This window comes from Theropithecus gelada, chromosome 14 (genome assembly GCF_003255815.1).
Source record: "Theropithecus gelada isolate Dixy chromosome 14, Tgel_1.0, whole genome shotgun sequence".
Taxonomy (NCBI): Eukaryota; Metazoa; Chordata; class Mammalia; order Primates; family Cercopithecidae; genus Theropithecus; species Theropithecus gelada.
The window spans coordinates 116,305,771-116,761,900 of NC_037682.1; the positions used below are offsets into that span (position 1 = coordinate 116,305,771).

A 456,130-nucleotide genomic window follows, 5' to 3' on the forward strand; every position below is an offset into this window, starting at 1 on the left:
GTTTAAATATGTTGGTTCAGATTTTTATAGTTCTCTTAAGGTGGAAATGAATGGTCCATCTCTGGTCTTGTTCTCTGTATTACTGACCACTGTTTGAGGTGAGCTGTATGGAAGCTCTCTAACATAGCTCACACCCTGCCAAGGAGAAGCCAAAGTGATACCTTTTGATTAAAACAACGTGGTGTTGTACCACATGAGTTATCTTATACAGGCGCCAAGATGAGCCTACTCCTGGTAGAAGTTACCACTCAATTCTTGTCATAGATTCTCCCCATGCTCAGATGACTACAACAATAATTAATGGATGAACTTGTTAAACATGGCCATCTGATGTAATGCAGTATGAATCTTGCAGTGCCTTCTATAAAGTATTTTTGCCAAATAAAATGTTGAAACTAAATACAATCAAGCTTGTCAGTCGTTCTCACTTGGTTTTTGGGAGAAAAGCCCTAATGTTGTAAGGAATCCATTGTATATAATAAATTAACTTCTCTCCTGTTGATCTAGAATGGTACTAGTTATTTATGAACCATCCTTGAGGGAATTAAGAACATAATCACTCAACTATTTTCTGGTTTAGATGATGATAATATGTAACGAGAAAAGCCGTGAGGATTCCATTTATAGGAAATACAAGGAAACAAGTTAGATTATGCCACGAAGAAGCAGAAATCCAGAATATGGGAAGTTCTCTAGGAAAATTAAGCCAATTTGTTTGGCAAGTTAAGGGCTTGAATTTTAAAAATGGGGATGGCTCTAGACAAACGTATAGAGTTAGCAACCACTAAATATAATGTATGGACCTTGTTTGGATCCTGATGTGAAGAAACAGTCTGAAAAAAATAACTTTGAAGCAATTAGAGGAATTTGAATAGAATCTAAGTGATTCATTTTGTTAGGCACGTTGATGGCATTGTGGTTATATACAAGAAATATACAGAGATGGCTTCTGAAGTATATAGGGATGAAATTATGTTTGAGATTATTTTAAAATAATTCAGTAAAATGGGCCAAAAAGATAGATGAAGTAAATGTGGCCACAGCTTGATGATAGTGAATCTAGGTGACAGGTTTGTGGAGTTTCATCATGCTATTCTCTATTTTTGTGTATGTTTGAGTTTTTTAAAGTTATTTACTTCAAAAAACTTAAATCTGAAATAATTTTATTGACTGTATAATTGTCTTCCTTTTCACTCTCCCAAATATTGGGAGATTTGGATGGGAAAGTAGTATCCCTTAGTTCTGGGACTTCTAACATAGTTATTATTAGGTGGTGACTAGAACCTAGAGGCTACAGTGTTTTTTGACCTTTCTATAAGAAAGACTGATTAAATAGAACTGAGGTTTATTCAAGAGACCAGAAGCTCCCTCGCATAGCTCACACCCTAAGTAATTAGATAGGCACATAGCTACCTGGTTTTATAAACTATAACTAGTGAATTCCAAGGCATATAAAAGTTGAGAAATCAGGGATGAAAGACCATGGAGAACATTAATGACAGAAAGAATGAAATGGTAATTTTGTAAAAGCAGTTTTGAAACCTTAGGGTGAGTTGGGGGTAAGAGAGAATATGTGATTCAATTCAGAGATGGTAAAAGTCCTTTGTATTTCTCTCTTCCCTCTGAAGAGAGTCTGTAGAGATTGAAAAATTGCTCTTTGTTGTCAGCTTTTTCTTGCTGTCTTCAAAGGCCCTGTTTCTATGGGATAGTTTGTAGTGGTTAGGATTGTGTTCACAGTTTAAATTCTGGTTTTATCATATATCAGCCATGTGACCTTAAGCCAGTTATTAATATTTAGGTCTAAGCCTCAGTTTTATCATCTGCAAATTGAGAATAGTAATAGTACTTACTTCATAGAGTTGTGGTGAGGATTACATGAGAAAGTAGTTAGCATAGTGCCTGGCACATGGTAAGTACAGGAAGTGTTGGAAACTAATAATCAGAATTAGTATCTTTATTATCATAATTACTACCACTATTACATGTCCTCTGTCCTGCATATCTGAATATTACTACTCATTTCTCATAGTTCTTGCTTAACAATTCAAGAGGGGAGGCCTTCTTCCCTTACATTGGCTACATGTGGAATCCTTGATGTTTCAGATATTTTAGCCAGAATAAGCTAGTTAGACATAGGAACACAGGGACATCCAATTTGGCTTTTTCAGTTATTGCCTAAGAGAGGTTTTCTATGTTCCTAGGTTATGATGACATTAACATTTGATTTGCATTTGGCTATTTGATCTTATTCAGTGCTCCATCCTACACTGAGCCTACTTACCACTAAAACCAGATTTTTGTTTTGAAGGTGGAGGAGCAAAGGAAGAGTTTGCCAAATGGATGGGTGTGCCATTTAGATTGCAAATTAGCATGCCTTCTTTATTGCTAAACCTGATGGTTAGATGATGCCTGTGTTTAAATCCTTCCTGGTTCAAAGCTGTAGGTACCCTCATCTGACAAGTTACACCCATCTTATCACATTGCGAGAATTGAGTTATGGTTCAGCTGGAGGAAGAGGACATGTCTGTCCTTTTTTGCCAGGTGGGCACAGTGTTTTCTCTAATGAGTTCAAAGCATTTGCCATACACATGATCAATACCACTTTTTCTTTCACACATGAAGACGTTACATCCTACACATAAACCTTGACTCTGATATAGCTCTGTCTTTTAGGGCTTAGAGTGTTTTCTCACATGGCTGTAACTCCTTGTTCTTACCTTATAAGTAACTTGGGTCAGGGATGGTAGATAAGGGGGGATCCGAAACAGAGCTAAGACTAAGAGGGGGATAACACAGATACAAGGCAAGGACCAGGACTGAGCTAAGATTAACAATGAAAAACAGAGTTTGAAGTGGAGCAAGATTGGAACTTAAGCCAACACAATAGGAATCAGTAGTTTAGCTAGACATGGGTCTCTGAAAACTGTACAGTGGCTCACGTTGGAAAAATCCATTCATCAAGGAATGTAATCTGACGCAGGTAAACCATGATAGCTGGAGACTGAGTTAATGCTTTGTGAATATGTATTTTTATATGTATTACATTTTCTGAACCCCTGACCTACCTCTTCCGTTTCACTATTAGCAAAATAGAAAGGTAGAGATGAATAGCTGTTAATACAGCTTAGTTTGACTCCAGAAGTAGGATATAATTGGATCCATATCACTACTACCTGGCCCACTGAGGCAGCAGGGATAGGGAATTTATTCAGGTTGTGGTATAGCATGTGGTATATAGTTCTGCTATAGGACACACAGGAAGTGGGTTGTGATGCTTATTTCAAGACACATTGCTTTGGATCCATGAGCCATTTATCCCGGTTACCATTACACGTCATGCTTCTGTGTTTCCCAGGAGCCTTTCTTCAATTGAATAGTGGGGACTGTAAGCCTTGCCAGGTAGGATGATAGATTCACTGGGATTGGTTACAAGTTGGGTATTGCCCCTGCATGAATCACATGGGACTGAGTCCGGCCTCTCCTTGGGGACTCAAGAAGCTGGCTAGGTCCATTACCAGGAGAGTCCCTTAGGATTAACAGGCCTTTTGTTTGCCTGAAATGTTCTTCAAATTCTCAGTCTTAAAATTCTAATAACTCTTAAGGCAAAGTACTAGTACCATCATAACTATTTAGCATAGAAGTTTTCTGAATTATATGATAATGTTTATATATCTTAAAAGATAATTTTCATAAAAAGGTAAAATAATGACTCATACAGATATAAAGGTGAACATGCATTAAATATTTAATTCATGAGGGAAATAAGTAGATGTTTCAACTGGTTCCAAGAAAAAAGGAAAAAAATGCACAAATTTATATAGATAAAGGAATGTTGGATTGAATGTGCAAATGGAGGCAAAACTGATCTTTTTCACATTTATCTACAGTTTGCAGAATTGGTAAACCAAAGAGAACTTTAGGCTAAAATCAGATCACTTTAGAGGAGTGTCCTCTAGTTAATACATTATTTTCCACTGAAACATAAATTTTTTTCTACATCCTCTCCCATTTTGATCAAAATAGTCTCAAAGAAAGACTATGCTTGATCACAAAATAAGGCTAGTCTCATTAGAGTGGATCTCATTATAAGTACGGTAAGCATGTTAATTTACCATAGAAGTCTTCTTCAGTTTACATTGCTGGAAGTTTTCATAAGGAATTTCAGATTTAACTTTTAAAATACTTGTTAACTGGACTGTGTATTTGTTCATAGTGCATCTGTTTTCAACATGATTCGATTGTTAAATTTTGAGGGGGGGGTGTGTGTGTGCGCACGCACCTTAAATTTCATTCTGTGCAGTAGACAAGGACTTGATAAGACAAGAACTTGAAAGAAACTGAAGTGTTTTCTGGCTTTTCTAGAGATATCTGGGCATGTCCATTTCTCTCTAGCTGAAACTCTGTCATCATAAACTAGGAAGTACTTGTTTCAATTCATTACTAAGAAGGGGGAGAAAAGGTTTAGTAATAGTGATCAGAAAATACCAGACACGCTGGACATGGTGGCTGTCACCTGTCATCCCAAGACTGAAGGGGGAGGATCACTTGAGGCCAGGAGTAGAGACCAGCCTGGGCAACATAGTGAGACCCTTATCTCTAAAAAAGCAAAAATAAAAAAAATAAATTAATTGGGCTTGATGGTACATGCCTGTAGTTCCAGCTACCCAGGAGGCTGAGATGAGAGGATCACTTGAGCCCAGGAGTTCGAGGCTGCAGTGAGCTATGGTAGCACCACTACACTCCAGCCTAGGTGGCAGAGAAAGATCCTGTCTCTAAAACAAATTATTTTAATTAAAAAAAAGAAAGAAAATAGAAATTACTAGAGCATGCTTTGGCATACAGTGAACATTTGGATGTTACTTAATTCTGAAGAAAGAAACATTTGGGCTTGAGAATGAGTTTCTAAGAAGGTAGAGTGGATCAGCACTCTTTTCCCAGAAATTTCCATCTTGATCTTGATTCCTGAGTCTTGTAGCCTGTCCTTCATATATTTTACAATAAGGAATGCCAACTGTGTACTAGGAGCCAGGGCTCTCAGGCCAATGTTGAAGAGTTGTAGGGAAATTCTAGGATGAAGCTTTTGCTGGGACAAAGCAGATGGAAGAGTCAAGTTTTTCCAGATCTGGGGCCTACCTGTTGGGGCTGCTGTAGACATCTAGAGGCAGCAAGGATATCTTCAGGCTTTATTGTGTAGTGCTGTTTTGTTTATTCAGACCTTCTTTAATCTGACTAATAAAACTCTTCCCTTGAAAACCTTTCAGTCCTTGCCTGTGAAAAGCATCATAGTTCTTGAAGTCACATGCTTTTGATTTCTAAACCCATTTCCATTTTCATTTGTTCAGCCTGTTCTCCCTGTTTCGTTCCTCTTGCTTCACAATGTTACAATAAGAATACATTCCTAGTTGTAGACCTGAGGAGCAGTGTAAGGCAGGGAGGCGTTCCCACAACTTCCTTGAGCCTATCTTAGGCCTAATGAAGCCTATCATAGGCTTAATTGGTCACAGAAACAGAGGTTAGTCCCACATGATAAGAAGGAATCTGCTCCTACAAATGGAGTGGCCCTTGGGGAGAGCTTCTATCTCATCTTTCCACCAACATCACTGTGTGAACCAGGCATGTCTGTTCTCTGCAAGTTAAATTTGTTTGTCTGAGTAATAGGAAGGAGTATTCTAGAGGTGCCGATGAAGCTGTTCGATAAAAGCGGAGTTACACCTTTAAAAAAATAGCTCAACATCACTGATCACTAAAGAAATGCAAATCAAAACCACAGTGAAATACCATCTCATGCCAGTCCGAATGGCTATTATTAAAATGTCGAAAAACAGATGCTGGCAAGATTGCAGAGAAAAAAGAACCCTTTTACACTGCTGATGGGAGTATGAATTCGTTCAACCATTGTGGAAGACAGTGTGGCAATTCCTCAAAGACCTACAGACAGAAATACCATTTGACCCAGCAATCCCATTACTAGGTATATACCCAAAGGAATATAAATCATTCTGTTATGAAGATATATGCACAGATATGTTCATTGCAGCACTATTCACAGCAGCAAAGGCATGGAATCAACCCAAATGCCCATCAGTGATAGACTGGATAAAGAAAATCTGGTACATATGTGCCATGGAATACTATGCAGCCATAAAAAGGAACAAGATCTTGTCCTTTGCAGGAACATGGATGGAACTGGAGGCCATTATCCTCAGCAAACTAATGCAGGAACAGAAAACCAAACACTGCGTGTTCTCACTTATATGTGGGAGCTGAATGATGAGAACACACAGACACATGGAGAGAACAACACACTGGGGCCTGTCAGAGGCGGGGCAGGGGTGGGGGGTGGCACTGGCAGGGGGCGGAGGGAGAACACCAGGAAGAATAGCTGGGCTTAATCCCTAGGTGAGGGGATGATCTGTACAGCAAACCATCATGGCACATGTTTACCTATGTAACGACCCTGCGCATCCTGCACATGTACCCCTGAGCTTAGAAGTTGAAGGAAAAAAACAAGTATTATAACTTGGAATCTAAGGCACAGTACTGAAATCTGTATTGCTAGTGAGGTACTTGAGTTACTATGGGCAGCTGACCATGCTGCTCCATAGCATGTTCTCCAAAGGAAAGATTTCTACTTAAAAGGTGAATTTCTCCCATCCTGTTTCTGGAATTAGAAAACTGAGAACTACTAAAAGGAAATTAAAGTTGACATAGAGCTTTCTCTTTCAACTTTGTAAGACTTTTATAAACTAAGGATAGATTCACAGGGAGTTATAGAAACAGGTCAGAGAGTTTGTGGTTCCTTTACAGTTTTCCCCAGTGATTACATTTGACATAACCATAGTACAATATGTCTGTGTCTGCTGTTTTATCACATGCATTGATTTGCGTAAACACCAATGCAAACAAAACAGAATTATTCCATCACCACAAAGACCTCCCTTGTGTTACCCCTATAAAGTTACACCCCTCTCAGCCACCACCTTCCTTAACTCCTGTCCATCTCTAATCCCTTTTCCATTTTTATGATTTTGTCATGTTGAGATTGTTATGAAATCATACAGTATGTGACCTTTTGAGATGGATTTTTTTTCACTTGGCATAATGCCATTGTGTCAATAGTTCATTTCTTTTTATTGTTGAGTAGTATTTCATGGTATGAATGTACCACAATTAGTTTAACTTTATTGAGGGGCATATTTGTTATTTCCAGGTTTTTGTTATTATAGATAAAGCTGCTATGGACAATTCATATACAGGTTTTTGTATGGATGGAAATTTTCAGTTATCTGGGATAAATGCCCAGAAGTGCAGTAAATGTATGGTAAGTGTATTTTAGTTTCTTAGAAAAGTGACAGCATGTATTTGGGAAATGTTTTTTATCTCCTCTGCCAGGGGTGGGGGGGTGAAAGTCCAGTTTCCTATTTGGCCTCTGTTAACATCCCTGGTGGAGGGAGGCAGGGCAGGGCACCTCATTACTGCTTGAAAGGGTGGGAGTTCTGGCTCTCCACTAGGCCTCCATTGATATTGCCTTGTATGGGCTCCTTACTGCTCCCCATGTGACCTCCAGTGACACCTTGGTGGTTGGGGTGGGGTGCTCTTTACCATTGGAAGGTGGTGAAAGTCCTGCTTTCCCATTGGAGTTCTCTGATACCAGCCAGGCGGTGGGTGGGGGGGGCACCCCTCATTACAGCCAGGTGCAAGTGGAAGTCTAGGTTCCCCACTGGCCTTTGCTGATAAGGTGGGGTGGGGCTGCAGTGTTTTCTGTGAGGTTTAGTTGGAGCAGGGTGGTTATTGCTAGGCTACCCCTTCCTTGGTCCCGTGGCTAGACAGAGCCAGCATTTCTTAGAGCTTTGGTGTTCTGTCTGTGTCATTGGTGCTTCTGGATTTCCTGGGTTCTTCAGCACCCAGTCTGAGATATATGAAGCCAAAATCAAACCCAGATAACTGACCACCGTGTCTTTCCTTAGATCTCAAGGTCCCTCACTGATCTGTCTTCTCTCAACTTTTCAGAGTTTTCTTATGCTTGCTTTATATATAATGTCCATGGTTTTTAATGGTACTTAGCAAGAAGAATAGAGAGAAGTGTATCTCTTCTGTCTTCATCCGGAACTGGAAGTCTGACAAAGCCCCGTTAAATGGCCATTTCTCCTCTGAAAACATAAATCTGATCCTGTCTTCACCCTTCTAAAGCTGTCTTATAGCACCCAACTCTCTAAAGAATACAGTTCCAACCCCTTATTGTTGACATTGAAGGTTCTTCACTGTCTCACCACATGTAATAAGTCATATCTTCTGCAGCTCCCCACCTTGCACACATACTCACCAGCTACAAAGAATGTCTCATGCACCATTTCTTCAATGTACCGTACTTTTTCATGATTCCTTGTTTTGCACATGCAATTTTCCGGTTCAACCTTTTTCCTCTTCGCTTGGTATGCACTTAGCTATTCTTCAAACCTAGTTCTTATATTGTCTACAGTAAGCCTTCTGAGAGTCTCCCAGAGTTATTTGATCAGTGCCACCATATGAACATTTTCCTCTTTATATAACGTATTTCTTGTTTGAGTTGATCTCTTCTGCCAAGTTGTTTGAAGTGGGATTATCTCTATACATCTCTGTCCCATTTGACTGTAAATTCTTTGGGATTAGGGACTATGTCTGACTTTTTTTTTGAGACGGAGTCTCGCTCTGTTGCCCAGGCTGGAGTGCAGTGGCTCGATCTTGGCTCACTGCAAGCTCCACCCCTCCGGCTTCACGCCACTCTCCTGCCTCAGCCTCCTGAGTAGCTGGGACTACAGGTGCCCACCACCACGCCCAGCTAATTTTCTTTTTTGTATATTTTTTTTTTTAGTAGAGACGGAGTTTCACAGTGTTAGTCAGGATGGTCTCGATCTGTTGACCTGGTGATCCGCCCACCTCGACCTCCCAAAGTCCTGGGATTACAGGCGTGAGCCACTGTGCCCGGCCTGTCTTTTTCATTAACGTATCCTCAGCACATAGCACTGTGCTTGGCACATAGTTGTCACTTAACAAATGCTATTTATTTATTTATTTATTGAGATGGACTCTTGCTGTGTCTCCCAGGCTGGAGTGCAGTGGCACGATCTCAGCTCATTGAAACCTCTGCCTCCTGGGTTCAAGTGACTCGGCTGCCTCAGCCTCCCGAGTAGCTGGGATTACAGGCGCGTGCCAGCACGCCTGGCTAATTTTTGTATTTTCAGAAGAGACGGGGTTTCATCTTGTTGGCCAGGCTGGTTTTGAACTCCTGACCTCAGGTAATCCTCCCACTTGGGCCTCCCAAAGTGCTGGGATTACAGACAACAAATGTTTATTAAGCAAGTAAGTGAATGGTTACTTTCAGATACTAGAACAACTAAAAACTGTCCCCAGCTGTGTGACCAGGCTGAGACTACCTCACTTTTGTCATTACCATATATTCCTTTTAATTTTTCCTCTAAACAAGGTGACTTTGGGAAATTTTAATAATTTAACAATTTCTCCATCCTTCTCTTCTCTTCCTAAAGACTGACTACTGGCTGTCAGGCTGTCTTTGTATATACCTGCTGTCACTACTGGTATCCTAAGGAGGTTGACCATTTGAAAGCAGGGCTGCCCTGTCAGTGGACTGATAGGTCTCCAAAGCCCATTCTTCAGGCCATTATGAACCATCAATCTAGTCTTCAGTACACTGAAGCCCCTACTTTTGGCCAGTTATATAAGGGCTGGAATGTTCTTTGCTAAGCATTCCAGAAGTTTGACTTCTATTGAGAAATAAAATATTTTTTAATACCTTTAGTCACCTTGCTTATCTATCTTTTGACTGTGTTAGCCGGGAAGAATTTAGTAGTAATTCTTAGTGAGATTTCAGCATCCAACATGTTTAAGACAATAACTTCTTTCATTTTTATGACACTCTACTCAAGCCATACACACATCCTTGTCAACCCCAAATTATTCAACATGTATTACCACAAAGCTTACAATAACTCAGTGGGTTAAGTTGTATATATATATACACACATACACAGATACACACACAAGCACACGATATTAAGGATTTTGCAGGTCAAAAATTTATTTTGTTATACCCATTGATCCTTTTTAAGAATTTTGATCCTTTAACCCCTGTATTTTGTTCTCATTTATAACAGTCATTGGTTTCTGTCAGCTGCAGTCAATATCTGACCCTAATACCAATATATTCGCTCCTGCACACGTAATTGCTCCATTTGCCAAACCTACTTAATGTGGCCAGGCACTGTTACACTTTTTATATGCACGAATGTTTGATTCTTACAGCACCCTGTAAGGTAGGTGCTGTTACACACATTTTACAGAGGAGGGAACTGAGGCTTAGTGAAGTAGTAAGTATCTTGACCAGACTTGGTTCTAACTCCAAGCCAATGTTCTTTTTACTGCACCACTCTGCCTCTCAATAAAAGGGCCTAATATGAAATTGAATATTTAAAAGATTGAATAATTACAATTTATCCTAATATCCCAATTCTTACCCCCTTGATCAAGACTCTGGGTCTTGATTGTATTATGAAAAAATATGCTTTTCTCTGTTTAGTAAGACAGAAGTGGAAGGAGGCAAATATGTTCAAAAACTGATGCTTGTGGATGGGATAAAATTTTGGAGTTCTGTTACCTAGTGGCCTATTCTCATGGCATTTGTCCTCATAGACTTAAGCATTTGGATCCTTCTGTCTCTTTGAAAAAAACAGGGAAGACACTTGTTGTTGTGTCTTAAAGGCCATAAAACACCAACTGGCTACCCCAACAGTCCTGTGGGTGGTCATGGAACTTGCTAGCGGTAGGGACTGGTATTTGATGGGTAAAATGGCTTCTTTCTCACCAGTGTCTCATACTGAACCATAGGAAGCATTTTTGACAGTATAAGGCTATCCATATAAGAACTGAGGATCTTTTCCTTTAGCGTTTGATTCAGTAGCTCCTCCCCTCCCTCTTTATTTCCTTCAGATCCTGTCCACATTCTGCAGGGTTTGAGGAGGTGGTTGTGGGAGGGGGACCTGATAATAACAAGAAGGTGAGTCGAGAGTGGTGAGGTTGTGTAGGTGAGTGAGGGCACTCCCTGAGGCACAATATCCCTCTTTGCCACTCCCCCAAGCAGTAGGAAGCAAAGAGATCGGCCAGCTCACCAACAGGAGCGAGCAGGAAAGAGTTCCATCATTGGTAGGAGTGTTCCCACTGCCACCCTGGCCCCTGAACAGGGATACTTGGCTGGAATTCACAGGAAGTAACTGTGACAAGGCAAAGTCTGTTTCAGGACCGGCCCTGCTCCCAGCTACTTGGTGCACTGTGAACAATAGCCATACTACCATGAGGGCATATTCCTAATGCCTTTCTGAGAGTCCAGCCTCAGACAAGCATGGTCTCCTGTGAGGCAGGAACACAGCTTCCTGACAAATGAGCAGGAGTGACCCTTATTCTTGGCTTCTGTCTGTCTGAAATGGAAAGACAGATGTTCCACACTACTGAAGTCTGGACAGCACCTCTGAAGCTCTGGAGATGGTCTCTTCCACTCCTCTGGTGATGTCCACCTACTCCTGAAATGTAGCATCAAGGAACTTCAGCTGCTTGCTTGGCTCAGCTGGATTCCAATTTTATCCTTCCCTTTAGTCCCTCAGAAATAAGCAGCGGAGAAATAATTCCCTTCCTGGGGATATCAGCTCATTCCTCTAGTGTATTTGCCACCCCTTAAAGGAGCACCTTAACCTGGGGTACTTGTGATTATTGACGCTAGAGTGGGTCCATCCTAGATTCTAGGACAGCAGGTGTCTCCTGGGATTGTCCCAGGCAAACCAAGACATAGAGTCACCTTACCTAGCTGGATAATAGCCACCTAACTGACCTGTAAGAGTGAAATGAACATACCCCCAGGCACAGTGAGTGGTCTAATCAGGTTTGATTCAGTGAATCGCCGCTAATGACACTGGTCCTTTGGTGTTTCAAGCCTCTGCACCTTATTTGGGCCTCCTTTCTACTTACTGCCTTTCTTCTTTTCTCTATTCCTTTACCTTTTGTCGTTTGCGTGTTACCGTCTTCATTTCTGCCACTAGACCTATGCCCCTGAGTGCCTGGGATTAACAGAGGCTTTTACAACTCTGCTTACCCTCTTTTTCTTGATTCTAGGGCTGGTACCAGCCAAGCCCATTATTCTGGGTCCTAATCTGTTTGGTGGAGTTGTTACTCCCCTTCTCTGACCTTGCACATAGGGCCTGGGCACTCCTAGGAATTAGGGGCAGGGTGGGGTTAGGGCTGAAACCCATTTGCTCAGACACTCCTGTTTTATGTTCTATTAACTTTATTCCTCAGGGGAATACTTCCCTTTGCAGTCCTTTGTAGTTCACCCTTGGGTTCATATACAAGATCTCACAATTATCAGTGGAAACATACCCTGAAATCTTCAGTTTAGAGGCGGTCACTTTCAGGACCACAGAAGTCTCTGCCTGGTGGCTGCTTGCCTCCAGAAGGCAGAGCAGGAGTGACTGCCACATTGTCATGGCGGGAGCGCGTGAGGGCTAGTGTCTGTGAAGTGGGGGAAGAGTGGGGTCCTGTGGAATATGAGCAGGGCAGGAAGCCCCAGCCTGAACCTGTGCTGTGTTTGGGCCAAATATTGTCGCCCCCCCGCCCCCGCCCACGAAAAAAACTCCTGCGCTCCCAGAAGGTGCTAGTACTGAGATTAGTGTCATGCGGGGCCGCTGAGTGTGACTTCCAGCCCTCCAGCATCTCGTGTCCCACTCGTGTCGGAGCCCACGGCTTTTCAGGACAGGAAGCGCTGCGGGGTAGTGCGGGCAGGCAGGCACGTCACACCGGACAGCGACCAGATTGCTGCTTTCGGTTCCCCGGCGGGCGGTGAGGCAGAAAGCGCAGGGCGGAAAGGGGAGCCCCAGCACTTCAGAGCTGTCGGGCCGTGGCCAGGAAGCAAAGCACCGGAGCGCTGCGATGCCAGCGGCCGGACTAGGGATGACCGGCAGGTTTGCGCTGGACCCAACCCCGAGGGCGGTCAGGCGCAAGGGGGCGGGCGCTGCCGTACTCCGGCCGCGGGGTCAGGGCGGGCCGGCCGGCGGGGCATTTAAACCCCGCTGACGGCCAGTCCCGCCCGGGACACGCGCCCAGCTCCGTAGCCTCCTCCGTCGACTCAGCCTTGGGTACCGGTCGGGCAAAATGCGGTCCTCTCTGGCTCCGGGAGTCTGGTTCTTCCGCGCCTTCTCCAGGGACAGCTGGTGAGCGGGGCAGGGGAGGGAGGCGCACCAGGACCTCCCGGGCTCGGGGCTTGCGGGGGGCCGCGAGGGGCCTCGGAGGCAACCCCCAGATCGGCCCTGGCGTCGCCGCTTGGCCAGGGGTGCTGGCGGGACTTGGTTGCGGGCTCCTCCAGCGGCGCCCACCTCGGAGGTTGATAATCCTCCCTGCCTAACTCCGCCCGCCCTCCCCGAGACCCCGCGACGCTGACTCTATGACACTGGTGAAGAACAGGCTGCCGGGGAGGGTCTCCAGCGTTTCCCGTTTCCATCCTCCCCTCCTAACACACACCCAGGGCGCTTTCAGAGCGCCTTTCTGTACTTGAGCAGCTGGGGAACCTGGGCTCGCAGGCTGGGGAACCGAGACCAGGGGATGGTAGAGGAAAGGGGTGGCCACTGGGGTTTGTGAGTGTCCCTCTTGGTCTCCTTTAGCCTTCGAACGCCAAGGCCAGAACTCAGTGGTCCTGGGAGCTCGTCTCGAGGCCTTTCAGCGCCTGGAAAGGGCACAGCTCTCAGAGCAGAGCAGGGCAGCCCCTCAGCAATGGGTGAGGGGGCTTCACAGTGATTCTCTTCCTGACCGCAGGGACCACATGTTGGGCTGCAAGGTGGGGTGGAGGGTTTTCAGCCACTCTTTCTTAGAGGCAGTCAGCCACTGGAGCAGTCCGTTTGGTCTGCACAGTTTTTAAAATATTGTGTTAGTTACCATTATTTACAAATAAAATTTAACAAAAATAGCTAGATTCCAGACTTCTCTTGAAAAACAGACGATGGGGACCGGGCATGGTGGCTCATCTTTGTAATCCCACCACTTTGGGAGGCCAAGATGGGAGAATTGAAGGAGGCCAGGAGTTTGAGACCAGCCTGGCCAACATCGCCAGACCACCACCACCCCCCCACCCCGGTTCCCCCCTCACACCCCTCCCTGTCTCTATAAGTAAAAAAAGGAAAGAAAAGAAAAATGGATGATGTGGCAATACCGGGCCTAAATTTCCAAATTAAATGAACAGGATTGAGGAGTCCCCTTTAGATACGGCAGATGCTATTAAAATGGCCAATTTGTCCTGGTTTTGAAACAGTCTTTTGTCGGCAACCCTCTCAATCCTGGGCGAAACGAGACAATTGGCTGCCCTACACGGTTTTTAATTGTTGAGAGCTCTCATCAATTCTAGCCTTCTTCACTAATTTAGATTAGCTACCTAGTGTTTTTTGAGTTGGAGACTGTTAAAAGTTATTTTTCAGAAAAAGGTTAAAATTCTGACTCTCACAAAGACATAAAAATGAACCCATGTTAAAGATTTCGGTTCAAAAGAGAATTTAGAGAGGGGGATTGGGGAATTATTGTTTAATGGGTATGGAGTTTCAGTTTGGGAACATGATCAAGTTCAGGAAATGGATGATGGTAATGGTTGAGAGACAATGTGAACATACTTAATGCCACCTAAATGTAGACTGAAAATGGTTAGAATGGCAAAATTTACATTATGTATATTTTACAATTTCAAAAAGAGAATCTAAAGAATATATTCATATATAGGTTAGGAATATTGAGACCAAACTGGTCTTCTACAGGTTGTGAGGGAAGACTACTGAAATAATCTTCACAGGTATATTTTGTGTGACTTCTCAGTTACCTACCACTTCAAAGAATTTTATAATAGCTCAAGGTCAATTAAAAGCTGGAATCTGATAACCTGGAGGACTATCCGCTAGACAAGGCATAGTTTTCCACGGACATACATTGTTTTTCTACAGTCTCTCCTGTTTTGATTTTTTTAAAATTTCCTAGAAAGAGTATTCTTGATCACAAAATAAAGCTGGTCTCATTGAATTTGACTTGATTATGTACATAGGTACTACAAGTGTGTTTTACCCTATAGCCCTTGTTAAGTTAATAAACTTGACTGGAAGTTTTCATAAGGAATCCTAGATTCGATTTTTTAAAGCCTTTAATTATTTATTGTCCTGACATTAGAAGCCGAGTCAAGAAACTGTCTCTACCAGGTTTTACCTACTGTACTGATATATTTGGGCAAATTCCTCTTCTCAGGGTCCCCAAAATATCCTAAAGTTTCTGGGCTAGCCAGGGAGTGACCTTCCTTTTGGCATGTAAACCTGGAAACCCAGTAAGCCCGTTTTCTTGGGAGGGTTTTCTTAGTATTGGCTCCATAGAGTGAACCTCAGTTTTTAAAGGAGGCTGGTTGTATCTGATTAAATAGACATCCTGATCAAATACAACATCCAGGCAAGGTCTTGGTTGAATAACCGATTTTTCTAATTATGTACTGGTTAAAAAAAAAAAAAAAAAAAATCTTACTCAACCCGTGCAAATAACCATATTGCCATGAAAAGCAAGAAGATTCCATGAGAGTTTCTGAATTCTGAGGAGTCAGGTAGGGAGAAAAATATATTTATAAGTGTTTCATTTCAGTTTATGAAAGCAGAATCTACTAAGTTGTTATGGGTTAATATAGCCTAAGAAGAAAGAGAAAGGTCTTCCTTATATGTCCAGAAGATAGAACACTATAACAACATCAACAATATTCTGAACCTAGAAGACAGCCATCCATCACCAGTTCATGCGGTCCAGTGTGATTAATTCTGTTCCGCTGAATCTTGGGTTAGCAATCTCAAAAACTTGTCTGCTCCTTGACTAAAGAGTTCTGGAACTCCTGACTCAGTCCACTAGTACGTTCTTAATGTTGTCTAAGTGGTGCCATCAGAAGCCTATGCCCGAGAGCAATTACTCAGTACAGTGCTTTTCTGAGACAGTTCTCGGTTGTTAAAAACAAAAACTCTGGCCTGCCAGGCCCAGTGGCATGCTTACAGTCCCAGCTACTCCTGAGGCTGAGGTGGGAGGGTCCCTTGAGCCCAATAGTGTGGGACTGTAGTGCACCATGATTATGCCTGTGAATAGCCAGTGCACTCCAGTCTGGGCAACACAACAAGATCCCATCTCTTAAAAAACAAAAACCAAAAACTCCCCCTCTATTCTATAACTGAATACAGAACCCTTAAGAAGCATCAGAGTAAAATAAAAACTATCTGTAGGTGACAGAGACTTAAAAAGTGTTGATTAACTTATTACTGATAATTTTCAAGAATGAATGATCTGATAAGAATTCATGACAAGAATAATGCAACTGACAAGGAAATTTGGTTGCTTCTGTGGTATGCAAAACAAAAAGATGCTAATCCAAACAACAAAAAAATCTAGACAATGTCTAAAAATATAAGGCTAATTTCAAAAAACACAATGAACATGATATTAATTTATAAAAATGAACATGACTTTTACAGAGAAAAAATCTTAGATAAAATTTCTAAGATATAATTTACATAAAATGCCAAGAATATCGACTGAAGATACTCAGTGAGCTTGAGGTAAGTCCTGAACATCTGTATTTTAATAAAACTGCATAGGAAAGGCTGATGTACAACTCCAGTTGAAAACCAGTGGCCTGGAAGATGCTAGATTTAAATTAAAGAAGGAAAGTTGCAGCCCAGTAACTTATTTTATTATTTTATTTTATTTTATTTTTTCGAGACAGAGTCTTGCCCTGTCACCCAGATTGTAGTGCAGTGGCACAATCATAGCTCACTGCAGCCTCAAACTCCTGGGCTCAAGGGATCCTCTTGCCTCAGCCTCCTAAGTAGCTGGGACTACAGGCATGCACCACCACACCCAGCTAAGTTTTTTATTTTTGTAGAGACAGGGTCTGGCTATGTCGCCCAGGCTGGTCTCAAACTCCTGGCCTAAAGCCATCCTCCTACCTTATCTTCCCACCTCATCCTCCCAAAGTGCCAGGATTGCAGGTGTGAGCCACTGTGCCCAGCCTCCAGTAACATTTTAAATAATAATTGAAATTGTGACTAGTAACACATATATACTGTTGTCATCAGGGAAGGCACCATCAGGGTGCTGATAAATAGAAACATGTCATGTACAGAGAGGGCATTGAGAAATCTGCACAACTCTCATATAGCATATAATTTCTCAAATATTTAGATAAATAATAATATTTTACCAATATAGATTTAACCTAGAGAAGGCTGAGCATGTCTTCTGACTTGACAATTATTTCTAAGCAATTGATCGATATTAACATATTAAATAAATCTAATTATTTCTAGCACCTCTCTTTTTAAAAGATGAAAGAACAAATCTTTGTGGTTTTCCAGGAGCCCTCCCTCTTTTTAAATTAAATATTCAAACTCATCAAGATTTTGCCAACTTTGGCAAAATTTTAACGCATTTAATTGCTTATTTTCAGACTTACTGTTTGCATGTAATATAATCTAAGACAAATCAAATTTTCTTTCTACAGACCTACAAATTTATCCATTCAGATTTGAGCTTCACTGTTCTCTTTCTTATTCTGGAACAACCAGTCATTTTTCTTATGTGTAATATTTTTCGTTTTAATAAACAAAAACAGGTTTCAATACGATGTATACAAAGTCATACTTCTCTGCCACTATTGCACCTAGTAGAGTCTCATTCAAGTATATTGGTTATATCTTTTAACCAAAGTAACTAACATTTCAGAGAGAATGGGGAGTGGGGAGGGTGGATCATCATAAACCATCTAGAACACACTAGCATTCTAGAAGGGCTCAGTAATATGCATAACATGACTTTGTCTAGCCTCCAGCACTCTTCACTTTCACACTTCTCAAGGTGTGAATTCAGCTACTGTGTTCCCCAACATCTCTGGGATTTAAGACAGACCTGGGTTGAAATCGTTTCACCACTGTGAGCCTTGAGTTTGCTGAGCCCCAGTTTCCTCATCAGTAAAAGTCAGATGGGTTCTTGAGGATAAATGTGATAATATAAGGAAATATTCTTGACGTCTTGTGGCTGATTGAGGGTACTCAATAGGTATCCTTTTACTTTCTTCCAGATAAGTTTAGGTTTAGATTCCTATCAAACACTAAATGTCACGTAGTTCTTCTGTAGGTCCATTATTATGCTGAGCTCTGAGGCCTGCAAAGACAGTCAAGACAGGGTTCTACCTTCTTGGAACTAAGAATCAAGCCGGAGAGAGGGTGTGTACACATAGTCAGCAATTTTGGAAGGCCCTGCTCTGCTTATTGAGTGCCAAAGGATGACACTTCCCATGTGCCATGTCATTCAGAGGACCAGCAAGGGGAGTGCAGAAGTCGGTTGGGGAGATTTTGAAGAAAACCGACTTGTTGAGCATTTAACACATAAAAGGTTAGATATTATGTGTATACATTGCCTGGCATACAGGAAGCATGGAATACGTGGCGGCTTTTACTATCATTATTAGTGATGATGATGTTATTATTACAGATACATATTAACCCAATTCACTTTTCCTGTGCTAAACAAAATACAGTGCAGGGTGGAGACAAATAAAAATAAAGACTTGTAGTCTGAAAATGAGAAATCAAGTCTCTGTTACATTTAACTGCTTTCACATGTCCCCCATTTAAGAAGTGGAGAAGACAGAACAGGAAGCTGAAAGTGGATTGGCCCTGGGCCTTGGACTCCTCCTCTGTAAAATGAGGGTAATAATAATACCTGTATCACACGAGTGTTTTGAGGTTGAAATGAGGTACTATGTGTAAGGTACTTAGGTCAGTGCCAGGCTGATGTGAAGCACTGAGTAAACACTAATGATTGACTATATTCTATTTGCTTTTCCTACTACTTTGTGCCAGGCATTGTTTATTTGTAATTCTTGTGGAACTGCAAGGTGAATGTTAGCTTCCCTGTGGAACATATGAGTATAATGAGGCACAGAGCAGTTATGTAAGCCTGTCCAGCGCCACACAGCTGATAAATGACTGAGCTGGAGTTGGAATCAAGATTAGTCTGACTCGTAAGCCCATGGTCTTTCCACTGCCTTCCTAATGATAGCGTTGGGTGGGGAAAAGATTACATGGCCATTTGGCCTTGGACAAATCACTTAACATCTCCAATAAGGCTCAATTTCCTTATCTATGAAATGGAAATAATGATGTACCTATATCACAGGGTTTTGGTGAAGTTAAATGAGAAACTGCTTACAGCACTTAGCCCAGTGTCTAGCATACTTGGTATTGGCTAGGTGCTTATGTATTTCTGTGAAGGGAGAGATTCATCTCCATTAGGAGAAGGAAGTCTTTGACTTGGATCTGGAGGTGTTCTGAGCAGAGGTCACAGAGCCGGCAGAGGCATGCAAGTGGAGACATGGCCTGTCCCCTGTCTATGAAGTAGTAACATGTAGCTCCAGCTGGCAGGAACAAAGGGCGCCCCTGGACAGGAGGCTGGGAGTCATATGGCGCCAGGTGTGTGGAGACATCCAAGCAAGAGTCAGAGACGGTGGAGTTTCTGCCCAGGAAGATGTTGCTGTCCTCCTCCTGTTAGGCCTTCCTTGTCAGGATGATGATGAGTGGCTTGTCCATGGCGTTTCAGAGCCACAGAGCACCGGAGGTTCCCCAGCCCGGAGCCTGGCTGGTTCCTGCCTTTTGTGCCAGTGTCTGTGCGGGTGTGTCTGGGAGCGCCTGGCAGCATGGGAAATGACTGCGGCTGGTCCTTATGGGGCTGGGCCCATTTCCTGGGGCCCTCTGAGGGGACAGCCCAGAACGTGCATAAGAAAAGCCTGTGGGAGGAAATACCAGGATGACCACAGCTGGATGAGCAGGAATGGGCAGGAGGGCGAATTGGGCAGGCAGGAAGAGCAGGAGCTGTGAGCTCCCCACACCTCGATCTTCCCCTGTGAGCTGGAAAAGGCCACAGCTGAGCTAGGATGGATGGTTCTGCCCTATGGAGTTAGCTAAGGGCTTTCACTGCCGGTTCCTGGTGCCCACCCTGAGGAGGACGCAGGAGAAAGACATTCAAACGCATACCGAGAGAGAACCTGTGTGCCAGACACTTTCACATCCAGGATATCTCATTTAATCTTTATAACACTCTCGTTCAGCAGGAGTGTATGATCTTATTTAAAGGAAGATCAAACTGAGGCTTAGAGACGTACAACAACTTGCCCAACGTCACGTGAAGTGGCAGAACCAGAAATAAGGACTCAGCCAATTTTGCTTGAAGTCTGAGGTCCGTTTCCTTGTTCTGTGGGCTAGCTCTCTCATATCTTACTTTCCTGCTGACTGCAAAGAGGTGCATGGTAAGGGCAGCAGAAAGGGCTGCTTAAAATGAGCTTTGATGGGAAGAGGCTGCTTGGAATAGGAAATGAGGGCTCCTGGAGAGAACCTGGAGGCTCAGCCCGTGATCCCTACTCTGGCCCCCCAGAAGGGGCATGTGAGCCTGTGGAGGTCCCATCCCCCACCCCTCGTGACAGCAGCTTCTCCCCCAGCTGCTTTTTGGGCTTCCTCTTCCACCCTGCTGTTTCCTCTTTCCCTCCCTACAGTGGACTGGCGTGCACCTCACTGGCCTGGGGTGGGGCTATCTGACTCAGGCCCTGTGGGCTGGTCTAGAAGGTAGCAGCAAGGTTTCGAAATAGTCTGTATGGTTGGCCAAGGCCTTGTTTTTCCAGTCAAGTTTCTGTATCAACTGAGAGCTGGGGTCGGAGTTGACAGTCCCAAAGTAACAGCAGAATTGAGGACAGACACCAGGCGTAGAGTCCCTGAAGCCCAGGACGTCCTATCTGAGTCACTAACAGACACAGACACTAAGTTGGTGTGTGTGGGGGTGGGGCGGCGGGTGGGGGGGCAGTGTCACTACTCTCCTGTTGGCTTTTGGCTCAGGTCTTGTCCCCTGGACCCTTCCTGCTCAGGAGAAGGAAGGCCATCCTCCTACACCTCTAAGCAGGACTGCAGCTCTGCCATCATCAACATGCTTCCATCAGTGCTATTTACACAACCTTTCTTCAGAAGAGACACCAAGTTAAAACCTGTTGGCTGCCTCTTCTGAGCTCCACCAACACTCCCACCCTCCCCGTTATTCCGGCTGCTGATCGGAGCCCCTGCTGCAGCGTGAAGCCTGTCTTCATTCTGCCTGACCATTCAGGGTCCCCTACTCAGCTTTCTTCCCAAAGCAAAACCATCTGTCCTATATTTTCCTCTTTCCTAAAACAGATTATCATCTGAGCCACCAATCTCTTCTCAAACGTCCTGAGTTCCTCGTGGCTCCTGGCCAATGGCTTCTTTCTCTGGGAAGGCTCTCGGGGCAAGCTCTGAGTCAGCTTGATCTCTCTGAGCATGCGCCCACGTCTCAGCTGGAGGAAGGACAGCAAACAGAGGGTTCCCTGAGGGGCTGGCTGCTGCCCTGAGAGAGCTTTGCGCCTCCCAGAGGGAGCCTTGTCCTGTCTTGCATGCTAAAGCCCTGGCTCAGGGCTCTGCCCCTGTGGTATCTGTTCCTGGCTGGCTTTTTCCTAGCAGGATATCTCCCAGTGCTGGTGGAGGGCTTGGCGGGGGGAGGTGGGCACTCTTGCCATTGACCCCAGCCAGGTTCTTACTGTACCCAGCCCTCTATCCTTTTCAGATCTGCTTAGTCTCAGAACAGTCACATCCGAGAAGAGGCCACTGAGTCCATTTTCTCAGGACAAGTGCCAAAGTCACCTGTAGCCACAGCCAGCCCAGCCTGGGACGGGGGAGTGGCTAGGGAGCCACTGGGGAACAGGGGCTGTTTCTGACATCCCGGGAGCAGCATCCCTCTGCTGGGCTGTTCCTTGGTTTTTGCTGTTGCAGTGGTGGTGGCAGTTGGTTTTTGGGGGTTTTGTTTGTTTGTTTCTAATCTGTTGCTGCTTTGGGAGATGCCATTTCTTGATTTTTACCCCAGAAGCATTCCTAGTGCAAAGTCTCAACGAGGTCAATAAAGTTATTATCGGGCTTCTTTGAAAGAGTAGATTGGACTGTCAGCTAATAGTTAAGAGATAGCTAGTCGACCTCTATCTAACTTGGTTATTCAGTAACCAGTATCCGGTGGGAGGAGGTGGGTTCTGAGAAGTGCCACCTCTTGCTAACAAAGTCTTTGAGGGCCATCAGACAGCCACCCCATCTGGAGCAGCCGGGGATCTTCCCCTCCATCCTTTGATCATTGGCCTACTTGCTCAGCCCGGCCCAGCCCCTGGGCTGCCATCCTCCCTGTCACAGCCACCCTGGGGCCAGCTAGGCAAGGCCTGGCTGTTCATATTCTGTGCCCTGCTTCTTTTCTGGGACCTCTTGACTCATGAGGGAAGGACTGGTGACAGGAGAAGTGAAACCTGCGGGTTCTAAATGCAGGAGCGCGTCAGCTGCCTTCCTGAAGCTAATGTGAGCTTGGCAGTCTTGGCCTCCGTCTAGCCTAGCCCTTAGCCTGACCGAAGTTCCCAGTCTCCTGTGGACCATGGCACCTTGATCTTTCTCTTAGAAAGAGAAAGGGGAATGGATAGAGCACCAGACTCGGAGGAGGCCCTGACAATGGGGAATGGATAGAGCACCAGACTCGGAGGAGGCCCAGCTCCAACTATGCCATGCCCAGCGAGTGGTGTGACTTTGAGCTCGTCCCTCCATCCCTCTGGAGGCCAGGAAGGAAGTCCCAGAAGTGGCCAGTGCCAGGCCTAGTGTCACACAACACAGCTGAGGACCCCCTGCACCCCCAAGACTCATGACTCTCCTGCTACCTTGGGTGTGTCAGGTTTTCTACCGGCAGGATCATGGGGGACTCCGGGTGGTGGATTTCAGGGAATTGGGGTCAGAGCTGACAGGGATATCAGGCCACCACCTGGAGGAGGGCAGGGCTGGAATCTTGGAACCTACCAGGTCAGGATGCAAGTGGGGACCCCTGCTGACATTCCTGTCTGCCCAGGGGAGCAGGTGGGAGGGCCCCGGGGCTGGAGTCTCCCCTATGTCCCACTGTAGGCTCCCCAAGAAGCCCTAGAGCCCACCACAGGCAAGGCCAGAGCTCTAGGAGCCAGAGAATCCTTATGTTCATCTAGACCCAGCTATGCACAGTGGGAGGTGGGGTGGAGGGTCCCAGGCTGGCAGCCACATCTCTGCCTTCCAGGTAAATCCAGGGCCTAGAACCTCCACTTCCCAGGAGAGTTTGGTTCAGCCCCTGACCCCACTTGGCTCCTCTAACAGAGCAATGTGGGCCGCCTCCACCCCTCCAGCCCTTCTTCCTCGTCTGAAAATTGGAAGCACACTAGCTGTCATCTAAGCGCTTGCTGGGCATCAGGAGCAATTTCAGACTGGTTAGGTGCATCTCACTAACCCATCAGTAGTTCTGAGAAAGGTGACAGACTCTGCTTTTCCGATGAGTAAAAAGATGTAAGGAATGAAACCAGCTTTTGCCTGATTCCCAAGTCCTTACTCTTTTCTCTTATAGACATCCACCACCTGGGGTCCCCTGTGATGCTGCCATGTGCCTGGGAGTGGCTGGCAGGATGACAAAGGCCCAGGGAACTGGCCTTGAGCCTTAGTGAGGAAGCCTGTCTGCGCTTCCTACCAAAACCTACAGGGCGCAGCCCTGGGTCTTCACCTGGCTTAGGCTGGCTGGGGTTCAGAGCCGCTGACCTGGGAACTCCCGCTCTCTTCAGTGGCTTCCCATCACCTCCACAGATAGCCTAAATGCCACAGCTTGGCATCTGAGGCCCTGCGCCATGCCACCTGAGGCCCCTGCCCTTCCCAGCCACCTCTGCTCCTCGGCTTGACTTAGTTTCACCCTTCAGATATCCCCACCGAGACAGAGTTCCCCAAACAGGTAGTGTCATTTCACACCTCCATGCCTTCGTGCACGCTGCTTCCTCTCCCTGGCAGTCCTCCCTGCCCCAGCTGTGGTTGGCTTGGCCTCGTCCTGCTTGTTTTTGAAGCCTCAACTCCAGGAATCCTTTCCCGACACTGCTCCCTCCTTCTGGCTCGGAGTCTCTCCTCTGTGTCATCTAGGGCTCTCTCTCATAGTGTCATCACACCAGGTCTAACTGTTTCCCAGCTGACCTGTGCGCCCAGGCAGGTGGAGATCCCGCTCATAGATTCTCTTGCTAGTGCTGGATTGTAGCATGGTGCCTGGTGCAGGATGGGCACAGGGATGCATGGGAGAGCAGCCTCGCTTCGGCCAAAGAGAATCAAGATGTTAGAAATGGGCACAGCTCCTCCTACTGAGGTTGGCAGGGACAGGACTCCAGACAAAAGGGCCATGGGGCAAATAAGGAAGAACACCTGGGGCCACAAGCAGCGGAGTCGGGGAGGGCAGGCTGGAGCTGACACAGTGCAGCAGGGGGTGTGGGGTGGGAGGGGAAGGGGTGCTAGCAGCAGGCTGTGCCTCCGGGCCCCCATTGGCTCTGACCAGCCCTGGGAGGGCTCAGCGTGAGTGTGGAGGTGCAGTCTGGCTTCCTAGTCAACACCAGGCTACGTAGCCAGCAAGGGCTTCACTGCCGAGCCTGTGATGAAAGAACAGTCGTAGCTGGGGCCCCGAGGCCCCCAGGGATCTTTCAGACACTGAGAGGATCTGATTTGTCACCATGGTCAGTGGTCAAACATCTTGGCAAAGGCCCTGGCACGTCCATGTGGTCATGAAGGCTGGTCCCACTGACTGGGGGGCCTCAGAGGCAGTATAACCAGGGACCTGGGGACTGGGGGAGAGTCATGCTGTGTTCTCTTGTGGGACAGACAGGGTTGATGCTAGCAGCCATGTGTAACTGATGAGGAAACCAGAGGCAAAAAAAAAGGCTTAGGGATTCCCGGGAGGCTACACAGGCAATTAGTGAGAGGTGCCACGCAAAGCTTCCTGCCTCCCCCTGAACCAGGTGCATCCCAGGCAGGGCTTGGTGGGTGCTATCTGTAGGGCTGCAGGGTTCTTCCATCCATTGCTCTTTACAGAAGGCCAGCTGGACAACCTCTTCAAAGTCTCTCAGAGGATTGCCCTCAGATTCTAGAAGTCCCTGAACTAAGAGTCATGAGCCGTATGGCAATAGGTGGAACCTGGAAAACATTGTTGCTACAAGCTTGCCCATGTCAGTCACTGTGACAGGCACTTGGAGTAGCCCCAGCTTCCCTAGACAACCTGAGTCCCTAGAGGACCTCTCTGACCCACATGTGCACCTTTGGGAACCGGTGGTCAGAGAGGCTGGGGTGTGGAGCCGCCTGGATTCCAGACTACACTGTTGCACCTTCATGCCGGTTGGGATGGAAAGGCACTGACAGCATTTTAGCAGAGCTGTGGAGAGGCAGGAGCAACTTCAGTCTCTCAAGAAGACAGACTGTGGGGACTCAGGTAGGAAGCTCAATCCAGGGGCAAAGTGAGAAGGAGCCTTGTAGCCCAAGCCCATTCAGGCTTCGCGGAAATGCCCCTTTATTTCCCAAGTGGTAGTGGGTATTGCTTCATGCCACATTTGGGGGAAGTGGGTTTGAAGGAGGATTCTTAGGCAGAGGGAGCATCCAGTGTCCCACCCTTGGGCTCTCGGAGCCAGGACAGAAAGAGCTTCAGGAGCCCTCCCACCCTTTTTCCTGACCCTTCTCCATGAAGTCTTCAGTGAGCCCTGGGTCTCGCCTAACTCCTGGCCCCTTCTCCTGGACTGGGGCTCCACTCTGAGGCCTATTTTCCATGCATGTCCTGGCTCCTGGCTGCGGCAAGGAAGCAGACAGTGACTCAGCAGGGCTCTGGGATCCTTCCCCAGGCCTCAGGCTTGGGGAGCAGCCGAGGCGCAGTGGAAATGCTGAGTGCCACCCAACTGGACTGTTCTTTCCATCCTGGGCCAGGGCATGGGATGAGACGTGAGGAGTGGGAGACAGCACATGTGTGTGAGTCACAGATGGAAAGAATGGGCTCTATCCAGTGGGATGGACAGACTGAGACTAAGAAGAAGGCTTGGGTCTGTCACCGGCTGTCGCACTGCCACCTCTTTTCCAACTACCACCTGGCTGAAGGAGGTGCTGTGTCTGCCCTGGTGGAAGCTTCAGAGGAGTGTCGACCTCATTTTAAAAGCTGACACTTCTCCTGACTGACTCAGTCTCCTTCCAACCGCCAATCATTTCAGACATGTGAAAACCACTCGAACTCCCTGCCCCCACCTCTGCTGCACACACGCACACACACAGGCGCCCTGACCTCAGGGAGGCCGAGGAAAAGCAGAGGTGCTGCCAGCTGGTCAGAGCAGGCAGAGGTGCTTCCCGTGGGCTGGGGCTGAGCCAGCTCCAACAGAGGCCTCAGGAGTTGGGACCAGGGAGACAGGTCCCCTGAGTACCCTGGCCTCTGGGCGTTTTTTCCCAGCCTCCCCTTGGCCTCTGCACCAAGAAGGAAAGAGCTGGTGGTGCCCAGGCCCTGGGACTGCCAGAGGGGACACGGGTCGGGGATGCTGGCCCAGAACTTCCAGCCGGGGCTGACTTCCCACTAACACAGATGCCGTCCCTTCCTGCAGGTTTCGAGGCTCCATCCTGTTGCTGACCTTCCTCATTTACACCTGCTATCACATGTCCAGGAAGCCCATCAGTGTCGTCAAAGTGAGGCTGGCTGGCAGCAAGGAGGAGTGCAGAAGCATACTGTCATAACCGTCCTTACCCCTTCCCATGGCCACCGAGGCTCCTTTTGAGTTTATTCCCCAAGACAGTTGTGTGGGTGGCTGTAGATGGAATAAGCGTGCAGGGCCCCTGGGCTGTGTGGATGCTGCTCATGGCTCTGATGTGGCCGCTTTCCCCTGCAGCCAGTTCCTGCAGGAGGAGGTGCCAGTAGGGGGACATGGAATCTGGTTAGGAGGCAGTGTCTCTGGTATGGTTGGGGCAGGTGGTTGCTTGCTCCCCTCTGGGTCAACCCCTGACCTGTGTGTCCCATTGCCTCTCCAGAGCCGTCTGCACCAGAACTGCTCGGAGCAGATCAAACCCATCAATGATACTCACAGTCTCAATGACACCATGTGGTGCAGCTGGGCCCCATTTGGTAAGCACAGGGCAAGGTGCTCTTCCCATTCCCCATTCCCTCTTCCTCGAGAAGAGGCTGTCCAGGGAGGGCTTCCTGCAGGGGCATCCATGCAGTCAGCTTTCTGTTCCTCCCATCTGCTTTCAGACAAGGACAACTACAAGGAGTTACTGGCGGGCGTGGACAACGCCTTCCTCGTCGCCTATGCCATTGGCATGTTCATCAGGTAAGGACAGAGGCTGAGCCTGTGACCAAGAGGAGGATTTAGAGCTGCTGCCTCCCCTTAAGGAACCTGGGGGCAGCTGGGTTGAAGCGAACTCCCACCAGGGAGTGGTGGCTCCCCAATGTGGGAGTGAGATCAGGGATGCTGCACATACAACCCACCCACAGCCATCCTCCGTGCCTTACCACAGTCGCAGGCCTGCTCCTTCGCCTGGTAGACTCCCACTGGTAGCAGCTCTTTTGCCTGGAAAGGTTTTCCTGGATGTTGCCTTTGAGTCTGTTCACTCAGATAGCACAGTTGGTGGGTATGGACTGGGACCCTTTAAGGATGGCCCTGCGTGCACATATAGCTGGGAGAATCCCCATCCTCTGCTGCATCCAAACCAGCGCGGGAAGCATGCTGTTCCTTGCCAGGAAGCCACGATCGATAAGGCTGCAAACTGCCTCCAAAGAGCTCACAGGCTAGTGGGGGCAATGGATGCATCGGCAGCTGGTGCTAAAACTGTGGCCGGCTCCATGACAGACGTAGCCATCGGGTGTTCTGGGAGCTCTGAGGTCGTTACTCAGTCCAAGCTGAGCTAGAGCAGAGGGGTCAGGGAAGGCTTCTTGGAGGAGATGGTGCCTGACCTGATGCAAGGGACTTGGGTGCAGCGGAGCAGATGGAGACCTGAGCAGAAGGAATAGCAGGAGCAAGTAGGGCAAATGTGAAGAAGCAGCATGAGCTACGGGAGGAACTGCGGGCAGGTGTATGGAGGGAGTGACAATGTAGGGAAGGTAGCAGCAGGGCTGAGGGCTGAGGGCTGAGGTCATTTGCACATGAGGTCCATGGGCAGAGATGCATGGAAGGGTTTTCGCCAGGGCGTCCCATCCAGATGGGCATTTCTGAGAGTGATGCTGAGGTGGATGAGACTGGTCACACAGAGGGACCAATTTGACAACAGCCCAAGCTGTTGAGCTTGTGTTACTATAGTGGTGATAGAGGTGGAAAGAGGCGATGTACTGGAGCACTAGCTAAGAGGTAGCCAGGTGAGTCTTGGAGACTGAATGTGAGGGGTGGGGAGGAGGGGCGGGAGTCTGAGGGAGCTCTGAGCCTGGCTTGAGTGGCCAAGGGGTGGCATTCACTCAGATAAGGGTAGCAGGATGATGAAGGCGTCAGGGCAGTTGGCAGGAGGAGGAAGAGGAATTCAGCTTAAGAGCACTAGGTTTCAAATGCCCGAGGGGCATCTGAATAAAGGAGGCACCTGGCTGCCACGGACTGTGAAGCTCTGGGAGACAGATCAGGCCTGAAGATATGCATGTGGAGCTATTTAGCCTATGGGTGGTTGTTACAACCATAAAAGTGATGCAAAAGGCTGCTCCGAGAGGAAGATCCACGACAGGGAGCGGCTGGCCAAGCGAGGAAGATGGGCAGGCTAAAGTCATGGAGCATGGCCAGGTGTCACAGAAGCAGTGGGGGACAGAGGTTGGCCCTGTCACATGGCCACACAGAGGTCATTGGTGGGACCTTGGCCAGAGCCACTTCCTAGTGTGGTGGGGGCAGAAATGTGGTAGGGAGTTGAGGTGGACTCAGAGGAGCTTAATCGCAGATCCAACTTTCTCTTCCCCAGTGGGGTTTTCGGGGAGCGGCTTCCACTCCGTTACTACCTCTCAGCTGGAATGCTGCTCAGTGGCCTTTTCACCTCACTCTTTGGCCTGGGATATTTCTGGAACATCCACGAGCTCTGGTACTTTGTGGTCATCCAGGTATGAGTCACCGTCTTGCACTTGGGCCTGTGTTCCCGTCTCGGGAAGGACCTGGGAGACCGCCGCTCACAGCGGATGGGAGCCTGTGTTCCTGGCTCCCCGTCTGGTGCTGTCTATTACACTGCACTGGGTTCCACCTCCTGGTCCTACTGCCCCCGCATTTATTCACTCAGAGAGTTGGCCTTGAGCACAATGCCATGGTCACTTCTGATGCCCGAGAGGCTTGGTCTCTGCTTGAACAATCTTGAGCGAGAGAAGCCAGCTCATGACACTGGGGAGGTGTGGCATGTGTGTAAGGGAAGGGCAAGGTTTGTAGTGTGGGGTATGGAGGGCTCCTTGGCCATAAAATTGAACCTCCTCAGCCCAGAGTGGTCAGAGCAGGGAGCCAGTTGCTCAGCCCAGGTCTGCTCCCACCCTCCCTCCCCTCTCCCTGCAGGTCTGTAATGGACTCGTCCAGACCACAGGCTGGCCTTCTGTGGTGACCTGCGTTGGCAACTGGTTCGGGAAGGGGAAGTGAGTGTGACAAGGGAGGAGGAGTGGGAAGGATTGGGAGGGCTGGGGGTCCCGAGCTGGTCACTGTGGCCTCTGATGTGATTTCAGAGGGAAGGGTCAGAAAGCGGCCTCTGAGTTGCTGTTCACATGCTTAGCAGTGGCTAAAAGCAGGACTGATTTTCTCATTGATGAGGCTTTAACCCATAGAGCAGGCAACCTTAGTTATGCTTTTTTCTAATAATAGATGAATTTCTATTTTCAACAAAGACAAAAACCTATAAAACTTTTCTCCCCCTTAATTGGCTTGTGTGCAAAACAAAGTTGCTTCGGAGAAGGGATTTTCGACGTTAGCACTACTGACTTTCTGGGCTGTTGGACCCTTGTTTGGGGACTGTCCTACCACTGCAGGCTGTTTAGTAGTAGCCTTCCTGGCATCTGCTCACTGGATGCCGTAGCACACCCCGAGTTGTGACCATCAAAAATCTCTAGCTGTTACCAGATGTCCCTGGTTGATGATGGTGCTTTAGAGTGAGATGGTGGGACAGAAAAGAACGAGGGCCGGGCCCCCATGCCCTCGGTGTGGCTCGAGCTCCCATCGGCACTCACTCAGGCAGCTGGGCAGGGGGAGCGAGACCCCAGGCCCCGCAGCCACCTGCTTGACACCACCCAAGGTCTCCCACTCCTTGCTGACTTGCGGCTTTGGGGCTCAGTCTTTGGTGCCTTGGGGAAGCTGCAGTCGGCCCAGCTTTAGAGCTTGGTTGGGGCCGTTGCTATGAACAATGTGCTTTGCTTTTTACTTTTTCTACCCTCTTCCTTTCTCTCCCTCCCTTCCAGGCGGGGGTTCATCATGGGCATCTGGAATTCCCACACATCTGTGGGCAACATCCTGGGCTCCCTGATCGCCGGCATCTGGGTGAATGGGCAGTGGGGCCTGTCGTTCGTCGTGCCTGGCATCATTACCGCCATCATGGGCATCATCACCTTCCTCTTCCTCATCGAACGTGAGTGGGCCCCTCACTCCCCACAGACCCCACAAGTGAGCCTAGAATGTCTCGATTTCTGGGAGAAGGCAGCTGGATCTACTAGAAAGATTGCTGGTCACAGAGTGGGAGGACCAGCCTTGAGACTTTGGACAATCTCTCAGAGCCTTTATTTTCTCATTTGTAAAATAATAATAGTAATAATAATGTCTATTTTGTAGGATTTCTGCAGGCTTAACTGAGACACCATAGTTAAAATGCCTGGCCCATAGGAGGTGCTTGGCAAGCATTGGTTGAATCTGAGAGGTGTGAGCAAGGAAGGTGGAGTTGAAGGGACATTCTTACAGTGACCAGGCTCTCCACTTGCTGCAGGTGGCCTTGTGCACTAGCCAGGCCAGGTATGAGAGCCACTCTGTAGCTAAGAGTACTAAAGTCCAAGAGGCAGTAGTGACACAGCTGGTTGTTAGGAAAGCCAGGCCTAGAAAGCTGTCTCCTGAGCCCCAGGCCCTGCTCCCTTCTGCTGGGACACACACTGGCCACCTTAGGAGTTGGAGGTGGGGCCAGTTCCTGGAATGGCTTAGACCCAGTGCACGGTGAGGGCCTGGCAATCACCTTGGGATTGGGGGGGTTGGGAAGCTTCTTAGAAGGCGATTTTTTTTTCCCAGACCCAGAAGATGTGGACTGCTCCCCTCCTCAGCACCATGTGAGTGTGAGCCCTCCCAGCCCCATCCCTGCCCTCCAACTCCATCCAGAGCGCTGGACGCAGAGAGGCCTGGGGAGCTAGAGCAGAGAGTTCTGGCCCTCACTGACCTCACAGACCTAGTGCTAGGCACATGGGTTGGCCCTACAGCCTGATGGGTCTGGCAGGTCAGTCCAGCCCCGAGATGAACATGTGCCTCCCCATCCTGGGGGCCAGTGTCTCTTGCCTGGGCTGCACCTTCAGTTGGTGGGAGGCAGCACACAAACGCACCCACATCAGGGCTCGTCTCCTCTGCTCAGGGTGAGCCAGCTGAGAACCAGGACAACCCTGAGGACCCTGGGAACAGTCCCTGCTCTATCAGAGACAGCGGCCTTGAGACTGTGGCCAAAACCTCCAAGGGGCCATGTGAAGAACCTGCTGCCATTGACTTCTTTGGGGCGCTCCGGATCCCAGTAAGAAGTTTGTGGAATGGAGGAAAGAGAGGGGCTTTCCATATTTTTCTGTTGGTGATGAGGAGATGGGGTGCTTGGGTGATCTCTTTTTCTAGAACTTCTTTATAGGGGAGATGTAAGCTGCGCAGCCTGCCTGGGGAGGGCAGTGTGGGAGACTTGTCTCGAAATGACCTTGCACAGTGGTCATGTTGCTTTTATTGGGACTGGATGTGTTGGAGGCTGCCTTGTGTGGCAGGTGATGGAAAGTACTGGGGTGGTGCTGAGCACCCCTCGGGGCCACCACTGAACCCAGAACCTCTGGACCCCTTCCCATGTGCCCCCTGTTGCACTCCCCAGGGCGTGGTCGAGTTCTCTCTATGTCTGCTGTTTGCCAAGCTGGTCAGTTACACCTTCCTCTACTGGCTGCCCCTCTACATCTTCAATGTGGGTAAGTCCAAGAGAAGGGGAATGAAGGGGTCTCTGAGGAGGCCAAGGCCACCTCTGGTGGGAGAGGAAGCCCGTCGTGGTGATACCTGTGATTCCAGTATATAGGCAGAATTCCTGCTGAACCTCTCCTAGAGTGAAAGGAGCTTGATTTAGTTCTTTATTTAAATGAAAGCTAAACCCAGCACGCTACCCCCTAGACCCTGACTCCAGCCACCTTCCCTCCGTTGGAACTGAGCTGGGGATTAGGAACTCAGAGCTCTGTTCTGCAATTCTTGCTGTCTTCTTCTCTAGCCCTTAGTGTAGGAGAAGCCCCCTCCAGGCTGCTTGGCTCATAGGTGGTAGGGTTGGGAGGTGCTAGGAAAGGCCTGCCTGCCGGATCTGTCCTCAGTCCAAGGAAGAGGGCCTGATGAGTGACCCCACTCCTTGTAGCCTGGTGGTGACCATGGTGGTCTCCCAGTGGGACCTCATGGGATTGATGCCCCTATGCCTGGGTCTGCTGGGCTGCACTGGTGTTCTGCCCTGTCTCACGGACCTACTCCCTGCTGCCCCTGCCCAGGGATGTACAGATGAGAAGAGATCACTTGAAAAAGGATGTTTCATGTCCACCTGGCCTGGGTCTCGGCTTTTCCATAGGTCGGGCTACCAAAGAGCAGCCCACCCCGCCCTGCCCAGCCCCCAGGAGCCTCCGAGCTCCACCAGGCTGAGGACCTCTCACCCAGTACTGCTCCCCTCCCTCCCAGCCCTGGGGAGGAACAACAGCGCCTTGCCACACATTGTGCTTGCTCTGAACAGGATACTGTAGGAATTACTCATGGCCAAGTCTCAAGCCGTAGCTTGCCCTGCAGCTCTGTCGGGGCCTCTCTCTGTGACAGTGTGGAGCGCTAGGGCAGCTTCTTGGACACCGTGACTCTTTGTTTTGTGGCCTTGGTGCTGACTTCAGAGTATGAGGCAATCTCGAGGGTGGGGCTACAATCTCGGCTTCTGGACATTCCTTTTTTAAAACATGGAGCCAAGGCCTGTTACCTGAGGCCCCTGTGTCCCTGCAAGTCTCCTTCCTGGCTCTGTGTATGAGCACAGCCTCAGGTAAACGGGAAGAGCGCCTAGTGCTGCTAGGGCTCCAGTGAAGCAGAGAAAGGGCTGGGCTGAGCTCAGGTTGCGTTCCAGGGGAAAGGTGGCCACGGGACAGCAGGCTTGGGGGCCAGATCCCAGGGCTTGCCAGGGAAGGCTTGTTCTGGGAGGTGAAGGTCATCCTGCAGGGGAAGAGGGCAATACAGGACGGGACCAGGAGGGCATCTGTCCAAACTGCTGCACTCTCACCCTGTGGCCCTGGCCAGCCTGCTCCACACGTCCCTAGCTCTTCCTCAGAAAAGGGGGCAGTGGCCTGGATCATGCTCTGCAGGGCTTCTAGCTGTGACGCTCAAGGATGTTTGTCCTGAATCCCAGGTCTGACCACATACCTGTGTTTTCCACAGCTCACTTTAGTGCCAAGGAGGCTGGGGACCTGTCTACACTCTTTGATGTCGGTGGCATCATAGGTGAGGCCCTGCCCTGCTCTGCCAGCAGTCTCCCTTCCCCTCTTTTCTTGTGGGGTGCAGGAAGAAGTGACAGGTCCAATGGGCTATGACCCGGGTAGGTGGCACCAGAGGAAAAATGGCTCCTGGGTTTATTCTCAGTTCTGCTCCTGCCTGGCTGGGTGGGCCTAAGAAAGATGCCCTTTTGTTTGGTCTCCAGTAGTGATGGGCACTAGAGGAAGGGGAGGGCTGCAGACAAAGCAGCTTTGCTGGTTCTTGCTGACAGGCCCAGGCCAGCACTGGGCACAGCTGGGGTGCCAGGTGAGGGGATGGGTGGTCCTGTCTGGGAGGCAGTGTGTGAGTGGGTGTGTGTTCCAGGCGGCATCATGGCAGGGCTCATCTCTGACTACACCAATGGCAGGGCCACCACTTGCTGCGTCATGCTCATCTTGGCTGCCCCCATGGTGCGTATAACCTCGAGGGTAAAGTGCGAATGCATGTGAGCAGGAGCCTGTGTGGGCCTCTGGCCTGTGTGCACGTCCACGTGTTACACACATGGATGTCTCTGTGTACACGTGCACGTGCATCCCTGTGCGCACACGGGGGAGGAGAGGCGAGGGTCAGCAGAGGCACCTTGGAAAAAGAGCCAGACTGCAGACTTTAGAGGGAGATTCATGACTGTTTGGCCTTGGTAGAGAAGGAGACCACCTCCTAAACATTTTGATCAAGGAAAGAAGAGATTGAGGTTGAATCTGAGAGAAGACTGTTGGGAGAAAGGGAGATGATAGAGTACCACGTTTTAGGCCGTCCATCCTGGGACATTTAAAGACCAGAGAAATCTGGGTATGCGAGGGAAAAGGAATAGGATGCCTTCAGGGCAGGAGACGGTTGTTCCAGACCTCAGGGCTCCAGGCCGGCAAAGGGATTCTGGGTGACTCAGCCTCTCCCCTCTCCTCTCTCAGATGTTCCTGTACAACTACATTGGCCAGGACGGGATTACCAGCTCCATAGGTGAGGAGGAGGTTGCAAGTCCTGCCAGGCCATGGGAAAGGCACTGCCTTGGGGGCTCCATGAGGCTGGCCCACGTGGGGGCACTGGCAGGTGGAGGGGCTGGGAGGGCTGAAGGCCAGAGGGTGCTCCTGCCCTGGGGCTGGGGCTGTGAGTGGTGCCTCCTCTCTGACTGGGCTGTCTCTGTGCCGTCCCAGTGATGCTGATCATCTGCGGGGGCCTGGTCAACGGCCCATACGCGCTCATCACCACTGCTGTCTCTGCTGACCTGGTAAGTGGGGCCACCTCCCGAGGGCCAGGAACCACTCTGGGGGCTTGGTCAGGGCCACCATCTCCAGGTCCATTTCCCACTGTCTCCCATCCCGCAGAGGAGAAACCATCAAAGTCCTTCAGAATGTACCATGGGCCCCTCTCCTCTCAAGCCCAAACCCCAGTCACCACCTTCCCTGAGTCAGCCCCTCTCCTGTCCTGGTTCCGCTCCTGCAGCCGCTCGGCTGGGCTTTCCCACTCCACTGTCTCTCTCCAGGGCACTCACAAGAGCCTGAAGGGCAACGCCAAAGCCCTGTCCACAGTCACGGCCATCATCGACGGCACCGGCTCCATAGGTCTGTGACTCTAGCTCTGTTGTGGGCCGGCCCCTGGGCATAGTGCCCTCCAGTGGGCAGGGGAGGTGCAGGTCCCCCTGCTCACGAGGCTGGGCTCTATTCAGGCGCAGCTCTGGGGCCTCTGCTGGCTGGTCTCATCTCCCCCACGGGCTGGAACAACGTCTTCTACATGCTCATCTCTGCTGACGTCCTAGCCTGCTTGGTAAGAGTCCTGGGGTACACAGATAGGTATTGAGGGATGCTCCGTCCTGCGAGGCTGCAACCCTGGAGGTCCAAAGCATTGGCCATTGGGGGTTCTGGGGTAATGAGAGCAGCTGCCCTTTGCTCGGAAGCACTCTCCCTTCCCCTGAGTGACCCCTTGCCAAATGGGAGTGTGTCTCTCCCCCTTCTCCACTGCCAGTCCACGGGTCACCTGGCGCTGGGCACTCAGTGCTCAATGCTAACGGTGCCCTCCCTTCCCTCTGTGCCTTGTGCTCCACAGCTCCTCTGTCGGTTAGTGTACAAAGAGATCTTGGCCTGGAAGGTGTCCCTGAGCAGAGGCAGCGGGTGAGTCCTCCGGGGAGCTGAAGTTGCCCCCCTCTGCCAAACCCACTTCTCATGGGAATCAGCCCAGGGCTCAGTTTCTCCAAACGCAGGCTGAGGCTCCTCCAGCCCAGACCTGAGGAGCACTGAGCCAGTCCCTGGGTGGCCCCGCCCCGCTAACCTGTCCCCTGTTGTCCCCGTGTGTCTCCATAGCTCTAGTGTGGTCCTAACCCACCAGCGATAGTATTTCCCTCAAGTCCCATGACTTTTGTGAGTATTTACTTCGAGTCTGTGACTCAAGCGCCATTTGAATGGGGGCTGCATGCAAATCCTCTGTCCTGCAGTATGACTTTTTCCAACTTTCTCGTTTTTCTCGGGGCCACTTGTAAAGACTCAGCCTCAGCAGAGCATAGTGCGTGGGAAGCGTTTGCCAAGGGGTCTGAGATGCCACAGAGGTTGGCGGCCTCTTCCCTGAGGGACAGTGTTAGAACTTTGGATGTGCCCTCCGGGGACAGAGGAGGCAGAAATAGGGAAACCAGTTTCCCTCTGAGCTGAGACTGAGTTGCAAGTGCCTCCTGAAGTTCAGAAACCAAGGTCATCTGGCCCCTCGGCCTGGGGTATGCAGAAAAACAGCAACTACCAATCAAAGTCTCTGAAACAAACGTGAATCAAGCATGGGTGCTGGCCCGGTGTGCTCTCTGCCTCCTGTCTGGTGGTGGTGGATGTGGTGGTGGCACCAGTAGGTTAGTGGCTGAGGCTGCACAGTGCTGGTGGTCGGATGGTGGGCGGCCCTCTCCCGCTGGGCGTCCTGAGCAGGAGCCTCGTGCTAATAAGGAGGCCGCTAACGAGCTGGCCGGAGCCGTGGACCTGGGCTGGATAGCAAACGTGAGGAGGAACCCCCTGGGTCATGGTAACCAGCACGCATCCGGGGACGCACTTCCACTTAAGGAAGACACCACGCAGGGGAGAGAAAGTGAGAGCAGGAAGACACACGACACAGGAAACACACAGAGCACCTGTCCTGCCCTGCCTGTCCTGGAAGGGCAAAGTTCCTGTGCCTGTGCTCCTTGGAGCCAGGCCTGAGGGTGGGAGGGGAAGAAGAGCAGCGGAAAGCGAGAAGGAGTATTTAGTGAGCAACTGCTCGGTGCCTGGAGTTGTGTCTGGCTTTCGATGTGTGAGCTTGCCTCGCAGCAGCCTCTCATTGGAGGTGAGAGGCAGAGACTCAGAGCTCGGGCACAGCCTAACACTGAACCTGGGCCTGGGGGTTGTTTGCTTTTCTCTGGACTGCCACCGCTGTCCCAGGCTGGTCCTTCTCCACGGGGAGCCTGTGTGTGAGGTGTGCAGTGATTTGTCAGAGCAGACAGAGCACTGGACTTGGGATCCAAAAACCCCTGGACAGTCCCGCTTTCTCCACTCACTGCATGAGACCTTGGTCATAGCATCCAGATTCTCTGAACTACCACATCTTTGTGTATGAACGGGGATGCTTATCCCTGAATACCCGGCAGAATTGACCTGAGGCTGAGATAAGATGGGATATGTGATGTTGCTTTGTAAAGCTGTCAAATGTGGCATGAACATTGTAAGGTTTTAATTTCTTTCTTTCTTTTTTTTTTTTTTTTTTTTTTTTGAGGCAGAGTTTCACTCTTGTTGCCCAGGCTGGAGTGCAGTGGTACAATCTCAGTTCACTGCAACCTCCGCCTCCCAGGTTCAAGTCATTCTCCTTCCTCAGTCTCCCGAGTAGCTGGGACCACAAGGCAAGCGCCACCATGCCCGGCTAATTTTGTATTTTTAGTAGACAGGGTTTCTCCATGTTGGTCAGGCTGGTCTTGAACTCCCGACCTCAGGTGATCTGCCCGCCTCAGCCTCCCAAAGTGCTGAGATTACAGGCGTGAGCCACCGCGCCCGGCCAGGTTTTAAGTATTAATGTGGCTTAATATTTCCTGCCCGAGAGGTCTAATTACAGAGAACTGAGATGAAAGCAATGACGACGGGACCCTGGGACCCTGTCTTTCCTCTCCCCAGTCAGCAGGAGCTTATGAAGTCGTCTCACTTTCTCTTCCGCCCCTCTTTCCTCTTTATGCAGGTATAAAGAAATATGAGGCCCCAGTTGGAAGAGCAGCATGGAAGGCCCCAATTGGGTCCCCAGTGTGCTCCCCATGGGCAAGACGATGAAAACTTCCACAAGTAAGGGGGGCAACCCCTCTTAACTGAACATCAGCCAGCCCAGTCCAGACCCAGGGCTGCCTAAGGACACAGAGATTCTCCATGGGAAGGGGACTGCCAAGCATGAGGAGGTAGAAGATTCAGGGGCCTGAGCTCTGGAAGCTGCAAGCAAAGGGCATGGGACTGGGGCTGAGTTGTGTCTCCATTCTGATAAGGGAAGGATATGCTCAGACTCTTGCTTGTTCAGATTCCAAGACAGAAGGCTTCACAAGGCCAAGGCCTGGAAAATGTGCATCTCTCCTTCCCATGTTAAATTTTAATCTCTGTAATCTGCCTGTATCTGTAGGTGGGCATCTCACTCCGTCAAAGGAGCCCAGCCTCTCTTTGTCCCTCTATCCATGAAACAGTCTTCTCTGTGCATTTCCCCAAGCTGGGCCCTCTTCTACCCTCCATTTAGGCCTGTGGATAGCTCCCTTACCTGCCCATCACTGCTTTCTCCAGGGCCAACACTCGGGCGAGGCAGGGGAGCTGCCTTCAGTACATCATTTGAGGGGGCACTCCCTCTTGGGCACAGGCCGGCCCTGAGTGCCTCCCTTGCCTCACTCTGATCCTGGCCCCGTAATGTCCTCAGTGGAAGGTGACTGGGGGCCAGTGCTGTGGGGAGAGTAGAAAGAGGAGTTGGCATGACTAAAAATACCAGTATGTGTATTAAGTATTTTGAGAATGAAATGCCAAGGAGTGCCTACTGTATGCCAGCTCTGCTCTAGGAATGGAGTAGACAATGGACACAAGAAGGACTCACGCCCTGAGCACAAGTGCCAGCGGTGACAAGACTGGCAAGATGTGAGGGCATGCATGGTTCCTTCAGGCAGTTGCTGCAGGTGTGGTCGCCTGGCGCCATCTGCCGCTCCCTTTTCCACTTTTCTGTATCCTCCTTCCACCCCAAGTCCTGGATCACTCAGTCTTCTGGCTAGCTCTTGGCACCTCCATCTGACCCTGAAGTTGCCCATTGGCACCAATAGATTCCCTTTGACCTGCTGCACCCATGCTCATCCTTGTTGGGGCTTAGCTCAGTAGTGAGCGGGGCTCGCATGGGCTGCTGAAGTGGGGTCCCAGGACCACCAGGGGGGTAGGTTAAAGCTGCTGACAGTGGGCATTCCTGAGGGGGATGCTCAGGACACTGATGATGTATGGGCAAACTGGGAGCTTAGAGCGCCATACAAGATACAAGCCTTGCATTTCCTGGGATGTGGTGGCTGGTGCATTAGCCAGATACACACCCTTCCACGCTGAAGCAGGCTGCACAGGCGCCAGTGGCAACCAACAGGGAAGGCTCCTCCTGCCTGCAGTCACTTCAGCTCTGAGCGTAAGAGTCAGCCAGGGACCTCCAAGTCCTCAGAGCCCACAGGGGCAAGAGCTATACTCTGGCCTTATGTTCAGCATTCACGAAAGCTGCTCTCCGCTGCTCTTTGACATTGAGAATGAAATGAAATTAGTTACTCATTTAATTTAACTTCACATTTGGTCTCAATTAAGCTTAAAATGTTCTTCCTTATAGATGCTCCAATAGCACTTGTAATTAAGGAGCTTAAGGAGAAGCTGTGTTGCTTACATGAGCCACTAGATGGTGACCCAATCCCATCATACAGCCCAAGGTGGGCTGTGGTTCCATCCTGCTTCCCAGAAGAGAGACAGGAGCAGGCGCCTTTTGACTTTTCAGACTTTCAACTTGCTTTCTTCTTCAGAGGGCAGGGGAAGAGGAATGGGTCTCTCGAGGTCTTCTCTTCGCCAGCTGCACTGCTTACTAACTTTAAGCCTGTTTCATCATCAGGAAAATGATGACATTACCTACCTCATAGGATTGGTATGAAGGGAGACAAACATCGTCATCACACTCCTGCCCTTGGAGAACTTGTCTAGTTAGGGGATAAGTAGGAAAATACACGGCGACAGTGGCTCCAGATGAGAGCTACGCTGTTCATTAGTCCAGCCATGCAGGAACAGGGCTGGCAGGAGGGCGATTCCAGGGGCAACAGCAAGCAAGAGTCCTTCTTCCTTATGAAGGCAGAATTCTCAGGACTTGGATGATTCATTTGATAAGGTAGTGAGGGGTAGTGGAAGAGGGAGGAAGTTAACATGAATACTTATCCAACTCCTACGATGTTAGGCCTTAGAGACTGAAAACCAAACAAATGGCATTGGCTCCTACCGGCAGGTAAGTGTAGCACTAGATACATGCAAAAAGCATTGTGGGAGCTCAGGGTCTGGCCTCAGAAATGAGGACTTAGGCTGTGGGTAGGGAGTTGGGAAAAATACCAAATGTTGGCGGAACCCCAGCCCTGAGATCTGCCTGTCTGCACCCATCTCCCAGGTCCCAGGTTGCTGGCCCTGTTTGGGCAGCTCTGTTCACCAGAGGCCTGGTACCTGCCTTCTCCCTGGGTCTCAGCACTCACACGGGGCCAATGCAGGAGCATTACGTTAATTAGTTATTCATTTAATTTAACTTCACATTTGGTCTCAATTAAGCTTAAAATGTACTTCCTTATAGATGTTACAATAGCACTTGTAATTAAAAAGCAATAACTCTCTGCGTTTCTCCCTTAGAGATCCACTGGGAAGCTGGGCGAGTGTGTGTGGGGTGGCTTGGGGAGGAGGAGGAGGCAAGAGGCAAAGAAAAGAAAGGGAAAGAAGCTCTTGGTCAGTCCTAACACCATGAGGCCACAACTAAGACTGAGGCTGGCAGGAGGAACTCAACACGTCCTGGGTGTCTGAGTGGGGGTGGGAGAGTTGCTGTTGGGAATCCTGAGACGTGACAAAGGAGCAGACCTCCTACTGAAAGGTGTGGAGGTAGGGAGGGTGGCCGATGGGGGTGGAAGGAGGCCATGCTTAGAGTTACAGAAGGGGCCCTATATTCTGTGGTAGGTACAATGTGCCCCCACAAGATGTCCACATCCTAATTTCCAGAACCAGTGAATGTTACCTCACATGACAAATGAGATTTTTGCATATGTGATGAAGGCTCTTGAGATGGAAAGACTGATGGGGTGGACCCAGCGGAATCAGGGCTCCGTGTGAATCAGAGGGAGGCAGGAGTGATGGGGATAGGCAGATGCCGCTTTGCTTATCTTGAAGACTGAGGAAGGGTCCACCAGCCAGGGGGACGGGGGTGGCCTCTAGAAGGTGGCAAAGGCAAGGAAAAGGGTTCTCCCGAGTCTCCAAAGCCTTTCCTTTACCCCCTGAAACCCATTTCTGGTTTCTGACCTCTGGAGCGATAAATGTGAATTGTTCGAAACCAGTAAGTCTATGGCAATGTTACAACAGTAATAGGAAATTGATAATATTCCCAGTGTAAAACTGGGGTATGACCAGTTTAAAGGCAGGAAAATAACCACAAGCAAACAAGAGAAATCCCCAAAGCTTAAAACAAGTGAAGGGGCTGGCCTCGTAACAGTTAGGCACAGCGTAAGGGCTACTGTGTGACGACCTCACCCAAGAGTTCTCCGAGGGCAGGACTTGGACTAAATGCACAGACTGTATCGTCCCCAGCATGATGTGATGAAAATGATTAAAAACACACTTTCTCATTCTGTCTGTGGCACTGAGCCTGATTTCGATCCCAGCTCTCATTTCTTTGGTGGCAGGAAACTGAGAAAAGGTCGGGGAAGTGGGGGTTGCAGTGGGGATAGGGACTCAGAATTTTTTTTTTTTTTTTGCATAAACGGTCACCACCAATAATCTGCTAGAGACAGAGGTCAAGTAGAAAACAAAACAAAAATTCCTAGTGTGTGGCTTTGATTCTGCCACTGGCACCTCTGAAAACCAACCCAGTCTCAACCTTCCAGCTGAATGGTGCTTACAAGAGAGGTGGCAGTGTTCTTGAAACTTGAAAACCTAGTCTACTAGCAGCTCAGCTGTTTAGTAGCTCTGAGCAAGGGGAAAACCAAAGTCTAACAGCAGAGACCTGCCAGAAACACGGGGCTAACGCGTGAAGCTCTCTCTGAGGCCTGCGTGCCTGTTCACGCTTTCCCCCAGACTCCTGCACAATTCCTAAGGTTCTGGTTTTTCCACCAGGCTCAGCCGCTTTTCCTTGGTATTTCTATCAAGTGGATTTTCACTGCCTGCCCTTGCCCCTCCTTTTCCTTCGAGTTTATCTTATGGAGCGACGCCCTATAACAGAAAGTAGTCAGGCTCTTAGACTCTAGAGCCAAACTGCCTGACTTCGGATCCTGACTCCTGTTTACCCCTACCACCCTGTGCCTGTTCCCCATCTGTGAAATGGGGATATGAAGAGTACCTACTTCATAGGGCCAATATGAGGAAGACATAGTACTGACAACATACTTAGAAAAATGCCTAGCATATGTTTGCTAAATGTAACAAAAATTGTTATTTTGACATGTGGAACCCTAGACTTATTTCCAAGTATTGGGATGGAAATAGAGATTAAAGGTTGAACTTTATGAACTATAAAATCTCTTCCAATCCTGAGTTCTTATGCTCCTATGAGGATAATCAACACTTTTCCAGATTCGTTTCCATACGGTTCTGATTCTCACATCTGGAAATTCATTTCTATGTAACAGCCAGATATTAAAGGTTTAAGCAAAGGAATGATGATTGAATGTTTGTTATTTCTACTAAAAATGATCATTAGAATCCTTTAATGAAACTTTTACCTTTTTGGGTATGTGTTAGGAAAATGTCAGGTAAAAATAGCTAAGAAACACTATTAACCAATGTAAAAATAAGGAGTTACTTGAAAGCCAAAAGTGATCTTTAAACTATTTGAGAAATGAGATGTCAGGAATCCTGATGTCAAGTTGGAGCCCCACTTCTAATTAACTGTGAAACTTTTTAAATCCCTTGTCCTCTCTGCCTGTTTCTCATCTGTAAAATAATCACAGCAGGTTTCTTTACACATTGAGCAAAAAATAAACCAGAAACACTTCAACTGCAACAACCATGAAATAGAGTTGATACTAAAGTTTCTGTTAAATAACAGAACAAAAAATGGATTGCTTTATGTTAGAATAAAAACATTTAAAAATAAATTGGATGCCCTCTTTCCAGGATGGAGAGAGGAAGACAGTCTAGACACCTCACAGCCTAGTTCTCTGATGGGCTTACTCCACCAGGACTAGTGCTTTACACCCTACAGGCTACATGCTGAATGAACGGCAGGATGCGAGAATGAATGGCTATGTACTCCCTAGTACCTGGACATTGCTATGGTAATTCTGATGCAGTTTTACATTAAATTTACATTGTACACAAAGAATGGTAGCTTTACTTCCATTTTTATAAGTGAAAAATTTAAGGAACTTATCAACAAATTACCCATTGTGATTTCCATTGTGGGGATAGGGTGGTGTCCTGCTAACTCAGCTTTTGTCAGGATACAATTTTAAGAAGCTAAGAAATCACCTATTTTCTTATATCGAAACCGAGATTTACTCTCCCTCTCCACCTTCTAAACAGTGGGGATCACCAGTCTACCACAGGATCCCCTCTGGGTAGGGAAGAGTGGAGGAGGGAACACGCTCTAAGGCCACTGATCACAGAATGGTTCTGAACACTAAGATGACGTCTGTCTGTATTTAAGGAATGACCTCTGAGCCCTGTCTCCAAGAAGGCCACGAGCATACAGGATACCATAACAGACATTGACTCTAGGGTTATCCCATGCCAAACTCTCAGTGAAATTCATTTTGAGCCCTCTCAGCCTTCTACGTCTTATCCCAACCCCGTGGGGATTTTTTGCATAACTGCACTGAGTATGCAGGTAGAAAGAAATCTATCATTCATTTCACCACAGCTGGTAATTACAGACTCCAGGTCTGTAGACGGTAGGTCAAGTCAAGCTGAAATAAACTTTGCACAGAGTATTTCTTTTTTGCCTAAAGCCAATCTTTAACATATAAGCCTGTCACTTACACCAGGCCAAAAAAAAAAAAATAGAAAACAGTAGTATTAAGGATAGAATTTAGTTTCCAACCTTAATATACTTTCCTACATCTAGATAGTCACCCAAAACCTCACAGTTATTATCCATTGATCTAATAGTTGAATAACTTTTGGGGGGAATGAAAAAGGTGGATTCATGGTCAGGAACCTGTAAGAGTTTTCCCAGAGTTACTTTTTTAGCAAGGCTCTCAGAAGAAGGCAACGATTGGCAGCTTGTGTTTGTTAGGAGCCAAGCTTCCACTTGGGCTACAGGGAGACTCACAGAGTAACACAATAGCATGAGGATCCCAGCTTGTCTCACTTCCCTCAAGACTTACGCATTCTTTTTTCTCTCCCTCAACTTGCTTAGAGGATGTTTCTTCTTTTCTTACCTGTGTGCCCTAGGCCAGATTAGGAAACTATTTCCTTTGAAGTTTTCTGTACAAAGCCTTATCTGCAAAGTTTTTACAAACTAAGTAGGATAAAGGAAATGGTTCGATGTAGGGATAACTATACCTGCCCCTCACCAGCCCATGACTCTCAATGGTTACCTGTTCTTTCTTCTTGGAATTTAGAGCTTAGTTGCCTCTGGGGTGGCAGGACTGGGTACCTTCTCTACCCTGAAAACAGGACTGAGGAAAGAAAGGGAAGGAACGTGGCCTTAACCTACCTCAAGCTCTCAGAGTTCCACAGAGCCTAGTGTGTTTTCTTTCCGAGACAAGCCCTGAGGCCTGCCACACCTGGGTTTGCACACTGGCTGTCAGGTGAAGCTTGGGCAAGTCAGTTGATCTCTTTAAGCTTCCGGTTTTTCTGCTTTAAAGTGGGGATGATAAAAATGAGACTTGTAAAAATTAAATAAATTAAACCTCAAAGGAATTAGTGTGCCATGGCATAGAGCACGTACTCCATCAGTGATCTCTTTCCAACTTGTTTTCTTGGTTCTTAATTTTAAGCCAGAAGACTCTTTTTCAAATGGCTCTAGGAAGTCAGGATCAGACTTCCAAAGTGGAACCTGACCAGAGCCCCTCCATTTAATGCAAATTTCATTTGGTCTCGGAGATGAGATAAGTATAAAGTTATATCTAATGTTGAGAATATACCTTCCTCACTAGCTTTGGAGAAAGGGCTACAAAGATGAAAAGAGAAGACACCCCAAAATGGACTCATGGTAATTAAATAAAGCACACAGAGCCCACTACATCATAGAAGAAAAAAACCTACAGATACATGGCAAGACCAAAAAACAACAACAACAACAACAAAACAAAAGAATATTTCCATACCTTTTCTCTAATCCCAAGGAAACCTAAAGATACTTGATTCAAAAAGCCGCGGCCAAGAGTTCAAAGTGAAAGTCAGCCCTTTAGCTATTATTTATTGCTTTATTAGAGCAGAGGGAAGTGACACTCATTGCCTTTATAGAGCCCTGCAGAAATATATGCACAGAGTGGTCAATGACCAACATTTGAGTAAGTCTTCCAAATTATCACATTAAAATAACCTTTCGAATTTGAATGCCTCTCCTTTGCAAACGACCGCAACTTCATAATGAAGAATTTTATATATTATCAAAAAGAACCAGAAGTCCATGTGCTCCTTTCCCCAAAATCCACTCACTAAGGACCTGAGTGAAAATCTACTCTAAGCAGATCACTGTTACTATTTCCCTTTCAAAACAGTTGGAAATCCTAAGGTACGGGTACTGAGAAGATAGCAATATCCTTCTTAAGCTGGTAAGAATCTAGCCCCACAGGGACAATTTGGCAATCCTGTTTCTGGAAGCCAGGACTCAGGAGATTTGTCTTCGTGATGGACGGACACTCCTCCAGTCTTAAGGCAGGAGGGCTGTCAAGGCTCTGAATAGTGCCTTTCTGCTCATCGATGTCATCACAATGAAGGAGAGAACAGGTTTTCGTTTTCGCGAAGAGTGGTCAGTAGGAGCGCAGTGGTTTGGCATAGATGGGCTCCAGAACATGATGGATTAAAACCAAGAAGAGGCTTCCAAGGAAGATGGCGCTAAGAAAAGCCAGCAGGACATAGCGGCCAATGAAAAAGTCATCCACAATCTGGAGAAAGAAAACATCAAAATGAAATTACTACCAGTTAGGCACCCTGGCTGGGTTAATCTGAACTCTGTGATGAGTGGGCCAAGAGTTAGTTCATGAGTGTAACTTCCAGTAACATCCTGCCCTGAGTCTCCTCTGTACGTGGAGAAAAAAGAATCTTTTCCTCAACTCCCTGAGCAGAAGACACAGGTCAAGAAGGGATCAATGAGGTACAGGGAACAAATGGCTCAATTTAGGAGGTTGGTAGACACTTTGAAGTCCCTGGATGAATTATTTTATATTCTGAAATCCATTATCTGAAAGAGTTAATGAGAAGCTTTTGCTGGGTCCTAGAAAGGCTCATTTTTGTTTTTGCTAAAACACATTTTATTACAGAGAATTTTAAACATACATAAAAATGCAATAGTATAATAAACTCCCATGTATCTAAGACCCAACCCCCAAAATCATCAATCCATTGCCATTTCAGGAGTTCATTTTCAAAATGAAAGGTGACTTGACTTTAAAGCTGTCAGCGGAAGAGTCCCTTGCCACAGGGCAGGGAAAATGGTAATTGACCTGAGATACTAAAACACTAAGAGGATAGGTAACTTGCCCCAAAGCAGACAATGGGCTGCCTGGCCTTACACTTGAGGCCCCAAAGATGTTGGTCTTTGCTGACAAAACCCTATAATTGGTGTTGGCGCTACCCACTTGTTCAGTGTCCCCTTCCAGAGCTCCACTCTCCCCAGATCCAAATGGTGGTGCTTAAATTTGGGCAGGAAAAAGCAATGTAATCTACAGACCTAATGGAGCAACACCACCAACCAAGTGGCTGACTGACTTCACAGGTTTGAAATCCCAGTACCTAGGAGAGAATCCAAAACACCTGAAAGGCAATTATGGTAGACAGAATAACGGCCCAAAGATATCCACATCCTAATCCCCAGAAATTGTGAATAAGTTAGATTATATGTTAAAGGAGAATTAAGATTGCCAATCAGTTGCCCTTAAAAAAGGCGGGAATAACCTGGATTATCCAATCCAGGTGGACCCAATGTAATCACAAGGATTCTTCTAAGTTGAATAGGGAGGTGGAAGAGAGGGTCAGAGCAAGAGAGGTGAGGATGGAAGCGTCAGTGAGGTGTGATGTCACTGGCTCTGAAGATAGAGCAAGGGGGCTGTCAGCCAAGGAATACAAGCAGCCTCTAGAAGCTGGAAAGGATAAGGAAGTGGATTATCCAATAGAACCTCCAGAAAGGAATGCTGCCCTGCCAACCCCTTGGTTTTAGCCCAATGAGACTGATTTTGGACTCTAACCTACAGAACTATAAGATAATACACCTGTGTTGTGAGCCATTAGTTCACACGATTTGTTACAGCAGCAATAGAAAACTAACACAGCGGCCATACGCAAAGCACCTCTCAGACCCAAGCCCTGGTGGGATCACTGAGATCCAAAGACACCTCAGCTGCTCCAGAGATTACCCCAACAGTCAACTTACAACAAAGGTCAGTTTGATAAAACAGCTTTAACATAACTTTGACCTTGGCTCCGGTACTGAACAAGTCTCTTGCGGGCCACATGTTTGCTCGTTCGACACGTTTCACTTTTTAATTAGCCAATTAGCAGGCCCTGGGTGCAGAAGGCCCAGGCCATGTATTATTGATACCGCATTGAGCCAGGCTGCTGCAAAGGCCAGCTCTCAAAACCTGAAAATTAGAACTCCAATTCTGTCGGCCATGCTGACAAAAGTATTTTGCTCAAACCCCATTCTTGCCTCCTGGGTCTGAAACTCATATGACAGAGAATAGAGGGATTGATTTCAAAAATGTGTTTGCTCTGTGCCCTTCTCCCAATGTTTATATCTGTAGCATCCAGAAATGTGGCAGCCTATATCACTCTCCCCCTTAAAAGACAAGGAAAGCGACCGGATTCAGTGGCTCACATCTGTAATCCCAGCACTTTGGGAGGCTGAGGCTGAGTGATCTGAGGTCAGTTCGAGACCAGCCTGGCCAACATGGTGAAACCCTATCTCTACTAAAAATAAAAAAATTAGCTGGGTGTGGTGGCACATGCCTATAATCACAGCTACTCAGGAGGCTGAGGCAGGAGAATTGCTTGAGCCCAGCAGACGGAGGTTGCAGTGTGCTGAGATCGTGCCACTGCATTCCAGCCTGGCCAACAGCGAGACTCTCTCTAAAAAAAAAAAAAAAAAAAAAAGGTAAGTGAGGTGGGAATTTGCCCCGGCTCACACACGTGGTACCCAGACCTCCAGAGTATTTTCCAAATACTGACAACAAACTGGCATCAATGGAAATAATTCCTTAATTGCGTGTGGTAAGTACTATTTCCCTTGGAGTTTAATTTCCTTCCTCTTGCCATAGTTAATCCTAGAGTGTCAATTTTAGTTCAAAAGTTACACGTATATTCTTGTATACTGTTGTTGTCTAGTGTCAAAATGCTAACCCATGAGCTCTCTGGGACTGCCCTGGATATTCTGTTAAGTTCTCAACGATGAAGATTTTGAAGACGGACCTCAGCTTGAATCCTTGTTCTGCCTCTTGCTATGTGGCCTTGGGCAAGTTACCTTAACCTCTGACAGACTCAGTGTTCTTACCTACAAAATGGGGATAATAATGGTACCTATGTCATACTACTTAGGGCTGTCCTGAGGTTTAAATGAGACAATGCAAACAAAGCGTTTGGCACAGGACCTGGCACACAGAAATCCCTTAAAGAATTTTAGCTATTTTCATGACTATCACTTAAAACATCAAAATGAAGGTTAAGAGGAAAGCTGTGAGAAGGAGTAATGGGACAGAAGAGGTCAATGCCATTGTCAAGATCCCATGGGTCTGAGACCAGCCAGGCATGGCAATGCCATGGTAAAGAACTCCAGAGAAGGACTCTGAGAGAAATGATAAAAATCCATTTAAAGACGTGGGTGTAGGCCGGGCGCGGTGGCTCAAGCCTGTAATCCCAGCACTTTGGGAGGCCAAGGCGGGTGGATCACAAGGTCAGGAGATCGAGACTATCCTGGCTAACATGGTGAAACCCCGTCTCTACTAAAAATACAAAAAACTAGCCGGGCGCGGTAGCGGGCGCCTGTAGTCCCAGCTACTTGGGAGGCTGAGGCGGGAGAATGGCGTGAACCCGGGGGGCGGAGCTTGCAGTGAGCCGAGATCGCGCCACTGCACTCCAGCCTGGGCGACACAGTGAGACTCCGTCTCAAAAAAAAAAAAAAAAAAAAAAAAAAAAAAAAAAATAAAGACGTGGGTGCTGGCAGGTACGGTCCCAGGCATGAGGACCAAAGAACTCCCAGAAGACTGTTGGGAAAATTCTAGCACATGCAGTTGGAGAAGCATGTCCTCAGCACCCTCAGGGCACCACATCAGTTTCAGTCCAGGATCTGCGGTTAGGAGCCCAGGCTGCCAGGAATGGGAACACTTCCATCTCGGGTGCAGGCCTCTGACTATCCTTATTTCATTTTCTTTTTTTTTCTGTCCGCATGGTACGATGTGGCTTTCCAACAGGCTGTTTTCAACTTGATGCAAACTGGAGATGAGACCAAATCAGGCAAATAACTGCCTGGTGGGGTTAGAGGTGGAATTCAGAGTAAGATTATTTTCCTGAGTGAAGGGGCAGGGAAACTTAAAACTCTCTCTGAACGTTCCCTACCATTGGTTGAACTTTACAATTCTGACATCTTGGGAAACCCGGTGTCAGAGAACATCGAGGGCAGGATGGACATACAGATGAAGAGAAACAAGAGTTACAGCTCAGGAGGCAAAACAAAACCAACAGCTTTACCTTAACTTCCACCTCCGGGGCTGGGAATTCACCAGCTCGTGGGAAAAGCAACAGAACTGATGTGATGATCACAGCACCGAAGAATAAAAAAATGACAGAGAACCTGGGGTCAAAAAGACATATATTAAAAGCACTGTTTACAGTTTTTTCTCTGATCAGTTAGGTCTGGAAAGACTCTTCCTTGGAGCCAATATTCTATGTTTCAGTCCCTTAACAATGTCCAGAGACCTGCTGTCAACAACCTCTTCATCCCAAAGTCCTTCTTCCTAGACAGGTACCAGCTAGGTGCATTCCCGTTTATTCTTGGTAATTCCCAATTCCTAGGAACGGAAATGTGTAGTTTTTATTTTTACTTCTGCCCAAAGTCATAATCGAGAAAAACCAAAGCATCCCCTCTCCACCTCCACTTCTGTTGTTTTTAGAACAGAATACTTTAGAAAATTCTACAACTCTCTGCTTCATACTAACACTATCTTGGTGCAACTCTACAGTTTTTTCAGAGTCGGTTTATGGCCTAACCCTGTTCTGAAGGCAACGCGTGATATAGAAAGCAGGCCCAACTCATCACATGTTGTTTTTTCCTGGGTCCAGGGCTACAGCCTCGGGGACTGGACCAAGCCTCTGCCATAAATCTGAACAATTCATAAACACACACCCGTACGACCTCCAGAAATTCAATCAGCAGTGAAAGCAGAATTTCCTGCCACAGTTAGAACTCAACCACACCACTTCCTTCTCCCATCTCGGCTTCCGAGCATAAATAACACAGTTCGTGCTTATAAAAAGAGGTTAAAATGCAACTCATTCAAACTGCCAGTAATTACAAAACTGATCTCTTAAATTCTAAATGTTTAATGAGCATCAGCGATTTTGCCTCTAATTGCTTTACCTGGGACTCCCAGCTGGAAAGAATGCCTTACCTCGCCGCCCCGGAGGCCCTGGACAGCAGCACACACAGCAGCAGCACTGACACCCACAGCAGGGCTAAGATGAACACGCCCGCACCGACTCCGAGCACCGTGCCAGCCATCCCGCGGGGAGGCAGCGGCGGCCCCCGCCCTGCGCGCCGCACGATCAAGTGTCCTCTGTGCTCCAGCGCCGCCTTCCTGCCACACACTCCCATGAAGGCATTCAGACAAATACAGAAAGCCTAAACTCAGTACAGGGAATTTTCTGATGATCAGTGTGTTAGGAGGATTACTCAGTACAGGTCGTTAATTTTCAGAAATGTCCAGGCCCAGAGTCCCTTAATGGAAACTGGAAATGTAGAAGCCAAAGCCTTTCTCTTTGGCGGGGGCCGAGAGGCTGTTTTCTACTCTGCACTCAGAAGGCCTTTCTGAGGGTTTCCCTTCAAATTCGGTACCTGAGTTCTACTTTGACCTCTTCCCCCAGCCCACGGGAGAAAACGGAACCCTCTCTTGATACAAAACCCTAAGAACTGTTAGAAGACACCGGGGCATGGGAAGGAACTCCAGGGCCAAAGCGGAAGTTGAAGCTCTCAGGTTAAATCCATGGTGTGAGCTTTGACTCACCAGGCAATCGATCACAAGACAGAAAGTTCTCAGTCTATTGTCGAGTTCTTATTCAAGAGGACGAAAACTCTCAGTCCTTAAAGAAGAGGAACAGCCATCACTATATTTGAACATTTATGTGTGCTAAGTGCCATGCAAACATATCTCATTCAATCCCAGCGTGAAGCTTCTGAGAAAGGTATGACTATAGCCATGTTACAGATGGGTGAAATATAAGCGCGATGGGGTACCTATTAGTTTCCTAATTAGCGGCTCAAAATAGAAATTTGTTTTCTCACAGTTCTAGAGGCCAGCAATCCAAAATAAAGGTGTCAGCAGGGCTGTACTCCCTCCAAAGGCTCTAGGACAGGGGTCCCCAACCCCTGGGCCATGGACTGGCACTGGTCCATGGCCTTTTAGGAACTGGGCTGCACAGCAGGAGGTGAGCAGCAGGCAAGCCAGCATTACTGCCTAAGCTTCGCCTCCTGTCATATCAGTGGCGGCATTAGGTTCTCATAGGAGGACGAACCCTATTGTGAACTTCATGTGCAAAGCATCTAGGTTGCAGGTTCCTTAGGAGAATCTAATGCCTGAAGATCTGAGGTGGAACAGTTTCATCCTGAAACCATCGCCCTGCATCCGCCTGTGGAAAAACTGTCTTCCATGGAACCAGTCCCTGGTGCCAAAAAGACTGGGGATGGCTGCTCTTGGGGAGAATCCTTCCCTGCCTCTTCCAACTGCTGGTAGCTCCAGGCACCGTTCATTGGCTTTTAACTCACAACACCAGTCTCTGCCTCCATCTTCCCATGGCATTCTGCTGTGTCTGTCTTCACCTTTTCTGTCTCCTGTAAGGGTACTTGTCATTGGATTTAGGGTCTGTACAAATAATCTAGTATTATCTTGAGATGCTTAACTTAATTAAATCTGCAAAGACCCTTTTGTCAAACGAGGTCACAGTCACAGATTCCAGGGGTGAGGATGTAGACATATATTTTTGGGGAGCACCATTCGACTCACAGCAGAGGAACAGCACACTGCACTACCTCCCCTGATTTTCCTTTTCAGCATCGGAGACAAGTCTTAAGCAAACACACTCCTCTAGGTTGCTGGTTTTCTTTACCCTCATGGCTTAAATACCACGAAAACATTAGCTATGAGAAGTTATAAAGTTATGGGAAAGGAGGGTCTAAGTATGAACTGCTAAAAAAAAATACATTTATTGAATCAACATTTACGATGTGCCTGCCATGTAAAGCACTGCGCTATAAGCTGGGGATGCCAAAGGTGAATAAGGTATCTTCTGACAGAAGCTCAAGGTCTATTGGAGAACACTGTCCTGAAAAGAAGTGTCCGTATTACATTCTGAGTGATGGTAAAAGCGAGGTGCAGTGGGAACGGCAATAGTGAGAGGGGCTTTACAAAGGAAGTACTCCGCACAGGCACGTTTAAGAAAGAATCGGAGTGAGGGGAGATGGGACCTGGGGCCCACCTGCATGCCTAACTTCTCTGGGGAGCAGTCTGCCCCCATTAGGGCCACATGGGCACCATCTCAGTCACTCTAACACGCCCAGGGTTTCCCCATCTCTGGGTCTTTGTACTTGCTGTTTCCAATGCCTGGAACTAACTCTCAACCCGAAGCACGCCTGCTACTATTTGTAGGACTGGCTTTCCTCAGCCTTCTGATTTCTGCTTAAATGTCACTCCTCAGTGAGGTGTTCCCTGAGTGTCTTCTCTAAAGTAACCCTCAAACACTGACTCTCCATCACTCTATTTCCTTCAGAGCACTTTTCACAGAACTAGTTAATATTTTCATTTATTTGTGTACAAGTTTATTTTCTGTCTCTCCAACTAGAATAGTAAACTCCACGAAGGCAGAGACCTGGTATCTTTCTCACTGTGGTAACCCCAGTTCTTAGCACAGAGATTATACATGACAAGTATCTGTGGGAGGAATAAATGACACAGTGCTAACAAGTCCACAAACATCAGGTGAGGGAGTGAAAGGATCATACGGAGTTTTAGAAAGATGACTGTAACCTCTGGTCAATATGCTGGACGGAAGTTAACAAGGTAAGTGCCTCATACAACAGCAAACACAGAAATGTTCAATAAAATGGAACAAGAAGAATTTAGTACACAGCAGAGCTCGAAAACAATAAAGAAAAATAATTAAGTGCTATAAAAAAAATGTAACTCAAGGCCTGAGCTGAGCCTAAAAGTCTATGGGGGTCCTGTTGCCTGACACAGCCCTTCAGGGTGATTCTCTTCAAGGCAGATAAGGTCTCAAGCCCACGATGGCAAAGAACTAGCAATGGGAACAAGGCAGAAAGCTGGGCCCTCACAGGGCTGACCAGTTCTTGAAATAGGGTCTAAAAAATTTGCTACTGACTTAGCTGGAAGAAAGCTGGCTGAGTGCTTCAGGCCACAGGTCAAAAAACAACAGCCCAAGAGAAATCTGATTCCCCACCCCACGTCATATCCATGTGTGAGATTCAGTACTACCAGTGTGATACGGGAATCCCAAATATAAAGATTAACATGAAAACTAGACTAAAAGTGAGAACCCACTGGATCCCAGCAGAGACAAAACTAAACCCACAGGCTGGCATGCAAGACTCCCTCAAGAGTAAGTGTAAAATAAAGATGTTTTCAGACATACAAAGGGTGAAATGTAGTTCATCTCTCATGGATCCTCAGTGGAAGAGCTACTCAGAGACATATTTCAGCAAGAAGGAAAATGAACCAAGAAAGGAGGTATGAGATGTAGGAAGATTGGTGAGAAAAATACTAAGAAATATTGACAGTAAAGATTTCTGTAATGATGACAATTTTTGAGGGCTTAAAAATCAGAAAGAACTAAATATTACTCAACAGTTATATGGTAGATGGAAAAGGATAGTTCAAAGTTAAAGCATTCTACAGTTATTTTGTTTTGGAGGAGGTGTTTGTTTTTTAAGCTAAGTACACAAGTTTAAAAAAAACATAGGTAAACAGCAAGCAACAGAAATAGAAAATATAGCTTCTATACTAGTAAAGTGAAAAAAAAGTAAAGAAAACAGAAAGTGGGGCAAGGGTCAGTGGTAGTGAGGTGGGTGGCAGAACAAAGAATAAGCAAGGAAAATGGAAAATACAAAATAAGATTGTAAAAATGAACCCAAATACAGCAGTAATCGTAGTACAAGGAAACATTATATTTGGCTACTAAAAGAAATTCTCTTAGATTTTTCTTTTTAAAAATAGCTGTGTACAAAAGTTCTACAGAAAGTATAATGAGAGGCTGAAAATAAAGAGATTGAGAAAGACATGCAAAGCAAATATTAACAAGACAAAAACCAGGGAAGGAGGGAATAGGGAGATCGTCAATGAGTATAGAGTTTCAGTTTTGCAAGATGAAAACGTTCTGGAGCTCTGTTTCACAACACCGTGAATATACTTAACACTGCTGATGTGCACTCTTAAAAATGGTTAAGACAGGAAATTTTATGTTTTTTTGGTTTTGTTTTTGTTTTAAGCCACAGTTGAAAAAAAAACAAGCGAAACAAAATAAAAGCTACTGAAGTAATATTAGTACCAAGCAAAATAGATGTAAAGCTCTGAAAAATATTAATAAGAACAGTCACAAAAGGAACAATTCAGTAAAAAGATACAACTTGAAACAAATGTGAACCTAACAACAAAACCTCCAAATATATAAAGCCAAAACTGACAGAAGTACTATAATAAATGGATAAAACCACTAATTTAGTGAGAGATTTTAAATATGTCTCAGAAACTGATAGATCAAGCAGATAAAAAAGAATAAACACTTGAGAAAGAGGATACCTGAATGAGAATAAATATGTAAAAAGGTGCTCAACTTCATTAGCCATCCAGAAATTGCAAATGAAAACCAAATTCAGTAGCTTCATATACCCACCAGAATGGCTAACATGAAATGACAGACAACACCAAGTGTTGACAAAGATGTGGAGTAACTGGAACCTTCATATACGGCTGGCAAGGGCCGTAATTTCTTAACCACTGCTTTGGAGACTATTGGAAGTATCTAATAAAGCTAAATATAAATGCACCCTACACCCAGCTCTTCTATTCTTAGATGTATTCCCAACAGAAATGCACACCTAAGTTCAAAACAAAGATTGCAGCCCTACCTGAAATAGCTAAAACATTAAACAATCCAAATATCTACCAATAGAGTGGATATAGTACTCTACAATCTATTCATTCATACAGTATATAAAGCATTATGTAGTATAAAGCAATGAGAATAGTATAAAGCAATGAGAAAGAACACACTACAACTATACTCAACAATGTGGATGAATTTCACAAATATTGAATGAAAAAAAGCTAGAGGCTAAAGAGTTCATAGTATATGATTCCATTTATATAATGTTCAAAAACAGGTCAAACTAATTTTAGGCGCTAGAGGTCAGGGGTATGGTTGGCTTGTGAAACATAGTGACTGTAGGGGGTTCAGTGAGATGCTGATAAAATTCTGTTTCTTGATCTGAGTTTTGGTCACCTGGCTTTATTCATATGGTGATGTTGTATCTAACCATGCACTTAGGATTTATATACTTTTCTGTATGTGTATTACCCTTCACTAAAATGTTTACTTTACAGAAAGAATATCAAGAGATGTGTCAGCCAAGTGTAGTATATGGACCCTTATTTGGTCCTGATTCAAACAAAGCATTGCAAAAACCTTCTATGAAATGATTGGGGAAATCTGAAGAATATCCAGATAATTGATAGTATTAGGAAATTACTGTTTGTATTTTCAGTGAAAAAACATTATTGAAAAATACGCTATTATTATGTTGTTAAAAGAGTATGATAAAGATATATGCATACACACACGTAGCACATTACAGATAACAGAAAAGGGTTTCTAGGAGCTTTCTATTATCTGAGTGAGAGGAGGTGAAGTAGCTGACATGAAACAAGACTGGTCATGAGCTAGTTGTTGAAGCTGGGTGATGAGTATGTAGATGTTTGCTATCCTGGAATTTTCTATACATCTGAATATATTTGAAACTTTCATAACAAAAAGATGTGGATATGTATATGTATATCTGTATAAATATGACTATAACAAAAGATGAGTAAGATTTGTATAGCTAAAATTATAAAACTTTATTCAAAGACAAAAAAAAAAAAAGAGAGAGAGAGACCTGATTAGAGAAATAAAGCAGACCTGAACAGTAAAGACCTGGGTAGAGAAATAAAGCAGACCTGAACAGAGAAATAACCTGTGTTCCTGGATGGGATGGTTCAATTTAAAAATCTCAATTTTCCTTAACCTATAAATTCAATGCAATTCTAACCAACGTCTAAAAACAATTTTTTGTGGAACTTGAAAACAGATCCTAAATTCATATGGAAGAGCAAAAACCCAAGAATAGCCAAAACAATTTTGAGAACTAGGATGGCAACTTGCCTTTCTTGTTACCAACTGCCGCAAGACACATTAAAAAACCAAAGTAATTAAAACAGTGTGATAGTGGCACAAAGACACATGGCCCAGTGGTATAAAATCAAGAACCCAGAAACAGATCCGTGCATTTGTGAGAACTTCCTATAACCACAGAGCTGGCTTTATGATTCAGTGGGTAAAGAACTTCATAGATAGTGCTGGGACAAATGATTCTCCAATAGGAAAATAATAAAACTAGATCTCTGTATGATATACAGAAGTCGATTTTAAATGGAAAGTAATTCGTAATGAAATAGCATATGTTTAAATATACAAATGTTCAGGCTGACTGCACTAGAATACGTAATGAAGTACAGTAGTCAGATGCTTGCACCTAAACTTAGAATCACCACGAACGCAAAAGCTTCAAATGCAGACTATGCAGGTGTGTTGTTCTGGCAACTCAAATACCACGAGCTGTGCTGCCTTCAGTTATGTGATTTGCTAGAGTGATGAACAACTCTTGTTAAAGTTCCAAACCACAAATAAGTATAATTTTCCTCTGATTTACATTAGAGCTGCATTCCTGGAAATTTTACTATATTACACTGTGCCAAAAAATCCATTATGTTTATACAAAAACTGGAGTTAGGCTCTAGACTCAGATAATTATAAATGAGTATCTTGTGGGATACTCAAAAGTTGCACAGGATACAGGACAATTCTTCGTTGTGAGGACTGTCCCATACATTACAGAACATCCAGTATCCCTCATTCCTGATCTGTAAACCCCAGTAGTGCCTCCAATCAAAGAGTAACAAAATACATCTTCACAAATTCCAAAACACCCTAAAACGGGCAGCAACATCTCTTTGGGGAACCACTGTTCTAGAAAGTTCTTGCATAAAGAGACATGTACAAGGTGTTTATTGCAGCTTTGTTTACAATAGCAAAACATCAGGAAAAAATTTAAATGTCTATCAATCAGGGAACAGATACAATATTATATATTCATAATGAATATTTAAAACGAAATTGATCTGTATGTATTGATGTGAATATATCAAAAAAACAATGTTGAGTGACAAAAACAAGTTGCAAAATGGAACCCACAGTATGATACTACTTGTATTTTTTAAATTAAATACAATTTAAACAGTAATATGTATTGTTTCTGACGTACATATATACAGCAAAAGTATAAAAACATGGGCATAAATGATGTAGGACAATTTCAAAAGACTTTGCCTCTGGAGAGGGAGGCAGGAAAGGGAATGGTGTTGGGAGTGGAAATAAAAGGGATCTGAACTAAATCTGTGATGTTTTATCTCTTTAAAATAAAAAACTTGAACAGGTGTGCCAAAATGTTAATATTTATTAATCTGATTGGTGAAACATAGATATTATACTACCCAATGTACTATTTTCTGTTTTTAAATTTTTTGTGATAATTTTTGATTTTTAAAAAGGTAACGGGCAGCAGAATGCATGTGAATTGGGTGATCAGTTAGGAAACGCGATTCTCCAGATAAGAGAAGAGGGTCTGAACTCCAGTCTTAGCTGTGTCAAGGGAGAAGGTGTTAGAAATGACACAAGTTTCTAGCTTAGTTGTCTGACCTGACGGTACTGCCCTTAAGAAAACAACTATTTAATTTAATTTGTGCTATTCTGGATATTACACAAATAACCTAGAAGACTTGGATCAACTCTAACAGTTAGAATAGAGGGCAAATGGTAGTTGAAGCTGGCTGGCACCATTAGAAATGTTGCCCTTCAATCCCCCTTAGTAGCTTAAGAGTTCATGAGACATTGGTTTACATACAGTATGGCTTTAAAGTAAATAAGATAAATATTCCCAAGCTCTTTTAAGAATGGAGCTCATAATTTTATAAGCAAACTATACATTTTCTTACAAAGCATAGAAAAGAAGAGCTGGGTATGGTATAGAGTGCTGCTATAGGGGAAGAGAGAACATCTAGTCATTTTTATCTTATTTCAATGTGATAATATCTGTGATAATTTCCCATATTAGAATGGCTAAATTATTGTTATTGAGTACAATACAATAAAATATTAAAACGGAAGTGTTTTTATTTACTGTTCATGCCGTCAGTAAACCTTCTTTGAGAAGTGATGGCTTGGCCAACCTGATTTCAAGGGTAAGTCCATTTACTTAATATCTGTGGCATTTAAAGCAGGTAGATTGGAGTGGAAAAAAGTAATTTAAATTTGAACCGTTCAGCAGCTGACAAGAGCAACTACAAGGCCAATGTTTTCCTTCTGTGCTCAATGCTGTGAGGTTTTTCTCTGGAAAGAGTTTGTTCAAAACCTTTTAGATGTGTGTGTTCATTTAATGATTGTTTCTACATACCCTTTCATCCAGCTGTCAGAGAAAATAGGAATAAATTGACTGATCCCTGCACAGGTAACCTAATGGATTAAAAACACAGTACTCATCACCAGGCTGATCATCATGAGTGAGAATACTAACGGCCACTATAAGATGACTTACTACCTAAGACAAATGTGGATTCCTCAGCGGGTAATGTGGCCTAAGTGCTGCTGCTGGTGGGAGATATCTCACCCATCCCCCGATTTTCACACCGACTCAAGCCCTTGAAAGCAACAGAAAACAGTGGGTTACAGGAGTGAAGTGCTCTTCTGGAACAGTTCTTTCCACTTTGCTTTATAGCTGTTTTCCAACCCTTCAAAAATAACTGGGCGGTTACTTTCACACTTTTATGTTTCTACTTTAAACACTTCACTATCTTTTGAATTTTAAAATATTAGAATAACGCCTCTACCTTTGTAATGAGATAAAATGCAAGCCTGGGAAAAAAATCAGTTGCCAAGCTCCCAAAATGCCACCGATGTAGCATCTGCTCTTAACACGTTGATAGAAAAGGAGGATCAGTAAACCTAGGTCTCGTCCTTGCATCTCTCTCCTGGACGGTGTTGTGGGTTGGAACGGCTGCAGAGCCTGGGTCTCTCCGCTCTCTGCACCTCACAGCACTGCAGCCTGGGAACACTCTACTGGAACTCTAAGCTTCTCCCCAACTCTGTTGCAGATTCAAACTGGCGACAGGAAAACGATACCCCCCATGTCTCGTCTTCAGAATGTTCACCTGGCCACCTCCCAGTAGCTGGAGAGGGATTAAGGTCTTGATCATAAGAGATCTGAATCAGGCACTGACACTTCCTTTTCTTAAGAGTATGAAACACAAAACAGCCCTTCCTTCTCTGCCTCACATTAAGTATTTGTTAGCCGGGCCTTGGGGCCAGATCAGCGGTAAGGGCGGTCTGCGAGGTCCGTGCACCGCCGTCCGCCCACGCCTTCTTCCAACCACCTCAGCCCGACCCCCCACTTTTCTCCCTTCTCCGCAGCCGCCCTGCTTTCCTCACCTCTGCCCGCCTCACCTGGATCCCACTGTCCACCCTGGCAGTACTCACACCTCAGATTCCGGCCGGTTCCAGCCCACCGGGCTCCGGTTTACTTAAGGCGAATCACAAGTGGGCTTTCATTCAGGTGATTTAACATTCACTAATCAGCGTCGCTCTCTCAACGCCCAACTTCTTCCTTATTAGCTTACGCCTAGCGCGGCTCCCGGCAACGCCATGCGCGATGGGTTGGCTCGTCACCCTTTGTTACGCCCTCCGATTGGTCGGTGCCTGTCGGCCCTTGGACCGACCTCAGTTCGGTTGGGTAGCAGCGGTCCGAGCTGCACGCCACACCCCCCCATGTCAATCACATCATCTCTCCGTAACTCGTTGGGCCATTGGTCAGTCTAGCCCGAGGGCGGGTTGTTGGGCGGAAGAGAGAGGTTTCTTCCGGCCTCACTCGCTGTCACCATAGAGATTGCGCATCCAGGCAGCGAAGCGGCGGGGCTGGGCAGCTCAGATCTCGAACTCCGGAGAGCTGCACAGTCGTCTAGACATAAGTGCGTTTTCTGGGGTCTGATGAACATCTCACTGCCCAACCCACTGGCTCGAGTGGGGCGCAAGATGTGGGGGACAAGTCAGCTTAGGCCCGGTCATTAGGTGCCCCAACAACCCTCCTGGAGGGAACTGAGGACGAAGCACCAGTTATAATAATGGCACGCTTCATTTATCTTTATCTCGCCTTATTTTATTTGGCATTTAATACTTCCATTAGCCTTGCGAAGCAGACTAAGGCAAGGATCATTCTACCCACGGGACAGACTGGGGAAGCGGTCCTGGGTCCATCAAGTAAACCCTCTGCCGCCAGGCTGCTGGAACTGGAGTTGGCCCACGCTATTGGCAGACTGCTGTTACCTTACTGCCAACTAAAGCTTGCCATGACTTTGCTTTGAGGCTATGGCCTGTTAGACCAAAAGATGCATCAATCAGGACAACCAAAGGAAGTAGGACAGACAGGCTACGTGCTCCACCACTGAATCAAGAAGGGAAAACAAAAATCAATACCAAATTGGAGAGTTGCACCGTTTGAACCTTTGACCCTAAACAAAATTCAGAAATACCATGAAGCAAACTATTCAATCTTAGAGCACTGCATCTCTGATTGAAGGAATTCTCCTGAATCACAGCTTTATGAACCAAAAAGAAGAAGATGCTTGAATTTCATCAACTGCACGTCTCAAATTTATTCTACTTTCAAGGCTTCATTTGCAGTCATATAACGTAACCAATGATTTCTTGTGTGTTTAGCAACTTAACATTACTTGGCCCAGTGAGAAGCTCTGTGGCTAAGAAATCCATTATTTTGATGAATTCATTTCACTGGAATTGAGTGTTGACTGCAGCTATGTTCTGTCAGGAACTGTGAAGATATACCAGAAATGAGATGTGACTCCTGTCTTAATAGCCTGTGGTTTTGTAATGTTAGGTCAACAACACATGAAACAACTAGGAAACACTTTAAAACAAGATATAACAATGGGCCAACCCTATTGTACAATTAATTTCTCCAAAATACAATAATACTTCATATTTGCAGATCATTTTGTAGTTTCCAGAGCAATTCTTCCCTTGTATTATTTGGGGGATATTTTGTTATGGCTGGAATTAGCGTGTATGTCTTTATCATAGAGCTAGAACTAATGCTGGGTCGTAGCATATGAGTAGGAACAGGAAAGGTGGAACAGAATCCGGGGAGAGAAAGTAGTTTGAGCAAAGAGGCCAAGGCAAGAATGAGCACTGAGTATCTGGAGAATAATATGGAGACAAATGATGGAAAGTAATGTGTAGACTAGTTGGTCAGAACTGACTCTGAGACCTTAATATTTTGGAGGAAAGTGGTCAAAAGTTCAAAGTTTGAGATTGGAAAAGTTAACTTTCTTACACTTCTAATGTTCATACTGGCTTCAGTTAAGCTATAAATTAAAAATGGGCTTGGCTCAACAGAACTTGAGTCCTGTCATATGGCTTTTCTCCTTAGGTAGCATGAGCTTCACCATTTGCTTTACCACCTCCACCAACTACCAGTCCCTGCACTCCATCCAGCCACACAGCCATATCGTCTGGTCCATCAGCAGCGCAGCCAAAGTCTATGCAGGCCTCAGGGGCTTGGGCTCCCAAACCTCAGTGTCCTTCTCCATAAGCTTCTGGGGTGGCTGGGGGTCTGGAGACCTGGCTGCAGGGATGGCCAGGGGTCTGGAAGGAATGGGGGACATCCAAAATGAGAAGGATACCATGCAAGGCCTGAATGACTGCCTGGCCTTCCTACCTGGACAGAGTGAGGACTCTGGTGACTAAAAATCAGAGGCTGGTGAGCACAATCTGAGAGTACTTGGAGAAGAAGAGACCCCAGGTCAGAGTCTGGGGGCATTACTACATGACAATCAAGGACTCGAGGGCTCATATCTTTGAAATTCTGTGGACAATGCTTGTGTTGTTCTGCAGATTGACAATGCCCGTCTTGCTGCTGATGACTTTAGAGTCAAGTATAAGACAGAGCTGGCCATGTGCCAGTCTGTGGAGAGCAACGTCCATGGGCTCCACAAGGTCATTGATGACACCAATGTCAGTCGGCTACTGCTGGAGACAGAGATGGAGGCTCTCAAGAAGGAGCTACTCTTCATGAAAAAGAACCAAGAGAAGGAAGTAAAAGGTCTACAAGCCCTGATTGCCAGCTCTGGGTTGACCACGGAGGTAAATGCCCCCCAATCTCAGGACCTCAGCAAGATCATGCAGACCTCCTGGCCCAGTATGATGAGCTGGCTCAGAAGAACTGAGAAGAGCTGGACAAGTACTGGTCCCAGAAGACTGAGGAGCACACCACAGTGGTCACCAGGCAGTCCACCAAAATAGGAGCTGCTGAGATGACATTCATGGAGCTGAGCTGTATAGTTCAGTCCTTAGAGATAAACCTAGACTCAACGAGAAATCTGAAGGCCAGCTTGGAGAACAGCCTGAGGGAGGTGGAGGCCTGCTATGCCATGCATATGGAGCAGCTTAGTGGGGCCCTGCTGCACCTGGATTCAGAGCTGGCACAGGCCCAGGCAGAGGGGCAATGCCAGGCCCAGAAGTATGAGGCCCTGCTGAACATCAAGGTCAAGCTGGAGGCTGAGATTGCCACCTACTGCAGCCTGCTGGAAGATGGGGAGGACTTCAGTTGTAGTGATGCCCTGGACATAGCAGCAACTCTATGCAAACCATCCAAAAGATTGTCCAGGATAGTGGATGGCAAAGTGGTGTCTGAGACTAAAAACACCAAAGTTCTGAGGCGCTGAGCCAGCAGAAGCAGGGTACCCTTTGGGGAGCAGGAAACCAAGAAAAAGTTCAGAAGTCGTTGGATGACAAAAATAAATAAATAAATAAATAAAAGAATGGACATGAATGAGGAGATACTCCAAAGTTTTTTACATCTTCCTGAATGGATATAACATTATTAGGTTTTCTCTCTCTTAAGAGGGGACCCGCCTCCCAAGTACTTCCCAGTTGCACCCCTTAACTAGGAGAGGGGTGTTATTAATAGTTTTCTAATTAAATGATATCATACCCTTTCAATGAGATTGAAAGAAGTGCTGTCATCTTAGTGCTTCATCTTTGCTATCTCAGAATCAAAACTGTGTCCCTCACTCTAAAAAAGACTGGTTATTTGATTATCTAATTTTTCTCTTTTAAAAAATTGTCTTCCCTGGATGGGCATGGTGGCTCATGCCTATAATCGCAGCACTTTGGGAGGCCGAGGCGGGTGGATCACCAGAGGTCAGGTGTTTGAGAGTAGCCTGGCCAACATGGTGAAACCCCATCTCTACTAAAAATACAAAAATTAGCCGGGCGTGGTGGTGCACACCTGTATTCCCAGCTACTGGGGAGGCCAAGGCAGGAGAATCTCTTGAACCCAAGAAGCGGAGGTTGCAGTGAGCCAAGATGGTGCCACTGCACTCTAGCCTGGGCAACAGAGTGAGACTCCATCTCAAAAAAAAAAAGTCTTCCCCATGCCATGTTATACAGCACCGCTACACATTGCTCCACATCTCTACTGTGTATGTATTCTTCATACTATACTTGTAGAATGCCCATAGGTGGCATATATGAATGCAAGCCATGTTCTTAACTTATTTTGTTCTCTCCTAAACAAAAATATCAAAGCAATAATGGCAAAAGCCAGTGTTTCATTTCCTCCTCAAATGTGTACAATCACTCGTTATGCTGCCTAGCAGAGGGTAAGAGTACAAAGAGGCCACTAGCGTTAGCAAGGGCATGGAATGATTTCAAGAGAAGATGTAAAGTTTTCTTGCTCATTTTATAGGTATCAAAACTTTTTCTGCCAGTGAGCCCTGAATTTTTTGTACACAATTTCTTGTGTGATTACGTTAGCATTTCTACAGGTCTGAAAATGTAGCAAAAACTAAAGTAATTGTTGGTTATTGGCTGAGGCTCAAAAACTACTAATTTTGCTAATTGAGAAACCAAGTAAACAAAAATATCCTCAATGGCTATTGTAAGTAGTTGAAGGCAAATTACTGACCTTCCAAGGCCACCCAGAATTACCACCTTGATTTTCAGGATCACAGTATTCATCTGATGTTATAGATCAAGGGTTGGGAAACTATATGGCCTGTGGGCTTACTCTTAGCTTGTACAACCTGCAAGCTAAGAATGATATCTACATTTTTAAATGCTTGAAAAAAAACAAAAGAAGAAAAGCGCTTTGTGATATATGAAAATGATATCAAATTTAAATTTTGATTTCCATAAGTAAAATTGGACTGGAACCCAGGCATACTCATTTGTTTATGTGTTGTTTATGTCTTCTTTTGCTTTATAACAGCAGAATTGAGTAGTTACCACAAAGACTATATGGCCCATAGCCTAAAATATTCACTATTAGGCCCTTTAAGTAAAGGTTTTAATTCTTACTACCTTAGAGATTCCTAATGAATCATGTCTGATAAACTGTTGGAATTGAAACAAACTTCGGAAATCATTTAGTGTTAATTTAAAGATCTCACATTGATAGAGCTATGCTACCTCTTGCTTAAAATCGCATAGTCAGTAGATGGAGGTGGTATTAATACTAGAACCCCAGTTCCCCTGGTCCTGGGTTTTTTCTCCAGACTGCGTCTTTCCTCATGTAGAGTTTATTTTATGATGGGATAGGTGTTAGATAGGCTGGAAGCAAGGAGAATTCATCAAAATTTTTCCAAGTTTTGATCTCATGTCTTATTCACACAACTGCAGTGCAGCATGCATCAATTTATGAATCCTTGGGCCTTCATTATTTATTTCAGCTCATTTGAACTGCCTTCTGTTTTCCATTTTTCTTACTTCTCAGAAAGTATATGGCCATCATAAAGAAACTTTCTCACTTTTATGCTCCTCTCTTTAAAAAAAATGTTTTCTCTTTCTCTTTTCTCTTTCTCCTTCTACAAAGGATTTTGGAGGTGACTGAATTTCTATTCCAGCCTAAAGTTCTTAAAGGAAGTGAGGATGGTTAGAAAAAAAGAGGGCACCTAGCTTTGACGTTGGAATCCATGATGGGCCATATATATGGAGAGGAGAGGGAGTGTCCTAAATTTTGTGTGTAGTGTACATGGGCATATATGGGCTTTTCCAGGGAGAGTATTCATAGGTCACATAAGATTTGTAAAAGAGTCCATGACCCAAATAAGATTTGGAACTATAGATGTAAAGGAGATGTATTTTGAGGAGAAAGCCGCCCAGATGTGTGGTGGTGGAGATCCATCCAGGTTCCCAGGACTGCCAGACCTCACCCAATGTGAGGGGAGAGCTCTCTGCCCAGTTACATCAGCCCACCCAAGTCTTACCTTTTCTGCCACTTATAGAGATGATAAAAATTCATCAAATTCACAGAATGATTGAACTCAGATGGTGATGAAATCTCAGTATAATTCTTTCCAAAGAAGGTTCTGATTCATAGAAACTGCAGAGGAACTAATTTTATGAAAATAGCAAATGGGATTGTTTCATTGAAGCAAGCGGGAGAGCAGGAGCCGATGCCAAGCAGGAAGATGCAAACAACCGCATTGTGCGGAGCTGACAGCTCCAATCTTGCCGCTTATTTATTAAATGTCTTTCCGCTGTAAATTATTAAGCTTGGATTTTTTGAGATGTGGGAGCTGACAGAATAAGACAATAGAACGGAAAGCAAACCTGGAAAGCTTCCTTCAGTTTTAATGCAGTATTGTACTTTCTGAAAAGCCTTTGCCCCGCTCTGGTGTTGGAGAAGGGGGAGGATTCTCTCTTTGGTGGGACTCAGAGATGGATGAGACAAGTAACAGGCTTTTAATTTCTGAATTATTTGCCAGTTCTTACAAAACAGAATGGTTTTCAGAGAAAATTCAACCTTTTGGCTCAAAAACTGAATGCCAGATATTTTGTCTATTCTCTGAAAGGGCTGTTTCAGACGAGGAGCTTGGTTTGCCTTAACATTATGAAGTGCTGAATTACATGTTTTAGGGCACTCTGTGGCCACAGGATTGGGTTCATTTGGCTTATTGGGTAGCTGGGAAGGTGTCTCACTCTGAGAAAGAGTTCTAAGGTCTATTTCTTTTTTTCTCTTTTTCTTTTCTTTTTTTTTTTTTTTTTTTTTTTTGAGATGGAGTCTTGCTGTGTCGTCCAGGCTGGAGTGCAGTGGTGTGATCTCAGCTCACTGCAACCTTTGCCTCCCGGGTTCAAGACATTCTCCTACCTCAGCCTCCCAAGTAGCTGAGATTACAGGCATGCACCACCATGCCTGGCTAATTTTTGAATTTTTAGTAGAGACAGGATCTCACCAAGTTGGCCAGGCTGGTTTCGAACTCCTGACCTCAGGTGATCCCCCACCTCGGCCTCCCAAACTGCTGGGATTACAGGCATGAGCCACTGCACCCGGCCCTAAGGTCTGTTTCTTAAGCTAAAGAGTAGGAAAAGACTGATGGACAGAGAGGGAGTTGAACTCTATGCTGGGCATCATTTGAAAAGCTGGAGTTCTGGTAAATGGGAGAGTAGCTACTTTATGTGAATTTTAGGTTCAATTTTAAGTCCTCTGCTTTCCTGACAGCGTAATGGAGGGCAGTGGGCCATATTTCTTGGCCAGGCACCAGGCAAGTAACAGTATGTGCGTTAGTATGGATGCATAAGAGGAGGGCCCTTCATTCATTGTGTGTCCATTCATTTGACAAATATTTATTGAGTGTTACTGTGTGCTTTGAACTGTTCTGGATAATGGGGAGAAAGAATGAACAAAACCAAGTCCTCCTCTCATGGAACTTATATTCTGGTGGGAGAAGCCAGATAATCAACAAATAAATGTATCAGCTATCTGCTGGTTTTCAGTGCTGTGAAGAAGCAAAGTGAGGAAAAGGAACGAAGAGCGATGAAGGGGCATGGAGGGTGGGAGGGCACCATATTATATAAGGTGGTCAAGGCAAACCTCTCTGATAAGGTGACATCTTAGCAGTGACCTGAAGGAAGTGAGTGAGCTGGCAGCTGTTTGGGGAACAGCTAAGGGTTGAGCAGGCATAAGAGGCCCTGAGACAGGCAGGCACTGGGTGTACTCCAAGAACTGCAAAGTTCAGGGAGGATCTCCATAGAGGGCCTTGTGGGCCACTGAGGGAGCTTGAACTTTCTTCTGAGTAAGATGGGAAGTTGAAGGAGTTTTGTGCAATGGTGTGACAAGATCTGACTTACCAAAAACCAAAAAGAAAATGTAAAGCCCAATAACAGTGAATGCAGTCTATGGTCAGGGGGGCCTAATTCCCATGATACCAAACCCTTGAATGATTCCTCCCTAGTATGTGGAATGGGAAGGCTCATTTCAGTTCTTCTCTGCAGGGTGGGCAGGATTTCTCTTATCTGTAAAATGACATCCTTTCCTGGAGAGTGCCAAGGGTGATGATAATCTGGGGTTAATGTCCCTTTGTTCTATAGAAGAGGAGGAGGATATAAAGCCATCAAACATCAAGAGAGAGAATCTGTCCCCATTGGCCCTGCCCAGCTGCTATGTTTGCCATCTTGGCATCTTTTCTAGGGAGTAGATATCAACTGGCTGGCCAGAGGAGGATTCTGTGAGTTCTGATCCCTTCAGCTCTTGCAAAGGAGATTACCTGTGCTTGAGAGGCAAAATACCAGGCAACAGCTAGGAGGATCTATATTGCAAACTCGGCTGGAGCCTATAGAGAAACATTTGGTCGTGGGGGTTAGAAAACTCATGATACTTTATGGGAAAGTGTAAGAGTCTTAGAAGAACTACGGGGTTTCTGTATCAGCAGATGTCTTGAGGCATCGTTACAGCACATGACAAGACTGAGCCCGCACTTCCTTATGAAGTTTGAAGTTCACTGTGCAGCTGGAAAGTATTCCCGTTCAGGTGGGTTCACAGCAATGACCACTTTCTATCTGTTCTGTCTGACAGAAAGGTATTTCAGAACAAGGTCAAGCTGAAGCTGTGAGCAGTGTGACCACTGTTCTTGAGCTCTGAGTAAGAGGACATGGCCAGACTCAGAACTGAGAGATTTTAAAATATGGGGACGAATCTTATTTGAGCTCTCAGTTGCTCAAACTGAAAAGCTTTTTTACAGATCAGTGCTGTATTCTAGGACTGAAAAACCAAATAATTGGGATGGAAATCTAAGAGCTAAATCAGGATTAGGAATAGAATATTCTCAGAAGCTCACAAATTCCTAGGTGTGGCCCAGCTTGGGAGTGTAGTCTCACAAATATTCCACTTTTTTCCCTTTCTTTTCTTTTTGGGGGGTGCTGGGGGACACTCTCCATAAGGAGGAGAAGAAGCCTTGAAGATTTCAGTTCTGGGACTTTCTGCCCCAGAACCCTGTTTTGCTAACCTCTGTGGCACCATGCCAAACAATTCTCAATGGAAAATATTGACATTATGAGTTTGCTACAAAAACTCAGAGACCTTGAAGGCAGTAGATGTGATTTAAATTAATAAATGATGATACATGGACTCACTGCTTTGATTACATAGCCAGTGAAGCCCCCAGGTTGAGACAGTCAGAGGGCATTAGCCAACATGTAGGCAAGGGACAGGGAGAAGAAAGGAGGGGAGTGACAAAGGGCAGGAGACTTGAGCAATGAAGAGAATGAAGCCAAAGACCCTAAAGAAAAAAGGAAGCCCAGTGTGCAGTCCTTTAAGTGGTACATGGTTGAGAGGGATCGCCATGCCTTCAACTGGTCAAGATTTCCCACACCCTCTATTTCTGAAGGTCATTGCCCACTGGGTAGACTCCAGATTCTGCGTGACCCCTTGGTCATGTTTTGACCTAAGGAATAAAGGCCTGATGCAATTCACTTCAAAAGCTGAGCATTCTCCCATCCATCAGGCAGATTCTAGAAATGGGGGATAGGGAGATAAGACACAGCCCCTTTCTTCACATTGTTCACATTCCACTGTGTGACGCAAACAACAAAAACCAAGAGGGAGCAAATTGAGGGTGCTTCCTAGGTACACAGGAGGAAACTAGAGGGCTTGGGGATGGCTTCCAAGGTGACATTTCTAAGGTGACACAGCCTCTCTGGATGAATGCAGATTAGCCAAAGTGAGCGAGCGGGAAAAGGTTCCAGGCACAATACTGAGTGGCGTGAGAGAGCATGGCAGAACAGGTGCTGGGCAAGCAGTGTGGAATGTGTTTGGTATGGGACATACTGGAGCTGAAAGCAGAGGAGGCAGTAGAGGCAGATGACCAGGAAGGAGGTCATTGGGATCTGGATCACAACAGCTTGAATAACATGGTAAGGAATTTAGACATTATCTTGCAGATTCTGTTGAACCACTAAAAGATTTTACAAAGGAAGGTATTTATGCTTCATAAAACAAAACAAAACAATAAAAAGACTATTTTTCCATGAATCTCTTATCTAGTCTTTGGCCTCTGCTTGAGCATGTTCAAGGTTGGGGAGCTCCCAACCTCCCAAAGCTGCCCACTTCCCTGTTGGATGACCAGAAATTTTAGAAAGTTCTTTCTTACACTGAGCCAAACTCTGTCTCCTCACAATTCCTACTCATCCTGTCTAGTTTTACCATTTGTAGCAACACATAAAAGGCCATTTAAAAACACCTGAAGATGTCTCTCAAACTTTCCCTTAGTTTTCAGTCTTTCAAGTGTCCAGGTTTCCACAGAGCTCCCTCATTCTTTGTCTATTTCGTTGTTTCTAGACTCCTTTACCAGTCTGCTCACAGTTTTCTGGAGGAACTGTGACTTATCAGTGTATCTTTTAGAATCTTGTGCTAGAATGACTCATAATCCTTTAAATCAGCCCTGAAAGGCGTGAAGTGCAGTGATGCTACTAGGATGCTTCTTCTGCACTGGACGCCTATGACCATTAGTGATTCCAATGTCCTTAGATTGTTACTGGTCACATCTCACTGCTTTTAAAGCTTTTGATTAACCAAAACTTCTAACTCTTCTGCACATTAATTGCTGCTGTGTCAAATCTCCACCATACTTGGTATGTGCAATTTATTTTAAAAATTTACATATAGGCCTTTACACTTACTTAAATTTTACCTTGTTTTACCTTGTCAGTTGGAGCTCAACATGTGAGCCAGTTAGATTCATTTTTAAAGTCTCATTTTTCTTTCCTATGATATCAGTATGTCTCCTTTCACATCTGATAAAAATTCTTTGTATGTTTTAATCCAAGTCACTAATAAAAATGTTGCCTTGGATAGAACTTGGTAGCATTGGAGACCTCCTTCCAGTATGAGTATGTGTTCAGGCAGCTTCAATTTTCCTAATGACCCACTGTATAACATTATTCATAATGTTGAAGATTTAGTAAACAGTCTATTGAAATCCTGAGAGATTTATTAAATATTCTGTTTAAATGAAGTTACACTGTATTTGGTATTTCCTCTCATTCACATCAATAAACATATATTGGTTGACCTCCTATCTTCTAGATTCTTTGTTAGGTGTTGTAGAAACAAAAATGACAAAGATACTAGTTTTGTCTTTAAGAGGTGACATCTAGCAGAGGTGACAGACATATATACACCAGATTCAAATTAATATAGGTATAGTTAATGTATGTGTTACCTCTAATTTGCATTAAAGGCATAGATATATATGATAGATATAAATATACAATATAATAGATAATGTAACATCTCATATGTATTACATTATACAGTAGCAGTATAAACAAAGTATATTGAAAACCTAGAGAAAGAGGAGATTAATTCTTCATGGTGAAGAAAGAGAAAGGAGGGCTTCACACACACACACACACACACAAAGTGACATTTGACTGAGCCTTGAAAATACAGAGTTTTTTTAGCCTGGGCATTGTGGCTCATGACTGTAATCCCAGCACTTTGGGAGGTGGTGGATCATTTGAGGTCAAGAGTTCAAGACCAGTCTGGCCAACATAGTGAAACCCTGTCTCTGCTAGAAACACAAAAAAATGAGCCAGGTATGGTGGCATGTTCCTATAATCCTAGCTACTCGGAGGCTGAGGCATGCTAATCGCTTGAACCCAGGAGGCAGAGTTTGCAGTGAGCTGAGATCACGCCACTGCACTCCAGCCTGGGTGATAGAGTGAGACCCTGTCTCAGAAAAAAAAAAAAAAAGGAAAGAAAAGAAAATACATAGGGTTTTCATGAGATAAGTAGAGAATGGAGATAGGAAGAAATTCCAGAGTAGAGAAATAGGAGAAGCAAAGCATGGAGGAATGAATGTCTTCAGTATGGTTCAGAAACAGCAAATATTCTAGTACGAGTTAAGTACCAGGTTCAGGGAAATGTGTGTCAAGAGATGAGAAAGTGTGTGAAGGGTCTTGAATGCTAAGATAAGGAATTTTGACTTTATCCTGTAGGTGAAGGGCTTAGCTAAGTCAGAAGTATTTAAGCAGGAGAGTAAGCAACATGATCAGATTTATCAACTTCACAACTCTATTGCACAAGGAAATAAGTTCAACATAGCAAAACTTATTCTTAGTGAACCCACTTTGGTTCTAGCATGAATTGACCACTAAACATCTGATTAATGAGTACGTCAACCTTTTTTGTGTGTGTTTTGCCCTGCTATTGTGTTTTTCCTGACTTTCACTTTGACCTATTGGCCTCTTGGCTTTATTTTTCCCTTAGGCATCTGGGTTCTGCATTCCCTTGGTTTATTTGTCCGCCCACAGCTTGCTCTGACCTTTATTATTTAACGTGTCCTCTGACTTTGGCTTACCTACAGGATTCAGAGCCACGGCAATTCCTTGACCTCAGTCCTGGACTTGCCTCTGCTTTGGAATTCCCACCTGATTTCAGTTGCCCAATTCTGCTGTGACCTCTGCATTCTGTCCTGCCTTGGCTCTAACCTGGTCTCATCCTTTGTGTTGCTGTCTCTGCCTCAGTTCTTCTAGTCTAGCTCCTTGGCTGCAAGTTGTACACACTGTTTACTCACCTGGGCTCCAGTACTGGCAATAAAATGTAACCTGTCCTTTCTAGAAGCTGTGGTGTGGTTGAAGAGATAGTGCTAACATGCAAGAAAGTATAAGTTCTAACTGATCGCCAAACTGAACTTGCTAACTAAAAGTGTTTTACGAGCTTAGAGAAAGACTGAACTGGGAAATTCAAGACCCTTAGGAGGATTGTTCCTTTCTAGGCAACTTCCTTTCTGAAAGGTTTGGATATCTGGAGCACCGGCATTTCTTCGGAAGGAGAAAGGGAAATGTAAGGCAGGACTTCCTCTGGACTTTCCTATCATTGGCTCCAAAGCTGCCTATCTTTGAGGAGCTACCTTGTCGGTGCCATCTAGTGGCTGCTGCCACCAGAAATCCTACCCGCCTCAAGGAGAGAGCAATTTAACGCCATTTCCAACTTAAGCACCATATCTACAGGGCGTGAAATTAGTTCCAGCAAGCAGCAAATTTGCTGCTAATAAAAATATTTAGCGATTCACTTGTCTTTAAATCAGCAGCAGAATATTCTTTTACTTGCATCAGTGCTTGTTTCTCCCAATTCTAATATTTGATAATCAAGCCTAGACGTGTTTAGCTAAAGCTATGAAACAGCAAGTTCTTCAGCTCTGCAAAAATTTTTTAGTTTCCTGAGCAAAAATTTTTATTTCCTTTTTTCTCTTCATCAGAAATAGGCCTGGGTGTTCCTTGGATCATAGAGATGGAGCACTTCCAGTGATTTGAGAGTCTTAGAAATAAGTTTTCATTCTCTTCTGTCTGCCAACTTTAGCTCCTGCGTCATTACATGTGGAGAATCTGGGATTTTACAGGAAGACATGATCTCTAGCTCATGTTTAGACACTTATTTATTTATTTATTTATTTTTGAGATGGAGTCTTGCACTGTTGCCCAGGCTAGAGTGCAGTGGTGCGATCTTGGCTCACTGCACACTGTTGCCCAGGCTAGAGTGCAGTGGCGCAATCTTGGCTCACTGCAACCTCTGCCTCCCAGGTTCAAATGATTCTCCTGCCTCAGCCTCCCGGGTAGCTGGGACTACAGGCGTGTGCCACCACACCAGGCTATAGACACTTCTTTACTCTGTCTCAGTGCCAAACTCATTTCAGTTCCTTTTCTGTGTCTTTTAGCCTCTACACCGGAGCTAGAGTTCTCTGAATACCACAGAGATATTGTAGAATGCTAAAATTACTTTTCATTAAACTTGACAGATATTTATTGGGCACTTTCCATGTGCATCCATTGTTCTAGGTCCTGTTTGGGGTCAGAAGTGTTCCAAGAAGCCTAGCGTGATAGCCAGATGAGAGACTGACATGGCAGATGACACCTCTTCTCCAGGTCGCTGAAGCAGTGAGTCAGATAGACTTCTGTGTATTTTTCTTCTCCTTAAGGAGCTCATAGAAGGAACAAAGTGCATCAGACATTCTACCCTTCATCACTTCATTAGTCTAAGAGTCTCTGTTTGAGCAGATCACTAGTTCCAAAGTCCAAATAATCTTTTTTTTTTTTTTTTTGAGATTGATTCTCCCTCTGTCGCCCAGGCTGGAGTGCAGTGGCACAATCTTGGCTCACTGCACCTCCCCATCCCGGTTTCAAGTGATTCTCGTGCCTCAGCCTCTGGAGTAGCTAGGATTACAGATGTGTGTCACCACACCCAGCTAATTTTTCTATTTTTAGTAGTGATGGGATTTTGCCATGTTAGCCAGGCTGGTCTTGAACTCCTGGTCTCAGGCAATCCGCCCACCTCAGCCTCCCAAAGTGCTGGGATTACAGGCATAAGCCACCATGCCTGGCCCCAAATAATCTTTAAAAAGAGGATAGTGGTCTCATGGGAACTCTGTCTTTTGCTCCAGAGGAGCTCTGGCTGGATTATCCTTCTTTAGCTCCTGGCAAGAAATCAATTTTGATCATCCTGGCAGGAAATCAGGATACAGGACAGCTTCAGACAGGAGTACCACATCCTTCTCAGAATCAACCAACGTGAGATGCTGAGTGAAAGCTGGTCTCTTGGTTAAGAGAGGGGTGTAGGCAGGGCTGATAACAAGTAGTTGGAATCAAAGACTCAAACTAAACCTGCTAGCTAACACCAGCTTCACTGATGGAGATACCAGAGCAGGTAGGTTGCAGAGAGGGAATGACATTTGACAATGGTCAAGAGACCAACATGGAGGTTCTCATTGGAGCCTCCAAAATGGAGGTTCTCCAACAAGGAGCTACAATGGTTTGGGGATCAGAGCATCTGGGCTCTATTCTTGGCCCTTTCTCTCAAGTTCATAACTCTAATACAGCCCCTTCTCCCCTTTGGCATCAGTTTTCTCATCTATAAGAAGGTATAATAAATTTTACTCCCCATCCCAGGTCCCCTTACTGCAGTATGAGAAGAGTGGGATAGGGCCTATTTTAAAGGGTTGTGAGAGAGTCTCCAGAGGGGGCTGTGATGAACATCTGTATTCCTCATGGAATGGACAGCCCAGGAGGATGGTGCATTTAAGTAAGACAAAGCAAGACTCTTCTGATGGTAAGGGATGTAAGACCAGTAAATTGGACCATGTGCCCTGGATGATATGTAATTCCCCCATAGTGCTCTAGCCTCAAAATCCCAAGTATCTGTTACTCAGTGAGCATCTCCCGAAGCTGCTAATGTCAAAAACCTTGATTTTACTGTAAAGTGATGGAAATCATTAGCTTCAAATTACTGGGGGAATATAAAAAGCGATTTGAGGAATAAACTCTATCAATTACATACTTAAACAAGAACCAGACTCAAGATCAGGAAAAAAATAAATAAATAAAACCAAATACTTTCATAATTAGAATAAAATATGTTCTCCAGTCCTGATCCTGTCTTTCTCTTGTGTCCACATGTAATCAAGAAAGACTTTCCGAGAGTGAATATCCAAGGAAACAGGTAACTTGGTGGATGCAGATTGAACCTAAGGCATCTAAGATGGAGCAGAGCACAAGGCCACTGGGGACCAGGGAACATGAGCCACAGATAAAGGAGCTATGAGAATAATTGGAGAGAAAGGAGGGAACTGGGAGATGAAAGCCCTGGGGACTTCTGTGAGTCCCTGGACCCTAGAGGCAGAGCTGCCAGAGGCTGAAGAGAGGAACGAGGAGACCAGAGCAAGGGTGCCAGCTCTTTCTGCAGGGCAGCCTGGTCCGTTGGCACTCTCCCTGTTGCTTCTCATCTTAATGTCCTTTAGGTCAGTGGTTTGCTTCTCCATTTCCCATTCTAGCAGCTTTACCTTGGCCAGCTACCATACAGACAAGAGATCGCTAGCCTACGGCCCTCTTGCTGTCGGGTGCCAGAGTTGGGTCAGAAGTCATGCAGGTTCTGTGGATGAATTAAGGTCTAATTCCCCTGTGTTTCTCAGGCATTTCTCATGACAGCATGAATCATGGGCCAGTCATCAGGACTCCCAGTCATCAGGATTCCCAGAGTTCTTGCATTGATGCACACGAAAGGTAGTGCCTTAGCAGCACCTCTGCAAAGTCCTGATAAACTCAATCCTAGGAGGTTGATAATTCCAAACCTAGGCTGAGCAGAGCACATAATCAGGGATCAGAAGTCAAAAAGGCCTTTATGGATAAAACGAATAGTGCTCAGAGGCATTCACTTATTCTGCCATCTCAGAAAGGTACATGGGTAATACGTTGGTTCATAAAACAGGCTGGCCATCTGCAGAATTTCTAAGTGGTTAGATTGCTGATCTTCATTAAAACTAGTTGTCTCAGAGGTCATAGGTCGGGTACTGTAGTTAGTTTTTCTTTAAGGAAAGCTTGATCATCTCCCTACTCCTTAGCATCAAGGATATAGATTATTGAAATCAAGACTGGACATTGTGTGTAAAGGGGAGGAGATATGTGCAGTACAAGACTGTCAAAAAAAAAAAAAAAAAAAAAAGCCTCTGCTGGGACACAACACTCCAGAATGGGAAGGTCATTTGAAGACTGTCAAAATGAGAAATAGAAGCAACTTTTAGAGGTCCCTTAAAGGCAGCATGGCATCCTAATAATAATAATACAGGTACTCTTGTCCAACTGCTTCGGTTGGAATCCTGGCTCTACCCCTTACTGGCTGTGTGATTTTACTTTACCTCTCTGTGTTTCTGTTTCTTCATCTGGAAAACTAGAAAAAAAGTTACCTACCTCAAAGGTTAGTTTAAGAAAGTAAATGTAAGATATTAACACCTTTAGTGATTGACCCATGGCAAATATTTGCAAAGCTCCTCAAAATGAACCATACTATTTATATAAGCTCTCTCTCCTTAATGTAACTAAAAAACTAAAAAAAAAAAAAACCAATTAGATTGACTACACATTTATACTATTTAAGCTTGAGGCGCAGGCTATATATCTGCTGGAAACTTCTTCTACCTATTTCTTGTTGACTTTTAGTGAAATTCCCTTAATAATTGTTCATCGAAAGAGCATGGTTTCCCAACCTTGGCACTATTAACATGTTGGGCAGAATAATTCTTTCTTGTGGGGGCTTTTCTGTGTACAGTGATCCCTCCCTTAGCTGCATAGGATATGGTCCAAGACCCCCAGTGGATGCCTGAAGCCACAGACAGTACCAACCAACCCCTATATACATACTATGTTTTTTCAATCTGTTAACTAAGACAGCTACTAAGTGACTAATGGGCCAGCAGCAGATACAGCTAGACACACTGAGAAAAAGGATGATTCATGTCCCTGGCAGGATGGAGTGGGTTGGTGCAAGATTTCATCGTACTGCTCAGAACAGCTGGCAATTTAAAACTTTTGAATTGTTTATTTTTGGAATTTTTCTTTTGTATTTATTTATTTATTTTTTATTATACTTTAAGTTCTAGGGTACATGTGCACAACGTGCAGGTTTGCTACATATGTATACATGTGCCATGTTGCTGTGCTGCACCTGTTAACTCATCATTTACATTAGGTATATCTCCTAATGCTATCCCTCCTCCCTCCCCCACCGCACAATAGGCCCCAGTGTGTGATGTTCTCCACCCTGTGTCCAAGTGTTCTCATTGTTCAATTCCCACCTATGAGTGAGAACATGCGGTATTTGGTTTTCTATCCTTGCAACAGTTTGCTCAGAATGATGGTTTCCAGCTTCATTCATATCCTTACAAAGGACATGAACTCATCCTTTTTTATGGCTGAATAGTATTCCGTGGTGTACATGTGCCACATTTTCTTAATCCAGTCTGTCATTGATGGACATTTGGGTTGGTTCCAAGTCTTTGCTATTGTGAATAGTGCCACAATAAACATACATGTGCATGTGTCTTTATAGTAGCATGATTTATAATCCTTTGGGTATATACCCAGTAATGGGATGACTGGGTCAAATTGTATTTCTAGTTCTAGACCCTTGAGGAATCGCCACACTGTCTTCCACAATGGTTGACCTAGTTTACACTCCCACCAACAGTGTAAAAGTGTTCCTATTTCTCCACATCCTCTCCAGCATCTGTTGTTTCCTGATTTTTTAATGATCGCCATTCTAAATGCTGTGAGATGGTATCTCATTTTGGTTTTGATTTGCATTTCTCTGATGGCCAGTGATGATGAGCATTTTTTCATGTGTCTGTTGGCTGCATAAATGTCTTCTTTTGAGAAGTGTTTGTTCATATCCTTCGCCCACTTTTTGATGGTTTTTTTTTTCTTGTAAATTTGTTTGAGTTCTTTGTAGGTTCTGGATATTAGCCCTTTGTCAGATGAGTAGATTGCAAAAACTTTCTCCCATTCTGTAGGTTGCCTGTTCACTCTGATGGTAGTTTCATTTGCTGTGCAGAAGCTCTTTAGTTTCATTAGATCCCATTTGTCAATTTTGGCTTTGTTGCCATTGCTTTTGGTGTTTTAGACACAAAGTCCTTGCCCATGCCTATGTCCTGAATGGTATTGCTTAGGTTTTCTTCTAGGGTTTTTATGGTTTTAGGTCTAACATTTAAGTCTCTAATCCACCTTGAATTAATTTTCGTATAAGGTGTAAGGAAGGGATCCAGTTTCAGCTTTCTATGTATGGCTAGCCAGTTTTCCCAGCATGATTTATTAAATAGGGAATCCTTTCCCCATTTCTTGTTTTTGTCAGGTTTGTCAAAGATCAGATGGTTATAGATATATGGTATTATTTCTGAGGGCTCTGTTCTGTTCCATTTGTCTATATCTCTGTTTTGGTACCGGTACCATGCTGTTTTGGTTACTGTAGCCTTGTAGTATAGTTTGAAGTCAGGTAGCGTAATGCCTCCAGCTTTGTTCTTTTGGCTTAGGATTGTCTTGGCAATACAGGCTCTTTTTCGATTCCATATGAACTTTAAAGTAGTTTTTTTTCCCAATTCTGTGAAGAAAGTCATTGGTAGCTTAATGGGGATGGCATTGAATCTATAAATTACCTTGGGCAGTATGGCCATTTTCACGATGTTGATTCTTCCTATCCAAGAGCATGAAATGTTCTTCTATTTGTTTGTGCCCTCTTTTATTTCATTGAGCAGTGGTTTGTAGTTCTCCTTGAAGAGGTCCTTCGCACCCCTCGTAAGTTGGATTCCTAGGTATTTTATTCTATTTGAAGCTATTGTGAATGGGAGTTCACTCATGATTTGGCTCTCTGTTTGTCTGTTATTGGTGTATAAGAATGCTTGTGATTTTTGCACATTGATTTTGTATCCTGAGACTTTGTTGAAGTTGCTTATTAGCTTAAGGAGATTTTGGGCTGAGACGATGGGGTTTTCTAAATATACAATCATGTTATCTGCAAACAGGGACAATTTGACTTCCTCTTTTCCTAAATGAATATCCTTTATTTCTTTCTCTTGCCTGATTGCTCTAGCCGGAATTTCCAACACTATGTTGTACAGGAGTGGTGAGAGAGGGCATCCCTGTCTTGTGCCAGTTTTCAAAGGGAATGCTTCCAGTTTTTGCCCATTCAGTATGATATTGGCTGTGGGTTTGTCATAAATAGCTCTTATTATTTTGAGATACGTTCCATCAATACTGAATTTATTGAGAGTTTTTAGTATGAAGGGCTGTTGAATTTTGTCAAAGGCCTTTTCTGTATCTATTGAGATAATCCTGTGGTTTTTGTCTTTGGTTCTGCTTATATGCTGGATTATGTTTATTGATTTGCGTATGTTCAACCAGCCTTGCATCCCAGGGATGAAGCCCACTTGATCATGGTGGATAAGCTTTTTGATGTGCTGCTGGATTTGGTTTGCCAGTATTTTATTGAGGATTTTTGCATCGATGTTCATCAGGGATATTGGTCTAAAATTCTCTTTTTTTGTTGTGTCTCTGCCAGGCTTTGGTATCAGGATGATATTGGCCTCATAAAATGAGTTTGGGAGGATTCCCTCTTTTTCTATTGATTGGAATAGTTTCAGAAGGAATGGTACCAGCTCCTCTTTGTATCTCTGGTAGAATTCGGCTGTGAATCTGTCTGGTCCTGGAATTGTTTTGGTTGGTAGGCTATTAATTATTGCCTCAATTTCAGAGTCTGTTATTTGTCTATTCAGGGATTCAACTTCTTCCTGGTTTAGTCTTGGGAGAGTGTATCTGTCCAGGAATTTATCCATTTCTTCTAGGTTTTCTACTTTATTTGCGTAGAGGTGTTTATAGTACTCTATGATGGTAGTTTGTATTTCTGTGGGGTTGGTGGTGATATCCCCTTTATCATTTTTTATTGCATCTGTTTGATTCTTCTCTCTTTTCTTCTTTATTAGTCTTGCTAGCAGTCTATCAATTTTGTTGATCTTTTCAAAAAATCAGCTCCTGGATTCATTGATCTTTTGGAGGGTTTTTTGTGTCTCTATCTCCTTCAGTTCTGCTCTGATCTTAGTTATTTCTTGCCTTCTGCTAGCTTTTGAACGTGTTTGCTCTTGCTTCTCTAGTTCTTGTAATTGTGATGTTAGGGTGTCAATTTTAGATCTTTCCTGCTTTCTCTTGTGGGCATTTAGTGCTATAAATGTCCCTCTACATACTGCTTTAAATGTGTCCCAGAGATTCTGGTATGTTGTATCTTTGTTCTCATTGGTTTCAAAGAACATCTTTATTTGTGCCTTTATTTTGTTATTTACCCAGTACTCACTCAGGAGCAGGTTGTTCAGTTTCCATGTAGTTGAGAGGTTTTGAGTGAGTTTCTTAATCCCGAGGTCTAGTTTGATTGCACTGTGGGCTGAGAGACAGTTTGTTATAATATCTGTTCTTTTACATTTGCTGAGGAGTGCTTTACTTCCAACTATGTGGTCAACTTTGGAATAAGTGCGATGTGGTGCTGAGAAGAATGTATATTCTGTTGATTTGGGGTGGAGAGTTCTGTAGATGTCTATTAGGTCCGCTTGGTGCAGAGCTGAGTTCAATTCCTGGATATCCTTGTTAAATTTCTGCTCGTTGATCTGTCTAACGTTGACAGTGGGGTGTTAAAGTCTCCCATTATTATTGTATGGGAGTCTAAGTCTCTTTGTAAGTCTCTAAGGACTTGCTTTGTGAATCTGGGTGCTCCTGTATTAGGTGCATATATATTTAGGATAGTTAGCTCTTCTTGTTGTATTGATCCCTTTACCATTATGTAATGGCCTTCTTTGTCTCTTTTGATCTTTGCTGGTTTAAAGTCTGTTTTATCAGAGACTAGGATTGCAACCCCTGCCTTTTTTTGTTTTCTATTTGCTTGGTAGATCTTCCTCCATCCTTTTATTTTGAGCCTATGTGTGTCTCTGCACATGAGATGGGTCTCCTGAATACAGCACACTGATGGGTCTTGACTGTTTATCTAATTTGCCAGTCTGTGTCTTTTAATTGGACCATTTAGCCCATTTACATTTAAGGTTAATATTGTTATGTGTGAATTTGATTCTATCATTATGATGTTAGCTGGTTATTTGCACGTTAGTTGATGCAGTTTCTTCCTATCATTGATGGTCTTTACATTTTGGCATGTTTTTGCAGTGTCTGGTACTGGTTGTTCCTTTCCAAGTTTAGTGCTTCCTCCAGGAGCTCTTGTGGGGCAGGCCTGGTGATGACAAAATCTCTCAGCATTTAATTGTCTGTAAAGGATTTATTTCTCCTTCACTTATGAAACTTAGTTTGGGTGGATAGGAAATTCTGGATTGAAAATTCTTTTAAGAATGTTGAATATTGGCCCCCACTCTCTTCTGGCTTGTAGAGTTTCTGCCGAGAGATCTGCTGTTAGTCTGATGGGCTTCCCTTTGTGGGTAACCCGACCTTTCTCTCTTGCTGCCCTTGACATTTTTTCCTTCATTTCAACTTTGGTGAATCTGACAATTATGTGCCTTGGAGTTGCTCTTCTCGAGGAGTATCTTTGTGGCATTCAAATTTCCTGAATTTGAATGTTGGCCTGCCTTGCTAGGTTGGGGAAGTTCTCCTGGATAATATCCTGAAGAGTGTTTTCCAACTTGGTTCCATTCTCCCTGTCACTTTCAGGTACACCAATCAGACGTAGAGTTGGTCTTTTCACATAGTACCATATTTCTCGGAGGCTTTTTTCATTTCTTTTTACTCTTTCTCCTTTAAACTTCTCTTCCTGCTTCATTTCATTCATTTGATCTTCAGTCACTGATACCCTTTCTTCCAGTTGATCGAATCAGTTACTAAAGCTTGTGCATTTGTCACGTAGTTCTCATGCCATGGTTTTCAGCTCCATCAGGTCATTTAAGGACTTCTCTACATTGGTTATTTTAGTTAGCCATTCGTCTAATCTTTTTCAAGGTTTTTAGCTTCTTTGCAATGGGTTCAAACTTCCTCCTTTAGCTCAGAGAAGTTTGATCGTCTGAAGCCTTCTTCTCTCAGTTCGTCAAAGTCATTCTCTTTCCAGCTTTGTTCTGTTGCTGGCGAGGAGCTGTGTTCCTTTGGAGGGGGAGAGGTGCTCTGATTTTTAGAATTTTCAGCTTTTCTGCTCTGTTTTTTTTCCCCATCTTTGTGGTTTTATCTACCTTTGTCCTTTGATGATGGTGATGTACAGATGGGGTTTTGGTGTGGATGTCCTTTCTGTTTGTTAGTTTTCCTTCTAACAGTCATGACCCTCAGCTGCAGGTCTATTGGAGTTTGCTTGAGGTCCTCTCCAGACCCTGTTTGCCTTCGTATCAGCAGCAAAAGCTGCAGAAGAGTGAATATTGCTGAACAACAAATGTTGCTGCCTGATCGTTCCCCTGGAAGCTTTGTCTCAGAGGGGTACCCGGCCGTGTGAGGTGTCAGTGTGCCCCTTTTGGGGGGTGCCTCCTGGTTAGGCTACTTGAGGGTCAGGGACCCACTGGAGGGGGCAGTCTGTCTGTTCTCAGATCTCAAACTCCAGGCTGGGAGAACAACTACTCTCTTCAAAGCTGTCAGACAGGGACATTTAAATCTGCAGAGGTTTCTGCTGCCTTTTGTTTGGCTATGCCTGTCCCCAGAGGTGGAGTCTACAGAGGCAGGCAGGCCTCCTTGAGCTGTGGTGGGCTCCACCCAGTTCAAGCTTCCAGACTGCTTTGTTTACCTACTTAAGCCTCAGCGATGGTGGGCGCCCCTCCCCCAACCTCGCTGCCACCTTGCAGTTAGATCTCAGACTGCTGTACTAGCAATGAGGGAGGCCCCGTGGGTGCAGGACCCTCCGAGCCAGGCAAAGGATATAATCTCCTGGTGTGTCATTTGCTAAGATCCTTGGAAAAGTGAAGTATTAGGGTGGGAGTGACCTGATTTTCCAGGTACTGTATGTCACAGTTTCCCTAGGCTAGGAAAGGGAATTCCCTTACCCCTTGTGCTTCCTGGGTGAGGTGATGCCTCACCCTGCTTTGGCTCTTGCTCAGTGGGCTGCACGCACTGTTCTACACCCACTGTCCAACAAGCCCTAGTGAGATGAATCCCCTACCTCAGTTGGAAATGAAGAAATCACCCATCTTCTGATCTTCTGTGTTGCTCACGCTGGGAGCTGTAGCCTGGAGCTGTTCCTATTCCGCCATCTTGGAACCGCCCCCCAGAATTTTTCTTTTAATATTTCTGCACCACAGTTGACCATGGGTAACGGAAACCATGGAAAGTAAAACTCACGGGAAGGGAAGGCTACTGTATTCTATATTGTAGGGTGTTTAGCAGAATCCCTGGCCTCTGCTTACCAGATGCCATGTCCCTTCATGACAACCAGACATGTCTCCAGACATTGCCAATCATCTCTGGGGGGCAGGGGGCAAAATCACCCCTGGTTGAGATGCACTATTTTTCATCTTCCTCAAGCTTGCAATCTCACCTTCAGAAACCCACTTTCTGTTGATAATTATGTCTCCTGTTTTCCTTAAAAAGACGTCATCTGATCTAGGTTTTAAAAATATCCCTTTCTTCCATTCAAAATTCTTCCAGATAGTCACTCATCCCTTCCTCTTCTCCTTTAGTCTAGAATTGCCCTCTTTTTTCAAGATGAATCACTGCACGTCCATCTTTCATTAAAGTCCATCCCAGCCGTGCTGGCCTCCCGCTGTCAGTTACAGTGCTTCTCTGCTTCTTAGTCATCTGGCTTTGCTGAGCCTTCACTTCAGTCTAGACACCATTTCCACATTTTTCCCCAAACACCTTTAAGACCTTTAGTTATCTTCATTAAGCTACTAGCCTTTTTTCCCTCCATTTAATCATCATGTTTCTCTGAAAAATAGACATCAGCATCAGCTAGTCTTTGTGGAGCACTTACAATGTGCAGGTGTCATCAGGGAGGTGCGGCTGCTTCAGCCCCCATGGTATCCTGACTTCTGCATTAACTGGCTTTCCACCCTTGCGCAGCACTGTTACTTTCTCAATGATCACCCAACTGCCCAATCCGGCGGCCTTCTCTTGGTCTTCAGTTCTTTACCATCTCTAAAGCTCTTAACACTGTTGACCACCCCTTGGTTGAAACTGTTTCTTCCCTAGGATTTTAATTTATCTGGGATTCAATTTGGTTAGCTGAAAGTTGGAGGATTTAATTTAAGCAAGTGATTTCTAAGACCTCCTTTGGTGCCTGAATCCTATACATTTAAAATCCTCTCGGTTTCTGTTTGCCAGACAGCTGCAATCAGAATACCGTACTTCAGAACCCCAGAGGCTCAGCAGAGGGGCGGGCAGAGGGGCGCCCCCACCACCGGGCACTGCTGAGGTGACCTTTATCTAGATCTTCTGTGCAAGCCTCTTCTTTGCTTTTTTCCCCAACCACTGTTATTATTCAAACACAGGCTGAAAACCACAGAGTGATTTCCTTTGTTTATGTGTGTTTTATGCTTCTCTTTCCCTTGCTGTCCACATAATCACTCCCAAATCCAGCTTCCAGAGTGTATCTCAACTCCACCTTCTGATTTTCATCTCCAGCAGCCGTTATTCAAACCCAGGACTCCTTATTACCCTTTTAAAATTACTGTTTTCTTACAGCATTTAATTCCATATTTTCTAAAAAAATCCTGCTTCTAATTCTTGATTTCCACCCCCCCAACTTTGATATTATCTTTACCTTCTTCCTCTGGAAGATGATAATTTAACTTTCTAACAAATATGACACATACACACACACACACATATATATATACACGCATATAACACATACACATATATACACACACAATGCATACCACACACATATATATGCACATATAAGAAACATACATATATGCATATAACACGCAGTGCATTTCTACACATACAACACATACAAATATATGTATATAACACATATAGACACATATAACATACACAACACATACACATATATACACACATGACACACATATAGACACATGTAATACATACGTATATATAATACATACATATATACTCATACATACATACACATAGCACACACATACATGCATATAATACATACAGATATGCATATAACACATATATACACTTATACATATATACACATCTAATACATACACATATACACATATAATACATGCACATGTACACATATAATACATACATATATATACATAATACATACATATATACACATATAATACAAATATACACATATAACACATACATCTATACACATAAAATGTATACATATATACACATATAACAAATACCATATATATACTTCTCCCTCAATCCTCCTAATTTAGTTACTCTATAATTTTTGGTCAAATTGGTGTTCAGTATTCATAGTATTGTGACTATGGAAATATTGCTTGTAACTAAGTCATGTGGTATACTGTGATGACATTTCCTCTCTTGTATGTTTTCTTTTCTTTCTTTTTTTTTTTAGTTAATACTGGTTCTTTGTTCATTTGCTTAGTTTTATAGGTACCTATCGTTTTGTGCCCCGGACTTTCTAGGAGAACTGTGACTTGTCTCCATTTTGGTCATGCACATCAGATAATTTCTCAGTTCGCCATCAGTTCGGTTCCATCTTATTTTGTCTGTGGCTACGCCACCTGGATCATCGATCCTCTTGCTCCAGTCTAGACTAGTCTTCTCAAGGCCTGTAGCACTCCTCTGCATCAGCGTTTTGGGAATTCCCTTCCTTCCTCTCCTAAGTGAGCCTCTTGTTTCTCGGATCCTGGGACTCTTTTTTCTTAGTTTACTCTCTTATTTTGGAAGCATATCTTCTACAAGTCTTCACAGAAAGGATTCACTGGGGTGAATATTTTTTAGTTCTTGCATTTTTGGAAGTGTCTTTGTTCAACTTTACAGCTGATTAATAATTTGTTAAGGTATAGAAATAGTAGTTAAAAGTTCTTTTCCGTCAGATTTTTAAAAATGTTATTGTTTCATTATTTGTGTATCTAGGCCTGTTTTTAAGAAGTCCAATGCCATTCTGATTCTTATTCTTTAATATGCGACCTTTTTACCTCTCTGGAGTTTTTAGGACTTTCTTCTCTTTTTCTTCCCTTTTCTTCCCTCCTTCCTTCCCCTGTCTTTTGCTCTCCCTTCTTAATGTGTCAGCTTTATTGAGATATAATTCCTATACCATCTAATTCACCCATTTAAAGTGTACAAATGGTTCCTGGTATATTCACAGATTGTGCAACCATCCCGACAATCAATTTTAAAACATTTTATTACCCCCCCAAAGAAACCAACCTCATACCACACCCATTAAGCAGTCAGTCTTCATTTCCCCTCAGTAACCCCCAACTCCAGGCAACCACCAGTCCACATCCCATCTTGATAGATTTGCTTCTTCTAGTCATTTCTTATAACTAGGATCATATAGTATGCACCCTTTTATTACTGGCTTATTTCACTTAGCACAATGTGTCAAGGCTCGTCTATGTCACAGCTTGTCTTGGTACTTCATTCTTTTGTTTTGCCATTAATTAGGTGATGGACATTTGGTTTGTCCCACTTTTTCACCATTATGAATAATGCTTTCATGAATAGATTTTGTTTTAATCCCTGATCTTCTGAAGTTCCACAGTGGCATTCCTTGGTGTCACTTTTCCATTCGTTGAGCTGGGCACTGAACAGTCCCTCTCGGTTTGGGGAACGGTAGCCTTTAGTTCTAAGAAGTGTCCTAATATTGCTTCTTTGATAATTTCTTTCTATCACTTCTCTCTTCTTCCTTTCTAGAACCCCTAAAAGTTGGATTTCAGAACTCCTAGACTGGTTCTCAAATCTTATCCCTCTTACGTTCTTCTTCTTTTTTTTTTTTATTTTCTGGGAGAGCTCCTCAACTCTTTTCCAACTTTTCTATTTAATATTTTATTTTAATATTAAAAAGCTCTTTCTTGTTCTTTGTTCTTTTTCATAGCATCCTTTTGGGGGAACACAGTGTTGTCTCTTGATTCTCCTGAGATTGCAGTTGTTCATTCTATTTTTGAAGTTGTTTTTTTTTCTGAATGGTCTGTTCCATCAAAGTTCTTTTATTTTGACTCCTGTTTTTCATGTTAGAGATTTCCCTCAAATTTTTAGTGATCACTACCTGTTATTAGGATTTAAAAATGATGCCCTAAAGAGCAGACTGGGATTGTGTGTGTGTGTGTGTGTGTGTGTGTGTGTGTGTGCGCACGCACGTGTTTGTATAGGGCTTGGTCTTGGTGACTAGTGGGCCTTACAGTTGAGTGACTGGACAGGGATCAGGCCCTCTAGCCGAGGGCCCTTAAATGTCAATGTTGGTCAGTGTTTTCTCTTGAGTTAGTATGTTTCCCAATAAAGGAGCTCTCCTCTGCCTGAGGAGGTAAGCGTAAGTCTGCCTGCTGGCATCTGGGGAGCCTGGCTAGAAAAGGTAACTATGGGATGTCACAATTCAGTATAAAATCTTCTTAATCCCCTGGTTTCGGAATGATGCCTCACCTCCACTGTCAGCTGCCACATGTCTCTGTGTGTGGATGTCCCTCTAGTTCAGTCTCCCCAGGGAGTCCTGTCATCTGCTGGGGACGGGGGTGGGCGACGGGGAGAAGGCAGTTACCTGACTCCCTGTCTCAAGCCTCACCCAGGTTTTTGGCCTTTGGAGGCACCTGGGGAATTCCAAATCAGATTTGTCAGCCTCTCTCATCAGCTGTTTCTCCTCTCCCATCATCTTGGTCTTTGAAGACTTATGTCTTTCTATTTCACTTATTGTCATTTTGGTTGGGTTTTCTGAGAGTGTACAGATAACAACCAGGAGTCCTCACTGCTTCTGACTGAATTGTCCCTTCAGGCTCAGGCTCAGTTCCTTGAAAGTTGATTCTATTTTGACCCAATCTCTACATTTCTGCCAGATTAGTCTTTCTAAAGCACAGCTGTAATTATATAAATCTTCAGTTGAAATCCTCCACTGCTTCCCCATGTGACAGTAGAATCTTAACATTAGACAAGGCTGTACAGCTTCCTTGTGCCTGCTCACTGCTTGAGGCACGAATCCTCTGTCCATAGTGGCTAGTCGTGGAGCCTCTGCTTGGACATTTCTAGTGAAGAGCTTACTTCCTCACCAGCTCATCCATTCTATTATTGCACAGGTCTGTTTGTTAGAAGGTCCTTTCCTATATGGAACTGAAATACCACTCTTGAAACTTCTAATTATTGACCCAAAATTTGACCTGTGATCTTCAAATTAAAAGTCGACTCTCTCTTCCTCATGATAGCACATTTTACAATTGAATTAATGCTACTGTGTGCTCCCCGGATATTCTCTTCTTCTAGCAAAAAATCCCAAATTCCTTCAGCCATTTTTTATCTGGCATTGCTAATTGGATAATGTCCAAAATAACCACATTCCTACATTTAGGGCCCTCTGTGATATGACTCCAACCTCCTCTTATGACATCATCACTCATCTTCTACTTTTGCCATGCACTCCAGGCAAACGAATTGCCTTTTCTCATCTTTGTTTACATCCTGTTCTTTTCCTGTGATACCCCCCTAATCTCTTCCTGCTAAAATCATTTCCATCAAAAGACAAGGGCTGATGATACATACCAAACTGTTATAGTAGTTATTTAGGGGGATGGAATGGGATGGATGAAGGAGAATACTGATATCTTACTTTATATATTTTTTCAAAAGGCAGTACAAGTGTTGATAATTTTATTTTTTTAGGCCGGTCAATGTATTTCCCAAATACATTAAAATTAACTTTAAAAAATCAACAACAAATGCTAGCTCTCAGTTGTAATTCATTTCAAGAGCTGTAGAGCCCTGGAAGCTTTCTTTGATTCTTCCCTCTGGAGTGAATTTCCTTACTCTGACGCCCAAAGCATCTGAGGAGTGACCTTCTTATTGCTGTCATCACGCTACACTTTTATCATAGGTATCTGTGTGCAAGCCTTACCTGTCTAGCAGGCTGCAGGCTCCTGGAGACTAGAGATTGTCTTACTTATTGTGGAAGCCCCTGCCTTATGTGCTGCAGAGCAGGAGCTCCATACATTTTTGTTGAAAGACTGAATCAGTGAGTTCACATTATAATTTTTTTATGCTCCTTCAAACATGCTCCTCTATATTTCTTTAAATAAGAAGAGAGAGAATTCTGGGCACTCCAGCCTGTGGTGAGCCATTCCCATAGGTCACTTGGCCTCTCTGGAGGCACAGGAATTCTCTCTGCAGCCTCTCTGCTTCAGTGCCTGGGTGTGTGAGCTCACCAAGACTCTCGGAAACGCTGACAAGGGCAAAGGACTCTGGAAGTGGGGTTGGGGGAGTGGAGAGGAGATGGGCTGAGTCAGGGCCCAAGGAAGCAAACATGTCTCCACCACGGAAGAGTATGGAACCCGTGACACCTGAGAGCGAGCAGAGGGGAGAGGCGGGATGCATGGTGGGTGGAAGGCAGGGCCTGATGTCCAGCTTTGTGAGGCAGAACAAGCTGCACCCCAGATGTGAGGAGCCAGTCCCCACAAGTGCCGGAAAGTGCCAGTCCTGCTCGTATGGTGCTGCAGCCAATAGCAAGACCAGGATCTCTGTCTCTGCTGAATCTTGGGCTGTTCCCTGCCTGAGGTGGAGACACGTTCTCTGTCTCTGTCTCTCTTTCTTACACACACACATGTCAACACACACACCACTCTACCCCACCACACATACCCCACACCCTTTTGCTTCCTCCTTCCCTGACTGAGCAGGATGGAACCATCTCTCACAGCTCCTTGCAGCAAGAATAGACTAGGGCCAAAGGAGAACCACCCCCCACCCCTCAATCCCCTGATGCTTGAAGATGTCCCCAGTTACAAGGACAAAAAACATGCGTCCTTGACCATCACTTGTTTCCAAGTCTGTTACTTTGTCACCACTGGCGTGTGGGCAGAAGATTAACTGATGTTGAGCTACAAAGTGAACAAGGGAGGGACAGCTTGCATATGGTCACAGGCAGATGTTATGTTTCCCATCTTTTTATTTTACATTTTGGACTCGGGGGACACATGGTAGAGTTGATTGTACTCCTCATTTGATGGTGTGTTGTCATCATTGTTGATAATTTACTGAATTCTTGTTTTCCCAAGTTCTTATTTTCCCCATCCCGTTTCTGTTCTCCTTTCCCACTAAAGGCTCTCACTCTTGATGATTTAATGTGTCTTTTAGACGGGGCTCTCTGGAATCAAGTTCTGAGATGGGAGTGACAGGCAGATGTACTCATGAGTGCCCTCCAGAGATACACTCGTTGGGAAATAAGGGAGGTCGGATTGCACTGGAGGGGAAGGGGATCCCCCTGTGGTTGCAGCTGAGCTGAGCCTTTCATTGTTTTTGTAAACTGAAGTAAAGGGGGGACTAGTGTTTTATATCTTGGAATCAGCCAGTGACCACGGGCCTTTCCCTAGGAGACGCACAACCTTAGACGAAGCAGCTCCTTGTGGCTGAGCAATTCCCCTGAGGGACACTGCCTCGCGCCTCAGTGCAAATATTCCCAGCAGCCAAGGACTCAGGTGGATGGGCCTGAAGCGGGTCTGCGGGTGAGCACCACCTCATCCACTGTAATGTATGTCCTTCTGATCCACCTTCTTTAAGTTTATTCTTGAGATATGTATATTGCTGCTTTGTGTCTTTAAAAAAGTTACATAATTGGTATCATGCTAGAAATTTATTCTCACTCCCCGTTCTTCCCAAATCTGATTTGGAGCCTCATCCATGTTACTGTACATGGATCTATCACGTTCCTTCATACCACTGCACAGTGTTTCACCGTTTGTGTTTACTGCATTTCACCCTTCCATTCCCCTGGTGAAGAGCACCCAGGTTGCCACCAATACTTTGCTACCACCATCGGCAAGGGATGAACATTTCTGTGCTTCTGTGCCAGTTTCTCTAGGGCATATAAACCCACCACGAGGCAATGCTGGGTCATAGGCTATCTGCATTTCTCCTTCCACTGTGTTCTACCAAACGGTGCTCCTAAATAACTGCTCCAGAGTTCACCTTCATCAGCTGTTCCTGGTGAACATCTTTGCTAGCACTTGGCATTATCAGGCTTTCTAACTTTTACTGATTTGTTAGATGTAAAGTGGGATCTTATTTTTGTTTTGTGTTTTTCATATTACTTGTGAAATTAAGCATCACCTCAAATACTTATTAGGCTTTAAGACTTCCCTTTCTATGAACTACGTAATCACATACTTTGCTCATTCTTCTATTGTTTCCCATCCTTTTTTTTTTCTTTTTTCTTATTTGTTGGGATTCCCTGAACAATTGTTAGTTGCAAATGTCTTCTTCCAGGCATTACCCATCTGTTAACTCTGTCGATGGTGTACTTCACTGAACAGAAGTCCTTAATTTGGGTGTAAAATTCATCCATTTTTCTCTTTATGGTTTTGCTTTTGGATCTTGTTTAAAAAATCTTTTCCTGCTTCAAGGTCACAATATACTGTCATATATTTTCTTCTATTAGTTTATGGGTTTGCCTTTCATATTTAGGTATTGAATCCATATAGGGTTTATTTTCATATCCAGTAATAAGATAGATATTAGAATTTATTTCATCACTTATAAAATACTTCATCTTTTCACCCTTTGATTTATGATGCCAGATTCACCAAATGCCAGATTTTCATGCACACGTAAGTCTATCTGGACTTGCACATTGTACCAGCCCATTTATCTGTTCTGTGCCTACCACACTCTTTCAATAACTCTGTTCTTGTGATATTTCTTAGTGTCTGGTATAGTCTGATTCTCCTTTTTGCTCTTTTTTTTTCAGTTGACTTGTATTCTTCATCACCAATTTTAAATGATTGTCAAATTTATCCCCCCCTCCTCAGTCTACCGGGATTCTTATTGGAATGAATTAAATTTACAGACTATTTTGGGGGAATTGGCATTGTATAAAGTCATCCCATTCATAATTATGAAAGATTCTTTCATTTATTCAGGTTTTCTTTTATGTTCTCTAATGGGGTTTAAAATCTTTCTCTATAAAAAGTGATATATATTTTTTGTTAGACTACTTCTCATATGCTTTACAATTTTGTTGCTATTGTAAATGATATGCTATTTTACATTGAATCTTTAATTTGTCTTTACTTGTAAAAAAGGATTGTATTTCATTCTCTATTGGTAAGATAGTTTGATATTTCATGCACTAGGCTGTAGAATACAAAAATAACCCAATAGTTGAGCAGCCTCTTACCTTTTGATGTCGAAAAACCAACTACTCTGAAATTGCTGCTGCAGTCTGGGAATAACAAGTGTCTGAATTGCCTCCTAAGATGTCACGAATTTATATTTCCATGCTATTTTTTCAAAACATGCTTGCTTGGCACCAATGCACACCCTAGTCCCCTCCACTTCTGCTTCCTCTCCTTCAGAGAACTCAGCCCCTGAAATGTCTGATTGAATTGTGCCTGCCTGCGTTTTACTTAAGTAGGTCCAACCTTGAATGCAAAACTGCTGATTAGAAAGTTGGGCCAGGCCAGAGCCGGAAAAAACTGACAAGTGTCTTCCCCATTAAGTGATATCATTTCTGTCTCGTTTCTCCAACTAACTCAGAAGGGGGTCCTGGGAGGCAAGAGAACAGAGGAAGCAGAGAGGGGGCCTGGACAGAACAGAAAGGCCTATGACCAACACCTTCATGGAGCATGGATGGTCAGACTGCCCAGAAGGGTCTCTGAGCTAAGCCAGGTAGCACTGGGCTAAGTACAGGTTCCTTCCTCTATCCTCTTTCTCCTTCTCCTCCCTGATGTCTTCTTAGGTTAACCATGATGGAACTGACAGCTCTTTCATCTCAGTGAGTTCAAGCATGCAAATCCAAGAACAATATGCCTCAAAGTAGACTGCTTACCATTTATTAAGATGTGATGGAAAAACACTTTTCTTAATGGTTTCTAAATGGTTAAATTTTTGACATAGTTATTCCACACCCATTATCTTGTTTGATCTGGAGATAATGGGTGTGGAATAACTAGTGCAAAACTAATTTTTTTTTTTTTTTTTTTTTTTGAGACAGGGTCTTGCTCTGTCGCCTAAGCTGGAGTGCAGTGGCATGATCTCAGCTCACTGTAAACTTTGCCTTCTGGGTTCAAGTGATTCTCCTGCCTCAGCCTCCCGAGTAGCTGGGACTATAGGTGCCCACCACCACACCTAGCTAATTTTTGTATTTTAGTAGAGATGGGGTTTTGTCATGTTGGCCAAGCTGGTCTCAAACTCCTGGCCGCAAACGATCCATCTGCCTCGGCCTCCCAAAGTGCTGGGATTACAGATGTGAGCCACCGTGACAGGCCTATAATCCCTGTTTTCAAGTTGACACTGAGTAAGTCACAGCCTTGCCCACGCTACCTAGTGAATTATGTGAGGATTAGGTCCCTGAGCACTCGGACCTTCTAGGCTGAGTTCTTCCAGCCTCCCATTGTTTCTCATATTTGATTAATGTTCACACCGTTTTTAAAAAAGGAAGAATATTCCCCCAGATATCTAATATTGACCTACATTATTTATATCATAGTGTAACCTAAAAAGTACAAACCAAAAATAGGTAACTTCCCAGTGTTTGTAGCTGTATTATAACTATGAATTAATTGAATGGGAACAAAATTCTAAAGCAAAAAAAAATTAAGTTAATGATATGAGTCCAAATTGAACCATTACGTAGTTTTCCTGAAATGAAGGCATTGCTGTGGACGGGCCCGTGGCCACGGCTGCTCTGCTGCAGGCCATGACTCCGTGGGCTCGCCATTCTTCCCTGGTCCAACTCCTGCAGAACCTTCATTTCTCTAAAACACTGTGACACCGGTAGGCCTGCACTTGCCACAAACACATCACTGAAGGGGTGAAGCTGCCTCTGTCTTTTGCCCTTTCAAAGTTCATTCCTTCCTAAGGAAAAGGCAATTAGCAATTCTTATTAAACCTGGCTTTCCTTCATGAACCATGGTGGAATTAACCCTTTGCATCATGGGAGAGAATTAATCATTTCTAGATTTGGGGTCGTTTTAAAAAAGTGATCAGATGTTCCTCTTTGGGCAGGGGGTGGAAAGGGGGAAGATAAATACTGAAGAATTCAATTTGGCTGTGTGAAGGCCTCGTCTCTGACAAGTAGTTAATCTATTTGTTGATACTGTGAGAGGAGAGGCTCCAGCAGGGAGAAAATTAAAAAACGCTCAGCGCCAGGTGCTACTCTGATGAATCTCATGCAATTATTTAACAGGACACTGCTTGCTGGGTAGACCTTATTTTATTGTTTTAATTTTAGTTTGTTCTCTGTTATTTGTCATATCATTATAAAAGTTTTCTGAATTAAGAAATCCTTTCAGTCTACCCTTTTTCATTCGGCCACCATTGATTTTTTTGCTTCTGTGTTCATAACTGAGTTTGAAATTAATGTAGGATTATTATTGATTTATGTATTTATTTATTTTCTTTCCGCTTGGAATGTAGCATCTTAGAGGCTGGATTCTGAATAGAATTTGAAAGCGCATCCACTGCAGGAGGAGAGTTTTAGGTCAGGGAAGGATTGTTTGGAGTTGTGTGAACTGAGAAGGACTGGAGAAAAGTGTTAGTTACACTCCTCAGAAGGACTGAGGCAAGCTGCTGTCCCTGGGGAGAAAATTCTTATTGGTTTGGTTTAGGCCTCGCTAGCCTCTGAGACTCCTGTGGATGTAGAAAAAAGGCAGTTTTTCCCTCTGGGGGAGTCGCTCTGATCTTGCCAGATTCTGGTTCCCTCCTAAAGGCACTGGCAGAGATGAAGCTTCGGCCAAGCTCCCCCGTGGCCCAGGGTGCCTGCAAATGACGCTGCTCTCCTAACCCCAGCTACAGCTGGGACACACTGATTGGACCTGGGCATGGGTAAGGCTCCATGGTATGCTGTAAGACTCCGACCTCTGAGGTCCATAAGGGTGCCCTGGCCTCACCCAATTTGTGACATAAGCCTTTTTTTTTTTTTTTTGTGGTCATCACCCCAATCCCTTGGACCCAGGAATAGGGGTGCCAGACAAAATACATGCTAGCCAGTCAAACTTGAATTTCAGATAAATGATGAATGATTTTTAACATGTTAGTGTAGCGTACCCCGAAGATCACAAAAGACAGATGTATGGCTCTGTTCCTCTCCACCCTGCTCTGCACACACACACAGAGCCGGAGGCTTGCCCCCTGCTCCATTTTCCCTTGAAGCCTCTAACCTTCAGCAACCTTGATTCCTTCCTCCTTCAGTCCCCTTGCCTCCAGCTGGGAAGCCAGGCTCCCTGCTGTTCAGCACTGCTGGTGATGCTTACAGGCCAGGGTAAGGGTCCACATGGAGGCCCTGGCCTCAGGCCCCCCGCCACACCCCGCTGCTGATACTTGCAGGCTAGGGGAAGGGTCCATGTGGAGGCCCTGGCCTCAGGCCCCCTGCCCCACTCCAGTTCTTGGCCCCAGCGTTATTCTGTTTGAGGAGCCTGTGGGCTTTGGCCTTAGCTCTTTCCACACTCCACCCCCACCTTCACCCAGACAGCTGTCCCTTGGCCCGCCTGCGCAGCTGCCATGTGGTCTGGAATGGGGAGGGCGCTCCTGGAGAAGAGCCTTTGTGGGCTCTCTGAAAAGCACAGGGTCAGGCAGAGACCCAGCGTGGGTCCCAGTGCTGCAGCTCCTGCTGCAGTTCTGGAGAGCCTGCGTGGCCATTCTTTTGGCCGGTGGCCACTGCTCCTGGATTTCTTCATTCTCCTTCAGAGGTTCCCGTGAAGACCAAGGCATCGGCTCGTTTACCCTCACTGCTGCGTCCCTGCTTTCGCCCTCCTTCCCCGCCTCAGCTACCATCTCCCTTCCTCTATCTGGGACAGGACGTAGGGTTTCCATTCCCTTGAACACATAGGTCATTGGGGTGGAGGGGAAGTCACCAAATTTAATTTAACGAAATCTTCACAACCCACCAGTTTCAGTTTAGTGTGTTCTTAAGGCAACAGAGGAACAGATAGAAGGGAGAAACGAGCGTGTGGAGAGCCATTGTTATTTGGGAAAGAATTCAACCAGTTTTCACTCCCTTCCCCCTCCCTCCTGCTTTGGGCAGAATTCTGCTAGCTATTTTCCAATCCGGTTGTGTGTATAGACACACCACAGCTTCTTTGATCCCCGCCTTTCCTCCTAATAGACAAACTGCTGCCAAAGCTTCCAGCTTCTTTCTCCATGGTGACCAAGCCCCTCATTTCCATTTAATCTCAGCCTCCACCTCCCCTGTACCCCACCCCCTCCTTCATGTGGAGCTGGTTATTTCCTTTCTCTTCTCTCATTTCTCTCCCCTTCCCCCAGTAGTTCACAATCCTCTTCAAAGTTTCAGGGGTAAATATCAATGTGTCATGGTTTCTTCCTTTCTCCCCAGCCTGCCTCTTTCTACTCTCTACCCCTTTTCTCTGGTGGCTCCCAAATCTTTGCTCCTCTTGGCTCTTCAAACACATTCCTCTTAGTTCCCCCTCAAACTCCCTTTCCTGCTCCAGTCTCTGGCCTAAGAGATGTGAAGATGCAGAGGAGGGAGGCAGGAGGAAGGGGCCCTCCATCTCCTCCCTCCTCCTCCGTCTCCGGGCTCTACCTGCACTCGGGTTCACGTGGGAGAAGATGAATCTGCAGCACCAGCCCCTGCCCGTTTCCCACAGCCAGGGTGGCCAAGCCCACAGGGCTCTACGGGACAATCCTCAGCATCTGCTGCTGCTGCTGGAACCTTCTCAGGGTGTCCTTTACTGGCAGGCAGGCTTTACACACAGGTGAGCAGAACTTGCCACCAGTGAGAAAGCTGGCAGTCTCACACCTTGCCTAGTTTGTGAAACCCAACTCATTCCACCAATGTCGCCTCACGGACTGGCTTTGGAAATTCCATTAATAGCTCTCCTCTGGCCTTGAAGCCTTGCTACCCTAATCCATCAATGACCATTTCACAACTGGGGAATGATACCTGTCCATGTACTCACTTTTTATGGTCCGGTCCTTTACAGCCTACACACATTCTTCCCAAAGATCTCTTACTCGATCCTCATGATAATGAAATTCCAACTGTGCAGAGGGAAACTGAAGCTCGCAGAAATTAAATATGTTACCCAAGTATCTGAACAAAGAAGTAATCGGTGGAGCCAGGACAAGAACCCAACTCATCCCATTCCTAGTTCCTTCCGCCTCCCTTCTTCAGGGGTCTGCTGGAAGGAAGTAGGGAAGTGGGAGGCCGCACACTCCGGCACAAGGCAAAGGGGTTAACAGGAGTGCGTTGACGTTTGTCCTTCTGCCAAGTCCCCTCACGTCCAATTTACATTGTTATACAATGCTGATTCGTACCATTCTTGTTAATGTTTCTTTATAGATGTTTTAGTTATGTCTGCCCCATATGTGCATCTGATATTTTTCGTAGCCTCTGAGCTAGCTCCTTGCTGCACGACTACCCTGGGAATCAGAACAGGTTTCCACATGCAGCTCTTTGGTGAGAGTGACTTAGGGCCCCTCGAGGGGCATGAGAAAACGATTTTGATACCGTGAACACTCGGGCAGGTAGAAACCCAACTTATTCCAGCTTTTCCATCTTCCTGCCAGGCCCTAGCCGGGCTTCCCAGCCTCCTCGTTAGCCTCTGTAAGAAATTAAAGCCCCAATAATCAAATCAACCCTTGTAAATTCTCTAAAAGCCGCTCCAGAGCACCAAGGAGCCAGCAAAACCCAGACCCAAATCCATGTCAAATTTCATAGATATAATTTAAGCCGGGATCAAAACCCACACTAACCTAGTAACTAAGGCTGCTCAAAATGCACTTTATAGTCCATCTGCCTCTCTGCTTCAGGGAGTCTGTATTAAATTTATTGCAAAGTAAAACAAATAAACCCAGGCAAAGGCAAGATGGAAATCTGCATACTGTCAGAGAATTAGCAGCCCTCTCGGGTTAGGAAGGCTGCCTCTCAATTTGCATCTCTAAGGAGTTGTGACTGGGCTGGGGGCTGGGATGGCCGGGGCAGGACGGAGACTCGGAGCAGGCCTGCCCCCTGCTGGCTGACTTTAGAACTACAACCCTCTGGCCGCGGGGGTGGGCGCTGCAGGGCTCGCCTCACCAGCTTTTGAAAGAGAATCTGCAGCTGAAATAAATGTTGAAAAGGTGTGGAATTGGAAGAGCAGGTAGTAGAGAGAGGGGAGGAAAGAGCTCTGTGGGGAAGAGATCCTCATTTCTAAACGTAAGGCTTGAGGAAGGAAGGCGGGAACTTGAAGTGGGTGGCTGTAGAAATTCAGAGCTGTCTTTTCAGTTGTAGGAACAAGAGACCGCGGTACATTTCTTGACTCCTCTTCCCCTTCTTTTCCTTCTCCCCCTCCCTTGCCCTCCATAATCACAAAACGCATAAGAAAGACCGCAGTGCAGGCGGCAGGGGTTCTTGCATGGCACTGTTGGCTTTACTGTGTGACCCTTGGAGAGAGCTGTGCCTGAGACCAGCGTGAGGCCTTGCTTGAAGGGTGGTGCTGGCGGGTGGCGCCTGTGTGGCTGGAGAAGGGGTGCTTCCTGAAATTCCGCTTCACCGCAGGCCTGGCCCTGCTCAGTTGGCTCACCTGCGGATAGACAGGGCCTCTGAGGCTCCTTTCAGAGTGAGTATCTGAATTTGATGACTCTGGTCCAAGAGCTCAGGCATCAATCACAGACTTTGCAAGGAAGCTCCAAGGATCCCCTATACTCTCCTAGGATATTCCCATCATACCCTTCAGCACTGGCTCCAGTGGTACCCTTGCTAGGGAGAGGCTTCTCCTGACTTCTTTAGGCAGAGATGGGCTGTCTTCCTTGTACTCCTTTTATAGGTAGGTAGATGGCAGGTAGATAGATAGACAGATAGATGTAGATATATTGATATACTTGTAATCACACTGTAATAATTTATTTATCAACTCCATCTCCTAGAATGCAAAGTCCTTGAGCTCCATGGACAAGGGGAAGGAGTAAGGCCTGGTGAGTGTCATGGCCAATATCAGTATCTACCTGCTCCCCAGTTCCTGCTTTTCCCAGCCAGCGCCTGAAACACAGTATGTGTCAAATAAACGAAAGAATTAATGAATGAAGAGTAAAGTGGCAGGCCGAGCTCACGCCTGTAATCCCAGCACTTTGGGAGGCCAAGGCGGGCAGATCACGAGGTCAGGAGATCAAGACCATCCTGGCTGATGTAGTGACATCTTGTCTCTACTAACAATCAAAATTAGTTGGGCGTGATGGCATGCACCTGTAGTCCCAGCTACTTGGGAGGCTGTGGCAGGAGAATCGCTTGAACCCGGGAAGCTGAGGTTGCAGTGAGCCAAGACTGCACCACTGTACTCCAGCCTGGTGACAGAGCGAGACTCCGTCTAAATAAAAAAATAAATAAATAAAATAAAGTGCCAGAAGATGATGAAGATGTGGCTGCACAGATGACCTAGAAACCTGGCTTTGCCCTTTGGCTTCCTATTGTATCCCTTATTCTTCGATTACCCCCATCATGGTCCTAGCTTGTCTGCCTCCTGAGTGGTCCTCAAACTCTTCTGCTTCTCCTCTTTTCCCTCAAGAGGCAGCCCTGCTAAGTGTGAACAGCAGAGACCATGGCATCAGGAAGACCTCAGTTCTAGTCCTGGCACCCATGCTTAACCTAGCCAGGGGAACCTAGTCAAGCCTTAGTTTCCATCTTTTTGTTTGTTTGTTTGTTTGTTTGTTTTTGGACAGCACAGCATAGTGGTTAAGAGCATAGACACCCAAGCTAGACTGCTCGGGGTTTTTTTGTTTGTTTATTTGTTTGTTTGTTTGTTTTTTTGAGACAAGGTCTCCCTCTGTCACCCAGGCTGGAGTGCCATGGCGCAATCTTGGCTCACTGCAACCTCTACCTTCTGGGTTCAAGTGATTCTCCTGCTTCAGCCTCCCAAGTAGCTGAGACTACAGGCGCCCACCATCACGCCTGGCTAATTTTTTGTATTTTGGTAGAGATGAGCTTTCACCACGTTGCCCAGGATGGTCTCGAACTTCTGAGATCCGGCAGTCTCGGCCTCCCAAAGTGCTGGGATCACAGGCATGCGCCGCCGCACCCAGCCAACTGCCTGGGTTTTAATCCTGCCTCCTCCATTTGTTATCGGAGTGGCCGTGGGCAAGTGACTTTTTAATCTCTCTGTGCTTCAGTTTCCTCATCCATAAACTAAAATTAATAGAATCTACTTCATAGTGTTGTTGTGAGGATTAAAACAGCTCATACACATAAAGCCCCTAAAACAACACCTGGGACATGGTTAGCATTAACTAACGCAATAAACACTAGCAATTATTAATAAAAAGCAAAGGAATTTCACAGAACTGAAGGCAAGCACCAGAAGAGGCAGTCCCAGAAGAGGCTTTGAAAGGAAAGGAGGAAGCTTATGGATGAACAAGCAAAGCATTTCCACAGGGAACACATGCAGTGATGCTGAGGAATGATACAGCCAACTCGGTGGCAAGGAAAAGCTCACGACTTCTTGGAACCTGCAGAGCCCAAGTTGGCATTTTTTTCCAGCAGAATCAGAAGCATCAATGAGGTGAGTCCGAAGTGTTGAAAGGTAGAGCAGCTTGTTGGTCTCTGGGATCTTCAGGGTGTTTGCTTATGAAATGTCACCCATGCTGCCGCCCCCCCGACCTCCTCAGCCTCATTCCACCCCTTCTTCCTCTTATCCTCCGCGATCCATCCATGAAGAAACGTGTTCAGGTCCTCTAATAGAACTTGCTCCTCCTCACTCAGGGTCTCCACATGTGTAGGCGTCCTGCCCTGAGTACTCTTTCCTGTTTGCACCTGTTAATCCTCCCTTCAGGTCTATATTTGAATGGCAGGTTCTCTGGAAAACCTTCCCTCCCGCTGTCGCCTGGGTGGGGCGGCCCTAATCTGTGGTCCCATAACGCTGTGCCCTTCCCTGCTTACCCCTGTATCAGTCAGCTCCAGCTGTGTAGCAAAATACCACAGACTGTGGGGCTTAAACCACAGACATTTATTTTCTCACAGTTCTGGAGGCTGGATGTTCAAGATCAAGGTGCTAGCAAGGTTGGTGTCTGGGGAAGCCTCTCTGTTTGGCTTGTAGGTGGCTGCCTTGTCCCTGTGCCCTCCCATGACCTCTTTGTGCACAGGTTGGGAGAATGAGGAGGAGGGAATCTCTGTTTTTTCTCTTTTTATAAGGACACCAGTCCTATTGGATTAGGGCCCCACCCTTGTGACTTTTTTAACCTTAATTACTTTCTTAAAGACCCTGTCTCTGTGGGGCACAGTGGCTCATACCTGTAATCCTAGCACTTTGGGAGGCCGAGGCAGGCAGATCACCTGAGGTCAGGAGTTCAAGACCAGGCTGGCCAACTTGGTGAAACCCTGTCTCTACTAAAAACACAAAATTAGCCAGGCGTGGTGGCAGGTGCCTGTAATCCCAACTACTCAGGGGGCTGAGACAGGAGAGTCACTTGAACCTGGAAGGTAGAGGTTGCAGTGAGCCGAGATCGCACCTTTGTACTCCAGCCTGGGCAACAAGAGTGAAACTCCATCTAAAAAAAAAAAAAAATAGCACTTCAGGTTTCAACATATGAATTTGGTGGGGGATGCAATTCAATCCATAACACCCCATTAGACAATAAAGTCCATGAGGGTACAACCTTGTCTATGGCTATGTGTTCCCAAGCACTGAGGCTTCACCCTATCGCCTCGTGATTCTCTGATTTCTACAGTACCTGTTCATAGCAAGGGTGCAATAAATATCTGTTGAGTGAATGAATGAATAAGTCAATTACTTGTGATGACAGCAGGAGTTTGGGAAACATAAGAACTCATAATCTAGTTTTAGGTTCTCTTTTTACAGAAGAGGAAACTGAGGCATGAAGATCCTTGCTAGTTCATGGCAGAACAAGAGTTGGCAGTCCGATTCTCTGTCCCTCCTGCTGCTCTGAGTCCATGCTTTTTTCATCTGGACCAAGAGCTGTCAGACAGCTATATAAAACTCCTGGTTTAAAAAAAAAAAAAAAAATTCCTTGTCCAGAGTTTCCTTAGACAAAAAAGTCTTTGGGGTGGCCATGGTGGCTCATGCCTGTAATCCCAGCACTTTGAGAGGCCGAGGCGGGTGGATCACTGAGGTCAGGAGTTCGAGACCAGCCTGGCCAACATGGTGAAACCCCATCTCTACTAAAAATAAAAAAATTTGCCGGGCGTGGTGGCGGGTGCCTGTAATTCCAGCTGCTGGGGATGCTCAGGCAGGAGAATCACTTGAACCCAGGAGGCGGAGGTTGCAGTGAGCCAAGATTGCGCCATTGCACTCCAGCCTGGGTGACAGGCTTAAAAAAAAGAAAGAAAGAAAGAAAGAAAAAAAGTCTTTGGTTTTTCATTGACAAGCAAATGAAACTGTCTCTCTGAGGGTCTCATCTTATTCTAGCAACTTAGTCTGGTAGGACTAAGCAATCTGTTAAGGCACTTGAAATGTGTGTCCTCTTCACCTCTTATTGGAGGCCTGGAATTTGGTCTGGGCGAGGGCAGGGACTTCCTTGCCACAGGCTTTGATTCTGAGCTGACTACCCAGGTGTTCGGCTCTTTAGATTCCTGCCTCTCTGCTAATGGGTTTTCTTAACTGTTTGTCATTTGCTTATGCAAATCTACCTCTTTCTGCATTAAAATGAACCCAATTATAAAGTGAAATTTCACAATTAAACCACTTAGTGAAGGACATTAAGCGACCAGAAGGAATTGATTTGTAAAAACTTCAGCGATAATTACCAAATGTTTCTGAAATGTGACTAAGTTCTAGGTTTTTCTTTAAACAAACACACATACTTGCACATTTTCATATGTGTACTGCACAGACACTTGCACATATTTTCACACACCTGGTTTCCATCTTCTCACTGTGGGACTTGTTCTTGCTCCTTCTCTGGGTCTAAATTTTCCCCAAATAGAGGAAATTCCACCAGCCATCAGATCATGTCTGCAAAGTTCTTGGAAACCTTCCAAAAGAAATGGCCACTGGGCCGAGGAAGCTGGGGTGGGCAGGAAAATAGAAGGCATAGTGGTTTTAATAAAGTCTCTTGGCCACCTTGGTGATTGATTGATATATTTTGGCATTTGCTTCCCTGCTCTGCTGTAATCGATAGCAGTTGTAGGAGGAGCAGGAAAGGGTGGGAAGGTGGGATGGGGGCAGTATTGATTGATCTTTACAGGAAAGAGGCTTGCCTGGTGATTGCAGTGCTGTGGCCACAAGAAACAGGACCTCGTGGTGCCAGGGAAAGTCACTTTCCTTGTACCCCCTCCCTCCCCTGCCAGGCAGGATGGCATGGCGTCCAGAAACTTGGAGATGGATAAGAATACATCGGCATCCACCTAAAAACATTAGCCATGCTGGTGTTTGGGAGAGCTGAAGTCACACTCACCTCTCCGTTCGCACCCTCAATTAGAGCGCAGAAATCACAGTCTCCCAGGCTGCTGCAGGACAGGGTGGAAAGCGTCTTTAAGGGTGAGGAGGTGATGAAATGCTTATGGGTTCCAGGTTACATCTATATCCAGGAATGACTCCAACTCACTTGGCAGCATGCTGCTGCTCAGGCCATATAATGTAGAGGTGACTTCAGCGCAGACTCTGGAGCCAGCTTGCCTGCGTTCAAAGCTGCCCTTCCACTTCCTGTGCCACCTTAGATGGGTTCACTCGCCTTCCTTGTACCTTGATTCTCCCATCAGTAAAATGGAGGTGACAACAGTACCTATTTCCTAGGGTTGCTGTGATAGTGATGAGAGTTAATGCTTGTAAAGGACTTGGAAGGGCCCTGGCAGAAAGGAAATGCTATGTATTAATATATGTTGCTATTATTATCTGATGGTGGCGAATACCCACGCTGGCATCCATGATTTATGGGTGGAAACTTAAAGACACAAGTTTCTCTAATCAAACAGGGTCATCACAGCCTTTGCCTTCTGGTGCTGAGAACAAAAGGCTCAGGACTTCGCATCTGCTAAATAATTCTCTTAGTACATCAGCCTATTAGCTACAGGATTTCTCAACCCTTTTAGATTAATACATTTTCCTCAAAGCTTTCAAAAATAGCAGAGAAACAGGAATAATTTGGATTGGGAATGATAGTTTCAGTGTCCAAGATGTACAACTAAGACAGATATTCATTTATTTAACAAACACCAAACTCCTACGAAGTGCAAGACAGTTTCAACTGATGTGATGGTTTCCATCCGTGAACCTGAACTTAGTGCAGATACATTCAGATGTGTAATCACGACTCTCTGCAATGTCATAAGTAGTTTTCATGTAACTGGAGATCCCTCTGTCAGAGCAACATGCTTGAAATAGAAAATGGTTTAAGAAGCATTTGCCATGTAACATTTTTGTTGAAAACATATTCATCTTTGAAGCATAGTTGTATTTTCTTCTATTGACATGGGTGAATGCTTGGTTTTTAGAAATTCATTTTAGCACATGAAGTGACTTTGGGGCTTATTTTCTTTCTAATCATAGAGCTGGATGCCGTGACTAATGGCAGCTGGCAGATTGGCAAGTGAGTACTGAGGAACCCAGGTTGAGGGGTTCCATGACAGGCTCTGAAGAAGTGAGAACTGGAAGGAGCCCCAGGGATTATTGAGGTCATCCCAGGGTGGTGGAATGGCTTTTCACAGCTGAATTGGAACCCAGACCTCTTGATTCCAAGCATGGTGCTATTTCCCGTGCTGTGAGCCTGTTGTTGATGTCTTCCCAGCTCGGCAGCAGGCCCTTTGCCTTCTTCAAATCGCCTTCTGATCTTAGGTTTCTGTATCAGGCTAAGTTATTATCTGACAATCAGTTCAGGTCCATGAAGATGCTCTGAGTACTTGACTTGGTGCCAAGCATTGTGTTAGGGCCGAGATATAAAAATAAGATGTGGAACCTACCAAGGAGACTGTGATAGATGGTGTTAGTGCGCCCAATTATGTGCTGCCTTGCCCTGTAAAAGGCTTATACTTATCTGTGACGTTACAGAGACTTACAAGTCACATGACCAGGTCTGACGTCAGACCTTTCAGAAGCTTTCTACTCAAAGCCTGAGCAGGAGGTTTCAGGGACGTGTTGTGGTCCCACTGCATTTTCTCTTTTCTATCTTCTAGAAGAGTGGCATGTCCAGAATAGGGCCAGGCCTCTCCAGCTGGGTCCCACAATGAAGAGAAGACATGGAATGCCAGTGCCACAGCCGACGTGTAACATAATGAGAGATAAACCTTTGCATGGTGAGCCACTGAGATTTCATGGTTGTTTATCCTGCAGCATAACCAGCATAAGCTGATGGCCACAGAGAGAATCACACATCAGTTGGAGAGACGGTGTATTTACAACCGAAACACAGGGTGATGGATGCTTTGCTAGATGCGTACACAGAAGATTCAAAAAACAGGTGAAAAGAGGCAATAACTCTCTCTTTGGGAAGGAGGGATCAGGAAAGGCTTTTCTAGAAGAGGAGATGGATTGGAGGTGTTTAAAGGTTGAAGAGATGTCCACCACACTCGGTGATTAGAGCTTGATTTATTGAGGCACTCTAATCACAGAGACCAGCATGCACAGACATGAAATATCACAGCATATTTGAGAATTGGCTGTACCGTCCATAGCTCTAGGCCAGGGTCAGGTTTCTTTATCTTTGTAGTCTACTGGCCTCCAACCACTGCGTTGGGTCCCCAAGGGGTATCGACAGAAACGCGGATAAAGATACATCGTTTATTTTGGTCAGAGCTTTGACCACAAATCCTCGTCTGATCCCACACCCTGAAAAACTGAGCTGAGATGTGTGCAAGCCATGTAGACTCTTTTATAAAAGTTTAATTTTTATTTATCAAAGAATATAGTTTGGAAATCAATAGTGGCCTTGCCTTACCTCTCCACGCTCCCAAGTCCTGCCCCAAGGCAGTCGCCATCAACTCTTACATCTCATTTCTTTTTTGTGTATATCACTGTGTTTCTATATAATATGCTGATATTGTTACTGCTTACTTGACCAATTTTAGGAATTATTTATCGATTTACTGCCATGTAGAGAACTTAATTCTCTCATGGTGTTCTCTCCCAATTCCATCCTTGTTCTTCCCCTCCTCCTACTTCTTCAACATAAACTTACTTTTTTGTTCAATCACTATTTGGTGTTTATATGCTAATGACTATGCAAATATAATTTGCTACCAAGTCAAGTAGCACACTGTGACCTTTGTCCTTTATCGTACAATCTATTGTTTTTCCTGGAATTTACTTTCTGTGCATTCAAGTTCATTTGTTTTATTTTTTCCCCCTATAGTATCCCTCCAAGAATCTTGTGTTTTTCTGTTTCAACCTGGATTAGCTGCATAGGAATGCTGTTTAACTGTCATCCAGAGGCTTCAATTTACTATCATTTTGAATTTTTCCTTTATTGTCTTCCTGTGGTAAATACCCTATTTCCTGAATTCCACGTATTCTGTGTTGCCCTATAGTCTAACTTTATTAAACCCCATCCTCCAATAACTTCCTAAGATAGGGTGCCTAGGAGGTCATTTTCTTGAGTCATTGAATATCTGAAAATATCTCTAGACTACTGTGATATGTGACTGACAATTTATTTGGGTATTGGATTTTAGATTAAAGAACAGTTTCTTTCAGAATGTAAAAGGCATTTCTCTGATATCTTTTAACATCTGAGGTTGCTCTTTTTAAAAGTTTGATGTTTTTATTCTTGTTTCTTTTACCTGTGTTTTAGGAACTTTTAAAATGTTTCATGTTCTAAAATGTCATGATAATGAAGTGGTGGGCATTGGTATATATCTTTTCTATTCTTCGTGCTGGGCTTATTAGGAGACTAATGTCTTTTTTCCCCCTCTCCTATTATCCATCTCGTTACCGTTTTGCTTCACTCTTTGAAAGATTTCTTCAACTTTATCTTCTAAACCTTACATTCAATTTTTGAAAAAATTTTAGTTATATTTTTAATTTCAAAGAGGCTTTTAAAATTAAAAATTTCTCTTTTCATTGTAATCTCTTCTTGTTTTATGAATACAATTTTTCTTATTTTTGAGAGTGTTTTTGAAGCATTACTGCTCTTTTGAAAGTTTCTTTTATTCCTTGCAAGAGCTCTATTGCTCCAGTCCTCCTTTTTTTTTTTTTTTGTTTCAGTTTCCCTTTTCCATGTTTGCAAATTTCTTTAAATATCTGGTGATCCTCTGTTTGTTCATATTTAAGAAAGAGGCACTAAAAGTTGATTTTTGGGAGCTTGGGATGTAACTGGGCAGTTTATTGACCAGTGGGCTTCTTGTAGGTTATTGGGTCACAAGCCAACCTTTTTATTGACATGCCTTCGATACCAGTAACTGCAGTTCCCTCTGGGGCTGTACAACCCTTCCAATCTACTGGCTAAGGTTGGTGGTGTTGGGGAGGTGCTAGGAGGCCGGGGAAAGGATGGAAGGGCACTTGACCTCTTGAGCATGCAGACCTCTCCTTAATTCTTTTCACTTTCCACCATACTTGGTGTTCCCAAATCCAGTATTGTTCTTATTCAGTTTTTTCAAAGAAAAAAGTTCATTTCCTGGAGACAGAGGAGACTGGCTGAGTGGCTGTGTGGGGTGCATGGAGCCCTCTTTTAAAAACTGGCTTCCCACCATCCTCTGCTGTCCAGCCAGGAGCCTGACCCTAGGCCACTGTGCTTGGTGCCTCCACCCCTCAGGGTTCTACAGAGTAGCTCAGCCCCACCACAGGCTCTGGGCTTGTGACTTCTTTCTGTGGAGCCAGTTACCATTCTTCTTTCTTTCTTTTTTTTTTTTTTTTTCCAGAAAAACAAGGGTGGAACTCTCTCGTCCACTGTTTCTATGTTTATTCTTTCCTCTCCCGTTCCTGTTGCCTTTGGTGATGACCTTTGCAGTTTCCAGAGGTTGGGCTGGTGATTCACAGGCTTCTCTGGGATGACAGCCACAATGCCAGAGAAGAAGGTGGGGGGTGACCAGCGCCATTCTGCGTGTTACAGCACTCTGGGCGTTCCTCAGTCCCACTGGTGGGCTCCTCTTCTGTGAGTTGTCCTTTCAGTATTGGTGTTCCTCTGGCTGCAGCCGCATATGGACTCTTGCACCTTTTGCATGAGATGAAGCCTGGGACAGGCCCAAGGTCTGCTCCCTGGCCCCTTTCTCTGAGTGCACGTCCTGTTGTTGGCTCCTGAATTAGACAGGAGGAGGCAGAGCTGGATGGCACCAGCTGCTCAAGGACTCAGGGCTTCACCTCCTTTGGGCCCCACCTGGTGCCTGTCTGGCTTTTGGTTTCCATGATCCCAAACACGAGGGGCTTCCAGTTTGGCCCAATTACACGAGCCTCCTGGGAGGGCAGAGAGGTAGAGAATACCCCTTTTCTTGGTCTGGTTCTGTTCACTGATTCCAAAATTAGTCAGACACTGCTCGTGGTGTTGAAATCATACTTGTGAGCACAGCAGACTGGATCTTACCTTCATGGAAGTTACAATCTAGTTTCAGAAAAGATAATAACAATAAAACAAAAACACTCTACTCCATCATATAGTGGCCTCATTGGGGTCACTCTGCCATCTATGTGTCCGGGCGGTTTTTTTTCTTTTTTTTCTTTTTTTCTTTTTTTTGAGACAGGGTTTTGTCCTGTCTCCCAGGCTGGAGTACAGTAGTATGATCATAGCTCACTGCAACCTCAACCTCACAAGCTCAAGTGATCCTCCTGTCTCAGCCTTTCGAGTAGCTGGGACTACAGATGCACACCACCATGTTTGGTTAATTAAAAAAAAATTCTTTTTTTGATCGAGATGGGGCCTTGCTAAGTTGCCCAGGCTGGTCTTGAACTCCTGGCCTCAATCATTCCTAAAGTGCTGAGATTACAGGCATAAGCCACTGCTCCTGGCCCCATGTGGTTCTTATCCAATTCTTGAGCTCCTTTTTATTAAGACAGGAATGGGAGGAGTAGGGGAAGTCATGGAGGAAGCAGGGAGCTTTTGAGTAGGTGGCCAGAACACACAACACTGTTTCATGCCTCCATGCATTTCCACCTAGACAGACGTTCCAGACGAGATCGGGTGCATTCAGAGTGGGATGGCTGTAGACTGGACGTTCCATTCCTTGTCATCTTGGCAAATTCCATTTGTTCCTCAAAACTGTTCCATAATCCCTTCTTGTGCAGTCTTCCCTAACCCCCTTCCCTCTCAGCATTAACCCCACACTCTCCTGTACTCCTTCCTGACTGTATAATCAGCCGCTTCCTGAGGTAGGCACTGCTCCAGGTGCTGAAGGTCCCCCTTGAGCAGTGTGTGGAGAACAAGCGTGAGCTTTGGGGCCACACCAGTTCAGGTTGAGTCCCAGCTCCCCCACATGCTAGCTTTGGCATAAGCAAATGAATTAACCTCTCTGAGTCTCAATCTTCTCAGCTGTGAAATAAGAATAGTGGAACCTATCATGAACCGCTGTGGTGGTGAAGTGACTGCAAAGCGCCCAGTGACAGCACCTAATTGGCACTTGAATGTTGGTTCCCTTTCTTTTCTCCCTTTAAGGAGTTCCCAGTCTGAAGAGGGGAGAAAAGTAAACAAACCAATAAATACAAGAATTTGTCATAGGTGCTAAAGGTGATAAAGAAACATGAAATAAGCAATCATGAATAACAAGCATGGATTTATGAGTCTGCTGCACTAGACCATGAGAGCCTCAGGAGCAGGGCCACATGATTCTGTTCTTTTCAGCCCTGTGCCCCTAGCACCTGGCACAGCCCCTGGCACATAGTAGCTACTCACTAAATGTCTGAGCAAATGAAATGGGAACGGCTACTGCTTTACCCGATCGCAGTCTGATGGGCAGAGCCTGCCCAGCTGTTCCCACTTCAGAGAAGGGAAAAGTATAATTTATCAGCCAGCTGGGATGAGAATCTTCACTCTTCACTAGAGGCTAATTTTTCCAAACATTCTCACAGTTTGGGACATGAGCACTGCCCCACCCCTCTTGTATTGTTGGAACAAGGTACCAGAGATGAGGGGTGACTCGACTCATCCACTGTCCTCCTGTGAGACCAGCCTTTCTCGGTCTCTCTGAGCACCCAGACATGCAGACCTCCACTGGCTTATCCATCCTATTCAAATGAGTCTGTCTCCCAAGAACCAAACATTTTCTCTCCCTGGCCCTGGCTTGAAATGAAACAACTTAGCCCAGAGACAGTTTTATGGTCCCTCGCCCTCCATTCCTCTTGTCGAGCTGTGCTGGTGAGAGCCCAGCCCAGGCTATGATTTATACAGCTCTCCCAGGCCCCTGTTGGATTCTGAGTCTGGAACAATAAGACAGGGCTATCCATCACCCCTCTGCTCATGTCTCCCTGGACTCATTGGGAAGCAAGGAGGGGTTGGTGGCAGAGAAGACAGCCTCAGGGGTCCTGCCCAGAGAGCATTTGTCACATTGATGGAATGCACAGGGCGGGGGTGGGGTGGGACAGTGGAGGCTTTTTATTTCACCCTAAGCCTGCCCTGTGACAGCCGGGATGGAGTGAGCCTGGGACGGGTGAGAATACACCCGGGGGTGGGGGTGGGTGCAGGAAGAGAATTAGAGCTCAAAAGCTGATCCGCACTGAGGATGCTGCCCCCACGCCTGCTCCAGCTCAGAATGCAGCAACTGCCTGGGTCAACACGAGCTTCCCCACCCTCCCTGTGCAGCATAGTCCCCAGCGTCAGCAGGCATGCCACACAGATAGGTGTTCACTCACTGACTACATCCCCTTTCCCCCTTAATCTGTCACCTGGCCTTGGGATCAGAGTCATTCGGAGAAGTCCTTACGCACTGTGTGACTGTGTGCTTGTGTGTCCCTGTGACTGTGTGGTTGTATGATAATGTGTCAGTGTTTCCATGTGACTTTGTGACTGTGTGATTTGTGACTGTGTGACTGTGTGTCAGTGTTTCTGTGTGAACTTATGACTGTGTGTCTGTGTGATAATGTGTCAGTGTTTTCATGTGACCTTGTGACTGTATGAGTGTGTCTGTGTTCTGTGTGAATGTGTGTCATTCTGTGTCTGTGTTCTGTGTGGATGTGTGTCAGTGTGACTGTGTGTCTGTGTGACCATGTGACCATGTATTAGCGTCTCCATGCGACTTTGTGATTGTGTAATGCTTCTGCATGGCTGTGTGTTTGTGTGACTATGTGTCTGTGTCTCTATGTGACCATGTGTCAGTGTGACTATGTGTCTATGTGATTGTGTGACCATGTGATCATGTATCAGTGTTTCCATGTGAACTTGTGACTGTTTCTGTGTGACTGTGTCAGTGTGATTGTGTCTGTGTTTCTGTGTGAACGTGTGTCAGTATGATTGTGTGACTGCATGCCAGTGTGACTGTGTGTCTATGTGACCATGTATCAACATCTCCATGTGAGCTTGTCACTGTGTAATGTTTCTGTATGACTGCGTGTTTGTGTTTCTATGTGACCATGTGTCAGTGTGACTGTATATCTATGTGATTTTGTGACTGTGTGATCATGTGTCAGTGTTTCCATGTGAACTTGTGACTGTGTTTCTGTGTGATTGTTGGTCTGTGTGACTGCATCTGTGTGTCATTGTGAACATGTGTCAGTGTGACTGTGTGTCAGTGTGACTATGTGATTGTATGACTGTGTGACCATGTGTCAGTGTCTCCATGTGACCTCGTGACTGTGACTATTTCTGTGTGACTGTTTGTGTGACTCTGTGTCTGTTTCTGAATGACCATGTGTCATTGTGACTGGATGTCTGTGTGATTGTTGACTCTGTGATCATGTGTCAGTGTTTCCATGTGAACTTGTGACTGTATTTCTGTGTGAACATGTGTCCGTGTGACTGTGACTGTATTTCTGTGAGACCGTGTATCTATGTGATTGTGCATCTGTGTGACCATGTGTCAGTGTTTCCATGTGAACTCATGACTGTGTTTCTGTGTGAACACGTGTCAGTGTGACTGTGTGTCTATGCCTACCTGTCCATATGTGATGAGTGCATACCATGCGTGTGTTTGCAGCTGTGCACAGGTTCACAGGAGTCCAAGCAACAAGACCTTTCTGAGAGTCAGGCATTTACATTCTTGAGTGGGTGACCCAAGGGAAGCCATGACTTTGGGTTCTGTGAATAATTCAATGCTCTAAGCCTGGGGCTGAAGAGGTGCCACCCAGCCAGGAGGAAGGGAACCGGGACCCTGTACATGATCTTCTGTGCTTTCTGACCTTGCTCACCCAAGGCAGAAAGGAGGTCGTTATGTGGTGATTGTCTGTAAGCAACTTGAAATTGCCAGTCTTTCTAGGAGTCCCCACCCTTTGGTTTGGGGAGCCTGTCCCACGAAAAAAAATTGTGGTGGGGATGGGACCCAGAGCTGTGAGAACAGAGAGTCCGTGTACCCCGACCTGTGCAGAGGGAAGGCTGCGATGCATTGTCTGCCGCTCTGGCAGGGTGCACATACCCTGGAGACAGCGTTTTGGTTGTCAGGAAATTAGAGGCTTTGTTCAAAGCCAAGAAAAAAAAATTGATTCCCAAATCCAGGAGCTGAGGAAGAGAGAATTCCAGGGCTGTGGTGCGGTTGTGTCTTTGTTGTGTCTTTTTCGTTTAGTGCTGCTGAAGCAATAACATGTAATGACCTGAGCGTTGCCGCCTTTCTGCTGCCAGCTGCCTCCAGCGCCTGGGAAGTTGGCTGACCTGAGGAGAAGCCAAGGGTGGCTAATGAGTCATTAAGAGTCTTTATCAAATTAGGATTATAATCCATCTCAACATGCAGAGGAAAATGTTTCAAATTATCTACTTTCTTAATTGCAACTCAAAGATTTGGCAGGAAATTATCATGAGAGATAATGTCTGGAAATTGATGGATTGTGCTGATGTGTGTCTAAGCTTCCCTAACTCTAATAGCTGTAGAACTCATCCACACACACACACGTACATATGCTTACACTGACACTTTGTATACACAAACACCCCTGCTATCCATACGTGTTCAATTTACTGCCCAGGCAGACACATACACACTCGTGCACACACAGATTATGTCTGCATAGCAGGTCAAGAAATTTGCATTTATTAGTTAATTTGAATAGGCTGAGATTGTTACCAGATGCTGAGAGAATGAGAGATTGGGAAGGAGAAGGTAGGATATAAAAGAAACACTTAGTCCTTGCCTTCATGAAGTTCAAAAGCTGCTTGAATTTTAAGACGTATTTGAAATTTAAGAACATGTACAAAGCAACATACAAATGTATACTACTATGGTGGGAATGTGATCACATAAGCTCTGGGGACATAGGACATAGGTGTCTTGAATTAAGTAGTTTCTGGAGTGGTTGAGTTTTGATTTGGGTGTGGACATTACCACTGAGTATTGTGAAAGTAGCCAATGGGAATAAAGGTAGAAAGGGATGTACCAAGTCTGTCAAAAGGACCACACAGGCAAGCAGTGACACAATATATACCCAGAGCCTCTGAAGATGGGTGAGGCTGGAAGACAAACCCTGATTTGTGTTGAGAATCCAAGTGGATTCTTACTTGACTGTTAAATTGGGAGAGATTGGAACTTCACCCTTTCCACGTCCCTCCTACTAGGCCTCAGTTTCTCTGCTGTAAAATATGGATGTGATCTGAAGGCAGAATTAGGCTTTTCCACATCTCTCATGGCCCCCGAAAACCTTTAAGATTTCTGTGAGTTCAGGGATTGTGATTTACTCATCTTCATAGCCCAATGCCTTCTATGTGCCTGGACAGCCTAGATGCTGAATGGGAACCAATGAGCTGGTAAGTTTCTTAGAGGCTATCAGTGTATGCATGCTGAATGAGTGAATCAGTGAATAAAGGAATGGATGAGGGGGGCAAGGGAGTGAAAGTTTATGCTTTATGAAGGAGCAATTCAGAATGGTGGTTTGGAGTGTGGGTTCTGATCGCAGCCTGTCTGAGTTCATGCCTGGCGATAAGTCCCTTCACTTACCTAAGCCTTAGAGGGTGCTGTGGAGACCTGATAAACAATGCATGTTCGGCACTCAGCATGGAGTCTGGCACCCAGCAAATAAGCAACACATATAAGCTATTATTATTGCTGTTGTTTTGTTTTGTTCTTCCTTGCTAAGTAAACCGTGGTCCCTATGCGAGGTAAGCTGGGGGTTTCTTGTTCCCTCATTCAGTCACTCTTCTTCACTGTCCCCTTCTAATGCGATAAGACAGGACCACCTTCTGCAGGACATGTGGCCTTCACCTCTTCCCAGGGTTGTTGGTTGCTCCTCTGAGCCCTGCAGTCTGGCTGCCATGGGGCCCGGCTGCCAGAATGAAGTTGGGAGCCCAGCCATGCAAAATCCTCAGCTCAGGAGGCTTAGAGTTTGGATGCAGCATCAAAGGCAGCAAATGCTGATAGGGTTCCTTCCTGGGGACAGGGCGGAGAGGGTCCACTGGGTGAGCAGAAGGATGCAGATGGTTCTGTGTGAGGCGGTGGTGATGCGAGTGGTGAGAATGGAGATGGGGCTGAAGGAGAGTATGATGGCAGCAGGAGTGACAGTTGTGATGGCTAGGAGGGTGCTGAAAAGGAGACAGGAGACAAGGGGCTCAGGGATGGATCCTTCAGTCCAAATGGGAGAGGTGGTTTTTGTTTGGTGAGAATAACACTTTCAAAACTCTATGTAACCCTGGGCAGGGGTTGGGGGTGGGGAGTTCTTAGCCACCTCTGCAGTCTGACGGAGGCCCTGAATAGCCTAATGATCTCCTTTCATGCTGGTCCTCTGTGGGGTCGGCAGAAGCAGAAGAGATGGAGGAGCTGGAGAGCTGGAGTGATACATGATAAATAATAAAGTTTTCAGCATCCAAACATAGCTTCTACCAGAACAATAACGAAGCCTGGAAGGGAGACTTCAATAAATGGAATGCAAGTCACATAGTAATTTTAAACTTGCTAGTGGCCACACTGAAAAAGTAAAAGAAACAGGTGAAGATATTTTTAACGGCCTATTATATTTTTATTTAACTCCATGTATCCAAAATATTACTATTTTAATATGTAACACATATAAAATAATTCTTAATGAAATGTTTCACATTCTTTTTTATAGATGAAATTTTCTAAATTTATTACACACACAGCACATCACAGTTAGGTCTCGCCACCTTTCAAGCACTCAGGGCCTGCATGTGGCTAGTGGCTGCTGTAGTGGACAGCACAGGTTTAAATCCTTCTCTCTCAAATGTTTTTGGCCAAACTTTTGAGATGGCATTTCCCAGAAATGACTCTTTTTGGAAATCGTCATAACATTCTCTCTTGTCTTCCTAAATATAGTAGAAATATTCTCTCTTCCAATCTCTCTCTTTCTCAGTTCTTTCAAGCTGGCTGTGATCCTTCCCACCCCTTGCTAGAACCTAGAAAGAACTTTGAAATTACTCAGAAATCTTCTTTTTCCTTTCCTGCCACCCACAGATCCTCTTATCTGGAGCTAAGGCCCGGACAGCTCCCACCTGAGAGCTGGTATCTCTGTGTGTGTCTGTGTGTGTGTGTGTGTCTGTGTGTGTGTGCACGTGTGTGTGTGTCTGTGTGTCTTGTGTGTGTCTGTGTGTGTGTGTGTCTGTGTGTGTGTGTGTATGTGCGTGTGGACTTGGGGTGGGGTGGGGAGATGCTTGGGATAAGTAAGGGATGGGGAGGAGACAGTGCTTGAAGAAACTTCCCCAAAGTGCATCAGCACCATAAAGAAGATGGGGTTTTAAAAAGCTTTGGGGATTATATTGCGCCTATATTAGAGGAGCTGGTTAAAGGCATGACCCAATTAATTGCCTATCGTGTGCCCAAAGGACAGGCTGCTGCTTCCCCCTGCTTCAGAGGGTGGGAGTGGGATGAGGGAGCCGAGAGGCTTTCCCAGGGCCAAAATAAATAAATAAATAAATAAATAAATAAATAAATAAAAATTCTGAGATGGGCGAGGGGCCTGAACATCCCAGCTTCCAGCTCACAGCAAAATCCTGGACCCCCACTCCCTTATGGAGGATTTCTAGCATCTGAGTTTTTATACCTCTCAGGTCCCCCCTGTCTGCCCACCCCTTTCTCCAAAGGATGTGCCCTTCCTGCATTATTTCATCAGGAGCAGAGCCTTCTTCACTTGGCCTTGGCTTCCCGCTCCCTGCCACAGCCCCACCTGGATCCAGGGTCAGGAAGGAGGCCTTAGGTAGAGAGAAGCGTCCCCCTGCCCTCATTTCCTTGCTGCCATTATCCATGTTGCAGCCCTCAGGGCCTGTGGCAGCCTTCTCCGTAAACAATATCTCCCTTCCTCAGGCCAATTAAATCAGCACTATAATAAAGGCAAAGGCAAAGGCAAATGCAAAGCACTGGGCAGCCCTGGGTAAAGGGCTATTAAACCTAATGCTGCCATTCATTTATTGAAGAGCCTCCCATGTGCCAGGGACTGTGCTAAGCTCGTTACATTTGTGATTTTATTTAATCCCCATGGTCTCATGAGTTGGATTCTATTATCATCCTCATTTCACAAACACAGAAACTGAGACTTGGCACTCGCCGGTAACGTCCCAGATAGCTGGCCATTTCATTACAGGGTGGAGAGCTGAGCCAGGGCCTGGTGATTCCAGAGCTGGTGTTCTCTTTTGGGGGATCCAAGGATCCTTTGAAGAGAGGTGATATATCTGTGAAAGCTTAAAAGCAGATAGGATTCGGAAGATAGGAAAAGGGGGAATGAAAACCCAGGGCTGAAGGAAGAGCGTGAGCAAGTACAGGAAGGGCCCAGAATCCGGAATGTGTTCTGGGGCCCATGAGCTGGAGCAGGAGTGCTGGGTAGAACGGAAGTTCCCAGACCTCACAACTGCAGTGGCTTTTAAAATACGGGCTCCAAGACCTTTCTCCAGACTGATTTCTCTAGGGGGTGGAACCCGGAACCCTGAATTATAAAGAAGTTCCCCCAGGGGGTTGGGGTGGGGGTTCTGATGCAGCAGGAAGCACTGGAAATCACTAGAAGGTAGAGTTGGAGAGATGTTAGCAGGAATGCAGGAGATTAGCCTGAAAGTGAATGAGGGCCAGATGAGGAGGATGAACTTGAAGGCCATGCTAAGGAGTGTGGCATTCAAGGTTCTTCTTTTTATTATAAGGCCCAGTAACTTTTCAGGTGAAATCCTATAAGCAATGGAAAGCTACTGATGATTTTCAGGGGAAACCAAGGTGTGATCCAACCTTTGTTTTAGGAAGAACATCCTTGTGCAAGTGTACAGGAGGGATTGGAGATACTGGAGGCATTTAGACCATTTAGAAAATAATCAAAATATTCCAGGTGGCTGGTGACAAGTCTGTCAACTAGGACTGGAACGATGATGGAGAAATACGTTTCATTCCGTTCAATCCAACAAGCATTTCTTTAATATGTTTTCTGGATTGTGCACCAGACCAGGTTTTAGGGATCCTAAGATGAAATCAGATATTGTCCCCATCTTCAGGGAACTCACAATCTATCAATATTCATTAAAAATAATTAAGTTGAGAGTGAAGGGAACTGGTAGTTGGGGGTATAATGAACTAAATTGTGCCTGCCACCCAAATTAATATGTTGACACCCTAACCCCCAAGGGTGACTCTATATGAAGACAGGGCCTTTAGGGAGGTTAAGCGAGGTCATAAGGGTAGGCCACAATCCAACAGGACTGTCCTTATAAGATGAGGGAGAGACCACCAGAGCTGTCTCTCTACCTGTGTACACAGAGAAGAGGCCACGCGAGGGCACAGTGAGAAGGCCATCCACAAGCCAGGAGGAGAGGACTCTCCAGAAACAACTCTGCTGTCACCTTGATCTTGACCTTCCAGCCTCCACAACTGTAAGAAAATCAACGTCTCTTGTTGAATCCATCCAGTGTGTGGCATTTTGTTATGGCAGCTTGAGCAAACCAATACAGCCAGGTCTTACATTTTTATTCATAGTGTGACATTGGCAGAATTCAGTTGGGCCGTTGATCACCCACATTGGAAGCTTGGAGGAGACAGCATGGGCTGGTGTGGGCTGCTGATACCACAGATAAAGTGCGGGTAGAGTGAGAAGAGGGCCCAGAACCAAACAGGAACTCCAACATTTAGGAGTGATAACTAGGATTTGTAGAAACTTCTATTTGTTTATAATGTCAGTGTGTTGACGGTTTATACAATACAACATGTACATTCATCTCCATTCTCTTCTTCATCCTCAGAGGGATGATGGGGAAGAAATTGTAGAGTATCTGTAGTGAATTCTTAATTTCTACTCTATCTCTTCTCTACTCATTGACAGAGCCAGAACTGAGATGTGGAACTCAAGGAATTTGACATACTGACAACTCATTTGTTCATTAATTATTTACTAGCTTCTATGTTTTACATATTGGTGCTTTGTCTTCTTCAACAAATGAATGCTTCTTGAGGACAGGAGCCATAACCGGAGCCTCTTTGCTTCTGCTGTTTACTCTTAGTGCTAGCACACAGCAGAGCTTCTGGTGGGTGCAGGGAAAATATTTGCCTTCCGTGATTATAAAAATGATGGTTATATTTTGGATAATCATTTTTTAAGCTCTTGCAAATGACAAAAATAGTCAAAGCAAGATATATTTACTTAAAACTACGATGTGCAGTTTAAAGCACCAAAAAGGTATTAGTGAAAATCATAATATTTAAAGACTCCAAAAATTTTAATAGCTCATGGCAATGGAGCTCCCATATCAGGAAAGTGTTGGGCATTGAACTAGATTTCAGAAAACGAGGGTGTGACAGGTGTAAATCAGTGATGCAAGGCTGTTGCCTGTGGTCCTATTTATGGCTCACTGACACCTCTCTGATGGAGTGAATTCAGCCTGATTCTCCCCTCTGACTCGGCAGGCTGTAGCAACTCACTGGGAGCCATGGGAAAGAGAGAAACCCCTCCCTCCAGAGGTCCTGGGCAGAGACAAATGGATCTCCCCTCCCCCTCCCTTATCTGAAGAGGGCTTCCCTCTGAGAGTTTATGGCAGCCTGACCTCCAGCCTCTGGGTTGGAGAATCTGGCCGCTTCTGTACCACATAAAAAGGGCAAGTGCATTCATTATTATTATATTATTATACAATGTATAATATATAATAGCGATTATGCTGTCAGCAGCCAGAGACTCTGATCAGATCAGAGGCTAGGGTGACATAAATCCACCTAGTGAAGTTTTTGGAGGTTCTGTGTGAAGGTGAGAGGATTCTACTTGGTCTATAATGGGGGCTACCACTGAAGAGTTTCTCCCACAAGCAGCGGTGGAGGGTGGATTTGGGGGTAGTGGGAGGATCTGGACAAACAGTAGTGTGTGTATCTGGGATGTGATGTAAGCAGGATCTCAGCTGCCTCTCCTGAGCCAGGCAACGCTAACAGCTCTCATCCTTGCCCATGACGGAGGCAGGTGAGCAGCGACCCAGAGGCCTGAGAAGAGCTCAGGGTCAGCCTTCGACTTCTTTACTGAAAAGCCGGTGGCTGGGTTTCACTTTCTGCTTTCCCACTTATGTCGGTGTCTTTGTCTGGGCTTCATCCAGGCCCCCTGCCTGGCCTGGGGTCAGAGGATCAATGGCTGCCTGACTGGCTGAAAGGGCTCCTCTATGGGGAGCAAGAAACAACCTTCCAGAGGCAGAAGGGGTTCTCTTGTCCCTTTATGCGGAGGGCCATGTGCTAAGTTGTGGAAGCAAGCATGCGTGCTCTGGTGTGTGGCTCTTAGTAGGACTGTGATCTCTGTTGAGTGAACGGAGGCACTTGTGGGTCTACACATGCCTGCTTTTGTCTTCCACTGTAGACAGCACATCACGAGCCCATTTCCGCCCTGATGTAGATGAAGCCACCCCAGCAGGCCCAGGCTGAAACAGCCCAGCTGGTCTGTCACTTTATATGACTGCACCTCAGCCCCCAGAACTCTGGGAACTCACTGAGTTTCTTGAGGACTTTTTATTAGAATGAAAATAGCAGTGGCTTAGAACAGGCTTGCCTGACATTTGCAAAGAAGTACTATACTGACAAAGCCTCTCCACTCTTTCCTCTCTCCCTCTGCCCCACCTTGAACCAGACATCCCGGGAAGCCCCCAGCAGAAAAAGCTCTTGAGACCAGGAATAACTAACCAGAGTGTCATCTGAACACCTTTTCTGGGGCCAGGGTAATGAGAATTATTCAAATGCAATCATAAAAATGAGGCCAGCCAGGCAGGAAAGGGGGAGGGGGAGTGCTGGTGGAAGGAAGGATTTCTTGCCCGTTTTAAGTTTCATCATTTCTGGGGAGTTCTCTTGGGGTCCACAGAAAATCTCACCTCATCTCAGTCCCCTCAGCACCGGTGATATCTTGGAACTCGGCCCCGGTTGTTCGCTAAGGGGGACTTGGCTTGGGGGAGGGAGGGTGCTCCTGAGTTCCTGGGGGTCCACCGTGCTCCCCATCCGAGGCTCCTCGTGAGTGAAGCCGCTTCTCCAGGCCGCCCGCCTCCCCGCCTCAGGAGCAGGCCCGCGCCCGCCGCCCGAGAGCCTCCAGTAGAGGGAGACACTCCAGCGGCTCCTCCGACTTGGCAGCGGCCGGGCCGGGAGTGGGTGGGGGTGATGGGGGGTGGGGAGAAAGGGGGAGTGGGGAGAGGGGAGGTGTGTGAAGGGGGGGTTCGGGGGGCGGGTCCCTGTGCCGCTGACGTCCCGAGCAGTGCTGGGAAGTATAGGCTGTGTTGTCACGCCGGTGTCAGTCTGATGAAGATTGGCATCAGGTAAGCTGTCATTCATTTCCATGTCAGAGACGCTTTTGCAGGCGGCGGCGGCGGCGCGGCGGCGGCTGCTGCTGCGGGCGGCTGCCTCAGAGCGCGTGTGTTTTATTCCAGTCCCCAAGCCAGAGTATTATTCATTGCGACAGGGCAAGGAGGAGAGAGGGAGAGAGGGAGGCAGCAGGGAGGAGAGAGAGGGAGGCAGCAGGGAGGAGGGAGGCAGGGAGCAGCGAGGGACGGCGGGAGCGTACAGAGAGAAGCTGGGGAAGCGCCGGGAGAGCGCGGAGCGGAGCAGCGTGAGGGGCGGCGAGGCCAGGCACGGAGGCTGCGAGAGCCCCGCGGGCCGCCCGCTTCCCTGCCCGGCCAGCGCTCAGACCCGCTGCCGCCGCCGCCTCGCCGCGCTTGGGCCCGTGGCCGGCCGCGCATTGTCCGCGGGTGCAAGGAGCCTGGCTGCGGACTCGGATCGCCGCGGGCCCAACCCCGTAGCTGGCGGGCGGGGAGCTGTGCGCCGGGAGCGCCAGGGGACCCCAGAATAGGAACAGGCACGCCGGCCGGAGACCGGGTGCCGGAGGCTCCCGGCTGGGCGCTCCGCGGGGCAAGGCTGGGAACCGCGGGCAGGCTCCAGGTTCTCTTTCTCCCGGCTTCGGGCGTCCTTGGGGCCGGCGCTTACTCGGCGCCACCAGCCTAGAGCTGCTTTCCAGCGGCTGGAAGCGGGAGCGGTCCCAGGCTGGGGCCGGGTGACCGGAGGAGTGGAGGAGCCGCGGCCGCAGCCGGCCGGGCCTGGAGAGGCAGGGCGAAGGGGGCTTTGCGGGCGGATCGGTGCAGACAGGGGAACACCGGCGGGGTCCGGGCAGCCAGGATCTGAGGGACTACGCGCAGGGACCCTCACCCAGGGAGGAGCGAGAATGTGTAGGGTCACCGGCTTTCCGTGATTGTTGGGGATCTTTGGTGAGGCGGGCGTAGGGGCCCGCGCGAGGCTTGGGAATCGGGAGCCCTTCTGGCTCGAGAACTAGGGGATGAGTTCGTAAAAGAGGGGACGGAAAGCGCTCGGGAGCGGAGAGCTGAGGGGGATGGGGCAGGGTCCCGAATCTGCCGCGCAAAGTTTGCATTTCTTTCGGGTTAGGTGACGGGGCTTTCCTGGCTCCCGATCCCCAGGAAGAAACGAGCGAAATGGGCCGCCCTTTCCCGGGGCTCTTCACCGGGGAGCCGGGGGTTTCCGCGCGGTGGGTAGACTCTGGTTGGGAACTGAGGGGTAGAGGCTTTGTGGATCGGCCGTGAATTAGGGCTGGGATTTAGGACCAGGCTAGAGTTTGGTTTATAGGATCCAGACTGTTTACGGAATCGGGATTGAAGGGCCGATAAGTAGTTTACACGCCGGCCAGAGCAGAGTGCTGGAGGTCGGAGTTGGGGGCTGGAGAAACGGGTGGCGTTTTTAGGATTCAGTAACAGGATCACAGCTTTTTCTTGTGGTCGAGGCTATTGGAATTTGGGGAGGGTCGCACGCGGGGGTCCTGGACCTCTGCGTGTGAAAAAGTGTTTAGGTAAGCGACGAAAGTAGTTGATCTGAGCCGTGGCAGGGGAGCCCCGAATTTGTGCTGCTTCCCCCCGAAAGTGTTTCTTTAGGAGGAGAGGACTTGGGCCACACAGGACCCGGTCCTAGGAGAGCGATTCCGGGAAGCGGACAGATCGAAGAGACCTTCTGGGCGAAGCGGCAGGGCAGCCTCGCCGGGCTGGAAGTGGATCGGAGGACCCGACCCAGGCGGCTCGGAGTGCTCCAGGAGCCACTTGGGTCTGCGGGGGCAGCGCGGCGGGGCGGGAACGGTGGCCCCCAGGGGCCGCGGCCTGCGATAAAGGCGGGGAGGTGGGGGCAGCGCTAGCAGCGAGGTGCCGCAGTGGGCCGGGAGTCTGGGCTGTGGCCCAGGGTAGGACTGGTTCGAACTCCAGTGCCCTGATTGGAGCCGCTTCCTGTGCTTACCCCCGCCGGGCTGAGAAGCCCACAAACCCGGCCTTTGGTGCGCCCGGGGGAGAAGGAAGCTTGGGGTGCCCTACTGTCATCTCTCCTGTCCTGAGACTTCAGGATATTGGCTTTTCGGGTTTCAAATGCTCTATAACTGGTGGAAGCCAAAAGCTTCGCATTTTAGGCAGATTAGACGATCCTCCCCGCCCCAGATCTGAGAATGATGGTGTTCAAACATAACACGGTCTATTACCCAAAGCCCCTGCCCCTGCCCTCCTGCTCTCTCTGCCGTTCTGGCCTTCTGAGGCCCCAGGACCTTGGTGGAAGCGAGGAGGGAGGGTCCCGTTTCTGGTCTCATAATCTCCCACTCCGGCTGCATCCCCATAGCTTGGGCCTAGCTCTGGGGTGTGGGATGGGAAGGGGTCCCGACCAGGGAGGTAGGTTATTCTCTGGGCATCTAGAGAAAAAGTGTGTGTCGGGGGAGGGGGGGTGCGGGGGGAGGAGGGTATTGAGGGGAGGAAGATTTGAGATTTCCTCCTTTTAATATTAAATCCACCTTCCCAGCCCCCTGCACCCTTGGCAGGGAGAGCCAGACAGCCCTTACAGGACACGGAAGACGCACGACCCACGACCCACGAGTGGCCTCGGCGGCCCGGGGCGCGGCGACTGCCGCCGCGGAGCTCCAAGGCTGTTGTTTTGCAGGCTTGGAATTCGTGAGAGCTCTCTCCCGCTGAGAGCCCGAGGGGGGAGGGGGCTGTGACCCCACGGAGACTCCCTGGTCACCGCCTCCCCTTTGTGAGCGGGAAAGGCATGAAAGCCAAGAGAAAGAGAGGCTGCTCAGAATGAGGGGCAGGGGGTTACTGGAGGGAGATGGGCCCGACCACCGCTCACAGTAAAATGCCTCGTGCGAATTGCACTGAAGTATACCCAACTTGATACTGGCTGTTTTATGATCCTCTCTGGGAGTTTACTGCTCTCTGCTTTAAAGTCTATAGATTGCTTTAAGTTAATGAAAGTGCTGCTTTCAAAAGGGGCTTTTATTGTGCGGCAGTGGCAAATCCAGTACCTCCCCTTTACTCTTCCAAAATGGGTCTGTTTAAAAAGAGGGAGCTTGCTGGAGTTCCCACATGGACACAGCTTGGGGGAGGTTGCCATGTGACAATGGAATTAATAAAAGTTAATGTCCAAGTGATTCTGTAAGACGAGTTTGCTTCTTTTCCAGTCCGGTTTCATCTGTTCATTTTTGTGTTGCCTTTGGGCTGTCACTGAGTCTGCCTTTAAATGTTGCTTGGTGCCTCCTCAGCAGCCTCTCCCAGCATTGCTTTAGGTAGGCCTGACCCTGTTCAATTAAACCCAAACTGGATTTCAGGATTTCAGCCCAGCTGCCAATTCCAACTGCAACTAAAATATTTACTCGGGGCTGGAGGAGGGGCTCGCCTCGCGTTTAGTAAGATAAACGTGTTTAAATGGCTGGGAACCTTGAGAAGGAACAAGGTAGGCTGGTTTTCAGTGCTTTTTGCTTTTTCAATCTGTTTGGCACAAAAGGTGAGATGACAAGGTTTTTGACTAGGTCCTAACACAGAAACTGCAGTGGGCTCAGGCTGTGGCTTTGACCGCATGTCATAACCATTTAAACTGTGGTTAGTTGTTCAAAGCTCAAAGCTTCTCCAAGCTGGGTTTCATTAACTCTACACCAGTTGCCTGGAAGTTCAGTAGCAATAAATTGTATAAACACATTTGAAGTAAGTTAGTGATGAAATAAGGAGAATTACTGTCTTGTGAGTGGAGAATCCTGAATTCATGGAGTTCTAGCTTAACTGGAAACATACCTCCTCTCCCTTGGCCTTGAAGTTTATGGGTGCACCAGAGTGTGTGTTAAATTTCTTTCTGCCATGTCCATCTTCAACCTGGGCTGTAACTCATTAGAGACCAAGGCATGCCTAGAAAGCAAAACGGCTGGATTTTAAAGGGGTCTCTATTAGCCTGGTTTAGGAACCAAACCAGACCGATCGACCTGACTTCCTTACCTTCCGCGAATCCAACGTGCAACGTAAACAGCAGCGGAGCAGGACAAAATTAGATGTCTAAATGTTAGAGTCTTAATAATACTGCGTTGTTAGCATTTGAATTTGTTTTTATTAAAGAAACAACCAATAAAATTTATAGGCTTCCAACATGTTGCAAGACTTCCTTGCTATTTATTTAGTTCCCCCCTCCCTACTTTCTGAAATTCTATCTCTAATCTCAGACTTTTGTTCCCGATTTATTTAATCTGGAGCACATTTTCTAAATTAGTTCGAGGAGGGTGAGAAAGGCTGTTATGAGTTTTCCTTTTTCCTACGCTGTGTGGCACAAGGACTGCGATGCTGTAAGATATATATAAACGTGTGATGCAATTGCTGGAGGTGACGGCATGTGAAGCCAAGTGTCTGGATCAAACAAAACGCAGATCCGAGTATGGAGAGGGTGAAAATGATGCTGCAGAGGAAAAACTGAGGAAGTTCTAATGGAAAATGAAATCATCATGAACCACGTTAGCCTGAGTCTAGCCAACACACCATGCTTTGTATAAAACACTTCACGTGAGATCTGTGACTTATTGAAGATTGAATTATATTGAGAAGCAGAATTTAGAGGGAGGAGCTCCACAGGCTGGGTTCTATCCAGGCAGCATGGCCAGGATTGTTGTGATGGGGATCTGCTAATTTAATTAAATCTAATACCTGATGGGAAAAGGAGGAAGGAGGGAGGGAAGTGGTGGGCAGATAATCAAGGTTGGCAGGTCAGCATGCTGAGCTAGTGTTTAGGCTGAAATTTAGTGGCCTGGTCTCTTTTCACTCTGTTATTGCCTGGGCTGCATGACTCCAGGGGTCATCTAGCTTCTGGGCCTTGGTTTCTTCATCTGTAAAGTAGAATGTATCACACACAGTTCTCACTAGGGTGAGAGGATGGACTCGATCAAGCGCAGGCTGCGCTCTGAGTAAAGAAAATGGGAGACAGAGGCTTCTCAGCAGCAAAGTCACATTCTTCGGTGTGTTTTCTTTCCTCGCCTGGCTCCAGGACCTTCCCCACAACTCTCAGCAGTTCTTAGGCTATAGTAAAGCGGCTGGATTCCTGCCTTGCATTACATCCTAGAATTGGAAAGGCCTGCTGTGATTCCAAAAACCATTTACATTTTACCAAGAGGGGCAATTTTGGCTGAGCTGGGGGATCCAGCCTGCTTCTTCCAAATGGTGTTACCTGGAATAGCTTTCACACATCAGATGAATGCAGAATCTGACTTATCAAAAATGCAGTCCCTTCTCTTTATTCCACTGGGAAGGCAAGACTTGAGCCCTGACTGGTGTGTGTGACATCTGGTTGGCTGCGGCGGGGGGTGGGTACTGGTCTGGAGCTAGCCATGGCCTGAACCTTTCTTAGCAGTCTCTACTGGCAGATCAAAGCAGATTCTGGGCCAGAAAGCCCAAGAAGTTACACCCGGCACTTACACAAAACTGTGTGCGCGCTCATAGACTCCTTCTGTTCCGGTGTCTGATTTGTAAAAGCTAGCTCTGATCCTGGAGACGCGGCTCCGGTGGAATGCTTGTCTTTAATTCTCCCTAGTCTGTGGGGATTCCTTGGGGTAATTTTTCCTCTGCATATCCTTCTCAGCCAGTCACAGGCTCCATTTTGATTGGGGGTGGGAGACAGGGCTGGAGGTTGAGGGAGCAACAGTTGGAGGCACAGTCTTTCTAACTGAACTCCAGCTTTTCCTCCCATCCAGAACCCCCAGGAGAGAGGGAAAAGCAAGCCTGGGACAGCTCAGTCCGTCTCATGTGGTCAAGCAGAGCTTGAGAAGAGCTTGCTGCAAACGTGTTGTCTTCAGGGGGATCTGCTGTTTGGCTTGGATGCCTCACTGCAGGCCCGGCCTGCCTGGGTTTCTAATTACAAGAAGGACGTTTCTGCTAAGACCTATCTCACTAAAAACACATCCCTGCGTGTAATAAGAAACCCTAAACCAGGCAGGATATTTTAAAACTGAAGCAACGAAGATTAGATTAAGTCTCCACCAAACAGCTTCGTTCTTGTATTATTTTTGGCTGGAATGTGGAGAAAAGCAGCTGGCCCTGGGGCCCAGAGCAGACTCTGGAGGGTTCGGATAGGGCTGGGGTGGGTGGCGTAACTGTTAGTTCTCTGCTCAGTAGGAACCTGGCCAATTTGAGTACAGCTCAGTCAAGGCAGTGGGGGTGCCCAGTGGGGGAGGGGGAAGGCTGGGGTGGAGGAGGAGCCAGATCCAGATGGGCCAGAAAGCGGCCACAGAAGCAGCAGGTCACAGGGCACTGAGGCTTGTAAATCCTCCACCTCATTAGGATGTAGTCTTTTGTGTTCAACTTATGCCTCTACTCACACCCCCATCCCAAACCTAGTAAACATGGCTTTTGGAGGAACATTAATAGACAGGATACTTTTCTAGGTGGAGAAAGGGAACAAATAGTTGTTGAAGATTCTTGGAAATAGAACTGAGTAATCTGGCATCATGGGCAGGTGTCCTGCCATGCTGGGGAGGGGCAGCATGGCATTCATCCATTCCCTTTGTTCTTCCATTCAGCAAATATTTATAGAGTGTCTTCTATGTCCCCAGCACAGTCCTAGGCATTGAGGAGACAGCAGCAAAAACAAAGCAAACACATTGCCATAAAGTCTGTCTTCAAGGAGCTTGCTTGTGGTGGGGCAGTGTTGAGTATGGGCTTTATTTAGCATCAGGCAAAACTTCATTTAGAGCCTAGCCCTGCTCTTACCTATCATATGGATCTAGACAAGTTGCTTAACATCTTCGATCCAGTTACCCCATTTGTAAATTGGGAAGTAAAAGCACATAGCTCGTAAGACCGTTGAGAGGGCATCCGTTAAGTCCTAGCACGGTGTCTGGCACAGAGGAGAGGCTCAATCATGGTTTACTCTCCTCTGTCACGTTATTTTGGAGCTGATGATCCAGTTGGAGGATTATCCCTTTCCCTTTCCTTTTGCTTCCTGGCTTGGGCCCTTTCCCGGGTCACTGGTACCTTCAACCAGCGTTGCACAAATAGCCAGTCAATGCTGTGGCCTGGTGCTGCCCGCTGTGCACAGCCCTGGCAGAGGCTGCAGTAGAAAACAGGTATACAGACCCTGAGGACACTTTGCGGATGAGGGGTGTTTGGGGTTAACGGTAGAGGGGGCACATACAACACACAGACATGAGAGATGATGGACAGAGAGGTGACGTGGAAAAAGCCACCAACCAGGTGTTAACCACAGGAGGCAACAGTGGGGCAGGATGTGGAGTGACCAGGACAGAGTGGAGTCACAGGGCAGACTTCTGGGGGGAAGTGGGTCTCTGCAGAGTGTTAGAGGAGGACTGGCTGAGCGGCCGGCCAGCGGGGAAGTGAAACATGAGCCTCCTAGGTCATGGTGCTCTGCGCTGTCCTGGGGACTGCAAAGGAGCAGCCTGGACTAGAAGGAGGAACTCAGCCCCCTCTGCCTATCCCAGGCGGCCAGAAGTGGGCTGTCCCTGCCCCAGGAGCACCAGGTAGGCCTCCTTGTTGGGGTCCAGTTTCCCTTACACACCGAGGGATTTCCGAGCCGGCCTTTCCATGTTGACTTCTCAATGGGTAGAACTTAGACCAGTGAGTTGGTGCATGAGGCAAACAAACTCGCTTCACTCCTTGTTGCAACATGGCTTTCTTACCTAAGATCCCCTTTTTCCCTAAGCAGAGAGAGCAGAGACTCTAAGCCCACATCCAGCCCTCTTCTGTCTCAGGAACAATGAAGCTGATCGATATCAGGGTGATCGGGATGGTGGAGAGAATGGGGTCGGGACTGGTAGTTTAAGGATGGTGGATTCCACTGTGGACTCGGCCGCTGACTGATATGTGACCTTCAACAAGGGACTTACCTTCTCTGTATGTCAGTGTCCTCACTTATCCAATGAGGAGCTTAAACTTGCCCCCAGAGGTCCCTTTCTACTCAAAGTTCCAGGATTCTGGGTTTCCTCCCAACTGGATTGCTTCGTGGCCAGGCAATCATTAAAACCACCGCCACCGCCACAAATCCAAGCAAAGAATCATGATGACATTCAACAGACTGCAGAGGCTTGGCCTCTGTGGTATAGAGTCTTAAGGGCAGTGTGGGGGCTGGGGATTGGTTCTGACCCTTCTGATGGCCTGCCTGGGACAAATGGATGTGTCCTAGCAATAGGGGTTGGCTCCATGAGGCAGCAATTTCAGTCTGAAGACTCACTAGCTTCTTCATAAAAGCAACGTTTACTTTTCTTGTTGAGACAGTGTGGGCCTAGGGGAAGCAATACGGGCTTTGGAGTCAGATTCTGGGTTCTGACCCTGGTTCTACTACAGCTAAGCAGTGTGCATATCACTTAACCTCTCTGAGCCTCCATTTTCTTGGCCTTATAGGTAAGGATAGTAATACTACCAAGCATATTTAAGGCTGCTGTGAAAACTCTAGAAGAAAACATCTGTAAGTGATTGGCACATGGCAAGCTCATGGTGAATAAATATTAGTCTTCTCCCCTAATAAAGTTCATTCTCGTATGCCCTTGTTTGAGCCTCTTAGCCTTGTGAAGCAGGTAAAATGGGCATTGTATCATTTTATAAGTAGGAGAAACTGGGGCTCAGGGAGTGGCTAAAGTGGCAGGTGCAGGAAGTGGGTGCAGATGTGTCTGTTTGTAGTGATGGAACACATCATTTAGGGTAGCCCAGGCCTATCTTCTGCGATGATGGTTCTTCCTTTAGCCTTCTGGAGACAACACAAGCCACTCCTGAGCTCTACCTATTCCTCTTCCGGGATCTTTCATAAAAGAACCAGCTGAACTCATCTCCTCCGTTACTCAAATCTTTGGCAAATGCTGGAAAGAGCTACTGTTGTGGAAACCAAAATCTAGAAGATCTATTTTTTACTTCCACAAAGCCATCAGTCTCAGGTGGGGCTGGGAGGGCCCGCACTAAGAGGTAGAGGTAGATTTAGGAGCAGGGGGTATCTCATGGCTGTGAGTGGGGGCGGTGGAGCTGCAGTGTTGCCTTGGTCTGCCAGCCCAGGTGTAAGCTGAACCCCTGGGTGGAAAGAATTCCCTCAGGGGCTCATGCCCGTGGTCATCAGCTCACAATCCAGACAGATGTCAAGCCCGACAGACACCAAGGGGAGTTTAGCCTGTTAGTGGTAGCATCTGTCTAATTCCTATTAGGTAAGAGGAGGGCACAGTCTCTCTGGGTTCCAGGGTAGCACAATGGGTCTGTGCTGGAGTAGTGGCAAGTGAGCTCCACCCCAGAGCTTCCCCTCATGGTCCTCAGTCCACAGTGCATTGTTAAGGAATGGACGCTCCTTTGTTCCAAGTCCTGTGCTAGGTCTGAATGTGATGTGACCCCCTCCTTCTGAGGAGCTGTCCTGCCTTCCTCCCAGGAGACCTTCCTCTGTGGAGATTGTCAGTTCTATCTCCAGGTCCAGGGCAGGGAGACAGATGCCCAGAGAGTCAAGTATATGCCCCAGGCCCAGGGTCAACAGGTGCTTGCTCTCATTCTCATTTCCTCCCTAGGAATCCACCTGTCAATAGGTGTGGCCTGAACCCACTCTTTAATTAGTGCCCATTACCATGCTGTGGGGAACACTCGGTGGCCTCATCCTCTAGGAGCTACATATTTTTGATGAGGAGACCAAACAAAACGCACGTGAAATTGAGAACAAACTGTGACCTTGACTCATCTCTTAGCTTCTCTGGATTACAGAATCCTCATTTTATACAATAAGCAGGTTACCCTTGACTATCTTCAAGGCCCCTTTCAAGTCTATTCTTCTACAACTGTATGGGCTGTACATGCGAGGTCCATCAGGCACCATGAGTTTGTAGAAGGTGACAGCACACCAGAGAACACTTAGCCCAGCAGTGGGAAGGCCTGTCTACCTCCAGGCAGGTGAGCGGGTGGGAAGATATATTGCAGAGGTAGCTGGCTTCATTTATTTGTCTGCAGGGGCTGGGAGAGTGCTTGTTGAGAGGGACCCTGCGGAGTCCCCCAGCTTCCAAGAGGGTCATGGGGACAGAAATCAGGCAGGAGAGCCCGGCAGAGTGGGAACTCAAGACCGCTGCTCCCCTGTGACCCACACAGTGGTGGTGGAGGGAGCTCCTCTCCCTGCCCCTCTCCCACTCTGCCCCCCACCCACCGGCCCTGGGCGGAAAGAACTGGTTTCATAGTAGGGCAGTGGTCCCCTGGGGCCCTCTTGACTTGTGAGACAGATTCTGGAGGAAAGCCAAGGAGCTCAAAAGGATTCCTCCAGCCTTCCCTGAAGCCTGTTTCCAAGGAACCTGACTTAGTCTCCGGCACTGGCATAGCATCCCTTGAGAAGTCACCTCCATTCATGAGAGCCTCTTAGTGGCAGCAAGATGGAGGACTGCTAACTCCTACTGACTTCCAGATTGTAGGGGAAGCCCCTTTCCAAGCTGGACATCTGGTCTCCTGGAATACTTTTCAAAGTCATTTCCATTGGGTTTGAGGAGAAGGAAGGAAGGGAGGGAGGAAGGAAGGAAGGAGGGAGGGAGGGAGGGAGGAAGGGAGGAAGGAAGGAAGGAGGGAGGGAGGGAGGAAAGAAGGAAGGGAAAGAAGGAAGGAGGGAGGGAGGGAGGAAGGAAGGAAGGAGGGAAGAAAGGAAGGAAGGAAGGAAGGAAGGAAGGAAGGAAGGAAGGAAGGAAGGAAGGAGAGCTTCAATCCCAGGCAGTCCTCCACAGAGCACCATTGGCTGCTGGCAGGGGTGATGGGAACTTCCCAGCATTTCTGCTGCACAGAGTCCTGGTTGTGGTGGCCCTGGCCTGGCTGTGGTGGAACTGGGCTCTGGGGAGAGAGGCTGCCACAGCTAGCTTGCAGGTAAAGGCAGGAGAAGGATGTTCCCTGAGCTCTGTGATTTCTGGGTAGCTGTGCAAGACCTCCAGCATGAAGGCCACAGACGAGTGGAGGCTCCTTTGCTGTGTGGTAGGCTCTGTGCCGGGCCTGTGCTGGGGGCTGTCACCACTGTTTTGTTGAGTCATCGATGTAGACCCAAGAAGAAAAGTGAGGCTCAGAGAAGGTAAGAGAATTTGCCCAAGGTCACCCAGCTATGAGTGAGACAGGCCAGTGTAGAACAAGCAACAGGTATGGGTGTGGGCCTTGATAGAGCCCTCTGCTCACTATGGGACCTTCAGAGCTGGCCTCACTTTCCCCGTCAGTCAGCTGGTGGCAATAACACCTACTGTCAGGGCTGTGGGGAAGATCAAGTGAGTGAATGTCTGTGGATGTGTTATACATGTTGTATAAACGTAAATGACAGCGCCTACACAGTGCCTTGCATGTAATATGTGGGGGAGAAAATTGGGTGGCACAGACTATATGTTTCTTATTAGTTTAAAATAGAGTATACACACAAATTCACACGCCTTCTCGTACTCACTCACAGCGTGATGACAACCATGTTTAGGTGATTCAAAGCTGGCAGGGTGGCTTTCCATGACTTCCTTGTGGCTGTGGCAGGCATGAGTCCCCCTGGGATCCCTGAGCACCCAGTAGTTTTGCCAATTCAAGCTCAGAGTCAGCCAGCTGGGACTGGGGCCTCCTTAGTGCCCGTGGTTGTTCTCAAGTAGGTTTTCCCATCTAATCCAGTGTGGGAGGCTGTCAGGCGCCTGGGGTGAGGTGGGGATTGGTCTCCACCAGGTCCTGTTGGCTTGAAGCAGGCCTTGGTTCCCTTCTTGCTAGTCACATTCACTAGATAGATTTTTACTGAGTGCCTTCTACGTGTCAGACCCTGCGGAGGCGCTAGGGATATGACCATGAACTAGACAGATGGGTTCCTGTCGGGAGGGCTCACAGACCATGGGAGAGGAAGACGTTCAAGTTCTGTGGGTAATTAGTTAAACCACAAGAGCCATCCGGAAGTCCAGGAAGCTGTGAGGGCCTCAACAGGGAGCATGACCTACTGTGGGGGTTCGGGGGGTTTTGGAGGGCATCCTGGAGGAAGGGAGCTTCAAGCTAAGGCATGAAGGGAGACTTCCCGTGAACTAGGTAAGAGCAGACACAGGAACTCTAGTCACCTCGGGCTGGGCTGGCCTGACCTCATGCTGAGTTTTGTCCCTCCTGTGGGGCCCTTCCTAGGGAGAGTGTGGACCAGCCCCTTCTTCCCCAGTGCCTTGTTTTCCATCCCAGGCAAGGGCAGAGCAAGGTGAGAGGAAGACAGTCGGGCACCAGGAGAATGCTGCCAGGGATTCTGCTCTCACCCGAGCTTCCCTGTCGCATCACAGAGCAGGATGCAATTCCCACACCCCCTGTCCCCCTCGTCTGCCATCCTATGCTCCTTGAGGACATGGTTTTCAGGGCGCCTTTAGAAAATTCAGGCATCCCTTCCGCATTCTTCCTACAGCCCCAGTTAGGGCCCTGGTGATACCCTAGGGCTTCCTTGCAATGCTCATGTTCATGGTTTACCTAAGTCTGATTTCTGGAAAGCCCTCATGGGCAGCAGCTGTGATGGGGGGAGAAATGACTCAGCCCATTTTGCTCAGCACCAGCCACAGAGGGACAGTGTCTTCTGAGGACTTGGTGCAGTGACCAGGGCTGTGTCTTCCCTTTGGAAACACTGAGGGAAATTTGTGAATATTTTTGCAGTCTTGTAATTTGGAGGGGGGCAGTGAGGAGAGGCAGCAGAGGGAGGCTAGAGAGAGACTGATGGATTTAAGTGACAAGGGCTATAAATCCACAGTTACATGGATATGAAAAGGAAAGCCAGTGGCCTCCTGCCTAGGGTTCGGGCATCGTCAGAGTTAGCAAAAGGTACCTGCTGTGGGCTCAGGCAGGCAGGGGTTAAAGCCCAGCTTCTGCTGCTTGCTGGCTATGTGATCCTGCACAACTTCTTAACCTGTCTGAGCCTTAGTTTCTTCCATTTTGTGAAATTGGAGTAACAATGTCCCTGTGCAGAGGATTCAGTGAGGTAACAGTAAAGATCCTGCTCCAGTCCTGGCCACGGAAGGTGCTCATATGTGTGAGTTCCTTTCCCGTCACCTCCTTCTCTCTCCCCACCGTGCTGCACGGGACCCAGGTACCCCTTCAGAGGCAGGAGGCAGGAGGACGTGCGAGCAGGAACGCTGTGGGCTGTGGGCCTCTCTGGGGAACACAGCTAGAATGGCTGACTAAAGATCCTGAGCTGGCTGGGACAGCAATGTCAGAGCCTGGGGAGGCTTCACAGAAGCAGGAGAAGCAGTGCTCTGGGTGTCCTGGAAGAACCAGGCAGCACAGGTGGCCTCAAGGAGGGCTGTGAAGCAGAGAATCTTTGTAACTGGGAGTAGGAAGGAAGGGAGGGAGAGAGGGAGGAAATGAACATTTGTGAATTGTCTACTGTGTTTTGACATTGAGCGAGGTACATTAATGCTCATATTTTTTATTTTATAAATTTAGAAGCATAGAATCTTCAAGTCAGAACATTTCAGAACGAGAAAGGATACGTGAAACCATCCATCCATCCATCCATCCATTCCAACCATTGTATTTTATATGTGGGGAAACTGAAGCTCAGAGAGGGACAGTAACTTACCTAAGGTCACACAGGAAATCAGTGGCAGAGTGTTAGAAACTGCCCAGGGCATGTGGTGGCTTACGCCTGTAATCCCAGCACTTTGGGAGGCCGAGTTGGGGGATCACCTCAGGTTGGGAGCAGCCTCACCAACATGGAGAAATCCCGTCTCTACTAAAAATACAAAATTAGCTGGGCGTGGTGGTGCATGCCTGTAATCCCAGCTACTCGGGAGGCTGAGGCAGGAGAATCGCCTTAGGAGGTGAACCAAGAGGTGGAGGATGCAGTGAGCCGAGATCGTGCCACTACACTCCAGCCTGGGCAACAGAGCGAAACTCTGTCTCAAGAAAAAAAGAAAGAAAGAAAGAAAGTAAGAAAGAGAGAGAGAGAAAGGAAGGAAGGAAGGAAGGAAGAAAAAGAAAGAAGAAAGGAAAAGAAAGGAAAGAGAGAAAGAAACTGCCTAGGGCAGGGCAGTTGGGGCAGAGCATAGTCTTTAGAATCAAAGACTGGGCTTAACTACAGAAACACTTGCTATATGACCCAGGAAAACTTGCCTCCTGAGCCTCAGTTCTCTTATCTGTAAGATGGTACAGTAATTCTCAACTCAAGTGGCAGCCAGGACAACGAAAGGAGATAGCCGGTGTAAAGTGCGTGGTGTGGTGTCGGGCTCAGATGGCACAGGTCCTTTGCCTTCAAGCCTTGCCCTCTCCCATGTGTTTCATGGCTCTGGCCACACCTGTAGAACCAACCAATGAACCCTGTGTTTGTCCCACCGTGTGTCCCCTGGGCTCAATGAACAGAAGGCCTGGGGATTTATTCATTCTTTCATTCACTTATTCCTCAAGTATTTATTAGGTATCCTGAGCATGTGCCCAGCATTATCTTGGTGCCAGGGATGGAAAGGTGAGCAAACTCAGGTGGCTTCTATCCTAATAGGGTTCACAGTTAGATGGCAAACAGAGACGTTACTTTTTAAAAAATCACACGAATAAATGTGAGAATATGAGTGACACACGAGCTTTGAGGAGAAGAGCCTAACACTGTGGGAACGTTCTTCAACAGGAAGATTTTATCTGGAGAGAGCAAGGCAGGGCCTCCCTGGGGAGTGATGTTTGAGCTGAGCCTGAAGGGAGATAAGGCAAAACTGAGAAAAGATGGAAGGAAAATCGCGTCCCAGGCAGGGGGAACATAGGGTTGAAGGCCCCCGGCAGGGAGGAAGGGCTGTGCCTGCAAGGGCTGACAGGCAGCCGAGGGGCTGCAGCAGAGGGGCGGGTCAGGTGTGCGTCACTGAGCTGTGCCTCAGAGGAGCTTGCGGGAGAACCCCTGGAGTCTGACTCTGAAGCAGGGCTGCACCTGCAGGGAGAGGTGGGTAAACTGAGTCTGAGATTCTGACATGGAGACCAGGCCAGCATTTGGCTATAGTGCTGGACAGAGAAACAGATGTTTCCAAGCCTCAGTTTTTCTGCCCCTAAATGAACATAATGACAATAAAAATTATAAATAGATTGCAGATCCATGATGGTGGGGGTGGAGGTAAAAATGAACAAATGCATTAGGTATTTTGCCCTCAGCATATATGTGAATGGCATCAAATTCATTGACGTTAAAACTTAGATGATCTGGGTTTGTAATTGAACAAAAGCCAAAGTCCTCCCCGTGGCTGAATCTCCGCCTCCCCAATTCATGTCCTGTCACTGTCCTGCTCACTCCAGGCACACAGGCCTTCTAGACGCCCCTGTTGTAACTGAAACAGCCATGCATGCTCCTGCCTGAGGGCCCCTGCACGTACTGGTCGTTCTGCTGGGAGCACTCTTTCCCTGGATATCTGCATAGCTTGCTTGCTTGCTTTTTCAGGTTTCCCCTCCAATATCATCTTCTCAATGAGGCTTTCCTCATTTCCCATCTAAAATGAAATCCCTTTTGTCCCCTCCCTGGCTCTCCCTTTCCATCTTTATTTTTCTTTAGAGCGATTGTTGGATTCTGTCTCTTTTTTTTCCCCTCTGCTCTAATCTGGAATAGTACTTGGCTGTAGTAAAAGCCCAGGCAATGTTTGTGGAATGAATGAATGAGTGAATGAATGGGGAGAGCTGTTTGTTCGTGAAATGATGTGTCAGGTTCATTCAAAGACGCTTTTACCCTTACTCTGAAATTGACTCATGGAATGTCAGAATTGGAAGGAACTAAGTCATTGGTCTTTGAGCAACTCTCATTTAACAACTGAGTAAACAGAGGCCCAGGGAGGTACTTCAGGGGCTTGTGAAAGGTCACAGAGCTTGGAGCCAGAATGAGAACCAAAGCCTCTGGGATTTACTCCAGGACTCTTCACGAAGCTTTGGCTTTTTTGCATGACACAGCTCCTGGGGAAAAAGGGGGTTTGCTCTGTGGTCTCCAGCTTCCCGGTGTTCTGCTTCTGCGGCCACATGGCCTGAAGGGCTGTAATTTCACTCCAAGATCTCTGGCACTGCTCCTTGGGCCACCATGCGGGATGTTGGTAAAGGCAGCTATTGGCAACTAACAGGCAGACATACTTCTCTCCCAGGAGGTAAAATGAATGTTTTCTGTCAAGGTCAATCTACAGGAAATGATTATTTAGCTTTGACTTGGTGGAGTCTGTGTAAGGTGGAGAATGCAAGAAGTATCAGATTCTAGTCCTGCACTTCAGGAACTTCTAGTTTAGCTAGGGAGACAATGCTTACTAACATCGATACTAACATTCAAATAATGCTAGCAAACATTAGCTAGTGCTTACCACATACCAGGCACTGTTCTGAAAACTTCATGCCTATTCACTTATTCAGTTCTCACTATGACTCTATGGGGATGTTGCCATACCTCTTTCACATTTAAGTAAACTGAGGCACAGAGAGGTTTAGCAACTTGTTCAAAGCCACACGGCCAGTAAGAGGAGAAGCCAGGATTTGAACCCAGGTGGTCTCTCACCAGCACCTATCCTCTTATACATTCAGTTAAATAACAGCACAAGACAAGAATGCGAGATGCATTACGAAGCAGTAGAGTGAGGTCAAGGGAGGAGGTTACACTGCAGGCTGGAGTAGTCTGGGATGGCTTCCTGGGGGAGGTGCTGCCTGAAGGAAGCAGAAGGTTTGGATAGCAGGAGAAAGACTTTGCCCTCCTGGTTTTCCATCCTCAGGTGGAAGGGAACTGTGGTTAGGAGTGTCTGATGAGGGACTTGTGGTAGGGAGGAGTCTCCTCCCTTAATGTATACATTTGGGAGCAACAGACCTGAACAAGATCATTTACCAGCTGCCCAGTGAGGGCTGGGAGCAGGACTTGGCACTGGTCTGGCCTCTCTCTCCCATAGAAATAGTTCCCCATGGGCTTGTGTCATGGGGGCTTTGCCTAGCTTGGTAGAGGAGTCTCTTGGTGAGCCCCTCAGGATCTAGCCTTCTTAAATGTTTGGGAGATTCAGAGAAGATCCTCTAAATGGTCTCCAAAATGCCAAGATGGCTGCTCCTTCTGTAAAATGGGCCAGTAACCCCATGCTATGGGGGTGCAATGAGCATTTCATGGCTTAATGTTTTTAAGGAATCTGGCCCATTTGCCTTCCGTTACAGACTACTTCCTTTCTCTGTCCACCTCCCACAATCCCCAGTTCAGCCCAGACTGGCTACCCTCAGTCTTAGCTTGGAGGTGGGACACAGTGAGGTTTCTTTGATCATGTGACCTGGCTTTTTGGGGCTGCACTAGGGGACAGGCCTAAAGCTGCTCTCCTCAGTGGAGTTACTGATAATGTCCCTCAATTATGTTTGCATTCTAAAACTACATTTGCTTTGTTTTGGAGCCATAAAGCACAAAGAAGTCTCACTCGGAGGTTGGCTAACCATCCCAGTTTGCCCACAATTGTAATGGCTTTCACACTGAAAGTCTGTGTGTGGGGTCCCCCCCGTCTCAGGTAACCTGGGCAGGCAGTTGGTTGCCCTATGAGTCAGGAGAGAGGGAGAGAATGTCGTGGAACTGAAGGCTCATGCACCCACTAAAGGCTGTCCCATTGCCCCCCTATGTGGCTGAATCTCCCAGAGACAGGCAGATAGATGTCTATGGAAGATCTAACTGAAAGGTAAAAGGCTTTGGCTTCAGACGGACCAGAGTTCAAATCTCCCATCGGCTGTGTACCATCACCTTGACTTTGGCCGAATGTCTTAAGTTGAGCCTCAGTGTCCTCATTTGTAAATGTGGGGACTGCAATAACTATGTCATGGTGCTGTTTTGGGACTCGAATGGCCCAAGGCAAATAAAGTACCTGGCATATTACAGATGTTACATACAACAGACTAAGCCATCTGAGCCATTACATTTATTCCCAGTGTTGGGTTTGGATGGGAAGAAATACCCTTTTTCTCTTAGGAAAGCTGGGTTGTGAAACAGGCCTCCCCAGCTCCTCCAAATTCATGGCACCTCGCCCATTTCATAGCACTGTCCTGGCCTGCCAGCAGCTACAGAGAAGGGCCTGGGGAAGGACCCTTGGATTTTTTTGTGGGGAGAGAGGTGAAGATAGGAGAACTGCCATTGTCCCTGCCCTCAAGGCTGGGCTGAGGGCCAGAATCCTGGGGCTTTAAGTGTGTCTTTTTTCCCTTTCCCTGGCTTATTTGACTTTCTGGAAAATAGGAAGGCTCATTACTGTTGGGAATCAATGAAACTTGCAAGAGGGACTGCGGAGAGCCTCTGGTTAAATTTGGCCTTCTCCGATATGAGGACCTTGATGCCCAGGGAGGTGGTAACTCATCCCAAGATCAGCACCCAGGCTTTCCCGGCCCCTAGCCCAGACACCTCCTGGTTCAACAGGCTTGGGAAGTCCTTTCAGCTCCAAGGGACAAGGCACATGGTGGCTGTAGCATGCAGTGAATCCTTTTTCTGAAAGTAGCTTGCCTGCTTTGAGGATTATTGGTGACATATATTAAATCCCTGGCCAGCTACCCTCTGCCACTTCAGCCTACTTGCTGAGCCACCTCTCTCTAATGGAGGGTGAGCTATGCTCATAAGACACTGACTGTTTTTTTAATTAACTTTTTTTAAAAAATTGACTCTTTTAAATGGTCACACTAAACTAAGAAGATAAACACCATTTCTAAAGACATTCTAAAATTCACAAAAAGGTGATTTTTTTCAGAGCGAATATTTTTCTGGATTAGCCACTACAGCTGACCTTGCTGAGCTGAGGGCATCAGCAGATTTCATGTGCTCAATGAATGGAGTGTTCGTGAAGTGCCAGTGTGGGCAGGGAACGCTTGCATCCAGAGTGGGGAACATGAATGGGCTATTACTCTGAGCAAATGTGATCTGTTTCCTGTGGGGGTTTCTTCTGTTGCCTGTGGACCCTCCATTTGCCTCAAATACATTTTCAATTTATTTAGCACCCACTGTGTTCTAGCCACCACGGAGGGAGATAAAAGATGACAAGATTTGGTCTCTACATGAAGGAGCAGACAGTTTGAGTGGGGAGAGAAGCATGGAAACCACGGAAAGTTTAACGATATTGAAGGAGTTACGTCACAATACCCGAGGGCAGTTCCTCACAAGAGATGTTACAGGACAGAGAAGACTCATTCCCAAATGAGCGACACTCATAAGAGTGATGCTCTCAGAGGAAGGACAGAAAGTGGACTGCAAGGATAGGGGAGACTTCTGGAAGAGGTGGATGGTGTGGCAGACCCTTGACACTCATTCCCCTTCAGCAGGCTTGGAATGTGGGGATGACTATCCCCATTTTCACATATGGCAAAGGCCCAAGCCACACAGCTGGTAAGTTGAGATTTGGAATCCAGACCCATCTGCATCCAAACTTTTTCCATTAGAAACTCTGTCTCCCATGAGCCAGGCTTTGAAGGTTGGGTGGGATTGAATAGATAGAGAGAAGGGAGCCATAAACAAGAGTGTGTGTGAGCAAGATAATGAGCAAAGACCCTACTGCGTGGTGGGGCACTGAGTCCACCCGGGTGGAAAGAAGAAAGCAGCCTGCTCTAGGGGAGCATAGCCCGCAGCACTGGAATCCTTGCTGGTTAGAGGCTGGAGCCTCTGGAACCTGCCTGTGCTGATTGCCATTCCCTGCCCTCTGCTCAGAATCTCTTCTCACACCCAGGAGCCTCTGATTGCTTTCCTGGCCTTGTGTTGGAGGCTGGCTAGGCTGGCATCTGTCTCCCAAGAAGACCTAGTAAATCCCCAGTGATAATAGGAATGACAGCAAAACCATCCCGCATCTGTAGAATACTTTTCCATCTACACAGTCTTTACACTTGAAACCAGAAACAAACCGTGAAGAAAGACATCATGATGGGTAGGCAAGGTCCAGGGCTCAAGGAACTTCTGCTCAGACCTCAGAGGACAGGCCAAGGACAAGTGCCCTGGCAGGTTACTCACTGTTTACCATTTCATGTATGGTACCTTGCACATAATAGGTGCTCAATAAACATGCATTGAGTCCCACCCTGTTTGCAGGTACCTGATTCCAGCACCTCTGCAGAAAGCAAGCAGCATCCCTGACCGTTGCCTCCTGGCATTTGTTCATTGTCCTCAGCCCTGCAGCTCTGTGCCCAGTGGCTCCATGCTTCAGCACGAGTCAAGGCTGTTGCAAAGCCTGTGTACATTTACAGTTACTGAGTTTGAGCTTGAAAGAAGTCTGGTTTCATTTGTTTGGTTGGGCTCTCTGAGTTCAATTCATTTTACATAAGAAATTACATAATTAACTACACTCTACCTTTTCTATTGTCCTTTTCTTGGTGGTAAAATACGCATAACATAAAATTTGCCATTTTAACCATTTTCAAGTATGCAATTCAGTGACATTACATTCACACAGTTGTGCAAACTCCACCATATATATTTCCAAAACATTTTATCACTTCAGACAGAAACTCTGTACCTAATAAGCAATAACTCTGCATTCTGCCCTGGTAACCTCTCATCAACTTTCTGTCTCTATGAATTTGACTATTATATATGCTTCCTATAAGCAGAATCATAATATATTTGTCCTTTTGTGTATGGTTGTTTCACTTAGCATAATGTTTTTAAGATTGATCTGTGCCATAACATGTATCAGAATTTCATTCCTCCTTATAGATGAATAATATTCCATTGAATGTAGACGCCACATTTTGTTCATCCATTCATCTGTTGATAGACATGTAGGTTGTTTCCACTTTCTGGCTATTGTAAGCAATGCTGCAAGTATTGCATATCAATACTTACATTGATATGCAAGTATCATTTGAGTACCTGTTTTCAGTTCTTTTGGACATATACCTAGTAGTGGAATCGCTGGATCACATTCTAATTAATTCTAAGTTTAACTTTTTGAGGAACCACCAAACTATTTTCCACAACAGCTGCACCATTTTACATTCCCATCAGCAATGCACAAGAATCTCAGTTTTTTCACATGCTGACCAACATTTGTTATTTTCTGTTTTTTTTTTTTTTTTTTTTTAAATTGTAGCCATTATAGTATCTCATTGTGAAGATAGAATGTGAAGTGGTATCTCATTGTGGTTTTGATTTTCATTTTCCTAATGTTGAATGATGTTGAATGTCTTTTCATTATTAGACATTTGTATATCTTTTTTGGAGCAAGATCTAGTCAAATTCTATGCCCATTTTTAAATTGGGTTGTTTATGTTTTTGTTGTTGTGTTGTAGGACTTCTTTATATATTCTGGATATTAACCCCTTATCAGGGAAAATACGCAAATATTTTCTCCCATTCTGGAGGTTTCTTTTTTACTTCATGATAATATCCTTTGGAACAGGCACAGTGGTTCATGCCTGTAATCCCAGAACTTCGGGAGACTGAGGCGGGCAGATCACTTGAGCCCAGGAGTTTGAGACTAGTCTGGGCAACATGGTGAGACTCTGTCTCCACAAAAAAATAAAAAATTAGCTGGGCATGGTGACATGTGCCTGTAGTCCCAGCTACTCAGGAGGTTGAGGTGGGAGGATAGATTGAGCCCAGGAATTTAAGGCTACAATGAACTGTGATTGCACTACTGCACTCCAGCCTGAGTGGCAGAAAGAGACCTGGTCTCAGCAAACAAACAAAAACAAATAGATATTGTCCTTTGATGCACAAAAGCTTTTAATTTTGATAAAGTCTAATTTATATATTTTTCTTTTGTTGCTTATGCTTTTGGTGACATAGCTAAGAATCACTGTCAAATCCAAGGTCATGAAGATTTATCACTTTTATTTTCTTCTAAGAGTATTGTAGCTTTAACTCTTATATTTAGGTTGTTGATCCATTTTGAGTTATTTTTTGTGTGGGGTGTGAGGTAGGGGTCCAAATTTATTCTTTTGCATATGGAAATCAGTTTTCTCAGCACCATTTATTGAAAAGATTGTTCTTTCCCCATTGAATGGACTTGCCCACCTTGCCGATGATCAATGTGGCCATAGCTGTTTGGCTTTATCTCTGGACTCTTGACTCAATTCCACCAGTCTAGATATCCATCCCCATACCAGTATCATGTTGTTTTGATTACTGTAGATTTACAGTAAAATTTAAAGTTGGGAAGTGTGAGATTTCCAAGTTTGTTCCTCTTTTTCAAGACTATTTTAGCTATTCAAGGCCCCTTGCAATTCCATTTGAAGTTGAGATTAACTTTTCCACTTTTTTCAAGAGACTGTGGAATTCTGATAGGGATTTCTTTGAATCTGCAGATTGTTTGTTAGATGTATTGACATCTAAGCAATATTAAATCTTTCTATCCATGAACATGGTATGTCTTGTCTTTTCTTTAAATCTAATTTCAGCAATGTTTTGTAGTTTTCAGTATACAAGTCTTTCATCATCTTGGTTAAATTTATTTCTAGATTTTAAAAAATATGCTATTTTAAATAGAATTGTATTTTTAATTTTCTCTTCAGCTTGTTCACTGCTGGTATATAGAAACACAAACTGTATACTTTGCTGAATGCTTATTAGTTCTAGTAACTTTCTTGTGGATTCTTTTGGATTTTCTATATACAGGGTCATGTCATCTATGAATAGAAACAGTTTTACTTTTTCCTTTTCAATTTGGATGCCTTTTATTTCTTTTTTCTTTTTTTTCCCTAATTACTCTGGCTAGAACTTCCAGCCAATATTGAACAGCAGGTGAAAGAGGCATCCTGTCTTATTTCTGATATTAGGAGGAAAGCTTTCTTTCTCACCACTGAGTATGATGTTAGCTGTCTACTGCCCTTTTGATGATGGGTCACTCTAGTGGCCTGGACCAGGTGGGAATGGAGGCACCTATCTGATTTATTACCCAACAAATGGGTTTCTCCTGATGGAGAATCATATTTGGAGTCTTGTTCAGAGCAAATACCCACTAATCAGAAAATACCAATTTCATGGGGGCACTAATCACACTGTTAAAATGTCAGCTGAACTGAAGCCCAAACATTTGTTAAGCTCCTACTATGTTGCAGGCACTTTTATTACCTCATTTGATTCTAAAACAGCCCTTGGAGACAAGCTTTTTATTATTACCACCCCCATTTTAGAGGGGAGGAAATGAATGCTAAGAGAGTGAGGTGATTCATACAGCTGGTAAGTGTTCATAGGAAGTTAGGTGTATGTAGCAAGTTTTCTGATTTGTAAATGGACTTGTTTTCTATCCAGTCATTCTTAAGGGGAGAGAGGACTGCATGCCTTTGTGGAGTGAATCAGAACCTCCCTGGGGGTGGGTTGGAGAACTAGGGAAGGCTTTCTCAAAGATACTGCACCGCTCAGCCTGTTCTGATAGATCATGTCTTCTGGAGTCTTTCACTCCCATTAGAAATTCATTGCTGCAAGGATTCACTGTGACTGACAAGAGCTTGCTGCAACTGTCACGAGTGTGCCATGGTAAAAAGCTTGTGAGTCACTGCAAACTATAGCATCTTCTTTCTTTTGTGATGTTGGTGTTAACAGATGAGTCTGAGAGACATGTAGAGTTGATTCTATCAGAAGGTTCCAAGAGGTAACTGTTTCTGAGGATTGGGAACAAATTGTTTGCAGCTCAAGGAGAGCTTCTGGCCCAGCAACTTTTGTCCTATCCCAAACCCCTGTGCTGTTAACTCACTGGTAATCAACACTCTCAGGGAGATTAGCTTTATCAAGTAACTGCAGCCACAGGTACTTGGATAATTCATAGCCAATGGTTAGTTTCTGCCTCAAATTTCTGGGTCACTGGAGCTGTGTAAGATCCTATTCTGGACAGTGATATGAGACCCAGCTAGTGGCCTGTACATTCCTCCTCATGCACCTTTTTTTTTTTTTAAGTGTGAGCATGAGCCCAGAACAGAGTCCCCATGAAAGGATGTGGCACTCTGCAGAAAAGTCCTGAGGTTTTCTGAGTCCTGTGCTGGTGCTAATTCCCAGTGTGGACAGGACACAGCAGGAGTTGCTGGCCGATGGTCTGATTGGAAGACACCTAAGCACAAAAGTCCCAATCAACTTAGGGCAAGGGAAGGCTGAGTTTTTGCTCTCTTGATATTTTGGGGTTGACTTTCCTCTTTCTTTTGTTCTCATCTGCTGCACTATGGTCGGGAAGAGGGATAGAAGGTGAATTAAGTTCCCTGCTTCTTCCATCCAGCTTGGAGCAGGGTTCACTGAGTTTCCTCTACCTGTCTGGCCATTCGGTGCCACATTTATGTTTTCAGCCCACATTGGAGTCATTGGTTCATGATGAGACTTCCTGGGCTGCAGATGGCCCAGGGGATAGGAACAAGCCCACCAAGAGATACTTCTATTGAAATTCTAAGTACATATATATAAACAAACAAAACCAAGGGGAGAGGGGTAACCCAGCCCCATTACCTTAACAATCAGTTCTCTTTAAACTCAGAAGGTCTTTGTTGTCTCAATTCAATTTAACAAATATCTGTGTAATAATTTAGATAAGATGCAGGTCTTCTCTTCGATAAAATAAACATCTGCTTGGCCACTCAACTGGAGCAAACTCCTTCCAGAAACAAATTCCTTTCATCCTTCTTTCTCTGCGCTCTGTGCCACTTTCTTCTGCCATCCTCCCAACTGTCCCTGTCAACTCCAAAATTTTTTCTGTCTTCTAGGTTTGAAATCTTGCAGTCCCTCTTTCCACTCTCTCTCCTTCCTTCCCTGGTCTATATAATACCATACATCCCTGCTTTCCCTGGATGGTTCTGGTTTAAATCTGTTGTCCTAGTATAACTGTTAATAGCTCTCTTTTCTTCTTCTTCTTTTTTTTTTGAGATGGAGTCTTGCTCTGTCGCCAGGCTGGAGTGCAGTAGCGCGAACTCAGCTCGCTGCAACCTCTGCCTCCTGGGTTCAAGTGATTCTCCTGCCTTAGCCTCCCGAGTAGCTGAGGCTACAGGTGCATGCCACCATGCCCAGCTAATTTTTTTTATTTTTAGTAGAGATGAGTTTTCATCATGTTGGCCAGGATGGTTTCTATCTCTTGACCTGGTGATTGTCCCGCCTTTCTTTCCCAAAGTGCTGGGATTATAGGCGTGAGCCACTGCGCCCGGCCTTCTCTTTTCATTCTCAAAAGTGTCAATTTGGGCAATAAATTAAATGGTGAACCAAACTATCACCTATCAGAGGCTGAGGCTGTCCTCCTATCCATGCCCAGCATGTCACTGCCTTCCCAGTGCCACCAGCCTAGCTGAGATGCTGTCACCTCTTGCTGGCTCACTGAGAGTGCCTTTTCTCTGACGTCCATACTTGTGCCACTTCCGATTCATTCTGCAGATCATGGCCTGATTAATTCTCTCAAAATACGGTACTCCGCTGCTCACCCTCTTGGTTCCTTATTGTTTATGGGATACGAATCAAACATCTTAGTCTGGCACTTAAAACCCTTTACAGCCCAGCTTCTGCTTTGGTCTCCCTCTTTCGGTTTCTCAGCATGAAGTCTCATTTCCACTCTAATTGGTTGATACTCTGTCCCCTGACCCTGTTCTGTGATGGCCACCTGTGAACATTTGCTCTCAAAGGTCCACTTACCTGGGCTCTCACTCTGGCTGTTCCCACAGATGCAAATCCATGCCTGCATCCTTCAAGCCCAGCAGGGATTCCCATTTTTTAAATACAGCGCTCTGTGACCAGCCCATCCCTCAGCACTCTCTCCTCCTCTGAACTCCTTGGCCTAGAGCAATTATTGTCTGCACAATTCATTTGGCATCTAATCATGTACTGCCTCATGACTTTTCATATATTGTTTCTTGAACTAGGGCTGGAATTATTTGATGTAATTTCACTTTTTGTTCTCATGTGCCTGTCTCCACAGTGAAACTGCAGGTTCCTTGAGGACAGGAGCTGCATCTTTTTCATCTTTTCATTCCTTATGGCACCAAGTGCCTAGTAGGTATAACATAAATACTTTCCAGAAAATCTTAAGAGGTATTCATTTAGGAATCTTGGGACTGGAAAGACCTTTATAATAATGTAGCTTAAACTCTTATTTTGTAGATAAACAACAACAAAAACATGAAGAGACAAGAAGTCAAAAGACTTGGCCAAAGAGACCCAGCTAATGCAGATGGCAGAGGCAGGATTCAAGCACAGATCTTGTCATTCTAAGTCCAGGACACTCTCCAGTCACCACAGGCTACTGCCTGTGTGTTGATTTTATTTTGTGAGTGGATTGCATTCATTTTCAAAGGTGCGTAGGAACTTAGAAAGCAGAAGAAACCAAAGCGAGCAAGCCAGGAGTGTGGCACAGCCTCAGCAGTGAAAGAATTTTCTTAATTCTTTCAGCAGCCCTGGAAGGGAGGTGTTCACCCATTTTCTGGATGGGGAACCCAGGCCAGGTGGGAGGACTGTCTGCCTTGTCCCCCAAGTCTCAGCCTCCCTGTTTCAGAGGCCACAGGGAGGAAAGGACATCTGGGTGGCACACAGGAAATCATGGCCAGCCAGGTCGAGGGGGCTTGGTTTCACTTGTTTGGGGGAAAGAAATCAAAAGAAGCTGGCAGGGAAACCAGCTGTGAATTCTTTGTGAGCAAGGGACTGTTTGCGCGTGTTTGTCCCAGAGGTGCAAACTTGTGTGGCATAACTCTGAGGCCACAGCCATTAGGTCACCATAATTTCACTCTAAGAGAGTGGTGGGGGTGGCGGGTCAGGGAAGACCACAGTCTCATGATTTGGGGATTGAGCAGTAGACGTCGCAGTGCAGTCACCTGCCAGTGCCTCAGGCAAGCATCTCATCACTAGACTCCACTGTTGGGAAGTTGTGGTGTGGCATGTGTTTTGGGTGGGGTGTGCACTGGGGGTGGCCAGCTCAGGAGGGCTGGACGAGGACATAGGAAATGCCTTTTCAGAGGTGGCTGGGACGTACTTGCCTTGGGTTGTGATGAAACCCGGCTGCAATGGCGTTGAAAAGCGTCACCGGTAATGCTGTTATATATCCCTTTCAACTTTAATAAGGTGTTGCAAAAACTACAAAAATACATATAACTAAAACCACATTTCACCGGAAGCTTGATCTCGAATCCCTTTCTACTGCTCCAGTGTGGTGCTTCGCGCTGTCAATAGAGCTGTTAAAACACAATGGAAAGTGGGTAATTGTGCATTATATGGCTTTTGTTTTCCGTGATGAAATATCGACATCTGAGCAGAGAGAGGGATTATTGTGGCACAGGGCACTGTGAAGAGACGTGAGGGGCAGGCTGGGGACTCGCGGGGGGGGGAGGGCTGAGGGCAGAGGTAGAGGGAGCAGGAATCTGGCTTCTATTCCAGCAGGTCTCTCTGAGTCTCGGTTTTTCTCACCATAAACGTGGGGAAATTCATACATCTCACTGATGTGAAGAGGCTCTGAGTTGATCACCAGGATTGGCAGAAGGCTCCGGGGTCCTGGCAGAGCCGTGCAAAGCCAGGGCAGGGCTGCGCACTCATTCACAGGCGCTGGGGCTGAAGAATGTGTCTGAAGGCAGCCTGGGAAGATAAGGGCAAATTAAGTCAGGAAACAGGCACTGCAATTGTTTCCTGGGGAAAGCTGGGCCAGCGTCCATCCTGTGTCCTGCTGGCGGGAATTCATAAATGATGTCCTTTAACCTGACGCTGGGGGAGCCTGGCAGGAGCTGGGTCTGGGGAAGGTGGAGACCCGCAAAAGTGCCTTCTGCTTAGAGCACACTTGTTCCTCCCACAAGTGATAACAACAATTAAATAATAACAGCTGCCCTTTATTGAGTGTGGGATCGCAGGTGCTTACATACGTTTTCTTAATTCTTTCAGCAGCCCTGGAAGGGAGGTGTTCACCCATTTTCTGGATGGGGAACCCAGGCCAGGTGGGAGGACTGTCTGCCTTGTCCCCCAAGTCTCAGCCTCCCTGTTTCAGAGGCCACAGGGAGGAAAGGACATCTGGGTGGCACACAGGAAATCATGGCCAGCCAGGTCGAGGGGGCTTGGTTTCACTTGTTTGGGGGAAAGAAATCAAAAGAAGCTGGCAGGGAAACCAGCTGTGAATTCTTTGTGAGCAAGGGACTGTTTGCGCGTGGGGAAGACTGCCCTGAGGTGACGTGAAGGCAGTCCTAGGGTCATCTGGGACAGTCCCTTGCCTCCACGCAGGTGAACCACTTGCTAGGTGGGACCCTCAGGGTCACTTCTGTCAGCTGTGCAGCATTGCGGGCTCTGCCATTGAGTTTGAGGGACGACCTGTCTCTCTAGATAGATTACATTTGGTTTGCTCAGAAGGCATTTATAGCTTTATAAAGCTCTTAAATTGGCTCTTTTCCCCCCTCAAAACATTTCTCCAAGCTTACAAGGCCACTTTTAGAATAGCAATTACCAGCTCCAATATCCCCCAGCAAACTCATGCTGTGCTGTTGTATATAAACTGCTTGGGACATTTGTAATGCTGCCACACAGCGTATCTGCGCCGCAGAAAGCCCCCCTCTGCCGAGGAATGCTGCAGAGGCCCTTTCTCGGCTCTAATTTATGGGCCACATAAAACTCTGTGAAGTTGCCCTGCATCTTTCTGAGGCAAAGTTGAGGTTTTTTACTGTTTCAAGCTGCTAATTTTTTCCATTTAAAGCAAGCCTTCTGTCCGTGCCAGTGTGCATGTGTGCATACAAGTTGGCCACTTTAATTTATGTGCCTCTTTCTCTCTGTGTAAGGCTTATAACTTACGAATGTCTGCATGAAATACAGAGTCGCTCTTCCTGTTACAAGAGGCGTGGATGCTTTGTCCTATGTGCGGGATAACCTGCACCCCACCCCGCCTCAAACCCAGGGACAAAGTAGCCTCAGTGCAGAGAGGGGCATTGACCTAGGAACATTGATGGGACTCACCCTGTGAACGAAGGCCCAGTGTCCTCACCAGTAAGAAGAGGGGCTTGATGAGAGGCAGCACAGTGGGGTGCAGGCATAGGAGGTTCAGAGCAGGGGACGAGGATTTAAGGATAGAATGGAGCACATTCCAGAAATGCTGCCTTGGACAAACCATGTAAGCTTTCCAAGCCTCAGTTTCCCCATTTTCCGGATGGGGGTAGGATTATAAATTTCTCACCACAGTGTTGTGAGTACCAAGTGTGCTAATGACTGCAGAGGCCCTTCCTCAACTAAGGCAATATTGAAGGGCTGGTTGGGAGCTATTCCAGGCTCTGAGCTGCCGGCAGGGCCCCATAGGAGGGGCAATGACCAAGAGCAATGTGATGTCTCTCGGCTTTCCAAAGTCAAATCTAGGCGCCTTTGTGTGAGCCCTTCCTCCCTGGTCTCTGCTGAGCCCTGTGTGAAGAGTGGTTGCGTAGCGCAGGGCAGGAGAGCTCTGCACATGCTTCTCCTTTTCCAGCAGGGCCCTCTGGGCTGGAAAGAGCTCTCATCCCTTGCTAAGAGCAGTTGGCATCCACTTCCCCACCCCAGGCCAGCTCCCACTGCAGCCTTTCTTGAGAGCAATAATCCTCTCCTGGTCTTTGCTGATGCTTCTCATCAGAAGATAACACAGCGAGTCTTTTCAGGGTCTCCTGAGAACCTAGAAGATATTGAGCAGGTGCTGGGGGATTCACAGGCAAGGAGGTTTGTAGCTCCTAGTCCCCCACCCCCACCCTGCCTCACAGGAGGGTCCTCACCCTGTGTCCTCACAGCAGGACCCTTACACCTGGGGAACTGGGCCCTCCTGCCCCTGTGTTGGGATCACACTGGCTGACAGAGAGGGGCACTCAGCCTCTCCTGGGGTTTTGGTGAGCCCCTCACTGCAGAGGACCCCAAAGGCCCACTCTTGTTTCAGTGTCCCCGAGGCCTCATCCCTCCTCCTAAACTGCTTGCTGCTGCAGTGCTCCCACTTGGATATTTTGCCATGAATGTAAAATGCCACGAGTTAAAACAGACTCATTCAACACATTTTCAGTGAAGGGAAAGATGCTGCCGTCCATTGAGCACCTACTATATGCCAGGCTGCGGGCAAGGTGCTATGTATACTCCAGCTAATTTAATCCTCACCACAAATCCTCCAGATAACAACTAACCTGCACGCAGCACTTCCAACATGCCAGGCACGACTTTGAGCTCTTTACGTAGGTCCTACGTTCCTGACGCTCTTAGGAGGTGGGCTCTATTGTTATCCTCTTTTGTGTTATAGACGGGAAAACATCTATAATATATATAGCATGGAATGCTTAAGGAACCCATCCAACATCACACAGCCAGTAGCTTGGGAAGATGGGGCTAGCACCCAAGGAGCCTGTTTCCATGTCTGAACTCTTAACCACACCACAAGAAACATGGCTTCTTCAAGGAGGGCATTCATTATTACTGTGTTGTAATTGTACCCCACCTAAACTTACCTTTAGATATAAACACTGATTCTCAGACTAGAAAGAAGCTGAGCCAGAATTTGAACCCAGGCTGGTCTGCTCCAAAGCACCTGATCTTTCCATTATGTCTGTATCCTCTTGCTTACTGGTTCAAGATGTGTTTTTCCTACCCTCAGTTCATAAGCTTTTAAGCAAGTAGGTGATATTATAAAACTAAAAGTTTTTAGGAACATGAGGATGGCTTGGAGCTGGGAGGCCTGAGAAGCAGGAGGAGGGGCGAAGACTTTCAGCAGTTGGCAGTGAGTGGGGAGGTGGGCAGGTCCTGGGGATGGTCGAGGGTCCTGGTTAGGGTCGAGGCCAAAAGAGGAGAGGTTTGAGAGCTGTTCTGAAGAATCAAAAGAACAAGGTGATGGAGTAGGTATTGGAAATCTGGTATAGGGGGAAATCTATACCCTGAAGACTCGGTGAGCTGACATACTACTCATGAAAATGAGAGTGAAGTTCTCGTGGGCCAAGGGTCTCTTTTTCACAACACTGAGTTTGAGAAGCCAGGGAAACGACCAGTGGGGGAGTCCCGTCAGCAGATGGCAATGCCTGATAATTTCTCCAACACTGGTTTTGAATGTCAGGGTTCTTAAAGTGTTTGTGCCATGGCCTCCTTGAGGATCTGATGGAATGATGAATTCTCTCCCAAGGAATACGTACACACACACACACACACACACACACACACATACACACACAAATTCATTGACAATATCCTAGACACAGAAACTCCAGGTTAAGGACGCTGGGTTTACAGCTTCTGGCCGGCCCCCTCCCCCACCATTTAGGTGGCTTCTGGGTCTGCTTGGGAAGCTGGGGAACCAGCATTCTGCATGGCTTGGCTCTGTCTGTAGGCATTGGCCATGGGGATCTGTACCAAGATCCTTAAAGGGGTGACTTTTGCACACAAATCATGGAGCTGGCAACAGTACAGGTGAGATTTCCTTTCGGACCCTGAGCCTGCTGGAGTGTCAGCATGGCCATTTTCCCAGAGCTTGTGTATTCCTGTGGCAGCCGGGAAGGGTCTCTGAGGTCTGTGCATCTTTTCTCTCAGTCACTGACTCTTGCGTGTGCTGACTGTGTCTGGGGCTGGGCTGGACATTTTGCTGGTTTCTCTAGGGCTCCCTGAGGCCTATAGCTTAGGATAGGGCCTGAAACAGGGCCTGAGCCAGGGAAACCCTCTTCCGTTGAGCCCACTTTCTGTCCCTGTACACCACACCCCAAGTGATTGGAAGCCTTTCCATCATGGGGTCTCCCAATATCCCCACCAAGAATCTCCAAGCTGTGTGTTGCTAACCAGGCTTTTATGGGACAAGGGTGGAAGGGCCACTGTCACAGAGAGTGCTGGTATTCAGAGGTGGTGCAGGGGATGAGGAAGATCTGAGAGCCAGTGAAGCCAAACCTGGGTCAAACCCTGCTCCAATTTCACCTGTGACCTTGGGCAAGCTACCTCACCTCTCTGAGCCTGAATATCCTCATCATTAGAACAAAGGCATCGGATTCGATCATGCCCAAGGCGTCATCCTTGTTAATTTTCCATGATTCTAAGTATTGGTAGAGAACCACAGCTTTCCTGTAGTGGCTGCAGGGAATTAAGTGACCCTGATGATTAGCGAAGATAAAAGGGTCCTCTCCCTCCTGAACAGGGGCCCTGGTGCTTTATACTTTGAGAAGAGGCCTTTGTAGCAGTGCCTGGTATGTGGATATGAAGAAGGCACTTCCCTGGGATCACTGGATTTTACTCTACTGGGTGAGAATAGGGTAGCCATAAGTGATGTGGCTACTTAAATTTAAATGAATTAAAATGCACTCTTATTAGAAAGTCAGCTCCTCGGTCTCACTAGCCATATTTCACGGGGTCAGCATCGCTGCAGAGAGTGCTGCTGTTGGAGTTGGCCCCAGCCAGGACCCCTGCTTCTCTGAGGGGACAGAGATCTCGCTTAGTCGGGGCAGGTTGGTGTTTGGAGTAGTTGAGTGATGACTCTCAGGGAGATCTTGGTCCTGTGTAATTCATTGCATCTGAGCCTTAGCCGGGAGGGTCCCATGCTGGGGACCCCATAACAACACAGCTCTGCCTCAGACCCCTTCCCTGCCCCAAAGCAGAGGCAAAAAACAAACAAACAAACAAACAAAAAAAAAACACAGCTGAGGCTCTGACAGGGCTGCCGTAGTGGTTAGTTGGAGAGTCCCCAAGGGGAAGACACACATCCCCCAGGGTCCTGGGTGCAGCTGCCGGTGCAGAACTGGTAGGACTCCTGGAATGGCGTCCTGGTGATCTCAGGGTGGGTCATCTCGGTATCTGCTCCGCTCTGCCCTTCACACAGACGTGCTGCAGCCACCTCTTTGGGCCACAACTGCAGCCAGGGGTTGCAGATTAGAGGCCCTAGGGAAGCTGGTGGTTACTCCCTGCAAACTGCATTAGCAGCATAATCCTTGTCCTTGCAGGACCAATGCGGGGAAGCAGCTGAGCTTTCAGGCAGCCTTCAGGGGCAAGGCCTTGGGTGGAAGAAGCTTGAAAAGGGCTGATGGTCCCTTGTCTGTGTTTCCCAGCGCCACAGTCTGGGGTGGGCCTGGTAGCCCATCCTCTTGGGACTTGCTGGGGCTCTCACATCTACTCACCAGAAAAGAGAGTAGCAGAGAGATGATTTGTGTCAGGAGCCCAGCATGGAATCCTCACATGGAGAAAGTCAAATGTTCCACCATCATTTCTATAGCTGATTTCTTTCCCCTGAAGAAGACGATGAATTCTGTGTCTAGATGGGTTGCTCCTATAAGCTTTTCGGATAGAAAGGCCAGAAGGCAAAGGTAGGGGTAGAGGGCCATACGACATTGCACCCCATCAATCAGTTTCAGCTGTGGGTCCCCTCTTTACCTGAGGGCAAGAGGGACGGCGCATGGGGACAATTTCTCCCTTTGAAACTTGCTTTCAGGCTCTCCTTCCATATCTTCATTCCCCTTCATGGTAGTGAGGTAATTTGAGTGCCTCACTATATTTTCCTTCAGTACAAGTGAATTTGGAAGACAGGTTTTTCACAGGGTAGTAAAATAATCAGTGCAGGCTCATTCTTATGTACACTTCCTTGAGTTTCCGACCTGTGATAACAGGGGCCTCTCTGAGACCATTGGTGGTCCCAACCCTGTAGATCTAGCCTACAGGCCCCTCAGACATTGATGCCCTCCTTATTGCCACCTGCTCCTCCTCTGATTTTTTCTTTTGCAGATTCTACTCCCTCACCTGTCTCCTCATCCCCCTCTTCCTCCTCCTCCTCCTCCTCCTTCTTCTTCTTCTTTTTTTATTTATTTAGTTTTTTTGGAGACGGAGTCTCACTCTTGTTGCCTAGGCTGGAGTGCAGTGGCATAATCTCGGCTCACTGCAACCTCCACCTCCCGGGTTTAAGCGATTCTCCTGTCTCAGCCTCCTGAGTAGCTGGGATTACAGGCATCCGCCACTACGCCTGGCTAATTTTTGCATTTTTAGTAGACACAGGGTTTCGTCATGTTGGCCAGGCTGGTCTCAAACTCCTGGCCTCAAGTGATCTGGCCTCCTCAGCCTCCCAAAGTGCTGGGATTCTGGCGTGAGCCCCCATGCCCAGCCTTCTTCCCTTTTTTTCCTCCTCTTTGGTAGTTGATCTCACCTGTTGCCCCAGCCCAGCCCCAGGTGGCATGTGATTGCGCTTGTGCTCGGCTGACCAGCCCCAGCCCCTCTGAGAGCTCTCCAGGCTCCTAGACTGCTCTGAGTAGGTCAAAGAGCTTCAGTGAGGGGGGAGAACGGCTGCTCCCACCATTGCCCAGGTAGCCTCTTCTCGTGGCAAAACATTCCTCGGTTCTCACCTTCACTCAGGTCCAGGTGCCCCTGCCAGGCCTCTATCCACATTCAGTGCTAATTAAATATATATTATCCATGCAAGAAAAACCAACTCAGGAAGTTAAATCAGTTATTGCAAAAGAAAACAGTTTGGCATATTTTACTGTCCCAGATCAGCAATGTGGGCTCCTGAGCTGCTCAAGATTTCCTGGGTTGGCCGGGCGCTGTGGCTCACACCTGTAATCCCAGTACTTTGGGAGGCCAGGGCTGGTGGATCACTTGAGGTCAGGAGTTTGAGACCAGCCTGGCCAACATGGTAAAACCCTATCTCTACTAAAAATACCAAAAATTTAGCCGGATGTGGTGGCGGGGCGCCTGTAATCCCAGCTACTCAGGAGGCTGAGGCAGGAGAAATCGCTTGAACCCAGGAGGTGGAGGTTGCAGTGAGCTGAGATTGTACCACCTCACTCCAGCCTGGGTGACAGAGCAAGACTCTGTCTCTAAATAAATAAATAAATAAATAAATAAATAAATAAATAAAGACTCACTGGGTCTCTCCTTGCTATGCGTATGAACTGGGCAAGATAGAAGCAACATCCACTCATTGAATGAATCCTGCTTTTGGAGCCAAACCACCTCAGTTCATCACCCATGGCTGAGAAGCTTGGGCAGGTATCTCCTCTCCTCTGTGATTCCACTTTCCCATCTATAGACAGTGACACCAGTGGGCTCTTAGGGCTGTCTGGGCTGAGAGCACCTTGTCTTACCTTCAATGTACAACGTCAGAGCCTGGCCGCTGGCCTTTTCCCCAGATGGTAACCGGGGCAGGGACCAGAGGGTCCCACTGACAAAGCATTTTGTTCTCTATTGTCACAGCCATTAGTCCCATGAAGAAATAAGGCCAAGGGATGAGGAGAGAGTCACTCCCAAGGGTCGGAGGCAGGGGAGGGAGTAGAAAGGACCAGGCCAGCTTGATCTCCTCCCCCTGCACCTTAACTTGTGCCTCCCCAACCTACCCAGTCTCACTGAACAGCAGCAGAATGCACCAAGTTTCTGCAGTCAGAAACCTGGGCCCTGGCTTTGACTTTGACCCTTCCCTCATTTCCTCACAGCCCAGTGGTAGGTTCTGTGAATTCGACCTGTGATGTAAGGTGTGAATCTTGGCCTGACCATGGCTCTCCGTGTCCCGTGCCGCCCCCTGAGCCCAAATCTCTGCCACCGCTTGCCAGGCTCATTGCAGTGCCTCCCGCTGGTTCCCAGCCTCCCCCTGGCCCTCCATCTCTTCTCTACACTGAAGCCACAGCCATCACCCATGCCCGTGTTTCTCCTGCACTGAGGCCACCACAGTCTGCAGTCACATATTTATTTATGTGATGTGGAGTTTAATGTCTGACTTGCCCATGAGACATGCTGCAGGAGATCAAGGGCAGGGTCTGGGTTGATTGTCACTGCATCCCCGGTGCCCTTGATGAGGAACGGTTGAGCAACTGAGTGAATGACCCAGGCTGGGCTCTTGTTTCCTCGCTGTCTCTAGCCTCACTTCCAAAGGGACGCCCCCTCTAGACCATGTGATCTTCATGTGCAGGGGGTCTCTGCCTTTTGTACACTGCACATTGAGGGACTTGGTAAAGCTTTGGTGAATGAATCGTGAGGCTGTGAAGTAGAAGACTTGACCGGGATCCCTAAATGCAGACCACTGTCCTCAGATTCAGCCTGGGGCCACCTGTGCCATCATTGCTCATTTTAGCTCCTTCTCACTTATCTCCCAGGGCCTTGGTTTCCATGAACCCTTTCTGACCTGAGAGCTTAGGCTGGGGCTGAACCCAGACTGCTGCTTGGTTATGGCCATTCTACTCACAGGAGGAAGCGGGGTCTTCCTTTCTGCTTTCTAGCGGGGTTTGGGAGCTAGAGGAGACATGCAGGGGCTCTGTGTGAAGCCCCCTCACTGCTGATGCCTAGAGCCTTTGGCCGGATGAGCTCTTCAGAACCTCTGTGTCCTCTGGAACTATGTCCTTCCCAGATATTGCTTTCTTCCTTGGCAGAAAAAAAAAAAAGCAGCCTCCCTCCAAAGTTCTGGGGTCTCATAGACGACACGGAAAATGTCCACAAGGAATGGCCACAGAAGAGCAGGCCAAGTCCTGCAGAGAGAGTCAAGGCCGGCTGGAGAAGGTGCCTGGCACTGTGTGATTTGCTGCCTGTGTCCCTCTCGGAGCTGGAGTTTCCACCTGTGAAAGGGAGATTGCGCCACCTGTGTGGCTGCCAAGCTAAGGAGTATCTGACAGATTCACGGGAAGCAGGAAGCGTGCCAGCTGGAAAATGGTGATTTTTCATCCGACACCATCAGGAAAGCCCCAGACTTCACCCCCTCCCTCTCTCCTGTTATTAACGGCCATGTGGACCAAATTCCTCAGCCTCACTTCCTTCAAGGTTTTCTTCCAGAGCCTTATCTCAGGCACTCCTGGCTCCTTTTAGTTTCTTTCCTGCTGGGTAGGCATTTCCCCCAAGAGCCCAGCGAGTTTAGCATCAGGCCAGGTTGGGGAAGAATGTGGGCTCAGCTGGGAGGCTGGGGGTCGCGAGCCGCCTTGTGGCTGCTCCGTGGGGTCTGGCGGAGCCCCAGCCTCTGGCTGTGACATACAGCCCCCTTCATGAAGCCAGACAGAATTAAGCCTTTTGTTTCCTGTTTGCTAGGCCGGCTTAAAGAAAACACAGAGGGTCGGTGCGGCTAGGGCTCCCAACAAGACGGCCTTTGTATTCATTTAATTAATCAGTTAGCTGAGGGGAAGGAGAGGGGGAAAGTTCATGTTATAAATACATGTTTTTCTTTGGCTTCCCCTCCTGCAAGAGACACGGCCTGAATGGCATCCCCAAGAGAGCCCCCATCTCGCTGTAGACATGCTGGGGGCCGGGGCCAGCCAGGCTGCAGCTGAGACCCTCCTTGCCCCTTTGCTTGCCCTGCCCCCTGCAACCCTCACCAAGGGGCCTTATCCCTGAAGGCTGTGGGTCCTGGGGGAGTATTAATGCTGATGGGGTGGGTAAGGAGTGGTGGCCACTCCTACAGCCCATTCTTCCTCTTTACCTCTCCCCTCAGACCCCACACCCTCCAGGGATGAGGTGGCTGCACTGCCACATGGTGAAGTGTCTGTCCCCAAAGAGGCCTGGGCAGTTGGCAGGTGTACCGTGGAGACATCCAGGTACAGAGGGAGAAGGGCTGAAGCTGGCACCAAGGTGTCCAGACTGACAGAATGCTGAGCACTGGCAGGGGACACTGAGGGACATCCGGCATCCTCTATCCCACCTTCTGTAGTGCAGGGGGAGGAGCTGTGGAATGTGCTCCTAGGGCTCAGGGGAGGCTGCGGGTGGGGGGGTGAGTGCTCTGGGACAGATAATTTCATCACCCCTTCAGGCTCCACAGAGCATTTTTAAAGCTTTGTTTGATGATATTATTTAAACAATTATTTTTTTCTTCTTAGAGATGGGCAAATTTCCTCACCATTCTCCCGCCTTTCCTCTCTACCCCCAGCTGCCAGGCATTTTTAGAGTTTAAAAACCTTTCATTATGAGGTAAAATATTTGCAGTCCCTGAATGTATGGCCCTCGGAATAGAATTTCACCGTGGTAAATTTTTCCTTATGTGCTCTTCATTTTAATTCTTATTGGAATCTCTGGTATCTGGGGACCATGGTACTAGGCCTTCCGACTATGCAGCTCAGAAATTCCCCAAATCTAACCAAGAGATACAGAGTTCAGGCTGGGACCTCACCTCCGGCCTCTAAATATTTATTTATACGAGATAGGCTAGAGTGCAGTCCAGTGATCACGGCTCACTGCAGCCTCAACCAGCTGGGTCCAAGCAGTCCTCCCGCCTCAGACTCCGAGTAGCTGAGACCACAAGTGCACTCATTTAAAAATTTTTGGTAGAGACAAGGTCTCACTATGTTGGCCAGGCTGGTCTTGAACTCCTGGGCTCAAGCGATCCTCCTGCCTCAGCTTCCCAAGTACGGGGATTACAGGCGTGAGCCACCACGCCTGCCTTTCAATATTTGTTCAACTTGCCTTGTCTGGACATCAGGACAATTACAAGTGGCCCCACTTCCTTCCTGTAGCTCTCCCTTCCTTGGCCCTTCAGGGAAGTCAGCAGAGCCAGGCAATGGGCAGAGCTGTACAGTGTTCTTTGGGGACAGGACTGCAAGGCCTCAGTTTTCTCTCTCCCTCCTTGGAGGACATTCTTCCCCTCTCAGCCACAGAAAGAGGTCCACAGTTTCAAACCACAAACCCAAATGCCCTCTCTTTAGCGGCTTTTGGGAGCAGAGTCGAGCCAGGCTGAGCCCTGGCTAGGGTGGTATTCCACTAGCAAAACAGCAAAATGCCCGGAGTCATGCGTGCCTTGGGTCAGCAAACTGTTCAATTTACCTCACTGCATGGTGCCTGGAGAGTGTGTCCATGTGTGCCCATGTCCCCTGAAGCAATGGGTAAAACTCAGGACTCCAGAATCTGTGTCATCTCTGGGGGACTCTTGTATTAGCTCATTCTTCCCAAGCTTCATTTTCCCAAACCATGCTTCACTTTCGCCATCTGAGTAGAGAGAAGTACAGCCCTCTGTGTTCCTCTGCTCAGAGGGTGGGGCCTGGTACCCTTTGTTTGGGGCTCCTGGAACTGCCTTCCCCAGAGACATATGGAGAGGGGGAAGGCAGGGAGACAGGTTCGACCTAGAGAACAAATTTCCTTCTCAGAGTTGTTTGAATCCCAGAGACACCAGAGCTGGAAGGAATTCCAGTGACCAGCTGAACGGGGTGAGAAGCAAAGGCCTGCTCCTTTCCTGAAAGAGGAAGTATAGTTCATGGCTTGGTGGCAAGTCGGGTAGCAGGGCCTTGGTTTTGGAGTTAAGTCTCCGGAGAGAAGGGGTGATTAAAGCTGTGTTTCTCCGGTGAAACGCCGTCTCTACTAAAAATACAAAAAATTAGCTGGGCGTGGTGGCGGGCACCTGGAGTCCCAGCTACTTGGGAGGCTGAGGCAGGAGAATGGCATGAACCCGGGAGGCGGAGCTTGTGGTGAGCCAAGATCGCGCCACTGCACTCCAGCCTGGGCGACAGAGCGAGACTCTGTCTCAAAAAAAAAAAAAGCTGTTTCTCAAACGTTAAGGTACAATACAAAGGAGCCACCTGGGCACTGTGTTAAGATGCAGATTCTGAATCAGCACGTCTGAGTGGGGCTGAGATTCTGTGTTGAACAGGCTCCTGGTGACATGGATGCCGCTGGTCTCTGGCCACAGTGAGTGGCACATGGTTGGTGGATTTAGCAGTGCTGTGCCTGCTCAGTAAAAAGTCATCAATGTCCTGTGGCTCAAGCTCCCAGTTTAATCCCATTGTCACAGGTTGAACGATGCATCCCAGCTGCCTGGGACTCTTCTGGTTTTATCCATGTGAGTTCTGGGGAAGTCGATGGCTTTAATTCCAGACCTCTCTTCCCAGCCTACCTGCCTTAAAGGAGCTCGCTTATCTTGTAATGGGTCCTTCCCCTGTCACATCACTCCCATTTCAATTGTGAATGGCCACATTCCCGGTCAGAGACACATTCCCAGTCAGAGACATTCTAAGGTTTGCCTTCTATTGTCCTTCTCCCTCTGCTGACTCCTTTTCTCCTGCTATGACCCTCTCTCCCACTCCTCCAGGCCCAGCTGAATCTACCCCTTCCTTACCCTGCTCTGAGCTCCTGGGGTATACCTGTGCTTGGTGCTTAGCAGAGACTGGTGTGATTGGCTCTCAGAGAACACTGTACACATCTTACAAAACTAGACTGTACACTCCCAGAGGACGAGCGCCATGTCTGATCTTCCTTCGTATCCCGGCGGTACCTTCCGCACAGTGGTTCTTGACCCTTGGAAGGTAGGGACTCTTGCTGTTGCTACTCTAGTTCCAGAACTGAGCATCTTGCTGAGCACAGGGCTTGTGTTCCTTACACGTTCATTACATGTTACTCCGAGAAAGGAGTGAGTTAGAAGATGCTCCATACGTATTTGAATCATGGATCCTTTTTGAGGTCTGAGTTCTTGGCATTTATTTTGTATCCATTCTGTGTCTATTCTGCTGATATGCCTGGTACATAGTGGGGCTGGACATTCTTTTTAATGAAAGTGTGTTGTTGGGTGTGGAGTCCCTTCCAGGGAGGACGGTGGGGAGCAGGGGAGAGCTGGTGAAAGGCCAAGTCTGAACCCAGGCCCAGATGGGGTCTTTCCCCACAGCCATGTTCTTCACGCAGCACATTCCTCAGTGTCCAGCAGGCCAGGCAGGCCACTTCTTGATCAGGGAGGACATTTTGGCATTTATGCATACTTTGTGACCTCTGCTTCCGAATTCATAATTGTAACTATGTTTTATTACATCAAGTAAAAATTCATTTCAAAGCCATCAGGTGACTCTCTCACTAGGGGTGGAGCTAGGATAAGCAGAGACTGGGTTACAAGCCTTTCAGCCCAAATATTCTGTCTCTCTAAGTAGCCCCTGTTTTAAAATGTGTTTCCCCCCTTCTCTCTTATGCCACGCCCTGCCCCAGACATACACGGCAGCCTCATCTCAACTTCCCCAGAGTGTGTTAAATTAAATAACTGTACATTTATTGGGGACTTAAGATCTACAAGATACTTAAAAAGATGAAAATACACGTGTAACGTAACCCCTAACTTCCATCTTCAAGGACTTTACCCTCTAAATGGAAAGGCAATTTATGAAAAGAAAAGTAACAATAAAAAGTTAAATAATGAAGATTACAATGCAAGAGACATCACATGATGAAACAGGATTAATTAATCACTGAATGAGTGGCGCAGATTCTATGTGCTGAGGGAATTCTAGGAAGAAAGAGAAGGCTGTGCACTGGGGTGATCTGGGGTGATCTGAAATGACCGGGGCCTTGGTTGGGGTGGGATGGAGCTCAGCTCAGTGCATATTTATGGGACACTCACTGTGTTCCAGGCACTGTGTCATACTCTGCAGGTGCAGAGACAAAGGAGACAGAGTCCCCACCCTCGAGGAGCCTACTCTTTAGTGGGGGCGTGGGGGGAACTGAGAAGGAAACTTTAAGGGCAAGGGGTGTGGGCACCCTGGAGAGGGATAGTCGGCTCAGGCTGATGCTGTTCGGAAGGTTGGCAGGAACCAGTCCTGGTGCCGTCTAACCTGACTTGAGCAGAGAGTAGTTAGGTCAAAATGTAGAGGAGGGGGTATTAAATGAGAGACTACTTTGCAGAAACCTGTGGAGGCATGAACCAGCATGGTGTGTGTGCAAAAAGTAAGCAGATCAGGATTCTGGTTCAAGGAGTGGCAAGAGATGAGCGGGAAAGCAGCCAGGGCCAGGTCACAGAGACCCTCGAATGCCTTGCTAAGGAGTGTAGAGTTCTTATCTAGCCAGTGGGGTCCCCTGAAGAGGCCGCATGAAATAGTGGCTGAGAAGCAGCCAGGTGCCCTGCTTTGCCACTTGTGAGCTGGTGATCTTGAGTGAAAAACGTCATCTCTTGGTGCCTCAATTTCCTAATCTGTTAAGAGGGCGAAATCATAGTACTTACCTCATTGAGGTGTGATGACTGAGTGAGCTAATCAGCATAACAAGTTAACAGCCATCTTGGAGCAAAGACAGCACTCAGTAAACTGCAGCCAGCATTAGCATGAAGGGATTTCAGCTGCGAGTGACTTAGGTTGTGTTTTAGAAGGATCACGTTGGCAGTACAAGATGGCTGGATGAACGTGGGCAAGACCAGGAAGCCAGTGAGAGACCGATTGCAGTACTGCAGGCGAGTGAGTCTGAGGGCCTGGGCGGAGGGGTGGTGCTGTGAGAGAGGGAGGGTCTGGGTTCCAGAACTAGTTAGAAGGAAAAATCTTCAGGTACGGGGGTGGGAGACTGATCTGTATGTGGGAGAGTAAGAGAAAGGAAGGACTCCAGGGAGACTTCCAAGTTTTGACCTCATTCTAGGTGGGTGGTGGTTTCAATAACTGTCACAGGAAACATAAGAGAAAAATAGGTCTTCCGGAAGATAGATTCTTGTCTCTCTCTCTCTTTCCCTTCCTCCCTTCCATCCTCCCTCCTCCCTTCCTTTCCTTCCTTCTTCATTTTTCCTTTTTCTGTCTTCTTTTCATACTGAATTCCAACATCTATGGAACGTGTAGCAGGAGACGTCTAGCAGGAAATTGAATACACACATTCAAGAATATGGCTGGAGATAGAAATGTGAGCGCCACTAGCCCACGACAGGTGAATAAGCTCTCCCAGAGAGCACGTGCAGAGCGGGAGGAGCAGTGGGCAAAAGCAGAATCCAGAGGAACACAGTGTTTAAAACATGATGCGAGAGAAACCCCAAGAGACACAGAGAGGGTAGGAGAGTTAGGAGGAGAATCAGGACAGGGTGGCATTGCTGAACCAAAGGAGTAGAAAGCTTGATGATGAGAATGAGAGTCAGCTGAAACAAGGACCGAATTATCCAGTAAGGGAAAGAGTAAGAGAGTATCCCTCCGTTTGTCGGCATGAAAGCTACTGGCACCTGGGGAGAGAGGTTTTAGTGGCAAGTCAGGGTGGAAGAGATTGGAGAGGGGTATGGGTGGTTGGGAGGTGAGGAAGAGGTGGGAATAAGCATGTCAGGGGCATGGCTGGCTGTGGACCTGGCTGTGCCAAATGACTCTTGAATGGAGGAGGAGGCCTCTGGTTGTCAGCCATCAGTCAGCAAAGCCTACATGTGGTCCTTGGATTGAAACCTGCCAGGGAGACTTAATTTAGTCATCCATTTTTTAAATTCAACAAATATTGATTGCATAACTACTATGGATTTTAAAATGCACTGAATGGAATTCTGTAATGAATGTGTCTAATAGAGGAGATAGGACAAATATAAGTAGCTGTAATGCAAAGATGAAAGGTATCTTAGGCAACATGCTATGAGTTTGGATGAGGAAACATTACTTCTCCCTGGGGTGACCAGGGAATGATTCATGGATGAGAATTGCTTTTGAGCTGGGCTTGAAGGAGGAGTAGAGTTCTAATAGGCATCAGTGGAAAACAGGCATTCCAGCAGACAGAAGGGATATGCAAAGGCCCTGAGGCAGGTAAATTTGGAGTGTAGTCATGGGACCTGAAATACACTAATTTACTGAGAGTGTGGCCACAGCACAGAGGTAGAGTGTAAGTTGAGCCCGGAAAGTTAGATTGGGGCCATGTCTTGGGAGGTTTTCCACGCCAGGTGTAGGAATTTGCTGTTTATTGTAGAGCCCACAAGGAGCCATTGCAAGTTTTTGATGTAAGAAGTAACAAGAAAAGACTTTGCACTAGAAAAATCTTGCTGACACTAATGTATAAGGCAGATCAGAGCAGAGAGGAGTGAGTTAGGAGACAAATGTGATGGTCTGAGAGTGAGAAGTAATGAAGGATTTAGCAAGCATGTTGGTAATGGGACAGGAGAAAGTGAATATGAGAGACACATGTGCAAACTGGGCCAATTAGGGCTTAAAATGTGCCTGTGTGGGAATGTGTGGGGTCTCGGTTGTTTGCAGATTAAGGTGAGAGGTAGAAGAGAGTTTGAATGGTCGTGAGGGATAAATAAGAATTCCCAGATTTGTACAGCTTAGGTGGTTGGAAGAAAAGGGTACCATTAACAGAAATAGTAAAGAATCAAAGATGAGCAGGTTCAGGGAGCGAGAGGGGACGTGTGCTGCTTTCTGTGGACGTGTTGAGTGAAGGAGGCCTGTGACTGAGAAATGGTCACTTCTCGGGTAGATAGAAGTACTTGGCCACCTCAATGGCAGCTGCACTGGAGTTGTGGGGCCAGTATCCGGGTTTCAGGAGAGAACGGGAAGTGGGGAAGTGGCAGCTGTGAGCACTAATCGCTCTTTCACAAGTTTGGTGGTGAAAGGGAAGAGAGAGATGGGAGGGATGTAATTCCAGAGGCCTAAGAAAATAACTAAAAAATTACATAATTCTTTACATCCATATTATGAATTGCAAAGCACTTCAAGTCTCTTGTCTTACTTAGTCTTCACAACATTTAAGGGAGTCAAGGTAGGGAGGCTTTAAATCCACTTTACAGATGAGGAAGCCGAGTCTCTGAAATGGGCAGGGCCAAGAGGTGTCACAGGTGAGATCCTGCGTTCTGGGCCAGGGTTCTTTCCACTTCAGTATAATGCCTGTGGGTCTGGGTACACTTTGTATGTTTGTAAATCAAGGCAGGTAGCCCAAGTAGGAGATTGAAAGTACACATACACATGTGCGCGCACACACACACCTGCACACACACACCTGCACACACACACTCACAATTGATAGGCATCACTGTGGGATGGAGGGTCAGAGACTAGGTGGGGTCAGCCTGGGAAGAAGGAGGGTTCTGCTTTTGGGGTAGTAGGAAAGAAGAGGGAGGTTAAAGAGAGCATGCTGAGGAAGAAGGAAAGAAAATTAGGAAAACAGAAGACACAGAACCAATGGCTACAGAAAACACGAATGAAAAAGTTGAAGAACATTCATAGCAACAGGGTAACACAGTGATAGATGGGGCAGGCTGGAGGGGGAGGAGGAGGACGACAAGCGAGGGCTGCAAGATGTAGATCAGAGCCATCTTTGTTGTGGATAAATAAATAAAGAGGCAAAAGGGCCCCTCTCCCAAGGCCCTGAAAATAGAAACCTCAAAAGCAGGAGGGAGTCGTGCAACCCTCATACCCACCCTGGTGTCGTTCTTCACGCCCACCCTCGGGTCCACTTGGTCTTTGCTGCAGTTCTGGGCTGGTATTGCTCTTATTTTATCCCTGGCCCCAGAAGAAAGACCAGATCAGCACCTGCTCGAGGTCAGAGGTGGCCTGGGACGCGCGCTGACCATCACTGGAGGTGAAGCAAGGCAGCAGCGGTGTGGGGGACTGAGCCCTGCACAGGTCGTGTCTCTGGCAGCAGGAGAATGAAGCTATGCAGTAAGGGTTCTGCCAGCCTTTGGCTGGAGAATAGAAGGACAGCTTCTTGTGCAGAAAGAGGATCCCGCAGAGGTGACCTTTCCCTCTGAATCCTTTGATCTGGGAGTCCTGGAGAGTCCATCCCATGGGCCAGTGGTTCTTAGGAACTCATTGGCAGTCCTGAATTTTGCTCTTTGTGTTGGAGGGAGTCTGGCTAAAACCAAAGCCTCACTGACTGGAATTCCAGGAATCTGCCCCTTCTCTGTTTGGGGATGTCATCTCGCCCTTTAGGGAAGGAGCCCATGCTTTTCTTGCTTTGAGGCCAAAGCCTGCATTCAGGGCACAGGAAGGCAATGATGCCTGGAAGGCTCCTGCTCTTCCCTCTGCCGTAGGCACAAATGTGGATGCAGGTGCAGTGTTGGATGGTGTTTGACGGGGTGCAGCACGGCGAGGCCCTCCCTTCACTGCCTGTGGGGAGATGTGAAGAATGTGCTCCCTCTGAGAAAACCCCGTGGTCTTTGGTTCAGAGTTTTCAGGGTCTCTGGCTATGGCTGCGTTCACTCAGGGAGGTCAAGGGTTTCTGTTCGCCTGGGACTGAGGGGTTTCCTGGAACATAGGAATTTAGTGCTAAAGCCCAGAAAGTTTCAGACACACCAAGACGAGTTGGTCACCCTCACTGTCCCGCCTCCTACTTCTGGGAAAGTGCAGAGTTCAGGATCTTCAAATTCCACTGGGCAGAGTCTGAATTTTCTTCTGGAGTGATGTGTCCTTTACAGGGGTAAAAGGATAAACTGCACTGGGGTGTCCTGTTGTGTAGAAGTGGTTTCAGGATCTGGGTTGAAACCTTCTTTCTGTCACTTTCTACACGTGCAAGTTTGGGTGAGTTACTTTATATTTCTGGGCCTCAGTGTCCTTATCTGCAAAATGTGAATAATAATGTTTATCTTGAAGGAAGGTTGTTGTATGGAATGAATGAGACGATGCTTGTCGGTCAGGTGCCTTGCACAGTGCACAGCACTTGGAGAAAACAGTGAACGTCAGTTCCCCTGATTCCTCCCTCTCCTTCCTTGCACTGGAGTGATTCCCATTCTGCAGCTGGAGAGGGTGAGGCTGGTGAGCAGGGATGGTTTCCTCTGGGTCAAAATGACAGTCGGAAGCAGAGACCCCCAACAGACTTCTCACTCCCAACTGCAGCTTCGTACTTTGGAGTAGGCAGGGGTTTCTCAATCTGGAACATTACCTGGAAGAGAGAGAAGGATGAATTTTTATGTATTCCTTTATTTGTTCAGTCATTCATTCATTCTAGAAATATTTACTGAGTACCTACTATGTATCAGGCGCTGTTCCGGGTGCTGGAAATACAACTGTTGACAACACACGTAAATATTTTTCCGTCATAAATTTTAGATCCTGGTTGGGGACATATAATAAACATCTATATAATATAATGTCAACTAGTAATAATTGCTTTGAAGGGAAAACAAAGCAGGTCTCTGGCAGAGAGCACCTGGGTCCGGGGCATTATTCTACTGGGGTGGTCAGGGAAGGCCTCTCCGAGCTGGGTCCTGGAAGAAAGCGGCCTGGGTCTTCCGGGCCTGCCCTCCTGGCCTAGCTGCAGCTTCCAGCTCAGGCCTAGCTGCCCGGGGTGGAGCCGGCTGCTCAGGAGAGAGCTAGTGGCTGCTTTGGGCTGCAGGGGCAGGTGGGAATGCAGCTGTTTTGATCAGTTGTCCTTCCTTGGTGCTGACTCCTCTGCTGATCTGAGCGTTGGGAATGGGGGCGGAAGCGGAGCTGGAGAATCAGTATTGAGGGTCAGACTGCAGTTGACAGTGATGTAAACAGGCTGCCCTGCCCTACTTGGAGACACACTGCATGTGGGGACAAGTCACAGTGTATTTGGTTTCCTATATGGCTCTATTTCTTTGGCATTGCCTTTTCCTTTAAGAAAAAAAATACACCCCTGTTTGGATTGTATGCTAAATGATTTATGAACATTATTCTTCTCCGTTAGTTCTACCTGTGAGAGCTCCAGCCCTCGCAATCCTTTTCATGTTGATTAAGTACATTTGAAAGCAAGAGGAGACTGTCTGAAATTGCTTCACAATATAGACTCACGGCTTCCCTGGACCCAGGAGGGATTCCTCATCTTCCCTTTGAAAGAGTTCCTTTGCAGCTGGTTAAGCAGGAGATCAGTCTAGAAACATGTAACCAGTCTTATGTGTGCCAAACGCGGTAGACGGGGAGCATTCTTTCTGGAGCTGGTAATGGTGGATTTGAGATCCTGGAAATCTCTGGGCAGGATGTCCTCTAGGATTAATCCTTCTGGTCCTCTCCTCCCCACCCAGGTGTGGTTGTGCCTGACGTTGTACCTGACGTGGCCCTGACAGGTCAACACTGGATGGGAAAATAGGAGGCAATTCTTTTTTTTTTTTTTTAGATGGAGTCTTGCTCTGTTGCCCAGGGTGGAGTGCAGTGGTGCAATCTCGGCTCACTGCAACCTCCACCTCCCGGGTTCAAGCAATTCTAGGAGGGGATTCTTAAAGAGCCTGTCAGAGCTCAGTGTTACCAGGGGACTACACTAAACAGGGAGGGAAGAGAGGAGAGGGAAAAGGAACTTCACAGCTGGGCTTTTTATATCCCTGGGCTGCTAGGTGGTTCCTGTGGAGAGAAGGCAGGATCCATGATCCATAGACCCAGCCCCTAGCTGGAGGTCCTCTTGGCTGGTTCTACAGTTAGGACCAATGGCCTTCCCTAGTTGCTCCCACATCCTTTGTTTATTTGTTTGGTGGAGATCTTGTGGGTAGATGGCAATTAAGGGTCTAGGCTCAGAACTCACTTGGACTTGGCCCAGGTCAACCTGGGAAGTAGACTTCAACAGATTGTGTGTCTACCTCATATGGAGCCTCTTGCCCTGCCATCAGGCCCAGGGCTCCCTTCCCCAGATCTTTGGGTCAGGGATGAAATAGTACAATTTTCCCTGAACTCCTAGCCTCACCACTGAAATTGTGTGAAGTTGCCCTCACTCTCGGCCTCCTTGGCCCACAGGCACTCCTCTGAGATGCCTTCAGCCCCCTGTCTTTTAAATCCAGGCTCTAAAATTTTATTCTCCACCATCTTCAAAATGCTGTCATCCTTTGTGGCGTCGCTTTGTGTCTAAGCCCCAAGTTTCTTCACATCTGTCATCTCTCCCTGCCCTTTGCAGAGAGTGTGGAGCTCGCGTCTGCGTCAGACATTAGACAAGCCTTGGCCTTCATCTTACCTTTGTTGTTTACCTATGGGATGACTTTGGAAAAGTCGCTTTGGATCCCTGACTCTCAGATCCCTCATCTGTTAAATGGGAATAAGACCATTTGAGGAACAGAAAATATGCTGGTTTTGAAAAATGCTTTGTAAGCTGTCAGTGCCACTGCCTCCTCAGGACAGAAGATTTTTGTGGTGGTGGTTGTTGTTTGAGACAGGATCTCTCACTCTGTCAGCCAGGCTGGAGTACAGTGCACAATCAGGGCTCACTGAAGCCTCTGCCCCCTAGGCTCAAATGATCCTCCCACCTCAGCCTCCTGAGTAGCTGGGACTACAGGCACACGCCACCACGCCCGGCTAATTTTTGTAATTTTTGTAGAGACAAGGCTTCCCTATGCTGCCCAGGCTGGTCTTGAACTCTTGGGCTCAAGTGATCTGCCTGCGATGGCCTCCCAAAGTGCTGGGATTACAGGCATGAACCACTGTGCCTGGCCCAAAAGTTAGAAAACACTTAAAATGTGAACATTTCAAATTCTACCACAATTCTGGCTACATGCGATCTGGGAGGAGGGTGAGATGGTGCGCACAGAGGAAAAAGCCCCAAACCACGTGTGTGGAAAGTAAAGACTAGGACTGCCTCTGCCACCCCGACCTCGGTCCTCGCAGGAGGGCCAGGGAGGGGTTTCCAGCACCTACTGCATGCCAGGTGCCCGGCCTGGCCTTTTGGCTCGACTATCTCACTTCCTCACGAAAACCTGGAGAGGATGTTATCTCCATGGGGGCAGATGATAGGACTGAGACCCAAAGAGGTTATGTCACTTGCCCAAGATCACAAAGTTAGCAAATTGTAGCATGGGGAATCAAACCCAGCTCTGCCTAGCCCTAAGGTCCAGGCTGTGCCATCCCATGTCAGGACCCACCTCTTGGAGGCTTCGAGGAGAGCTAGGCTGTCATCTGAGTAGGCTCCATGAGTGGCCACCTCCCAGCCCCACCTGCCCTTGAACCTGAAATTCTACCATTCCCAGTTTATTCCTCAGAGCTCAGCATTTCCTCTTGTGATTCGCTCTTGCTCTCCCCGTCTTTTGAATGCCCTACTCAGAGGGGTTGCTCTGGGGCATGGATTGGTGTTGTCAGCTCCTTTTCCTCCTGGCTGAGAGCGACAGCCGGAGTAAGAGGTCTAAACTGTGTACCTGGGAGGACAGCTGATCCTGAAAAGGGCAAAAAGGAAAGGTTCCTCTACCTAAGACAAATCTTATCCCCTTCTGAGTTTTGCCTGGGCTGGCCCTGCCAAGGTGCAAGTTGAGCCACACCCTGGGGACCAGCCTGTGAGGTCTGCGTCCCGCTGTCAGCACCTCCTAGTTAGCATCTGCACCTTCAATCCGGTAACACAGCCCCTGCCTGAGGGGTGGAGGGGATGGGGTACAACCTCTCTAACTCCTTGCCAACCCTTAGACACAGAGTCCTCCCCTCTCCACCCTCCTTCTCTTTTTCTCTCTCTTCTCTCCCCTCCCCACCTTGATGTGGACAGCTCAGCCCCTCCAAGGCTTCTGTCCACTCTGAGAACCCCTCTCTATCCATAGTGGCTCAAAGGGCCTTTTGAGAGGGGGAGCAGGCAGCCTATGGGCCTGGGAGGAGAGATAAAGGCGTGAGATCCCCCGAGGGCCTGCGGGGTCAGGGGCTGTGTATCTGGTGACTTCTGAATGCAAGCTCCAACAAAGAGAAATCTGTGGTGGGGGAGCCTCCGTGAAGGAAATAAAATCTCCATGAAAACAAACTTTTGTTGGACGCTTTCTCCTCTTGTTTTGGCAGCGTTGCTAGGTCCTGGGAGGGGAAGGCCACGTCTTCCGGAGCAGTTGGGAGGCTCTCGGATTGTCCAAATATCAGCTTGCTGCAAGAAGGCTGTTCTTCCCCGACCAGGAAGACGGGGCTTGGGAGTTAGTGCAGTAATCATTGGTTTTCTAATCAAGGCTAGAATGGCTGAAAGGCTGGGGGCCATTGAGAGGGCTCACGACTGTGAGTTTGGCGAATCAGCACTGTGTATGTTACAGTTCCGTGACTCAGGCTGACCTGAGATCCATTCGTGCCTTACTTTTCTCGCCTGTAAAATGAGCATAACTTGCCTAAGGTCATCCAGCTAGAAAAGCAGGGGCAGGCACAGGATATAAACTGCTATTTCCATGCCGGGGGCAGTGGCTCCCACCGGTAATCCCAGCACTTTGGGAGGCTGAAGCGGGCGGATCACCTGAGGTCAGGAGTTCAAGACCAACCTGACTAACACGGTGAAACGCCGTTTCTACCAAAAATACAAAAATTAGCCGGGTGTAGTGGCGCGCACCTGTCATCCCAGCTACTCGGGAAGCTGAGGCAGGAGAATCACTTGAACCTGGGAGGCAGAGGTTGCAGTGAGCCAAGATCAAGCCGTTGCACTGCAGCCTGGGCAACAGAGCGAGACTCTGTCTCAAAACAAACAAACAAACTAACAAACTAACTAACTAACTACTATTTCCCATTACCCTCTCATAAGTTAAAAGCAGAGACTGGAAGTAAGGCCCCGGCAAGACCGGATGATTAGGTCTTCTTCAGGCCTAGGTGGTCACTTACAGCGCTCAGTCGTTTAGTCTCTGCGTCTGGTTTTGCCAACACGAGAGAAGCCAAGGAATGGGTAAAGAAGGGCCTTGCAGTCCATGCTTGCTGCTGACTTGAATTGGTCAATTTCATTGCTTCTCCAGATTGATTTCAGAACACTAGGTCCTCAAAAGCTTTAAAGAATACAGAAAATGAGGCTTACCCCGGCTGTGGAGATGTTTTTACATTAAACAACAATATCTCTTTTTCACCTTGGGTCAGGTCCCATGAGATTAACTCCTTTTGTCCTGCTCAAGGAGAAAATCCTTAACTACAGCTGTTGTCTACCAGGGCTTAGAGGACTTCAGAGCCATGAGTAGCCAGAGGACTAAGGCAGGGAGAGGCCTGACCTGTGGTTTCGAGTCCGTCTGCTCCTGACAGGCCACAGTGTGACCCTGGGCCCTTCTCTGGGCCCCGTTTGCCTTCCCATAGACAGTGTCAGATGGGGTAAGTTGCTTTTGCCTCCACCCAGCAGGGAGAGGAGAGAGAAACTCAGGGCAGTCCTGGTAGCAGGGCGAGTCCTGGCAGATGCTGAGGGGGCCTGAGAAACCCGGCTGGGGAGGCATCGAGGCTGAGAACCCAGCCTGCCCCTTCTCCCCTCGTTCCCTCCCCACTGCTTTCCCTCTTCTTCAAAAGTGTTGCTCCTATGAGAAGGGGTGTGTGTTTTCCCCTGTGCTCTGGATGTCTGTGAAAACTGAGAGACGCCCAGGCAGAGGCGCCTTTCCCAGAGTTCTCTCTGCCCCAGCGCTCTGGATTGGGGAAGCCCTGTCCAGGGAAGCCCACTGCATTTGTGAAGGTGCTTCCTCCCTCCCTCCTCCCGCCTGCTGTCCCTTCAGCAGTCTAGCCAGGTCAGTCAGGGGCTAGTAACAGAGCTGGTGCCACTGAGGTCACGTGGCTGGCCTGAACAGCCTGCAACAGGGGGGCCTTGTTAAAGGCGTATTAATAGGTGAAGACTCCCACTGTTGACCACACGCGGAGTTCACATGGGGCATGTTCAGGCTCGGTGTGGCCAGGATGTGCATGTGCATGAAAGTAGGCAGGAGGCCAGGCTGGGAAAGGCTCCCCGTCCCCTCAAAACACACACACACACCCACACACACACACAGTCTCTCTCTCTCTCTCTCTCTCTCACACACACACACAAAGTCACACCCAGTCATACACACAGAGTCACACTCACACACATGCAGGAACACCCACCCGTGGAGTCACACACACAGGCATGTGCACACACACCCCTCCAGACAACAGCATGCTGGTGATAGGAGAGAAGCCTTTTCTAGGAGCTTCTCTCTCCACTCTCTCATCCCCTCCTTTCCCACTCCTGGATCTCTCTCCTTCCACGCTCCTCTCTGGTCACCTTATTAGGCTTAATCAGCAGGGATCACAAGTCCTAGATTTGCCAGACCAGCTCTCACTCCATGTAGTTTGCAGGCAACATGCGACAAGGAAAAGAACTCAGGCGGGAGCCCGGTGGGGCTGGGTTCAGATCTTCACGCTTCCACGTAGCCAGGATCATGGCCATGGACATTCACACTAGGCAGTTGTTAACTCCTCTAAGCCTCACTGCAAGGCCAGCTACAAATACTTCCTTGTGGGGTTGTTGTGAGGAATGTGCGTGGAAACAGGTGGAGGCCACCTAGCGCAGGCGGGCACACAGGAAGTGACAGTGCCTAGCGCAGGCGGGCACACAGGAAGTGTCAGTGCACATCGGCTCTCCCTCTGCGTGATTGCCCCATGAATATATTTTTGCTGTGTGGTCCTCATACTGCTGTTTGAGCTGGAAAAGAGACCCACCCTAGGGAAGTGTTTGGGGTCTACTTTGCGTGGACTTTTCCGCATTTACCTAGGGAGGTGGTTTTGAACCTAGGAGGGGGAATAGTATAGCTGTCATTTACTGAGCACTTTCTATGTGAGACAATTACACTAATTTCATCTTCACACTGGCCTCCTGATCCCTCCATCACAAATAAGGAAACTGAATTGCAAAGGGGTTAAGTAATTTGTCAGAATTCATGAGCTAGTAAGTGGCTAGGAACCCAGCTCCTAACCTCAACTTTCTGTTGCACTAGATGATTTGCTGTGGCACTGGGGACCCTGGCATAAGCCCATGCTGAGGCAGATGGCACTGTTTGATCTGGTGATTCAGCAGGTCACCTGCTTCTCCTCTTAGAGCAGGCAGATTTGGATAGGGCCTTTCTTCTAACTGCTCTTTAATGTGATGTGGACTTGGGTGGGAAGGCTTTGGTTCTGAGGAGCTGGATGCAGGAGGCCTGAGGGGGCATCTGTGGGAACAAACAGGATGAGACGGGGGAGCTCCATTCAGGTTTGCAAACCCCGTGAACACCAGCTTGTGCTGGCCCCCGAGCTGGGTACTGAGGATGCAGAAGTGAATAAGACCTTGTCTCTGCCTTCAAGGAACTCATGGGGAAGTGAGTGGGGTGGGTGCTCGGCCCTGTAAAAACATGCATGGACACTGGGGTTTGTGCAGCCGTAGAGAAGACTCTGGGTGCTGCATGGCAGTGAGGGGGCGGGGACAGGAACTTGTTCCGAAGTTTGCTTGTAGGAGGTGATGCCAGAACAGAGTGTCCTGGGAATTAGACAGCAGAAAGAGGAAAAGGGCACTCAGGGCAGGAGGGCCAGGCTGAGCAAAAGCGCAGAGGTGTCAGCAAGGCTGGGTGGTGTAGGCAGGGACAGGGTGAGAGCTAAGTCACTTGGATGATATCTTGCAGGAGATGGGGAGCTAGTGCATATATTTAGATGGGGAGTGGTACTGCCAGGTTTATATTTTAGAATATTGGCCTGAGCAGCAGTGCGCATGGATTAGAGGGGACCAGACCTTTGTAAGAAGAGCAGTCAAGATGTGTATCAGTTAGAAAGCCTTAGACTGTAAGTAGCAGCAAATCCAACCCCAAAAGGCTTAAAGAGTGAGGCATTTCATTTCTTATGTGTTATGAAGTTCAGTACCAGGACTGCTCTAGGGTTGGAGAAATTCAGGGGATCTATGACGTCCACAAGCACCCAGTTTCTTTCTCTGTCATCCTCGGGATGTTAGCTCTGTTTTCCACCTGGTTTTCCTCTGGGTCACAAGATGGTAGTGGCAGTTCCAGGTGTCACACCCATGTCCAGGCTGGCAATCAAAAAGGGTAAAGCACGTCAACTGCAAAATTATAGGGAGCAGTGGAGGCTGCAGCCAGTGGGAGAATGTTGGTTCTCAACCTGTTGGCATTCAAACTAAAAATTTTTAAAGTACCATCAAAAATTATAAGCAGCCTAGGCATGGTGGCTCTCGCCTGTAATCCCAGCACTTAGGAAGGCCAAGGCGGGCAGATCACCTAAGGTCAGGAGATCGAGACCAGCCTGGCTAACATGGCGAAACCCTGTCTTTACTAATAATACAAAAAATTAGCCGGGGGTGGTGGCACGCACCTGTAATTCCAGCTACTTGGTAGGCTGAGGCGGGAGAATCTCTTGAATCTAAGAGGTGGAGGTTGCAGTGAGCCAAGAGGACGCCATTGCATTCCAGCCTGAGCAACAAGAGCGAAACTCTATCTCAAAAAAAAATTATAAGCAAAGTTAAGAGACAATGACAAACTGGGGAAAAATTTTTACAACTCATATCACAGGGCTATTTTCCCTAATATATGAAGAGCTCCCCAAAATTAACAACAACAAAAACACAACCCAATAGAAAAAATAATGGGCAAAGAATGTGAACAGACTATTCACAGAAAAGAAAATATAAATAGCTTTTAACATATGAGACAATGGTCAACCTTGCACATAGTAAGAGAAATGCAAATTAAAACTAACCTGGGATACCATTATTCATTTATCTTTTAAATGGGCAAAAAGCCAAAAAATTTGATATCACATTCTATTGGCAAGGCCCTGGGGAAACACTGTCTTATGGTGTAAATCTGCACAACCCCTTTGAAAGGCCATTTCGAATACCATCAAAATGATAAATCATATGCCTTTGACCCAGCAATTTCATGTTGGGGAAATGATCCTAAAGACATTCTTGTACATACAGGAAATGACATATGTCTAAGTACATTCTTTGTAACATTATTTGTAATAGCAAAAGATTGGAAAGCACCCAATATCCATCAATTGAAGACCAACTTACTAAATTATGGAATTTCCTGACAATGGAATACTATTCATTTAAAAAGAGAAATGAGAAAGTTTTCTTTGTACTGATAAAGATCTCCAAAATATGTGTAAAAAGGTAAAAAAAAAAAAAAAAAAAAACTCACCAAGTTTCATAAAAAGTGTGTCTAAAAAGGGAAAAACAAGAATCTATATTTGTGTTTGCTTGGACAGGTGGGAGACAGGAATGGGAGGGAAACATTTCAGTGTTTACCTTCTTACACTTTTTGATTTTTGAACCATGTTCCATATTACCTTTTTAAAAGCAAAACAAAACACAAAAACACTGTGCAATTCCCACAAAATGTCTGGGGCTGCGTTCTGCCAAGAGCGGCTGATTTCCAACCCCTGGGCTCCGAATTACACAGTGGCAGTGGAGACAGAAGGGATGGATTTCAAAAGTCTTTTTTAGGCGTGGAATCCCCACCGGTGTGGTGTGGGATTGAGGGAGAAGGCAGAGGCAGCATCGGAGATGGCTCCAGACATGGGTACCTGGCGGAAGATGGCACCATTGTGAGATGGGAAGGCCGGAGAGAAGCATGTTGGGGGAGAAGGAAACAATGGCAGGTCACTGGGGCAATCGGCCCAGGGGAATCATTTCACCTCTTGAACCCAGTCTCTGCAGTTCTCCCGTCACACCTTACCTAGGATCCGACCTTGTTCTATTTCCCCATCCATCCATCCATACACAGAAGCAGTATTTCTGACTACAAAAGCAGAGGGGACATTCCTCCAAAGTTTCAAAGGCCAGCATCTGTAGCACTAGGGACAGGGCGGAGACCCAACCAGTGGACACAGCAGCAAAATCCTACATTCGCTGCTGGGTCAGTGAGGCTGCTGGGTCAGTGCGTCCCAGAGAGAGGGCAGGACTTTTTGTTCTGCTCCCATTTCTGTTCTAATTCTAATCCCAGCACTTTGAGAGGCTGAGGCAGGCGAATCACCGCCTGGCCAACATGGTGAAACCCCGACTCTACTAGAAATACAAAACATTAGCTGGATGTAGTGGCGGGCGCCTGTAATCCCAGCTACTTGGGAGGCTGAGGCAGGAGAATTGCTTGAACCTGGGAGGCGGAGGTTGCAGTGACCTGAGATCACGCCACTGCACTCCAGCCTGCGTGACAGAGTGAGACTCTGTCTAAAAAAAAAAAAAAAAAAAAAAAAAATTCTCACCATCTAATTGGCTCCCCAGCTGCTGCTGGAGTGGACTCTGGGGCTGTGAGCCTGGCACTGGGGCATCCCAGGAGACAGTGGACTATGTTCTACTGGGGTTAGTGTCCACCCAGGGGCACCTTGGTACTGATGGCAATGGGAGAGGTGGATGGGAAAGGGAAGCCAGGTGAGGGGAACTCTAGGCAAAATGAGCTTGAGGTGTGTGGCATCCATGTGATAAGTGCAGTGTGTTTGGGGCACATCTACCCTCTTTGGTGAGAACAGCAGTCTGCTAAGCAGCCTACCATGCTCCAGGCCCGTCTGCAGAGTTGGGGGTCAGACTGAAAAGTGGACCTGAGAGCTGACGGCAGCCACGTTGTTTGGTGTTGGAGGCATGTAAGTCAGTATGTGAGATGCTGCCACACTCTTGGTTTAGTTGTAGCTGGAAAGGATTAGAAGACAATTAATAAATCATATAGTGCCCTGAGTTTAAGTAACTTGTTATTATGGGCTGCATATATTTATTACGCTTCACTGAGCAACACTGGCACATTTCCTTCGACTGTCACACAATTTGTATGCAATTTGTTTCAGTAGGGTTTTTTTTTCAAATGCACATATAAATTATTAACCTGCATTCTTCAGGGCAGATTGCTGGAATCCCTCCTCCTCCCCCACCACCCCCTGTGGGTCTCATAAAAACTTCCTGTCCCCAAAAATGACAGTAGTGCCATGACCTACAGCCTACTGCCTGCCCGGCTGGGGAAGGGAAGAAGAACCACTTGCTGTCACCTGGTTGGGCACCTGAGGCAGAGACCTCACACGGTTAGGAAGAAATCGAATGTGTATTTTTGGGTGATTGGCCGGTGCCTGGAGAGGAACTGTTGATGAGAATCATGCCTTTCAAAACTGCAGTGAAAAGAAATCAGGGGGGCAAGCAGAATCGGCCCTTGAACAAAGCTGGGAACCTGTTGACCTGGAAGCCGGAAGCACTTCAGACACTGATGGCCCCAAACTGTTCCAAGTCTGAATGAGGAAGCTGAGCCCACAGAGGGGTGACAGCTGCCTTGGGGCCACGGCGATGGGTCCTTCCTCATCCTGAGCCACACTCCTTGCTCTCTTCCAGTGGGGAATTTTTTCTGGGACTGACACGGAGGCCTTTCCTTCAACCTTTCTCTGAGGTGCCCTGGGGGGGATCTTCTCCACATTTTTTTCAGGCTTGAGGCTATGTTGTCTTTTTGTTTGTCTTGGCAGAGCAGTTTGATGTTTTCATCATGTGATATTTTTAGTTGAACCCCGAATGAGTATAGCCCCTTCTCACAAAAATTTTCACCTAAGTACCTAGGGACTAGGTTAAAGAACAGTCTGACTGTCTTGCCTCTGCTCTTTCCAGATGCCTTTTCTAACATCTGTACAATGTGCATCTGTCAGGCACCTAATGTGTAATAGGTGCTCCTGGTGTGTGTGTGTGTGTGTGTGTGTTGCATCAAAAGGTGTCTCTGCTTTCATCTTGCTTTCTGCACTGTTGGGGTGACCCAGCAACTGGAGGAGTCCATGAGTGTTGAGTGAATGAACGAGCCTAGTCAGGAGTGAATGCAAGCAGCTTCTGAACACACCAGACAACCTACAGGAAGAGCCTGGCAGCCTGGAACCACCAAGAAGGATTCTCATCTGGGATTTTCTAGATGGCTAACGGTTTATTTCAAGTACCCTGAGGATGTTGTAAATATTACGAGTGGACATCCTCCCTGTGTTCTTGAGTAAATTACCTGGAACATGATTGAGCCTCATTTAATGACACATTGGGTTGCCTTTTAGCTTACTCCTTGGCCAACCTTCCATGCCTCAGTTTACCTTTTGGGGAAGCCCACACTCTTCCTCTTTCAGTCCTTTTTTTTTGAGACAGAGTCTCGCTCTGTCATCTAGGCTGGAGTGCAATGGCACAATCTTGGCTCACTGCAACCTCCACCTCTCTGGTTTTAGTGATTCTCCTGCCTCAGCATCCCGAGCAGCTGGGATTACAGGCACCTACCCCATGCCCAGCTAACTTTTTCTATTTTTAATAAAGATGAGTGTTGCCATGTTGGCCAGGCTGGTGTCGAACTCCTGGACTCAAGTGATTCACCTGCCTCGGCCTCCCGAAGTGCTGGGATTACAGGTATGAGACACCATGCCAGGCCCTCTTTTAATACTTCTAATCAGCTGAGGCTCAAGGTACCAGGTAACTTAGTCTGTTAGCAATATGTGTAAGAGCAGAGGAAAGACGCCATCAGCAAGAGCCTGAGACTTTTCTTTTTGAACAAGGTTCATAAACTTGAACGCCAAGATTACGTGGCGTGTACTTTGACTTCCAGAAGATAAACAAAACAAAACAAAACTGCCCTCTTTCCTCCAGTATTTTTATACTATGTTGAATCTAAGAAGCTATTGAATAGCTAAATCACACGCTGGTGAGGAAGGCATTTTTGGGTTAGAAACTATGACATTGCTGCTGGGAGGCTGTGAGTGAAGGCCACAAGGGTTGGTAAAGGCATGGTATCTCCTCGTTGGCTTTCAAGAGGGTCCCACTGAAAGTTCTCTGATTCAGTTATTTGAAGCCACAAGAAGGCAATTTAGTGACAAGAAGGGCCTCTTGTTACTGGCGGTCTCACACATGAGTCTTGACAAGGCAGCGGCTGCTGCGGCCTTACCCACACAGCTTTTCCCCTTTGCCCCTGGACGCTGCTAGCTCTTCAGTTGGTCAGAAACACAGCTGCCTTTGTGTCTTCTACTGACGGGTGTCTCCGGCGGACCTTCCTGCAGCCCAACAGAGGGCTCTTCCAGCAAGTCCTGCCTCAACAGGGCCTTCCCTGGCCCCTCCATGCCTGGGGAGTTGCCCCGGCCAGCCCATCCAGCCTGTGCCACCTGCAAGCTCTGTGGCTGGCAGGTGCCAGGTGGAGACTGTCAGCTGCTCAGGAGAGAGACTGTTCAAGGTAGTTACTGCTAGCGAGGGATCCCATTTTATCTACCTGCCATCAGAGTAATCTGTCCTCTGCTGGAGCCCCTTGGAGGAGCCATGCGCAGGTGAGGCAGACAGATGGCCATGCAGCCAGGGCGACTCTGGGTTGGAGATTGAAGCTGCCGGCCTTGCCCAGGAGGCGGAGGCCTGTGCTGTGAACTCAGGAAATCTCCCGCCCCTCCCGTGTTTATGGTGAAATCGGGCCTCCCTCAGAAAGGCAGTTTTCCTACTCCGTTTGTTCTCAGATTGGTGTTATACCCTGGAGCCAAATTAGTGGCTAAGAACAATTGGAAACAAATGCTCTTTCAGCATCCTGCTGTGATCCTAGATCCAGGTGGGGACACTGGCTGTCTTCTCCACTGAGCCACCCCTCCGCAGAGAATCAGCCGCCCAGAACCATTCAGCACAGCCAAATTCCCTCATAATCAGCCAGCACCGTACACATCTGCCTAACCTCAGTGAAACAAGCTGGAGCCTTGTTAAGTTATTTATGAAACAATATTCAGGACCTCCCCCCGGAGGCGAGTTAGGGAATAATGAATGGGAAGTGCCGTGGTGCCCTTTGGAGAGGCCTGTGGCAGGCCTGCTGGAGTGGGGACCATCTCCCTCCCCCGGGGGCTGGGTGCTGGGTGCTCCCTCCAATGGCTTTCGGTTGGCTGCCTGGACAGCACCTTTTCTGAGATGCCAATGACTGTTAGCTTGGCTTGGATTTGATAGCGAAATTCCTTCTACTTCCTCCAGCACTGGTCTGAGAAAGTGTGGCCTACCCCCGCCATGCCCCCTGTCTGGATGTACCTGCCCCCAAGGGGAGTTAATAGAAGGTTCTGAAACACCTGGTGGGGGGAACCCGCCCTGCAGGACCTACATAGCTGCTGAATCATACTTAACTCCCAAGTCAGCTGGTTGTCTGTCCCGTCATTAGACTGTGGGCTCCTTGAGGGCAGGGAACTGGAATTGTTGTTCATCATTGATCCCCAGCCTAGTGAAGGGTCTGATGCTCAGAAAACCTTTTGTAAATGAATGAAGGGAATTACTGGTGTGGCTTCCAATCCTGGACTTCTCCAAGTAAGTCTCCACCACTCTCTGAACGGTTTCTTCAAATGTGAAATGAGGAGGTCAAGATAGATGATCTCTAAGAGTCTGCCCAGGTCCAACCATCTCACTTCTAGCACTGACTTCTGCACCGAGCTGCCCCCGACTCCAGCTTCCCGACCCACTGCCTCTGGGCTGGCTTACCCCTGGAGGGCACAGCCCATGGTAGCAATGTCCCCTCTGGCCTGGCGACCCTGGCTTAGTCATGATGCAGGACTTCCAGTCTGGGGCTGGCTCTCTGGTGCCAAATACCGTCCTCTGCCTGTGCTGTTTTCCCCTGAGTCAGTCACTTTTCTCAGTCACACGGTTGAAAATTTCCTCCGAAGTAAAGCCGGATGCAAAATGAGGACTTGTTAGCACAAAGAGATGCGTGTGTTCTGCTCTGGGCTGCACCTCCTGGGTAGGTTGTATTTCTTTTTTTTCTCTGAGCTAGACCCTTCTCCACAAGGGGAATTAAAGGCCTCTTCATCTCCAACCAAATGAGGGAAGCCCAGGGATCACCCTGTGGCACTTTCACATCCCTTCCTCGCACTGCCTTTGTTCGGGAAGCAGAGGAGCGGCTTCTCGCCTCCTCCTTTCTGCCTGCTGCAGAATTTCTCTTGCTTCCTGTGAATCAACAACAGCAATATTTACTTGCACAAGACACATAATATTAACTTTTCAAAGTATATGATTATTTCATTTCATTTTTATAATATGTCTGTGTGGCAAGCAAGGCAGGAATAAACATCTGGATTTATTTGACTCCCCAAAGATTTACTGGTGTCTGGTCCAAGATTTCTTGGAATTGTAGAACTTTCTGGCTGAATGTGAACCTAGTGAGTGTCTTCTCCACTGATTTTTAACCTCTCAGGATATGTGGACAGCCTTGAAATCTTGGTAAAATCTGTAAACCTCTCCCCAGAAAAACTTACACACAAATACTATTCTGGATAAAATTTCCAGGGATTTGTGGACCGCTACCACCTTAAGGTTCTTCTTGCTCTGGTACAGCCACTGGGTTGAATAGATGAGGAAGCTCAGGCTCAGAGAGTTAAGGCAATGTGCACAGAGTCGTAACACTATCAGGACAAGCGCTGTCTCCTAGGTCCTGTCTACCCGCTTTCCAACACGCCAAACCATTACTGCTGTATCACATTAGGTGCCCAGATCCTCTCATCTGTTTCTCTTCCTCCTATTCCCCTCTTCTTTTAGATTTCCTGCTTATTGTTTTATTGCTGTGGATATACTTCTAGACGGTACAACTAGGAGTGTAGATACTCTCTTATACTCTTAGTTGGCCCCCTCTCTTACCCTCACGAGGCTTTTTTTTTTTTTTTTCCAAATCCTAAATCATTGCTCATTTTTCCAGCATCAGCTTTCTGGAGTTGCCTTCCCTGTTGGAGGCTGGCCCAGCCATCCCATCCTCAGGAACATAGGCCCTCCTCCCTGGCAGCCTCTCCCCTGACTTCTCTCCATTGGAGCTGGGAGGCTCTGGGTTCCTTGCTCTGTCTGTCAGGCCTTGGCTCCCTTATCTTCTCCTTGGACTGATGAGCTGCTCCTTCCCCTACTCCTAAAGATCTCAGGCTCTTTATTTCTACTATTCTTGATAGAAATTGGGAGACATTAGTGGTGGCATATATACATATTTTTTAATTGTGGTAAAACATACATCATATAAAATTTGCCATCTTAAGCATTTTTAAGCACCCCAATAGCTCTCAATGACACCCTGTACAGGCTGTCCTGGAGTCACCTGGGGGAGGGAGGGAAGGGGTTGCTAGATGGTACATGTCAGTAATGAGCCTTAGTGTTTGGTGACATTAAGTACATTCGCATTGTTGTGCAACCATCACTGCCATCCATCCACAGAACGCGTTTCCTCTTGCAAAACTGCAACTCCGTACTCATTAAGCAACAACTCCCCAGTCCCTCATCATTCACCTGAACCTCTGGAAACCACTAGTCTACTTTTTGCCTCTGAGTTTGACACTCTCGGTACCTCATACAAGTAGAATCATATAGAGTTCATCCATGTTGTAGCATGTGTGAGAATTTCCTTCTTTCTTAAGGCTGAATCATATTCCATTGGATGTAGACACATGCATGCCACACTGTGTCCATTCGTCTGTTGATGGACACTAGGTTGCTCCCACTTTTGGCTGCTGTGAATAAAGCTGCTATGAACAGAAGTGTACAAGTATCTGCTTTAGTGACCACTTTTGTTTCCTTTGGGTATATAGTATGTAAAAAGTGGACGCACATTTTTAAGGTGTCTTAATTATTCTCTGCTGTCCCTTAAGTCAATATTCCTTTTTCTTCACTAACGCCTTTTGAACAATTACTGACCTTACTGGGTCTGTGGCACCTGCCGCAAAAGGCACTTTCTCAGAGAGCCCCGGAGGAGCCACAGATAGCAGAAGAGACTTTCTACCAGGCTTGAAAGGCTCAGGAGGCCCCCTGCTGCCTCCATTGCTGGTCCTGGCTGGAGCTAGGTTGGGTTAGACGAGGGTTAGAACCCAGCTCAGCCATGTATCAGCGGCATGGCATGACCGTGGGTAGCGTACTGCACCTCTCCCCTCCTTTATTTCAAAATCAGTTAAACAAAAAAGATACAATAGCCTTAACATTCTAGAGCAACTCAGTCCTGCACGACCTTCCATGATGACAGAAACATGCTCTGTCTGAGCCGTCCGGTATCACAACCACTAGCCACGTGTGCTATTGAGCACTCGAAATGCGGCGAGTGAGGCTGAAGACTGAATTTACATTTCATTTCGTTTTAATTAGTTAGAATTTGAATTTTAAAAGCCACACGTGGCCATTGGCTACCTGACTGCACCATGCAGCGATAGAGGATGAAAATGGGTGGCAGTCATGCAGTCCATAGAAGGGGCTCAGCAAGCCCAGTGTCTGGCACATAGTAAGCCCTCAATAAACGTTTGCTGTTATTAGGTCTTATGTGTCTTGCTTTCCGGCCCACCACACCTGATGGCTCTCAATGACACCCCACACTGGCTGTCCTGGAGTCACCTGGGGGAGGGAGGGAAGGTGTTGCTGCATGGTGCATGTCAGTAATGAGCCTTGCACTGAATGTTTCTGGTCTGCTACTTTCCCTGGAGGGTCATGTGAGCTGGAGTGGTATGTGGCCTGCTTTGCAAGTGATTAACATGGTGTAAGCAATCTGCATAGAGAGAAAAAACCCTCGGTTGGCATTCCATTATTCTATTAGAGTTTCAGAGCCAGGATTAAGTGGACATGATTTCTTCCTATGGGCCATTAATTTTGTTTTATTGCTGGTCTGATGGCCATTACCCTTTTTTGCCAATGCATTCCCCCATTAGGTTTGTACAATTAACAAAATATGTGCTGTTAGGGCTTTGATAGGAGGAGTGGGATGGAAATAAAGGGAGGGGGTGCAACCGCTACAGAGTTGGGGGTGGGGAAAGTGTCTGCAATGAAGGGAGGCCTTCAGCACCTGCCTTCTGGCCACTGGCATTCCTGGGAAACTGCAGTAAGACCTTTCCCCAGCTCTTCCCCAACTAGGAGTGGAGGAGTTGCCCAGGTGAGAGGAAGGGACACTTGGTGGGTCCATGTGGGAGCAGTGCTGGCATTTCCTGGCCCTCCTCCTCCAGCCTGCAGCTGAGTACGGCACAGCTGAGAACATAATGCGACGCCCCCACCACCCCCACGCTATCACCTTGAACCCGATACTGCTCAGCAGGCAGTGTCAATCAGCCTCTAGGTGTCTGGCCCCGAGACTTCCGGGGCAACACCTGCCTTCTCTCTATGGGGCAAACAGGAGGACATGTGCCCAGTTAAAAGGAGGCCGCTGATACTCTCCGTCATCCAATGATCGACATGTGGAAATGCAGAATTGGCATGGTTAGGCCATACAATTTCTGGAGAAAAGTTAGGAATCCAGATTTCTAAATGTGAAATTTCACAAGGTTTAGATGTTGGCAGAATTTATAAAAACACTGGACAGGCAAGAGTCAACCTTGGGGCTGCTAGTTGGTGACCTCTGCCAGTCAACGAGGAGTCATGGAAGGGTATTAAGGGAGACGTGGACATGATTGAAATTGTGTTTTAGAAAGATTCCCAGGGCAGGGGTGGTAGGGTGGACGGGCAAAAACAGATTGAGGCTGGAGACAAGGAGAGTTGGGTCAATGCCAATGGGATGGGTAGAAGAGCAGTGATTCTTGTGAGGGAGAATTAGCAAGTCTTGGGTCTTGGTGTTTTAGCACCACAGAGGATGTCCATGGGGCTAGGGAGGCTTGCCTGTGAGCAGGCCCACCCTCATGCTCGAGGGTGTACCTCTGCTGAGACCAGGCCACTCTGTGAGCCCACACCACTCAGTGTATGTGAGTCTCTCCATCCCAGGCTTGTAGGGTAAATTGCTTGCTTCTGCCTAGCATAGAAAGGTCATAAGTGTGTCCAGTTCTTTCTCCCATATGGGATAAATATTAAGGTTAACCCACCAGTGCCAACATTCCTAAGAGGACTTCATGTTCATACTTATACTGACAGGTCCAGGCCCAAGAGTTGAGACTTGGCCTGGGCAGGGCCTGAGGAGTGTCACAGAGGGACCCTTTCCAGGTCCTTTGCAACTGGGTGCCCAGCACTGCCTGTGGTCCACGGGGCTGAGGACTAGTGTGGAATTAGCATCCAGGCCCACTGGACTTTGTGGAAAGCTGTGTAGTACCCTCAGTACTGGATACATAAGAGTCTCAGAGCCAAGAAGTTAGCACTAGGTAATTATATCTATTTAATTACGCGGCTATTGTGTCATTTAGAGCCTGCTGGTCAGGGTTCACAGTGCCTGACTGACAACCTCATGGAACAAGTGTAAGCAACTGCAAAGCGTTGTCAGGAGATGAGGGTATAGAGGTGGAACAGAGCAGGGACTCAGTGAGATATGGTGGGAGCTGCAGATATGCTGTTGGAGGGACGAATGGTCCATCAGGTGTTTGCTCCTGGAATGGCCTATCTCAGTCAGATTTTTCCACCCAAGTTTTGTTTCTCTTTTGGAAGCTTGGCTTATAGGCCTACAGAGGGCTTTGCAGAGGACAGGAGCATTCAGAGAGACTCTTGGTGTTCAAGAAGGAGTTGTCACAATTTGGTCCCCATCCCCAAAGTCTGGCTTGGGAAAGAATAGGAAAACGTGTCATGGGCAGCAGGATGAATGCAGAAGTCCTCAGTCTTCTGGATTTGCCTCTTTTTTTCCTATTGAGTTGCAGCCATTTCTTAATTAAGTTATTAATATGTCCTGGGCATTGCACAAAATGCTGTACATGCACCATCTCATTTAAAGGTGCTGCTGTTAGCACGCTTTTAAAGATGAGAAAATTGAGGTTCATAGAAGCTAAGGTTAGGTAAATGATGGGTCTGGCTTGAACCCGAAACTGACTCCAGCATCTTTACTCTTAACCTCAATGATATACCGTGCTAGCAAGAGACTTAGCGCCCTCCCTGAAGGGTTAGTTTGGGCACTCTCAGAGATTGTCAGATGTGGTTTTTTTTTTTTTCAAAGATCTAGTAGTTTAACTCTATCACTTTGCAGATGAGGAAACTGAGGCATACAATGATTAAAGTTCCTTTTCCAAGATCAAACAGTAAGTTAATAACGGAGTCAGGGCATGCACCCGTGTCTGGCTGGCCTCCGGTCTGGTGCTCTCTGTGTCAGACCTATGGCTTTGCTAAACCCCCAGCTCATCTTCCTCTTTACCTGGGTATACTTCATAGATGCCTGCACAGCTATCCTTGAGGATGCAGAGACAAGTTCTATCACGCTACCTCCTATGGGAAGCTTTCTTCTATCCCTCTCCCCACCTCTTTTCCAAATAAGCATGACCATTCAACTCCCTCCTCATTTACCATTTCATAAATTCACTCATATCTATAAATGTGGATTGCCAATCTCATTTATGATTCCATTTTATTTTCACGATGAGTAAGACAAGCCTGAGTTCAAATTCTGGTTGCATTATTGCACAGTTGAAAGGCTTCGCCATGATTATTTGCCTGCGTGGATCACAGACAGCTGGCTTTGGAAGGCCCTAAAACATCAGGCACATGGATGGTTCCCCAACAGGCATCCATGGGGTAGTGCCAGTCCAGGAAGACCTTTTCAGTGGTGCATACTGATGAGTGAAACATAAGTACAGTGTGTAGAGACTGCATGTGCCTACACACACAGGTGTACATGTGCAGAGAGAGAGAAAAATGATGCTGTATTTCTCAAAGGATGGCTCTTTATTGTGAGATTTTGCACTCTTTATTTTGGGGGAGTTGAATTATTTCATGAAATGATGGTGAGAGAAGATGCTATTAATATTTTATCAAAATACAAGTGTGTCAACACTATCAGTCTTCAAATGCTGTTCAACACTTTACTGATGGCTGAAACCCAAATCGGGGAAACATGCTTTGAGCAGCTTCTCACCCAGTGCAGGATTCTCCTCTCAGTGTTGGGAGTTCACTACCTTCCAAGGAAGCCTCGCTCATTTCTGGATGGTTCTCATTGCCAGAGAATTCTTTCCTGTGTTGAACTGCAGATTGGCTTCCGCTAACATCTAAAGTTAGTCCTAATCCTATCCTCTAGAGCAACACAGTCCCCGTCTCACATAGTTTCTTCAAATATTTGGAGGAATACCATGTGGGAGAAGGATTGTATTGCTTTAGTCACTAGAGCAAGGACCAGTGGTTGAAAGGGACAAGGAAGATACATCTCTAGTTTTTTCTCCATTATCTTCTGCCTCATGGCCTCCTAATAAATACTGAAAACAGCCACAACAGGAAAGATAGCTAACATTCAGCGAGTGTTTATTTTGTGTGAGGCAGTGTTCTAAGAACCTTCCAGTATATTAAGTAATTCATCCTCACCGCCACCCTCAGAGGAGGAGTTAGCATTAGCCCTATTTTATAGATGAAAAACAGGCATGGGGGCATTAAGTAATTTGCCCATGGTCAAACCAGAATCGAAACCTGTCCAGTGTGATTCCAGAGCCTATCCTTTGAACCACTAGACTTCTAACCCACAATTTAACCACTAGACATCTTCTCTCTCCTCTCTTTTCTACTTATCATTGTCAAAGTTCTTAAAATATGCTAAAACTACATATAGAACTAATACAAACTGGTAAGTTCAGAGTGGAGGAGATCATTCAACCCTCAGTTGGGTACCATATGGCTATTACTGCAAGCTATGATCACATTTAGTGAGTTTGGCAACAATATCACACCCTGGCTCGTTTTGAGCTTGGATTTAAATAAAATAATCCAAGTTTTTTTTTTTTTTTTTTTTTTTTTTCAAACTGGGTCACCCCATTCTGGTTTTTTTTTTTTTTTTCAATACATGTTTTAAATGTAAGAGTGGGATTTGGTATATATATTCCTGTCAAATCTTTTCTACAAAAGAGTCTGTAAAAAAAAAAAAAGTGGGTTTGCATGTGGATGAAGGATATACTAATTTTATGGTTTAGAGTAATGAGATTATGGGCATTTTTTCTTTATTTTCAAAATTATTTCATTTGTAGTTGTCATGATGTTACTGTGAAAGAAATAAAAGCCAGTAAAGGAAAAATGGACTTTTCACTTTTGGCCTGTTCTTTCAGCTTGCTGAAAGTTTTCTAACAATCTTGAATCTATCCCTCCAGCACAGTAGCTGCTTTTCTCAGCTTTGCATCATGTGCACCTGGAAAGTCTGCCATATCTTCTTTCAAGTCACAGGTGTCTCAGACGGACAGTCCCAGAGGGCAGGGATAGAACATACAGCTCCATGTAATTCAATCTAGAGACTTCATGTGCCAAGTTCATATCATGCTCAGTAGTAATATGTAAGTAGTTTAGAATAATACAAGTTGGAACCCATTGCCAGGCGAGGGTTGGTTCTGAGGTGCTGGTGGTGGCCTCTGGTTGGAATGATAAGAGTCCACCATTCAACATTTCAGCAGATATTTATTGAGAACCCAGCACATCCTGGGCACTCTGCTAGGTTCTGGGGATATAAAGATGCAGAAGACATGGTCCTTTTCCTCAATGGTTTGTAGTCCAGTGGTCTGGTCCTGCCTCTGAGGCATATCCATGAGCTATGAGTCTTGATCATGCAGGTGTAAGGAGACAGCCCCGGAGGAAGTGCCTTTGCCTCAAGGAAGTCATCATGAACAAGAGAGTCAATTTGGTTTCCTCAGCACATCTCACTACACCCCATCCCTGAATCTTCTAACTGAAATTCCACCTTCTTCCAAAAAGGCTTGCTTGTCTTAATTAAAGGGAAAGTACTAAAGAGGGCGGGGACATGTGAGGGTTTACATTATGTCAAGTCCTTGTTGAACAACCTTCCATGTCTCTGTGATCCCACAGGCTAGCCTGCCCTCTATTGCCTGACACTGAAACCTCCGAATGCTCTGGCCCCACCTTGCTGAGCTGGCATTATTCTCTCCTCTAGTGTCTTTCAGGCAGACAAGTCTCTGCATCATCCCAGGACCATCCATGCTCTTCTGCCCCTTGGCCCTTGCTCAGATAGCCCCCTTCTTTGGAATGCCCTCTCCCTCCCTCCCACCAGCCAATTCTTGTCTGTCCGGTCCACCAAGACACCATTCAAATTCCACCTCCTCATGAAAACCCCTTGAGTGCCGCAACTCTTGCAGACTTCGTGTCTCTGTGGAGAGAGAATAGGCATCGCTTCTGTACACTTTAGCACAACTTTGTATACAGTCTGGCCTTATTGGGGGTTCTTTTATGTGGGTGATCTCCCTTCCCCAGCAATGTGGAGGCAGTGCTTTTATAACAGAACCCATAGATTTTATTTGTGCTGCTTCAGCATGTGTGGATCACAGAGCAGACAACTGATAAATATGTGTTGACGATTTTTATTTTTACAAAATTGTTTTACTCCAGAAAGAGAATTAAAAGCAGGCAGACTTTTTTATCTTTCCTGTCCTGCCCCATCATTCTTCTCCATGCACATTTTTCTTCCTGCCCTATTGGACTCTTCACCTTTACTTGCAAGTTCTCATCTGCAGCAAGACTTTCATATTCCTGCAGGAGACAACAGGGTCAGTGTTGTTGTTTGCTTGCCTTTTGCAGCCTTCCCTGTCTAGATTGCAAAGTTTCATAGGAGCCTTTCTGCTCTGTTCCCCTGCATGGGGTATTCCAATAGGTAGGAGGCACCCGTAAATGATTATTACCTTGGTCAGCTCAGGGCACTTGACAACCATGAGCCTTTTCTCTCCTCTGGTAGCCCTATAGGGAAGGGAAATACAAGTCCTAAGAAATGGAGGCACCAAGCAGGTAGAGGAGGGCGTGAACCTCTCACTGCCCTGATTAGGTCTCTAAACAATAATGGTTTTGCACCAGGAGTCCCTTGCTAGGAAGCTTTCTCACTCAGCACTGCGGGCACATGCTGCCAGCCCTGGCCTTTTTCCTGAGCCAAACCCACCTCTGGGTTTACCCCCATCCCCACCCTGGCTTTCACTTCTGCAGCATCTTACACAGTCTATAAAGATGTTTTCTTTCATTGGCAGGTGAAGTCTGGAGCAGGACTTCTGAGGCTTTCTATCCTCCATGCCGCTCACTGGAAAAGGGGCTGTGAACTGTAAGTAACTTTGATTGGCGTTTTCCATGCTGACTCAATAAGGTTAGGGGTTAAAGACCAGCCCTGAACCTGATCTTTAACAGCCATGCATTGTGCAAGAGAAACACTCAACAAAGAGCTAGTCAGAATATAAAATACAGTGGAACTCTAATTAGATTATGTCTGAATGTGACAAAGAGGCCCTGTAATATGACATCCTATTTAATTAGACTATATTGATTGTGCATTAAGGTGGACTCGATGTGTTACATGTGTCATGAGTGCCAGAGAAGGAAGCTGTTGAGTCTGCAAGGCCGACCCAGACCCCAGCCACTATCGCCTGTGGGCTAAGCTTGGGAGGCAGTGAGGGGAGGAAGTGGCAACATCAGTCCTCAAACTGGGCCAAGTTTATAGCCTGCACTTGCTTTTACATCTGGTTATTTCTGGGGAGGCATGAGGGAGGGAAAAGGAAATGCTGCTGACCGCTTCCCTTCCATCAGCCCAGTAAAAGCTTGACCTCTTACTTAGGCTTATTTGCTCATATTGGTTCTCCCCACTTGGCAAAAGTCTACCCACCTGTGGGACCCGGCCTAAGTCCAGCCTCCTCCATGGAGCCTTCCTTGGTAATGCCAGCTGGAAGCGATCTCTTCCCTGTCTGAAATTCCGCAGCATTCACACACGCTGCCCCTGCCTGTGTCCCCTGCGTCCGTCCCCACCTCTGGCTGTCACATTACCATGCCCTCTCCAGCGAGGCCGTGAGCTCCTGGCGGGTAAAGTCCAGGATTCCTACTTCTCAGTCTGCCCACTGCACCCTCAGCCTACTCGCTCTTTAGTAAGGGTTACTTGGATGACTGAGTTGCCCTGGGCGGGCAGTTTCCCCACCCTCCTTATGGGGCTACCTGAGGCTGAGCTGCTGCCGCCACGACTTTGATAGTACATTGGCTTCCAACCAGTCCATGGAATTATAAATGATTAACCGTTATCAGCGCACATCTTCACCTCTGTGTAAAAATAGATTGACTGTAATGAGTATTTGAATAAATCATAAGAATGGCCGCCCTGTGATCGGCTAACATCCTGCCGATGGCTGCCTGGTGAGTGAGCAGGGCGCCGGCCCTCCCGCCTAATGGCCTGCGATTCAGCGCCGGTCGCCTCTGTGATTGACGGGCCTGGGCTCCCAGGGCACCTCCTCTGCAGCCCTGCTGAGGAGCCGTCAGATCTCCAGGCCAGGGTTTAGGGGGAAGGGTACCTTCCTCCATCCTGTTCCAGGAAAGCCTGCCTAGGAGGTAGGGCGGGGGTGGGCGGAGGGGCAGACTAGAAGATAATGACCTTTGTGAGAATCGATGTCTCCTCGCATCGGAGGTTAGAGGGACCTCATAAGTCAAGTATGAGGAGCAAGCTGAGCGTGAACCTTAATGAGCGCTGAGAGCGTGGGGGGAAATAGGCCTGCGCATCCCCCCGATCCCTGAGGGCAGCTGGGCACCTTGGCTCTGGCCACCACACCCAGGAAAGCTCCCTGGCAGGGACACAGTCTTGGGCCTACAGAGAGGAACCAGGAAACACAGGTTTCTTCAGGTCTCAGGGCTCTGAAATGGAAAGATTCAAATGACCTTTCAGGGAGTGGTTTACCAGGGTGGCCTCAGACATGGGGATCCTACCTTTTGGAGTGAAAGGAAGAAGAGCAGAGGGGGAGGCAGGCTCAGGGTGATAGGGACCAGTTGAGGAGGGAAGAGTCTAAAAGTCTGAAGTTTCAGAGACAAGGCCAGTGAAGGCTGGATTTGAGAGGGAAACAGCAAATATTCCAAGTTAATTCCAGTGGTGTCCCATTTCTAGGCTATGTAACAAATCACCCATAACAGAATGGCTTAACATCATTTATTCTGCAGGTCAGGAATTCAGAAAGGGCATGGTGGGGCAGCTTGTTTCTGTGCCATGAGGTGCCACCATGGAATCTCAGTGGGGGCAACTCAAAAGCTAGATGCTGGAATCATCCAAAGGCTTGTTCTGTCATCATTCTGGGCTTTGATGCTAGCTGTTGGCTGAGAGATTGGCTGGACTGTCTTGGCCAGACCCATGTGACAGCTCCATGTAGCCTGAGCTTCCTCACAATATGGCGGCTTGATTCCAAGAGTGAGCATTCAAGAGACAGCAAAAGGCAAGTGGAAGCTGTGTTGCCTTTTATTACCTGCCCTTCGAAGGCAAGCAGCATCACAGCCACTGCATTCTCTCAACTGAGGCAGTTGCAAAGGTTCACCTAGGTTTAAGAGAAGGGAACATAAATACCCCCCCCAACTCCATCTCTCCAAGGAGTATCAACATCACATTGAAAGAACAGCATAAGGAATAGGATGTATCTTGTTGCAGTTGTCTTTAGAGAATACAGTCTACCACAATTAGTACTCATCAAGTTAGTGGTCTGGCATAGCACAGCCTCATCTATTTCCCAGAAAGAATAAAAGGAACCCTTCTTTGGGGGTGATTTGTTCACCCTAGAAAGACAGGCTAAAGAACCCCCTGCCTTAGATAAATTAAACTATCCCTTAATTCACAGAATGTTTGAGTCAAAAGGGCCCGCGGAGGCCAGGCAAGGATTCCTCCTGGGCAGGCCATGCTGATGTTAGCAGGTCCTGCAGCTGGTAGAAACTTCGACCTCAGGGTCCATCTCAGCAAGACTGAGTTGGGTCTGTGACCCACATCTTCAAGTGTCAGGTCTGGAGGAGTCCTAGACTGTGAGCTAGGACTCCACAAGCCTTGAGCCCTTCATTCACATCCAGGGCTCCCTGGACCGCCATCCCCATGGACTTCCAAGCTGGGGTAGGCTTCACACAAAGATTAGGATGTAAGATGCTCTAAGGGGCTGTGCTGTAGCTGGGGAATTCGGGGCAGCCCCTCCTCGCTGACCTCACATCCCCTGCTCTCCTTCCTTACCGTCTGCCACATATTATGTCCTGGGGAGGCTGTGCCCTTCAAGAACTATAGTTTCTTTCCTTTGCCATTTTTCTGACCCAGATGCAGCTAAATCCTGGAAGAGGATCTGAGTGTCCTGGGTGCCTTGTTGTGACTTAAGGGGATAGAAAAAAGCCCAAACTACCAAAGAGGAGAAACAACCAGCCCGTATCCCCAAAGGGCTGAGATCTGAGAATCGCTAACACCGAAGGGGAGGGGGCAGGGACGAGAGGGGTGAGGGGACTTGGTCTTGATAAAAAGTGCTGGAGTTTGGAGGGAGAGTCTTGGATTCTTCCACTTATTGAATACTTACTACATACTAGGCATTATGCTAAGCACTTAACGGTGCGTTCTCTCACTGAACCCTCACACTATGTTATGGGATGCTGTTATTATCTCTATTACAGAAGAGGAGAGGAGGCTTAGAGAACAAGAGGAATACCCTAGGAAGTAACAGAGTTGAAATTCAACTGAGGATTCTCTATACTTGAGACTTATCCTGTTCTCTTGTGTGATACTCAGTTTACTCCTCTGTAAATGGAAATTCTGATGGCATCATCCCCAGTGTTACCTTCATTTCTAAGATTCTAAATGTGCAGATAAGATTTTGGGAACTTGTTTAGATATATCTAAGTGGGCCTACTTTATAGAGTTGAGTCTAGGTGAAAGTACGGAATGGTTTCCTGTTCTGTCCCCTTTTGTGAAACTTAGGTCAGGAAGCTAACATTTAATTTGGGTACGTGAAGGAAACAGATGGAAACAGACATAAAGATCATTTAGATTTTCAAGGCTCCAGCTTGGGAAAGAATGTCGGATTTGAAGTACAAAGATCAGGTTTGAAGCCCAGCCTTAGCACCCCTGTGATCCTGGGCACATCTCTTTGGCCTTTGGCTTCCTCATCGCTGGAATGGAAATGGGGTTGTATATACTTCTCAGGACTGCTGTGAGGACTCACTGCGATCCAGCATGTGCACGTATCTGCAGCCATTCTTGGCATACAATAGGTACTCACTAAGGCTCCAGCCATCACTCACCCGGTAAATAAATAAAAAGTGGGCCGGGCGCGGTGGCTCAAGCCTGTAATCCCAGCACTTTGGGAGGCCGAGGCGGGCGGATCACGAGGTCAGGAGATCGAGACCATCCGGGAAAACGGGGGAACCCCCCCTCCAACAAAAAAACAAAAAAAAAAAAAAAAAAAAACTAGCCGGGCGTGGTGGCGGGCGCCTGTAGTCCCAGCTACTCGGGAGGCTGAGGCGGGAGAATGGCGTGAACCCGGGGGGCGGAGCTTGCAGTGAGCCGAGATCGCGCCACTGCACTCCAGCCTGGGAGACACAGTGAGACTCCGTCTCAAAAAAAAAAAAAAAAAAAAAAAAAAAAAGAATCTTGCCTTTAACTGTACTCTCCATAAAAGTTCACTCATAAACTATTGATATTTTAATAATACACATTAGCATCTTGCCCTTTGACAAATGAATATTGAATGAGCAATAAAGAGGCAAAACACTAGCCAGGTATACTGCTGCAGAGAAGCTGGGATCCTGGCTGGCTGTCCAAGGGAATGCCCCCTTTCCAGAGACCTTGTAACTCACCCCTCACCCCAGTGACCCGTAAGGAAACAGCTCTCAAAAAGAGCTCAGAAACCAGCCGGGCCATTCTGGCCTGAGTAGGATTTGTCTTCATTTTTTCTTTCAGTGGGCTGGAGGGGACTTGAAAGGAGACAGAAAAGGTCATTAAAGAACCACTAAAAGGGTGGATGTTTTACCCCATGTGAAACACTTTGGATCTTCCCATTACCTTTGGGAAAGGTGGAGGCTTCTTCTTCACATACTCTCTTCTCCGTAGATTGCATCTACAGACAGTCAGACCGTGTGCCCACAGGAAATGAGGCAACGAGCGCAAAAACAACAGACTCGATCCACCCCACTCGACCAGATCTTGATGGGAACCTATGCTCGAAGGGTGTGTGCTAAGGTTTAGAAAACAGAATTTCCTGCCTCTTCCAGCTTTGCTCCCAGCTCCGTGGCCCCAGCCTCCAGGTGCTCATGGCCTCCATCTAGGCTGGTAGTCCTTGAGTGTGCAGAGAGCAGTGACAGGGGCTTTTCGCTGGTCCGGCTTAATTGGTGTGATTTAATGGCGTTTCTGGAGGATTCAGATTCAGGCTTTCCAAGCTGCAAATCTGCTTTCTAAATGTGGAATTTTTGTGGAGTGGTAAAAAATAATGGCTGTTCTGTGATTCCTGCCTCCTGAGCTAGGAGATTGCAATTTACATTATGCAAATAGACATTATGCAATCAAGGCACTTTAGCAGGAATCTGGCGGCAGAGAGGCCGATTGATGAGATGCCGAGGTCTGCAGCCCCAACTGGAGGCACCCCAGAAGAGTGAGATGGAGTGGGGAGGGGGTGGACCAGGCAGGGGAGGAGGCAAAGAGTCTGCTCCCCTGGCCCAAGGAGGCCGAGTGGAGCGGGCCCAGCGATGAATGCATCGGGGAGCTGCCAAGGCGACTCTCTCAATTAATGGCTTTGTTTAATCATACCCCCTGTCCAGAAGAGTATTGTCTTACGGATAATTTCGTTTGCCTAACGAGATTTTGCTAATTAAATCTCCTTTCAGTTGGTGTGACTATGCCTGCAGGAGAGGGGGCTATTTGGAGTCTTCTCCATAAACCTTTCTGGAGAGTAGCTGGGAAGGAGGGATGGGAGGCAGGAGAGAGAAGAGATGGAAAGAGAGAGACCCTTTCCTGCTGCAAGCAGGGCACGAGGCTTTGAGCAGAGTTTGGAAGCTGCAGGGTGGCTGCCACCACCCAAATCTCCTTTCTCCATCCACTGAAATGCAGTTCCAAATCCTTGTCCGGCCCGAAAAGGTTTCCCTCTTTTTTCTTTCTCTGTGGTGCGTGTCCCTTCCACCATTACCCATTCTCAGGTTCTTCTCAAATCCTCACAGGGAGAACTGGGAGGCTTATAAGGAGGTTCTGAAGGGCTTCCAAGCGCTGCTCCCAGCATCCCTGGCTGTGGGGGAGTGTTGTGATGGTATAGGATCCCCTCCTCTTGCCTTCACAGTTAGCCAGCCAAGCTGGCTCTTCAGAGAGGAAAAATTGCTCCAAAGCTAGCCATTTCTCCAGGGATAGTTGCATGAATCAAAGAGGAAAATACCTTGTTAGACTCATTTATCAACAGAGCTAGCCAAGGAGAGCCTCCTGTATCCGGAGGAGCCTAGCACTGTGCTTGCAATAGCTGGAGCCTAATTAATGCTGCTGTGATATGCATCCATGCCATCCCCATGCTGGACCACCTCCAGTGGTTCTTTGCTATCCACAGGTTGAAGTTCAGCTTTCTTGGCCTGGCTGACCATGAGCTCCACAGTTCAACCCTGGTCTACTTTTCTAACTTCATCTCTCACCCTGCAGCTGCTCCCCATCCCTGTAAATACAGACACTCAGATGCACAGGCACACTCCTACAGCTGATACCCCAAGTACGCCGGATTGCTCAATCTCCCCTGACGAATACTCTGTGTACTTTTATGCCTCAATGCCTTTGCACATGCTGCTTATCTGGACTGTCCTCAGCCTGGGCAGCCCTTGCTCATCTATCTCCTCTGTGACTTCCTCCTCACAGGCCTTCCCTGCCTCCCCGATCCCTATGCTGCTGCATTCCTTTACCTGTAGACCATCACAAGACTCAAACACAATTATTAGTCTATCTATCCAAGTGAACCATTGAATGCCATTCTTCTTTCAATCCCAATACCTTGAATCGTTCCTGGCCATAACAGGCACCCAACAAGACTGATTAAGAGAAAGGATGGGCCTGGCGCGGTGTCTCACACCTGTAATCCCAGCACTTTGGGAGGCCAAGGCGGGCCCACCACAAGGTCAGGAGTTCGAGACCAGCCTGACCAACGTGGTGAAACCCTGTCTCTACTAAAAATACAAAAATTAGCTAGGCATGGTGGTGCGTGCCTACAATCCCAGTTACTCAGGAGGCTGAGGCAGGAGAATCGCTTGAACCCCGGAGGCGGAGGTTGCAGTGAGCTGAGATTGCGCCACTGCACTCCAGCCTGGGCGACAGAGCGAGACTTCGTCAACAACAACAACAAAGAGAGAGAAAGGATGAAGGATGAATGTATGATTCAAGGTGAAGAGGGTGAAGTGATGGAGAGGCACTCTCCAGTTAAGCCCCCAAGCTCCAGGATGGATGGTGAAGGTGGCAGGGGATGGGGGGGTGGGTGGGGCAGGAGACTGATTTCTCCTGAGACCATGAAGAGGTAGCTGCCCATCCATTCATTACCTTCATTTCACGGGGTAAGGAGGAGCATCTGTGGTTCCCCATCTATGTGGGGGCCCTGTGCTTGGTGTGTCACTGTCTCATTTCGCACATGCTCACATATGAGGTGGGTACTATTTTTGCAGAGGGAACTGAGGCTCACCTGTTGTCATCGGAGGACAAGGCAGTGTTGGTCTGTAACTGGGCCCACTGAGGAACCCCAGGAGCATCTACCTGTAGGGAGGTAAAAGCTCCTATACTTCCCAGTCTCCCGTGTTCATGCCCCTACCCGCTCATCCACCCATCCATCCTTGCTGGAAGCTAAACTGCTCTGGGAGTTTGCCCTACTCTCTCTCCCCAGGACCCCAGGGTTCATACATGTTCTGGGATGCCGGCGTGTACCTGCCTGTGTGTGTGTGCATGTGCTGGGGGCCTGAGTGGTGCACAGGCCCTGCAGGGTGGCCTCTGGTTACTGGTTCTGGACTGCTGCCCAGCTAGTGGGGGGATGTCGGGGGTGGAGGAGTCTGCATTCCATGCTGGGGATGGAGCAGCCCAGGGGAAATGGCTCAGGTCTTCCTGTGCAATGTGGGGCAGGGATAGGGGAGGGCGGGTTGTGTGTGAGTGTGTGAGCGAGGCGGTCTTTCAGGAGAGTGGCTTTGTCTCCTTCTTGGCTTCTGAGTTTTAGTACTCTGCTTGTTGTTCTTTGCTGGGGCACGTCTGTCCATGGCCTATGTCTTCATCTAGGCTTGCAATCATCCTAATGTCCCCATCATGCTCTACTGAGCCTATAGTGTTTCTAGATATACAGTAGGTGGTCAACAAATGCTCGGTGAATGCAATGCATAAGTGAAGGATTGAACAAGTGTGCATTTTGGTGTCAGACAGACTTGGGTTCTGTTATTTACTTAGCTGGGAACTTGGGATTTAATTTTCTCATCTAGAAAGCAAGAATGATAATATTTCCTATTCTTTCTCGAAGGGTTGTTGGTGGAGGATTAAAAGAGATATGTGAAAGTGTTTTATAAACTATAAAGCACTGCACAAATATAAGAGGTTATTACTAGAATGGTTATTACACTCGAAGTGATCACTGTGTTTGAAAATTGGGGATTCTGTTTTCAGGAATGTAAAATCATCTAGGCCTGATTTGAACTCTGGGACTTGTGGAGCAATGGTTATAGGAACTGATTCTAGATTTGGCCAACAGTGGGAGCTTTCAGGGCTTGGAGGCTCAGCCCAGAGGCCCCTGCCCTCTCCCCTTCCTGGTGGACCGTCCCTGGGGTGGGAAGATGAGTCTGGGAAAATGGGCCATCTTCAGTTAAGTCACCTGTCCCCCAAGTGGACCCATGGAAATGGTCTTCCTGAGTCTCTGCCATTGTCTGGACTCCATGCCTCGTTATCTTTTCATATGCTGTTCCCTCTGCCAAAGACACTTTTTGCCCTTTTCTCCACTGGTCTTTTCACCTCTTGTGCCATAGTTGCTGCACTGTTTCCAGGCACCCAGGTTACCAAGTTTACTGCCATGAGGGAATCTATCACAGTGTACCTAGGACTCTTAATGCCTGCCTGCCTTACCAGTGTGCACTGCCAGGGGAGATACTGGGCTTCACTCATCGCTGGAGCCCCAGAGCCAAGTGGATGAACGGATGGAAGGATGAAAGATGAAGGGAAGGGTCGGAGCTTGGTAACTGCACAAAATTGGAGCTTCTGAAGCACCCTGAGCTACAGGGGAAGGCAAGGAAGAAGTTGTTGCAGAGAGATCAGTACTGCCTTGCAAATCACACCCACATTTCTGAGATATTTCCCAACCAACCTCATGCTCCAAATGTCAGCGAGGCTAATCTTCCTCGGGGTCACAGGGTCTGGGGACCCCAGTGCCCTGTAGGTGGGTGCCTGGCCCTAAGCCAGCTGGGCAGTGAGGCCTACATGCTGGAGCTGCGTCCTGAGAATGGAGAGGCATCTGCCTGTTGCCGACCTCTCGAGGCGAGCAGTTCTCACCTGGGGATGCAGACGCTGCCTCCCCTTATCTCCAACCCTTCCAGATCTGTCTCTTGGTGGGGTTGGCCCCAGCTGACAAAGAATCTGCTATAAACCCTCCCAGGTACCTGGCTCCCTCGCCTTCCCCCTGAGTTGGAGGCATCTTGTGTCTTGCCTGTTCTGGGCCTCTCCCCCCATTGCCCTCCCACTCCCAGCCCCAGGCAGCCTCAGCAAAATGCCAGGGGACTGGGAGACTTTTCATTACCAAATGCACTGAACCTATTTGTGAGTGTTTTGCAAAGTGTTTAATCCAAGGTGTTCCCTCAATTAAATTAGTGCAAACATCTGTGTCCCACATCCACCTCCATTTGCATTCTGTGCCATTTATTACAGCGGGAAATTGGAAGGCACCTTAGGAATACTTAGGACCGAATTAGGCTAGGTTGGGGTGGGCATCTGGGGGAGGGCAGGGTGCTTGTGAGACTGGTCTACAAAGTGGATCCTTTGCCAGGCTGGGACTTGGGAGGACCCACTTCCTGGTGCAGGAGACCACACGGTGGGTGGTATCTGGGCTGGAGACCACCTGGTCTCGTGGGGAAGACTGGGTGAATTTAATTAATGCTGCCACTCCCCACCTGGGACCATGTACCTGCAGAGGCAAGAGAAGTTCACCGTTGCTGTTTTATGACTTTAAACCCAATTTTTTAAAAAGTGTATCAAATTAAAGTGACCTATCTGGGACTCTCCCTGGGGGAGCCCTTCCATGCTGAAAGGTATGTGTTTTATCCTGAAACTACTCAGCTTTGGTGGCTAGCTGAGCATGGCTGGCAGCTTCTCTTCCCGTATGCCATGTGATCCCCATGACTGTTAAGTGTTATACTTTAGGAATCCTACTAATATACCAGTCTAGGAGGCATCAGAGAATAGTTTCTGCTGTGTGACAGGCCTGTGCCAAGTGCTTCACATGCACTGTCTGTGGTCACCCTCCACCAGCCCTCTGAGTCATGATGAATTAGGGACTGGAGCTCAGAAAGGCCAAGCAACACATTCATTGTTCCACTGCTAGAAAGCAGAGCCACCGGGATTCAGACCTGGGTCTGCATGATGCCAAAGACTATGTGCTTTCCAGTGCACTTGGAGGTCTCTCTCAAATGAAGCAATTGGACTAGGCTTTGAATCAGGAATGGTGCTGCCTCCCCAAATCCCCTGACCAGCATGCCCTGGCTAGGTTGTACAGTGGCCCTGGTCCTAGCCTGCCCCATTAAGATGGCTTATCCTGGGACTTCTAGGGACCTATGATGGGTAAGCTCAGGCTGCTGCTGACTCACCAGGAGAAGGGGAACCCTGGGTTTTGAGGGATGGGACAGGGAGCAAAAGGAAAAGAAGTTTGAGGAGTGAAGGAGAGGCTCGTAGGCTGCTGAAGGGACCTTAGTGGTTACTGAGTTTCTCAGTACTGAGTGAGGAAACTGAAGTTCAGGCTGGACTGGAACCCAGGACTCTAATGGTGAGTGCTATCTTTCTAGATGTAAAACGTAAAATGAGATTGGAGCAAGAAACTTGGGTGGAAAGGGGATAGGAGGCTACTGTGGACCCCAGACTTCAGGAAGAAGAACCTCACCAATTCCTGGGGTTCTACCTAGAGATGTCCAGGGAACAGGAAGAACAGCCAGGAGGTGTCTTCGTCGTTTTGTGCTCCTGTAACAGAATACCTGAGATGGGGTAATTTATAGTAAACAGGAATTTATTTCTCACGGTTGTGGAGGCTGGGAAGTCCAGGATTAAGGTGCCGGTGTCTGGCAGGGGCCTTCTTGCTCTGTCACAACATGGCAGGAGGCATCACATGGCAGAAGGACAAAAGAGAGGGCCAGAGAGAGACAGCAAGAGGGACTGGGACCCACTCCTGCAATAACAAACCCACTCCCGTGGTAAAGGTGGCACACTCATGACCTAAACACCTCTTAAAGGCGCTGCCTTCTAATATAGTCATAATGGCAATTAAATTTCAACATGAGTTTTGAAAGAGACAAATGTTCAAACCATAGCAGGAATATTCCTGGGACACCCTACTGGTGCTCGTCTCTGCCTTCCCCTTCCCCAGTTTGCCCTGTGGTCTAAGCAAGACCACAGCATCTGGGGGAAGATGGTACAATGGAGGGACATTGAATTTGAGCTCAAATGTCTGCTCTGCCACTTCCTCCCTCTGACCAGCTATGACCATGTCTTAGCCTTAGTTTCTCCATCTATTAAAGAATAATAATGATCTCACCCCACAGGATTGTTGGGAATATTAAGGGAAATGTTAGGCATGCTTGACCGTAGAATAGGACTCAGGACATCACTGAGCATTTTGCTTTTTCTTCCAGAGCTCCTGTCTACCTTCCCCTCTTAGGCCCTGTGCTATGATCCTGGGCATTAGGGAGGCTGTGGAGGTGAGGATGGGCAACCCCTGCTTCAGCTCACCCTCCTCACTTTCCCATTCTCTCTCCTCCCTCTCTCTTCAAAAGACTTTAATAAATGCATCTCAGCGTGTGGCACTGCCTGGGGCTTTGTAAGAATAAATTGCTTATCCCAGTCCTTATTTCCTAGAAATGACAATCTATGATAAAAATGCACGTATTAAGCACTGGATGTGTGTAGTACCCAGTGCTAGGCACAGCAGGGTCAGCCTGAAAGCGACCCCCAGGGCCTCTTGTCTCCTCCCAGACCCCAAAAGTTTCTGCTTTCTTTGGAATTGGCAGATCCCAGAACCATCTGCCTTTCCCGGCAGGATTTTGGGTTTCTGTGCCCCTTTGTGCCTCTCTGCTTATCCACACGAGGTCCTCTCTGCCTAGAATGCCCTCTACACACCGTGTTTACCTGGTTGGAACTCAGTTTCTTGATGAGGAGTGCCTCTGTGACAACATCTGTGCTGGGCTCATCTTCCTTGAGCGCACAGTGCCCACTGAGCATCCTCCTGGGACTCTTCCTCACCCTGGGTTTCTCTTCTGTCTCTACCAGAGGTGCCTAGTTCTAGTGAAGGGCACTAGAGGTCAAAGTATGATGTCCTAGAGCCAGCACAGGCCCTGGGGTCATCTCTTCTGCCTTGCCTGCAGGGCACATCATGCCCAGTCCCTCCACAGCAGAAAAGAATGCTGGGCATTGGAATGCCTTCCCCTCTCGTTAGCCTTTTGCACTCAATAAATGCTTGTTTTGTTGGACAACTTCAGCAGCCTCCTTCACTAGCATGCTTGAAGAGAGGTTGTCAGAGCAGCAGCCTCCCTCTCTAATTTCCAGGGTGTTTAGGCTGAGAGCCCTTCCATGTCTCTGTTACTTGCAATTCTAGTAAGGATTTGCTCTCTCCCCACCCAGCTTCAGGATATGTGATCTCCAGAGGTACGAAGGATAGGCAAAGAAGAATGACCCTTAATGTATTGCCCCTGTATCTTTGCCAAGGACATTTCTTTTTCCCAAAGTCTGTTTTTGCTCTCCACGTGGCCAAATTCTTCCCATCCCCCTAGCTCTTATCCCACCTCTTCCACAAAGTCTTCTTAAGAAGATCCTTCAGGGGAAAGCAATTTCTTCCTCCCAGAGCCCCTGGCCTGAACCTCCTGCCACTGACCATCCCAGGTATGTCTGTGTCTATCCTTTTCCCCTGGGCCATGTCAGTCCAGGGTCCATGGCTGATGCTTCTGTAGTCCTCGCTCAGCCTGGCCTGCTCTTGGCAAGTGCTGAATTTGCAATAGATGTTTCCCAAATGAACAAATGAACAGGACTATTTCTTGTTTGTCTCAGAGGGAGGTGTCTCAGTTTTTCTCTCATCCACTGCTTGGAGCTTTCTTCTCCAGGGTTCTAACGAACCTGAGGGCGATTTGTCACTAGTTACTGGAAACTAGATGCTGTGGCCAGCAAAAGAAAAACAGGTGTTAAATTCTCTGCTTGGTATACTGAGCAGACTGGAATTACTTTTGCACAGCAGCTCTGTCAGGTCCCAGGACACTGATACTCTAAAGGCAAAGCCTCCAAAACAGAGTAAGCAAGATGGGCCATTGGAATAAGAGAAGAAAATCTTGCAACTTTACTTACTTGTATTTTTAAAAAATCTTATTTTACTTAGCTTTCTATTTTTGAAATGTGTTTTATAAGACACATCATATACTGGTAGAGTAGTGTGGCTTATATACAATGTATATATTGTAACATACAATATAGATGTATTATATATAAGATATATATGATATATATGACCTATATTATATACAACACACATACATATATGATGTGTGTTCTTTATAGTACATAGATGTATTATATGTGTTATATATAATACATGTTATATATAATGTGTTATATATAATACATGTTATATATAATACAGTAGTGTGGCTGGTATAAAATGTGTATATTATAACATATAATATAAATGTATTATATATATAACATGTTATATATAACATGTTATATATATAATACATTTATATGTTATATATATTACATTTGTTATATATATACAAATGTATATATTTTATTATAGATTGTCATTTCTAGGAAGTAAGGACTGGGATAAGCAATTTATCCCAGTTATATATATACAAATGTTATATATAATACATTTATATTATAAGTTATAATATATACATTTTATACCAGCCACACTACTGTACCAGTATATGGTGTGTCCTATGTGATGGGTCTCACTATGTTGCCCAGGGTGGACTTGAATTGCCCTCAAGTAATCCTCCATCCATATAACATATATAATATATGTATATATAACATATAACCTACATATTATATATAATATATAACATATACACACATGTTTATATGTGTACATCTTGAGGGTGCATTGTAAATCTTTACTGGTAGAGTTTTGTAAACATCTGGGGATCCCATTCCCCTGGGAATCCCCAGGTCCTAGGACACAGCAGGCATTTGCAAATATGTGTGGCTGAACTCATACTGATTTAAATGGATATTATTGGACACTAATGGATACTACTGGAGAATCTTTTGAAGTTTTAAACTTGGCTTTGATTTGGTCCTCAGTGGTTTATTTCTAAATGGTATACCTAGAGAACCCTGGTGCAGCAAATAAACAAGAATAGTCAGCCCTCTGTATCCATAGGTTCCACATCCATGAATTCAGTCAACAGCAGATGAAAAGTATTTGGAGAAAAGAAAAATGGATGGCTGCATCTGCACTGAGCATGTGCAGACTTGTTTCTCGTCATTATTTCCTAAACAATATAGTATTACAACTATTTACACAGCATTTGCATTGTGTCGGGTATTATGGGTAATCCAGAGATGATTTAAAGTATATGGGAGAATACGTGTAGGTTACATGCAAATACAGCACCGTTTCATATCACGGATTCGAGCGTCCATTGATTTTGGTATCCGAGTGAGATCCTGGAACCAATCCCACACAGATACCAAAAAACAACTGTATGTGCCTACTGTATACCGGGTTCTAAGATAGGAACTGGAGTAATGAAATTAAAATAAAAAATTTTTGGCTGGGCGTGGTGGCTTATGCCTGTAATCCCAGCACTTTGGGAGGCCAAGGTGGGCGGATCACCTCAGGTTGGGAGTTCAAGACCAGCTTGATCAACATGGTGAAACCCATCTCTACTAAAAATACAAAATTAGCCGGGTGTGGTAGCACATGCCTGCAATCCCAGCTACTCAGGAGGCTGTGGCAAGAGAATCACTTGTACTTGGGAGGCAGAGGTTGCGGTGAGCAGAGATCGCGCCATTGCACTCCAGCTTGGGCAACAAGAGCAAAACTCTGTCTCAAAAAAAAAAAAAAAAATTTAGACATGGGAGTCTCACTGTGTTGTCCAGGCTAGGCTTGAACTCCTAGCCTCAAATGACCCTCCCACCTCAGCCTCCCGAGTAGTTGGGACTACAGGTGCATGCCACCATGCCCAACTTGTAGTGATAAATTTGAGGTCCTTCACCTCAAGTTATGTATATTCCTTTTTTTCAAAAACAAACAAAAATGACTAAACAAGAAATTTCTGTAATGTAAATTTTCAAACAGATTTCAAAAAAGAGAACAAACAGTAGATCACGAACTCCGTGTACTCATTACCCAGCTTCAGCAGCTATCAGCCCTTTCTCTTCGGTGGGGGTCTTTGGAAACAAGTCCCAGGCCTCGTATCATCTCCTCTGCAAGAGCTCCGATGCGCACAGCCTTTTAGAGAGAGGCAGACTTCTCAACAAATGCCGTTGTGTTGCAGGAGCTGTGCCCCACTGGCAAGACCTGGGCCTAGCGCTAGTCCGGAGGGATCACTACTCCCTGGGGAAAGTAGAGAGAGGTCAGGAATGATTTTTATATCGAGGGCGTCTAGGCTGAGTCACTAGGCTTAACTTCTAGGCTCCTGTGTTGAAATCTCAGAACTACAGAGGTGACCTGCCAGATAAGGACTGAATATGAGAGGAAGACACACCTATTGGAGGAGACTGCAGGTGTTCACAGAACATAGATGGAGCACTTACAGCTCTCACAGTCCGCCTCCCTTTCCCACAATGGGAAACTGAGACTCAGAAAGCTGAGGCCTCCTCCCCACAGTTGCACAACTGGAGATCGGCAGGGCGGAATGGGGCTGGGCCCAGGTTCCTCCCTCTGCCTCCCCTCAGCATAGGGGGGAACCCCGTCCGTGCCAGGCTGGGCTTGCCTTTTTCACACACCCAGGTTTCTGTCACCGGGAAAAGCATATGCTGATCGCCCAACAGGCTCTGGGCTGCGGGTGCCCCTCTGCCCCCCGGCAGCTTCTGGAGGGGGCCAGCGGCCTGTAGCCCCCGAGTCATCACGGGAGACATGTGACTTCTTCTTTCTTCCTGTACAAGTTGAACACTTGCCACCCTGCTGTCTGTTTTTCCTTGCTAAGGTTCAGTTCTAATTATGTTGATTTTCTTCATCCCACCCCCTCCTGGAAGCTTATTAGGTTGAATATTTTTATTTATTATCATTTCGCCCAACTCCTGCCAGCATTTCCAATTACTCTCCCCGCTTCCTTGTAATTGTCTTTCTGTAATGGCTCTGAAACAATTGCGCTAAATGAGGTGTCTCCTGGAAGATGAGAGTCTCACTTCATTAAAGGCTAATGTATTCTCAGCTCCAGCTCTGTGGGGCTAGCTTGGAAGGAAGACATTTAAACAGCTTCTTTTATTTTATAGGGAGCAACTTTTCAGCGACAAAGATGTCTGTGGGGTATATGTGTATGTGTGTGCGTTGCCTGGATTTTAATTTAAAGAAAGTTTATGAAATAATGTAAGTCCCTTTATTGATGAGACTGTTCTCAGCGAGCTGAGATCTACACAGAGGGGGTATAGGGGAGAAGGAGGGGAAGGGGCAGTCGATTCTGAGGTCCGCCTGCCTTTCTGCTGTTTCCCAACCCATCCTCTCTTGCTCTGTTCCTGCTGGCTCAACCCCCAAATGGATTCATGCCTCCATCCTGTGTCTCTACCTCCTCATTATATGCTCAGATTCCACTGTGGTGATGGCCTCAATGATGTGTTATTTTGTATCAGTCAAGTTTTTTTTAGTTCCTATATCCTATCTCTTCATTGTTCATTCATTTGTTCTACTGTCATTCATTCAACACCTGCCCATTGCCCACTCCGTTCAGGCGTTATTCAGGTTAGAGACATGCCTTTTGGAGCTTATAGAACAGTGGCAAATAGACAGAGCTAACAGTAAGCAGGCACCTCTAGCACAATATGTTAAGTGCCTCCAACAGGCAAGGCCACAGCACTCTTCAAGCAGTAAGGAGGGCACCTCGTGAAACCTTGTGGGATCAGGGCTGATACCTGAAGTGGCCAGGGAATGAGTGGAGGGACTCCAGGCAGAGGGAGCTTCGTGAATCATGTCCTGGTAGCCAGAGAGGGCTTGGCCGATGAGGTGAAATGCAAAATTTTCCACCTGTCAGGAGCATCCTGTGGCACAAAGGCTGGGGGAAAGCTGGGGCTGGAGACTCTGGAGGGTCTTGAAGGACGTGGAAGAGTTTTAAGGAGGAGATTGGTTTGGCCAGATCTGTGTTTTGGAAAAGAGAACCCTGCTTCAATATGTGGAATAGATTGGAGGAAGGCAAAAAAGAAACGAGGCACGGAGACCTCGCAGGAAGCTGCTGCCAGAGGTTATGATGACCCGCCTGAAGCCGGAGGCAGTGGAGAGAGAGACCTGTGTACCTGTATGAGATGTTTCAGATGGAAAAATGGCAGGCTCACAAAGGGGAGTGGCGGGAGGGAGAGGGGCACCAAGGACGGGCTCTAGGTTTCTGACTTGGGCAACTGGTGAATGTTGAGTGGTGGGGTCCTGAAAACAAGGACAAGGCGTGGTACCCAATGAGAGGTCGCTGTAGCTCCCCCAGGCTGTGGGATGACCAGGCACAAATCCCAGCAGACGTTGGCCACCTCGGTCACTGTCACCACAGGACCTCTACCAACCCGACCTTTGGGTTGCAGGTGGCATCAGCTCACTCCTTCAGAGCGTAGTAGACAGCTGCATCTGTCGAGTTCTTAAAAGCACCTGGATGCTGTCAGCTGTCAGCTGAGCAGGTCACCGATTGGCTCCAACTTCTGTCCCAGGCAACGCAACTCATACCAAGGGCTTCGGGTGTTCACCAGCAGCTCCCAGGGTCAAAGGCTACCTCTTCTAAGGGAGTTGTCATTGCACAGTCAAGAACGAGTAGGGAGGCCCTTCCTGGTATGTTTGGGTTGGAAGTGAAGAATTTAAGTACAACCAAAAATATCTTTATGCTTCTGAGGCATTTGCTTAGGGTCCCTGGAAGCTTGCCCGCACCATTGGTGGTGATAGCAATAAAAATTGTAATAAAATTTTCCACATTTATCAGGGCCTACTCTTGTCCCAGACACTCTTTGAAGCACTTGCATGATAGCCTTCCAGTCCTATCACGTAGATATTATCATTTTCTCTGTCATAAAGAGGAGGGAACAGAGGCAAAACAGGGAGAAGTACACAGGCTACTGGGCCTGCCCTGTGGCAGTTGCCTTCTCAGAATGAAAGAAGGAAGGAGAGAATCCTGCTGGCAGAGCGTGTTTGGGTGTGAGTGAGGAGGAGAGGAGGGTGGCTCCGCCCTGCCCTCCGCTTGCTGTTCTGCTGCTTCTCATGCGCACATGTCCTTCAGGGTCCTATGCAAATGCCACCGACGGCCCCACGCAGACCTAGGACTTCCTTCCTCCCTGGTTCCCAGACTTTGTACATTTCTCAGTGATAGCTCCGCTGATTTGTCATGATTCCTTGGCATGGCTGTCACCTCATTTCTACCTTGGGTTTCCCCAAGGAAGGATGCTGGCTCACTCCTCTCTATCCTTGGCACCCAGCACAGAGCCTGGCACCCAGTGGGCTTTCTATGAATAAATAAATGCTATTAGGGAGGCCAGGATGCTCAGGAGGGACCCTGGAGGTCGGAGTCAAAGAGGACCCCCTGGTTCCCTTCATCACAGGAGCAGCAAGGCGTCTAGATATGCCCCAGATTGGACTCAGCACTTCCCAGGGGCCCACTTGGTAATAAGGGGCAGTTGTCAGGAACACAAATCTCTCGTTGCACTCTGGGGAAGTGTGGGGGTTGGGATAAGTGCTCCTCCTGGGTGGGAGCATCGAAGGAAGCCGCGTCTGGCTGGATGTTTATCCTGATGAGGTGCTTATGTAACACCAGGCTTCCTCCGGCTCCCAGGGACTGAAGAGCGCACACACCAAGGAAACAAACAAATGGAGATGCGAACCACTTGTGCCATTAGACAACTGAAGGGAAGAGGTGTACACATCTGACGTCCTCAGCAAAAATTTAGCACCAGGGCAATTTCCAAACCACTTTTTACAAAGAAAAAAATGTCTCTTTTATATTCCAAGTGTAAAAACTCACCAATGGCTTCCATGTCCCTGAATCTCAGATGCTGCACTGATGGCCATTTGCCAGGGCTGCAAAGGGTAAATGGGGTTCCTGGAGGTTCTACCCACACCACCTTCCTGCCAAGGGGCTGGTGCCACCTCCTCAGCAGCTCCCTCCTCACCCAGTGGGATCAGCCTGAGGTCAGCGAGGGGAGAAAAAAAGGGAACGCAGTCCCAGGTCTGAACCAGGAGCCCTGGTCTTGAGGTCTGGTCACTAAATGGCTGTGTGACCTTGGGCAAGTGGCTTACCCATTCGGAGCCTCAGTTTCACATCTGCACAATGAAGAGAACAATCAATTCTGACCCGCCTAACTCACTGGCTTGTTTTGAATACCTGTACCCTGCACAGGTTGTGTAGGGGATCACAACCGCATTGTGACACTGCCTGTCATCCAAGCTGGGTCACAGCTGAGCCCCAGGTACAGGTGAGTAACATGGCGCCCCCTGCCTGCTCTAGCCAACCTTCTTTTCCTCCTGCTCCAGAGCTGAGCCCTGTTCCCGCCTCACCTTCCGTAACACTCATGACAGTGTCCAGCTGAATTCTAAGTCTGAGGTTCCAAGGGGCTCTTGGAAACAGCAGATGGGGATGGAAAGTGGCCTGCACACTGCTGAACAGTGGATGGTTTAGGGTAAGAAGTCTTAGAATCCTGGAATGGATCTAAATGGAAAATCACTTTACTCACTTCCTAAACATGCGCTAAAGACCTACCACACACCCGCATTGTGCTAGACATTGAGGATGCAACAGTGAATGATACACAGTCCCTGTCCTTTCAGAGTTTGCTGTCTAGCAAGTATTCCAGATTAATGCCCATTTACCACCATTTTATAGATGAAAAAATAAGGCTGCCCAGAAGGGAAAGTGACTATCCTGGCCACCTGGCTGGTTCGTGGCTTTAGCAGGATCAAACATCTGCATTGTGAAGATGAAACAAGTGAACGCACACCCAGGGCTCAGAGCTGTGCCTGGACCCACCCAGTGAGTGTTCTCTACGTGTTTCCATTGTTCTCTGTGTATTTCCATGACATCTCCAGACTCCAGGAGCATTTCCGTGATGCCACAAGACCCCTCGTTGCCCTGAGCTCCAGCCTCACTCATATCATGAGGTTGGGCATTTGAGATGAGCCCAGCCCACCCCCAGGATGAGACTGACAAAGGCAGGACAGGGATGACAGTGGGTCCTGAGGCCCTTGACCCTGGCTCTTATGGGAGCAACCTGGGCATTTTGTTCTTTCATTCAATCAATGCTTATGGAGAGCTAGTCCCATGCCAGGCACTGGGGCTACATTGCTGAATGGCACCAACAAGGCCCCGGCCCTCAAGGAATTTCTGTATTAGTGGGGAAAGGGATTGGATAATCAACTATAAATAAACAAATGAACCAGATATTTTCAGAATGAGACAAGAGCTGTCCAAGTCACATTCAGGGTGACTGACTAGGGAGTAACAGGGTGGTTGTTTGAAGGTGGTGGGGGGTAAGGTGGGGGACAGGCTTTGTGCATTTCTGGAAGTCGCCCTGCCAAATGAGCATGGTTCTGGAGAGACTCTGCCCAGCACCAACACACCAGTCTCCCAAGCTCAGCATTCCAAATAAAGGTAATCAATACTGAGACGGTCTCTACCCTTCCCAGCCCCTGGCCCACAGCTAGAAGTCATGCATCTAGTATAGGCTACCTCAGTTTTCACCAGTATCCCCTTGGAGGGCTCCATGACCTCCTTTCATCAAAATGTGGAATCATGAGTAAAAGAAATAGAGAAAGACCAGGACTGTTCCTCTGATGCTCCTCGGGCCTGAGTTCTCCAATCTCAGGAAATGAGGGAACATAGCCTGCTGGGAAGATGGTGGGGATGGACTCCAGGCTGATTCCCAGAACGTCAGGGTGAAACTTCCATGAGAAGCCACAGAAAATATTTTATTCCAGGGCAATGGCAACGGCTGGGGAACTACAACAGCCTCCCCATTCCATGAGCAGGGGAAGAGCCAAGACACAGTTTCCAAGGCACTTCAGGGCCCAACTTAACAAAGCCAGGAGCCTGCCTAGGACATCAGTCAAGCAGAGATAAAAAGGGGGCTTCAGGGACTGAGTTTCTGTGTATGGGTGCCCGCTGAGTCTGTCTCTTCAGAAGTGCATCAGAAGCACCTTTAGAAGAGACATTTGACTCAGAATGAAGTGTCCTCCTTCCTCTGGGACTGTTCCCCACCACCCTAAACCCTGGGCAGGCATCTCAGATGAAAATCGGGAAGAAAGGAGGCTTTCCTGACCAGGTAGTACCCACTGTGTGCATTTGGGGGCAGGGGAGGGCACGCAGACTCCCTCCAGAGAGTACCTGGTGCCACCAAGCCAGTGCTGGGGTTGCCAGGCCCCAGGTTCACACTTATCTCTGGGGATTGGTGGTCCACTGTGCCTCCCCTGCCAGTCCTTATCCTTGAGCCCCTGATCCTCAGAGCTCCCTTTTGTTCACCAACCCACTGACTTGGCAGCCCCCGAGAGACCATTTTTTTTCCGGATAGCCACTTCCTGGTTTCTCAGCAGATCAGTCCTGCTGCTCTTCTCTGGCTCAGCTGCTGTAGTGGCTGCAGATTTCTTAGTAATGATCTTCCTCCAGGAGCAGGGGAGACAGAGGCTGCCGCTTCCACTGCAGCGCCTCTGTCTCGGCTGCCAACATCAAAGCTTTCCTTGTGGCTTTGGTAGAATGTTGAGAATTGCGAGATAATTAAGTTGCATTTCTGTGCATTGTTTACTGTTGCTCTAAACCAATCACTATTCCATAGGGGCTAATCTGTGTAGGGTTTGCTTTTTTGTTGTTGTTGTTGTTTTCTTTGCAGTGCTTGTTTGTACCACATTCTTCATTATGCTTCAGTTACAATTTTAATTTTACTATTATTAAATCTTCCCCAAAGCTGTATTATTCTGCGCCTCTGAGCTGGAATTCCTGATTTGGGGACTGTTTGCATCTGGGCCTGTTCACAAATGATTGTTCTTGTTTACAAAAGAATATACATTAAAACTCAACACTAGAGGAATCCCTGCTCCCTTCCCTCCTCGCTGTCCCCGCTGGCTTACCTGCTCTTAGTTGGTAGGGGAGAGGGGAGAGGGGAGAGGGGAAGCAGGAACCATCTGGTACTTTCTGAGATTATGCTGTTGAAAGAACATCTTCATGGCCTCCAATGGTCAAACCAGCCTCCAGTGGCCAAAGAAGTTGAGTGCAGGGTCCGGCCAGTGAGCTGGAGGCTGTTTTCAAGGCCTGCCCGATCCCAATAGGATACCTCCATGTTTATTCCAGCAATGGTTAGGAGTACGGGCTTCGCAATCAAACAAATCTGGATTTGAAATCCAACTTCTTCACTTACTAAGAATCTGACATTGGGCAGTTAGTAACTTCTCTCAGCCTCAGTTTTCCCGCTGTAAAAATGAAGAAGCAGCAGCTGATTATCCTGCCCACAGGTAAGGATGAAAAGGGATGACATTTTAGAATAGTACCTGCCATATGGCAAGGACTTAGTAACGGGTAGGTAAATTTAGGTTGCCGTTTTCATCATCATTGTCTCTCTAGCATTCTGTCTCCTGTCTGTTTTGCTTCCATTTTGCTGCCCCTCTGAAGCTTGTCTGCTCACTTAGGCTTTGCATGAGAGCTTGGAGGCTCAGGCCTGCCTCTGGTCTCATCACTAAGCCAGTGGTGTGGAGTAGGAAGCACTTTCAGTGACTGTTAATGGCAGGGATTTGTTAACCTGCTTCCCAAGAAGGAAAAGTGGCAGGCTTCAGGGCACCTGAGCTTGCAGAAAGAATTCAGCCCTGCCGCAGTTGAAGATGGCCATCCCTGGGGTTTTAGGACCCCAGAGCCAGCTGCCAGCCCCCTACTGCCTTATTGTCAGGCCCCAACCGTGGTAGAACCAGTGCAGCCAGTCACCAAAGCTTTGTCCTGCCACTCCCACCCCAGCACCCCTGCAACCTCAGCTTCCTCGTAGACTTTCCTTAGCTTCTTTCTTCCTGTCACCCTGTCCCCTCAAGCACCACACACATACTAAAACCATAACTTTTTCCCCCTCTTTCCCATTATCTCTAACCCATATACTCCGGGAAGTTTAATTTGTTCTCGGTAGTAATCACCATTAACTAGAAATTGTCTTTCTCTGTGTAAACACGTCATTAGTGAAGCTGGTTTTCTGCAGGGTCCAGATTTCATTTTTATTAAAATGAAACACTTTCAGGCGCCTCACTGTGTCCAAGGAAAGAGAGTATAATTTTAACCCATTGGGTTGGCCACAGATAATTGGGCTGGCATTTGATTGGACGATTAGGGAAATATCTTCTTTGCATGCAGTATAATTTGCATTTTTTTCCCACTTATATGAAGCTAAGTCATGCTTTCGTACACAGGCAGTTTTAATGAGCATTATAAATCCTAATGAATATATTTTCATGTTCATTTTATTGGCTTGTTTTTATTACTAGAGGTCTGAAAAACAGGGCCAGAGAGGGAGCTGCAGAGGAAATGGCAGGGGAGAGAAGCACTGTGGCCCTCCTGCCCCCTCCCCTGCTGCTGCCCTGGCTGCCAGAGGGTGGATGACTGGCAGGGTGGGGTCACCCAAGTCCTCTTTAACCCAAACCAGAAGTTGCTGTGGGTCCTCTGGGGATGCAGAGAACATGTCTCTTGCCTTGGGGCCAGAGGAGCTCCTGCTGCAGCCTCAGTCTCAGCTCCAACAGTGACAGAAGCCGTGAAAACAGCAAACCCTAGTTCATCGTGGTCTGCCATGGAAGAGGGAGTGAAGTATTTCTGCATAGTGTCGGACATGTACTAGGATCTCAGTGCAGGTTAATCAAATGGAATCTGATTGAATTCTTCTTCACAAGGAGCCAGCCACCAAATCCAGAGTATTCATTCTCGATCATGACACTGAAAGGCAATTAACAAGTGTACAGAGCATGAATTTTTCCTGGATGATTCAGGAGGTTCTTCAAAATCCAGGGTCTTTACACATCATTGTGAGTATCAATTCTAGGTCCCAGAGTTTTGCTTATCTTTAAAATGAGAGAATACATTCATTCATGCACTTATTCATTCATTCACTCACTCATTTAAGACGCATGTTGGATACCTACTATGTTCTAGACACTGAGCCAGGACATGTATAAGGTAATCCCTGAGATTTCTGCCAGCTCTGACAATTTTTTTTTTATTCTGTAATAAGTGACCAATAAAGTGAGATTTTTGTTCCAGCTTGTGGCTCTGGTTCTAAAATCACTCCCTGAGTGATCTTAGACTTGGGTCTCTTTCCATTAGTCACCCTAAGTACCTCAGTTGTACCCTGGCCCCCCTGCATATCAGCAGTCCCAGGCATCTACACCAATGAGGCCTTTTGTCCCTGCTCCCCACACTAAGGCTGACCTGTGGACTTCTGCGTGGCCCTTTACCTTTGCCTTCAGCTGAAGGGCATCCTTGGCATGTCTTCCTTTGGGATCCTGGGAATGGCCCACCTGTCTTGGCTTTGAAGGCCTGGTCCACACTGGGCCGTGGACTCTGCTATGGGCAGGCTGGCAGGGGGTCTGCTATGGCTCACACGTTGTCTGCTGACTGACCTACTGTGCCTCACCACACACCCTGTTTTCTGTTGACTGTCCCAACCCCGTCCTAACTCTCCCATCCCACCCCCATTCTTTTTTTTTTAATTCTTTATTTTTATTTTTTTACTTTTATTATTTATTTATTTTTTGAGACGGAGTCTTGCTCTGTCGCCTGGGCTGGAGTGCAGTGGCGCAATCTCGGCTCACTGCAAGCTCTGTCTCCCAGGTTCACGCCATTCTCCTGCCTCAGCCTCCTGAGTAGTTGGGACTACAGGCAGCCACCACCACGCCTGGCTAATTTTTCTGTATTTTCAATAGAGAAGGGGTCTCAATCTCCTGACCTCGTGATCCACCCGCCTCGGCCTCCGAAAGTGCTGGGATTACAAGCGTGAGCCACTGCACCCAGCCTAATTCTTTTTTTTAAAAAAAGAGACAGGGCTCTGCTCTGTTGCCCAATCTGGAGCACAGTGGCACAATCACAGCTCATTATACCCTCCAGCTTCTGGGCTCAAGTGATCCTCCTGCCTCAGCCTCCCTGACAAGGACTACAAGCGCATCACCATGCCCAGCTAGTTTTTCTTTGTTTTTTCTAGAGATGGGGTCTTGCTATGTTGCTCAGGCTGGTCTTGAATTCCTGGCCTCAAGTGATCCTCCAGCCTCAGCCTCCCAAAGTGCTGGGATTATAGGTGTGAATCATCATGCCTGGCCCAATTTTTGTTTTATGGGTTTTGTTTGTTTGTTTGTTTGTTTTGTGAGACGAAGTCTCACTCTGTCACCCAGGCTGGAGTGCCGTGGCACAATCTCAGCTCACTGCAAGCTCCACCTCCCAGGTTCAAGCGATGCTCCTGCCTCAGCCTCCTAAGTATCTCCTAATGATCCTCCAGCCTCAGCCTCCTAATATCTTCTTTGCATGCTGTATAATTTGCATTTTTTCCCCACTTATATGAAGCTAAGTCAGGCTTCTACAGGCACATGCCACCACATCCAGCTAATTTTTGTATTTTTAGTGGAGATGGGGTTTCACCATGTTGGCCAGGATGGTCTCGATCTCCTGACCTCGTGATCCGCCCATCTCAGCCTCCCAAAGTGCTGGGATTACAGGCGTAAGCCACCGTGCCCAGCCTGTTTTATGTTTTTTTAAATTGGAAAGGTGTTTGATGCTCATATAGGTTGGGAGTTTTGAGGATATTTCAGAAGTTAATTCAAGTAAAGACGAGTTCAGTTGCCTTTGCCACCATCTCTTCAAAATGGCAGCTCAGTGCTTGGGGGTAACATCTCCCCAGTAGCTGCAGGTTTTCATCAGTTGCATGTGGTAGGTCAGTCCCGTTTTCCTTTAAGACTATATCTTCTGCCACCCCCACCCTTCCATGCACACACACACACACACACACACACGGCTGAGGACGTCTCACTGTGGCCTTCAGGACAACTTTACATTTTCCTACTCTACAAGAGATGTTTACTGAACAAACACCACATGCTAGATTCTGTGAGAAACAGGAGAAACTAGCAAAGCGGCCTTATGGAGAAGTGGGAAGGAAGCTGGCCCACAGTGGAAGGCCTTGGTGAATTTCTGACTTTGCTACTTTCTGCTTTGTAGCCTCGAGTAAGCATTTTGCCTTCCTGGGCCACTTTTTCCCCATCTATAAAATGATAATAATAATTACCTATGGCACAGTAGGTGATAGGGATTTAAATGAGATACTGATTGTGGTAATGACCTGGAAACTGTAAATACTGGTCATTTCTCAGGTGGAATGTGACCAAGTTCCAAGGCGATTTGGATCGTGGGTCCTGGGTTATAGCCTATGTCTTGTCTTGGAAGGGCTGGAGAGGGGGTAAAGGGATGTTTGCTGTCAGGATGGGATGTTGCTGCCTCCTGGAGTCAGATATTTATGTTATCTGTCTTTTCCAAAGAGGAGAAACAGAGAAAGGGCTCTGGCTGGAGTTCACCACCGGGATGATTTCATAGATCTGGTTTCAGCCTCACCACCACAGAAGACCATGATCGCAAAGTGAGTGTCTGCACTTTGCCTTAAGAAATGAGCTCAAGTTGAGGCAATGTGCAATTCAGGCTGCCCTGCGGCTAAGCACTGATCTTTCTCTGTTGCATGTGGTAGATCAGCCCTGTCTTCCTCTGAGACTGCAAACTTCTGGACAGGGGTCCTTGTGGAGACTTCTTCCTCATGCTCCCACCACACTCACAGTGGTAGGCTCAGGGTTGGTCGTTTGTTCAAGAACTGCCTTTCAGTGACCTCACTGGCCAGAAGCAGGAGCACCAGTGATACTCTCAGCAGGGCATCTCACCCCCAAGTCAAGGCTAAGTGTCTGCAACTGACCAGCTGGTCTTGCTCAGAAGGGAGAGCATGGCCAGAGGGAGCAGAGCATCATCTCCAATGCCGCTCTTTCCAGTCTGCAAGCATAATGGCCTGAGACACCAAATTTTTGTCGAAAAGGTGATGTAAGTGCAAAAGTAATCTGCTGGCCCGTTGCAGAGCCAGGTCTTAAATTACAGAGTGTAATGGTGTTGGCACATTCCGAACTGTTCCCGGAGTCCCTTGGCATCCCTGGAGCCAAGGCTTCACAGAGAGAGCAACTTCCCAACAGCCCAGGAGGGCGCGGGGAGAGGCAGAGCAGCCCTCCAGTCCCCTGCCACCAACTATTTTAGGGCAGCTGGAGGGGAAGAGCACTAAGAAGGGTGTTAATTCATGACGAGCCATAGTGGGGCTCTGGAGGGGAGAAGTGGGCCCACCTGCTCACAAGACGCCTTTGGTGTCAGATCCAGCTCTAGATGAGGAAGGGCTGAAGAGTAGGGGCCAGACAGTGGCGCAGTGGAGGCGGCGGCGGGTTCTTTCAGCAGCTGGGTCTCCCCTTGGGCCGGAAGGAGTGATGACTCTGGAGAGGTGGGGATGAGGGTCAGAACAGACCATGAGGAATGAAAGGAAGCTTGTGTTCTGGCAGCCACGCGTGAGGATGGAGGACTGGTCAGGCACTCAGGGAGGGTAGTGCTATCTCATCTCTCCGACTGAGGGGGTGTTTGCTTAGCGTCCCATTGCAGATTAGCCCACCTGAGTCTAGAAGTGCCACATCACGGTGGGAGGCAGGCTGGTGTGTTTGTGCTAGGCCACTCAGGGAGCTTGAGGCATTGTGGGATGGCAGGAGATGCCTCCCAGAAACAGACTGTAATACCCACTCCACCTTTGCCCTGCTCCCCCAAGCAGCCCTCCCACCCTTCCTCCCTCCTTCTCCTTTCTGATGCAATCCTCTCTCTGCCCCACAGGCTTTGTGCTGGGAGGGGCTCGGAGCTCGCTGGGGGAGGGAGGTGATCTTATCCTTTCTTTCCACTCATTCTGGGCACCTCATCACCTCTCTTTTTTCTTTCTCTAACTTTCTCTGCCTCTCCTTACCTCTCTGTTTCCCTCTCCCACGCGTACCCTCCTGCTCCCCGACTCACACACCCTCCTTTTCCTCTCTACGTGTTCCTCTTTCTATTTCTATGATCTGTTTCCTGGTGCTCCTTTTGTTCAGTCATCAGTGCCCTGCCGCCCTCCCTGAGGTTGTGTCAGGAGTGAGGCTGGTTAAATGCTGCTGTCTGCACGGGGCAGGCTCTGTAGTGTGTGCTGAATTGCTGCAGGGAGGGCCAAGAGCACAGCACAGAGGGCCAGAACCAGTGGTGTGGCACTTCTAGACTCAGCTGGGTGCCAACCCCAGCTCTAGCATGCCCTGATTGTGTGACTGGGGAACAATTCCTATTTTTCCTTGGGCCTCAGTTTCCCCAGAAATGCAATGGGGAGGACATTGCCCTACCCTTCAAGGACGTGCCTTGGTTCATAAAGGAGACCTCCTCTCTCTAGAGCCAACCTCCCCTACTCCACCCCACCCCACCCCCATCCTACCCCACCCCCATCCTGCCAGGGCAGGCTCAGCCGCTCCCTTCCCGTCCATAGCAGTAGGGGAGGCCGCATGAGGAGGAGCAGGGTGGGAGCTAATGGAGGGGATCTGCTGGCGGGTCTAGTTTAGGCAAACAGCAGGGACTGCTGGCGACGGCTCCAGCCCCCACTCCCGCGGTAACAGCTGCAGTCCAGCTGCTGGCATCCCTGCTGGGGGAGCGTGCTAAACCTCTCCGGGGTCAGCTCTGTGGTATGTCGGTTTCCATAGCAACCAGCCAACGGGCCACTTTCTCAGAACAATTCCCCTACTCAGCCGGGTTCTGGACTTAGCTCAGCCCAAGGGCATGTGGCTGAGGAGCAGAGCGGGAGGGGGAGAGCTGCCGAGGGCCAGACTGGGCCCCACAGAACGTGGCTATCTCAGTCCGGTCTTCGCACGGAGGGCGTGGAGCCGAGGACGAGCCATGCAGACTCTTCCGGCGCTGGCTCTCCCTGGCCTCTCTCTGTGCCACGCCGACTCCACCGCCCGTCCACAGACTGCCCAGCTCGGCCCGGTTGGAAGAAGTGTCAGGTCTTTGTCTGAATCTGGAGAACAGCTGCATTGGCTGGGTTCAGGGCTGGGAGGACAAAGTCCTGGAATGGCATATAAGGGGGTGCCGGGAGGGGCTTTTCCTGGCTTCCTTCTCTGCACCCTTCTATCCAGCTCTTGCAGGACCATGGGAATCCCAGTGATCCCAGCGGATAGGGGGCTAATCAGTCCTCCCCCACACTTCGAGGGTGGGAGAGGATCACCTTTCTCAAGCCCCTACCGGAGTTAACTCCCTGAATGTGAGCAGGTTGGTGCCATCCCTGACACTGTTAGGAAAAGGGTAGAGGTGAAGATCCATTCTGGGCGCTACAAGGGACCTCGATCCACTTTGTGGATAAGGAACCGGGACCCAGTGGAAAATGGATTGCCTGGGGGCCAGGGTGGGTAGGGGGCAGCCGGCAGCTGCTTCCCAAGCCCTCTCCTCTCCTGGGCTGAGCTCAGCATATGCCCCCAGGAAACTGGATGGTGCTAGAGCTCCTTCCCCAGATCCCTTGGAATGCAGCTCAGGCTATCACGGGCCTGGGGTCCTGGGGAGTTTGTCACTGGAAGGGATTTCATTTTCAGAAAGGAGCCATTTGCAAATGGGAAACTGAGGTCAGGGATAGTGTCTCTTTAGGCCTAACAACTGCAGGATTCGATGTTGGGGCGGGGACTTGGCTTCCTGAGAGGTCATCTGGGTGGTCCCTGCTAAGACCTGGGAGGCATAAAGCGTTCTTGGGCGGGGTGGCGGGGGCGCTGCCCAGCTGTCTTGATCTTCTACTCTGTGAAATTATTCCTCCCTTTCAAAAGGCCTAGTTCTCCCTTCCCCACCCCCCACTCCGTTTACCCCCATCCCCTGAAAAGGAGGAGACAGATGTCCTTTCTTCCACACATCACAGCTGCAGCCAGACACAATTTCTCTAAGCCCTGGGAACAGGTGTGGAGTAGTTCTAAGTCCCCTAGGGATGTGGGGGACTCAAGAAGGCAGCCAATTTTAGAAGCTGCATGGGTTCCCGTCCTCTCCTGGCCCCATCTGTGAAATGGGAGGACAGCTCTAGGTAAGCACTTCCTGGAGTGGGCTCTGTGGGGGTAAAGAAAGTCCCAAAGCTAAGCAAGCTTGGGAAAGGATGTGTGAACACCTTGTCTTTAAACAGTTACAGGGCTTATGGCCGGGTGCGGTGACTTAAGCCTGTAATCCCAGCACTCTGGGAGGCCAAGGCAGGTGGATCACGAGGTCAGAAGATGGAGACCATCCTGGCTAACATGGTGAAACCCATCTCTACTAAATATACAAAAATTAGCCGGGCATGGTGGCGGGCGCCTGTAATCCCAGCTACTTGGGAGGCTGAGGCAGGAGAATAGTGTGAACCCGGCAGATGGAGCTTGCAGTGAGCCGAGATCGTGCCACTGCACTCCAGCCTGGGTGACAGAGGGAGACTCTGTCTCAAAAAAAAAAAAAAAAAAAGGAAGAAAGAAACAAAACAAACAAAAAAGAGAGTTACAGGGCTCGTTACAAGTTTAAAGACTTTAACCTAGGGCTTCCTAGGCTAAAGGATTCCTGCGACACACTTGACCCACTCCTCCTTCGGTGGATGCATCCTTGACACTGTTCTCTGCCCCACGGCCTCCGCTGCCACCTCACCCTACTGGCTGCTCAGTTGTGCTTGGGTCTTCTCCATCCCAGACCTTCAGAGAGCCCGAGCAGAGGCAGGGGCAGTGCAGGGCTGTCACCCGGGTTTCTGAAGGGACTAAGACCCTCAGCTCAGCCCCCACCCCAACGGTCCCCAGAGGGTTGAGGGTCATCTGTGGCTTTTCTGCTTCACAGGGTCAGGTAATGGCTCTAGAGCAAGGAGAGAAGAAAATTCTGGCCACCAAGGATCTCATCAGGACGATCCTGAAGTGGGAAGCTTACAGAGGAAAGGCGTTCCTCTCCTCCTCACCGTCTAAACTCTCAGAGAAGTCACACCTCACATTCCGCAACCCTCAAACTTCCCAAAGGCCCTGAGTGTGCATTCTGCCCGCCCATCAGGAGACAGCTGTGGTGTGATGGAAAACATGTCAGCCATGAAGGAAATCTGGCCCCCCCAGATCCATAACTGGCCAGGTCTCTGCCCCGAGGCAGGTCACTTCACCCCTATGCACACTTACCAAATTTCTCGAAGCAAGGAATAGTTCCTTTCTCACTGGGTTCTCATCAGAGTTGAAGATAGGATAAATGTGACAACGGCTGGTATGGAAGAGTAGCTCAGAAAGCATGAGCAGGGAGGGATTCACCACCCCTCCCCAGCCAGAGGTAAGATTTCTCTGATTTTAGGAGGGAGAAAACTGAGGCTCAGACAAGTTAAGTCACTTGCCCAAGGTCACACAGCCAGTCACCCCCAGTCCTTTGCCGTTCCGCTTTGCATCATTTCCAGGAAGATGCCTCTGAGATGGGAGGCATCGCACTAACTTTTGGGGGCATTTAGCGAATGTGATGTCCTTGACTCTTGAACCGTTCATCCTCCCCACTAGTAAAATGCCTGAGAGACAGAGGCTGGAAGACAGCCCTGCTTTTTTGAAGGGGCGGGGTTATGGATGTGTGGAGGCAGGAAGCGGGTATTAATTCTTGTGAAAATAGCTTTAAAAAAAAAAAGTAGGCTTCTGCACTAAGACAGTCTCATTTCAGTTTGCAAAGAGCTCCTCCCAGTAAGAAGGGAGAACATTTTCTCCTTACCTCCTGGTTCCTGGCCACGCAGACCCTTGATAGGCCCTGCCACCATGTCCGTCTCACTCAATGTGTACAGCCACAGGATGCTGAGCTGCTGTCCTTCAGCCCTTTCCTTGTAGCAGCAAAACCAATTCACATGCGAGGCCTGGAGATCAGGACAGGACTCATGGCTTCCTCCCTACTTCCCACCCAGGTTCTAAAGTCATTTTATTTAGCACAAAGAAATGAGGAAAGAACAGGGGAAAATGAGGAGAAAGAACAAGCGGGCCTATCGTGTGCTCCACATTGTGCTAGGGCCTTAGGAATGTGCCTTCGGCGAACACTGTATCTCCCTTTTGATTTTTCTGTGGGTGAGACGGGGGCTGTTTAGAGGCCATGGGAGGGAGGGGTTTTGTCCCTGCTGATTGCTCTCACCACGTCTGTTTCCATCACCAGCCAAAGCATGGACCCTGATCGGTATCTCCATTTGGCTAACTCACCTTCTCTTCTGCTATCTCCTTTCCTCCCTCCATCATTTGAAAATGTCACAACCTGTGAGGTTGGGAAGCATAGGTAGATGTTTGGTCAAGCTGGAACAACAGTTCTACCAAACTCCTCCCCCTGTGCTCGTGTGTGTTCCTGTACTCACGTGGCTTTAAGTCCTGTCCTGGGATAGTGCTCGTATCTGGAGTGAATGGAAGGGTCAGGAAGGACGTGCTTGTCCTGGAGACTTGTAGGAGAGGAGCTATTATTGCAGCTGCTCCTCCTGAGCTCAGTCAGGTTTCCCCCTGCCTGGCTGGGCCGTCTCTTTCCTTGCCCTTTCAGTAAGAGGCTGTGGAATTATGTGAGGGAGAGGAAGAAGCTACTGCTTAGAGGGATTCTGCTCTCCAGGCCTTAAGTTGGGGCGCTTTCTAGCTCTGCTCTTCTCATTTAAAGGGATGGCCTGGCTCCAGCAGGTACCTGTAGGTAAAAACAACAAACAACCCCAAACATCTCCTAGCGCCAGACTGACAGCTCAGATTTCTACCACAGGCGAGGTTTCCTGCTCAGCTTTCTGACGCAGGAAGCCTGTGTGTGTGTGTATATGCACGTGTGTATGTGCACATGTTGTGCATGTGTGCGCATGTGTGTGTGCATGTGTGTGTGTGTTTTCTCTGCTGATTTACAGGCTCCTTTTGGATTGGTAGATCTGTGAGGAAGAGTAGGACTGGAGTCAGGGAATTGGCTTCGATCAGAGGCCTGATGAGAACAAGGTGCTCATCAACACTATTTAGGAAGGTGTTTTGTACAGGAATTTGTGGCAAGTGATGGGAGGGTGGTAGGGTCTGAGAAGAAGGGGGGAAAAGTGCCACAGTATCTGACAACTTAAAACTCAAGGGGTCACAGAAATGTTGGGGCTTTGAGAAAACTTTACCAGTAACTCTCTGCTGAGGGTCTCTGGCCTGAGGTCACTGAGAATCTCAAAGGGAAAACAGGAGCAAGGACACAGCGGGCCCTCCTGGGAGCAGATGCGGTGCTTTGGCCCGCCTGCCCCTCCCTGCTCTCATCTCAGAAAACGGCAGCCCCCAATGCAGAGAGGCCACTCGGAAACCAGGGAGTGGGGTTAAAAGCATCTCTTAGCCCAATGTTCCCTTCTCCTCTCACAGGCAGTATTTTGGGAACCACGTGCTGTAGAAGCTGCATTATAACAGTGGAAACATTGTAATTAAATGGGGAGACCTTAGGTCTGTCACATGATCTGGGTGTTCTCCTGTATAAAACGAAGGCTGATAACAGCTCATTGACCACTTCACAGGACTCTGGGGTCAAACGTGGAGTGGGAAAGTGCTTTGTAAGGGAATTCAGACGTATAAGCTGTTCTTAGTAGGAGGGCAGTTTGCTCACCTGCTTAATGCTGGGCTTGGGGCAATGTTGAAGCTGGGAGCTGGTGTTGGAGATTCGGGAAGTTAGTTCTCCCTTGCTTCCAAGTTAATCAATGCTGGCTTTCAGTGATATTATTGAAAGCATATAAAGCTGGTCTGATTGGCCTTAGAATAAAAGCTTCTGAAGGGCAGGGGGGCCTGGGGCTGTGTGTAACAGAAGTCTCTTGTTTCAAGGAGACATCAGTTCAGTGGTGGTGTTCTGCCTGTCCCTGTGAGGTCTGGGCTTGGACAAGCACTTTAAACCCACAAATTGGCTGCATCATCTCTGAGAATTCCATGATCCTTTCTGGGGTGGGGGCTGAGGAGGCCAGGAAATGACTTTGGTCCCATTAGTCATTCTGGCGCCAGCAGGCCAACAGCAATGGCTTCTTGTAGGGGAGTTGGGAGAGATGCCCATGGCGGGAGGGTGCCCTGGGGGTGGGGTGGAGGGCAGGGGGGCTGCTGTTCTCATGCCCCTTTTTACCTAGATACTGCCAAAGGTGGTCCCTGGAACAGTGACCACAAAGTGTCTCATGGGAGGAAGAAGGATGAAAGAGATGGGAATTCTTGTAAATTTTTAATCTGAAAAATAAAGAAAGTATGAATTAGAATTAATGCAGGCATTAAATATTTAAACTTTCTATACTCACTTTCATTTTTAACATATTTCTTCCTCAAAAACCTCAATAACGCTTGTCAGATTTGTTCTCAGGATGTCCCCCTCTCCACCTCCCCCCAGGCCCAGCCCCAAAGTGAGACCGCAGGTATTCATCATCCTGATGGAAATGCTCATTTTATTTCTCCTACAGGAACCGTCTGATCTCTCTCTTTATATTTATGCTTTCTCTCTATGGCAGTGTAAATAATTAATGCTGTTATAAACATATCCTATGCAAAATATATATTAGAAAAAATAACTCTTTAATTTGGCATGTCATTTAATTCCATTTTGTAATCATAGCACATGGGCTACAATTAATGCCAGGGCTGAGGAATCCAGCCTGACTGCTGACACTGGCAGAGGCAAGACCAGGTCTCCCAGACTGACGCCCTCTTGGACCCTCAGCTGTTTCTTCTTTGTGTGCTTTTGGTTGATGGATGGAGATGGTGCCCACTGTCCAGGGCGAGGCTGAGAGTGAGTCTGGAAAAGAAACAGGAAACTTACTTCTGTCTTCAATAGAAAGGGGTGAGGGTGGTCCAGGTCTCTTCAAGTGCACTTGGTAGCATTCATCCAAAAGGATGCTGGGACATTTAGCTATAGGACATTTGGTACATCTTCATGGGATGGGAGGGCAGCTGTCCTTGGACTTTTGGGTAGTTCTCACAAGGACTGGCTTGGGGCACAATAGCAAGGAGTTTCCTAGAGGTTGGGTTTTATGCATGCGTTCATTTAACAGATATTTATTGAGTGCTTCATATGTGCCAGGCATTGTTGTGGGCACTGGAGATACAACAGTGAATAAGACAAGAAATGAAGATGAGAATATCCAGTTTCTGAATATTCCACCATTGCCTCTGCTCATTCCTTTTTCCATTCAATGATCTTTCTGGCTATCTTAAGGAATCCACCTATCAGAGCCACTCCCCGATCAGGTTTTTAGAACTCTTGGTTAGTATTTGAATAACTCAGTGTTCCTGGATTTACCAATTCCTGTGAGTTTAGCACAACCTCGCAAATAAGATTGCAACTACCAGCAGCCCTCTCTCCCCGGGAGGAATCCTGCAAACCGAGTGACTGGCATTGGCATTCCTTTCTCCTGGACTCCAGGGGTCGTCTGCCCTCTGCAGGTGGGTGAATGGCTCTTTTGGGAGACTGCAGGTCCTGCCATGACTGGTGTCCTGCACTGCTGATCCTGCCTCTGTGTGTCGTCTCAAGGGCCCAGACTTGGGGCTGAAGCTTTGGAGGTTTGAATTTCAGCTTTCATGTGGCATTTGTCAGCCTTTCCCCCTATTGAATATCTTCCGTAATTGTCCCACGCCTGGCGCCATTCAGTGTGTGTTCCCAAGCTAAAAAGCCCTCATTCACTTGTGGCTGAGGCTCTCATTAATTCTTTCATGGGGTGGAGAATAATGAGGGGACAGCTAATGCACTCGAAAAAAAAATTGATTTTGTAGTTAGCAATTTGCCACTCTTTGTTTGGAAAGCCAGTGTGGACTCTTCAGCCTATAATTCCACTGAGGAGAAAATTTAAACAATTGGCACCCAGGCCCCAGCTCACCTTCCCAGAGAGGCTCTGATGCACTCTGCATTTCATGTTTCCCAAGATAGGATAGCGGGAGGAAACTTGGAAATCATCACCAGCACCCTGCTCTTCTCCCTTGACTCAGGCTCCTGGACCAGGCATGGGCTGATTCAGGAGGTGGAGGTCTGTCTGACTTGAAAGGCCTATGGGAGGAGTTTCCAGGCATCTCAGAGGCTCTTGATTGGCTGGGACCAAAGATGCTGAACCTTAGCTGCCTTCGGGGTGACACAAGAAGTTCTGCAGGACTAACCCCTGTGATTCGACTTCCGTGTCTTTCATGGGGGCTGATGAACCTGTCTGTGGATTTGGAGGGAAGATGTTTGAATGATTTCACAGCTCCCTGCCCCACCATCCTGTCCTCTCTGCTGGGATAGCCATGGGACTGAATTCTACCCAGACTCTAGTATACATTCTGGCCTTTCTTCTTAGGAAGGATTTAAGGAGCTCTGAGTTAGTTTTCAAACTTTGCTGCAAGTCCAGCTTGGCCATTTTGCTCTGCTTTTTAAAAAGTTCCATTTGTACACTGTGTCAATCTGACAAGACACTCATAATCTCTTTCTGGACATCTCCATTGCTGAATGCTCCCTGAATACAGTGTTCCATGCTCTCCTTTCTTGAATAGATCTTCTCTCATAATTTGCACCCCGATTCCTTCCCTACCTCCATCCCAAGGCAGAGTGCATATTTGGGTCAGCTCTCAGCCCTACTCCTATCTTCAACTGTTCATTCAGTATTTGCCATGCTGGCACTGTATCTCAGAGCACTCTGCTCACCTGGTTTTCAGAGGAGTCTCAGTTCCTGTGTTCCAGAAGACACTGGTTTCAGTTCTATCTAGACCTTCAATGTGTGTCCTGTCACGAAAATAGCAGAGTTGAGGGAAGGAGAGCAGCAAATTGATGACTTTGTCAAGAAAAAAAAATCCCCCAAGGTCCATAAGGACTCCTCCTTGGGCCTTGCTTCAGCTCATAGCCCAGATGCTTTTCCTGGCTCTGCTCAGCCCATGGTACCCAGAAATGATGTGACTCCAGTTGGAGCCATTGATGAGCCAGACATACGGATGGGGAAGCCGCCTTTGCCCACCCCCTGTGACAGATGCATCATCGAGTCCCTTGGCTCTGTTAATAAAACCTGCCTTTATTTTCCTAATGCCCAGTGCCTGCAGTGGCAGGGACATAGGCCTCTCAATGCTACAGTGACAAATCACAGAACACTATAAGCCCAGAGCCACTCGGTGCCTTTTATTAAACCTGACAAATATCCAATAACCCTGGCCTCATGCCTACTCTCCTACATCATTTGATACAAATTGCATGGAGGTTTGGAGGGAGGAGTGTTTCAAATGGGAACTAGAGCTGGTGATGACAGTGCTCCTGGCTTCGAAGGGCAGTGGGGGTGTGAGGAAAGCTCTCCAGGTGTTTTTCCATAAGTCTGTCTCAGCATGACTGATCCTGGATCCTTAGGTAATTGATTCACTGGTGGAATGTCTGGTTCTCAATGAATCATGATAAATGGCATTTGTGAAGCCCTTTACCAATTGCTAAGCACAGGCACACATATCATCTCATTTAATGCTCACATCAGCCCTGAGATGAATGCTGTTGTCCCAGTTTTACCATTGAGAGGACAGAGATGCAGAAGGTTTGACTTGTTAAGGTCACATGATTAATATGGGACAACTGGGGCCCAAGCTCAGATCTTGATTTTTGTATCCCGTGTTCCTTTGACTTTATTTCCTTCCATGCCCACTCTCCCCTTCTCCCTCCATAACACGGAGGATTTGGGCCTTGTTCTACCCAGGACTTGGAGTAAGGATTAAAGAGATGTTCTTTACGCTTTGATCGTGTCGAGTAAAGAGGGCACAGGGACAGCTCTCCCACTTCCTCCAAGAGGAACAGCCTCCTTCTTTGTGGGGTTTCCCGTTCTTTATTTTTCCCACAGTCTCCTGGTGCCTTAAGCGCAGGTCCTGGTGAGAACAGGAGAGGAGCGGCAATGAATCAGTGCTTTTTTGAAGCTGTTTTCCAGGAGTGAGAGAACTGACTTCTCCACCTGCCTCACCACACCTTGTTTCAGGCAGTGACAGAAGCAGCGTTGAGCACTTACTGTCAGGTCTGGCTGCAGTGCAGGGAGAACAACCTGCAAAGGGAGGCAGCCAAAGCCCCTACTGTCACTGCCCATCACTCAAGAGCTTAAGCAGCCACTTCCTGCACCAGTCTTGGATGGAAGAAAACTTGTAGTCTGCCTGCCTAAAAGCCCACCTGGCTCCCTAGGAGTCCAGGGTGAGAGGCCACTTGTCAGGCCAGGAGAGACTGGCTGTGCTGGTGAGGAAGGCAGGCTGTGAATGAGCGCGCTCCCCAGGCAGGCTCAGCGTTCAGGGATGGGTGTTTACCTTTGCAGCCCACTGTGCTTCTCGCCACTTGAAATTCTCCTAAGAACCCAGAGGAGCAGCTGAAAATATCCCAGGTAATATGAAAATGAGTGAAGGCTCAGCACACACAGCCCAGATTCTGAGCAAACAGCTGAAAAGGCAGGCGGCAAAACAAGAAAAGGGAAGAATGCAAAAGGAGGATGGGCAGATGAGAAGGTGGACGGGGCAGGGGGAGGGGGGCAGGAGGAGGCGGGTCAGAGCGAGGGCTCTGGCTTGTCTTCTGTCCTGGAGATGCCTCTGCCACCCACCTCCCTATGGGGTGAGGAAAGCGGTGCCAAGAAAAAGGTTCTCAACTTTGGGCTGCATGGAGAGACTTTTTGGTGGAAAATGCCTCGTGGTCTTGTGAGTTCTATGGTATTTTTCTACAGTGAGGGGAAGTTGGAAGTCAGGGTAGGTCTGGGCACTTTGCCTTCCCAGGAGTTAGGAGGCCTGAGTTCCAGACCCAGCTGTCATGGTGTGACCTTGGGCAACACCCCATGTTTGTGAGTACAGTTTCCTTACTGGCAAAATGAGAAAATTTGACTAGATGACTTCAGGGGGATCCTTTTAGCTCTGACATTCTAGAGTTTTTATTTTGTTTTGTTTTGTGTTTTACTTTTACCATAACTGACAAAGACTTGCATACATATTTGACTATTGTTGAGCTGTGCTAACCGCCTTTGGAAGCTTATCTTCCGAGGCACATGGACACGGATGGTCATGTGAGTAGGAACCAGCAGAATAAGAATCTTCTTGGATATTCTGAGTGAGGCCAGGCTGGGGCCAAAAACGTAGCTTCCCACCAACAGCGGTGAAGGTAGCATCACATTGGCTGTGGAACCACAGGTTAGAGTTGGAGGACCTCAAATTTATTACTTAGTGTGTATTCTGTCTCTAAAGCTGTGCTAAGCACTTTGCATTTATTCTCTCATTTACTTTTATACCAATACGTTGAGCTAAGGCTTATTATTATCCCACTCTTATGCCTCAGAGCTGTAGAGTAACTTGCCCATGGTCACATAACCTGGATATCACTCAGGCCTGAATGATGCAGGGGTCCACACTCCTAGCCACTGCACCACACATACTTTCAGAACCTTATGGTCTCAGGGAAAGACGTGATGAGCCTGAAGGGTAAGGGATGTCGAGCCCCACATCCCAGCTCCCTGAGGGGTTGTGTTCCCTCTGCAGAGCACAGAACAGAGTCCCTATATATGAATCCATTGCCTCCGCTGTGCCATCCCTGTGCAGAGGAGCCCTGCCAGCTCGTATCAGACAGCAACTCATGAAACCGTGGCCTTTTGTTTTGTTTTTCACCTTGTATAAACTAGAGAACAAACTACAGCAACCATAGTGCCAAGAAGGCAGGCAAGGATGCATGAACAAGGAGCACATGGGGATGGAACATGTCGGCTGCAGCAAGGAGGACTTGACATGGGGCTGGGGGCTGAGCAGGCCCAGGCCAGGATGCTGGGCCATGGCCTTTGTCTACTCTCTTGGTTGCTAAGCTTCCTCATAAAATATTCTAGGATCTTGGAAGGCTGAATGGCCACCTGTGAGGAATGTTGGAATAAATGGGAACTCTTGCTGTAGGTGGAAGGTCAGATCAGGGGCGCTAGGATAACACCCAACTCCAAGAGGCTGCACATCCATGTGCGTCTATTCTGTTTTGATTATGAGCCCGGTGTGGCAGCAGGCCCAGTCCTGGGGCACAGAGATAAGTAAGACAGCACATCTAGCCATAAATTGCTTCCTCCAGGCAGGCGGTCAACAAATGCTAGATGCCTACTGTGTGCAAGGCTTTATTGTAGGTTCAGGGAATAGTGCCAAACAAGACAAGGGTCCCTGCCATCAAGGATTTCATATTCTAAGTAGGGAGAAGGAGAGTAAATAAACAAGGAAGCAGACATGGAAATAAGAAAATGTTAGGTCCTGACGAATGCTGGGAAGAAGGTAAAGCAGTTTCCGGCGGGAGAATGCCTGGGCTGAGTGTTGGGGAAGGCTCTCTAAGGATGGCATATTTGTACCAAACCTCATGGTTGAGAAAGTGGCAGCCATGGGTAGATGGGAAGGAGAGCACCTCAAGCGGAAGGAAAAGCAAAAACCAAGTCTCTGGGATGGACCTGAGCCAGTGTGCCTGGGGAATGAGTAGACAAGAGGGAGGATGAAGAGAAAGGAGGTCAGGGAGGCAGAGGGGGTCTTAGGAGGCCACACAAAGGCATTTGGGTCTTACCTGTCTTGGGTAAGCCATGAGGACTGTAAGGGGGAGAGTGAGAAGAGCTAAGTGTGCTTTAGAAAGACCACTCTGGCTGCTGAGGGAGTAAAGGCGGCTGGGGGAGGCTTGGTTGGCTTAGTCTTGGCCATGGCAGTGGAGATGGAGCAGAGTTGTGGGATTCAGGTGGTTGAGGACTTCTTGATGGATTGAATGTAGTTGAGGAAAGGAAGGAACCAAGACTGATTTCTAGATTTTTGGCACTTGAATGGAGAGTTTTACTTAGATGGAGGAGGCTTGGCAGAAGGGGGTGTAGGATTTGAGGGGAGAAATTAAGAGATCTGTTTTGAATATGCCAAGCTCAGGATGCCTTTGAGACACTGAAGTAGAGGTGTTGAGTAGACAGTTGAATGCAGACGTCTGGGTGTCTGAAAAGAGGTTCAGCTGGAGGCAGGGATATGAGAGACCTGCGTGTGTAAGAAGGTCCTTAAAGCAATGGGAAAAGATCACACAGGGAGAGAGAGAGGATGCAGAAAGGGAGAGTGAAGGAGATGCTCCAGTATTTTTAGGAAATGCTAACAGAGGAGACTGAGAAGGAGTGCTTGCGAAGTACGGGAAAAACCAGAGGAGCGAAGTGTCAGGGCCTGGAGGGGAAAGTTTTTTGAGATCAGAAATTGACCTGCTGTGCCAAATGCTGCTGGGAAGTCAAAATGAGGACAAAGAATTGACCATTTACTTTGGCAAGATACAGTCCTTAGTAATCTTGGTAATTAGTCATCAGTGGAGCAGTGGGTAATAAAGCCTGATTGGGGTGGGTTGAGGAGAGAATGGAAGATGGGAAAGGAGAGACAGTGAGTGTAGATGACTCCTTTGAACAGATTTACTGTGAAGGGGAGCTCCAAAAGAGGTGGAAAATGGAGGAGGGACTAGGGTTAAGGGAGAGTTTATTTAAAGGAGGATGATATGGAGGTATGTTTATATGCCAGTGGAAGTGATCCAGTTAAAGAGGGAGAAAAGTCCTTGAAATGGCATGGGAGAATGGGTTCAGAGCCCGGTGAAGGTATTGACCTTGGATGGGAGCCAGGACTCTTTTTCTATAGTAATTGCAGGATGGCATGGCCTGAGTATTTTAGTTCTGAGACAGACACAATAAAGGGCTTGTTGATGGGAAGATGAGGTAGTTCTCATCTTATAGAAACCTGTTTTCTCTATGAAATATACTGCAAGGTCATCAACTGAGAATGGGGTGGGGAGGGAGTGTAGGAGACCTGGGGAGAGAAGGAAGTGTGAGGTGTCCCCAGAGACTGGGAAATTGAATTTTCTAGGGAAATGTGGTAGGTTTTTCTGACAGAGTTGAGTGAGATTTGTGGTCATGTTTGAAGTGAGTCTAGTCAGCAAATTTGTATCATTTTTCTCTAGTAATGTTCAGCTGCTCTGGTACAGGCTCTGAATAAGTAGGTAGGATACCAGGGCGGGAGTTCTGCTAGACTAAGACAATGCAAGGAGAGCTGCAAGAAGTCCAGGTGGTCAGCATGGCAGTAGCTGAAGTGTTGGATGTTGGAATCAGAGCCAGGCAAAGAGAGAAGTGAATATATGCAGGTAGTGATGGAAACGGATCATAAAAAAATGTTTTTAATGAAGTGGGGTTGGAGAATTGCTGGAGTAAGTAGAGGTGTCAGAGTAAGCTAGGGTGGCAATGATCAGAAAGTGGGAAGCTGGCAATGTACATTTCATGGGTGATTCGGTTAGTGGTGTGCCAAGGTCTAGGAAACAGCCACGTGAGTGGAGCAAAAGCTCATGGGATGCCAATCACAGTGGGAAGAAAAAAATAACGAAGTCTCACTGGAGCTAGGAAGGACAGCCAGTTAGAGGCCAGAGTATCAGACAGATCATCTTCATGGATTTTGGAGTTTCCAATGATGCTGGCAGAAATAACAATGGAGAAGGGGTCAGCGACCTGGGTGCTAAGGTCATCCATGAACGAGGGGGAACGTCCAGGAGGTTGGTAGACTGACAGCATTTCATACGTAGGAGAGGTCATGAGGTCTGATGACAAGTGCTTCAAGTAGGTGAGCTTGGGTTCTTAAGAAAGAGAGATGGTTTAGAAGCTGCAGTGGGGTACTCGCTTCAGCAGCACGCAGACCAAAACAGGAGTGACACTGAGAAGATTAGCATGGCCCTGTACAAGGATGACACACAAATTCATGAAGCATTCCATATTTTGTATAAAAATACAGTTAGATAGAAGGAATAAGTTCTAGTGTTTGATAGTACAGTAGGGAAGTTATAGTTAACAATAAATTATTGTATATTTCAAAATAGCCAGGAGAGAGGAATTATAGCATTCCCAACACAAAGGAAAGATGAATGTTTGAGGTGATGTATATTCCAATTTTACACTGATTTGATCATTTCACATTGTGTATAGATAGCAAAATCTTACATGTACCCCCCAAATATACAGCTATTATGTATCAATGCAATTTTTTTTTTAAAGAAACTAGCTGGGTGTAGTTGCTCATGCCTATAATTGCAACACTTTGGGAGGCTGAGGTAGGAGGATCGCTTGAGCTCAGGAATTTGAGACCAGCCTGAGCAACATGGCAAAACCCATCTCTACAAAAATGCAAAAAAAATTAGCCAGGTGTGGCGGCCCATGCTTATAGTCTCAGCTACTCAGGAGGCTGAGGTGGGAGGATCACTTGAACCCAGGAGGTGGAGGCTGCAGTGAGCTGTGATTACACCACTGCATGCCCACTTGGGCAACAGAGTGAGACCCTGTCAAAAAAAAAAAAAAAAAACAACTGTAGTGGGAAGCAGGGAAGACACACCCACCTCCCACTCTGAAGTATATGAGACATAAGAGACAAAGCTGTCCCCAACAGAAAGGGCTTCTGAGGAAACAAGTCCTTACGGGGAAGTCTGGGTTTCCCTTAAAGCAAGAAAGTGAAGGAGGCAGTCCGAGAGACCAGGATCTCCAGAGGGCATGGCTAAAGGCAGTGGGGGCAGCCTGGCGCTGAGTGTCTACCCAGCAGTGCATCAGCTAGGGCCCTCAGACTCCCAATGATGGCTCAGGCGAATGGGAAGCCTGATGAGCGCGGTCCTGGAGGGCACAGCAGTCTGGGAGTGAGGACCTTGGGATGGCTGGGTCTTGGCTTGTGATGGAGATGGGTGCCTTCAGTTGAAGATGGAGGGAGGGGCCGACTTGCTGGATTAGTACAATTAGTGACTGAATATCGGGATGTTGGACACAGCCCACCCCAGAGGTGTTTAGCTGTTGGCATCCAGTAATGGCAGGTGAGAATCAGATCACAGGGAATGTCAAAGTGAGAAAGGCATTTAGATATCCCTTGCCAGCTCTTATTTTTCAGATGAAGAAACTGAGGCCCAGAGAGGTCAAATAACTTGTCCAAGGTCATCACGCAAATGAGTGGGAAGAATTTATTCAGAACAGAAGCAGGCATAGAGTTTGTGGATGCTGCTGGCTTAAGGGTGGGTGGAGGCGCAGGAGGCTGGCGGATATCCGTTTTCCCTGCCTGGCTGAGCCGGGAGACCACTTGGTCTGGCTGTATCTATTCTCTCCTCATGGTCGCCATGTTTGCCCCCAACAAGGGCATGTGCCTGGCTTGGCAGGACTATCGGAAACCGGAGAGCTTAGACTCCATCCCTTTCACCCCTGTGGCACCTTGGTCAAGTGCCCTGGTTCATCTGGTTTTCACATCTCCTTTGTGATTGAGGGCATGCCTGCGTGGCAACATGTAGGTGTCATGGCCTGTGAACTGCCGTGAGCAAGATTGTGCCTGGACCTCTCAGGACTGGGCTGTGGTATCTCCTAGAGGGGGCTTCTGTCTGACCAAATGATTGAGTCGTTTACCAAGTATCTACCCTGCACTCAGCCCTGCTTCCATGAAGATCAAAACCTAGCAGGGAACATCAGACTGGACCTGGAGACTCACATAGCAGGGAACATCAGACTGGACCTGGAGTCTCGAGACTCCTGATAAAGGAGACTCGAGAACTATTTTAATTCACTGGCCTCACATGTCAGATGAGGAAAATGAGGCTATGGCAGCACCAGAGTGAGAGCTTTACCCTGGCTGTGAACTCCTGGTCTGAAGCTGTGGCTGCTTTGCCTCACCTTGCCATTAAACTTGCAGTGTCTGCCCCGTGGCCCCAGCATCTGAGGGGCATCTGGTGGGCCCTGCCAGGCTCCTTCCTACAGAGCACCTCAGAAGCGGAACACAGGGGAGTCCTGGCCCCGACTCCTAGGCCAACAGCAGGCATCCAGTCTATGGTGGTATCTGGGGGTCCCTTTTGCCACCCAGAATAGGATGCCAGTGAACATGACCCCGATGAGCTGGCTCCTGCCTTTCAGCCCTTCTCTCCTTTCAGCCTGCGCAAGTGTTAAATACAGCATCAAATTAAGCAAAATTAAATACATTTCCATGCAGCATTTTTCTCTTGACTAAATCAAACAATGCGGTTGCCATAGCAACAGCCTCTTCTGAAAAGGTCACCTGCAAGAAACTGTGTTTTAGGTACAACTCAAGGAGATTATGGGGGATTAACTCATTTTATACATATATATTAAATATATATTTTTTTCCTTTAAAGGAACTGCTATGAAGAAATAATATCCAACTGAGCTGGAAGATACCCACAGAAAAAATTTTAAGTCCCCGATAAAGGATTTTTTTTCCTTTTTTTTTTTTTTTTTTTTTTTAACCAGCATGCAGTGGGGTGATATCTGAAATGGCGACTCTGTTTTTACTTAGCTTTAATTAAACCTCAGTCAGGGCTGAGAAATGTGGTGAAGCGAGATAATTGCACTATTCCCAGTACAGTTTTTAAACTCCAGCTTTGATATGCACCTCGTGACAGCCTGAACCTGCACCCAGACTCCTGGGGCTGCTTGAAGCTCAGCTTATAACCACCCCCTCAACCTGTGTGCCTCTGGGGAACAGTGTTGGGGACCTTGAATGGGAAGTGTAGGCTGGGGGAGGTGGGAGCCCTGGTCGTCTGCCCAGGGGCAAGGAGAGGCTGCACCTTCCCTAAAAAGTTCATCTCTGGCACTCAGGGGTTCTTCACTGGACTTGAGAATCCAAACTGTCAGGGAAGGATGAACACAGCCAGTCTAACTCAGAAAGAGAATGGGGAGGTCTTCTCTAGCTTTTCCTGTAATTGTGAGAGGAACTGGAATGTCTCCAGGAAACCCTTACTGGATGTGAGTTAAAGCGGGCAGCCTGGTGTGGGTTCCTTTGTGAGTGTCACAGGCAGGGTGAGGGGTCATGCATGTTACTGTTCAGTGCTCTCCATCAAGAACTGGTGCAGAGTTCCCCCAAGCAAGAAAGTCTAGTTTCATCCATTCGCAGGGCCCCACACGGTCTGCCCAGCCTGCCCAGCAATGGCACAGGTGTGGCAGGGCTCTGGCTTTCACGGTGCCAGGGTGATGGGCATCTGTGGCTGAGGTGTATAAGGAGTATGTCTGCCCCCTTCCCACTCACCCCCTAGTTCTGCCTGCTTTCCAGGAGGCCAAGAGTCTGAGGGTGTCCAGGTGGAGGGTTCAGATATACGGGGAAACAGGAAACTGGTGACTTGAGTGACCGCGCTAGATCCTGGACACCAGATGGACAGTTTCTCTGGAACCAAAGGTGGATCACACTCCAAAGACAATCCAGAATTTGCTGGGTGGGGCTGACAGCTCTCACGTCAGGGTCTCATGTGGCTCAGCTCTGTCTGGAGCTCAGGCCACTTGCTAGGGCCATGCCTCCCCTCTGGGCCTGCAAGAGCTGGTGGCCAGCACCAGCTCAGAGCCACCTCGGGAGGAAAGAAATCGGACCCCTGGAACGTATATGCGTGGTAGGGCCATGTGTAGAGCAGGCCCAGCTAACACAAATACTCTTAGAAAAATGTTCCTTCAGTGCCTTCCTGGTGGCTAACCTGCCATCACGTGAAATGTCTTTCTCTTTCTGTCCTCAGATCCCCAGACTCCAGGCTCTTCTCTTAATTTATCCCAGTGCTAGACAAGGTGGGCTTGTGTGGTGCAGCAAAGACGGAGGAACTTGCGTGATAGGCAGGCCTGGATTTGAATTCTGGCTGCCACTTACCCGTTGATTGCCTCTCTTTCCTTATTTATCAAATGGGGATAATAATAGCTACTGTCTTAAATAATAGGTCCTCACAGGGTTCTTCTGAAGACTGAATGAAATGACCTGAGAGAATGTAGCCGGATAACATAGGTGCTCAGTGGATGTTTGTTGAATACTGTATTTCAGGAACGTGCCTTTTGTACAAAACAAACCATGTGTTTCCTTTCCTGTAAAATCCTGCTTGCCAGCCGGGGGCCAACCACAGAGCTTAAAGAAGGAACAGCAATTTCTAGCTCTAATCCCCTAATACAATCACTGGAGGTTTTCTTGAACTCTTAAGAAAAGCAAATCTACCATTATCCAGGGAAGAATGTTATTTTTAGATCAACTCAGCCCTCTGAACTCACATGAACCTTAAAAGAAGATCCTCAAGTGCCTAGCCAAACTGCAAAGAGCTAGGAAAAGACCATCGTTCCAAGTGGAGAGGGCTGACGTTCGAGTTACTCAAATCCGGCTCATTTCCCCTTTAGGACAAGGTGCAGCTGCTGCCGCCATGGCAGTGCTGGTGTGGTGTCTGTCACTGAGCAGGGCTTTAGCCATGCCGCTTTTCTTCTCTTGGGTGCCACTGCTCAGCTTGTCAGATAAGATCTCCCAAGTACCTTCAGAAGACACTTGGCAAAGAGAGGCTGTCTGCCAGCTCCAAGCCAGGGGGTGTCTGTGCATAAGCTTTGGAGTCAAATAAAATTAGGTTTGAAACCAACCTCTGCCAATTTTTAGCTGCATGGCCTTGGGCTGGTTACTTCCTACTGAGAATCTTAGTTCCTGCCTGTAAAATGTGAATATTCTGTTTATCTCACAGTGTCATCATCAGCTTTAAATGAGATAATACTCATAAAGTGTTCACCACCAGGACGGGCAAGTCCCAGTCTCTCAATCTGTGGTGTCTGAGTCACCTGGAGGTGACTCTTTAAAGATCTTGTTAAAGCACAGATCGCTGGGCCCTACCTCTGGGGTTTCTGATTCAATAGGTCTGAAATGGAGCCCGGGAATTTCCATTTCGAACACGTTCCCAGGTGATGCTGCTGGTACAGGGACCACACGTTGGAAAGCACTGGTCTCTGTCATCCAGCAAGGGAAATATTTGACCAAGATCCACGACATTTGAGCTTTATAGGTACCCGGCTTTGTCTACCAAAGCTTCCAAGTGGGTGTAGAGGACCAAATTTAGACTAGTGCTGTCTGGTAAAATGCTTTGCAATGATGGAATTGTTCTATGTCTGTGCTGGCCAATTTGGTAGTCACTATTCACATGCAGTAATTGAACACTTAAAATGCATACAGCTGAAGGAATGAATTTTACATTTAAATTTCACATAGCCAGCCATGCACGCTGACCCATACCTGTAATCCCAGCACTTTGGGGTGCAGAGGCGGGTGGATCACTTGAGGTCAGGAGTTCGAGACCAGCCTGGGCAACATGGCAAAACCCCATCTCTACTAAAAGTACAAAAATTAGGTGGGAGTGGTGGCACATGCCTATAATCCCTGGGGAGGCTCCCTGGGGAGGCGGAGGCAGGAGAATCAATTGCTTGAGCCCAGAAGGTGGAGGTTGCCATAAGCTGAAATCACACCACTGTGCTCCAGCCTGAGCAACAGAAGGAGATTCCATTTCAATCAATCAATCAATAAATTCCACATAGCCACATGCAGCTAATGCCTACCACCAGATAGCACAGACAAGATTCTCATAGACAGGGCTTAGTGAAGGCGTAACTATTAACCAGGGAAATGAATGGGTAAATGGGTGACACCTCAAGAACGGAGATTGGAGTCAAGACAAACATTGCAGCCACCTGCCCCTTCAGTGTGTTCCCTCTACCTGAGACCCTCTCTGGAGAATTTAGGAGCCAAGTTGAAGCTTCCCCCTCCTCTCCTATACTTCAACATCTAGGTATACTGCTCTCTGGAAGAGGCAGAAACAGATGAAATATATGACGCATAGGGTTTGAACATCCAAGTGGAATAAACAGTGATGGACCTCTTAGGGACAGTGGCAGGGTGGAGATGTGCCAGGGCCATGGCCTGTGTGTTTTCAGGATACAATAAAGTAAAGATGTTTGGAAGGAAGTAGAAATAAGAGAGCAGTGTGATTTGTTCTGAGTTGGAAGATGGAAGAACAGAAGTGTCAGTTAAAAAGAAAACTTTTGACCCAAGACAAGACTAGGGACAATTTGAAAGAAGGGAACTCATTCCTCCGGGTGGTGGGGAATGGGGAAGAAGGGAATCATGTTTGTGTCCAGGATAGAAAGGAGCTTGCTAATTCGAGGCATTTCTGAAAGTGGGAAATGAGTCAAGTATTATAATACTATTCAACAGTCACCCTGACAGTGTTTGTTCTAAAATGTCTCATCTCACACCAGGCCTACTTCACTTGGGAAAGTGATGTAACATGGCAGTTACGATCATTGGTTCTGAGAGTCACAAAGATGTGGCTCAAAATTAGCCGTGCCACTTATAAGCTGTAGGACCTCAGGCAAATAATGTAACCTCTCTTGCCTTGGTCTCTCCATCTGTAGATGGAAATAGTAATGGAACACACCTAAAGGGTTGTTTTGAGAATTAATGAGATAGTGGATCTCAGGTGCTTCATGTAATGCCTGGCACATGGCAAGAACTTTGTAGCGGCCATCATCTCTTATTACAGTGAATACGCCACTGACTTCCCTCCTAGTCTCTGTAGCAAGTACCCCCATGGGCTGTCCCATTAGGGCAGTAGGAGGGCTCTGCCTCTGGGAGCCCTTACCTGAGAGTCTCAGAGTGTCTTATCCTGGACCCTTTGCCGAGGTAGAGGTGACCTCTCAGCCCGCTGCTCCTCAGGGGTGCGCTTTTACTCCACAACAACAACCAGGATAGATTGTGGTACGTGTTAGCGCCAAGACACAAGAAATAGCATCGCCAGAGAACCAACTTAAGCCTGGCCTGATTTAGTACACAGAAAATGACAGCTGCTGTGCTCGGCTGGCTTCCACCCAGCAGAAGGCTATTTTTTGCAAATAAAATGGTAAGTTGCTAATCAGAAAGATAAATTAAGAAGCATTAAGATAATGATGGTCTAATCACCGTCCACACAGAGAATTGCTAGAGTGAATATCCAGGCTACCGAGTGCTTGAGCACATTTGGTGATTATTTGTATTATGAAGGGAATGATGAATTCCAGGCCTGGAATCAATTTAGCTTAGGAAACCCACAAGACCAGCCTCCTCAGAGAGAGGACACTAGGGACTTCTGGAGGTCACTGGGCCCCCTGCTGTCCTCCACCCCCAGCTCTGAGCAGCCTTTCCCAAACCATTCTTGATTTCTGGCTGTTTCCCTACTGAGGTTCCCTGGCTTCTATGGGGGCACCTTTTGGTCCACCTTTTTAGATACCTAATAAGTTTCTGCTTGCTTGGGGACTGATTGGGTGGGAGGCTCTGTTCTACCTTGAGAGCACAGAAAGAGCCCCATCTGGGAGCAAGTTGCCACAGAGCAGAGAAGGGGATCTGGGCTTCCCTGAGCCTTTCTGTGGGCCATTGGGCAGAAATGCTGTCCCATAGCATCATGGTGCCTAGAGCAATCAAGCCGTGGAGGCTTGCTCTTCTGATCCTTTAGCTGAGAACTCAAGGCTGGGGGGTGATTTGTCCAATATCGCAGAGACAGAGCCTGAACCAGGACTCAGGCTGGTGCTCCTACACATGGTCTGCTGCTTCGAAAAGGGCTCTGGTGCTAAACTAAGGAGTGTTGAGAAAACACACCCCAGATTCCCAGTTCTCTGCTGAAGCTTCATTGAGAATACGGATATTGAAGGGTATTAGACATGAAACGGAATAAATAGAGAAGGCCCAGTTCATAGAGTCTTGACAGTTAAAGAGTTTAGATTTGATCTAATATCGGGCTATACATTATTTAACTTCTCTTAAGCTTCAGGGTAGCCTCAGCTGTATCTTCATCTGTAAAATGGGGATAATAAAAGGCCTAACCTCTAGGTTTGCTATGAGGCTTAACCGAAAGCTGCATTTAAAATGCTGAGCTTCCTATCATTCCTATTACTGTGAGTAAATGCAGTAATGACAGTAGTAGAGGTGGCTAAAGCTAGATTCTAGACAGTGGCGTGCTGGAGCCAGCTCGTGCCAGCTTGCAAGAGCTGACTGTTAAATTTTCAGAAATTTTGCAAGCCAATGGTTAAAAACAGCCATTATTAACATTAAATTACACAAATTTGCATTACATAAATTCTATTAAAAGCAAAGGTAATAAATACTCTAAGCTCACGGCTTCCTAAGCACTTCACTACCATCCATGCCCTTGAGGTTTTTTCCATCATCTCTGTAGGGTGGAAATCCTGGGTGATGGTGTGCTGCTCTGCATCTCTTCCCCCGTCACATTCAGCAACTTCACATCAGTAGCTTGAAACTGGCCATGGTGAGAATGTTATTCCAGAAAGCCAACTGTTAAATATTTACCAGCATACTACTGGTCCTGGTGTGTAGAACATAAGTGAGAGATGGGGCAGTGTGAGGCTGCATGAAGGACTGTAAGAAAGGCCCCAGCTCAGGGCGGAACACAGAATGCACGCTCCGTTCATGACGGAGGTACTTGTGGACGCACAGGAAGAAAGGAATGGGAAAAAACAGATCTGGGACCAGGGCATGGAGGCTCACAGGTAGCTTAAAAATGGCACAGTTGTAACTAAAGGAAATAAAGAGGGCTTCACAAATTTGAATTCCTGAAAACTTGCATGTCAACAAAGGTTTAAAAAATCAAATCATATCCTAAAAGTATTAGGAAGCTCTCACTGAAAAATCCCATGGTAAATAATATTGTAGAGAAAAGAATCCTTTTGGAACATAAACACTTTCTCTCTGACAAAGTTAATTTGGGGTAAAAATGGATTTTTGCCCAATTTCTTCAAAGTAAGTTTTGCTAGCCTACGTAAGCCTATTGTGCCTGATGTGGGCACAGTGCAACCTCTGTCCACCCCCCTGGTTCTATGACACCCCTTCGCCACCCACTGAGGTTGCAGGGAGAAGGGGTGCTGAGCACTCCTCCCCACTGCCAGGCCTCGTGTCACCTGCTGGGCCCTGCTGGCCCCCAGCTGTGTCACCTGCTGGGCTGGGCGGAGCAATGGCCAGAGCAGTGCTTTGCAGCCTGTTCTTCCTCCCTTGCCCCAAAGTTCCTTGTGAATCTGGGCTTGGATTCTGACTGGGAAGGACATCTGCACCCGTGGACCTTGGTCCCTTCTTGTTTCAGGTCCTGGCATTGCTGTTTGGCCAGAGTCTCCCAGGCCTGACTTGGTCAGAATGTGCAAGGAAGAACAGCACATGTTGTGAGTGCGCACGCAGTGTATGGCCTTAGGTTCTTCCTGGTCTTCTCAAGAGGGAGAGCGTTGCTGATCCTTTTACCCAGGAAAACGTGCTGCACATGGGATCCTGCAGCTCACTTGATCCTCCAGCTTCTGAGGTCTCTGATGCCTGTGACTTTGCCGGCTGAGGAGGCCCTCTTTGTCTCTGACCTTTCTCGTTCTCAGGCACTTGCTGTTGACAGTCTGACCATATTAATCCTCATCAAGTACATATTTTATTATCCCCATTTTGTAGATGAGGCAACTGAGGCACAAAGAGGTTCCTCAGCTTGCTTAGGGTTGCGTAGCTGGTAAGTGGTAGAACTGAGGCTCAGCTCTAGAGCTGTCTGACCCCAGAGCCCAGGCTGAACCAAAACACAGTGCTATTTAGAAGGTAGCCATTGGAAAGAAAAGTAGCAACCCTTTGGGGAGGAATCAGGTGAACCCCAGCTCTGCTAGCCTGACTTAGCAACTCTGGGAAACTCATAGTAAAGACCAAGCCCCTTCACAGAGCCACAGTGGCTGCAACCTGGGGAAAGGGTGTGCTAGCAGCCAAATGATCTAAGGTCCTTATGGAAACAGAGCCTGAGTCCTCTGTCCCATGTGGCGGGAAGGAAGGGGTGCCTAGGGCCTCACCATTTCCTCTTCCCTCTTTAGCTGGGGCAGTCACTCCCTCCCAGCTCCTTCGAAGCTTAGGCCTCAGGCAGACCCTGGAGCAACATGTGGTGTTGGGCTAGTTCCCGGCTGAGGGGGTTGGGGAGGAAAGGGGCTGGAAATTCCTGAAGACTCAAGTCTTCTGGGGAACAAATGAATCTTCTTCCTCCCAGGTCTCCTCGGCAGCTGCTGAGCTGCAGAATTTATGGAAGCCCTTCACGCTTTGTGACAGACTGCTAATGAAAGAGAGGCCAGGCTTCTGCGTCTGCCTTCTTTGGTTTCTAATTTGTCCAGGGATTCTATCCCCAAGTGGGGGCAAGCGACTTGGAAGCCAGGGGGGCCCTACAGAGCCCTGCAGCCTGTCAGCAGGGCTTGGCTCCAAAGGCCCATGCTGAGGGCCACCCAGGGGGCAGAGGGCTGCTCCCAGCTCCAAGTACCTGCCAGGGACGTGAAACATGCTCTGGGATTAATGGGAACCAGATGGGCAGGACAGCCCCTCCACCTGGCCTCCACTGGAGAAACGCTCAGATTTCTGGCATTGTGTTGAAGCTTTTCTTAGGAGTTCTCTGAGACTGTTTTTCTGCTCCAGGCCACACGCCCAGGAACAGAAGCCGGGAGTCGTGGACCTTTCTGTCCAAGTGAAAAGATGAGGAAATTAGGAGGGGCCTTAGAGCTTGCACCATGTGAGGGTTTTCAACACAGGCTGCACATGAGCATCACTGGGGAGCTTTTGAAAACTACCTGGGCCTGAGCCTCCCCGAGATCACTACGTAAAAATCACTTGGGAAGGGGTCCAGGCGTTGTTTCATTTTAAAAGCTTCCCAGATGTTCTGATGTGCTGCCCAGGTTGAGAACCACTGAACTCTTCTCCATCACAAACACTTCCGGATTGAGGCCGCAGTCAGCCCGAGGTCACACAGTGAGAACTGAGGACCCTGTCTCCAGCTCCCAGCTACAGCTTGTTCTCCCACATGTTCTTTCGTGTCCTCATGGCCTATCGGACCTGCAAAGCGCCAATTACAGGTCGTAGTCACCCTTTTATGTCTGCCTTTTCCATTTTCCTTGCCAATTTGAGGCCCTCCCCTCCTCGGAACCAGCATAGGCGCATCTCCTGTAGGAAGCACTGCTGACCACCGCAGCGACTCTGGCTTCTCACATTGTGCACCATCCCCAGCCTTGCTACTCCAAGTGTGGCCTGAGGACCGGTGGGACCCGCATCATCAGGAAGATTGTGAGAAATGCTTTAGCATGTCTCCACTCAACCCAGACCTCCTGAATCTGAATCTGCGTTTCAGTGAGAGCCCCAGGTGCTTTGTACGTATCTCATAGCTGGAGAAGCACTGATATTTGTTGTGAAACACACACGCTCTATCAGATTCATTTGTGTAGATTCTGTCTCCACGGTAAAATCGCCTTCTTAAGAAAGGGGACCACGTCTTATGTGTCTTGCACATAACATATAACAACATAGCACAGTGCAAAGCACTAGCAGGTGCCTTTTACCAGTTCATTGGCCTGAGACAATCTCTCACAGCTGCTGCAGTGTAGAAATCTCCAGAGGATGGGTAGTGTCAGGAAATCCTCGGCCTTCAAGCTGAACCCATAGTAGACCGGGGCCCTGTTGACCAGGGGAAATCTCTTAGCTCCCAGGTGGGAGACTCCACAGTGGAATGAGACCCAGAATGGGGAGAAGGAGATGAGCCTCCCCTCATGACTGACTCCATGCCATGCGCTATAGTAGGATACTGCTCTCTTCCCACCTCCACCACTGTGATCTGGGTAGACAACGCAACATTGTCCTTCAGTTTTCTCCAAAATGGGAATGAAAGTATCAACTCCACAAGCCTTCTGAGGTCACTTTGAATTTTGGGCATCTAGAAGGTATTCAGTAAATGCTTTGAATGAGGATCAAGGGAGAGCATGGGTGCACTTTGCTACCTGTAACCTTCTTTATATATCAGGTCATTTACTTATTCTTCCCTTTCCAGTTTTTTGGATGAGCAAACAGAGACTTCACTGTCATCCATGAACTTTCAGGCTGTGGGTCAGATTTGACCAAACAGTTGCCCCTGGAGTTGCAGCTGGAGTCTCCGTGGAGGAAGAGATTACTCCTAAAAACAAACAAACAAAAAAACCAAAAAACAGAAAGCAAATGTTACCAGGCCAGAGCAAGGATATAGCCCAGCCAGGTCCTGATGGAAGAGGAGATAAAGGTGGGACAGAAGACTGGAGCCTTAAATCACTGTTCTAAACTAAAATTGCTGCTCACCACTGGCGTGTCACTCGGTGCTCATTAACGGTGTAAGCACCTTCACCAGAGGCCCGTGCAGCCTGGAGGCTTCATCCTTTGCCCAATAACTGTTAATCAGCCCACAGCAGCAGCACCAACCCTGTGAGGGCTGGGTCTTTCCTGGCAACCACAATCTGTTTCTATTTCATCTAAAAAAAATAAAATGGATAGGATGTTGTATTCACTCCCACCCCCAGCATGAAAGAGTAGAGGATCAGAGCTCCTTCCCAGCCCCAGCCCCACCTCCTATGAAAAATTAACCAGCTGCGCTGAGTGAATGAATCCCTAAAGGGGAATGAGGTCTCTGATGTGAGCTGGGCTGGGTTCGGGGAGCTCCAAAAATCCTCCTGGTCATTAATTCTCCAGCCCCTGGATCCTTGGAGCAGCCGTGGACAGGTGTTACAGCATGCTAATTGGCCACCCCTCCCAAAGCCAGCTCTGCCCAGCAACTGGTGGAGTGGAGACGGCCTTGGTCAGGTTTTTGATGTGATGCAAGTTCTGTGTGCTTTGGGGGAAATGGAGTGGCTTGAAGCACACTTTTTGTTTACTTCTGTCTCCATCTACTCTTCTGTGGGCTTCCCAAAGACAGAGACTGAGGATTTTTTGCATCTGAATCAGAGTACCCTCTAGATCAGACACAGCAGTGACTGTAATAAGGGAATGAATAAATGGGTGAGTGAGTGAGGGCTTGACCGTGATCCAAGAGTCTACTCCACAAGCTCGATTCAGGCCTTGGGACACTATTCACTTGTTCATTCAGTCAGTCAATAAACATTCATTACGCAGCTTGGTAATGAGGAGCATGCAGTTCATTCATTCTTTAGTCTCAGTCATACATTCATTCAACAAACACCAGGTCCTGGGCCTTGTCCTAGTGTCAGGAATAGAGATGAAAATGCTCATTCTCTGCCCTCAGGATGCTCACAGTGTGGTGAAGAAATGGGTCAGTAACTTGAAAATAACAAGATGCCTGTGGTAACAGCCTTGAGAGTGGATGCCTGAGGTTCTGTGGGAGCCAGAGGAGAGCGCCCAGCTCCACTGAGGAGACAGAGCAGGGTGTCATATGGGGGATGCAGATATGACCCAAGGGTGAGTAGGAGTTAACCAGGAGAAGCTGATAGGAGAAGAGTGTTTCCAGCAGAGGGAGCGGAGACAGATGCAGGACTACGCCCCGATACCATGTCATGGCAGTGGCAGAGGCAGAACACCAAGGGGGCCTTTTCCCACTTCTTGCCCTGAGCTGCCCCGTTTTTCCCAGACCCAGCTCTGGCAGGCTGGTCCTGCAGAAGAATAGGGGACAGGGCCACAAGACTTCAATCAATTGTCATTGCTCTCTGGGCCTCACTTCCCTTGCGTGTAAAGTTGGAGGCAGATGAGTAGACCCTAAGAATCACTGCTCCCCATGCTGCAGGTTTGCAACGGTCCTTCTCTCAGCAGCTGGCTGGGTACTTTGGGGAGCGGTATGGAGAGCCGGTCTCACTAGACTTTATTCTAATGCTCCTCAGCTCTGAACTCATCCCCTTCTTTCCACTCCAGGCCAGGCAGGCAGGCTCGAGTGTGCTATGTGAGCTACCAGGACAGAGGTGCACAGAAGTCTGTCTCCTAGAGCACAGACTGAGTCATCTTCTTAAATCTTAGGCTAGCCACTGTGCAAAACAGCTTAGTGGTTCCTCCAAAACTGAAACATAGAATTACCATTTGAGCCAGCAATCTCACTCCTACATATAATCCCCAAAGAATCAAAACTAGGGACCCAAACAGGTATTTGTACACCCATATTCATAGCATCATTATTCATGGTAGCCAAAAGGCAGAAACACCTCAAGTACTCATCAACTGATGAATGGGTAAAGGAAATGAGGTGTATCCCTACAGTGGAATATTACTCAACCATCAAAAGGAATGGAGTTTTGAAATATGCTACAGCATGGATGAACCTTAAAAACATGTGCTAAGTGAAAGAGAACAGACAAAAAAGGACAAATACTGTATAATTCCACTTATATGAAATATCTAGAATAGACAAATTATAGAGAAGAAAGTAGATTAAGGTTACTAAGGGCTGGGAGGAGGTAGAGATGGGGAATTACTGATTTAAAGGGTGAAGAGTTTCTGTTTGGGGTGATGGAAAAGTTTTGAGAAGAGATAGTGGTGATGATTGCATAATAGTCTGAATGTAATCATGGCACTGAATTGTACGTTTAGTGGTTAAAATGGCATATTTTATGTCATGGACATGGTACCACAATTTTAAAAAATCCTAGGTTAGCTTGTGCAGAAGATCCACCGGTCATACTTCATCTAATAGCCGCTCTCCGGTCCGCCTCCCCAGCAGGCCTTTCTCCCCTGCTTAGGTCGTCTCTCAGCATTGAGTTTTGCCAGACTGGTGTGTTTCATTTTTGTTTTTATTTCCTGCGTCTGCATCTGCTGCCACCAGAATCTATTATTGCTCTCTGGGGCTTGTGCCCCTGACAGCGATTATTTGTACATGTAAATCAGAAAGTCAGGGACAAAGCTTTAATGACAGTCTTTTTGGAGTGGCGGTGGCAGCAGCAGGAGACGAGCCAGTGCCAGTCCCCACTGGGTTCCCTCTGGTGTGATGCTGGGTGGGGTGGGGGTGAGGGGGCTGACCCTATCCGGTCCAGGTTCGGGGAACTCTTTCCGGAAGTAATGTTGATACTGGGTTCTGGGGGCACTGCCTCTGTTTCCTTCAAAGGCAAGATCCATTCGTGTATCCTCGGCTCCTGCTACAAGGCTGGGTTCCCAGTGGGTGCTTCATTGAAGACGGATGGAATGGGGCAGGTCTAGCCATGTGTGGGAAGGCAGCTTTCATTCATGAGGCCAGCCACAGCTACCCCTTCCTTTCTCTCTTCCCTTTGCTGTGTATCGGGAACACTGTAGTCCTAGAGAGAAGGCTGAGGTTTCCCTCAGACCATGTCCACATTGCCCTATACCTGAGAAGTGCTTGCCCTAAAAGAGAGTAAGTACCACCTTTCAAGACCGGAGATATTCATCCCCTCTTGACGTGCATGTACAGTGTGGAAGTGGGGGGCCCGGAGAACCAGAACCCACAAAGTGGGAGACTGTGCATGTAATTTGCTTGGTGATTTGCGGAGAGCGTTGCAGTCAGCCTAGACCACCTAACCTTGTTCACAGGCCAACTCCAAAGGGAAAAAGCAAGACGCGGAACAGCGTGGTAGAGTGTGCTGCCATTTATGTCAATAATGCTTGTATATGCATAGAATCTCCCTGGGAGGCAGATATACAGATTATAACAGTAATTGCCTCTGGGGGTGGGGTGGACAAATGAGGGATTCAGGGTTAGAAGTAGAAATATCTACACACACACACACACACACACACACAAAAATATATACATATACATCTATAATCCATACTGCTTAAGTTCTGTACCATATGCTTTTAATAACTTAATCACAGAACAAATTGTAATTTTTTAATGCAAACCCTTGTATGTGGGCAGGTGGATGACTAATGGGACAAGCGGGTGAAATGTAGCTCTCCCTACCTCTGATTTCTTAGTGTTTTTCAGAAGGAGGTTGGAGAAGCAGAGAGTGGCTCTCCTGTCCCTGGGGAGCTCACTGCAATGTTAGATGTTCCCTGAATTTCTTTCTTGGGAAGAGATCTTCCTTTTTCAATAGTCTGTTTCCTTGTCCTTTGTCTGGCCTGACAGACACCCCAGGTCTTGCATGTGGCAGCCTTGCCATCTAACCCTCTGGGCATCTAAGTGGTTATTGCTCGAGCTTTCCAGAAGACATCCCTGTTTGTCTTTGCAAATCTTGTCTCTTTAAACTCAGGGAAGAATCAGGCAGGCCTCATTGATGATCAGCCTCATGTGAAGTTCCTTTTTGTTGGAGTAGTTGATACGCACAGACACAGTTACACACACACTCACACACACACACACACACTCTCACACACACTTTATCCCTGGGGAAATGCAACATCTCCCATCTCGCTCTTACTGCTTACTCAAATGTCTTCAAAATGGCCGTAGATATTACCTTTAATCTTATTTCTCGCAACATTGATTGAAGGAGGAAAAAAAAAATCCAGAATGCTTTGGAACATTTTTGAGCAATGAAAAACTGTGTTAGGAAGGAAGTCTCAACTGAACTCTGCTGTAGACTGCCACTAATGTTATAATAATATTCTACTCAAATAACAAAACTTCCTAACATCACTATTCTATTTAACTTGTCATTTCAGACTATTATTTCCATGTTAACTACAGGAAATTAACACATTACGCAGAAACACAAATGATTCCAATGATTCCTGCTAAAAGTTGTTTTCCATAGTCCTGTTAAGGAACCCGTTGTTATTGTGTTTTCATCTCCACAAGTATTTAGGGGGTATCTCCTCTGGGACACCCAGAAGCCTGAGGAAAGCCCCCCATCTTATGGAGCTTGATGAAAAGGCATGAACCAAAGCTGGAAAAGACATTCTATAGCTAGGTGGCCAGAAGAGAGGTACAGAGAGGAACCCAATTCCGCATGAAAAGAAAGGAGAAGTCAGTACTGAATAGAGAAGCTGGGAGAAGTCAGGCTTGGAGAACTTGGAATTGGGTTGTAGAGGATTTAGGGAGGTGGGAGTAGGGGACAGGGTTGGGTGGAGAGGCATCATGCAGGGCATTGCCAGTGAGTAGACAACATGAGTCAGCCCTCCACAGTGGAAAGATTAGCGTGCACAGGGACACAGTGTGGCGAGATGGAAAAGGTGTGGGCTTGGAAGTAAAAAGGCCTGAGCATCAGCCCCCAATCTGCTCCTCATTAGCTCCATGACTTTCAGTAGTCAGGCTTATGAAGAGTCCACTTCTTCATCTGCAATATGAACAGGTTAATATCTGCCATGCAAGGCTGTTGTACAGATTACACGAGATAAAAAACAGCACAAAGTAGATGCCAACAATTGCTAGATCCCTTCACCACCTGCCTTGTGTGGAGTATTGGGGCTTTCTGAGAGTGAAGGGTGAGGCATGACTGTGGAGCGGAGTAAATACCAGGCGGAGGAACTGGAACTCTGCCTTGTTAGATATAAGAACCCACTTGGAGTTTTTGAACAGAAAAGTGAACTAGTCAGGGTCATGCTTTAGCCGGGTCAGTTTGGTAGCCTCCTGGAGGGCTGGCCGGACAGTGAAGCTAGAGGCAGGGACACAGTGTGGTGCTGCAGACATTCAGCCATGAGACATAAAGGAACATTTCATATATACACACACGTATATGAGAGGAGGAGCGAACCAAAGATGAGCCTAGGGCTTGGAACCAGAGTGCTGGGACAACCGTGGTGCCCCTGACAACAAGGAACAAGGCAGCCTGAAAAGTTGAAGGAGGGGGAAGGTACTGGTACAGTTGGAACATGAGGTGACAGCTGGGCGTCCAAAGGAAATGTCCAATTGAGATCAAAGTCCTTGGGAGAGTGGTCAGCTCTGGGGATATAGATTTGAGAGTCAAGCATTCATGTGGATCAAATCTATGTATTGCCCACGTGTGTGTGTGCATGTGTCCATACATGTGTACGCCTGTGTGTTCCTGTGCAAGTGTGTGTGTGTGCCTGTGCACATGTACCGCTCTCAGAGCTAGAGAGCAGAGTGAGGGCTCAGGAGTGGCCTTTGCTGGATTCCTGTGGTTGAAGGATGAGGGCACAGTGAAGTGGAGGACACAGCGGGAGAGGAGAGCAGCTGCAAGGAAGCTTGGGAGTGTCACCAGAATAGGGTAGACCCTAGCGTCAGATGTGATCTTCAGTGAAAGGACAAGGAGGCCTGAGACGGGGTCACGGGATTTGGCAAGGAGGTGGCCTCCGAAGAGGGCAGTTTCAGAACTGGGGCCCGCATGGACTGCCCGCATGCTGACCACCCATAGCCTTTCTCGTCTGTACCGTTTCGGCATCTGCTGGTCTATTCTTTCATAGATGGCTATCTTCTGTCTTCCCTCCTTCCGTACCGCCGGTACCTCGCCCCCGTTCAATATGTTAAAAGCTCTTCAAGAATGTTCTTCTGTCCTCTCTGCCCCACAGCACGTGGAAGGCAGCCTTTCCGTCTCAGTAAAGGGCAAATCCATACTTCCAGTTGCTCGGGTTAAATAAGGTGGGGTCCCCCTGACTCCTCTCTTTCTCTCACACTCTCCACCCATGGTGTCTTCAGAAATCTCGCCAGACCCAGCTTCTTTCCCCATCACTGTTTCCGCCCTGGCCCCAGTTCCACTGTCTCCTGTCTGGATTATTGCAGGAGCCTCTTGACTTCTTCCCTTCTTCCCACCTTTTTTTTTTTTTTTTTTCTCAGTCTGTGCTCAACCCAGCAGCCAGTTTCCATTTAAAATGAAAATCAGATCCTGCCACTTCTCTGCTCAAAAACCGCCAGTGTCTTTCCCTGTCATTCAGAATGAACACTCAAAGTCTACTCCATGGTCTGCCGGCCCTACCCAGTCCAGATCCCTGCCAGTTCATCCACGTCTGCTGCTCACTCTGTTCCAGTCGCACTGGCCTCCTTGCTGTGCACCTAACACATGATCCCACCTGGGGCACTCTTCCTCCACATGCCCACATTGGTCACCTCAAGTCTCTGTTCAACTGTCATCTCATCATCAAGGTCACCTGATGACTACCTTACACGGAAGAGCGAGCCCCTCTCCTTCCCTGACTCCTGGGCTCTTGATCCCTTTAATTCTGGTTTATTGTTCTGCATGCATCTCATCTCCACCCGCATATGCTATGCATGTGCTTATTTATTTATTTATTTATTTATTTATTTTTATTTTTATTTTTTGAGACGGAGTCTTGCTCCATCACCAGGCTGGAGTGCAATGGCGCGATCTTGCCTCACTGCAACCTCTGCCTCCTGGGTTCAAGCCATTCTCTTGCCTCAGCCTTCCAAGTAGCTGGACTACAGGTGCACGCCACCATGCCCAGATAATTTTTGTATTTTTAGTAGATACTGGATTTCACCATGTTGGCCAGGATAGTCTCAATTGCTTGACCATGTGATCCGCCTACCTCGGCCTCCCAAAGTGCTGGGATTACTGGCATGAGCCACCCCGCCCAGCCATTTATTTATTATCTATCTTGCCCAATGAGAAGTTGTCCGATAAAGACAGGGAATTTGTTTTGTTCACTACTTTAAACCCAGTGCCTACAACAATGCCTGGCACATAGCAGGTGATGAATAAATATGAGTTAAATGAGAGAGAAAAGAAACTAACATTTATAGGATGCTTACATGCTAAGTTGTGCCGTAGCATCTGCACTTACGTCAGTTACTTTTCACAACAATCCGTAGAGGAGTATTCTTCCCATTATACAGATGAGGAAACTAATAAGTAGAGATATAGATTAATATTTACATATTTAAACTGAGAGTTCAGAATGGAGGCAGGTAGCAGGGAGTGAGTAGATCATTTGACCTCAATTGGTTCTCATTCACCGATCCATAAAATATTTATTAACCACCTGAGTATGCCAGGCCTTCTGCTAATTTCTGGGGATCTACAATTGAATAGAAAATAATTCTTGATCTCCAGTCTAGTGGTGGCAACAGCCATTTAAACAAAAGCTTAGAGCCATGTACTATATACTAGAAGTAGGAACTCATTAGTCTGAGAGCCCGAGTAGGAAAGTGCTTCATTCTGGAGAAGTCAGAGAAGGCTTCCTGGAGGAGGTGACATTTGAGATGACTCTTTGTGAATGAGTGCTATGCATTTAAGGAAATTGGCTGTTCCTGGAAGGATGAAGACTAAGCTCTTGTGTTTGGTGTATGGGCCCTTCACCTTCCTCACCAGCCTCATCTATGGCCTTCGTCATAAACACAGACTTCTCATTACATCCTGCATGCATTATGCTATTTCCTGCCCTTGCAAATGCTGTTTCCTCTGTCTGGAACACAGTCTCTCTTCCTGCACACCATTTTTATTCCTTGAGGCTCAGCTCAGCGTCATCTCCTCCCCAGGATGAGCCTGGTGCCCATCTTTGAGCCCCATATCACCCTTTCCAGAGATTAGCTCATTGTCACATTTCCATAACTCCCTGCAAACAATAACCCTTCTGAGGACAGTCTTAATCACCTTTGTTCTTGCTGGTGGGTGACATCATGGGACCTGTCATATAATGAACAATGAACATACAACTGATGGTCCAAACTGAGCCTGTGCTAGAGAGGAAAAGAGGACCTTTGGAGCTTGGGAAGACCCAGGCACAGTGAGGGCACTGGGCAAGCAGTACATTGAGTAGGCCGGACTGAATAAGCTGGAGTGGGAGCTCTGGGTCCCTCAGAAGGTGGCGTTAAGGAAACAGGCAGAGGCTGTTGGTTACCCCTGGGGTTGTGGAGGTTCAGACAGGGGGAGATGAAGGGCCTCGCATAGGATGCTCTTAAAGCTGGGCATTGGGAGAGCTGGAAAAGCCAAGCATCCCACTGAGTGACAACCTTTGTGGCCACCTTGTGTATGCATCACCGGGGATGGAAGCCCACACAGGGTACCCTGGAAGCTGCACGTTTGTCACAGGTTTGCGGGAGCCTTACCTGCTCCCTCCCTGCACACCTGGGCTGGCTCACCCCTCAGCCTGGCCACCAGAGTGGAGGGCTTTCTAAAACTGGACTGAGCTCCAAAGCAACAGCCTGACTCTGGGGTGGGTGAAGTAGAACCTCAGCTTCCCTCCGTGTTCCCTCAGCTCCCCAGGAGCATTTATTTAGCCCGAGCTGTGGACAGACAGGCCTCCAGGCCCCCAGTTCTGAGCAGCTGAAAGGCCAGCCCTTAACACAGTACCAGGGACCAGACAAATACATGGGATGAATGAATGAATGAATGAATGAATTGATGGATGGCTGGATAAATGAATGAATGAATGAATGCAGCCTACACTGCTGCAAGGCTGTCAGAAGAAGCCAAACAGTAGCCTCAGACTTTGGCTCCTGACCTCGACGTATTCCCAGGGTCTCCACAACCCATGTGGCACATTTGTACGGCAGGTCTTCTTTGTCCCTTTCTTGTTCTAACCTGACCATTGGTTATCATGTCAGGAGTCCAAGAGACCCCTGTCACCTTCCTCCAGATCATGCCCTGTGTTAGGCTATTCTTGCATTGCTATCAAGAAGTACCTAAGGCTGGGTAATTTATAAAGAAAGAGGTGTATTTGCCTCACAGTTCTGCAGGCTGTACAAGCATGGTGCCAGCATCTGCTGGGCTTTGGGGGAGGCCTCCGGGAGCTTTTACGCTTGGTGGGAGGCAAAGGGGGAGCAGGCATGTCACCTGGCAAGAGCAGGAGCAAGAGAGATCGGGGAGGTGCCACACACTTTTACACAAGCAGCTCTTGAGTGAACTACCAGAGTGAGAACTCACCCACTGCCATGGAGAGAGCATCAAGCCATTCATGAGGAATCCACCTCCCGCCTGGCCCCACCTCCAACACTGGGGTTACATTTCAACATGAGATTTGGAAGGGACAAACATCCACACTCGGTCACACTCTAAGCCCAGCTGTGGTCTGAGGGTGTAACTCTGCCTCGCCTCCCTAGGCACGAGATGAGGAGCCAGGTACATGAGCCCCTCAGCTGCCTCGGGGGGCAAATGGAGAGCTGACCAAGGCCGGGGAAGGGCAGAGTGGCAGAGGAAGCCGTGTTCTGGGCATCGGGAGAGGTGGGTTTGGACACTGGCAGCGCCACTACTCCTGACCTTAGACAAGCCATTGGCATCTCTGAGCCTCAACATACTTGTTGGTTAAATGGGGTTAATTATATCTGCCACGTTGGTCTCCAAGATTGTTGGGAAAAATGAAAGGATGTGTAAATGTTTCACAAACCGTGCTGGTAGACGTCTGAAGTTGTTCTCCCGAGGTCCTCCTTCTTACCCGATTCGGAGAGGGTGAGGGTTGGGGATAGGGCTGGATCCCCTCGCATCCCCGCATCGGGCTGCTCTGCTTTCCTGGGCCTCGGTTCTGGGCCAGAAGTGACCATGGGGCTTCCCAAAAACTGTGGAACAAACCAAAAGCAGCCTGGTCTCTTCTCCATCTCGCCGTCTGTTTCTGAGACACCCTGTCTGCTGCCCCTCACGGCAGGGCTATGCTTGATGGAAGGTGAGCCTTGGGCCTGTGGGTGGATGACTGTCCTTCTCCACAAATGGTTGGCACATGGTTAGCCCTGGCTGGTTGTCCAGGGGTGGAGTCACCGGCCTGTCAACCGGCATCCTGCACCTGTCTGACCTTCGGGGCTGTGTGAGAGGTGGGAGAGGGCACCAAGGAGCTGAAATAAGGGCTCCCATCTTGATTTTGGAGTGGCTTCTTTGGAGAGTCTGCTTTTGAAAGAGCAAAGCTGGCTGAGCCTAAGGCTGGAGACTTCTCTTTTCCTACCCTCTTTAACTCTCTTTTGACCCCTCCCTACCAGGCAATGACCACTACTAATAATAATAATAGCAATGGCAGCTGGCAGTTTTTGAATACTACGTGCTTGGCACTGTGCTAAACACGTTACATGTATTATTCTATTTAATCCTCTCTAGGGATATTATTATCCCCATTTTACAGATGAGGCCATTGAGGCAGAGAGGGGTTATGCAGCTTGCCATAGTTCTCCAACTGGAAAGTAGTAGAACCAAGATTTAAGCCCTGGCATTTAAGTTCCCCAGCTCAGACTCTTAATCACCATTACATGAAAAGGAGGAAAGGTGTGTGCGTGCACAGAGAGAAAAAGAGAGACAGACAGAGAGACAGAGACAGAGAGAGAGAGAGGCAGAAAGAGACAGAGACAGAGAAACAGAGAGAGAGAGAGAGAGAGAGAGAGAGAGAGAGAGAGTAGGGTGCAGGGGAGGGGAGGGAGGGAAAGTTGAAAACACCTGCTTCTGAAACCACATATTGTTTATCCCAATAAATTCTCCCCAGATCCCAACAGGCAGAGCCCTGCATTTTTTCATCTATAGGGAAACCTGAAAGCTAAGCTCCCAGACTCAGGAAAAGCTACTTGGAGCCAGAACACACTACTTAGTACGTTGCAGGCATTTAATGTTTTTTAGATGACTCAGAGGATGGAGGGACAAATGAATACGCTTCTGACCTAGGTGTCAGGAGAGGAGGTCTTAAGCTCTAGCAGGATTGCAGTGTGTGGCCCTGGGCAAGTCTTGTGCTCTATCCTCTGTCCCCTCCTCCAGGAAATGAAAGTGCTGGTAATAGATGCTTATCTCAGCCCCAGGCCAAAATGTGCTGTACAAGTTGAGAATCTGAACTTGAAGGTGTCACTGGCTCTGCTAACCTCCAGGGCTCTGGGCTGGCTCTGGTTCAGGGAGCACCGTCTAGATCTCAGATCAGATGCTGCCAATCCACTGCTGCGACTGCCTAGGAAAGAACTCCAGGCAGTAGGGACAGAAGGACAGACAGAAACTATCTGGGTCCACCCTGGACACCTCAGGTGTTCCAGATCCTCCAGTCCATATGCCCCGGGGGCAAGTAAAGCCAGGCTGCCCTTTGCCTCGGATAGAACTCTACCCAAAGACTCTTGGGTATTGACAGGGCCTCCCAAGCAGGGTAGACTTCTCCTGCTTGCAAGAAAGAGTGTAGTATCTGATTTCACTTCCCACAGCTGGCAGCGTCAAATCGATATTTTTCTGTGGTGCAGACAGAGTAAAGAAAGAATAAAGTGTTGAATTGTTTGGCATTATCAAGGATTTCAGCTCCCCAGGACTCCTGCATAAAGAGATGGAAATTTTAGCCACCAGAGCCAAGAAACACACACAAGTATATGAATTTGTTACATATTATCTTTCCTTCTTCCAAACAGCCCTGGAAATGTCAAAAGATCATCTTTGTTTCATTAAAAATTAAAAAATTAAAAGAGAACAGTTGGGGTTTGCTGGACTCAGCTTGGGCCCAAGGCAGGTGGTGCCAGGCCAGTAGAGAGGAGACAGAAGTGATTTTCCAGGACACCCTTCCAGAGGCAAAGCCATCTTTCTAATTCTTCCTTTCTGGGTGTTGATTTCACAGATGTAATTTAAGCCAGGAAAAGCTTGCTCTTGTACATTTGCCCTGACCCAGTCATTTTGGCCAACATTTACTAAGCACCTACTATGTGCAAAGTTCGGGACATGGTCCCTCTGGAGATCCCAGTGTGTGTTAGCGAGAGCATCGCTGCAAGGAGCTCAGGGCCAGTACTTGTCTGACTGGGGCTAAGAGTGGCATGGCATCTCAGGCACAGCTCCCCAGCTGCCCGGAGAATCCAGAGCCCGTGGAGGGGCTATGCTGCCTGGAGGAGGTCCAGAGAAGCCTCACAGAGAAGGGGACATCTGGGAGGGGCCTGGAAGGATGAGTAGACTCCCACAGAGGACGGGAGCTGCAGCATTGCAGGCAAAGAGAAGAACAGCATGGGTGATGTAAATTGAAAGGCCACATTCAGCCTGCACCTAGAAGTTAGGCCTGGAGAGGTGGAAAGGACAGAGCTACCTCTCCGGCCATGCACTGACCAGCCATGATCTGACCAGCCCCTGACAATCAAGTGAGTGACTGAGGCCATGTCTAGTCCACGATCTGCTATGCACACTCTCCTCTGATGCTGATGAGCGCAATTTCCACCTTCAGGTTGCACACTACCCCTCACCGCCTTTAGCCAGCTGGCCCTGCTCACCTGCTGCTGGGCTCACAGGCTTCTAGAGAGGAAGCTGACTGTCAGGAAGCTCTCGGCCACCCCCATGTACTGGTGGGGCCATGCAGCCACGGGGATTGAGTCAGGCCCTCCAGAGTATTGGGGGTGTTTAAAACAAGGCTGTCCCTAATTCCACCCCGTTGCCAGTAGTCATCAGCCTCACGTGCATCCCACACCTAACGGGGAAGCAGAGAGCAGGCCCTGCTGCCAGCCCTGAGCCCCCAGTGGTTCCTCTTCTGGCTGGATGCCCCTCAGAGGGAGGCTCTGTGTTCCCTCCTCTGTGCCCTCTCCACCTCTTTTCCCACTGCAGCCTCAGAGGGCAGAGACAACTCAGGGAATACAAATACCTGAGCTGAGAGAATCCTTGGAGGCAGCAGAACCATCCAGTGCAGCCTGGTGTGCAGCTCCAACCTGCGCCCTAGCTCGCTGCTCCACATGGCGGCCCATGTCATGGCTAGTCTGTTCTTCCTTCTGCTTCCTGAGAGCTTAGGGCCCCAGCAGCCCCAGCCCTCTAGAAGGCCAGAAGCCACAGTGCCTCTATTCCTCCACGTCCGCAGGAGCTCTTCTTGCTGTTCCCATGCTGGGTGCTGAGAGCCAGGTGGGAAAATTCCCATCACACAGACCCCTGTGTCTCCACACCCTCCAAAACCTGACCCGCAGCTGGGACCCCAGGCCACAGAAATAAACATAACCTAAATCCGGGTGCTTTTGAATTTTGCTTTTCAATTTTCATAGCCTTTTCACATTTATTTTTCTTATGGCCTCCAACCACCCTGAAGGGAAGCAGGCAAGTGTTACGTCACCCTCACTTTTACAGACGAGCACACGGGGGTACAGGCTGAGGAATGTGTCTGGGGCCACACAGCTAATTGATGGCAAAGCCGGCACTGGGCCCAGCCTCTAAGCTTCTGGTCACAGCCCCAGCCCCCCCGCCACATTCCCAGGCAGGCCCCAGGCTTGGGAAAGGATGTAGGGTTCAGGGTGGGTCTAGATATGTGGATGGTGAGCTCTCCGGCGCTGCCTGGGTCTCTTCCCCCGTGGATCAGGGAGTTCAGACTCATGGCCTTGGAGATTCCTGTCAACCCCAGTGTTCCTTGGCTCCATGACTCCATCACACTTGCCCTCCTCCTTATCAGGAAACACCCCCTTCAACATTTCTCTTTCCACTTTTGGGACATACTGGCAGAAATGGAGGACAAAGCTTTATCAGCATTGTAGAACTGGAGAAGGAACTGGGTTTACACAGAGGGACAGGCACTAGAAAGTGACATAAAAAGAGCACTCCCCCTTACCAATGAAGGATGTGTCATCTAAGGGGAGGGACAGGCTGCCAGGCAATCCTGTGTAGGCTAAAAAAATAGAGGGAGGCTTATGTTTTCATGTCCATTGCAAAACCATCTCCTTCCATCAACGAACATTCTCTTCTCTGCTTCCCCTAGATAGACACATGGCCAGCCTGAGCTAGGAGGCAGTCACTGGGGCTTCCTATAGGCCAATCTCAAAAGGCTTCTTTAGGAATGCGGGGATGTTGCTGGGATCTGGACGCCACAAGGGACGTGGTTGGTGGGGTCCCTCTGACACCTGCGGGAGCTTGGCCTGATGGATCCGAGAAACACCTCAGGGCCTCCATAGAGAAGGCTGTTGGTGGGGAGGGGGGCTGCTTGGAAATGGATCCACTTGGGTAGAAACCCAGAAGAGACGATGTCCTGAACTGCAGCCCCAGCCCCAGGGGCCCCTCTCGCCCAGCTCTGGCCCTGAAAAGACTTTCCATTCCCCTTCCCTGGAAACCCCCTCACTTACGGGAAGCTGGGTGTTATCTTAAGGTCTATAAACGGCCTGCCTGCTTTTCCAGCTGGAGCTGTTCATTCAGAACAATTAGCATGCAGTTTAGAGCTGGATGGAACATATGGCAGAGGGGGTCCCCAGGAGCCAGCGTGTGGCAGCCCGAGAAGGAGGGGAGCAGCCTGAGAGGCACGGGAAGGGGCGCGTGGGAAGGGGAGGGCTCCCTGCCTGCTGCCTGGTCCAGGTACACCTGCTTTTAATCCTGGAGGGAACAGAACCAAGGGCTGGTGGGAATTCTTTATGCATCTCAGGTCACAGATGCATTAAACGTCCCCTAAATCAGCATTTTATATCAAGAGACTTGCAAAGCCCATAAGCCCTGAGCCATGTCCTTCTCTGGAGAGCTTCAGGGCAAATACCCAGGGGGCTGCACAGGATGCAGGTGGAGGTACTGAGGAGCTAATGTCTCCCTAGTCACTCATGGGCATTCATTTATTCAGTAAATATTGACTGAGGGCCTACTATGTGCCAATTACTGTCCTGGGCATTAGAGATACATCTGTGAAGAAAACAAACCAAGATCCCTGGCCACGTGGAGCATCAGACAATAAACATAACACATAAGTAAACTGCTGGGCGTGTGAGCCGGAGTTAGCCTCGTGAAGTCAGCCTGTGAGGTAGTATTGTAATTTCCTCTTTACACGCAAGGAAATGAAAACCAAAAGGGTGTCTAAAAAGCATGTTCAAGTTCTAGTAAGTGGTGGGATCTGGATTTGAACCCAACTGGCCCAATGCCATGCACTCACCTTGTCTTGAAGATGGACAAGACAGCCACCTGAGCAAGCTCCAGTTGACCACTCCAGATGGTCTGGGTGGGCAGTAGAATCAGAGGCTCCAGAGCAGGAAGAGCTCTTGAGAGACTGCCACTCTGGCTTCAACCTGTTACAGTGGAGTCACAACCTCTGGAGTTGTGTCTAGTGACCTGTGTAAGGTCACACAGCCAGACCAAGTGTGATAGAACTGACTCCTGGAGGCCTGACTTGCAGGCAAGGGTCCTTTCTACCCAACCACACTGACCGGCTTAGCGCTTTCAGCAAGACCACAAGTGGCTCTCTCAAAAGAGCCAGCCTGCTGCCAACTCCCTGGACCCCTTCATGCCTCAGAGAGCACGCATACACCCTCTAGCACCCCCTACCTGCCCCAGGTCAGAGGCACTCGTGGTCTAGACAGTGGCTGGTTCTTGGGCAGCCCCACCCCAGGCAGTGATCCGGCATAGCTGGAGGGGGACCACTCAGCGCACGGCATCCACTCCGGCTCACATTTTAATGTGCTCAAAGAAATGGCTGTAAACAGGTGTCAGGTGTCTTGCAGGGTCAGGAGCTAACCAGCGCCCTGTCTGGAAGAAAAATTGCAGTAACAGCATCGGGAATGACTGCAAAGGTGGAAGGGAGGGGAGAGAAGAGGCAGACCGACCGAAGTGTGGTGGTTATGACACTTAAATTGGATCCCAGGGCAGGTAAAGAACAGAGCTATAAATCCAGCCTCCTGAAAGAATATTCCGGAGGTAGGAGACACAGGCTCACTTAAAATATGTCTGAGATGAGAACCAAAGATCGTTATTTTTGAGCAAGGATATAAAATGCTAAACACTGCCTTTATTAGTTCTTTTTAAAAGCCAGGTGTAAAATACTGCCATTCCCAAGATTGTGTTTTTCCTTTTTTTTTTCTTTAATGGCAGAAATTAAAATCTCCTTAAGCCATTAGCCATCCCTCCCCAAGGTGAGCCCCCAAAGCGGCTCTACCAGGGGCCTCTCCCCTCACCCAGGAGGCATGGTGGCCATTCACCAAGTGTCTCACACCCCTTCCCACCCCTCCCTCACCCCCCCTGGCACTGAATGCCCACCCGGCAGCAGGTGGCTGAAAAGGCTGGGAAGTTTTATGGGTCTGCCCCAGTAGGCCCTGTCTCCCACCAGTTGCCAATTTGGTCGGTTGCTCCCCACTCGCAAATACCTAACGCTAAAGATATTCCACCCACTGGAGCACCGCCAGGGCAGCCCCCATCCCCCAGGGCGCTCACTGATGCAGGTTTAGATGCCATTGAAGGCCACATCTACTCCCAGACCTGCTTCTCCTGGGCTGACTTTTCTTTCTTCCTTCCCACTCTGTCCTTTCTTTCTTTCTTTTTCTCTTTCCATCAAAGGCTGGCGCTACCAGAGAAAAAGTTCATAAAAATGTTATGTCCACCATAAAACCCCTAATGTGGCATTCTGCATGATCCATGCATTAACATTAACATTTCCCAGACAGTTATTGTGAGATAATGGTCCCAGCTATAATTCAGCGGTAACGTTCCTTCGAGCAAATGTTATGGAGGAATAAATGACTTGCCGAGTGTGCTGCGGCAGTGGGGGTGGAGGAGAGGTGAACAGCTTGAAAATGCAGACTCTGGACCCTAGAGACCCTGGCACAGCTGTGGAGGGGTCTGGGCTCATTCTAGGTTGGACCATGGACTCTCTGGGGACTGAGAGACCAGGCCCCACTACCACCTCCCCCATTTTCGTTTCACACAAATCGTATCTTTCCTCCCAGGGTTGCATTCAGAGAATTTGCCAAGAGAGTGGATTCAAGGCCACAGGGTTCCCAGTAGGGCTGAGAGGGTGAAGAGGTGCTTTGGCATCTTAATCAACCTCTTCCTCCCCGTTTCTCCTTCTCTGTGGGCCCAGCGCACTTTACACTCACCTCTGCTACAGCACTTATCACCTTGTCTTTTTACTATTTGTTTTTTGTTTCTGTGTCCCTTGACATACCTGTGCCCTCCTTAAGAGCAGTGTGTACATCATAGTCTTCTTGGTGACCTAGCACAAAGCAGATATTCATTTGTTGGAAATAAGGATGGATGAATGGACAGATGAACGGATGGATAGTAGTCTGAGTGACGACAGTAGAAAAAGATACAGAAATGCAAGCGGACCAGAAAATGGACAGGACTTGACATTAACAATATAGGGAGGCTGGGTATGGTGGCTCACACCCATAATCCCAGCAGCTTGGGAGGCAGAGGCGGGCAGATCATCTGAGGTCAGGAGTTCTAGACCAGCCTGGCCAACGTGGTGAAACTCTATCTCTACTAAAAATTCAAAATTAACCAGGTGTGGTGGTGCACATCTGTAATCCCAGCTACTCAGGAGGCTGAGGCAGGAGAATCGCTTGAACCAGGGTGGTAGAGGTTGCAGTAAACCGAGACTGTGCCATTGTACTCCAGCCTGGGCAAAAAGAGTGAAACTCTGTCTCAAAAAAACAAACCATAACAACAACAACAAAAAAAAAAATAAAGGGGGACACACCCCAAAACATTTATTGAGTGAAATCATAAATGTTTGATCCTGAAATGTGCCTTAGGGATCTGCCACTGTATTCACTTTACTCTTCAGGAAAAAGAGGCCTAGAGACGATGGTGAACAGGCCAGAACTAGAACTCTGGGCCACCAATTTAATGCTCTACCAGCTGCCATCTTGCCATTAATATGCAAAGCTAAACATATATATGCAAAGAAACTCTTTCTACCCTCAAGGAGTTTGCTCCCTAGTGGAGGAAACACATCAGCACAAATGCGACTCACCATAGTCAAGGCAGATTACAATGAGTGCCGCCATGGACAATGTCTTCAGTTTGGAAACAAAAAAAGTACTGCCAAGGCTGTGGGCCTTGGAGGATGAGCAAGACCCAAAAAGGCACACATTGAAGGAAGGGAAGGGAAAACATTTGAGACAGAGGAGGCAGTGTGGGCAAAGGCACAGAGATGACTGGAGATGAGAATCTCCCACAGATATTTAATTTGTGCAGTATCAGCTGGTGTTGAGCGTATGGTCCCGGGAGACCCTTGGCCACTGGGATGGCCTTCCTTACAATGTGCCCTATTACTGCTTCTTGCTGCCTCTTCCTGCCGAGTTTCAGCTTGTGGATCACGCCCTTGGCCACGATGGGTAGCTCTTTGGCTTATGTGTGGGCTGGGCCTCAGCACTGCTCAGCCAGCTGCCTCGGAGCTCAGGAGGAACCACCGCCAAGAATGGCAGCACCCCCGACCCTAGGGCTTTCCTTTGCCCCCTCTGCTGAGTCCTGCTCATGCTCCGGGGAAGACTCAGTGGGAGCTGCATTCCTCCAGATGTGTTAGGAGAAGTACAAGAGAAGATGCTGGCTCTTTTCCAAATGCCACATGTCATGACCACCATGATCTCTCCCAAGAGCAGCTCCCCAGAATGCAGGGCCAGATTCATTACACCAGCAAAGGAGACGGCGACCTCCACAATGTGTTCACAGGACTCGGGGGAGGCTTTGCCCCAATCAGAAATATCTTCCCCACTCAGGAGTCTCATCATAACCCAGAGCTGGAAGGGGCCTTGGAGGTCACCTGGTTTAACCTGCCGTGCTGTGATGGAATCTCTGATTAGGAAGGCTTTTCTTCTCTTCTCACAACTCTTGGTGATGGCAGCTCTCCCATGCTGGGTGGGTTCTCACTAGTAGGACTCCCTCACGTAAAGGAGAAATTGATCTCTCCGTCCCTTCCACCCTCTGTCCTAGTTCAGCTCTCCCGCCTGCACAGTGTAAGACCAACCGTTTTCTGCATGGGAGTTCTGTAAATATTGGAGATGACGGTCATATCCCTCCCACATCTTCTGTTCTGAAAGCATGTACCTTTCTTCAGCATCCTCATCTTCCTCCACAGAGGCACTCCATATTACCAATGTTCCTCTTATGGAGTACGCACGCTCTTCCTGTGTGGTCTGAACCACTGACTCCTTCATCCGGACGCCAGTCTGTGGTCACCTCATAGTCATTCAGTCTGAGATTGCAATTACTTCCTCTTCCCTTCCCTTCCCTTCCTTCATTCCTTCCTCTCTCTCTCTCTTTCTCTGTTTCTTTCTTTCTTCCTTGCACATCACAGCACTGGTACCTATTGAATTTTCATTCCAACATCCCTTTATTTTTTTTTTTCCCACATGACATGCTTTCAAGTTCCATCTCCCTCACCCATAGAGTTTGCATTTTACTCTAACAGTATCCATTTTATTTATTTATTTATTTATTTATTTTTTGAGAGAAGTCTCACTCTTGTCCCCCAGGCTTAAGTGCAATGGCTCGATCTCGGCTCACTGCAAACTCCACCTCCCGGGTTCAAACAATTCTCTTGCCTCTGCCTCCTAAGTAGCTGGGATTAAAGCGCCTGCCACCATGCCCGGCTATTTTTTGTATTTTTAGTAGAGATGGGGGTTTCACCATGTTGGCCAGGCTGGTCTCGAACTCCTGACCTCAGGTGATCCGCCCGCCTCGGCCTCCCGAAGTGCTGAGATTATAGGCGTGAGCCACCATTCCCAGCCTCTAACAGTATCAATTTATATTTCTGTCTACTCCACATCATCTTCTTGCTTTCAGCCTGTAATTTCTGCCTCATGAGCTCTTTCTCAATCTTAATTCTCTCTGTAAACACATTAACCATTTCTTTCAGTGTGTGGAATGATCAGCACACCTTCTATAGTGTCGTGCAAATCTTTGGCAAAAATTCTCAACAGTATAAAGCTGGTTACTTCAGCATGAAACAGCTCCTTCCAGACAGAATTAACCTTCTATTAACCAACATTGATTGGAGACAATCACTCACCTAGCTAAAAACTCCTCCAGTTCCCCCATTCAAGCTACTCTTCCTCATCCTACCCAGAAAGAGATCATGGAAGACTTTGTCACACTGCTTACTGAAAGCAAGATATTTTTCAGAATTTTCCTTATGCCAGCCTAGGAATTCTGTGTGTATGTGTGTGTTTTTAAAGGATAATAAAGTTGGTTTGACACGACTATTTTTCAGTGAAGCCATTCTGGTTCTTGGTCATCTCTTCTTTCTTTCATAAATAATCCTATTAGGTCGGGTGCGGTGGCTCACGCCTGTAATCCCAGCACTTTGGGGGGCTGAGGCAGGCGGATCACAAGGTCAGGAGTTCGAGACCAGCCTGACCAACATGGTGAAACCACGTCTCTATTAAAAATACAAAAATTAGGCATGGTGACGCGTGCCTATAATCCCAGCTACTCAGAAGGCTGAGGCAGGAGAATTGCTTGAACCCAGGAGGCGGAGGTTGCAATGAGCCGAGATTCTACCACTGCACTCCAGCCTGGGAGCCAGAGCGAGACTCTATCTCAAAAAAAAATAATAATAATAAATAAATAATCCTATTTAGAATTTTCATGAGCAAGTAATGCCAAACTTACTGTAACATAGCTTCCAGAACCCTGATGCTTGCCACTTTTTGAAAAGAGGGACAATTTTTGCCTATTTCCATCTCTGAAAGCTATTTGTTTTCATCAGTTCACAAACAGCTAACAGTGGTTTTGCAGTCCTGTTCTTTCCATACTCCAAGATATAATTTGCCCTTGTCCACAGCCTTGAGTTTATTTAAAGCTATGAGATGCTAGTTTACGATCTCCTCACCTATCTCAAACTTGAACCCTTTTAAAATCATCTTTCTGGTTTGATGATTATTGTCCTTGAAAAAAACAAAGCCGAGTGGGAGTTCAATCGTTTGCTTTCCTTCTGTCATCTGGTAACCTCATCTGTCTGCCCCGGGATGTAGCTGCCTCAATCCCTTATTATTTTTTTTTTCTTTCCATTTTGTTTCAAGTATTGCTTTTTAAGAGAGCGGGGAGAGAATGTGTGTGGTATGGGGGAGTCTGGTGGGGGAAGGTGGTTTTAGACTCCAGTTCACTCTGGTCTTTGGCCTTCCTAGCACACTTCTAACAGGCCCAGGCTACTCTTTTGTGTTGCTTTTTACTCATCCATGCCTTGTTCCATCTTTTGTGCATGTACTTTTAAATCATCACAGAACTCAGATTTGAAAATTCAGACTAAGATGTGATGTCCATTATATTTCACATTCCTCATTAGAAAGACACAGGTTAGACCTTACCCTCTTTTGCCAACACTCCTTAGAAATAGCATTAGCAAGGAAATCCAGCCCCACCAATCTTTCTGGTCACCTCTTACGCCCAAGGCACAGCGCTAGATACTGCGAGTGATACAAAAGGGAACAAGAATGGTCCCCGCCTTAGACACCATGGAGGAGGCAGACACACAAGTTGCTATAGCCCTGGGTAGAAGGGACAAGGGTTAGAATTCTGGTGTATGCAAAGTGCTGAGAAAGCCCCCAGGAAGGAGAGCACATGTCTGCCTGGGAAGATGCAAGAAAGAGACATGAAGCGGGGTGACATTGTAAACAGTTGTGGATCAGAGATGCAGAGAAGGCTATAAATTCCTCATGGAGGACACAAAGGTAAAGATGCACGATGGTGTTTGGGGAACAGCAGACAGCTTTGCGTGGTGATTGTACAGTGGATTAGGGGTAGAATGTAGCCCCGAACACTCATGTCAAGCTTTCTGCTCTACCCAGCGTCCTGTCAAAGCCTTGAGCACAATGCCCTCACATAAACTCAGCAGCACCTCCTCCAAGCCTATTCTTCCTCCATGATCCTTAAACAAACATTTAAAAACAAAAATTGTGACACCACTGTCCTCCCAGTGAATTGAACACTGAGCTTAGAATCAAAACATCTGAATCTGTGCTTAAACCTGGGAGGTGGAGGTTACAATGAGTGAGATCACATCACTACACTCCAGCTTGGGTGACAGAGTGAGATTCTGTCTCAAAAAAAAAAAAAAAATCTGAATTTGAACCTCAGATCCAGCACTTTAGATTGGGCAATCCTTTAGGTTCTCTGAGCCTCTATTTCTTCATCTGTAAAATGGGAAAAACAGTGCCTAACTTTCTTCCTACAAGGGGGAGTGGTGATGATTAAATGAGAGCTGGACGGGGGCACTGCTTTGTAAGGAGTGGAATGCTGTGTGGGGGCAAGAAGGATGTTTAGTATGATCGGGTCCCCAGATCTGTGCACCACACAGTAAAACATTCTTTTGGATGAAACTGAAGTTTCCTGAAGCTCACTATCAAAAAAAAAAAAAAAATGCCTGGTGGAGGGGAGGACCAGGAAGGCCAGAGGCAAAAGGAGAGTGTGGAAGCCACAGATCCAAGCCCATTTTGGTTGGGGCTAAAGCTGACTGATTTTGAGACTCTCTTCAAAGCCGTCTGAGTTCACACTGAGCACCAGGTTCTGTGGGAAATCGCCCTGCTGTGCCCCAGGCAGGCTGTGAGGTGAATCAGGAACATTCCATAAGGTGGTGTGTGGTGTGTTGAGGCAGAAGGGCCGGGGCAGCGGGTGCTGTGGCTCTGCGGATGACTGCGGGGGCAGACCTACCACACCCTGCCTGCCGCCCCCCAAGTGTCATGCACTACAGGCACTCTAAGCACAGAGACAAAACCACCTACCTTGAGGAGCTCCATGGAATGGAGGACACACCTGCCCACAATGCCAATTCAGCAGGGTCAGCAGCACCATACAGGTGTGCTTAGGTGATGGGAGCACAGAGGCAGAAATTGCTGTCCGCCAGAGGGGCCAGGATGCTCAGACAAGGTTTCCTAGGGAAGATACCCTGAGTTGAACCTTAGGAATATGCAGTGACCCAAATAGGTAAGGTAGGAAAAGGCATTTGGGACAGAGAAAACAGCATGTGCAGATGCACAGAGGCATAAGGAAGGCCTTCGCTTGCGTACAGCGTGAGAGGCGCCGGGGGTGGGGGCTGCGGAGGAGGCCAAGCCCACTGGAGAGCCGTGTCATGCTATCACCTTCCACCGAGGGCAACAGGGAGCTTAGACAGCAGGGATGGGAAGCAGAGAGTATTTACGGTGCACCGAAGAAGAACTTTCAAAGAACGGTGTCTTTGAAAGTAGAAGGTGAGAGAAGGGAGAAAGTGGAAAGAGAAGTCGAGGGCACCCCCAGGTTTGTTTCTGGAATGTCTGCAATGGCAGTGCCATTCATCCAAACTGAGGAACATGGAAGAAAGGAGCAGATGGAGGGTGGCCAGGAGGGAGCTGCTGGAGCTCCTAATGGGGCCTGGTGAGTTTGGGGAGGTTGCTGTGGGATATCCAGGTGACATCCTACCTCATTCAGTTCTGCATCTGAACTCTCCTATCCCAAGTAGAATTTTCTCTTTCAACTGAATTGGGAGCACCTTGAGGGCAGAAACTAGGCCTGACTCATCTTTGTTCCCCTCAAGGAGTTCCTGGAATTCTCACAGAGCTCCTGCTGGCTGTGGGCACTGCACGAACTTGCTAATGCAACTCCACTTCTTTACCTTGATTTCCTTTTGCACTTGAAGATAAAGCTTCAAAGGACAGCATCCGGAAAAGCACATATACCCAGGAGGCAGACAACCCTGGCTTGAGTCCTGTCCATGCCCTTTCCTAGCTGTGATATTGAGCACATCGCTGGGCCTCCTCAAATCTATGCTGTCTAACGTGGCAGCTGGTAGCCACTAGCTACGTGTGTCTATTTAAACAAAAATAAAAATGCAATGAAATTAAGCATTCAGTGACTGGGTCACACCAGATTTGAGTCAAGTGCCCAGTAGCCGCACAGTGTCCATGGCATTGGAAAATACAGACAGAAAGCATTTCCTTCACCACAGAGAGTTCTATTGGACAGCGCTGGGCTAAGATGCAAATGGGTGTTAGTACTTACCGCACAGGATGGAGTGAGGGCCTGTGAGTTCTGTGTGTAAAGCACTGGGCGTGATGCCAGGCACACAAGAGACCCCCAGTAAGCAGTGGCCATTATTATACTGAATGAATTAGAGGAAATAGCTGAGGCCCTGGGCTGCCACAGCAGCATCCAATACTCTCCTTGAGGATTCAGGGCTGCAGAGCCCTGTGGGTGTGCAGAGGAGACCGGCCCTGACTCTGGGGACAGTTGATGAAGGGGCTTCACCTTGCAGTTGGAGAATTTGGGGTTGGTGTCATGGCCAGCTCGTCGTGAATCACCAGAGAAAAACCCCTGGGGGATTTCAGTGATCTCAGAGCACCTGCAGTGGGGCGCCCTCACTGCGACATCACTTGCTCACAATGTCACCATGGCCAGTTTGGATCTGCTCTGAGTCCTGGGCTGCAGCAGACGGGTTGGGAACCAGGGTGGGTCAGGGAGGGGAGCCCTTGCTCTGAGGTCCATCTGCATCTGAATGGTGGGGAAGACTCAGAGCTCAGAGCGTCCAGATGGCCCGGCAGTTTCTCTTCCTGGGAACATGCTGCTTCCCCGCATGCTTTTGCTCCTCTGGTGTGCTCTGCATGTCAGGGGCCAAATGGGCAGGATCCATCACTGACCTGCCGTCAGTGGGGAGGGGACAAGGCTTCATACTTCAGCTCCCCGAGAGCCGGGCTAGATGCCCACAGCTGGGAGCAGAGGAGGCAGTGCAGCCCCCAGCTCTGGCTGTGCTGCAGAGAGGCTTCCCCTTGGCAGGGGCCATCCCATAAACCTTCACCTTGCCTACCACTGCCCCAGCCCTGCCCTGTCCTGCCCCTGAGAGGACAACAAGCCTGGCAGAAATGTTCTGATGAGGATGCTCCTTGGACCCAGCCCCGGGGCAGCCCTGGCTGGACACTGGATTACCCCTGAGCAGCAGCCTCCTTACAGGAAAAAGAGAATATTCACTTTGGTCAGGAAAGAGAGTTGGGGAAGGGAATTTTCATACAGCAGAAGCCCCAGGCAGGCTGGGTTCTGGCCAGAGGCTTTCACTGCTCCCCTGTGTGGCCAGCAAGTCACGCCCCTCTGGTCTTCCCAACCAAGAGCCAGACAGGGTCGTCTCTAAGGGCCTCTCCTGCCCTTGGTTCTACCACAGGATGGGCTGCAGTTACCCTCTGGCTGAAGCCTGCTTGGAGGGAGACAGGAGGTTCACATGGGCCCAGCCCTGCTCTCCATAGCATCCCCCTCTCCCCACCTCCTTCCTTTTCTCCTCCCTAGTAGGATGGATGGAGGCAGTGTGGAGAAATCCGAATAACTAATCAGAGTCCTCATTAACCCCCTGCCAGGATGCTCAAACATTCACTTTGCTGTTTGTGAAGCAGAAAAAAAAAAAAAAAAAAAAAAATCTCTCTCTGCATTAAAATTGATGCGTTATTAATCCCTGTGCTCCCAAACTGGTGGGCGGCTCTGCCTCCTGCCCGAGGCCCAACGTATGGGGTCTGCTACCTTGGGCCGCTTGGACTTTCTATTATTTATTGGCCCAGTGCAGAGAGGCCTGCTCACACGGAGTAGGCTTGCTGCCAGCACACAGGCAGCTGTTTTGTTTTCTCCCTGGCCTGGCCGGTGGGAGGCCTTTGCTCAACCCCACCCCAGGGTACAGCTGCCAGGCTGCCTTGCTGGGCAGGGAGGGCTGAGTGCATAGCAGCTAATGGTGTGTCTCTCACCAGATCTGAGGGCATGGTGACCCGCTCTATGCTTCAGATGAGCCAGCCTGGGAGTGGGCAGCTTCTCAGTCCAGTGGTGGCTGGGCTAGAAAAGCCTTAGTGTTTGGCTCAAGTGCTGACTCTTTCTGCACACCTGAGACCACAGTGCCCCCATGCCCCATGGCCTCCCCAGTGCCACCCCCTACCCAGGGCTTAAAGCTGTTCTCTGGCTCTATACTACAAGCAGATATCCCCACATTTGCACCCCCTGTATAAGAGTAGGAATCCACAAATATTTATCTTGTGCCTGACCTTGTACCAGGAGCTGTGAGGATTCTAGGTCGTGTAAGACTCAGTCTCTGTCCTCCAGGAGGCTGTGCTGGAGTGGAGGCAAAGATGTTCATACATAAGAGGACACCATGATAACAGCAAGGGAAGGACAGAGGATGGACCCCGGGGAGTGCTAAAGGCTCCTTTGGGTTCTCATGGAGCCCACGACGGTGTGGGAAAGAAGCATGGAGGAAGTAAGACCCATTGTGAACCCCTCATTTCCAGCCAGTTGGTACTGGCTCACCCCTCTTTAGTGGTCATCCATCCGCCTGCCCTAATATGGACTTCTCTGCATCTGTTGCCTGTCTTGGCCTGAGAACCCCCATCCAGTGCCGGGGCCTGTGTGAACTCCCTCATATGGCCTTCTATGTGCTGGGCCCCTAGAGACAGCTTTGCATGGAAAAGAAGCTGAAAGTGCAGGGTAAGAAGAAAGGGGAGTTTAATCCCTAGCTTCATCTGGAATTACCTTCACTTACTGCATCGAGAAATGCTCAGAGGTAGCCTTCCCAATCTTTGACTCAGTTCCTGAGGGTGATCATTCCATTACAGGCATACCTGGGAGACATCACAGGTTGGATTCCAGACCACCACAATAAAGACAATATGAAAATAAAGCAAGTCACATGAATCTGTTGGTTTCCCAGGGCATATAAAAGTTATGTTTACACTATACTGCAGTCTATTAAGTGTGGAATAGCATTATGCCTTAAAAAACAACATACGTACCTTAATTTAAAAATACTTTGTTGCTTAAAAAATACTTAACGATGATCTCGGCTTTCAGCGAGTCATAATTTTTTTGCTGCTGGAGGGTTTTGCCTCAGTGTCGATGGCTGCTGGCTGATTAGGATGGTGGTTCTGAAGGTTGGGGTGGCTGCAGCAACTTCTTAAAATAAGACAACAATGAAGTTTGTTGTATCGACAGACTCGCCCTCTCACAAAAGATTTATCTGTAGCATGTGATGTTGTTTGATAGCATTTTATCCACAGTAGAACTTTTTTCAAAATTGGAGTCAATTCTCTCTAACTTTGCTGCTGCTTTATCAACTTAGTGTATGTGATAGTCTAAATCCCTTGTTGTCATTTCAACAATGCGCACAGCATCTTCTCCAGGAGGAGATTCCATCTCAGGAAACTGCATTATTTATTCATCCATAAGAAGCAATTTCTCCTCCATTCAAGTTTGACCATGAGATTGCAGCAGTTCAGTCACATCTTCAGGCTCCACTTCTCATTCTAGTTCTCTTGCTATTTCCACCACATCTGCAGCTATTTCCCCCACTGAAATCTTGAACCCCTCAAAGTCATCTACGAGGGTTGAAATCAACTTCTTCTAAATCCCTGTTAATGCTAATTGTGACCTCCTCCCATGAATCATGAATGCTCTTAATGGCATCTAGAATGGTGAAAATTTTTAATTTTCTTCTCAGATCCATGAGAGGAATTGATATCTATGGCAGCAAGAGCCTTAACAAAATGTACTTCTTAAACAAAAGCATGAAAGTCGAAAGTGCTCCTTGATCTATGGGCTGCAGAATGGAAGTTTTGTTCACAGGCACGAAAACTACATTAATCTCCTTGTACATCTCCATCAGAGCTGTTGGGTAACCACGTGCATTGTCAATGACCGGTAACGTTTTGAAAGGAATCTTTCTTTCTGAGCAGTAGGTCTCAACACTGGGCTTAAAATATTCAGCAAACCATGCTGTAAACAGATGAGCTGTCACCCAGGCTTTGTTGTTCCATTTATAGAGTGCAGGCAGAGCAGATTTAGCATCATTCTTAAGGGTCCTAGGACTTTTGGAATGGTAAATGAGCCCTGGTTTCAACTTAAAGTCACCAGCTGCATTAGCCAATAACAAAAAAGTCAACCTGCTTTTTTGTGAATTTGAAGCCAGACATTGACTTCTCCTTTCTAGCTGTGAAAGTTCTGGATGGCATCTTCTTTCAACATAAGGCTATTTTGTCTACATTGAAAAATCTGTTGTTTACTGTAGCCTTAATCAATGATCTTAGCTAGGTCTTCTGGATAACTTGATGAAGCTTCTATAATACTTCAGCACTTGCTGCTTCACCTTGCACTTTAATGTTATTGAGATAGTTTCTTTCTCTAAACCTCATGAACCAACCTCTGCTAGCTTCCAATTTTTCTTTTTTTATTTTCTTGGAGACAGAGTCTTGCTCTGTCACCCAGGCTGGAATGCAATGGTTCAATCTCGGCTCACTGCAACCTCTGCCTCCTGGGTTCAAGTGATTCTCCTGCCTCAGCCTCCTGAGTAGCTGGGATTACAGGCACCTGCCATCATGCCTGGCTACTTTTTTTTTTTTCTCTCTCTTTTCCTGCATTTTTGGTAGAGACGAGGTTTTACCACGTTGCCCAGGTTGGTCTTGAACTCCTGACCTCAGATGATGCACCCGCCTTGTCCTCCAAAAGTGCTGGGATTACAGATGTGAGCCACTGTGCCATGCCCCAACTTTTCTTCTGCAGCTTTCTCACCTCTCTCAGCCTTCATAGAATTGAAGAGAATTATGGTATTGCTCTGGATTAGGCTTTGGCTTTAGAGAATGTTGTGTTTGGTTTGATCTTCTATCCAGACCACTCAAACTTTTTCCATGTCAGCAATCAGGCTGTCTCACTAACTTCTCTATCATGTGTTCACTGGAGTAGCACTTTAAATTTCTCTCAAGAAATTTTCCTTTGAATTCACAACTTGGCTGTTTGACACAAAGGCCTAACTTTTGCCCTATCTCAATGATATGGTTCAGCTCTGTGTCCCTACCCAAATCTCATTTCAAATTGTAATCCCTGCCTGTTGAGGGAGGGATCTGGTGGGAGGTGACTGGATCATGGGTGGGCTTCCCCCATGCTGTTGTCGTGATAGTGAGTGAGTTCTCATGAGATCTGATGGTTTATAAGTGTCTGGCGGTTCCCCTCACCCCTTTCTCCTGCTGCTATATAAGACGTGGCTTGCTTCCCCTTCCCCTTCCACCATGATTATAAGTTTCCTGAGGCTCCCCCAGCCATGCTGAACTGTGAGTCGGTTAAACCTCTTTTGTTCATAAATTACCCAGTGTCAGGTATTTCTTTATAGCAATGTGAAAACAGACTAATGCACTCAGTTTTTGATATGCCTCCCTCACTAAGCTTAATCATTTCTAACTTTTGATTTAAAGTGAGAAACATGGGACTCCTTTCACTAGGACATTTAGAGGTCACAGTAGCGTTATTAATCGGCCTTATTTTAATATTGTTGTGTCTAACACATGACATTTGTTAAGTTCACCATCTTATAGGGGTCCATTTTATGGCACCCCAAAATAATTACAATAATAACATGAAAGATCACTGATCACAGATCACCATAACATATATAATAATGAAAAAGTCTGAAATATGGTGAGAATTACCAAAACGTGACACAGAGACATGAAGTGAGTACCTGTTGTTGGAAAAATGGTGCTGATAAACTTGCTCAATGCGGTGTTGCCATGAACCTTCAATTTGTAAAAAATGCAATATCTGCAAAGCACACCAAAGTGAAGTGCAATAAAATGAGATGTGTCTGTAATATTTTTAAGTGCTACCAGGTGCTAGGGTTTCAAGATGAGCAAAACAAGTCTGGACCCTTGTCCACATGGAGTTTACAAACTAATGGAGAAAACAGACGTTACTCAAATAATCACAAATAAATATAATTACAACATTAATTAAATTCTCAAACTGAATTAAGAAATGCATATAATAAAGGAGCCTTACCTGAGAGGTCTCTGTAGCTCCCCTGAGGAAGTGATTCTTGAGTTGAGATGTGAAAGCAAAGCAGGCTATTACTAGTTAAAAGTGAATGAAGAAAGAGTACCTTCCAGGAATGTGGTTAGCTTGTGCAAAGGCCCTGTGGTGGGAAGAAGCATGGCTTGTTTGAGGGAACAAAGGCCTGGGTGGATGGAGGCCAAACAGCAAGCTAGATGAGGCTGGAAAGGTGGGAAGGGCCAGACTGATCTTCTAGACCATGGTAAGGCTTTTGACTTTGATCTCAAGAATGGGAAAGCCATACCGTTCTTGAAACAAGGGAAGTATAACCATGTAGTAGAATATTTGCACCTTCAAAAAGATCTTTCCTGCTGTTTAAAGGAAAACAGATGGAGCGTGTCAAGAATGTTAAATGGGTCATCATATCCCTTGCTGTTTCCTGTCTCCCATTTTAGTGAGCAGAAGTCTATGGAATGTTCCAGTGCTTTATGAAAGGAGACGCATATTTAAATTCTGGTTACCCAGTATTCAGTCTCAAGTGGGAATCCAGGAATCCACAGAAATAAGCTATAGCCCTTGAATTAGCACCCCTCCTTTTCTAACACAGCAGAGATTCAGGAGGTTACGACCACTTTGATCATTATAGACCCAGGACTGAGATGTACATGGTACCCTGTAGAACAAGAGATACACCCCAGGATCTGTGAGACCAGATGTCAGGAGGGAAAGCAGGAGCTGAGAGGATGAATGGGCTGGGCTTGGAGGAACAGAAGGGTGGGTTGCAGGGGAGCCAGAGAAGCAGAAGGGTGAGTACCTGGTGTTCCAGGTACTGAAACGCCCTGTGGAGCTAGGCATACAGGCTCCATGAAACACACACAAGCCTGCAACCTCCATTGGCTGTAAGCACCTCCTCTCCATTTAGCTAATGGCTCCTCTGTCCTCTGTTATTCCAGCTTGCTACTCTTAAAGAAACTGCTTGTGTCTAGCTTAGGACCAGAGCCTTCTTTCTTTCATCTCCACAAATATGAATTGATCACATTCTCTGTGTAAAGATGCTCTGAGGGTCAAAAAAATCCCCACACTGCCCTTGCCCTTAAGCATGCTGCCTCCTGGAGGGAGCTGGATATGTAAACAGTTAACCCTTAGGAGGCAGGATGACAGAAGCACTCCGTGCCGGCAACCACACAACCTGCTTTGCCTGGCATGGTCTCAGTTGCAACCTGCAGTTGCTGTGTAATTAGTCACTGTGCTCTCTTTCACTCTCAAAATTACTCCAGTTTGAATGATATATTGTGGGGTCATCCTAACAATGTGCCATGGCTGTAAAGAGCTATGAGCAATTCTTTGTAGCAATTCAGGAGGCATCACAGAGTAAATAATATTTGAGCTGAGTCCTTGAGGAATGAGCTGTATTTCAACTATTAGAGTATGGAAAGAGGTCATCCCAGTCTTGGAACAAGCAAAGGCCTGGAGGTATCTAAAAGTGGAATCTGTATAGGAAAGGGTGAGTATAGTTTAACTATAACCCAGAGCAGAGATCAGCAAACTTTTTCTGTAAAATTTCGAACAGTAAATATTTCAGGTCTTGTGTTGCAACTGCAATCATCCCTCGGTATCTGTGGGGGACTGATTTCAAGATTTCAAGACCACCCACGGATACCAAAATTCACAGATGCTCAAGTCCCTTATATAAAATGGTGTAGTATTTGCATATAACCTACGCACATACTCCTGTATACTTTAAATCTCTAGATTACTTATAATACCTAATACAATGTAAATGCTATGTAAATAGTTGTCCTACTGTATTGTTTAGGGAATAATGACAAGAAAAAAAGTCTGTACATGTTCAGTACAGATTAAATTTTTTCCCGAATATTTTCTATCTGCAGTTGGTTGAATCCGTGGATGTGAAACCCACAGATATGGAGGGCTGACCATGTTCAACGCTGTCATCACAGCGGGAAGCAGCCATAGACAATAGTAAACAAATGGGTGTGGCTGTGTTCCAATAAAACTTTAATTACAAAAACAGGCAGCCTCAGTATTTGGCTTGTGAGTTTATGTCTTAGTCCTTTTGGGCTGCTATCACAAAATACCTTAGACTGGGTAATGTCTATAACACTGGAATTTATTTCTCACAGTTCTGGAGATTGGAACTCTAAGATCAAGGCATCAGCAGATTCAGTGTTTAGTGACGGCTCCTTTCTCATAGACAGGACCTTCTGCGTATCCTCACACAGGGGCTGGGCAAAAGGAGCTCACTCGAGTCTTTTTTATAAGGGCACTAATCCCATTGATGAGGGCAGAGCTCTCATAAATTAATCACTTTCCAAAAGGCCCCATCTCTTAATAGCACCACAATGGGGATCAGGTTTCGATATGAATTTTGGAGAGGCACATTCAGACCATAGGGTGTGGTTCGCCAGCCCCTGACCTAGCGTCCTTGAAGGAGGGTCATAGGCTGGAAGTTAGGTAGGGGCCACGTCACGAAAGGTCTCAAATACCTGCACTAAAGATGTGTCTTATTTAAAATATATATATATATATATAGTGTATATATATATATATATGTTTTTGAGCATAGGAATGGGTGATCTGAGGTCCTAGGGTTTATTTTCAGAGTTTAGAGGGTACTAGAGAAAAATGGGGAACAGCGGTGCAGCCGTGCGGAAAAAGGCCTAGCTTTGGGAGGCATATGCAAGTGCTGGTAGCCATCCCTCTAGACTCTCCCCTTTTGTTCTACAGCCCCCTCCACTCTCTGTCCTCTTCATCATTATGAGAGTGCTGAGGGGCCTTCTCCTCTCTTATGCAGATAGAGTCACAAGGTGCTGTCCTCTGCATTTTCCATAGAGTGAAGCCCATTGATGACCACCTTCCCCACCCCGCCCAAAATGGCGCTGCTGTCATAGGGGTTTAATCCTGATGAGCCCGGTGGCTCCTGGGCAGCATCACACCCAGAACTCCCCATGGATGATGACACCCTCACTGCTGAATCACTGTGACAGATGCTTGGCTGCAGAGCTGAAAGGGGGAGCAGTTAGTCATCCGCTATCCCCCCTGTGTCCCCCAGATCCCCCAGAGTGTGCAGATCACCTTTCCATGGAATATCCCAATAGATCAACTTGAGATTTCAATATTAATTATTTTTGTGACCTTACCTGAGACAGTTAAGTCTCAGTTTTGCTTATTCTGTCTGTAAAATGGGTATATTGATACCAGCACTACCAACCTCACAAAGTTACAGTGAAGCATAAACAAAAAGTTAATGGATGGGATTGGGCATGCTTTGGGTTGTACATATCATCTTGCAGATAACAGCAGTATGTAAAGTCTTATTAACACTGGACCAAGGCAGAGCAAGGAGTCCCCTGATGCAGACCATGGTGGAAGGGATCATCTGGTCCTAACCTCACTTTGCAGATGGAAAAACTGAGGCCCAGAGCAGTGACATGCTGATGCAGGACAGTTATGGATGGAAGCCAGGTGTCTTGGCTCCTGGTGCATTTGCAGCATCTGTGAGTTTCTTGGTGCCAATTTTGTAAGAACAGGGATCCTGGGCTCTGCTTTGAGCCCAGGTCAAAATCACCATGGCTGGAAGGTAAGTCCTAACTTTCAGATATCCTTTCAAATCCCAACTCTTCACAAACAGCCTAGGGAGAAAGGCATTTTAAATAAAATCCTTTTTACCATCCCTTCCACTTCTGAAATTCATTTCTCAGCAGTATCTGAATGAGAATTTTACAGACATTTCATTTCCCTTCCTTGTTGCCTTCCTTTGCTGTCCTCCAGGAGCTGGTTATGACTGAAACGTCTGCAAGGCACAAGGTGTAAATCTTCCCTGAGTGGGAACTGGGCCCCGGGGTGCAGGTCATCGGATTGACACCATCTCCATATGTGGTGTGGTCATCGTGGGAGGAAATAGAGCCCTGAGAAGGGCAGGGAGGCACAGAGAGATTAATTTCTTCAATGTCATGCTTCCTCTGCATTCCTTAATAACGAAAATTTACATGTGTGGGGAAAATCACCATTTCTCCCGGGAGGCATGGAAAGGAAAGTCAGAGAGAGCCTTCCCACTGTTTGGTAAGTGGGTGTGAGCCTAAGGCTCTGTATCCATCTGACTTGGAATCTTCTGGCTGCTTACCGTGTGTGGCATGACCCTGAACTGGAATCTGTGCCTTTGTGTGTCTGTGACAGCGTTTCTGGGAATGTGTGTGTGTGTGTGTTGTCACTGCTGTCTTTGTGACTATGTAGAGCAATGTGTGTTTCTTTAAAAAAATGTATTTCTCATTTCCTGCATAAATTACTCCACGTAAAAGGCCATCCGGAGCTCAATTCCTCGCATCCTTTTTTCAATAAAGCAATATTATCAGAGCCTGGTCCCAAAACTAGTCCCAAGAGAGGCTTTTCCTAGATTCTTTGTCAAATGAAATGTCACCGACTCACCAAATGATGAGAAGAAGAATTCTTCTTGTTTATTTCCCAAGAGAGGCAGAACAGAAGCAGCTCAGCCTCTTTACAGCTTTTCCAGACTAGATAGGCAGGTGGGCAGGTGCCCAGGAGCTATTCTGACGAGGCCACAACAGCACCCTTGGACTCCACCCTTTCTCTTCACCCCTTAACCAGTTTTGTGTCTTTGGGCCAGTCACTTAACTTTTCTAACCTCAGTTTTCCCTTTTTAAAAATAGGACTACTAATAACTACTTTCCAAAGTTGCTGCAAGGCCTCAGTAGTAAATTGGATAATATAGTTCTTCGTAAAGGAGATCAGCATGTGGTGTGTTATACACTCCACATGCCCTCTGCTGAATATATACATGTATTTACTCCTTTATCCAGCAAATACACTGAACACCTTATATGTACAAAATACATCTTAGGCTCTGGGGAATTCTATAGGCTTGAGATTCCAATTAGGATGATATAATCGAGTGGGGTGGCAGAGTGGTACCCAGATGATCACAATGTGGCTGGCTAAGTGTGAAGAGAACTGTGCCTAGGATGCTCTAAGCTGCTGGAACGGTCCTTGTGCAGCCTGTGGAGGATGCAGCAGCCCCCAGGGAGATGGATCAGGAGGGAATTGCTGAGCTGAGATGTGGTCATCGAGATGGAAAGGAGGAAAATGTAGCTCACTCTATCTGGTGGCAGAGGCAAAAACAAACAGACTGTACCAAGATGCACTTACCTTCACCTGCTTCTGGAGAGAGCCATTGGTGCTGGGGAGCCTGCCTTGGAACCCAGAGTCATCAAGCAGGCTGGCTCGGGGAGAGATAAGGGACTCCGAGGCTGAGGGTCTGACCACTGGGGAAAGGGATGGGAGGGGAGGATTGAGAGAAGGAGGCTGAGCTGAGTTTGGTAAGGAAAGTAGAGACAGGCAGGGCCTTGCAGAGGTGTTCAATGTCAAAGTCTTCTGATGGGGCTGAAGGTTCCCCATAAGAAATAAGAAATATCCTGCTGGGCAAGTGAAAGGCTTTTTCTAAAGTCCCTTTCAAGTGGGCTGGTCTTAGCTGAGTTAAAGCAGACATTTGCTTTCCATGATGCATTCCTAATTACCAGTCTCTCCCCCAGGCCCCTTTCTCCAGAAAGAAAATTTCTGACTGGCCAAATGCTGCCCAGGTCTCTTGACTGCATCTGTCATTCCTGCTTATCCATTCTTTCCCTCATTTAATAGATGCACGTTGAGCCTGATGCTAGGCCAGGACTGGAAGTGCGCGGTGAGGAATACAGAATCCCTGCTCTCTGGAAACTCAGAGCTTAGTGGGAGGGACACACCTAGGAACAGATAATTCAGTGACACAGCCTGGAGTTCATGGCTAAGGACTTTGGACTTTGTCTTGGAGATATGGTCCCAGGTATTAGGGGAGCAGAAAGGAAGGAATGACAGACACCCTGTATGGGGCTCAGTGGCCCTGAGAGAAAATCTAACAGAGCTGAGTCTCAGAGGATGAGTAGGATTCTGCTAGATGAGATCTAAACAAGTTATTATTGCTATCGTTGTCACTAATGGCAATAGTCATCATTTATGAAAGGCTTAGTCTACGTCATTGCCAAGCCCTTTGCTATCTGCTAAGCATATCACACGTCTAATGTAATACCATCAAATCCTGTCAGTTGGGTATTATTGTAACCATTTTACAGAAGTAGGAAAACTCTGACTTATACAGCTTGGAAGACGGGAACCTAGGATTGGAATTCAAGGTTGTCTGACTTCACCTTTCCGCCCATTGTATTCTCTCTCCCACATTCACTTATTATTAGTGCAGGAAGCATGCAAAACAATACATAGTTTAGTCAACAGCTCTCAATTCAAGAACATGTTGAAATATAGAGAACTGTGATACCTTTGGCAGTTAATAATTAATAACTAAATAAGCAAACCATCAACTGAACTGGTTCAGCATTGATCTGATTTAATATTTTCTAGTAGTGACTCTTCTTCATGTGACAGGGACAATACTTTCCATGATCTCCATGGGCACAGTACTAACCTAGGTACGTATGGAAGGAATAAGAGAAATATAAAAGTCTCACAATCCTTATCCAAATCATATCCACATCACAATCCAAAGCTTATGATGACATTGAGGAGATTAAGATTCACGCACAAAGCAGGGGCTCACAAAATTAAGTAAGATCAAGGGTCAGTAATAGGGTGAGGGGGGCAAGAGGCTGAGTTCATTCGGCTGCAGAAAGGCAGGACTTGAGCTGGTCTTTGCAGGTTGGATGGGACCTGGACAAAGGAGGAAAGGGAAGCATGGCAGGTGGGCCAGGAGGGCCAGGGAGCTCACACAGTGGGTGTGCTTGGCCATGAAGCAGTGGCAGCCTGGCCTGGCTGGAGAAAAGGTTCAGATTTGAAAGTAGTGGGGGGTTAGGTAATATTGGTAGGATCAGGCTGATAATGAAGGGGAAGAATGGAAGCTAAGAAATCTCAATTTTGTCTTTTAGGCCCTGGCAAGCCATTATAAGCTTTTGAGTAGAGGAGAAACATTATAAACAAGTCAATGAATTATTTTGCTTCCAAAGAGCCCCTCTTTCTAAAAGATTGGCATCTGGTCTCTTTGAGATCAGCCTCATTGCTTTGGTGAAATTTGAGGCTTTGCCTGGGATGACAATTGAGTTTAACAGCTGGTCAAGAATCGCCAGAGAATGAGACCAGAAAATGTCACACTGTCAGGCCCAGCCCCTTGTTTATCAATGGCAATGATGAAAACCAGTAATGATGAGGAGGAAACAGAATTCAAACTGGTGGCATATTTCATCCAACATCACAGAGCAAACGTGTGGCAAAGCTGGTCCTGGCTGCCACGCCTCCATGGCTCACCCCCGCCAGCAGGGAGGTGAAGACTGAGGATTCACAAACATCAGTTATTAGGGATTGCTGGGGTGTCCGTGTAGGCAAACCACACTTTCATCACTGCACTCATGGAAGAAGAGGCCCTCGGTGGGCTCCAGAGTGAGAAGAGATTCTTTTTTAGGCTCTTGGGCCAACTGGGGCAAGAACCTTGGCGTTTTATGCTCCTGAGATAGACACCAGAGTGGGGTAACCTTCCCAGAGTGGACAGGGAAGAAGCTTTGGTTTGGGTCTCTGGCCACAGATTCCAGAGGCTCAGTCTTCACCTATCCAACTCATCTGCAAAAAGCCTAAGCACAAGTTGGCAAAACAGGCAAAGGTGATCTGTGGAGAAGCCAGCTTATGTCTGTAGAGGGGTCCAGTAGAATGAACTTAGATAGGCAGAGAGAGGCCTGTGGGAGCCACAGTGCTGGAGGTGGGGAGGTCGTGAGGACAGAGGAACTTTATCTTCAATCTGAAGCTCTTGCTTCCTTTCTTGTCCCCCAAACCATCTGGGCCACTGGGTCACACAGCCCCGTGTCTTCCCATCCGTCCATTTCTCTCTGACTTCCTGTCTGCATCTGCGGCTTGGCCCTGCCTGCTGTGCTGCTTCTTAGCTTTCGCAGAGGAAGAGCTCTGCATGGTGACAAAAAGGGGAGTGTTGGGTCCCTCTGCCTGCAATCTAGAAAGGGGCACACAGCTTGAGTGTGGAGGGCAAGAGGCGGGTTGGAGGCTGGGAGGATGGCTGCAGCCATCAGGGGTCTCCTCCTCCCTGCCACCCTGGCTCTCTGTCATGTGAGTGGTCCCCCTTGTGCTTTGCGGAATCGCTGGCAGTGACAGGAAGGAGATTACAGACTGTATTTATGCCTTGTAGCTTTTTGTAGGCTGTTGGGAAACAAGTAGAACTTGGCAGTTATCAGTTCTGGGAAGGAGAATTCCAAGTATATTGTAGCCCTCAAGCGGTGCCCTGCATGGGGGCGTGCTGGTGTCACCTTGGATAGTCCTTCCTCTCTCAAATGTGTTTTATCAATCCCTGAGTGGAGAGCAGGGTCAGCTTCTTTCCCTAATATTGCAGTGATTCCTCTCTGAGGAGTTCTAGCTCCTCTGGGTCGTCTTGGGATGGGGACAGCAGAGGCTCAGCTAGAGCAGAAAGACAAGGAACATGTGGCTACAGCAGGATGTCAGAGGGAGCCCTGGACCCCCAGCACCAGTAGGGACACAATGAAGGAGACAGAGGTTGGAGTCAGGCAGGGCTTCCTCCCCTCCCCAACCCTGACCCTGGCCCTGAGCCCTGCTCCGGCCATTGTGGGATCCGGAGGCTGGCAGTCAGAAGCAGCATCACACACACATTGTAGGTGACAATTATTTCTTTACCTTCTGTTTTGCCCACTAGACTGTAAGCACCTAGAAGACAGGGAGAGAGCAGGGGAGAGAGAGAGAAAGAGAGAGAGTGAGTGAGAGAGAAAGAGAGACAGAGACAGATAGTGTGTGTGTTTTGTCTTTGATGCCCAGGCACCAGCACAAGGTAGATTCTTAATATATGGGGACTAAATTGAAGCAATTTGTACCTTCCCAGAAAAGGGCAGGAGGGAGTAGTAAAAAGCTACCGAAGAACAGATCTGTCATTTGCCAAGTCAGCCTCAGACACCTGGAAAAGGCTGATGTTAGCAAAGCTCCCAGGATTGTCCCACCCTGCCACTCAGGGCACAGCCACCTCTGCCTCTCCTTCGGTGAGTGCAACATTAATTTAGCACTTACTACTGCAAGCACTCTCTTTGGATTGGTAAGAAACAGAAGGGCAAAGAGAAGCAGAGAGCTTGGGAGAACAAAATGTCTGGAGTCAGAAGATACACCACTTGCTGGCTGTTTTCTTAGGCAAGCCCTGTGCTTGACTCTCCTAAGCCTCGTTTTCCACGTCTACAAAACCAGAGCAACTACCTGGCAGGGGAAAGGCGCCTCTCATATGCTGCTGACGGACGTAAATGGGTGTGACCTTCCTGCAAGTAATTTGTAAAAATCCCTTAAGATGAACACACCTTTGGACTTGGCAATTCCACATCCAGAAACGTATCCTAAGAAAATTATCAAGTCTGGAGTAAGAGTCCGCTGCAAGAATAGTCATTACATGTTTATAATAGCAAAAACTGGAAATAATCTAAACAACAAATGTGAAGAATTTGTCTGAGTAATTATAGTATACCCATAAATGGAATGCCATAATCATTAAAATTATAATATATTTTCCTCCTACATGAAAAGGTGTTTATGATATGTTGTTAAATATAAAAGGCTATTTAGTGAACAGTATGAAAATATGATACTGCTTTTAAAAAAGAAGCATTTTACTCCAAATGTTAACTGTAGCTTATATTTGTATTGTAGGATTGCTACTAACTTAACATTGTTCCTCTTATTTATCTATTTTTTACAAGAAGTATTTGCTATTTTTTAAAGGTAACACAATCGTCATATTAAAATACCTATTTTTACAGGTTTTGCTTTAAGAGTTAAAGAAGATATTACATGTGAAAGTACTTTGTGAACTGAAAAATTATACAGATTTAAGATAGGACTTCTGCCCATGAGAAGCTTCTAGTTTGGAAGGAGATGAAAGATATCTAAGATAACCATAGCATGAGACAGGATGTGACTAGAGCTTTTAGAGAATGACAATCAACATGTTATTTGGAAGCACAGAGGAGGAAAAATTGCTTCTGGCTGTGGAGGCAGCAGCCAGAATGTTTGCGTGAACAATGAAGAATGGTTCTGGTAGAAATATCTGATCAGATAGAAATATAGAATCGGGCATTGAGGGGAGTGGGAAGTTGTGGACAGGTTTGGAGAATGGCAGGTGTTATGAGTGGTTGGAGAGTAGAGAGCCACTGGTGCAGGGTGGAAGATGGGTCTAGAAAGGCAGTCGGAGCCAGTTGCTTTCTAGACAATGGGCAGACGTGTGTTGAAGGCCTTCTCTGAGCAGGAATCTAGACAATGAGCAGACGTGTGTTGAAGGCCTTCTCTGAGCTGGAAGTCATTATACTTCTGGCGGGGGTGGTGCCACAACTGTAAGCCCATTTACAGGTGTGAGGCACTCACGCTGTGTCGGCAGTGCCTGGCATGGATGAGACCTTGAAGAGCATGAATGAAGTCACCTATCCCGGTAGCTCTGCCTGGAAGCAGCAGTGCAGGGTGCTCTGTGGGGCCGATGGTGGGAAGGAGGAGCATGGCCGGGAGAGGGGTCCTTTGTAGCTTGTGCCGCTGGGGATGGAAAGGAGGGAAGATATCTTCAGGCCTGCCTGGAAGAGGATGAGAAGTGGGATAGTGATGGAGGAGTGAAAAGGAGATGAGGCTTGGAGGAGGGAGGAATCAGGCATATCGCCCAGGTTTGCTGCTGGGGTGGCCACAGAACTGGGAGTCGGTCACAAAGTTCACAGACAAGGTCACATGGAGGAGAAGCCTGGTGCAGGGAACAAGCTAGGAGTAACTGGACCACGATGATGCCTGTGAGCTGGTCCTGATCTCTTGGGCTCTTCCCAGGGGCTGCCCAGGGCAGGCAATGGCTGGTGTCCCTTATTTGCTCTTGGGAGGAGCCTGGGGTGCAAGAAAGGGAGAGGTTTTTGTTTTAATCCAGAGAGCTTTTGTTAATGGAAATTCACAAACCACCCTGCTTATCCTTGCTTCCTTCAGCTCATCCCACCTCCCGGCACCCTCGACTTCCTCTCTCCTGCCACCAGGAATTCAAACCTCCTTCAGGATCCCGGATGCTATCTCTCTGCCACCCTCACCTCCCAGCAGTGCGTGCGCGCGCGCGCACACACACACACACACACACACCAGAAGGGAGGTGAGAAAGTCTTGTTGTTCAGGCAAATATCTAAATTTCCACCACCCCACCACCACCACCCCTTGCAGCTCCCGGCCTGGGCCACTGTTTCGCTCCTCTTGTTGTCATGTCACCAGTTAATTACATTCTTTACTGAGGTGCAAATGTGTTTTTACAGGGAGAGTAAGATGGTGTTAACTAGGAAGGAACTGTTAATGTTAAAGATGCATTTACCTCTGGTATAGGGCTGGCCTTCCTGGCCAGCGGTTCTCCCGATGCTGCTCTGAAAGTGCAGCCAGGCCTCAGAGCAGCCCCCTCCCCCGACCCCACCATCCTGACTCCAAGCACAGCCTCACTGAAGTCCAATTAGCAACTCATCCACAAGGAGAAATTGATGGGACTGTTTGAGAAGTGTCCCGTCAGACCTTATGGAAGTGCTGACCACCCAGCCTCCATTCACCATCACCGTGGTCCATTTCAAATATTGACAAACAAAATTAATTCGCTTTAATCAAAAAATAAAAATAAGTTGTGCAGCCAAAGCCACCTTGAGGTCACAGGTTGTCCTTTAGTGCTAAGTGCTGCTTTGGGTCCATTCCCCTCCGACTCTTCCTCCCTGCTGCCCTGGACACCTCCCCACTCACCCTTACCCCCAGTGTCTCTCCGGATCCCAGCCGAAGCCCGCTATCATTTGGATCAGCACGCCTGACAGCTCTACCACTGTGCCCCCTTCCTCTGAGTTTCACCACAGCCTTAATACAAGATGTCAGCTGTGGTCTTCCCAGCACCACAGAAATCACTCACAGGCACCTGCCCGCACTTGGGGGAGAGGGCTGCAGGCACTCCTGGTGTCAGGAAACCAGACGGGCAACAATAGGGCGTGTTCAACAGTGACCAGGGCTTGGCTACAGTGACTCCGTGGGCCTCAGTGACCACATTGAGAGAGAGTTGAATGGCAAATACAGGAGAAACGGCTGCAAGGGAAGTTACAGAATAGAGGACATCCTGGAGAGGCCTGGAAAGGGGAGAGCAGAGCCCGGGAGCCCCTCTTCTCTGACCACCCCTGCAATTCTTGCCTTCCCTGCTGAGAGCTGCTCTACGCTTTTTTGCAGGTGCTTTGGCTCTAGCAGACAGGAAGAAAATCTGGCCCAGCTGGAAGTAGAAAGAGGGGAGTGACTCTCCTGAGGACCATCTCAGAGACCCCTGGGATCACCTGAACAGTAAGAAATGCTCTTCTGTCCTTTAACATACAGTTACATGTTATCTTTATGTAACAAGGAAAGGTTATCTTTCCTTCTGAAGGCCTCTAGAACCAGCTCCGAACATGAGCTGACACTTAACATGAACAACCTTGAAAGCCAGTCATGGTATGATTATTCTCAGGTCTTTATGTCACCTCCTTAGCTCCTTGAGGAGGAGGGCTGGGTCTTATTCCTGTCTCTTTTCATCTACGTATTCTGTGAACAATAAATGGCTGTTGATACCGATAGGTGGGGCCTTGCTTAGTGTCATGATGATGATCACATTTGTACCACCCTCCGGAGCAAACATTATCACCCGTGAATGACCTGGTGGCGGGGAAGGGGGGGGTCCTTAAAAATGCAGTTCCAGGACCCTAAAGCCAGAGCTTCTGATGCTTTGAGTCAGGATTAGGACTCAGGAACCTGCACCCCAAGTGTTTTTGAATGGAAACTGCATTCCAGGTGTTTCTGATGAACTCAGAGAAAAAGTTCTTTTGAATGTTTAAAGCATTTTGAATAGAGAATCTCATTTAATCCTCTTATCAGATAGGGTTTTTTGTTGGTTTTTTGTTTGTTTGTTTATCTTGGCTCACTGCAAGCTCTGCTTCCTGGGTTCATGCCATTCTCCTGCCTCAGCCTCCCGAGTAGCTGAGATTACAGGCACCTGCCACCACACCAGCTAATTTTTTGTACTTTTAGTAGAGACGGGGTTTCACCGTGGTAGCCAGGATGGTCTCGATCTCCTGACCTCGTGATCTACCCTCCTTGGCCTCCCAAAGTGCTGGGATTACAGGCGTGAGCCACCGCGCCCGGCCAGATAGGGTTTTTTTTAATCCCCTTAAGTAACTTCATGATCTCACATATGTAAGTATCAATATAGGCAAGGATTTAGAAATGCAGTTATCCAGAACAACCCTTTCCTCTTTCCAGTATGCCATGATAAGGGCTGGATGTGCTATGGTGAGATTGGGCCCCAACTCCAAAGGACCTTGCCCAGGATTTTGTAAATTTCCCTGATGTCTTAGGGCCACCATGACCTTACATCAGTCTCCATTTCGGTGGCAGAAATCATTGCTAAATTCCTCACAAAGCTAGTTTCCCTGGAGAGAGGGAACAAGGGAGAGTTAACCACAAAGATGAATGTCCCTTTGCCCAGCTCCCCAGGCAGCTAGTCTATTCAGAGGACCACATGTCTGAGGACAGACTGGCAGCAATGCTTGTGCTTCTTCCTGTCTGGGGAGCTCTGTGTTCTAGGTCAACGAGGGGTGCGCGGCATGGGAGAGCTGTGGCTCCTCGCCGTGGAAGCCGAGGGGAGGGTATCTAAGCGGGTCAAGACTTTGCTGAGTGTGGGTTGAGCGACACCCATTTCGGGGGCAAGTTGAGCCTTTTCAACAACATTTGGAGTCTATGTGCAGAGTGATGTCACAAGGAGTTCACTAGACAGCAGCTGTGGACAGGGCTTGAAGAAGATGGGAAGAAGGTACAAAAAGGGACAAGGGTTCTACACCTGGTGAATCCGTATGAAGTTTGTTGATGCCCAAGTTCAGTGGCTTTCTCTGGGACTGAGAATAGAACTGAGGTTCTTCCTGCTGAACCCTCCTGTAGAGTCCTGTTTCTCTGCAGGCTGAGGCTGCGGATGCTGGAGTCCAAAGAAGACAGTCTGAGCCTGGGAGAACGGAGAATGGAGGTGTTCTTGCCATCACCTGCAGGGTAGAATATGGGTAACAGGGTTGATGGACTGCTAATCCTGCTGTGAATTATGTCTTCCTGTGGAATGGAAGGCTTCCACAGATGGGGTAGAGGCAATCTCAAATATCACCCCTGACCTTCGCCCTCTCACTCCCCACACACACACACACACACACACACACACACTCTCACTCCCGACACACACACACACACACACATCACTGAACTGTCTTGCCAAGTGAGTGACAGTATGGTCTGTTCTAGGGACTAAATACAGTTGACACTATTGCTTGGATGGGTGCAACTGGCAAGGACAATTTTTGCAGCTAATGCTGGAAGTGTGGCAATCAGAGAAGCTGCCAGCTGTCTCACTTAAATTCTTAGCTCTCTCGCTCTCTTTTTTTAAAATCGTTTTGCTTACATAATCCACCCCCTTTTTATTTTCTAATTCTCTCCTTGCAAAGCTGGCACCAGAGGGGAAGGGCTGGGGTGGAGGGGGTAGCAATTACACATCGGTTTGGGGAGCATTTACATTTTGCAATTACAATTTAAAAATAAGTCTCGTTAATGATCTCCACGTGTAAACGACAAACCCTAACTGACATATATACTCTCCTGGGCCTGCCTGCCTCTCCCAGAGTCAGGGCTCAGTGGCAGCAGAGGTGCCTAGGGAGACATAGGAGGAGGTTGGGGGCAGGTGTCTGAGGGGTGGCAAGAGCAAGTCATATGCCTTTGAGGTTGGTACAGGACAGATTTGGGACTGAAAACTTGGAAATCAAGAGTCCTGGACTCCAGCTCCTTCTCCTCCCTGCACTCATGCTAGGTCCTAGCCCATCTTCTTCCGAGCCTGGCACTGTGGGAACTCTGCTGGGGGGAAAGGGAGTCCCAGATGCTGATATCCTCTGAGGTGGGGATTTTCAAAGTCCTGTTGGGCAAACATAAACCCTAGTTCTCAAGAGCCAGCCAGTGTACCTGGATAGGCGTGGACTGGGTAAAGGAGCCGATTCCATACTCAGGGTTCAGGAAGGGAACAGCATTTGTTGTATCCCCATTTAGGAGAGACATTTCGCCTTTTCTCAGTTGGTGAACACAGAGTTATTGGAGCCCTCTGGTTCCTTGAGGAAACTTAGGCTTTGGAACCAGACCAACCTAGACTCCAATTCTAGCTCTGCCATTTGCTGGCTGTGAGATTTGGGGCAAGTTATGTAACTTAAGTTTTCTTTTCTTTTTCTTTTCTTTTTTCTTTCTTTTTTTTTTTTTTTTTTGAGACAGGGTCTCACTCTGTCACCCAGGCTGGAGTGCCGTGGCACAGTCTCGGCTCACTGCAACCTTCACTCCCAGGCTCAAGTGATCCTCCTGCCTCAGCCTCCTGAGTAGCTGGGGCAACAGGTGTGCACACCTCCACGCTGGACTGATTTTTTTTTTTTTTTTTTTTAATAGAGATGGTGTTTTGCCATGTTCTCCAGCCCGGTCTGTAACTCCTGAGTCCAAGTAATCTGCCTGCCTTGGCCTCCCAAAGTGCTGTGATTACAGGCATGAGCCACTGCGCCCAGGCACTTAAGTTTTCTTACCATCATTGTCTTTCTGTAATTGTGGTCATCATATTTACCTCATGGTGCTTCTGTGCAGATTAAATGAGAGAATGCACAAGAAGGCACCTCACACGATGTCTGGTGCATCAGAAATGCTCAGAAAATGCCAGTTCCTGTGCAAGCCCCTCCCCGTCAGCCCCAAAGCGCCCCCTTCTACTTATATTAAAACTTCTTCTTTCGCATTACCATGGACACTAGGGAAGGGCGATGTGGTCTGATTTGTCCAGGCCTCCCCTCAAAGTCAAGCCATCTGCATTCTGAGCAGCTCCTGAATGGGCCCCCTCTGAACCTCCTGTAGGATTCTCTGCAGGCCATGGTTTCAGGCTCCCAGGTCAGCCTTCAACTTGTCTACTGTTTCCTGATGCTGGCTGTTCACAAAGCCCAGTTCTGTCTTTTGTGGACATCATAATTCAACCGCATGACCTTTTATTGGCCACTGCCCCTCTCTGGGCCCCACAAGTGTTCCTTCTCTGTGAACGAGGGAGGAGGACTACAGGCTCTCTGAGGAGTCTTTCAGGCCTGACATCCTGCAGTCCTTGGATTCTCACTCCCCTCTCTGCTTCCCTCCACCAGATATTTGTGTAGAAAGCTGTTCGTCTCTTATGCAGCTTCATTCAGGCCAGACTTTGGACTGAGCACTGATAGTCAAGAACTTAAGAGTTATTACTTGAAATATGTACACAATAGTTTTTATCTACTGCAAAAAGAGGTATTAATTTAAAAAAAATTAGCCAGGCATGGTGATGCACACCTGTAGTCCCAGCTACTCAGGAGGCTGAGGAGGGAGGATTGCTGGAGGCCAGTAGGTTGAGGCTGCAGTGAGCTATGATTGTTCTATTGTACTACAGCCTGGGTGACAGAGGGAGACCCTTGTCCCTAAAAAACAAACAAGCAAGCAAATAAGAGGCATGCATCTTACAAAGGGAAGAGGTCCCAAGCAGGCCAGAGGGCCCAGGGCAGAGGACACAGAAGTGGGTGCATGGTCAGAAATCTCCTTGAAGGTAGGGACAACATCTTATCAGTTTTGCTGCTTATTGTAACACAGTTAAATGTTATGTTTTAAGTATTGTTCTAAAAACTTGCTTTTTTAACATAGGTTATATGATTGATAGCTTTCTGGGTCAAAACAAATAGATCTACTCCATTACTTTTAACTGCTGCATAGTTTTCTGTTACATAGATGTATAATTATTTATTTATTGTAGTTATTTTTTAAATTAGAAGTATGTGTGAGGAAAAAGCAAACAGCGTAAAAGATACAAAATGAAAACTCTCCCTTCCTACCCTCACCTCTCCCCACAAGGCTCATGATCCAAAGTCAACCACAACAGCTTCCGCCTTTAGTTATTTGATGGCTAAACACTTATGATATCAGATACTATGCTTAAGTCCTTTTTTTCTCTGTTTATCTATTCATTAACTGTCTGCTATGAAAGTTGAGGAAATTAGCACACATCCTCCCCCTCCAATTTGTATTAGTTCGATAAGTTTTTATCAAATTACATTTGATATTATCTATTTTTAGTTCATAGCATTGAATATGCTATATAACATATATACACCATATATAACATATACTATATATTAATAAGTATAAATCTTCTAAATCTTAATAATGTAAAATAATAGTAATATACTAAATAACACATACCATATAGCATTATATATACTATAGAGATTATGTATTATACTGTGTAGCACTACATATTATATATAATACTAAATAATATACAATAGTCTGTAGTATATTCTCTATATAATATAGTATATAGCATATATCATACATAATACTATATACTACATGATATATAATATATAATACTATACACTATATTATATGGTATACTATATAATATATGCAGTATTTTTAAATCACATATATATAGTATATTATAATATACATTATATAATATGGAATATTATATATTAGCATATATAATCATATGTAGTATATTATGTGCTATGTACTATAATACATATGTATGCTATGTACTATATATAATTATATATTATATAATATATATGATCTATAGTATGCCATATACTTTCATACGGTATATAACATACTATATATAGTACTATGTATTATATTTTGCATAATAATAAATTATCTATGATTTTTACCTTGGTAAGATTTAGAAGATTTGTACTGTGTTACATTGCTATAGTTTACCTCTGTATTCTATAGGTGATTATAAGATGGAAATCTGTTTAAAAGCATTAAAACCACTGTGGGCATGGCAATGTTATTCAACTGCAGAACTAAGCAGTGTGAGTGGCCCGTGGCTGCTGTGGAAGAGCCTTCTGAGCCCTGTGGTGCCATGACTGGTGCCCTGAGCAGCTGCTCTTTCTTGTTCGGTGTTCTCCACCTCTTCAGATTTCTTCGTTTGCTGGACTACAACCTCCAGTTATTTTTTATATCAGTGAGTGGGAAAGAAACTCTGAGTTCTCACATGTCCAACACTGGCATTTGTCTTCACACCTGATTGATAATTGGACTGCGCTCAGAATCCCAGGTTCAAAACCTTTTTCTCCTAGAACTTGCTGACCTGGCTGCACCGTCTCCTTGTTTCCGATCGTGCAATGAGGATCCATGGGAATGTGTGGTTCTCTCTTCTTTTCCCATTAAAGTTCCTATTTCACCACCATGTGTTGGGACTTGAGGTTTGCTTTGTATTCTCCTTTCTTAGTGCTGGAATCTTTTAAGTCTGAAGTCACCTGTCTGCTTCAGCACAGGGAAATCTCCATTTTGTTACATTTTCCTATCTTTTCCTTTGTCGTCTCTATTTCCTCCTTCTGGGACATCCATTGCCCTGCACAGTGCCCAACACAGAATAGGTGCTCAATAAATGAGGCCTGGATTTGCTACTTGGGACCTGGGTTCTAATTAGGGCCCTGTCTCCAACTTGCTGTATGGACTTGGGCAATTTTCCTTATTTGTCTGGGGAAGAAGTCAGACCTCATGATGACTTAGGACCCTTCCAGCTCTGTTGGTCATCTGACAATCTGCTCTAATGCCTGGAGTTCCCACTGCTTCTGGAACTGGAGAAGAAGTGTTCATTTCGTGAGGAGTGAAGAAAAGGCTGAGGCTGGGTTTCAGGGCAGCCGCAGCAGCCAGCTTCTCACTGTGGACAGCTCCTTTGGACCCTCCATCTCCCCAGCATCCGCTCTCCGTCCCCCTTGGGGAACTCTCTGCCTGACCTTCCCCATCATTCTGAAATGGGCTTCTTCACCTCCCTGTCTCCCTCTGCCCATCTCCCCTACTCCCCACACTTCTCCAGCTCACATGCACACAGCTTCTGCTAGTGAAATCATCCCTGACCGTGGCAAGTGCCTCATTAAGTAAGCTCTTTTTCTCACGTTTATGAACTGCAGGACAAAGAGACAGCAGACTGCCCTTCCCAGTGCCACAAAGCAAAGGCTCTCACCTGAGACAGCCAGGCCCTAAACAGAGAAGAAAGCTCCGAGGGGGCTACAGACAGCAGGGATTGTCCCCAGCCCCAGGCAAACTTGTGCCCTTGGGGAGTCATCTTAGAGGAGTAGCCCTGTTTACTTCTCCTTCCCATCCCAGAGCCTGGCTCTGGGAGCAGACATCTCACATGCAGCACCCTGCCTGCTCAGATCAACCTGCTCTGGACAGAACTCCTGATCTGGAAGTACAGACACTTTCTTCCTTTTCCCTGGACAGGCTTGACCCTGGAAGAGCCAGACTAACAAATGCTCAGATCCCAGAGGATTAGTCACTGTTCTAAGCATCCTAATTGGTCCCCGAGGGCCAGAGTCCATTGTGCAAAATTGCCTTCTTCTCCTCCTCTTCTTCCACCCCCAGGTCCTTGCCCTAGCATGAGAGATGGTGTCCATCTCACTGGAGAAAGAAGAGGGCAAAGCGAAGGCATGATCTTGAACATCGAGACTACGAAGATTCTGTGCCAAAGGCCGGACTCTTCCTTTCCACCCAGACCATAATGATAGGAAATGGGTTGCATTGCAAAAGTCGGAATTCAGCTTCACTGTGAGTTACAGTTTTCAGACCCATTTCTAGTATTCAAGACTCCGATGCTAATATGAAACACTCCTCCTGTGTGTCTGAGGGCAGCGGAAAGGGCCAGCACATGACTAAAGTTTTCCCTGTTAGGAGCCAGAGAACCACAGCCCCTTTCCAAGGCTGGAGGTTGAAGGGGACAGGCCCTGGCAGAGAACAGCCCGAGCCAGTGGGAGGTAGCACACAGCTCCATCCTTGCACTTCTGTTTAATAGCTGCCTGTCTCAGAGGATGTGGGTAATAGCGCTGCTGCTGGCTCACCGGCTGCCCATTCAGACTGCTGCCTGGAATCTCTCTGGGCTGAGAGCAGAAGACTCTGAAGTGAACAGGAAGGGGGACTTCTGTGGCACAATGATAAATCTTGGACTCAGGAAGATATGACAAGAGAGGGGATGCCCCCTAATGCTGGGGTGCCCTGACTTGAAAAAACGAATACTGCTCCACTGGACACGCTAACCCAAGATACAGCCAGCTGCCTCTTAGCCTGTGCGTCATGGACAGATTTCATTCCAGAACAGGGACTCCTTTACAGCTGTGGGTGGTCCCTGGAAAGCCAAGAGTGTGTGGGGAAAGGCCAAGTGGAGACCGTCACAGAGAGCAGGCTGACTGCATGCCCCCTTCTACTCCACTTCACTCCTCCTGGGCCCCAGCAGGGCCCCTCAGTCCAGTATGACAAGACAGAGACACTGACGGAATCCCAGTCAATGTGATTCAGAGCCCTGGCCCCAGAGCCGCCAAGAGCAGGGTGAGGCACAGGCAGCCTGGCTTTCGAACACACCCCGTGCGTTCCCGGAGCTCTGCTCCCAGACAGTCACGACACATGATCAGATTCCAATTATACATCGCCTTTGAGATGCAGTCTTCAGCCATATATTTCCATCATTTCATGTTCTTTAATTTTGTTCCTTCTCCTCCTAATTGAACACACAGTCCAATGAGTCCACGATGAAGACTCAAGATTTGCCGCTTTCAGCTCGCTTAACGTTTTCCATCTTTGTCTCAGTCGTATCATATTTACGAGACCCCTACTTCTTATTGCTGGGATCAGCACTTCCATTTTCCCATCTCCCGCTCATTTTTATAAAATAATAAGAGCGAAACGCAATGAAATATTTAACAAAATGTGTACACATACTGCTGGAGCAGGATGGCAGGGCTGACGGGAAGAACTTCACCACCGTGGGAAGGCACAGAGTGTGTGTCCATTAACTGATGTACAAAAGCCCAGGCTCGGCAACACAGAAGACGTTTAGTGGTGTCAGTATAGCATGATGCTTGGAAAGTCAGGGCCTAGGAAAGTCAAAGGACAGCCAGTATTCGGGGGCCCAACTCTAAACTGGCAGCTTGGTTTTACAGTCAGCCTCACCTTTTCTGACTTCGCCAGTTTCTGGGAGTCTCAGTCCTTCCCTGCTATTTCCTGCCCTCACCCTGAGACTTCCAGTTAACCCTGCAGACTCTGGGATCAGACTGTGTGGAACATCTGGAAACTTTCTCAAAGCCCCAGTTTGCTCACCCACGAATGGGAACAACCGTAATGCCAACACCATCTGGTTGTTAAGAAAAAGAGACCAGGTGATCCGTATCTGCTGTTAGTGTCATGCCTGGGGCACAGGGAGGGCTCAATAAGTGGCAGTTGTTATTAATTCTATATTATTGTCTCACTCATATCCTAATTGGCTCCAGGAACTAACAGACTTATTCTCACTGCTGTGTAAATGGCTGCTGGGACTTAAAGGGTTATGCTTCTTGGATTGGCTTGTTTTACATTTTAAGAGCAAGCCAGGTCAGGCCCGGTGGCTCATGCCTGTAATACCAGCACTTTGGGAGGCTGAGGTGGGCGGATCACAAGGTCAGGAGTTCGAGACCAGCCTGGCCAATATGGTGAAACCCCACCTCTACTAAAAATACAAAAATTAGCCTGTCGTGGTGGTGGGTGCCTGTAGTCCCAGCTACTTGGGAGGCTGAGGCAGGAGAATCGCTTGAACACAGGAGGCAGAGGTTGCAGTGAGCCAAGATCATGCCACTGCACTCCAGCCTGGGCAACAGAGCAAGACTCCATCTCGGAAAAAAAAAAAAAAAAAAGGTAAGCCTGCCAGGCACAGTGACTAAAGTCTGTAATCCCAGCACTTGGGGAGGCCGAGGCAGGTGGATCACATCAAGAGACCGAGACTATCCTGGCCAACATGGTGAAACCCCGTCTCTACTAAAAATACAAAAATTAGCTGGGTGTGGTGGTGCATGCCTGTAGTCCCAGCTATTCGGGAGGCTGGGGCAGGAGAATCGCTTGAACCCGGGAGGCAGAGGTTGCAGTAAGCCGAGGTCGCACCACTGCACCCCAGCTTGGCGACAGAGCAAGATTCCGTCTCAAAAAAAAGGAAAGAAAAAGAAAAGGGTTAAGCCAAAGAAATTAAACTATAATCATGTATATATATTGAAGCTCCATAAGGAGGTAGACTTTGTGGAGTCATATTGCATAGGCTGCCCCTTTTCCCCCAGTGAACATGCAAGGCAGAGCCATGATCTGGTCTGCTGGGGGAACAGGGGCCAGTGGGCAAGATGGGACATGCGGGTGAGGAGCAGATTTTCCGTAACACAGAAACACACATGATGATCATTCCCGCCATGATTTCCCACGTGTAGTCCTGGAGTGGAAAGGAAAGGAAGTCTTCATGGAACAGTAGGCTTTGGAGCCAAGTGTCGATGAAGGGAAGGCACGGCTGTGAAATACAGAACCCACCTTGCTGGTGGACGAGAAACACAGCAAGAGGCACGAGAGCATCTTAGGTTGGGCAATGGAGGGAGTGTCTGCTGGGATGTGAGTCTGGGTGGCCGTGCCACTTTCTCTCGCATCATGACTGTCATCTTCCCTTCCCCAGGGCTGGCTTTCCGCAGCTCAGGAGCACAGAGCCAGTGTACCCACCCTCCTTCCAAGGGGGTGGCAAGGACCAAGGGTGCAGCAGCCTGGCTGGGCAGCCTTTCCTCCTCTGGCCGATCCCGTTGCCGTGGGCTCTATTTAGAACTCTTGTTTCTTGTGAGCTCTGCCTGGGCCACCACGAAGGCACAGGAAGGACACACGCTGGCTGGGTACGGGAGTCTCAGGAATGAGTGGATTTTCAATGATCTGTTGAATGCACAAAGCCACTTGCTTCCACAACCCTGACTCTTGACTTTTTTTTTCCCTAAAGGCAAGTTTTACAAATTGGAACAAGGTGTCATCTAGCCAGAGGATACGGTGCAGTCCTCAGAGAGAAAAGCGGCCTGGCCGCCCCTCTTAGCTCCTCTGGCTCCAGGAGAATCGGAGGTTGCACCAGGGGTGGAATGCATAGGCTTCAGCATCCCTCGCCTCCATGCCCTCCTTCCCCCAGCAGCCCCCCACTCCGGCCACCCTGCCCACACCTTACATGGTCCCCACGCCTGCTTTCCTCCCCCACCCCGCCATTCCCAGGGAGTGTCAGGGCCCTCCTGACTGCCTCAGAGAGGAGAGACTTATGAAAGGGAGGGAGCCCAGGAGGGCCTCGGGAGGTGGCTCTGTGCTCTTCCACCTGGGATCCCAGCGCTGGAGCTGTTTGTCTGTCTCTGTTGAGTTGTGGGCCTCAGGGGCCCGGCCTGTGTTGTTTTCTCAGCTCGGTTCCTGAGCAGCGACTGCTGTCAGCTCTTGACAAATAATAATAAACCTGGGAATCAGGTTTGTCAAGGGGGACTTCAGTCCCCAGGTTCATTTTTAGATATGTTTCTCTGTGTGTGTGCAGACCAGAGAGTACATGATAGTGGCTCTGGGGGAGGGGCGGGCCAGGGCTCCCAGGTGCCCCAACACTCCACCCCAGCCACCACCGTGGAGGAGCTGGAGGGCTCTCCACTGTCCCGATCCCTGGAGGTGCTTGCATGTTGGAAAAAAAGGAAATAATTGAATAAAAGGCCTCAAGCTCTCTCCTTTCCCTGGGCCTCCCCACCTCTCCCACTCCTGTTGTTTGGCTAGAGATGAAGAGGGCTGGAGAGGAAAAAAAAAAAAAAGGGGGGGCAGAATCCCCTCTCTAGGTTAGAAGGTTCCAAGGGGGCCGCAGGCTGGGGGCGGGAGCTGGCTCAGACCACCCCAGGGCAGCAGCTGTGGCCTCCCTCCTGCCTCCATTCCTGGGGCGAACAATAGGGGGAGGGGCTCCTGGAATGGGAGACTAAGTTGAGCACCACTGGCAAAAGCAGGACCCAGGTGTGGTGAGTGTGAAGTTTGGGGACACACTAGATGGCCCTCTGGGGCAGAGCAGCACCCACTTTTCAGCAGACAGGACCCACTGGAGGCCATTGCTGCCACTCCCCTGCCTCCAGGTAGGAAAGGCACACGCCACTTCCGTGAGCAGAATGCAAGGGCTGTGCTCCCCCTTCCAGCCGGCATGCTTTTTTTTTCTTTTTTCTGTTTTTTGTTTTATTTTGTTTAAAGGAACCAAAGGGGGAAAAATTGCCAAGTTGTAAAGTGCTTAAAGAGGAGATGAGAATCTTCATCAAAATGCTAAAAGCTGGAGGGGAGAGTAATGTGAGAACTCTTGCCTGCTATTTATGGGATTGATTCTCAGATCAAGAAGAAGCAAGCAGTTGGATGAAAGGAATTATTGTTAAGCTCCTCGGTAGGAAGATCTAATGGACAATTGCCGCTATCAGGGGGAATTAAATTGCTGTTTCAGTTTGTAAAATATATCAGCGGCTTTTTGAAGCCAGAAAAGGTGTGACAGCGAGGCAGGGAGGGCGGTGTGGAGAGGCAGGAGCAAGACCAGGAAGAGGGCGCCCGAGCAGGGCGGGTGTTGCTCCTCTGACTCCCCTGCTCCGTGTTGTGAAGCCCAGTTAAAAAAATAGCTGAACTGGGGACTCAAGGAGGAGAGGCTGCAGGCCTGGAACTCTGGCTTCTGTGTGAGTCAGAGCGGCATGGCCATCAGCAAAGGGCAGGACGGTGGGGCTCCTATCTGGGAAACCTGGTCCGGCTGGAGTTCAAGGAAGGCAAGTCCTGTCCATGGAGGAGGGAGTGGCTGAGGAGGGTGATGGACCCAGTGCTGGGGCCTGTCCCCAAACACTGCTTTGTCATGCTGCTTATGTGCCCACTAATCCTCCCCACAGTGAACCGTGGACACAGAGGAACCCGGTGTCCTCTCCTCCAGGGTGGGTCTCTAATGTAAGCTTCTGCTCATCTCTAGGCTGGGGTCAGTGAGTGCATAGGTTGGCCCGACCACATTGGGGACATACTGTTACTCCAAATAAAGAACAAACAATAAAATGGTCTTGGGAGTGGAGAAGGGAGAGGAGGTTGAGGCCCTTGGAAATAGGACCACAGGCCATTTATGGGGAGGCCACGCTCCTTGGGATGGAAACTGGGGGTTGGGGGAAGGGTCTCTGGGTTCTCTGGTCTCACAGAAGGCTCTTACCTTTTCCAAAGCGCATTCACTCCATGTGGCATTTAAGGGCTGAAGGAGGATTGAGAGAGAGAGAGATTTGCACATCTCTCAGAGAGTCAGAAGCAGGCAGTCCTAGCCAAAGCTCATGCTGGCTTCCGCTCTGTCCCCACTCTGTTCCCCGGACACCAGCATTGTGATATTAGGGCATGACTTGGCACCACCTCCCAAGTTGGCTTCCCAGAAGGGTGGCAAATGACAATTAGTGCAGAGAGCTATGGGTGGCCAGAGCGTCTGCTTGTCTGGGTTGTCATCTCTGCCTCCCCACTGAGTATTCCAAGGAGGACCTGGAGGGGCAGCAGGGAAGCAGGTGTTCTGGCTGTGACATTCTACAAGGACTTGGGCTCTGTGCCGGGTGCAGTGTGCCCTGGGACCTGGGTCATTGTGGAGTCGCAGCTTATTTTTGACCTCTTAGCTGGCCTTCAGGACACTAAGGCCTGAAGAACAAGAATGTCAGACCTGAGTGCAAATCCCACTCAGTTCCTCTGCACCTGTCCCTCCTTCAGTAACAGATATGCACAACCTGTCTCCCTGGTTCCCAGGCCCCACTCCGAGACTGACCTCATCAGACTGGAGGATCTCCATGTCGCCCCATCAGCCCAAGATCAGAAAGACAGGGAGAAAGCAGCACCCACTCAGCCCCACATTCCTGCTGTCTGAATCCTCAGGGTCCCCAGCTTCCTCTCAGCGCCCACTGCCCCTGGGGTGAAGAGGCAGGCGAGGGTGTTTGCCGTGCTGTGAGGTGGGGCAGGCGCTGGGGAGCTTGCCCCTCTTTCCAAATTCCTTAATCCTCCCCTCCAGGAGCCTCTACTTCTCCCTCTTTTGAAACATTTCAATACGACAACTGATTTGGAGGTGACAAACCCCTGCTCACATGGTCAAGTTTCCCAGCCCATGGTGTGTCCTCTCTCTCCCTTCTGTCCTCCTCTGCCACCACAAATTGACCTCACCCTTGTCACTGCTCAGTTCTCGGTGCCAAATCCATCCACCAAGCCTCAGGGACCACCGAGCTCCAGCAGACACCCCGCCTCCAGCTTGTCACTTCTAGCCCTTACTGGTTTTTGCAGAGAGACCTGGTGTGTGTGTGTGTTTCTCTGTGTGTGTGCTCGCGTGCACCCACACGCCTTCGCTTCTTTAGATAAATCCACAGAGTCACATGAAATCAGTGACAGGTTGACACCGTTATTTCAAGATTCATCGCTGTGAGTTGCCAGCAGAGGAGACCTAGCCAACTCCATTCCACCAGCAACACTTTTTTTTTTCCAGGCATAATTTATAGCACTGGGGTGAATTTGTTTCCAAAAGATGAATATCACACTATCAGCAACAGCTGCCTCTCATTTTTATTTGTTTTTAAATTTGACTCAAAGTCCAATTCTCCATACATATCCCAAGCTGCAAATCCTAAGGCGACTGATTACATGATTTAGTAAACAGGTTATATTATATAATGCAATTAAAGCGGGGCCCTGCGACGCCACCTACAGGCCACTTCTGGGAAGGGAACTGGGCCAGGGAAGATCATTTTGGACGCAGGGCTGGGGCTGAGGGAGAAGAGACGGATTGCGCCAGGGTTGAGGAGGCTGCCCCAGAGGGAGATGTTGAAGCCAGCCAGGTTACTAATGCAGCTTTTCGGTCCCTCCTGCTGAGTTTCACTGTGTTATTTCAGCCTCCTGCAAATCTGTCTAGACGTCAGAACCCAGGCCTGGGCAGTTGCTCAGAGGGGACAGCCTGGGGTGGGGGTGGAGGGGTAACCTGGGGGCGTCTGGACTGAAGGGATTGACGGCTCCTGGCTCGCTGGTCTCAGGGGCCTCCTTTCCACTCTCCAACTAGATGAGAGGAAGAGAAGTCAGGCACTGGCTGGCCTTTACAAAGAAGCTACAATCCAACCCTTTCCGTTCCATTCAACAAGAATATGTGCAGTGCAAATCCTGGGCAAAGGCTTCCCGAATATTCTGGGGAAATCCCTTCATTTTGCAGTCTGAGAGGGAAAGTGACTTGTACTGGCTACAGAATAAGTGGTAGATTCCACTGGATGTGGAATCCAGACATTTTTGCCCCAAGCCCAGGCTTAGATCATGGGAACTGAGAGCTGAGGGGTGGCCCTGTGAATTCCCTCATCCAATCCCAAAGTTTACAGATGGGGAAATTGAGGCCCAGACAGGGGATGGGACTTCCACAGCCCCTACTTGTCTCAAGGGAAGGAAAATCGTGAACACGCTGCTTGTGTGTGTCAGAGGACAGACCAGAAGCATTCCTAGGGGGCCTCAGGAGTGCCTCTTAGCTGCTATGGAAGGAAGGAAGGGAGGAAGGAAGGGAGGGAGGGAGGAAGGGAAGGAGGGAGGGAGGGAAGGAGGGAAGAAGGGACAGGAAGGGGGGAAGGAAGGGGGGAAGGAAGGGAGGAAGGGAGGAAAGAGGGGAGGAAGTCAGGGGCCAGAAGGCAGGTGGACCCAGGGCCACCATCCCCTCCATCCCTCTCTCTGAACTCCAGCACTCTTCAGATGAACGAGGCTCTGGGCCTGAAAGATTCCAGCATCTTTAAAGAGTTCTTCTAAGAGGGTAACATCACTGAAAAGCAGTTTCTGGAGAGAAGGGACTCACTTTCCCGGGGCTGAGAAAGAAACTTGACCAGAGGGAGTGGGGGGAAGGGTGTGAAGGAAGAAAACAGGACTGTCAGATTCCAGGAGGGTGGGAGTGTCCCCTCCCCCTTGTCTTTGTGCCAACCATGGGCCCAGTCTCCAGTTTGGGGCAGGTGGGTGGGACAGTGAGGGGCCAAGCGAGCTGACCCTACTTCCCCTCTCCCCCATCAATTTGTCTCAGCTAGGGTCAGGGGCCAGGAACAAATGCTGTCAGGCCAGCTGGCCAGAGAGTTCCCAATTAGACTTTGTGTCTCATCCTTAAGGCCCTGAGCCCCCAACCCCGGCACCCTGGCCCAATTACTGCCCAGCAGCATTAACCCCTTGGTGCCCCAGGCCGTTAATGGAATGTTAATTGGTCTAATGGGTTTCATGTCAACAAGTCCTAATGAGCTCCTTCCTAATGAGCTTGGTATTTTTTTCTGAGCCTGTTTGTCAACACACTGGATTTGGGGCTCCAGACTGCCGGCCTGGTGGTACAGGGCTGTGGGGGGAATGGGTTGAGGAGGCTGAGGGAGGCGGGTGCCCAGGATTGCCCATCCCATTTCCTAAAGGGGTGTGCTTTTATGACTCTGCATCCACTGACCCTGCCTCGCCGGCTCCTGGGCTCTCTAACATGGCATTTTAGTTTCTTCTGATGATATCGGAGACACAAATGATTTCTTCTCGGTTAACATTGTCGGGTCGAGTGTTGCGTTAGAATTTTTCCCTCCTAGATGTCTTATCATAAAGGTTTTCAGCACTGAACAAAACAAATCAAAAAGCAACCTTTCCCCGTGAGTCTGTTCGCGATGGGAAATCTCTCCGTGGGAGACGCTCCTGTCTGGCCTCCATTTGCAGTCTTGCCTGTGCCCCCCTTGAATGCCCAGGTGTCTTGTGACAGAGCACTGGGGCCTCTGGACAGGGCCAAGCAGCCTCTCAGAGTCCGTGACAAAAGCTCTGAAGCCCAGAGGTGGGTTTGCAGGGGCTCAGGCCTGCTGCTCCTCTCCCTCTCCCAAAGAAAATGCAAAAAAGGCAGGCTTCCCCCAAAGGGCCAGGACCCCTGCTGTGGCTCAAGGAGTTCCCCCACACCCCACTGCAAAGTCCCAGCCAAGTCCCAGATAAGGCGAGTCAGATCCCCAAATTCCTTTCCAGGATGGTTGCACGTGGCCTCTCAGGAACCGGGGAAGTGCATGTGTGGGTGGAGAGGTGTGAGGCAAAGAGCCAGCTTCCGGACATGGGTGCAGGGTCCTCCCGCAGCTGAGCTCCCGGAGTGTCAAGTTGCCAGAGGCTTCTGTGCCTGAGCGAGCAGAGAAGGAAACTTAAGCCTCTGTTGAAAAGGCCTCCTGTTCTCTTGCAGGAGAAGCCCCCAGAGGGTAATGGGGCAGTGGCCTAGTGGCCTATGGTGACCCCAAGGAGGGGGAGGGTCCAGGGCCATCTGGGTCCTCAGAATATTATTCCTGTGTCTTCTTCCTAGGCGGGTCTGGCCCTGCTCCACAGCCTGGTGGGCTCAGGACTGAACAGTCTCCTCTCAGCCTCACAGGTGGCTGTCTCTGGGTGCAGACCACTCTTAGCCATCCCTCCTTACCCCCAGACACGGCAGCCCTCCTGCTGCTACCAATGTTTCTAGGGACAGCACCTCTGAAATGACCCTGCCTTCCATTCATTGGACGGTGAACAAAAGAATGTGAATGAAAGGCGCCTCTCTGTAGCCTATGCCCCCTCGTTGAGCTTCCTTTGTTTTGCCTTCATTATGACTTTCTAATCCATGGAATGAGGTTACCAAAAGACCCAAGCCCGAGGTTAAAGAGAACTAGTTGCCCCTAAGAGGGGAGAAAGCCCTCCTTCCTGAGGCGGCTCCCACACTGACTCTGCCCCCAGGCTCCCTCTTCTGGAGGCTGCAGGCACTACAGTGCTATAGCCCTTCACGTGTTTCCCCTGCCGGTGAGCATCTGTGATCCGTGCTCTGAGATCCCACCATCCTGGTCCTTGGGCCCTATCCAAAGTTGCCTTCTCTGCCAGAGTTCCAGGGAAGGCTATGTTTCATAGTCCCCTGAAACATTCCTATTTCCTTTATTTTGTCAGGGTCCAAAAAAGAGAAACTCCACCCACTTTAATATCTCAAAAGTCTTAATTCTGGAACTTCCTTCTGATGTCTCAGAGAGTCTGTATCTCCCCCCGACACACACACACCTTTTTCCCTCTGCAACCCTCACTCTGCTCTTGGCTCTCTGGGATGCTGACCACCACGCAGACAAAAATCCAGCTGTGAACAGAGGCCTTGGTTCCCCTGCCTGAAGAGAGAGGCTCCCCCAAGGCCCCCTCCTGCGTCCCCTTGCAAAAGGAAATTGGATCTCAGGGACCAGTGGCGTGTGAGATGGGCGAGGCGCTGCATGCTGTTGTGAAGATATCCTGGTGGTCTGTCCAGGTGGGGGCGAGCAACAGGCAGTGAGGCCGATGGAACCAGCCCGCAGTCGGTGTTTTTAGCACTGGGGGAGCCATCCCTCCCTGTGCCTTCTCTACCCACCTCCACCTCACTTTCTTCCTCCTGTAGGACCATGACCTCCCTCTCCTAGCCATGCTCCTTGGAGAGAAGACCTTGCCTCATTCATCTGTCTCACCACACTCCTCACTCAGTTCTCTGCACAGAGTTGGTAGTTGGTAGACATCTATTGAGTGAAACACGCATTTCCAGTGCTTTTTGCAGAAGGTCAAAGTGTACTTGGTACCTTGGAGACTCAGGTCAGGTCAGAGTAGCTCTTACTTCCCTTTCCTGAGAAAGAACCAAATGAATCTCTCACACACACACACACACACACACACACACACACACACGACCCTGGAGGCCAGCCCCTTTAGTTGATAGCAGCTCCAAAGCACTCTCAAATTCCCACAGAATTCAGGTCTGTGAACATTTTGGAAGAGCCTGGGAAGGGCCAGGCTGGAAAAGGATGAAGCCCTGGGTGCTTGAGGGAGAGGTATGAGTGCTGTGCTCACAAAGGTTTCTAGACCAACAGTGCCCTCCACCCAGGAGAAGAACACGTCCTGCACTCCACAGAGGCTCTTAGCAACCTCCTACCCTACAGTGGACAGCCCCGTATCAGGCAACTAGCCTGTGGCTTCTAGATCTAAATATTTCAGAGCATCTACTATAGCACAACAGCTCTCTGGGCATTCTGTTTCTTGGGTGGCACAGCTGGGCTATCTCCACTTACGGCACCACATCCTAGTTCAAGAGGAAGTCTTGAGCCTTCATGGGCACAGCTCGCCTGCTTACTGGTGATGGGGAAAAGGTGGGGGGAACAGTGGAGCAGACCCAGAGCTGGGAATCTGGAGGTGCTGCTTCCATCCCAGCTTCACCAGCAAGTCCCCCAACCCCCGCCCTCCCATACACAAGTCACCCTTGGCCTCTGTCTTCTACCAGCCAAAGAGGCAGGTAGCCCATTTGGCTCTGACAGCTCTTCCCGCACCCACACATTCCGGTGACCATACTAAACCAAGGCTGAGGGAAGTCCTGCTTAATAGGATATGCAGGCACATCTGTGGACACGCCCATAGTCACAAGCCCGCGCCTGGAAAAGCCCATAGTCACAAGCCCGCGCCTGGAAAAGTACAGGAGTGGACGGCATTCCCTGCCTCTTTCCCTTCCTCAAGGCCTCCAGGCAGCCACCCTGGGGCTGCAGTCTGAGGAGGGGTCCGGGGCCCCGTGTCCTTGCCACCACTAGGAGGTGTGGTGAGCCCTGGGGAGGGGCGAGCTCAGCGCTTGAGGACCCTGGGGCTCTGTAGCTGGCCTGGGGCCCTCCTGCCCCTGTGCGCGCTGTGGCTGCTCCAGAAAGCCTGGGGAACAGCGGGGCCAGGAGCACCGTTATCAGGCTGGGACTCAGGGCCCTCCTGGGGAAGGAGGGGTATCCAAATAGTCTCCAGTCCCCCGTGCTCCTACCAGGCAGGCCTCCTCCCCCTTAGGACCCCTCCCCACATGCACAACAGGCCTGAGCTGATGCTGAACAAAGCGCCGCTGCAGGGGTACCGGTTGTTTTACATATGATTTGAATATTGTTTCTTTCAAGTCAAAATAGCACAGCAAGCCCCTCCCCACCCAGGCTTCTCCCTTAGCTCTCATTTGTTGCCCTGAAGGGCGTGCAACCCTTGCTGCATCCGGCCGGCCCAGGTGGCCCAGCGGGGGACACAGGGAGCTGCTGGGTGCCCAGGGCGGGCCTGCTCGGCGGTGTTAACGGTGCGGCCCCCTTTCTCCTGCCCACAGGTCCTCCATGTGAATCAATCCCATGATGCAACATGCCTCCCCAGCCCCCGCTCTGACGATGATGGCCACGCAGAATGTCCCGCCCCCACCCTACCAGGACAGCCCACAGGTGAGTGCGCAGGGGCCGCTGCCTCCCACCATGGGGGAGGGAGTGTGGTGGCCTTAGAGCCCCAGCTGCAGGCTGGGATATTCCAGGGGCCGACGGGCTGAGCCAGGCCTCCCACAGTCATGTCCTGGCGGCACTCCTGGCTCTTCCCCCTCAGCCTGGGGAGCGAGAGTCCTGCAAACATAGACCCCAAGGGGAGTCACCAGGTTCAGAACCCGGGACCTAGGAGTGGAAGCTAGAGTAATGGTCACAGTCGTGTCCCCCACCCCACCCCTCAGACAGCAGAGAAGCCCAGCCAAACCCCTTTGTTGTGACTGGGGCAAAATCCACAGCTGGGGAGACCCAGGTACCAGATGTGAGTGGAACCGCCCTCTGAGTGTTTGAGAAACTTGCTACTCAGAGGCTCCTGAGTGTCAGGCCCCCGTTCTCCGTCACTTGGGCTCTTGTCCTCCTCTGCCTGCCTATCGGGAGAATCTCTGTTCTCTTCAGAACTCCTCTGGGCTTCTACTTTTTAAAAGCCAAGATTCCTTCTGTATACCCCACAACCCCTTTCTTCTGGTCCCCAGCTTCCACCCCTCAGCTCAGACACAGCGCCCCCCAAGATCTTCTGCACCCCCTACCCCGATTGCCACTCCTGCAACAGCCCCTCCTCAGCAGTGTCTTCTCGCTGTCTTCATGCTGTCGGCCCTCCTCCTCCTGGAAGCCTGCCCAGCTTGTGGGGGCTGCCCTCCCACATCCTTGAGACCAGCCGCTTTTCCTATTTGCTTCCCCCAGGTGCTCCTCTTGTCCACCCTTGGTTCTTTGGAAACTTTGAGTTTTGTGTCTGTGCTTTCACAGAAGCCTTCATTCTCTGACGCCTCCCTTCACACTCTCCTGTCAATATGAATTCGACAATTATTTATTGGGCACCTGTGATGTGAAATGCACCCAGCTAGAATGTCCATCCTCACATTTGCCCATGTGCAGCAGTTGCCCGCTGAGTGCTATGGGCAGGCTACCATCTGCACTCCTCCAGCAGCCAGTCTCTGCCTTACCCTGCCATCCCTCACTCATCAAACACAGCGGTTCTCATGGGCTGCATGGAAAATTTCTGCAGCATGAAAGGGGTCTTAAGATGCAGATGCTGGGCTTGTGCTCACTATGGTCCTGATGCCCCCAGCCTAGTGAGAGCATATAGTAGCTGCTTTATACATCATTGTCATCCCCCGGGAGATTACCAGATGCTCTGGGGCCTCTTTCTAGCGTACTCAGCATATGGAACCCCTTCGACTGCTCTGCCCTTGAAGGTCCAAAAGCCCTGGTCCTTCACCCATCTCTGAGCACATGTCTACGGCCCCGCTCCCACATATCAAATCACATTACTTCCCCAGCTCTCCCAGCCTAACCCCATCCTCAGTGAACCCTCTGCTCATGCCAGTAGTTTCCATGAATAAGCCACAGGGTTGAACTTGGCCTTTACATGGCTCTTGTATTTGAAAGCTTCCAGGCATTCAGCACTATGTCAAGTCCCTTCCCTCTGTAGTTTCAGCTTCCGAGACAAAGTTCAGAAGGAGCCCTCAACTGATGGGAACCTTTTGCCTCCCAAGAAAGAAGTGAGAGAAGGAGAAGCTAGGGGCCAGAATAGGGGCAAGGTGTTCCTTCTTCGATAGCAGCAGATCCGTTCCCACTCTGCTCAGCCAGCACACATCGGTGCCCACGTATCAATTCAGTGGTGGGAACTTGGGCTCCACTCGTTTTGTAACTGGATTCTCTCTCCAGTCAGAATGGGGAACAGAGATGGGGACTCTTCCTGTATTTAGCAGGTGGTAGCTGCCAAGGCCCACACCTCTATACCCAAGACTCAAGGATAGACCAGGGCAGGGCTGAGAGGTCAGAGAACACTGTGTTGGCATGACTGATGGCGGCCGCTCCCCTCTCACCCACCCCTCCCTGTTTTGACTGCCTGGGCAGCTGGGAGACGTTTTGGTTTGGCGGGGATTAGCGGGAGAGCTGCAGCAAGGGCCTGTGTTGAATGCTGATCCAGAAGCCTAATTTAATGATCAGCATACAGCTGGATTAATACATCCCAGCTGTTGAGGGACGGATGGAGGTGGGCTGCAGTCCTAAGGTGCTCAGCTCCCCAGAAGTCACCACTAAGCTGCTCTAGCCTTTGTGAGGTAGAAGGGAGACTCCACTTCCCTATCTAAGGTCTTAGACAGAAGCCAGATACAGGGACTGCCTGAAGGCTCTCCTCTCTGAGGATCCTCCAGACTGTCACCATTTAAAATCTTCACATTTAGAGCAAAGGAATAATTTGCCCTGGGGAAGCTGCCATCTATTTGTAACCCTGGCAATCCATGAGTGAAATATCTGACGAGAAGCATCAGTGTCCATGGTGAACTGACCAGGTCAAGGTGTCAGGGTCTTCATGGCCTTGACGAAGCCACTAGGCTATGCCCAAATTGCCATTGGCCTTCCCTAAGCTGAGCTGGTTCCCAAGGAAACTGAGCTGGATGTGGGGCTAAGGGAGAGGAGCTCGGGCAGGGGTGGAGTGGGAGGGATGGGGGAGCTGGTGGAGGCCTCCAGAACAAAGGCTTCTGACTCTAGGGGGAGAGGCTGTTCTCTCCGGAGAGGGCTGGTATTTGAGGGCCTTCTGCCCACTCTTTCGGGCTTCTAGGAGGGGCTCCCTTGTAGGAATAGCTCTTCCATGCATGCCTGGCTGCTGGCACTTTCTGCAAACTTGCATTGGACCCCTGACTTCTTCCCTTTATCTTTTCAAGATACGGACCCCAGCTTCCTAGGGGGAGACTCTACTGCATTTCCCTTTAGAGTGTTCATATCCCCGAGAACCAGCCACTCTCTGAGACTCCACATCTTCAGGGAAGCAGAGCCTGATGGGGACATGGGTCAGGCACACCAGGGAATCCTGTCCAAAACAGAGCTCTCAGGAAACAAGGCCCACTCCCTCCTTATTCCTTTAGGTCTAATCTCATCATGTTTGGACCACGTATGACTTGTTTCCTCACAACGTGGGCAGCTAAGCACACTTCTCCATCACCTCTTTAGAAACCCAGTTTCTTCCACAGGCAACAAATGGACAGTCTCTGATACGAAGTCCCCCAAATGAAAAAGGAAGTGAGACGCAGAGCCCTTCCTCTGAGACCCATGCGATCGTTTTAATAATGTTCCCGTTGTGCTAAGGGCTAGCAATACCGAGCATAATCTATTCAAATGCACAGGAGAATCTCACTTTGGAAAATTAGGAATCTGCATTAAAAAATTCCCAAGCCCCGGACCTTCTTTATAATAAATTAGAATTTTTTTTCAAGGCAAGTTCTTAACTTGGCAATTTCATTTTTGAAGTTTGGGGAATAAAGTTATTAAAAATGAGGAAGGCCTTTTTTTTCCTTCCCATTTTAGTAGAGAAACATTCATGGTTATGGCCTCGTGCTATTTGGGCACAAGCCAAGTGATACAATGGTTAAGCGGCTTCTAGCCCCTCGGTTCTGTTGCAGTCCATCCTGGAGAAATTTTGCGATTGATTGTAAGGTCATCACTCTGTTGATTGTGCACCGAAGGATGACTGTATGTTTAGAAAGTGCAAAAGCAGGCTGGGCACGGTGGCTCATGCCTGTAATCCCAGCCCTTTGGGAGGCCGAGGTGGGTAGATTGCCTGAGGTCAGGAGTTCGAGACCAGCCTGGCCAACATGGTGAAACTGTCTCTACTAAAAATACAAAAAGTAGCCAGACATGGTGGCACACGCCTGTAGTCCCAGCTACTTGAGAGGCTGAGGCAGGAGAATTGCTTGAACCCGGGAGGCGGAGTTTGCAGTGAGCCAAGATTACACCATTGCATTCCAGCCTGGGAGACAGAGTGAGACTCCATCTCAAAAAAGAAAAAAAGAAAGTGCAAAAGCAACAACCCAGTGGAACCCTCCCTGTGACCTACTTCTTCCTTCTGGTAGCTTCCTGCTAAATTCTGCCAGAGTAGCAGCACCCTCTACTGTCTTAACTACAGGACCCCAATTCCAGCATGCTGTAACTGGGTCCTTGATGCAGACCCTCACTTTGTGCCCTGAAGAGGTAGGGTTAAGTCACCAGGGTGGTGTAATTCTACCATGATTGCCTAATGACCACACTGTCTCTAGAGAGACCTGGATGTGAAATAGGCGTGTGATCCTCAGTTCCGTGCATTGTGTTGATTCCAGCATCACCCCGCTTCTGTTCTGCATCTCTGCCATAGTGGCCTGGCTGTCAGCTGGACTTTCACAGCCCCGTCCTCCCACTGCCCCAGCATCCCCACTGACCCTTCCATTTGCTACTGTTTCTTTCCTCTCCTGCCTTGCTTAGTGTCCCAGCAAGTGTCACTCCAGCCTCCCTCCCAGAATTTTCTTGGGAACACACGACCACCCTGTCACTCCTAGGCAAATACCTCTGATTCGTGTACTCTCAGAAATGTCACTCGAGACCTTCCTGTAACACCCATATGCAACATCACCCACCAAGCGAAGTTCTCACTTCTGTAGCTCCATCAGCCACTCTGGGGAGCCATCCGGGTTCACTAGCAAAGGCAACCACTTCACTCCCCTCACCTTCCCACACAAAACACACTCTCATTATCAGCACCACCCCCCACAACTTTTCCTCAAACGCAGACACATACCTACCCTTCCAAAAATAGCTTTGCCCTTGGCTTATTAGCAAGATAAATATTGTATCTATTTGAGTGTGTATTCAATGTTTAGGACGTTCAGTCTGCGTGTCCCCTGCATGTCAGCTGCATGAGCATTGGACTAGAAAGCAGAAATCCTGGTAGATCCTAGTCTGGCCCACTAGGCACAGCCCCTGTCGATGTGAAACTAAACTCAATGGATAGTTTAGGAACAAATTGATGGCTAGGTAGCTAGGTGCTTACGTAGCATTACTTGATGATGAGTGGCATTAAAAGGGTTTTGGCAGTTCACCAAGGATGCAGCCTCATTTTTGACCAGAGAGAGACAAGACAGGCAGTTAGAACTCCCTGTTGAGATCCGCTTTGGGAGACTCACTTTGGAAGGAAGTCAAGTGTTTGCTCAAGGTCCTTTGCAAAAGCTGCGTCCCTCCCATTCCCCCCACCCTGATCCTCCAGCATCTCTCAGAGTTGGGAGAATGGTGTCTGGGACTCCAGGACACGGCACTGAGATCTGGGGTCAACACAACAGTGTCTCACTTACCCTTCAAGAGGAAGGCTAAAGCTGGGCCAGCCACACTGAGGAAGCCAGACCCGTCTCTCTGGACACCGTCTTTGCCTCCCTGTCCCAGCACCATCCCCACTCCAGGTGGGGCCAGGGGAGGCAGATATCCTGGGGAAGCTGGATGGGATTTGATCAGTCATTAGGATCCCCATGCTGGTTTAATTAACTGGAGGCAAAAGGGGGTGGCCGGGGCCCCTGGCTGTGAATGGCCTCCATCCAGGCCATGCAGCTGTGACAGGCAGAAGCGGGTTCAGATGTTTTCACACTCGCTTTACATTCCTCTCTTTAAGGGCTGGAGCCCCCTGCCTTGCAGGTCCCTCTGCTCAGCTGCCTGTGAAACACATTCGCTTTGCAGCAATAGAGTTCATTCAGCAGCTTTGAAAGTTCCCCTAAGCCTTTTCTGTGATGGTGATTGATGGCTCCCTCTGCCCCTGGGGGCAACACCCCAGGACCATATGGGGACCCACCTTCCCTTGCTTCGACTCACCAGAACAGACTCTTCTCTTTCTTTTTTCTTTTCTGCTGGGCCTTTCTTCTCTTTGTGCGCAGTGGCTTCTCTCTCTGCCTGCTTGAGCCACCCATGTCTTTAAGCTGGACATATCCCTGCACTCCCACTCACTCAAGACCTGGACTCTTCATTGTGTAAAAGGCAAAAACAACCTGCAGGTCCGACAGGGCCTTTATGCCCATTTGGAGGTGGTGGGTTGTCAGCATGGCTTTAAAGCTTGGGGAGAAACACTCTACTGGCCTGGCCTAGGTTTTTTATTTGATGAACTTACTATATTCTGATATTTACCAAAAACAGAGATTTTATTGTCTACCCCCTTGTCCCCAAGCAGGACAAATGCCCTAAACAGCTACAAAAATAGTTAATGGCCCTGGGATACAAAGCCTAAAATAAATCAGGGGACAGGCGATCCAAGTCAGCAGCGGGTCTGGGGAGGACCTTACGTGCTCCGCCTCCCTTTCCTGTGCCGTTGGTCTTAGTTGGTCTTTGGAAAGCTTTGGTGTGTGTGCGGCCTGGCAGGAGGCGGGTGGATGAGTTAGGGCCCCAGGATGCTTGCTGTTCTTGAAGTCTGTGATCTGAAGAGGAGGATGGAATGACTCAACCTCGTAGAAATTCAGGAATCAGGCCTTGTAATAAGAATTTGTATCATTCATCAGCTCCACTGCTGATGAATTATACAGATTCAGGCAAGTAATTTCAGAGCTGTTTCTTTCATTCACTCATGCATTCGATAAACATTGAGTGTATCCTGTGGGCTGTGCGGACATTGTGCTATGTACTGGGTTGCAAAATCAACGGAGTTCCTGTCCTCTTGGAGCTTAGAGTCCATATGGGGCCTTAGTTTCTGCGTTTGTAAAATGAAAATAACTCTGCCCTCCCCGCCTTGCAAGACCGTTGAGAGTGTGGTTACAAAAAGTACAGTGGTGTTCTTCCACCCCTTTTCACCCGCACCCCAATTTCATTCTTCACTCAATCACCTGCACATCTCCAGCAGCCCAGATGGGATTGAACCTTAATTACTTTTTATTAGGAACATAATAGGCATGTCAAATAGGTTTTACCAGCTATGAACACCCCCTTACACACACGATACACAGAGATGTGCACACACTGGGATTCTGGCGTGCCCTCTGAAAGGCCTATTGGAAATCACTGGTTTGGGACTATTACAAAAGGGAAGGATCTTCCAGAGGGAAGCAATGGGATGGGCAGGGGGCCATCAGTTCCCAGGAAAATGCACAAAGCTGGGAAGTGGAGTCCACAACTTTTCTTAGCCTCCTGTCAGTGACAGCTCATTCACTGGAAATGCAGTTAGGAGCAGTGAATGTTCCATGAGTCACATTTTGTAAACCACCGCTTACAAACCCTTTTAAAATTAATCAGCTAACCAAAACCCCCATTGTACACCACTGAGTAACTCTTCTGTGGCCTGTTCTATCCATTTGGCCCAAGATCAGAATGGAGGTGACCGAGGCCCACTGTTCCGAGAGCCTCTTTGAGCTACGTTGGGCTGCCTGGCTCTGCTGCCGGCCCTTCCTCTCCCTGGGCTAACTGGGTTGGGGAATATTTTGAGGAGCCCTCTTTGGCTTCTCCCAGGCTTTGAGATCCTGGAAGTCTTTAGCACATCCCTCATCATTGTCTCCTTGGGGTCATCCTTCGCTCATTTAACATGTGGGAGTGCACCGCGGGCAGGCATGGAAGCTGGGAGACCAGCCCGCTCATGAGATGGACAAAGGGCCCGGTGTTGGGGTGCATTTAGATGAGGCAGGAGTCCAGTCTTCCGAGGCCTGGGGAGGGAGGAGAAGCAGGAAAGGCTTCTTGGAAGAGTTGAAGCTGCATCTGGGTGGGAGGCAGGCTGTGGGGGACATGAGGACAGTCCCTGCTGAGGCAGCTATGGGAGCAAAGGCAGGAAGGTGGACACCATCGGGCGTGCTCAGGCAACCAAGGGTAGGTCTGAGGCGATAGGGTAAGGGGAGGAGGGCTGGGCAGGTGCAAGGCTGCGGATCTGTGAGCAGCTTCCAGGAGTTTTGAAAGTTCCCTCAGCTTTTTCTGTGACTGTAATCGAAGGGTCTCTCTGCCCCTGGGGGCAACACCATATGGGGACCCACTTTCCCTTGCTTTGACTCATCAAAACAGATTCTTCTCTTTCTTTTTTCTTTTCTGCTGGGCCTTTCTTCTCTTTGTACACAGTGACCTCTCTCTCTGCCTGCTTGAGCCATCTATGTCTTTAAACTGGACATATCCCCGCACTCCAGCTCGCCTGAGCAAGCCCAGGTCTGGAGCGCCCTGGACTCTGTGCCCTACAACATTGTTCATGCCCCCTGCTGCCTCCTACCTGTTAAGGCCAAACTTGATGTTTACCAAGTGACCTCAAGCCCTGACCTCTTCGCGGGTCCTTGGCTTCTCTCCTGGTTGCCAGGAAACTGATCCGCACCTGGCTTGCCCCGACCTGGAGGGAGTGCCAGCCCTGCTGGGTCTGCCTGAAATCTCAGCGGCCCCTAGAGGGCCAGGCCTGGGCAGCCCCAGGGAGCCAGAACGCAAGGTTTTGGCAGCTTAAGGGGGCCCTCCTGGGGCTGGCTGGCGCCCACTCTGCCATGTCAAATGGAGGGCTCAGAAGAGGGAATGTCCTCTTAGAAGGAGTGTCTGTGTTTTTTTGTACTTTTAGTAGAGATGAGGTTTCTCCATGTTGGTCAGGCTGGTCTCGAACTCTTGACCTCAGGTGATCTGCACACCTCGGCCTCCCAAAGTGCTGGGGTTACAGGCATGAGCCACTGTGTCCGGTATAATCCCAGCTATTCAGGAGGCTGAAGAAGGAGAATCACTTGAATCCGGGAGGTGGAGCTTGCGGTGAGCCAAGATGGTACCATTGCACTCCGGCCTGGGCAGCAAGAGCGAAACTCCATCTCAAAAAAAAAAAGAAAAAGGGAAAAAAGGAGTGTCTGTGCTGAGAAGGTGCGGGCTTGGCTGTTCAGCGTTTTTAGAAAGAGACCCTGTGGGAGGTGTGTGGGGGTTTAATGGTCATAACGAGCAAGACCGTATGCGGAGGAGGGGTGGCAGGGGGCATAGGAGGTGTGGGGGCACTAGGGCTGGATCTGAACAGAGGGTGGGATTTGGATTTGATTCAGAGGAGAAATCTAGCAAAAGGAAGCATTAGAATTGCTTAGAAACCAAGGTTTGCTGGGCATCTGCTGCTTGCAATGCACCCTCACATATGGTCTCACAGTAGCCCTGGGAAGAGATATTAATAGCTCCATTTTTACCTGATGGGGAAACTGAGGCTCAGAGGAACTAGGTCCTCGCCTTGGGCATGCCACTCAATTCCAAGCTGGTAACACATAATGTAACCTTCTGTGACACCACGGGCCCCCTGTTCCTGCACTGGAACTCACACTTGCCTACTTCCCAGGGAGCTTATGCAGAATGGGTTCCTTCAGCAGGGGTGGCACCCATACTGGCAGGACCCCCAGGGCAGCCCACATGAGAGAAACAACAGCAGTCAGCTCTCAGGGTGTGGGCTGTAGGGTATGTGGATTATATTAACAATAACCGCCATATGCTGAATAGCTACTGAGTGCCAGCTACTTTGCATATAATTGTCTCATTTAATGCTGCACACCCTGTACCTTGAGTATAATTATTCCCATTTTATAGATGAGGACCCTGGTTGAGAAAGGTTGAGTAACTTGCCCAAATCACACAGGCAGGAGAGAGCCAAATACAAAGTAGAGATTCATCCCAGCACATCGTGCTCTGTGCCACTGTCTCCAGCTCTGGGCTGGACACCCAGTTCCCCCCAGTCGGTTATATGGTCAGGAACTGTAGACTTATCTTTTGTGGCCTGAGGATTCCGGGTCAAGGAGGTAAATCTGCAGCTAAAATGGTAGCATTCAATCGGACCTACCCACTCCGTACCAGTCATTCCTGATTCAACAGATATTTCAGATACTCTCTCTACCAGACACTGAGGCTATAACAGTAAACAGAAAAGCCCTGGTCCTGCCCTCAAGGATCCTACAGGCTAGTGAGGGAGGGAGGCGAGTGAGCAGACAGGTCGCAGCAGCATGCTGAGGGCCACGCAGGCCTGGGGGAGAGGAGCCTGGCCCGATTCCGGATGCTCCGCCATCATCCCCTGGAGAAGACAGCCATCCCCATCATGGCGGTAGGAGGTAGGAGGCACCTCGCCTATTTTTCAGATGAGGAACCTGAAACCCTGGAAGGTAAAGTTACATCTTTAAGGTTGTAAGTGGTAAGGGTGGGATTCAAAACTAGTTCTGTCTGAAACGGACGCTTCTGCTCTCCCCAACGCCAACCATCTTCTATGGGTGCTGGAAAGACCTTGGTGTCAGCCTCACTTCTCAACCATCTGCTCCCACCTCCCATGAGCAAGATAGGAAGTCTGAAGGGAAGTTGGCAGGAGGCGGTAGCTGAATGCAACTTGGGCCTCCAGGCTCCAGAAGGCTTGAAGCCCCTGCAGGCAGGTTTCCTCTGGGCTCTCGGCCTCCAGGCTCCTCGTAGCTTCGGAGGGAAGTCGACCCAGCTTTGAGCCACCTTTGGTTAATAAACCAGCTGTGCCTTCCTACCTGGGTTCCGCGTGGGAGAACTGTTTCTGGCACAATCATTGTTGGGAGAATGATTTGAACTCATAGGGGAGAGGTTTGTTGAGGGAGTGGGACAAACTGGAACCAGCAGTGAGGACGGGGTGGATGAGATAGAGACTTAGAACACATGCAGAGGCGGAGTGAAGTTTCATTCTAATTTGAGCCCCCCACGCCTCCTGCCTCTTTTTTCACAGAATGGGAAAAAAATCTTTCCATTCTCCTCTTCAAAGAAAAGTAATTAAATGCTCCAATTCATATAGTACGATTAGTCAGAAGGCCCTCTGTGGGCTTCTGTTTTCTCATCTGCGAAATGGAGATGATGATAACCTACTGTGCAGGATTATTGTGAAACATGAAAGCCCACATAGCTTTTTTCTCTTTTTTTTTTTTTTTTTTTTTTTTTTTTTTTAGAGACAGGGTCTTGCTCTGTCTCCCAGGCTGGAGCACAGTGGTACGACTGTAGTTCACTGAAGCCTAGACTTTCTGGACTCAGGCATCCTCCTGCCTCAGCCTCTCGAGTAGCTGATACTACAGGCACACACCACCACATCCAGCCTATTTATTTTACTTTTTGCAGAGATGGGTTCTTGTTTTGTTGTCCAGGCTGGTCTTGAACTCCTGGCTTCACGCAGTCCTCCCGCTTCAGCCTCCCAGAGCACTGAGATTGCAGATTACAGTGGCGTGAGCCTCTGCACTGAGCCCAGAAATATTTTATTAGCTTACTAGAACAAAACATGTCACTCTTCCCTACAATTGGAAAAAGATAGTGCTTTACAGAGAAGAAGCATCTGTGGGGGTTGTGGATGTCATTGAGGGCAAGTTAGATCTTCCCAGCACCCCTTAAAACACACCAGGGAGCATCTCCTACTCATTTTCATGAGTAGAAGACCAGACTGCCAGCATGGCTGGATCTCTCAGCCCCACCCAGATTTTACACACCTGCATATACATCTGAAAACTCCCAACTCTTCCCACTCCTTTTTAGAATGGGAAAAGAAAGAACCTTCAAACCAAGAATCTGATTCAAACCAAGAATCAGGGTTTCCTTAGCTGCAAGCTTAAGGCAGAACTGGTTCTGGCTAGATGGCAGAGAGAAGTCCAGTGGTTATAGCATCTACAGGAGGGAACTGCATGGAGGTGATGGCCCCAGGGTATTTGCCCCAAGAAAGAACTCTAGGCCAAGAGACGACATGGGAAGCACAGAACCCACTTCAGCCTCCCAAAGCACTGGGATTGCAGGTGTGAGCCACTGCACCCACTCCAGAAATATTTTATTAGTGTGTGTGTAGGTGCTGGCACAGTGTCACATCTGATAGGGGCCTCCACAGGGAATGCTGCCTCCTGCCCCACCAGTAACCATTGTCTGGTTCTCTTGATTAATCAGCACAACCTGCAGAGTGAGTATTATCTCCTGCATTTTACAGATTAGGAAACCAAAGAGATCAGGAAACTTGTCCCAAAACACGTAGCTAATAATTGGCAGAGGAGCATCAAACCCAGGGCCGGATCCTCTGCTCTTTCCATTCTCTGAGGCTTTTCTGATCTCCCAGGCAGTTCTCAGGACATTGTTCAACGTTGCCTGAGCTTCCCCTGGTTGAAAAGGGACAGTCCTCCATGCCTGCACTGATGCCTACCTGTCCCTTTCCCTAGCGGGCTGCCAGGGCAGGGTCTCCAGAGTGCTCTGAGGGCTCCTTGAAGAAAAGCTCCAAATCTGGAGTGGCCAGTTCTGAGACCAGCTGTGAATGCACCAAGTGGCCTCCTGCAGTGGATAAGATGAGTTTCTTCCCATGCCAGACCAAAAAGAATGGAAGAAAGCTACTTGGGGAAAAACTGAAATTAGAGATGTGCTAGTAAATATTTAACAACTTGCTCTCTGAGAGTGGGGGTGGGGAGCGCTGGGGCAAGCCCTGATTTGCAGCATTTGCCAATTTCCATGGTGTAAATGCTCCCACCATGGCCAATTTCAAGCTCCCAATGTGATGTCAACCAATTTGCAAAATTTCTGAAGATTTAACAATTGGCTTTCACAGGCCAGAACAGGGCAGTTTCAGCCCACTGCTTAATAGCCACGGCCTGCGCCTGGTTCATGCCTGAGCCTACTTTTTAGACTGTGCTGCCCAGTAAATTCCCCCCAAAAAATTCAAGTTATTCCCATCCTCCTGGCCCCCAAGCCCTGTGGACAGCTGCAGGTCCTCTCCCTTTGAGCTCCAATTCTTGAGAAGTGGATATCTCTGGCTAGAAAAAGAAACCTATTTGGTGATAAACACTCATTCTCCAAACCTGCAGGAAATGCACAGTTTGCTGACTTGGCCCCCATGAGCTATATAAATTTGAGTCATCGTCCTCCTCAGACCAGCTCTGCTGTCTTCTTTCCATACTTCTGCCAGTCACAGCCTCTCAGCTGGGGCCTCTTAGGACACTGGCAAGTGACCGCTTTTGATTTACATTTTATTCTGAGGTTTCCTCTTTCACCCACCAGGGCCTTCCCCACCCACCTTTCCCCGAACTCCTGCCTAGGAGGGGGACTTCATCCTGCTTCATCCCTCTTCATCCCAGGAGCTCAGCTAACAGAAGCCGTTTGTGGATTCCTTCAAGGACATGAGGAAACTCACTCCTAGTGGGCAGAGCAGAGCACACTCTTCCCCCTACATGTCACCCTCAAACGAGCTGTGCAGATGTAGCTATGCCTTGCTTTATGGCAGAAGTACATTCCGGAAATCTCATGTTTAATAATAACAACCTCTCCTCCATCTGTGAAGCACTCTAGAGTTTCCAAAGCACTTTTACATACTACACATCGTCAAATCCGAGCCTCACACCAGCACTGTGTGGTGGGTGGTGATTACTAAAACACCCTCATGGTGTCTGAGCCTGTTGGAGTTGGAGGGGACTTCAGCTATCATGTAACCCAGCCACCCAGCTGAAGCTCCCATCTTCTCCACAGTGGCCCAGCTGGTCAGTCCGACTCTACTTGGCCTCTGCAGTGGCAGGAAATTCACCTGGAAAGGGAAGCAGCCCATTCCAGCCTTAAAGAGTTGGGGGATTGGAAAAGTATTATTTAGGTTGTCTCCTTGTTATAGATCAAATGCATTGCTTGTAGTTCGGCCCTTCGAGTCATACAGAACTGATATAATCAAATCCCCTCATTCAGATATTCAAAGGGGGCTTTCATGTCTCCTCTTCTCCCCCATCCTCCAAATCTTGCTTATATATTCCAGGTTCCTTCAAACATTCCTCATACAATGAAGTACCGAACCCCTTTACCATCCTGGCCAACTCTGCTTTGAATGTATTTTCATGTACTTGTTTAATCAGAGTAGTGCAAGACCAGAAGTTTCTGCACGCTGTGAGCAATGCCTCTGTTAATGCATCCTCAGCTAGCATTAGTTTAGGTTGGATTTTTTTGACAGACACATTACACTTTTGATACACTGAGCTAGCTGTCAACTAAAACACGGCTATTAAGCCATGTCTCTCCCTCCCTGCACTTCAATATTGGTTTTTCTTGGCCCAAATGTTAGAAGTGTTAAAGTTTAGCTTATTAGATGAAGATTAATCTTATCAGATTTAGCCCCTTGCCAAAATCTGTAAAGATCTTTTGGATCCCAGTTTCATGGCATTCGTAAATTTGTTGAGCATTTTTTTAGACGTTCTCTAAATCACTGATTAAAGTGCTGAATAAGAGGATAAGGAGGAAGCATGTGACACTCTTTTGGAAACCTGCCCCAAACTGATATCTTTCCTTTAATTGTCATCCCTTGGGTATAGTTTGCTAATCCATGCAATTGTCCACCAGGCTGCGTCTCTCCACGTTTTCTGCCAGGCTATCATGGGAAATACCTTGCTGAGGTCGCTTACACCATGTTTTCCTGATCTGCAAGCTTAATGATCATGTCAGATCCACGAACTGAGCTTTCTGATAGCAGTCTCTCATCTTTGTGATCCCAGTGCCCAGCATGGTGCCTGGTACATGGCAGGGACTCAAGAAGTATTTGAAGAAATGATCAGTTGCGTTAGTGAATGAAGGATGAATCTGGCCCAGATAAGTGTGAAGATGACTGGGTTTTAGTTTTTTTCAGAATTCACTTTCTTTCTCTATTTTGAAAATTGGAACAGCATTTGCTTCTACTTTCTTTCTTACAGCACCTCCTTAATACTCATGAATTCCAAAAGGTCACCAATTTGCTTACTGATGAGAAAATAGGAGCTTAGGAAAGTTAAAGAATTTGCCCAAGGTCAAAGGCTAATAGGGGGAGACGGTAGGATTCAAACAATTGTCGTCTGGCTTCCAGGCACCATGATGCTATGTCTAGCCTCTTACCCACTGAGATTGGAAAGGCTCCCCCAGATCAGCCGACAGTGGCAAGGGTATTTCTGCCTAATAAACAATGATACAATCTAGGAAAGCAGGTACATTTCTTTTACAGTCTCAATCTCATTCACCATCCATCATTCATCTATTCATTGATTCAACAAATATTTATTGAACACCTACTAGTGCCAGGCTATTCTGGGCCCTACGGATTCAACTGTTACAATCACTCCATGAGTTTACGTTTTAGCTGGGAGTGAAGAGAAAATCAATAAGCACATAAATATAGAATATGGTCATGGTAAGGGCTATGAAGAAAAATAAAGCAAAAGGCGGAGGGGCTGTATGATACTCCAAAGAGGTGGCATCTGAGCGGAGATCTAAATGAAGAGATCTAAATGAAGACATGCAAATGTCTTGGGGATATATGCACCAGCAATGCTTGTATTCACAGAAGTATAATACTTTTTCTTCCAGAAAGCAGGGACCTAGATTCATATGATGAACTTTGCAACTATAAAATATCTGATTCTTTCAAGGCACGTTCGTTCATTTATTTACTCACTCATTTTCTCCGCAAGTATTTTTAATAAGCATCAAACGTTTTTACTAAGTATGTGTCAGTTGGAAGCTATCTATGAAGGAGGGAACAAGGCCTCAGAGGAGAAGACAGATAAGTACATGAAGCCCAACACCACATGTGGGGAGAGCTACCATCGTACTATGGACAGGGTGATATAAGAGATCAGTTGAGGCTTATCATCATTCACACTTGTAGACATTTCTTTGACTGAAGGAAATAAAAAAGCATGAAACTCCATAATGATGGTTTTTTTTTTTAAAAAATTAAATCATTGAACCATTTCTTTAAATAAAACCTTAGATAGAAAATCTAATAGATAGTATTAAAAGGAGTTGCTCTGGTTGGTACAAAATTGCCGACCTCGGGACACCTTCATAAACATGTCACAGATTATGAAAACCCCTGCCCTAAATATTTGTTATGGCCAAGAACAAGAATCTGTCCATTGCCCACTAAAGACTGCTTGTCTTGAAGTGGCCAGGTAAACCAAATTTGGAGAGCCATTCAGTCAAAACCGCTGGGACCATTGCCTGTGGCTTGCATTAAAGGGAATAAATAAACCTGTGTCCAAATGACAGCTGATTCAGCTCCTTTATTCCTGCTTTTCAAAGTCATCAAATCAACTGTATGATGGTCCAGACGACTCATAAGCACAATTTAAAGGGTTCATCCTATTGTTTTTTTCTCCTTCTGGGCAAGGGTTACCATATTTGCATTAAGAGTCATCTCTTTTCAGAGTGTGCTGGGCATCTCCTGGTTTTGGATGGCTGAAGTTGTTTTCTAGAACATGCTCATTTGAAGAAAGCCAGCTTTTCTCCCCACTGTAGCACATGTACGAATGGATGCTCATTGTGTGCTCACAGTTCTCTTGCCCACATGCTCTCTTCCGGGCACAGCACAGGCCGAGGCAGACCTCACACTACAGCCTGGAGACCAGTACCTTGGCCATGCTAACCCACCATCTCCCCTTTCTTCTCTCTGCAGATGACGGCAACCACCCAGCCACCCTCCAAGGCCCAGGCTGTCCACATCTCTGCCCCCTCAGCTGCTGCCAGCACACCTGTACCCAGTGCCCCCATCGACCCCCAGGCCCAGCTGGAGGCTGACAAGCGAGCTGTGTACAGGTAGGAGACACTTCAGCTGTGTCTACAGCCCTCAACCAGCTTCAGGCCCAGCTCATCTGTGAGTGAGAATGCAGGCAAAAGGGTGGGCTTGACAGAGATGACGGCCAATAGCTATTCTCCCTCGGCCTCCTCTCTCTAGTCAATCCAGAAACCCCTCAGCTGGCCACAGTGACTCTAGCTTTCTGGAAATGTCTAGGGAGGGATATGGAGGCCTAGGCAGCATCTTCCAAGAGCAGCACTTCCTATCTCAACCAGGCAGATGACCCCTAATGGGTATCAGAAACCCTCCGCTCAGTCAAACAGGCAGCTGCCTCAGGACCCTGTCCTCACCCTGTGCCCCATTGTTGCTTTCCCTCCATCAAGCCCGCCAGAGCTTGGCGGACCTCTGACCGCACCCTCTAGGACTTGGCAGTCCACAAACTTTAGGAGGCATGAAAATCACAGGGAGAGCTTGTTAAAACACGTGGTTCTGGGCTCCATCCTCGAAGATGCCAAATCAGTAGATCGAGCTATAGGAAGAGGGATATGCATTCTTTAAAAGCATTCCAGGTGAATCTGATGTGGCTGGTTATTGGACCACACTTGGATCCATGGTAGTCTTTGTTTTTAAAGAATAGGTATTGGGTGTGATTGTAGGTTCTGGCACTTTTCCCCAAAAAGGGGAGTTTGCTGAGGACAGGCAGCTTGTTTTGTCTTGTTCTGCATCTGCCCCACGCATCCAGGGCTGAGTCTTGAATATTGCAGAGGGCGGGATGGGGCTCAGGGAAATGCCTCTCTCCTTGATGAACTCCCGTTCTTGTACATAGTTGGGGAGGAAGATGCTGTCACCTGAGAACAGGTCTGAATGAGGTTCCTACAGGGACTTTGGTTATCATATCCACTAAGAATATGATAACCCAAGGTGAGGACTAAGGTGCCCAAGTCTGCACTCAGTATTGAGGCTGGACCCTTGCTCACATTCCCTTGTGGGGGCTTATATGTTCACATGCATCAGCAAGCATGGCTCGCCTCTGGCTGGGCACACACTGCAGCAGGTGCGAATGCCAGTAACACGTGGAATGATTCACCCAAGACTAATGAATAGGAAGATTTATTTCTTTCTGACTCCTCCCCCACCACCCCAATGACAGCGCCTTTATGGTAATGGTGGTAATTAGGGCTGTTATTCTCATTCTCATCGGCATTATTTTTAGTTCCTCAGATAAGCCAAATGCCTCTAATACCAACATTTGGGAGTCCAGAGCAGTGGCCTCTGATCATGGATCCTGGCACTGGGGGCCTCCTGGGCCCAGCAGAGGGACAAAACACAGCACCCGTGCCCTGACCTGCGAAACACATAGGCCAGGCCCGGCTGCCTGCCGGTGGAGAGCTCTGGCTTGGGACCCAAAGAACTCCAGGACCCGGTCATGGTACCTGTCAGGGAGACTGTAAGAAAGGTCAAGCTAGCCACCCCAGTGTGGGATGGGCCTCCTTCCCTCGGCCTTTCCCTCTTTACACTCTCTTATTGAATCCTTACTATTCCTATGTGCGGGCTGTGCTAGACTCCAGCAGAAGGAGGGCCAAGGTACAGGCTCTTCCCTCCGTCTCTCCAGGCACCGTCTCATGTGCAAACAAGAAACGAGCTATGTGGTCAGAGCAACAGGGAAGGCTTCACAGAGAAGGCAATATTTGAGTTTGGTCCTAAAAGTTGAGTAAGAGACCCCACTAGGTGGAGAAATGGGGTGGGAGAGGACCTTTCAGGAATAGCCAGTGGCCAGAGAAGCTGGGAGTGGAGAGGTGAGACTGCACAGCCACCTGTAATTAACCCGGGCAAGGTGCGGTGGGCTTGTGCTTTTGTGGGGAGCATAAGGAGGGAAGGGAGTAACATGGCCTCTGAAAACCGCCTGACAGCCTGATGACGTATGCTTGTCATACTCTATTTGGAGCATTGCTACTCAAAGTATGGCCTGTGGACTCGCAGCATCACATCACCTGGGAGCAGATTAGAAATGCAGGCTCTCAAGGCTCACTCAGGCCTAAGGACTCACAATCTGAATTTTCACAAGATCCCAGGGGATTCCTACGCATACTGAAGACTCACCTCGCAGCTGTTCAGACCCCTGGGACAGGGGCCTGTAGTGAGCATAGATCATCGTCGAGAAAGACCCCCAGATGAGTGGTGTAACAAACAGTTTTTAGAAACCTAGGTTTCAGTCCCACCTCCGCCGTGTCCTAGCCTCTCCGAACTTTCATGTCCCGATGGAACCTAAGCAGCAGACTTGATAAGAATCAATGAGATGGCCCATGGAGGCACCTGGCCCCCTGTCTGGCACCAAACAGACGGGTTTATTAGGTCCTCACCAATGGGAACCATGGGTTCCAAAGCCCTTCTCACAATACCAGGCACGTACCCTACCCAGGCCAACCTGCAGGAGAGGTGGGTCACCGCTCCCATGGGAGCCATCACATGAATGTCACTTGAAATATGGCCTAGACCTTTCTGCAATTAACACTTCTTCCTACTCCCCTTCCCTCCTGGGCTTTATCTTCTCCCATGGGGCTGACCACCTGCAACCCTTGGTGTTTGCCTAAAGTATGTCTGCAGCTGTCTGACGTGGAAGAGGGAATCCCAGGCAAACGTAGCTGCCCCAGCACCTCAGGACACCGAACTGACAGCAGCAGCATGCTGGCTTCCCATCTCTCCAGTCCTGCTGCTGCCTCCTGGCCCGGCAGCCCCAGGATTGTCTCCTACAACCACACCTCTCCCATTAGTACCAGCCGCCCTCTCTGCAGCCATTGCCCCGGGATGACCGGGGAGGGAGCTCAGCCTCCTGTAGGGTCAGGTAATTTTAATTAGATTTGCCTGCCTGGGGCAGCCTGGCTGCTCCAAAGCACATCGGGGAGTCGGCATTTCATGTCAATAAATGTAACCAGACCCTTTCCATTCAGATGAGTGCCCCACACTGGCTTTTGGGAGCCCCCATCATGGCCCCTCCTAGAACCACAGATGAAGGAAGGGTGAGGGTGGCCCCTCCCTGCCTAGGGCCTTGCTGGGTGGCAGAGGGACAGTGTGACAAAGGGGAGGGAGCTTGCCAGTGCCCGGGAGGTTTTATTTGTGTATGAGGATGTGTTAATGAAATGTACTAGTTCCCTTCTGATGTGGAAACTGTGGGGTGGGGGACGGAGGGCAGCGTCTGTCTTTAATTGGATCATACCAGAGCATCATCTGGACTAATCAGCAAAGCAACCAGGGGCTCCCGCTCAGATTAATGATTGCAGTCTAATCCGAGCAGATCCCATGATTGGATACACATCGCGGGTAATTGTGTTTGTGGCCCAGGAGCAGCACTGAGAGGGGGTCCAAAGAAGGGAGGCCAGTGGAGTGAGGGACCACAGGTTTGAACCTCCCAAACCTCAGTTCTCTCCTCCCCCAGCCCCCACCTCAACCCTGGGGTTTTCTCTCAAAGAAGTTCAAGCTTAGCTTGAACCACAGTACCCATCTGCCCATGCTGGTGATGGGTTCGATGTTAGGTGCTGCCTAAATCGGGGGATTAGGTTGCCGGCAGCGCAGAGGCAGGGCCAAAAGGGTGAGGTTAATCCAGCTTTCCCTCCCCCTCCTCCCCTCCAGTCTCCTTCGTTCCTCTTTGAAGTGAGTGGGTTCCCATGGAAACCATGGTGTCCTGAGGAGCAGGAGAGGGGCAGGAGCTAGGCCTGGCCAGGTGCTGGTGGGGGAGGAGGCTGGCTTTCCAATGACTGCTCTGCTGAACCTCTGAGAACCAGGGACGTGGAGGTGCTGACGCTGTTGCCCATTATTGATAAGGAAAAGCTGGGCTGGAGGCACGAGCAGTAAGAAGACAGTGAGGGCAGTGGCGCTTTGCCTTTCCATTAGGAACCCAGAGAGTGGAGCTGCTGGTCAGGGGTAGAGGGTGAGGTGGCTTCCGGACCCGCCTGTCTCGTTTGCGGCATTACTCACCATTGAATTAACTGAGTTAGCATTTGGGTCAACCTTATTTCTGTTTCCCTTGCTATACTGTTAACTCCAGAGGACAGGGTCTGTGTCTCTTGCTCACTGCTGTATCCCTAGCACCTTACCTGATACCTTAGAGTCAACAGCTTAGACGAAGCAGCTACTGCATCAAAGCTTGTTGGATGGCTTCATTAAATAGGTTAGGGAGCACCCCATGAATTATCATAGTTCTAGGTTGATGTGCTGGCAAATGTCTCTCGAGGCGGGGAAGGGGAGCAGCTCCGATCTGTAGCATTTGCTGATCCCCGTGATGTAAATACTCGTACCATGGCCCATCCCAAACCGCCCACCTGATGCCACCGAGCAGTAGGGAACACATGAGCAGGGCGGGCTCTCACTGGCCTCAAAGCCCAAACCCCGCACAGGGAACCAGGTTCCAGGTGCACAGTCTCCAGATTTACATGGGTAAGCCCATCTTACAGGCCAGTTCTTTAGAATGGTGTTACTGATACTTCCAGCTGCAATCCTACATTCTTGGTCTGCACTGTCCTGTCTGGTCCACTCCTGGGTTCTAAATTTGAAATGTTCTCTCTTAATCAATGAACTCTTGGAACAGCACCCGGTGTGGATGGGTGTTTTATAAATGTCTGCAGTGATGATTTTCCACCTGAATGCCGAGGCAGTCTGTCTCTTTCCATCTGCTTCAACAGCGCCCCACCTTCACTCCAAACTTCTCCATCTTTTCCGAGTGGCTTCCAAACCTCTCCTGGTCTATCAGCGAATGATCTCCTTCCTTGCAGCTCCAGAAACCCCGCCTCAAACCATTCTTCTGCTTCCTCCTTAGTTTCTTAGCTCTGAGAATCTTGCACTTTCCACATCATGTGTCTAGTTCTTTCTGTCAGTCTCATCTCCCACACATCACAAGCTCAGAACTTCTACCCACATGGGACCACCAGAGAGCTCATGCTCAAGTCCAGCTCTGGTTCAGTAAAAGCAATGTGAGCCCTGTTTATAATGCACTTGTTTCTGTCTCATGCAGACTGGATGGCAGAATCCACACTTGTAGGGGGAAGGAACAGAGCAGGACAGTAGACAGTGTTCAGATCACTCCCCTGAGACTATCCTAAAGGTCATGGAAGTTCCCAGCATGATCCTGACAGCCCTATAGCTAGAGGTGCAAATGCAGCCATGGCCCTGTGTTGGGCAGTGGGAAATAGAATCATGCTCTAGAAATAGACTTGGTGAGAACTAGCTTTGTCACCTTGGGCTAGCTCATCTCTCTGGGACTCTGTTTTCTCAACTGTCAAAAAGAAAACCGATAGTAGCTAGAATACAATAAGATAATATCTGGCATACAGATCAGTGTTTGGTAGACTGGGGTATTTTAAACAGAGGAGCCAGCATACGTTGCTTTGGCCCATTCAGGATGTGAAGTCTGGTACATTCAGGGGGGCAGGATTCAGGGTTACGAGCCTTTGGACTTAGGCTGCCTGGTTCACACTCTAGCTCCATCACTGGACACTAAAACTTTCTGTGCCTCAGTTCCCTCATCTGTAAAACGGGGCTAAAAATAGTACCATCTCCTTATCTAGATTGTCATGAGGTTTAAATGAGATAATGCAGGTAATGTGTTTGGTAAAGAACCTGGCAGGAGGTCCACGTTCTGTGGGTGTCAGCCGCTGTTGGACGTATTGGTGTCAGGCAGGAGCTTGTGAGCCAGGAGGTAAATGCTGAGAGGCGGTGCAGCAAGAGGCAGGGCTGCCAAAGGTTTCCAGTCAAGTGGTCTTCGCTCTACAATTCAATTAATTATTAACTGAGCTCCAGCATGTGTGAGGCATTGTAAATTCGGAAAGGGGTCCTGTCCAGGGACAGAGGGAAAGATAGGCACAGAAAGTAGCAGCGACATAAACTTGGCACACAGTATGGGCTCAAAAAAGTATTTGTGGATTTGACTGCAGAGCTTCTGGCCTACAGTGTAGCGTGGGAGAGTTGCACTGCTTTTCCCAAGGGAGGTGAGCCCCGAGAGAATGACAGCCATGCTACGGGTCCTGGGGCTGGGCTGGTGGACGGGGTGGGAGGAATCTCTCCAGGTTTGAGGCTGGACAGATAGGCTGGGTCCTGTGTGACTTCCTCTGTAGCAGCTGCCTGGTCAGGACCCTGGGAACTGGCGCTTCCTAATGAAGTGTCTGAGAGAAACTCTTCCACCCTGTGACCAAAGAGTGTCCTGGCTCCTGTGAAGCTGACCCTGGGGCTTAACCCTCTGCCTTCCCTGGCATTGGGCTTGGTCATTCCTGGAATGTGCTGGGTGAGGTGGCCTGAGAATGGTGTGGGAGACATGCAGCCATTCCAAGCAGAGAAGCTGGGACCAGATGCTTCGTGCCAGGGCCTCTGGACTACTGGGTGCTGTGGGCAGATGTTCCAGGCTGTGTTCTTGGCTGGGCTTTGTGGGATGGGGGTTCTAGCAGATAGTCCCTGCTTTTTGAAGCAGCTGGGTTCACTGGCACCTGAGGTAACATCTCAGCTGCTGACTATAGTCGGAGGGGTGATCCTGCTGGAGTCATAATCTGAAAAGTGAAACCATGCTCAGATTTCGTCTGTACCAGGCAAAGCCCATTCCCTGCCCTTTCTACGGCATAATAAGGCCTCCTGCGCCAAGCCCAGCCTCTGCGACTGCTGCTGACAGGCCCAGAGGCTGCAGGTGTCTTGCTCAGGGAGCAGGTGTGCTCCGGAGGGATGGGTCCTGCTGCTTCCATGGCTCACCGGCCTGGCCTAGGCATTATCCAGGGTCCCCACCAAGACAAACCCCATTGAAAAGAGATCCACGAGTCCTGAAATCTGATGACTTTTATCCTCACAAGGTTATGTTAGGATTCAGTGAGATAACCAATGCTAACAGCTGGCAGTGTTTGGCACACACAAGTCTCTTGGTGAATGGTAGCTACCTTCATGAAGAAGGACTACACCAGGTCTGTCGCCCTTACAAGAAGGAAGACAACCAGCAATTGGGCCTCCTGCAAGTGCAAATGATGTGGGGTGGGGTGGGAGGAGAACAGAAAGCTGGGGCCATGAAGGTTCATGTGGCCAGTGCCTTCTCACCGCGCCTGAGCTAAGCCAGCTTGCCCATCTTTTAACCATAGTGCCACTTGCTGCTTTTCCCAAGCGCTGATCCTTTTCATGGTTGAGTGGAAAGAACCTGAACTGAGACTTTAGTCTTCATTCTGACTCTACCGTCGAGCAAATCATTTAACTTCTTTAGATAAGCTTTCCTATCCCACAGGGTAGGTATCAAACGAGGAAAGGAGAGATCTGTAAAAATGGCAAGGCTTCTCCAAACACACACAAGTATTATTACAAGAGGAGGTTCTTTTGGAAACTCACTGGATGAAGCAGATTCTCTCATACAGCAACAGTCTTGTGGCTCCCAGGGTAATCCTGGCAGCTCAGTTCTTGGACCCCAGGATGTGTATGACTCAAAAATAGTAGAGAAAAGGGGGAAGGCAGGTAAAGTGAGTCCAGTAATTGCTCACAAGTAGTACATGGGAGAGAGGGGAGAGCACACGATTTGGAGTTTGAATACCTGGATTTTAAATCTCAACTCAGTTACTGCATAGCCTGATGCAATCATTTAACCACACAGCACAGCCATTTGCTAGTGAGTGAAATGGGAGTGAGAAGCCCGTTGAGGTATCAAAATGCAATAAGCACATGTAAGAGCACTTTACAAAGTGCCACTAAGTGTGTGTAGGTGTGTGTTTAGTCCTTGACTGTGACCAAGACAACATGGTTAGGGCTCACCTCCTCACAGCATCTCTTCCCCTTGAAGTTCTTTCTCTAGGGGGACTGGCTGAATTTCTGGTAACGGATGGAATCTCTGACCGCCTTTCACTAGCTGCCTAATTTCAGGAAAGACACTTGTCTTTTCTCTTTTGTTTCTAACTTTTATTTTAGGTTCGGGGTACAGGTGCAAGTTTGTTATACAGGTAAACTCATGTCACAGGAGCTGTTGCACTTCTCTTTTCACTGCCAGAGTCACCTCGCCTTGTTATGAAGGGGCTGGACACCACATCCCCACCAGGTCTCACGTGTCAGGCTCTTTGTATTTTTGCCCTCGCAGAGCAGTTTTAACTTTCACTGTGTTGAGATTTCACATAGATGCGTTTAATGTGCCGGGAGGAGTGTGTGTGTGCGTGTGTCTGAAGGAAGGAGGGCTGAGCAGACTGCGACCTGCCCTGGGCCCCACACTTGCCGGGAATGGACCTGTCCACCCACCTGGGGGAGGAGAGCTGGGCTGGAGCCCAGGAGCCCTGACAGATGCAGCTCCAATTTAGAAACTCAAAGAAGTCCTCTCCAAGGCAACCCAGGCGAACACACCGCCCACTGGGCAGGACTAAAAATACACCCGCATGGTTTCAGCGTCACACCTGAAGTAAAAATACATCCAACCAGGGGCCGCTGGCTCGCTCCCACCCCGCTCTGTTCTCTCCATCTGGTGCTTCCACGGGGAGGAGAAGCAGAGGCCTGGACAAGCACCCTCCTCCCTACTCCCTCCCCTCTCTCTAAGACCTCACCACCCTCTCCGCAGGCAGCCCCCAGCAGAGCCCCGAAGAAGGCAGGTCCTTTCGTAGCAACTGTGGCTAGAAGCTGCCAGATGGCAAAATCTGTTCCAAGTCTCCCTAGTATGGATGGATTCTGAGCCTGAAAGAACTTGAGGATTGTGTCTCAGAACCTTCATTCCTATAGTCATTGCTTACTCCACTCATTCATTCGCTCATTCCCATTCACTGATTCGTCAAAAACGTATCGATCCTCTGCTGTGTGCCACACACTGTGCCTAACCCTTTCGAGTTCAGAGAGAGAGAAAATGTGGTCACCGACTGGAGGAGCCCACCACGCCTTGAGGAAGATAGACCTGTGCACAAACAACTGTGCTTAGTAGGGTTTAAGAAGTGTCATAAAATAAATAAAAATAAATTTCTGTTGGCAGTCCTTTTTTGGTTAAAAGAAAATGAGGCTCGAAGTTCTGATAAATTATAAGATGTCTCTCCCCCTCCTCTTTCTGGGCGTCTATTTGAATTGGCATGTGGGTTTGTTTTCCCAGCCAAATGAGTCAGTGGAGATGGGAATATAAATTTATTGGAGTGGATGGTGTCAATGTTGCCCTGAATTTAAAAAGTGCCCACGCACCATTCCAGGGAAATGGAGCAGGCATTAATTGATAGTTTACTAAGTGCCAGATACTCTGCATGTTTCTTCATTTAATCCTTACAGGAACCTGCATGAGAGGTGTTATCCTTGATTTAAAAGGAAACTGAGACTCCAAAAATTCAGTAACTTACCCAAAGTGTAGCTTATTTCAGACCACCCGGCTTCCCACCCTAAATTGTGAGTGAGGTTGAGGAAGAAACCCCTAGCATTTGCTGTGAGGGCTCAGAGGAGGCGGTGGTTTCTCTTGCTGGAGAGGCCAATGAGGGGAGCCTGCACAGAAGGCGTGTTGGCCTGGATGCTCAGGTCATTGGAGGGGACACGAAGAGACACAGGAGCAGGGAATTGAGGTGGAAGGAGCAGTGGGAAGAGAGGCACGGGCACAGGAAAGCATAGGGCAAAGATGGGCACAGGAAGCACAGAAGTTTGCTTTCCATGGGCTGCTGAAGGACAGTAGTGACCATTCCAGAGACCAGGGTCTGCCTGCCCTCTCTCCCTCCAGCCACCACCTTTCTCTGCTGAGTCCGTCTACAGGGGTGTCCAATCTTTTGGCTTCCTTGGGCCACATTGGAAGAAGAATTGTCTTGAGCCACACGTAAAATACACTAATACTAACAATAGCTGATGAGCAAAAACAACAACAACAACAAAGCAAAAGAAAAGTCTCATAATGTTTTAAGAAAGTTTACGAATTTGCGTTGGGCCACATTTAAAGCCATTCTAGGCTCCATGCCACTCATGGGCTGCAGGCTGGACAAGCTTGGTCTAGGAGAGATACTGAAAAGAGGCTGAGGCCACATGATGAAGAGCCTGGAGTGCCCATCTGCGAGTGCTGGCTTCATTCCACTGGCATCCAGGAGAAATTTTACTGCACTCCTCTGAAAGGGCACTTGTTGTGGGCCTTCTGCGGTGAACAGATGCCCCAGGAAGGGGTTGGGGATCTGTTCGGGAAAGTGGTTTCTAGGATATTCTCTGGTTCTGAGATCCCAGTAGTCTCTGGCCTGGGTACTAAGAAATAAAGGCTCGACCGGGCGTGGTGGCTCACGCCTATAATCCCAGCACTTTGGGAGGCCGAAGCGGGCGGATCACGAGGTCAGGAGATCCAGACCATCCTGGCTAACATGGTGAAACACTGTCTCTACTAAAAATACAAAAAAAAAAAAAAAAAAAAAAATTAGCCGGGTGTTGTGGCGGGCGCCTATAATCCCAGCTACTCAAGAGGCTGAGGCAGGAGAATGGCGTGAACCCAGGAGGCGGAGCTTGCAGTGAGCCGAGATGGTGCCACTGCACTCCAGCCTGGGTGACAGAGTGAGACTCCATCTTGAAAGAAAGAAAGAGAGAGAGAGAGAAAGAGAGAGAGGGAAGGAAGGAAGGAAGGAAGGAAGGAAGGAAGGAAGGAAGGAGGGAGGGAGGGAGGGAGGGAGGGAGGGAGGGAAGGAAGGAAGGAAGGAAGGAAGGAAGGAAGGAAGGAAGGAAGGAAGGAAGGAAGGAAGGAAGGAAAGAAGGGAGGGCGGGCTCAAAACGCTAGTCCTCAGGCAGAGTTTCTGGAAAGGCGAGCTTTTGGCAACTTGACAGCCACTGTGTGTCAGTAGGGCGTAGGTTGGTAGCCAGAGTACCACCAATCCCTGCGTGCCCCACCTCACCCCACCCCACCAGCCAACATCCTTGTGTCCTCTGAGTGGTGGGACCCTGGCCAGGCCTCTGGTCCTGCTGGCCCATGCCTGAAGATGTCCATCAAAAACTCTTGCTCTCCTCCCATGCATTCCACCTCTGGATTATCCATCCTTGGCCCAACAGGAAGAGACAGAGGCTCTGTCTCCCCTGTCCCCATTGGAAGAAGCAGCGCGGGTTCAGGGATGGGTTGGGCACTGACCCTGGGCTTCCCTCTTCCCACCCCCAGGAGGGTGAGAATGGCTGTAAGGCAGGTGCAGAGGGAGCCGGGGGGCTCCAAGGTCAGTCACAGGAAAGGAGGTGGATGGCCCAGGCAGGCAGCCACACACTTCGCTGGACCCATAATTGAGGTCTGCAGTCCTGGCCAAGGTCACAAGGGAAGGGACGGCTGAGAGGCTTAGAAGGGACAGAGTGGCATGACTGTGAATCACAAAGTTTATCACCTGGAAAGAGAACTCAGCATTCACGTCTCCCCTTGCCGGTGACCACCCTCGCCCCCGCTCATGGCTGGTGCTGTTTCTGTCTGCATATCCACTCTCTGCCTGCCTTGTGTTTTGCATCTTCGCCTCTCCGAAGCTCTGTATTTTTGCATTCTTTCTAACTTCTTTTCTGTATCTGCTTCTGTTTCCACTCTTCCCCCAAGAAGGAAGAAATGTTTTATTTTTTTTTAAACCCAGGTGGTCCAAAAAGAAAGAAAGAGAAATGAAAAAGGACCCAACTATTTTTTTTTTTTTTTTTTTTTTTTTTTTTTTTTTGAGACAGAATCTCAATCTGTCGCCCAGGCTGGAGTCCAGTGGCACCATCTCAGCTCACTGCGACCTCCACCTCCTGGGTTCAAGCAATTCTCCTGCCTCAGCCTCCCAAGTAGCTGGGATTAAAGTCACGTGCCACCATGGCTGGCTAATTTTTTGTATTTTTGGTAGAGACAGGGTTTCACCATGTTGACCAGGCTGGTCTCAAAATCCTGATCTCAGGTAATCCACCTGCCTCAGCCTCCCAAAGCGCTGGGATTAGAGGTGTGAGCCACCACGCCCAGCCAAGGACCCAGCCATCTTTTTTTTTTTTTGAGTCCTTTTAATAAAAAGAAATTAGCTACAGCCACATAGGGGAACTTTAAGTTATAGATGAGCATAAGAGTTACCAAGGAAGTTGTGGGGTCCATTCCAGAAGGCCTTTAAAAAATGTTAGGGCAATCTGTCAGCCCAATTTATGTTAAGAATATCTGTCTTGAGGTGTGGAGGAATACGTGGGCTTTGATGAATCTTGCCTGCCCCATGATGCTCTCAGAAGCTTTGGTCTTGATTGAGGGGTCTCAGCCTTTCTGTTGCTAAGAGAAAGGGTGGTGCTAGCCTCTGCACAGGGCTACAGCCAACATACTGCCCTGTCTCTAATCACCTCTCCCGGGGACAGCTGCACACACCTTGGCCCCAAACTGGGCATTCCAGACCAGCAAATTTGGGTGATGTAAAAAACACGAAGGCAGAAATGTCAGAAGTAATTAAACCAAACGATGACTTAAACCCCTGTAGAAATCAACACATCCGGTTTAATCACCTTCTTAAGCTAGCACAAGACTGCAATTCTATGGAGAGGGGTTCTTTATTTCTTTGGATCGTTAACAAGAACTGCATATCTTGAGTTTGATTTTAGTTCAGATGCTCCTGGGGAGAGGTGATGAGGGTAGGGGGTGGAGGGTGGGATGGGGGACTCAGAAAAGAGAAAAGAAATAATAAAACGTTATTCGCGATCGTCTCTCCTTCCCCTCTCCCTGAGCTGAGCCACGTCTCCCTCCTGCCTGCCTCTGTCCGCACTCCTGGTGAAGGCGCCCGCCCTCCCAGCACCCAGGCGGAGGCGCAGTGCTGAATGTGCTAAATTAGGCCATTAGAGAAATTCATTTCTCTTTATTAGTCTGTGTCAAATCCTTTTTATTAGTGGCTGGAAACGACCTCTCTTCTGCAGTAAAATGTCATGCCAGTTCACTCCTTTTATTTGTTCTGCACTGACGAGGCTCAAACTCTCACTGAATTAGTGCAGAGAGATTTATTTCCTCCAAATTTTGAACGGCTTAAGAGAGATTGGGGTGGAGGGGGCGGTCGGGAGGGAGGTGACGTGGGGAGAGAAGAGTGAAGAAGGGGTCTGGGAGGGAGAAGGTGAGCTCTTATGGAGGTCACATGTCCTCAGCTCTTTGGATATAAAGTCTAATGACCGTTCCTTACATCCCATTCATCGTCATCGACACTCAGCACTGGAGACCAAGTGTCCACATCCCTGCTTCTAGCCCATGGAGGATATGGACCCAGAGCGGAAGATAGCTGGACAGCGGGAAGAAGCACTCCTGAAAAACCATGTTGTAGTGGGACAAACTGAGGCTCAGGGAAGGCCAAAGTCTCTCCTCTAACTGGGAATCCTTCTCCCCACCCATCCCTGGTTCACACAGGGCCATTTGTATTGCAGGTGGCTTTGATGGCAGCTCTCATGGGCCCTGCCCTCAGGGTGGACCCCCAAGCCTGCAGTCAAGACTGCTGGGAAGAACTTTTTCAAAGTGGCTGCCAGCCTCCTCTCATGCCTTAGGGGGTGATGTTGGAGGGTAGCTTAGAAAATACAGGTCAGCCTTTAGGCAGGTACAGACTGGGCACCTGGGGAAGGGTAAGTGACTCTCCCGTAACTGTGCTGGAAACAGCTTGAGAGAAGCCCAGGACCATGCTGCAGCCACAAAACCCATGGAGTCGCTGGGAAACAGCCTATCTCTCAGGGCGCAGTGCAGTGTCTCAGGGATCCACGTGCATAAGGTAGAAGGTAGTGTCTGGGTTTATCAAGTGAGCCAGGTGGATGGAGCATGGGAGCCACAGGCGCCCCACTGACCATGACCATGGATCACAGGAAAAGCTGTGGGTGATCTCAGGTGCCATCTGAGCTCTGAGTGACCAACAGGGCTCTGGGATGAGGTGGGAGGAACCAGACGCTGGAGTCAGCGGAGGCTGGGATAGGAGAAGAGAGGATCTGGGGGCTGACAGTACTGCTGTCTGTCCTTCAACCCTGACTGCTCAGTCCTCAGGTTGCAGAGCAGCTGGAGAGAGGGTGCCAGGCCAGTACCTGTGAAGTCTGCCCTGTGTTCCATGGGCTCTTAGTTAACTTGGAGGGAAGGATGGGCAGCATGTTCCTTTCTTCTGAGACAGCAGGAGCCACGGAAGCCTCCCCCAGATATGCCCCCACATACACACGCATAGCCATTCTGGGGAGATCCGCCACCTGGAAGTGAAGGAGGTTTAGAAGACAGACCCTGGCTGGGGTTCTGCAGAGGAGGTGCATGTTCCCTGGCGTATGTGACAATGCCTCCCACCCGATCCCTGCAAGCCCAGCTCTGTCACGAGGTACCTCATGATGTGACTCCTGCTGCCTTTTCAACCTCATCTCCCTCCACTCCCCACCTGCCCACCTGGCTCCAGCCACACTTGGCTACATTTTGTTCCAGAAACGTGCAAGCTCATTTCTGTCTCAAATACGTTGCTTTTACTCCTGCTGGAATGCCGATCCCTTAGCTCTTTGCATGACTACGTCTCATCATCCGAGGCTTAACTTAAATGTCACCTCTGCAGAGAGGCCCTCCCTGACCACTCTAAGAAAAGCTGCTCCTCCCTGCAGAAGCAAGGACAGAAGCAGAGGAGATCACCCTTCTCTCCCTACCCAAAGCCTAGTGCTAGTAGCTGGGGGACACAGTCGTGGCAGATCTCTCTTCCTTACCCCACATGCCACTCATACTGTGTACACAGAAGACACCATCCCTGTACATATACACACATATTGTATACAAACGGCACAGAGAACATGCACAGTGTGCTCACAGCACACAAAATCAGCACCCCAGTTACATACACGACCCATCTGTGCATATATACAGCATTAGCACAACACTGTGTGTGCACACAATGAAAACACACAGGACCCCACACAACACTTGCTCTCATTGACAGCCTGCATACACCCTTGGTGCACACACATGCATATGCACGTGCACGCACACACACGCACACACACACTTTGTCCCCTCCCTCCAACTAACCAGTGAGAAAGGAATGTGCGGTGACCGCAGCTGCCATGGGGTTGGGGTGGGGGCTGCACCCCCACCACCTGGCACGATGCTGTGGATTATTAGTTCCTGGTAATTTAGTGCCCTTGTACAGAGTCGATTTGTGCCTTTCATTCCTAATTGATCTAGTGGCTGTTTAAATGGCAGCAGGCATCTGTTGAGAGTAGGGAGGTTCATAAGGCGCAATAATTCATAACACCGTCTGGAATTTGCCTTTCATGTCCCTCAGCTAAGCCACTGCAGGCTCTGCTTAAATTACAGCCACTGAGGCTTTCTTTGGTATTCCACTCAGGGCCGGGAGAATCTTGCATTAAACTGGGATCAGGTTAGATTAGACTATAATATGCTGCAGTATTAGTGGCTGCAAATGAAGACTTATACTGGAGTTTAACCCCTTCACCTGGTTTTCTCTTTGTCTCCAGCCGAATGGCTAAGCTAACCCATTGTTTTCCCTACCAGCTTCCTGGTAGATCTTTCTCAATGGATCTTCTGGCAATTTGGGGCAGCGAATAGGCCACCCTTAAATATTGACACTTTTTTTCTGCAGACTGCTCACCCAGTCTGCAGCCCTAGGGCCCAGCAGTTTCGGCATCAGCTTCCAAAACCAGGGTCGGGGAGAGAGTGTGCAGGGACAGGCTCTGCCAAGCTTAGCAGCTCCTCTGGAGCAGAAATTTCTCTTTTCCTTCTCACCACCCCTGAGTCTGAGTAGAAAGAGCCATAAAATGCATGTGAGTGTGGATGGGGGGGACACACTTTCTGTCTTTTTATCCAAAATTGTTAGAATTCCAAGATGGACAGGCTCCTAGGGGTTCCCCCACCCACTTGCAAATACCATATAGGCTAGACATTCAGTCCTTCTCTGTGTGCTCAGTCATGGGGTGCTGGAGGGGAGACCATGGTCTGTTTGCCTTACTTACTGTGTTCTCGGTAGGATGCGGTGGCTCACACCTGTAATCCCAGCACTTTGGGAGGCCAAGGCAGGCAGATCACTTGAGGTCAGAAGTTTAGACCAGCCTGGCTAAAGTGGTGAAATCCTGTCTCTGCTTTAAAAAAAAAAAAAAAAAAAATTAATCGGGCATGATGGTGGGCACCTGTAATCCCAACTATTTGGGAGGCTGAGGCAAGAGGATCACTTGAACCCTGGAGGCAGAGGTTGCAGTGAGCCAAGATCATGCCATTGCACTCCGGCCTGGATGACAGAGCAAGACTCCGTCAAAAAAAAAAAAAAAGACTTACTGTTTCAGTATGGTAGCCACTAGCCGCATGTAACCTCTTAAATTTAAAGTAACTAAAATTAAGTAAAATTAAAAGTTCAGAGTCCTAGTTACATATTTCAAGTATCCATTGGCCTCATGGGATTAGTGGCTGCCATATGGGGCAGTGGAGATTGCAGAACATTCCCACCATTGCAGAAAGTTCTGTTGCACAGCACTGGCTAGACCATCCCCTTGGGCAGAGGCATGGGGGCCAGGTTCAGGTCCAACATACATTCCTCCTTCTTGCCCAGGAAATGGGACTACGTCCAAAAAAAATAAAAATACAAAAATTTAAAAAACCTACATTGCATAGTCCCAGGAGTCTGGGGAGACAGGACAGAGAGGGATGTGCAGATGCATTTTTGGAACTGCAGTGGAAGGGAATGGGGCTCTCTGGAGTCCAGTGTCAATAACCCATGCACACATACTGCAGAAATAAAGGTGCTGTGGACTTATACACACAAATACGCCTACACACATAACATATATATTTACCAAATACTTTTTGGTAAATCCACATACATCTGACTAGACTTTAGACATATAGTGATAAGTAAGGTGAGCTAGGTTCCTGCCCTCATGTAGCTCACAGTCTAGTGAGGAAGGCAGACAATAAAACAAACAACTCAGGGACTATCAGTGTAGGTTTGGCGGTGGGGGAATGGAGGTCAGGAGTCAGAAAAGCTTTTAAGAGTTGCTGATCTCCAAGATAAGATCCAGAGAGCCATTTAGGTAAACACTTTGGCTCACATATAGATGTCGTAGAAACCCCGCCCCAACCACCACACACAGTCTTTTCACTCATCGATTCCTTCATTCACCAAATATTTATTAAGTGTCTGCTATGAGCATGCATACCAAGGTCTTAGGGATATCAGGATCACTAAGTCAGGTAGAGTCTTGGAGGAAAACAGTGAGCAAATGATTTGCATCACATAGTGATGTAAATAATCATTGCATCATTGTGTGATGACCTAACGCACTGGGGTATCTGACCTAAACTGAATCTACCAAGACTTAGGACAGGTGGAGACATCCGCCCACCACGTGTGGATGAGTCTTCAGGCTCACGTATGTCTCCTGCATGCACTTGCAAGCACACAAGTGTTTGTGCACATCTGCCACCCTTAGCTGGCTCCAGAAAGCCAAGAATGGATCTATGACCTACTGCTAATGTTCACATCCAGGACTTCTCTGGACACTCCCCACCTTTCCTTCCTAGGTTGACTCTGAGCCAGAAATGGACACCTACTTCTTGGAAGGTTTATAACCCTTCATCCCTCCCCAAATATTCATGCAGTTTATCTGACCAAAGAGAAAAGGTAGGAGCCCAGTGGGTAGGGACAGGAGCCTCTTAAGCCCAGAAGCTGGAAGAGCAGACCCTCCTTGCCAAGGCACAAAGTGCTGCCATCTAAATTGACCATGGGGACTGGGGATGTTATCAAGGAGTGGGACCTTGGGAGAAGTTATGGGAAAGTGGGTAGGGGAGTCTGGTGGCTTCTGAGCACAGGTAGCAGCACGGTCTCTGTGTGTACGCATGTGTGAGCTCTTGATGTCCCCGCAGGCACCCTCTTTTCCCGCTCCTGACGCTGCTGTTTGAGAAATGTGAACAGGCCACCCAGGGCTCTGAGTGCATCACCTCCGCCAGCTTTGATGTGGACATCGAGAACTTTGTCCACCAGCAGGAGCAGGAGCACAAACCCTTCTTCAGCGATGACCCAGAACTGGACAATCTGGTAAAGACCCTCCACCCTCTGCCCTGGCTAGAGTCTTCCTACCCTCTGATCCCCTTCAAAATGCCCCAGAAATGATCCTTCCATTAATTCACCAACAAAAGATTTTGAGTGTCCACTTTGGGGCATGCATTAGATACACCAGTCTTGCAGCCAAGAACCATTTTTAAGTACCTTAAACCAAGAGTTCCATGCACAGGCTTTGCTGCCAAAGTTCTGCCCATCTCTGCCCAGGGTGGCACTAGCATCTTAGCACCCATCCTTTTACAGTGCAGACAGGAGGAAAGAAGGGTCGTAGCAGCCAGAATATCTGGGGTAGCTGTTCTGAGTCCCGGAGTCCTGGCATGTTAGCAAATCTGTCTTGGGCTGTCCAGAGAGGAGCTAATAGTTGATGTGCTACTGTATGGAGGATGAAGGTAACTGATGTTGGAGCACATTAACCGAGAGAAAGACCTGACATCGATGTCCTGAGGAGACCAGTGGAGGACCGGTTCATTCTGGGGACAGGGTAGATCAGGCTCCCAAACCATGTCAACTAGATCATGACCACAGTTTTATAAAAATACATATTTCTAGGCCACACCACCTGGGAATTGTGATTCAGTGGGTTTGGTGGGAGCCTGTGAATCTACATTTTAAAAAGTTTCCTGAGCAGTTGCAATCATCATTAGGTTTGGTGACCACTGGGTCGGATGACATCTGAATTCTCATCTAGTCCAGGGAATTCTGTGGAGAGAGCAACAGAGAGGTTGCTCTGTTTGTCCATTACTCTAACTAGTCATCTTGGAATTATTAACCACAATTCTTTGTTTTTTGTGGGTGGATTACCCAGATTATGCACAGTGAATTTGGAAACTCTGGAAAACTCTCCCCAACAAATTGATTAATGATGGTGCTGTCTTCTTGCATTTAGAGTTTAACTGGTACCTACTTTCAAAAGGGAAACAGAATTAGAAAAGAAAATGTGGTTCCAGAAAGGAAGAAAACACACCACACACACCCCCCCACACCCACACACACACACACACACACACACACACACACACTCTGCATCTGCAGAACAGGTGTAACTGGCTTTGGTATTCTGTGCTGTGAATTATCCACACCACTGCTTCTCTCAAGAGCTGAATATGTGACTGGATGGAGTCCAGAAGAGCTGCCAGGAGAGCCCACCCTGGCCTGAAGCTTCGTGAAGTGTCACGATGGGTGGAATGTTTGAAGAGCGGAGGAGGCCTTGCCAGAGGATAAGCGCTTGCTTGCTGTCAGGAGGGTCAGTGAAGGCATCTGAGAGCCCCAAAGCCACCTTTTCTCATCCTGGGGCATCCCTTTCCCTGGCTGGGATTGGCAGTCCCCTTCCCAGGAGGCAGGTCACTGTCTCTCAGGTCCCCTGGGAAAGCTGCCCTGTGCAGGTGCTCCAGTTGCAGGCTGGTCTTGCTCTGCCCTGTGCTCTGACTGATCAGAACCACAGACTGCAGCTGCGGAGCAGATCCTCGCAACCTAGACCCATGGTAGCCAGGGGGCCAGGAGATGCCGCAGCCATTTCTGTGGGAGCTGGGATGGACCTGGGAAGCAGGGCCCACTCCCCTCATTTGGCACAATAAGAAACTGAGTCCTAAGTAGGTAAGGAAATATTGAAAAGTAAACTGGGTAGCTAATGTGAAATAATTTATACCTTCTTAAGAGGGAGGAGTCCTAGGGGAACACATTTCTCATGCCCTGCCCACAACGACCTGCCAGGTGAGCTCTGGAAGACCCACCAAGGGCAGCCTCCCATCCTAGCTCAGCCTGGAAAACGCCCAGGTGGCCATCTCCATGCTCTCTCCTGGCCAACATGACGTGGGTTCCCCAGAGTTCTGTTCACTCAAAGAATCATATTTAGAATCAATTGAACAGAACTTGGTTGAGTGTCTGCCATGTGCCAGGCCTGACCCAGGGACATGGATGCTGTGGAAGCTGCCCTGGTGGCCCCATACTGCCAGCGTTCCCTGGTCTTCCATCTCAGGCACTGGGCTGGGAGTGTCCAGCCAGTGCAGCAAAGCTTGGACATTCCATCTACTTGGGTGCACCTGATTTACCTAGTTGAGTTAGCCATGGTCAATGACTGGTTGACTGGCTGATTATGTAAACGGAGAGATTTGAAAGAGCGCTCTCTGAGCCTCACCACTACTATCTGTGTGATTTGGATGACTTAACTTCTTTGAAGCTCGGTTTCCTCATCTGTAGATCTAACACACCTATCTTGTGTAATGGTAATACAAAATTAATGAGATGGCTCTGGGAAATGGCCTTTAAAAATGCCTGGCATCTGGAAGGTTAGTCTCAAGTGCAGGGCCCCTCCGACAAGGTGCTCCAGTTCCTCAACCTCACATCCTGGCCACCAAAGAGACCATGCGGCCGGGACCCTGAAACGTGATGTGGGGAGTCAAGCAGTGCCCCTTGCTACCCCCACCCCTGGTCCTGTGTCAGGAAGGGGGAGATAAAGAGGCCAACTGCAGGAGCCATCATTAGAACAAGAATCATGTAGCCAGCACAGCCGAGATGCACATAATTAGAAATTAGAAAAAGGTCAGATCGCGTCATTATCAGCTCAATCAGCTGCCGAGTGCCACAGCCAGTTAATTTGGCATCTGTATTTTTTACAACCCCGCACACGTAGCCCAACGGACTGTAACTCTTTATCCGGACAGATATACTGCGCAGCCGAGCAGGGACATAAAATGAGAGACCCCAAGCAAATGAGCTGAGATAATTGAGAGATTTATTTTTTATATATATGTGTGTCAGGGCGGCTTTCCTTTGCCCTTGAATATTGACTTTCACAGGGATTGTCAGGGCACTTGGGTCCCCAAAAACTTTGTCCCTTGGAAGTACTTCTCTCCCCCAGGGTCCTCAAGCCCCACTCGGGCCCTGCTTTCTCTCAGGCCCTGTAAGCCTGTAGTCTCCAGCCCCACCAAGCCCCCGATTTGAACTCAAATCCTCCCCATCCCCAGCTGGCCACCTCCCTGTCCCCCGAGCAAGTTGCCCTGTACCACACTCCCCTATGTCCCACAGTCACCCAGGGCTGCCCTGAAGATCAGAGAGGTTCTCAGATTGTAGATTTCAGCAGGAACCTCCCCCCCCCGCATTAGCCACCTGCTCCCACAGCACCCCTACCAGAGAAGAAACAGATTCATGAACCATTAGAGGGAAAAGCTCTAGAGAGGGCTGGGCACAGTGGCTCACCCCTGTAATCCCAGCACTTTGAGAGGCCAAGGCAGGCAGATCACATGAGGCTAGGAGTTCGAGACCAGCCTGGCCAACACGGTGACACCTCGTCTCTACTAAAGATACAAAAATTAGCCAGGTGTGGTGGTACATGTCTGTAGTCACAGCTCCTCGGGAGGCTGGGCATGAGAATTGCTTAAGCCCAGGAGGCAGAGGTTGCAGTGAGCCGAGATCATGACACTGCACTCCAGCCTGGGCAACAAAGTGAGACCATCTCAAAAACAAACCAACAAACAAAAAGCCCTAGGGAGAAGCACATCCTACCTCCGTTTATAGCCTGGGATGTAAGTTCACAGAAGGAAGTGACTTGCCAGGACCAGAACCCAGGTCAGCTGACTCCTGATCCTCCGCTCTGCCCACAACATCACACCACCACTCCTTCATTTGCAAATAAAAGTGCCCCCGATCTCTCTTTCCCTGCACCCATACTGTAACTCCCCATTTCCAGAGGACGAGGGTGGCTTTCCACCCTCATGGTGGTCAAACTGCAGTGCCCCTGACTGGCTCCCCTGGGAAAGGCCGGCTCCATCCTTCACTCCCTCCACTCCGATTCCCACAGTCACAGGGGCTCACCAGGCCAATTCCTTAGCTGGGCCCACAGATCCCCTCCTCAGGCCCACCAGCCTCTGACTGGCAGTTGGTAAAGTTTGTAAAATTTGCAAGTTCCCCAAAACCCTTTGAAACGTAAAAGCTTTTTGTTTTATAAAATCTGATTTACGGGCCCCCGGTGCAGGGCCAAGGTTTTATATATTATGCAAGATTTCAAACCGTGGCTGTAAAAAGTACGGTTTCAGTTTCATGCATGGAATTTTTTTATGTGTAAATTTTTTAACATTTATGGGGCACGTTTTAATGAGACTCTGGTGTGGCTCGAGGGACAGATTACGGCTGCCTGACCGCAAAGCCAGCTCTAAAATGGGGCCCCCCAGGCCCCTGGGCCCACTCTGAAGAGGCAGAGCCAGAGGCCGGAGGCTGTGGATAAGGAGGCACGTGAAGGAATCAGGCCAGAGCTCTGGGCCCAGAGGCCTCAGGCCAGCGGCATTCAGAGACTTAGCCACTTTGGCCTTCAGTCCAGGCTGTCTTTGCCTAGACAGGAGCAGAAAATCCCACAGACACCAGGAAAGGGAAAGGAAATGGGAATCATCAATGCTAGTAATACTGAACATTTATAGAGCCCTTACCAGCTGCCAGGTACCGTTCCAACTATTTTACATGTATTATCTTATTTAATCCTCTTGCTAAACCCACAAGGCACATGTTACTATTATCCCCATTTTAAGAGGAGGCAACTGGGACACGAGATGCAGTCACCACCATGCGGCTGGTCCATGGCCCAGGCTGGAATCAAATACAGTGCAAGACTCGTGCTCCATGACCACACCCAAAGCAGCACTGGAGCTAATATCTTCTTCCGTCTTTCTCTGGGCCAGGTCTTGTTTTACATTTTCTTCTAGCCACATCTCATTTAACCCACAGTGCAACTCGGAGAAGTCACTATTATTATCTTATTTTCCAGGTGAGGAAAGTAAAGTTTAGAGATTATATCAATTGTTCAAGGTCTCACCATAGGTGGAAGACCCAAGATACCCAAGACCTAAAGCCCTGAGTGTCTTCTTTGCTATTTAATTCTCACAAGAGCCCTGTGAAGTAGTTGTTATTATCCCCATTTGACAGAGGAAGCAATCAAGGACTGAGAACCCTGTAGCCAAGAAATTACATAGCTGGGATTTGAACCAAGTGGATCTAACTCCCGAAGCCCACCCTCCTTCCTCGGTACCACTGCTTTCCCAAATTCTGAGGCCATCAGGAGAGTGCCAGGTTATTGACTCAAAAATGATTTAACTCGTCTTGTGTGATGGTTTCCATAAAATATTTGTTCTGTCTGCAAAGCATCAGGCAGTTCTCCAATCACTGATATTCACCGTTTTTTCATGTCCCATTTTTTGTTCTAGTGACCCCACACTTCCAACTGGTCAGGCCAAGCTGGCCTGGTCTGGAAAAAGTCCTGATTAGATTTGAGCGTTGGCAGCCACAGTGACCCACAGGAAATATCATAGCACGTTAAGGAATGTGTGTTTATAAATTCCTTCTTCTGTCCATGAGGGAGAATTGTTCCAGCTTCCCAATTTGCAGAAAGGAAGGAGAGGGTGAAAGGAATGTGCCTGCAAAACAAAGATGCCTCCCTAATTCCTGCATGGAGCTGAATGGGTTCCATAATCTCTGAGCCTCAATTTCCTTATCTCTAGGAGAGAGACAATATTGCCTGTGTCCCTGTGGTGACGAGACTCAAATGAGATAATGGAGAGAAAGCATTTTGTAAATTGTAAAGTGCTGTGTATACAAATGTTTTGAAAGGCAAGAAATTATTATTATCAAGTGGAAAGGCCACGATCCTGCAAGAGAAGCAACCACTGAGAGAGGCATTTGATAATGGAGGGAGGACCACACTGGTATGAGGAACTGACATTTCTTGAATGGCTACTATATGCCCAACACATTTGCATACATGATCTTACTCAGTTTTCACAACAACTCTAAAGTGTAGGTATTATTGTCATCCTAAATTTTGCAGATAAAGTTTAAACTACTTGTTCAAAATACCCAGGCAGAAAATAATCAATGTGGGACATCAGACCACGTGGCTTTATAGAAAATAGGAAGCCCCATTTTTGTGTGCTTTGCTGGAACTGTGAGACTTGTGTACAGTGGTAGGAGACTAAAATGTGAAGTTGCGTTTGTTTTGCTTTTCTGACAGAGACTTCGTAGAAAAAGAGGGCCGAATCAGTATTTTGAAAGAGAAGGGAGGGAAAGAAGCTGAAATATGGAGCTGGGGAAAGGAATTAAGGATGCATTCACTGCATTTGGTGGTGATGTTAAATTAAGTGGCACTGTTATTGCTCTAGAATATTTGGAATAAATTTTCACATGACCCTGATCATTTAGAAGAATAGTTTAATAAATCAGAGTTTTCTAACTTAGAGACAAAAATCCGAAATTGTAAACACAGGTAGAGGATGATTTACTAAACACAAATATGGAGGCAAAAAAGACCCGGGGAGTTACTGTTTTTTCACTGGCTGAATGTAGAATAGCAGTAGAAAAGCCAGTGGGGTATCAGACGTTATTAGAAGAGATTGTTTTTACAACTTGCATGCGTTTGGTTTACTGTGGTTTATAAAGCATGGTTACATCGTTATCTCCTTTAGCCCCTTTCAAATCTTGTGAGTTAGAGATGAACATTATTCCCATTTTACACGTAAAGAGACTGAGGCTCAGAGAAATCATGGAATTTCCCCAACGGCACTCACTTAACAGAGAGTGGGCCTGGACTGAAATCCAGGCTGCCTGACAATGAACCCACAGCGTTCCTGCTCTGCCAGGCAGCCCCCCAGTATTGATGGTGTTGCCTACCTTTCTAATATTGAACAGGTCCTACATATTCATTGCTTCAGAATACCATTATGATTTACTCTACCTTCTTAAATCTTTAAACCAATTCCATTAGCCCATAAAAAAGTAATCCTTCAGCTGCCTTTTATTAGACCAAAGGATAGGTCCACTTTTGGTGACTGTGCACCAGACCTGGTTTAAACATGCTATGCGTGTATTTTATTTGAGCAAAGCTCTTCTGAGTATATTTTACTTTTGTTTTACTTACCTGTATTTTCTGATTTTATAAAGTAAGTATAAATTGGTTATGTATTTAAAATAAATGAATAGATATGTGCACTTTTCTGTGCGTATGTATGTATGAATATATGTATGTGTGTGAGAAAGAAGGAAAAAAGGAAAGGAAAGAAGGGAGGAAAGAAGGAAGAGGGGAAGGGAAAGAGAAGAAAGGTTTAAGGAATGACGATCGTTTTTGTCTAGAAAAGAGAAAGGCCGGGCGTGGTGGCTCATGCCTGTAATCCCAGCACTTTGGGAGGCTGAGGCGGGCGGATCACAAGGTCAGGAGATCAAGACTATCCTGGCTAACATGGTGAAACCCCGTCTCTACTAAAAATAAAAATAAAAATAAAAAATTAGCCGGGTGTGGTGGCGGGCACCTGTAGTCCCAGCTACTCAGGAGGCTGAGGCAGGAGAATGGCGTGAACCAGGAGGCAGAGCTTGCAGTGAGCCAAGATCATGCCACTGCACTCCAGCCTGGGCGACAGAGTGAGACTCGGTCTCAATTAAAAAAAAAAAGTTAATTGACCAACTTGTTCAAGTCAGATGGCTGGTCTAATACGTGGCATATAGTAAGACTTAATACTTGTTCAATGAACAAAATAAAAGAAGTTGTGTTGATAGAGGTCCTAGAAGTTCCTTGATGTTCTTGGTACCTACAGAAGGCACTTTACATTAAGGCAGGAGAGATTTTGATTGAATATAAGGAAAAGCTTCTTAATCAGCAGATTAAGAGAATATGGAGATGGTCCGAGGCAATAAGGTCATCTCCCAGGGACCAGGAGAGGCTGGAGGAGAAGATGCAGCCTGTGTCCTGGTGAGTTTGGATGGTGCAGCCACCTAGAGGCTGGTCCAGGTCATCGTGTGGGGTTCATTCTAACACCATCAGGCATGAATTGAGGGCAGAAGTCCTGGTAATGTTCAGAGAGTCAGAAAACATAAGGGACCTGACAGTCCAGCCCTCTCCATGTGCACATGGAGAAGCAGACACCTGTGTTGGTGAGGTGTTCCGACACCAGGGGGCTGCGCCAAGAGTGAGAGATGGGAGATCAGAGCAGTCGAGAAAAGGCACATTACCAGGAAGGTTCTGGAAATCCTAAACTGTAATGTCTCAAAAGCTATTTGGCTTCCTAGAACCCCATAATTGCTGTCACTGAGTCACTTTCTCCCAAACTATGCACCCTTTACACTGTCACTTCCTCTACCTACATAATCCTGAGAGTCCGTATTGAAAGACAAGGCACACAGGTCAGGGGTGGGGCAACCTGGCTTCACATCGCTCACCAGTTGTGTGACTCTAAGCATGGAAACATAATATTTTTGGATTTTATTTTCTTCAAATGCAAAATATGAGCAATAATGGTAACTACTTAATGAGATGGTTGTGTGGAACAAATAAGGCCTGGAATGGGCTTACCACATTGCCTGAGACACAGTATGAATAAGACACGTTTGGGTATTATTATCAATCCAGCAACACATATCTGTTAAGTAGGTTATCCTGTGCTCATTAGACTGAGAGACATAGACCAAGATGTTCATGGCCAAAGTCAAGTAGAACATTAGGCAAGAATAAATCTTTATTAAGTACCTAACTCCACTTTGGGGTCCAAATGATCCATTCTAAAGTCACCATTCTCCTCTTTGCTTAGGATGGCTCAGTCTCCCTCAGTCTCAGCCCCACGGAGGTGGCACTTCTTAGGAGGAGACCCTGTGACTGAGCCCTGCATGACGACACACAATCACTGCTTTCTGTCTTTGAGTGACACTTGGTCTAATTTAGTACTCCAAAAACCTTTAATTAGTTGAGCACAATCCCTGCTCATCAGCCAAGCCACAGGCCCAGCCCAGGGAATGTGGGCTCCCCACTTGAAATGCCAGTAAGGCACAGAGAAGGGTGTAATGCTGGCTTCAAGCCACACTGCTCTACACACACCTCACAGTCACAGTTCTCTGGGAGAGATTTCCTTCCTTGTTTTCATCCCTTTTTACATTGTCCAAACTCTCCTCTAGGCGTCCAGGAGCTAGCCAAAAGCTAGGAGGGTGGGATTAAATAGAGATCCCATGTATTGCTTGCGTCAACATAAATGGATCTGGAAAAGCAATAAGCATCACCTTCCTCCGCATTTTTTTCTTTTAATTTTGATATAAATGTAGATTCACATGCAGTTATAAGAATTCACACAGAGAGCTCCTGATTCACATCTTGTATAACCATAGCACAATTTCACAGCCAGGAACAATCCACCAACTGTATTCAGATTTCACCAGTTTTACATACCCTCATGTGTGTGTGTGCGTGTGTGTACATGTAATTAGTTCCACATAAACATTGTTATAGCAAGGTACAGAACAGTTCCTCCCTCCCTCCTCCACTCCACCACTGTCAACCACTAATCTGTCTTCCATCTCTATAATTTTGTCATTTCAAAAATGTTATGTAAATGGCATCATATAGTATATAATCCTTTGAGACTGGCTTTTGTCTCTCAGCAAAATTTCCTTGCAATCTATCCACATTGTTGGGCATATCAATAGTTTGTTCTTTTTTATTGCTGACTTATATTCCATGATATGGATGAATTAGTTTCTTTATCCCATTCACCCATTGAAGTACATTTGGGTTGTTTCCAATTTTTGACTATTAGAAGTAAAGCTGCTTTGAACAATTTGTATACAGGTTTTTGTAAGAACGTATGTTTTTATTTCTCTGGGATAAATGCCCAAGAGTACAATTGCTGGGTCACATGGTATACACGTATTTAGTTTTGTAAGAAATTGTCATACTGTTTTCCAGAGTGGCTGTACCATTTTACACTCTCACCAGCAATGTCTGAGTGTTCTAGTCTCCAGTTCCTCACCAGCATTTGGTGTTGTCATATATATATTTTTTTATTTTAACCATGCCAATAGGTGTGATATCTCATTGTGGTTTTAATTTGCATTTCCCTAGTGACTAATGACATTGAATATCTTTTCATGTGCTTATTTGCCATCTGTATATCCTCTTCAGTGAAATGTATAATCATGTCTTATGACCATGATCTAATTGGGTTGCTTGTTATTTTACTGTTTTGTTTTGAGAGTTCTTTATATATCCCAGATACAAGTCCTTTGTCACATATTTGGTTTGCAAATATTCTCCTCCAGTATGTAGTCTTTTCACCTTCTTCACAGGGTCTTTTGAGGAGTAAACATTTTTAATTTTAACAGGGTCCAGTTCCTCACTGGATCATCTTTTTTTTTTTTTTTTTTTTTTTGAGACGGATTTGCGCTCTGTCGCCCAGGCTGGAGTGCAGTGGCTTGATCTCGGCTCACTGTAACCTCCACCTCCTGGGTTCAAGCGATTCTCCTGCCTCAGCCTCCCAAGTAGCTGGGACTTCAGGCATGCAAAACCACCGCTGGCTAATTTTTGTATTTTTAGTAGATATGGGGTTTCACCATGTTGGCCAGGCTGGTCTCAAACTCCTGATCGCAAGTGATCCGCCTGCCTCAGCGTCTCAAAGTGCTGGGATTACAGGCATGAGCCACTGTGCCCGGCCTTCATCATGCTTTTGGTGTCAACTCTAAGATCTCTTTGCCTCGGCCTAGATCCTGAAGATTTTTTCCGTTTTTTTTAAAGATGTTTATAGTTTTATGTCTTACATTTATGTCTGTGATCCATTTTGAGTTAATCTTATCTAAGGTATGAGGTTTAAATCAAGATTCAGTTTTTTTGCATATGGATGTCTAATTGTTCCAGCACCATTTGAACAACCCCCTGTTGAAACGCAATTTGGCAATATTTATCATAATCCATAAGAACGTGCATAGCTTTTTTTCCTGTCACTTCTGGGAATTCATCCTAAAAAAATAATGCAGGAACATTAAAAAAAAAAAAAAGCAATAAGCTTAGAAAATATTCACTATAACATTTTTTATGAAATTGAAAAATTGGAAGTAATCTAAATACCTAACAATAGGGGACTGGTTAAGTATGGCACACACATGAAATAATATGCAACATTTAAAAATATATTTACTCAATAACTTTCACCCATTCAGCAAATGTTTACTCTGTATCCATATGTGTTGGTGCTGAAGATAACATGGTGAGCAAATTAGACATCATCCCTGCCTTCTCAAAGCTCATAGTCTAGAAGAAAGGATAGAGAAGACAATTCTGGCACTTAGAAAAATAGGTTTGCTAAACTAGGGGAAAAAAACAACAAAATTGCATGCACAAGGTTATTGAAACTTTGTTAAAATATATGTGTGTGGGTAAAAAATCATCATTCTTTAGGGTGATTGGATCAAAGACAGGTTTTTTTCACCCTGCCTTCCATACCTTCCATAGTATTTTCTTTTTATGATAATAACAGCAGTAAAGAGCAAAGCTTCAATTGCAAAATAGCTTCTTGCCATGAAAAGGTTAGGAATGTCCATTTGAAGAGGCAGCAGGCTCCCGTACAGCAATCCAAAGGGCATGGAAAAGGCCACAGCAGACAGTGAGGTAGCTGGTGCCCAGCTAAGTCATGTTGGATTATTCAATCCATCAGCAAGTATCCACAGAGCGTCCACAAGGTGACGGGTATCCCATGAGGCACTCAGAATGCGTGTTTAAGAATAGACAGTCCCTGAGCTCTAGGGGCACTTATAAGAAATTCTGATCTTCGTCTTCCTCATGCTTGCCTGGTTCTTCACACCTCACAATGTGCTACCAAGTATACGCCCTCATACAACACTCACAACAAACCTGTAAAGTTGTCAGGGAGAATATAATTATCCCCATTTGTTAGACACTAAGGCATAGAGAGCTTAATTAACTTGCACAAGGTCACACAGATAGTAAATGACAGGCCCGGGACTTGGACCTGGCCTTCTATCACTAAGGCCAGTGCTGTTCTCAGAATCCCACAACTGCCTCAAGAAAGCTGTGATAACAGAGGACTCAGAGCAAAGAAATAGTCAGCAGAGAGCCGTCACTAGAACTGAAGTCATGGGGATGAGAAGGCACTGCCTACTGCTTCTGGACCTTTTGGCCAAGATCAAGTGTAGGAAGCATGAGCTAGGGCAGGGGATGGGCTCCCCTCCCCTGGGGTAGTGGGGGCTGGGGGTCCAGGCAGTGAGGGGAATGGGATGCAAATACCTGGGCTCACCTCTCCTCCCTCTCCACAGATGGTGAAGGCAATCCAGGTCCTGAGAATCCACCTGCTGGAGCTGGAGAAAGTCAATGAACTCTGCAAGGACTTTTGTAACCGTTACATCACCTGCCTCAAAACCAAGATGCACAGCGATAACCTGCTCAGGAATGACCTAGGGGGGCCCTACTCCCCCAACCAGCCCTCCATCAACCTTCACTCACAGGTAACACGCAGAGCTGGGTCCCATCTCTTAAGCCAGGCTCCTAAGCCCAGCTCTGGAGCCAGGCGTGAAGGAAGGTCCCCTGGTGACCTTCATTGGGTTAGACTCACTGGGTTCCTTTGCCATGAGGGCCCTCCTCTGATGCATTCCTCTTCATATCCATCAGGACACCCAATCCCTTTTTTACACACACTCTGCCCTGCCAGGGCATTAGTATTCCCTTGAAAATGACCAGATTGGAGAGGGATCCAAAGTCATTCCTGGCTTCCTGGCCCAAGGTATCCCCCAGAATGAGCACCAGCGCTAAGGAGATGGAAACTCCCGGAGGATGAGCTGGGACTGGGCTCAGACATCCCAGCCCCACAAGCTTCTTAAGAGGCTGTGGCTTGCTGAGCCATCTGCGTTTCTGGGAACGGGCATTTGGGGAAAGCAGTCATTCCCTGAATCCTGCCCACCTAATGGGTGAAGCCAGCTTCCCATGGGCCTGCTGCTCCCTAATCATTCTCCAGGCATTCACGCTACTCTGGCATCTCTGTCACCCAAAGGTTCAGGGCCATGGTCGATGTCACCTCAAACCACCCCGTTCCCAGGTTCCCCTGCCCCCTCCTTCCTGAGACCTGGGAAATGCAGAAATGCTGACTACACACTTTGGGCAAAAACGGGCTTTCCCCTCCAGGGCAGGATATTTTCCCCAAACCTACAAACCAAGAAAGCTGCCTGGCAATACCTTCCCACCCAACTCATGGGCATCTGTGTAAGCCACAGGCTTGAGACTTTGTTTCCCTTCCACTGAGCTCCTGAGTCCTGGAAGACACCTGGAGAGTCCCCAAGGAGTCCTCCGTAGCCTCTTCTCATTAAACAGTCAGGCATGGGGATGCAGGTAAACTTTCTAGAAGTGAGTGCCGAGCGGTGCTGGAAGTAGTCCCAAAGAAAGACTGTGACATTTTTGTCCCTAAACCCCTAAGGAACCACTCATGTACTCTGTCTCCCCAGATTGGTAGAGTCAGGGGAGGGGACAGGCTGCTTCTAGAAGGCCAGCCTCGCTTTGCACATCTTGAAAACAAGCACAAAAGATACACTCGGTATCACATCCAACCCACCCCAGTGGGCTCTTTGAGACTCGGTAGTGAGTACTGCCCAGGACGTAGGGCAAGAAGTTTACTTCCTCTTCCTCTTGCTTGAAATCACCAAGTCACTTTATTACAGATCTAAAAACACCCGCCCAGGCTTCTGCCTGCTAATATTCTCTTGAAATAGACTCATTCCTTCAGAGTCTTATTGTACTTTCCCTTATGATCAAAATTAGCAAGAAACTTGCATAAAAGAGGACAATAATTGCTCAACGAGCATCTCGTTTGTAATTTATTAGTTTCTATTATTGTGGGTTACCATGGTGACGCTGCGCAGTCCCGGTGATGGGAGAGATGCAAGATAGGAGCTGAGGAGGCTGTGAGGCCTCGCCAAATGGAGATGCACATTTTTATCAGTAATTTTCATGAAAATAATAAGTGAGGAGTTAATGAGATGGAAAGCCATCCTGTGGCTATTGTGAATTTTTTTTAAGTGTTGATCTAATTAGAATGCATCGGTCAGGAAAAGTAATGAGGATTTAGTGCCTCACAGAGATGTGAGGATCATATCAGAAAATTAGCACAAGTCTTTGGAAATAATCAGGTCCTTGGAGAGGCACTGGATTTCCCCTCCTGGGCCCTCCAACTCCACCTCGGGCTCTGGAGCTGGGGGTGCACCAGGGTAGTGGGGGAAGGAAGGAGGGGCAGAGGGCTTAGCAGCCACCTCAACCCCTGCAGGGTTGGAGGTCTGAGACTGACAAGTCAGTCTGCAGAAACAGGGTTACTGGAGAAGTGGGGTTTGCAGAAAAGGATAACGTGGGCTCTGGATGGTGAAGGTCTCAGAGATGCCGTCACCTGCAAAAATCAGTCCCCCTGGGGAATCCCAGCACTCAGTCTTCTGAGCTTTGAGGAAAGGGGAAAGAATTTTGATTCCTATCACTGGATGCATCAGATCTCTGCCTGGAAGTGAAGCTGGCCCCGGGGTAGCCACTGTAGAAGGGCCCTTGATCAGCTGGGAAAGAGGAATCAGACAATTGGGCGGTGGGGGGTGGGGGATGCGAGGCACTGAGAAAGAGAAAAGACGCTTAGTGAGGTATTCCTACTTGGTATTACTCAAACTCTGTCCCTGCATTTTCTGTGACTGCCACCGCCTGCTTTGTTCTGGCTTCAGGGGTAAATACAGTGATTACACATAGGCTATGGCAGGAGCTTCCTAACCTGCTCTCCTGGCCATCCCTCAGCCCACCTGCACACCCACGCATCTCTTAAGCCTCTACTGCTGGATTCGTCTTTCTACCTTTGCTCATGTCATTTGCCTGCTCAGAAACCCTGCTTGCCATGCCCCTGGGGGTGGGAGGGAGGGCCTTCACTTCTGTTCACCTGACATTCAAGGCCCTCCTAGGTCTGGCTTCAGCCTTCCTGGCTGGGCCAATCTGACTGCTCGAGGTACTGTGACCATCATTCCATGCCTGTCTGTTTGGGTGACACCTCCCCCCCAACCCCATCATCTCCGCACAACCAAACCCAGCTTCTTCCCCATGGGTAGGAACAAGGCTGCTCACCCAGGAGGCCTCCCTGATGCCCCAGCCAGAACGGACGCTTCCTGCACTCCACTAATCACGGCAGCTTGCTGAGCCATCGATACAGCAAAAGTCACTGTGACTTTATATTATAGATGCTTGTGTTCATCTCATTTTCCTATCCTAGATAACACTTTTTGAGCAGAGACAGTATTTGGCATGTTTGAAATCACCAAATCACCTTATTATAGACCAAAAACAGCCATTCTCAGCCTCTGCCTACTGATAGTCGTCTTGAAATAGACTCATCCCTTCAGAGTCCTAGTGTACTCTCCCTGTGACCCCAGCAGTGGCTACCACAAGGTCTTGTGCAAGATAGATGGCCAGGAAGTATTTACTGAAATAAATAATGAAATGAGAGAGAGAAAGTTGGGGGGGCCAGGGGCAAGGGGAAGCCAAAGGAGGAAAGGAGAAATAGGAAGAAAAATAAAGGGAAAGAAAGCCAGATATGCAGGGTCAACATTCAGGAGGGAGGTAGAGACAAGCTGAAGAATTGGAGGAAAAGAGCAACAGTTTGACAGGGAGACACACAAACCCAGGAAAAAGGAGACGAGACTGAGAATGACGGGGCAGAAGGACGGACAGAGAGGGGAACAGCAGCAAGAGTGAGAGCAAGTGAAAGGACAATGGATGTGGCTCAGTATGCAGCCAGGGTACGAGGAGGCGGGAAAGTCAGTAGGATGTGCTATGTGCTGCTCCTATTGTATTACTCAAACTTGGCCCTGCATTTTCTCTGACTGCCACTGCCTGCTTTGCTCAGGCTTCGGGGGTAAATATGGTAATTGCACATAGACTATGGCGGGAGCTTCCTAACCTGCTCTCCTGCCTTCTCTGGCCATCCCTCGGCCCGCCTGCACACTCACACATCTCTTAAGCCTTCCCAGGACAGGCCCCTGTCACTGTCGCACTAAGGTAGGGGCGGGGACTTGCATGGGCTCTCCCAGGAAGGAGAGGCCCAGGGCTGCTAAGAATCAGGGACCAGAGACTTTCAGTATAGGAGGCAGGTCTTGGGTTCAAGACACAGGAGCCTTTATGGGAGAGGACAGAGAAAAGGAGCTTGTGTGTGTGTGTGTGTGTGCACACGCAGGCACATGCATTCGTCATGGTTCACCCTTAATCCCCCTGGCCTGAAATAGCCTCACTGAGCACCAGCCTGGCCTGGGGAGGGGTATCTCCCCTCTGGAACATGATCCTCTGGATCAACATTCCAGCCGCCTGCCAGCTTTGTTGCAAACTGCTGGCTCATGGTTTTCCCTGTGTGCTAATCATCCAGCCTTGTGTTGCAAAGCGGGAGACATTTTTGTTTTCAACTTGGTACCCCCACTCCCAGATGCTATGCTGTGTCCTTCATCTAGATGGATGGGTTGAGTGTTTTCCTGCTTGGCCTTCTATTTCTCTGTGTGAGTCTTCTCTGCTGGTCGGAGTGGAGGTGGGAAGTAAGGGAGACTGTCCTACCAAGCAGGAGACTAAAGCAGACTTTCAAAGACCTGGACCACAGCTAGATTTTCCCCTCCCTAGGAACCCATCCTGTGCTGCAGGCACCCAGTGACACCCAGGCTTCCTACTCCTCAGAGCCCAGGCTTCTTGTCGGGGCAGCATCCTCTGTAAGGAGACTGGTTCTAGACCTGACTCTGGGTTCTCCTGTCCTTCCTAGAGGGCGCAAACAGAACTATTCCACCAGAGAGACCTTAACTCCCACCTCACCCAAGTATCAGTTTGACCTGAAATTCATCCTTTTTTCTCTGTGGAGATTTAAGCCTCAGCTCGATTCCAGGCAAATTGGATTGAATCATGGTTCTCATTCAATCGCCAAGCATTTGGGGGGCACTCACTGTATGCACTGTGCTAGGTCCTGTAAGAACAGACACAAGCCCTTGTCCAAGAGGAGCTCCCAGTCTCAGGGGGAGACAGCCATGAGTCACAATGAGGATCTAGATAAATCACATCAGCCTTGAAATGCTCAGGGTCAAGAGTATAGAGGAAAGGAGCAGCCGAAGAGATGGGGAGAGGAGCTGCAAGCAGGGATTCTGGATTGGGTGATCCACACGTGTGGCTTGAGGTTGCCCCAGTCTCTACCCAGCACCCTTCATCCTTTCTCAGAGAGGGACCAAGTCCCAGACTCAGCCCTCACACCTTCATGGCCACTTTGTTCCTGCTCCACAATAGGATAAACAAACCTCAGTACAGAGTAGAGAGGCCAACAGGAGGATTTCGCCCATTATTTTTGGAGAAGTTACAGATTCATTGGCCTTGGGAGGGCTTCCTGGGGGAGGTGGCATTTCAGGCTGGCTTGGCGAGAGTTGGTAGCCTATTTGGCAGCCTTTATAAAGGTGAGTGTTTCCAGTGTAGCAAGAAGTCTGGAAGAAGGCGAGAAACAAAGAGCCAATCAGAATCCCTAGAGAAGAGATGGGGTGGAGGGGGCTCATTCATTCACGCATCCTGCATCCATTCAGGCACCTCTGGAGCCTGCTGAGTTCTGGGGATATAAAAATGGATGCGACACAGTCCCAGGTCTCCAAGTGTAATGATGGAGTACCTTGAAGTCAAACGTGTGGGAGTTCTGTTCTGGGGCTGATAGCGGTGGCCGACTGCTAAAGACTTCAAAGGTAGTGGAGAATGTAGGCGACAGGGTCAGGGCTAGAGACAAGTCCACTGAGTAGCCACATCTTGTATTGGTCCAAGAAGAGCTGGCAGAAGGAGGGGAGCCAGTGAACATTAATTAAGTTCCCCTCTGTCTCAAACATGGTGTGTTCTAGGTGCTTTCCACAGATTATCTAATTTACTCTCCATGACAGGCTGCAAGGTACACATGATTTTCTCCATTTTACATCCAAGGAAAGAGAATCTGAGAGAAGTGAAGAGCCTGGCTCAAAGTCATACCCCTAGCAAGTAGTGGAGTCCGGGATGGGCTACTCCAGAGCCGATGTTCTTGCTACATGGGGATATGTTTTTGTGACACATGGGGAGAAGAATCAGGGGTCCTGGGACCTAGGTGGCGAGGGATGACCCTACCTAGCTATTGGTCAGGGGGTTAGGGACTACAGAGGAAGCAGCCAATTGCTAGGAAGCAAGAATTTGGATTTGCTAGTAGACTGGAAGTAGGAAAATGAGAAGGACAAAGTTGAGGCCATTCTGAGATGCTAGGCCCCACAGCCGGATGCGACGCTGCAGCTCTGTGCCTCCCCCGCAGAATAGGAAGGGGGCTAATCAATACATCCCTACCTGGGAAGGGTGGCACTTGCCTATTGACCTCTAAGGAATTTTGGATTTTCCAGATTGGCAGGGGGCCGAGGGGATAGGGGGCCATCACCTCAGCCAGGACCCTAGAGGTTCTGCCCAGTGGCTAAGCATCCTGAGGACAGGACCCCGGAGAAGACTGGATGGAGCTGGGGTAGGGGGATGATCTGCTCTGGACAGATCACTACTTAGATGGACGGGGGCATCTCTAGACTGAAGCGGAATAAAACGAGCCACACTGCCGGTCACAGGCATTAAAGCTGTCTCTTCTGTGGGTTCCTCACCCCCAGCCCTGCAGCCGTGGAGCCCGGAGACCAGAGGGTGGCCCTTGCCGCCAGGCTAGTGAAACTTGAGCACTTCTCCCGCCTGAGAAGGAATGTTCCTTAAGAGCAGCAGCTGCTGCTTGTCCCCACAGGCCAGAACTGCCTTTCCCTTGAGACCAAGGCCCCCAACAGGAGTGGAACAAGAACAGGATTAGGCAGCTTGTTTACATGTGCTCGGCTTTCCCGAGTTTGGGAATCTGGCTTTTCTTGGTCTAAAACAGGGCCCTGGCTCTGCCAGAATGGGGATGCTGCCGGGAAGGGGTGTCTGGGGACAGGGACAACCTCTCCACCCTCCTAAGGCACATTTGCGCAGGCACACACACACACACACATCACACACACACACCCCCCCACAGGAATACACCCACAGCCTTAGGCCAAAGTCAGACCACACATGTATCTAGCATCTACCATGCAGTTAATTAACATTGTGCTAAGCAGTTCCGGGGAATTCAGAGAAAGACCCCCCCTTTCCATCAAAAAGCCTGCAGCCAAGCTAGGGAAAGACGACGCCTGCGTAACAGAGAACCATTCTGTGGTGTCCAGTATGTAAGGCAGATGGGAGGCTTTGAAGAGTCCAGAGGACGGCTTGTGGCTGTGCCCTGGGGAGGTCAGGACAAGCTTTCTAGCAGAAGGGAGACATTCAGAACCGACCTCCACCCGCCCCCAGCCGCGGCAGGGGAGCCGCCAGCGCGGGCCTTCTGGGAGGCTTTGGTGAGTGTGGTCTGAGCCGGTGGATCAGCGGAGACCCCTAGTGGCCAGGGGGAGGATGGCAGGTGGCTGGGTCTGGCTCCACGGGGCACCCCACTCCCGCCACCGCCTCACCCTTACCCACCCTCCCACACAATCCTTAGGAAATGGCATTGGCTCTTTTACAATCCTCAGCTGGAAGGATCTTTGCCAGGCCACCCAGTTCATTCCCTTGTTTCACAGGTATCCAAGTAAGATAAAAATTCCATCTATTTCAAAACAGCTTAAACAGAAACTTTTCTGTCATTTATTTCCTTCACTCCTTCAAGTATTTGTCCCATTCTGGTTACTTCCAGGAATTCCTTCCTTGAGTGGAAATGAAGTCTTCCTTGAGTCTCCCAGGGCAGCTCAAGCCCTTTCCCTATTGACAATGAAGCACAGTGGCCCACAGAAACCGACAGCTCTTCCTGGGCTGACGTCAGACCACTGTCCATTCATGTGGGCCCCTGCACCCCCCACTCCCAAAAGTCATTCCACAGCCTCTCATCATTTCTTAGTAAGGCCTTCCTTTGGAACAAGTCATCTTTCTGCTGTTCCGAATGCAATTTGGAGTAAAACTCCCCCGATAACCACTGAGGTCTGTAAAGAATGAGTGGCGGCCGCAGTTCCAGGGTGTTGCAGCTGCCCAGAGGATGGTGCTCAGGAGGCACCAGTTCTCTGCCATTTCAAACTCTGCCATTCCAAATCCAAAGCCCTGCCTTGCTCTGCCCCTCCTGAAAGGCTCTTTGCTTCTGAGTTTCAATCCACAGCGCACAAGGAACAAGAGTAGGGCCGCTTCCGGGGGTGCCCGTGGAGCCCAGCGTGTTGGTTTTCATCTGATTCCCAGGCTTCAGGCAGTTCCCAGAGGCTTGGGGACACCACAGCTGTGTTCCTAGCAGAACAAAACAAACAGAGTTCTTGGACTGGATAACCAGCTCTCATCCCCAGGTTCCTGGACAATTCCAGCAGGGATGGGAGGCTCTGGGTGCTGAAAAACGTAACTAGAACTGTACCAAACGCTCCTCTCACCTCCATCTGGGTGCTAAGGAGCCTAGAGGGGAGCAACTCTGTTTGCTTCTAGACACAGTGGCATCTACCTGGGTTTGGAGTCTGATGAACCCCGAGGGGAAGCTGTCAAAAAGCTAACAATACTGTGTACTTAGCCAACATGTGCTCCCTACGGGGTTTCCACTGCTGCTCTGGAAGTTCCTTCCTCAGAAAAGAGAGTCAGAGCCCCTTGTCTCCATTCTGTGGTGCTAGAGACTAAGCCTCAACTGGAAATCGCAGCCAAGTGGGGTTGTGGGGCTAGTCAGAGACAACGCTTAGGATCCTGGAACTCGGCCATTGCCCGGGAACATCTCAGACAGGGAAGCATGTAGCAAGGTTTACACAACTCTGCCTGCGTGCGCAACCCCAGCTGAACTCCTTCCATTGCTAAGTAAAGAACTCAAGTGGCTTGAGGGCTTCTAGGACAGGTTTTTAAATCCCAACTGTGCCACTCCCTAGTTGAGTGACCTTAGCCAAGGGAAGTGGGAAATAAATTATTGGATGGCTAAATGTGCCAGGCACTGTGCTTGCATTGGAGCCTGTCTGACCCCGAAGCACATATCCTCTCTGTGTGAGCACTCGTCCTGCACTCAGAGCCAGAGGCCTTAGGCTGGAGGCACAGTTATTTGACTCTGGGAAGTCACTTCCATTCTCTCTGGGCCTCAGTCTCTCTTCAGGCAAATAGGACAGTCTGTCCTGCTGATCCTATGGGGTGATGGTGACATTAAAATGGAATAGCGTGGGGAAAGAATGCTCTCTAATACTCAGTGTGTATGGTAAGTGGTCGTTTTCAGACCCATCTGATCTTTGGGACCATCACAAGGAGGTTTTTAAAAATATAGATTACTAGATGGGTGAGGGTCTGATCCAGTGGCCCTGAGAATCTGTGTCCAAAAAAAAAAAAAAAAAAAGCACGCTCAGGGCTGGTGTGTGGAGCAGCTCATGTTTACAGACGTAAGGGATGAACATCATTTCCCCAGACCTCCAGGATGCCAAAATTTTGCTTCCTCTTCCCTGCCCCACCTAAGACGTTGCCAGTCCTAGCCCTGCCCTTGGACTCTGTCTCTGAAGGTTTTTATATTATTCCTTCACTGATAGACTCTGGCTGCCTCTCAGCACCTACCAGCCAAAGACCCAGAGAAGGGAGAGAAGGGTAGGAAAGAGAAGGCTCTGATCCAATGCGTAAATTGCCTGTAGTTACCCAAACTGGGTAAATTGGCATGGAGGGAATCCAAGCCACAAGGTGGAGAAGCAGCCAGGGTCTGAGTAAGCAGACGAAGCATCCAGGTGGTGGCTCACCCTCTGCCTTTGGCTAGGGAACAATGTGTGTTGGTTGAATCCCAAGGGACACATCTTGTATTTATTTTACTGACTTTGCTTGTATTTTTCTAACCTTGTTGGGTACTTTTTTGGGGTGAAGAAAGTCTGGGATAACTTTTTATGTTTGAAATTCTCAAATATCCCTACCAAAAGAGGCACATGCTAGCATGGATGATTCCAAACAAGGGATTATTGAGAAGTCACTTCCACTGGTTTTAAGGCGAATGGCATGGAGGTACCCACTCCCCCATTAAATTTACCTTCAAGCCTGGTGTGGTGGCTCACGCCTGTCATCCCAATGACTCAGGAGGCTCAGCTGGGAGGATTACATGACCCCAGAAGTTTGAGACAAGCCTGGGCAACATAGCAAGACTCTCTACCCTGTCTCAAAAAAAATTAAAAAAAAAAAAGTAAATTTACCTTCCAAGTTTGCTTCAGCTTCAAATATATTATCAGCACTGGTTTACATACCATGAGAATGGTAGGCTGGGATGTTGGAACAAGGAGAACTCAAACTCACAGCAGTCTCATCGCTGAAAACTCAGACCTTGAGGGTCCAGGTGTCACATGCACTGTATACATAAGGAGATGAGGCCCACGGAAGGGTGGTGACGTGATTGCCTTTCCTCCAGTGCCCGCGCTGCTTCTGGACTTCTCGGTTTTCGTCGTTTTTATCTGTTCACCTTGCCTGCAGTGATGATTGGTTGACCTGCAGGATTCAAGGAGCATTTGCAGTCCAGAACCTGTGTAGGGGGCATTTGTGGGTGAAGGAGAGCTGTGTTCTAGTCCTCTGGCTGCTAACCAGCTGTGTGGCCGTGGGAAGTCCCGGACATCTCTAAACCTTATTTGTACTTCAGGGAGGGGAAATGTGTGGCTTTGAGGGGCTCTTCCAGTTTCTAGGCTTCTGCATGGCAGACTCCATTTTAGACTGCAACTGCAGGAACGGAAGGCCAAGAGCTCTGCTCAAAGTATAAACCTCACAGGCTAGGAGGCTCCCACGGGGCCCCAGGAAGGGGAAGCCAAGGCAAGAGCTGCTCCCTCTGTTCCCCAAGGTCACAGCAGCAGAGGTGAGCTCAGAATAGAAGCAAGGCCTCCATCGCCCCACCCACCCAGAGAAGCCAGACCAGGAGGCCCGTGCGGCAGGTGGGTGGGAGGAGGGCGTGCTTGGCTCCTCTCCTCCTGGCGCTGCTTATTTATAGGCAATACTCCTCCAGCTCTTGGGCCAGAGACAACCCGGGAGAGTAAAAAAGGCAGCTCTGGAGGAGACGCCAAGGGGGATTTAATCAGCTGAATCGAGTGAGATGTATAAATCAGTGCCGACTTCCACTTCCTGACAGGCTCTGCCAGTTTCTGTGTCGTCAGGGTCTGGGAGGAGATTCGCCATGGCTGTCCCCCAGGGCTGTAACACTTTGCCTTTGTCTCTTGCTACAGGTAGGCAGTCACTGGCTCGAGGTTTCCTCCAAACACAGATTTCTGGGCTCAAAACCCTAGACTTGCTCTGGAGGCTGGAGACCTAAGCTTCTTCAAGTCCTAAAACAAAAACTGGGAAGCTGGGGACCTCCTTTTTTCCCCCATTTTGTCTATTTCCTTGACCATTTACCTGTCTCTAAATCCTTGCAGTTCACGCCTTATGATTCCAGCATTTGAGCATGGGAATGTCACCTAAATGGCCATTGAACCTGTTAACTGGTTCACGCCCGTCTTCAGATGAGGAACCATGGCTAGGAGGAGCTAAGAGACCCAGGCCAGCCTCCTGAGGCTCCCACACTTCACTCGCTGCCTTTTTTGTCTTCTCCAAACCTAGAGCCCCTAACCTCTCCCACATCCTATTCCTTCCTCACAAATTCTCTCCAAGCACCCAGCCTCCCAACGCAGGCTCCCTAGAAGGCAGGGAGGGCTCCACAGCAAGTCCAAGGACTTCTTTACCCAGCTGTTAACTGGGAATGGTGAGGGGAGCAGAGGGCCAGGAAAACATGTCTTAGCTGCCTGGGCTAATGCAAAGAAACGTGGCAAGGGTTCCGTGCTGGTTGGCAGTGTGGGGAGAGGGGAATCTGTTTCCAGTGGAATCCTGTGGGGATCCTGAGGAAGAGAACAGAATCGATGCCATATGCCATAGGTGGCTGAGGCTCGTATGAGACACCCTTAGGAGACAGCTTATGGGAAGGCTAGGGCAGCTTTCACTTGCTTTCTTAACATGGATTTTAGTCTCCTGAGCTAGGTGCTAAGGATACAAAGGTGAGAACTGGAGGCTGCTCTGTGTGTGCAGCCTAGTGTGATGGGCCTGTGATGGAGGGTGTGTGGAGAGGAGCCGGGGGATGGGAAAGCATCAGGAGACAAGCGTGGCTGAAGGAGGAGCAGGTGCCGACCAGGTGAAGCCAGTTTCTCAGTCCTGGCTGCACAGTGGAATCACCTGGGGAGCTTTTAATAACCCAGAGCCCATTGAATGTGATGGATCTGATCAAGAAAAAAAAATCCAGAGCCTAGGACACACTCCTAACCAATTAAATGAGACTCTGAGATTGGAACCCAAGCATCGTTACTGGAGATTTCGAAGTATAGCCAAGGAGGAGACCATGGGTTATCAGATAATTTGTGCCTTAGGTTTTCAGGGCAATGGAATGGTTAAAAGGGTGACTCTTTTGGGTTTCTTTTTTTTTTTAATTGAGCCCTCTTATTCACTCTTTCTAGGAAACCATGAGAATTGCCTTCTGGACCTGGGTCTGGGGAGGAGCTACAAGGAGGGAGGGGGCAGGCAGGAAGGGGAAAGGACAGAAGAGGACTCTGGGGCTGTAGGGTCTAAGCTCTCAGTGACATTGTCACAAACCACGCCTCCCTCACTGCCAGGACCTCCTGCAGAATTCCCCCAATTCCATGTCTGGAGTCTCCAATAACCCCCAGGGAATTGTGGTCCCAGCCTCAGCGCTCCAGCAGGGCAACATCGCCATGACAACCGTCAACTCACAAGTCGTGTCAGGTCGGTGCAAAGACCGGGAAGGGGGATTGTGGGAATTCCCCGGGAGGAGAAAGGGTGGTCCCGAGGCGGTTCCAGGGGTGGGGGGTGGGGGTTGTCCCCCACCGAGGGAGGGGCTCCCAGCTCAGTTTCTTGACTAAAGTTTTCTGTAAGTTTGTAGACAGTTAGCACCAAGACCCAATTGTGATGGTTTAGAACAAATCTGGGTCAAAATCTCATGAGCCCCTGAGAGGACCAAGTAAGGCTGTTGTCCCTTCCCTGAAGCACCTCCCACCAAAGGCTCTGCCCTAGGCTGTAGACACCATCCCCCAGCCACCCATAAAGCAGAAGAGCCATAGCTCGCTACCCAAGGGCTCCAAAGTAGAGGGTCTTTACACGTGAGTGCCAAGTGAACTGGGAACCCTGCTTGCCCTTGCTCCTACCCACTCCCATGGCAGGGGACCCCAAAACTGGTTGTCTCCTCAGGTGGAGCCTTATACCAACCGGTTACCATGGTAACCTCCCAGGGTCAGGTGGTCACCCAAGCAATCCCCCAGGGAGCCATCCAGATCCAGAACACACAGGTGAGTGTGTGTAGGTGTGTGCACATGTGCATGGTGTGGGCTAGGGCACCTGTGATCGCTTCTTATCTGCCAGGCACTTTACACGAGTGACTCATTGAATCCTCATCATCCTCTAAGAGGTATCATTACTCCTACTTTACAGATAAGAAGCTGGGTCTTGGAAAGGTTTTATCAACTCCTGGGATTTTGCTGCCTCCCTCCTGGGGTTACATCAAAGGATCCTGCACTTCCTATTCCTGTCTGCAGACTGAGCCGCTGTGTCCCTCAGTGGTAGAGAGTGCACACACAAAGGAAGAGTAGAAAGATCGGAAGTCAGAGTCTGGGATCTGACATTAACTCTGGGATCTCGGATAAGTCACCTAACCTCTCTGAGCCTCAGACTTCTTATTGATAAAAGGGGGATTAATAGCAACTGCACACAGCCTAGCCAACCTACAGGGCTGCTGTGAGAATGAACCACGGTGATGGATAGGAAAGTGCTTTGCAAACTGTAAAGTACCACAGAAATGCTGATAACTACTTGACGGCTTATGGCAAATTCATATCTTCTACTGTTCTCTCTGCATGGCCCTGTTTCCTCTGTCTTTCTCTCTCTCTCTCTCTCACTCTCTCTCTCACTCTCTCCCTCCCTCTCCCCCTGCCCTATCTCTTCCTCCTTGTCCTTCTTCCCTTCTCCCATCACCCGAGCCTCACCTCCACTCTCTGAGGGGCTGGCATGGGGTGAGAAGGAAAGGCGACCTCCCCAGGGCCCTAGGAGTGAGCCGGGAAAGGGGCTGGCAGCCGAGCCTACCGTCGCTATGGCAACAGGTCCCTAGCCTCACAGGCTGCTGATGCTGATTTTCTCTCCACGTGCCCTGAAGGTTAACCTTGACCTCACCTCCCTCCTGGACAATGAGGATAAGAAGTCCAAGAACAAACGAGGAGTCTTGCCCAAGCATGCCACCAATATAATGCGTTCTTGGCTCTTCCAGCATCTCATGGTGAGTGTATGTGTCCTGGGGGGTACCAGACTCTGCTGTCGGCTCCAAACCCACAGACAGAGGGCGTGGCCTCGGGGAGCGCTCTCTGATAGGGATGACATCTGGAGGCCAGGCCGGGGGGCTCAGGTGGGACCTAAAGCTGGGAGACTTTCTCTAGTACCTGCTACTGTTGCTGTCTGGAAAAAATGTGGCAACATATGGGGTAATGGGGTAATGGGGACAAGCGCATGCCGAAGGGTCAAGTACTGGGCAGATGTGTCACACTGTTTCATGAACAGAGAGAGGGTCGTCGTGGGGAGTGGGTGGTTTCTGGACCAGAGCCCTCCCCCTGCCACAGCCACGCTCACTGTGCCTGTCTCCCATGGGAGAACGTGTTGACTCTGCCAGGACTCCTGAGTCCTCCCCGCTGGGTGAGCCAAGCGCTGTGTGGTAGAGATGGGGGCCAAGGCTGGAATCCTGGCTCCTCACGTCACAGCTCAGTTCCAGGACACAGCACTATTTATTTCATAAGCCTCAGCAGCTCCTTTTATAAAATGGCCCACTCCCTTGGGTTACAATGGAGTGTTGATACAGTGCACACTGTGTGATGGTTGCTGTGTGTCTGTGTGCAGCGTTAGTTGCAAAAGACAAGCCTTTGGTGGAATGTCAGGAAAGGCTTCATAATTGCAATCCCCTAACACCACTTCCAAGGGCTGTGGCCGTAAATAAAGGCCAATGACTGTGCCGAGGGTGTATACCCTGGTGTGTGTGTGTTCTGGGGTGGGGAGGTAGGTGCTGTGACCACAGGCTGGCTTCCATTAATCTGTGAGCTCCTGCCCTGGCATGTCAGGACAGACAGACAGACAGAGGTACAAGACAAATTCCAAGGGACTGAGGATCCATTGGCTGGAGAACTGTGGGAAAAACCAGGAGAAAGAGGAAATCCTTCTCCAGGGAGGAGAAAAATCAAATGGGCCATGGAAACTAGTGAGTCCGTCAGCAGCCCTTTATCTGAAATGGGAGAGCCTTCAGAAGCCATGGAGACCAGGCCTCAGTGGTTCTCAGACTTTAGTGCCAGCAGAAGACTGACTGGGTCTTGGGAGCTCTGATTTGGAAGTGCTGGACCTTCCTGTGTACCCAGGAGGCTGGAAGGATCACCTCCTAGCAAGCGATGAGAGCCGGAGCTCGGCATCTCCCCGGAAGTATCCCCTCGCCGCTGGGGGTGTGGGGCTGCCCCGGTGGTTTGCTGAGTGAGTACATTTTGAAAGCACTCACTAGTTTGAAGACCTACAGTTTCCAGATGAGAAAGCTAATTTGGAGAGGAGGGGCTGGAATGCTGGAGTTAAGGTGAGGAGAGGACGCTAGAGGGACTCCTGTGCCTACGTGATGAGGCCAGAGGCCCCGCAGCAGGTCCAGCCTCAGGTCTCTATGGAGCAGCTCTGAGTCAGTGGCTGGAGTGCACAGGGGGAATGCCCAGGTCTCCTGCCTTTCTGGTTTTCCAAACTGCCCGAGAGCCAGGGGGCTCAGATGGACTCAGTGGCCTGTGGGTCCAGTGTCCGTGCCACAGCTCCCAGCCTACCTGTGGGAGGAGGGGCTCCCTAGGGAAGGACGCATCTTCTGTGTGCTGACCTGGCACAACCGAGATTAAAGCACCACCCTCTCCCGATGGCTAGTGGAGCTGACTCTGGCTCCACTCATTGTGGTGGGTGACGTACAATGCAGGGTCACAGGTGTGCTAGAAAGCTCATGGGCTTTTGAGGCAGCTGAACCTGGGTTCAAATCTCGGTTACCTTTTACCCTGCAACTTGGCCACACTCGCGTCTTAGGAAGACTGTGATGAAGTAATGAAAGATTGCCAGGACCCTGGCACACGGAGTTGCTTAAAAAATGCTCCCTTTCCTTCCCCACCTCCCACCCCCATGCATTTTTGAAGACTGTTGTGAACATACCTACAACCTCACTTCTGAAGGGGGAAAAAGGCAAGAGGAGAGAGGAAGCTGCAAGGCAGATTCCCCAGCCCAGGAGCCCAGGTGTCCAGGTGTCCAGGTCAGCACCTGCTCAGTGACTCCCACCCCCCATCCATGGCCTTCCCCTTCACAACCTTCCATTCCCCACTTGCCGCTCACCCCTGGGAGTCATTAGCCTGAGACTGGAGGGTCACCCATCTTTGTCCCTCCTGGCCATGCCTGGCCTCTCACCTGGGACCTCAGTTCATGCCCCCCCCCCCACCTGCTTCCTCGTGAGCCTCCCTGCAGAGCTCGGGGTCCTGTCTTTCCACTCCATGGTCACTTCCACCCAGACTTGGGAAGGCAGAGGAAGGGGAGGTGAAGAGAGGTAGTAGCTGAGCACAGAGCAAGGCAGGACCCAGGCTGGCTCTACAGAAAGCACCAGGGATGGGGTAGAGGACTTGCCGAAGGGCATGAGGAGGGGCTTTCTGCCCACACTTTGCCACCCACCCCTGTTGCCTTCTCTGGCCTGGCAGTGTGTACAGGTGCAGGTGCCATTCATGACATGCTTAACATTGGCAGAGTCCTCCCCCAGTTCATCACAGTGGCCTCTAGAGAGGCAAGGGGAGTGGCCACTGGGCCTCTAAAGTCAGAGCTCAGAACTTTGGGACTGAGGGGGAGGAAGAGAATGAGAAGTCCAGGGTGCTCTAGGGAAACAAGCAGACCCAGCTGTCCTTGGCTTGGCAGGCCATGCCTGGGCCATACAGCCATGCACATGTGGACACACCCTCACCAAACCCCAGCTGCTTCAGGAAAGAGGCTATACAGGCTCTTCATAACTAGGCACAGTAGAAAGAAGACAGGATTTGAAACCAGACAGATCGAGGTATGAATTGAGGCTCTCCCACCAGCAGTGTGATTACCCTGATTCTATTTCTTGGAAAAAAAAGAAGAAGATAATACTTATTTCCCATGGTTGTGAAAATTCAGTGAGAAAACATATATAAAGAGCCAGGCCTAGCATATAGCACTTAAGAAATAAGTTCCCTTTGAATTTTTTAGAATAATGGACCAAGAGCAAATTTTGGAGGCTGAAGACCCAAAATTTGTGAATATTAATCAGAGGTAGATGGCTGATTTGTTGTTTTCATCTATAACACCTACTGATTTTACTCTCATTGACCCTAAGGGTAACTGACAATACTGTGACTTACCCGTTCTTTGCGTAGATGTACGTGCCTCTCTTGTATCTCTGACTCTGTCATAAATTTCTCAAAAATAAGGATCATACATTATATTCCTCTATGAGCCCTACAGCATTGATTCCCAAGGTATGAAGCTTTACAGGATTTATGAAGCTTTATTTATCTCGTGCCCCAAAAGAGGTTCCATGGTGAAATAACTTTGGGCCAATCTGAGTTATAGAAAGTTTAGACTTTTTTTCTTTTTTTTCATGGTAGGGTACAGAGTCTCACTCTGTTGCCCAGGCTGGAGTGCAACAGCACGATCTCGGCTCACTGTAACCCCCACCTCCCAGGTTCAAGCGATTCTCCTGCCTCAGCTTCCCGGGTAGCTGGGATTATAGGCACCCACCACCACGCTTGGCTAATTTTTATATTTTTAGTAGAAGTGGGGTTTTACCATGTTGGCCAGGCTGGTCTCGAACTCAACCTCAAGGGATCTGCCCACCTTGGCCTCCATAGTGTATTCTGTTTATTCTTACAGGACGAAGGGGCATGGTGAATTTGCAAGAGGGGTAAGGTTCGAAGCGTCTCCCAAACTTACGTGAGCGCTTTACATCCCCTCTTGGTGTTTTCACTGTTGCTCTGAGGAACAACTCTGAGACTGTAATTCTTGAAAAACGCAACTCTAGGGAGACACTGTGTCAGGTCAATAGGAGCTGCTCAGCTTTGGGAAAGAAGAGCAGAAAGGGTAAGAAGTAAGGACAGACCTAAATATGCCATCGATGTTCTCACATCCAGTGCAGTTGGGACAACTAATCTGTGGTTGATTGAAAAACTTAGTTTAAAAAAGAAACAACCATTCAAAAGAGATACTTTAATTGAAAAGATGGACTTACCGTATACATTCATTTGCTAATCTTTTGATACAGGACTAAGGTCTTTTTCTGATTGTGAGTCATCTTCCTTGCATAAACCTCTCCTATAATGTAACATCTATGAATTCCACCTCAATGGAAAGTGGAATTATAACTTTGACATTTGGGAACCAATCTGTCCGCGAGATCTTTCCATATTTTTATTATGTATTCCAATCCTTTATGTTTGTCTCATCTGATCCTAACTATTCAGCATTTGTAAGCAAATTTGGGCCTCAAGACTTTTGAAAACTTTCTACTTATCAACAGCGACGCTTTTTGCACTTATATTTCTTTGGTTTACGGAAAAGTTTGTTAAATTACAGAAATTTACATACTTTATTAATAATAACATGGAACCAGTCTGGATACGAGCACTGCTGGCTTTCAGATAAGCAGATAGTGTAGCTAACAGACATTCCACAAAACAGCCTTCTCATCTCAAGCATTCAGAGTGCTGCGGAGAACAATTCTAACGATTTACAGAAGAAATGGACATGCCATCAATTAATCCGGAAACTTTGCTAAATAGGGATTGGTTGTGAGAACGTCTGTAGTAAATACTGGTTGTTTCTGTTGTCTTCTTTCCCTGGGGTATAAGTCTGTATTCTTTGGTTCCCTTTGTCCTATGTCTGGGGCTTCTTGTCATTTCTACTGTTCAGCCACAAAAAAGTATTCAGATGATAGAAGGCTCCCGAGATGGAGGTGAAATCCCAGAGCCTTTTTGCTGTTAGGCTGCAGTGAGATTGGGATGGTTTCATCCATTAGCTGTTCGCCTCTACGTCCCTGAAGAATCCAGTGACATTTTCTTGCTCTTGCATTTGGCTGAAAGAGGCTACACTCCTGCTGGAAGCAATCATTCCATAGCAGACTCAGGTCCGTTGAGAGCCCATGGCAGACAGTCCTTCTCTTGGAGGGTGGAGAGGTAGGCACTGTTCCTCCTCCCCAGCTTCTACTCCGCCCCTTCTGCTCCAGATCCTGGAGTCTTCCTGACCTGCCACGTGATTCTGCTCCTTTCCATCCCAAAATATGGCATCTGTCTGTGCTGCTGCCAGCCAAGCACATGAGCCGCTTTGCAGAATATGCTCTGTGTGCGGGAGATCCTGGAAACCAGGCCCCAGCAGGCCCTGCCATCCTCCAGAAGAGCTGCTCCTGCATTAACCACTGCAGCGTGCCGGGTTCTGCACTAAACGCTTTAACGCATCATCTCATTTAACCCACACAACCACCCTAGGAGGAGGTAATACGATTCGCCTCATTTTACCAGTGACAAAACTGACACTCAAAGAAGGCAAAACTTTTCTCAAGGTCACATGGATGACAGGTGGCACAGGATTTGAACCCTGACCTATGCAACTGGAGGCTCTAGTCTCTTACCCACCACATTGACCCAAGAAACCACAGACATCTCTCGGCTCCCATTGCAAAGTCTAGCTAAAGCAAAGAGGAACCCCGACTCTCAGCGGAGGCGTGGAGCCCCGTCCTGGGAGAGGTGTAGGGATTTTACATGCCCAGTCCCAGTCTTCAGACCTCGCAGTGATGCTGTCTTTGACCTCTCCCCCACACCATTCATCACATTCAGAAGCCTGACGTGGCATCCAGCTGCACTCTGCCATCCACCACCCCATCTTCCATTCAGCCACAAGGAGCCGAGGGCTCACTCCAGGGCCATCCTGTGAACTCTGCTGTGGTCACAAAAGCTGAGTTCACAAAAAGCACCCAGGGCCTTCTCTGTGTGACTTTTTAAATAGAAACATAATTCACGTACCATAAAATTTACCCTTTTAAACTGTGGAATTCAGTGGCTTTTAGTATATTTACAGAGTTGTGCAATCATCACCACCATCTAATTCCAGAATATTTTCATCACCCCAAAAAGAAAGGCTGTACCCATTAGCCATCACTTGCCAGCCCCTGGCAACCACAAATTCACTTTCTGCCTCTATGCATTTGCCTATGCTGGACATTTCACATAAACGGAATTGTGGGATTCTCAGGCCTAGCTTCTTTTACTTAGCACAATGTATCAGTCCTTCATTCCATGTTGTGGTTGAAGAATATTCCATGGTACAGATGAACCACATTTTGTTTATTCATTTATCAGTTGATGGACTTTAGGGTTGCTTTCGCTTCTTGGCTCATAAGTCCTGCTGCCGTGACGGGTATACTCTGCATGATTCTGTGCCTGTTGTTATCTTAGACTCTGTCAGATGCTCATCTATCCTTCCTCCAACCTGAGAACCTCATATACAGGGTTCATTCTGGCTGGGGGGAGGCAGAGCGGCTGCACCCCAGGAACAGCGTGTGCGCTGCACAGGGCTCCGGGCCAAGGAGGGCACGTGGAAGTGAAGCCCAGCCAGTTGCCTCTGTGCCTTGGTGTTGCCTTTGGTCACTCCACATTCTTTGCATGCCTCGCTACCTCCCCTGCGCAGAGCATTGTGTTAAGTCTTGAAGGGATTACAGTCAGCCCTCTGTGTCTATGGGTCCTGAGTCCCTGGAGTCAACCAACCTTGGATTGACAATGTATTTTTAAGTGGATGGTTGCATCTGTCCTGAACATGTATCGCCCTTCTTCTTGTCATTATTCCCTAAACGACACAGTATAACAACTATTTATGTAGCATTTACATTGTATTAGTTATTTTAAGTAATCCGGAAATGTTTTAAAGCATACGGGAGGATGTTTGTAGGTTATATGCAAATACTACACCATGTTATATCAGGGACTTGAGCATCCATGAATTTGGTATTCACCAGCGGTGCTGGAAACAGTCCGCCACGGATACTGGGGGTTGACTGTACCTAGCTGTATCCCTGTCAAAGGCCCACCTACAGGACCCATCCACACGCCTGACATAGGAATGGCAGTGTTTCTTAGAAACCACACAGCCTGTGGAAAGGACGTGGTACCTGCAGCAGGACCTGGGTTGAGTTTCACTACCCCCTCTACCGAGCTTGTCAAGCTGGGGTGAGCTTGACCTTGTTAAGCGTCTGTTTCCTCTGCTATAAGACAGGAGCCACAATATCCAGCTCATAGGTTGTTGTGAGAATAGAATAAGCAGCTGGGCATGAAGGTTCTTTGTCCCCATACAGGCACCGCTACTGGTACAAATGCCTCCAGTCTCACCTTGGGAGTTCCCATAATTGGCTTTGCCTTGGAAAATGCTGAAAGAAACTGCAAAACTTTTGGGGAACCTGTGGAGGACTACAAGAACCCCTGAAAAAACAAGAAAATGGCTTAGGGAGACTGGCCCATTCTTGTTCCAGAATATCTTGTCTGCTACCTTTTCCTTTAACTTCCTCATACTGTCTGAAATTCCACTTGCATACATATTAAGGATTAATTTTTTTAATGAAATTCCACTATTAGAGACCCATTTTAAACTGTCCAATCCCTGTAAAAAGCAATGACTATGAAAGCCTGTGAGGCCATCATTTATTCACAGCTTGCTTTTCTATTCCGACTCAGCTAAGATCAGCTTCAGGGGAAGAATGGGGCCAGGCGCAGTGGTAATCCCAGCACTTTGGGAGGCCAAGGCAGGAGGATCACTTGAGCCTAAGAGTTTGAGACCAGCCTGAGCAACATAGCGAGACCTCTTCTGTTTAAAAAAGGAAAAAAAAAAGGGGGGGGGGCCGGGTACAGTGGCTCACACCTGTAATCATGCCAGCACTTTGGGAGGCTGAGGTGGGTGGATAGCCTGAGTCTAAGAGTTTGAGACCAGCCTGGGCAACATGGCAAAACCCCATCTCTACCAAAAATACAAAAAACTAGCCTCAGGCATGGTGGTGGGCACCTGTAGTCCCAGCTATTCGTGGGCCTGAGGTAAGAGGATCATTTGAGCCCAGGAGGTCAAGGCTGCAGTGAGCCCTGATTGTGCCACTACACTCCAGCCTGGACAACAGAGTAAGACCCTGTTCCCCGCCACATTTCCCCCCCAAAAAGCTGAGTTTTTTATTTAAAAAAAGAAAAAAAGAATGGGGGCCAGGCACGGTGGCTCATGCCTGTAATTCCAGCATTTTGGGAGGCCAAGGCAGGCAGATCACGAGGTCAGGAAATCAAGACCATCCTGGCTAACATGGTGAAACCCCATCTCTACTAAAAATCCAAAAAATTAGCTGGGCGTGGTGTTGGATGCCTGTAGTCCCAGCTACTCAGGAGGCTGAGGCAGGAGAATGGCTTGAACCTGGGAGGTGGAGCTTGCAGTGAGCTGAGATCGCACCACTGTATTCCAGCCGGGGTGACAGAGCAAGACTCCATCTAAAAAAAAAAAAAAAAAAAAGAATAGGAAGAATGCCAGTGCTTGTTGGTGGTAGAAGATGAAGGTTAAAACACTTTCTAACAGCATTTTGAGGAGCCAAGCCAGAATGGGGTGCCAGAGGAGAAGTTTCTAGCAATTGCTCTCAACCTCTCTAAGCCTCTCTATCTTTTGAGAATCTGATGAAAGCTTATTTAGATCATTGTGAACATAGTTTCAGGGCATTTGACCCTGAAGTCAGGGGGGCCAGAGGCCTGAGATTCAGCATGCTGACTATAGGGTGACACAGGACCCAGGGGCTTGTGAGAAAAGGAACTGTGGCATCGTGTCAATAGGGCACAAAAAGGAGACGCTGAAGGTTCACATGCATCTATCATGGAGTCTTCCCCAGTCGGGTTCTGACCCTGAAAGCAGAGATCAGTTTCCCGCCTGTCCTTCCTGAAGCCCATGGACCCTTCCCCATTTGAACACAGACCTTTAACCAAAGTGGCTTTTAGGACTAGCCAGGAAAACTGCCTGTTTTTAGAATAACTTCTGTCTATGAAAAAAAAACATGATCTAAGTTCCAAATAATGTAACTCTTCACAAACACCCAAATTTCAGGTATGAGACATGATTTCAGCACTAAGGGGGTTGATCATATAACTGGGGAAATAAATGATACACGTAAGCCAGGAGAGGTCAACCCATGACGTGATCAAGTGCTATTATACAAGCACGGACACTCGAGGGGCTCAAGAGCCAGAAGAGTGGGTCCAGGCCGTAGAATCAGGTTGCAAAAGGTTTTTTGACATCATGTTCAGAGGGGGCAGGCAGGATGGGGAGATGTTTGTTCCAGTGACAGACATTAACAGGAAGCATATCATGTGAGGAGCGGCTGAGGGGTCTGGGCATATTTTTCTGCAGAAAAGAAGGCTTGGGCAGCCTGTTCCTTTATGGCAGCATGGTGGAGCACGCGGAGCAAGGACTTTAGAGGCAGATAGGCTTGAAGTTGGTCCAAGCTCTAATTTTACTTACTGTGTGATCTGGAACAGGTTAATGAACTTCTCTGATCTTGCTTTCCTCTTTATAAAATGGAGATAGAAATGCTACCTGTGATGAATAGGACTGATAATAAGTTAGAAAACACAGCGCCTGGCGGGTGGCCATGAGTTCAACAGAAAGGCCTTCCTTGGCCGGGCGCGGTGGCTCAAGCCTGTAATCCCAGCACTTTGGGAGGCCGAGGCAGGTGGATCACGAGGTCAGGAGATCGAGACCATCCTGGCTAACATGGTGAAACCCCGTCTCTACTAAAAATACAAAAAACTAGCCGGGCATGGTGGCGGGCGCCTGTAGTCCCAGCTACTCGGAGGCTGAGGCGGGAGAATGGCGTGAACCCGGGAGGCGGAGCTTGCAGTGAGCCGAGATCGCGCCACTGCACTCCAGCCTGGGCGACACAGCGAGACTCTGTCTCAAAAAAAAAAAAAAAAAAAAAAAGAAAGGCCTTCCTACCTATCAGAGCAAAGGGCTATGCACTGAGCGATGGTGCCCTTGCAGGCCACTGTCTGACACTTTGTATGTCAGCACGCATAGAAAATGATAGCAAACCCACTAGGCTGCTTACACCTGGAGACCAGCCAGGGAGCTCTTGCTGCTGCAGACTCTGCAAGCCACACCCAGGCTGAGGACACCGCTGTCTGCACACTTATACCTTATTGGGGTGTGCTGGCTGAAAGGGGCTCCTGCCCTGTGGGAGAAGCTGGACACAGGGACCCTGAGAGCTCTGTGTAATATTGAGATGTTGGTTAACAGGGTTTGGTTGGAGAAGCTGGCATTTGGGCTGGGTCTTGTGAAGATGGCTAGGATTCAGGATTGGGTAGGAAGAGAAAAAGGAGGGGTCATTTTGGATGACAGTTATCTCTTAGATAATCATCAATGCCACTATGATTCTTATTGGCCAAAGGGAGTGAGCCCTCGCTCCAGGTTGTTGTGGTCATCAAATCCTCTTCACCCCTTATTCTCATCTTGAAGCTTGGGAACAATGCGGCCCCTTACCCCAGCCATGACTGTTTTCATTCCAGACGCTGCTCAGGCATCTGTGCCTGAAGGCCTTTAGCGTAAGGCTACCAGGAGGCAGGAGGTCAGGCCAGCTGGGTTCTTGGTTACATTTCTCTCTTTGTCCCAGAGAAATGTCCCTCAGCCTCCTGCCTGTGGTGTGAGGGTTTTCCCTACCCATCCTGCACTGTAGGGGTCTAGAGAGAAGCTGCCCTCCAACTCCCCAGGGGTGATGGCTGACTGTCAGAGGCATCCCCTGGTGTAGCGCTGTCCCAGGGTGTGTGCCCCGCTGGCAGTGACTCCCCAGGGAAGGAGGAAGATTGACGCTTCTCCATCCAAGACTGAGCCTTGTCGACAACAGGCAAGTCAGCTGCAGGGTTGGATGGAGGAGCTGAAAAGGGAAGGTGTGCAGGAGACCCCTGGGTTGCACTGAGCCTCAGGACACTCCAGAGGGCCTGCAGCTCTAACACAGTCCACCTGAGAAATGGCTGCAGGAGATTTACAGCCTCACAGCATTCCCCAAGAAGCTTAAGACCCAGGTTAGGATAAAATGTCTCCATCATAGTACACAGGGGTTGGGGCAGGCAGGAAAAAAACAAAAAAACAAAAAAAAACCCCATTTGAAGAAATGAGAGTATTTGTACGCTCACAGAAGGGGCTGCTGGGAGGCTCCTGCCATCTGCCAGGAAACAACCTGTGGCTTCTTCAGAGACACAGCCGCATGCGTCAAGCCACAGGTTATTTTAATTGTTATTTATTTAGCAAACACTCACAGAGTATGCTAAGCACTGTTCTAAATAGCTTTCACGTATGAAGTCATTTACTGGTACTGATCAGTTTAGCTACACACACACACATATATACACACATACACACACCTATATACATATATATACATACATATATGCACATATACTCATTTAATTCTTATAACAACCTTGAAGGAGGTGGAATTAATTATCTCTCCCATGTTACAGAAGAAACCAAGTAATTTGCCCAAGGTCTCACGCTGGTTAGAGACAACACAAGGATTCAAACCCGGGCAGTCCGACTCCAGAGTCCATGTTCTCACCTACTTCTAACAGTACTGCCTCCAAGTCTTCTTTAGAGAAGTGACCAGTGTGCCTTAATGGACTCTTAAGTACCCCCTTTTTCTCTTCCACATCCTCCCCAAATATATGCTCAACGATAATTGAAAAAGCAGCATTATTAGTAAGTAGAGCAACCTGCTTCTAGGTGGAGCTCCCGGGGGCCCCAATCACTGATGTTTTCCCCACTCCCCTCTAACCCGCAGATGCCCACAGGAAATGGTGAGAAGCACCAGTGACTCTGAAGGCCCCATGTTTGTTCATTCAACAGATACGTACTGAACATTTACTACCTGCCACACGTATTTCCTTGGTGCCAGTGAAGTCGGGTTGAAAAGAAAGACATGGCCCCCTTTCTCAAAACACTTGCAGCCTGCCCCTTGGGATGACAGGTAGTTTAACTACACAGATCACCCTTGTAGTAGGAAGAATCCTAGACAGGGCAAGCGCTCAGAGCTCATAGAAGGGGCATCCAAGAGGGCTTCACTTAAGCAGGGATGGGGATTGGGGGAGGTTAAGAAGGACCCATCTTGCTGGCATTGTGAAGGATAGATTGACACAGAAACCGGAGGGAAAGAGAATAGTTTTGAGATTGCAGGAAGGTAAAGAATGGGACAGCAGTGTATTTTCACAGTGGAAAACTACACAGCGATTAAAATGAACAATTACAGTAAAACAGAACCAGCGTGGATGAATGATTCCATTTACATCAGGTTCAAAAACCTGATGTCAACTAGGCCATCATGTTTAGGATGTAACACAGATAGTAAAACTGTAAAGAAAAGCAAGAAAGTGGTTACTGTAAAAGTCAGGAGATCTTTGGAGAAGCGTTTGGGAGGGACAGAAGGGGGTTTGTGGGGTGCTGGTAGTATCCTATTTTTTTGACCTGGGTGTGGTTACATGGGTGTTTGCTTTTCTTTGTACTTTTCTGAGCGTTCACAGTTTTAAGGGGAGCAGGGATAAAAATGAGAACAAAAATGAAAGAATGGAAAGCCTGAACAAGGGCAATGACTGCAGAAAGAGAAGTTTCTTCGGTGACTTATTGTGCTTCTCTTTATTCTAAAAGCCTTTTTTTTTTCCATTTTAACATTTCTGAAATTGGGTACATCCCACCATCGATGGCCTTTTAGATGTGATGGAATGTGGGCATTTTGGGGCTCCCCACTGTCCTGGCTGCCTTCCTCTGGGTCTCTGGCCTTCCTAGAGGGAACCACCCCAGAGTGGTGACTGGCAGCAGCCTGTGGCCCCACAGCCGTCAACAGGGAGAGGAAGGGGAAAAGCGTGTGGTGGCCTCTGGTGCTGTGCTGCTGATGGCAGGAAACCTAATGGAGGCTCACTGGTCTGAATCAGGCTCCAAGCCCCGCTCCACGAGTGTCTGTTGACACTGACAGGCTGCGGCTTCCCATCTGCTATGTCCCTTGGTGACCTGGCCCACCTCGTGGTGAGATCTGCATGGCTAGGAGGTGGAAGGACAATTGCCAATGGGCCGTGCGTGAAAGAAATGTCCAGGGACCTGTGAACCAGCACTGGCTTAGCTTCCTTCTGAACCATGTCTGGGCAGAACTCACTCTTTCAATTGAAAGATGCTTTTAGCGTCAGTTTAGTCCAGATGAGAGTTGCGTTATGGGGCTATGTAGGGAGGTATCAGAGAGAGATGGGAAAGAGTTGAGGTCAGATTTCAGAGGAACTTCCTGGTGGCAACTACAGTGCCATGAGACACCTACTTGGTGTAAATACCATAATTCCCTTCCCTAGAATCCTTGACTATTCAACTAAATGATGCCTGGAGGCTTTAGTGCATCGCACAGAGCGCGTCAATGGAGCACACAGGCTTACCCTGCACTGTCTCATTAAATCATCCCCATGTCCAAGAGGTAGGCACTGTTTTGCTATTCCCATCTAAGGATGGAAGACATAAAACAAACAAAGGTCACTTGCATGTGCCAGGGTCACACAGTGTTAAGGGGTGGGTCAGGACTCGATCCCATCTCTGAAGGTCCTTTACTCCCTGGCAGCACTGCCCAGTCGTGTGAGGCTCCAGCTGTCCCTGAGAAGGCTCTGTCATCTTCTAGTCTGTTCTGTACCTCTTTTTCTTTTTTTCCCCTTGCTTTTCATGAGCTGTATATCCTTCTTTTTCAAGGAAGGATTGTCTACTTCCAGAGTGCTACTGTCTGGGCCCTTCTCTTCCAACTCCAGGGAGTTCCCTCCAGTAATGAGCAGAGAGCAACCACTGTGGCTTGATGGTTTGCCGTGATCTCATTTGATTCTTCTTCCCGTCCTTGGCCCCAAGCCTGGCCAGTTGTGCTAAAAGTAGCACTGACCCAATCGTGGTCTGTCCAGGGGCCAGGACTATTTTGACTCTGTCCTCAGGAATCATGTGGTCTGAGGTGTGTACAAGCTGGACTGCTCCCATGACCACTCAGATGTGGTGCCAGGAATGTTCTGGCCGACACACCTGTCCCCAAAGCTGCTAAATGCTGCTACTTACCCCGTGGCCCCCCGCGTGTGTCCTGGGATACCGGTTCCGGGAGGGACAGGTGGTGACGACCTGCACCAGGGAGCGGTTAGGGGCTTTATATCCTCATTCGTAAGAGAGCGACCAGCCGGTTTTGGGTGGCACTTGCTTCTCATAGCTCCCCATCAGACTGGAGCATGTTAATCTGTGTATTTGTGACATCCACTCCGAATGGGGGCCCAGCAACAGAAGCCTCCTTAGAGACAGCAAACGTTATTCTTCCAAGGAAGGCTGGAGGATTTCCTCCTCTGGAGGCCGTTAACAGTAGAAGAACTTTTCATCCTACTGGCTTAAACATAAGTCAAGTCCTAGTGCAAGGCTCCTGCCTGGAACGTCATCCTCTCCTCTACTAGAATGGCTTTGCCACTCTTCGAAGTCCAGCTGAAATCCCCTTCCCTAAGGACTTTCTTCTTTTGTCACCAAAGGGGTGCTTAGCACGGACTTCCCATTAATAGAGAGGCTTTTTCCTCCTTTTATTCTTTCCGTCTAGTCTGTGGGCTCTTAACTTCAGATACCTTTTGCTTGCCGGCACCCAGGATGCAGCAGATGCCCTGCATTTGTGGGCTGGTGAACCGGCACAGCCAGGACGGCCGCTAGCTCTGCTCAAGAAACCAGTTTGCATCTCCTTATTGTGCTAGTTCATTCCTCAGTTCCCTACACAATCCTTCAACATTGGCCTCTTTGCCTGTCTGCAAACTGTGCCTGGTCTGCACACTGGGAATAAACAATGTCTAATAAGATGAGGTCCCTGCCTGAGAGAAGCTCATGGCCTAGTGGGGGACACATATCTTGCCGTCTAGTGGGTGAAAAGCAATCATTCAGAGGCCACCATGACCAGCTTTGCCTTAGGGAGTTGGGAAGGGCCTCGCAGAGGCTGTGATCTGTGGCAGGCCCTCACAGAAGCTCAGAAAGGCACACGAGGACAGGCGGGAGGAAGCGCGCTCCAGAGGAGGGCCAGCACTTGTGAGGGCATGGAGGCACGAAAGGCCCTCGGGCCCGGGAAGGCCAAAAAGTCACCATATTTTTGCTGCATTTTGTCTACAGACCGGCTGGCTATGGAAAAGGAGGTTGCTTGGCTCTTTCCCACAAATAGGGAGGTTGGAGCCAGGCACTAGGGCTTGACCCCACAAGGTGTCAGAGTTCTCAGAGTCCCTGCCCCCTGGGGCCATCTGCACTCCCTCCTCCCGTCCTCCCTCTGCTCCTTCCCAATTCGAATAAAATTGCCTCCTGTAAGGCTGATGTGCCTTCTTTCTTGTTAGAATCTTCATATTGTATGAATCCCAAGTCCCAGCTGCCTTGGCAGGGTGGTCAGGGTCAGAGGTTTGCATTAAAGCAACACATGGTCCTGATCGCTTCATGTCGGGGATGCTGAGGCAGGGAAAAGGCTGCTCTCCTTTTCCACCGATAATGAGAGTACTGCCAAGGCTGCTGATCGCAACCTTTTCCTCAGAAAGTTTTAAGCACCTTCCAACACTGATAATAACAGTATTGGTACCTTTTATTGAGCGTTTTACAAGTGTAATTTCACTTATTTGTTAGATGACTTGATGATGTATAGTTAAGTGATATGCCTGAGATTTCATAGCTAGTCATAATAGAGCCAGATTGTGAGACCTCCCATCTCGGGGACCCTAGACAGCTCAAGCACCACTTTCTAATACCGCTCCAATCAAAAGGAATGATTTTAGCCTGAGGATGCTGGATGGCTTGATCTTCTGCCATAAGAGCCCCCAAACCTCCTCTAGCTTCCAGGACAAAACTGTGCCTTATTCAGATGTTCGCCACACCTTAATTGCACGCCTGCTGGGTGCCAGGCACTGGGCTGTGGGCTGAACAAGTCCTAGGAATGCATAGACTCAGCCATCATGTGGCCTCCCTCCTGATGGGGTCAGGACCCTCTTCCCACTGACACCGAGAGCCTTTTCATCCTTTAATGTGACCTGTTCTGTCTTCCCCACCGCTCTGGCCAGCACCTGTTTCTCTCCTCCTTCTTAGCCTCTACAGTGCTCATCACCCAAACCACAGCATCGAGTGCTCTGTTTTTGCTTTCCTTCACTCAGCAGGCATTGGTATGTCATTTGTATGTGGAGGGCACTGGGGATACATTCAGTATCCTGATGCCCTCATGAATCACAGTCTGAGAGAGGGAGACAGACATGTAGTCAGTGCACGGGCTACAGCATGCGGGGGACTGGGAGAGACACCTGCCCCGCTCTCTTTCTCACCTCCACTCAGTCCTGTAAAGTGGCATCGCGAAGCAGTGGAAGAAAGACTGGACCCAAATCAGAAGATCTGAGCTGGTGCTACCATCTGCGGGACACTGGAGGAGTCATTCCGTCTCTTCATCTGCAAAGTGGGAGTAACAATGCCTAACCTGCCTACCTTTCAGAGTTTTAATGATGTGCTTTATTAAAGAAAATTATGATTTTTTTCATGAATAAAATGCATGAAAGCATTTTACAGGTTATAAAGCACTATACAAGTGGTACTTATTATATTTCCCTTCTGTCTCCTAGCAATGCCTAGCATAAATCTGGGCACATAGTAGATATTCAGTAAATATCAGTTAACTTAGATTGATCCATTCACCCTGCTTATCACCTTCTATGGACGTTTGAGGCCACTGGAAACCCTAACACTGACAGTGCCTGCTGGGGGCAGCAGTGAGGATCAAGTGAGAAGGATGTGCCTTGGAAGCTGTCAGTACTGAACCATCCTGGTCTTGGGAGACCTCCCTGGCTCCCCATTGTGTGGGCTCAGTTGCGGGCTGGCCAGTCTGGGATGTGGAGTCTCGGGCATGGGGCAGCCTTCCTCCAAGCCCTAGGTCCATTCTCTGTGGGGAGCAAACGTGACACTTCCCCAATTTTGGTTCCCAAACCACTCGGGCTGCCTGGCTCAGGATAGTGTCCATGGCATGGGCACAGTCTCTCGGCGGGGCCAGACCAGCATGTGCCCAGCCCTCACTAGCCTCCGCCTCTCGTTTCAGCACCCCTACCCCACGGAGGACGAGAAGAGGCAGATCGCAGCCCAGACCAACCTCACCCTCCTGCAAGTAAATAACTGGTGAGTTTACACCATCTGCACACAGGCTGCCATATCCAGGGGGCACCTTCTGGGCAGGGGAATGCGTAGCAGAGAAAAGAGACTCCCATGCCAGGATCTGCCTCAATCTCAGCCCAGCTACCATGCCAGTCCCGCCATTTGGGCTAGAAGCAGAAAGCAAGAATCAACACTGGCACCTGTGGCTTCATCTGCAGCTTCTCAGCGCCCTCTGCTGGGACATGGTGTCAGGCACATCCCTGGAAGCTCCTTGAGGAATAGAAAACCCACGCCCACCTAAGCCCCCAGCCCACCTGCACTGCAGAGAGAGACAGGATTGCCCGCACCCGTGTGCTGGAGGCCAGTGCTCATCTGGTCTACCCCACCCCCATGTGAACTGAAACTGAAACGTGCTGCAAAGCTGGGAGTGGGGAGAGGGAGGAAGAGTAGCCATTCTGACCCCACAGGGATGTCAGCGTTCCCAGTCTCTGTGCCTGGCTGGGCTGTCATGGGGAGCTCAGAGAGTGCGGTCTGGCCGGATGGAAGTAGACCCGAGTTGAGGGCCCTGATCCAAGCCCTCAGCCCTCTGGAGAGAAGTCAGAGGTTAGTGCCTATGACTACCATGCTCTCCTCCCCTGTTCAACCTGGAAGGTCTTGAACAAGGATTTCTGACCCCCCCCCCCCCTGCCTTCTTCCCATATGACTTTGCAGTTTCCAAGCCCCAGGAGATTTCATGAACTTCTCAGTACCCAGGGCCCTTCTCCCTGCTGGGCTTTTACATCCGGGATGGGAACCCCGATCTGCTCTGTGAAATGGAGTCTGAAGGCAGCTTCACCCTCCCTACCCCCCACCCCAAGGCAATGCAGGCGGTGACTCACCAGGTCTCCACTTTACCTCTGGGCAGGTTCATCAATGCCCGGAGGCGCATCCTGCAGCCCATGCTTGATGCCAGCAACCCAGACCCTGCTCCCAAAGCCAAGAAGATCAAGTCTCAGCACCGGCCCACCCAAAGATTCTGGCCCAACTCCATCGCTGCAGGGGTGCTGCAGCAGCAGGGCGGTGCCCCAGGGACAAACCCCGATGGTAAGAACTGGGGCTGAGCGTACCCTGGACAAGGCCTGAGGGTGCTTCTGGAGCTTCTTTAGGTCAAGCTATGCAAAGATTCAAGGGCTGTCTCCTTACCTGGGCTCCCATCGCTGCTCTGTCACAGCAATTATCCCTCCCCAAAGCCCTAAAGAAGGGGCTGTTTTTGAACATAATTTAACAGACCAGATGCACTCTCATAAAGACAAGTGGCAGCTGGTCGTCACGCAAGTCAGTGACTGCTCAGCAGAGCCCCCTATGTCCGCACCCATCTGAGTTCCTTAGCACCAGTCAGTATCTGCACAGCTCCTCGGGAGCCAGGGCCATCTATAAATACCAAGGCAGGCAGCTGGCTCGGGAACAGAGGCCAGGAAGAGCTGTTTTCCCAGCCTCTCCATCACACCCTCCATATACACTTTTCTAATTGCCAGTCGCCTAGTGCACAATGAATAATTCAATGAGCCAGACATTTTATAGCTTGGCACATGAAGATAGCTCTGCATGGGGAGTGGGGTGTAGGTGTGTGTGTGTGCACACATAACCTCATGCACACGTGTATGCGTATGGTTGCACACAGGTTCCTTTGTGCTAAGCCATCATCTTATGGGTTATGATGGGGAAAAAAAACGATTTAGGGGACTAGACCAACCTGGGAGAGAATCCCAACTCTGTCATCACTGACAATGTCATCTTGAGCTAATGACTTAACTGTCTGAGACCCTGTTTCCTCCTCTTTAGAATGGGGATAATAATACCTGAATTGTTAGAATTGTTAGAAAGTCAAAAGTGGTCAACACATAAAGAAAATGCTCAGTGAATGGTGGCTGGGAGTGCTGCTTCCTGAGATGGGGCAGGAAGTAGCTGACAAGTGAATGGATGGGAGACTTCATACCAGGGCATTGTCCAGCTCAGACTTGGGCAGCCCTAGAAAGGAGAAGTTCACTGCTCTATGAGCCAGTCCATTACACCCTGTCCAACACAGAGGTGCTGGCCCTGACCGGCAGCCCCTGCCTCGTCCTGACCCTTGCTTTCTCTCATGCAGGTTCCATCAACCTGGACAACCTGCAGTCCCTGTCCTCAGACAATGCCACCATGGCCATGCAGCAGGCTATGATGGCTGCACATGATGACTCATTGGATGGGACAGAAGAAGAGGATGAGGATGAGATGGAAGAGGAGGAGGAGGAGGAGCTGGAGGAGGAGGTCGACGAGTTGCAGACGACGAATGTCAGCGACCTGGGCTTGGAACACAGTGACTCCCTGGAGTAGTCGGGCAGCCCAGATGGCACTGATCATCGAGCAGGAGAGGAGTGTCGCCGGGAGGCCTTCAGGGTGGGGGGGAAGGGGACGTGGGCAGGAAGCACCGAGGGAGTTGGGCCCTAGCTTCCCCAAATCAGTAGCTTGAAGAAAGGCAGAGGAGACACCTGTTCCTTCCCAACCACCGAGCTTCAACGAGGACCCCAGTCCCACTTCCCCGGAACTGCCGAGGACTCTGTTTGGCGGGGCCAGTCGAGCAGCCTGTATGGAAAGACAGCAGTGAGATCTGGACTCACCAAATCCCTGAGGACAGATGGCACCCATGGCCCCCACCCATGGAAGGACTTGAGTCGTTTACAAGCCCTGCACTGTGAGGCAGATTGGTGCTGTTCGCAGAGTGGGCCTTTGCTCCGGGGGCAGACTTAGAAGGAAGGGGAGAGACAAAGGGGGACTGAGTTTCATCCCCAGAAGATTCTCAGCTCCTTTGACAGACATTCAAGGGCAGGAGGGAGCCCCAAAGCATAACCAGTGGCCAGAGGAGTGGGAGGGCCTGAGGCATCACATCTTGCAGATCAGAATGGGATAGAATCCACCGGGCTCCGGCTCATCCCTCCAAGGCCCTGTCTCTGTGCACAGCAACCATGGACATGGGAGAGAGGGATGGGAGGCACAGTCCCCTTCACTCTCTCCTGGAAACAAATTGTAAGCTGGTGGGCTCAACCTGTGGGAGGTTAAGAGGAGTCCCTTCTGGGTTGACTCCAAGAGCCAAGGAAATGGCAGACCCTGGGCTAGGAGCCATATCAAGGTGACTTTGAGGCCACAGCTGTCCCTAGGTGGTCACACAACTCAGCTCCTGTAACAATAGGACAATGGTGTTTTACCCTAGATGCTCCCACCCTCAGTGCTCCAAACCCTCCATAGACCTTCAGAGAAGGTGAAAACAGGTTATCTGGGAATCTTTCCACCCAGCGGGTCGCCACGGCCATCCCTCTGCTCCCAGGCTGGCTCCATCAGCCTCCAGCTTCCTTTCTTCATTCTGTCCTTCAGGGAAGGCAGAAGAAACATTGGAAGGCATCCAGTCCAGTGGGAAGCCAGGGGTTGGAGAAGGTGCTACATCCCCCTTCCCATCAATATCCAAAATGTGGGGGAGGGCCCAGAGAATGGCACCCAAGAGCCTGTGGGGGTGCCCACCCCACACACCCTGCTGTTCTAACCCTGCTGTCCACAGCCCTGGAGGAACTGGGGCCCCTGGAAGGAGGAGGAGGCTCTCCACTGTCCACCCTAACACATACCCTCCCACCCACCTTCCAGACCCCCTTGGTTGGCACCCTCTCCTCCTGTTCCCTCTCACCCCATGGCTGTGAATGACAGGACTGGTCACATGTGTGTTTTCCATTGGGTTTAATTTAATGGACGTGCAGTTTCATTTGTAAATTGTGCATTAGCCATCTCCTTCAGTGGCAGGATGGGAGTAGCGACCTGGCTCAACTGGAGGGGACCCGCGGGGCTTCCCCTCTGGGGCTTCCCCTCCCCCACCTGCTTGGGGTAGAGCAAAAGGATGGTCACTCTTCCGAGATCTCCCTGAAATGAATGTATTTCTCCCCCAAAAGAGCTGATATTTAATGTTTTAATAGGGATTTTTGAGAAACAAATAACCTTATTTATAATCTGGGTGATCCAATCATTTTTTACTCCCTTTTGATGCCATACATAGAGGAAAGTCTAGCTTTTTTGGCGTGAGACTTTTGCAATGTGCAGTGGGATAAAATGCATTTCCTTTTCTGGTTCGTTTCTCTTGTTCACACACACACACACCCCCCATTCCACTCACCACCTGGACAGGTGTCCCCCAGCACGGGCACACTGGCACACAGGTGCCCACATCTCTTCCTCCCAGCCCCTCCACCTGCCTAATGTTATGCAACCTCCTTCTGATGTATCCACCAAACCAGTACTGAATGTGGCCGAGACGTTTTCAGTAAATCTTATTACCTACCATAACCCTGGTGCACAATTCTCTTTCTGTGGTTGCTGTGGCAATCCTTTGCTCTTTTCATGGGACCCGAGGCCAGACAAAATTTGGAGGCCTCAGTATACACCTGACTACCCAGGGAAGGGGACAAGGTAGATGTGCGTCCTGCGTGAGCTCAGCTGCCCTGTCTGGGGAGGAAGAGCCAAGTTCGGCACACTCACCTTGTGTGTGGCCAGTTGTAAGGCAGAGCTAGGGAGAGAAGGCAAGGAAGCTCTGCACTGCCCTCTCCTGGCAGCTTCCCCGACGGCAGCGGAAGCTCAGAATCCGGTCCCTCATCTCATGTCCACCATACTCCACCTCCCTCAAAGGCTTCTGCCTTCCCGTTTCCATCCTCAGCCCACGAGGGATTTCTTTTTTTTTTTTTTTTTTTTTTTTTTTTGAGACGGAGTCTCACTCTGTCACCCAGGCTGGAGTGCAGTGGCCGGATCTCAGCTCACTGCAAGCTCCGCCTCCTGGGTTTACGCCATTCTCCTGCCTCAGTCTCCCGAGACGGGGTTTCACTGTTAGCCAGGATGGTCTCGATCTCCTGACCTCATGATCCGCCCGTCTCGGCCTCCCAAAGTGCTGGGATTACAAGATTTCATGATTGAAGCTGGTGCCACCATGGCCCCACACCTAACCTCAGTGCCCACTGTTTCCTGATCAGCAGGTGAAAGTCCCAGGCAGCGGGAGGGAGAGGCAGTCTTGGCTGCGGCCTTTCACCCTGGAGCTGTGTCCAGCGGGGAGCCGACCCTTGAATCCCAGGGGTCAGCACCATAATCCCCCAGGCAAGAAGAAACTCAGGGGCAGCTGATCTCCCCACAGAAGTGAGTGGTGGGCCTTCTTGTCACCTCCAGACGAGAGGGTACCTTCCTCAGTCACCCTTGCTGAGAGGTCTGGGGCATCTGTTTAGAAGCAGGAGGGGAGTGCCTTGTTCATGTTCAGGAATTCTGGAGAGTTTGCACGTACTGGCAGATCACCCCATGGCCAGGTGGAAGATAGGGAAGCCAATGGTTGGTTACACAGGCAAAGTGGGCTCCGAGCAGCTCTGGTGGAGTTCCCTGCATCACTGCCCTCAGGAGCCCAACCTCCCTCCCCATCCTCACACCCGGAGAGAGTTCTGCAAACTCAACAGAAACCCCGCCTCTCTGGGCAGAGGGAGAAAATCTTAAGAACTGCATGATCGGAACCTCACCTCCAGAGCTGGGAAGACAACAGTCCTTTAAGACAGTGGTTTCTAAGGAACACACTGTTGAAAGATATGCTACCAAAAAAAAAAAAAAAAAAAAAAAAATCCATGCCCAAATTAGCCTAACTGCATATTCTATTTTGCTAGTAGAGTTTCATCATACACATTATTATACTAAAGGCTCTGAAAAATCCTACAGGAAAGAAACCTGTTTAACTTTGTTTCAGTTGTTCCCAGATTTGCTCCAACTCCCTTTTTTTCAAGTAATATCTATTCAAGTTATACCAATAGTCCACAAAACACACTTTAAGGAACACTATTCTAAAGAAATTGCAGAGTAGCCTGTTCTACACTCTCCTCCCTAAGTTTTTCTGTCAAGTTCTACCAGCCATCTTTTCAACCACGCTGCCAACTGAAAGTGGGTTTTTTGTTGTTTTTTGTTTTTTGTTTTTTTTTTTTTTTTGAGACAGAGGTTCGCTTTTGTTGCCCAGGCTGGAGTGCAATGGCACGATCTCGGCTCACCGCAACCTCTGCCTCCCAGGTTCAAGCGATTCTCCTGCCTCAGCCTCCCGAGTAGCTGGGATTACTGGCATGAACCAGCATGCCCAGCTAATTTTGTATTTTTAGTAGAGACGGGGTTTCTCCATGTTGGTCAGGCTGGTCTCGAACTCCGGACCTCAGGTAATCCACCTGCCTCAGCCTCCAAAAGTGCTGGGACTACAGACATGAGCCACTGTGCCTGGCCTTTTAAAATTATTATTATTATTATTATTATATATTTATTTTTGAGACAGGGTTTCACTCCCATCACCCAGGCCAGAGTACCATGGCACAATCTCAGCTCAATGCAACCTCCACCTCCCAGGCTCAAGTGATTATCCTGCCTTGGCCTCCTGAGTAGCTGGGACTACTGACATGCACCACAAGGCCCAGCTAATTTTTTTGTTTTGTTTTTGCAGAGATGGGGTTTTGTCATGTTGCCCAGACTGGTCTCCAACTCCTGAGCTCAAGAGATCTGCGTGCCTCAGCATCCCACAGTGCTAAGGTTACTGGCATGAGCCACCACTCCTGGCTGAAAGGGGTTTCTGAAATCACCTGAGATGTAGATAGTTGTGTTTTCAGGAGCCGACAACCTCTCTCTGTGCATGACCCAAATGCTACCCAACCCATAAAGACACGCCATAATCCCTGTGGAAATACGAGAGATGGATGATAGGGTGAGGGGTAGGGGAAGGTTTCCTTTACCCCAAAATAGAACTCTGATATCAGGGCTCTGGCAACGGCTCAGACTGACTTCTGCCCCCTACCCTCCCCCCACCCCACCGCCGACCCATCAGGAAAGACCTTTCAAGTTCAGGGATCCTGCTCATGGGAGTTGGTGGCCAGAGCTCAACTTCCTCGATCCAGGATCCCCTCTCCTTCCTTGCATGGGGCCCCATGAGGGCAATGACCGCCACACTGCAACCTGCTCAATTCATTGCTGATGAGTCATTGATTATCTCAGCATGCTTTTCTCCAGCCCTGACTCTGTCCCAGGCACTGTTTTACAAGGACACACCTGCGGCTAACAAAGACCGAGTTCTTTACTTCGGGGAGTTTACATTCTACTAGAAACAACTGAGACTGGTCCAGGTGCGGTGGCTCACAGCTATAATCCTAACACTTTGGTTGTCTGAAGTGGAAGGATCACTGAGCCCAGGATTTTAAGACCAGTCTGGGAAACATAGCGAGACCCGCCCCCCGCCGCCTCGCAATATCAACTACTTTAAAATATATATACATGAGAAAAAAGAAAAAAATTGAGACTGAAAGAGTGCTCGTAGCATCCCTGTAATGACTATAACTATGATCTCATCCTTAGCACAGAGATCTCAAACTTCATCATTCAGAGCTGCAGAGCAGGAAGCTTTCAGCTCCACTGCGAGGTTCAGTTTAAATTCCATTTTCAGACCTGTTTTGAGCCATATATTGTTTTTTAAAAAATTATGTGCCAACATTTAAAAGTTAGAAGGTTAAACATTAAAAAATCAGATTCCTGGCTTCTCCTGAAAAATCAGACAATCAGGCAACTTGGGACCTATATATTCCCACTCGGCCATGATCGAGTGTAGTTGAATTAACTGCTGCCCCCTAAGGCACGTTCTCCATGTCATCAGGACATTTGCAGCCCCTGTGCTCTCCCCAGCACTGAGGCTGAGGGTTCATTGCCCATTTACTATTGGCTGTCACTGTTTGGGTGACTGGTGGCTTAGTTATGCTTCACCCATGCCCTTTTTTTTTTACTCCCTCTCACTGCAATATCTAAGTGGTTATTTTTAAGAAGGGAAATACTCATCTCTACTAATTACTCCATAAAGAGTAAGAAGGGCTGGGCGCAGTGGCTCACGCCTGTAATCCCAGCACTTAGGGAGGCTGAGGCGGCTAGATCATGAGGTCAGGAGTTCGAGACCAGTCTGGCCAACATGGTGAAACCCCATCTCTACTAAAAATACAAAAATTAGCTGGGCATGGAGGCACATGCCTGTAATCCCAGCTACTTGGGAAGCTGAGGCAGGAGAATCGCTTGAATCTGGGAGGCGGAAGTTGCAGTGAGCCAAGATCGCACCGTTGCACTCCGGCCTGGGCGACGGGGTGAGACCCCATCTCAAAAAAAAAAAAAAAAGAGTAAGAAAACAAGATAGTCCAAGAGGGAGAGCCCTGCCTTTGGTACAAAATATTGGAGAGAAGATATTTGTTTGTGGGCATAAAGATACTCCTACCTTTCACTGCAAAGTATACCTGTGTCTTGTATCCAGATATCTTCACTCACACATTTTCTGCCTACCTTGCCTCCCCAGGCAACAGTGAGGCTCGGGGCATAAACATCATCAGGGTTGCTTGTTATAGATACAATGTAGGTTCCATAACCGGTGTTTGCCTCAGATAGCTAGGCAAGACGCTCAGACGTGGAGGAACATTGCTCTCAGAAAATAGTTTTCAATTGTTGGCTGGGCATGGTGGCTCAGGCCAGCACTTTGGGAGGCTGAGGCAGGCAGATCACTTGAGGTCAGGAGTTTGAGACCAGCCTGGCCAACACGGTAAAACCCTGTCTCTACTAAAAATGCAAAAATTACTCAGATGTGGTGGCACGCACCTGTAGTACCAGCTACTCAGGAGGCTGGGGCATGAGAATCATTGAACCTGGGAGGCGGAGGTTGCAGTGAGCCAAAATAGCACCACTGCACTCCAGTCTGGGCAACAGAGTGAGACTCTGTCTCAAAAATAAAATTTTTTTAAAGAAGAAAATAATTTTCAATGGTCGTTTCAAGCTCCTTGCTTTATAGCTGCTCCTTTAACTTCCTTTAGCCAGATAGGCTACCACCCTCAAGCCAGTGATTCATTCAATACTAATTCCCAGGTGCCCACTATGTGCCTGGTATCCTACGAGGGACAAAGGATGATGAACTTTGCAGAGCATCACAGACCAAGGGACCGAGCACCAAGGACTGACAGAATGGCGGTCACCTCACACACTGCATTTCCACTTTGGCACCTTATTTCCATCCCACAGAGGAGGCAGATTTTATTATACCACTTTCTAGTGTATCTTATACTTTCTATTTCTCAGCCTGTCTCTGGGCCAATCTCATTTAGCCCCTTTGCAAATTAAATGCATCTCATTAAATCGAACCCATTTAGGACAATGCCCTTCAGGTGTGTGCATCTTAGTACCTCTTTCATTTTAAGACAAGTGTTTGATTTATTTTTCATCTCATTACGCTCTTTAAAATTATGTGCATCTCATTACACTCAACGCACTGAGACAACTTATTTCTGGTATAGACATTACACCCAGTATTATCAGGCAAGAATATGATTTTTTTTTCATTTCATTACAAGCCTTACAATTTATGTACATCTCATTACAATCAGCCATTTAAGACAATTCCCTTCAGTTATGTGTATCTCATTATACCTTTTCATTTTCACATGTTTTTCATCTTATTATTCAGAGAATCTACTACAGGTGTGTATACCTCACATCCACCTGTTATTCCTGTGCATTTCTAGGTTCTAGAAATTCTAGCTGTTTCCACTGATGTGTTGCAAAATTTTTATTCTACCAAATTCATTTAAGGCCAGCTCTGCTCATCTGTGGACCTCCCCTGACCCCTTTGCACAGGAAAGAACACTGGGCTCCCCTAGATGTAGTTGAGATTCGGCCCGTAACTTTCCCTTATACATAGGGACCCATCGAAAGCAACTTCCCTCACTTGCATATTGAGGGGATTAGAGGAGACGGCACTAGGAGCCCCTTTGGTTGATAGTACATGAAGCTCTAGTCCTGTGGATGACAGCTTAGCAGCTTCTCAGCTTCTCCTGAGAATGCAGCTGCTCTCCTTGGAAGTCACCCACCCTGCTGGAGAAGCTGACATTGACATCACTGGCCAGCTTCCAACAGCCAGACAGCTTCACACGTCTTGCTTCCTTTTCGACTGGATAACACTGAATCATGTGGGGACACATTTTGGAAGGAGGTGAAATATTAAATAACTGCTCTGTTATAGTGGAATCTTCCCCACCTCCAAACCCAATGGTGTCTTCATCTCTCCTCCAACCCCTAACCCAGGGATTCTCAGCTGGTGTGCACTTTAGAATTGCTGAGCAAGCTTTAGTTGCAGGTGCCCAAGTTCTATTCTCCATCTACTGAATCAGAAACTCACAGGGTGGGGCACAGGTAGGTGCACTTTTAACAGCACCCCAGAGATTTTCAACCTGATTCCACGAAAGGACCAACAGTGAGTCGCTCTGAGCGGAAAACACCTGATGCTTTCAGTATTGCTTGTCTCCGCTGAATTTGCATCTTAACAAGAATCCAAGCCTATAGTTAAAAATAAAAAAATCATTTCTCAGCCCTGAAAAGGGTACTGTGGGTCAGTAAACCCACTCACCCACGCCATATAGGAGCCCACGGAACACTAAATTGTCATCTCTTGGCCAGGCACAGCGGGTCACACCTGTAATCCCAGCACTTTGGGAAGCCGAGGCAGGAGGACTGCTTGAGCCCAGGAGTTTGAGACCAGCCTAGGCGACATAGTGAGACCACCCACCATCTCTGCAAAAATAAAAATATATATATATAGCCAGGCATGGTTGCCCGTGCCTGTAGTCCCAGCTACCCAGGAGGCTGAGGTGAGAGGACTGCTTGAGCCCAGGAGGTTGAGGCTGCAGTGAGCCATGATCATGCCATTGCACTACAGCCTAGATGACAGAGCAAAACCCTGTCTCAAAAAAAAAAAAAAAGTCATTTCTCTTTACCTTACACTGCCCACTGCCTCCCAGGGCAAAGAAGGCCAAATTGTTACACAGAGCCAACTGATCCCTGCAACTTCCACCCAGTGATCTGAGTTCTGCCTTCTGCAGACAGTGGGAATAGGTAGGAACCCTCTAGACTGCATACTTATGGTCTTCAGGGCTTATGTAATTTGTGGGAGCAGCAGTTTAGGAGATCTACAGGGCCTTTCTCCAACCTCTTCAACTAATCCTCATGTTCCCACCTGTCTCGCCTATCTATAAAGCACAGGAGGCTTCCCTGAGCATGTCTGCAGTGGTCTGTGTGTTTTTCTTCTGTGAACCCACCCATCTCTTTGCCAGTGGAAACAGAGTCTGTTCTCTAAGCTCAAAAATAAATGTGACTTTTCACTATCCCTCCTCCACCCCTTCCCTTGAATGAACCTACTGAGGAACCAGAATACACTCCCACTCTTGCCTCTTCACTCTGTCTTCTTGTCCGGATGTACTTGGAGGCTGCTAGTTCCAGAATCTGCAAGTACCAGGGCTCCCTGGGCTACCACTAAGCAGGATTTAATGAGGATAAAGGGTAGGTGTAAAGCCAGTTTTAGGCCGGGCATGGTGGCTCATGCCCGTAATCCCAGCACTTTGGAAGGCCGAGACTGGCGGATCACTTGAGGTCAGGAGTTCGAAACCAGCCTGGCCAACATGATGAAACCCTGTCTCTCTACTAAAAATATTTTTTAAATTAGCAGGGCGTGATGGCGAGCAGCTGTGATCCCACTTACTCAAGAGGCTGAGGCAGGAGAATCACTTGAACCCAGGAGGCAGAGGTTGCAGTGAGCCTAGATCACGCCACTGCACTCTAGCCTGGGTGACGAGCAAAACTCCAAAACTCCATCTCAGGAAAAAAAAAAAAAAAAAACTGTTTTAGGGGAACAGGCTGTATCTGTCTTGTTTTGATTTTGTTTTCAGGTCTTTTGTGCCTGTTGGATTGAAAAAATGGTCACGTCCCCAAGGCTAAAGAGGCAACAGAACCAGCCCTTACTCTATGGTTTTTGAAGTTTACTAGGAAAAAATAAAAGTCACACTTCATTGAGCATTTACCACATATGCCAGACACTAAAGATTATTTAAAACAACTGTAGGAGAATTACTAGCGTTATTAATATTAGTATTCCCATTTTTTAAATGAGGAAACCAAGGCTCAGAGAAATTAAGTACTTTTCTAAAAAATTATTCAGCTTAATATGTATCTAGAGCTGGATTTGAACTCAAGGCACAAAGCCCATGCTCCTTTTAGGAGATAAGCTGCCTCCCCAATCGTTGGCTGACCCAGGCTGGCCTTTGGAGTCAAGGAGAGAGGCCCCCTCTTTCCTCAAATCCCAAGAGGTGCTTGTATCCCTGCACCTGCCTATGCCTTTCTCCTCCAAGGTCCTGGATGAAACAGCATCCAGGGATGTGGGCTTCAAACCCCAGCCTGCTTCTCCCACAGCAGAGCACCTACTCTGTCACCCACCAGCTCCTGACTTGACCATCTGCATTTCGGGGAGAAGGAGCAGGACTCACGTCATCTGAACTTAAGAAATTGCTCTTCAGGCCGGGCGCGGTGGCTCAAGCCTGTAATCCCAGCACTTTGGGAGGCCGAGACGGGCGGATCACGAGGTCAGGAGATCGAGACCATCCTGGCGAACACGGTGAAACCCCGTCTCTACTAAAAAATACAAAAAAACTAGCCGGGCGAGGTGGCGGGCGCCTGTAGTCCCAGCTACTCGGGAGGCTGAGGCAGGAGAATGGCGTAAACCCGGGAGGCGGAGCTTGCAGTGAGCTGAGATCCAGCCACTGCACTCCAGCCTGGGCGACAGAGCGAGACTCCATCTCAAAAAAAAAAAAAAAAAAAGAAATTGCTCTTCATACTATTCAAGTAGCTCTGCTATGGGAGGGGGTCAAGAAGCAAGTCATGGAGGAGACGCTGCTGCCGGGATAAAGGAGGGGTCAGTAGCACGGCCTTCGGCACTGTTGGCGATGGTTGTGCAAATGTGTTTTCAAGATTGGTGTGTGTCAGGAAATGTTGAGTCCCAGTGACCTGTTGGTGATGACAACTGATATCCAAACCTTCTCTCCTGACCTGTGCAGCTGATTCCTTTCCTTCTTGTTTGGAAGGCAAGGAGAGGTTCTCAGTCTTGACTGCTGAGAGTAAGGGCAAAACAGGTTAGAAGATGGAAGAAGAAAGACAAAGGGAAGGAAGTTAATTCCTGAGAGACAGGCGTAGAATGGGTCCCCAGGCAAGAGTCGGGGGAGTCAACGGAGAGCACAGGACAAGCCAGAAACCTTGGGGTGTTGTCAGATCAGGCAACACTTTGGCAGGAAAAGACAAAACGACCCTGTTGAAGGAGGAGAGAGGAGAGGCAGAAGCGGAAATGCCCTGGACTGGAATAGAGACACCCGCCTCCTCTGTAACTTGCTTCTTTGGTTCTGTGATTCATTTTCCTGTTCTCTGGGAGGCTGGGAGTGGAAGAGAGTGAGAAGCAGGATACAGGGGTAGAGAAAAGAGAAAGGGAGAAAGAGAGAAACTAGATGTGCATGTGTCTCTGGGGTTTTTCAGACAAAGCTATTATCAAAATGCCAACCAGCTCCTGCCTGGCTGATTTGCATATTCCATGCTGTGCTCTTTCAAGATGAATATGCATGAGGGCTTGGGCGGGGTGCAGAGCTGCTGGGCTGTGGGCTAAGGTGGCTCATTGTTCTTTTAGAAGAAAGGCTTTAGTAAGAAGCCAAAGCACCTTCCCAGCAAGCAGAGTGGCCTCGGCTTCCCTTCCCCGATGAAGGGAAGAGAGCAAACCTCAGGCTCAGACAGAAACCCTAACGACCATTCTCTCATCCTCTCAAGGAAATAAATAATCAGGTGCCATCAAGAATGCAAGTATCTCTTCTCCAAGAGTAGCATTTAATTACTCTCCTCTCCACGCATACTAATTATGCAGGCTGACTGGGTGATGATAGTCACCTCTCCTGGTTTCCCTGGAAACGAGGCTGCCACTCCCCATTTCTTGCTTCTGCTGCAAAGACAGCTGGGCGTCCTGGGGTGCTTTTTGCCTTTGACCTCTGGTGAGACCCCTAAACCTCTCAGTGACTGGGCTGTGGTGGGAGTGCCTGCGACTTAGTGGGTGCTCAAAAGAGGCTTGGGCATGGACTTGGTGAAGTCCATTAAGACTTGGGTTATAATTAACCGTAAGACACCTGGAGGACCAGGTCTTCTCATTAACAGTCTCCATCCCTTCTTCACAGACTTAGGGTCACAAAATGCTCCCTCTGGGTTTTCTTTCTGAAGGATCACATTGGTCTCCTGAAGTAGAGATGAAAGGATAGGGACTGTTGGAATATTCCATTTGAAAAATAGTTTCTCCTGCATGATCATTTGTTTCAATTACACATAAATCAAGGCTGGCCTCTGGCACCACGTGGAGTTTTCTTTTTTGTTTTTTTTTTGAGACGGAGTCTTGCTCTGTCGCCAGGCTGGAGTGCAGTGGCGTGATCTCGGCTCACTGCAACCTCCGCCTCCCAGGTTCACGCCATTCTCCTGCCTCAGCGTCCCGAGCAGCTGGGACTACAGGTGACCGCCACCACGCCCGGCTAATTTTTTGTATTTTAGTAGAGACGGGGGGTTCACCGTGTTAGCCAGGATAGTCTCAATCTCCTGACCTCGTGATCCACCCGCCTCAGCCTCCCAAAGTGCAGCCTCCCAAAGTGCTGTGATTACAGCATCCCAAAATGAGCCACTGTGCCTGGCCTTTTTTTTGTTTTGTTTTTTGAGACAGAGTCTTGCTCTGTCGCCCAGGCTGGAGTGCAGTGGCACAATTTCAGCTCACTGCAACCTCTGCCTCCTGGGTTCAAGCGATTCACCTGCCTTAGCCTCCCGAGTAGCTGGGACTACAGGTGTGCACCATCACAGCCGGCTAATTTTTTGTATTTTTAGTAGATAGGGGGTTTCACCATGTTGGCCAGGCTGGTCTCGACCTCCTGACTTCAGGTTATCTGCCCACCTCGGCCTCCCAAAGTGCTGGAATTGCAGGCGTGAGCCACCGTGCCCAGCCCTATGGTGGAGTTTTCTTACCAGAACTTGACCAGACTAGGCCTAGCAAAATCCTTCAATTGATGGGAACATACCTGATTTACAGGCTGTATTTGCCAGACAGACCTCTGACTTACCTAGGAGGGCTCCCTGCAGACCTTGGCTCTCCAATACACTTTGCTGAGTGCGGACGTCCTAGACTGGACTTGAGTTTTGCAATCAAGACTGACTGGGGCCCGAAAATCAGTTAATTCTTGAGACTCTTCCCTGAGGTTTCCACAATCCAGAAAGACCAGAAGAGGGAAAAGCCGAGGGAAGACAACTGGGTTCACCTGATAATCACACTATCCACAAATTCCCTAGGTTCAGCAGTGAAGAGTCAAGGATTCAGCAACTCCGAAAACCCAGGGCAGAGCTTCTCCAGTCCTTGATGAAAATACCAGGTGCAGGGAGATTTAGCTTAATATGTAGTAGAGCTGCATTTGAACTCAAGGCACAAAACCCAGGCTCCTTTTAGGAGAAGAGCTGCCTCCCTTTTAAAGGGAGACCTTGTTAAAATGCAAATTCTGACTCAGCAGGCCTGGGGTGGGGCCTGAAATTTTGCATTTCTAACAAGCTTCTAAGTGTGGTCAGTGCTGCTGGCCTGGAAAGCACACTTTGAGTAGGAAGAACACAGGCAAGGGCAATGCACAACCATGAGGAATTGATTTCATATTCCCCTTAAACTCCAGATAGGACAAACAAGAGAGAAAAGAGGAGCCACTGTTCTCCGCCTGCCCTGCTCACCTCCTCCTAGCCTGAGCGTATCCCTGACACTCGAGATTTATTTTTAACTGCCAGCAGCTTTGATTAGCTTGTCACAGCCGCTTCACACACCTGCTGGCAGGATAAATTGGGGGAAAGGAGTGGCTGACCCAGATCTGACAAATCAAGGCAGGAAGAAAAGCTCTCGGGAATTCGCCGCTTCCCCTTTGCTGAGGCTGGTGAAAAACCCCATCACCGGCAGAGTGCTAAACTTGCTAATGACCTCACACCACTAGTGACCCTGGGCATGTTCAGCCTTAGCACCAGTGAATTGCAGAACTGAATCCACGCCCTTTTGTCACAGAACTAGTGGTCACTTCCATAAGCTGTGGCAGCCAGGGCTCTATCTATGCAGAGGTTCTGCTCTGGGCAGATGCCTGGATTAGAGCTTTACTCATTGTAGCAGTTTTCCTGGTGGGATAAGTCCCCGTCACCCCAAGCTGAGATTGCTAGTGTTCTGCTTCTAGAAAAGCAGAGGCCCAGCTGGGTGCGGTGACTTACGCCTGTAATCCCAGCACTTTGGGAAGCCGAGGAGGGCAGATCACCTGAGGTCGGGAGTTGGAGACCAGCCACACCAACATGTAGAAACCCCATCTCTACCAAAAATACAAAATTAACCAGGTGTAGTGGTGCATGCCTGTAATCCCAGCTACTCGGGAGGCTGAGGCAGGAGAATTGCTTGAACCTGGGAGGTGGAGTTTGTGGCGAGCTGAGTGCGCCGCCTGAGATTGCACTCCAGCCTGAGCAACAAGAGCGAAACTTCATCTCAAAAAAAAAAAAAGAAAGAAAGAAAAGAAAAGCAGAGGCCCAGGAAGGGAGGCAGGGCACTGGGAGTGACTTCTGTGTCCCCTAGATGGATTCCGTGGCCTTCTGTGGAACTGTTGATGTGATAAAGTATGGCTTTCTCTGTGGCATGCTTAGTTCACGCAGACACTAAACTCCTGGGAATCAATGGAAGTCGCACTGGATAAGAAACCCAAATGCCAGCCTGACTCTCCCACTTCCTACACGGCCTTGGGCCAGCTACTGAACATCTCTGCTGCTTGGTTTCCTCCTCTGCAAAATCAGGATCATACTAGTACCTGTTTACACGTGGGGTACCATGATGTGTGCTAACGCGTGGTGAAGCCAGTGCAGGCTACAACAAGTGCCCCAGTACAAGTTTTTGCTTTCAGAGGAGGATATGGGAATTGGCAGGCTCAATGTCTTTCGAGCCAGAAGATGGAAGCCAACAGAATTCAGATTGTGGTGAGATGGAGCCAGCATCCGGGATACGAGGATGACGTTCACCTGCTGGCTGGTCAAGGCTGGCAGCTGCCTGCCATCAATGCTGGAGACAGTGCAAGGAGTCAGAGCTGCTGTTCATGGGAGGCTGTGGGAAGGGCTGGGGATGGCACTGCAAAGTCAAAGGACACTGTTGCCAGGGGTTGTTGGGGACAAACAGGGAGTGGTGGCCTTGTCAAGTGCAGGAAACAAGTTGCAGTCCCCTACATTGGGAAAGCTCAGCAGAGCTGACTCCCCGCAGGCCCTGAGCCTCCAGGTCCCCGTGGAGGGCCTGGGGAGGGTCTCCAGGGCCAGCCTGGCCATCCCACCAGGAGGTCTGCAGCTGTGTGGCTCCTCCGTGAGGCCCACTTTCTATCTGCTAATTGCACACTCTCACCCCGGTCTCACACCCCCTCTGACCAGCTCCTTTCTGCAGCCCCTGGTGCAGCTCCCTTGAATGTGGCTGAGCAGCAAAAACTGAGGTTGCAGAGGGTCTCCTTCTGCCTATACCATATGCAGCCCCACTGTGTCCCATGATCCCACCACCACCCACAACAGGGCATGTGCCCAGTCCCTAAACACAGCCCCGGCTGCCACGGGCCACAGGCCGGCAGTGAAGAATGCTATACAGCCCATCTCTAGAGTCTGGAACAGAGGCCTAAGGAACACCACACTCCAAAGCACGTGAAGAATATTAATTAAATGAAGGTTTTATTTCAAAATTAGTCTTACAGTATAAGCTGTTTTTGAGGGCTGGAGCCAAACTACATAATGAGCAGTGAAAGCGCCTGCCTTCCCCTCTCCGACACCAGCAAGGGGAGGCACCATCACCGGCCCTGCCCCATCATGCATCCAATGGTTACTAGCACTAGAAGCCAACAGCAAAGGACCCCGCGCGCTTGCTCATGTTTAATCCGGGTTAAGCTATACACGTTTAAATACACGTCGGAGGTTACGTGGTGTCATGCAGTCCCTGTGATGGAATGACTCTTGTTCAGTGACCTCCTGCAGCGAGGCTGCTCCAAAGGGCAAGGTTAGGTCGGGCAGAGCACTGGAACGAGAAGAGAGGAGCGGACAGCAGTCAGAACACAGCTGCAGGCCGGGACCTCCAAGCCCAGGAGAGCCCTAGCTGAGAGCAGTCACACCAGCTCCTGAGTGGTGACAGCCCCGTTTAGAGCTTAGAATAAAGGAAAGACAATGGCAGGTGGTTGCTGGCTATAATAACTAAGCGTGTAGTCTCCGGGGCCTGGGTTCAAATCCTGGATCTGACCATTACTAACTATATGACCTTAGGGAAATTAACTTCACCTTTCCATGCTTGTTTCTTCATCAATACAATAGAATGTACCTGCGCCTAACCCCAGGGTTGTTGAGAGGCATGTGGCAAGTGCTTAGTAAATATTAATTACTTGTACAAATTCATTGACATTTCAGTGGATCATGAGGGGTGAAGTCAGGCCCCCAGACTACCAAATTTATATAACCTGTTTCTATAATCTTCCTTTGAGAACCTCCTTTGAGAAATATGCTGCTCTTTTAAAATCTTTGCGTCACAAATCCTTTTTATGTGTGTTTTTGTTTGTTTGTTTTTTGTTTTTGAGACAGAGTCTTGCTATGTCACCCAGGCTAGAGTGCAGTGGTGTGATCACAGCCCCCAATGCAGTCTCAGACTCCTGGGTTCAAGTGATCCTCTCACCTCAGCCTCCTGAGTAGTTGGGACTACAGGCACACAACACCACATCTGGCTGATTTTTTTTTTTAATTGAGACCATGTTGCCCAGGCTGAACAAGTTATTTTTAATGTTTACTCTAAGTTCCTCCTGCTGAAATGTAAGATTAGTCCTTCTGATCCTTATAGAAACAGTATAGCTCAGGGTTTCTCCACTATAGGTCCCACAAATACGGTCCCTCTGCAACTGTGCATAGTTTTATGTGCATGCAGGACAAAAAACAATAAAATAACGGATCTGGACAGTGAGCAATCCTCAATGGCTATTAACATCACAAAAGGAAAGACAGTCAGACAATGTACGTCACCCCATGGAAGTCCGGAAACCTATAACCACTTATAATGTAGTGCTTATCAAAAAATCTGAAGCTGAATCTGATCAGGCTTCCAGTTCTATCAGTTCACAGGCAATAAAGAAGACAGGAGAACATATTGAATTATACCATGAGGATGAAACTAGCAAAAATCCACAATGAGGAAAATCTATGGCACAGACAACCTAGTTTCTCCAACAAATGCATTTCAAGACATGGAAGAGAGAAAGGAAACGGAACCTCCATATATCAAAGAGATGTAAGAGATATATCATTATCTAATTGCAACATACTGATCTCTATTGGCCCCTGATTCAAACAAATAAACTGAAAAATCCTTTATGGGAAAAACAGGGAATGCTGATTGGATAGTCAGTACTAAGAAACTCTCGGCTGGGCACAGTGGCTCATGCCTGTAATCCCGCTTTGGGAGGCCAAGGCGAGTGGATCACCTCAGGTTAGGAGTTTGAGACCAGCCTGGCCAACAGGGTGAAATCCTGTCTCTACTAAAAATACAAAAATTAGCTGAGCATGGTGGCGGGCACCTGTAATCCCAGCTACTTAGGAGGCTGAGGCAGAACTGCTTGAACCCAGGAGGCGGAGGTTGCAGTAAGCTGAGATCGCACCATTGCACTCCAGCCTGGGTGACAGAGCAAGACTCTGTCTCAAAAAAAAGAGAAACTCTTAATTTTTTTTAGTTGTGAAATGGTATTGGGGCTATGGTATTGGGGTATTGGGGCTTCCTCAAGAGTTCCTATGTTTTAGAAATGCATACTGAAATAGTTATGAATGAAAAACTCTAACAGAGATTTGCTTTAAAATAACATGGGAGGGGAGAAGTTGGGTAGAGGCATAAATGAAATAAGCCTGGTCGGGACTTAATAACTGTTGATGCCGGCTAATCAGTACCTGAGAGTGTATTATGCCATTCCCTCTACTCTGCTCTTGTATGTACAACCAGTTTCCATAAGAAAAGGTTAAAAAGTTATGTAAGGATGTAGTCAATTATGTCTCCAGCTTCCTTTCAAGTGCTTGAAAAGTATGAAATTATCATCGGGCTTTGTTTTTCCCAACTAAATACTAAGTAGCTCAAACTCTGCAGAATTTTCACAACAAGTCCTTTGTTGGTTTGCTGCTCCAAGGAAAGTCACTCTTGTGACCCGGGGGTGATGGAATCTCCTCCTGCGGCCTCCTGGCAACACCCAAAGGCAAAACCTATTACTGCAAAGCCTCACAATTGTCCCTGATTTCCCTGGCCCCTGCCTGGCCTGGTCTGGAGTGGACAAGCTGGAAAGGTTCCCTGACGGGAGCAGGAGCTCCAGAGAACCCCTTCTGTTCCAGGAGGCCTGGGGCTGCTCTTACCTTTTAAAATGTAGTCCGTTAGCAAAGTAGGCACCTTCTCATTATCCTCCTTCATGGCAAAGAGAACTAGGAAAGGAGAAAGAGAGGAGCTAAGATACTGTCTTAGCCTGGTCATGAGGCTCACTTCTGGGGCCACATGACCTACTAGCCCAGAGTGAGAGACAAATGATTCAAAGGAACCAGACATTTATTGACTATTGAGCAAAAGTCTAGAAGCCTCTATCAAGGGTCAGCATTTCAGGGGCAAGGGCTAAAAACTACCTATCCGGTACTATGTTTGCTACCTGGGTGACAGATTTAGGTTCAGTCGTAACCCAGACCTTGAACCCAGGAGTTCAAGACCAGCCCGGACAACATGGCAGAACCTCATTTCTAGTTAAAAAAGAAGAAAACTAGCTGGGTGTGGTGGCACATGCCTGTAGTCCAAAGTACTTGAGAGGCATTGTGCAATATACCCCTGTAACAAACCTGCACATGGCGATAGAGGAGAACACAGCAAGAACCACAGTGTTTGTCTCTAGGTAGTGGATCTATTGGTGACTTTCTTTTCTTTTTTCTTTTTGAGACAGGATCTCGCCCTGTCACACAGGCTGAAGTGCAGTGGCGTGTTCTCAGCTCGCTACAGCCTCAAACTCCTGGGCTCAAGTAATCCTCCCACCTCAGCTTCCCAAGTAGCTGAGACTTACAGGCATGTGCCACCATGCCCAGCTAGTTTTTTTTTTTTTTTTTTTTTAAGTAAAGATGAGGTCTTGCCATGTTGCCCAGGCTGGTCTTGAACTCCTGGGCTCAAGCAATCCTCCCCTCTTGGCCTCCCAAAGTGACCTGTGATCATGCCACTGCACTCCAACCTGGGCAACAGAGTGAGACTCTGTCTCAAAAACAAGAAAAAGACCAGTCTGGACAACATAGCAAGACTTTATCTCTAAAAAAAAAAAAAAAAAAAAAAAAAAAGAAGAAGAAGGAAAGAAGAATAAGAGAGAGCTATATGTACAAGACATAGTTATCAGTGAAGAAAGAAGGATACAGAACATGTATTAACTTTATAATTAAATTCTAATGTTCATAGAAGAAATCTAGAATAATAATATATGAAACTGTTAAGTGGTTATCTCTGAGTGTAAGACCACAGCGGGTGTTCTTTTCTATGCTGCGTTTCTGTAGGGTCTGGCTTTTCTCAATGAGCATGGATTACTTTCGTAAGCCGAGAAAACACTAAAGATCAGCCGGAACTGATAGCTAGGGTCAGGAGGAGGCTGCAACAGTGGGATTCCCACTTCATTTCGATATCCTTGTCCTCCATTGATTACCTTGCCTAGTTTCAAGACAGGGTCATGAAACTCGAATCCAAGAGTTAGGAGTGAGTGAGGAAGAAAGTCCAATGGTGGCGTGAGTCAGTGGCCAGGTCCAGAAAAAGAGACTCAACCTGAGGCCATTGAGGGGGTGGTTTGTTTCTGTTTTATTTCTTCTGTATCTTTAGACATGTATTCATGGCAGCGTAAGTGGATTCTAGGGGGTCCTGGTTTCTTCTGGTTTTTTTTTTTTTTTTTTTTTTTTGAGATGGAGTTTCGCTCTTGTCATCCAGGCTGGGGTGCAATGGCATGATCTCGGCTCACTGCAACCTCCGCCTCCTGGCTTCAAGCGATTCTCCTGCCTCAGCCTCCCAAGTAGCTGGGGTTACAGGCGTGTGCCACCACATCTGGCTAACTTTTTGTATTTTTAGTAGAGACGGGGTTTCACCGTGTTAGCCAGGCTGGTCTCGAACTCCTGACCTCAGGTGATCCACCCGCCTTGGCCTCCCAAAGTGCTGGGATTACAGGCGTGAGCCACTGTACCTGGCCTGTTTTCATTTTTTCTGCATTTTTAGACATGCTTTCATTTCAACTTAGTTGTCAAGAATACTTTGCAACTGAGCATAAGCAGACTAAATGCCACACCACGAAGACCACGTAAAAATACAATAATTGCACTTGGCGATACGTATCTAAATTAATCTCCAAAATCTAAAAGTTACAAGGATTGTCTAGTCGCAGAAGCTGGTCTTTGGCCTATGTACTTAGTTCAAAGAGTAGAAGAGAGAAGAGGCATTGTTCACAAATTCATATGACGATCTGCCACAAAAGAGAGGCTTCATAACCTACAGGAGAAGTGGTATTCAGAAAAGATGGCAGTTTTTCTTCTAAAAGCAATAAAATGTTGGAACATAGATAGAAGAGATAGCCATAAAAAGAACATTAGCAAAGTGTTAACTAATGTGACTAAAATCATGACACAAAATTTTATAGTCAGTATAATCTCAACCATGTAGAAAAGATACAAAAAATTATGGCTGAAAAGCACCAAAATAGTAACCACAGTGGAGTGGACAGTGAGTTATTTATTTTTCTTTGTTTGCTTTTCCATATTTCCAAAGTAGTCTAAATGATGGATACACTCTAGCTATGTTTTTTTAATGAACTTAATAAATGTAAACAAAACCACTCAAAATAGAAAAAAGTCTGTTTCTTAATTAAAATGAAAAGATTTCACACTGAATTCCTGAATGGGTACCTGCAATAAATTAATAGCTATTTATTTTTTGAGCTATGATAGAATACTTTACATTTATCAACTTTCATAATTTGTCCTAGTTACTTTCCAAATCTAACTTGTGTGAAAACACAAACACCTATAAATGTCAGTTCATCTCTGTTTTCTCCCTTTAAAAAAAAAGCGCATATTTATGCAACTAAAGGAGTTTACAATGAGTTAAGGACAAGTCACTGTACTTTGATTTTAAAATTCCTGATTCTCAAGGACACAGTGTCTGTTGATGTAGGCAGGATTTCTGTTTGCCAGAACCTCCAGCTTTAGTCCTCCAAATTGATTTAAAAAAAAAAAAAAATGAAATGTTTGGTCACCTTCAGCAGCAGGGCCCAGCAGATATCCATCCTCCTCAGCTGAACAGAAGCTCAACTTCCCTTCCCGGGGGTATCCAGTAGCCCCACACTGGCCCCTTCCCTCCAGAACATGCTGCAGTAGGCGGGGCCTCGTTAGCTGTCACTCTCTGCAGTGCACAGTTGCCAGGGAAATGGAATTTCCCTCGTGATCCTCTGGGCCTGTCACCACATCTCAGCCTAGGACTTTTCTCTTCCTAAAAGGGCCAAGCTGACACTGATGGCTAACACCATGTGCCCCCCAGCCCTTTGCGGGTCCTACTGTTTGATGTATATAAACAGTTACTGTCTACAAAAGGCTCTTTGTTACACACTGTTTTCCGTCATAGCTCAGAATGGTTATTAATATTTGACAACAGAGCAAAGTGGAGAAGAGGAGGCAGTCACTTCCTGGAAGGAAAGCTAGACTCTATTTTTTCCAGACAGCCTTACCCCATCCAAGAAACCTCGCTTCTCATTAAAATTACAGCCAGACCCACAGACTGGGCGCCCTGCTTCAAGGGGCACAAGTGCCGACCAGGCAACCTCAAGTTGCAGGGAGAGAGAAAACAGGGAGGCAGAGGATGCCAAGCCTTGAGAACTGCGGGGGAAAATAAAAACGTCCCCTGCACCAGCACCCCAACCTCTTTCACAGCTCTTTTTTCCCCCCTGACCCCCTGTCTCTTCCCTTATAGGAACCAGGGGAAAGAAAAGACAGCTCTGGTTATCAGTGCAGAGTGTTTTAATTGTACACTGTGCAGGAGGATGTGACGCACTAATTTGGAGAATATTTTGGCCCATCTAAACCTACTTTGAGGAGTCTCGGGGCTGCGGCACCGGAGGTACAACGCACAGGCAGGAAGGGAGAAAAAGGAGCCGCTGATCTGGCAGAGAACAAGAGGAACTCACTGTTTGTCAGCATCTGCAGGTCTTCCACTGACGGAGGGGAGGCTTTCTTCTCGTAAGGAATGACTGTGTTCAGATACTGCAAGACAAACAGCACGCAGGGGGCTTGAGACAGAAGACACGCTTCCTCTGGGCTGAAATTTAGCCTTTCTCTAAGACACACACTCTGCAAATCTGACCTTCTCTGAAACATTCATGGTCACTGGCACATCACTGTTTCAGAACTTCTTTTTTTTTTTTTTTTTTTTTTTTTTTGAGAGGGAGTCTTGCGCTGTCGCCCAGGCTGGAGTGCAGTGGCCGGATCTCAGCTCACTGCAAGCTCCACCTCCCGGGTTTACGCCATTCTCCTGCCTCAGCCTCCCGAGTAGCTGGGACTACAGGCGCCCGCCACCTCGCCCGGCTAGTTTTTTGTATTTTTTAGTAGAGACGGGGTTTCACTGTGTTAGCCAGGATGGTCTCGATCTCCTGACCTCGTGATCCGCCCGTCTCAGCCTCCCAAAGTGCTGGGATTACAGGCTTGAGCCACCGCACCTGGCCTGTTTCAGAACTTCTTCCCCATCTTTAGGGGATGTCTCTAAAAGTAAGACTCTCCCACATTTAGCCAGGAAAACTTCTCTCCATTCCAACTTCTAGATTCTTCCTACACTACAGACTTCTCTGTTATTTAGGAATCCTGGGGAGCTTTTTCTCCTTCAGACTGAGAGCAGAGAATATCTCCAAGGGGATTATATTTTCTTATTCTTTGCAGAGCAATTTGAGAAGGAATTCTTTCTCTTTTGTCAAAAAAGACATGCAAGAGAATCTCAACCCCGCCCAGGGTCTCCGATGTCAGATTTGCTCCCTCTGCTGGATGTCAGGTGCTCCTACAACAAAACCAGCACCAGGGCCTAGTGGGCTGTCAAAGGAGCCTCAAGGAAGCCTGAGGTGGTGAGTGCCAGAGCTCTAGACCAAAGCTAAGAAGCTCAGTTTTTTTGTTTTTTGTTTTGTTTTGTTTTGTTTTTTGAGACAGTCTCGCTTTGTCACCCAGGCTGGAGTGCAGTGGCGTGATCTCGGCTCACTGCAACTTCTGCCTCCGGGTTTAAGTGATACTTCTGTCTCGGCCTCCCGAGTAGCCGGGATTACAGGTGCCCGCCACCACGCCTGGCTAGTTTTGGTATTTTCAGTAGAGTTTCACAATGTTGGCCAGGCTGGTCTCGAACTCCTGACCTCAGGTGATCCACCTGCCGCGGCCTCCCAAAGTGCTGGGATTACAGGCGTGAGCCACTGCACCCGGCCAGAAGCTCACATTTTAGTCTCGGCTGTGCCACTGGCAGTGTGTGTGGCTTTGGAAAAATGCCTTGGATCTCCGGTACATAGTTCTCGCTGCCATAAAACAAGAGGACTGGGTTCGATGCTTCTAAAATCTCTTCCCGTTCTCTAGAATCTCTAGAGTTCTAGAGTTCTAGAATTAATCTAGCACTTAGAATTCAGCTACAAATATGTTTAAAACATATACACTTTCACGTGCACTCATTCCACCATCTCAAACTTTCTGTTCACGTGCCAGCCATGTCTATTAGATTATACACTCCATGAGGACAGGGACTTTTCACCTTTGCACCTGTGGGCCTAACAACGGAGCTTAGCACATAGCAGCCACTTGATAAAAGTTGTGAATGCTGCCTTAATAACCAGAAATGCAAGCTACATCACAAGGAAATTACTGAGCCAACAAAAAGCCACAGCATCGGTTACAACCAGAGCTGGGCAGCTGCAGAGGCAGTCTTAGTGGGAATGGCTTGGCGGGTAATCCAGTGTGATGGAAAGTTAATTAAACTCTGGGATGGGATCTATCATCAAACGGATTCCCTTTTAATGCATTTCATCCTTAAAACAACTTAATTCTTAGACCTACAAGCAGTGTTGAATTTTAAGTCTTGCCCATGTCCTAGAACCCTAGAGCTAAAAAAAAAAAAAAAAAAAAAAAGTTCACCTTTTAAATAGATACTCTGTGTTCCTCCTTAAGAGGAGAAGAAGGCCGGGCACGGTGGCTCAAGCCTGTAATCCCAGCACTGTGGGAGGCCGAGACGGGCGGATCACGAGGTCAGGAGATCGAGACCATCCTGGCTAACACGGTGAAACCCCGTCTCTACTAAAAATACAAAAAAACTAGCCAGGCGAGGTGGCGGGCGCCTGTAGTCCCAGCTACTCGGGAGGCTGAGGCAGGAGAATGGCATAAACCTGGGAGACGGAGCTTGCAGTGAGCTGAGATCCGGCCACTGTACTCCAGCCTGGGTGACAGAGCGAGACTCCGTCTCAAAAAAAAAAAAAAAAGAGGAGAAGAAAGTGTTAGGACCTCTAACCCCCTAAATAAATGCTGGGATAATTCTGGCGAGTCACTGTCCCCCTGCGTTGTTGGGGAGGCCAAGCTGCCGGGGTCTAGGAGGAGAGCTTGGAGCAGGGAGACTGCGCGTACCTGTTTGTCACTTCCTGAGGAGCCAAAGGTCTGGCGGATGCCACTCTGCAGAATGTTGGAGATGCCTTCCATGCTGAAGCGCTGGGGGAAGAGAGAGACTCAAGAAGGGCAAATGCTTCCTGCTCCATCATCACCACACCCAGAGACCTCTCGGCTACCAGGCTGTCCCAGATAACACCCCAGGGTTCTTGACTAGAGAGTAAGTGCAAGACATTGGCTTACAGAGACAGGCCAGAAATGAAGCCTGAGCTTTGCAAGAATAAATAGAGCCTCAAGAACTCTTATCTTAGTAAGTCCCTCAGGGCTACAAGACTCCTCTGCATCCCCCAGTTTCCCTCCTTTTATCCACCATCATGCAAATAGAAAAATAAAGCAGTTCAGTCAAACTTAGATGAACCATGATGCAAAGATCTTAGGGGAAAACAAAATGTTCAGCTATCAGAAAAGACTGTCTTAAAGCAGCTGTCCTGATCTGAGAAGATTTTTCAAAATGTGCATGCGGAGGACTAATTCCATAGGTCTGTGATAGAGCCTCGGGAAAGGCATTTTGAAAAAGCTCCTTAGATAATTCCACTGAGCTCCCCCAATTATGAACCTCTGGTGGCCAGGCGCGGTGGCTCACACCTGTATTCCCAGCACTTTGGGAGGCTGAGGCGGGCAAATCACAAGGTCAGGAGTTCAAAACCAGCCTGAGCAACATGATGAAACCTCGTCTCTACTAAAAATATAAAAATTAGCAGGATGTGGTGGCAGGTGCCTATAATCCCAGCTACTCAGGAGGCTGAGGCAGGAGAATCGCTTGAACTTGGGAGATGGAGGTTGCAGTGAGCCAACATCATGCCACTGCACTCCAGCTGGGCAACAGAGTGAGACTCCATCTCAAAAAAAAAAAAAAAGAACCACGAGTTTGGAACATCTTGTCGATAGAACAATAAGACATCTGGGGCCAGGCACAGTGGCTCACACCAGTAACCCCAACACTTTGGGAGGTGAGACGGGCAAATCACCTTAAGTCAGGAGTTTGAGACCAGCCTGGCCAATATGGTGAAACCCATCTCTGCTAAAAACACAAAAATTATCCGGATATGGTGGTGTGAACCTGTAGTCCCAGCTACTCAGGAGGCTGACACAGGAGAATCACTTGAACCTAGGAGGCAGAGGTTGCAGTGAGCTGAGATTGTGTCATTGCACTCCAGCCTGGGGGAAAGAGCGAGACTCAGTCTCAAAAAAAAAAAAAAAAAGAAGGCATCAGGTCATTTTCAATCACTGAAACACCCTAGCACACCCTAAAGAGACCAGTCAGGACTGGAACCTGGGACACAAGGAGGGATTTGGACCCAGAGTTCTGAGGCCCATCTCAGGACTCCAAACACGAAATGCCCTCACCCCACTTTCTCTAAGGTCTTGCCTACAGAGAACATACGCCAAATTCAATTATTTCCTAATGTTTACAGGCTGTCTTCCCGGATTAGACTGTGAGCCCTTTGGGGGAGTGGAGGAGAGGGGTGATACCTTCCCTCTTTCTGACCTGTGCTGCTCACCACTGCTGCTCAGTAAACATTGATGAGTCCCCTGCAGGGTTGGTAGGGCACTGAAACGGGCAAGGTTCAAGGTTGGAAGCACCCAGTCTTCCACCTGGTTGTTCACATACCTTGAGAGGCATCTGGTTTCCCTTCTCTATCCGGCTGCTCTGCAGGCTCAGCCCTTTCTCTTTCCGCCTCTTTTTCATCAGTTCTCGCTGCTCCTTCTGCTTGTTCTGAACCTCAATAAGCACCGTGATAAAGGAGTTCTTCACTTCCTTCTCAAACTCCAGCTCGTCCCGGCGGGCCAGCTGCTGCACCAGCTCCTCCGAGAAGTCGCGGATGGCACCCTCCACCTGGTCCAGCAGCTCGGTCAGCTCAGATCCAGACATGTGCCTCAGCCCTGCAGGGGAAGACCGTCTCCCGCGTAACACCTGCATCCACACCAGAGCTCGCTGGGGAGCTCCTGGGGCCACCACCAGTCCAGATGGGACTGCCCCTCAGAGGATACCCCTTCCAAATCCTAACCCAAGAAAGACCTTCACAATTTAGGGGCGCGCCGGGAAGGCGGAGGCCTGTGTACTGACTGCAGAAGAGAACACCCCTCTCAGGAAAGAAAGGAGGAAGAAGAAACAGCCCACGAGGAAGTCTGTGGACTCTGTCCTCAAAACTGGGCATGGACAGACAGATCCTTTGTTCCACTTGCCATCTGTCTCCGTAAGATTCCTTGTCTGAAGTGGGTCAAGAATTGGGGATGGAAAAGTGATGGGATGGAGCTTTTTGTCATCCATACTGAAGAGCAATAGAGACGTTGGTGCTTATTCCCAAGAACTGATCAAGATATAGTGTACGGCCAAAAAAAAAAAAAAGCCGACCATCTGAGCCCTTCTTTACATCTCTAGTCCTGTGTCACAGCACGTGTATTCAAAAATACATGAAACCTGGACGACTGGCGACATGCATGAAAAAATAAAGCCTAGCAGCAGTCGGCTGCTTTCAGAGGAAAGAAAAGGGAACCTGAGATCATGGGAAACAGATAACTTTAATTTTAAGAAGTCCCCTAAGACTTCTTTCATTTAAAATAGATTTGGATATTTTATTCCAAATTTTTCGGTTTATATATTGTATATTTTCATAGTTGAGATTATACTTGTATGCGGGTCTAAATCATGCTTTAAAACTTTGTACACCTTAGGCCAGGCGTGGTGGCTCATGCCTGTAACCCCAGCACACTGGGAGGCTGAGATGGGCAGATCACCTGAGGTCAGGAGTTCAAAACCAGCCTGGCCAGCAGGTGAAACCTAGTAGAGGCAGGGTTTTACCTGCCTCTACTAAAAATACAAAATTAGCCAGGCATGGTGGTGCATGCCTATAATTCTAACTATTCGGGAGGGTGAGGCAGGAGAACAACTTGAACCTGAGAGGCAGAGGTTGCAGTGAGCAGAGATCATGCCACTGCACTCTAGCCTGGGCAACAAAAGCAAAACTCTGTCTTAAAATATAAATAAATAAATAACTTTTATACACTTTAAGCATTTTCTGATTAAAAATTATTTTAAACATTAAAAAAAAATTAAGGCCAGGTGCAGTGGCTCACACCTGTAATCCCAGCACTTTGAGAGACTGAGCCAGGTGGGTCACCTGCGGCCAGGAGTTCGAGACCAGTCTGGCCAACATGGTGAAACTCTGTCTCTATTAAAAAATATATATATATATATAAAATCAACATTGAAAAAATAAAATACATTTGGGAAACATCTTTTAAAATGTGGCTCCATCTAATGGCATCTTTTCACAGCAGGGGAGGAAGGATTGATTGATTGATTTTTAATGTTTAATGTTTGTGGGTACATAGTGGGTGTATGTGTTTATGGGGTACATGAGATGTTTTGATACAGACATGCAATGCATAGTAATCAGATCATCATGGAGAATGGAGTATCCACTCCCTCAGGCATTTTTCCTTTATGTCACAATCCAATTATACTCTTTTAGTTATTTTTAAATATACATCTAATGGTATCCTTCACTTTCACCTCAGAATCCATTTTCCTCTTCCTCTTTGTTTATGCTTCGCCGGGATATTTGCTGACTTGGTTGGGCTTTTCCCTTATTCTGCTCTTTGGAGCTGCCCTCTCCCCCTTCTGTTTTTTTGCCATTTCACTCTGCATTTCAGCTGTTTTCACAAGTCTTTTGCTGAACGCGTCTATCTTTGGGACCTTTGTGTGGCCGGGAAAGGCCTGACTGGGGCAGTCAGGAATGCAGCGAGGCAGCCAAGTCCAGTTCAACACCAAGCAGACTCTCTGCCAGCCACCTCCTGCCGCTGCTATTCAGAGCCAAAGTCTGACTTGCAGGATGCAGGCCTCCAGATTCTGCCTCTGCTTCGACCACTTCTAACCGGTGGTTGACCTTTCAACCCTGACCAACCCACCTTCTCCCTCCCTTGTTTCTAAGTTCCCATCTCCCCATGGGTGGATCTGCTCCTAGGATGGGGCCCCTCCTGCAGCGGGGCATCGATACCCTACGGCTGATGAATTTTTTTGCCTTTGTTGTGCTACACTTTTTCTTTTCATGCTTCATCCAGCCGTTTCTTGTGCACAATCATAATTACTATAAACCTGTGTCAGAGAGTTAAGAGGATGGCCTCTGGAGTTAACCTACCTGGCTTCAAATGTCAGCTTCACCCCTTATGACTTGTGCATGGTCTAAGCACAAATACAAAATTTTAAATGAGAGGCTTGATTCTCCCTGTTGAAAATAAGGGGAAAGACTTTTCCTCTCCCCCATCTCCCTTTTCTTTCAGAATTTCTTCTACCTGTCCTTTTCAATCTCTCAAAGATTTAGATTAAATCTTTAAAATACATGTATGTTACCTTTATGTTAAATTATTGTCATGGCTAAATAAGCCTCTTGTTATTCTTGCAATTCAGGAGGGTTTCTTCAAGGGCCTAGGGGTCACTGCTTTGAAATATAATCATCAGACTGGACGCAGTGGCTCATGCCTGTAATCCCAGGACTTTGGGAGGCTGAGGCAGGTGGATCACAAGGTCAAGAGTTTGAGACCAGCTTGGCCAACATGGTGAAACCCTTACTCTACTAAGAATACAAAAATTAGCCAGGCATAGTGGTGCATGCCTGTAATCCCAGCTACTCGGGAGGCTGAGGCAGGAGAACTGCTTAAACCCAGGAGGCGGAGGTTGCAGTGAGCTGAGATTGCGCCACTATACTCCAGCCTGGGCAACAGAGCAAAACTCCGTCTCAAAAACAAAGAAAGAAAGAAAGAGAGAGAGAGAGAGAGAGAAAGAAAAGAAAAAGAAATATAATCATCAAAGAATATAATGCTCAATCTCTCATTGTTCTGAGCAGAGGGGCCCAACTCCCTTCTGACTTCAAATCGCAAAACGCACTCAATGTAATGGGTTCCATTTATCCACTTTGCTATACAAGACTGAGACTGCTTTCTGTCTTTGCAATCTCTTTAGAGAGTTGTCTGTGATGTGGCTCCCATCCTGGTTTAATGCTTACTCAATAATAAAATAGTTTTCTAGGCCAGGCGCAGTGGCTCACACCTGTAATCCCAGCACTTTGGGAGGCCGAGGCAGGTGGATCACCTGAGGTCAGGAGTTTGAGACCAGCCTGGCCAACATAGAGAAACCCCATCTCTACTAAAAGTAAATTAGCTGGGTGTGGTGGTGCACACCTGTAATCCCGGCTACTCAGGAGGCCGAGGCGGGAGAATCACTTGAACCCAGGAGATGGAGGCTGCAGTGAGCTGAGATCACGCCACTGCACTCCAGCCTGGGTGACAGAGCTAGACTCTGTCTCTAAAAAATAAAAAATAAAATAAAATAAAAATAGTAATAAAATAGTTCTATTTATCATCTGTCTTTGTGGAGAGGTTTTCTGCACACAAGGAGATCTCATTTCTAATCGTATCTGATCTAATCTCATTCTAACAGTGGCCTCAGACAAGTCATGTAACCTCTGAAAGACTCAGTTAGCTTCATCCTAATGGGGTTGGTGTGAAGATGAAATGAGATTAGGCATAGAAAGTCTTAGAATAAGGCCAGGCGCAGTGGCTCACGCTTGTAATCCCAGAACTTTGGGAGGCTGAGGCAGGCAGATCACTTGAGGTCAGGAGTTTGAGACCAGCCTGGCCAACATGGCGAAACCTCCTCTCTACAAAAATATAAAATTTAGCAAGGCGTGGTGGCACATGCCTGTAGTCCCAGCTACTCAGGAGGCTGAGGCTTGAGAATCACTTCAACCTGGGAGGTGGAGGCTGCAGTGAGCTAATACCATGCCACTGCACTCCAGCCTGGGTGACAGAGACTCTGTCTCAGAAAGAAAAGAAAAGAAAAGAAAAGAAAAGAAAAGAAAAGAAAAGAGAAAAGAAAGAAAGAAAGAAAGAAAGAAAGAAAGAAAGAAAGAAAGAAAGAAAGAAAGAAAAGAGAGAGAGAAGGAGGGAGGGAGGAAGGAAGGAAGAAAGAAAGTCTTAGAATAAGTTCTGGCACATAGAAAGCACTTCAAAAAGATGAGCTGTTATTACCCTTTTTTTCATTGATTTTATGGTAGCATCATTCATTGCTTTTACATAGAAGTTCAGATTTCTTCTGTTTATTCTGCCTTAGTCTTTGGTTAGTTTTAACATTTAAATTTTGCTCGACTACCTTATTTTTTTTCTCAAAAATGCAAACTTCTCTCCTGATGTAAGAAAGAAAGAAAGAAAGAAAGGTATTGCTGACTGCCTAGACCTGCAAGGCTCTGCTCTGAGGCAGTGATCAGGGTTCTATTAGCCGTGTACAAAGCACACAGCCCAGAGCCTGGCCCCGAGCAGGTGCTTCCTCCTCGGCCAGCCCAGCACCCAGGGCCCTCACCTTCATAGGACCAATTGTTGTTGAAGGTCTGTGTCAACGCTTGCATCTCCTGCAGGAGAACCGAGTCTGCCTGGGAGGAGGTTTCTCCTCCATCCTCTTCTTCCAGAACCTCCTCTTCTTCCTCAGGGTCTGGGGAGTTCTGCATCATCTCCTCAATCTCCTCAATTACCTGAAGAAGGTACACGAGAGAGTGCTAACTCTGTTCTCTGCTAGAGGGGCATTCTGGCTTCAATTTTGATCAGTTAAGGATGTTTCTAATTAGCTATCTGAAATTTTCTAAAGCAATATCATTTTTAAATAAATACTGAATAATAAAAATAGTTCCAACCAAAGGCTTGCACACACTCTTTCTTTAATGTAAAGCACTCTTTAATGTAAAACCTCTTCCAAGAGCTCCATTTAGATAAATGATTTATTGGAAATAAGCTACTCTTTCAGGAAGCAAGGCAGAGCTGCCTGGAAGGGAACATTTACTTCAATTTGCTGAGCTCTTTATTTCTAAGTGGGAAAACATTTCATTCACCCAACTTTAACACAAAACCCAGTCCATTAATTGTCATAATACATGTGACTGGAAAAAACAATGTGCTTCTAGAACAACATAAAATGGGGAGGAAAACAGCTATTTCTCCAAAATTCACCTAGACAAGAACTGAAGCTGCCCAGCAACAAATGAAAATAGAGATAATGAAATAATAGAAGGATAGATAGAGTCTAGAGAGCAGCAAATAGATAAGAATCCCAGCTCTAATCTAGACTATTGACAGGAGCCAGCTCCCAGAAGTGGAGGGAAAATTAGATATCTGCCAAAAGGAACAAGAGTGAATTACTAGCTGGGCATGGTGGCTCATGCCTGTAATCCCAGCACTTTGGGAGGCCGAGGCAGGTGGATCACTTGAGCTCAGGAGTTCAAGACTAGCCTGAGCAACATGGGGAGACACCATCTCTGCAAAAAAAACCAGAAAAATTAGCCAGTTGTGGTGACGTGTGTCTGTAGTCCACGCTACTTGGGAGGCTGAGGTGGGAGATTGGTTTGCACCCAGCAGGTGGAGGTTGCAGTGAACTGAGATCGGTCCACTGGACTCTAGCCTGGGCAACAGAGCCAGATCCTGTTTCAAAAAAAAGAGTGAATTACTTTGTACATTAATTATTTACAAATAAAGAAGACTGCTGCTGAAAGCAGGTCTTTAGATGAGTTTTGTCACAACCTTCACCTTTGTCTGTTCTCCATGGATGGACTAAATCTCCAAGGCCAGCACCGTAGTCTTTGAGGTGGTTTCCTCACAGTGGGCTGGACCAAAGGTAAGGGACTTCGGGATCTCCTCCTTTAGAATAATTTCCATTCTTATTCCCAAGCCTTTTCACCTCTACTCACAAACTTAGGAGATAGCCAGTCTTTGACTACTGAAAACCATTTCACAGAATGCAACCAAATGACACAAATCCCTGTCAGGATCTTATGGCTGAATGTCCCTTTCTCTAAGAGTAGTTATAATTGAGTTCATATCATTGAATTGTAGTTCCTCCTACAAGTCACAAGAATAGCTGTTAGCCCCTATTTTTAAAAATTTGGTTCTCTTTAGTCTCCTAATCTTCACCTGTTTCAATTTCCACCTTTTTATCACAGATATGAAAAAGCACCTTTGTTGCTAAAAAGCACTTTCTGGCACTGAATGCTCCCAGTGGAGCTTTGCAGAAAGACTTTGTGGAAACTTGTGTAGTGTTTAGCTCAAAATAAGCACCCATAAATATTTGTTGACTAAAACATTGAATAAGGAATCCGGAAACTGAACATTATCCTCTCTAAGTAATAAATTATTAAAGCTATGATGATCTCAGTTGAATGCGAAGCACTCTATCTTTTTTCACAAAGCCAAAGTGGCTCTAGGACTCCTTTTGGAAGGCTCAAAATTTTGAGTGTTCTATGAAATGTAAGAAAATACCCATCACACAAAAGCCTCATCTGTCACTTCTCTTTTTGGAAAAACAGGTGTTTGGGACCCTTGTTTAAGCGTCTTGACTCCAAGTACAATGAATTGCAATACGAAGGCTTAGCAGGAATCGAAGCTACTAAACACTATGCCTGTCTCTGGCTACTATCAGAGACTGACCCCAACTATCCCAAGTGTCAAGAATGACATTCATGTTCACTGCAGGTGGGCAACCTGAGGCAGAAAGAGAAATGAAATCCCTTATCAAAAATACTCTGAGTTAGGCCGGGCGCAGTGGCTCAACCCTGTAATCCCAGCACTTTGGGAGGCCGAGACGGGCGGATCACGAGGTCAGGAGATCGAGACCATCCTGGCTAACACGGTGAAACCCCGTCTCTACTAAAAAAAATACAAAAAACTAGCCGGGCGATGTGGCGGGCGCCTGTAGTCCCAGCTACTCGGGAGGCTGAGGTAGGAGAATGGCGTGAACCCGGGAGGCGGAGCTTGCAGTGAGCTGAGATCCGGCCACTGCACCCCAGCCTGGGCGACAGAGCGAGACTCCGTCTCAAAAAATAAAAAATAAAAAATAAAAATAAAAATACTCTGAGTTGGACAGGCACCGTGGCTCATGCCTGTAATCCCAGCACTTTGGGAGGCCAAGGCGGGTGGATTGCTTGAGTCCAGGAGTTTGAGACCAGCCTGGGCAGCATGGTGAAACCTCATCTTCACTAAAAGTACAAAAAATTAGCTGGCCATAGTGGTGCATGCCTGTAGTCCCAGCTACTTAGGGGCCTGAGATGGGAGTATCACTTGAGCCAGGGAGGTTGAGGCTGCAGTGAAGCCTGATTGTGCCACTGCACTCCCACCTGGGTGACAGGGTGAGACCCTGTCTCAAAATGAAAAAAAATAAATAAATAAAGCCAGGCATGGTGGCTCGTGCCTGTAATCCCAGCACTTTGGGAGGCTGAGGCAGGTAGATCACTTGAGGTTAGGAGTTTGCGACCAGCCTGGCCAACATGGTGAAACTACATGTCTACTAAAAAAAATTTATAAAAATTAGCCAGGCATGGTCATGCATGCCTGTAGCCCCAGCTACTTGGGAGGCTGAGGCAGGAGAATCACTTAAACCCGGGAGGCAGAGGTTGCAGTGAGCCAAGATCACACCACTGCACTCCAGCCTGGGTGACAGAGCAAGACTCTGTCTCAAAAATATATATATAAAGAAAAAAAGAAACAAAAAATACTCTGAGCCATCAGCACAGGCGTCACATGACCACATATCTTTCTTCTGCCTTAAACGGATGTAGCAAGTGTGTTCTCTTGAACTTTTTCTCCATCAAAAGAACGAAAGGTCCCAATAACCTGGAGAGATACTCATACCTGATCTGCTGTGAGCAGAGGCTCCTCGTTGATACCAGAATCATTCTCACTCTTCTCATTGAACTCTTCCTCTTCTTTCTCATGGATCTGGAGAGGAGGTGGGGAGATGGAATTCTGGGTGACTGTCAGCAGAAGTGGGACTGCCTCTAGTCTCAAGAATGGATGATACTGACTGGGAGGCCACTCCAGCCAGCTGCTGTCTAAACAGTGGAGCTGAAGAGGTGTCCAGAGTTTCATCCAATTCCAAACATATCTTTGCCCCATCACTGACTCCAGCATGCCAGAAATCCAGCATGCTGCACTGAATACAACTTGGCAGGAAAAGATGATAGGGGAGTGGCCAGCACCATTCTGACTCAAAGGGAATAGCACTGTTTTTTAACCCAAAGACGGGTCATCCTGGGATGAACAAGGCTCCTTCTCCAGGTAAGTGACACTGCAACAAACTGCAGCAAAGGTGCCCTGATTTTGTTAAGGAGTTCCAACCTGGGGGTTTGTTTCCAGATTTCGTGTTCCTAGGCATTTTAAGGAATAGGTTATTCTAGTCCAAATAATGATGACTTTCAGAATTTGATGAAATGCCATCCTGTTACTGGAATCCAGGCGTGATGTCATAGCTGATGGCAGATGTAAGAAATCTACCTGGGACATGCCACTGAATAACCTGACCGCATGAACTAAACAACAACAAAACTATGAAAGAGAAACCCATTTATCTCATTTGCCCTGTGTCTCTATAATTCCATAATCCCAAGTAAGATTCTCAAAGTTCACAGCCACCAGAATTCTAGATGTTCAAATCTAACAAGATAGTCAAAGCATATCTGGCTCAACTGACCATATCCCAAACTGCCATAGTCTGGCACTTACATTTGTCCCACAGAAAAATTAATCCCTGAACACCTCACAAGCTGTATGTCTAGAAGTCTGATTTGAATGTCATCCAAGGGGGAGGCAGGAGGTGTCTCTAGGAAATCTCTCTGCTGAGTCACCTCTCATCCAGGAATGAATCCTCCATGCGCTCCAGTAGCTGGCACACTGACTGGCCCCTTCCCTGGGGCTTGTATTCTGCCTTTTCTAACAGGAAACAGCCGAGCGCCAATCCAAGCAATCATGTCAGAGGTAGCTATCCTCAGAAACTTCTCCCATCTTCTGTGAGCTCTGCCTTGGCAGACATCCCAAACAGAGCACATCGCCTTTTATCTCCATTTGCTTAAAACCAGGACTATGTCATTAAAAAAGAAAAAAAATTAAGCAAATATATCTTAAATGCCACCCGTGCTCAACCTAGATATGGGGTAGGACAGGGAGGTAATGGAATCATCTGAAGGTCCGTGTACCAGATGGTGACATCTATTTCCGCTGTCAAACCCATATGCTCCTCTCTCTGCCAAGTCCACCACCTGCGGTAGCCTCGTGGTTTCCACCGCTCCCCACTATGCAGAACAAAACTCCTGGAGCTACACTTTGTTCACAACTACACTCATGTGGAAGAACTTTCTTCAGGCCAGAAAGTCCTGCAGTAGAAGTTAGCCCAAAATTAAGAGAACAAAGATACATTTTTTCCTCCAGATCAAAATTAGGGGAGAAAAAGGAAGAAATTTATCAGTATGTTCCCAGCCCAAGTTAGTGTGAGCCCAAGTTAGGCTCATCCTGGGAAACGGGTTTATTTTTTATAAGCATCTAACAGCAACTGTTAGTCTATAATCAGGATTTGGCAGGGGGTAGGGGGCGGTGGGCAGTAAGTCTATATAAAAATGGCATGTTTACATTTTCTGAAATGTGGCTGATTTTAGTGGGTTTAAATCCCTGACTGTTAATATTGCTTCTTTCAACTACACCATCTCCTCCTTCCCCAAGGTCCTCACTCCCTGGGGAGTTCCAGGAAGAAAGCAGGGAGGAAGCTTCTAGGGATAGATCCTTCTTGCTGCTCAAATGCTAATAAGCCTGGACTGTGGCCGGAATGATGCACTGGTAGAGCTTCCCTCCCCTCCCCCTCTCAGACACAAAGCCTCCAGGTCTGAATTGTCAGGCTTGGGAAAACAGAGATGGGAAAATCAATTATAAGCTTATGAAAGGTACTGTGAGTTCCTACTATTATGGGAACCATGCTCATCCCTTGTTTTCTTATTTCTCAGAAGTCTGCCACTAAAAAATAAAATAAAAGGAGAGGCATACACAAAATACTGCCAAGAAAACCCTGGCTCCTTCCCTCTGTGTAGATTACCCCCTAATCCTTGGGCTTCCCCACCTCCATCATGCCCCAGCCTCTTCTCCTCCCTCTCCAGTGTTTGATTCTGATCCTCTCACCCTTCCCACCCTCCCTAGATCTGGTTCCCACATTTTCTGTCCATCCTGCTAGACTTTGCTCTGTTCCAACAGCATCCATCACTTCTGCACAAGCCCTCGCCTCTTTACAGGCACTGTTTATAGACTCCCTCCCTCCCCTCCTTGACCAGGACAGTATCCTGTGCACAGGGTGGAGAGCTGGAGGGGAAACAACGAAAGGGGGACAAAGAAAGGTTTTTGAAAAATGACAGCTCTTGTGCATATAAATACAGTTGATCCTAGCATAAGACACAGACATAGAAATTGTGGTAGAGAGTTCCTTTAGTCCCTTGTGTGGCAGTGGGGAAGCTACCTGTCAAAAATAACTTCAGGCCAGGTCATTTGGGGTTGAATTTCTTTGTCAGCTAAAACTGCTAGTTGTTACCAGGTGTGGTGGCTCACACCTATAATCCCAGCACTTTGGGAGGCCGAGATGAGAGGATTGCTTGAGTCCAGGAGTTCGAGACCAACCTGGGCAACACGGCGAGACTCCATCTCTACAAAAAATAGAAAAATTAGGCATGATGGCACACCTGCGGTCCCAACTACTCAGGAGGCTGAGGTGGAAGGATCAATTGAGCCATGGAGATGGAGACTGCAGTGAGCCGTGATTATGCCACTGCACTCCAGCCTGGATGACAAAGTGAGATCCTGCCAAAAAAAAAAAAACTTGCTAGCTGTTTGGATACTATTGAAGTGAACTATGCTCTTCCAAGAAAAGTCATTCTTCCAAATGACTTCTTCCCAGAACTGAGAAGATTTGAATCCAGAAAGGGGTCTGGCCATACCATTCAGCAGGCTGTTTCTACTGAGAAGATTTGAATCCAGAAAGGGGTCTGGCCACACCATTCAGCAGGCTGTTTCTCCCTCCTGCTTTTGGTGAGAGTGTGCCTCTAGGACTATAACATGAAAGCTTAAAACTTGAAAAGAAATGCAGAGAACCTTCCCTGAGGCCTATAACATTGCTAAATCTTGCTGCACAGTAAAGGATTCTGAATGATGATTAAAATTATGTGGAGTCCTTGATTCCAATAATGACTATTAACCAGTGTATTTTATTAAAGTGTTTCAAATGACCCCATTCATAGAAAAGGTAATTTTTACAGCACATTTAGCCCTTTGCATAATATTTTCCTCCCCTTACCACTATTGTTTGACATGAGTGGTTGCCCCCCGACAAAAATTAGGAGAACAAAGATACATTTTTACCTTCAGACAAAAAGTAAAAAAACAAACAAAAAAAAGAAATTCACCACAACTATGTCCCATTCTTTGTTTTAGACACAGGGTCTCACTCTGTCACACAAGCTGGAATGCAGTGGCACAATCATGGCTCACTGCAGCCTCGAACTCCTTGGTTCGAGTGATCCTCCTGCCTCAGCCTCCCAAGTAGCTGAGACTATAGGCAGGTGCCACCACACCTGACTAAGATTTTTTTTGTTTTAAATTTTTTTAGAGATAGGGATCTCACTGTGTTGCCCAGGATGGTCTCAAACTCCTGGCCTCAAGCAATCCTCCCACCTCAGCCTCTCGAGTGGGATTACAGGTGTGAGCCACTATGCCTGGTAACTATGTCCCTTTTATGCTTATGAACAACCAGGAAACATCTGCGTGGATTAAGTCAATGGCTGTGCATTCCCACAGGGAGATGCACCAGGGCATGCAGCCAACACATATTTGTTGAAAGAATTAATGAACGATTGAAAAAGAGAGGACTGAGAGCAGTACTATCATCTAGATTCAGTCCACTTCCACGGGTAACTTAGCCATTTAGTCACCTGGAAAAGAGGAAGACATGACTGGGTATGGTGTCTCATGCCTATAATCCTAGCAATTTGGGAGGCCAGGGTGGGAGGGTCACTTGGGCCCAGCCTGGGCAACATAGTAAAACTCTGTCTCTACAAAAAAATGAACAAAATTAGCCAGGCATGGTGGTGCACACCTGTAGTCCCAGCTACTCGGGAGACTGAGGTGGGAAGATTGCTTGAGCCAGGGAGGTGGAGGCTACGGTGAGCCATGACTGTTGCCACTGTACTATATAGCCTGGGTGACATAGTGAGATCTTGTCTCAAAAATATGAAAGACATAATTCACTGTCCTGGACTTCCAATTTCCTCTTATCCAGACAACCACCGTCTGCTATTAAATAAAGGTTATAAGGTAAAAGGAGACTGTGTTTTACATCACAGGAACAGAATAGATTGATAAATTGAAAGCCCCAATAAAAGTGGTAAGTTGTGAGAAAAATAATAATGACTCCTACAGACTTATTAACTCAAGCAAATTATTTTGACCTAAAAATGTAAATGTACATTTATTTATTTACCAAGTTCCTAGTGTAAGACCAAGCTTACAATGAAACTCTGAGGAGAGTTTCACAGTCTCTCTTGCACCATCCACATAATAACTTCTTTTTTTTTAAACAGTCTCACAATATCACCCAGACTGGAGTCCAATGACATGATCGAAGTCCACCGCAACCTCCACGTCCTGGGCTCAGGCAATTCTTCCACCTCAGCCTCCCAAGACCATAGGTGCACACCACCACTCACGGCAAACTTTTTCATTTTTTTGTAAAGAGTGAGTCCAGTACTCCCTCTTTATCTTTACCCAGGCTGGCTTCTAACTCCCAGGCTCAAGTGATCTTCCTACTTCAGCCTCCCAAAGTGCTGTGATTACAGGTGTGAGCCACCACGCCCAGTCCCTAACATAATTTTTAAAACGATTTCCTGTTTCCATTTCTTTATAGTAGAAGGTGGGTACACAGGAGATTGGGCACACATTTATCAGCCCTTCCTCCTCAAACCCTACTAAAATGAGAGTCACAGGATCAAAAAAGAATAACCCAAAAGGGACAAAGTGAACAGGAGAAAAGACAACAGCAAGAGAAATGCCAGAAAACAGATGCCGGCCCAGCAGGCTCAGCAGGGTTAAACCTGGTGAGAGGAGGCTGCCCAAGGTAAAGGGGGTCACACTGCAGATGCTGAATGGCTTAGGAATTGCAGACCCTAAGGGGCAGCATGGTGGGGCTACATAAGGAAGATTTGCTGGTATCCTTCATAAGAATAGTGAGACCCAAGTGTCTTCTTCCAACCCAAATAGAAACGAAACTGCATCCTCTCAGCTCAGAAGGACTATAGACTTCACTTTGAGCAGGTTGAACTAGAGGCTCTGGACTCAGAGCACCAGACCACCTAAAAGTGAGGGTGAGGGTTCTTACCAAAAACAGAGAGAGGATGTAAGACTCTACAGACCGACTCACCAGACAGACCCCTGGCCTCCTTCCGTGATTAGGCTCCAAGGACACTGGCAGTTGGTTTATTCTGTCCATCAAGCCATTGGAGGACACCTCTCTATGGATACTATAAGTCTACAAATACATGCCAACTGTCAAGATCTCCGAACAAGATGCATAGGTCCTTACTGGCACTGTGATCCAGCAAGAAACAAGCCCTGACCCCACAGCCTTCTAGGGCCTCACTTCTTTTTTTCAAGGGTTTCGCTCTGACACCTAGGCTGAAGGGGAGTGGCTCAATCTCAGCTCACTGCAACCTCTTCCTCCAGGGTTCAAGCAATCCTCCCACCTCAGCCTCCTGAGTAGTTGGGACTACTGGCGCATGCCACCATGCCCAGCTAATTTTTGTAATTTTTGCAGAGATGGGGAACTTGCCATGTTTCCTAGGCTGGTTTCAAACTCCTGAGCTCAAGCAATCCACCGGCCTTGGCCTCCTAAAATGTTGAGATTATAGGCGTGAGCTATCACCAGCCACTTTTTTTTTTTAATTAATGTTTTTAGAGACAGGGGCTTGCTCTGTTGCCCAGGCTGGTGTGCAATGGTGTAAACATAGCTCACTGTAGCCTCAAACTCCTAAGCTCAAGCAATTCTCTAGCCTTAGCCTTCCAAGTAGCTGGAATTACAGGTGCATGCCACTAGGCCCAGCTAACGCTTTTTTTTTTTTTTTTACTTTTTGTAGAGACAGGGTCTCACTATGTTGGCCAGGCTGGTCTTGAAAATCCTGGGCTCAAGTAATCCTCCTGCCTAGGCCTCCCAAGTAGTTGGGACTATAAGTGTACTCCATTCACCATGCCTGGCTACCTTTTTGCATTATTTTTTTTTGGTAGAGTTGTAGAGATGGGGCTGGTCACAAACTCCTAGGCTCAAGGGATCCTCCTGCCTTGTCCTCCCACAGTGCTGGGATTATAGGTGTGAGCCACCATGCCTGACCATAAGGCCTCACTTTTAAATATGAAAAGATGCTCAAGGATTGCCAGACATTTGAGAATAACCCCCAACATGAAAGACAAAAATGTATAGAGGAGGGAAATCAAAAGCAACAGAGAGAGCAGAAGAAACCTCTTCTAAGAAACTGCTATGCCTGCCTTCAGAAGGATAACAGAACACCTTTCTTCCTCAAAACGTGTTCTATTTATCAGAATTAATTTTAAAACTACGAAGATGTAGACTTACTAAGACCAGAAAAAAGAAAAAAAAACCCACAAATTTTGTAGAAACTGGAAAGGGCTCTTAGAAATTAAAGGTATGATAGAAAATTTAGACTTTTCCACCGAGCTGAAGGCTGAGAAAGTTCCCTGGAGAGTGAAACAAAATAAGCAGATAGAATATGGGAGGAGAAAAATATTCAGAAGATCAGCTTCAGAAGTCCAATACTTGAATAAAAGGAATTCTAGAAAGCAAAAACAGAAGAGATGGCCCCTTTCAGCCATGACAGAGAAACTAGTATTGGACTTACCCCTCCTACCATAAACAACTACGATCTGGACAAAATCTATGAACCAATTGTTTTCAGGCACTGGACACAGGCAGTGCAAGGCTGTGATCCTTGAAAGAAGGGAAAAACATGAAATAAATGAAATAAATAAATGAAGGCTGAAGGAATCTGTCACCTGTGGCTCCACACTACAAGACACGCTATAAAAAGTATTTTGGGTTGAAAGGAAATGATGTAAAATCAGGATCTTCAGGAAAAAATAAGGAACACCAGAAATGATAAATATGTAGGTAAATATTTTTAAAGAATCTTTTTTTTTGCTTCTTCTGATTTTCTTAAAAGACAACTAACTGTCTAAAGCAAAACTAATAACTTTGTGTTGTGGAGTATATAATGTAGACTGAAATAAATATATGACAATTATAGCACAAAAGATGGAAGGAATAGACTTTATACTGTGACAAGTGTTTTACATTTTATGTAAAGTGGCACAATATTAATTCTAAATGGACTATGATAACTTAATAATGTATAGTGTAATCCCTAGAGAAACCACTAAAAAAAAAATACGACAAGGTATAGATACAAATCCAACAGAAGACATAAGATGGAAAGCCAAAGAATATTTGATTAACCCAAAAGAAGGCAAAAAAGGTGGAACAGAGGAACAACAAAACAGCAACAAAACCAGATGGGACAATCAGAAATGAAGACAATACGCTTCAACACAAATTATCAATATTATGTCAAATGTCAGTGGACTACACACTATGCAAATAAACTAAACACAATAATCAAGAAGCATAAATTGTCAGACTGAATATAAAAACAAGATCCAACTATATACTACCTGCAAAAACACACTTGAAATAAAAAGACAGAGATAGGCAGAAACTAAAAGGATTGAGATAGACACACACACACACACACACACACACTTTGCAAACAGTATGCATAAGAAAGCTTGAGTGGCTACATTCATATCAGACAAAGTAGATTTTAAGATAAGTATTACAGAGAAAGAATGACATTTCATAATGATAAAAGGATCAACTCATCAGGGAGATGTACTCAGAGCTTCAAAATATATAAACAAAAATCAACAGAACTAAAGAAATAGAAATAAATGCACAATAATGGTTGGAGATTTTAATAAACCTTTCTCATTAGTTGACAGAATAAACAGACAAAAAATATCATTTGGAACACAGAGGAATTCAACAATACTATCAACCAAGTTAACCTAGTTGACATTTATAGCACATTACAACCAACAATTGCAGAATGCGCATCATTTCCAATGGCACATATTACATTCACTAAGATGTACCATATGCTGGACCCTAAATCAGTCTTAACATATTTTAAAAGATTTAAGTCATACAAAGTATGTTCTCTGACAAAATAAAATTAGAAATCAGTTTTTAACAAGATAGCTATAAAACTTCCCAAGCACTTTGAAATTAAGCAGCAAACTTCCAAATAACCTATGGGTTAAAGAAGAAATTGCAAGAAAAAATTAGAAACTATGTTTTTAATTGAATGATGAAAACCTACCCAATCAAAATATGTAGAATTCAGCTAAAACAGTGCTTAAAGGGAATTTTATAGCTTTAAGATTGTTTTAAGTTTAAAATATAATCAAATTTCCTTCCTTAGGAAGCTAAAAAACTGAAGGGCAAATTAAACTCCTGCTAAGTAGCAGGAAGGAAATAATAAAGCTAAGAGAGAGAATCAATAAACTAAAAAGTTAACAAACAGTAAAGGCAATCAAAGAAATCAAAAGTGGTTCTCTGAAAAGATTAACAAAGGTGATAATCCCACAGACCAGCTGACAAGAGAGAGTGAGAGAGGGATGGAGGGACAGAGAACACAAATTAACAATGTCAGGAATAAAAAAGGGAACATCACTATAAATCTTATAGACATTTTCAATAACAAAACAAAATTATAAACGAATGGTCAATACATTCAATGATTAAATAGATAAATTCCTTGAGAAACATAACTTATCAAACCTGACTCAGTAAAACTGAATTTGTAACTGAAAATCTTCCACAGAGAAAACCCTAGGCCCAGATGCTTTCACTAGTATAGTCTATCAAACATTCAAGTTAGAAATAATACCAATGTAATACAAGTTCTTTAACAAAGTAGAGATAGGGTAATTTCCAACTTATTTTATGACATTAGAACAAAATAAAATTTCAGGAAAAGAACATGATGCAAAAATCTTTAACAAAATATTGGCAAATCAAATCTCACATTATATAAAAAAGATAAAATATCATAACTAAGTGGGGTTTATTTTAAAATAAAATGCTGGTTTAATATTTGAAAACCAATTAATGTAATTCATCACATTAAGATGACAAATTGATCTACGTGTATAAATTGATCTGTAGATTCTGCACAATCACAGTCAAATTTCCAGCAAGATTTTTTGCAAAAATTCATCCGCTGATTCCAAGATTTATGTGGAAATGCAAAGAACCTAAAATAACTAAAACAAATTTGGAAAGAAAAAAAGGGACACAGTTGGAGAACTTATATTACTTTATTTTCAAGACTTACCATAAAGCTATAGCAATCAATACAGTGTGGGATTGGCATAAAGATAGACACATTTTAAAATAAATTAGGGATGTTAAAAAAAGACACACACATATATATACCATTGAAACAGAATAAATAATTCAGAAGTAGATCCACACATACATGATCAATTGATTTTCAACAAAGATGCCAAAACAATTTAATGGGGAAGGGATAAGATTTTCAATGAATCATACTGGAATAATTGAATAGCCATATGCAAGAAAATAAATCTTGAAGCCCAGCACTGTGGAGTGCCTCAGTAGTCCCAGCAATTTGGGAGGCTGAAGCAGGAGGATGGCTTGAACCAAGGAGCTCAAGACCAGCCTGGGAAACAGCAATACTTTATATCAAAAATTTTAAAAAATGAGACCTGACCCTTACCTCACACTATATACAAAACTAATTTGAAGGCTGGGCACAGTGGCTCATGCCTGTAATCCCAGCACTTTGGGAGGCCAAAGCGGGTGGATCACTTGAGGTCAGGAGTTTGAGACCAGCCTGGCCAAAATAGTAGAACCCTGTCTCTACTAAAAATACAAAAATTAGCTGGGTATGGTTGCAGGCACCTGTAATCCCAGCTACTCAGGAGGCAGAGACAGAAGAATCGCTTGAACCTGGGAGGCGGAGGCTGCAGTAAGCCAAGACTGAGTCATTGCACTCCAGTTTGGGCGACAGAGCAAGACTCCATTTCAAAAATGAAAGAAAGAAACTCATTTGAGATGGATCATAGACCTAAATACAAGAGCTAAAATTATAAAGCTTCTAGAAGAAAACTTAAGAAAAAAAATCTTAGTGACCTTGGGTTTAACAAAGATTTCTTAAATACAACATAAACACAAAGTATAAAAAGGAAAATATCAATAAATTGGACTTCATCGCATTTAATTTTTCTTTCTTTTTTCTTTTCTTTTTTTTTCTTCTTCTTCTTTTTTTTTTTTTTTTTTTTTTGAGACAGAGTCTTACTCTGTCACCCAGGCTGGAGTGTGCAATGGCACGATCTTGGCTCACTGCAACCTCTGCCTCCCGGGTTCAAGCAATTCTTTTGCTTCAGCCGCCCTAGTAGCTGGGATTACAGACATGTGCCACCATGCCAGGCTAATTTTTTTTTTTTTTTTTTTGTATTTTTAGTAGAGACAGGGTTTCATCGTGTTAGCCAGGATCGTCTCAATCTCCTGACCTTGTGATCCGCCCGCCTTGGCCTCCCAAAGTGCTGAGATTATAGGCGTGAGCCACCACGCACAGGCTAATTTTTCTTTTTGAGAGGGGGTCTCACTATGTTGCCCAGTCTGGTCTTTAACTCCTGACCTCAAGCGATCTGCCCACCTCAGTCTCCCAAAGTGCTGGGATTATAGGCGTGAGCCACCACACTCAACCTTCATCACATTTAAAAAACGTTTGCTCTTCAAAAGATAATGTTAAGAAAATTAAAAGGCAACCTATAGACTAGGAGAAAATATTTGTAAAACATATATTCAACGAATAATTTTTATCTAGAATTTATAAGAAACTCTCATGGCCAAGCACGGTGGCTCATGCCTGTAATCCCAGCACTTTGGGAGGCTGAGGAGGGCAGATCACGAGGTCAGGAGTTCGAGACCAGCCTGACCAACATGGTGAAACCGTGTCTCTACTAAAAATACAAAAATTAGCCAGGCATGGTGGTGTGCATCTGTAATCCCAGCTACTCAAAAGGCTAAGGCAGGAGAATCGCTTGAACCTGGGAGGCAGAGGTTGCAGTGAGCTGAGATCACACCACTGCACTCCAGCCTGGTCGACAGAGCAAGACTCCGGCTCAAAGAAAAAAAGAAACTCTTACAACTCAATACCAAGAACACAGACAATGTACTAAGAAAATGCACAAAAGATTTGAAGAGGCATTTCACCAAAGAAGACATACAGGCCAGGCACAGTCACACCTATAATCCCAGCACTTTGGGAGGCCAAGGCAGGTGGATCACTTGAGCTCAGGGATTCAAGACCATCCTAGACAACATGGTGAAATCTTATCTCTACTAAAAACACAAAAATTAGCTGGGCATAGAGGTGTGCACCTGTGGTCCCAGCTACTTGGGGAGCTGAGGTGGGAAGATTGCTTGAGCCTGGGCAGTGGAGGTTGCAGTGAGCTGAGATTGAGCCACTGCCCTCCAGACTGGGTAACACAGCAAGACCCTGTCTCAAAAATACACACACACACACACACACACACACACACACTGTAAATAATCACTTGAAAAGATGCTCAATATCCTATGTCACTAGAGAAAAGCAAATTAGAACTGAAATAAGGTATCAATTTTGTTACTACCCATGAAGATGTCTTAATTTTAAAGACTGTCCATAGCAAGTGTTGGTGAGAATATAGGACAATCACAGCTCTCAAACTGGGAAACAGTTTGGTAGTTCCTTAAAAATTTAGACATGGGAGTTAAATGATGAGAACAAATGGACACACAGAAGGGAACAATACACACTGGGCCCTGCTGGAGGATGAAGGGTGGGAGGAGGGAGATGATCAGGAAGAATAACTAATGGATACTAGGTTTAATACCTGGGTGATGAAACAATCTGTACAACAAACCCCATTGACACCAATTTACCTATGTAACAAACCTGCGTGTGTACCCCTGAACTTAAAATAAAAGCTAAAAAAAACCAAAAAAGTTGAACATACACCTACCATATGACTCAGCCATTCCACACATAGGTTTTTATCCAAGAGAAATGGAAGCATATGTTCACACAAAGACCTACAGAAGAATGTTCACAGCAGCTTCATTTGAAATATGCAAAAAGTAGAAAAAATAACTGTTCATCTATAAGCGAATGAATAAGCCACTGGTGATATAGCCATACAACAGAATACTACTCAACAATAAAAGGAAATGAACTGTTGCTATACTTAAAAACATGGATGACTATCTAATTACACTGAGTTTAATAAGCCAGACAAAAGAAAATGTACATATTGCATGATTCCATTCATGCAAAATTCTAGAAAATGAAAACTAATCTACAATGACAGAAAGCAGATAAGTGGTTGCCCAGAGATTGGGCAGCGAGAGAGAGGGATGATGAATATGTTGAATATCTTGATTATGGTGATGGTCTTATAGATATATGCAGATGTCAAAATTTACCAAATTGCTCACTGTAATATGTGCAGTTCATTATATGCCAATTACCTTTCAATAAAGATATGGGCAAAAACAAAACAAAATAAAATAAAATGGTAATACATCATGATGAGGTTGTGTATATCTCTAGAATGCACGGTTGAGTTGACATTTACAAATTAATTTATGAAATTCATCACATTGACATCATAAAGGAGAAAAGCTATATAATCATCTCCACAGAGGCAGTAAATAGAAATAGTAAATCTTCAGAAAAGTAATAAGAAAATATCACAATTTAAAGTCATGAGCTTCTAGGTTGAAAGGATTCACTGAGTATAACATAATGAAGGGAAAAAAAAAACTTCATTCTAAAGCACATTATTATAAAATTTCAAAAGAGAAAGGAAAAGGAGAACATCCTAAAAACTTCCAGAGAGAACCAAAAAAGTCATACAATAAAGGAGCAGGAATCTAAAGATGGAGAACAGAGTCAGCCAAAAGGACTGGGAATCAGAACAGATTTGGGGTTTCTCAACACAACCTAATGCTAGAAGAGAACAAAGCTCTCAGAATGCTAAATAAAAATATTCTTATATATCCTAAAAACCATTTCCTCTGTACCCCTTTCTCAAAAATATGCTGAAGAGTTTGGTTTGTTGTTGTTTTTTCACCAAAACAAGGAACTATATCTAGAAAGATGTTTTAAATATGGCAACCCGAGGACAGGAGAGGAAGACAAAAGAATCCCCAGCATGAAGGCAGGGATGTTCTCCAGGCAGCAGCTGTGCAGCTGATCTAGCGAATGACCAGACCAGTTGGTAGCAGAAAGATGAAAGGTACTAACTGGGATGTTTTCAGGAAAAAAAACATGGAATTGACACAATACAGTATCTGATTCCTTTAAGCATTGTGTTATTTATACTTTTTAATTTTCTGAAAATTTTGATTTTTAACATTTTAAAGACCTTTCTGGTTCTGAGAGACTGTACCTTCAAGATTAGCCAATTCTAGCTGGGTTCAGTGCCTCACACCTGTAATCCCAGCAAAGGCAGGCGGCTCACTTGAGATCAGGAGTTCAAGACTAGCCTGGCCAACATGCAAAACCCTGTTTCTAACAAAAATACAAAAAAAAAAAAAAAAATTAGCTGGGCGTCATGGCACATTCCTGTAATTCCAGCTACTTGGGAGGGTGGGGCAGGAGAATCACTTGAACCTGGGAGGTGGATGTTGCAGTGAGCGGAGATCATGCCACTGCACTCCAGCCTGGGTGACAGAGTGTGACTCCGTCAAAAAAAAAAAAAAATTAGCCAATTCTTAGAGATAGCAAAGGGCTCAGCAAATCTTCTATATGCAAACTAACCAAAGCCAAGCCCTGCCCCCTCTACCTGACCTCTACATCCCAGGAGGCAGAGTCCTCTGCCTTAGTCAGCCCAGGGTCAGGTACTAGGCACTAAGGACCATCCCTTAGTGTTTACAGCTTGCAGAAATTACTCAAACTAGCCAGTCCTAAACTGTTTACCCCGTCTTGCCATTCCTGAGGCACTGGCCTGGCTCTCCCCTGGCTACTTCTGCCTCCAGAGAACACTGGAGCTTCCCCATGTGGCCCCACATGGCCCCACATGGCCCCACTATAAAACTGGAGCTATATGCAAAAAGAAAAAAAAAAAAGGCAGCTAAAAGAAGTGCAAGCAGTTGCCTCTAGGAGCAGGGAAAGGCAAGAAGGCAGGGGTCTACTGTTTTGGGGGGTTGTTTTGTCTTGTACTTACAGTGCATTACTTTCAAAGCATTAATTAACTTTTTAAACTATGTAGATGTGTTACTTTGATTTTAACAAAAAATGACTCTCTTTGCAGTCGTAATTCATTAGTTGGTACAATATTTAATTAAATTTCTGAGTGCAGTCACAAGGACAGCACAAACAGGTTTGGGAACAACTGATTCTCAAAAATGGACCACTTGGTCAGGTGCAGTGGCTCACACCTATAATCCCAGCACTTTGGGAGGCCAAGGCAGGTGGATCACCTGAGGTCGGGAGTTCAAGACCAGCCTGGGCAACATAGTGAAACTCCATCTCTACAAAAATACAAAAATTAGCTAAGCATGATGGTAGGTGCCTGTAATCCCAGCTACTCAGGAAACTGAGGCGGGAGAATTGCTTGAACCTGGGAGGCGGAGGGTGCAGTGAGCCAATGGGATCACACCATTGCACTGTAGCCTGGGGAACAGAGTGAGACGCCGTCTCAAAAAAATAAAAAATGTATTTAAAAAATGGACCACTTAAGTGGATGTATGAGGGCTGACGAGAGAGAAACCTCACAGCTGTACATAGTCAGCATGCCAAGTGCTTTTGGTCGTATGTTTTACAGAAGGACTACAGAGCACTGGTTAATCTGGTAAATCGTTTAAACTTAGGACAGTTAATAGAGCTCCTACTGTAATTAATCCAGATAATAAAAGAGGATGAAATAAAACAGCCTTAATCCATCTACTTTTGCTACCCTGTCCTTTTCCCATGGGTTAGATAGAAGAAATACTACAAGGAACAGAGCTCAAGCTCATCCTTCTCAGGGTCATTCAGTTTGCCTGGAAATATTAACCCTCTTGAGGGAAATCTAGAAATTAGGATAAATTAAAGCCCTTTTGAAGGGCAGACTATCTTACATATCCTTTGGCTTAATCCACAAAATGAGTTGGAAAGGTGTCAAAAGAGATAACAAAGCAAAATCTGCCTTTCGTACTATGATGGACCTGATTTAATTTCAGTAACTAGATTTATTCCATTATTGCCTCCATCTCCTTTGCAGTTTGCGTAAGTCCTAAGCACTATACCTGTAAGCATTACAAGAGAAAATGCACAGCTGAGATTTCAAAACAGGACCTGAGACACGGCCTCCTATGTCTGCGCTGAGGAGGCTTGCAGGAAATCTTGGTTTCAAAGTCACCATCTTACCTGCTGCCGTCAGTGAAGCCTTCAGGTTTTGAGTACCTTAGATTGCTAATTACTAGAAAAATGGAGAAGGATATATACAGCTACATTTTCAACAAATCAGTCAACTGCTGATCTCTTTGCTGTGCTATTTTGAGCAATAATCTACAAATATATTGCAGCGTAAGGGGAATCTGTTTCTTGCTCTTTTACTTGGACTCAATTCTGAAACACTTAGAAAGATTAGATCCATCCAACTCTTATCACTTGCTGAGCCCGCAGGGCTGTGACAGCCCTTCCTGACGATAAATTGTCAAAATTTCCTTCACAGCTGAAACTAGAAAACCAAGTGAGGCAGAAATTGGCTTTTAACATAGAGCCATTAAATGATTTTTACCTTTTGCTGTGCTCTGAATGTTTATGTCCCGCCCCTCAAATTCATACGCTGAAATCCTAACGCCCAAAGTGATGGTATTAGACAGTGAGACCTTGTGGAGATGATGAGACCATGGAGGTGGGATGCCCACAAGTACCTTTCTCAAAGAGGCCCAAGGGAGCACTTTAGACCCTTCTACCATGAGGAGACACAGTGAGAAGGTGCCGTCTGTGAACCAGAAAGCAGGTCCTCACCAGATACTGAATCTGCCAGTGACTTGATCTTGGACTTCCCTGCCACCAGAGCTGTGAAAATCAACTTCCGTTGCTTATAAATTACTTAGTCTAGCCCAAACTGACTAAGAAACCATTCCATATGTAGATTCAGATGGGAGGGGCAATTTGGATCTTCTGAAAGGCCACCCCCTTTATGGCCTTTGCAAATCAACTCAAAATAAATATCATCTTTATTCTTCAGAAGCCCCTAGGCTACTTTCTTCCTTGGAGTCAGTAACTCATGGAGTGTGACTCTGGTCCAGACACATAAACGTCCCCTTGGTTGAGTTTCATGAAGAATTCTAGGCCAGCATGGTGGCTCACGCCTGTAATCCCAACATTTTGGGAGTCTGAGTTGGGTGGATTGCTTGAGCTCATGAGTTTGAAACCAGCCTTGGTAACATGGCAAAGCACCATCTCTACAAAAAATACAAAAATTAGCTAGGCATGGTGGCATATGCCTGCAGTCCCAGCTACTCAAGGAGGGGGTGGGGGTAAGGCTGGAGGATCACTTGAACCGAGGACCTCAAGGCCGTAGTGAGCCGAGATTGTGCCACTGCACTCCAGCCTAGGCGACAGAGTGAGACCCTGTCTGAAAAAAAAGAGAGACTTCTTCCCCATCGTGTGGCCACATTGCTAATATCTGGGCCCTACCTCTGGCCATTGTCAAGTGCAAGATCCATCAGCACTTGTTCTCAGCACTGTTTTTGGTGGGCCTGAACTGTTCATTTAAGATGAGAAGATCTAATTTTTTAAAACCATCATTGTTTGAACCCAAGAGAAGCCCATGACAGTTTTCTCCTCTTATGTCGGGCCACTTTATTCTTCATGTTGTAGTACACAGGTTAGAAGTATTGAAAGTAATGGCAGGCCAGGCATGGTGGCTCACACCTGTAATCCCAGCACTTTGGGAGGCCAAGGCAGGCAGATCACGAGGTAAGGAGATCGAGACCATCCTGGCTAACACGGTGAAACCCAGTCTCTATTAAAAATACAAAAAATTAGCCAAGCATGGTGGCATGCACCTGTAGTCCCAGCTACTCAGGAGGCTGAGGCAGGAAACTCCCTTGAACCCGGGAGGCGAAGGTTACAGTGAGCCGAGATCACACCACTGCACTCCAGCCTGGGAAACAGAGCAAGACTCCATCTCAAAAAAAAAAAAAAGGAAAGGAAAGGCAAAAACCACAATTACTTTTGCACCAACCTAATGGAAGTGATCTGTGTTTATGCTTTTCTATAGATAACCATTCCTATCACTTCAGCTATATTGGATGTCTTCCTTATCTTATTTTTCATCCTCCTCCACAACTCCTACCTTCCCAACAATTTTTTTTTTAAATTGAGATGGGGTCTCACTGTGTCATCCAGGTTGGAGTGCAGTGGCGTGATCTTGGCTCACTACAACCTCCACCTCCTAGGCTCAAGCAATCCTCCCACCTCAGTCTCCTGAGTAGCTGGGACCACAGGCAAGCGCCACCATGCCTGGCTAATTTTTTATATTTTTGGTAGAGATGGGGTTTCACCATGTGGCCCAGGCTGGTCTTAAACTACTGAACTCAAGCAATCACCCACCTCGGTCTCCCAAAGTGCTGAGATTACAGGCATGAGCCTCCATCAACAATTTTGAGCTTTATTACACAGTGAGGAAGACTGTTGAGTTACTGAATGTTTTTCTAACTGAATTCCACATCTTCTCAAGCCCTGTTAAACCAGGGGCCCCAGAGAGGTACCTCAGTGTCAGAGCAGTTGCCATTCAGAGCCTCGATGTTTGGATCCCTCCAGTCTTCTGACAGTGAAGGGATGTAATTGTCTGTCAGAGCATCCCAGACCCTGTAAACAAAGAGAAGCTCTCATTAACACACATCTGTGGCCTGGCCCCGCCTGGAGGAAGGAAGAGCTGGGCTGGGAGAGGAGAGAGGCTTCTGTGTGTGCCAGGCTGAGATCATCTGCCTTCCAGCATGCAGGGGCAAAGCAGCTTAAAAACTGAATCAGAGGCACATCCAGGGGAGAAAGTCCATGGAGCCTGGCCAGGGGCTTCAGTGTGAAAGGTGTTTGCTTGCGGGAAGAGGAATTTCCTACCATTGAGATACAAATGGCAGCGTCTATAATCAAACCGCCTCTGGCTCTGAAAATGAATCTGCCCCTCATCCAAATAGCTCATGTTTCTGAATCTAAGAGATGCCCATGTTTCTTTTCCTATGGGCAGAGAGAGAGAGAGAGAGAGAGAGAGAGAGAGAAAGGGAGAAAGAGAGAGGAACATAGAGACAGAGAGATTTGGGCAGTTTTTCTGGCGGAATCTCATTAAGATCAGAATCATTATCTAGTTTACAACCATTTCAGTTTCAGAGGTCTGCAATCTAAATGATCAGGAATTCCCTCCTTGACATCTAATGTAGGTAAGGGAATAATGCCAATGCTATGAGTGCTTACTTGCTACCCAAAATGTTCTGTCAAACCCACGGGTTGCAAGATCCTGCCCTCTAGCAATGTCGAATCTAAATCCTGCATTGTGTCGTTCCAACATCACGGACACTCTAAGGTAAATACTGTGTATAAAAGAAACCAATAAATACACTTCTGTCTACACAATTCGTTTTTAGTGGGGAAAGATGGGGCTACATTTATTACATTTCTTTTTAAAATTCTGATATGTACGTTATAAGAAAGAATTTCTACAATTCTTATTCCTTATTTCAGAAAGATTTCTTAGGGAAAAAAAGGAGGGAGGTTGGGGAAAATTTCAGAGTCACAAACACTCACACATCAGGAAGATATATGAATTATTCAACACCAAGTGATTAATGTAAATCAGTAAACAAAGCCCTTAAGATAATGACTGCCATGGAAGCCAATGGCACCTGAATTAATATTAATGAGGCCAGGCGCGATGGCTTACGCCTGAATCCCAGCACTTTGGAAGGCGAAGATGGGCAGATCACTTGACTCCAGGAGTTTAAGACGAGACTGGCCAACATGGTGAAACCCTGTCTCTACAAAAAATACAAAAATTAACTGGGAGTGGTGGCATGGGCCTGTAGTCCCAGCTACTCGAGAGGCTTGAAGTGGGAGGATAGCCTGGTGCGTGAGAAGAACCTTAGGAAGTTGAGGCTGCAGTGAGCCATGATTGTGTCACTGCTCTCTAGCCTGGGTGACAGAGCAAGACACTGTTTCAAAAAACAAAACAAAAACAAACAAACAAAAAATGAAAACTAAAATATTAGATAATGATAAATTAGGGCTCTATGCTGCAATCTCCTTCAGGTGCCTATGCATGTCAAACACAAATTATACCTGTGAGAGCAAGATTTTAAAAACAAGCAAGTGTGTATATATATATACAAGCGCACAGACACTTGAAATGAGAAAGTAACGAGGGCACTATTAACTAAACAAAATGCCCATATATCACATCACATTCCTGATTTTGTTTATGTCAGGAATGCAGCATGATATATGGGTGTATAAGCAAAAAGACTTTCTTAGTGCACAATGCATATAATTGGTGATGGAACAAATAAAAGGAACCCAAGAAAACACAATTTAATGGCAGTGCTTGAGGCATCTGCTTATTCATTATTTTCCTACCATTACAAGAAAACACTTTGAAGAGAACTCATCAAGTACTCATTAGCCATCTACTCAGCAGGATTCCAGAGCAGACTTCTTAAACCATGGGTGATATCCTAATCTCCATCAGGCACTATTAGAGCTGCATTAATCCAGGCTAATTCTAAATCCAAGTGCCATTAGCATTCTAGAGCCAAGAAGCAAATAGGATTTGCTTTCTCCAAGACAAAACTCCAAGGCACCACACCCGCTGGAAAGGTCACTGTAGGACTGCTATTTACATCACTGCATTACATTCTCTGCTGCGAGATTGAACATGCATACAGGCACTGACCTTCAGATTCGTCCCTGCAGGAAGCGCCTGCAGAAATGAAATTCAGCAAAGCCCAAAATAGGCAGGAGCCTTTTGTATCTCTCCCGGGCTGGAGGGAAGCTGAGAACTTTAACGAACTTTCCAATGACCTTGAGACTATTTACATCCTTAAAGTGATAAGCAGGAGCTCTCTCGGGATCACTTAGAGTGCCTGCTTTTCTCATCTGAGCCTTTGCTGATAAGCTTTGAATTTTATCTTCTGATTCTAGATTTTTAGTGACAATTCCCTAAACTTTTATCTTCTCAGGATTTCAAGCCATCCTCATTCTCTTTCATATTTTGTCCAGGTTTCCTTTTTCCTTGCTGACATACTTTTTATCCTTTGAAGTTTATAAACAAGCTTTAAGATAAAGCAGCTTTCATCTCTTTGTAATCACTTGCATACCCTTTCCATACTTATCCAGTGTCCATTTAACAATAACAATATCTGTCAACACTTGCTGGGCACTTACTATGAGCCAGGTACTATTCTAAACTGGATTCTAAGCATGGATTAATTCATTCATTCTTCACAACACTTATACAAGGCAGATGCTAATGAGAAAAAAGTTGAAACATAGTATTAATTCACTTCTCTCAGCTCACACTGCCAGTAATGGTAAAAGTGGGATTTGAACTCAGGCAGCAAGGCTACAGAGCCCATATTCCTAACCACTTAACAATTCCAACTCTTTATGAATTATATAATTGGCATCGGCATGGGCATCAGAATAATATACCAAGTTCCTAATCATAACCTAGGAGAGCAGTTTAGAAACTGGCTCTGCGTGAAAATTAGCTGGGTGTGGTGGTGCACACCTGTAATCTCAGCTACTTGTGAGGCTGAGGCAGGAGAATCGCTTGAACCCAAGAGGCAGAGGTTGCAGTGAGCTGAGATCGCGCCATTGCACTTCAGTCTGGGCGACAAGAGTGAAACTCCATCTCAAAAAAAAAAAGAAAAGAAAAGAAAGAAAAGAAAAGAAAAGAAAAAAGAAACTGGCTCTGTGTGAAAAACCCATACCTACAATGATCCTGAACATTGTGCTTTCATGGATCTACAGAAGGAGGAATGACAACGGCAGCAGGGGTGCATGGCCACTTTCTGTGTAAATCTCCAGCGCAGGGAAGGGCACAAGGAAGGCAGAAGCAGAACGCTGGCAGCCAGCAGCCTCAGCGACAGAGGAGCCGACGCAGCCAGGGCGGGGGAAACAGCTTTCTGTGAGGAAGAGGACGGGAAAGGCTGTCTATCCCATCATATGTCCCATTATTAGCAGGGTTCTTGGGAGTGTGCATCGCCCCTTTTGTGAGTACCTGGAGGTGGACTGTAAAGTTTTACTTCCCTGAGAAGCATCCTGCTATTTACTCTTACCTTGGGGAAAGAAGACTTTGAAAGCTATCTCCTCTATCATTCATCAGAGAACAAGATCAAACAGGTTGCCTCAGTTCCTATCATTATGCTTCCATGACACCTGAGATTCAATTTGCTCTCTCCATCCCTATATAACAGAAAAGGCTTTTTCAGATGCATATTTTATAGCTTGGGCTTAGGTGCCTACAGAATGGACCTAAGTATCTTTCACCACAGAGAGCAGGGACTTTGGGAAAGGCTGCTGGCAGAGTATGAGCAAACCCAGTGGAGGAGGGTGGAGACTGGGGGGTACCAGGACACGTGTACAAATAGCTCCAGGGCCTAGAACTGGCAACATAGCCATCAGGGTTCTATCAGTCCTGACACACACGCAAACCCTTATACACCTATTTCTGACAGTATGGCAGGCAGCTTAAAGGGCTTATTAGAATTCTAACTTACTGACATTTCCCTCAAGCCTGGCTACTTCCCTTGTCTAGTGTTTTGCTGGTGTCCAGTCATGCCAATACCCACACCCACATGTGTATTTATTTGAGTACACTTTTATACTTTATGTTTAGAAAGTATAAATTGTGGCCAGGCGCGATGGCTCACACCTGTAATCCTAGCACTTTGGGAGGTTGAGGCGGGCAGATTGCCTGAGCTCAGGAGTTCGAGATCAGCTTGGACAACATGGTGAAACCCCATCTCTACTAAAATACAAAAAAAAAAAATTAGTCCGGCGTGGCGGTGTGCGCCTGTAGTCCCAGTTACTCAGGAGGCTGAGGCAGGAGAATTGCTTGAAACCAGGAGGTGGAGGTTTCAGTGAGCCAAGATCGTGCCACTGCACTCCAGCCTGGGCGACAGAGTGAAACTCCGTCTCAAAAAAAAAAGAAAATAGAAATTATTAGCAGCACATTAATGCCTTTGCTCAACTTTCTAGATGTCTTCAAATGCTTAAATAGAATCAATACTATATCTGCTTTCTATAAGGGGTAACTGAACCTCTAAAAAGAGAATTAAATTTTCTAAAAAATCAGTTATGTGTAACTTTCCCTAGCTCACTATTTGGTATTGACTTGTCTTCAACATGTAGTATATCTGATGACAGGCAGTTTATTGTCTGCACTTTCTTTTTAACATCACCTTTAACAATTCTGTCTGAAGAACAGGAAACAGCCATTGCATGGTTAGCCGGTCTGTCTTAAGGGTACTTGTAAGAGGGCTGACAGGGATCCCCAGTGACGTAAGAGGTAAGCTGAGAGCCATCCATTTCCATTCTGTAGTGGCCCCTAAGAGGCTCTGACCTCCAGCCCCAATCTCTTATGGCAAAGGAAGAGGGTGATCACATGTACACAAAGAAGAGATTCTGAGATGTTTCCTGATTTCAAAACCAAAAAATATGTATTCAATTCTGACTCTCCTTTAATGCCTAGAACTTCCATGCCCTGACAAATCAGAGATAAGTTGACAAATCTCAGCCAACTCTCCTCTTGGTTAAATAGTTCCAAATGAAGACTAAAGAAAAGAAAGCTTCTAAGGGAGTCACTACATTTGTTCTATGATTTGTGCTGTCTTTAAGGAGGCAGTTTAACCAAGTATTTCCCTGCTTTTGTTTTAAGCTTCTATTATTTACTTCTAACCCATCCATAGCACTTTTAACTCATTTGTGGATGAAACAGCCCTCTAAATACTAGACCTGAACAAGTTTATGACAATAACATTAGAGATTTGTTCAGAAGTGTAGTCAGGTGAGATATTAAATCATCCTTTTCCTTTACTTAGCCATAATTTCAAAGTTGAAATATTTGGATAGTGTCTATGAAACAGTGTGTAACAGAATTCTGATTTTTATTTTAAATTGTAAAGAGGGGTTAGAACTGAATGCCTGGAAAGTGCTGTATTAATTTTTCTCTTCCCAGCTTCCTCCCTCTACACTGTCCCCAAATTATACTTTATCTCGAAGGAATTATTCAACCTTTGGTCTCTTAACCGAGGCAGTCAATGAGGCAGTCAAGTCAGAAAAATCAGGCTGAGAAGGCCAATAATCCCATGTGATGGTAATTAACATTGAGTGGCCTCTTCTAATGTGCTAGAAGACAGTAAGAATCTGCTCATTGGGCCTTCATCCTTAATGAGGCAGAGGAGGTGTTTTGATAAGGAGGAAATGATTTGTTGGAAGCAAAAGGAATGGGACGCATCTTGAAATGTCATTTTCAGAGCACATCCTGGATGAGGTAAGAAATTAGGTTCTTTACAAGTCCTTAGCCTCACTTCACCAAGATTGAGCTCTGGAGGTTTCATAGATGAGGACCTACACAGTCGACCAGGGTTAAGTGACTTGGCCAAGGTCACACAGTGAGTTAGAAAGAGTACCAAAATTAGAATTCATAGTCTTTGTGTTTCCAGTTCGTTGGCTGGTGCACTCGAATGAAAAAATGTTCTGCATAATAAAGCCCCAGAGCCATTCTTTTTTGACTTATAGATGTTGAGCAGATAACAGGCTCAGAATCTAAAAAGAATCTGTTTGAAACTTAAAATGTAAACACATAGCCCACAGTTATAGTACTGGTCAGCAAAATGAAATGCTCTCTGTGATCATACCTTCCGGCCAGCATTAATTAAAAAGAAAAGAAGGAAATGGTGTGGGCTTAGAAATACATTACATGTACATACAAGGCTACTAGCTATTATCACTCATCTAGTTTATTCAAATTCAATATTTCATTCAAAAATATTATTTGCTCATTTACTACAAACCGAGCACTGTATGAGACAGTGGGGCTGTAAGAGTGAATAAGACAGATATTTGTTCCCTCTATGTGTAGAGGTAGAGTCTTACAGCAGTCATCAAATAAGCAACCCTTTCCCAAATACAGTCAGGTTCCAGTCCTCTAGGACATGCCTCTTACCCCATGATTTGTGGGCCATTCTTCCCACTCAAATCCACAAAAAGGGAAAGAAAAGCACAGGTGCTTCAGACTTCCCTGACCTTTGACATTTCTTGTGTGCTAGCTAAAGAACAATGGATGCATATTGTATCTCTGCAGGGAACTCATGTAGACAGTAGTCCCCCCTTCTCTGCAGTTTTGCTTTCCCAGGGCTCGGTTATCTGCTGTATAGTACAATGAAATATTTTGAAAGAGAGAGAGAAAGAGAGACCACATTCACATAATTTTTATTACAATGTATTGTTATAATTGCTCTATTTTGCTGTGAGCTGTTGTTAGTCTCTTACTGTGCCTAATTTATAAACTGAACTTTATCATGTGTACGTACATACAGGAAAAAACATTAGGGTTTGGTACTAGCAGCAGTTTCAGGCATTAATTGGGGGTCTGAAAACATATCCCCCACCATGGGCCGGGCGTGGTGACTCATGCCTATAATCCCAGCACTTTGGGAGGCCAAGGCGGGCAGATCACGAGGTAAGGAGTTCAAGACCAGCCTGGCCATCTCTACTAAAAATACAAAAATTAGTCGGGTGTGGTGGTGCATGCCTGTAGTCCCAGCTACTCAGGAGGCTGAGGCAGGAGAATCACTTGAACCTGGGAGATGGAGGTTGCAGTGAGCAGAAATCATGCCACTGCACTCCAGCCTGGGTGACAGAACGAAACTCCATCTCAAAAAAAAACAACACACATCCCCCAAGGATAGTGGGGAACCACTGAATCTTTACTAAATGCCTAAAACATCCTTCTTTAATTTGTGTAACATATCACCCCCTTCTCTTTCTAGTCCCTTCTGAAAGAGTACTTTTCTCAGATCCCTTTTCTTGACTACTATTAAGACCCTAGAAGTAGCTAGCAAGTGATATAAGGAATCTGCATACTCAAAGGCCACATCACCTAGTTTCCACCTTTACTTTGTCCAGGGTAGCCCCCTGTGCTCTCAGTTCAGTTTAGATGCTTTCTTATGTGGACATATCCTAGCATCTGTAGATAACTCTCCAGGCCTGAGGGGCTGTCAAAAATTCAGGATTTTCAAAATTCTGGTGTTTCTTGAAGCAAATTGGTCCAATAACATAGATTCATCCATCATGGTTAATTAATTTTTTCTGGCCTTTATTTCTAACATCTCGCTGGATTTCCACTGATATAAAGAAAGCTCAAGATAGACCCTGAAATTTACTGTGCTCCTGACATTCCATTTTGTATCTAGGAAAACCCTCATTCCTCTAAGGTTTCAATTTAAGAAAGTTCTCCGCAGGGGACTGTAAAGGGACATATATAGAGCTATGACAGCAAGTACCAGGGCACTGCTCCGCTGACAACACGAAAATGAAAGTAATAGGCCATAAACCTATAGACAGAAACTAGCACTATGTCAAGGAGCCAAGGACTACAGGCTCTCGACTGAAGCAGGAGAGGGCAATTAAGACTTCTTACTCCTCGTCCTGAAGGGTCTCCTCCTCCTCTTGGATCTGTAACTGGTTCTTCACGGGAGCTAGGTTCTCGGTCTTGGCGTTGTAGTTCCGAAAGCAGACATTGAGCTTCTCATCAAATTCATTCACGAGGTCCTCCATGGACTTGAAGCTGATTATTTCGGAAGAAAAATTCTCAAGCTCAGAGAGGGAGGGGTCCTCGAGATGGTGGGGAGATGAACCATAGAAACACCGGGGTTTCTCCTCCGGGTCCTCCGAGCAGCAGGGTCGAAGGTCCTCAAACTCTTCATCCAGACTCACCAGTGGGGCCTCCATTCTTGCTCAGCAGGAGAACAACAGCGACTTTCAGGATGAGTTTATCTAAAAGAAATGAACAGCATAATGTGAGTTTAGACCAGGCTGATCTAAATAATAGAGTTAACTTTAGAGACACACCTGCTTCCCATTCCCTACTCCCAAAAACAAGCTGCTGGTTAAGTACGAAGCTCCTGGACAAGATCATGTAGGTTTGCATTCTGTTCTGTCCTACCAGCTGTGACCTCGGGCAAATGATTAACTGCTCTGTGCTTCTTATTCTTCTCTAGATATAATACTGAAACCACCTCAAAGGGCTGTTAGAAGACTAAAGGAGTAAACACAGGTAAGTGCTTAAAACAGTGCCTGGAAGATAATAAGTGCCAATATTGTTGAATACTTTCTGTTGGTGTTTTAGTAGTAGTAGTATTATTACTGTTACTATTACCACAGACCCACATCCTTAACTACGTGATCTGAAAGCTGAAAATTCTCCATTTTGGCAGCAAAATGTGACATGATCTAAACTCATCTGGCAACTAAACATGACCAACATGAATATAAAGCTGCTCGTGGCTTTAATTGATCCCATTTCGTGTGTTTTGCTGCAGAAATATTAATTTTTTAATTACAAAGATTGCTATCCCAGATCCCACTGGATGAAATGCAGAATGTACACCCTATTACTACCTTCCGAAATCTGAAATAATCTGAATTCCAAGTGCCTGGCCCCAGGGGTTTTGGATAAGGGTTCATGTACCTAGATATTACTACCCTCATCAATAAATAATAGAAACTGATAAAACATTGGCTGGGTGTGGTGGCTCACGCCTGTAATCCCAGCACTTTGGGAGGCTGAGGTGTGAGGATCATTTGAGCTCACTCAGGAGTTCAAGACCAGCCTGGGCAACATAGTGAGGTCCCATCTCTATTTTTTATTTAAAAAAAAAACTAATACAACATCAGTAGAGACTTTCCAATAAGTGCCTGCATTGTTTTTGTTTTGTTTTGTTTTGTTTTTGAGACATAGTTTCACTCTGTCGCCCAGGCTGGAGTGCAGTGGTGTGATCTCAGCTCACTGCAACCTACACCTCTGGGTTCAACCAATCCCCGTGCCTCAGCCTCCCAAGTAGCTGGGATCACAGGCGTGTGCCACCACACCGAGCTAATTTTTGTATTATTAGTAGAGATGGGTTCACCATGTTGGCCAGGCTGGTCTCGAACCCCTGACCTCAGGTGATCCACCAGCCTCAGCCTCCCAAAGTGCTGGCATTACAGGCATGAGCCACCGTACCCAGACAAGCATCCGAGGCTTTCCCACACATAGATCATATGCCTAGGAGCAGAGGAATAGACTAAATGATCTATTATGCTGTATCCTGTAAGAAACAGACCCAACTACCCATGTGCTCCAAAGCCATACTCCATAACCATCTTGAGCACTGCACCCTGAAACGCTGCACACACAGACCTCCCTTCAGTTCCCACCAACTGTGGGACCTCTACCCCTCATCGGGCCCTCTTCATACACCGCTTCCAACTGTGATTTATCCATCTGTGTGTACATCTGGGCCCCATTCAATTTTAACTTAAATTCCTCGAGGACACAGAAATCCTCTGGATATCTTCCCTGGCTCCAAATATACACTGCCTACCCTGTGGCTAGGCAGTCAGTCAATGTGTGCTCATTGAAAAAATTATCTGTCTCCCACATACAGTTTTCCACTTTCAATTTCAGGCAGCACAAGCATTGCTGACTATCATACCCTTCCCTACATGCTCAACAGAAAGGCAACCAAGCTTTTCTGTTCGGTCTATTGGGTTATTGATATAGTTAGGTGCTCAAATTGGAGGCGCTTCCTGAGGAGAACCAGACAGACAGCAAAATTCATGGATTTTGCCCCAGGAGTGCCCATTCTCCATCTCTACCTACAAAACTAAAACTCTAAATAAGCAAAGCAAAGGACATGCCAGACAAGGACACTACCAGTTTGCACCAAGATTTTGCTGGGATTAAGTTGATTATCACTGCTTTAAAACATATTCAGAGCATTTACTGTTTGCAAAGGCAACATGATAGGACCTTTGAATACAAAAATAAATACAAGTAGCACCATATCTTGGAAAGAAGGCAGGCTCAAGAGCCAACAGATCTGCCAGTGGCTTGCTAAGTGACAAGCATCGTTGGGCCTGATTTCCTCATTTGTTTTAAGGAAGGTGTTGGTACAGAGTTAACATATTTAGGAGTTAATTTTAATAAATCAATAATTTAATCATATTGATTGAAATAATATGTTTATTTAATCCAATATATCCAAAGTGTTACCATTTCAAAATGTAATCCACAAAAAAACTAATGAGGTGGTTTTTATTCTTTTTTATACTAAGTCCTTTGGAATCCAGTGTATATTTTCCATTTACAGTACATCTCGCTTTGGACTAGCCACATTTCAAGTGCTCAACAGCCAAATGTGGCCTGTGGCTACCGCAATGGACAACATAGCTCTAAAGCAAACACAAGTAATTGCCCATCAGGGGTTCTTCATCTTCAGTACATAGACCCCTGCGGGCTCTTTGAAGGTAACTATATTTCAGTGAAATTGGTTTCCTTTACAAGACTAAGTATTTTATTTTATGCATTTAAAAACATTATTTTGAGAAGGAGCCCACAGACTTCTCCATACCACCAAAGGAGTTCATAGTGCAAAAAAGATTAAGAATCCCTGAGCAACAAAAAAGTGAGATTAGAAAAGATGGCAGAATGAGGTAGAGAGTACAAAAGGTTTTACGGCCCAGGAATTTGTGTTGATTAAGGCAGTACTCTGTGATGGTTAAGAGCATAGGCTTCGGGTTCCTGTCCTGGTCCTATCACTCCTAACTGGGAGACTTTGGGCAAGTTATCAGCCTCACTGTGCCTCAATTTCATCATCTATAAAATGGAGTTTAAAACAGTGCTTCCCTTGAAGATTACTTTTTGGACTAAATGAGATCATCTTTGAAGTGATAACTACAATGTGTGGAATATAGAAAGCATCCAATAAATATCAATCATTCTAGGAAAAGCAAAGCTGGGCACGGTGGCTCACACCTGTAATCCCAGCGACTGGAGAGGCTGAGGCAGGAGGATTGGTTGAGACCATGAGTTTGAGGCTATAGTGAGCTATGATCACACCACTGTATGCCAGCCTGGGTGACAAAGTGAGACCCTATCTTTAAAAAAAAAAAAAAAAAAAAGTAAAAAACAATTCTAGGAAAACCAGGATAGCTTACTTACATAGAAATGTGATGCAGAGGCTGGGCACGGTGACTCATGCCTGAAATCCCAGCACTTTGGGAGGCCGAGGTGCGTGGATCACCTGAGGTCAGGAGTTCAAGACCAGCCTGGCCAACACGGTGAAACCCCATCTCTACTAAAAATACAAAAAAAAAAAAAAAAAAATTAGCGAGGCGTGGTGGCAGGTGCCTGTAATCCCAGCTACTTGGGAGGCTGAGGCAGGAGAACAGCTTGAGCCCAAGAGGCGGAGGTTGCAGTGAGCGGAGATCACGCCATTGCACTCCAGCCTGGGCAACAAGAGCGAAACTCCATCTCAAAAAAAAAAAAAAAGAAAAGAAAAGAAAAAGAAAAAAAGAAATGTGATGTGGGAGTGCTTCAGGTAAAAGCAAAATTATCCCTGCCATGATATTCTCTGTGCAATGCTTCAATATGCTTATCAAACAAGAGAACTATGCTGAAAGAATTTTAGCATCTTTTTCACTAAGGCTTTTTTTTTCAATTCATTTGTTCAAAGGTTCCTGGATCGTGGGTCCTATTTTACAGAGACATGAAAGCTAATCAGATAGTGTTGCAGGTATTTACACTGCCTTTAAATTTGTACTTTTCTCTGGGAATGACAGGGGAGAACCAGGTGGTGACACCAGTGGGGTTTCTGATTTGAAATGACACAGTCTATAGGATTAACCAGCAACAAGAGGCCAATCCAACTAGAATCTAGGACTAAGACTGAGTTTTGAGTGTTGGCAACAGGAAGAGGTGCTGAAAGCACCTATCCTCAACCCGGGCAGACTGTAGAGAAAATGGATTCATCTAGAAAATTATAAAAGACAAAATGAATATCACAGCTCTAGGGTTCAGACATATGCTCATTTGAAACAGTCCATAATATAGACTGATTGTTTTTTGTCAACTCATTACCCAAGAGCCAAGAAGTGCTGCATGAATGACCATCTGGAGATGAAGTTAAAGTGAAAGCCAGTGCTGGGAAACTAAAGTCACTCAACATCCAAACTGAACCCAGCATTTGTGGAAAGACCCCAGGCTGTGGCACAGGAGATGAGAGTCAGGCCTGCTGACTGGCCCCACTATAGCCTCCAGGAGGGCTCTGTGGATTGGGGCTGGCAGCACGTCCTTAGATGGTGACCCTGCCTTCCTTCCTTTAGCCCACTTTCTTTCACCCTCCCCTCTTCGCGGAGTGCTTTCATCCTTCAGTTAAAATGTCTGAAACAACCTTATCTTCCATCCTGGCAAGCTTGCTCCGTCCTCATTCATAGCTCATCTGGGAGCCCTCCTTTCCTTAAAGAAGGATTAATACAAGTGATAGTTTATTACCCTTAGACTTCCAAGATTAAAAATAAATAAATACATACATGAAAATGGCAGAAAGAAGGAACCATGGGAGGGTCGCCTTTTCTTTCTCTCTTTACCACAGAACAGAGCGCAGGACTATAGTTGGATTGTCCTACAATCTATTCCATTTATTTTCACTCCCAATAGATGGTGTAATTTGGAAAAGAAAAGACACTCACGGGGCTTAACAGAGACCCAGTAGGAAACGCGTAAACGTCTCCCTGCAGCACAATGATGCACTGGCTGCAGCTCGGGGCTGCGGTACAAATGCTCAGTCCCTGCTTTGCTGAGCTGACCCGAGTGGAGCGGAGCGGTGGAGATCTCACCACGCTAACCCCGCTGGGCCTGGGCACCTCCACACAAGCCCCATTCCATCTCCTTCTTCCCATCACTTGCTCCATAGATCAATTGATTCCGTGCCTCGTCGTCCCCCATGTCCGTCCCTAAAACCTGCCCTGCACTGATCCACCTTCAGATTTCCCACTGCTCCTCCGCAGAACCCAGCCAGTGTGCATGTTTGTGCACATTTTGACAGAAAGGGTATTTCGTTGCATATGGATCAGCAACCCCTTCGCGGTTCTGCTTGCTACCCTCCCCCTCCTCCCGCTGCTCCATTCACCTCCATCTCAGATCTCCCTCCTCCCCCCGGTCCGGTGGGGTAAAGAAAGGCTCCTCCAGGCAGCACAATGGCTGGCGCTCCGAGGAAGCCGGACTCATCCCGCGCAGGCCGCACACACACTCCACTGCCCTCCTGGTCAAACAAGCCCGGACACGGGAGAGGGGTGGGAGTCGGGGATGCCTAGCGGCGGGGAGGGAAGGGATAGGCAAAAGGGAAGAAGAGCGGGCTGTGATACCCCCTCGACGCCGTGAAACACTGCTCCCCGCGCTCCAGAGCCGGGGGCCCACCCGACGGCAGCGCGCCCCGCCACCGCGCCGCCGCCCCGGTCCCTTCTCCCGCCCGTCTGTAGTAAAACAATCGCTCCCCCGGCGTCTGCGGCCGCTGCCAGCGGTTCTGACACTGCAGGAATGCGCGGACTGGGGAAGGCTCAGCACTCTGGGGAGGGGCACGAGCGGGGTCGGGGGTAAGTTCTTAGGGACAAAGATGATGGGGCGTTTACGGTGACTGGACCAGATAACGGTCCCGGGACCAGGCACCGACCCACTGCCCCAGCGCGATCGGGCGGCGTTCCCTTCCTCCCCCAGCCCCCATACCGCGCCGCCTGCCTTCACACGCACGCACACACACGGGCACAAACACGCGGACGGACACACACACACACACACACACACACACACACACCCCAGGCCTGGCTGGAGGGCCGATGCTGAGATGATACTGGAGGAGCCCATCATCCCACATCTCCCGGGCCTGGCGCTGCGTCCCAGCTGCGCTCCCTGAAGGGCTGGGCAGGACAGCGACAGCCTCCCGTTGTTCCTTTCCAATCCCAGGATGGGACGGGGTGAGGGGCGCTGTGGCGACCCCAGACCGTCCTGTCAGAGAATCCCAGGGCCTCCTTACCACCCCCACCAGACCCCACCCCCAGCAGTGGGTCGGGTCCTAACTAAAGTCGACCCCCGCGACGGCACCTGTGTGGGTCCTGGCGGAGGGAGGCGGATCCCGGGGCTCAGCCGGACACCCCCATCCACGGGCCGCGGGAGCGGCCGGAGCGCAGCGCAGCGCAGCGGAGAGCCAGCTAGCCAGCGAGCGCTCCCCCCGCAGCTCCGGCGGCGCCCGGCTCCGCTCCCGCCTCCACCCCACCCCCTCCCTGCGCTCGTGCCCGGGCTCCGGGGGCGCGCCCGCGCTCGGGCACCCACCCAACTGGCACGCGCGGGAGCTGGACGTCATCCCCTAGTTAACATTCATAGCCTTCCTCTGAGCACGTGGGCCTGCCTTTATTAATATTTATGCATTTCTGTTTCTCTCCTCTTTAACATTGGTCTTTCTGCTTCCCTCATGAATATTCAGAAGCTCCAAGATGAGCGCGTGCAATAACTATCAACATGGATACCTCGCAGAGCCTGACACTAGCTTCTGGATAAAATGCAGGCGATGGCTGCTGGCGGATGCCGGCAGACACACTCAAAGGCCCTCTTGGACTTTCTGAGCTGCCCATTCTCCTCTACTGGAGGCTGAGGCGGGCAGGCCCAGCGACGTCTCCCAGCCCCAACTGAGTTCCGACCTCAAGCCAAAAGTGAGGAGGCCGGCAGGAGAGCTTTTCTCGCCCAAAGATGCGGGGTGGGAGCCGGATCCAGCTGAAAAATCTGAGTGAGAAGGTTTCAGGCCCAGGAGGACTTGAGATAATACAGGAAAATTCAAGAGGCTGAAATAAGAAGGGTCCCTGGGGTCTTGTGAAAAATTATTCATTTATCATGTCTACTGTGTAAAGGCCTGTGCTTATAGAAGCTGTCAATAAAAAGTCTCATAATTCATGGATACACACAACTAAGAGCACAAGAACTGTAATTATCGAAGGAAGGCACTGGAAAAAGCATGTCGGCTTGGAGAACCCCAAGTACTTTCGTCTGATTACAAAGTACCTCTGGGCTGAACTGAGAACTTCAACTGGAAGGGGCAGGGAGCTTCTCTTTTGCTGGTTTATGCATTCATTCCACAGACATTTCAACCATGAGAAGGATGGAAACAGGAATAATGTCCCAATGAGATGAGAAGAAGCGTTGGCCTATTTGCCTTTGTGGGAGCAATAGACAGAGGATGTCTTCCTGTAAGAAATCATAAGGCCAGGCACAGTGGCTCACACCTGTAATCCCAACATTTTGGAAAGCTGAGACAGGAGGATCACTTGAGGCCAGGAGTTCAAGACCGGCCTAGGCAACATAGTGAGACCACATCTGTACAAAAAAAAAAAAATAGCCAGGCATGGTGACCCATTCTGGTAGCCCCAGCTACTCTGGAGGATGAGGTGGGAGGATCGCTTGAGCTCAAGAGGTTGAAGCTGCAGTGCACTCCAGCCTGGGCAACAGCAAGACCTTGTCTCAAAAATAAATAAATAAATAAATAAATAAATCACAAAGAGTAGCTGGTTAAAAGATCCCTAAATCTCCTTTCTTGGGATCATACCCAGTTTTGTGACCTTAGGTTAGTTAACTTCCCTGTGGCTCATTTCCTCATCTGTAAAATGAAGAAAATAATAGTGCCCCACTCTATTGTGGCCTGTTGTGGGATTAAAGGAATGAATATAAGTAAAGTACTTCCAGGTATATTAGAAGGCACTATACGTAGGTATGTGCGTGTGTGTTTATATATATATATATGTCTTGGCTAATTTGAGGCCATCTTTTGTCTAGATCTTCAGAGCATGGGACAAACAGGTTTGAGAGAAGCTTGTGAAGTACTGAAAGTGATAAAGAACTTGGTCTTGAACTGGTGACCTTGTTAGTTATCCTCTCTGAGCCTCAGTTTTCTCATCTGCAAAATGGTGATGCCAATATCTGCTGTTGGATGCCAATGTCTACTACAAAGTTGTTGTTATGCATATTAAGTAATATAATGCGTGCAAAATGCTTAGCACAGTGCCTGGCATATAATAAGTAACCAATTAGTGGATTCTGTTGTTATTTTTGTGAGGCTATGAAGAAACTGAAAGTTGAGGACATCTAGGCTAGGTACCTGGGATGAGAAATCCCTGAACATTAGCCCAGTTATTCTTTCAGCAAACACTTATTTTATTGTAGTAAGATATATACAACATAAAAATTACTATTTTTGGCCGGGCGCGGTGGCTCAAGCCTGTAATCCCAGCACTTTGGGAGGCCGAGACGGGCGGATCACGAGGTCAGGAGATCGAGACCATCCTGGCTAACACAGTGAAACCCCGTCTCTACTAAAAATACAAAAAATTAGCCGGGCGTAGTGGCGGCGCCTGTAGTCCCAGCTACTCGGGAGGCTGAGGCAGGAGAATGGCGTAAACCCGGGAGGCGGAGCTTGCAGTGAGCCGAGATCGCGCCACTGCACTCCAGCCTGGGGGCAACAGAGTGAGACTCCGCCTCAAAAAAAAAAAAAAAAAAAAAAAAAAAAAAATTTTTTTCTCCCA

The 456,130-nt window shown here is 47.5% G+C and overlaps 5 protein-coding genes and 1 non-coding gene across 19 annotated transcripts; 4 read left to right on the forward strand and 2 right to left on the reverse strand.

The window, feature by feature from the left end:
- Nucleotides 1–12,886: 12,886 nt before the first annotated feature.
- SLC37A2 (solute carrier family 37 member 2) lies at nt 12,887–38,919 on the forward strand. Of its 2 annotated transcripts, XM_025357174.1 has the most exons (19): nt 12,887–13,250; nt 26,561–26,642; nt 26,982–27,075; nt 27,202–27,280; nt 28,884–29,019; nt 29,456–29,532; nt 30,346–30,512; nt 31,157–31,194; nt 31,491–31,643; nt 31,980–32,070; nt 33,542–33,604; nt 33,959–34,044; nt 34,543–34,591; nt 34,786–34,859; nt 35,115–35,193; nt 35,298–35,395; nt 35,675–35,739; nt 35,929–35,985; nt 37,802–38,919. In XM_025357174.1, exons 1-18 carry the CDS (start codon nt 13,192–13,194, stop codon nt 35,957–35,959), a joined length of 1,521 nt encoding a protein of 506 aa, XP_025212959.1. In that variant the 5' UTR covers nt 12,887–13,191; the 3' UTR covers nt 35,960–35,985; nt 37,802–38,919. The 2 variants fall into 2 exon arrangements, with proteins under 2 accessions (XP_025212959.1, XP_025212961.1); XM_025357176.1 differs by lacking the exon at nt 35,929–35,985.
- Nucleotides 38,920–42,877: 3,958 nt separating this feature from the next.
- TMEM218 (transmembrane protein 218) lies at nt 42,878–60,242 on the reverse strand. Of its 8 annotated transcripts, none has more exons than XM_025358122.1 (7): nt 60,066–60,242; nt 59,126–59,228; nt 58,985–59,043; nt 51,216–51,291; nt 50,604–50,799; nt 49,684–49,786; nt 42,878–45,890 (listed from the first exon to the last, which is right to left on the reverse strand). In XM_025358122.1, the coding sequence occupies exons 5-7, from the start codon at nt 50,711–50,713 to the stop codon at nt 45,756–45,758; spliced, it is 348 nt and encodes a 115-aa protein (XP_025213907.1). In that variant the 5' UTR covers nt 50,714–50,799; nt 51,216–51,291; nt 58,985–59,043; nt 59,126–59,228; nt 60,066–60,242; the 3' UTR covers nt 42,878–45,755. The 8 variants fall into 8 exon arrangements, with proteins under 8 accessions (XP_025213907.1, XP_025213906.1, XP_025213905.1 ...); XM_025358121.1 differs by having other exon boundaries at nt 60,016–60,183; XM_025358120.1 differs by lacking the exon at nt 58,985–59,043.
- A 60,520-nt stretch (nt 60,243–120,762) lies between these two features.
- On the forward strand, nt 120,763–389,161 carry PKNOX2 (PBX/knotted 1 homeobox 2). 4 transcript variants are annotated; one of them, XM_025358004.1, is made up of 14 exons: nt 190,592–190,670; nt 195,438–195,554; nt 287,679–287,786; nt 288,738–288,810; nt 307,438–307,546; nt 323,742–323,881; nt 341,608–341,779; nt 353,864–354,052; nt 366,200–366,329; nt 366,792–366,889; nt 367,750–367,869; nt 384,772–384,848; nt 385,729–385,907; nt 386,950–388,944. In XM_025358004.1, the coding sequence occupies exons 5-14, from the start codon at nt 307,460–307,462 to the stop codon at nt 387,174–387,176; spliced, it is 1,419 nt and encodes a 472-aa protein (XP_025213789.1). In that variant the 5' UTR covers nt 190,592–190,670; nt 195,438–195,554; nt 287,679–287,786; nt 288,738–288,810; nt 307,438–307,459; the 3' UTR covers nt 387,177–388,944. The 4 variants fall into 4 exon arrangements, with proteins under 4 accessions (XP_025213788.1, XP_025213790.1, XP_025213791.1 ...); XM_025358003.1 differs by lacking the exons at nt 195,438–195,554; nt 288,738–288,810 and adding an exon at nt 120,763–120,876 and having other exon boundaries at nt 190,600–190,670; nt 386,950–389,161; XM_025358005.1 differs by lacking the exons at nt 195,438–195,554; nt 288,738–288,810; nt 307,438–307,546 and adding an exon at nt 120,787–120,876 and having other exon boundaries at nt 190,600–190,670; nt 386,950–387,365.
- LOC112607434 lies at nt 233,318–233,423 on the forward strand. The gene has a single exon (XR_003115786.1). It is a non-coding gene; the product is annotated as a U6 spliceosomal RNA (small nuclear RNA).
- Nucleotides 389,162–402,466: 13,305 nt separating the features above from the next.
- FEZ1 (fasciculation and elongation protein zeta 1) lies at nt 402,467–453,845 on the reverse strand. 3 transcript variants are annotated; one of them, XM_025356512.1, is made up of 10 exons: nt 453,666–453,845; nt 447,165–447,520; nt 439,240–439,339; nt 421,161–421,247; nt 417,850–418,018; nt 413,104–413,375; nt 411,453–411,533; nt 409,001–409,076; nt 405,180–405,245; nt 402,467–402,825 (listed from the first exon to the last, which is right to left on the reverse strand). In XM_025356512.1, exons 2-10 carry the CDS (start codon nt 447,473–447,475, stop codon nt 402,809–402,811), a joined length of 1,179 nt encoding a protein of 392 aa, XP_025212297.1. In that variant the 5' UTR covers nt 447,476–447,520; nt 453,666–453,845; the 3' UTR covers nt 402,467–402,808. The 3 variants fall into 3 exon arrangements, with proteins under 3 accessions (XP_025212297.1, XP_025212298.1, XP_025212299.1); XM_025356513.1 differs by lacking the exon at nt 453,666–453,845 and adding an exon at nt 452,933–453,167; XM_025356514.1 differs by lacking the exons at nt 402,467–402,825; nt 405,180–405,245; nt 409,001–409,076; ... (4 more) ...; nt 439,240–439,339; nt 453,666–453,845 and adding an exon at nt 453,291–453,331 and having other exon boundaries at nt 445,939–447,520.
- LOC112606280 (putative uncharacterized protein MGC39545) lies at nt 452,874–454,348 on the forward strand. Its single transcript, XM_025356527.1, is given in 2 exon segments — nt 452,874–453,160; nt 454,045–454,348. Coding segments are annotated over 2 exon segments (591 nt in total).
- Nucleotides 454,349–456,130: the final 1,782 nt, after the last annotated feature.

Bases quoted from the DNA above. Each gene is read 5' to 3' on its own strand.
- SLC37A2 (XM_025357174.1), top strand. From the start codon at position 13,192: ATGCGGTCCTCTCTGGCTCCGGGAGTCTGGTTCTTCCGCGCCTTCTCC. The intron at 29,020-29,455 runs GTATGAGTCACC...CTCTCCCTGCAG, and splicing joins GGTACTTTGTGGTCATCCAG to GTCTGTAATGGACTCGTCCA. The intron at 35,396-35,674 runs GTAAGAGTCCTG...TGTGCTCCACAG, and splicing joins CTGACGTCCTAGCCTGCTTG to CTCCTCTGTCGGTTAGTGTA.
- TMEM218 (XM_025358116.1), bottom strand. From the start codon at position 50,806: ATGGGAGTGTGTGGCAGGAAGGCGGCGCTGGAGCACAGAGGACACTTG. The intron at 49,787-50,603 runs GTAAGGCATTCT...TTTTGACCCCAG, and splicing joins AGGGCCTCCGGGGCGGCGAG to GTTCTCTGTCATTTTTTTAT. The intron at 45,891-49,683 runs GTAAAGCTGTTG...TTCTTTCTCCAG, and splicing joins CCCCGGAGGTGGAAGTTAAG to ATTGTGGATGACTTTTTCAT.
- PKNOX2 (XM_025358003.1), top strand. From the start codon at position 307,460: ATGATGCAACATGCCTCCCCAGCCCCCGCTCTGACGATGATGGCCACG. The intron at 307,547-323,741 runs GTGAGTGCGCAG...TTCTCTCTGCAG, and splicing joins CCTACCAGGACAGCCCACAG to ATGACGGCAACCACCCAGCC. The intron at 354,053-366,199 runs GTAACACGCAGA...CCTCACTGCCAG, and splicing joins CCATCAACCTTCACTCACAG to GACCTCCTGCAGAATTCCCC.
- FEZ1 (XM_025356512.1), bottom strand. From the start codon at position 447,475: ATGGAGGCCCCACTGGTGAGTCTGGATGAAGAGTTTGAGGACCTTCGA. The intron at 421,248-439,239 runs GTACCTCTCTGG...CCTCCTCTCCAG, and splicing joins GCAACTGCTCTGACACTGAG to ATCCATGAGAAAGAAGAGGA. The intron at 409,077-411,452 runs GTACGCGCAGTC...TTTGTCTTGCAG, and splicing joins CCTCAGGAAGTGACAAACAG to TATCTGAACACAGTCATTCC.